At 36.8% G+C, this 576,716-nt stretch overlaps 1 protein-coding gene across 1 annotated transcript; it reads right to left on the minus strand.

Annotated features, from left to right (window-relative positions):
- Positions 1 to 26,535: 26,535 nt before the first annotated feature.
- Positions 26,536 to 455,406, minus strand: TAFA5 (TAFA chemokine like family member 5). The gene is made up of 4 exons (XM_061988959.1): positions 455,295 to 455,406; positions 219,765 to 219,914; positions 97,980 to 98,107; positions 26,536 to 26,599 (listed from the first exon to the last, which is right to left on the minus strand). Exons 1-4 carry the CDS (start codon positions 455,404 to 455,406, stop codon positions 26,591 to 26,593), a joined length of 399 nt encoding a protein of 132 aa, XP_061844943.1. The 3' UTR covers positions 26,536 to 26,590.
- Positions 455,407 to 576,716: the final 121,310 nt, after the last annotated feature.

Raw genomic sequence — 576,716 nt, forward strand, 5'->3', positions numbered from 1 at the left:
ATTTTCCATTTTAGTAAAACAAAGGAGGATGAATATCATTACAGCTCAGGTGGGAACTAATCACATCAAAATAAACTCTTTCAACCATAATCACAAGAACTCCAGTATTTATATATGCAATCAATGATGAGTTGCAAACATTGTAAGAAAGAGTTCAATTCACCTGTGGTCTGAATTGTTCTGTCTCTGATTCCTGCATAAGAATTGAGGACACATCAGTTCAGTGAAGATGATGTCCAGTTTGAGCATTTAGGCAGTTATGGGATTCTGCAGTCTGAGTTCATTCTGAACAAGTATACATGAAGGCAGGCAACACAGAAAAGGGGGGAAAAAAAAGAAAAGAAAAAAAAAAAAGGATGGTATATAACCAGCAAAAGTTAGGATGCCATTGGGCTTAGGGAGATGAATGAGGTCTGGATTCATTCCACTTAACTCAAGATAGCCTCCTAGGTTAGGAGCATCAGTCACTCTAGGTTTCCTTTACAGAAAAACAAATTAGAAATAGGAACATTCAGAGGGCAATTTATCCCTCCTAAGAACCAAGTCATCTGTGGTGGTATGTCTTACACTAACTACAGGGAAAACCAATAGCGTCCTTGCTCCTGGACAGGGTTCCTCAGTTCAACTTCCGCAGGTGTACTTCAGCTTAAATACCAGAATGGCTTAGCAGCAAGAAAGTAGTAGGACGTGGAAATTGACAGTTGGGAAATGAGCAAAAGTTAAAGAGCAGGAAAGAGGAGAGATTAAGCACAACTTAATTGCCATGGAAGATAAAAATAACTTAAAGGAAACTGAAGGATTGAAGAAAAAATTATCCACTCAAGTAGGCAAAAATTCTCTAAGAATCTTTTGTAAATTCTGAAACCCTACTAAGAATCACTGTCAAAATTCACATGAATAACCTCCATGCAATATGTATATTTGCTCACTTCAAAACAGGTAAGGGAGAAAATACGCTCAAAATGGAAAAGTATCTTAAACTAATTTTTAAGCCAACTATAGGAAATCTGGTTAGCAACATAATTCAGTGTTTATTATTTGTTGAGCAATGTACATCTTGTTAAAAGGCTAAAATCGTGCAGTTCTCCCGTGAACAGAACACTGTCTTTGACTTGAGAGTTGTGCAGCTACTAGACACAATTTACACAGGCTATTTAAGATGTTAAATGAAGCATAAAGGGCAGATGACAGAGACAAATAATCTTTTTTCCCTGAAAGTGCAAAGTTTCAGGGCCGGGGTCTCCCTTTCACACTGATGTAGTGCATGACACTGAAGACCCTGGCTACTACTTTCTATAAATGACATAACCTTCAGCTTTGTGTGATTTGTTTAGTACTACGCCCTGCCAATTAAAGAAAATCAATATCTGGCTCTTCAATGCTGAATACATACAGCCCCCTTTGGAGGTAAATAATTAGTTCAGAAATGCTTCAGGCAATAATTAACCAAGCTAGACTTATTAAGAACACTTGCCTACAGCATTTTTCCATCTTAGAGGTGTTTAATATCTATCATATAAATCCTAAATGATTTCGATTTAAGCATTTCAACTTTTAACAATATTATAATTAACATTGTTTGACTGGTTATTCTTTTACACAAGAAATTATTCTCAAATCACTACACCTTAGTGAACCTTTAAACCTTATGTTCATTTATTCCAGTCTACAAAGAGAGAAAGACATGAATTATTTGATTCAGAAGCCTCTGATTTACATTGCTATTCAATATTAATGATGAAGGGTGATTTTGTTACATATTTCTCCGTGTATCACAGATTATGGATTTGATTCTACAACACATCTGCACAGAGAACTCCCATTTAGGTCTTGAGCATGAGTGAAAGGCTTATGCTCTTGGCTGGCTGTGGGATTTTTTCCATTGCCTTTAAAAGAAATTCAAAGATGAATCCAGCACGTTTCTAGTTTACCTCATCTCGTTCAATGACAAAGTAGAAAAAGGTCATTTCCGTTGCCCATCAGTTATCTAAATTACACTTAAACAGTTGACTGGGAAGACAGAGTGAAAAGAGGGAGAGATAATTTTTATCAAGCAGTATGGTCCTATTTTCCATGATCAGTTCTGGAATTATTATCTGACTGAAATCTTAGCAGTTGCTCAATTTTAAAAGCATATTATTCCTGTTGAAGTCAGCAAGGATTCTAAAGCTCTCAAACAAATGTAAATGCTTTGCAGGATCTGTGCCTCCACCTAAGTTGCTTTTATGACACTGTAAAGTTAATGTAATGAAGGCACAAAAAAGATGCCTCTAATTTCTGGCTTTGGCGGTTCTGTGATATCCTTATACTCTGTGGACGAAACTACGGTCCTGAAACTATTCTTATGTAATTGTTCTGGTTTTAGGCCCAGTCGGACACAAGGACCATGCAGTCTCTTGCTTACTTTCCCTTCCCATTTCCTTAAGGTAGACAGGGAAGAGAAAAAAAGGTATCCCAAGGCTGCATGAAAATCCTCAAGGACAAGGAGGGCTCACTCACCATTTATGGTCCCAGATAAAATAGAAATGACTACTCAATTTGGGGAACAAAACAAAATTAATTTAATATACCACCAACTAAAAATGAAACAAACAGAAACAATGCCTAGTGGGATGATGACGAGGAGCATGACCAGTCCTTTAAAATTACTTTCCCCCCACCCTTTCCTCTTCCCAGGATCATGCACCTAATCCCAGTGTCCTTATCTCCTTCCCTCCAAAAGGCTCAAGGGACACAGAATGGGGGTTTCAGTCAGTCTTTTCTCGATGGCACCTTCTGCTTGTCTCTCCTCAGGGCAGACAGGCTCCTTGCCAGTCCTCCCTGCTCCAGTGCAGGGTCCCTCACATGCCAGGCAGCCCTGCACAGGCCGATCAGATGTGACTTCGTCCCAAGGGCTGCAAGTCCTCTCCACTTCCTGTGTGGGTCTCTGCAGCCCGCAGGCTCTCCAGCACGGCCTGTGCCATGGCGGCCTCCTCACACAGTCTCCTGCCTATCCAGGTAGGGTCAGGTCCTCTGGCGTCTTCACAATCCTTGCACATTTTGTGTAACACAATTTTTACTAGAACATTTACGCTAACAAAAGGAAAGAACAATCCTATATACCAGTTTTGTAACTAAACAAATTAGCCATCTTCAGTCCCTCTGAGATCCATGGAAGTAACTACACAAATCCATATAGCATACTATCCTTTTTTTCTCCTCTAATTGAACTGCTTGATGGATAAAATTCCTGTTGTAGGTAATCTATCTGCTCCAGTGCCTCATGAATTTCATGAGCATAGAAGTACACTTCATCTTACAAGGCTCTGGAAAAATAAAAAACCAAACCACTATAGAAATTAACAGGCCTAGATTACTTTCTGTATTTTATAGAATCTATGTCATCCATTTAACAATGTCAAGGTGGCTAGTCAAGAAAATCAAACATAAAATCATAATGATATATCCTATAAAGCAAAGAGCATACTTATGGGAATTGAGACACCCTAAGCCAAGGTAAAAAAGAATTGTTATACTTTTATTTACCTACCAATATTGAAATGCAGAAGTAGAAAAAAATGCAAGCTAGACATCTGGCTGAAGTTAAGCATTTAGCTTCCTCTATAGTATTTACAAAGAAATGCCATTTTCTAGACACTGACATATATCCTACAGTATAATCTTCAAGGGCAAATGGTAGCCTAAATTTAACAGTATAAAACATAAGCAACTACATAGCTACTTGCTTAAGATCTCATTACAGTCAACAGTGATCAAGCTAGTAATTTGTAGGCGATTCACTGAGCCAAACATTGGTATCTCCCTTAGGATAAGGCAAATTCTTCTCAGGACACTGTTTATTTAGAGAAGAACTCCACTGACTATAAGGGAAACCCTGAAAAAAGCTCTCCTGCACCTACAATCATAGAATCATAGAATGGTAGGGGTTGGAAGGGATCTATAGAGATCATCTAGTCCAACCCCATCACAGAAGCAGGGTCACTTAGATCAGGTCGCATAGGAACATGTCCAGGCGGGTCTTGAAGACTTCCAAGGAAGGAGACTCCACAACCCCTCTGGGCAGCCTGTGCCACTGCTCCATCATCGTCACAGTGAAACAGGTTTTTCTTATGTTTAAGTGGAATTTCTTGTGTTCCAGCTTCTTCCCATTACCCCTTGTCCTGTTGCTAGCTACTATAGAAAAAAAGGATGTCCCAACCTTCTAACATCCACCCTTTAGATATTTATAAATGTTAATAAGATCTCCCCTCAGTCTCCCCTTCTCCAGACTAAACAGCCCCAGTTCCCGCAGCCTTTCCTCGTATGAAAGATGTTCCATTCCCCTGATCATCTTGGTGGCCCTGCGCTGGACTCTCTCCAGAAGTTCTCTGTCCCTCTTGAGCTGAGGAGCCCAGAACTGAACACAGGACTCCAGATGACGCCTCACCAAGGCAGATTAGAGAGGGAGGAGAACCTCCCTTGAACTGCTGGCCACACTCTTGATGCATCCCAGGATGCCATTGGCCACCTTGGCCACGAGGGCACATTGCTGGCTCATGTTTAGCTTATTATCAATCAGGACTCCCAGATGTCTCTCTGCAGAGCTGCTCTTCGGCAGTTCATACTCGTGTGTGGAGTTGTTCCTTCCCAGATTCTGGACTCTGCACTTGTCCTTGTTGAACCTCATGAGGTTCCTCTCTGTCAAACTCTCAAGCCGGTCAAGATCCCGCTGAATGGCAGCACAGCCTTCTGGGGAATCAGCCAGTCCTCCCAGTTTGGTGTCACCAGCCAACTTGCTGAGGGTACACTCTGTCCCCTTGTCCAGGTCATTGATGAAGATGTTGAACAAGACTGGCTCCAGAATCTATCCCTGTGGAACTCCATTGGCTGTACTACACTGACAATAATATTCATTGATTATAATATTTCTGACAAAGTACTAAAGCATTCATTTAGGAAGTATATTCTATACCTGTTTAGGAAAAAATAGCATATGAGTATATATTTGTCTTCTCTAAGATGATGGGTTTGAGTTCAGGATAAGAGTAGAAAATATTAAAGAGAAAACAAGTAGTCACCTGAAATTATTGTAAAAACCCTTTATAGATGATAACCTAAGTTTCCAAATAAGTTGCTTTAAGATTTTTTTTTAAGTCCAAGGTTACAAGAAAATAAAGTCAAATGGTGCATTTTATTATTTCACACCCATTACAACCTCACAGGTAAATGGTACCCTTACTGTGAAAACAGATTGATTAATTTTCCATATACTCCCATATTTTTATATCCTCTCATTGATCATCACCTTATTTGTGTACTTTTGACTTTCATGGATTGTTTACCACAGAAAGTCTGAAGCGCCACAGCTAGTGCTACTCCTGTGGACTTGACTCCTTTACTGTTATGAGCATTTAACTCAGAAAGTCTAAGCAGAATAATTAAATCACAGATCTTTTGAAATCACTGAAAGAAATCTCATTTATATTTATGTCAGAACTATATCCATCTGATGTCTCAGAAGTCTTAGGTGCAGTCAGCCATCTTCTGCAATACTGAGGTTTTTTCTGGATGTTGTTTTAATTTGTTTGCAAACATGCTGCCCTTCAGGGACACGGGGATATTTTTAACTCTTAAAAAAATCTCATCCTTTAAGCACTGCTTTGTGTTCAATAAAGTGAGGAGTCAAACACTGAGGGAAAAAAATCTTTGATAGATTCTAGAGGTAGGATGCCATGTGAACTGGAAGAAAAACATGAGGAAATGCAAATGGGGAACAATAACTTCAATGTAGATAATATTTCTTATATATATATGACCATAAGTCATTCTTAATACAGTTTAGAAAGAAATACCCATACAAACCTTTACACAACCAGGGAAAGAGCTTAGTCTAACTATAGCAACCATTAGCATGAAGAAAAGGTTGATTACCACTGTCAAGACTGTCAAGTTTAAGTGTTTAGAACAATAAAGATTACATTCCTGTGTTCTCAATAAATTACCTGCTGTATTACAGGAGGATTTCCACCAGAGTTTCACCAGATTTATTGTGAAACTGCATTTATGGAAATTTATTGTAAAACTGACAGCTTTTGGATACCTACAACAGAAAAGCATCTAACAAGTATTTACCCTCCGAACTGTCAAACGTTTTTGCAGGTAATCAAGTGATGTTTCTATGCTTACAATAAAAGATAATTTTTGTTTGAATATATCCCAGAGCTACTATTTGAGATCCATTTATATTTTCTGTCACTTTCTGAATATGCTGTCTGATAACCACCTATTAATTGAGAAACTTTCAGAGAATTTAGAGCAGCCTATATCATAGCTGACCTTGTCTATAACAGTGGAAAAACAACTGAGTACATGTATGAGATCAAAGTATTGGCATTTTCTCTGACATGTTAGCAGTGATGAGGAAAGAAGATGGAAAAAACATATTAGATATTGATCCTTTTTTCATTCCTGCATACTTTTTAATTAGATTTAAATTGTAAACAATGCTGTTGCAGCTTGTAGCTGTATGCATTAAATGGTGGCCTGAACAATGTCTATGCATATTCTGAAGTATTAATCAAATGGAGTGCTTGGGATTTATATGCATTAGAAATATATGCCCATAGCCATGTTGCAAAGTTTCTTAAAAATTGTGGGTTCTTTGAAAGCATGCACTTTAAAATGCATTGTGAGGAAATATAATAACCTTTCTTTTAAGAAAGGGAAGTAAAGAAATCTATATAAGGATGAATTGTTTAAGGTTATATTACAAATTTTAGGACAATGTAAACTTACAGGGGCAGCAATAGGTCATGATTTCTGTATTTTTGTTATGCCATGGCTATCACTGATCGGCATCTGTCAACCTCAACAAATGAGCAAATATGTCTCTCTTTTATAAATTCATTGGTACTTTACAAAACTATCCTTCATGGAGCTGATGTGAATCCAGCTGAGCTTATCAGCTTAGATCCATTGTCATAGAAGGATAGCTCTCTGATTTCAAACCAGCTCCTTGCTACAGCAAAGCATATTGACATATTACTGATTCCAGGCTCATATGTTTTGCCAGAACAGCAGCCCAGAGCAGACAATAGTCTGCATAATTCCACTGCATGCTTTGAATTCTGGAGGGGCTTATTAGCAAGGGATCTGTGTTGTAAGAATGTAATTACATTGCATAGGGTGCTATGCTAATTCCTGGTACACAGGTGATTCTAGCTATCAGTTATTAAGACAGCCTGGATTCAAGAGTTTTGTGCAGAGAGACACAAGAATTCCACACAGACACAACTCATGTTTGAAAGTAGTAGTATCTACGCTTTTCCATTCTATGGATCATTGAACTTCTCCCTGTTTATGTTGCAGATTAATGTCTTTCAGGGAAGAGAAATCCCTTCACTAGAGGAGATCGTACTGTATTACCAGGTAAGTCTTTTTCCTCAAATTGGTTGTTGAAAGCATTGCAGTCAAAAACTAACATAAAATTCCATTGCACATGAGAGTGAAATACATTACTGTGAGCAGGCTCTAAAATGCTACAGAAACAAAACAGGTCTGCACTGTGAAAACCAGAAACCTAAGCTAAGTCAACCTGTTATCCTTGTCTCAACCTTTCTGTCTCACCTCCCATCACTGTATTAGCCATCCTGACATATTTTTGTTGTTAATCTTGAAAAATTACTTCAATGTTGTTTAAAACAATTACATAAAAATTCACCCCTGAAATGAAATTTAACATCACGTGTAATTGAAGTTACTGATTTGGAATTTTCCATTCTGTTAGGTAGTGATGTAGAGCAGTGATTAAGTATACTCTTCTCAGTGATATCCAGTAGGACAGGAGGAAAAATGAAATACAAGGAATTACATTTTAACACAAGAATTTTTCCTTTCTTCTTTTCCTTTTTTTTCTTTTCCTTTTTTTTTTTTTTTTTTTTTCCTGTGACAGTGATCAAATTCCAGAATAAATTGCTGACAGGGATTGTGGAGTCTGTACCTTTGGAAACACTCAAAACCTTACCAACTTAAGATCCTTACAAACCTGCTGTAGTTGACCTTGTGCTGTGCAGTGATGTTTTGATAGACTATCTCCAGAGGTCCCTGCTGATCTCAGCTATTCTGTGAGAGGACGTACATATCAGTGAATAAGTCAAGATATGATAAACATTTGCTTTCCATTTGAAGATCATTGTATGAATATGCTGCTGCCACATTTTCCAGTATTTTCTGCTGGAGTATCAGAACTAGCTGTTTCTTATTTTTAAAGGAAGATTGCACCCCACCACAATGGGATGGAGAGAAAGCCCAGTATGACACACATATGAGTTACAGCGATTCCTGCTCAAGGCCATCTAGTTAAAAAAACAAGTTTCTTGAGATTTAACAAATCCATATTTTTCCTTGTAAAATATTATTCATTGCACTCCACACGCTACACAATCCACTTCTCTGCTTCTTCTCCCAAAGCAAGATCAAGCCTAAGTAAGGGAGAAAGAGGTAAAGAAGATTGGAGGTTTATCTCCCAGTGATTTTTGTTATGGACTACCTATTGATACTGACATCACATGGAATGGGTACAGCAATGGGCAGAAATATTAAACCTTAAACTCAATGAGACGATCAGAATGGAATAGTCTAAATGAAGTGACTAGCCTTTAGAAAACATAGGCAAATTAAAAGTCATGGATTGCACCTCTGTAGCTATAAATGAGATTCATTTCTCCATTGGCTGCAATCTACAGTCAAAGAACTAAAGTCTCTGTCTCAGTTACCTGGAGCTGGCTGTACAAGGGAGTAAACACTTTTTCAAAGGCTCTTGCTTTTTCTTATTTAATCCAATGAAAATACAATTATCCCCAGAGAAAGAAGATGAAACAGGTGTGGGAAAAGAGAATTTTCTTAGTCCAAAATGAAATTGTCAGGGAAGTAGAATTGGCTTCACTACTTTACTTATGTCCTGATTAGCACCAGGCCTCAGCACCTCTGTTAAGAAAATATACCATAGTTTTTTACACCAATGTCTGCAGTTTGGAAACTATTTCTTTTTAAAAAAAGTTGTCATTGAAGTGTCATTTAGGATCAGTGGAGTTTTCTTTTGAAGATGGTTGCTATTAAAATGTACTGGATTATAGGCTAAATCCCCTGTATCGCAGTTAATGAAGAAAGCTGTGAGAGCGAGTTAAAAAAAAAAGGTAATTAAAAGGAAAAAAGAAAACGCCCAAACACACACAGCAGGTAAGAGAGCATATACTTTTGTGCAGCTTTGTGGACAAAATTTTCCAGTGGAACCACTGGAAGGAAGCATCCAGATTGCCTGGCAATCCCTGAAGAAAAATAACTTCCCAGCTGGATGCACTGCGGGACATGAAGTCTGCCGCCAGTGTCTTCAAAGCACACCAACAGGCCACCCGGCTATTCCCCTTCTGCAGTAAAGACATAATAGCCTGTCCTCACAGTTGACCTTTTGTTTCTCCAGGTGCATTCCTCTGCTTTTTCTTACTTCACATGCTCACAGTGTGTGGTGGTTTAACCCTGGCTAGGTGCCAGGTGTCCACCAAGTAGTAATATCACTCCGCCTCCTAAGCTGGACAGGGGAGAGAAATACAATGAGTGGTTTGTGTGTCAATAAGGACAGGGAGATCATAGAAACATTTCTGCTGGAAGAGAATTTTAAGATCGAGTCCAGCCTTTGTCCCAGCCCTATCAACCGCTAGACCATTTCCCTAAGTGCAACTTGTCTCTTACCTCCAGGGACAGTGACTCCACCATCTCCCTGGGCAGCCTGTTCCAATGCCTGACAACCCTTTCAGTAAAGAAATTCCTCCTAATATCCAGCCTGAACCTCCTCCACAATTTCAAGGACAACAGACTGACTCCTTACCTCTCTACAACTTCCTTTCAGGTAGTTGTAGAGAGTGATAAGGTCTCCCCTTAGCCTTCTTTTCTCCAGGCTCAGCCATCCAGCCTATCTAGATCTCTCTGCAGAGTTTCCCCTACCGTCAAGTAGATCAAAATTTCCACTCAGCTTGGTGTCATCTGCCAAAGGGTGACTCTATCCCCTCATCCAGATCATTAGTAAAGATGTTAAACAGGAGTGGCCCCAGTACTGGGAGACTGAGTGTCCGTGGATGGCACTACTCATGACCAGCCACCAACTGGATTTAAGTCCACTGACCACGACTCTTTGGACCCGACTATCTAACCATCCGTGCCCTGTTCCCCTAGCTCCATGCTCTTTCCTAGCCTGCTAAGCCTTTTTTCTTTCATCTCCTCCAGGCCATGGATTTGTTAATCCATCTCATCTTGCTTGTGCTGTTCAGCCCGCGAGCCATCAGCAGTGATCCTGAGACAAATGCAGCCATAGATGAGAAGATACTGCAGGATCGGGAGACTCTGAATCGAGAGGTGATTCAGATGAGGCAACAGTATCCAGAGGTATCATCTATGAGAGTAACAAAGATAATAAATTCAGATCAGACACAATGCCCTTCACTATGTACATATATATAATAGTTAAGATAAAATCATTCCATTAAATTAAAATATTTAAGATAAAGTTATACCTTACCCAAGCCCAGATTAGCCCACAGCTTCTCCTTATTAATTATCCGTTTTCATATCATTTAGAACCCAAGAAAGAGGTCTTAATCAGGGACTTGAAACATAAAAGAGGAATAGTCTTTCAGTTCATATCACACATATCTAACGTCTTGTCACATTTTAAAGTAGCAGAGGGGTCAAGTTATCTCATTACATAAGGGCATTTTGAAGTTCTCAATTGCTGCTCTGATGTGAGTATTTCATTACTTGCACACTTGTAACTCACATTCATTTAAGCCCTACTACTGGGATTAGAGAGTTATGATGATTCATGACAATAGGTATATTCTCCTGTAGATTTTTGCAGAACTTCTATTAGCATTATAAGGACTTACACACCTGCTGTGGTTTAACTCCAGCCAGCAATGAAGCATCACACAGCTGCTCCCTCAACCCCCATAGAACCTCAACCCCCATGGTGGGATGAGGAGGAAAAAAGATAATTTATGGACCAAGACATGGACAAGGAGGGCTCTTTCATTGATTATGGTCCTGGGAAAAAATAGACTTGACTTGGGGAAGAAAACAAGATCAATTTAATCCACCAACAACTAAAGCCAGAACAAACAGAAAGCGAAAGGCAGAGTAAGATGATGAGAAAAATACAACCAGTCCTTTAAGACTTCTTTACCCTCACTTCTCTCCTCTTCCAGGGCTCAGCTACCTGCTCCAAATTTCTCTACCTCCCCCTCCTAATAGTGCAGGGGGGCAGAGAATGGGGGTTGGGGTCAGATCATCAGAAATGGTCTCTGATGCTCCTTCTTTATCAGAGGATGACTCCTTGTATTCTTCCTCTGCTTCAAAGCAGGGTTCCTCCTAAGGGATACAGTCCTTCACAAATCTCTCTGGTACAAGTTCCTCCCCAGGGTTGCAGTTCCTCACAGACTTCTCCAGCACAGGTCTCCCTCATAGTAGCAGAACTTCAACACCACTTCCCACAGAGTCACAGCCCCTCCAGGCACAGCCATCCCCTCTGCTGTAGGGTCCTCCACAAGCTGCCAGCAGATCTCAGCTCCACCATTACCCTCCACAGGTTGCAGGGAGAACAGCTGCTGTCTCATTAAAGGATGTGAGGGAGTCTCTGCTCCAGCACACTTCTTCCTCTCATGCGTCACTGACTTTGGGGCCAGCATGCTCGTTTCTCACTTATCTCAGCTCCATCCACACCCCCTACCAGTTTCTCCTGCTTAAAAAGGGATCACAGAAGTGCCCGCTTGGTTTAACCCCAGAGGTGGGTCTGACTCAGAGCCAGGGGAATTTTCCAGCTGCCATCACTGCAGTCCCTCTCCGAGTTACAAGAAATCACTCCACACAAACCCAACACTGCACCAGAGGACCAAAGTCTATTAATACAAAGAGCATCTTCCACAAGTAGTCTTCTGAACAACAATTTGGGTGTCCTAAAGCTCCCCAGTCTTTAAAGAGAAATTACTCTGATGTCAATGCTTTAGCAATGGAAAATCATCCATTCCTCTGCAAGCACTCACAAAAGACACTCAAGCAAGGCCCTTTTTTGTTTCAGTTAGTGGAAATGTCTTCCACTCCTGAGCCTATTAACTTGTAACAATAGAAATAATAGAAGCTGAGACAGGTGTAGAAAGTTTAATTCTCTTCTTGTGAGCTTCAAATTTAAAAAGAGAGTTCAAAAAAAATCATGATAAAAAGGGATATTAAAATTCATGAATGCCAGTATAACATAATTTTGATCTGCACAGTTTTTCAGGGATTGTTGTCAGTTTCTATTCCACTGTTAGCCATCATTAACAGCAAATATGACAGATACACTAATGAAATCGATTTGGTCATGTTATCAATGTAATTCAAAAACGTAACCCCATTTTATTACCATGTAAGTTATAAAGGCTTATAGGCTAATGTCGTCTATCAATGTAAGATGTCTCTGCTGGACTTCTTAATAACTAAGTGTAGATTTAATTTTATTTTTTACATTTGGAATTAATTACATCAGTACAGTAGAAAACATGCTGTTTTAGCTCATGGCAGAACCAAAATATTGGTTACGCACTCTAGTAAGGGAAACTTTTCAGTGAAATGAATGGAGCAATACAGCATTGCCTTGGAATCTGATACCTGCCGTAACTGAGCAACAGCTTACTGTGCAGCATATACTCCCTACAGCCAACTCACTGCACTAATACTTTACTGGACTTGTGTCCAGTTCTGGACTCCTCAGCTCAAGAGGGACAGGGAAGTGCTGGAGAGAGTCCAGCACAGGGCCACCAAGATGATCAGGGAATGGAACATCTTTCATATGAGGAAAGGATGTGGGAACTGGGGCTGTTTAGTCTGGAGAAGAGGAGATTGAGGGGAGATCTTATTAACATTTATAAATATCTAAAGGGTGGGTGTCAGGAGGTTGGGACATCCCTTTTTTCTATAGTAGATAGTAACAGGACAAGGGGTAATGGGATGAAGCTGGAACACAAAAAGTTCCACTTAAACATAAGAAAAAGCTATTTCAATGTGAGGGTGCTGGAGCAGTGGCACAGGCTGCCCAGAGGGGTTGTGGAGTCTCCCTCCTTGGAGGTCTTCAAGACCTGCCTGGACATGTTCCTATGCGACCTGATCTAGGAGATCCTGCTTCTGCAGGGGGGTTGGACTAGATGATCTCTAAAGGTCCCTTCCAACCTCTACCACTCTATGATTCTATGATTCTAATGCCCTTAGAACTGGTGCACTTTGTTGTAAAGATTTTGAAGGTAAAATGAAAGCAAGGTGGTCTTCAAACATTTGTCTCTCAATATTAGAAGGCTCTGGAATATATTCCTTCATGTAGTCAGCAATGTGTTTTAGGAGCATTAATCATCTAATGAAGCTGGGATATTTTATATTGTGGTAGGAAAAAAACACAGATAAAGCTAAATATCATTATGACAGGTGTCACCAGATGACATCATTAGACATAGACTTCTGAATTATTTTACTGAGTAAGTATTTAAACTTGGGAAAGGTCTCCACTCTGAAAGTAATTTTAAGCATAATCTTTAGAAATGGCACAGAAGCATTGACTATTTTCTTTCCATTTTTACCTTCATTTCATGTTTGTTCTTGAAGAAGAACTGTTCTTAAAGAATCCAAAAATACTGCTGTATGCAAATAATCGTCTTAGAAATTGACTGCCTTGTTTCCAAACCAATGGTATCTTTACAAGTAGAAAGTCAACAAGCATTATTGTATATATATCTAGACTTCATATTCCTATTTCTTCTCCATAAGACAGGCATTGAAAGAATGGTATGAGAAAAGTGTAAGTTTATTTTTCAACCAAAAAAGAGATATTTAAGAAATCCTCTATTCCTGTTCTCCTCAGAAAGGAAGTGAAAATGCAATCACTTTAGATTGTGCAGCTTATTCCAAATCTCATCAGAGTAGCAAATGAGGGGCCTGCTAGCCATCTGGCATAGAAGTGCACAGCTAGAGCTAATACAGAAAGCTGGGCTTTTAGTTTGCACTGCACTGCCCACTGCCAAAACCACACCAGTAGCTGAAACACTCTTAAAATATTCTTTTAGTGTTGCCTGTGGTCACTGCAGTGGGTATATCTGCGCAGCACTGTAGGCTGCACACATTCCTGACCCATTGCCTGACCTGTGTCTGTGGCTCCCAAGTAGGAGAAAAAGAAGAGGAAACTTGCTGAGTGCCTCAAACTGCCTAAGGAGACTACAGTCACTATCAAAATAATACAAACTGGCCTTGCCACAGTGTCACTTGTATACATTTCTTCAAGTAAGCAAAGGAAGGTCTAGCAGGGCTTTCAGCTCTTGGTATTAGATTTTATCAACTCATGAAAAACAAGACATGTCTGAAGTAGAGGAAAGCCAACCTGATGGGTACAGTTAAAATAAGATTTCAGAACAGCTTTTCCCCTTCAACTTGCTCTTTTTGTTTAGAAAGTTTCCATATGTTCCCGGATTGGAAGAAAATCTACAGCAACCTGTGTAGGCTCCTAGTGGAGTCTCCTTTTCAACATGTACAAGGTGTGGCCATTTGCTCTTCTCAGGAACTTTCTATGTCCCTAAAGTTCCACACTCTTTTTGTTCATCTGTAGCTCTTCATTGCATATTCACGAACTTGCACATTTTCTCCCTGATACCATTTGAAAGAGAGTGAAGCAGCCAGAACAAAGGAAGCAAGCAGACTTCCTCTTTTCTTTTTGATATACAACCAGTATGTTAAATGTAACCTGAAATTACATTGCTCAGTCATTTCATAAACACTGATAAGTTCTACTCAGCAGTAAAGCGAATATTTTTGAGTACCAAGAAGTACTCAATTTGCTAGCAACCACCTTCCGAAAGAGAATACATTGGTGTTCACAATGATCTGAAAAAGACTGACTCAGATTATTGCTGGCTACTCAGATTCCAGCTCTGCTAGAATCCGTAACTAAATGTTTCTCTACTAGTGGCTTAGCTCAGTGAAAATTTTTGCTTTTCACAAAACACATGTAGCTGATTTCACTGAGAAGCAAGTAAAATAATGGATTTCTGTGTGGCTCACCACATTTCTGGGCATACATAAGAGAACTAAAACTGCATCAGGAATGACTTTCCTCTGTAAAGCAACCTGTTCCCAAGCCAGAGGTTTATGGAACAATATAACCTAAAGGAAATCTCATATTACGACAGTTGAAAGGCAACACCAGTCACACTCAAGCATCACTAGTCAGTATGTCCAAAATAAAAAATGCTGCTGGCTATTGCATTAGAAGACAAACAGGAAACAGCCATTGATCTTCTGGTTGTGTTGTGCCAGAAACTAATAAGTACAGTCACAGTTATTCATAGCTCCTATAAACACTGGAAAATCTTTACATCCTAAAGAAATCAATCAAATGTAACATTTCAGATTCCTGAAAGCCTTGGAATATGTGTTATTAACTTAACTGAGAACTAAGTTACAAGTTGTATCACTTTTGTACCAATGAGTCTGCAAAAGATCTGAATGCATTGTTAATAGATTTGCAACAGGTGTTTCCCACTTAGCTCTGGCATTTCCAGCCTACCTCAGGACAGCAGAATTGATGGGGATAGCTTGGTTCTGCTCCTGCAATCAGGGAACTGTACAGAAGCTTTTCCTGAGGAAGTTATAGAGACATATAATCATAAACAACAATCCCAGTATTACATCTGTTAAATTAATCTGAGGCAACACTGCGTGCTTGCTGCTTTTTTAATAAAAACATATTTTAAAAAATAAATATCAAGAAATCCTTCCTTTCAGAATTCCAGCAGTCCTTCATTCATGTTCCTTCTCACTTTTTCACTATCTGACAAGAAACCGGACACCGTTACATTCACCTTGGGTTACTGTTTTCTGTTTACAAATCAGCTGAATAAGAAAAAAAATTACCTCTAAAGTGAGGAGAACGCCCTTAAGTGCTCTGTCCTTTCAGGTTTTTCTTGACTGCCTGGACAGTTAGCTGATTAATCTATCTTCAAAGCCTCTGCCATTGGAGTTTTAAATAGATTATTTTTCCTAACACAATCATTCAGTTGTTCAGTTTCTATTCTTCCTATGTCTATTCTGCCATTGCCAGTCTCCATATAGTGAGAAGTGCCTGGAACACAGAAACGTTCAGTTTGTATTCCATGCATTCTTCTTTTCTAGTAGACTAAATGGACATATGTCTTCATTCTGTCAGAGGAGGGGAGCCTAACATGTCCTATCAGGTTTTAAAAATTGTTAAAATAAAAACAAGTACAGGATTGCATGGAATTCTAAGTGCTATTTAGGCTATTATGTTTCAGATTGTCCTGTGATTGTAATAGTGTGAGTAGGAATGAAATAACAAGGAATTTGAGTGTCATTACAATTTGTGATTTTTCTCATTTTTATGGATGTTTATGTCCTGTGTACAGCAAGGTCATTGTTATTTACTCTGCTAGACCTCCCGCCCTTTCAGAGCTCACCCTCATTTCATTTGCTTTGCATGGGCTGAAGGTTACATTATCACTGTCATGTTGCTCTTTCAAAATTCTAGGAAGAAATAAATTTGTCTGTGTTGAAAACCAAGTGCTACATGGCCTCATTGATGAAGAAGACTCATTGTAACTTGTGCCAAATTAAACATGATTTTCTTCAAGCCTCACTATACTTTTTTCTTGTTTCCTAATGACTTATCAGTTGGGTGAATGTGTAATAAAGATGTAGACTACATGAAATTTCTGCCTAAGTACATTTGCATCAAAGTGACTGGAGAGCATGGACAGAAGTAGCCAACATTTCTTTTTATCTGTCCATATGATGTTCTGCATATACAGCAGTATATTACCCTTGTGATTGTATTAGTCCTTGTGATGGGATGGCCCTCTTTACTGCCACTGGGGCTCTGTGAGCTCCAGTTTTGTGCAATGTTTTTGTACATTAACAACTGGCTCAGATTGCCACTGCCAACCTTCTTTTAGCACCTTCACAACTCAGTAAGTAATTTCAGGTGACAACTGGTGCCAACATTTCCCATCATTGGAGGCTCTGCCTTAGGTGCTGACATGTATTGTTATGCCTAAGAACCAATATTAAACCACTCATCTCTACCCTTGAGTTTATAGCAATATGCATAGGCTTCTTCCTATGCAGAAAAAGAACACAGGCACATATGTATGGTTATTTAATCCACTCTTTGAAGTAATGCTCAGGCTCCTTATCTGACATAAATTGCTCTCTGTACATGCTTACATTGTTGCTTTGGTTATATCAGACCCTAAACTCCTAACATAGACATCACTGAACCTTCTACTACTTAAGTTTTTCATGGTTTTGCTGAAAGTTCTTCCCTTTATAAAAAATTTTTACACTCTATTTATTTATTTATTTTTACATTAACAGCCTTTATTTTTTATTTTTTTTACTTTTGCTTGTGATTTTTTAGAAAATCTGGTTTTTTTATTACACTCTGATCACCTCTGTTCATTTGCAAAAGTCATTTTGGATCAATGAAGCACAGTAGAGCTGTTTATCATCATTTTCACTAACCTAATACTGGTAATATTAAATCTAGAAAATTGTGGTCAAGGTCTGTCCAAGCCAGCTGTGGAGGACATCAGTGCCACTAGCATCTTGTGCTTTCTGAACATAGATATGTATCCTAGGGGTCTTCCAATGGCTTGCTTGAGCTCTGAAAGGGAATAGCTAATGTACATATATCACATGAAATCAGTGACTTGACCTAGGCATTGAGCAGCTTGAAACCAACATTAATATCAGTCACAAGAGCAGAATGAACGAAATCTTTCCCTTTTGCACATATGTACAGAAGTTTTGCATAATTGAGGTCACAATTACTTGACTGGAATAAGAAATGTTAAATTAAAACTCCTGGTTTTCAGTTTTCCTTTTAAAAAATATTTTGTAGTCCCTGCAGATCTTCACATGTCTCCCTTCACTCATCTGTGTAATTTATTGATAATAAACCATGCAATTTCAATGTTCGTATTTCATTCATAGCCGAAAGCAGCACAAAGACTTGTGTCGATCCTCCCACAGAATAACTCATCATTAGTCACTGTCTGCTCTTGCATATTGTCATTTACTTCCAATTTTCTCTTATTTTTTAGTTTATTTTTAATCAGTGGCATAATTAACTTTCACATATTACCCATAGTTCTCAAATTTTAATGGGATTTATAGCTCAAAAGAAGACAACCATATTATCAGTAAAATTTTCACATCTACTGTTAAAATAGCATTCGCTTTCTTATTTCCCTGTTTCAAATTTTACCCCTTCTGGCTTCCTTAGCACTTTTTAAATACTAAAAAAGGCTTACTAAACACTAAATACATAATACCCTAAAATGAACAATCTTTTTTTCTCTCTCTCTGGTCTTATTTTATTTCCTGTTTTCCTTTATTCAAGGCCCAAGTTGAAATCTTGTGTAGAATATTGTGTTTTGTGCCACCCTTACTTGCTTAAGACCACTTAAGCAAATTCATTCAAATTCTGAGATTCATTGCTTTAATGTAACATCAATTCTGCAATGTCAGAAAAGAAAAATAGAAAAAAAAAATACTTAGTTGAAAGTTCTGTAACTAACTAAAGTTGTGAGGTGCCTGAGGACTGGAGGAAGGCCAATGTCATGCCAGTCTTCAAAAAGGGCAGGAAGGACAACCCAGGAAACTACAAACCAGTCAGTCTTACCTCCATCCCTGGGAAGGTGATGGAACAACTCATCCTGAATGTTATCACTGAACATATGAAGGAAAAGATGGTTATCAAGGGGAGTCAACATGGCTTCACCAAGGAGAAATCCTGTTTGACCAACCTAATAGCCTTTTATGAGTACATAACTGGCTGGCTAGATGAGGGGAGAGCAGCGGATGTCATCTACCTTGACTTCAGCAAGGCTTTTGACACTGTCTCCCATAACACCCTCATGAGAAAGCTCAAGCAGTGTGACTTGGATGAGTGGACAGTGAGGTGCATCGAAAGCTGGCTGAATGACAGAGCCCAGAGGGTGGTGATCAATGGCACAGAATCGAGTTGGAGGCCTGTGGCCAGTGGAGTTCCACAGGGATAGATTCTGGGGCCAGTCTTGTTCAACATCTTCATCAATGACCTGGACAAGGGGACAGAGTGTACCCTCAGCAAGTTCCCTGATGACACCAAACTGGGAGGACTGGCTGATTCCCCAGAACGCTCTGCTGCCATTCAGCGGGATCGTGACCAACTTGAGAGTTGGGCAGAGAGGAACCTCATGAGGTTCAACAAGGATAAGTGCAGAGTCCAGAATCTGGGAAGGAACAATTCAATGCACGAGTATGAACTGCCGAAGAGCAGCTCTGCAGAGACATCTGGGAGTACTGATTGATAATAAGCTAAACATGAGCCAGCAATGTGCCCTCGTGGCCAAGAAGGCCAATGGCAGTCTGGGATGCATCAAGAAGATTGTGGCCAGCAGGTCAAGGGAGGTTCTTCTCCCCCTCTACTCTGCCCTGGTGAGGCCTCATCTGGAGTCCTGTGTCCATTTCTGGGCTCCTCAGCTCAAGAGGGACAGGGAACTGCTGGAGAGAGTCCAGCACAGGGCCACCAAGATGATCAGGGGACTTGAACACCTTTCATACGAGGAAAGGCTGTGGGAACTGGGGCTGTTTAGTCTGGAGAAGAGGAGACTGAGGGGAGATCTTATTAACATTTATAAATATCTAAATGGTGGGTGTCAGGAGGTTGGGACATCCCTTCTTTCTGTAGTAGCTAGTAAAAGGACAAGGGGTAATGGGATGAAGCTGGAACACAAAAAGTTCCACTTAAATATAAGAAAAACCTATTTCGCTGTGAGGGTGGTGGAGCCCTGGCACAGGCTGTCCAGAGGGGTTGTGGAGTCTCCTTCCTTGGAAGTCTTCAAGACCCGCCTGGACATGTTCCTATGCGACCTGATCTAGGTGAACCTGCTTCTGCAGGGGGGTTCTTCAGGTCCCTTCCAATCCCTATCATTCTATGATTCTATGATCTATGATTCTTTGAAAAGTATGCATAAGTACTGCATTCTTCTAGTGTGTAAAGCATACAGCCAAGGCAAGATGAGAAGAAATATCACTTCAGGGAGGAATATGATATATTTTGCCACCTGGAGAACCCAGTTATTTTTAAAAGACTCTAGTCAAAACATGGTATCAACTGAGAGGACACACTTGTCTGAACTGGTTTGACAGTTCCCACATTCCAGTGACATAAATTCTCTTTGAAGAGAGAGATAATTTTAAAAGCTCATTTATAAAATATACCTGAAAGAAGAAAAAAAAACCCCACAGCTACTTTTTTCTTTTATATGCATCACCTTCTCCAGACCTTTATGATTTTCACGACGAAGGTAGCAAATCACTTTCATTTGCATTAATCCTCCTCAGAGAATCATTCTCTAGTTCTAGTCACAAAATTATTGCCATTATGTGGACTTCTTGGAAGGGTTTTCTGCTGGTTTGTAGCAGAAGGAATAAAAGTAACTGGAAATCACTTTTACCATTAGGCCATCTTGAAGTTGCTTGAAAAACAAGCTATTCTGCAGGCTAATATAATTTATACTGACAGAGAGTGGCTCTTATAAGCCTTAGCAATGAGAACCTGCTGCATGTAACCTCTGGGAAGCAGTATGGCAGTTAGAGGGTCTTTTACTTTCAACGGTTTCTCCCCACTAGAGGAATTCTCCTCTGACTAAGCCTGTTCTGTTAATGTTTGCATTGGGAATCAGAAACCAGGACTATTTTCCACTATTTCATGGTAGTTCTAAGCCTGTCTTTACCAGGGCTATTCCATACCTCACGGATAACGCTATTCTTCATCTGAAACAGTTTTAAAATTTGGAAGGTTATGTGCTAAAGGATTCTATTTTCCTGTCATCCCCCACTTTGTCCCTTAATGAGAGGACTGACTGATTTGTAGATGTACATAATACCCTGAGTCAATCCATTCCTGGACTTTGTTTGTTATTCATGGATTTGTTATTCTTATAAATTGCAGAAAGAGGTTTAGAAACAAATATCTTCTGTATTTTTTCTAAACTGGGAAATATATAAGTAGGTTTACATGATGAACGCTGCTTCTATATTGTTTGACAAATATTCCTTTTTTTTGCTTCTTTTGTCTACATCCACACTTTTCTACATCTATATTTTTCTCTTCCACTAGTTCAGTTGCCGGCAATCAGTGCTGTTCCTGTCAACCAAGCAGTTTACTGTCATCTTATTCAGATGTTCCTCATAGCCATACAGGCTCTTCAGACACAGTGTTGAATTCTTTCTTTTCTTCTGGAAGCTCTAATTAGTACTCTCGATTGTGATTAATAGGCTATATTAGTCAGTAACTGCTGGGTTAAAGATTTATGTAGTTTCAGTAAACAAGTGAATGACTGAGGATACCAAATGCATAAAACCTGAGCTACTGTAGAGAAGAAACAAATTGAAAAAAAAATAATCTAAAAGCATAATTATGAAATTGGAAAAGCTGTGAGATCTGGGGCTGTTTAGCCTGGAGAAGAGAAGACTGAGAATACTGATTCTTACTTACTGATACTTATTCTTACTGATTCTTATTCTTACTGATACTTAGGTATCAGTGCTTACAAATACCTAAAGGGAAGGTGTTGAGAGGATCAAGCCAGTCTTTTTTCGGTAGTCCCCAATGACAGGACAAGGGGTAATGGGAAGAAGCTGGAACACAGTAAGTTCCACTTGAACATGAGGAGACATTTCTTTGCTGTGAGGGTGACAGAGCCCTGGTACAGGCTGCCCAGGGAGGGTGTGGAGTCTCCTTCTTGGGAGGTTTTCAAAAACCTATTTGAGCACGGGGCTTAGACTAGATGATCTCTAAAGGTTCCTTCCAATCCTTACCATTCTGTGATTCTGTGAATGATGTGTCATATTGATTACTATTGTGTATTAATACTTGCTTCATTTGATAACAGAAAAGCTACTGAGATCTTTTCCGAAAAAAAAAAAAGTTTGAAAGTTAACTGTATTTCTAGAGTTGTTTTTATTAGTCTATTATGTGTTTTTCTGTATCTTCAGTTCCCTTTCAAGTGTGTTTTGAAAAAGTTACTTGTTTGCAAGCTGAGAAATGAAGGATATTTAATAGCATTCAAATAAAACATTCCCTTCTGTGTTTCAAATTTTGCTTTGGAAGAGGCACATAAAATACTTTCAGAAACAAACAATTTTTTATGTAACTTAGTTTTGTAAAATTAGAAGTTCACAATATTCTGAAAACATTGTTCCTGAGAGAGAAACATTTCACCACTGCTTTTAGACTAGTAATTCACAGTGACAAAGGCAGCCAGTATATTTTGCTTGTTTAAAACTGTACATTTTGGGGGAGTAAGGAAAAGTACAAAACACACTTTAAGTGCCTTGAGGTGTCTGTTGCACACAGGAGACTCAGAAAATAGAATTCATCTCTGATGAACAATCAGAATCTTTTGTCTTTGATATTTCTTGTCCAGAGTAGACCTTTATAAACGATGTACATCTACCTTTTTTTTAGCATTTAAAGTACTCAGAAAACAAAGACATAAGCTTGCACATTCAGAACTGATTGGAAGGTATGATTTTCAGATGTTCATCCTTTACTGGGATTTAGTTTCTGGAAAACAAATAATCTTAATTTGATCTATTACTGAGTACACCAGAATGAAGGTACCCAAGACCTGAAAAGGGAAGAGTAAAATTTCAATTTCAAAACACAACCCATGTCCTCAATTTCCCAATCCACGGGTAAGTCTTCCTCTCTGTACCCCCACCTTACTTATTATCTGGTGAAGTTCTTTGGTGACGTCATGCTTAGGGAACAAAAGTCTCACTTATAAAAGGATTTTCTTTATTTTTCATAATTTAGCTGAACCAACACAAAACTGAATACTGTAAAGCAACAAAAATGATGTAACATCTTTGATTGTTCTGGGTTTACTAAATAAGGCTACTACACTCCCTTCAAAATAAATCAAAACAGAGAGTTGGTAGAGTGAGGGATCTGGCTCTTGAGGTCTACATGTATAGTAAATGTATTTACCATCATTTATTGCATGACATTTTAAACCTGACATTGATCATTTATAGTGCAGTCAGTCCATAACACTTTTCAAGTGGCTGGGCTTTAATTGCTACTTTGACACTGGTCAAAATCCTAATATTAAATAAGAATTTTGTATATATTTATTTTACTTGAAGACAAAATGATCTATAGTTCACGTTTCCTGCAACCTCTGCATTAAATAAGCCTCAGTATTAGAGCAGGCCTTAAAAAATGTCTTTAATTTAAATTTTTGTACCTTTCATCTATGGTCACTTGAACAATCTCTATATATTTTCCTTTAGTAGAATAGAACTAGCATAACACTAAAAGTTAATTGCAGTATTAGGTAGTATACTTGAAACCAGAATACATTTTCCAGGAAGAAATTAAGCTCTTTTGTTGATTGCATCATACCAATATGTACCAAAACTTACATACTGAAAGGTACAGTAAAAGGGAACAAGGGGTTTTTTTTTGTTTCTGTTTTATTATAATTTCCCCCTTGTCTATGCTGTCTTTGCTAAATTTTCACTAACCAATAATGTCAAAAAAGTGGGCTTTCTAATAATGAGGTAAAACACTGAAAATGGGATCGAAGAACAGGCTTGAAACTGGCCCTTACATAAAAGTAGGGGGAGAGAAACAGAAACAGAGAGAGAGAAAGAATGAAAGAAAAACAAACCTTGCTATGAAGAGCAATGAGTAAAATATTTTACACTATTTTTATCAGTACATAAAGACAAAAAATAAAAATAAAATAAAAATAAAAAATGCCTTCCAACAGTGCAATGGTTGAATGCATTTATGTAATATAAACAACATTATTCTTTGCTTTTTCTACACAGTCCTCTCTGGTCATGCTTTACATCCAGAATGTCCCAATGGAAGAAAGCAAACGACACCAGTCACTTCAGAGACAACTGAAGTAATAAAACACAACTTAACTCTGAACCACTTGTCATGACTGTCAGAGTTATCACGTTAATTGTTAAATAGGATTTTCTACAAATATACAACATATAAAAACTGTTAAATATATAACTTTAGGCTTTTCAAAATACATTTAATGATCTCTTTCAAACAAGTGTTACTTTTGTTTTCTCTTTAATTTGCTTTCTGGTGCTAAATGGTGTATCAGATGAGACATAGGCCACAGATGACCAAACATGCTCTTTGCAAATACTGTATTATCCAACTTTAACTATCAAAAATGGAACTGTAGAAGAGGCATGTTTAACTGGTTAAAACTGAAAATGATTTTAGTACGAGAAAGTCAATCTAAGTACAGAGGAATAAAGGTGCCGTGTAGACAGTTTGTGTTCTTTTCGTCCAAGTTTTTCAGACATGGGTTCTTTTCTCTCAGTGCTCCATTATGTTCTCTTGAACGTGGCATTTCAAGAGCAGGTCTCTGAGTTACTTTTTACTGCAGCTTTCTGTACAGACTTCTGCTGGACAACAACATCTCAGCTTTGTGAAAGCTGGAATCATGTCTTTGTGGAGACCTCCTGCAACTTAATGATGTAACTCTGGTAACAGTAAGATTGTGTCCACTTTAAAATAGATTTTGCTCTTTGGTCTATTGTATATACTGAAAGTATAAGAAAATAAAAGCAATTCAGACAGTTTAGGGCACAAGAAGAGTTTCTCTTTTGCACCTCAGTGTCCTCCCATAGGCAAAACAGTCTTCTCTAAGGCTGATTGGGATGATACTCTTCATTGTAGCAGACTCTTCGGATTAAAACATGTAGGTAACAGCAAGTCCAGCAGTGGTGTGTAACGCAGATGAAACGTTAACCATGAACTTTTTTGTATTGCTAATGCCCAGGCATACCTCTTTTTCTATATTCCTTAGTCCAGTGATTCTTAGTATGGTAGAACAAACTTTAGCTCATAATGTAGAGGAATTATGCTGTCATTCATGAGATACAGAGAAACAGACAGTTGAGTTGATGACATATAACGGATGATGATCCACAGCAGTGAAACTTGACTAAGTTAAGTAGCTCACACAGAGCCTAAACCACTCCTACAAGGATTCTGTGTTGCTGCATTTGTCAGGAGACCTGTAAATCAATAAGAACAAATGAATCAGTGTCTAAATTTACAATCCTGGTTATCTTTACTGTCCATTATTTTAAAATATACTGTACTGAGATTTTTCAAGGAGACAGTAATGAATTTAAAGACATTTACTTTACACAGCAAACATTTTCCCTGAGAAACAAGATGTGAAAAACCCCTATATTTTTATTAGTAAAAAAAAATCACTTTAATCATTATTTGTAATAAATTCATCAATATAAATTATAATTTACAATCACTTCAATGACATAAACTTTCTACTAAGCCTCATGCACATTCTTTTTCATAACATTATTATCACAGAATTACTTTTACCTGCATTAAAGTTACATATAGTAACATGTAATATACATGGTGATTAAGATGAATATTACTTTTTAAATATGGGATAAGATGAAAAATGTACATGAAAGCCATGAGCATTTATTAAAACTGCAAGAATGTTTATACTGGAGGCTTTTCTGCCTTTAATTTTCCAGAAAGCGTTAATAGTGCACCTAATTTAATCAATACTGCCCTCTAGCGATGCTATTACAAGTGCAAATTAATGTAAATAATGTTTATTAATCGTCAATTTAATCGGAAAATTGTTTTAGTTACACAGCGGGGGGGGGGGGGGGAATAAACAAATCAAACCCAAAAGAACAAAAATGGGCAAAGGACTGCCCGAAGAACCTGTTTAAAAGAAAACTGAATGGAAGCAGTGGTTTGAAAGAGAAACAGAACCAAAACCTGAACTGTTACCGAAAACAAAAGCACTGAAAGCAGAAACACAAATGAGAAAGTGATGACTGATTTATACAACAAGGAGCCAGCTACTCAGGCTCACCCAAACTATCAGTTTAGAAATGGTTTCAAAATTATACAGATACTGTGCAAGACAAAAAATGTGTTGAGGTGTTCTAAGCAAGCATGATTGTTACAAAATGCCGTTTGAATGTTCCAACACTATCTTCTGCTTTGGCATTGTTCTATCTCCGAACAGTCAGAACTGTTATTAGTGATGGAAATGTCATGCATAACTCCAGAAAACACTGAACAGTGAATGTGAAAGAGCAAAACAAATTAAAAAAATCCATTCACTTTGTTTAAGATGTGTTTTAAATTTAGAGGTTTTCACCTAACCTTCAGAACAGTAAACAGAAGCAATATCTGCCTCCAAAACAATTTAGTGACACCTTGAAACACATGAATCTCTCTATATGTGTATGTAGAAAGATGATTGATAGATAGACAGACAGACAGTCAGACAGACAGATAGACGAATTCTTTCCTTATAAAGCATAACGTGTATGTCATAGATTTCTGCTTTTATCCTCTCACCTTTTCCAGGAAAAAACACCCCAGAAATCTTGCAAACAGCCTTTCCTTTTCGGACTAGTGATCAGATCTCCAAACCACATGGCCTCAGACAGGCTGAAGGCAAAAAACCTGGTTGATTATTGTGGTATATTCCCCTTTTTAAATATACATTCATCAAGATAAATTATTTAAAAGTTTTGTTTCTATTAATTGCTTTATTTTCCCTTTATATTCTTTCTTGGGTTTTCTGCTATGTCTTCTATTTTTCTTCTCAGTGAGAAAGAACACAGCTTTTAAGGTTAAGGTTTTAGGCAGCAAGATACAAAGCAAAAGATTTATGGCTTATTAGGTCTGAAAGTAAACTGTTATTGTGATAAGAATTAGGCTGACTTAGCTCCATCTTTCCTGAATTGTGCTGGAATGGCCCAGAGCTAAAAGCAACAGTGTAAACTGCTTCTAAGGTGGACTAGGTGTTTGGTATTTTCATAGTGTGCTTCTCTACCATAGTGGTCCCAAGACAGAGAGAGAATTCAGGTACAACCACATTCATCTACAGATACCTGCTGCTTTGTTATTTTATGCATATAAAAGCTTCCTTCTTGACTTGCTATCCCTGTCTTCACTTTGCACATCCCTGCTGTGTGCATATGGTATCAACAATTTAAAAGCAGGAGAGAAGAAGGGAGACAATTATGCATTTTTAAAATGCTGAGGCGGGGCATACAGCAGGCTTGAAACAAAGAGGCAAGAGGAAGAGGAACAGGTTAGGGAACAGGAAATTAATTTACAACTTTGGATAATGGCAGGAGTAAATGGAATGAGAGGGGGAAAAAAAAGACATAGGTTAGCCAGGGAAGTTTAAACATGATTTATTAATGAAAGCATAAAAAAGTAGCACGACAGGTAATAGGAACAACAGAAAAAAACAGGAGAGAGAGGATAGGAGAGAGCATAGAGACAGAGAAGAGGAAGAGAATGCACACCTACTCTTCCACCTCCTGAGTTTTTCCTTTCATCCTTCATTACAGGCAAATTATTCATGCCTCAGAAAACCCCAGATCAAACAAGCTTCCTTAATAGGCCAAAGTCTGCCCTCCCTAAGACTAAGGTTGCAGTTCTGCTGATCCTCCTCCTTACTTCTCTGAGAATTGAAAACTTGAACAAAAACCCATGAAAAGTACCACATCCCTGATAGGGAAAATTAAAGGAAAATAGTGCTTTGATGGCTGATTGGCAGCAATTTATAGAATATTAATTAGGTCAATAGATTGCAACAAAAACTACAACACAAAATTGCTTTAAAGCTTGGGAAAGCTGTGTCTACATTGTTTTGTTTCCTTTTCCTGTTCACTTAGGGACTTTCATGCAGCTGTGTCAAAGAGACCCTCGGTACCAATCACGTACTAAAAGATTTTCTGTCCATCCCTACACAGGACTGATGTCAGTTCTAGATACCATTGCACAAGTCTTTGTCACTGACTTCAGTGATGTTAAGATTTCTCCCCAGTGCTTCAGACAGTAGGTTCCCCTTCCCTCTGAAGAAGGCAGATGTTCTGACTGTAAGTTTGGAGAACTCTTGAGCTTGTTCAACTTTGAGATACTAAGTGGGCATCTAGTATCGGAGATTAAAATACTACTGTATGTTATCTTAGTGTTTACATGAAAGCCCATGTCCTGTATGCTCCAGAGTCCTGCTCAAGAGAAAAACCTCATTTTCCTGACTGCATATTAACATATAATCCAAAGCATAAGAAATAATACATTTCATGTGATCATATAGACCTTATTATAGTTCTTGGATGGCTTGAATATGTCCTGAGAGTGTCTGGCTTATTAGAACAATTATAACACAGTCCACTTAATTTGTCTTACACTGGAGGGAGTAGAGTAAGGAACAGAGTATCTCCAACTGTGTCCCAATGGCACATAAAATAAGATAATTCATTAGTTCATTCCCACAGTCAAAGACAAACGAAAAAAGTTATGTAAGTCACCTTGAGAAGATGGAAATACATGGTGCTTTGCTGACTTACATAGGCTTTCCACCAGAAGAAAACCACACAAAAACCTCTGCTTGTCTTTCCATGTAGTATCTAGGACTGAATTCAGTAAAAAATGTTCTCATCACAAACCAGGAAATTGAGTCAGGCTTTATATAACTGACAAATATTTTCAGAGTTAGGACTGAGTTTCTAGAATGTCTGGCCTGACCTTTTATTTTAAATGTAATCTACAGAAATACCAACAATTCCATGTCAAGCCTGGTAAAACTTTAGCAGCTTCATCTGCTTTCTACTCTGTATTTTAGAATAAAAATGAAAGTCACAGTGAAACAAAGTCATTATTTTTGCTACAGCAGCCAAGTGCTTTTACATGACTGCCTGTTGAAATTATACTGGCACTCTGTGACAACAACTCTGAACTATCTATCATGTTCCCAGAACCGATTTCTGGAAATTTTCTGGATTCCTACAAGGTAGTTGGTCATATTAAAGAGGTTTCAGTGTTGCCTAGCAGATAAACCACTTGTCTAAATTGTATAATTTACATTTTCAACTATAGTCTTAAAAATATCTGTGAGTCTTAGGATTCTGTACAGCACCCATCAGTGCAAATTGCTTTTGGTTTTGGTTTGCATTTATCTTGCACAAAGATAATTCACTGAGATGGCTCTAGGTTGGGTTATTTTCTGTCTCACAAATCTACTCTTAATGGAAACATTTCCAAAATTTTTACCAACTTGATTGCAAGTCTGATAAAAAGTATATCTTTCACCTCTACTTCTGCACCTATCTGTTCTGGGTCCCTGAATAACTTAGCATGTAAAATGCAGAAAGAAAGATGTAAAAGCATTCAAACATCCAAGGAAAACCTTACACTATCTTACAAATTACCTCGCAGTGTACGGGAATAAAGATGTAAATTGTTGGTGATGATCCAAACAGTAGCACTGTCCTGTTGCATTTATAAGAACTATCATAGTCCCCCTGAAAATTGATTCCGTTTCCTCCCTTCCTATACCTTTCTTCATGCTGTTCATGTATGCAAATTGAACTCTTTAGTCTTTAGAAAAAGACAAATTAATCTAGTCTGAAGCTATTAGGAGTCAGAAAAAGAAGCATGGAAGCTACTATACTGCTGTACTCTGTCTCACTGACCTATCCATGGGAAGGACACCTTCAAAGTTCAAACTGCAACCCCTGCAGAACTGGGAATAAAAAGACTGGTAAAATTTAGTGTCTGGGTAAATGTTCATAAAAAGCAGCTTAGGTAGTGTATACACAAGGATGCAGGTATACTTTCCTGTATTGTACTCCAAGAAGTAGCATTTATGAGTTACAGATAGCGGAATCCAATTATTAGACACTTTCTAGGAGAACACACCTTTTCTTTAATATTCTCTGGGGTTTTCTCACTTCTACTATTCAAGTCAGATAAAGAAAGAAGTACTTACTCCAACTCTAAGCCTCTTTGCAAACTAGATTTTTTTTTCCCCAATAAAAATTATTTTAATATCAATGAGCTGCTCAGAACTACAACCAAAAAGTGCCATTTCCCCTTAAATAACACTCCTGGCTCTATCTTCTCAACTTTCCCTGACCAGCTGCCAGGACTATCATCTTGACTATTAATTTCCTTCTGTTAAAATCCTGTTTGTCTCATATTACCACTTTGATGTTACAAGATCTTGGAACGTGATGGTCATACCATGCAGTCCTTCCATCTAATGAACTGCTCATAACTTCACAAGCAATACTTCTGAAGGAAGACAAACTGTTCATATAGATAATCCTTACAATGAATAAAAATTTTAGAACCAAGTGTTGTGGTCCAGATTAAATACATTTGACCCTGGGCCATGTAGGTTATCCTTGTTAAAGAGCTCGGCTTTTGGCAAGCTTGCTTTGCAGCATTTGAACATATGCACTGAAGGTGGTAGACGAGAGGGCAGTAAGAACATCTGTGCTCAGAACATTCAAAGCCCTTGATTACAAAGGTGATCATCGGGGATTTGGGGCTGGAGTAGCATATAGACCTATGGTGAGAGCCAGGCAAGTCTCATTCTGACCCCATGAAAGTCTGAAGCAAGCTCCTTGAAGCAACGTTGACAAAAAGAGGGAATGGTTAAGAAAATCGTTCATCTTGTAAGGTGTAACAATGCAAAACAGTGTGTTTTCATCTCTCATGCATTGGGTAAAAACCAAACACGCTTAAAATAACTCTAGCTAAAGACCTCGAGCATGTAACCCAATTGCAACTGATTCTTTTTTTGCTCTGTGAAAATGGTTAGAGGCATGCACATATATGAAGCTTAGTAGCAGGTAAAACTAAGACTTGTAACTGGTATGGAATTGTAAACTTGAAAAATGACTACTTTTCTGTCTCCTTTTTACTCTTCAAATAAAAGCAACTGCAATATTAGCACAACTGAAAGAATAGCCAGGGACTTTCCTCAGGGTACTGAAAAATTAACCTGGATTTAACATTCCTTAGACTTTTCTCTAAGGTAGGAGATGGATTCCAATTAAACCAATGTACTTGAGAATCTATATTTATTTAAATGCATAACAATATGTACTGCATTCTGAGTATTCATGTCTGTGTATCTATATTAAAATCATAGTCTTTCTAGTTTAACAAAACAAACACATAACCTTAATTACATAAAAGATTTTTATGGAAAAAAGTGCCTTAAATATCTCTGTGTGCTAATAAAGATCTATTAAACATACTGATCTTCCATAAAAGAGAGCTTGTATTACCACAATAGAAGAATATCACACAAAGAGAATGATGTAAGATTTAAAAAGTTTAAAAATCAGTCTTGCCTGTATTTAAAGTTTACTAGTTTACTTAGAAGAAAAAGAGGAAAAAACCATAACAATCCACATCATCTAGCACAGAAGTCCACAGACAAATCTAAGCTGTTACTTATTCTTCTCTAATTAGAGGAGAAGATTGTTCAGGGGCATCTGTGAGAGCCACCTGATTGACAGGCAGCTGGTCTGGAGCAAGATTAGTCTCATACTCACAGGAAAAATTGGAATTGTTTTCCTGGTTGTGACAATAGTTGAGCTTAAATGAAATGAAAAGGCAGCACACTTTTTAGACCGAATATTTAGGATATTTCATCCGATAAAAGAGATAATTCTGACTTACGAAGCATGAGATTTGAATAGGGAGTTCAACTGCTGAAGAAGGAACTGAAGGGTCTGTGTTCACCAGTGAGATACTATGCCTGCTTTATGTACTCCATCTGACAATTATTGCTTAAAAATCCAGTCCTGTTTTGTATCATTCTAGAAAGCAACGTAGCACAGTAGATGACTTCTAACAAGCAATCTTTATAAATATGTTGTGTATGGGAAATAAACCTCAGTATTTAAAATTATTCTGCTCAGCCTTTGTCTATGACTTGAGGAGAAAGTAGCAATTGGAAAATTGCAGGGAGTGAGAGCAGAGGAGAATATATGTATATAGGTCAGTTAAGAAAAATGCAGACTGATTTGTACTCTTTCACAACCCTGTTTGAAAACAAAAACAAGAACATACACAGCATTCTTCTGTAGAAATATCCACTGCAAACAGAAAAGCAAGTGTGATCTTCAACAAAGCTCAAATGTATGTGGACACATAAATGGAAGAAAGACCACCACCGGTCTTAGTCCTTTTGCCCATTGCAAAGAGGGGCGCATTTTCTAAAAGTGAGATTTTCTAAAACAGAATTGTTCTTAAGACAGTCCTCTAAAATGTAGACAGGAAACAACACAAGCATGTACCAGCACAAATTAGTTCAGCTTTTTAAAACCTTGATTCTACTTACTTTCAGTACAAAGTAAAAGATTACCAGTCTAACAGATTGTTACATACTTGTTAACAGGTTTATGAGATTTAGTTCTTGGCCTCAAAGACACATTAAAAAATGTGAAAAATCTCTCCCTGAAACATCTCACCACAGAAACAGTGAGGCTGTTCAGGGAAGGGAAATTTATATTGCTTAAAAAGTCAACATTCCTGACTTACATCGGATTAAAACCAAGATTTTTTTACAGATCTTTCAATCCTTCATTCAGTCATAAACAATCTGAAATTACAGTGGGAAATTTAGTGACTTGAAAAAGCATTTTCCTCAAGATTTGGCAAGGAGGAAGATATTTCTTAGCAGGGTAAGAGGAAAATTGACAGGAGTAGAGGATTTTTCAGAGCGCAATGTATGTTTCCCTCTGATTACAACATATCCATACACTTTACAGACTTTCCAGTCCTCTTGAACTCCTTCCAGGAAATACTTTATGTTTGGTTTGTGATATATTCTTATAATCCCAACTAAAATATACTTTTATACACTAGGCTTATTCTCTAGTTTTAAGTTTTGTATGACTATGGCAAAGCTGGGAAGACAGATGAGACAGGGAATTGAAATATCATTATCCCAAACTAGACAATTAACACATTTTTAATCCTTTAGTGTCAAAGCAGACACCTACATACATTATACTGTGTAGCATTCTGATTAACAGTGCAAATATATTTAAACCTAACACAAACTATGGATGCAGTAGTTCAAAAACCAATCAGAGTATCATTGTCTACTGGAGGCAGAGCACTCTGTACACTGTGCAGCATATTGGATCTAAATTCTTTGGCAAGATCACACTTACTCTCCCTACACCATTTCTGTGATATTTTGGCAAGTAGTGGTGATCACATTCCTGCAGTAGACTGAAAACAAACAACAAAAGAGGAAACACAAACTGTGGCAAATGTCAAGGAATTTTCTATAATTTACAATAGTTTCTACACAGACAAAACTATATAAAAGCAGCTCCAATATAATATTTGGAGGACAGAAAGTGAATTTGACCTTTTTTCAAAACATAAAGATAATAGTCTCAGAGAATCTGTCACCTTATCTAGTTTCATGTACCACTCATACCAATGCGGTGAATCCCTTACCTTATAGTGATTTTTCTTAGTCAGATTTTAGGAATTCCTAGCCAAGTGTCTCTTCCACGACAGCCCCTCAGCCCCCCATTATTACAATCTCCTTGTGTGAAATTCAATGTTTATGTGGGTATATATATATATACATATACATATATGTGATGATTAAGTGCAATCTCAGTCAGGGTCAATTAAATCTAGATTTCAGATCTGCCTAAATACAGATACTTAGGGCGTATGAGATGCCTTAGGCATCTTCCCCTGATCTCCAGATGCTGCTTCATACATTTACACTCCGGAACATATCTTAGCCTCTTGGAGCATCTAGGCTGCCCTGGACATGTGACTTCAGGGAATTGATTCTGCCTTTATTCTCTTTTCTCAAGCTGGAGAGTCCCAGCCAGGTCCTGCTTGTGAGTCTCATTTGCTCATCAGTGATCCACTAGATCCTAATGTAACTCCACATGTATCACTGCCCAAACCACATTCTGGGGACTGAGCATTTCGTCTGGGTTGAGACACCCAGATGACAGGGAAGAGGAATCGGATATCAGTCTTGTGATCAGGCCCTGTGCCTGTCACGGTTCAGTTATCTGAGCCTATGAGGCAGACCATGAAATATTTCTGTGTGTCCATACTTAAGACAGAAATGTCTTTGCATTGATCACAAAATCCTAGAAATTCAGGAGGATGGGATCACAAATAAGCATCTTATACTAAGTACATGTCGTAAGACCTGGCAATTTGTTCCTTAGAAACATTTCTCTGACCTTTGTTATCTTTAAAGCTTGTTTTCACATTATAAGAATGACAAATAGTAACGCCAGACCCTGAGAATACTTAAAAAAAATGACTAGGCTATTAAAGAGATGCTTCTGGGTTAAATCAGAATAAAATGCAGATTTGCATTCCTCGCTTGTTGCAATTGTAGGTGTAGAATAGATCTCATTGATTCATAAAACAGTTACTCAGATGAAATGAACCTGAGAAGCAAACAAGTTTTAGGTGAAGACAGGGAGTAAGATACAGTATTGACAATGTCATTAGTGAATTGAGTGTGGTGGACCATGCAGTACCTGTGCTATTCATCACTGTATCATTTTTGAGTTCATAATATAATGCAACAAACCAAATCCAGGTTTTACTAACACAAAACTTATTTTTAATATAATATTTTATACTTTAGGACTTTTTCTAGCAAGGTAAGATTTTTTGCTGATGAGAATTCACAGATTTCTTTTTCTCATCAAGGTTGTTCTCAGATTTGAAAAAATATTCAGGAGATTTGAAAGACTTCAGTTGCTGGCAGTATCAAGCCCTTGGTTCCTCTGATATGTCTGGGTTTGTGAGGGGGAGGTTCTGAAGACAGAAGGAAGAGATATCACCATGTTTTAGCAGTTACAAGAAAGTACATCAAAGTTAAGGGGATAGGTCCTAAAATATTAACTATAGTCCAGATGGCCTGCGTGGGTGAAACTTGAGAATGTTTTATGAGAAATCACACAAAGCTCAGATGCTATAGAAACAAGAGACAAAACAGAAAAAGAGGAAAATATATTACTGACTTTGCCAGACATGCGAGGCAACATTTCATAAATATCAGATGGAAGGAGTCATGATCAATCTTTCCTTTCAGGTCAGGAATTACATGCCATATAGATCAGGACTAACGCACAAATGACATCATATGGTTTGAGTTTCTGCTGTCAGGAGGACACTTGTACATTCTCCTCAGAACAGGTCTTGGCTTAGGCCACATGTTTCTTGGAAATGTCACTGTATCAGAGTTAATGACAAGGAATACTTTGTGGCCCTTTTTTGCTAATTAAACATAAATGGGGGGAAAAAAAGCAAAATTTCTTTTCTTTTTTTTCTTTTCTTTTTTTTTTTATAAGTAGGAGAAGAAATCTGCTCTGTGTAGGAAATGATGTGGGTGTGTTGCACAGATTCTGTAAGATTCACAGCGACCACTGTGGGAATGACAACATAGGCAGGAAAGTGCTGTTGAAAGACAAGCATAACATTTGCCCCAGCAATCACATCTGTTTATAAGGCTTAGCTGCAAATCTCCTATACATAAAATGATGAACTCCACTCTTAAAAGTGCTTTATCACTGCTAGACTCAATAAGTGTAGGAATATGTAAAAATGATTTTGAATAATTTTGCTTAAGAAAAAAAAGTATTTCAAAAAAGTTAAACTTTCATTTTGAAGTGACTCAATTACTTTTAAATTTTTCACCCCAGGAGCAGTACCATGTAATAAGATATGCTATTATGAGTATGTACTGTTAATTCTGAAATGTGTTACTTAAATAATTAGTATCACTTGTTAGTAACAACTCACTACAATGTCTCATTTTCAGCATCAGAGTGTTAAAGGATGATGTAACAAAAGTCATCTGTTTGTGCTGCAGTAAAACTATATAAAACTTCTATCTGAAAAATAAAAACCTGGGCTCTAAAGAATTATTCCATTGTCCTTTGGTCTTCTAAAAGCTTAAATTAGGATTTTACTAGTCAAAGACACTTTTTATGAAAAAAAAAAAAAGACATTGTGAGGTGACAATACAGTTTTTTCAGTGCATACTGCCACTATGTACACATATCTTGGTTATCTTATTTAGATCTCTCCAGTTAGAATAAATAAATCACATTAAATGACCCAAAAATGTAAAGTCTCATAGTCTTTGAGGTAAAACCTCAATTGCTTTTATCATATAAATGAACTGAAATCTTACATTTTTTGAAGGATCTATGTATCTCACTTGATGAGAATGTTTCTCATCATCTCTCTACTGGTTTCTGAAGTCATGTATCTGTTAAGTGCCTTATATAGAGAAATGAATGTGGATGTCACTAATTATTTTTTGATATTTTTATAAAAAAACTTCCTTGGGGTTTTTTGGGGGTTTGTTTTGTTTTTAATCATCAACTCTATGCTACGGAACTTCTAAAGATGAGATGATCTTTTCATCTTCCTAGAAAAAAATTATTTCAAGCTAAGATATTATCAGGAAAACAGATGTTTTTCTAATTAGTAAATTTGATGCTTAACTTCTTTTCATTATAGTACTGATGGGGGACACTTTGATCTAGACATTTTAATCAGTATTAAGTAGCATTAGGCTCTATAATTAAAAAATAAGACAATTGCAAAATAAAATGTATATTTAAAAATTGGTTTGATCAATACATCCTATTAAAACACATCAGTAGGAATGAAACACATTACAATTGCTATTGATATGCTATAAAATAATGTCATAAGAGCAATGAACATGAGAAGTAAGTAATACGACTATAAATTTTGTTTTGGATTCCTAAATTAAACATATGAAATTACTTCAATGACAAAAATAAATGAAAATTCCAAGTTTTAACAAATATGATTAGTTATTGCTCTAATAGTTTCTTGATTTAACATTTGAGTCAGGAGAATCCAAAATTCTTCCTCAGTCTTTCCTCTTCCTTTTTAAAAACTCCACACTGGCACACTATCTGACAAACTGGTAGAGGTGAGGATGGTTCACTTCAATATATGCACTGTCAAGTCTTTAAACTTACTCTGATAAGATATATTTAATTAACCCATGGTACTTACTCTTCAAAGACTTTAAAAATGTAGAATGGCTATATCAGTGTGTAACAGAAGATCTTTTCAACACGATTCTCCTTTTAAAATCATACGTATATTGATATTTGATTACACTAGTGTTCCTCTATAAATAGTAGAGCATTTGTATATTTCATCAATAAGCTCTGTTCCTGGGAATTCTTGTTCAAAACCTGGCACTGTGGTAAGACACAGCTCTGACATCTGGAAGACTTTGGGCTGATTCCAGGTAAGGAAAAAAAAGGAAAAAAAGAAAAAAAAAGAAAAAAAATCAATATTTGCCAGAGGTCATCTTTCACCAAGATGGACCAGGCACCCATGGCCAAGCACATATAAATTGCAATTGAGCACTTTGCCACCAAAATTAACAAACAGTGTGACCTGAAAATGCTCCTATCATTCCCAGCAATGACACTGCTCTGCTCACTTATGAGATACTCATTTGTCCAACAGGCCGAAAATACACAAACAACATTAAAATTTGGAAAAAAAAAAGATATAGGTTATACATAGACATAATTCAGAAGCTACAGATTCAGATCGGTGTTAATGTCAATAGAGATAAATGCATTTTGATTTAAAGTCTCATACATCTTTTGATGTGAAATCAGTGCCAAGATTCATCAAAAGCTGTCAATTGGCATTTGCTGTGTTAATTTGAGACATTAATGTACTTAAATATAAGTATACGTTTTTGTTTTTCTGCAATCCTGCAGATTCTCCTGAGACTATTATAACTGGCTTATTTCCCAGATATATCTGTAAAGGATATTCTGCTCACAGAAAATATAACATAGAGCAGCGCAAAACCAAAAGTGTGGGAGAACACTTCTGTCTGGCAAGTTACTGAGTTGAGGAAAGAAGTGTTTCAATTTCAAGAAAAGAAAGATAAACTGAACTATTGGATAAGTCTTTATGGCTCACAAAGTGACAAATAATTAAAATAAATGTTCCTTGGTCCTTTTCCCAAATATATGTAATTATTTACTTGATTAAATTTCTGCTGTTCAGTTTCTATAATAAAAAGCCTTTGATTTATGACTGATCAACTATATGAACAAAGACTGTAGATCACACAATTCAATTCCTGTTACAAATAAGGCATATGGTCTGTTGTAATATCTAAAACATTGGCTAACGGCTATACTTTACCTTAAACATAGTTCACAGCTATCATCTACAAACTGAAAAAATATTCACTGGAATTCTGAAGAGGGAATAAGGTGTATGCTTCTGTAAAGCTTTAAATCATAAAAAGAGATAAGAGGACTAAGGAGATATTTAGGTGCAGTATCTGGAAGCAGTATGACTGTTAGCAGAGCAGAGTTATTAAATTTTATTACATCAGAGAAGTACTTATGTGAATTGTGTGAGTCTGAAGGTTCTGGGTAGTACTTCTTTGGTGGATATCTCACAGCACAATCAATTCTATTTTTAATCAGATGATGCGCAAAGAACTACTCAAGTAGTTTCTTCTGCTTTTTTCTCCCTTTTTTATTTTAAAGATCCCTTCAAAAGAACATCCTCTGTGCGAGATTGCAGTATCACATTCTCTCTCTTCCTTGCAATGTTTCTGGTTGCACAGTAATACATCCGAAACAAGAAACATTTAGGGGTTTTACTCTCTTAACTCTAGACCAGAGACTAAGTAGATTTAAATTCCTACACTGAAAAGAGAACAGAAGAAGACTTTGTTGCCTCATTGGTAACTAATTTTAATTAGATCTAAACACTAAGTCTAAGGGTTCAGTTCATTAACCCTGTCACGCCATGTGGAAATGCTTCAGTGTAAGGGTGATGAAGGACTGGAACAGGCTGCCGAGGGAGGTTGTGCAGTCTCCTTCTCTGGAGGTTTCCAAATCTGCCTGGATGAGTTCTTGTGTGACCTCCTTGAGCAGGACAGTTGGATTAGATGATCTTCAGAGGTCCCTTCCAAGCACTATCATTCTGTGATTCTATAGTGAATGCTGGTGGACCTGAAGAGGCTCCAGTGGTCAGGGATGCCTCCCTACTTTCTTCACTAGGAATCACAGCACCTAGTAGCAAAGCAAGGTGTCAGCTGTGAGAACTACTTCATACAGAAATAAATTGCAGCAGACCAGTCACTTCCTTGAAGAGAACCAATCTTCTACAGTCTTTTACATTACATTACTGCATGACAAAAGAACAAAAAACTCAACTTTGGATAAATTGACTTGGTAGAAGTTTGGACAGTCCAAAATTCAAGAGGTTCCCAGAACTATTAGTCCTGACCCAGTTCACCTGCAAAATGACATTCAAATCCCATAAAGTCTTCTGAGTGGCTGTATTATGTCTTTGAGTCTTTTATGGCATTGTCACAAAAAGGTGACTGGTGCATTCTCCTCCTGCTCTGGTTGTTGATATGCAGAAGCCCAGAGTACTGATAGGCACTGGATCAGCCTCAGTTTAGACTTATGTGAGTGAACATACATTTAGTCAAACACACTACAACACTGACATTAAATTGCTGGTGTGCCGACGAAGCCGCACCGCTGGGTGTGTGCAGAAGTAAAATGATATGCCTGAAAGCAACCTTATTGGGAAAAAATGAGTTGTTTATAAAATGACAGCGACCAAAGGTACTAGACAAGAGATTTGTTGAACACAGTCTTGGATTTAAGCCTCATCAATAAAACAGGAACAGTATATATATTGCACTAGAGGATTCTAGTAAATCGTGGTTCCATTCAAGAAAGCTTGTTTCCCTGTGCACTGCCTACAATTATCTGTTCCCATTTACATTTATGCCTTAATCCCACATCAAACCTATTAAAAAACATTTTAAATACACATTCTTGACCTCACTATTAGAAAGTACTCACCTATGGGCTATGACCATGGGCTATGTTCCTCAGGAATTATGAAAAGAAAGTCAGAATGACAAAACCTGCAAGGGTTCTATCCCCTGTGGGCCTCAATTGCTTTTGAAAATTATCCTGAACATTTTGAATGCCATAGGAAACAGCATATTTACTCAGTAAATATCACACAGGTGCCTCCTAGTGTAAATATGACAAATACAGCATCACACAATTCAAGAGGAATATCTACCCTAGCAGCAAGGAATACTGATAGGTTTTGTACATGATGAAGAAGCAGATATCCTACTCTATATCTCTTTATCCTCACCATTCACCAGTCTCACCGTCTACATTTTCTTTGAAGGATGTCTCCATAAAAGTTGTTTCTCATCCAGAGTGAATTCAGAAGACCTAGTTTATTTTTTAATGAAGTTACCTTGATTTGAAACTGCTGAAGCACACAGACTAGAAATTAGAAAAGCCATATTGCAGATGTTTTTCATAGCAAAGCTACATGTAGGTACACAGGACTGACTGGAATGCCTAAGGTCAGACCTGTTCTCATCTTTCGAGATGCTCTCAAAAATCTCTAATAAGATATTCTAGAAACACTAAGATAGGACAAAAATGGTTTCATAAATGTATCATACTGTCCAAGGACTGCATTGGTCTACTAATTGCAGAACTAATGTATACTCTGTTTTACTGCTAGTATGATCCTGATATTAGTTAGATCTAAGAATAATCTATTTTTGTAGCATTTGTTCCATATTACCTGTAGCAATGAAAAATCAGTAATTGAAAATACAAGGGAAAGGGACTGTAAAAAAGAGATGCTGGAACCTTCTCAAGGTAATCTTATTCTTTTAAAACAATGACATTTTAAATTTCCCCTAACATTAAGTTCTTTCCCTGGATGTAGCTGCTAAAACACCTTCTTCCCTATGCAATATTTAAACTTATCAAGAGAGCACAGGATATGTGCTACTCCTGTATGACAATTGCAGGCTATCTCATGTCTCAGCTCCAAACACAAGGAGACAGAAATGGACGTTTTTAATCACATCTTACCTGTAACAAACACAAAAATGGATGGGAAGATGTTGTGGTTTAAGACAAGCTGGTAAAGAAGTACCATGCAACTGCTCACTCACTCGTCCCTGCAGTGAGATGGGTAAGAGAAAGGATAACAGATAGCTTCATGGGTTGAGATAGGTGCATGGAGGGATCACTCTCCAGTTGCAGTCATGGGGAAAACAGACTCAACTTGAGGGAAAAACAAACAAAAAAAAATCATCTGCCACCAATCAAAACCATCAGAAACAAACCAGAAGAGAATGTACCATATGAAGGTTGCTAGTGGGAGACGTCACACTAATATGAAAAACAAAGGGCAGTCCTATGAATTATATGTATAGCAAAAATCTGCCATACTGGTCTAGTTGCTTAACAGTAAAGATTGCATACTACTTTGCCAAAAATCATTCTCCTCTGTAACTTTAATTTGCAACCAATGATGATGTTTTACCACATCTTCTGAGGTCAGAATGATATCCAGTAGAAACAAGTATCTGTAAGCACATGTAGACTGCCTTTAGAACTTCCTCAAATACACTTCGGATTATCGTCTGCTAACTGCAATTCAAGCGGAATAAATGAGAGACAAAATGGGAGGTGGAATGGCAGGCTGTCATGTTTTTCATAAAAGTTTCAAAAAAGATTTTTTTGAGAGGTAAAATCTTGCTAGACACTTCAAGTTAAAGTATGAGTCCCTTAGCATATGGAATCTTTAAATATGTACTTAAAAAAAATCCTGAGAGAACTGAGGTTGTTTAGCCAGGCGAAAAGGATGCTCTCTACAACTACTTGAAAGTAAAAGGAGGTTGTAGCAAGGTGGGTGTTGGTCTCTTCTCCCAAGTAACAAGACAAGAGGAAATGACTTCTAGTTGTGCCAGGGAAGACTGGGATTAGATATTAGGAAAATAAATCTTAATGGAAAAGGTTGTCAAGCACTGGAACAGATTGTCCAGAGAAGTGTTTGAGTCACCATCCATGAAGGGATTTAAAAGATGTGAGATATGGCATTTAGGGACATGTTTTACTGGTGGGCTTGACAGTGTAAGGTTTATGGTTGTACTTGGTGATTTTAAAGGTCTTTTTCAACCTAAATGATTCTATGATTCCTGCTAATCAATGGAAGAACTGGGGCCAAACTTACTTAAATCTAATAAAAGAAATCAGCCACAACTCTACTTGCAGGTAGAAGTAAATGAGGTGTGAAGACAGTATCCAGGGAAGAGGTGGCTGTCCACTGATTGTTTTATTAGTGGGGAGTTGTATTCTGTGCTTATTATTAGTGTTTGAAACTTTGTTGATAGTGAGTTTGGCTGTAGGTGTGTGTGGGGAAAGTTATGTACAGAAGTCTTCTTACATGCTATATACTGCAAGATCCAGGTCCACAATGCTTTCTATAATAGAAGAGAATATACAATTTTGAACTTACTAAAAATCATTACACTGACTTATGGAAATGTCTATATAAAAAGATTTTTAGCAGCCAAAACCAATGACTACAATGCCTTTTATCACTGAAGTTGATTGAAAATTCAGTCTACCACAAAGATTCCTTTTTATCTTGCCCCTTTAACAGAATATATTCATTATATAACATAAACTTTCTAAATGTTCTCCTTATACAGAGCTTTTTACCTTTAACTTTTATGTTAGCTGGACTTAATTTTGGTTTCTGCCTTAGACAAGTATCATCCCCAATAATTCTTACTGTTTCTGGCAGAATACCTATTGTAAGCAATGTATCTAGAGAAAGTACATGACTCTGTCATGCCTAGTGATGATATCACCAGGAAAACATTCAGGCACTTTGTACAATACTTAGTAAGCTTACAGCATTGCTTTATGTACTTTTAACCTAAACAGAGATCTTCAGCTTCCATTCAAAAGAAGAATTTTTGAACTTTCTAAAATATTTGGACTACATGTAAATACACATGGTATTCAAGTTTGAATGCAAAACTACCTATTTTCATTAAATCGTTTCTTTGGTGTGCCGGATATGTTAAGAAAACTTTCAAAATCATTAAAAAAGTCTAATATAATTATCTTTACAAATCTAAACAGTAGCATATAATAAATTCTTTTCTGTACATCAGTTATCTCTCCTTATCCTTTATTATACTTTGTCACACAAGCAAAACAGTGAGGTAAATCAACCATTTATTTGCTTTATTGCATAAATCTCACAGCTATAAAATGGAATTGATCACATAAAAAAGTTTAAGATGGTTTTCAATGAATCCTTGAGATGCTGTAAATTAATCATGCAAGTTGATATTATATTTCCTCAAGGGAAATATATTTTAATAGATCTTTTCCAAACATTTTCATTCTTCAATATATTTACAAATGTTGCTACTATTGGTTTTTTTTCTAAGATGATTAAACCATTATTTTCCCTGAGTGTAGTGTGTTGCAAAACAAATCAAGAAAATCTCTTCATTACTTAGCAAAATATACAACAAAATTGCTGGGAAATTTAAAATAAAAGTATGACTATATCATCAGCAAATATTAATATATTTTAAACGTTCAAATCAAAATAGATGACACTGCAAGAGAACTCACAAAAAAGGAAAGTTATACCACATGTGGCATGTAATGCTACCTGAGACAAGTTTTAAAGGAATGAAAATTGACCTAGTCAACTTATCCTTTGCATCTAATTGATACTGTCCACAATATAGTATTTAAAACCATTAAAAATGCATTTCTTTAATTTCAAAGCCATTTGATTTATAATAGTATCGTCTAAATTCTCATTGGAAAAGTACACAGTAATAATTTTATGTGCATAGATGTAATTTAAAACAAGATTGTTACTAACTCATGAATTTGTACTGTATGACTCTTGTTAGTACAAGTTCCTCTTCATGATCACATCTCAGTTTTGTGGAGGGCTGAACTGTGGAAGTGCAGCTTCTGCTTGCTCTTGATGACGTCTACTAAATCTGTTCAATATCTACTGATTTGTACAAATCATGAAAATTTTATACTAAGATCTTTATCACATTCTGAGAAATTAGAAGCAGAACATGAACATTTTTGTTCTGGTCTCCACAGTGGAAATTAACATTAACCAAAGTAGAGATCTAGGTTAAAAATATGACTACAAAGATGAAAGCACCTTCCCTATTCCCTTTCTTAAACAACTTATTAAATCTGTGTAGTTTATTATGGAAACACAGGACTAAAATATCTTAAACCAGTGACAGACAAGGTAACACGCATTCAATAATCACAGAATCTTAAGGGTTGGAAGGGACCTCAAGAGATCATCTAGTCCAACCCCCAGAGCAGGACAACCTAGAGTAAGTCACACAGGAACTCGTCCAGGTGAGTTTTGAATGTCTCCAGAGAAGGAGATTCAACAACCCATCTGGGCAGCCTGTTCCAGTGCTCTGTCACTCTCACAGAAAAGAAATTCTTCCTTGTATTTCTTTGGAATCTCTTATGTTCCAGATTAAACCCATTGCCCCTTGTCCTATCATTGGACATCATTGAGAAGAGCCATAATCCATGATGGTTGTAGTGTGCCCTAAGATCATTGCTTCTAGAGTGACAATGTTCTCATCTGTGTGATTCCCAATCATCAATCCTTAAAAAAAGATCTGGCATACTGTCATTACTACTTTCCCTTCTGGTGAACAGTCAGTTGGTGAATCCAGGTCGAAACACTTTATTGTCAGATAATCAAAGTCATCATAAGGCTGATTCATCATAAAATGATTTATGTGAATGGAAATAATGCATTTTTTTAGTGTGGAACAAGACCAGCACACTTTGTATTTGATTTAGAGAACAAACTCAGGGTTGCTGTGTACAGTGATATGGATAGAGTGAAACTTAAAACATTTTTACAACAAAATCTGGTAAGAACATGGAAAATAACAATGAACTTTGTTACACAGGGTAAATGATCACAGTAGCACACAAATAGTAGGATTTGTTTGGGATCCTGTAATAAAAACATTCTGTTTCCGTAATATAATTTGGTTCGCTGTTATTTTAACAAAATCCAATCAGACTAAGGGCATGGTAAATGTTTTTGTCTGTATTTTGTCTTGTTATCATAATTTGAAGGGACAGACATTTCACCATCTTCAGACAAGAGAGACATGTAAAATAAACCAAAACAATGAAACAGGATAACTGATTTCAATAGTAAAGTCAGTGCCAATCTGCTATCTCTTTTACTTTGGTTACTAGACTTTCCAGATATAGAACTAAAGGTGTGGTTTCATTATATGGTAATCTAGCACAGCTATATAGTTAACTTTTAGTCTATTCTATTCTTCCCTTTCTTGCATCACACAGTTACGTATTCATTTGTTTCAAATCTAATTAGAGTACAATCAAAGAAAGAAGTGGAACAGCTCACTGATCTGACAGAAAATGAAGTCATTACAAAAAAGGGAAAAAAGGCTTTCTGTCAGATCAGTGAGGTCTTGTGCACAAAACTTCTAGTTGCAAGAGACAGATATGAATTTGCAGCCAGGCTTAGAAGAACTTCTCTTTCGGAGAGAATGTATAGTTGTACTGAATTAGATGCAATCTTACATTATGTCCTGAAAAACAGACATACAAAGGTAATGACTAGGAAATATAATATGCTAGAAAAATTTAGTGTTACAAAAGCAAAATAACAATTGCTTTCTACAGAGATTTTACACACAGAACTCAAAGTAGACCATTTCATCAGATCTGTAGGTTTCCCATATTGGAATTGGCCCTTCTAAACATTGTAAGCTTCAGCAGAAGGTTACTGTTTTTGAAACAATTATCACACCATTTCAAAAATGCTAATTTCATGAGGACTGGATTCCCCATCTTCACAGGAACCAGCCAGTTAGTTATAGTCTGCCATATATTGCAAAATACAATCATTTATTAACTAAAATGCACTTAACTTTACAAATGCAACATACCAGATGTTAAGTGGTCTTAACTTTTACTTATCTCCTTTCTTCATGTCTATTTGACATTTTGTTTCTCACACACTTGGAATTGAAGGTTTTTGGGACAAGTATGTGATATGTTTGTGTGAGGCTGCTCAAAACTTCCCCTGGTTTTGAGCTGGACCTACATCCAGCCCAGCCTGGCCAATCTGGTGCCTCAGTGATGACTATTTAAGAAGGGGAACTTGTAGTGTGCAGGAGGAGGTAGAAGAATAGGGCAAGATGACCACACAAACACAGTCAGAGAAGGAGGAAGGGAGGAGGAGCACTGGACTGGAGACTCCCATGTAGCCCACAGTGAGAGAGCAGCTCTCCCTCTGTGACCCACAGAGGGCAATGGTGGGACCAATAATCACCAGCAGCTCCAGGAGGATTGCAAAATACAATCATTTACATCAGGATGGGGAGGAATAAGTGAGTGGCTGCTTGTGGTTCTTTGTTCCTGGTTGGGCCTAAGCCATGATAAAGTATTATCTCAGTCATACAACAACTGGCACAATGGCTGCTGACCATTTTAGATGTTTCTATATTAGTCTGCACTGATCTTCTATATTAATAGAAAAAGTAATAGATGACATTAAGGTTCAAGAAGGCATTTTGTAGTTTTAAAGAGGATTCAAAAAAGTCATCCAGCATCCATGAAACTTGTTCCAAATAAAGTTTAATGATGAAGAGATGTATTGGCCTCCAGTCCTTTTCATTTAAAAAGCCAACAATGTTTCATTTTCTTTGCCAGCACTGAGAACTTTTTGATTTGCAGTGGATAAAACAGGATAAAATGTTTACAACTCAAGTTGAACAATCTTTCTTCAGAGACAGACTAAGCATATCTAGCTCCTGGCTAAAGAACTTTGAATTTATTGTCTTATCAGAGGTCAGGCTAGTCAGCTACTATTGCAGTGGCTCAACCTGTGCTCCACTGTCCACAGCCCCTGGGATAAAAGGATTAGAGAATCACCTTTTTCCACTATGTGGATCAATAGATAAAACACTTTTGCAGATGCCTCTGAAGTACCCTCAGATTACGATTAATGAGTTCCTGATGTTTTCCTGTTGGCTCTTCAGTTCTCTCACTATCATTTGAGCTAAGAAAAACCCATAGCTTCTTTGCTCTCAGGAAGTCTAATTTCCAAGCTGTTTGATGGTTGCTACAGTATTGTTGTTCATGAGCAGCACACTCCAGAGAAATTGTTCAATGTAAATAACCAAGATACCCAGGTAAACACACCAGACGAATACAGGCAGCAAAAAGTAAGGTAACATGGCTGATCAAATGTGAAAATTAATATTTCTGCCCTTAATTCAAAATGTCATCATATTGCCTTTCATTCCAACAGAGGCATTTCTGTTGGAAAGAATAATTAATATATTCCATAGTCTTCAATTAAGTTCATTATCACTCAAAGAATTAATACTGTTAACTAGGAAGATGTTTCTTTTGGTTTGTTTAACAAGAAGAAATTCGCAATATCAAACATAGGATACTGGAAAGGATGTCTTTAAATCCATGTAACCAGGTTAGTACTCATATGTGTTACCATTTGGGTGGTAGTGTCTGTATAGAGGAATGTACTGTCATAACACATAAAGACAATAAACTTCATCTGTTTATTAAAATATTTTACTTGCACTTTCCTCCAATAACGCAAACTGTTTTCAAAAAAAAAAAAAAACCCCTAAAACTGGAAGTTTTGCTGTAAAAGTTGACTTACTGAGTGGAATTACCATGTAGCTAGTTTTCCTGCATTCGAGATCAACTGTATTTTCCTTCTATGATGCAAAGCATTATTCTTTGACAAAGACATTGCTTTCAATTCAGCAGCTGCTTCAGGATGTGTAAATTTAAAAGCCATTCTATAGTACAAGATATGATAAACTTCTGGAATGTCACATACCTTACACTAATGGAATATATAGAGACACCAAAGAAAATACCCTGAAAAGCATCTGTGTTGACAGTGCCAGTTTAAGTAAGCAAATCCTGTTGATCCACCAAGGAATTTAGGGGTTTTTTGGTCACCGTCAAATGTCTTGTTTTTAATACTGTGACAATACTGAACTCTCCATTCTTTCGGAAGCTGGCAGTTCTGAGCACGCTACATACTACAGTATTGAAGTGACTGAAGCAAAGCCAAACATCATATTTGTCATCATATTTCTGCATTTCCATTTTCTCCCTTGGCCTATCAGGGGAACAATTTGTCCTTGTCCTTTTCAGAAAACGCTCCCTTTCCAAATCACCCCTCAAACAGAACAAGCTGCCAAGAAAATTAAAAGTCACATACCACACGGCCATAGTAGGTTGTAATGAGTGCTGTGGATGTAGGCAATTACAATGGATGCATTTGGTGTTACAAGTCAATGGTACTTTTCAAGATGATATTTGTACATATAGCCACTCTCAGTCTACGTTGTACATCATAAATAAGGATTTTCTGCATGGTATATTAGGCATACTGACTAGTATTTTTTTATTAGCAGACCTCTGGTATCAGTAATTTCTGCACCATTTCACTACTGGGTTTTTTTTCTGCATTAAATTCTGATTTTTTTTTCAGGTTGAGGCGATACACTGAATTCTATGATATACATCTATCTACCATATATAACACGCTATATCCCAATAGGTTTCTTTATGGCAATTTTAGGATGTATATAGGATTTAATGTGTATCTGTAGATTTAGCATTTTGAACATTATGAAAGTAGTGTTTTTACCCCGGTGATAAGCATTTTCAGTATCCCAGCATCCCAAAGTTTCAGAGAGACTTTTTGTTAAGCTATGTGCACACACACAGAGTGTACTATAACAATTTTAGGAATTACATAAATCCTGCCTTCCACATTTCCTCGATGTAATATAAACAGCTTTTTCACAGTTCTGATGTTATGAGAGGCTGTCACCTGTGAGCCCCCCTTCAAGCATGGTCTCTGGGAGCATCTATACTTGGTCAGATACTGAATCAGCAGCCCTTAGGGAGTATCTGAAGAACAATCTCTTACATGGGTTCATCTACCCCTCCAATTCTCCTCCAAGGACTTCCATGTTTTTTTTCTGAGGTAACTGTGGGCAACATTGACTAGCCCATAGATGCCATGGGGATTAATGATATCATAAATTGGAAGCCCCTTTCTAGCACAGGTGGAATGGTTTTCAGGATTTACCAGCTGCTAAAGACAGCTCATGAAAGAAGCAATGTAGGCCCACTGTTGAATGAGGTGGGTGCCCTGGTGACAGGATACAGAGAAGGCAGAGTTATTGAATGCCTTCTTTGCCTCTGCCTGTACTGCTGGAGACTGTCCTCAGGAGCCCCAGATTCCAGAGGAAGTCAGGTTAAAGGAGGAGTTTTGTTTGGTTGGTGAGGACTGGGTTAAGGACCAGTTGAGCAGTCTGGATGTGCATAAATCTATGGGCCCTGATGGGATGCACCTGTGGGTGCTGAGGGAGCTGGCAGAAGTCATTGCTAGACCACTCTCCATCATAATGCTATGATGCTAGATGATCTTTCGAGGTCTCTTCTAACTCTTGAGATTCTGTGATTTCTGGCATTACAGCTGCCATAATGGCACTCACTCAAAAGAGGGTTTGATTTTCATTGCTGTCTATATCATAAGAGCTTTTGAAAAAGTAAAATGAATATTATTGGAGTTTTTGTTCTAACCCTGGTCTTTTACCATAGAATCAGATGCTCTAACCTGTACCTTTTTCTGTGGGTAGCTCATCCCACTGAGAGAAATGACGCCTGAGATAATGAGCTCCTGGCAATCAGAAGTGCCTTTAAGGAGTGGCAGAATAGCTGTGAGAGGGCAGAAAATTAATATAAGTCCAACAGCTCTGATTGGAGCAAGTGGCGACGAAAGATGAAGGAAAGATGGATCAACATTTCCATATCTTTCTATCTCTCCCCACCCTGGGTCATGGATACAAAGGAGATGGAAAGACTTTTTCTTTTCATGCTCTAGTTCTTGGGTTAGAAAATGGAGGCATTGAGAAAGAAGAGTTGCCATGGAGTCTTTTACAGATTTCCTCCAGCTGTGCTTGTCCCTGGCCTGAGATCTCCTCCTTACTTTTCCAGGACAGGCTTAATTTTTGAAATTTTATTATCTCTCACCACTACTTCAGTATACACGAGGTAAGTATGAAGAAAGAGTTGTCAAAATGTCTGTTGGATAAGTGCTTGGCACTCACAATCTAATGGACAGTTTCTTTCCTCTTTGCCATGTGAGGTACCTTGTTTGAAACAGAGTTTTAAACAGTATTTCATTTGCAAAATTAACATATACCATTAACATTACTTTCAGATTATTCAGTATAAAATTTCTCATTTCTTCCAATGTTTAAAAAGATTAAGTGTTTTCCACAGCATCTTCTTTACTTTTTCTTGATCTGAAGACATAATTTAAGAGCAAAATCTTTGTGCAATACAGTTACTATCAAAGCTTCATCATTACCAATACAAATACAATTATTCTTCATGATGAGACTACAACTTCTAACTGTTTTTTTGTTTTGCTTGCACCCTTCATTCTGTGTTCCTCTTTCTGACTTTATCAGAGTATTTTTCTAATTGGAAAATGCAAGCTGTCTAGCACATACTCCACTTATTGCTAGCTTTAGTCCACAACTTGCAAAAAAGTCTTATTAAACTGTTAATACAGAAAAAGGGTAAATTGTTAAATAAATTTTCTGGTGAATTTTCCTTGGATCGATCTGAGATGTTTTGGAGCTTTTCACATTGGAATATCTATCCTTTAAGAAAACAACCATTTTGATTGGACTATAATTTCTCTGAAAAGGTCTTATACTCTCAAAGTAGCAGCAAAATCCCCACAGATGCACACAAATGATGCAAAGATACATTGTCAAAGAAATAAAATAGAAGTGAATAAGTAAAATACTACAAATTTTAATAGCCCCACCTTTCTGTACGACAAACGTTGAGGTGCTATTGGCAAAATGAGCAAAGATAAAAAGAACAGTAATCTCATAAACAGAAAAGGTAGGAGATGCTATAAAAAGAGTACTAGTAAAAGAGCATAGCTTTTTTTTTGGAAGCTTGGGTTATGGTTTGTCTAGGAATATTTGTACAGAACACTGGACAATGCTCTGGTTGTACCTAGTCATGTAGAAACTTGATTACTGCAATGACCATTTATGATTTCTGCCTTGCTAGCTTGACAGTGTCAGCTTTAAGTGGACAGGTCCCTATAGGCAGCACTGAGATTTTGACCACACAGCTCTGTTGCTGTTCTTACACAGCTCAATGGCAACCTCCTGAGCTTTTTGTAAAATGCTTTGCAGCATTTTGTACTGTAACATTTCAGGCTGACATTTCTAGTACAGCATCTGATTCACTGCTCCTGCAGACAGTACACATGAGCTTCCTCCATGGGCAGAGTCTTTCAAGGTGCTGTTTCCCTGCATCAGCCCTTGCTGTTCTTTTTAGCCATTGGTTCTCATTATGCTCTTCTGACAGCTTGTTGGATACTAGCGATAGCAGTCACTGTCAGTTGAACCACCACCAGACCTTATCCCCAACTCACAGGATATCGAGTGAAATTGGAAAAAAAGCTTTATATTTCTTTGAATGCAAGAACTGTAACTTCACTCATTCCTTAAAAGGTCTTTACATGTTTAGAAAACTCTGTAAGCTCTTAATTTCCTTTCAACTTTTATAGAAATAAATTTATTGGATATGCATAGGAAGAAAGATACTTCGCATGCATTGCCTATAGTTAATTTTTCGTATAGAGTTCTCCTGCATTCTAATGTGTAAATACATACTATTTTGCAAGTTACATGACCCTACTCGACTGAACAGAAAATATTTAATCAGTTTCAATACAGACAGAGGGTCAGAGAGCTTACTTTAAGCACCATCTGTATCTCAGCTATCCCCGGACAGAGCATAGGACATTTTTCCATCTTTCTCCAAGGGTTGAATGACCTTCTGCCTGACAGCCATTCAAGTGACTCTCTTAACATTTTAAAGCTAAATGCAAAATAGTTCTCAGAGTTATTTCCCACTTGATACTATCCACAAGGCTACATCTGTTATCCTTTCCTCATCTTGTCCCCTAGTACTTGAAGGACAGATGATAAATCTGGGCTAGACAGTGCATTGTGCTAGACAGGCTTTGCATGGGCTTGCAGTGAATCAGACACAAGGGTACAAGGAGCTCTTCCTACTTCCCTAAGCATCTAGGCAAGGGGCAGATGCAAAGGACAATCTTGGCCTTGATTTAGGAGAGCTCTGAATGTGCAGGATTGGTGTATTTAATATTTATAGATGCACTGAGTGCCAAAAAAAAGGAACTAAGGCCATGGTCTTCTGATTGGGCGAGCAATGGAGTTAGGTGACTTTTTTTTATGAAATACAATCCAGAAGAGATGAAAAAATACTAGCAAATGTGGTTTGGATCTCTTTACTAGATTTACTCCACATTTTAAAAATTGAACAAAACCAAAAACCCAAGTAAAACATTTCCTCATCTCCTCAAAAAAGAAAAGGACAGAATGACAACAACATTAACTATTGTGTTCCAGTGACTCTCTGTCTTGATTTTTTCAATTGGATCAGCAAATTAAAAAAAAATCAAAAACATGCTTTTTACACAGTATAGGCAATGAGAAAGGCCAATGCTCAAGGAACACAACTTGTAACGTTCAAGGAATACAAATTGTACCCTTTAAAAAGGGTAAAGGAATACAGCACTGTAAGGGTCCTTAAGACTGCTGAATATGTCAGTTTCATCCCTTCATACACCAATCGCACGAATCACATTGTACATTAAAACTCGTAATACTGTCTTAGCTTACTTCTATTAAGAAGCTATTCCAAAGTCTATTTCTACTGACAGTCAGAAACCTTCTAATTTTAACATCAAAATTGTCCATAGTTACTAATATAATCCAATTGCTCTTGTGCCAGAGTTGTTCTTAAAACAGTTAATTCTCTTTGATGTTTACTTTCTTGCCTATGTAATGTGCAATCATATACCCTCACAGGCTTCAGTTCTCTGGACTGAGCCAGAAGAAATTCAAAGAAGAATGAAATAAAGGGGGATAAAAGCTTATTTTATAAAAATTAGCTATTAATATGATGATGATGGTAATCCTTTCTCTTAGTTTGAAATAACCTTGAATGGTGAATACAAGTAACCAAACTAACCATAGCACTCTAGATGAAGTTTCATTTGTGTCTTGTGCAATGGCATTAGTGCTTCTTAACTGCAAGATGTGGTTCTCCTGGTGCTTCCAAGGGTAAGTAACATTTACTTTATCACAGTAACTCTTTTTTTTTTGGAAGGCCTGATGCCAAAGTGATAGATTAATAACAAAAAAAGCATATGAACACAGGAGGAGTTGGAGCAAACTGTTACAATAAGACTATTAACTTTGAGTTCTAGGAGAAAACAAATAAATAGTGTTGTTGTTCAGGCTTTGGTCAGATAAGCTAGATTAAAATAGTATTTGTTTTAGCCTTGGGAAAAGAAAAATAGGAAATTGAGAAATAAGAGTTATTATTACAGGTAGAAATAGATAAATATAAATAAGATTAGCTGAGTAGTTTAACTCAAATAACCAAAGATGGAAACAGTCCTGCACTGTGATTATAAGCTTAAGGCATGGGTTAGACATTTTTAAACTCTTGGCTTTGAGTCTGTCAATATCCTGTTGGATTCATTAGCCATCAGTATTTCTAATATGGAGGTCCACTGTCCATTTTAACTTCACTTCTCAAGTAGAACAATCTAAACACATAAAGCTTTCTGTTTGGGATACTAAAACAAATGGCCATATTATCATTACTATTCAATATTATTCACACTGAAAAGAAACCCAAATTGATTTAACTTGAGGGCAACAGCTGTAATACTTCTGAAGTCCTCAACATTTTTTTTTCCCTTTTCCTTCTTTAATTTTATATTTGTATGGTCATTGAGCACATTGTCAAGTCTAATGCCCCATAAAAGTTTCACTTTGGTTTGACTTCCGTAAATTCTCATTTTATTCTACAAGATGTAAGGCATTACATTCTTTGCACTTTCTCTTTTAAATGGTAATGTCTCATCTGTATTGGTTATTTATCCAGTTTTGAGCATTTCTGCAACATCTTCTAGATCTCTGTTTGGGTGTAGTGGGTCTGGGATGGTAGTGATTTTCCACAGCAGCTCCTGCAGTGCTGTGCTTACTGTTGATATCAATATTATGACTACCGCTTGCACAGCATCAGGGCTGTCCCTCCAGCATTCCTTCCCCCACCTCCACCAATAGCTGTGGGTGGGCATGATCTTGGGAGGGACCATGGCCAGGATAGCTGACCCAGGCTGACCAAGGAGATATTCCATACCATATGACGTCAGCTCAGTAATATAAACTGGGGGAAAGGAGCAGGAAGGAGAGGCGAGATTCATTTCTGGCCTTCCCAAAGCAACCGCTACGCGTACTGAAGCCCTGCTTCTCGGGAGGTGGCCGGACATCGCTGCTGATGGGAAGTAGAGAGTAACAGCTTTATCTGCTTTTGCTTTGCTTCCCGCCCGTGGCTTTGCTGCTTATTTATTAAACTGCTTTTATCTCAACCCACGAGACTCCCATCTTATTTTCTCCCCTTCCCTGGCTTGCTGAGGAGGTGGGGGATAGAGCGGTGTGGTGGGCACCTGGCATCCAGCCAGGCTCAAACTACCACATTGGGATACATGTTCAAGAACATTTTTGAACATGCAAGACAAAAGACTTTCACGACTCTGTCGCATTCAAGTGAAAAGTTTATGTGAACTCTGTTACTTATATGAGTACCTAATAACTTCTGTCTACCATAGCTTGCCTATTTGAAACCAATACCCTTCATTACAGGCCTCTATTTACCCTTCCACTTAATTAAAACTCAATTATCTTATGATCATACAATCCAAGTCTATTTTCTACAACTGACACTTTGTATAATGTCCTCACTACTTAAAAAAAAGCCAAATTTAAAAGCAAATATGCTTTGCTGGTCACATTCTGAGGGAACTCATTCTTTACGAGTAGCTTTTGATCAGAAGCTCTAGGCAGGAAATTAAACAACTCTGTTGTACATAATTTTCTTTGGGTACACATTGACAAAGTTTTGCACATTCAGAGTGTGGTGGCACAAAACACTTTCATAACAGGTAAGCTTCTTCACCTCACTGATTAAGAGACATGGTTCCCAAGTGCTCCAAGGCAAATTCCTGGGATGCTCAGAGTAGTATCAGTGAGGCTCTATCTACAGTATTTCCACACAACCAGGTGCAACTTCACAGCACACAGCAAGACTGTTCTCTCCATTGCTTTTCCATTTCTTTTTTTTTTCTTTTTTTTCTCTCTTCTCTCAGACTATGAAAACACATATACTAGAATAAACTATAAAATATAAGCCATGGTTTTAAATAATAGAGACTATGGACATAATCAACTAACCTATATGATTTATCAGCTTTTTACTAGCCGTGCTGTAATAAAGTAATTTCAAAACCATTTCCTATTCCCTCACATGCAAGATGAAGCACAGTACTGAACAAAAGACAGATATCTGTGAGATGCAGAAGTGGCATCAATATATTTATCTATCTTATTTTTCGTACTAGGATTACACAAAGGAGGTCCTCTAGAACTAATGTTATGCTCTTTTGCATCACTGTAATCTAAAATTAAAATATCTATGTGATGCTTTTTCTCTGAGGGCTTTGGGATTTTCAGTTACATATTTTTTCTTTTGAAATCATTACTTTATTTTACAAATGTTCAGTCAGACTGAAGGAAGATCCCATTATTATTCCATGGACTATGTGGCTTCCCATAGTGGTACTGAATGAAAGACTGTGCACTCATCAGTATGAGTGCACACCCAGTACTTTTTAGCACAACATGGGGAGGTTATACCACAACCTTTGTAGGGGTACTACGAAAACACTATTAATGTATAAAAAGTATTCAAAACCAATTAAGATCATATAGACAAAGACCACCATTTTCACAGACTGCTACCCTTTTCACTATCGCGGATGCTTCTATTTTGACTGAAAAAAAGAAAAACTGTTCAAGCACATACTTAGTTTTCTGTTACCATGCATGTGCCAGTCTGAAAGCAGGACAATGAATCACATCTCTTAAAATGAATTGGAGGTGACTGTTCTTTAGAGGCAGTATTTCCTTATTACTTCATTTCTTTTCACCCCTCATGTGGGGTCCTGATTTACACTTGTATAATTCCAGTGTAGCACTCAGACTCTGTAATGAGACTGCAGTATGAGTAAAAACACTTGCAAGCAGATTTTTATCTTCCTGTAAATTAGCAATTCTACAAGAGTGTCAAATGGTCCTGCTAAAGACATCGAGCTGACCATGTCTGAAAATTAACTTTCTAGTCATTGCTCCAGCCCACGTGGCACTTGACAAGTGCTACAACACCCAGGAAAGACCATGTTAATTATCATATGACTATTATTTATATCTCTATTTCTTGAAACACTATTGAGTCAGTAAAGATAGTGAAAAATGGCACTATACAGAATGAATATGAAATGAATATTCATAACACAGCTAATTGTCACTGACATCTCAAATTTCATTATAATTTCTGTTTTGCTTAGCACTTTCTCATACTTGCAATAAACCCATCACTATGCTACTTAATTACTGACTATAGCAGAAGTCCAGACAAAATTATCCATACACAATAGAAGTCTATATTTCATAATCAGCTATGTAGCTAGGATGTTTGAGGAGATGCTTATTATAAAGGTATAGACGTATTTATGTTGCATAACAGACCTTAACATCCTCAACAGAATTTTTCACTTATTTTTAATAATAACATTTTTTTTTTTATAATTACAGTTTCTAAACTTGTTTGTGGGACTAAAATAATTCTTTCCCTTCTACTGGGATGGTATAATAGGCTTTACTTCTTTATGCTGTGCATTTTTTACCTAGCTCAGTGCCAGGTCCTGTATTTGGGTCACAACAACCCCATGCAACTCTACAGGCCTGGGGAAGAGTGACTGGAAATGTGCCCAGAGGAAAAGGACCTGGGGATGTTGGTTGACAGCCCCCTGAAAATGAGCCTGCAGTGTGCCCAGCTGGCCAAGAGGGCCAATGGCATCCTGGCTTGTATCAGAAATAGTGTGACCAGCAGGACTAGATACGTGATTGTTCCCCTGTACTGGCCTGCACCTCAAATACTGTGTTAAGTTTTGGGCCTCTCACTACAACAAGGACATTGAGGTGCTGGAGCACGTCCAGAGATGGGCAATAAAGCTGGTGAAGGGTCTGGAGCACAAATCTAATGAGGAGCAGCAGAGGGAAAAGGGGTTGTTTAGGCTGGAGAAGAGAAGGCTAAAAGGAGACATGATCACTTTCTACAACTACCAGAAAGGAGGCTGAGCAAGGTGGAGGTTGGTCTCTTCTTCCAAATAACAAATGATAGGACAAGAGGAAATGGCCTCACTTTGCACCAGAAGAGACTGAGATTAGATATTAGGAAAAAATAATTCACCAAAAGGGTTGTTAAGCACTGGCACAGGCTTCCCAGGGAAGTGATTGAGTCACCATCGCTGGAGGGGTTTAAAAATGTGTGATGTGGTGCTGAGGGACATGGTTTAGAGGTGGACTTGGCAGTGCTGTGTTGGACCAGATGATCCTAAAGGTTTTTTCCAACCTAAACAATTCTATGATTCCTTTGAAAGTACAAGTAGGAAGACACAACTTCACAAAAAGCCCTGGAAGTGAGCCATTCTAATGTTTATTGACTATTTTTTTTTCTTGTAGACTTGTTAAGCTCCTAAATACATATTTGTATCAAGTTAATTTAAGCCCATGCTTTTTCTGTAATATTACCTACTTCACATACACACAGACAATAAGGGAGCTTAATTTAAAAATTGCTACAGTTATAATGCTGGCTATATAAAGCCAAAGGGAGATTATTTTAGCCTTAAGATTTGACTTGGGGAAAATAAACACAGTGAACAAGCATATTAAACACCAACTGCTTTAAACTATGCTGATTCTTGCTGCTGCTAAAGAAAGGGCTAGCTAATTTAAAGTACTTCTCAGACTTTAAAGACTACCTCCCTTAAAAATACATACCTTTACAAACACTACTGTTTGAAGTGCATTAAAAAAGGAGCTGTTTATTGGCAGCTGTTTAAATCCCACTGTTTGGAACAGCATACTGTGATGATGGATGCTGTCATAGACAAGGAAGTGGTAATTTTGTGAGGAAAAATTATGATGGCTTGATTGCAATGTATTTACCAGTGTTCCTGGAACTATGGGTGAACGGATGCTTCTTTCTGTAAATGGGAAAAAGTCGACCTCTAACTAGAGGGCAGTCAAGCCACGCTGAACTGAAGGCCTAGCTGCAGAATGCCCACTGATTTCTGCTTGTAATAAATGTCAGCCTCTGAAGCTGTTATTTACAAGCTCTCTCTGTGGTAGCCCTGAGATTCCCAAGGCATCATTGGTTGAAGCATTATGCACAACAAGTTCATTCAATCAGAGCAACCAAGGCGACAGAGACTGAAGCTGGCAGGTCACAACCCCATTATGCTTTATAGCCACTGACATTCTTGTTGTTTAATGGATACTTTTAAAAAATCTAAACCATTTTAATTTTCCTAAGAAAATATTTGTGTATCTATAATAAATAAATAGCATCTCTAAACTTCTCTAAGGTGTGCTATCATTCTTTCTTTTTCTTTTTTGCCACAGAAGATTCAGAAGCAGGAAGAAGAAGCAGGAATGACAAAAAAGCTGAACGTGTATGAAAGTTTTAGCCTGAATGTACTTTTTCATTCTCTAAAAAGGGTAAAGGGCAATACTTGAAAAATCTATTTGAAGGGAAAAATCAGTGCAGACAGTTTAAAATGGATGCTGTATGTATGGCTCTTAAAGAAATTATCCATGACTAATTCAACTTAGATAAATAGTGAATGAGGAAAAACTAAAAGAAACAACTACATGAGAAACACATCATACAAAGGCTTGTTAGTTGCATCTCTCCTAAGAGGGACTAACAGCTAATGACAGTCTGTCAAAGTTGTTCTGCTGGAGGTTGTATTTAATACTGGAATTTGCTGGAGGTGTTGATACTGGAAAAAGAGTGTGTAAAGTGAAAAACCATACAAATTTAATCAGAATTAATTTATTAGTCTTCATCTCTACCTAAAATCACCAGTATTTTCTTTACCCCATGAAGCAGTGACCTGGCTTGTCTCATGCATTCTTACACTGGAAGTCTGTTTAATTGTGTTAAATATATAATTTAAGTAATTTGAGGAACATATCTATAAGCATGTGTTTAAACAACTTTTTACACAGTATTTTAAATAATATTTCCTTGAATTCAGTCCTTCATTATCAGTTAATCAGCTAGGACAGAACAGCTACACTGTGGAAGTGCGGAAGTATGTGAAACAGGGCATAGGATTCAATTCGTGGCACTGGCCACGTTAATGGTCTGGATTTCCAGGTAGACCAAAGAGGAAAAAAGTAGATAAGATACCTGAAAAATCAACTGAGCCATGAAAATTTGAAAATGTTCTCAAGTGAAGTTCTGTACCACCACACATTCACTGCATGTTTTTCTAATCTTTGTGATTTGGAGATAACTTTTCAAATGTCACAACTGGTGTTGTGTTTTTTCTTCAGTTGCAGTAAGAGATGTCCAGGAGGAATGTGAAGATACATTTTAGAGCTTTTAAAAAAGACATGAATTTTAATGAGAATCCCTAAATTTCCCTTTGGTGTGGTTGATCCTACTTTTCTGATTATAGCAAATGTGGAGTGAGGCTGCTATTAAGTTCTTTAGGGCTGCAAATTGACAGTACTGAAGTCACTGTGGGAAAAAGAAATCAGTTGTCAGAAAAGAAATGGACAAAGAAATAAATATACTGGTGAAAGTCGGAGAAAATTATTTTGCAAGAGTGTTATTGGAATTGCTGTGAAAAGCATGGCTTGAATCTATTAGAGAAATCCATTAAATGTGATGGCAAGATTTTGACAAGAACAAAAGGGGGACAATTGAGAGCAATTATCTACCAGTTTATGAGAGATTATACTATTAAACTGGCACAGCTGTCATATTTGACCTCAACTGCAGAGCAGCTTTTTTACAAAACAAGGAACAAAGAGAACAAAATGTAATACCTGTAATAAACACAGTGTAGCAATAGACTATCTAATTGCAAACTGTGATTAGGGAAAAGAAAGAGAACACAAAGTAAGACAAGCGGTGAACCCTTTGCCTGTAAATGTCCCTTGTTTTACTCAATACTTATTGGGTATCTTAGATCAGATAGCAAAATATTACCTCATCTAATGATGAGATTCCTCTCATTCACCTGTAGACATTGAGGTGAATGAGATTTGACTCACACATTAAGACATGAAGTTTAGGTATCTACATGTGAATTAGATATCTAATATTCTGTGATTCTGTGACTCCAGTCTGTTCAGTAAAATAATGGAGTTTCATTCAGCTGTCTAAACACAGATGTCTATTGCCTGTTCATTTAAAACATTCCCGAGCCAGCCTAATGGGGCTGGCAGATACAAGAGAACTTCAGGGCCACTCTTCTGAAGAAGAGGCTGGAGGCTAGGTATATATAACTGAGGCATCTCTAAGCCTTAGTCCATTTGACCACTAGATCCAGAGACTTATTAAGATCTCTTCCACCCAATCCAAAGTAGTCATCTAAAGCAGATCAGCTGAACTGTTCCCTGCCTGCCCTTGCAGAGGACCAGGATGAAACCAGTATTATGAATTTAATGGTGTGCTGCTTTTCTTTTTTTCCCCTGGGTTGTATTAAAGGAAGGGTGGCCAGCAGGTTGAGGGAGCTCATTCTTCCTTTCCTCTTTTCTCTCATGAGACCCCACTACCCGGAGTACTATGTCCAACTCTGAGGCTCCTGACACATGTACATAGACATGTTGGAGTGAGTCTAGAAGAGGGCCATGAAGATGGTCGGAGACCTGGAGCCTTTCTCTTATGAAAACAGGCTGAGAGAGTTTGGGCTGTTCATCCTGGAAAAGAGAAGGCTCCAGAGAGACCTTAGAGAAGTCTTGCAGTACCTAAAGGAGCCTACAAGAGAGCTGAAGAGAAACATTTTACATGGGCATGTAGTGATAGGAAGAGGGGTAATGGCACTAAACTGAAAAAGGAAAGATTTAGACTAGATATTAAGCAGAATTTCTTCACTGTGAGGATGTGAGGCACTGGCATAGGCTGCCCAGAGAGATTGTGGATGCCACACTCCTGGGAGTGTTCAATGATGACTTTATGATTCTTTCTTCTGTGCATACATATTAAGTAGTTGGTTAAAGGTTCTTCCACAGTGCACATGTTCTACAAATGAGCCAAGCCCTGGGTTCATTGTTAACCAGGTTAACTTCCACAGTAGTAAATTTTACAGTGTAGCAGGTAAATCATTGGAGAGAAAGAGGATTATCATCTTGTCTTATTAAACCACTTTATTTGGAGTACTGTGTTCAAATAAAGTAACTGCATTCTAAGAAACAGATTGTCAAAATGTAAGAGTTCCTTAGAGAACAGAAAAGATCAGGAACAAATACTTAGAACTTTGCTTTTTAAATAACTTAAATATTCCAAAGAATTCGGTGCTCTAACTACCATGGACAAGTGATGAAAAGTAGGAATCGTATCAATTGCAGTAGCAGAGCTCCCATGAAAATAAGGGAATTATAGTATACAGTACTCTGGAATGTAATTAGAAGACAGAGTGTGTAAACAAAGACAGAAAATATAAAGAGAAACTTCCCCGTCAGTGACACTTTTTTATTTATTCAGTAACCTCTGAAATGTAGAAATCCCACTCCACGGAATACTGAAATCCAAGCTTAATTTAGTAACAGAAAATGTACTTTAGAAGCGTATCCTATAACAACAGGGGGATGGATGGGATAATCTGAAAAGCTCATCTATAAGCAGCACCTATGAATTTTTCCACACACTATTAGACGTTAGATATTTGGCAGAAACAAGATTTGTCAAGAGAACACCGAATAACTGCTACTTAAAACTCATACCTTTACACCCTTAGTAGCACTGCCTTAAAATCAATATTTATCCACCAATATTTCTGCTTAGCAGATGCTGATTGGCTAGTACTTATTTTGGACTGGCTTTAAACTAAAAGATTAAAGGCATTGAGTATTGATAACTAAATTAAAAGGGCTGGCTGCCAATAGCTGTAACAGTAAGTAATGAATAAAGAGCATTGCCTGCTCTGTGTCCTCTTGACCATGCAGAACAATCATTAAGAATTAAACGCTGTGATTCAGTCTCCCTCCTCCCTTTTCCCCAAGAGGCAATGCCTCACACACCACCAAGTATGCGGCACTCTGGGAACAAAGCCAAAAGTAGCAACTCGTTCTCTGAATGAGAACAGCTAAAAAATAGGTCTTACCCAAGAAGGAGCAGCAGAGGGACATTGTTTCCTACTATTACTTATGATGCTGCTTTTTTTTTTTGTGGAATAAAATTTGCATGAATATATCTTTTACTGTCTTTTTCAAGTGAAGTTCAGGATTTTGGCTGAGAGGTTAAAATAAAAATATGTAATAAAATGGTGGTGTTTCCTCTTAATTTATTATTTCATTTTTTATAATCATATACATAATGTAGCTAGAGTGACCTTTGTACAGCACATCAAGTAAGTTACAGCAGTTGATAATGTGTGAAGTTTTGAAAGAAATAGCTTCCTAAAAAAAACCCAACAAAACAGCTGCATGTCACACATTACACATATATCAGCTTTATACACAAAGTCTGGCTTACACATAGATTTTCTTTAACTTTTTCAGTTAACCTGAAAAGTTATGGTGATGATTTAAAGAAACTACTCTACAGAAAACTAAAATGCAACTGAAAACATACCTAAGAAGGAGAGACCCTGCTGTTTGCCTAAGCTTGCTGTCTTAGACTAGTTATACTAAAATAAGGGCACTGACTGTATTGTAACTGAAAGCAGGAACAAACTACAACAAATACTTAATACTCACATCTCTTCTTAAGTTACTTGACTTATTCTTGGTAGACTGCAACACAACTTTTGAATGACTCAGATATATCTCCCAAAGGTTCCTGTCTTTTGCTCACAATCACCTGCTGAATGCTTTAAAATACATGTTATTATCCATTTGGAAAATGTGTGCTGATTTGTTTGGATTTTTTTCTATATGCTTTCATTTCTAAGGATGCTCAACATTAATGTCACTTTACCATTTACTCTGTTTGCTTATCAACCTTGACATCAGCACAACACCGCTGCCACACGTGGTTAGCGAAAACAATTCTGCTGTGTAGCAATGGAGCATAAACTAGGGATAAAATCTGAATCCTCCAAAAAACAGTGGCCACTGTTTAATTGTTTTTAGATGTTAAGTCTCCATTGATGACTACAAGGTAGAATGGGCTAAACACAAGTGGTATTGAATTTAGTGGGATTATACTGACAATTCATTTAATCAGGTATGTTCAACATAAATAAGAAATACTCTCCATGCTGTGGCTGGCCACACATGGGTGTACAGATGACAGAAAAAGCTACTGTTGAAGGTGAGAGCCACAGGAATACTGGGGAGGGCAGCTGAGGTTAGTAGAAATAAGATGAGCAGCAATAAACAAGCTCTGAACCATTTCAAACTGTGGCTGAGCTCCTCTTCCAGCATCCCCTCTCCAGAGGTCTGGCACCCTCTGAAAAGGCCTCAGTATGTGACAGATGAATCAGAGAGCATTCCTTGAGGGAATTCCACTGTTATACAGCTTCTCTTTGTCTTTTGTTCCTTCCAGTGTAACATAGTGCATGCACTTACCACATTCATACATACATATCCCAGATTTGCACACAAATACAGATGTTTGTGTCTGCATAATGAATATACCTCCAGTTTTTAGAGTATGCTCACAATGACTCTAGCCTTTAATGTTTGATTAAATTAGGAGGATGTGCATTATTACTTTATATAAACTTCATGGAACATATCTCAGATAACAGTCTGTGCATTTTAATCATTAATATACAAATGTCTTTCAATTGTTCCCAGTTTATTGTTTGGAGATTTTTTAATATTCTACATATTGTAATAAGGCATATCTTACATATATGTCAATATAAAAAAGCATAGGTATATGATAGTTAATAAAATACAGTGAAGATCTGGATTTTTTCTTGATATCTGATTTTTAAATACCTTGGAACTGGACATAAGCTTATATTGGAGTCAAAAAAATCCTACTTCCAGAGAGTAATCTGTCTTATTTTCAGATAATTCTCTGATATGGGTCATCATATTGGCTAGCACTCATTTTTCTGTGAAAAAATATGGGTGGAGGCTAGAGTGGATATTTCAGACTTGTATATCTACATTTTTGACATCTGTAGTTAGACAAGTCAGCACAGACACCAATATTCAATGCTAGTTAAAAAATGTCCTTCTCCATTTTTACATATACTTCATCACAGAATCTTAGGATTGTAGAGTGGTTGAGATTGATGTGGACATCTGGAAATCCTTTAATCCAACACCTCTGCTCAGAACAGCAACAACTAGAGCAGGTTGTCTGGGGCTGTGTTCAGTTGGGTTGTGAATATCTCAAAGGACGGAGACTGCACAACACCACTCTGTGACCATTCTCAAAAGTAACACCAAAATTTCTTATACATAACATGAAATCTCCTGTATGTCCTTTTGTGCCTATTGTCTCTTCTTTCACTGGGCACCACTGAGGAGGGTCTGACTCCTTCTTCTTTATAATCCTCCCATCAAGTACTTACAGATATGTATTATGGCCTCTTTTCAAAAAATTGCAAAATAAACTGAAGAATAAAGATGATAGCTAAGAGAACACTTGGGTCAAATGGAAACTTACATGAAAAAAAAAAGAAAAAAGAACTATTCTTGCACCCAGTAGATCCTGTAAATACCTCTAACATGAGAAATCCTCCACTATTCACAAAAAGAAGTACTGTTTCAAGGTAGAATTTTATGATGAAATCCTATTACATTAGACTCCTTCTGGAGCTCTTGTTATCAAAAACTTTGTCATAAGAGTAATTGTTACACAAATCATTCCATTAGGACAAGTTCTAAAATTCTCATTCACTCTTTCCATCTACTCAGCCAGTGGCCTTTAATAACCCCTTCAAGAAATGACAGAGTTCCCCCTTTGGCATGCCCTCTCCAGAGCTGTGACTCCCTTTGAAAAGAGGTCAGCTTGTGCAATATACACTATATAGTGCCAAAAGCAGACTGTTAAGATAGACCAATCGTTCTAAGTCATGCATGCTTTCCTCCACCTTTTTGTCACCTTCTCTTCTTAATTTTTTGAGGCTGCTGGGAACTAATCTGGCCACTGGCATAAGCAAGGCATTCTTAGGAGCTACTTTGCTGGGCTTAATTATCACAGTGATGCAGAAGAGTTTTGCACTTGTGTTTGTATTTTTACTGTCCTTGGTAGAATACTACTGAAGGACAAAGTAGACAATGTAATACATGCCAGAGTATATTACAGAATTTGTATGAGGCCTTAAATCTTTTTTGGAAGTAACTTGAAAAAGGACTTTACACTTAAAAATTTAAATCTCTAAGGAAAAAAACCAATTCCACCAAACTCTAATTAGAAGAAAAGGACAGTGCTTAAGTATCTTTCTGGATATTGAACAATACACCTGCTAAACTATGTCCTACATTCTCATACTTAAAACAGAAACACTCTCAAACAAACAAATAAAACCCAAATCCAAAACAAAAAACAAAGACAAAAATCTCTCCTATGCATTCCTACTTCAAAAGACTTCAGTAACATAAGACATGGGTTGTACAGGTGTTTCCAAGGCCCTTCAACTTCCTCGATGTCAAGACACTGCAATTCATTTTAAAAATTACCACTAACATTTTCACTAAATGACTTTCTTGGTTCCTTCAAAGATGTGAACTGTAAACTATTTTCCTTTCAAGTCTATCATCAGGCAATCCATTTAAGCTTTTGCCTGTCATTCTTTCCACCTCAACAGCACTGATCAGTTAGGTGTATTTTTACATTGCTTATCTTCTTTGTATTTTTTAAATCATAGGAACATCATTTGGTGCCACAGAGAAAGACTGCTGACATTTAATACCACTATGCCTTCAACGAGAGAGCATAGGAAAATGAGTAAATCATTTTACTTGGACCAAAATAGATTGGTAGGACCAATCCAGAGTCAGACTAGGGTTTGCATTTTTATTGCTGCTTATTAAGCATACTGCGTCATGATGAGCAGTTGCATCCCGAGGCTGCCCAGCCAGCACCCACACCCACAGCAGTTGCAGTGCCGCAGGCAGGGATGCTGCCATTACTATGAAACAGCAACTCTTTTTATAAGTCTCCTTTCTCTTTCACTTGCATCTAGATACCTACAGCATTCTATAAGGGCTGTCTTTCTCCCCAGTTAACACAGCTGTTCTTTAGCACTCTGTCTCAGAACCATTTATGTGCTGTTAAGATTTCCTTCTCTAAACCAAAGCTGACTCTGAAAAATGTAAAGATTGTAAGAAGTTAAGCAGGAAAGTTAGGTTAACATACTCATGTATACAGCTTACCTGTATCTACCCAATTATAGTGCAGGTTTCCATCAGACTGCCTGTTAACAAGTAATCATTTAAAGGGATAACTCCAGTGTAAAATTCACACTTCAGTATGAACTGGTTTTAGCTACTTAGCTATCCTTGAAAAAAACATCTGAGAGTACAATTTCATAGACAGAAAATTTAAAAAATTGTTTTGGGTTTTCAGCCTATATTTTCTGCATCCAACAGCCTTCTTGTGAATGATTGTTCTTCAGTTTAAATCATTGGGTTTATTTAAGTCCATAATGACAATATAACAACACATAGCAAAGTCTAAGCAAATTAATAGTATTTTTCCCTCAGCACTACTAATGCTAAGACCTGACCAAATTCATCTTTGTTACCCAACCAGAAAAGCAGAACATCTGCTTTGCTATGAGCAGAGCTTATTTTTAGTGTGGACCAAAGAATCATGTCCTGTTTTAATCACAAAGTCAATAAAATTTTTCAATTTATCTGGAAATATGCCATGAGAAACCACAGGAGGTTTTTCTTTTCTTTAAAATTATTGACATTTTATCTTGGATTCTTCAAAAAGTGGGATCAGCTATTTCATCTTTATGCTCATCACCATTAGAATCATTAAAGATAGTGAAATGCAGTTAAACTTTCTAAGACCTGGATATTGATCTAATAAAAAACCCAAACCCTTTTCAGATTTATTTTTATTAGATTTCTTCATAAGAATTTTTTTTGAAAGTGCAGGGAGTACACAACAGTCATGCCATTCTTTACTAAGGCTGTCATTTCATGGGACACGTTCTTCTTTATTAAGCCACGTCATTCAAGGATGTCGTATTTATCCTGTGTGCAGTTTGCTTATGCAGACTCTCTGCATTGTAGGCTAAATATACCTATACTGTACTGCACATATACTCCTTTTTAATCTAAGATTTTTTTTAAGGAATATAGGTGCCTTCTACATGACATATTCTATTATATTTTAATTAAAAGTTAGACAATGTTAAATATCCTTTATTTCTATCCTCAGGCAGGCATATTCAGGCTCTCTTTACAGCCAAAAACGTGTAGAAAACTATTAATTTACCCAAATACACCAGATACTTCAACGATGAGAGAAATCACTCCCTACTATTGTCTGCTTCTCTCTGTAGAATCTAAAGGGAAGTCTCAACACCAACGCTTCAATGAGTCTCATTCCACGTCTGTCTTTTTCATCCACACTTGCTTAATGTGCAATTAAACCATGCCTTTATCACTCTACAGGAGTCTAGTCAACAACTGAAAACTAAAACCTCTTATCATATTTAATTAGGCAATTTAACCATGCTGATTTCAGAATTGCACTTCTTCCTGATTCACATTTGAAAACAAAGCCCAGAATGTTTAGAAAGAAACTGTCATGTTGAACGGCAGCTCACAGAGCTTTCCAAATCATAGTATCAGTATTTCCTGATATGCCAGCTCTTGAGAAGCCTTCTCCATTGTAAGTAGAGGACTAAGCTTCTGCTTCAAAAGCTTCTGATTTTGAAGTCCACGAATGTGTGAAACTGGATTTATACTATAAGCCAACAGCACAGATAATTTAAAGTATTACTGTACCTCTCTTACCTTTCCCACAATAAAGGTGTTTGGGCCTGGTTTGGGTTCAATGTAAGTAAAATTTTCAGAGAATCAATAGAGACAGAGAGAGTATTATTCCAAGAAATAAGAAACATTTTACATACGGGGTTTGTTCAGCTTGAAGTTAACAGAGTTGAATGAAGATCAAAGTCTGTATGTAGCCTTGCATTGCATACGGATAACTGCATGGGCCAGTGATCTTACCAGAAAACAAAAAGCCTTAAATTCTATGACCAAACACTCATGCAATAATGTTCTCAAAAACTATTTTCCAAATGAAAAAAAACCCCTAAAAGTGTATGGCACATTCTAACCTCTCGTACAAGCTGGAACATAAGAGGTTACAAATAAACACAAGGAACAATTTTTTCACTGTGAGTATGATGGAGCACTGGAACAGGCTGCCCAGATGGGTTGTAGAGTCTCCTTCTCTGGGGACATTCAAAACCCACCTTGATGAGTTCCTGTGTGATCTACTCTAGGTGGTCCTGCTCTGGTAAGGGGTTGGACTAGATGATCTTGTGAAGTCCCTTCCAACCCTTAAGATAATGTGCTTCTGTGAGTACTTTATTCAGGAAGAAGAACAAATGTAAAAGCAAAAATTCAGCAGAACCAGGACAGTTTTCTTGGAAACAATTTACATCAGTCTGTATCTGTGAGAAGACATTGCTGGATGAATACTGATAAAGCAAAACTAGATAAAATTCTAGGCGTTTTTAGATAAGAAATGCAACTGATTATTTAACACCAATCCTTCTCTTTCTCATGAGTCAATCTGTGGAGTTATAAAGACTTATTAATGATATGTAGTGAGATTTTAAAAAATATTATACATCACTAGGAGAAATGTAGGAAGTCCTGGTTTATTCCACCTTGCATATGAAAACCATAATTTGGACATTTGAAGATTCATCTCAGTAAATGCAGCCAGTAAATAATTTTTTGTTTAGGAGCTGTACATTTGACTGATTCTTAATAAATGCAAAAATAGCTGTAGGCAAACAACAATACTAAGCTCGCAGTACACAGAAGTGAGCTAAAAAACAGATGCCAGCCCTCAGCTCTTCCTGTATAATTTGTACATGGTAACAATAGTAAAGTGATTCCTTAAGCATATTTTCTAGCTTATTATTCACCACTATCCTATTTCATGCGTCACTTCAAAATGCTCTTTTATACCTAGGTTGCTAGAACAGGATATCAGCAGCTTTTTACTAGTGCATATAATTGAAAGGCTGCTATTTAAAGCAGGCACCATTAAAAAAACCTGAATTTTTCAACAGTTACAACCCAATTCTATGCCTAGAATAGAAAACTAATCATGGCATGCTGCTGTATTTGAAAGTGTTGGCAAATCTTGATAGTTTAATGGTGACTCCTGTTCAAATTAAGAAGCGTACACCTTGAGGCTCTTTCTGTAGTCTATGTATACACATTTTAACAGAGTGTAAGTAGGTAAAATAGAAAGAATTATATTATCAGGAATTAAACTTTAAAGAATGAAGTCCATTAAATTTCAAAGGTCCTCTCAACATTTAAAAAATTTTGTCAGGTCTGTTAATTTCAGTGGAGATGATTGAATTAATATTCTACAAATTACTAGATTCACATCTTTTGTTTCTGTTTTGTGAAAGTACTCCCAAGGTTAGACATGAGGGACTTAAAACCACTCTTCAGCTTTAAAACACCATTAATGATTCCTGACTACATATCAAGTAACTTTGCATTCTAATTTTGCCAGAATAAAATCTTGCTGCCTCAGGTGAAATCAAAATAAATTTTCAGTGCTGCAAAGAATATCTGTGTTCTACTATACAGATGTGTCCTAATGGCACTTCATACAGTGCAGCATGTTAAGTACACTTACTGTTTGACAGCTTGTGCATTTTGTTAAAACAGGAATATATCCGTCTTTTTTGAGGTAGACTTGAAAGATTAGAAAGTTAAAATATAGTGCAGTGCCTTTTGTCACTGAAAATGGTCTTTAATATGAAGGCACCAGAGAGCTGACTTGACTCCTATATCGTTGCACATAAGCTGGATTTGCACTAACAGTACAGCACAGCACTGATTATACCTTCAAGCAAGATTTACTATCCTGTAGAAGATCATCCCTCTTTATTTACTGGGCTGGGAAATTCATGTGTATTTCCTTGTCTAGCATAAAATAAAAGGGCTTCTATTTAAAAAGTCTGCTGGTGAATGAAGAATTACTTATGCCTGTTTGTTCCAATTACTTACTATTTATGCATTTAAAACATCTGCAAGAAATACTGTTTTAAGGAAATATATACTAAAGTTGTACAATTGCTGTAAATAGCCTTTGGGAATGTAGTGTCAATATTTTCTATCCCTATGCTATCCGAAATTGGAGCAATGATGAATGTCAGCTTGACCAATCTCGTTCAGGTGAGTTTTTTCATCCTAAATGTTAAAATCCCTGTGTTCTTTTAGCACTCTCAAATCTCGAAAAACTTGTATGTTTATCTATTTAGACACTTCATATAATCTTTGTTAATTCAAGGAATACAAAATATTACTTAAAAACTCACAAAACTAGGTTTGTATTTGAAATGTAGTTCATATCAGTTGAGGAGAAATAACTCAAGCTAAAGTAGGGAAATTCTGAGAATTCAGGAAAAGTGTCTCCACAGTAGCCTGAACAGAATTCATTTGTAGAAATCCAATACAGCAGTTCTATGCACATAAGTGGATAGAAATAACAGTAACAATGTTTGTGACTCTGTCCTTCATTGGCATAAATCTGAGGGTCTACACAGACAGGCAGACCTTGCAAATGTCATACTTTGATGGTAAATGCTTTTAGCAGGATGAGAGAAATATTTCCTCCTGATCATAACTCTTTGCAAAAGTGAGACTGATCCCTATGAAATGTTGAGCCCCATTTGATAAAGTCTTTCAATTTCTTCTATCTTAACTGCAAGTTGAATATTTCACAGTCTAACTTGAGATTTGGTACATTATTTAAGTCTTTTATTGCCTTCCGCATAGTCACAGGTACCTACCTAATGGAACAGACTTTCCTACAATAAAATCAGGATAGAATTTCGTAGGACTGTCAAGATTTCCTAGACAGTCTTTAAAAATTTTGCACAGGTTTTGCACATTTACTGCAATATTTTAAGTCTGTAGAAAATATCTCTCACAGACTCATGGACATTTTGTGAGTTTTTCTATTCCTTTCAACAAAAAAAGTAACGTGTTGCTTTTAGAATCTATGAGTCTATGATTCTAAGGTGTAAACTAAGGCTGAAGGCAGGAGATAACTCCAACAGCAAAACTAAACACCGACTCCTTGATTGGTTTTAATTTAAAGGTCTACAAATCTGTTCTTTGAATTAAAAACAGGAAAATCTAACCTACAATTTTAGTAAAGAATCCATGTGTAGAACTAGAATCTTCTTGTTATACAAAGCATTGCCAAGCTTTTATACAAATCAATAATATTTAAAAATCTCATGGAAAAATGACTAGCAGACAACATCCAATCATAATTATCCTCTCACATTTTTAGTTACTAAAAGTCACACTATGATTTTTTAAATTTACAAAAAGAGAAGTTCCTCCCATCAACTTCTAAAAAGAAGATATGAGACTTTTAATATAGTATAGACAGAAAGTCCCACTTCACTGTGTTTCTACCCAGCTTACTATTAAACTCAAAGATCATAAAAAAGAAAAATTAAATACAAACTTTGATTTTATAGCATTTATATTTTCTCTGTGCAGTCAAAGAAATTCTTAAATCAATCAAATTACTGATAACTTTCAGTTTGGAAATTGTGATTGCTTGAAAGACATATGGATTTCTAAAAGTAATAAAGGTTTAAAAAATATAAAAATTATTAAAACTAGCCAGCTGTATGCCTATCAAATTGGAAATAAAAATAGAGCACCTTCCATGACTATGCATCTAGAAACCTTAGCATTTTTCTATTCAAATAGTTTAGTTATTGGCCCTATGATTTTTAACCTATACTTAAGTAATTTGCCACAAAATGAATGCCCCACATCATCTCCAACAAAATATGCAGCAATAAAAATGTTAGCAGCAGGTAAAGGAGCACGCAAAGGAGCAGGTCTGATCCCTCCTAGAGAACAATTGGGATTGCTTAGCAAAGTGTGAACTGGAAGAAAAAAACAAACACCTGAATGTTAGTATGGCCAAAAATAAGATTATATCTACATGAACCCAGAATGAATGGCATTCTTAGAGCATCTTATATGAGGTTCTAGGCTAAAACAACCTTTCAACATGTGGTGGGACTATGACTGGGCTGAATATAACTTTGCTGCAAGAGTTATCTCATGTGCAAGGAAGGACTCTGACTACCCAGTAGAGTACTGCTATTTAAGATAGAACTAATTTCAGAACAGTCTGTTCAGTTCTGCTAGAATTGTCATATATGAGATATCTGATAAAATGGAGGAGTTTCACAGGACATCTGATAAAATATTTAAAGGAATGAAAATAGACCTTCTGAGCAATTAAAAGAACCCAACACATCTTATTAAAGGAAAAGATTAATGCAGAAGTGATTCAGTCATAGCCTGTCAAGACCTATACAGTTTTTAGCAAGCATTTTCCTATGTAGCAAACAAAGGGTAAAATAAGATCCTATGACTGGCAGCTGACAATAGAAAAGTTTGTCCTAGGAGTGTAATGAAATCTTCCAACTGAAGACTATAAGAAGCATTTACCTAGTATTATTTTTGTGTCTCACCATTTACTGTTTTAAAATAAGTATTTTAAGTTTTCCTAAAAAACTTAGACCCCGAAAGATCATCTAGCTCAATCCCCCTGCCACAGCAGGACTAACTAGAGTAGGAACTCATCAGGAAGTCATCCAAGTGGGTTTAGAATGTCTCCAGAGAAGGAGACCCACAATCCATTTGGGTAGCGTGTTCCAGAGCTCCATCACCTTCACAGTGAAGAAATTCTTTCATATACTCCTTTAGAAACTCTTATGTTCTAGCTTATACCCATTGTCACTTGTTCTGTCATTGGACATCACTGAGAAGACCTTGGCTCCATTCTCCTGACATCCATCCTCCTCATATTTGTAAACGTTATTAAGATCATAGAATCATAGAATGGTAGGGGTTGGAAGGGACCTTTAGAGATCATCTAGTCCAAGCCCCCTGCAGAAGCAGGGTCACCTAAATGAGGTTACATAGGAACATGTCTAGGTGGGTCTTTAAGACCTCCAAGGAAGGAGACTCCACAACACCCCTGGGCAGCCTGTGCCAGGGCTCCGTCACTCACGGTGAAATAGTTTTTTCTTATGTTTAAGTAAAACTTTTTGTGTTCCAGCTTCATCCCATTACCCCTTGTTCTGTTGCTAGCTACTGTAGAAAAACGGGATGTCCCAACCTCCTGATACCCACCTTTTAGATATTTATAAATGTTAATAAGATCTCCCCTCAATCTCCTCTTCTCCAGACTAAACAGCCCCAGTTCTCACAGTCTTTCCTGGTATGAAAGATGTTCCATTCCCCTGATCATCTTGGTGGCCCTGTGCTGGACTCTCTCCAGCACTTCCCTGTCCCTCTTGAGCTGAGGAGCCCAGAACTGGACACAGGACTCCAGATGAGGCCTCACCAGGGCAGAGTAGAGGGGGAGAAGAACTTCCTTTGACCTGCTGGCCACACTCTTCTTGATGCATCCCAGGATGTCATTGGCCTTCTTGGCCATGAGGGCACATTGCTGGCTCATGTTTAGCTTATGATCAATTAGAACTCCTAGGTCTCTCTCTGCAGAGCTGCTCATTCTTCAGTGTCCTCCAAGCTAAAGAGCCCCAGTTCCCTCAGCCCTTTCATCATAAGGGAGATGCTTCACTCTTTTCATCATCTTAGTGGCTCTGAGCTGAACTCTTTCCAGCAGCTCCCTGTCCTTCTTGAACTGAGAGGCCCAGAAATGGACAGAATAATCCAGATGTGGTCTCAAGAGGGCAGAGTAGAGATGGGGGAGAACCTCTCTCCACTTACTAACCACAGCCCTTCTAATACATCCCAGGATGCCATTGGCCTTCTTGGCCATGATGGCACATGGCTGGCTCATGGTCGTGCTGCTTTCCACCAGCATCCCCAGGTCCCTTTCCCCTACACTACTCTCTAAGAGTTCACTCCCCAACCTGTACTGGTACATGGGGTTATTCTTTCACTTAAATATAAGAAAAAACTATTTTATTGTGAGGATGATGGAGCCCTGGCACAGGCTGCCCAGAGGGGTTGTGGAGTCTCCTTCCTTGGAGGTCTTCAAGACCCACCTGGACATGTTCCTATGCAACCTGATCTAGATGAACCTGCTTCTGCAGAGGGATTGGACTAGATGATCTCTAAAGGTCCATTCCAAGCCCTACCATTCTATGATTCTGTGTAAGACTCCACACTTGCCCCATCATTGATGGTTTTAGGTATTTGTAAGTGTTGATAAAGTCCCCTCTCACTCTTCTCCAGGCTAAACAGCCCCAGGTCTCTCAGCCCTTCCTCACAAGAGAGATGTTCCAGTTCCCTGATCACCTTCATAGTCCTTCACTGGACTCTCTCCACAAGGTCCCTGTCTCTCTTGAACTGAGGAGCCCAGAACAGTACTCCAGATGTGGCATTACTAGTGCAGATTAGAGGGGGAGGATTATCTCCTTAAACATGCTGGCCACACTCTTAATGCATTTCTGCATGCCACTGGACTTTTTGGCCACGAGGGTACATTGCTGGCTCATGGTTAGTTTGCTGTCCACCAGGACTCCCAAGTCCCTCTTCACAGAGCTGCTCTTCAGCAGGTCAATCACCAGCCTGTACTGGCACATAGGGTTGTTCCTCTCCAGGTGCACTTGCCCTTGTTTAAAATCATGAACCTCATGAGGTTCTTCTCTGCCCAACTCTCATCTTGTCGAATGGCAGCACAGCCTTCTTGTACATCAGCTACTTCTCCCAGTTTTGTGTCATCAGCAAACTACCAGCTCCTTTTTTCACATTCCACAGACTTCCTTCTTCCTTTTGAGTTGTTCTAGAAACACCTAATTCATCCACGCAGGCCTCTTACCTATTTTACCTGCTTTTTCGCTTGTAGGGGTACACTGATCTTGGGCTTGGAGGAAGTGATGTTCAAGGATAAATCAGCTTTCTTGGGCACCCCTTTGAGTTCTAGCCCATGAGATTCCTTCAAACAAGTCTTTGAAGAGAACAAAGTCAGCCCTCTTGAAGTCCTGGATCACAATCTTTCTTGCTGCCCTGCTTCTTCCACACAGGATCCTGAACTCTACCATCTCATCGTACTGCAGCTAAGCCTGCTCTCAACCTTTATATTCCTGATCAGACCTCTCTTTTACTACAAGGTCCAGCAGCACACTACTCCTCACTGGCTGCTCAACCATCTGTGTTAGGAAGGTATCAGTAACACACTGCAGGAATCTCCTGGACTGTGCATGCTCAGCTGTGTTACTCCGCGTGCATATATCAGGGTGTTTGAAGTCCCCCATGAAAACCAGGGATTGTAATCACAACGTTGCTTTCAGCTCTCCGTAGAAGGCCTCATTGACTTCCTCATCCTGACCAGGTGGTTTGTAGTAAACTCTCATAGCAGCATCACCTACATTAGCCTTTCCCTTAGTTCTCACCCATAAACTTTCAATATCCTCTTCATCCTCATTTATGCAGAGCTCAATATATTCCAGTTGCTTTCTCACATAAAGAGCAACTCCACCACTTCACCTCACTGGGCTGTCTTTTATAAATAGTCCATAGCAGCCCATGACAGTACTACAGTCATGTGAGCTGTCCCACCATGTCTGTGGAATTGCAATGAGATCACAGCCCTGTGACACCACCCACATATCTAGTTCTTCCTGATTATTCCCCAGGTTGCATGTGTTGGTGTACAGGCATTGCAGAGGCGTATTACAAGGCTAATTCTCCAATACTCAAGTGAATACTTTTTTCACACAAGTGAAAAAGATCAGCATTAGAAACCCCTGTTCCAGGATCAGTTCCATGATTTAAGTATGCTTTTGCAAAACCTCCTAAATGAAGATAAATTAATTAATTCTTATCAAGAAGTGTATTTCTTTATTCGCGACTCCACATTTTTTGTAATACAGCATCCATTATAAATCCATCACTTGGGAAGGCAATTTTTTCAGTTCAAATTATGACTATTTCGAGTTTGTTTATTTTTTTTTAATGCAGTGCAATGTGGACTTCAGATAATTTGAACAACAAATCTTTTATTATTTGGCAAGCATTCACTCACTTTTAGACTCCAGGTATCTGTGATCTTGCACTAAAGCATCATAATTAAAACACAGAATGCTGGATACATTTAACAGGCTCAATTTTGTTTGCTGGTTAAAGATTGAGAGACCAAAAGATGGAACCTATTAACAATACCATATGAAGAAAGAGAAATCACCGCAGACTGAAGTAAGCCCCACTGGGGGCCTAACAAGCACCTGCCACTTCCACGCCGTGAGAGATCAATCAGTCTCTGTATGCAGCAAGTCGACTTGCCAAAAGCTGAACCACAAGGGGCAAAGAAGAAAAATGATCAATTCCTCAAATTCGGTGCTCTGCAGTAAGAAAATGCTGTGCTCTAAACACTGGCACTGACTTTACAATTGTTATATCTTAGTCAAGTTCAAAAATGTGTGAAACTCCAGTGTGATATACAGAAAGAAAAGTATCTAAAGTGTATCAGAAAATTTTCTCTATTGTTACCATATAAACTCAGTCACATAATGAGGAAAATAACTGTTGAGGTCTTCAAATTTGTATTTGTGAAATACAAACATGAAGGATGTTGTTCTCATGTAGAAGACTGCAGTTTAAACTTTGCAGGCTTCAGTTCATTGCTTCTTTGATTTCTGCTTCTGGTGGAGGACTAGATTGGCCAATAAAACAGTAAAACATACTAAATATGTACCAAAAACAATAGTGGCAACTACATATCAGAACAAAAGAATTGGAATGTGGTATTTGTCTGCTTGGTAGAGACACACACATTATTCTAGGTCCTACCAGGCTGTTACTGGCTTGGGTTAGTGTCTGGGCATTTCCACATTAAGGTAAGGAAAGGCAACCTCAATTTGCAAAGATCAGAAATGATGAAGGAACTCTCTAGACAGTATTGTTATTTCCTAGGTAATCAACTACTCAAATACATATTAAAAGCTGTCATGATCAAATGAAATTATCTGGAATTCTAGGAAGAGCACTGGGAGAAGGTGCTTCTTATGAGATTAGCCTGGATTTTTAAAATATTTTCATGTTCTCTCTCAAGTGTTCTTAAAGACACTTTCCCACAAGATGAAGTGTGATTTTTCATTTCCTGTTATACAGAAGACAGCTGTGGTGCAGTAGTACAGTAATAAATAATACAGGATGGGAATCTGTTTGGAATACATAGAAAGAAAATCCAAACAGAATCTTATTGAAGGTATTTATTTGCATTCACTTTTCACTACTGTTATGAAGAATAATGATTATAATGAAAACTCTCAATTAAAAAGTCCAAAGCTGCCTTTTGATGTAACAAAAGAAGTCCAGACTAGTAAAAACGGAAAATAAAGAGGACAGACAACTAATTAAAAATAAAATAGTATTCTACACTAGTTGATTGGAAAAATACTTCTGCTTGAAACAAAACAGCAGAAACAAACGGTCTGATCTTCAGAAAGAATTGTTTGTTTCTCACTCGAGAAATTATTGCAGAACAACTCATGCTTACACAAATATTACCTTTGAAATATTATTAAAGTCACTGTCTGCAGAGGTTATCTGATGAGCAAGTGACTGTAGTGTTAGCTCAAGAGAGATTCAAAGATAGCTGCAATGTCTCCAGCAAAGTTGCAGAAATAAAACCAGAACTTTTATCATATACAGTGAGGCTTTTAATTAGCTTGTTGAGTTCTGCCAGTTCCTGCTTCAGTCTGTTCTCTGGAATTGCATTGTCGGTTTCAGTAAACCTATCTCCCTGTTAGTTTTGCTCTTCAAATACCCTTGTTGGTATGCTTCATTTTAATGAAAAACTTTCAGTTGTCTTCCAGAGACAAATGCCACATGACTCCATGCTGCTCTTCAAACTGAGGTGAAATTCTGACTTCAATGAAGTGAACAAAAAGACTCTCCTTGATTTCAATGGGATTACGGTTTAACACATAGACTCTATGAAACAGGTCCCTTGAGTATGAACTATATATCCTATATATTATTCAAATTCAATATATTAACATCCAGAAAATTAATTCATATGTGGAGAAAATACTAAACAATGAAAGTCATGTAGACAATATAAGCAAGTAATTAAAACAAGAGTTTTACAAGAAAGAGGGGGAGGAAGGGAAGAAGGGTGGGAGGGACAGAGGGAAGGAGGAAGGGAGGGAGGGAGGGAGGGAGGGAGAAAGAGAAGAAAAGAAAGAAAGAAAGAAAAAGAAAGAAAGAAAGAAAGAAAGAAAGAAAGAAAGAAAGAAAGAAAGAAAGAAAGAAAGAAAGAAAGAAAGAAAGAATCAAACCAAAACCCCACAAAATAACCTCAAGAGAACAGTGTATGTGAGGAGGCAAACTGATAATAATTTCTTGCAAACAAAATAGAATACAGTTGAAGCTGTTCTGTAATGTGTAGCATACTTGCTTATTAATAAAATAAAAAATAGGAAGAGATCCTGTCTTTCTGGCTTTCAATTATCACCAAAAATATACCTTGTACTTCTGTGTGAGAGTTAAGTACACGGGTGCTGAACAATTTTGCAGTCTTTAGTGATTGCTTCTTTTACAAAAAAACAATTTCAGGATGACAGAAACAACTTACTAGTAAGTTCAGTATATGAATTCTGTGTCACTTGGGCTTACTGCGATACAACGCCTACAACACAGATTCAAAGGTATAGCTGTGCAATAATACTCAGAATACAGATTGAATAATTTATCTTTCTAGGAATCACTACAATCACTTTAATAGTAGGCTAAATTAAATTATGCTTAAAGTAATGTTACATCAAGACAGTACTTTTCCATCATTTAATATCCAGTTTTACCTAGTCCTGAAAGCACTTATACTCTACCTATTTCTGTTTGATCTCAACTTCCCCTGTGGTGGTGTATTAAATATCAATGTGTGTACATTGATATTGATACTGACTGGGAAGAATTCTGTCTTTCTTCTGACTAAGCTTCTCTGTGACCTTTTGTGCCTAATCTACATTCCACCTAACTCCCCAGAAAACCTGCAAAAATTTCTGTAGTTAGTTGCAACCTAGAAAGCAAAAGAAAGTGCAGTATTTAACACTTAGGTAGCAACCTAATGGCTATCACCTGTATTCCTTGCAATAAATCTATCATGTTCACAGCTTGAAAAGTATCCAAAAGCTCACCTTAGAAATATGAATAGAAAATTGGAATATGAATTCTCAGGTACTTTTAAAGCATGAAAATGCATTTTTTCTTGGATCATCAGTAAGCACATTGTCCAGTTTATGCTGAAAAGGACTTCTGTTATAATTTCAGAAGAAATACTTTAAAACACTACTTTGCTAAACAAATTATAAAGACTCTTATGAATAATCATAATACATGTATACCAACTATTTTAATTGAAACACATATCTCTGTAGTTAACTTGAAACTTATATTTTAATCTGTCTGCTTCATTATGATTTTCAAGTTTCCTGTATCACACACACATATTTTGAAAAACAAATATAAATAAAATATGACAGAATAAACACTGATTAGAACATTTGGAACATCATTAACATTCTCAGTTTACATGGTGTAAATCTGCTAACATCTGCAGTGATATATAATCCCCCAACATCTTTCATATCTTGATGATGAAAGCAGTCTTTTTTTTTTTCTCCTTCATTTGGTACAATAAGTAAAACTGTACATTTCTTCTATTTTGCATTTAATGAGAAGCCACCGAGTGTCTGTTAACATAGAACATTAAAAGAGAGATGGATATATGATGCTGAGTGGTGAAAGTAATCTGTTAGCCCAGGACCTAGAACAAGAAATTACCTCCATCAGACGGTAATTCATTGTTCTGGAAGTCTCCAAGCTAAAGAACTAGGACTACAGCATCATCTTCCTTGTCATTTTTCACATTTCTTGATTTCCATCACTGAAACTGAACAGTAGGAATTATAAACAAGGAAAAATATATTAATGCTGAACAAAAACATACACTTATGAACATTGACATGCACAAGGCTCTGAAACTTTTTCTGCTGATTATTTTTTGAACCATATTAAATCCCTGTTTACTGATATGGACATTGTTGCTTGAGAATTTTTTTAACTGGGAATATGTTGAGGTGGTTTTTTTTAATCTCAAGAATAATAAAAATCTGCCAAAAATTTACATTTATTGTGATGGTTGCCATCTGTTTGGTGTAAAATGCAATTATAGTACAATTACATTCACAGTGTGCTTGCACAAAGGTGCAATAAGTAGCATTCATTTTAGCTCATTCAGAGCCTAAAAATGAAAGCCCAGCCTAATACGCAACTGGCAGATTTTTGCTTCAGTTGAACAATTTCATGCAATATCCATTTGTAAAAATAAATCAAATACTAAAGGCTTTATTCAGTCTGAAAAAGCACCTGTAGTCTTCCTTTACTGAGAGTGCAGTATACAACTTATCTAATAGTAACACATTTCTGTTTTGAAATGATAGTATGTCCATCTTAAGTTTTTTAAAACAGACAATTCAAATCCACTTCAGGTATGTAGAGGTTCATCCAGAAAAATGTTGTCTTTAAAAACCACCCAGCTCTGCAGAGTCCTACAGACAAATAACTGTTGACAAGCTCTTTAATTTGCAGTTCTTTATTTATGTAGACCTACTGTGGCAGTAACCTATCACTCAGAAAGATTTTTGCCTCTTTGCTGTTTTCCCCTTGTCCACATCCTTTGCCCTAGGCATCACTCTGCTTCACAAAGAGGTAAGGAAATTCCTGTTTATATTTCTAAAAACCTCCATACAAAAAGATATGTGTTTCCAAGCCTCTAAAACCAACACAGCCACTATACCAAAAATGAGCACTCAGATTCCGGAATCTGCAGCTAAATCACTAATACTTTCATCTCCTAACCTTTGCAAGCTAGTTTTGAAACCAAAAAGACCAGAAACACTTTGTACCAACACACCTTCTTCTGGGCCGCTAGAGTTATAAATATTGCAGTGGCAGTCGCTGAACTGGGTGTTGAGCAGATACTGATTTGTATTTTTGTTGCTCTGTCTGTCCACCTTTTTCTTTCATTCAGCTCAAATCATCTTACATGTGCCTTCCCCTGCCATCATCATACCTGTCCCGGACATCTCTTCCCCTTTCCATATTCCACACTTTACCATGTGTGGGATTCCACATTGTATCCCACACACTTTCCAGGTGAAGAACTATTACTATACATTATGGTTACCTACAAAGTAAACATCTAATCCTCAAATCAATCTGAAAGCTAGCTCCTTACTCTCCAAAAATAAATTATTTTTGATCCCTTATCCTGTGTAATTCAAGCCTTTCTCTTCAGAGGACTAATTTTAAAGTCATGTTTCAGATATATCAGTTACTTTTCAAAAATGAAAAAATGAAATTTATGCAAAAAAACTAATTTTAATGTGAATTTATCATTCCTCACGTAAAGTGAGACCTAGTTCTAGGTTCTTCAAACTCTTGCTTATTTGCCTTTAATACAGTATATTACCAAGGACATATAAGATACCTCCTACCTTCCTATTTTAACAAGCACTTTTACTAAGATAATGGTCCTTTATCATGCTTTAATGCTTTTACAATGCTTTAAGGCAGCAGTAAGGCAGTCTAAGATTTTACAGGAAACTTGCTTAAATAATTTTCCAGAAGACTTTTAAGAGGACACTAACATGTATATAGTTGTTTTAATATTTTTTGTATTAATGCATTAATACTTTTTGGCTCCTTCTAAACCCTCAGTTCAGTTCCTAAACCTGTCACCTGCACCATGGAGTTCCTTCTAGGGGTCGAGTGCAGGAAAGTATATCACTTCATGGTGACAATCATAAGAGCTATGGGAAGATTGCTGGAGCTAATAGGCACAGTTGGACCAAAATATTCTACTGAAACTTGTACTATAAACACTAGAAACACTGAAATAAGACTTGTTTTAAGGGGTTGATAATATTTTCTGAAGTTTTCTTTTTCTTTCATCTTTTCCTCTTTATTGATTTCTAATAGAATACCATTTTTAAGGTAGATTGTTCCAGATATAAAGATAGTATCAGAGAATTAAGAAATATAGTCTATTAGTTTCATTCTGCACTGATATTAGGCCACTTAAGAATAATCTACTTGGAAATAACTTGTAAGCAGTACTAGCTCTATCTTTTTTCCAACATTTTTCAATTGAAAATGTTGAAGGTCTTCCAAAGTTTGTTCCTTAACAACAGACTTTTTTTACACATACTGTCAGAATATCCCCCAACACAATAAAAGAAAAACCTCACCTAGAAGTAACCAGAACATAAAAAATTAACAGAACATCAAAGATTACCAATTCCCTTGCTGCAATTCAGTTACTACTGATATTATATACTATACTAGCAGTGAAAAGCCTACAGTTTTCTTACATCATATAGTACAGTTAGTATAAAACAATGTATATGATTATATACAGTATTACTGCTGGTCAACAGAATATTACTGAACCAAGCTCAACAAATTCTGCTCTTCCATGTCTACTAAGACTCATGAAACACCATCAATGTCAGCAAACAGGGTGAGAAGATGAGATTTCAGTCCTGCTGTCATTGAAAGTAAGAAAAAAAGGGGGAAAAAAATCTCAGTAATTGCTACTTTATTGTCTCACTCACATATGATACACTTGGAAACTGCTCCCACACTGCTGAGAAAAAGTAATGTAAGGTCCATGATAACTTCTGCTTCACTTGCTGGCTGCCCTGGAAACATCGGCCATGCATAAAAATTAAGTTTCCTAAGGCTGGACCACAGCATAGGCAAGACCCAGCTGAGGAACAGCAGAGGCTGACTAACTCCTGAGACTCATGAACAGAAGCATAGGGATACAGATGAAGGTCTATGCTCTTTACATAATAATTATCTACTTCTGCATTTCTAAGTAGGCACAAATCTATAATTGAAAACAGAAATCTCATCTTATGAGAAGGTTTATTTGGGAACATTCTCCTTTCTGAATATATAATTAGGGGGTTATTCTTGAACTAATGTACAGAAAATTCAACGTAACTTTAATAATGCAGCATGCTGCCAACTTAGAACTTGTAGCAAGAATTCCTAGTTGATGCTGTAGTCAATATCATACAGTATGTCTTCCATCTTGCTGATGCTAGCAAAAATTTCACAATCTGTGCATGATATGTGAGTAGAACTGTGCCTGGAACAAGGTCTCATTAAACATGAAAAAAAAAAAAAAAAGAAAAAGAAGGAAAAGGAAAAAAATAGTAGTAGGATATTATTTTTAATGGTCTTAGAAACTCCATTGTGTCTTTCTAGTACACCATTTTGTCAGCAATGTTGTGACAACTTTGAACTTTAAAGACATGTGATATGTACAAAATCAATCAGTAAAAATCATTCTGAATACAGCAACAAATAACACTTTAACTTTATTACTTAATACTCCTAATCTTGTTTCTGATCATGAGGTTTAATAGCCCCTTCTTAAACTATCAGCTTTTGAGTATGCAGACCGCCTTTGACTAGATTTGATAGAGATCTCAAAAACACTAAGTCCCTGAATGTTTGAAAGATTGGCAAAAGAGTAGAATTAAAAAAAAATTACTAAGGGCAAATTAATGTTCATTAATGCTCCTAAGGTGAGAAAGGCTGCAGTTGGATGGCCAATAAGTAGAAATAGTTTGCCCTTACTGCCATCAGGGCAAAAATAATAGATAGGTTATCAGTGGGATTTTGTAGAAGGGAAGGAGGACAGAATATAGTAGAGAGGGGAGGCAGGGGACACAGAAGACAACTAGAAGCATTTGCAAGGTCTGAGAAAGGTTGTGAGTCTTTGACACCTTGGAGACATGAATGAAAACCACTCAGGATTGCAGAGAATAAAGACTACTGCATCATTAATCCTGCAGTTCATAGAACCTTACAAGTAAAACACCACACATTTGAATTTGTAATTTAACACATAATTTACATCTGGTTATTGCAAATAAATGTGGGGCTTTTTGTTTGTTTGTTGTTAAGTTTGAGGTGTTGTGTTTTTTTAAATATGATTTTGGCTACGACTTGTAACACTGTAATGCAGATTTCCTTGAAAAGTCATATGAAACCTGCTGCGTAGATATTACATTTTTTACAACCTGGATACAATACTTTTCCAAGCTATGGTGCCAAATTTTTTATACAATGTTTGGTTTTGTGGCAGAACTCATTGTACGAATGCAGACATTTATATGGCAGAATATTTGTGTGTCTATTTTTTTGTTTTCTTTCAAAAATTGTCTTATGTCTATGCAAATTCCCAGTAATTCAATATTTTTTTTAAAAGCTGACAAGTACACTCAGTACTTGTCTTCCAATCAGAATAACACTAAGATATAGACTGTCCTGTCAGCAACTTCTGCAACATTTTGGGAGATGCTCCACATTTTCTGTTTCATTTTAACATTCATTAATTTCACACACTTTAAAATATATATACATTGTAAAATACTAATTTCTAACTTTAATTAAAATGACTATATTGCAGTGAATGTGATTTTGTCAGTTCCCCTTTCCTTCAAGTTTATCATTTAAGAGATAACATATCTACTCTTTTACTAAAGTTAGTTTTATTTTATGTATTGAATCAAAACCAAATAAAAGCTTTGCACAAAACATACAATAAGAGGATGTTTTGGTCCAGTTTTCTAGTGGTTTTCCTGAATGAAAAATAAAATGTTACTTCTAGTAGATGGAATGGAGTGGATTTCTGCATTACTATCTATTGATATAATAATATTCAGATGAAACCCCACTAGAATAGTGTGACTATTTCAGTAATGCAGGTAGAGACATTTTTGCAGTTCCTTGAGTAGTACAGCTGTATAAAATACTGCCAAAGTACTCTTGGCTTGACTTACTAAACAATTTTAAACATTTGCCATTGGTCTTATATTTTCTAACCAGTTATTAAGGACAAAGAGATGACTGATGAAACACAGCCATTTGACAATGCATTCACATTGTACTTAGAAGACCTACTGTCTAGCATGATTATATAAACACATACACTTATTCTTCATGTAATATCATTGATTTTAGTTAAATAAGTTACATCAAGAATGAGAAGAAAGAGAGAATAGGGGTTCACAAAGGAAAAACAGAGATGAAAGGCATTACATTTAATGTAACACAGCCTACTCTAAACCAGGGTGACTCCCATACCTAAAAACTGGAAGTACGTACCTAATCTCCCTTCTCAAACAACAAATGAAATGGAGGTAAAAGCAAAGCTGTCCTCCTCCAGATCAAATTGTTTCCTGGAATGAGAGCACCAGGGGATGATTTCACTTAAAAAGAAAGGCATAAAATCTTACTATAAAAATAAAATGATGCATCAAATTTAAACGTTTGAAATTTGCCTCCCTCAAATGCATTTTGCATCGCTCCCCTAGTCTCCACTGAACACTCTTACTACAGTGCTTTATGGGTAAATCTGCTGCTCTGTATTTCCCGCAGTAGCTGTGTCACAGCCTGAATTCAGAGCCTCTAACGGCTCCAAGTTCTCCTTCCACAAACAGCAAATTACTATGGAAATATTCCAAAAACTCTTCAATGCTCATTTGACAAGTAACATAAAAGAATAAGGCAGACAGCCTAAAACCTTGTGTTAGGTCAGAAACATCTGAATCTGACAAATCAATCCTATTAATTTGCACTTATTTTAAACTTTAAATTTGAATTTCTATTTAGTAGATAACTCTGAAGTTAGTATGAAATTTACATTTAAATGAAATTTAAAATTTTCATTGTCAATGTAAACTTAGAAGTATTCTGAGAAGATGGACATCTGTCTTTCAAAATCAAGGCCCCTCTGCTATCCCCCACGTTTAGGAATACAAAAATACAAAGGGTGTTTAAACCAGCAGGAGGAGTCAGGAATAACATGGCTGCACCTCAATTAAGGATGATGGTCATCCATCTTTTACATATCAATCTAATAGATTATTCATCTAGGATGCAGTTAGAACTATTTGTTGCAAAGAGGAATGAATACTCTGTTCATGCATTCCAGGAAAATGTCATGATTGCCAGGTGAGTATCTCAAATCACACTTTCAATCCTCTTCAAAATCTAAACCACTGTGCAGCAAATTTTGAAGTCCCATGAAGAACAGACAACATAGCCTGTCCAAGCCCAGCAGTTGACACTCTTTAGGGAACAGAACAGATGATACATACCTCTCTCTATGAAATGTATGCATTTTTATATTGACATTGAATAAAAAACAGCCTGAGGAGATTTGTCTTCTGGGGAAAAAAAAATCAATGTCCTAATGGAGATCTAGCTAAGCACATAGTCCTCTGACAGATAAGCCTCAGGAATGTTCCTCCAACCGAGTTTTCCCAGAGCAACATGTTGCTTCCTTTCCAACCACTACAATTATTTCCTTAAGAGAATATCTTTCAGTCTTATGTGAAATCTAAATTTCTTTACTGTACCTGGAGATGACCAATGTCCATCAGTAGGAATAAACATTTCTCCTGAAATTAATCTGTCATTATATTATTCATGGAGGGACAGCATACAAGTTTAGAATTGCCATGTAAGTCCTTAAAAGTGTTTTATAGTAATTGGGGAAGTTTGTTAGAGAGTAGAGAGGCTACCTATCATATGAAGGCTACCTATCATATGAAGGATGAGATGGTTATCAGGGGGAGTCAACATGGCTTCACCAAGGGGAAATCCTATTTGATCAACCTGATAGCCTTCTATGAGTGCATAACCAGCTGGCTAGATGAGGGGAGAGCAGAGGATGTCATCTATCTTGACTTCAGCAAGGCTTTTGACACTGTCGCCCATGACATTCTCCTCAGAAAGCTCAGACACTGTGGCTTGAATGAGTGGACACTGAGGTGGATTGAGAGATAGTTGAATGACAGAGCCCAGAGGGTGGTGATCAATAGTGATCGAGTTGGAGGCCTGTGGCCAGTGGAGTTCCACAGGGATCAGTTCTGGGGCCAGTCTTGTTCAACATTTTCATCAACGACCTGGATGAGGGGACAGAGTGTACCCTCAGCAAGTTGGCTGGTGACACCAAACTGGGAGGACTGACTGATTCCCCAGAAGGCTGTGCTGCCATTCAGCAGGATCTCGACTGGCTTGAGAGTTGGGCAGAGAGAACCTCATGAGGTTCAACAAGGACAAGTGCAGAGTCCTGCATCTGGGAAGGAACAACCCCCTGCACCAGTACAGGCTGGGGGTTGAACTGCTGAAGAGCAGCTCTGCAGAGAGAAACCTGGGAGTCCTGATTGATCATAAGCTAATCATGAGCCAGCAATGTCCCCTCGTGGCCAAGAAGGCCAATGGCATCCTGGGATGCATCAAGAAGAGTGTGGCCAGCAGGTCAAGGGAGGTTCTTCTCCCCCTCTACTCTGCCCTGGTGAGGCCTTATCTGGAGTCCTGTGTCCAGTTCTGGGCTACTCAGCTCAAGAGGGACAGGGAACTGCTGGAGAGAGTCCAGTGCAGGGCCACCAAGATGATCAGGGGAATGGAACATCTTTCATATGAGGAAAGACTGTGAGAACTGGGGCTGTTTAGTCTAGAGAAGAGAAGACTGAGGGGTTATCTTATTAACATTTATAAATATCTAAAAAGTGAGTGTCAGGAGGTTGGGACATCTCTTTTTTCTATAGTAGATAGTAACAGGACAAGTGGTAATGGGATGAAGCTGGAACACAAAAAGTTTTACTTAAACATAAGAAAAAACTATTTCACTGTGAGGGTGAGGGAGCCCTGGCACAGGCTGCCCAGAGGGGTTGTGGAGTCTCCTTCCTTGGAGGTCTTGAAGACCTGCCTGGACACGTTCCTATGCAACCTGATCTAGGTGACCCTGCTTCAGCAGGGGGGTTGGACTAGATGATCTCTAAAGGTCCCTTCCAACCCCTAAAATTCTATGATTCTATGATTCATCCTTTGAAACATCCACTCCAGAAAACTACAGCATCGTCCACAGTTTAGGACATGGGCTTTCAAATATCCCTGCATGTAGGGTACACTGTTGTATTTCATATGAGAAATGTATTTTATATGTTTTATCTGCTCCTAAAAGGCAACTTTTAGAATTCTTCAGTGAGTGCAAAGGAAGAATAGCAATGTTAGCTGAAAAAACTAACAAAGTATCCATCAGCAGTTGTGGATGGCCCAATCAGTATTGGAACAATGTAATAAAGGCAGACGTACTCCATAGGTTTTGGCCTAGAATAATTTAAACTGCTCTGTATCTTCATCATTCTGGGTTAATCAGCAGTATTTTATTTAGAAGCTGATATGGTTAAAACTAGCCTGGCAAAAGTAATGCCTCTTTTCCATCCCAGATGTTTCCACAAGCACTTAGTGCCTGCTAAAACAGAAATCAGATATATAGGGCCAGAGTAGGGTGGGAGAATGGGACTGGGGCAGTCTGCCTTTAAATGGCTTTAGGCTACCATGAAGCTGCACTGTTAGTTGAAAGAAAAGGTCCCATTCTTCTGTCTTTTCTGTTTGATTTTATTGTCCCGCCCTTGACTGGTTTTATTTGGATCAAGGATCAGACAGTTTTGTTCACTTCCAACCTCCTGCCTCAGTCATGTAATGAGACTGCTAATCTCTAATGAAACACAGGAAGAGCCTAAACTTTGGGCTATAACTTTATCATGACTCTGTAAACTACATTGTCTTTCTGCATATCCTAGCACTCTCGTATGCAAGTGAACAAGACATGTAGGTGAGAACTAAGTCTCACAGGCAGGAGTTAAGTAGATTGAAAAACAGACAATCTTATCCTTTAGATCTGCCCCCAAGGTAAAGAAACTTGTGTGCAGACATAATGGTACTAAGCATCAGATCTCTATTCCAGATGCTTAATGGAAATATAGCAGGGGAATGTTGGAAAACAGAAATGTCTGTTACTTGCCTGCCTTCCACAGGTTTTCAATAACACTTAAAAGCTTAACATCCTTTATGCCTTTGAAACAATTCTTAATAAAACATTAGACCTTTCACAAACCTGTGACTTCCTAGGCCACCTTGACCTAGATCAATACACTCCTGTTAATAATTAAGTGCTGTTCACAGCTCCTCCATCAGCACCTTGTTGAAATGGCAGTTGTCAATGTGACATGTCTGTCTGAATTAATTCTGAAGTATAACTTTAAGAAATAATGTGTCAAATGTATTTTAAAAATCTCTGTACTTCAACATCTATTTAATTTTCTTTATTCAATACTTGTTTTGCTCAAGAGGTACAAGAATTTCAGCTTGCTTTGTATAATTTAACATAAATCTTTGCACGTATTCCTAGAAAAGAAATGTTCCAAAATGGATATACATGTGCAGGAACTTAATCTTCTAACATTTGTACCATAAACATTCTCACTGTGTGAAATAACTTTAGCATCATGACTTTAAACCATAGAATCATAGAATGGTAGGGCTGGAAGGGACCTTTACAGATCATCCAGTTTAACCCTTAAATCCTTGATATTGATGTGACATACCACTTTCTAGCCTTCATAGCTTTCCATTACATGTCCACAAAAAACATGATTTAAATTATGCTCAAGTTCTGCATTGTTTTTTCCAGCTTTCTTCCCTGTTTGCATTATTAAATCTATTTTTTTCTATCATATGTACCATGTATCCTGTAGTTTCTTCTAATTAAACTACATAGTATGTAGCATATACAGAATCACTTCTTACAGTGTGTTGTGCTACTTACAGCGAGTCAAGAAATTGCACAAGTAATCTTCAGGGCTGTTTCCTCACATAGTCTCTCTTTGCAACCACTTATTAAATGAAAATTGATTTTCCCATATTCATGCAAGAAATCAGAACCTTCAGACAATGTCAATCTATCATGAGGCATACACAGTGGGAGAGGGTGGCACTGTATTGACTTGTCTGATTTAGCAGATGAGGAATGAGATGTACTTTCTTAACACAGGCAGCAGTTGAACTAGTATCTCCTGCATGGCTTGTAGCTGCAACCTCACCATGGCACTGGTCTACAGGTTTAGTGTCATTTATACTCATCCTATGCAAGATGTCTTCAAAACCCTTAAGTATGTGAATGAACTAAAATGGTAAATTGAGGAGATGAAATCCCATTTAGAATATGTACCTCTTATGCTAAAAATTGTCAAAACACAAAAAGACACAATACTACCATTACTAATATGAATGTGGTTTAACTCCTCTTATTCCTTTTTTGTTAAGCTCAGTTTATTAATGTAATAATATGTTAATTTCTTAGAACTCTCCAAGTTACAGACATGGTTTTGCTTACGTTTCAGAATTCTGGTTTCAAAGTATGGGAAAAATAAAAACAGCTCATGCAGGTTTGGGTTTTTTTTTTTGTATTGAAAACAGAATTACTTCCACAAAACTATGAATCAGATGATTGAAAACTTATTGCCTGGAGTAGAATCTGCTTTTATTTACTTACTCAAAGTGACAGTTCAGACATCAAATAGATTAGAACGTAGTTCATTTTACAGTTAAGTAACTGATTTAAAATATAGATTAACCCACATCAAAGCCAAAAATCATAGTTCCTAATCATTAATCAGTAAACAAGTTTTCCCTCACTGAATCTGAATCTGTTTTGTCCTATAGTACAGTAAGATGGGACTGAATGCTAGAAGCAACATCCCAAAATAAATAAGACCTATGGAAAAGGAATCCTGAAAGAAAAGAGATCCCTAGAAATCTCATCTACCTGAAAACTGAGTTTATTTATTTGTACAGGAACTGCAATATCTCTAAAACAGCCCACACAGAAATTAGTATTCATATTTTCTGTAACTTTATAAAGCACAACAAAATGTGTGGCTATTATAATACCCCAGTAAAATCAACAAATACGTGTTCTGAAAAAGAACAAAATCTATGTTAACCTATTTTCTTCCACACAAAGGAGACATTAATAAATTGTGGTCTCAACTCAGATATTTTACTCCATTATTGTTGGAGTAAACTGTAGTCTCTTTTCAGACTGTGTGAATTAGTAGAACCAGTGTTCAGTATTCAGGTCAGAGAAGGGCATCTGATCTCTTTAAGGTGGTTCTTCAAGTTTCTGACAGTTCCTTTCAACATGAGGTCAACAAAAATCACAAAAATCTTGCTAGCATTTTGGATTTAGGACCTGAGGAACAGTTATTCACTACAAAGTGTACAAAGTGTATTTTGATAAGGATGGGTTGGTTTCAGTATACTGGTATGACAAAGAGTTCATGACTCTGAAAAGGCTGTACTAGTTGAAGCAGTACTAATATACAAGAGAACTGGCATACTACCAAGCAATAGCATGGTCCACTCTAAGGTTTTTCAGCATCACGATGATTTTATTTTTATTTAGCTTCCTCAGTGCACAAAGGATTTAAGACATGGGATCACAAAGACCATCCTACCAGTCTACTTGTAAGCCTGTCTTAAGCTACTATTCTTTTCTAACATAAAAATTAGAAACATGACTTTTAACCTTTCTGAGACTTGGGACATCCAACTCACACACTGTCTTTCTTGGAAATTAGCAGAAAGTAATCTAGTTTCAGTACTGCAAATTACTATTAAAAAAAAAATAGAATAATGAAAACTGCTCAGAGTATAAAAATCTCTTAAAAGCCAGGGAAATAACATGCTGAATCTAGGTCTTGGGGCACAAATCTATATACTGAAGCATATCACCATGGCATGTTGAGAATTGGTATTTTCTCTTGCATTACTGAGAAGAACAATTAAATTAATACAAGAATATTAGAAGTCTCAGTTACTAATCGCTGGACCATGACTAAGATTGATCCTGAAAATGTGCAGTCATGTTAGAATGAGATTTTATTACGAATAATCTAAATCTGGTAGTTTATTTGTACAGTCACACATACAGCTATCGTGACTTTATTATGTTAACAATATCTCCAGAAGATGTTCTGCAGAAGATGTTCATTTCTACCCTTTCCCATCTTGGTATAGGAATATAAAAGGAAGAATATATAAATATTTGAACACATAAAAGATATTCCAGGTTAGCTTTCAATTATATGGCAGTGGTCTTGGGAAACTATTCAAATAAAGAACTTTGTGATGTATAATGCTTGATGAAGCAATGGTCTCAGAGCTCATCAAGCTTCAATTGATTGACAGCAGGAGTTAAGAATACAGATGTTTTTTAGTGACAATACGGATAATGGTTTTCTTAAACCAGATTTCTAGAAATCCAACAAGAAACTCAGAGTGAATGTGGCTGAGGATGATTTACATGAGAATCAGAACAAGTGAAGCACAATTTTACCACAAAAGCATATTTGTGGGAGCCCTGCTGCTGCTAAGATCTCTCATAAGGCAGTGGCAAGCCTGCCATCACGAAGTAGGCCGCACAGAAAAAGAAGACAGAGAAGACATTTGGACTCACAGTTGTGCATGTATATGGACTTTGAAGCAAGGATGTACTCCTGGTCCCATAGCTGAAATATAAACAAAGACTTTGATTCCCCAACAATCTTGGCTATGGATGATGGAAAATTCAGGATCATAACTTCTTTCTTGTTTCTAAAAGCTGTTATCTGGATTGGGATGAGGGGATACACCAGCCTTCTGAAAAATATATTCCATAATCTTGGTCTGTGTGTAGCGTTCCTGTTACTAGTTAGGACAGTGGTTATTCAGTAGATGACCTGATGACAAGCAGATTTAATGTATCTTTATCATAAGTTGACTACTTCTGACAAAGAGGAAGATGGAAACTTAATATGGCATGGCATGCATGCCTGCATCATTCCCCTGCTCTACTTTGGTGCTGCCTGAAAGCTTATTTTGTTGGGTATCGTGTCCTGGAAACACTCAGAACTAGAACTATATGAAGGATGTCAAAAAACTTCCGAAAAAGGGCTTAATCAAATAAAATCAGCTGACTCGTGGAGACATGAAGAGCACATTTAGAAACACTCAGAGCTGGAATGTAGGTGATGCTAAATACAAGAATGCCAGGGTTATGTGTATTTCTAATAACAACATCAGTATCATGAATAAGGACATTTAAAAAAACAGTATTATTATTTTTAAGTTACTCTGAATTTCTAAACCTCTTAAAATATTAACTCAGGACTTCCAGATTCACTAAGGTAGGTAGCTAAGGATTCTTCGTCTTATTTTTTACTGCTGGGGAAACTGAGGCAGTGAGGTTCAGTGACTTACCCAAGGCCACAGAGGGAGTCACTGTCAGAGCCGGGATTAGAGCTCAAGAGTTTCTGGCTCCCAGTCCCAAGCTCAGAACACTAGACCGTGGCCTCAGGACATTTCCAGCTGGTCTTGAGTCTAAAAGAAAGTAAATTCTCAAGTATGTTACAAATATGTAACATATATATATATATATATTTCTTTTTACTTTGAACGTAGTGGTATGAATGAGAACACATTGCTCGTAAGTCAGTGATAAAAAGCAAACCAGTATTTTTATCTGAGTTACCTTTATCGTACATATGTGTATGATAAAGCTCTGCAGAAAAATCTTGGCTTAAATGGCAGCCAATACAAACAACTATTGTATTTTTCAGGGTAAGGAACAAATTGCCTTTCCACTCAGTCAGCATGTCATTTGTATTAATGGTGAGGAATGTTAAGTTGCTGTGTGCAAGTAAACTCTATTAAGAAAGCTACGTCCCTTGGTGAAGCTAGATCCTTAGTAAATTTTACTAGCTAAGCACTGAGCTCCATATCAGAGTAATTACACCTTTTATCCACTGTGAGCTCTCTCTTAGCTTCTTCATACCCCTTAATTTCCCACTTCAGCTAATTTAGCAGTAAAATCGCAAAGGTTTTAAAAGGCTAGCTACGGAGGAACTGGCGTACGAATATTCTGTTAAGCTCCATGCACTAAAATCACATCATGTAGAAGAAGGAATTAATTAAATAACAATTAGATAGTGATGGATCATTGACAACATATATACACTTTGGTGCTAAAATTAACCTCCCCTGTAAATCCAATACATTGTATATCTTCTCATCTATACTCTGGCAAGTTTTATACCTGAGATAGAAAATGGTTAGGCCTTTTGGCAATATATTTTTTAAAAGGGCATATCTTATGGCATTAATAAAACTAAAAGTATTTTCTAAATTGTATAGCTTCTTTTTTTTAAAAAGAGCTGAAACAGTAATAAGAATTGCAAAAGGAGAAGAAAATTTTAAGATAGGTTGTTTTAAAGTGTCTGTAAGGACATTTGTTACATGAAAGTACTTTGTATGTTGAAAGTGCTAACAACTGTGTAGTATTCTCTTGCTATCTTCTTTTACAAGTTGCCATATTGTTTCCTTGTATTGACAGTCAGCTGTTTAATACATAGACTGGCAGTTAGCCCAGTCAATCCTCAATTCCAAAAGCCTCTTAGCAGATGAAAAATCTTTGCTTCATTCACACCTTGTAGAAAGGATGACAGGGCAGAAGTGACATCCAGATCCATTTAGAGTATACTTTGAGTCTGATTTTCCTCTGCCTTGCAGCTTGTGTAGTCATTTATAGCTGTGCAAAGTGAGCACAAAATGGATATAAAACACTGCTACCCATGCAAGGAAAGAATTCTGATTCAGTTGCATTATTTCCAGAGGTGATCACATAAAGTGTCAGGCAGTGAAAAAGCTGGCTCTGCATAGAAAGTCTAAACAATTTTGACATAAAGCACAAGGTAGCACCAGTGGCTTCCAAACAATTTACAGAGATCGAATATTTGCTTTGAAGCAATGGACATTTCCATTGGCTGTTTACTCATTTTTTTCATAAAAATCCGAACCACATAAATGTTAAACTCATCTACAGAAAGCAAATCCTACTACTTTTTTTTTTTTTTTTAGTAGAAACATATGTAAGTGTCAATCCTAAAGTATATTCTCACGTAAAAAGGAACTCATGTTCCTTCACTAGTTCTACCCTTCCACAGGCTAGTTCTAAATCCAATACTTAGAAAGCTACACTTCTACACAACCTCCCAGAATCAATGCAAAAGCTGGTATTACCACAACATCTGGTCTCAGTCCATTAAAGTTCAGTACTGCTCTGGCTTTAGTATGGGTGGCAAATTATTGTCTCTGTATTTACCAAACGGTGATATCTCTGCTACATGACCTACCCCCATTATGACGATGCAAAACTTACTGCCAAGTATCTTCAAGATACAAATATTAGAAGGAAAAGTCTGAAAATATTAGATTAAAAAACGTGTGTTAACAAAATTAAGTTAAATTAAGGACCTCATCTGACTGCTCCTGGAGTTTTTAAGAGTTACTTCTAATTAATAACAGACATGTAATGTGTAATAATTAATTCAACGTGTTTGGACATTTTTTTCCCATACTACCTGGTGGCCAGTTTTCTGGCTCATCCCAAACCGAAATCCCTCTTGTTAAACTTAGATGCCAAGGCCCGTCAACTGAGGTATGTCGATTAGGAGCAGAATTAGAAATTATTTGACTGCATCAGCAGCTCTTGACCTAAGTGTACTACTATAGTAAATAGTGTCTCTTGGTGTTTCTGCTAGAACATGTCTTTTATTTTACTCATAGTCATGCACTCAATGGAGTCATCCTAAGACATAGTTACTAAAACTATTACCATTGCCTAAAGCCTACCCTTCAACCTTGTGGCTAAAGAACAAATTAATTTTTCTTTGTAATTACTATTATTAATAATAATTTAGCAATATTGTATAATAGATGAGGGTTTCTTGGGGTATTTGGCATTTTTTCTTCCCCCTTCCCTTTAAATGCTTCTTTATTCTGAATTGCTAGTATGACTTGACTGAAAAGTACTGTGTGTTTGTTGTGTTTCTGCATGTGTGATACCAACTGTTGAAGACTGCTTGATGTTAGATGAGGACTTATGCTCAGAGCTGTTCTCTGGCAGAATTTCTCCTCACCAATGACAATGATGTTTCTGTGTGGGAGAGAATCTGCTTTATAATATTATACTTGCCATGGTCTTAATTTTACTGATGGGGCGTGATTATGATTTTATTTATGTTAATCAAAATCATGAGTCATTCCATTCATGTCAATAGCATTAAAGAGCTACGGAGACAAATAAGAGTTCAGAATCAGGCTGCTGGTGTTTAATCTGAAAAGATATCTGAATCACCTCATTAAAGATAGATACCAAAAGATAGATCTTCTGCTTACTTTGCATTACTCAGTCATTCCATTAGCATAAAACATCAACTAAAGAACTATAATGACAGCTGGCAATGTGCCACAGTACATGGGTTTTCTGTTTACCTTGGATACAGAAAATACCCCTGAATTAACAGGATTTAAGATAGCATTTCAAGCATGACAAAGTTATTGTATGAAGTCTCCTTGCCCTTGAAAGTTGGCATTAATGGTTTAAAAATTTATTTCCTTTCTTTGTATTTTCAGGTTTTTTGTATGTCTCTCTTGCATTACTGGAACACAAAAAGATCTATAGGTAAACAGTATTTAAATAGGACCTCAGAGACTGAGTTAAGTTTATAGCCCTGTCCACAATGAATATTATGTTTGGTGAATTCAGGAGGATCAAAAGAGTGATCACAACTTGCAAAGTTTGTTTTGTAAGTATCACATAAAGCATTATCAAATCTTCGTTGGTTTTGTTTTTGTTTTTTTTTTTTTTTAAAGTGAAAACTTGTTAGTTTTCCAAAAGATAGGTGTTCTAAAACAGTAAAAGGTTTTGTATTGGTGTCTGTCTCTTGCTCAGAAATTGTGCAGAGGATGATGCGCCTTAATTTAGTTCTAAATGATAAGTACTTTTAATACTAAATATTCTTGAAATTGCACTTATTTAAATTACACTCAAGCTCCATGTTAATATAAAAGAAATATTATAGGGAGAAAAACTATTTCAAGATCTCTAGCAAGCTATTGAATATTGTTCTACTATATCTCTTCCATTTTTTTCCTTTTAAGTCAAAGAATTACTGACATTTGAGAACATTCTCTAGAAATCTGATATATCATAGACCTTAGAAACTAATACTGCCATATGTATACTCTCAGCTTCACTAGAAGCATATGCCTCACGACACCAAATCAGAGAGCTGATGGTTTTATCAACAAACCAGGACCAAAAGGAAGCTGAAAGAGGAGATCTTTTACTATGTTTTCTATACACGTCACTGAAAACTAAAGATCTATCTGTGCATCTTGCTTTTCCAGTGCAGTTTGAATAGCAAAAATATTTTCTCCCCAATTCCCAATGAAATCTTTCTTTCTGCCATGCTAGACTGCATATTCAGTTTTATACTGTACACTTCTTCAGTATAACAAAATTATTGTACAGTGAAGCAATAAGATGCTGCCTTCGGGCTAAACACAAATGTTAGTTAAATCACTGGTGTCTTTTAAGAAAAACCTTGATACAATTTCCACTCTTAGTATCTGTGGGAATTACACATTTTCCTTGTCTTTGTGATAACATTGCTGTGTATTTCAATAAGCACACTTGGGCACATAGCTTAATTATAAGGTAACAGACTTTACATATCTGTGCCAAAAACCAATTAGAAATCTCACACTTTGTTTTCCAAGAAACTGAAGTGAATGAGAAATATAGACAAAATATAGAATAGAGAAGTGACCTACCGTGGTTGTCTTTATCCGTCCTCCTGGTTGTGTACAGGTCCAGCCTGATTTATTGATTAGCAAATCACAGCCTTCTCCTTCTAAACATGGAAGCATTTCACACCACTGTTTTGTTTTGATAATTCGTGCTATGGAACAGAAAAGAAAAAACAAAACAAAACAAAACCAAAAACAATTGGCAGGAGAAATCACATTTAACTTATCTCTAAACACTCTCTTTTTTGAGTTGTCTATTTTCATAATCTAATAATGCAGCCATAGGTTATTATGTAGTTAGTCCAATGCAATTTAAAATATTACTAATAACACTGGCTGTTCTAACAAATTTCATAATAAAAATAGCACTTAAAAACCAACAATAAAACAAAAGACAGCTTTGTTGGAAACGACATAAAAGTTAGCTGATTTTCTAACTTCATGCCCCTTACACTCAAGGAAATATTGCTGTGAGGACTAATTTCTGAGGACTTACTATCCTATCTAATCATTATGGAAGTGATCTACAACTGGGACCGATTGTGTTACATGCCATGCAAGCCTGAGCAGACACTCCTTATTCTGAAGTACTTATAGTATGAATAAATGTGAGACATACAGATAGAAGGGTCAACATACTGACAGTAGTTGTGAAACTCTGATACTTGCAATGGTAGGGGCATAGTTAGGGCAGAAACTAGGACCATATGAAAGACAGGTGTTGAATGAAGTAAAGGTTGGGAAATCATGGGGAAGGAGACAATAAGCAAAGGGAAAAGACTGTAACAAACAACTTATCACTACAAGGGAAAGGAAATTTTGTCAGGAAGGTCCCTAATCATTTGAAAGGTGATCTGATGTGTGATTTGTGGCTCCTCTTATTACTTCCATCTCTGGTATACTGCTTCTGCAGAATTTCTTCAAGGTCACACACAGCAAGTAGTCTGGGAACAACAGAGCTCTGACTGCACTGGAGTACATGCAAAGGAGCTCTAGGGAAGAATTTTTCTTCAAGTTAGAGAGAAAAGAGGCTTTAATTCCTCTAGGCTTCTTTCTGCATTATAATATCACTTCATTTGAGTTCCTCTCTGTAGTATTTTGGTTCCCTCTCAAGAATATTAACAATATCACTAATATCTATTATTTTTTATTCCTTTACTCTCTCCCTGTAGACAAAATTGTAGAGGGGAGTATTAGTTTGGGATACTTTTTATAAAATATATATACAGAGATGCACTCACTTGCATGGTGCCATATGCTAAACACATTAAGGTCCTCTAAACAATCTATCTTTTGCTCAGATTTACGGCTCACACTCCACAGAAAATGGTCCTCAATTCCTTCAGAGATTGTCACAGCAATCCTAGGCTAGACTATAGGAAAGTTTCACCTTCTCAATTTGCACGTAAGTGTTATAGTACTCAAGGGTAGAACAAGTTCCATACACAGGGACACCGATCACATTTTCCTCTATGTTGATGTGTGACACCAATACACACAATATATCTTGAACTATCACGAGCTCAAGAAAAGAGAAAATTACAGGAGAAATATTTAGCAATATAAGTGTAGGAGAAGTTTTGGATGCTCCAAATTAATTTGGGGTCCAATGAGCTTAAAAGCAAGCAGTGGCAGTTCTTTACAGTCACCTGAATGTATGATTCAGCCTCCCTATGCCACTGACTCCCTCTATCTGGAACTACTTAAGACTACAATTCCCAATGTCATAAGGTTTGGCAAGAAATAGAACCGTAATTTAAAGTCTTTTAATAAAATCCTTTCTAATACTTTGACATAAACCAACTTGTGTACTCGGTCCCTGTAAATTTGTTGGTAAGCTCCAGCAATATAATGAACACTGATTTCTTTCAGTGAAAGCTCCATCCGAAATTCATATTAAGATTTTCATTATTAAAAAACCACTTCAACTCCCAAAAGTCTACATATGAGTTTCCACTGTTCATTAGGCAATATATATATAAATACCTCATTGGAGGAATGCTTTCCATACAATTCTCATAAATATATATATATATATTTTTTTTTAGAAAATTCACTAACTTTTTATGATATATAATATACAGAAATCGGAATTGTGCTTGGAGTCCATAAGTACTGCTCTACTGAGGACTGCACCAAAATAGTTTTTGAGGCTAACATCTCCTGTGTAACAAATAATAGCCTTAGCCTTTCTGAGTGAAGAAAAGCCTCAGTAAAATGTTAACACCAAACCTCATGCATTTGCATGCATAAATATTGCAACTCACATATCAAAATGGCTATTTCTATCAATGTTTCAACAATATGGAGGATCACTGAATGACTGAGTAGTCAGCTGAAATAAAAAAATATGACCTAGATTGCCTCTGTTATCTCAGGTATGTCTTCTTCGAAACATAATTTGAACTAATCTTTAAAAAAAAGATATTTCTTTCCTCTGTCAATTCCTCTCAGTTTTTGCTTAGTTGCTATCTCAGAATGTCACTATGGGTAACATCACAAATATATGGAGCCCTTGCTCTGAGTATTGGCTATATCCACACAAACTGAAAACGCACCGAGAGTATTTTACAGGACATAAAGTCCAAACCATTTCTGCATGAAGTGTATAGACTAGCTCATGCTTTTAGGCCTTGAGAATCGTAACAACTTCCTTGGCAGGGAAAAACTACCCAGCCTACATGGATTAAAGCAGATCGGTATCAAAACAGTTTATTAACTTATTCATGACACATAATCAGCAGCGCTGCAGGATAAATACCAGCAACAGAGAGAAGTAACTGTAGTATAAGACACACTTGTCCATAAACGCTTGGGAATTCCTATGGACCCCCTTCAGAACTATTGCCAGAGGTCTCTGTACTGCTATTGAGACCTGTGCCACCCACCAGGCCTGCAGCCGGCTGCCCCCACTGCCCGGTCTCACTGCATACCTGGGACCCCATTACAGATCACCGTGGTCAGTTTATTCACCTCTCTGGTCTTACACTCTCGTTGCTTCAAAAGCCTGCAGACACCCCAGATCTCGCTCCCCTCTGAACAAGCCTTGTGTCCTGGGCCATTTGCCAAAAGCAGGCCTGGCGGGCACCCTGGCACTCAGGGATTCTGAAGGGAATTCTACACAGACACATTGCTCTGTTACACATCAGTAGTCACAGTAACAAAAAGAGAGGCCCTATTCGTGCCTGTGGGATTACATCTATTTTCGCCTTTTCACTTTTCAGTTTGCCCATTATAGCAGAGTATCACAGTGAAGCTAAATATATAAGATAGAGAAGGAGCAAAGTATACAACGATTTTATCAGCACAATATCAAGAATTTCTATCAGTAATTGAAACTGAGTTACACTAGTTAAAGTAAAGGAATATAATGTATTTCCTGAGGCAGTACGGTTGCCTTTTTCTGTGTGTATTCACCAGGGGTGAAATTCAGCCCTCTGCAGACAAGACAGCAAAAAGCCTATCAGATTCTTCAAATCCACTCCAAGCTCCATTATAAAGAATGAAGTGGCACTTAAATGATACATAGGCTTTGTGCAGACCTTCTGTGAAGAACTGAATTTCATCTTAAGAATCTGAGCTGACACTACTTTGCATCTCCTAAGAAGGGTTGTGCCCCTTCACTTAAACTGAAGTTAATAGGAACTGACGGTGCTCAGCACATGGTAGAATTGCTTTCCTGGGTAATACCGTTTGAATTGGAGAACAAATGGAGTCTATCCAAAGGTTTTTCATACAACCAGTTCTGAAGTGTTGCAGGCAGGTAGAGGTTATATAGACATGACGCCGAGCTACCCACTAAAGTGTTCTTAGTTGTTTTGTAAGGTAAAGACATTTTTGATGGATTTCCAGTTTTTAATAAAAATGAATAAATAAAAGTCTCAATTCATGATCAGTATGATCCAATTTAAGACTGTTCAAATGAGTAGTGTTTCAGAGCACCACATATTATTTGCTGCTAAATGCTGCAACAAGATAACTTTCATGACAAAGCCCCTCACTTGGATTAATATTATATATATACTTTGTTATAGAAGAAGAGCTTTATTTTCTGTACTTTCCAAACATTTACTCTACATCAAGCAATTATCAATTGCTGCATCTCTAGTCAATCTCATAACTGAAAATCATTAATTTTTCATGATAACAAAACCCCAAATAAAACTTGTGCAGTAGCAATAATGCAAAAAATTACAGTAATACTAAATATGTTAGATTAAAACACTTGTATTGTTACAATTTGGTTTTTTTTAAAAAAAAAAGGTCAGAAAATTAAATTGGATATATAATTTAAAATCTTATTTTTTTTCCCCATTGAATAACAATATTGATTAAAATGGCATTTGTATACTGAAACTTGTGATTACAGAATACATTGTGCCCTTATGCATAAAAGGTGGTGTGGGAAATGAATATTTACACATCATAATGAAAACCATGGTACAAAAACGTAAACAAAATTTTGAAACACGGCTTAGTTGATGTTTATCAGTCACTACCAGATGCCTGAAGTAGTGAAAGGTAGATTCTTTGTAGTGCTGAGAACGGAAAATTTCTCCTAAGCCCAAGGAGAATACAGTTTTGAAACATGCTTCTTAAATGAGAGCTTAGCTCACAGTACTTCTTATGAATAGTTGGGCTTGGCAGTGTGAGGTCACTAGTTGGACTTGATGATCTTAAAGGTTTTTTCCAACCATAATGACTCTATGATTCTATGGTGTTTTTCTTCATGTTATTATTTTCAATGTTAACTTGTAAGACTTAACGAAAGATATAAAGTATGCATCGGAGAAGATTTTCATACATTACTTCACTGTTGTTTTCCTTGAACTTTGAATAAAGATGATCAGCATAATTGATTCTCTAAGTTAAAAAGGCCTCTGAATTCATTAGTTTAGATGTAGTTAGACAGACACATTTATCCTAGCATTCTTCTCTTGCCCTATTTAGTTTGAACAAGTCCCACATTGCCTATTATTAATCATCTCGAACTGATCCCAACTGGTTCCGTTACCACACTCTTCTCCCAGCCTCTCTGTTCTCTTTACCTCATATTTTTCCTTTTTCTATTTTTTTTTTCAGCTGCAGTTTTTTGCTCCAACCATTTCTCTCCTCTTCCCAATTCAGTACATACACATTATCTAGCTATTAAAGATCTCAGAACATTTTACAGAACTTATTATGTTTAGCTGGCTTTATGTATGACTGGTAAATGCTGTTCATTGCCCTCATTTTGCACAGAGGTTAATCAATCTGACCCATTTCACACGAGAAATTTGTTACAGAGCTGAAATAAAAACCTCTGAAATCTTAGTGGTTGCTAGGCTAGAAAACTTTCTCTGTTCTATTTTCCTTTGAAAGGAGGTGGTGGATTTATATGTAAATGTAAGAAATTATCTGTGTGTTTGAGTAAGCCCCTATGCTGCCTCTACACAAATGCACGCAGCTTGGGGAATAAGCAGGAGGAAATGGAGATGTGGGTGTGGATGTGGGGCTACAACCTCATTGCTGTCACTAAGACATGGTGGGACAGCTGCCATGACTGGAGCACAGCCATGGAGGGTTTGTATTGTTCAGGAAAGACAGATTGACAAGGCGTGGAGATGGAGTTGCTCTCTATGTGAGAGAGCACATAATATGTACTGAACTGTGCCTGGGTGGGGATGAGAAGCGGGTAGAGCGCTTATGGGTAAAACTTAATGGGCAGGGCAAGGCAGGTGATATTATTGTAGGAGGTTGCTACAGGCCACCTAATCAGGATGAGGATGTGGATGAAGCCTTCTAAGAACAGCTGAGAGCTGCCTCACGATCACAGTCCCTGGTCCTCACAGGGGACTTCAACCACCCTGATATTTGCTGGGATAGCCACACAGCCAAGCACATGCAGTCCAGGAGGTTCCTACAGATTGTTGACAACAACTTCCTGTCACAGATGATCAAGGAATCAACAAGGAGGGGTGTGCTGCTGGACCTGGTACTGATGAATAAGGAGGGCCTGGTTGGGGATGTGAAGGTTGGAGGCAACCTCAGCTGCAGTGACCATGAGATGGTAGAGTTCAAGATCCTGTGTGGAAGACAGAAGTGCCAATGAAAGCTGGTCAGTCTTCAAGCATCACTTCTTCCACGCCCAGGATCAGTGTGTCCCAACGAGCAAGAAAGGAGGAAAAGGAGGTAGGAGGCCTCCATGGATGAGCAAGGATCTGCTGGGACAACTCAGGCAGAAAGCAGCCATCTATGAGAGGTGGAAACAGGGGCTGGCTTCTTGGGAAGAGTATAGGAACATTGCCAGGGCATGCAGGGGTGCAACTAGGAAGGCTAGAGCCCTTCTACAATTAAATTTAGCCAGGGATGTTAAGGACAGCAATAAGACATTTTTTAAGTACATCAGCAGCAGAAGGATGGCCAGGGGGAATGTGGGCCCGCTGCTAAACACTGACAGTGCCCTGGTGTCTGAGGATGCAGAAGAGGCCGAAGTACTGAATGCCTTCTTTGCTTCAGTCTTTACAGCCAAGGCTGACCCTCGGGAAGCCCAGTCCGGCAAGGATAACATGGTGGCCAGGACAGCAGAGGACTTGCCCTGGGTGGAAGAGGAACAGGTTAAAGACTTGTTGGCCAAGCTTAAGGCTCATAAGTCAATGGGTCCTGATGGGATGCATCCTAGAGTGCTGAGAGAGCTGGCTGATGTGATTGCTAAGCCTCTCTATCATTTTTGAACAATCATGGAGAACAGCTGAAGCGCCTGAGAACTGGAGAAAGGCCAATGTCACGTCAGCCTTCAGAAAGGGCAAGAAGGATGATCCAGGAAACTACAGGCCGGTCAGCTGCACCTCCATCCCTGGAAAAGTGGTGGAACAATTCATCCTGAATGTTATCACTGAACATATGAAGGATAAGATGGTTATCAGGGGGAGTCAACATGGCTTCACCAAGGGGACATCCTGTTTGACCAACCTGATATCCTTCTATGAGTGCATAACCGGCTGGCTAGATGAGGGGAGAGCAGCGGATGTCATCTACCTTGACTTCAGCAAGGCTTTTGACACTGTCTCCCATAACATTCTCCTCAGAAAGCTCAGACACTGTGGCTTGAATGAGTGGACACTGAGGTGGATTGAGAGATAGTTGAATGACAGAGCGCAGAGGGTGGTGATCAATAGTGATCGAGTTGGAGGCCTGTGGCCAGTGGAGTTCCACAGGGATCGGTTCTGGGCCCAGTCTTGTTCAACATTTTCATCAACGACCTGGATGAGGGGACAGAGTGTACCCTCAGCAAGTTGGCTGGTGACACCAAACTGAGAGGACTGGCTGATTCCCCAGGACACTGTGCTGCCATTCAGCAGGATCTCGACCAGCTTGAGAGTTGGGTAGAGAGGAACCTCATGATGTTCAACAAGGACAAGTGCAGAGTACTGCATCTGGGAAGGAACAACCCCATGCACCAGTACAGGCTGGGGGTCGAACTGCTGAAGAGCAGCTCTGCAGAGAGAGACCTGGGAGTCCTGATTGACAATAAGCTAAATATGAGCCAGCAATGTGCCCTCGTGGCCAAGAAGGCCAATGGCATCCTGGGATGCATCAAGCAGAGTGTGGCCAGCAGGTCAAGGGAGGTTCTTCTCCCCCTCTACTCTGCCCTGGTGAGGCCTCATCTGTAGTCCTGTGTCCAGTTCTGGACTCCTCAGTTCAAGAGGGACAGGGAACTGCTGGAGAGAGTCCAGTGCAGGGCCACCAAGATGATCAGGGGAATAGAACATCTTTCATACGAGGAAAGGCTGTGGGAAGTGGGGCTGTTTAATCTGGAGAAGTGGAGATTGAAGGGAGATTTTATTAACATTTATAAATATCTAAAAAGTAGGTGTCAGGAGGTTGGGACATCTCTTTTTTCTATAGTAGCTAGCAACAGGACAAGGGGTAATGAGATGAAGCTGGAACATAAAAAGTTCCACTTAAATATAAGAAAAAACTATTTCACTGTGAGGGTGAGGGAGCAGTGGAACAGGCTGCCCAGGGGGTTGTGGGTTCTCCTTCTTTGGAGGTCTTCAAGACCCACCTGGACATGTTCCTATGCGTTCTGATCTAGGTGAACCCGCTTCTGCAGGGCAGTTGGACTAGATGATCTCTAAAGGTCCATTTGAACTCCTACCATTCTATGATTCCATGAAATTACACACTACCAACAAAAATATACAAAGTAATAGGCTTTTAAAAACATATATCAGTTAAATTGCAGTAATAGGGAAGAGGCTAGCAGAAACACAAACTGAATCACAGTAGTTTACAAAGACATTGTGATCATTAACTGTCTTTAGAGCAGCAATACAACTGTAACTGTGTATAAGGCCCAAATGTTAATTTATTTTACTATACAGCAAGGAAACATCACAAACCTTAGATAACTTTTACAGCAGTCATTCTGCTGCACTTAAAAAATTGAAGGCAATGCTAATTCACAAAGAGTTAGCTTGTTTCAATTATTTATAGGGCATCCAGACTATTTAATTCTAAGATCAGCAACATAGCAATGTCTATACATGCATTTTATCATTTAGTTCTTGCTGTCAAGATTGATAGGGATATTTGAGCTGAAGCTGAGAAATAAACGGAAATAAGTGATCTCCCGCAGGCTACAGAGAGGCTACAAATTGAGAACGGGTAACTAGATGAAGAGTAAAAGAATGTGGGACAGGGCAAAGGCTTTCCCCACAGCTCACCCCAATCAAAGTTCCAATAAGGAAGAAAAGTTAGTGAAAGCCCAGGCTTCAGGAGATACCTTCAATATTGATCTGTTCCCTGAAATAGGATGAAAATCTTGGTTTACCATAAACAGTACAGAATGCACTGTTTACAATGTGTATTTGGAAGGAGCAGAATAATACATAAGAGATGATGTCCAAATTCTCCAGCCATCTATATCATCCTAAACTAAGACTGCATAAGGGGCACTTCTGCTCACCTATATAAATCATCCTTACAAATTCAGCTGTGGTGTACGAAGGTGCAGGATTAAGCTGGGTTAATATCGGAATTTACTTTCTAAACCACAGTTGCGTAGGCTTATCTGTAATACTATTGCATTTAGCAAGGCGTCAAGGCATCTGTTTAATTTTTAGAAGGTACCTAATGTTTTGCTGAGTCTTCATAAGACTCTGTAAAATAAATATATGCCGACAGATTAGGAGGGAGAAAGTCCAAAGATATTCCACAAAGCTGAAATGATTATTAATACATAAAAAATCCTCAGAACACAAGACATAGGATAAAAAAATCTAAACAAACAAACAAATAAAAAAATGTAAGTAGAGTAAAGCTGAAGCAAAATCCAAGAGCACTCTCATAAAATTCAACAGCTCTTATCTTCTTTCCTGTTTGTGTCTCTAAATAGCAGAATTTCCTCATTACGCTGTCTCAATAAACAAACAAACAAACAAAGAAAACCTCTCTTCACTACTTTGAAAACTTTAATACTATGTGACACCGTAATCTAGTGACAGTTATCTTAGATACATCTACATACAGATCTTCAAATATCTGTATGACAGAAGCATTACACTGAAATAGACTGCATCCTGCAAATCAGCTTCACAGTCAACTTATGTCCATTTCCATTTCAATTTTTAAGGATCAGCTTTCTTCTATTTATAATTGCTCTCATTTGAGTTTTGAATATATCTCTGCATTTGTAGTGGTTCTGCCTGGGCCAGGTTTTGGTAGTGGGGGAAGCTACAGGGGTGGCTTCTTTAAACAAAGATCTGCCAGAAGCTTCCCCTGTAGCTGAAAGGGCTAATGCTAGTCAGTTCAAAGATGGACCCCACAGCTGACCCAGGCCTGGCCAATTAGTGACTCTGTGAATAACGTGTTTGAGACAGTGAAGTTGCTGTGCAGTTGCTAAACTTCAGTAGCAGGAGAAAGGAGAATGTGAGAACAATATCTCTGCAGACACCAAGGTCCAGTAGAGAAGGAGGGGGAGGAGGGTGCTTAGGCCCTGAAAGAATGACTCCCCTGTGACCTGTGGTGAGAACCATGGTGAGGCAGCTGTGCCCCTGCAGTCCATGCAGGCCACTGGGGAGCAGAGACCCACTCACAGCCCATGGAGGAGCCCACACCAGAGCGGGTGGATGCCCGAAGGAGGCTGTGACTCCGTGGGAAACCCACACTTGAGCAAGGAAGACTGTGGGAAGAGGAGCACACATTAGAGTAGGTTTGATGTCATGACTTGTGATCCTGTGAGGGACTCATGCTGAAACACTCTTCCTGAAGGACTGTTTTCCTAGTGGATGACCCACGTTGGGGCAGGGTGTGAGGAGCTGCCCCTGTGGGAGGCCCGATGCTGGAGCAGTTCAGGAGGAACTGTAGCCCATGGGAAGGACTCAGGTTGGAGAAGTTTGTGAAGGACTGTCTCCTGTGGGAGAGACCCCACACTGTAGCAATGGGAAATGTGATGAGGCCTCGCCCTGAGAACTGACCACAACCCCCATCCCCCATGCCGCTGGAGGGGAAGAAAGGTGAGTCCCGGGAGAAAGGAAGGGCTGGGGGAGATGTTTTAAGATTCTGGTTTATTTCTCCTCTCCCTGCTCTATTTTGTTTGTTCATTAGTAAATCAAACTGTTTCTCCCCAAGTTGAGTCTGTTTTGCCTGTGATAATAATTTGTGAGCAATCTCCCTGTCTTTATCTTGACTCACAAACGTCTTGTTATATTTCTCTCTCCCCTGTCCAGTTTAGGAGGGGCTGTGATAGAACAAATTGGTGGGCACCACCACAGCACTTGTTCTCAACTCCTTAGCCTTTTACTGGCAATTACTACAGTTGCTTACATGGAAAAGTAATATAGCAAATATAGCATATATTTTTTACTGCTTATAGAGTAATCTAACAGAAATAGGAAAAAATAATAATCCAGTATCATTTACCAAATCTCACAGGGTCACAAGCACCTTGGCAGTCATAATAAAGAATAAATACAGATAAAGTCTATATGCTTATTTCTATTTAGATACATGTGCTCCTAGCCTCTTCTAAGTTGGCTGATAGCTTCTAAGAATATATCAAAATAACAATGCTGTGAATAGGCAAGCTGACCCACAACTTTGCACAGGATTTCAACACTTGCTTGAGTATCTACAAATGCACATACTCACTGTTTTTTCAATCTGTGAGGGATGTAGTGCTTCATTATCTGTGGGTAGTTAGCATTTTTGGTCTAATAAGAGATGCTAATTGAACATCAAACCCTAGAGAAAGCCTTTGTCAGGACTCAATGTCTACCGTTTCTGTCCCCTGCTGTTCTGCTCTGCTGTATTCAATTAGTGCCAGTAAAGAACCCTTCAGAGATCAGGTTTTCATCACATTTCACTTTTCTGCCAGCAGACTAAGAACAGTAAATTTAACTGGAGAAGGATGGCAATTTCAGACCCAAAGAAGAGAATCTGAAGACAATAGTAAAGGACAGAGACAAGGGAGAAATATAATGGAAAGTAATAATAAAGTAGATAATAATAAAAATAATTAAAAAAAGAATAAGCAAGATAGGAAGGAAAAGAAGACAAAATCCAGTTATATGTATTAGCTACTGAAGCAGATGAGTAGGATCAAAAACTTGGGTAAGTTGTTCACTTGAGTCAGTAGGATCATGGGGGTTTTTTTCTCTAAAGAACATCAATTCCAGTCCTCCTGATACAAGCACGGTACTGCAGTGGAAAACCAGATTTATTGTGGAGAATGTGAAAGAACTGGACACGACCATCTCTATGTTATGTAGGGAAGACTAAGGAAGTGGGAGAAGGACCCCAAGAACTCCTCATTATGAAGTATGAGAACACAGAAAGGTGCACATAGAGTAGATAGCAAAGCAAAATCTTAAAGTAGGAAGTCATAGTAGGAACAAAAAATGTTCTAGGTTACATGGTACAGACTGGTTAGTGGCATGGAAAGAAGCTGAGAATAAAAGATTACAAGGCTGTTTGTAGAAAGAAAGTGAAAAAAAGGTGGCAGGAGGGTTATAAATCAACCAGACAAGACCCTCAGAGTGGACATGCCCATAGATATGGATGACTATGGAATCGGACACTTTCCCTTTTCTGTAGCTTCACATTTGACAGTACAATATCTGATTCTGTACTTACAAAACAGATGTTAAAATGATGGGCAACAATCAAGGTCATTCTTGTCACTCTAGCTATAGAACTCACTAAGTATGTTTACTGAATTCTGCACATGCTCAGTGAGGGGAAAATAAATTTAAAAAAGAACACTCTTTATTTGACAACAGCTTTTGTATGTACAAAGCAGTGAGAATCAGAATGTAAGACTGTGCACATGAGAACTGAAATCTGATAGTCTTTAACCTTTTTAAAGCTATTTCAGAGAATTTTAGTTAATGCTCTCCATGTGCATTCAAAGGACAAGTATTTAGTTCTGCTCTGGCTCTCATTGCTATTGGTACTTTCCAAGTCTGGTGTTAGCACGTACACTGCTCCTCTGACATGACAGTGACATTTTACTATACACTAAAAGAGACAGCAATTCAGCTATTCTTAAGTACAATGGGCATCCTTTGTCAACAACCACAGCAATGAGAAACTTTGCCCTCCTTTTGTCATGTGTGTAAGAACAGAACATACAAACAAACTGCACTGAAATGAACTCCACGACTAGCACAGGAGGAGAACAGCTGCCACTATGAGAACAATTAGAAATATTAGAAAAGAAAACTCAGCAATGAGACTGTACTTATCCCACACTCCCTGTGATTTCCCTCTATTTCACATGACTAGATGCTGTGTTACAGTAAACTCTATGCTCCTTGAGGAAAGCTTGTGATCTTTGTTTTGATCAAACAGTAAAAATAGGCTCTGATTAGGCCTGTACTGTAGTGTTAACTTTTAGACAGCTTGGCAACTGGCCTTTTCTCATGGCTTCTGCTTTCATTACGCAGTGTTTGACCAAGAGAGGCATGATGTGTTTAAATACAGCCAATATGTTAGTTTATATAATATGTGCTGAACTGGTATGCTATCTGTGGGAAACCCTGCTACATGTGGATGTGTTATGTCTTGACTGCACAGTCAATCATGTATCTTCTCAGTCAGTAGTTTGACAGTATGACTATGCAGAACACGATTTCTGACTGACATTTGAAGCCTTAGTTCTATAGATGTTAGTATTATTTTTATGGGACTTCTGTTTAACTCTCACAGTATACTCATATTTAGTAAACTAAACTCTGAATAACTGAATAGTCTGCTGTCAGCTACAATAAAATATTTGGATGTTCCTAAGGGTTAATAATTAAATTTTAAAATCCCTTGCTGTTGTATTTTTAATACTGAAAAGCACCTTAAACAAAATAAAACAAACTGTACATTAACCACAGACACAAATACTAATTTAAAACTCTTCAAACTGTTTGCTTCAGTATCTGTAAGCTTATCCTTTAAAGATGCTGACAGAAGAAAGTTAGAATACTCCACCTGCAGGAATTTCATTGTCTTCTTTTAACAATAACTGTCTGACAAAAAGTTTTCTCAACCCACTCTCGCTTTCTAGAAGCAATGGGGAAGCCTTATTGGAAATATTTTGTTGTGTAACAATACGAACAGTACACGTTCACAGTCCTGATTTAGGCAAAACTTGCAATAGCTTTTTTCAGGGTTCCTCTCAACAAAGTGCTGCCTGGCTGATTCTACAGTTTAGAAACAGCCTCTTGCAGATAAAAACCCACAACTGGTAGTTCTCCATGTCTCTTAAGTGTAATACTGAACTACTTAAATGTTCATTTAGTCTCAACATTTTAAACATATCAAATAAAAAATAATGTTCAAGTGTCCAAGAGGTTTTCCCAGGGAAACTTCACATATTTTTATAATTTCACATAGCAGATCCAAAAATGTTCCTTTAAATTAATCTTACATGCATAACTATATAAACATATATGCATGTATCTATGCATCTACTGTATTACAAATAGAAGTTGCTGTCACAACTTCTCTGAAATATTCTATCTCTGGTCAGCAGGATATCCTATATAACATTTTTTATTAAATTGTAGCATAATGTGCTCATTTTCTACTGTTGGACTGAAACAGATTTTTGCAATGTCATTTGTGTACAAAAGTTTACAATCTATTTTTATGGCCTAGTTGCTGGAAAGCCACTCTTCGCTAACTCTGCTTTTTACAGCTTTGGGTGCTCTTCTGTTAGCACATTTCACATCTACATACATTACTTGCTGCTTTTGCAGACAGTTTTCTATGCCTGCACAAATTTCCTAGAATCATAGAATGGTAGGAGTTGGAAGAGACCTTTAGAGATCATTATTATCAAATTTCTTTAAAGATAGATCAGATACCCCTACCTGTATAATTTGCAGTATGTAGATGAAATCCAAGGAGATGGCTACTAAGTGCACTGGGTTTCTGGTAGTAGGGAGGAGGTCACAGAGATTTGGTTTTGTTTTGGTTTTTTTTTTTGTTCAAGAGCAGAATTATTAGTAAGCAGAAGGTTACTCATATACCTTATGCCATTAGCAGCATATTCTGTATCCTAGAACTTTTGCCTGCCATGTGAAAAGGTAGCTATTTTTAACTGTATCTTACAAAGATTTCTAAATTCACCAACTGTAAAATATTCAAGATACGGGAGAATCTTTTCATACAAACAGACATAATAATCTGATAACAGTTTGTTTGCTTGGGAGGGTGTCTTGTTTTTTTTTCAGATCTGTGGTGGATGATACAGCTTCAGTATTGTGTTTATTATATATATGGTCTTGACTACTTGAATCTGTGCAACCCATTAGAAACCAGACTGCAAAATGCCACAGACTTTCTTTCACTTCCAGTCCTGCTTAAGTTTTCTTTGTGGCACTGCTCATCTGAATCATTGCCTGTTCCTTGCTTACAAAACATTCATATTCAAAGCACTGTTAGCACAATAGCAATTAACAAAGAGCCTTTTATGCCAATCTGCTACAACTTCATCTCGCACACCCTTTACAGGAAGAAGGTCTTTTCTCTTCTTTCCAGTATCTGTGAAGCACTCATGCCATGTGAAAAGAATGCTCCCTTTCAATGCAGGGGGGACATCACTGTGCCTTATGTGAATCTACCATATGTACAGCTAAGGGGAGGACTAGGCGACCTCTGTGGAAGTTCACAGTATCAGGAATCGCATATTAACAACCCAGATGCAGGATTTTGTGTGGAAATGGCAGAGTGCTTCCACAGGATGTTTGTCTTAATTTTTCCCTGCTGTAATGGATAGGAAAATCACTTTTAGGTTCATCACAAATATAATTAACAAAGCACAGAAAGGAGAGTGACTAGTCTTGGGTCATTTACAGCAGTTACTCCCAAAAATGTTGCTAACAGGGTGCAGTAAGCGAGAAGTGGGAACCTGCAGCTACATCACACTAGAAACTGATGGATTTTGTTGCCAGTACCGTATAAAATTGCCACATCGGCACTAAGATGAACACTGAGGTTCCCCATGAGGTAAGACTATTCCTTTATAGTATGCTGTAGATTCCATCATCATATTAATCAGAGAAGAACAAAAGAAAATGGAAATATTTTATACTTCCTGCTAAGAATAATTTATAGTCAATTTCACAAGGCAAAAAAAAGTGAGTAGCACAGAGTTGGTCAGTAAAACACAGAACACAAACCTGTTTGCCATAATGGCATGTAAAAAATATCAAGGCATTTTATAGTAATATAAAAATGTAGGTTATATATGAGAATCTTATTGCCCTTAAAAACACCTTTAAAATCAGATATGATATTTCCAAATACCTGAACTACATAGTCCTGTGACATGTTAATAAACTTATCCCTCGGTAAGAGCTGTAACATTATCTAGAATGTTTTACCCCAAGTTCCCTATAGCACAACACACACTGGTAAAACAAGAAACAAAAAAGAAACAACCCCTCAAAGGCTCTTGTGTGCCTTTATTTCACACTGAATAAGCAGGCACAGTACAGCCTGCTGCTAAGCTTTTCCTTACCAGTTGGTCAAAACATGGATAGACTCTTGGTTACAGCTCCTAATGTGTTGATCAACTGACCCAGAATAACAAAGGCTAAGGCTAAGCAACACAGAAATTATTATACTGGATCAGACCTGAATTAGTCTAGTCTAATCCCCAGTCTCTGTGAGTAGCCAGTGATGTACAAGAACCCCGTACCAGCCAGTTGCCTCTATTTCTGTATGTTCTAGCAAGAACTGTTCCAAGTAGAAAGAACTTAATATGCTCAGAATTATTTCTCCATATTTAATCAGTTACTGCTTTGCAAGCTGTTGATTGAGGGGCAAAGGGTGAAAACTGTACATCTCTGAGGAACAATTAACTTCTCTGTTGATCCCCTGAGGTGCACCATAAGCCATAATATCATAAATTATCCCAAGGAGAATTTGTCATAATAGATCTAAATTGATAGCATTAAAAAATATTCATGCATTTGTATTTAAAAGTGCTTCTTTTTTAAAAAGGGTTTTGCATTGTCAATTTGAAGAAAAAAAGCAGTATCCTTTTTTTTCCATGGCAGTACAGAAAGCATTGCATTTGCATCACACATTAATCACAGGAAAATTAAGGACAAATTAAAACAAATATGATGAATCACATACCCTTTTGTGTGAAATATAATTCAGCATCAGGCCTGTATACATCATTAACTACTCCGTTTGCCATTAATACTTCACAAAAATGTGTGAATGTAAGGCTACATCACAAAGTTGCTAAAAATAAAATTGACTTTAATTTTTCCGGCATCACCTTCCTCTATACAATATATGTAAATCATCCCATACTGTATACCTTTCCTTGCCTAAAATACATACAAAACATTGCTATATGAAAGAATTTGCAGGGTTTTCTACTCACAGACAATCCTGCCTGCCTGAGAAGATGTATGTCATGCCTACATCACATTAGTGTTTCCTCCTCCTTATGAAATCCTTCATGAATAAGTCTGATTTGTTAATACACTACCCTGTTCCATTGAGCTTCTTACATAGCTCTCTGATGTGCTCGACCCAAGTGCCTCTTGGTAGGGTATGAGCAACATGACTCTCATTTATCACATGCTCAGGGGTAAAAATTATATGCAGTGAATATTTTGTTCAACATTTTGTTGTTTGTTTTTTTGTTTTCTTTTTAACACACATAGATATATATAAGCTAGGGAAAGGAAGTCTGTGAAATAAATCCTGTACTTTGATTGGAAGCTGCTGAGTCTTGTCTTTAGTTCTTTGGAAAACTCATTTCAGTATGTCAACCAATTGATTGTTTTCCTTAGAACAAGTCACACGCCAAATAAGGCTGCCAAATGCACTCCATTCCTGCTCATTCCATGCTTGTTAAACAAAAATCTATTTAATGATATTAACTTCAAGATATCTCTCCAAACGTTTGTCCTCTCAAATACAGTGGTTTTCAAAAAAAAAAACTTCTCAAATTTTGAAATAAATTACATTAATCTCCTGAAATCCCTAAATGTGTAACGTTTCAAGTACCTGAAAACTTTGTCTGCACAGACTCATCTATTTGGATTCATTGTTTCAGGAAAAAAAACACCATGATTGCTCTTATCAGGCTCTCTCTCTCCCCTACCTTTAATACAGGACAATTTTAAAGACAAAATCACACGTATCCTAATAAGGAAAAGTATTAACACTGGGAACACGAAAATAAAATATAAAAAAAAGTTTGGATCTTAATATGCAGTTTTAGTACTAGGCAACTTCAGTATCTTATTCCACTTGAGGTGCTAGTGGTCTACCACATCATTTATCGAAAAGGAACTGCCTTAAAGAAAATCTCCATATCTATTTTTTTCTGATTCTGTTACCAAAAAAATCCTTTACAAAATATGGAATTACATCTCATTGGCAGACTCTCTGGGAACATACTCGTATCCTTTTTGTATGTTCTTTTACTTTTAAAGCTATAATTTCGTATATAATTTCACGCAGTTCATGTATAGATCGTGAAAAAGTATTAATGCATCCAAGTATAGTCTATTCATCCTAGAAAATGTGCAGCTCTACCTTGTATCAATACCAGGGAACATACACAGTAAACAAATTAAAATATAGCAGCATTTGGAACATCTCCTAAGCTTGCACCCCTTCATTCCTCTTTTATGAACATGTGGAGTTTATTCTTTCACAGCTGTTTGTGAAGCTGGGGCCTGGAACTGCAATCCTCCTCTAGATCCTCTGATTATACTGGCTTTAACACTCAGTTTCTTAAGATGTGGTGTAAAATGTAAATATGGAATTTTCTGGTAAGGTGATGCAGGCACTGGAAGGCAAGTCTGCCTGTATGTCTTGCAGTGAAGCGTACTGTCAAAGAAACATATCAGTGGAAGACTTTCAAGAACTTCAGGTTTCATGCTTCAGTCAAAGATAGTAGAACTAGCTATGGCCTAACTCAGTCAACTAAATTAGTATTTCCTATTTTAATTTCCTATTATAAAACTGACTCATTAAAACAGTGGGTCAGGAGCAACCTTGAAGAAAGATTTTGAAAGATGATTTTTAAGATAATATAAAGAGTAATGGAAAATCTCTTCATATTTTTACTGAGCCTGGTTTAACATCAAAGGCTTAGCAGAAATACAATTCTCAATGATTATCTCACAGTAAGAATCATTGAAATATAATTCCAAACTTTCCACAACAGTTTTTAAGAGCTCTGCTTTTATAACCCTTGTGATTTCTTTTAGCAAGCTACTAGAGTAAGATGCAACTTTAATGACTAATATTACCAATATAAAGAGTATCTATGCCTTTTTTTCCACTGGTATAAAGCAGAATAATCCCAAAGAACAGAAATAATCCATTTACATCAGTGCTAAATCCAGAACTGCTTGTGTTTATTAAGATTTTCCATTCTATATTTTTTTATTTTTATACACACACGAACATATTGTTCAATTAAAAAGATTTTAGTTATTCTCAGAAACTGGAACATCCAGAACCTGTGTTACTTGAAAGAAAATGCAAGCCTGCAGTTAATGTCTGAACCACAGCCGTTGATCCTAACACAGCGAATAAAAGTTGAAATCAATTTCATGCAAAACTGTGCAAATAATCACAATTATTACAATGTGTGCACATAACTGGGTTAATAAAAAATATGAAAAATATTATCGATATACAGAAATACAAAAGCAATACGAGTATAAAAAAAAGAAACTAGAAAATACAAGAGCTATTAATTTATTTTATAGATGACAGACTGTAAGACTAGCAAGATCCATTGTAATTCCGTACTCTGACCTTCTGACAATGTTACCTGTAGGAATTCCCTTCATTCAACAATCTACCCACCACAGCTAGCAGCAGATGTAGCAGAACTAGAGGACTGTTTTAAAAAACAAACAGAAAATTCTCAGTTTAAAATTTCAAACCACAACTTCAGTGGCTTCTCCCAAAGGATAAAGGCAATTGCTGTTAGAAAAAAAACTTGTGCTCATTCTGCACAAAGTCACAACACTAGTTGCTTTAACTCTGGGTTGCAGAGTTAGGGCTAGAAAAGGCTTCAGGAGATTTCTCATTCTCTAAAGTCCTAATTGAAATCTTGATTAGTAGAAACTGAGCTTCTGGAGTCTCATATAGCTAAGCATGTTTCTTTCATCGTCACCAAGACTGTTCTCTGAATTCTTTCCAATTTTTCAATATCTTTCATGAATTGTGAAGATCAGAACTGGGAATACAGGTCTATTAAAATCTGCCCTGTGTCCCAAATGTCTAAGAGTAGGTTTCTCAAATTCACCCAAGGCTGCATTAGCTTTTGCAAGCTGATCACTGTAAGATATTTGCGTTTATGAGCTTTGCTTGTCTTCTAGATCCTTCACTTCAGAGTATGTACTGGATGTGTCTGGGCTGGAATTCATTTTCTCCACAGCAGCTGACATGGTACTGTACTTAGGAGTTTTTACCAAAACAGTCTTGGAAATACTAATGGCTTTAGTATCATTGAGCAGTGCTTGCACATCATCAAGGCTTTCTCTGCTTTCCATTCTGCCCCCACAAGTAGGCTCAGATTGGGCAACAGGTGGGAGAGGACACAGTCAGGACTGCTGATCAAATCGGTGTTCTTGGCATATAATATCATGTTCATCAATAAAAAACAAGGAGTAGTTTTTAAAAGGTAAACATCTTGGCTAGGCACCAGTCTGCTTGTGAGAGGTGGTGAGTGTTGGCCTTTACACTCCCCCTCTCTTTTCTTTTCATCATAAATTGTCCTGATCTTGATCCACAAGTTTTTCCTCACTTTTGCTCTTCTCTTCCCTATCCTGTTGCAGGGGCTCGGGGTGGGGTTCAGTCAGTTAGGGGATGCTTAAGATACTGGACAGGGTCAACCAACCACAACATATTAAAAGATACAGTTTACATGGCTACACTCCCTGTACTGTCTGACAATGCCTCCACCGCGTTCACAAAAACATCTCCTTATCAAGCCCAGTCTTGGCCTTTGAAGCATTTTGGAGGAAATTTATCTGAGTAGTCTTCCCAGTAATCTCTGCTGCATAATTTCTGGATCACGCCATGCTCAGAAGTGATTTCCTAGAGCTGCTTGAGTTTATAGAGGCACAATCCTCCAGTGCAATGCAGCAGATCTCACACAACTATCTCCATATCATTCTTCCGTGCTTTTGTGACTTCACAGTTTATCTTTTCACTGGCAGGATGTAGTAAAAATTTTAACTTGTAAGAGCCCAACGCTGCATAGCACACCACATGAGACTGCACAGGAAAAGCACTGTATGTGCAGTCACAATTAGAGCCACAGCTATAAGAAATGCCTATAATGATCACCGAGAACAGAGTAACCACACACCTTCCAGCACTTAGCTTCTACAAATGCTTTATTTAAGCTTCTATAAATGCTAGTCTTCACTTGGGCTCTTGCCCTGACACTGTAGGTTGAGAGCTGAAATGGGGGTTTCCCAGGCAACTCAAATCTGTCTAGCAACCACCCATGTCAGCAAGCATAACAAGGTCATCACAGTATGTTTGCTGTTTCCCATGGCATCATCTTGTTCCTTGGCAGCAACAGAAAACAGATGCACATGGTGCCTGCTCGACCTTGGCTCATGGGGCCAATGACCAGAAGCCAGCTGGACCTCAATCCAACTTTTGACAGCCATCATCACTGACCAATGCTGACACAACTAACAACAGAGACAAACTAATAGAAATGGCCCTTATTTGGTCTATACATTAAATGCCATGTGAACCCACAGCCTGGTGCTGACTGGTCCTACCCACTGAGGTCTGCCAGCAGCCACTGGTAAACAACAGCACAAATCAGGTTTTCACAGAGACAGGACAGGGAGAGCTTGAAGCATGCAGAAGAGACAGTAGAAGCAACTCTGGAAAGGCTGTGTTGAAATTGAAGCAATGACATTGTGGCATATCTGTCAACTCTTGAAAGCTTCCCTTTGCAGTATGCACTGACTGAGGTCACCTTAAGGGCTTGCTCAGGAATGTAAATAGATAAATAGGTAAACAGATGCAGTGTAATCATAGGGGTCACATGAGGAAGTTATCTAGCGCAGTAGGATGGGTGAAGCCATTATAACTACTGTAACTAAAAGGAGTCTTTTTTTCCTTCCTTTTAGTTTGCAAATCATCCGCAGATACTATGAGTGACTTTACATTTTTACCAAGTGAAGAACAAAGAATATTAGAATATTAAAAGGCAGGAGGGAGAAGTATACTAACTGAAAAGCAGCAACTTAAACCAGTTCAAAAGATCTGCGGATTGAACTCATTGTCTTTATTTTTGACATGTGGATTGAAACTAATATGCCTTTTCAGAATAATTTTCACATGTTTCTTTCCAGTGCAATGATTATTGAGTGAATTCAAGAAGATGGAAGAATTTCAGCAGGACTGACTATGAGAGCCCCCTCATAATGCCTGATACAAATGGTCCATTGACATGTTAAAGATATAGGCACTGTGACACTACAAACTACCTTTTCAACTACTGGAATTACTTACCTAAATTGTGTACCAATCATTCCATTGTTTGTTCCAAATTGGCATTAGATTATCAGGCAAAAAATAACCAAACTCAACCTCTGCTCCTATGAATTCTTTCTTCCCATCCCTGCTCTTCTGTAATTCTTAGACTTGCTAAACACCATATTGATAGCCAGAGAAGAGAGTATTCCAACTGAGCATTCTAAACTTGTAAGATATAAGACATTTGCTACTACTTCTTTAAAAATAAATTACTTCAGTTCCTGTTGTAATAATGTATTTCATTGTTATCATCTTCATCTAATATGGGGTTACCTTTTCCATAATTGTATACACAAAAAAAGCAAAAGTTTTTGAAGGTAAAATTAGGTAAACTGTGAGAAAAACATTGAGTTTATTCAGTAGTTGAGATAGCATTTGTGGTGAAAGTCTATTTTCTTGAGGAAAAAAAGAGATAAAGCCAAAGTAAAGACTGCTTGATAATATTAAGTAGGCAAATACCACTGTTTACATACTCACAAAAGAAAGTATTTTATCTGTCATTCATTGCTGTGATACACACAAGCAATATAATTCAAAGCAATGAAGACAAATACAAACACATAAAAATGTCTTCCATCTCACTTAACAGGTGTCTTTAAATAGAAGATCCAATAAACAAAAATAATTTTGTTTTACATAGACTCAAACACATCAGCCTGTGAGATTTTTCTCAAGTAGCCTCTGAAAATAAACCTTGGAGAAAATCTCAGACTACCAAAAGGATTTGATTTTATTATTGTTCAATATAATTTTACTTTCAAATTAGGCAATACAGTCCTTTTTAAAACTAGTGCAGTAATAATTTCTCTCATCATCTAACATCAAAACAAAGCTCTGGGGGAGTTGTTTAAGAAGAGATACATACACTCTTTAGCATGGCCGGCTCATCCCAGTTTGGAAAACAAAACAGTAACATGAAAACAAAGGGAAAATTACAAGATTCAGGTTCATATGTAGGAAAATCTACTTTCCATTATGTGTTTTTAAAGTGATTTTATAAAAATAAAGAAGTTAAAGAATTTTAGAACAGTGCTAATAATTTAGAATTTAAAAAAAAATACCTATTGCATCGCAATGACTAGACTCAATGATCTTAAAAGTCTTTTTTAACCTAAATTCCATGATTACTAAGAGACTGCAATATAGATGAAATATTGATACCCATTTAGATAAAACAGAGAATGTGCTTCTGCATTTCAGGCAGATAAGTTATCAGGATTCTTTCCTCATTGACTGTTGGAGATTGTTTACCAAATATGAATGATACTGATAGTCCAGCAGTTTAACTCCACTCACAGCTCCTTTTAGACAGCTGAGCAGTAAAGTAATATTCTAGAATGCATTTTACCATTTTTCTTTTCTGTACGAGGGCTGCACATCCACATAGCCTCAGTTACCTCTACTCAAATCAATGATTTAACTTTTGATCAATTTAGAAAGTAAATCAGAGCAAAAAGTGCCATTTGGCTTGGGTAATAGTGTTGTGCAGCACAGCGTGGCTCCAAGATTTCATGACCTGCACAGCTTCCTCTTTGGTTTTAACTTAAAGGGAGCTTTGATCTTAAAAGGCTCAAAACTTGTTGTGTTTCACCTACTTGAAATGATACCCAGCTAGTATCAACAGAGGCTTAACCTAAATTCCCTCCAGTTTAAAGAAATCTGAGTGTCAATACATTGTGTTTTATGGAAACTTTCTGCTCTACGGGACCAAAATCAACCAGACTCTTGAAGCAGAATTGCCTCCATCTCCCTTGTCTTCTTGAAGTGAGCACATCAAGTGATACTTGGCTTTCATTCCCTTAAGGCATGTTTTACTAGAACAATGAAAACCCCAGAACAAAATAACTCTTTAAACACAGAAAAGTCTGAACCACTGGCTGAAACTTGAGATGCTTGTAAATATATCTATCTCTGCTCACTTTTTTTAAGAGTGAAATGACCTTTCTTCCAGCTCTCCGTTTTCAGTGGGATAATTTTTTACCTTGACAGGTTGGAAAACTGGCTTGAGAGGAACCTCATGAAGCTCAACAAAGGGAAGTGAAAGTCCTGAATCTGGAAAATGATGCCACCACTACATGCTAGGGCCCACCCAGATGGAGAGCAACTGTACAGAAAAGGATCTGGAGTTCCTGGTAGAGAACAATCTGACCATCAGCCAGCAATGTGCCCATGGAGCCAAAAGGGCTAATGGTATCCTGTGCTGCCTTAGCAGGAGTGTTGCCAGCAAGTTGAGGGACACAATCTTTTCCCTCAGCGCTGGTGAGACCACACCTGAAGTACTGTGTCTAATTCTGGGCTCCCCAGCACAAGACATGGACATACTGGAAAAAGCCCAGCAAAGAGAACTAACACAACTTAGGGACTGGAGCATACCTCATATGAGAAAAGCTGAAAGAGCTGGGACTGTCCAGCTTGGAGAACACCAAGTGTGATCTCATCATTGTACATGAATAGCCGAAGGAAGAATGCAAAGAGGACAGAGCAAAGCTCTTCTCAGTGGTGCCCAGTGACAGGATCAGACGCAACAGGCACATACTGAAACACAGGAGGTTCTCTCTGAACATCAGGAAACACTACTTCGTGAGGGTGGCTGAGAAATGACCCAGGGAGGTTGTGGAGATATCCTTGGAGATATTCAAAAGCTACCTGGACACAGTCCTTGGCAACTAGCTCTAGGTGACCCTGCTTGAGCCGAGCTGGATGAGATGACCTGCAGAGGTTACTTTCAACCATTTATTGATACTGTGATTCTTCGGTTTTCACAAAACCTGCCTATTGCCTCATAGCAAGGCAGAGATCAGCACTGCTCCCTTCTAACCAGCACTTCTCTTTTAAACAAAACACGATGCATGTGAACACACGTACTATAAAACAAATGTCAAACTTCTATTATTAGCCCAAACCAAGCTCCCTTGTTCCCTAGAACCTTTAGTTCATACAGTAAGATAACATTTAGTTTTGCATGCTGCGCTAGCAAACACCATTGGCTGGGAGATCTACACTGTGAAATGCGGTGCTGATGAATATTGACTTCAGCTGACTAATTGCTTAAACGACTATTTCACCTTGGTAGTTTTTCTTGCATATTGAGTTTGGAGTCTAGAACAGGTGCTTCTTTTTATTAATATTACAGATGCCAGGACACAGATTTTCTAGAGAACTTTAATAGCCTGCATACAGATTGTATATTGGCACTGATTGGTGTGGCATACGTTTCTCCTCACTTGATGGGTCACAGGACTCCTGGTCAGGCAGAGGCTGCATTTGTGTTGGGTAGTCACTTTTCTGCTTTCCATTCTCATTTAAATTACACCACAGATTCTGTGGACAGGGGATAGATAAAAACTTTTTCTTTTAACCACTCTAGAACTCGTTATGTTTTTGCATAGTTCATTACATAAAGCACGCATCTACTACCCTGTTAATTTCCAACCTCATTTGATTTCATTTTCACTTCCACAGTCCATTTCTACCTAGCTGTTTTGAAATTTATTTAATCTGCCAGCCATGCCTTAACCTAGGAGTGGAAACAGAAGATCCTTTTCTCTCCATGTTTACACATCAGTAACACAGATAAAATCATAACATAATTTCTCTAAAATTATGTTATTACATAGCAATAGTGTAATTATCATCACTTCATACCAATAGTGTAAATTACACTAGTATTACTGAAATAAACCAACAGGTACAGTATTTCAGAGCTGTATGAGCTAAAGGAAGCCTCATTTCCAGCAGTGGGAGATACAGATTTAGTATTTAGTCTTCTGCTCCCGAGGGAAATGTCAACTTTCCTGCCTTAATTCTCTTTGGCACAAAACATTCCCTGGAAATACACCTGGTTCAACAGAGAATGCTACAATTAAATACCGAATTCTGCTCTAAAATAAGCAGTTCATTTAAATGCAGAATATCTCTTTGTATTTTTTCTATCATTTTTAATTATAATAATACATGCAATTACCAGTATGTAGTACTTTTCTACTTCAGAATGCCATAGCCAAAATTAGATCATAATAAAATATTTCTTCTGAACTTTTTTTAATTTCAATAAAAGGTTCTCTTTCACTCCTTTTTAATGTGAATGTTCATTTTAAAGGATCCAATTTAAACACTATAGCAGTATGACAATGCATTACAATAAAACATAAAACTGACAGAATTAATTAATGAACAGTAATTACTGTAATTTACAGTAATTCTGTCTGACAGCATCTAATTATCAACAGAGCATCCCTATGCCTATAAAGGTAAGCATTTTATTGCTTCTCATTTTTTAATGGGGAAATCGAGGCATAAATGTTAATTAAGGCCAGAATACAGAAAAATTAGATGTCCAGAATTTAGTCTGGTATGTATCTATGCTTAGATTTCGAAGTTCTTTCTTTTTATGGGAATGGTTTATTATCCTCTAGATCCTCCCTATTGCTTCAACGTATTTTCACAGAACTAACAGTCTGAGAGGGGCAAGAATTTTGTAGATGATAAATTTTGCTTGGGTTTTAGGCTCCATAACGGACCAAATCCCAAATATAAGAGGAGCTATTAGATTTTAGATTAGCTTAGAGGGATTAATTATCAGTAATTCAAGTACAACAGCTTTCAGGTTCTTCTTTAGAGATTATGCCTCCTTCAAAAAAGAATTCATAATACACTTTCAATACCGTTTCCTGGAAAATTTATCACAGGAAACAAGCATAAGGATTTGAGGCATATTAAATCACATGTGCCATTATTAAGGGATAGCCTAACACCATGCAAATCTCCTCCCTTGTTTCCCCATGAAAAATAGAAGACATTTTACCTTCAGTAAAAACAGGTTGAGCAGACACAAAGCAAATTACCTTAGAGTAATTAATAGAGTCTTAAAATAAATCTATCTCATGCCATAAGTTGCATATGATTTCTACCTTAAGTCTCATATTTCATATTTAATTGTTTATCAACAAATGAAAATATATAATCCAGGATGCTTAACTCGTTGCAGAGAAGGGTATGCAGAAGACCCTTCCTGAACCCATCTGTGGATGGAATCTCAGTCATGGATGTTTCCATCATATTCATGAAGAAAATATGCAAGTCTATGAATGAAGGTGAAGCTAACGCCGGGTAGTTCCTGATCATGTGCCCTTCGTCTACTCATTGCATTGAAGAGGGAAAAACCACAACAGGATGACACTTTCAGGCTGATCTACCTCCTGCATAATCACCCCACTCCTATTCTGCTTCTCTCTTCTTAGTTTACTAGCTTATCAACAGCTTATCCTTTCCTGTCCCAGCTTCAACTTTCTGTCCCAGACGTGTTTCCTACTACAGCTTCCATATAATATCATGTTATACTTTTATCTGTATTATCCTTCCAAGTGTCACTAAGTCTTGTAATTATTGACCATATGAAATATATTACATTGATAGAAGGATGAATTTGCACATGTCCATAGAGTTCTGTATACGTATTTGAACAAAATATTCTTATTTTCCTTGGGCACAGACATAAACAGAGATGGAAGGAATTCTAAGGTTTATATTCCACCACCCTGCTGCTTCTGCTGTCCACAATGGTATACATTTCTGCACCACAGGCTAAGGCTGTAACTGTGTTCCTCTCCTGTTTCCTTTACGCAAGAGCTGTACCTTTCTCTGCTCCTTAAAATTACCAGAATGCAATGTAACAAGAAAATGAGCACATTAAACAAACATATTGGAAATATAGTACAGACACAAATACTCTTGAATTGGGAAATTTATGTCTTTCAAACCACCACAGTATTTCATTGTGCTAAGTAAATTGAACCTCTCTCCTTGGAATTCATTGTTTCTTGCTTTCTGTTAACACATGAATGTGCTTACTCTAACAAATGGCTGGAAAAGATGAATCATCTAGAACAAGACCTGTGAGACTACACTGAAGTTCTGCACATACCACTGCAGAGTCTTAAACTCATACATGCCTTAAATGGTAAAGCTGCCAATATTTTTATGAAAGGTATGAAAAATTTGTATTGTAAAAACATTCAAAGATACGAATATTTTCTCAAACTCTGATAAGGAACAAAGTTTATGGTATCCCTTGTGTTTTGTGGGGTTTTTTGGTTTTTTGCACCTTTTCCTCAGAAAAGGCTGGGAAGTCGATACAGAAAGCTCATGTTCCATTTGCCAGGACATGGGTAGTACATAAACATACAGCATCACCCCTGATTTCTCTCTGACAAATAAGAGAGAAAACTAAGACAGCAGAAACAAGATAGCAGTTTCAACGGCTTCTAGGTTTGGGTATAAAACACATTTGCCAGGCTTTCTCATTGGCTATGCTACACAATTCATTTACAGGTATAATCAGGGGCAATTAACAGATTTACCAGTAGTCTCTCCTCCATGCTCTTTCCCCTTTTGGTTCACTAGCAGATGTGCTACATATATATGCTGATATTCAAACACACTTGTAAACCTAGGGAATCACTGAAACTCCTAATATTCATGCTGTTTGTGCTATGATACTGTACCTGAACATGTAAATAAAATGGTGACACAAAATGGCATCAGAATTTGTTACGAATTATCCACTCGCTTGCACCTTTAGTGAAACCCCTTTCTCAGTCAAGCGCAAATTCTGCAGGATCTCCTTTGCCTTTGAAAAAACACCAAACATTCTTGTCCCGTTTTGTAGCATCAGCCACCCAAACGTGAACTGAGTGTAAATAGATATAGCTGAGACTGTAATCCCCACAACAGCCAACTCTAGTGAATCTGCCACTATTCTTAGCTTCACAAACCATAGAAGGATAAAACCTGACTTGAATTTTATCACATTTACTTGAAGATATTGTGAACATTATAGACAATACAGTCAACCTAAGAAAAGCGTGATAAAGACAACTAAGAACCATGACTGGGCTGCTTACATGCTACAGGTACAATATTTTGTGAAATAGAGACTTGGTTGTCAACAGCCTAACTACTTAACTGTGTATGCTTGATGAAGAATCCCATCAGTCCCTGCATAAATAAGATAGCAATAAAAGGAGACACCTTTGTAAAGCCTAACAGCTGCTGCAAATTGTAGTGTTTCTCTTGTATTACATGGATATTCCTCATCTTATCTGTGCAAAAGAAGGTCACTCCATGTCATGGGGGAATTTAATATTTCAAAAGCTAATTTCAATCTGATTAAAAACAACAATAACAAAATTCAAATACTGAAATGCTCAGTTAAAAGGGGCACATTTATTGGTGTTAAAACCCTGGAGCAGTTTGCGTAAAAATTCCTGGTTACAAGGTCAGCTCCTGAAAGGCTGCAGCTCAGAAAGTCCAGATTTCCTGCAGCTAAGAGGCTGTATTGGCAATTTACCAGCACAATTGGCCAAATCGGACCAGTTCTATGAAGCATTCCCATTTCACTATTCACTACATTCAGATGAAGTATACTGACTTTTTTTTTGTTTGGTTGGTTGATTTGTTTTGGTTGTTTTGGTTTTTTTTTCCACTATATTGCTGAGCTTTTGAGTTTCACCAAATTATGTTTCCACCACTCAGGAAGCACTCTAGTGCTAAGAGCAAAGCAGATAACCTGCAGTGCCATTTAAAGAGAGGGCGTCAGGAGGATGGGGCCAGGCTCTTCTCAGTGATGTCCAACAATAGGACAAGGGGTAATGGGTACAAGCTGGAACCTTTGAGGTTCCAAAGAAGCACAAAGAAAAATTTCTTCACCTGAGAGTGACAGGGCACAGGAACAGGCTGCCCAGATGAGTTGTTGAGTCTCCTCTGGAAACATTCAAAACCCACTTGGATGAGTTCCTATGTGACTTACTCTAGGTGGTCCTGCTCTGGCAGGGAGGATTGGACTAGATAACTTTTGAAGTCCCTTCACCCTTAAGACTCTTTGATTCTGTGATAACACTTTAAAAAAATAAGTTTGGGAGTGAGAAGCAGTGTATTCTATTAGCCCTACTGATATAATTTATATAGATAAGTTAGCAGACTCAAAACCTCTTATTTGGGAAAAAATGGCACCACAAAAAGTCACTGAATAAAGGTCAACTTGCATTTACAGAAGAGCTTCACTGCATCACTCTGCTAAGAGGTAGTAGTCTTGGAATGCAGTTCATGCAGTATTGCAGTAGCCTGATACTGTGGCAGCTGCAAAAGAGCTGAAGTGTAAATAAAAATCAGAATTTTCTTTTTTCTGAGCATTTTAAGGATCAATTTCAAATCAAGACTACCATGAAATCAAGACTTTGAAAACAAAGTGCTGAAGTGCACTGAATTATAAGTCCTTCTGAAGCCTTAAAAGCCTTTTCCTTTTACCTGCTTTTATAGGTATTACACAGTAACACAGCATAAAGCCTCAGAAAAATTTGAGAAAATATATTCCATAGAAATAAAAAAAGAGTTGCATAATAAAATGCAATAAACTCATTGCACTGCAGTAACAGACATTTTTTTTTCCAGTGAGGTATAACATGGGTCAGGCCATGAATTTCAGCTGGTAGCTGCCAATTTAAGAAAAACATAAAGAATAAAAGGGAAAAAAAATCTTGGCTTAGAAGCAACTTGCTAAAGCACTTCAAACCTGCATCTTAGATGTAATTTTGCTGGCTTTTTTATCCCCTGTAATCCATCAATATAATATGGCACATCAAAGCTATACTCTAATCTTTTAAATTAATATTTTAAAAAGATTGCAAATGTTTTACTTTGGCTCCTTGGAAATGCTTTTTATTTTAACAAATGGAAGGCAGACCTCAAGATGCATGTTTATAATTTTATTGGTGCACTGCTGACATTGCTTTCTTGACTTAACTAAACCAAGATGCTACAGTTGCATTTAGAAGTTTATTTCTCTTACCACTTATTGGCTATCCATAAATCTCAGATAAGGTTTCTCTGAATTAAAAACTGTCCCCAGTGAAGTCCCAATAGCAATATTGATACAAAATTATTTTACTAATTTTTATTCAGAGCGTTCCTATCAACATTCTCAACTTATGGGATAGAAATGTAACACAGAGTACAAAAGTGTTCACAAAACGACACAGAAATTTTGCCTTTTTCAGTTTGCTGACTGCTACACAAAATATTTTGAAATTAGGAGAAAACAAAAGATTTGTTAGAAAATAATGAATACGATGCATTACAGACTGATGATTTTGTGTTTGGTGTCAAGATTTGTACCTAGGGTTATTTTACCAAGATTGAACGTTCAAACTCCCCTGATAATAGAGAGAGGAATTCAATTCAATTTTGTCCTTGGGAGCACAAAAACTGTATCTATATTAAAAAGTCAGTAAGACTCAAGGGGTCAAGGTTGCAGAGTAAGACAGCTGGTGTTGAGAAACATATATGGATTTTAGCTGTTTATACCAGACTAGATCTATCCTAGAACATCCAGAACATCCACTCATAATGGGACTGCAAGAGATGTAATCGTGGAACACATCTTCCAGCTAAGGTTCATCCACAAAGAATTTAGCCTGTATGCTTTCTGACTGGGCTGCTAGGTAAAGTAAATCATGGTAAAAGGTGATGACTGGGAGATTTGTCCTGAAAATGCTTTTGTCCACTATGCATCTCACCTGAGATTCTGGATGTAAATACCTAAAGAATATCTTGATCCTATGACTCTTGCTAGTATTTAGTAACAGGAAGAATGATCTATGGGAGACGTAAGGTTTCAAGATCCACTGAAAGTCTTAAAAATATGTTTCTAGTCCAGCAGGTGAGACATACAGACCTCACCTGTCTCTGCTTCCCTTCTGGTATTAATGACAGCACAGCACTGGAGTTTCATAGGGTACAAATAGTAAATGTTTTTGCAATATCACAATGAAAATAGTGAGCAGTGATTACTGCCTTCTCTTCTGGTGTAGATTCTGAACATATTAAGCGGAAGAAGACTGACTCTGTCCCACTTCTTAGGACAGTGCTCACTGTTAAGTGAATGGTGAGTACTGCCGCTGTCTTATTTTGCTAAAGATCCAATCCTGGTATTTTGAGCCTTCATTCTGTATAGAGATGAGATTGCAAGAGGACTGAAATTTCTGGCACTGATTTTTCATAGTCTACAGTGCCCAACCTAGCTAGACAGGATCACTATCTGAAGACCTTCAAGGTTTCTCCCTCTACTGGACTTAAAGATGATATAAAACATTTATTTTACAAGAACTGAATACGGAGGTTTGGCTCACATACCGTTTCCCATATCTGAGGGTTAATAATTTAAATGTAGTGTACCTTCCTAGATTTATATTAAAAAAGAACTGCCTGGCGTTATTCTTTTCATTAAATCGATATTTTATTTCTCTTTGGCAAAAATAAGAGAGTTTTTTGGGGAAGAGTCCAATAGAAACAAGACAGGTATGTGTTTGAGAAAAGACATCATCTTACTAAGTATCGACTTAAATATCTTGTAAATTCAGTCTTCACTTAGTTCTTCTTCAGTTCTTTAGGACAGAACTTTTTACATTTTGTTTTATTAACCCAACTTTACCCTTGATTTCAATCACAATGTATATATCTATGTATATTTTGAATGTATGAGATTCTGTTCCACCAAATGCACCCTCTTTTTATTCAGAAAAAAAATCCTGAAAAAGATGGATTGAAGAAGAATCACCACCTCTTATTGTGTAGCTGGCAAATGTTATAGCTCTAAATCACCAATCATGATTTATTTCTTTTCTACTGTTAGCTCATTAGTTGCATCCATAACTTTTCCTACTAAACGTCCTCTAAAATGGTTTCTAATTTGTTGGTACAGTTTCACCACTAACTGTGAGGGAAAGAGGAAAGCTTTTCCTACCTGCAATTGAGTGCTACATCAGCTTGTCTTAGTAAATGGCCAAAAATAAATCAATTGTAGTTTGCACTACCTAAAGAGACAAATCATTCTAATCAAGGTGGTGATTTACCAGATTACAAACAAGAGAGTTGGTCTGTGTTTAGTTTGGGGTTTTTTTTCTTGTTTGTTTAGTTTGGGTTTTTTTACTTTAATTACAATCACTAAAAAAGATTCTGATTTTTTGATCTTCATTCATGACATGATAGAATCCTACGCAGAACTAGAATAAATAACAAGTTATTCCTTACATTGTTTAACAAAATTAGAGTACTGCCGATTGGTCTTATAAGCATTCTAATTAAAGGAATGTCTTAGGGTAAAAAAACACCCAAACTAGCAGGGTCTTTTCTTTTATTTTGAAATAGAAAAAGATAGAATATATGGGAGCACTTCAAAGAAGTGATGACATTTATCGATGTTCCACAGCTGACCTAAGAAATCCTCCAAACACATTATTTTTTTTTCTTATCAATACTTAAATAAAAAAATAGGAAACATTACAGTTTTGCAAAGCAATATCTTCTGAATACTTTTCATTCATCAAAGTCTCAATATTAGCATTTAAGTTAAAGCAGTGAGAATTTTTCAGTACAAATTAATGTGCCAATAAGGTCATTGTGAAGAAAATTATGGTGAGTTTCTGTATAAGCTGGCTATTGCATATGCTTATACTGTTTGTTTAGGATTTGAATATGCTTCATTACACTACTTAGAATTTCCATAGTAACAATTGCTTTTTTTTCAATCTAACAATGTCTTTATTTGCATCTTGATTCTATTTGCAACAGATTAAATAACTAAAACTATATCACATCAAAAGTAAACAGGTGATACAGCCACAATAGATAATAATATCTCAAAGATAATTTACTTGAAAGTTGTAAGAACGCTTCTGCACATAGCTAAGGTCATTGGATAATTTCTGATCTTCTGTGAAAATCAGGCACACTTCTAGTATGGATAAATACAAATCTACAAAGTCATTTATTAATCATCTTTAGTCTTTTGTGATAGTAATTTATGAAAAAAGTTTATAATCATCAAATTTTTAACTAATAGTAAAATCATAATAGGATGCCAATCTTACTATTAATTCTCTAAGGATCCATCATAAACATACTTTAATTGTTGTTTCTTAAAATTTATGAACATTTTCTAAAGCATCAAGCCAATTAATTTTTTATCTGTTTTTGACAGAGTCTAATCCCTTTGAAGACAATAACAAAGCACCTTTTTACTTACATGAGTAAAAGATTTTACTCTGGAAATAAATAACAAACAACTCCAAACTATCTAAAAATGACACATTTAAAATGAGACAAATTGCAGTCTGATCTCAATCTTCAATACGAAAGTATACTTTTATTACTGGATACGACAAACTCCAAATTCCAGCTATTGCCCATTACCATCATTTGGGCAACGTCTCTTTAAAAACAAAGGCAAAAACTGATTCAAGCCTCTGAAGTCATTAAAACATTAAAAGAAATTCAAAGAAACTATAATAATGTGAAAACTTAATGGACTGCATTTCCTCAAAACACTAGTCTATGGTAATTTCTACAGAAGTGAATTCAGCCCATTTCTTTAGAATCATAGAATGATAGGGGTTGGAAGGGACCTTTAGAAATCATCTAGTCCAACCCCCCATTACATTTCATGACTTCTACTGAAACATGATAAAGATGACAAAGAATTAAAAAAAAAATCTTTTTGTTAATATCAGGTAGACAATAATAACACAGAAACCTTAAGTAGTATTTATGTATAAGTTACAAACATTTCTGTTTGGGCTTCTATCCTACAAAAGCTTATCTTTATATACCCTGGTAGTTTCACTAATATCAATGAGATGACAAATGTTGTCAAAACCAGTCCTAAATCTTGCCTACACCAGAAGACAATTTATGTTGATACATTGATTTATTTAAATCAATCAATCTTTTAAACAGATTCTATTCTATTCATTATCTTCCAGCTTGCATTTAGCATATACATCTAGCATATCCACTGGAGGTCTGTGCAATGTAGGAGCTCCTCTGAGTAGTATAAATCATAACAGTAAACACCAGACATGTACATAAAACTTTGTCTGTCATGTCAGGTGAAAAATACAAAGTATTTTTCTTACTAACTCAATTATATTGGAAAATTACAAGTATACTTGGACTTACTTGTTAAGCATTAACACAAATATTTGCAAATGAGAATACATGTTCCTAGAGGGGAAAAATAAAAAAAAAGAAAAATCCAAATTGCACACCAGAGAATCAGCTGAATAATCCTGGCATCTCACTGTATCTAGCTATTATACTGAAGAAACTACTAATAGTTCAAGAACAGACAACTGAGGAACTAAAGAGCTAGCAGCAGGAGGTGTCTGCAGTAGAAGCAGCATTAGTTTCAGTGATAATCTAGACTTTCCATCTCCATGGTATATCCTAAGCACTTTATCTGATTAAAGAATTCAGAAATATAAGAAAAATGAGTTTTTCAAACAGCAAGGTAAAACTCCTCTGTATGCAACAGCCAATTCCACCCAGCACTGAACTGACATATATACATAGGACATATTTCAAAAATACCTCCATATCTTTACTTTAAAAAGGTAAATAAACCTCAGCCTGTGCTAATCTCCTCCTCAAGCTTTCCTCTCTCAATGTGGAATTCTGTCTGAGTTGATATCAGAGAATATCTAAGCTATCTCAGAATGAGAAATCATTCTGCCTGAACAACTAATTTCCTCTACCTTCCAAAAATCCCCATTCATGTTCTGTTGGTTGTGATGGAATTAAGTGGATAAAGTGATCCAGAAAAAAATTCCAAGTAAATTTAAATACCTCAAAATGCAGTGATCCAATGTAAGAGCTCTGGATATTTGTGGAGTGCTCCCTAATCTATTATTTTGATAAAATATTATAATATCTAAACAAAAAAATATTCAACCTGAAGATTTCATTGACGCACAATTGCCTAGGGCTGACAGGGTCTGGAAAGTTTTAAAAGATTGGTCCAAGTATATGTAAAAGTGAAATTATAAAAATAAAAAAAAAATGACATTTGAAAGAAAGAAAAGAAAGAAAGAAAAATATCCTCCATTCATTTCCTTGGGGATTTCTAATAGTTCTGTGCTCCTCATCAGGCAATTGAGGGTTTAGATGTTACAACTTTCTGAGATGTTCTGTGGGGAAAAAAACAGTCTAAAAACAACCCACTCTTGGAAAAAAAACCCCTGTTTTTATTTAGCAAAGTAAGGAGTTTGGCTGCTAAATTTCTAAAGATAAAGTCTTTGCTGAACACGTTTCCCTTCTCCTTGAATTGCCTACATACCAGTAGTCTTTGAGCAGAGCTCTTTCATGGCCCTGGGTAGCACCCCAATTCCAAAACCAGATTTTCCTCACAATTTACTCTTCTTATTACTGATATCTCAAAGAGAGAAAACTGACAGAAAGTAGTGGAAGAACTCAGCGTAGGAAGGATTCAGTTGGGCAACAAAAAACAGGTGTATCTGTAACCACAGCTAGATATTACCTTATAAAACTCAAGAATCCTTCCAGTGTCAGATAACGAGAAACACATGAAAAACATGCCATGTATTTCTTGGGGATGGTACAAATAACCTAGGAATGTCACCAGTCACTTTGTGGGAAAGCTTGATTAAATGATTTGCAATATGTAGGAACGTTGTAACACTAGCAGGAAGATCATCCAGTATCCTTTTTCACTCTCTTTGCCTTGAGGCTACTCCTTCCACCCTCACCCTCTGAAATCCCTTGCTTTTTATCAAATGTCTCCTAACAGAAAAACTGTAGCAAAGACCCTATAGGTTCTTCCATCATCTTAAACTCATGTAGAGACCATATTCTGCTTTTTATAGTGAGTGGCAAAGAGGTATCGTAAAAAAAGTAATGTGAAATGGAAGCAATCACTTAAAGGACTTACTTGCTACCTCTCCTCATATTGGAATGTTTGATTGATAATTCTGGCATTTGATTTGTTTTGAGGGTTTGCTAAATCGTTCATGAAAGCAAGTTTTGGACATTTTTAGTAGTTTACCTTGATTCAGAATGGAAGTACCTCAGTTGCCTTGTATAGTTCATTACTCCAGAAATGAACTAATATGTACAGTGGGTTTTGAATGCCTTCACATAGTTGATGATGTCAAATAGTGGTTATGTCATTTACTTCCAGAATTATTTTGGTCTCCTAAATAATCTTCATCAAGTAAACAGAATTACTAACTAGGGTTGTGTTTTGTTGTTTTTTTTTTTTTTAATCAATAGACATTTTAGTAAATGGAATAATAAATAACTTGTTGGTTTTATCTGGCTTTTGCAAGTACCCCCAAATGTTATTGTTGTCTTAATTAATTTCCTGTGGCTTAATTTCCTGTGGCTTTTACTCCAAGTAATATACAGTCATTCCTCTAAGAAGCAATATCACTCCAGTCTTTAAAAAGGGCAGGAAGGAAGACCCAGGAAACTGCAGGCTAGTCAGCCTCACCTCCATCCCTGGAAAGGTGATGGAACAACTCATCCTGAACGTTATCACTGAACATATGAAGGAAAAGATGGTTATCAGGGGGAGTCAACATGGCTTCACCAAGGGGAATTCCTGTTTGACCAACCTGATATCCTTCTATGAGTGTATAACCGGGTGGATAGATGAGGGGAGAGCAGTGGATGTCATCTACCTTGACTTCAGCAAGGCTTTTGACACTGTCTCCCATGACATTCTCCTCAGAAAGCTCAGACACTGTGGTTTGGATGAGTGAGGTGGATCGAGAGCTGAATGACAGAGCCCAGAGGGTGGTGATCAATGGCACAGAATCGAGTTGGAGGCCTGTGGCCAGTGGAGTTCCACAGAGCCAGTTCTGGGGCCCGTCTTGGATGAGGGGACAGAGTGTACCCTCAGCAAGTTGGCTGATGCCACCAAACTGAGAGGACTGACTGATTCCCCAGAAGGCTGTGCTGCCATTCAGTGGGATCTCGACCAGCTTGAGGGTTGGGCAGAGAGGAACCTCATGAGGTTCAACAAGGACAAGTGCAGAGTCCTGCATCTGGGACGGAACAACCCCATGCACCAGTACAGGCTGGGGGTCAAACTGCTGAAGAGCAGCTCTGTAGAGAGAGACCTGGGAGTCCTGGTTGATAATAAACTGAACATAAGCCAGCAATGTGCCCTTGTGGCCAAGAAGGCCAATGGCATCCTGGGATGCATTAAAAAGAGTGTGGTCAGCAGGTCAAGGGAGGTTCTTCTCCCTCTCTACTCTGCCCAGATGAGGCCTCATCTGGAGTCCTGTGTCCAGTTCTGGGCTCCTCAGCTCAAGAGGGACAGGGAACTTCTGGAGAGAGTTCAGCGCAAGTCAACCAGGATGTTGAGAAAAGACTGTGGCAACTAGGAGAGAAGACTGTGAGTGCATGTCATTAATATTTACAAATATCTAAATGGTGGAGCTCAGGAGGTTGGGGCTTTATTTTTTTCTGTTATATCTAGCAACAGGACAAGGGGTAATGGAAAGAAGCTGGAACACAAAGAGTTCCATTTAAACATAAGGAAAAAACTATTTTACTGTGAGGCTGATGGAGCAGTGGAACAGGCTACCCAGGGAGGTTTTGGAGTCTTCTGCTCTGGAGGTCTTCAAAATCCACCAGGATGCGTTCCTGTGTGACCTGATCTGGGTGAACCTGCTTCTGCAGGGGGGTTGGACTAGATGATCTCTAAAGGTCCCTTCCAGCCCTTACCAATGTATGATTCTGATCCTCCTGATCGGTTGAGTAGACTCATGACCATAGCAGGTTGTTTACAATACCTTGGGGAGATATATTAACATCATGCCTCTATTGTGAGCATCCCTTCACACTGAATTAGCAACTATAACAAGACAGCAGCTTACTGGCAGGTCCACACAAGTGGAAGGCTTCCTCCACAAATGACATCCAATACTGGCTTAGAAGTGGAATCCAGGACATCGGTCATTATTACAGAAGAACACGAGGAGAATATCAAGTTAACAATAAGCACAGTTGCTTTCCTCCAAAAGCCTTCTCTTAGACCATTACACATGCCCTTCACAAATCAGAGAAGTGAGAATTAAAAAAAGGAGCAAGCTTTGGATCAGAAGGAGAAGACATGGGGAAGGTCACTGGAAAGAAGGCAGAGAGATGCAAGAAGTGCTAAGGAAATGGCTGTTGGGGTGACCAATTGGACATCCTTAACATGGGAGGTTCATAATGGCATACAGGAAAGGGAAAAGAAGGCACCTTGTACCTTCTTTTTTTTGTATGACATAGCCATAAAAAATTTAGCATCTTAATATTACAGATGAGGAAATGTTCTGGAAACAATCAAAGAGGGAGTCAAGATCTGCCCTTTTTCAGTTCTCCACATCTGTCCCATGTGAGTTGCAGTCAAATTAAATTGCTTCTTTTGCATATAAAACTAAAGAGCAATTAAAAGATTTTATTTCTGCTAAGTAAATAATTTTAGTAACAGGACCACTACTTTTTATAATCCTACCAAATTCTCTGCAGAAAAATAAGTGTTCTCCCTTCACACATCACAAAGTGCTTGATTGCAATTACTATCGGGTAAATTGTCAACCCAGTCTCTGAACAGATTATGAACATATAAATGAACCCATTAAACATGGGTAGAAATCACACATTGTGAGGAACATCCAGTAAGACGGACTACCTACCTATCTACATGTAAATATGGAGGGATACTAACTTCTACTTTAGTTTCTGAATCTTAATATATGTGAAATTTCAACCAGAATCATTTCAATGAAAAAATATGCTTAACATTTTGTCACCTCTAATCAGGTGACTAATTCTTCGTATTTATCTGAATTGGAACGTTTTATCCATGATTTCAGGCATGCAAGGAGATTGAAATGACATGTTGTAGCTAATGCGAACTATGACTAACTGTCTTGGGTTTGGCTGGCCTAAGGTTAATTTTCATAAGAAACCTGCCTAAGGTCAAACAATAAAGAATTTGCCTAACTCAAGCACAGCTGGAAACAAAAAAACACAAGCCATGTAAAACCTTGTGGGTTGAGATAATGACAGTTTAATGGAGCAACAGCAGGACAATTTAATGGACTTGAGCATGACATCAGCATGATATGGAATAGCCTGGCCATGCCCCTTGCATCATCTGATGAAAATGAACCCTATCCTAGCCAAACCTAGGATATTATTCCTATATCATCTCAGAGAGAGTGAAAACTGGTGCATCCTAACATTGCGTCACAACATGGTGACATAGCACAGTAAGATGTGCTGTGAAAAAAAACAAGGAAGAGTGTCCTTACATTGAAGCGAGCATGGAATCTTTTTGCAAAATGCACTTTGCTTCATAAGGAACACAACACTCACTTTTCATTATATCTTGTTATTGTTTCAGGTCTTGACTAAAGTCAGACAGAAATCTGATACTTGGAATCCCTTCAGGTGTTGAAAACACATAATTGAGGAAGATATAACTGACTCCTTAGTCAAGAGAAAATAAGAAATGCCCACTCTGTCACAAGGCTGAGGAAAACCATTCCCACAAACCAAGTAGCATCTTTTATTTTGGATGACTAATTTCTCCATGCACATTCTGTAAACTCCGTCTTAGTTGATAAAGTAAATTTTGTTTTCAGACCTTGCTGCTTTTTCCGATACCTAGATTAAATGGTCATTTACAGTCAGTATCACTTTGCATGAAACTAGCTACAAAAATGGTATACTAAATCATAGAATCATAGAATGTCAGAATTGGAAGAGACCTTTAGAGATCATCTAGTCCAACCCCTCCGCAGAAGCAGGTTTACCTAGATCAGGTCACATAGGAACGTGTCCAGACAGGTCTTGAAGACCTCCAAGGAAGGAGACTCCACAACCTTCCTGGGAAGCCTGTGCCAGGGGTCCCTCACCTTCACAGTAAAATATTTTTTTCTTATATTTAAGTTTTATTTTTCTTATATTTTGTGTTCCAGCTTCATCCCATTACCCCGTGTCCTGTTACTAGCTACTATAGACATAAAGTGATGTCTCAACCTCGTGACACCCACCATGTTAACATTTGTAAATGTTAATAAGATCTCCCCTCAGTCTCCTCTTCTCCAGACTAAACAGCCCCAGTTCCCACAGCATTTTCTCATATGAAAGATGTTCCATTCCCCTGATCATCTTGGTGGCCTTGTGCTGGACTCTCTCCAGCACTTCCCTGTCCCTCTTGAGCTGAGGAGCCCAGAACTGGACACAGGACTCCAGATGAGGCCACACCAGGGCAGAGTAGAGGGGGAAAAGAACTTCCTTTGACCTGCTGGCCACACTCTGCTTGATGCATCCCAGGATGCCATTGGCCTTCTTGGCCATGAGGGCATATTGCTGGATCATGGTTAGTTTATTATCAATCAGGACTCTCAGTCTATTCTTTGTAGAGCTGCTCTTCAGCAGTTTGACCCCCAGCCTGTACTGGTGCATGGGGTTGCTCCTTCCCAGATGCAGGACTCTGCACTTGTCCTTATGCAGGACAGTCTGTGCTTTCCTGAAGGATCTTAATGAAAAAGTAGGTTAATTTAGACAGGTATAATGTTGAGTCTTTTGCAATAAAGTATTATGTGCTAGAATCATGCTGCATCGAAAACTGAAATAATAGTGTGCAGTTTTGAATAAGAATGTTTTTAAACAGTAAGGAAAAGGAAATGCATTGTTCACAGCTTTAGATGAATCCATTTAAAATTTCTTTTAATGCAAATGGAATTACTTTTATATATTGTGATATACATTTATAAATTTATTCTTTCTTTTAATAATATATTTACAAATATTGTTACTTTTCACTTTTATTGCTACTTTATAGCATACTATGGAAAAAAAAGAATCCTTTGAGAATGTTTCCATTGACAGCCTTTACAATGAGAGCTGCATATGCAAATGACTGTTTTTAAACATGAACTGGTTGACTATACAAGTGAATTCCTACTTTCCCAAGATATATGTACTAATTAGTCAGGAAAATCAGTCCAGTAAACATATCAAGCTTTCATGTGACACATTTAAAAACCAAGTCAAGTACTGAGCCAAAGCATGTTCCTGATCAGAAGGAATTAAACATTATTAATGATTTGTATTCTCTGTGAAGATGTATGAAAAGATGTGTAGATATGGCACTTAGGGACGTGGTTCAGTGGTGGACTTGTCAGTGTTTAATCAATGGTTGGACTTCATGTTCTTAAAGGTCCTTTCCAGTCTAAACTATTCCATGATTCTGTAAACTATTCGTGTGTGAATTAGATTCTTGACCCAACAAAAGAGATGAGACCACCACCAAAGTCTTTTATAACATTTACTAATATATCTGACATTAGTCTGTGTGTGGATAACTTTCTTAGAAGTTTCATTTCTAGTATAATTTTCTGTCTCTATGCCAAAATTCAATCACTAGCCTATGTGTCTTTGCTGAAACAGTCAACAGAAGTAAGGGCATCCCTTTTTTCTATTGTATCTAGCAACATGACAAGGGGTAATGAGATGAAGCTGGAACACAAAAAGTTCCACTTAAATATAAGAAAAAACTATTTCACTGTGAGGGTGAAAGAGCCCAGGCACAGGCTGCCCAGGGAGGGTGTGGAGTCTCCCTCCTTGGAGGTATTCAAGAGCTGCCTGGACACTTTCCTAGATGACCTGATCTAGTTGGACCTGCTTCTGCATGGGAGTTGGAGTAGGTGATCTCTAAAAGTCCCTTCCAACCCTACTATTCTATGGTTCAATGATTCTATGAAGTATAAATTTGCATTAACAGAAATGGCATCCTGTGTTGTCTTGCAGTGTCTACTTCTGGATTTTACATGCAAAATAGTGTTGAAGTCCCCAGTGTAATCAGTGGAAAAGTAATCAGTACAGTCAGGTAGTCCAAGGCAGTTCAACTCATAGGTTAAGTAAACTTCCCCTTATGTTCCATTGACTATAGTAGGGTTTGCTTCCATTTTCAACGTAAGACATGCTGTGCCTTCTGAAGTGGCTCAGTTCTATCTAACCTTCCTCTGAACCTCCAGAAGAGCACGTCTTGCATATTTTCTCTCATATCTGCCCAATGAACCCTATTGTTTCAAACACTTGAGTATCCTGAAAGAAACGTTCATAACAAGGCAACTAAATCAAATACTAGAGCTCCATCACTTATAATGAGTTTACACTCCTGCTAACATGTACATACTTTAATTTATATACCTTTGTACAGATGGTTTCAACTGAGAGCTGAGACCCACCCTTGTTTTCTCTTAGTCACTGAATTGTCTTCTCATTATTCCATATCAGTTCAGATAGGTGCATTTTGAGGCTTACACATGATAACTTGGATTTGAGCAGAAACTGATGACTTACAAAAAGCTCTATGAGCAGTAATAATCTTTTAAAGTCAGAGACATTAGGCATAATGGTTTTGTTTGCAAGCATCAAAGGATCCTTTCCGAGAGCAAAAAAGTTACACAGAAATATGTGGACTCTGAAATCACAGAAACACAGACCAAAATCAACTAAACAAAACACTTGGAAGAACAATATCACTTTAATTATTCTGAACTCATCAACAGAAATATAAATCAATGACATATGAACAATTCGATGCTCATATTTACTCAAAACAAATCTGCTGGTCAAATGAGATAGTGCTACTGTACTTTCTGATAAGAAAGTAAAAGCCATATTGCTGACAGGCTTTTCTAACTGAATTTTAGTACTGTAAAATAATTATGGCAAGGATATAAAAGAAATTCATGTCTTGAAATAATGCCAAAAATTTGTGGAGGAGGGGGTAGAAGGGATGTGTTTGTTACAAATATTCCTACACGGTATTTGTCAAGCTAGGAAGCACAAGCATTTTCCTACTCTTTTTTTTTTTTTTTTCTTTAAATCTGCTGCACTGCATGCTGAAAGTGACCTACATCACTCTCCATACAGTATATCAAATAACCTATTATTTAACAAATCAGCGAAGCACCTCTACTAAATGAAAGGAACCTATAGCTTTAATCTCACTTCGATTAACTTTGTTCTTTGCAGAAAGTAGACCTTAATTTATATCAATTTGCAGTAATCTTTACAAGAAAATGCTACTTCACTTACACATGCTGTTTGACAGCAAAATGAATATTGCAGGCATGTGGATACCCTATGATGGTTCCAATAAAAATTGCCCCTAGTAGCAATGAAGAAGCTGAACACTTTCTGTCTGCTTAAATTATTTCTTTGGTTAGACAGATGATGAGGTTTAATGATGTATGTTGTGAATTCTCTCCACTAACAAATACAAGCAACACTTTGATGAGTGTAAAGACCTCAAGGACATTTGGTACAGCCATTTAAAGTTTCCTGTACATCTTTGTAGATAGGCATTTTGTTACTGTTGTCAGACATACAATTATACATCTATGTAAAGGATCAGCCACGTTAAATATTTTTGCAGGTCAGCAAAATGGCATATTATTTTTTTCCAACGGGGAAAGGACAATGTTTTAGGAAGTGGGACAACATAAATTTAATCAATTAATTATACAATTAGGAACTATAATTTAGGTGGCCCAATTTTGTTGAGTAAATACACCACTTAATTGATTCTTTTTCATTGGTCTTACATTTGTATCCGATTTATGAGGTTCTACATGAAGTCTTCAATGACGGTCAAACATGTAACATTTATTTGCTTAAGTACTATGGGACTTAGAAGTTGAAGTAGACATATGAGCTTCAGTATAATTTGTCCACGTACTTACTTTTGCAGGGTTAAGCCTAAATCCATAATAAGATCTGCTCAGATGCCAATGAGATGCTCTAAAGTTCTTTTAAATTATTCCGTAATCCCATAATCTTCTCAAGTCCCGGAGAAGACGATATTTTACCAAATAACATGCAGACAATTAAGTCTTGATATGTCAAAGATGTCTAGCGACCAAACCCCAGCAGATCAGAGGGTTCATTTCTTTTGCACCTCAGATGTTATCATATTAAAGTTAAGTGTATGTAAAACATACATGCTGGAACAGGTTTGACAGCAGGAACAGACCACCTGTGGACATGTTTGTTAGCACACACACAGAGTCAATGGCTCTGACAGAGCAACAGACAAATAAAAGCAAGAATCCCCATTCTAACATGAAGAACAGCCTCGATCTGGACCGTGTTTAGCCTTCAAGTTGTAAGACACACATTTGTCTCTTCTCTCTGGCTTTCTTAATTTGGATAACTATTTAAAAAAAAAAAAATCCAGTCGAACACCTGCAGCAGGAAGGACTGGGACAGACTTACTCTAAAATAATCCCTGTCCAAAGGCTGAGGAATTCTCTTCAGCCTGAGGGATGTAGATTCCAAATGTTGCTTTACCTCAGCAGTAGTGGGGCACTGCGTTGAATGATTAAAAAAGCTACACACTGAAGGAAATCATGGCTGAAGGCCATTACAGACCAGCCTGACTCAGCTATCTCCAAGAATAACTGGGGAGATAAGAAAATTCCTGAGCTAGTGGGCTGGGAAACAGGCATTTCAGAGATAACACTGTTGCTAGAAACCAGATGTTTCTGCTAACTCTGCTGAGATGTACATTCAGCAACAGATGACTGACAGCCAATCACTTTATTCTATAAGTCCAGTCCTATTTCTTCGGGGCAGGAGATTCCTATATACTCTTCCTTGAAGTATGTCTGGAAATTCCTCCCTTGAGCAGGGCCACCCCTCAAGGTTACCCTCTGGAGCTGAGTGAAAGTGAATCACCAGCTGTCATCAATATGAGTAAATAACATCATTGTCTATGAAACAAGTAATCTCTGCAAAGTAAGTAACAATTAAGCTAGCTTTGAACTGTTAATTCAATTAATAAGTAGTAGCTACAGTACCATGTAGTAAATGTTTCTGTAATCCATTGCCAACTTAAATAGAACACCTTTATTGTTATATCCAGTCTCAATCAGGATATTTCCAATTCCAATCATATCATTATAGTGCAAAAATAAATTTTGGGTTTGCTACGCCTTCTGAGTTTGCCATCAATACCCTGCAGTATGATATGACAGTTATATCATTCAACAGGAGACTAAAGTAACCACAGAGCTTCAGTATATTACACAAGTAAGGGAACAGTTGCTTACTTTCAAATCATCAGGACTAACTACTGGATTGTCTTAAAAAACAAACATCAAGGATCCCAACAATAAGCATGAGCTTAACTACCTTACTGACATCTGTATTTAGGTAGATCTAGAGTTGAATTAAATGTCAGACCAAATTTAGATATCTGAGTCTAGATTTGTATTCAGTTGAACATACAAAGATATTTCACGCTTTCTGAAGTGCCCTTAGGTCACCAGGCCTCGAGCTGGTGATTCAAAAAGGTAGCAAGGCTGCTACCAAAACTGCCAGCCTCAGACTGACGCTTTTAATGTTAATAGAGCATCTCAGGTGTGTTAGGGGTCTATCATGAGGTAATCAAACAGAGCTCTTTGTCCAGGCATTTCAAGGAGTCTAGAGAGTTGTGCATTTAAAAGGCATTTATCTTAGGCTGAATGTCTCTTTAGACTTTCTTAATTACAGACCAGGAATTAAGATACCAAAACTTAGACAGATTTATCATGATACTTAACGTTATATGAACCTATTCAAGTTCCATGGCAGATTTATCCATGAAATTATCTGCTTCACCACAAAAAGGTTGCCAAAACATCTGATAAATGTACTTCACAAAGCTGAAAAAAAATTTCACTTCTGGTTGCAGTTCTGTGGTTGACATACTCTCTTAGAGCCAGTGGTGAAACTAATAGTAGGGGAATGTTTTCTTAATGGCATTTCTTACAGATTGTTAAGCAAAAGAGACTCTCAGAAAAGTCAGTTTAGGATTTTGGATTTCTAACTAAAGAAAAAGATGTCAGTTGTGAAATTCCTTTTTTTTTTTCCATATCATCTTTAATTATTTTGCACTGTGTTACACTGTCAGTGAATGTATAATTAATGTGGCAGCAACAAATCCAAACATATGGATTTATATGTTTTGTGTTAGTCTTTGTTAAAAGGATAACAACCTGTACAAACACAGACAAACCCTGTTGCCCTTCACTCTTCCCTCCCTCTGGGGTTAGCATTATACTAAGAGTAAAAGCAGACAGTTTAGAAAGCTTTTTCATGTTTAAATACATAGATGTCTAAGCAAATATTATAGATATCTTATTATTATTGTATTGCAGTAAAGTATTATTTATACATAATATTTTACTGATATATGGTAAATTAATTAAGAAGTGGGTGTCTGATTTAGTTTGAGTAAAATATTGCTAGAGCAAAAATTGATACTGAGGTTTGGGTTTTTAAAATCCCTATATTTCCTATATACCTCAAAAAGACTTCTAATGGAGTCTTTATCAGTTCAAGAAATAACAATTCATTGCACTTCTAGATTGTCATTTATATATTGATTAGTTCCATTTCAAGACAAATTTGTAAGAAAAAGATTTAGGGATTATAATAAAACAACAATATTTTATCAAGGCCATTAATGACAACAGTACAAACTGTGTTGGATGATACTCAGGATCCAGGTAGAAGTTGTTTTAAAAAGAAAAAAAAAATAGTAGCAAACAGATAAAAAGACAAGCAGGTAATAGTTTTTGGTAGCACAGTTTTTATGTGTGAAGCCAACTCTGGGGCTCAAGTGTGTTGGAAGTTAAAGAAGAGATGCAACCAAGCAAATTATAGCTTTCCCGAGGACAAAAGGAGAGGGTGGGGGGAGCACTATGTGTTTAAAATTAGAAACTCTTCTCAAAGCTGATGATTACAGTTAAATATAAATGAGGGAATCCAGCCCATGACTGTCAAACAGAAACAGCTCCATAGCCCCAAGGGCCTTCCTTAAAACCATCTGAGTTATATCCTACTGCAAGAAAGGTGATCAGTCACGCATCCCACAATCATGCAGGGGGAAAAAAATACTTAATAACAGTCTTAAGATATTTGACCCAAAAGATTTGATCTAATATTCTTTATATAATACAAAATTATCTTGCTTGACTTCATCAGAAGTCCCCGAGGAGCTATTGCATAGTCACTGCTGTGTTTTGTTAACTGCCCATTTTTTCCTCAAATGAACCTTGCTGGAGATGCCTACTCATTTCAGCTTTCAGAAAGGTCATTCCTGATTTTGAAAGCATGGATGAAATACAAAAAATACTGATATTCTTTGCCTGGCTTTTATGATTTACTCATTTCCCTGTCTGCTTGTTCCTTTTCTTCCCTTCACTCCCCCTCTTTTCCCTTTTGGCTCATACTCATTTTGTGCATGGATGCCTGAGGAGAAAAAAAAAGTCTCATAGATGCTTTTTCTCTTTTAACAAGCTAATGAAGAAATAATAGTCCAGGATGATGCTATATTGGAAACACAGAGTCTCTTTTTTTATCTGACATATACAAGCAGCCTGTCTCCTAATCAACAGCAAGATAACTAGCTAGAAATTCAGCCAATCATACTCCTTTTATTCAATGGAAAGTCATTCAATCAATATGAAATGCATCTTAGCCAAGAAAGGAGCTAAAATTTATCAATCTTAAGTGATCTGAAAAAACCCTAGCAAACAATAGAACAAAAGTCAGGCTTGTTTCCCTGCTTATTTGCATTTTTTTCCTCTGGTAATACATTATGCCAGTGCATGACCAATCCCTGAGATTCACATTTATTCTTCTAAAAACCTACAGGAAATTACTGAAGCTATTGCTCTTGCAACTAAAACATCTGCACCGCAATGGATTTATTTCATATTACACTCTTAATTAGCTCATACGTGCATAAAATTTGAGGATGAAAAATGTCTTTCCTAATATAAGCAGGCAGGCTTTTCAATGTCTCAAATCTCATTTATTTTTCTTTCAGATATGTTACAGCATATAAAAACCTGGAGGCTGACTAAAAGGCTACATATATTAGAACTGAGAGTTCCTACAAGTAAGATTTAATGTCATGGAGTAATAATAAAATCTCCATTGTGCAATTATTTACTTACAAGAACTTCTATCAGAAGTGAGAAACTGAACAATGGCTTAAAAATACAGTGGACACTTTCATTGCTTCTACCAACACTGCAAGCACATGATGTTGTATTTTAGATTATATTTAATTTTTATCTACTTTGTCATGGGTTTATTTTTGTAAGATTGGACCCCTAACAAAGTAGTGAAAGCACTTTATATTATATACCAAGAGGTTCTGAAGGACAAGAAACTGAAAAGTGCTTTTTTTTTTTTCCCTCTGATCTTTTGCAACTACTATAGCCTTAGGAGATCTCTAATTATTTGTTTTTCTGGCAGATGTAGAGGTTTTTTTAAGCTTCCACTGATCCTTTAAAATTACCAAAAGGTCTCCATTTGTTTCCATATTGTAATGACTTCAAAAAACACAGCTTCAGTTTAAACTGTCAAAGCTCATTGTCAGCCCAAAAGTAATTTTAAAAAAAGATCAGAAATGTCTTCCTGACACTCACTAATTTGACACAATGAGACACGGTGACTGGGAGAGGTGGAAACACATGATTAGCAGAACTTTATAGTGAAGCAACCAAGGCACATTATATGTAAATTGCTCTATGTCATATCTCCCCCAACCTCCCAGTATCAGTCTGACTGAAAGGAGAGACTGTCCTGATTTAAAAACACATACACAATTCATCTACCTTATTTTCTTTCCAGAAAAACAAAGCACAACAACAAAAAAAAACCCCAAAAACAAAAAAACCACCAAAAAAAACCTCGCAAAAATCAAGAGACTGCAACTTGATACTTTGCTTGGCTGACAGGGGAAGAACTGATTTCACCCATCAGTAGAGATGGGAGTGCAGGAAATGAAAAATACAATACAAAAATAAAACAGACAGTGACTGAAATTTTACATCTGGACATGCTTAGTGATGATCTGCAAAGATTTTGGCAGAGCATAATGAAGAACCATCTTCTTTGTGACCTGGCTTCACATTTTCTCTGCCCAGCTTGGCAGGCACATCTGCTCCTAGAACAATTTGCATGAGGCAAATTTTAATTGAGTCACTGAAACACATAGCCGTAGTCTGCAAAAACAAAATAAACGAATTCTTCTTCTGCATCACACACAGGAAAAAATGCAAGTCTGAGAAAATAATGACTGGCTTAGTAATATTAAAGTGTTCCAATCTTGGTTGATTTATAAATTTCAAAGCTTACTCACTTCCTCTTTCTTTTTCTGAATTAATCTTTTTATTTCCTTCTGCAACAATATAGTTTATTATGGCCTATATTGATATGCTTCTTACCCTATTAACCTGCTCTTCCAAAGCATATGAATCTTAGCAATCAAGTCCTCCAGCAAAGCAACAGCATTAGTAAAAAGCTGGAATTTCACCCTAACTCCAACTTCTTGTCTCAATAAAGTGATAATTTCACTCCTAATTAAGAATGGTTAAATTTTAAACCAAGCACAGATTCTCTTACTTGAAAATGCCCCAAATCCCCAATATAAAACCAACTATATTAAAAGAAATGTTTGGCTACATCAATGTGAAAGCTTTTGACTGTTAACTAAAGTTCCAGTCTCATAAGCTATTTTTTAAGAGTATAAATGTACGTTTACATGTATATACACATAGAGATCACACTGCCTGTTAAGTACACAATCACAGAGCTTTCACAGCACTATCAGTGATCAGCACTATCTCAAGATGACAAACAGGTAGCCACATCCAGGTTCAAGTGCAATTCACATCTGGTTCCCATGCTGGGGCTTCAGTATGTGGCCAGTCTGTTGACATGAAGATTTTGGGGTAACCCAAATTCTCTGTCAGAGAAAGTGAAGTAGCCAGAGTGTAAGACCTACACTTCAGTCTGCTCTGATACTGAGCTGGACACCTAGCCCAGCCCTACCCCAATGCAGAGCAAATATTAGAAGCATTTTAACAGCCCACTTAAGAGCTGCTTTCAGAATAACCCCTTGAAGCAGCCCTACTAAGCACATAGTAGAGTTTCTGGATCTTGTCCAGATTGAGATGGCAAAATGTAGCTCATGCAGCCATGAAGACTGGCCAGCCTAATCCACCCCACAGCTAAGCTAGTTGACATCAAACAGTTGTCTGAAGCCTGAGGAGCTCCCTGGCCAGCTCTGCCTACCCATGTTGACCTGTAGGGATGATGTGAGCTCAGGTGACCTACAAATGCTCTTTGGCCTAGCAGCAAAAGACATCACTACCCTTCTACAAAGGAACTTGGACAAGCTTTCTGGTCACGTACCAATAGCTCAAAAGCAAATATAATACACAAAAGTGTAGACACCAGAGATGACCTATTGGTCTCATACAAGTTTCAAGGAGAAGTATACTCAGCCTTGAGGTAGATGCAGTATAGATAAAGAAGATTGGTTTCTTCCTCACAAGCATCTGTGCACCTGACAGCATACCATGTATGTTTGCAGAACAAGGGTATGCATTTCTCCTCTGGAACCACCTGTTAGACATTCTTTCCCGAGGACAAGGAAAACCCATCATAGCCAGAACAGACTGTTACACCTTTTATAGAAAAGCAGGGAATTTAGCTTCCATAACCGAAGCTTTTAGAAAACATCAACATTCTACTAATGGTAGAATAACTTCTTTAAAAATGAAAACATCTTTCACTGGATGTACAGAGTGTTTAACAAGAAAATCTTAGCAGAAAAGCAAAACTCAGATATATATTTGAGAAAAGGGTTAGAAAAAAGCCACCAAACCCATAACTGTGAAATGTAGCTGAATTAATACTGCTATAGTTCTAACTTCTGCTGTTTCTAATTCCATTCATAGTTTTATCAGAGTCCTGAAGTGCTAAAAAATGTTTTTGTGTGTTGTGTACTATATCCTTTCCGGGCACATCTATAAATTTCTCCTTAAAATGTGGTTATATACCTAGAAAAGAAGCCTCTTTTTTTTCATTTTGCTTTATTGAAGTACTCTTGACAATTAATTGAAAATACTGCAATATAGTTCACACGCAGTACTGGCTGTAGACCCATTAAGAATAGGAAATTGAGTCAAGAAAGCATGCAGGTATACAGTGTTTTCTAACTACAGAGATCAGGCCAAAAGCCAGCACACTGTAAAATGGGAAAGCATCCAAAAGAGAGCTTTATGCTGTTCTCAGGCATAAATATTTATCAACCAGTGCAAAAGAATGTGACATTACTCCACAAGCAAAGAATTTGCTCAGAAAGCATTCCAGAACACAGAGGAGACAGAAAAGGAAGATGAAAGAAAGAAAAAAAAACCCCACCAACCTGAAACCCCAAAAGAAACCTGTTACCTTTATGATGTCAAGCTGGGTTATAGCATAGAGTCCCAACTAAGAAGCTGAACTAATCACTGTTACTTTTGTTGTCAAGCAGAATGAAGCCTCTTCCAGAACACCAGCCACCTCCACAACTTGTCAACCACTGAGTACAGCACAACCAAAATGGCAAAAGATCATTACACCACATGAAAGCTGAAGATAATTTACAAGTTGATGCATGTGCTAAATGAAAACAAGCAGGCTGTGAGCATGCACCACACTCATCTCATTAAAGCATTACACACCTTTTCTAGCTTTCATTTACTTTCCTCTCAGAGGAGCACAATCAGCTTGCTTAGTTTCCTAATGAGTATAATAGACAATCATGTAAAGTAGACTGATGCTTGGTAAAAATGCAGTGGAGAACTGCAGGCAGTCTATTAGATGTAAACTTGCTTAATTCTTTAATTATGTGCCTTTGATCAAAAGCAGCTCACTTGGAAAGACTTTTTAAAAAGCGAAGTAATGAGAACTCACCTTTCATGTACAGCATTGACTGCTAGGCCAGCCTTATATAACTGTGGTATCACTCTTTGTATGTCAAGCACACCACTAAAAATTGAGATAATAAATGTTACTTACAGCTATTAAAGCTTTTCTTTTTTGGAGACACATGCCTGTAAGAGCTGTTCTGCACTTCTAGCTTTTCTTTCCATCTCTGTCAAGAGTCTCAGGGAATTTTTAAAAGAGATAATTGAGGCCATTTATCTCTTTTTTTTTTTTTTATCTGCTTTGTCCTCAACCCCTTTCCTTTCCTCATTAACCTCAATATATCTATTGAAGATCTCTCTCCTATTACTTCCAACACCTTATACTATTACTTGTACTTCGTCTTCTGACAACCCTTAATCTCAAAACAATCTCTTCAAGCCTCCCCTACTTGGTATCTATTTATCACAAATGGCTATTTCCTTCTTATCTCCTTCCCACCTAGTCCCTCAAATAATTTTCTCTGTTCAGGCTTGGTATGATTTTGTTAAAGGTACAAAAGAGTTGCAAACAAAGTTAATGTTATATGATATTTAGTTTTTACAGTCACATTAAATTATTGGTCTGTAAGTGGTGTGATAACTGAAAAAGTTTCAGAAATCCTTGCTCCAACTTTTTGCCTACTGGGCAAGAATGAGTTTCTGTCACCCTTGGATGGCCAAGGCTCCAGCCCATGTTGTCAGGGACAACATAATTCTTGCAATTATGACATGCACTATGCGACTGTGTTCCAGTGCAAATAAAAAAAAATAATTCTATTTCTTATTACCATAAATTGATAGTATTAAAAAATTAAAAATACTTCCATTTCGTATAATTTCTAATTGCCTCTAAGTGGATCCTGATTTATCCGTTTTAGTCATAAAATTAGCACAGCTCACCTGTGCCATATCTGTACAGTCTCACATTTTGTCTTCTGACTAAGCTGAATTTCATGAGTTCTTAGCTGTTTGCAACAAAGCGAAGCAAAGTTTTCACAAAATGGACAAACACATTCCATTCCAGCTCATTCTTTACCGAAATATCTATGGTGTTTCAATCAAGGACACACATGCACATCTACTGAAAACATTATGAAGACTAAAGAGCTACCAATAGAAGTTAAAGACCTCGGCACAGGATTGAAAGGAAAGTATACTTTGTATTTTCTTAATATGATGTAAAATACAGAATTTGTGTCTTGAGAGACCAGACTAAGTTTCCAGGGATGATAGCTAACAGAAAATTATTCTAATAATGATCTAAGCAGTTCTGATTACACAACCTTCAAAGATAATATGCAATTGTAATTATAAGTTTAGAGTGAAATATTACACAGGAAAGCAGTACTTTTTTCTGTTCTAAAAAGTGACTAAAAATAGTAACGTGACATTGCATTGTTATTGCTCAGAATCAAGGTAAACAACAATGTTCCTGGATTTTCTTTGAGTTACTAATATAAACCAGAAATCTAATTTACCAATGTCTTAACAGTTTTACAGAAGCAGTGCTACCCCGTGATTTTTGTCACTTTGTGGTTTACTCATCTGTTGATTTCTGCACATCTTTCTGCTTTTCTGTAATGCTGTTTTTGCTTCATCCTATGCATCAGAGTTAAAAAAGAAAACTTAAGAGCCTGATGTAATTCAGTTAGTTATTGCCTCCCACAAAGTCAGCCTGCTCATATAGGGAAAACTTCCATCACTTTATATATGTCTTCATGATATAGAGGGGTTTAAGAGCAGGAAGGTGCTTCATACTTGAACTGGCATACTGGCAATTTCTTTCCAGTGTGGAAAGATCAGCTCAGACTTCATTACATGTACTAGAAAGTTTTGCTTGCACATTCATTCAGTTCTCCACACTAAATCCCTGATGCAGCCTCTCTGATATTACACACTTCACTGATTACACTAAATGAGGAGCATCGTCAACCAAGTTACCCTTTTTTGTGCATGCAAAAAGAGATCCTTTTCTCCGTAGAAAAAGCATAACTCATAATTTCTTTTTAGAGGTTCTTACATCCTTCCACTGATGACAAAGGGTGTTTAAAGAGACTAAGATAGTGGGGACTTTGAAAAACACCTGAAGTTAGGTGGGATCAATCTTGTCCCTGAGAACTGCTGATATACTGAAGAAGCTGCATGCAGCCATGGTATGGATGGCAGCCTCATAAAATATCCTACAGATTGTCCAGTCAATAGAAGGGAAAGAAGGAGGGAAGGAAGAAGAGAAGAAAGAAGAAAAGGAAGGAAAGCAAGGAGAGAAACACAGAACATAGATATGCATCTATTTTATGGGATTTCAGCACCAAAGATTCCCTTCACCTCCGTCTTTTTCTGCTGACCTCTTCGTTAACTAGTTGAGTAAGGACAGGAACATAGCTTACTACAGAAGGATAAACTTCCACTTAATACTGGGATTAAAAGGTATGAGAAAACATTTCTTACCTAAGCCAGAATGATTGAGAAAAGGGTTTAAGCTTCATCTCTTTGAGCAAAAGTCATAAATGAAAAACTGTAGGGTTTGTTCCTTTTCTTGCTCTAAATAAGCTGTCTAAATTTATTTCTCTTTTGTCTTCTCTATGCCACTGTTTCCATGTCTGTATAATAAAGATAATAACACTTCCTCATAAAATTACTGAAAAGTTTGATTCATTAATATGGGTAAAGTACTGAGCAATTCTTAGAATGGTACTGTAGATATGTGAACTGTTATTAAACTGTCAGTCATTTCCTATCAAATTAGAGCCTTTTGTCTAAGTAAAAATGATCGGTATGGCAAGGAGGTTGAAAACTTTTAAGTATAACATAAAAGCACACATATACTGATGAGGCTGTCAATTGACACTATGTACTGCAGAAATTGTGGTTCAAAGACAGTAGCATGACAACAAAGAATTATTTTGGCTAGATTACTTCACATTTATACGTATTTCAGTATTATCACACAGAAAATGCCAAAGTATAAGGGACAAAGAAACAAATACACCTCTGAGAAATCTTTACCAGGTTGACAGTTAAAAATATACAACTCTATTTCTAGGGTTTTTGATGGATATTACAGGAGTTAATCTTTGTAGTTCTTTAACAGATATTCAAAACTTCTAAAGCACAAGTTTCAAGGAACCAAACTCGGAGTGATGATATGTCATAGTTAGAGATGATTATTAAAGGGATGTTTGACACCTATAAAATAAGGCTAAGGTTTTATCTCACAGGAATTCTGGCAAGCAGTGTACCTGTGAATGACTATGAGAAAAGCAGCATGCTGGGAATAAGCTGAAAGTCGACAAAGATGATGAAGAACAGATTTTGACAAGGACATTTTCAGTCAGGTTGAGTTCCTTGTAACAGAAAGTGTGTTTGAAGAAGGTAGGTTATAAGCCAAAGAGTAGTAACATTAATAAATAATCCAGACAGGCAGGAAAAGTACCATGTGTTCTTTTAACTAACACACTTTACATTGGAGCCATGGCAAAAACTCCAGCTGCCTCCTATCTTTCTAATCCCTAAATGTGATCGAGAAGTTTGGCAACACAACTTCTTCCCTAGCAGGGAATCGTACCGTGTACTGAGGGACAAGCTAGTGTGTGAATGAGTAGTTAAAATTCCTCTCACCACATCTCTTACCTTCAAGGGAGCAAAGACCAGATGTTACCTTTAACATAGATATATTGCCACTAAGCCTCAGCCACTGTTTGGTTTCTGCAGCTCCCATAGCAACTGTTATTAAGTGCTAATAATATGATTAGGAGAAAAGGGAGAATTGCTTGAATGACTAAAAAGTAATGGAAATACTTTACACCAACTCTGATAAGGGTGCATATCTTTACACCTGGTGTGCTAGGAAATGCATCTGAAAACACTGATGACATGAAGGAAGAAAGAATGAAATATATCAAATAATGCATGGTGGAATGAGTACTGTTATATCATATTTGTTGTGAGGTAGCACTGTGCTAGATAGCAGAGTGAAGAGTGTGCCTTAAAAAGTATAGACCGACTGACAGATAAGAGAACTGAGTGAATTGCAAACCAACTGATACTATCTATAAGCAAAAGAAACAGAATTCTGTATAAAATGTTCAAGCTGGAATTTTATGATCTTACTTAAAAGGAAGAAACAGTGACAGCAGAAGGAAAATAATACATGGTTCCAAAACAAAATTCAACACTGTAATTCAGCTGAGGTCTGCTGATCCCACAAAGCACAAAAGCACAACTCAAACAACTCCTGAATGACAATGAATGACTGAACTCCAGCCTCAGTATTTATACTAAAATCAGAATGCAACATAAAACAGCAGAACAAGACTCTTAGATGTGTTTCTTACAGTTAGCAAGTGAAAAATGTCAAAAGCCAAAATGGCAGCAGCTACCATTTGTGAATTTTAAACAGATAATTAAAATAAAGAAAGGCTCCAGTACAGAGACAGGAGACTTAAAAGGTTAATGAAGGTATAATAAAGATGGAGATCTGACTATGAATGCAGTAGTGACTTGAAAAAACAAATGTTAATGATGGGCAGAAAAGAAAGCTGATTAAAATAATTTCTATTGAACTCTCGCCTTTGCAATTCCAATGCACTTTTCCTAGTCATTTATTATACATAAAATATATAAAATTGATGTCTAAATACAGAGTGACATATCTAAAGATGTCATCACAAAAAATCATGTAGATGAAGAGCTAGTTGGAATGTATATATATTTCAAAGAGAGAGTAATATAAGATCTCAAACTGTGACAATCTCCCATGACCCATTCTGAATCAGCAAGGCTACTAAGAGAGCATTTGCATGTTTATCAAAAAACTAACAAACAGTTTTTATTTCAGCTCTTCTATTGGACCTTGCCAATCATCCGTAACAACCTAAAGTTTATGCATCTTTCACTAAGTATTTTATCTTTTCTCAGTATTTTGAAACTACCTAAATTTATAAATGGCAGAAACAACTTCCATGTTATTATGATGTTTTACTTTTTCAGCCAGGTAACTTGGGTGGTAAGACTGCAGGTAAATACAAACTTCTTCTCACTGACTTTCAATCTGCATAAGGTAGATGGAGCAAAATTATTTGCTTCTCTAAAGTAAGGTTTACAAAATGTATGACAGAGTGTTTGGATTAACATGATAGGTATTAGGAACAGGATCTTTGTGCTAACATCATCTTAGGCAATACTTTTAATTTTTCAGAGCTCTTGAATAAATAAATGCAATATATTTTCACAGTGCCAAGTTATACCTGAGTTTCTTATTTTCCACAAAAGTATTTCTGTGATAAAGCATATCCTGTCCCATTCTTATGGAATATTTCAAAAGATCCAAAGCATCTCTAAACTTTTCTCTAAATCTCTCAAAACTTGCAGTGGATTTAATGCCTATTAAAAAAAGAGTAATATAAAATGTGGTCTAGATTAATTAAAAACATGTAAAATTAAGACAAAAATAAATATATATTTCAAGGTATAGAACTTGTTTGTGGCATTACTGCTCTCCATCAGGCCATATCTTAGAAAGTATGCTTTGAAAGAATGAGAGCTCTTCTGAATCTAAGTACCACACTGTCTTCATGTAGACCTTATATGTAACAAGTATTCATCCTGCATACTATATACAGCTGTAATACTGCTTTTAAACAATGTAAATAATAGTTGCTTAAATCTACGTTATTTCAGCAGAAAATACTCTCAAGTATATTGATGGAAAAGGAGAGAGGAGCTTTATAAATATTTTTGCTGACAATACCCAAAGCAAATGGTTTATCTGAAAGATCCCCTAATGCAAAATTCAAGTGGCACTATCGCAGAGGACCTGAAAGTCCTGAAAACGTATGTTTAATTTTATAAAGCTTCTCATCAACACAAAGAGATAAAATAATGAAAAAATCTGTCTGGAATTAAAACATTTGCTCCAGAAGCTAAAAGATCTGTGATCACAGAAAGACAAATTTAAGTATTTTTTGCATGTCTATCTCCTTTCTAAGAGTACTTGTTTACTGAGATAGGTTACAAAAGACTCAAGGTTTTAACATTTATGTCACCTTGCCAAAGCATCAGACACTAAAACCACCGCTAGCAACAGTTCCTCTTATTAAATATTCCCCTTTATCAGAGGAAAGGAAAGCAATAATATTTTCAGTGTAAGAGGAGTTGAGATGGTGGTAGGTTAGCATATATTGCAGGAAGAGCGCAGAGCACCCTCAATAAATTTCAGCTTTGGCACACATTTTCTCAGTGATTTCATAATTGCTGACAGTTGTCAGTTGGCTTGGACCAAGCTACAAGGTGATTGGAGTTGAAAGCAGGCAATCACAATGCTTAGATGTTGCACAAAATAAAAAGAGTCCCCAAGGCAGCATCCAAGTCCTGGCCTGGGATTTACCAAACTCTGTAGGTCTTGAGAAACTGGTGAACACAACTCAAGAAAGTGTTGGAGATAGTAAACAGTGTGAGAAAGTTACACCAAGTAGTGGTGGAGTCCTGTGAGAATGATCAAACTGTATAGGTATTTGAAGGAGAGAATGGGGACATTTTGTGGAGATAAGAGCCTTGCAAGACCATATCAAATAATGCTATAAAATGTCAAGATTACCTGGACAATGGTATCAGAAATACCAAGTTTAAGTATGAATGTAGGACAAGAGCATGTAGGCCATCAACTGGGGAGACAGGGACTTGGGTCTGGCCACTGGATATAGCTCATATATGGCACCAGCCCCTGATCTGTTTCCATGCATGTGTATGTGTCTGTCACTGCATGACCACCAGCAAGCTCTTACCCTCATCTGCTACACAAGAGAGTGCTGTGAGTGCTCATGGGAGTGCCACTTTTGAGCATAGCTTTTGAGCATGGCTCGTCTCTGTGGCTGTTTGTGCCTCGTAGGATGTGGCTCTGTGTGTGTACACGTGCATTTCCATGCGTGTATGTATGTACACTTCTGGAATTCATGCTGTCCTTGCCACAGGTTGGACCTGCAAATGGGAAGAGCAGGAAACAGACTGAGAGGAGAAATCACCTGGGCTGGAAAGTCCACTGGATTAAGCTCCAGAGAACTTATCTCTGGAAGTCTTCAGCTCCTGCTCAATAACTGTATGTTTTGTGTTTGGGGATGGAGAAGCTGTGTTTATATAACAAAACTGAAAATCAAAATCAAAGTCTGAGTTGCAGAAGTGAAGAATATGTGCCGTGTCTGGGTAAGAAAATAAAATCCTTTCTTCCTCTCAGCTATCCCATCTACTGTATATAAATGCTTAAGTATGCTCATGTGTGTGTGTGTGTGTGTGTAATTAATAGATGAATCAAAATACAGGCAGATAGATGTAGAAAAATCAATATACTGTTGTTCAAATATTTTTGTTCTGATTGAACTTTTTGCTTAAACTTTACAGAAGGGCAGGATATATTTGGGAGAGGGCAAAAGCTTCAGGCTACAGGTGTCACTGAATGCACCACACATGTATCAAGTTCATTTTTTTCCCGACAGAAAAAAGCTTAATTCGTACTTCTTTGAGGGTTCATTCGATAGTGATTTTGGGGGATAAGGGTGAGGAAGGTAGTAGTTGTTTGTTTGTCTGCTTTGTGAATGAAGGTTTTTTTGATGAATCACTGCTTAGTAATGTGAGCAGGAAGGACACAATCTGAATAGGTCCACAGCTACGCCTCTTCCTAATTTTTGACACTGTTGTCAAATACAACACTCAAAACAAGAGTAATTTAATGGTGATAAATGTATTTCTAATGAATCCAAAGACTTTGTGATGAACAGCAGCTTTTATCTCAAAGATGGCTTTTCAATAGTACAACCTTGTCAGGGAAATATTTGGGAAATTTACTGATATCATCATACCAAAATAATTAGGCCATTATTATTTACTTCCTGCATCTGTGCTCTTATTTCTGGTTTTGCCTATGTGACTACACAGAAATAGCACTGTAATGACCCATAATACCATTCAGTTAGGAACCATATTTGTGCAATTCATAGTAAGCAGTTTTTCATGACTGTCAAGTAAATGCCCCATGACAGACACTGAGTGCCATCCTGCCTACTATAAAATAAATCAGAGGACTCAATCCACTGAAATTACTTTTTTCAGGGTGTATGTATCGCAGCACACAGTGGCTACTCAGTGGGCAATGCTGCCACAGGTAGATGCCCAAGAGATCTCCATGGCTGGCCTCCTAAAGCTAGTTTTTAACTGTATGTCTAATGTCTGGGATGTTTGCTTTTCTTCCTTTGCTATCTATACATCACAGTCTTTTCATGGAAATTTATATTGCATAGTAAAAACAATTAAAGTACGTAAAGATAAATAAATGGCACACTTGTAGATGTATTGAACCAATGTTGTTGGTTTTTTTTCCATTTTCATAGTATTATTTTCAGACATGCCTCTTACTTAAAACAGAAGAAAAATTATAAACATTTCACCTTAAATTTAAAATCAAGATGACATTATAGCAATATTAATGGAATAACAAAAAGGCTGTGGACTCTAATATTAAATACATATACTTCAAACCCAGGTTTTCCATTTTGCAGTTACTTATACATAAAAGTCTGTCTAAGCACAGAATGACATTTGTGGTGGTAATAGTAACCTTATCTGTCAGTCATGATGCTTCTGTTGCTATGGTCAACATTAAATCCTAGTGTTGGATAATTCATGGTGCTCTAATAAAGCACAAAAGAAGTCATGAAAACAAAAAGTTTGCTTGTTATTCCTATTGGCCAAAATCACAGCTAGCATAAATCAGTACGTCTTCAACAAACCTCAGCATAGCTATGTCGAGTTATATTACCCATTTCTTTAGAGAAATCATTTACAATGTCTTTCTATTCACGAATACATGATCACGTGAATGTGTATTTTCTTAAGCTGCATGAACTATAAAAATACACATATGCACGTGTAGCAAGGTATCTTGTCTTCAGAATACAATTATTAAAGCTAAAGGAAGTGTAGAGAAAGAGAAGATGACAATATTCAGATTATATAATTTGAAACCACAACTCTGACTGTGGAATTGGTTTGATCTGTAGAAAAATGTCAGCTCTGTGCCCTATTAAATTTACAATTGTTTTAAAAGGACATATTCAGTGAGTCCTGAAATGTTGAATAAATGCTAATTAGAAGTCAAAGAAAATATCATGAGTAAAATAAAATATACAATGAAAAAGCACTTTCAATCTACAATGTCGTAACAGTTGGATCCAAGAAAGAAAATCAGTCAGGTTCTATCTTGACAGAGAAAAGACAGATACTGAAAGACAGTTTAATTTTAATGAGCATACTCCTGAGTTTTTTGAAAATATATTACTTTTCAAGATTTAACTGCATGACTACATTGATTGTTGACCTACTTATTAACTATAGTACATATGCATAGCAGCATAATAATGCATGGGATTATTGACAGGTATACCATAGTATACTCATGTTAAGCATTAAGGATTTGTATAATCTAATAAGAACGAGGAAATAAAAATTTACAATATTCTACCTTTTTTATTTGTTCAAGACTAGTATTGTGAACAATTTCTTCTAAGTACTTCAGTCATTTTTCTTTGGTGCATATGTACAGTTTGACAGCAGCAATTTAAAAAATGAAGAAAGAAGAGGGATTTGATTTTTATTTTTAATTATGGAAATGCAATTTTCTTTGTATCTACTTACAAAATAATGACTACAGGCTATTTGTTTAAGTGAACGGTGAACTATATGAACAGTGAATAATCACACTTCCTGCAGGTAATATTTAGCTTATGACATTATATTAAGAGGTTGCTAGAAAAACCATCAAAATACTGTATTGTATATCCTACTTATGAGTAAAATCAATATTTCCTTGGAATGCAGCATTCACATCGTGTTGTGAGATAGTAGTCATGAATTTGATTGGTATACTCATATTCTCATTTTCTGTGAGAAAAAAAACATTAAAAAAAGGAGTTGGTTTCATATGAGTTGAGAGAAATTTCCCATTGGCACAGGCCTGAAAACTATTTGATTTTAGGCTTTTGGGTTTTTTTGGTTAAAAAGGGTATTCACATTTCCAGTTCTGCTAATCTGACACTTTGATTGTATGTTACTGAATTTTCCCCCTCTCATAGTCCTGGAGACGAAAAGATCTGATAAACCACTTCTGAATTTGTTAACAACACCACAAAAGGCCCTCTTACTATTCATTTATCTTCAATATACAAGTGCATCTGGAGAATCATCCACAGGAAAGAATATAATATCTATTAAATTGTAATTCTTGGCTCACTACCTATACAGACCTAATTCCCATACTCTCCAGAGAAGCTTCAGTTTCAGCCTTGAAATATAATCAACCAACTACAACAGAGTCAATCAATCAATGTCATGAAGGCAGCTTCAGCAACCTTAACTAAGCACTGCATTTATTTTTCAGTGGCATAGAATAAAGAAGAAAAAAGAAAATTCTGTCTTTACACAGTCTTTCTATTCTTCTCCACTTTATTAAGCTTTACTGGAATGATGAAAAGTTCTGCTGCCCTACTGTTTTACTATAGCAAAAATTACTGTCTAGTAACAGTAAGCCTATACATATTGCATGGAGTATATGTCTAAGAAAAAAAAAAACCCACAAAACAAGGGGAACAAAAAAAGCAACTCAAAACTGCCACAAAAACCCCCACAAACAGAAAATCCCTGATAGTGACTGCCTGACCTTAAAAAGCAGAGGCTTATTACAAGTCACAAAAAAGTTTTCTTCTCTTTAGACAGTAATAATAGAATCCCTTGACATATTTTTGTACATTTCTTGAGGAATACAATTCAATAGTTCAGTAATTCTCTCTAAAAATTGGGTAACAACAGAGGAAGAAGAAAGAAAATCAGCTATAAGCTTAGGTTGTTAACTTTAGGTTCTCTTACCGGGGGGCTAACCTCCCTTCACACCCCTCTAGAGCATGAACTTGGTCTTCTGAACTAAAGTCTGAAGTAGCTTATGAGCTACACGGGAGCTTTTCACATGAACTCTGAAAAGGCTTCACACTTCTTGTAGCAGAAGATAACATCTATGTCATTGATTAGTACAAATTGTAGCTTTACATGCAAATGAAGTGTCATACTATGTCCAAAGATAACATAAAAATACAATAAAAATTGTATTTCAGTTTATATGTTGTATGTTACATACAGGACAGCACAGATAAATAAATATAAATATATAAAAATATAAATATAATCTCTGTGTGTATATGCATATACGTGTGTGTGTGTGCATTGATTACACAGATTATATATATTCAAAAGTAAATTCCAGGACAGACACTTAAAGGATAGAGTTTCAGTAGCTTTCCAGATTATTCTGTTTTCTCATTTTGACAAACTATTAAAAAGCTCTGTCGATATAGTCAGAAGAACAGTGGCTTCTAACTTATTATATAATAATAATTTCCAAAAGCTAGTGTTCTACATGATAGATTTGTTTGAGTGGGTACACAGCAGGTTTCTGTAATGAGAAGCAGGAGAAAAGTACCATCTTAAAAATGAGAGTGCAAGCTCTTCCAGAGAGTGACAAACAAGCTATGTTAGTATGTAACATGGGATTTTACGTTTTCCTTCAAGTGTTACCAGCTGTATAAATGCTGAGCTTGACACATAAAACCATCTTTTCTTAGTATAAGTTTTAATAAAACATTATAAAACTATTTCTTACTAAATATATCAATGAAATGCAAGAGCTAAGAAAAATTTAATCTATCTATATGCTTATTTTCTGCACTCTATACCACCTTCTCTTCTACCATTTCAACTTCTATCACTACTCTTAATCCATACTAATCCTTATTTGGTGGAATGATCCTACCATGTTTTAGTTTTTAGCTGTCCCATCTTGTTATGCTTTATGTTATGCTTCATGAGTACATCAGCACTTCAGATCAATCCCTAATCTACAGTCATGTATTACTCATCTCTTTCCTGTACCTTCCCTCTTGTTTGACTCATTGTCCATACTGCTGCACATTTATGGGGACAGATAAATCAGAATCTTTTGGGGTTGATGGACTATCAATGTTCAGTCACCTCTTACTATTATTTATCTCTTCTTATACATTGATATGGCAGTTATGGAACAGCACCATTTTCTTCGTTTCCCAGAAGGGCAATGCAACAAAGGGGATGGAATATATCTTGTACAACTTCAGACATTCATCTGAGCTAAAAGTGGCTGTCTAAAACGGTTCAGATGAACCAAGTCTGGTAGAGTCCATTTCTCTCCAATGAATAGAGGGAGTTTAGGATGATTAGCTGAGATGCAGTCATCTGAAGTTAACGGAGATGAATCCAAGTCCACTTGTCCAAGGTCATGCAAGAAGTCTGAAAAGACATTTCAACTCAAATATCAGGTTTATATTTTTATGCTGGAACATCTAAGAAGTAGAGAAGTACAGTGATGAAATAAATTTGTTAGACTAAGGAGAAAGGGTTAATGGTGTAGCAGAGTTCTTATGAACTGAAATAAAGCTTTCAATGTCACAATGAGGAGACAAATACACGTTGTTTTCAAGATTGCAATTTATACAAATTACTTTTGTTCTCTTCTTTTAGTTTTTCCAATCAAATACACAGATTTGAGCTCTCCCTGCATCTACGCTCATTCATTATTCTAAACATAATAAAAATGAAGAGTCAAATGATAAATATGTGAGTACTTGTATTAAGTGTCGTACCAGGAGAAGGGATCTAAATGTTATTGAAATAATTAAGCTATTGAAGGTTGACTTGTACAGCAATCAAGAATGTTCCTGTTACATTTAAAAACACATTTTGTTAGCTCAAGTAATTATATATATATATATATATATATATATATATATATATATATATATATATAGCATTAGTGGATCCATATTAAAAAAACCTGATCCTGTTTTTAGGGATATTTTTCATGTTTTGTAGCATTCCAAGATGTAGTCCAATGAAAATGAGTTGAAGAGAACACATGAAAGCACCAAACAACTGAAGAAAATATGGCTAGAAGGAAATAAAAGAAGACTGTTTCTCCACTCATTCATTTTGATGCCTTGCTCTCACTTTATTTTTTTATAGTACATACTGTTATTCTTAGTTGAAAATATGACTCCTATTAGCTTAAGGTTGAATTATTATCAACACAGAATGACTTAAAATAAAAGTTTTTATAAGTCCTTATAAGTCAATGAAAACATCAAAACCTAATTGCTTTTCAAGGAAGTTATTTTTTGCAAATTAGCCACTGTCTTAGTCCATACTGCTCATGTTCTGGCCTGACAGGATAGTGTAACAGAGTGACTGAAAATGAAAATCTCCTATGTGGTTCACATCCTCTTTTAAGGACTAAAAGTATTTATGACTATTTTTGAAGGGTGTATTCTTTGCTTTGTTTCATCTTACGGATGGTTCCAATGTCATTTTACCTGTGTTTACCTAGAAGACAAAGGGCTGAATTTTACTTATAAAGATTAGGATCATTTAGCACAAATAAATTCTAAGTACCTCTTTCCTGCACAGCTACTTTCTGTGCAGCTTTCATTGTAAGGGTGCAACTTTAACAGATATGACTGCTATGCTTTGCAAATGAGAACTACACACGTGCAGTGAAAGCCGAACATAGACAATTGTGACAAACCTAATCTTGACTTGCACAAGTCATAAATTTTCCAGGACTCCAACAAAGATCAAGTGTTTTGTGTCTGTCATTTAGTTGTTTCAAAATTATTTACCTTTGAGAATAAATAGCATGCTATGACAATGCTGATAGGGGCTGACTGATATGGAATTACACTGGTAGAGCCTTTGCAGCTGTTTTAGTATAAGATTCTCCAGAATTTCTTAATCCATTGTACAATTAACTCTTCTTTTCAACAGAACATGGTACATGCTGGGGAAGTAGAGATATGACAACATATCTTTTTCTGTCATTTCTGAAATAATTTTTATTTTAAATATTACTAAAAAGGACTAGGAAGGCTGCAAGCAGGCTCTATAATAGAGCTCAAAAGAATGAAAGCTTCTTTAAATGTTACATAGGAGCAATATGGCTCATCGAAAAGCAACTTAAAGAGGTTGCTTCTACCATCTACCTTATTTTCCTATGAACCTCTCCTGTACTATAATCTGAGAACAGATTTCTCTATCAATTAACTATGTGTCTTCTCTAAACTATGCTTATCAAAAGAATTGTTGCCTACAAAAGGTAATAAAACTAAAAGCTGTAGGTGTATCCATTCTATCCATTGGAGATTTTCGATCTCCAATTTCCTTCTTCCCTCAAAAGCATCATTTTTCCCAAAATGCATCTTTCCTAAAAAGCAGCATTTTTGTATACTAAAACATTGGAACTGCTTTGGAATGAAAAGCATTTTCAGCCCACATAATTATTTCTAGCAACACAAAACTCCATGTTCTGCCTGTATAATGAGTATTTAATTTAGACTTATATACACACTCACTTTTATACAAGCTGAACTCCATCATAAACGTCCTTTTCATTTCACTTACCTTGATTTACCCTCAGAATCACTTTAGAGACTGCAGTATCCAGAAGTAATTCAATGAGATTGAAAGTAAAAGGGGACCAGATCAAGAAATACATGTTGAAATAATAAATAGTATCAACAGGAATGTTTTTTAAAGTAAATTTTTTTGTACAATGGACATACCATATCACATGCCACATTACAACATGTGATGGATGTTCTACAATTTACTAGATGATCTATAATTTCAGGCTTCATTTTTTTTGTTGTTTTGACAAAAAGATACACCATTAACACCACTCAAAAACTTCTGAAACACTAACACTTCAAAACATTTCAAATGTTCACAAGCATCACTTTTAGTATTACAAGATAATTGGTAATAACAAGGTCCATAAATAAAATCCATTACAAAATGTCTCTTTCAGGTGACAATTCCTAAGTCTCTTTTTCCCCAAAAAGAAATAGTAAAACAAGAGACAGAAAAGACAGGGAATAAGTGTCATTCAACTCCTTAAACTCAGGTAGTATAACAAATTCTCCAGTGTTCATCACTTCCTATTGCAATTGAAATGACCCATAGAATCATAAGCATATATGCAAACAAACATAAAGATTTTTCTAAGTATGTCTTTGTACTGACTATTTTGTCTCAAATCATGTTTTTTCTCATGAATGTCATAGCAATGCAAAAATTACTGTTTGGAAATTTATCCTCAACTGGAAAACATCTGAATTTGCACTATGATGAAATACATCCTCAAATGCTAATCACATATTGGGAATTACAAATATTAATCCTTGACTTCATATAACGTTGTAGTATCAGAAGGAGCAGCTGTGATTTGAATCCAGATTTTTCAGTGCTAAAGGAAGAATGAGCAGTTTGTTATCTCTACCATTCTTCAAAGATATATTTGGAAAGACCCAAGGATGCGCTCAGTAAATATAACAAATTTTACTCTGAATTTCTGACTTCCTAATAATGAAAATTTCAAAGGCAAAGAAAAAATAGGAGGGATATTACTGAACAGAATCATAGAACAGTAGGGAATAGAAGGAACCGCTAAAGATCATCTAGTTCCACCCCCCTGATGAAGCAGGTCCACCTAGATCAGGTCACACGGTAACACGTCCAGATGGCCATTGAAAACCCAGAGAAGGAGACCGCACACTCCCTGGGCAGCCTCTTCCAGTGCTCTGTCACCCTCACAGTAAAATAGTTTTTTATTATGTTTAAATGGAACTTTTTGTGTTCCATTCTTTCCATTACCCCTTGTCCTCTCACTGGATATAACAGAAAAAAGTGATGCCCCAATCTCCTGACATCCAGCATTTAGATATTTGTAAATACTAATGAGATATCCCGCAGTCTCCTGTTAACCTAAACAGCCCCAGTTCCCGCAGCCTTTCCTCATAAGGAAGATGCTCCAGACCCCTGATCATCTTGGTGGCCCTACACTGGACTCACCTCAGAAGTTCTCTGTCCCTCTTGAGCTGGGGAGCCCAGAACTGGATACAGGACTCCAGATGAGGCCTCACCAGGCCTCTACCAGAGTGTAGGGGAGGAGAACCTCCCTCGACCTGCTGGCCATACATTTCTTGATGCTTCCCAGAATGCCATTGGCCTACATGGCCAGGAGGGCACACTGCTGGCTCATGTTTAGTTTATTATCAACCAGGGCTTCCAAGTCTCTCTCTTCAGAGCTGCTCTCCAGCAATCACACACATTCTTCCATTAACTATATATCATTGACTTCTATTTTAAACTGTTTCCCAATATAAAGTAAAATACATACTCTACAACTATGTGAATGACAGGAAGGAGAGCTTGCTTTTTGCTGGTTTTGCCAATCACTACTAATACAATGGTGAGTAGATTAAAAGATGCTGCCAATAGTCTTCAGGGACGTACAAGTACATTAAGATGACTTTGCAATGCATCACTCCTGCTTACCATGTAATTAAGTTACAGTTTTCTGTATATGATTTCATTAATATGGATTAGTGAAAATATCAATGCATAAATAAATGCAGACTTGCAAAATGTGTATGTCGATATAATAAACATAATGTTCTAGCAACAAGGTAGTAGCTTGTTCAATACTGCTACTCTATTGTCATTCACATGGGTAACTGAGGTTATCTGAACTGTGCATTTGTGGCCACCTCCATTTGACAATCCCTCACTGTTCTAATAAACTGTGAGGAATGCTTTTTTTCTGTTTTCTAAAGGTAGACTCTTCTGTTTACTTGAACCAATTCTCTGGGATAACACTACATAAGAGCAAAGGTGAAAAGGAGCTCTACGCAGCATGAATTAACTGAGGTAAGGTAACTCATAAGTGAGTCAGCAGTCCATCACAATAGACAACAGAGTTAGCAAAGTATGTGTCACATTTATAGTCAGGAAGAAAATGAGATTTGAAAAAAATATATATAAAAAAAAAACCCTGGTGAGAAATTACATGTCCAAAATTAACATGATTTTCATACAGTATTAGTATGGTTTCCATAAAGTAATTTGATTTGTACCATAGACTCATAGAATTGTTGTGGTTGGAAAAGGCCTTTAAGATCGAGTCCAACCAGTCACCTATGACTGCAAAGTCCATCACTAAACCATATCCCTCAGCACCTAATCTACGTGTCTTTTGAATTTCTCTAGGAATGGTGACTCCACCACCTCCCTGGGCAGCCTGCTCTAATGCTTAATAACCCTCTTGCTGAAAAAGTTCTTCCTATTGTCCAATATAAACCTCCCCTGGCACAACTTGAACCTTTTTCCCCATCTTATATTATTCATTACTGGAGAGAAGAGATCGACCCCCACCTCACTACAGCTCGCCTTCAGGGAGTAAAGAGTGATCTTATCTCCTCTTCTCCAGGCTAAACTTCTGTAGCTCCCTCAGTCACTCTTCATAATAAGATCTATTCTCTAGACCCTTTGCCAGCTTTGTTGCCCATCTCTGGGCACACTCCAGCACCTCCATGTCCTTCTTCCAGAGATATAAAATATTTCTGATAACAAAATATTGTGATCTTTAGAAACTTGCTGTTCGTTCTTAAATGAACATCTTACAAATGGGAACTAAATAGTAACTAAGAACCAAAGCATCTAGCCACAGTCCTTTAAAGATGACAGGAACTGCCTTATATTGAAAAATAAATGAGGGACTATTAAGTTTATTTTCTCCCTTCTTCCTTCCCTGTCATCCCCCTGCCCCCTCCTTTGTTCTTCCATCATGCTTTCTTTTCCCATTGGAAATTAATTACACTTTTCAGCATGTACATTTCTATCTGTCACTTGTCCATAGCTACTTTTATAGAACATTATGCCTGGACATGTTCCTGTGTGACCTGATGTAGTTGAACGTGCTTTAGCAGAGGAGTTATACTGGATGATCTCTAGAGATCCCTTCCAACCCCTACCATTCTGTGATTATTCAGAAGATAAAAATTGCATACAAATTGATGTTTTTATTCTCACCATCCTGTCAACCCCTTTGAGAGGGCAGGATTTTCATAAACTAATCAAGAAAAGTTAAGAGATTTTGATTAACTAAAATTTAGTTTATTATTACAACTAATGTCATGCCAGTAAGAAAGTAAAACCATAAATACTGTGTAATATGGCATCCTTATAGAGTCCTCAGAAACTTAGGGAAAAAAAAAAGTCTCCTAGTTAAGTATTTTTATCTTGAAATATTAATATCTATCTCTTTTTCAGCCCGAGTTTATAAGGTGAATGACAAAAACATCTCCTGGCTCAGTTTTGTTTGCAGATTAGTACTGTTTGAGTCAGAGAGAATGAAACTCTTTCACCTCCCACTGCAAAGGTAAAGGTGATGAGTTTCCATTAATAAAGCTAACAAAATCCTACACTGCAGTAGACTGTCAAAAAGAAATCACGCATTTCCAGCACCACGCATTAAGATGTTGTACATTCAAAATAAGATTGATGCAAGGAAAAATGACTCAAACCTAAGTACAAAGACATAGAGATTTACAGTATTGTTCTACAGAGAATAAAATAGCTTACAATCCTGTATAGCTGTTTAGGAAAAACAAATAGACAAAATGAAAGCAAGCCAACTGCTGTTTTCTGAAAAGATAGGAGAGTAACATGGTCTTCAAGCATAAAATAAATTAATAATTATGATAATTCATTCATCTCAGCTTATTTTCCAGCAAGTTCCCTGTTGGTTTCTTAATGAGGCTAATAATGTATAATCTTTACAACTGAAATTCTCAGAGGAAAGTTTACACTTCAGGGAAAAAAACAAAGAACTAGACAAAGTGCTTTAAGGCTAGATCCATACAAGTGATATGGTAAGCCTCCTGAGAAACTTCTATGGAAATTGCTCATCCCTTGATGACTACATCAACACTCTGGAGGCCTTGATGCCCAGAATCGCATCTTTTAGATACCTAAACCAGATAAGGATCAAAGATTAGGCAGAACAGTACTCTGTCTCACATGATACAACAGATATTTCCGAAGCAAATCTAAGTATGCATATACACACAAGCAAAAATCAAACACTTATGTATAATCTTACAATATCAGGTAAAATGTAATGTTGATGTCTGTCTTCCTTTAAAAGGGGAATAATGGGAGACAGCACTTTTCATGTGGCCTTGCAAGGAGCCAAGCATAGATTCAACACTTGTCTTGCCTGTGATGCTTCACACACATACCTTAATTGCTCTTCAGCAGTGACCTATAAAACAGCCTCACTATATTCTCCATTCCTGTTGTTTATCTGTCATCATGCAAAAAAAAAAAAAAGCAATCTATATCAAACATCTCAAAGGTGACCCAATATCCCAAACTTTCCAGTGCTCCTGCTGTTCCAAAATATGCTCTGTGCAAATGGAAACTAAAGCTCTATTGTGAGGCTAAACAGACAAACAAAATGTTTTTATTTAAAATATCTTGACTATTTCTGGTATAATTCTGATGTCTGTGATAATGACTATTAATGTGATTCTTACACTTGCAAGTACCTTGTATTGAGATTACAATTTGTGAAACGGAGAGAAAACAAGGAGAAGGAAAATCGTATCTATAAGTGCATAATTAATAAACATAATCATGAAAGATAGTGTCTCCTAAACATGGACATTAGTAAGTATGTACTGCTTCCACTAGTATTACTGCAATATATAGTGTATAGGCCAAACACTAGAGCTATTCTCATATACTTCTGGTGATATTACTAAGACTATGAGGGACTAAATAGTAACTCAAAATCACTTGACATTTAAATGATGTAGAAAAATTGTGGAGCTGTAAAACATAAGATTAGAAAGTTTTCTTATTGTTGCAAAAGAGCTACTACCTGGCACCTAACTCTCCTTTTTTCGTCTTTTAACCATAAAAAAGTTTTGGCTGTTCTGGAAACTTAAATGCATGATTTGATATATCTTCCATTCTTGGATTTTTCAGCTTATCTTTTAGTTCTCTCACGACTGTTAAAAACCAATAGTTTGTAGCAAAACAAAATACTTCTAACCATCAAATATTTTGTGCATTAGGACTCGGTCTTCTGACTCACAGCTGTTGAAAATGTTAAAAGCAATATAAAAAAACCCTCCCTCTTAACAGAGACAGAAAAGGCCTTAATCTGGAAAAAGCATGTAAGTTTTACATACCAACAGAGCTTTTTTCCAAGAGCACCAGTGTTGCGAGTAATTTAGTGACACTTTAATGATACACTTAGATGTCATATTTGCCTCTCTTGTTAAAATGTTTAGCTTTTAACCTTCTTATATAAAATAAATTATTATAGATATAAAAGAGTAGTACTCACAGAAAGCTATCTGTCCAGTCAATAAAAAGTATAGGATTTATAACCTATGATTCCCAAAGGAAAATTGCTAACCTAAACATGCAGCAATCACAAAGCTATTTCTGACCATATCTCATTCCAAAAGATATGAAAGAGTCACTTCTGCCAGTCCTATCCCTTGGACATTGCATATCATAAAAAGAAGTATCTTCTTAATACTGGCTGATGATCAGCTTGTGTTTGAAGAAGAGGACTGACAGGCAGTGAAAAGTAGCCATCTACCTGTAGAAGAACAAATCTGGACATTCAAAAGTAAGTGCAATCACATATAATAAAATTTTGGGTTAAAGAACAGATATATAAATAAAATAAAGACAAGAATATTGATGTTAAAGTTAAAACAAAAATATAATCTAACAAGCCTAGAGCACTTTCTCTTCTTTATGTCTGGAACTTTAGTTAACATTTTTAACAAAACTAAGCATGACATCAAAGTTGTAGCTATTACAGTAGGGCAAAGGAGAGTGATGCTTGTTTGATACGGTATTACTAAGTTAATAATGTGATAAATCTACTTATTACTTAGCATTAATCCCAGAAACTATTGAGAAGGACTTGATAAAATCTGCCCTTAGAGAAATGACTTTCTCCTTGTTGGAGGAACATGTCTAATTGGGTTTGAAAATAGCGTCTGATACACTAATCTGACAATTCAGAATGAATTGGTCTCTCGGGTTTTATATACTGATAAATCTACAACTGCTGTGCTTTTGGTAGTATTCTCATTTTTAAGTGTTTTTGAGATGAATCAATGCACGTTTGGACAGATCACTCTCTCTCTTTCATCTTGATTAATCCATTAAAGTTAATGCTTTAGACCTCATCTCCTTGAAAACCTGAGAAAGTAAGTTAATCATGGAAACAAGGTGACACCACATCACAGTCCTTAATATCCCTATTCTGATAACCTGATTGGTGATCTAAAATATTAGGAAATTATTTTTAAGATCTGAGGATCTGAGTTTCTAATTTAAACTTTGCATTACTGACTGCAAGGAGTAGATTACTTTTGCCAGCCATGTCAGAATATGAAAAGAATTTAACTATATAAGTAGCAGACTTCAAATGCAGTGTACAAGTAGGGAAGAATATTTTTATTCAAGTAATGTTTGTAATATAAAAATACATCAGTGACATATAGCAAGTATAAAGATTGAGAGTAGTATCCATGCTCTAGGCATTTACTGGTACACAACAAACATCTCAAAGTGTGAAAACACAAGTGTATCTCAGTTTTTGCCTCTGCCGTATGACATAAGAACCTAATTTTCTTTCTCCTTCTGAACACACTCAACTAAAAAGTTGTCAGTACTGCACAGAACTAGAAGTTATTAAATATATGATAAAATGATTGATAAAGAAATAATAAAAAGTGGTTAATAATTAAAATTATGTATTTATTTTATAAGACACTCTTGCAAAATATAAACCACAGATATCAAAGAATCTCAGAGCAGATGCTTTCTGCATCAAGTAGTGTTTTAAAATTTAGCACACTTCAAAGTACATTTTTAGTCTCCAAAAAATACTCTGTTGAAAAAAAGACACTATACTTTTATGAGGAGCTTTTCACGCTTTGGGGATACTCTGCCCATCTTTAGGAAAATAATGATGGGCTCAAGTGCATAGTGACTTACGTGAATTTTTTATTTCTTCAGATACTCTCTTTAGGTGAAAGCAGTGTTTTGGATAAAGCATAAGCATATACAAACACATGTAAATTGTTAACAAGTTATAATTAGAACTAGAAAGAATACAAGAAAGATATTTTAAATTCTAAATCAGGAGTTGCTTTAATAAACTTTATTTCCTACCAGTAGCTGGAACAAATGAAAGACATATCACACTCAAAGGAATTTCAGAAGTCTCAATTATAAATAGACCCCGTATTCTTATCATTGCTTCAGATATTTTGGTGGCTGAAAAAAAAGCTATATGCCCTTATAGAAGGAAAGGTGTGAGCCTGAGCCCATCATGAAACATGACTTCACTGGATACCATGCTCCACACATCCACAGCTTGTTTAGCAAGTTTTAATTTTTATTTTTTTGAAGTGGGGGGCAGGAAAGTTAACAATTCTAAAATAAATCCCATTACATGACATTGAATCAACATGAACACAGAAGAATGATAAGCAGATTTTGTACCTTTTTCATAGAGATATCTACCCTTTGAGTTAAGTACCACCACCAATAACATGTGTTATCTAAATAAACATTGAATTAAAATAGGCCCAAGGGACATTTCTTGGTCCTGAAGTCCTGCTAAGATCTTCTCTGAGCATCATATAGTAAACAGTGTTTCATTTTCTGGTTTAAGGTATCTGAAATAATGGGAGGGTAGACTGTAGCCTCTCAGAGTGGTACTATTTTAGCATGGAACTACTTGTGTGTCATGCCATGGGATAAAATATGGCAGCACATGGGAATATTTAATGGTAAAAAGTGTGCTCACAGAGAGTGACAGAAAACTGTGGAGGTAGTCAAACTTTTATCTTGTCCACATTGCTCCTTCAGGAATGGCCCCTAGCATTGACTCCCTCAATTACTGTCTCAAAGAACACTAGCTGGCTAATAGCACTGATGTGTCAGGGACCATGCTAATAAGCAGGATTGATGACTGTGGGCCAGGGCTCAAGCTGGTCCTCTGGATGTGTCCTACTTACTGTAGAGCCAGCACAACACAGAGCTGGGAGATGGACAAAGGAGTTGGATGTAGATGAGAAATTGTCCAATGGATTTCACTGATGTTGACTAACACAAAAAGTACAGAAAAGTCTGGAAATAATATTTATATGGGAATATCCTTCTACACATTTTCTCCAAATTAAGCCCATATGACTAATTCTCTTCAATTTGATATCATATCAAACTGTTTTATTAATCTCTAGCTCTTCACTATTGCCCCTATCTGCTTATTTAGTTCCCATCTTCTTTCCACTGGCTTCTCCCAGTTTCCTCCCTTTCCTACTAATTCCTAGTCTCATGCTTAACAAAGCAGAACATATTATTTCCCTAGTCTCTTTCTTGGAAACAGATGAACCACATTTAGCCTCAGGCAAGCAGCTGGAATGAAAAATTTCAGTCCAGAAGGATGAAGTTTAGCAAAGTTAAAAACAATCAAACACAAACACCTACCTTTATGTTGGACAATTTATATATTAAAATATTTACACATACTATATATAGTCTAATGTATATGCAAATAAAGAAATAAAACCAAAAATCAACTATGCCAGACATCTTTTTGGAAGTATAGACTGGATGGAAAAATTTATACTTTTGAGACAAAAACTAGCTTAGAAAAACAGCTGCAAACATAGGAATGGGGAACATGTTCTAATCACTTACCAAAAAAGAAACAAAATAAAGATAGAACAAAATAATGTAATAAAAAAAAACCCAAACAACAAAACACAACGCTAATATTTCCTGCTTCACTCTGAACCTTTGCTCTGCAATTCTTCCAATGCCAAGGGATTTTTTGACACCCAAGAATACATAGTGCTCCCTTCCTCTCCAGGATGTTGCTAGATGTACCACTAAAAAGGAGAGAGTTGTGGCAGCACTGACCTAAGAATTATAATAACTTACTTAAAAAAAAAAAAAAGAGAAAAGAAAAGAATCTTGTCAGAAGAAAAAAAAAAATCCTTTTTTTTTTCCTTTTTGACACACTCAAGTTATAAAAGCAAGGGAAAATAGAAGTATATTTTCTCTGAACATAGAAGATCACTCTAAAATCGGGTGAAATCACCTGGTAGAATCACATATATTAAATTCAGTCTCATACATCAGTAAAACAATGATCTTGGAGAAGGACTGGAAAAGCTTAGGAAAAAAAAACCCATGAGTTTTTCTGTCTATGTAGTGTAAGACAAAATTTTAAGCTCACATTAAATAATGCAACAAAGTTATTACAGAATGATTGTAATAATTACAGAATTGTAGTAATTACAGAATGTCTATAATGACCTGAATTTTAATGCACAGTTTTGGGTTTTAATCCTTTAAATTACCATCTTTGTGTCACTAGCTGCTGGTCTGATTACATATGTTAAATACTAAATTGCTATACATGAAAAAAAAAGTCAAGGAGGAAAATGTCAAAATTAAATAGTTCATATATATATATATATATTTGATAAATATATATCTCAAATTAATGGAGCTTCTGAGAGCTAAAGCCCTTCAATTAATGTAATAAATCTGTGTATGTTAGTGAGAATACTATGTTTGGTATCTAGAGATTCAACAAAAAGAACTTCACAGCTGCATCAGTGCACACAAATGTGTAACAGAAGTAAGAAGGATTAAGGAATGTGTTATTCATTGGAAGTTATGAGATAGTGATTATACTCATATTGCTAAAACAGTTCTTTAAATCTGATGTACCTTTTAAAAACTATCTTACTTTTTATAGCATCCCAATGAGATGTTGGGTGGAAATGGTCTACATGCTCCATTTTCATTATCTCATTAGCAATCTACATTTTCATGAATGTAAGACTATCTCATCAACCAGATGGCAGTACACTATGAAATTGTTTTAAGTTGACTAAAAGATAGGACAAACTATTTGTAATATTAGGGACATTCTGTAATAGTGCATGAATGGTAATAGTTGGGCAATTATAAATATTTTATCTCAAGATACTTCCAACTTTGTAATTGTGGCAGAATATGAAAGTACGTATAAGAAGCTCAAGGATGAGTAGAAATGTTTATGCAGAGAAGAAACTACTCCTCTCTCCAAGTTGTATTCTTACACTTCTGAGTATCAGAATTAAATTAAACCTAAAAGCAATACCAACAAAATCCCCTTTAAAAGCTATAATGCAACAAAAGCATTCAAAATCTAAACCAAATATGTTTCCAAAGTTTGAAAAAAAACAATTTTCATTTGTTATGAGTGGCATGAACTACCTCATTCACCCCTGCAAGGTATTATTTCCAATAAACGATTATTGTATTTTAACATCTTGATTCTGAAAAAAATTCCTGCTTGTCAAAGCATGGGAAAAAAACCAAACATACACTACAAGTATCCATTTAGTGTGAAACTGTAATGCTGTGGGAGTAATTCTTGGAAATGCACACAAACCAATAACAGACAGGTCAAGGGGGAAAAAAAAATCCCTCTGTAAAAGAGGATAAGCTGAAAAATTGTCTTTCCTCTGTACATTGCTTCAGGTGAGCATTATATATATAAAACTGTTTTAAGTGGACCTGTTACTAGGTTAATTCTTGCATATCATATACAAAATAGTTGAATGTAAACAATTCAGACAATTTATTGTTTTATACTCCTATAATGTCTTGTCCTGATCCACAGTCACTTCACAGATGCTTTTAACTACCTTATTATGTGTGTGAAGACAAATGCACACAGTAAGTTCCATTTCACAGAGTATACTGTGGTGATTCTTGCTTTAATTGTTCCTTACTATTAGTTCGCTTGTTTCTATTTATTAATTATTGCTGTAACCTGTTTTGAGTAAACTCAAGAAAAGCACTATAAAGGTCAAATAAGGAAACTGAAAAATACTGAATGGGGCTTCAGAAAAATCTCAAAAATATGCTTGAGACTTGAAAAAGAGAAATGACATCATGCCTTCCTGCTTATTGAAGGAAAATACAGAGAAAAACATCATAGAGAAAGAGGTTATTATATTAAAGAAATTAAATGTTGAGAAGAATTGTTTTGTTAAAAGATGACATGATTGTAAAATGTTCTATTTGGTCTGTTGCAGAACAGGATTTTTCAATCATAAAAATACAAATGTTCCTAAAGAGCATTTCTAAGAATCTGTGCAATTTTCCCATCATAACCTCAAAGTAATTTTAAAAAGCCAGTGCTTTATATATTGAATGATTGAAAAGAATAAATAAAACCTTCATATGCATTTGCTCAAGTGGTAGAGATGGTTAGACATGAAATAGTATTTGTGAACTCCCATCTGCCCTCTCTGTATGTAAATCACCTTTATCTTTCACACTTCCTTCCACTGTATAAATTCAAGGGGTAAGGGATTTAGTAGTTTTGAAAGACAAATTCTAAAAGAGCAGAATACTTTTAATTACTTTGAATATATTTTTTAATACAGGGAATAGTCTCGTGATAAACCCAAATCAAAATAACACCCCTCAAAAAAAAGGTTTCTTAGTAAATCTCACATAAAACACAGACGCATTTGTCACAGTCACAGTTTTTGTACCAACAGACATTTTTCCTTTGTCTATGACAGAGTTTTGATATAAAAATGAAGTAGAAATAGAGAAAACTTAATAAACTAGGCCACACTTATTACATCTTGATATCCTTTAAACAGAATTCTCACAATTAAAACAAGTTTGCTCCTTTCTCTCTGTTTTGAAAGCTTATTTGTTGCAAAGATGGAAGAAAGAAAAACAGAAAATAAATTAAACAGGAAAACTAAGTAGCAAAGACATTTTATCACTAATCATGTTTTATCGGTAAATATTTAATTTGTACCCTAGACTCTCAAACCATTTCACAAACATTTCCTGTTACAACATTTGTATCTTCTCTACAGGTTTACATGCCAACATGTATCAACATGTGGTTATTTTCAGTCAATAGTACATATTTGTTTAGTGGTTCCATCAGATGTTGTAGACCTATGTAATGACAACTGCTAACTCTCTGTTTCCCTGGCCTTTTTGGGTTATCTTTTCTTGTGGTTCACAGATCAGGACCCAGTCCTGTTAGCAGATTGATAAGTTTGATTTATTTAAAGACTTTTTGAATTAGAGAGACCACTCCCTGTTACCGGAGCTATGAAAAAGACTCTTAGCTCATGTTAAATTGTTTCATTTCTGAAAAGAAACCATGAGCATTCCTGATATATAATCTATTAAGCAAAAGTGCTATTTTTGATCCTCCTAATTAGTGAAGACTGAAAACAAAAATTAAGTGAATGAAAGCTGAGGTATGCACCAGATCTGTCAAGGACATGGCAACTGTATGTGTGAATGTCATGTTTTGACATGACAGCCTTTCCTGATAATCAGGAAAAAGGTGGCTCCTGTAAGAAGTTGCTTGAAACTCTCCCCAGCTGTCCTAGTTTGGGCTAGGATAGGGTTAACTTCTATGAGGAAGTAGGAAGGGGTACGGCATGGGCAGCTGACCCAGGCTGGCCAACAGGCATTTGATACCATCCTGACATCATGCCCAGTACATATAGGCAGGGAGCTAGTCGGGGGTGGAACCGCGAGCTCGGCTGCCGGTCGGGAGCGGTTGTGTCGGGTCCCAGGTGGTGAGCAACTGCAGCACGCACCATTCCTTTTGTATATCCCCTCATTTACTGTTAAAACTGTTTTTCCTGAATTTGTTTCTTCTTATTGTTGTTCTGTTAAACTGTTCTTATTTCAATTTACGTGGGTTTTTTCCCCTTTTTCTCTGGTTCTCCCAGCGGAGCAGGGAGGGAGAGTAAGCAAGCACCCTCATGGCTCTTTGTCCCCGGCTGGACAAAACCACAACACCAGCTCTGAGCCAGACCCATTTCTGGGGCTGAGCCAATTAGACACCTGCACAATCACACCTTAAGAAGCTAGAAGAGGAGAGTTCTTCCTGTTCCTTCCTTCTGTCCCTTCTTCTTTCTGGCTGACGGTGGTCCAAGGAGTGGGAAGAGAGAGAGAAACAATCCTGTGGACCCCAAGGTCAGTGAGGGGAGGGAAGAGGAGGTGTGCTCGAGCAGCAACTGCCCTGCATCCTGTGGAGAGGACTGGTGAAGCTAATGTGTGTTTGCGTTTCATTAAAGACCCCACATCATGGGCAGTGATTTATGGCCAGAGGAGGCCATATCCCATGGGAGAGACCCCATATTCACAGGAGCTAAAGCTGTGGGGAAGGACCTATGCCAAAAAAGCTCATTAAAATTATGCCCAGAAGAGGTCACGTCCCTTGGGAGGGACCCTGTAACTGCAGAACCTGCAACTCTGGGGAAGAACCCATGTCAGAGATATTCACTAAGGACCGTGTCCCGTGTGAGGGACCTTGTATCAGCAGAAGCTGTAGCTGCTGGGAAGAACCCACACCAGAGACGTTCGTTAAGGACTGTGTCCTAGGGGAGGGGCCCCATGTTGGAGCAGGGGAAGAATGCCAGGAGTCGTCCTCATCTGAGAAGAGAGAAGTGGCAGAGCCCATCTGTCAGAGACTGACCACATTCCCCACTCCCTGCCCCCGAGTCGTTGAGTGGAGAGGAGGTCGAGATACTGCGAGCAGTGAGCTGAGCCTGGGAAGAAAGGAGGGATGGGGGAGGGAGATTTTAAAGTGCTGGTTGTAATTCTCTCATCATCCTGCTCTCTTTTTGGTTTTATTCTGTTCTGTTTCTTGTAGGTAGTAGAATAAACTTTCCTACTTTCCTCTCTAAGTCCAGTATTAGAGTCTGTTTTGCCTGGAATCATAACTGGCAGTGAGCCCTCCCTGTCCTTGTATCAATCCTCAACATCCTTGGTTATCTTTTTTTCCTCCACTTTCCTGGGGCCTCCCACCATCCTAATGAGGGTGGGAGTGGATGGGGGCACCGAGGAAGTGACTTTTGTGATGCTTCATTGTTGGTTGGGCAAAACCACAACATTTTTTTTGCACCCAGTGTGGGCCACAGTCTGTGGGGCTTGGAGTTGGGGAGAGTTTCGAGCAACTTCTTAGAGAAGCCATCTTTACAGCCCCTTCCCCCTTACCAGAAAAGGCTGTCATGTCTAACCACGACAGTGAGACATCTAAAATAAGTATTACAAATATTGAGTATGCATGATCTCAAACTGCTTAGGAGATCACCTCCTTGTTGTATGCAGTGTTCATCTGTTTCATAGCACTTTTAGTCAAAACAGTTTTGAATAGTAAAAAGGAAAAAGCAGCAAACTTGCACAGATCAAAAACAAGTGGACTTTCCTTATTCAGGAGGACACTTCAGAATATCTGCTTAACTTAAATATGCCCTTTGCTATTACCTGTTGTGGAGCTTGGTAGGTTCTCCAGTGCACTATACAAATAGTTAACTACTAACTTGATAATTCCTTAAAAATATTAAAAGAGATTATAATGTCTTCTGAAACTAAAATACCTTAAAAGTGAAGTTCAAGGCTCCATTAAGTATGTTTTTGCTTCATATAAATCAACTTATTTGACCAGAAACATACATACTGCTATTCATCTAGGAACTTCTGCCATATCTATAACTCATCATGTAGGGGAAAAACTATTAAATGAAATAAATGCTGTAGTTCAAAACTTATGTGCTTTTAGTTAATGAATTTTTAAAGGTATATAACTCTTGTGCATTTTTCAGTGTCTGTATTAGTGTTACCAGGTTGTGCAAGGAATTGTTATCGTGTAGATACAATAACAAAATCACATTATTTCAGAATGTGAATCATTGATGTGGCTATATGGCTTCCAGCACCTGAACTCAGTGCTAACAGGTACTGTTGGTGTCTCAGAAAGAGTAAGGGTCACACAATTGGATACAGGCTGTGACTCTTTCTGGGTGAGCATCATACTTGTTGTTAAGTTATATGTGAAAGAGAGGGCACATCTACACAGACTTCTTGGTGTTGTGAGTTTAATAAAATTTGGTAAAGTTGAAGCCAGTGCCAGACTTTGTGAAGAAACGTGAAGAGTGAGAGAAAACATGAAATTCTTCTCCCACTACTCTGCACTTGATTAGATAAACAATCTGCCACATGTGCTGCTTTTGGATAATTTAAACTCTGAGTTTCTACACTGTATATATCTACAGTTGAAGTTGTTATTAATAACTATATTTCACAAAACATCCTCTCTCTGGACACATAGTATGTTGTACCTGATAGGTCTAAAGTTGGCATGCAGATGTTGCAAGTCATCCATACTATGGCCCATCTCTCTAGAGTCTGTACGTGCAACAGCCCACTATCTGTTTTCTGGACTCTCTGATCTCCCCATTATTTTAAGGCCAGCTCTATGGAGAATGGTGCCAGCAGTGGCTTATCATCCAGTGAACAAATATCACACCAGTTCCTTTACTCTTTTATACTGCCCAGAGAACATGGAATGGATTATTTTAAGTTACCTTGTTAACTGCAATCTGTTTGTTGAGTTAAATCCACTTAACCTAGAAGTTCTCTGCAGAGACCTAATAATTGTGATTATATAAGTATCAGTTTTATACTTACAGGTAACATCTGACAGGACGGACTGAGCCATTTCATTCCACACTATGATTCTGACACTTCACTGGACTGTGATTTCTGTTTCATTCCTTCCTACCTCACAGTTTGACATCCGGTCTCTATGATTCACACATTGAGAAAGCAGAAAGCAAGAAGAGCACTGCTTACATTAAACAGTTATTATTTTGTACTCAACAAGATAATTAATAAGAACCTGTAAGGAATAAAATCATTTCTTTTCTTCTTTTGAGCACCCTTTTTCAGTCCCAGGGTTATGGCTGGAATATAAATACCATGTGAAAAAAGTTTCTTCCTTTCCTAGACAAATCACTTGCCATCTTAAACTTGCATTTTTCATGACAAAAAAGGGAGAATAAAAAGTGGAAAAAACTCCAAGAAAAAAATATAAAAAAATAATTAAATGAAGCATTCATATAAACTTGAGAAATTTATTTTCATATATTTCTGTTCTCTAAAGCTGGAACTTACAGAAAAATGCAATGTCATAGGCTTGAATAGGATACCTAACTTGTTTCAGAAAGACAAAGTAAGTAGGACTTGATTCTGTGCTACACTTATTCTTCCAAATGATGGGACCAGAGCAGCACATACCATACAATATTATTCTTATTGCACTAGGTTGAGGATAAGATGACCACAATTCTACATGCAGTACTGGAATTAACTTCAAAGGAAGTATTTTTATTTTCCCCTAACAAATGGCCTCAAAATACTTCTTAATTACCTCTTCCTTTATGACAAAGAATTTATCACAAAAAAAAAAAAAGGGACTACAGTCAAACTTAGTCTTGGCTTTAACAGTCTCTCTTTTGACATTGTGTCCTAAACTAAGACCATGTAATCTGTACCTACATAGTAACTGGCTGTGTCACAGTCCGTGGTGATTCTGGGCAATCACAATCCACTTTGCATGCTAGACTAAAACACTGCACATATCCTCAACTCCTGATGTCAAGGGGAGGTACAGGACAGCTGTGCAAATGTTGCAACCAGCTGTGGAAGAGGTGTCATGCATGAACTGGACTCTGACTAGGGTACTTTTAACACAGTGTGGTTGCTCTTGCAGGGCTGTAAGGGCCTGGTATGTGGATATAGAGACTGATCTTACGGAGAGAGCTAATGGACATGCAGACAGAGGTACTGACATCAACAGCAACTACAGCTGAAAACTAGAAAAAAGCTTCTTGACAAGTTGATCAACGTTACAATATGCATGCATATCTCAGGAATTATGCTTCTAAGAGTAATGGGATGATATTGTTTCTCAACATGTACAGACTTGTCAATAATTTCTTGAACTTGATTCAGTAAATGAGTAATGAATTTCTGTGTTTAGACTGTAGCCTTAGAAAACAGCTGCAGTAAGTCAACTATATCCTCATACTAGAGGAAAATCAAGAATTACTTTCTGTCTAGATTAGACCAGTTTAAAATTAGCACAGAATGGGGCTGAGCCATTACTGCTCTCACACCACTTTTAACTGACTAGAGGAAGTGTTCTGAGTGTGGCCAAGACATGTTTTCTAAGAAAGAGCCTCTCTGAAGTCTAAGGGGGAGAAAGGGAAGGAGAAAGAGAGGAAAAAAGACAGACAGTCCTGATTATTAAACCCATATAGTTTCTGAATACAGTCTCAAGATACAAACTAGACCTTGGTAACACAAAAAGGAACACATTTAATCAACACATTTCCATACTGATATATACTTGTCAATCTCTTTTAACCTGGTTTTACATAAACATTTTGGAGCATCAAAAACCTTGCCAGGTTGTTGTAAGTGGGTTCTTGCACTTTCATTGATTCTTGTTTAAATATTAATAAATGTTACATAGGTGTTTTGTGCAGATGGCAAAGTAAGAAAGAGGAAGAAAAACAAAGGATATGTATTAATGAACAGAGAAAAAGAGAATACAGATGTTGTTCCCATTACATCATTCTCATTAGACCTTGTTTCCTGTATTAGAAACTTCAAATTGCTAATAACAGTTAGCAACAGAAAATGAGATGCTGTAATATATATGATTTTCTAGGAATTACTGCCACTCAATACAGTAAATAAACACAAAAAAAAAAAGTTTTGTGACAACAGTGTTTCTGGCCACAAAGTATTTAGAAACTACTGAGACGAACAGTGGGAATCAGACCAAAAGATCATATGGAAGCTATTGTGGAGGGAAAAAATAAAAACTAAATAAGCAAATAAATTAATATATCCCACTGAATATGGGAAAAAAAATGGGACAAATTTAATGTAGTATTATCTACATAACACAGTATTATGCACACCTACAGAGTTAAACAGAGAGTGTGCTTCTTAAAGGCAGAGAGTGCTTCTTAATCTCTGTATGGTATTCCATATTAAAAGGATTATAATTCCATTTCTTTCACTATTTAGCTAAAGGAGTTAAGAGCACAACAGCACTTCTAAGGATCACTGTGCTAGCACACAAAACCAAGGATATGAATATTCTAGGATGGATTACTGCAAAGAGAAAATGTGCTAAGCCAGTATTTGCTTTATCTGATTGAATAGTTTTCAAATGCTACACATAGACTTTTTTTTTTCTATTTTCTGATTAGAAATTTCAGTTGAAAGGGATCTCTTAAGGTCATATGGTTAAATATCCTGTTTCAAGGAGGACTACATTCAACATCAAATCAGATCAGCAGTGGCTTTATCTTAAAGTCTTGGAAATATCTAAGCATGGGCAATTTGTGCCAGCCTCAATTTACCACTGCTGAGGTAAGTTTCATTACGTCATATCTGTAACTCTCCTTCAAGTGCTCACACTCTCTGTCCCATGAGATCTATCACATCACTCTTTAGCATTCTCAAACTATATTCATAAGTCATGCTTTGTGTCTCTAATCATCTTGGTAGCAATTTTTCTCAAGTTTTCCAGAAAAATAATAATAATATATTACTAAATGCAGTAGTTAACATTAATGGTAAGAGAAATGGTTCTAGGCCAGATTGGGCAAGCTTACTTTATAGGGATAGGTCTGCCTCAGGTGAAAGCTACCTCATCAGTAAGACCTCACTTTACTTTTCATTTCTTCATCCTACGTTACTTCCAAACTAATGAATAGATTATAAAAATAGAAATATTATAAATATTTCATAAATTATAAATACTATTTTAATATTTAAATGTGACATCTTAAAATATCAGTTAGTTGGAACTTATAAAGAAACACATTTCTGTGTCCAAATGATGGCTCTAATGCTTTTATGGACTTCAGTGTTTTCATTCATCTCTTCTAAACTGTGGCACATAGAGTGGTGATTTGATCAAAACCTCTTAAAACTTAATCTCTTATAAAGACAGACGAAGGCAATGTTTTTAAGAAGACAGAGTAAAGACAAATTGAAGACAGGGAAAACAAACAAATGACAGTTAACTGCTCTACTAATAAAAACCCTCTGAATTCTCTTTTTAGGCATGCTTAAGACTTTTATGTTCTTTTAGTTGATAATCTGTAGAGTTACTTCACTACAGACAACAATTCAGAAAGGAAATCTGACACAGGCTTCAAATAAACCATGTTGCTTTATGATTTGTAAATCTGACATTGAAAATGATTCGCAACCTGCCAGGAGCTTATGAATTTACTTTTCATTATGATTAAAAAAACTATGAACATTGGAAATAGAATTTTTTATAAATTTATTTTCTGTTCTGCATATAAGAAAGGAAAAGCTTTTTCAGTACTTACTATCATAGCTCCACAGGTGTCCTGAATGCACCTTGTAAATCAGCTTGTCTGCTGGCTGGGATTTAGGCTGTCTTGCCAAAAGTCCGCCAGTTTAACTGAATAATTCATGATGTTTTCTGATGTGGACTACCGTCCACAAGACAGACAAGCAGACTCATATTTCTTATGTCCTGAAATTGGACTCAAAATGTGAGCCAAAAAAGAGAGGAAAATACGGTTGCACTCCCACATTTAAATAAACTTTTCACCTTGCAAGAAATGCTCTATACTGCTACTAGTGAGCAATTGTGTCCTGTGATAAAATTGCTCTGATGAACATAAGAGCATGAGAGAGAAGAGCTGATAAGAGTTTTCTAATTAAAAAGCCAGGAAGTAAACTGCAAAGGTAAAAGTGACAGAAAACAGATCAACTGCAGGACTGAACCAAGTGCAAAGATTGATTACAGGCCAAAAGGATGCAGTAATCATGTCTTAGGTGACAATCTGATTCTCGGTAATTATTACTTTTAAATTATATGGCAATTTTTCATATCAAGTGACTTTTTCTTTGTCAGATGTCTATATCTTTTACACATTACTCCATTAGTATGGAATTATTTTGATAAGAAAATGTTAGTATAATGTCAGCACTATCAATGTTTTCATCTCTGAAGTGCTCCCATCAAAGATGTGGGGTGATTGGTACAACCTCATTACCAGAATGATATCTGTAGCACTAATCCACTGAATTTCACTGGGCTAAACCACCAAAACCTCAGATACAGAATTACACAGAGATGAAATTTAAGTTGAGAAATAACATTTCTAAATATTTGATATTTGATATTTATTATCTATTTACCTTTTTTTTCATAACTAATTGCTACAGAAGATATAGAATTCAAGGTTTCTGACCCATAATGCTATATTGATATATGCACAAAGGATCCAAAGTTAAAATGACAAAATGTACTTTTTAATATTGACTTTAGCAAATTAAGACAGTAATTTTTTCTCACATTTGAGTAACGTTTTCCTCAGATCTACAGGCTATTTAAAAGGTAAATAAAAGTAATAATCATAAAAATTTTAAAAATAAGTTGCTGAAATGCCCTCTGAATAAAAAATATGTAAATATTTTCATTTTCTAAACTACAAAGTTCAGATGAAAAAGTAAAATATGATAGTTATGCAATAATCAAAGATTAAAAATCTATCTTCATACTTCTGCATTACAAACACTTTATGCTGTATTTATATCTAAAGCAAATAATCTTGAAATGCTCTAAATGAATTACCTCAGCCTTTTACTTTTCCTTTCCCCATAGGTTAAAATGGTATAGGGTAAGAAAATTCTTAGTCAGAATTCACATTAAAAATATTACTGTAACTTTGGATTATAGCACTGTTCAAATTTGTGTAAATAATGTGTATTTTCTACAGCCATTCTGATACAACCTTTACCATTAATAATTTACCTATGAAGTCTATGAAAAAAAAAATCACTATATTTTGGAGGAGTGCAGTCTCTTAACAAACTATATTTAAGAAGAAAGTCATAGAATCATAGAATGGTAGGGGTTGGAAGGGACCTTTAGAGCTCATCTAGTCCAATCCCCCTGCAGAAGCAGGTCCAACTAGATCAAGTCGTATAGGAACATGTCCAGGCGGGTCTTGAGGACCTCCAAGGAAGGAGACTCCACAACCCCTCTGGGCAGCCTGTGCCAGGGCTCCCTCACCCTCACAGTGAAATAGTTGTTTCTTATATTTAAGTGGAAGTTTTTGTGTTCCGGCTTCATCTCATTATCCCTTGTCCTGTTATTATCTACTATAGAAAAAAGGGTTGTCCCAACCTCCTGAAACCCACCACTTAGATATTTGTAAATGTTAAAAAGATCTCCCCTCAATCTCCACTTCTCCAGCCTAAACAGCCCCAGGTCCCGCAGCCTTTCCTCGTATGAAAGATGTTCCAGTATCCTGATCATCTTGGTGGCCCTGCACTGGACTCTCTCCATCACTTCCCTGTCCCTCTTGAGCTGAGGAGCCCAGAATTGGACACAGGACTCCAGATGAGGCCTCACCAGGGCAGAGCAGAGAGGGAGAAGAACCTCCCTTGACCTGCTGGCCACACTCTTCTTGATGCATCCCAGGATGCCATTGGTCTTCTTGACCACGAGGGCACATTGCTGGCTCATATTTAGCTAATTATCAATCAGGACTCCCAGGTCTCTCTCTGCAGAGCTGCTCTTCAGCATGGGGTTGTTCCTTCCCAGATGCAGGACTCTGCACTTGTCCTTGTTGAATCTCATGAGGTTCCTCTCTGCCCAAAGTCTATTGAGTAAGGTAGGATAGTGGGAAAAGGAAGGGCAGCTAAAGAAGAGAGTCTGGAAGAAGGACTTATCAAACTTTGAAGCTATCCAAAATTTTAGACATCTAGTTTAAAATACTTATCTCTTTTTTCTGATAAGAGGAGCTGAACTTTTCTAATATATTACATTAGCATACATTTCTAAGGTAGGTGAGACAAAAAGCCGTCTGGAGGTGCCTGATTCTGCCCAGTTAATATTAACAAAGGCTATATGATGAGCTCAGATGACATGCTAAACTTTCTAAAACTTGAAGTTCAATTAAACTAATTCCAACTTATATAACTTTATTTGCAGACCAGAGATTGTTTCCTTCAGATAATGAGAACTGGATTCATCTCATGCAATAATAAATTTATACAAGCTTACATCCTTAAATCTAAGGTTATCACTTTGGGCTTTCTTAACAATCAAAAAAAGACATACAGATAAATGAATAGGATTTCACAGGATCACAGGCTAACTCAGCCTGAAGGGACCACAGAGGATCTCTAGTCAAATCCCTTACTCAAAGCAGGGGCAGCTCAGTAGTCAGACCAGCCTGTTCAGGCTGATGTGTGCAAACACCACCAGGGCCTTTTCTTCAGATTCATCAGTCACCATCCTGAATCACTGCATGGGATTCTTCCTTCTCAGGTGCAGAACTTCAATTTCATAATGTTCCCAATGGCCCATTCCTCCAGCCTATCTAGGTCCCTCTGATGGCAGTCCTGCCTTCAGCCGATACGCATCAAGTGATGTGGAAATCAGGGGAGACCTTACTCCTCTCTACAGGAGAGGTCTAGATTGGATATTAGGAAAAAAATCTCCATGGAAAAGGTTGTCAAGCAATGAAGAAGAGTGCCCAGGGAAGTTGCTGAGTCATCATCCCTTGAGATATTGAAAAGATGTGGCATTTAAGGACATGTTTAAGTGGTGGACTTGTCAGTGCTGGGTTAATAGTCAAACTCAATGATCTTAAAGGTCTTTTCCAATCTAAATGATTCTATGATTCTCTGACTGATCCTCTCAATTTAGTGCCATCTGCAAACTTGGCTGTGTCTCATCTGCTCCTCTAAATCATTATTCAAAGGTGTTATCAAGATTATCCACAGATACCTGAATTTTTGACTACACCTGGTGCTCTGGTTCCTCCTGCTTCTTTTGGGAGTTGTATATGTTTCTGTACATACACCTGAGGCAGGTGTCCCTTTATTATTTTTTTTGTATTCCTGAAGTCACTCTTCTTCCCATAACTCAGAAACCTTTGTTTTCTACTCTCAATTACCAATTCCTCACTTGTGCTCCAAATTCCTAGTTTAAGACTCTCCTTACCAGATTGGCCAGACTATTGGAAAGGTTGTTCCTGCCCCACTTTGTCACACAGATCCTGTCTCTATCCAGGAGTCCTAAACCCTCAAAGTGGATCCCATAGTTATAGAAGCCAGATTCTCATTATTAATGCCAGCTATTGAACTAGGTGTTATCCAACAAGAACTCTTCCCTTCTACCAGCTGAATTGAAGAGATAACGTCTGGACCTCATGTTCTTCAGCCCTAGAGCCCTTTAGTCACTCCTGATATGCTGCAGCCCTTCCCTGGCAGGAAATTTTAGACAAATAAATTTAGATGTTTTCTAGACTAGCTATTTTCACCTTAGGTATTGTAGAAAGGTTTTAATGGACAGTGATGATAGAGACATTCATTACCAAGTACATTTACTATGTGGGGTTTTTTTCCTTTGTCTTCTCCATTTTCTTTCTAGCTTTACTTCTTTGAAATTACTCAAATTGTTCATGAATTATGAGGCTGTTCAGGAAATACTGCTCTCGCATACACAAAGTCATAAACCAAAAAGCTGATTAAGGTCAGTCTGGTTTGCTGAAGCTAAAATTACTTAAATGTATACTTTCAACAAGAAACTCAGTCTGAGTTCAACACCCAGTTATAAGGATATTGCAATGATTTAATTCAATAGTGAATTTCTGCTCACATCGTGGAATATGATTCCATGGAGAACATATTAACACAATTATGTTAAGAAGCTATTTCATTTCTTTCTGGAAGTATGAAATTCAAGATAAATTACTATATTAAAACCTTACTCTCTGCAACTTGTCTGTAATAATCTGATTAAGAAATCAGTGGTGTTATGCTATATGTAGTTGTTTCACTGGACAATATGTGGAAAGAACTTGAGTAATAAATGTTTCATTCTAGGTTGAAATATCAATGGTAAGGAAAAAAAAAAGCTCAACTGTTTTCCCATAAGTGTAGTGAATAAAAATTATCCTTCACTTTCAATGCATGAGGCATGGAAGGAAATATTTTTTGATTGTTATAACAGGAATTCCTGATTTAACTGGATGTGGTATCTGGCAATGACTCTGAATAGACATAGTATTACCTGTATCATATTATGTTAGACAATTGTTCAGGTATTTCAGTTTTCAATCAGAGGTTTAGATTTTAGGCATAAGCATTAAACTGTATAGACTCAATATTAAAATGAGTACTGCTTCAAGTCCAATTAAATTACTGTTTTCTCATGTAATCTATAGTAATCCTAGTTTCATTTAGAAGCATAGTAATTTTTACAATCACATCTTGTAGATAATGCCATCAGTGCTGTGTATACATAATAACATCTCTGTAGACTTCAGAAACAAATTGTTTAAATAGGATTTTTCCATTTTTCTTATTCTTTCCAATTGTCTTCTATTTATGGGGCACTTCTGGAAAAGGTTAGATGAGACATAAATTTAATTAAATGGCTCCAGCTGCCTTGCTGACATTGTATTACAGTCCACGGTGCGTAGAGTGCACTCTGTATTGCATTCAAACAGTGTAAGAGGTGAGCTGTGCATTGTTAGTCTGGACAGTGCCAGGAGGGGCAAATGCATGTTTGTACAAGGGGACTTCCTTATGATGCATTTAATGCAATGTCACTTGCCCCTTCCCTTGAACTCCTTAAACTTCAGAACTTAAGTTCTGAAAAATCAATTAAGTTCCAGAGTGACGTTTCAATCTGACAATTCAGTTGACTAAGAAAATCTCTCTATGCCACCAAAAAAAAATACACTTCTGTTGATAAATATATTAAAGCTAAGCAGACATTTTTAATCTCTCATGACTAGCTGTGACAATGAAAACGAAATTATTGCCCTTGGTGCCACTTGTTTTCAAGCATGCACTAAGTGTTGATACTCCAATTAGACATTAAAGAGATGAAACAGTCTGGCAGGACATGAAACAGACACACTACTTTTCGGGTTACAAAAATGAGTTATGCAGTCAGAGTTGCAGGCGCTAGTGTTGCATATCTTACTACTGCAGATAAGAGTGCATGTCTTTCTTCTACACTGAGATTTGCGAGACATAGTTTTTATTCTCTCACTCTCATTTGTAATAACTGTTCAGAGAAATGAAAATAGAATATATGAATCCTGCCAAGTGTTTTGAGTGGCTGTTCATTCTATCTCCTGGTCTGGAAGTGAGGTATCTAGTGTTGTCAAATATTTTGTCCCAGCATCTTAATATCAGCACTAATAACTGCAGAAGAACAATGGCTGCTCTAAGACATCCACATTCATCTCAGCAACTGTCATCTCAACTGTCTTAATCAAGTAACAGCAAAAGAAATCATGTTCTGTACTCCCATGTTCTATAAATTATGAAACTCTAAATCATTGAATTCTAAATAAAATTAAGCAGCATGAATAAAGGCTGTAAATGCTGCATATACACAGATGTCATTTGTATGAGAAGCATTTCAGAACAAAGTTGGCAAATATAACTACTATAGCCACAGAAACAAATGTTGGATGTGATAGTCCTCTGTTAGGGTGTTAAGGTTGGTTCTCTGTTACACAGCATTACGTGTTTGCTATGCACTGTGGAGAGAATCATAATGAATCTGTTAAACAAAACAGTTGCAAACATTAAGCCTCTAGAAGAAGGAGAAAGCATAAAAAACATTAAAGTGATGGTAGCTTTTAAAATAAAGCCAGTATTATCTACAAAAAGCTCTGATTCATTTTGCCTGATGAATTCTCATAACTCATTGACAGATTGTTATGAACTCCCAAACATTGAAATGTGGCAATGGGAATGCAGTAATCAATATTGATGATCTCTAAGAGGCCCCTTCCAATCCCTACTATTCTGTCATTCTGTGAATATTATCAGTAAATCACAATCTCAGATATCATTATTCTGTGGTGAGATTCAAGAGAATATGATAACAGTCCTGCAGCTGACAGCCATACAGATCTTTCAGTTTTTCAAAGGACATACCATTCATCTTTCATATAAAAACATTAGAACTGCCTCTTCAAACAGAAAAGTCCTACAAAATGAGACAACACTTTGCGAAGCCTCTAATCCTTGTGCTACATTTTTGCATTATTTAGAATTTCCAATAGCTTTTTTTAGCCTGCATTTCATAAAATGAAAAGGAGTGATCTTGTAGAATACAGTTAACAGTTACTAATCTGATACTAGAACCACAGACCAAACATTTTCAGGAATTTCCTTAAAAAGAAGAAAACAAGTCTCCATTATTCCCACACACAAATTTTAGATTCCACGGGTATAAGAAAAGACTGAGGTGTTCCACTACACAAAAAAAATAGGAATGGAACACAGAAGAGCTCTTAATTACATACATACATACATACCTATAGGAGAAGCTTTTCTGGAGCACAGGACCTGCTTTCTTTAAAATCTTCGGTGGTAAGTTACAGATCATAAGGAAAGCTTATTAACACTTAGGGAGACACCTCATAGTTCTTCCATCATTCATTATTTTCAAAGATCAAAGATTATCACCTTATAGAAATATACTAATATGTCCAAACCCGCATGATAGCTGTAAGTCTTCAAGTGACAGAACTGACAGAAGCATAACTGAAACAAAAAAATAATTTAATAAACAAATGTCATGAGTTTCCTCAGACAAAGACTCTGGCAGAACTGGTCTTCTGCTGATAAAGAGAACCAAGTTTCTGGTTCTGAAGTTACAGGATTTTTTAAGGAGATGAAACTAGATAAATCTTTTAAATCTACATAAATTTTTTAAAATAACGTGAAGAAAAGACTTTGGTTTTCATCTGTGAATTAAAAATATACTTTAAAAAAGTCTCCTTTCTGCTTCACTAGAAAATACAAAAGTAGTAATTTAGATTGCAAACATGTTCCAGGCTGTAAATCATATGAGAAATGAAGAATTAGTAAGAGACTGCCATATCACTGCCTGAAGTTGGAGGTACTGACTGTCAATCTTCAGGTGAGATTTTACGAAAAAGCAGACAGGGATATTTCATGAAAACATCACACATAACAATCCAGAAGAAACTGCAGTTTCTCAGTCAAGAATCCAGAAAACCACAAGACAGTTCTGATTGAACTTCAGTAGCACACATTCAGGACTTCAAGCTGTGGCCAACTTTATTTTCTGCACTCTCAGAGGAGAACATGGATCTCAGGTCTGGGATGCAGGATAAGAACAGAGGCCACAAAAACAAGCATGACACCAAATATTCAAGGAATAATAACTACACAGTTGACTACTATATAGCAAAGATAATATTTGGAAGATCTATGTAAAGTCTAGTTGGAAATGTAATAAGAGATATACAATGAAATGCTGAAGGAAAATATACAAATAACAGCACTACCAGTTCTTTGAGTCACATCTTCAAATCTGTATGTTTTGTAGCTCACAGCAACAGAATGCTGGTGTTCATGTTATCATGCTTTCAGCTTTTAAGACATCATCAATCCAAGTCTGTCCTGGTTTCAGCTAGGATAGAGTTAATTTTCCTCCTAGGGGCTGGTACAGGACTACGTTTTGGATTTATGCTGAAGACAATGGTGACCAACACAGGAATGTTTTAGTTCTTCCCAAGAAGTGCCTGCATAGCATCAAGGTCTTTTCTGCTCCTCACTCTGTCCTGTCAGCAGGAAGGCTGGGAGGAAGAAGCTGGGAGGGAAGCTATCACAAGAAGCTGGGAGGGAACGTGGTCAGGACAGCTGATCTAAACTAGCCAAAGGGCTATTCCATACCATAGGACATCACGCCCAGTATACAAACTGGGATGAGTTAGTGGGAAGGCATGGATCACTGCTTGGCCATTGGTTAGCAGGTGGTGAGCAAATGCATTTCATGCCTGTGAATAGTGACTCTTAAGTGTAGCCTGGACAGCACAGGAATTATGGGATTGTGCATCTCTTGGTTTGAGTTTTTTGTTTTGTTTTTTTTCCCCTTGAGTTTTATTTCTCTTTCTTTCTCTTTCTCATTATTATTATTATTGTTGTTGTTGTTATATTTAATTTCAGTTTACTTATCAAATTGTTCTTATCACAACCCACAAGTTTTAGGTTTTTTTTTCCTGATCCTCCTCCCCATCCCAATGGCATCAGAGGAGCAGAATGAGCGAGCAGCTGCGTGCTGCTTAGCTCCTGGCTGGGGTGAAACCATAACAGTGTCTCATGTGCACGTTAATGTGCATCTAAGAGCTGCTTACAGAAATACTATAAAAAGAACAGGCTCGATGTATGTATGTGACAAATTACATCTTCTTTTTTTGAACACCATCATTTATCTTTCTTGATTTACCTACATTTAAGCCAGGTGACTGTAGCTTTTTCCTGTTTTTTCTCCGTGATGCATTTCCTCTTCTTTCTGCATCTAACTTACACCCTCTAAGCATTCTTTTACCTTATGCAGCCTACCGTTTAATCTTCTAGTCTCCTTCCTTCTCTTTCCAAAACTGACTTCAAATCTCTATTCCTCCCTACTACCTTTTTGTAAAAATTACTCTTCAACCTTTATAGTTTTTCTCATTCCTCTCTCAACAGCCATTCCTCATCTATTTATAATTTTACAAAGATTTCCTAGAAACTCTAGTAGTCACCTGGAAGACAAGAGAAATATATCTGCTAACTAAAGAGCTGCTTGAAAACCAGATTAATATTCAGGCAAAAACCTAACTGTGTCCTGTCCAAATCATTTCCACTGCTGGAAAATGGGATTGTGAAGGGATTTCTACCAGAACACAATTCTTGGAAGGAAATTCAGGGGACTAATATTGCTTATCTGCTATAAAAAGTAAGCCATTTATTAATGCTATGAGACCTATATTTTCTAACATCATATGTAAAATTAGGATAAGCTTATAGGGATATATGGCTATGTTACTTTGTTAACGTGGATAGCAAATGTAAAGCTAACTGTTGAGAAATTAAATCCCTTGGAAATACTTTAGATATCCACTTCTCTAAATTTCTTTCAACAGTAGTTTAAACAGAACCAAAAGAAAGTATTTGCATGTGCTGATTGACATAGGGATGGTCCTAAAGGAGTTTGTATTTGAGCATACAAATGTGAAATAAAATCAAATTAGCATGCTAAGGAAATTAACACTAATGTAAATACATTCCTGAATAGTGCCAGATAGCTAATCCCTGGGAAGAATAACTTAAGTTCTGGTTTTATTTCTGGAAATGGATTCTATTAGAGTTTCTCTTGCTAAAAATGCTCTAAGCCTTAGGCTATGCCTAAGGCAGAGACGTTATATGTGCTGTAAATGCTAACTATTTCAAGTATTTCTTCTTAAATGTATCAAAATTATAATACCTTATAATGACTTTGACATTCAATTACATTAACAGTATACATATATATGAACTAATTTCCTGTTTGAATTATTTGACAGATCTAATTAAATTATAATTTAAAATACTCTTAATCTTTGTTAATCAGGATGAGTGAATAAAGATATCTCAAAAGTAATAGTTTTTACGTACTCTTACAAAGTTTCAACCAAAGCTGAAACAACTTGTTGGAGCACTTAATCAGTAATGAACATAAAAGCACTTCCTATCTAAAAATCTGTAAAATAAGTGTAAAAATCTATTCAGGATGAAGAGTGAGCTACTTGTAATACATCTATAAAACTTGCCTTTTTAAGTTAATAGAATTAAAATAATGATCCTCCACAATACAGATGTAAAAAAGTATATTCTAGATAAATAAATACTACAAAAATTAGGAACAATAAAATCTAAGATGTTTAGGATGTCAAGGAAGGTAGATTTTTAAGAATACAAATTCCCTAACTCAGCCTTACTTTTATCTCTAATCTCAGAATACCTTTTAATGTTTTACTAATCTGAAAATGTTATTTGTTTTCTGAACAAGTGATCTCCAGAGAGTTGTTTTAAACTGTCACACACAAATCCCAAAGTAAACAAACTGACAAAAGAACTCTTTATTCTCCTCAGCTTATTTCAAACATGACAGCATGCCACATTAGAGATATCAGGTCAGAAGTCTTTTTGGCTAGAAGCTCCATTACAGAATAAATTATTTTATGCAGACACGTAATAGATTGTGAGATCACTTATAACTGTGCTGATGGTAGAAAAAAATCTACTTTTTGGTGTATATTTATTTAGCAGAAAAGAAACAAACTTGACTTGTAACATTTTGAACTAGGACTCATGTAAGTAACAAATTGTGAAGTATTTTTGCAATATATATCTGGCAATATATATTTGCCTGAGTTTTTATTAAGGGTTAAGGATTCTTGTAAACAAGCATTGCACATTTTTTCAATGATTTTTAATTTCTCATGAACTAATATTATATGTTATAGGCAGCCTCAACTACATTTCCAGCCACTTGATAATCATAATAATCTTTCAGTGTGCAATAAATTAAAGCTTTCATTACAGAAACATGACAAAGAAAAAAGGAAAAGGAGAAAGAAGAGGAAAAGGAAAAGGAAGTAAAAGCAGAGGAAGAAGAACAGAATGAGAAAAAAAATCACAATGTGGAAAGTAGTCAGTTTAAATGCTGGTCAGTATAGTAAACTGACATTCTATAATAAATAGAAATTTTCAAGCAACAATTAACTATTTACACCAGATAGGAAAAAGACTTGATTCTGGAGCTGCAAGGCTGATATACTGACAACAATTCCAAACATATGTCAGAAATACTGCTTTTTAAACAATAGATCTTGATATTATCTCTTTATATTAAATGAGCTAACTTACCACAAGTATGTTCTTTCTGCTTTTTAGCGTCCTTGCCCCACAAAGGAACATGGTTATCAGAAAGAATAAATTAAAAAAAAGACAAGGATGACTTGAAGTCTAATAATCTTTCTTACACTGAGAAAACAGCACAATTGTAAAGCTTGTTTAGTATTAAGTTTGATAACTAACAGGACAAAATATAGATGAATAGGAGTCAAAATGTTCAATAGCCAGGAAGCTGTGATGCTGCAGCTTTTACTGAGCTGGAATGTGAGGTGCATATGCTGATGGAAATATGTTATTCTGAGTGACTGAATTAAAATTGTGAAAGCTACAAAGAGATCTCATACTGCTGTGAAACCAATGATAAAATGGCAGCTGATGTCCAGTGTCAATAAAAATATAGAAATGCACACAGGAAAAAACCCAGCTCTAACTATAGATACACAGGACTGTATTAGCTATTATCATCTCAGAGAGAGATCTGGGAATCAAACTAGGAATGTTTCAAAAGAAACATCAAGCCAGTGTTCAGTAGCTGTCAGAATTGGAAGCAGAATGATACAAGTTACTAAGAAAAGAACAGAGAACAAAACTGGAAAAGCAGCCTACCACTATAAAGCTATGTAAGCCATAAGACCTAAGTAGTTTTAAATCTGAAAACTAGGAGGTTCAAATAAAGGAATAAAGAGGGTAAAATCACTGGAATACTTGATGAGGACAAATTGAAAAAGGTAATCTACTGGAAGGCTACATCTATTTGTGCACACACACAATTGAATGCCATCAAAAAAGTGAACCATTGCTTATAACAACACATGATAAGATGACTAAGAGCATAATATAAAATCTCCTGACATAACCAACTTTGGACTAACTGGCTGAAGATATTATGAAGGCCCAACTGTACATGGTTTCAAACAGCAACTATTAGAAAAAGCTCTCAGACTAGGAAGGAAGGAAGGAAGGAATGAAGGAAGGAAGTGAGGATGGAATATGCAGTCTCTTCACCAGTGTTTGAGACTACCCTTACTAAGAGGGTACTAAGTGCTTGCTACACTCTTAGATTTCCTTTCTTCCTGCACAAGAAGATAATGGACTACACAAAGATGGCATATTTTCACTCTATCTTGTAAACTAATATAATCTAAACCTTTATGGACCCAATATCATTCACAGCTCACTGGCAAGATTCTTGTGAATTTAGTTGAAAACTCCTGACAAGATCACTCAGTAGTCAGTATTATGACAAGGGTATAAGGATGAGTAATAGTGGATTTTCACATTAGATTAACTATTCTAGAGTTATCAGCAATCAAACATTTACTCTAAAGCAGATGTGAGATGTTACTCCTCTCATTATGATGAAACTGGAAACTACTTGCTATTGAATTAATCTCTCTCTCCACACCAAAAATCTAGTATCACATCTTCTGTTTTCCCCATTCTTAAGCTGAGAATACTTCAGTTTCCTATACTCTAAACTCTCCATCTACTCTCCTTCTTTCATAAAGCTCAGGACCCATCCACATTTTTTAAAACAAAAAAACCCCATAATACATATAAATTTACATATAAATGCATATAAAATACATATAATTAAAGCATACACAGGTGACAAATCACAGAATCTTAAGGCTTGGAAGGGACCTCGAAAGATCATCTAGTCCAACACCCCTGCCAGGGCAGGATCACCTACAGTAGGTCACACAGGAACTTGTCCAGGTGGGTTTTAAATGCCCCTAGAGAAAAAGACTCAACAACCCATCTGGGCAGCCTTTTCCAGTGCTCTGTCACCTTCACAGTGAAGAAATTCTTCCTTGTATTTCTTTGGAACCTCTTGTGTTCCAGTTTATACCCATTGTCCCTTTTCCTATCATTGGATATCACTGAGAAGAGCCTGACTCCATCCTCCTGACACTCACCCTTTACATATTTCTAAACATTAATGAGGTCACCTCTCAGTTTCCTCATCTTCAAGCTGAAGAGCCCCAGCTCCCTCAGCCTTTCATCATAAAGGAGATGTTCCACTCCCTTAATTATCTTGGTGACTCTGCGCTGAACTCCTTCCAGCAGCTCCCTGTCCTTCCTAAACTGAGGGGCTCAGAACTAGACACAATATTGCAGATAAGGAGTAAGAAAATGTATGTCTATGTAAACATTAATTACAATATCCTTGCCTTACTGTCCAAACAGTGAGGAATAGATTTATTCAAATTTTAATTTAAATTATTTTTAGAAATATTATGATTAAGAACTATAAATAATCCATTAAGAACTTTGCAACAAAAGAAGTCTGAGCAGTCTACCCAAGATAAATAGGAAAAGAAGCTTCCACACAGTTACTTGCAACAGAAATGTTTTCCTCACCAAAATTGTTAAAACTTTTTGTCACTGAACACAAGGTGAAAGAAATAAAAATAGAAGTCCTGTACCAATTTGAATTTAAGTAACTCTGTGGTTAGCAGGAATATTTACCTTATGTATTAGATGACTAATTGTACTACTATTTTCTTTTCATAAGGTGATGAATAATTGATGAATATCTGTTAATGTGTGTGTGAGAAAAGTGCTTAGGGCTGAAGAAGTGACTTATACAAAAGATGGACAGAAATGAGGAAACTCTGGAGCTGCACCAACATGACTAACTTAACTAGTTCACTAATTTCTTCCTTTAGGAGATTATTTAGCCCAGCTGACTGTAGCATGCATTATGAGTAAAAAAACCCCACAATTCTTCATTATACAGAGAAATCTGAAAGCAGTTCAGTGGAAAGCAAAACCAAGGATACTTTGAGAGACATAGCAATGTTGACTTCTCCTATTTGACCTTTCTAGTTGAGATTCTCCCATCCATCACAAATATGAGAATGAAATGAATGGGCTTCTGTTTCTACCTACAGGTGAATCTCTACCTGTTCTTTTTATTTTAGCTGGATTCCAAGCTAATTGCAGCTTTTACCACTGCAATTATTTAGTTCCTCTATAATGTCTTTTGATTCACCCCATTAGCCAATCTCTAATTTTACTTAACCAGGCCACAATGTTTAGCTTCTTGTCCTTGCCTCCACTCTCTCCTTATCCTCTATGTCTCTCTATGTCTTCCTTCTTTCTTCTACACTCCTAGTTTTTTAAAAGTACCGTAGTTCAGCATCCAATAACACTACAAAAAACCCAAAAGAAATAAAAAAACCAAAAAGCAAAAAACCTCCAACCTCCCAAAAAAGTAAACACCATGAAAAAAATCCCATTCTAGGCTATTATCCTAAAACTAACCAAATTACGTATGCAAACAATAAAATAAAAGATATTAGGACACTTCAAAAGTTGTTAAAACGTTTCTGGGAATTCCTCTGCTCTGTATTGACTGGTTCCAAATTCCTTCACTCTTACTTGCCCTATAAACCTTCAGCTTTAGTTCATATTCTCATTTTTTAATGTCTTCTCTATGATTGCATCCCCTTCACATCTTTTCCTTCAGAATCTCTTTCCATCACAAATTCTTGTCATCTAGCTCTACCAGACGATAGTAATTCCTCTACAAATCTAATGAATTGAATCAAGATTATTTGGTCTTGTGATTTGTCTAGTAAGATTTGCCCTGTTTCGCACCTTGTTTCTATTAAACTCTTCAGGACAGGGATTAAACTACTATTTTGAGTTTCTACAGTGTTCAGCGTAATACAGGACAGTGATTTTTTTGTGCATGTGCACTACCAAGGCAGCCATGAGCAACAACAACAGCAGGAATCTTGACAGTCATTATATATAAATACATCCATTACTCATTTAAACTCATATAAGAAATCAAAGCCTTTGCTCTGAACCTGTTCTTATATTGCTGTACAGCATGTGACATACTTTTAGTGATGCAAGAACAAAACAATAGTAGACTAAACTGTGAACACATCAGTGTTCTTCCTAAAATGCATTTATGAAAACTAATGTAAATAGGCTACTGAACACTCTTCCAGTCCAAAAATTCTTTAGAGGAAGGGTACAGAAGGTGTAATTTTTCTGTTAGGTTGATGGAGTACTGATACAGATGTATGTAATGGCAACGCTCGATTTTCAGAAAAGATCTGTACACATGATTATATCTGCAACTGTACTATTGAATGACTACCACAAAAAATAGTAGCTATGCAGTCTACACCTGAAATGGAAATCAGTACTGCTCTACTGAAAGCAATGACAAAAGCCTTTGGTAGATAAAGAATCCTTATAAAATATATAAAACTCAAAAATATTTGGTTTCAGCAGCTACTAATATCTTACAGAAAACAGGACAGGTCTTCAAAGATAGTTATGCCTTATTTTTCTCAAAACATCTACGACTGTTCTTAATGGAACTCTTATAAGCTACTAGTTATCTCTACTTACTCAGTCACACTGCCTCTGCAGCATAATGAAATTCTGGTAGGAGGATAGTACATCCTATTAATGGAAGTATTATGGACACAGATGGTTATCAAGGCTACAGATTGCTGTACACCAGGGCCCATTTTTTAGCTGATAGCATGCAGTATTTAGACTCAACAAATCTGGGACACAAATAGCTTTGTGGAAAACATACTCCAGTATTCTGCAGAAGCCTTTACTTTTTAAACTCAAGCAGAGGAGGGACAGAGAATATAGAGTGAAAGGACTGTCAACCCCATTCATATGAATAACTGAAATACTGGGTTTTTTTTAATTAGCAAAATTTTTAAAGACAATTCAAGTGGTTTTGGCTTTACATTTTAAGGCTGCATTCCAGAAGAGAGAAAAAATAGTTTTCATTCCAATGATAAAGTGTGCTAATATCAATCCTTTGTAATTGTAATAACTTGAGTAAGCCTTGCCTGTACAACAATGCACAAAGCCTGGGGAATAAGCAGAGGAACTGGGGATGTGGGTGCAGTTGCAAGCCATGATCTCATTGCAATTACAGACACATGGTGGGACAACTCACATGACTGCAGTACTGTCATGGGAAGCTATGTACTATTTATAAAAGACAGATCAGGGAGGTGAGGTGGTGAAGTTGCTCTTTGTGTGAGAGAGCAACTGGAATGTATAGAGTGCAGCCAGTGCAGGGATGAAGAGCATGTTAAAGTTTATGGGTGAAAATTAAGGGAGAGGCTAATGTGGGTAATACTGCTATGAGAGCTTACTACAACCCACCCGATAAAGAAAAGGAAATTGATGAGGCCTTCTACAAACAGCTGAAAGCAGCTTCATGATCTTAGGCCCTGATTCTCGTGAAGGACTTCAACTCCCCTGATATTTTCTAACAAAGTCACACTGAGCAAGCACAGTCCAGGAGCTTCCTGCAGTGGGTATTTTGCTGGACGTTGTACCAACAAATAAAGAAAGTCTGGTCATGGTTGTGAAAGTTGGTGCCAGTGATCATGAGATGATGGAATTCAGGATCCTATTTGTAAGAAGCAGGGCAGCTAGCAGGATTGTGACCACGGACTTGATGTTTACCCTGGAGAAGAGAATACTGAAGAGGAGAACTTATCAATACTTACAGCTAAAGGGTGTATTTCAAGAGGATAGGATGAGTTTTATTTCTGTAGTGCCCAGTGACAGGACAAAGCGTAACAGGCACAAGCTGGAACATGGGAAGTTCCACTTAAAGATGAGGAGAAAATTCTTTGCTGTGAGAGTGACAGAGCCCTGGCACAGGCTGCCCAGGGAGATTTTGGCTTCCAAACCTGTCTGGACATGTTCCTGTGTGACCTGATCAACTACTATTTTATGATTCTGTGATTTTCCATTTTTTTTATTGAGCAAACTTAAATAAATAAATAACTAAACCCTTTATGTTAACATTATGCAGTAAAAAAAAAAAAAGAGATCCAGAGTAGAGAAAATAATCCAATCCAAAACAAAAAACCCTCTGAACTATTATTTTTCTGTTTAACCAAAGCCTAACAAGGAAATTTTAGAATATTACACAATCCTTGTCAAATCTCCGAGCAAACAAATGACAAAATGATTTTTTGTTATCTTTTTATGTTCTAAAACATGAACTACATTAGAAGAATCATTTCATGCTTTCCTTAGTATTAGAAATGGAAGAGAATATTATCAGATACAACTTCATTTAAGACGGAATAAAATGCCTTGTGTCTTGACATCCCATAGAAAGGTAAGGATATAACAGAAGCTATGCCCCAAATCTTTAATCTGACTTACAGATATGTTCTGAGAAAACTGTGCTTCCATACTTAAATATGATGACTCAGAATTACAACGTAAACAACATTTTCATACCAGAAGAACTGTAGTTTTTTTTAAGTTAAAAGTGAAGTTGGAAATGGAATTTTTTAAGGTTGTAAATAGTTTGTTTAATAAAATTTACAATAAAATTAGCTCTTTCACCTTTATATTTTGTGCATTGCAACTTTACAATAAAAAATTACCTTGGTGTGCTTATTTTGATTTATGTGCTAATTTTATTCATTTTTTCTACTTGAAGCAACAGGTAAGAAACTACCACTTGCAACACCTCCCATATTTATTCCCTTTTACCTATATGCCAAAACCTTCTCTATGTGACGGATTCCAGAGCATTACATAGCCAAAATTTATCCATAAAAGGTGTACCTGTATGAAAAGCTAGAAAAAGTGAGAACTTCATTAGTTGATTCTAGTGTTTTATCCAGAACAGACAAAAACACAAACAATGAGGGAGAAAGCAATAACTGTCTGAAATAAATATGACTTTAGAAATAAACTATTGTGAACTTGGAAGGGTAAGAAGTGAGAGTATGGATCTAGCATTACTGTTGCAGTGATACAGGTCAGATTCCTAGAGGAAACAAAGTTTCATCAGTCCCACAGTTGACAGAATCACATACATTCTTTCTGATTTTGGCTTTTCGTTTTCATCCAAAGTCATCCAGAACATTAGATTCAGAAATTTCATATGTGTGCGTACATATTAATCTTTTTATATAAAGCTCCCTATTCCAAATAAAAGCCTACAGTACGTTATTCCTTTGCAGGAAAAAGTACACTATTTAAAGTAATAACTACAAAAAGTTAATAAATGGAAAACATTAGTTCAGAATTATTTTATACATGAATCTGAACCTCTTCAAATTTCTTTCTTACGGGAAGTTTGTCAGTGCATTGATTCCATTTTTTTTTTTTTTTTTATTATATCCATCTATCCAGTAAATTCAAATTCAAAGAAACAGGTTTATTAGCTTCAATAGCGTTCTTAATTTGACTAAAAGGTTAAAGTATGTGAACCTTAAATTATAAGAATCTCAAGATAGGAATCATGTCTCTCAGTCTGAGTATGTTTTTTTTATTAATTCTATAATAGGATCTAAACTTCTGTTCATGTTCCAGAAACAGTCATCAACATCTGAGAGAGAAGCAAAAACTACTTCAAGTACAGAAACTTTTCCATAATCTTTGTTTGCACTCTGGACACAATGTCATTTTAGAATTTCCTACACAAAGAACTGGCACCACTTAATTCATAGTAAATTAGTTTAGCCATTGTAATAGATGGATGGCCTCTTACACTAGTTCAAACCTGACTGGAGTCCTCTGGCTTGTCCCGGAAACTACACTCATGGGTATAATTAACAGCTTAGGACAATTACAACTGATAGGTTACTTTATGCTGTCCGGTTTCTGTCTTAGAAACACTTTTGCTTGCAAAGTTATCCTTGAGCAGGCAAGTAATTTTGTAGCAAAAGTACAAATTGTTGGGGAAGAGTTTTGTGTTATGCCCTTTCAGCTCCTAATTTGTTCACTCTAATGACACATAATAATAGTAATGTAAAAGGATTTTATATTTACCATATATTTATACATAAAACTATTTTTACATATGTATAAAACGAATATAGAGGTGAATCTGAAAAAAGCCCTATGCAATTACCACAAAATAAAATCTCATGCTGAGTAAAGCATCTATGAAAGGCAGCAGAATGCCCAGCCTATGCATTTTGTTTCTAAATTCATAAAACAAAGGGTTCTATAATGTACAGAGATTCCAAAATGTCCAGACTCTATGTTACCTGTAAGCATAAACCAAGATGTGCTAGATCAGCACCCAATGCTGCTAACAAACATAGATAATGCAGTTTACATCAATGGTAAAGGAAGCCAGCACAAACACAGCACTTTTTTGTACGTGATGATGATGAAATTCTAAAATAATTAAATTCTGATTTGAATCAAAATGAACAAAGGTTGGGTACTTAAAATAGCCATACAGACTGAGACTTTGACCTGTGTTTGACTGGGATAAAGTCAATTTTCACAAGAAACTTCAGCCGGGTGGGGAAACAGACATGATTACTGATTCAAACTAGGCAAGGGAGTATTCCATATCATATGATGTCATGCTCAGTATATAAATGGTGACACCTGGCTGGGGAATGGGCTAGGAATCAGGTTCGAGGTGGTGAGGAATTGCATTGCACATCATTCACTTTGTATATTCTTCTACAGTACTATTGCTGTTATTATTATTTCTTCATTCCTTGTGTTGTCCTATTAAACTGTCCTTGTCTCAAACCATGAGTTTTTACCTTTTTGTTCCAATTCTTCCCCCATCCCACTGCAGGCTGGAAGGAATGAGTTGAGTAGCTGTGTACTACTTAGTTGCCAGCTGGGTGTAAACCACGACAGACATCTGCTTCAGAGGTCTGACAAATGCCAAATTGCAAAACCCAATTCTTTTGTATAGAGTGTAAAAATTGCACATCAAGAAATTTACTACTGAAAAGCCTAGTAGTATTTTCCGAACAGTGGAGACATCCCCTACTATTCTAAACCCAGATCTCCTCCTGCACCAAATCTGTGAGGCTATTATGCTTCAGCAGTTTATCTGTCTGCTGCCCACCGCTTAATTCAATAGAGAGCTGCCAACATTCAGTCTGAAATTACTAACCAAGCTGTCTCCATTTGAAGATTTGAACTTTGAATAGAGACTGTACAAAAATACAGATTAAAAGAGATAAAAAAGACACCTGTGGAAATTTTTGAGATCCTCTCAGATGAAAGGCACAGAGAAAACCTTGATATTATTAGCTAAAACACGGCAAATCCTTAATCCAGTTTCACAAAGTCATATTACATTAAAGATGGATTTCAGTTGTTTTGTGGGAAACATTATTAGTCTTACCAAGGAAGCTTAAAATCTGACCGAGCACAAATTGCTGATGCTCCTCAAGCAGGCAACGTGCCTTTCTAGAGGAGTCCCATCAGCTATCACCTCCAGATGACCATGCAGTGAAACAGAGGGAGGACATATCAGTTCATGTAAGCAGCTGACATGAGACATAGGCAGGGCCGTGCTAGGACCTACACTCAATACTCCAATCTTCTTTTCCACACCTCAAATATGGTGTTCCCCTTGTCTTTACACTTGTATATCATGAATAGGCTTCCAACACTGTCATGGTTTGACATGACAGCCTTTTCTGGTATGGGGGAAGGGGCTGCAAAGATGGCTCCTGCAAGAAGTTGCTCACAACTCTCCCCAGCTCAGAAAAGGCTCACTTCTGGGGCTGAGCCAATTAGACGCCTCCACGATCACTTTTTAAGAAGAAGCCGGAAGGGGAGGTGTTTTCCTCCATCTTCTTTCTTGCTTCTGCCCCTTCTTCTCTTCTTCTGGCTGGTGGTGGTGCAAGGAGTAGGAACAGTGAGAGAAACAATCATGCGGACTCCAAGGTCAGTGATGAAAGGGAGGAGGTGTACTGTAGCAGAGACTCCCCTGCATTCTATGGAGAGAACTGGTGAAGCTGAGATTTATTTTCATTTCTTTAAAGACCCCGCATCAGCGGTACAGACTCATTTTGATAATGAGCCCGCATCAGGGGCAGAGACTCATTTTGCTAAAGCTGACCCCGGACCAGGGGCAGCGATTCACTTCATTAAAGGCCCCGAGCCAGGGACAGTGATTTTGGCCGGAGGAGGCCTTGTCCCAAAGGAGGGGCCCTTTATCACTATGGCCGGAGCAGGCCCTGTCCCGAGGAAGGGACCCAATATCCACAGCTGCAACTGTGGGGAGGAACCCACGACAAAGCAGCTCATTAAACTTATGCCCAGAAGAGGCCTTGTCCCGAGAGAGGGACCTTGCAACTGCAGAAACTGCAACCGCGGTGAAGAATCCACATCAGAGATATTCACCAAGGACTGTGTCCCGAGGAAGGGACCTTGCAAGTGCAGAAACTGCAACCGCGGTGAAGAATCCATGTCAGAGATATTCACCAAGGACTGTGTCCCGAGGAAGGGACCTTGCAAGTGCAGAAACTGCAACCGCGGTGAAGAATCCATGTCAGAGATATTCACCAAGGACTGTGTCCCGTGTGAGGGAACCTGTATCGGCAGAAGCCGCAGCTGCTGGGAACAACCCACACCAGAGAAGTTTGTTAAGGACTGTGTTCCGGGGGAGGAACCCCGTGTTGGAGCAGGGGAAGAATGCCAGGAGTCATCCTCATCTGAGAAGACAGAAGCGGCAAAGCCCATCTGTGAGAGACTGACCACATCCCCCACTCCCTGCCCCCCTGAGCTGTTGCGGGGGGGAGGAGGTAGAGATATCGGGAGCAGTGAGCTGGGCCCGGGAAGAAAGGAGGGATGGGGGAGGGAGATCTTAAAGTGCTGGTTGTAATTTTCTCATCATCCTACTCCCTTTTTGCTTTTATTCTGTTCTATTTCTTGTAGAATAAACTTTCCTACTTTCCTCTCTAAGTCGAGTACTAGAGTCTGTTTTGCCCAGAACCATAATTGGCAGCAAGCCCTCCCTGCCCTTGTCTCAATCCATAACAATCTTGCTTATCTTTTTACTCCCATTTCGCTGGGTCCTCCGCCATCTTAACGAGGGTAGGGGTGAATGGGGGCATCGAGTGAGAAACTGTCGTGGTACTGTTGTGCTAGCTGGGCCAAACCACGACAAACACTTAGGTCAAGAATGAAACAATCTGACCTAAGGCTGTTAAGCAAGAACGCAAATACTGAGTCTAGGGCAACTACTTACATTAAGCTTTAAAAGCTGCTCAGAATTGGTCACTATTCTTAGGAAATACTCAATGTTTTATGTTCACCAAAATTTAAAAAATCAGTAATGCATGCAAAGCTGACAACTGAAGTTAAAATATGCTTGTTGCCTCTACGTAGAATACATCAATGCTACCAAAGAGAGTCTGTTCTTAAAAATCTTTTGTGTTACTTATACTCCAGATAATAAATTTTTAAACTACTTCTTAGAAAAGCTTATTAATCTCAAGGTCAGGAAGACTGAATCTTCTGATTATATAAGACAGTTAAATGATATATTTAAAATCTAAACAGTAAAACAGCAATAAATGAAAACATTAAAAACTTGATAACTGCATAGAGAACTGGTATTTTTTGTCCATTGGCTATCATAGTAATGTTAGTGCAAAAAAACATCCTATTACAACTGAAGAAAAAAAAATCATACTTTTTCTTTGTTTTGAAAATTCAAATTCCAAATGAGTTCTACACTGTAGAAATACCTTTTATTCTACTCAAATTTTTTCTGCCCGAAATAATAATTTGCAAATATTTGACTGTGATGCAAAGTCTAGACTGCTACATCTTGTCTTTGTTAAGGTGAGGAACTTCTAGCTTTCAGGCCGATTTCATTCTATACTGCCCTGGCCCACTCTAACCTCTCTGTCTTTTGCTCTTCCCTCTTCCAGCTCTTCTAATCACTGTATACCAAGTAGTACTCTGCCACTATGTGTCTGTTTTTGCTGTGCTCCATACTAGCAGTATCGTCCCTGAAACCTCATCTTTTCCTTTTAAGATTGCATCACTTGAGCAGTACTGTCTCACAGCTCTTTGACTGATTCCTTTCTGGTGGTCTTGTGGACTACATCTTCCCCTCCACAAATCAGTGAACATTAGCAGGGAGATATGTTGGAATGCTACATGTGGGTTAGAGATTTAGATCGGGTAGGGCAATGGAGAGAGTCTGGATATGGGTCTGTCCTAAGTGCCCTGGTGATATACAACAACAGCTGCTAGTGCAGTGTCAGGGAGGCAAAAGAATATCACTACTGTAGCATAAAGGTACTGAACAAAGAAAACTGATGTGCAGTAAAGGCACCATGCATAAAGGTTGAAAACTCAGTGTGTAACATAGGACACGGGGAAATACTGCATAACTTCAGAGTATAGTATGGAGCATAGGGGAGAATACTGGATGCCTTCTAATTAACTCATAGTCCATCAAAGATAGTGTCCAACTCTGTTTAACTGTCAGTGGTAGAAAAAAAATGTCTTTATTGATTGCTGTTGGGGGAAGATGTTTAGGGAAGGAAATGGGAATTAATTGTCTGGAAGGTGAGTTTGACTCAGGAAGGTTGGTAACTGCCAGCTTAATTTATTTCTTTATGTAAGATGAATCTACCATGGAAGCTCGCAGAAGGAATAATAAACAGAAGACACTTTTTGTATGCTTTAGAAAACATTGAAAAGATAAGAAAATTCTTATCAGCCTCAGGCTTACCTGACTTTCGTACTGCAACTCCTTATTTCAAATATGCTGCTCCCTTCTTGTTTTATGTCCCACTCCTCCTTCAAATGAGAGTCTGTTTCACAGGAAATCACTGTTTCACACCAAGTCAAAGTCATGTTTGCTTTCACAATAACACCTTTTTTTCTTGCTGACTACAACCTAGCTCTGATATCCTCTCTCTCCTCTCCTTTAAGGTGAGGAAATTCCTTAATCTCTTTCATTTCCCTCCTACCTAATCCTTTGGGTTCCGCCTTTACTAGTTTTATATCCTCTTCCTTCACATTCACAGGGGATTAACCACGCTGTCTCAAAAGGGATGAGGAAGGGTAGAGGTCTTCTGTGTATGCCCTCCTATGAATGATACTAGAGGAAAACTGAAAACTTCCAAGAAATAAGTGGATAGAAATTTCACTTTCACGTTTCCACCTCATCTGAGAGTACAAAGAAGTTTGGAGGGCTTTCCTCCTTATCCTGCTCCCTACAATCTGGATAATTAACAAAAGGAAACATCTACATTATTTCCTTGCATAGCTGTGCAAACAAGGACCCAGTCTGTCAGACTGCAAGTGTTTTCAGTCTAGGGCTATATGAACCTTGATTATGAAGCACCTTGCATCTTGTAAAAATAATACAACATAAACAAAACAAGCTATGTAAACAAAAGATCCAGTCATACCTAATGTTTACTCATGATATGAGAATGCCAGCTTTAACGTTACAAACTTTTTCTCCTCCTGCAGTATGACCTCAACCCTTAATATCAGGGGAAATCCAGCTCTTCACCTTAAATAAGTAGGTTTCTAAGGTTCTGTCTTCACAGAGGATATTTTCTCTGAATCAGTCCTGTGCACAGTATTCTGAAAGAGGCATACAAAGATGCCTAGCATTAACTGCTTTATTGCAGGTGCTGTATGTAATTGCTCTATTAATGTTGTCACTAATTTAGTAATCAATTTTAGCATTTTCTAGGAGCCTTCTGACACATCATCTATCATCACAGATATTAAATTAAAATTAAGTTAAAAATAAAGCTTTAAAATTCAACTTCTAACTATATCGGAGTCTTTCTTGATTAACTTCTATGAAACGTATTGTTTCTCTGTTTATTGTTCTCTGTGCTTAATGAGATTATTTGTGGGGGAGAGCAGGGGGGAGTACTCCCTGACCATGCTGCTTTCACATAGCACTATGTGTCATTTAGCTACAGATTTCTCTCACCTAATGATGGTGGAGGTATTTACAAAGGCGCATCTCTCTATATTCTCCTGCACTCACTGTAGGCAAACATGTTGCCTTGACAGAAGCCCACGTTCACACATGAATAGTTTTGAAAGTTTGTCTTTTCCTCCTCTTCTGTGGATAACTAGAGCCGAGGATGACGAGCAGAGAGGTTAATATAAACATGTTACATTTTTTTCCTTAAACTGCCTCTAATCAGTGAAGACAGTGGCTTTTTCAGATGGCAATCTGAGCAGTTGATGGCCTGAAGTTTTTACAAATATTCTATTCAAGCAGAAAACCTAGTCTGCTAGTTATCCTATGCTCTCTTTTAGTCCATAAGAGACAAAAAGAGAGACACTTTCAGAAAGTGATTCCAATATTTACACTATGTGACCTCTGACATGCACATCTCATATCACTGTCTGCAGATGGAGATTACAGTGACCAAACTCCTGAATTAGGAACATCGCATTGACCTATTGCCTGAAGTTAGGTAATGAATCAGACTGCAATTAGACTACTGTGGTTGTTAGTAGTGCTCTGCCGCAAGAAATCAAGCACAGAATACTCTATCCAATGATGCAGTGCATACTTACGCTAATGCATAGTATGTTCTCTAGTATTTTGTTCAGTTCAATTTAAAATGTCTGTAGTAATTAGGCTTCTAGCCCCTCCCTCAGAAAATTGTTCCACAATCTAAGACGACATAAGCTCCAACCATTTTTACTATGCTGAAACAGTCATCAGAGTATGTAGATGAAAGAGAATTAGACTACATGGATGACTGCTTAGGGGCATCGAGGAACTAAAGGAAACACAACTGTTAGCACTGATGTACTAATGCGTCCAGTGAAACACCAGGAGGCTGAAGGTGTTATCTTTCAGATGAAATGTGAAAGCAAGACACTAAGCATTAGAAGCAATTAAAGTTCTCTCAGCACTGTGTGCAACAACACGGGTGTTAACCCCTGGTTCTTGGCCAACTTCCAAATCACATAATTAAATTCTGCTTTCCTAAATATTTCCCTGCACTATTATTTAGAAAGACAGCCATGACTTAACCTGAAACAGTGTATTGATGACATATTTAACCTCAAAGAAGGATGCTAATGAATGAAAAGTAATTGCCGTTTGATCACTTTGTTACAGGTAGGCGGCTTAGAAAATTACATTTTGTTTACGTTTATCTCAGATCTATTTCTTTTATATCCAAAGTTTTTCCTCTCAATCTGTGGTGCATAATCCTTAAGACTCTTGTGGGAAATCATCTGCCAACTTGCTATGCAATTCTTTAAACCTGATTCTTCTACATCCCTGATTTGTTGCTCCATAAACATCCTTAGATCATGGAAGATCTATAGATCTACTTGCCATTAGGATGAAGTTGTTCTCTACCAAAAAACCCCTCAAAACTCACTCTGAGAATTCATAAACCCGTACTAGGCCTGACTTTCAAGATGTGATCAGTGCTTAACTCTGCTACCTGACCACTGAAAAATGAATTATTTTGTGAAAAATACTAGCATTATGCAAAATCTTTCAGTCATTCATAGAAGCTCAGAACAACTCAAGTTGGAAGATACCAATAAGGATCATCAAATCCAACTCCTTGCCCCTTGCAAGACTACCTAACACTAAATCATATGATTAAAAGCATCACTCAGATGCTCCTTGAAATCATGCAAACTTGGTGCCAAGACCACTTCCCTGAGGAGCCTGTTCTCTTTCAGTGGAGACTTTTCGTAGTGCAATCTGAACTTGCCCTCATGCAGCTTCATTCCTTGTGTCCTGTCACTGTTCACCAGAGAGAGGAGATGAGGACTTTACCCTTCACTGCCTTTGTTGAGGAAGCTGTAGACTGTAATGAGGTCCTCGAAAGTCTTGCTCTCAAGAACTTTCACCATCTTGGTTGCTCTACTCTGGACACATTCTAATAGTCTGAGTTCCTTCTTATAATGAGATGCTCAAAACTGCACATAGTACCTGAGGTGGGGCTGTAGTCATTTGAGTGTAGTTACCAATCACATCATAACATAGTGAAGCCCTTAATTATCGCTCTTGATGAAAACACTCCTTCCCTAGCCAGATGTGTTTTTCTCCATCAGTAGGTAATTTTTTTGACACATGGGTGTTCTTATTGATGTTGCAGCTACTGATGGGTTTATTATTCACTTTTTCCCTTGGGGTTAATGGCAGCATTTCTTCCCCAGCATATTTGAATCACTGACAACTTGACACTCATAATCAAAGACAATAAATGCATTTTATATGAGCTCATTTATAAGATTTTACCATGTTTGTGGTATTATTTGGATAAGAACTGTTACTCAACTTGATTTGGAATGTCACATGTTGCCCGTAAGAGGAAGCAAAACAAGTGGAGTGAGTCCCGGTTTTGGCTAGGATCGAGTTAATTCTCTTCCTAGATGCTGGTACAGGACTATGCTTTGGATTTACGCTGAAAACAACGGTGACAACACAGGAGTGTTTTAGTTCTTCCCAAGTAGTGCCTGCACAGTGTCAAGGCTTTTTGTGCCCCTCACCGTGTCCTGTCAGCAGGGAGGCTAGGAGGGGCACAAGAAGCTGGGAGGGAACATGGTCAGCTGACTCAAAGTAGCCAAAGGGCTATTTCACACCACAGGATGTCATACCTAGTATATAAACTGGGGTAGGAATTGGTAGGGAGGCACAGATCATTGCTCAGGCATTTGTCAGGGGTGGTGAGCAAATGTATTTCATGCCTGTGACTAGCCACTCTTAAGTGTAGCCTGAAGAGCACAGGGAGTCATGGGATTGTGCATCGCTTGGTTTGGGTTTACTTTGGTTTGTTTGTTGTCCTTGGGTTTCATTTATCTCTCTCTCTCTCATATTCCTTTATTATTAGCAGCAGTAGTGGTGGTGGTGGCTGTTGGGGTGGTGGTTGTGGTTATTGTTATGATTATTATTTTTATATTTTATTTCATTTAGTTATCTCACTCCATGAGTTTTTCAGTTTTTTTACCAAATTCTCCTCCCCATCCTATGTTAAAAGTCTTTTCCAACCTAAATGATTCTATGTTTCTATAAATACAGAAAGAAAACAACAAAATGGATGATATTGTCTTTCAGAGCCTAAGGAAGTAGCAGAACTTTATTAGGAATTTTTTTCAAAAATATTCATTACAGGTAACATATTCTCCAGTTGAAAGTAACTGTTAATCTTTCCAGTCTCTCAAGAAGAATAGCAATACAAACTAAATACATGTTTTAACCTGCTTAACTACCTAGCAGAACAGTCAATTGTTTTGCTGCCACTATAAATTAAATAGTATCATTTGCCAAGAGTCAAATAGAATCATAAAATCATAGGATGTTTTGTATTGGAAGAGATCTTTAGAAATCATCTAGTCCCCATCCTCTGAAAATGGGCAGGTACATCTTTGATTTCACCAGGTGGCTCAAAAGCCTGTCCAATCTGCCCATGATTTCCAGGGAGGGGGCATCCACAGCTTCTCCATGGTTTATGTAACAAACTGTTCCACCACACTCATCTCACCACCCTCCTTGTAAAAAATGTCTCTCTTACGTCTAATCTAAATCAATCCTCTTTTAGTTTAAATCCAGTGCCCCCTGTCCTGTCACTAGGCCTTGGTAAACTTTCTCTATCTTTCTTATAAGCTTCCTTCTTTTATTGAAAGGCCACAATAAGGTCTTCCTGTAGCCCTCTCTTCCCGAGGGTGAACAACTCTGTCATGATTTGACATGAAGTCATTTATGGTAAGAGGGAAGGGGCTGTAAAGATGGCTCCTGTAAAAAGTTGTTCAAAACTCTCCCCAGCTCTGAGCCAGATCTACTCTGGAGCTGTGCCAATTAAGCACCTCCATGATCACTTTTTAAGAAGAAGATGAAGAGGAAGGTTCTTCCCATTCCTTCTTCTTCTTCCTCTTTTTCTTTTCTGGCCGGTGGTGGTGGTGTGAAGAGTTGGAAGAGAGAGAGAAGCAACCCTGCAGATCCCGAGGTCAGTGAGGGAAGAGAGGAGGAGGTGTGCTGGAGCAGAGACTCCCCTGCATCCTGTGGAGAGGAGTGGTGAAGCTGAGATTTGTTTGCAGCTTGTTAAAGACCCTGCATCAGGGGCAGTGATTCTCTTCATTAAAGACCCCGTGCCACAGGCAGTGACTATGGCTAGAGGAGGCCATGTCCCATGGAAGGGACTCAATATTCACAGGAGCTGTAACTGTGGGAAGGAACCAACATCAAAGAAGCTCATTAAAATTATGCCCAGAAGAGGCTGTGTCCCATGGGAGGGACCTTGTATCTGTAGAAGCTGCAACTGTGGGGAAGAACCCACATCACAGGTATTCACTAAGGACTGTATCCTGTGTGAGGGACTCTGTATTGGCAGCAGCCATAGCTGCTGGGAAGAACCCACACCAGAGAAGTTTGTTAAGGACTGTGTCCCAGGGGAGAGGCCCCGTATCAGAGCAGAGGAAGAATGCCAGGAGTCGTCCTCATCTGAGAAGAAAGAAGCAGAAGAGCCCATCTGTGAGATTCCCCATTCCCTGCCCCCAAGAGCTGTTGAGGGGAGAGGAGGTTGAGATACAAGGAGCAATGAGCTGGGCCTGGGAAGAAAGGAGGGATGGGGGAGGGAGATCTTAAAGTGCTGGTTGTAATTTTCTCATCATCCTGCTCGCTTTTTGCTTTTTATTCTGTTCTGTTTCTTGTAGGTAGTTAGAATAAATTTTCCCACTTTTCTCTCTAAATTGATTACTGTAGTCCCCCAGAACCCCGAATATTCTCATGGTCAAATAGTCCCACTTTCCTCCTAGACTTAAATCTTCCACACTAAATAGTACACTGCTCCTGGTCCAGCAAAATGTCTACATAGTATTATTCAGTCTCCATTTCATATACATTCAGCTTTGACTATCCACTTTAATTATTTCAAATTTACATATTGAAACACAACAATATCAAATGTATAATATTTATAGTGTGGAAACATTTTTAAGTATCTGCAGTACAACTAGGATAAAATAATCTAAACAGCACACCCAGAAATATATTAAATATTCTACATGCAAAAGTTAAAATTCCCATTTCTGAAAATCATTATAGTCCTTTTCTGTTTTTCCTCAGTATAGATAAGATACTTTAGAATGATGAAGCTCCCCAGATAATAGGTAGTTTTGTTTCAAGTGCATGATCTAGGATTCTATTAATGATCAGTTCTGACCCCTACTCTTCCCTGTAGACTCCTACAGATAATGAGAAGAGCAAGGAATTATTGATTTAAACTAATGTGGCTTCCTTGTGGATTCTGTGTTAAACAAAATCAGTCAATGTCAATTTAAAAGCATGTTAATCATAATGTATGAACAAATTATACCAACTAATATTCTACAGAAAATAATACTTCACAATGTTTGCAAAAGAATTAAAAAAAATAAAAAAAAAAAATAAAGAGACTTTGATTCACAAAAGAAATTATTTGAATACTTTGAATTCAGGTACTTGAACTTCAGCTATTCCAAATTTAGGAATTTTGGATATCAGGATCTTGGGATTTCTTACAGGACTTTGTGGACAAAAATATAGCCAGAATTTAAACCCAGAGCATGAGAATCTTCTAATCACAGAATTCAAGTAAGCAAATTAAATAATTTTCTCAATCAGTTAAACCACTGCTCTTATACTACTTTCATCAATTGTTTCTATTTTCTGGAAGGATGGATGTTTATTTTTGAGTCTTAAATATATATTGGACAGAACATCTAAATGTTCATTCTACTCTTCTCATGTTAATATACTTGTATTTGTGAAATGTTTCAACATAACAAATCTTATTTTCAGGTAGATACTACTCTTGTGAAAGAATGTAAACCATGGATGCATGTGTACACACACTGTTATCAAAAGCCTTTTGATACTTCCTTTAAAAAGAGTTTCACTTAGCATAGACACTGGGCAAAAAGAGAGAATAATTGCTATCTTATGATCTCTCATAGGGTCTAGCTTAAAAATCTGATGAAGCTTTGACTGACACACAGGGAAATAACTGGTGATAAACCAGATGCTATGTCGAAATATCAAAGTAATGCAACTGAGGCTACTGCTATGGAATTTGGTCTCAAAAAAGGGATTATGGGATGATAGTTATAAATAATAATATAACTGGAAGCGCAGGCAAACTACTGTCATGGCACAAAACCTACATTCATGAATAAATATTACGTCACAAGCAAACATACAAAACATACAATATGACTCTTTAGGTCTAGGAATGAAGCAATTAGCACTAAATCAAGCTTGAAATCAGGATGAATATTGATGTAATTTTCCAGATCACATTAGCAATCTGCCATACTTAAAGACTGCTAGGAGAAAAAAGTAAATCATCACTCTCCATTGTAGGAAAACATTTCAAGAAAATCTCTGTTCTTCATTCTCTGCTCAGACCAAGCTCTAAATACCGCATTTTCATTTTCAAGAATTCTAGTTTTATCTATCTAATATACAATGCCTTTTATTTCTTAGAAAAAGACCTTAGCTGATGCAGCAGTGGAAATCAGAGTGGATTTTGGTAATCAACTTAGGAATTACTGTAAGAGCTACATTGACAAGTGCAGTCTCAGACAATATGTGTGAGGTTTAAGAGCCCTTAAAACTACTCACTCATTTTGCTGCAATAATTGACACTTGCGTTTCAGAGCTGCCGGAAATATACAGCATAACTGAATATCTTCTAAGGCACTTCTCTCCATTAAACAATGAACAAATTGTAGCCAGGTACAGTGTGATGCATTTTAAGTTTATAAAAATTACCAGCTTTAGTACTGAATCTTCAAAACGCTCTCTTGCTAGAAGCTGTAACACATTTGTTAGCTCATGTTTTCTTGGTAGTAGGTTAGCAGGTCACACTTACCATGCCTGCTTCCCTCACAAATGACTTGGCATTAATTATTAAAGGTCTAAGTTCTAATTCTGCTACCTTTACTTCAAAAATAACTTCATTAAAATCAAGACTATATAAATAATAAAACTAAAAGAAACAAATCCTTGGAATGCAAACTAGTATTAAAAAAACCCACTGCCCAATGACTGTTATTTTCTTTTTGATAGTAGAAATAAGATCTGAAATAGTAATTCCGTTCTTAACATCAACTATAATATAACGAAAATTTGCAAAAGTACACTCTATTTACTATTTGAGAAAGCTCAGAGAAACATCTATTTCTTTGTTTGCAAAATGGGATTTATAAGAAAAGAAGCGAATGGAATGTCTGCTAGATGGAAGAGTTCCATACATGAAAATACTGTATCGTAAACAAAACCCCCAAAAACAAAGTGAAGTTATTGCATTTCTAAACCGGCAGTATTTGAATTAATATTGGAGAGAAAACTAGCTTTTTTCAGAAAAAAATTCAGGTAGATTTCATGTTCAGACGAAAGCATTTAGTAGCTGTGTTTGGTACACTTTATTCTAGAAATGAATATAAACTGTATGGAAAGATTCAGTGTGCATTATTTATGAACCTAGTAAATTCAGATGGATACTTACTGAGTGGCAAATTTATCTGCCAGATTTATTTACAACCAGAAGATTAGAGGCAAGATAAACTGCTTATTTATTCTTTCCTACATAATTGTAATTATGGTATGAAAATAAATTCTTTTAAACTTCATTTACAAGTAAAACGTACAGATCAAAGATTTGGCTTGTGTCTTCTTTATAATTTGGCAATTTGCTATACGTTTCTAGGTGTCACTGGCCTTTTAGACCTTTGGTTACAAAACATCTGTAATACTGTTCAGGAAAGCAAAGTAGCATGTTCCACACTTCCTGCAGTTTTAATTCTTAGCAAAGGGCTCAACATTTCAGAAAATAATAAAGAATTCTGTTGTTAAATCTTACTAGAATTTTGTAGAAAAGCTTTTAAAAGTGAATGATAATGCCTGGACACATAACTCAATGAGAAGCTCTACGTTTCAACTAATGAGCTTCCCATTCACTTTTCAAATATCGAGTATTACATAAACGAACCTCTCTGTTTACAAAATATCTAACCATAGATCCTGTTATCCAGTTCACTGTTTTCATAAAATGATGATCAGACACATTGAAAGCAAAAGCAGAATTTGAAATAGGACTTCTTTGTGAGCTCTCAATTAAAATAAATAAATAAAGATAGATAAATGAATTTCTTATATTAAATGACCTAAAATCTTTCATACTTGGAAAATAAACTAATATAGCAATTGGAAGATGAGGTGTAGTCATGTCATTTTACATGTACTGACATGTACATTCTAGCTATCTAAAGTCTCATCAGCACAGGTTTCTTAGAGCAAAGCAGAGAAAGAGTGAGTACCAGAGATAGACACATCTGATTTATGTTAGACACTTAGGATGAGATAAATTACTCTGAGGAAGTGCCCTTTGTTCTCCATGGGGTATAAAGTAAAACTGGAGTTACTAGGCTGTTACACAACTCATTTTAGATACCCAAGTTACAGAATATTAATCTCAACATAGGCCATCACTGAGTGAGGAAAAATGTGATTTTTTTCATTTTATTTTCCCTTAGAACTTCACTGTTTTAAAATGGGAAACATATGTTGAATTTTTTAATTGCTAACAAGTATTTTTCCTAAAGTTACAACTGTAAATGGCAAAATGAAATAATTCCTTTCTTAAGCAATTAAATCTTATGATCTTACAATAAAACAAGAAAGAAGGGAATTACTGGATACAGTACCACATTATGAAAAAGACAACTAAGAAACTGCCTTACCAAGTACCAAAGACAGTGAAAGGAAAATGCAAAAATAGAATGTGCATGATATTCTATATTTAGTGTTGTGAGTAGGCTCTGAAATCTCCTTTGAGCTGTCTTCTTTGATAACCACTGGTTAGACTAAATTCTGAGGCAACAGTAGAATATTCTGAGCAATATTTTTATTTGAGGACTCAAAGGCAATCTGTGAACATAAGCATCTTCCTTTTACTTTTTTTAGATGAGCTGAGATCAAAACATACCATTTTGTATCAATATATTTTCCATACGTATCCAACTTCATTTTTAATATTAATGCTTGCTATTAGCCTTGCACTGGTAGACCAGTCTTAAAGATTGTCCCACTGTTAACATCTTATTTAGCTGTAACACAGAAAGTGATTTGTCTCAAAAAATTATTTCACAGTGAGATATTTTCATATCTCCCTGGATGTCAGCAGTTTTCCAGCTGCATGCTATCACTGCATCTGCAGTGAATTGTACAGAATCATCATTTTAGGAGAGAAGGAATGCTGGACATGTGAGGTACATTCAGATACTATATTCCAACTACAGTATCAGTGTTTTCTTCAATAACATTAACCGTCACACATGACTAGTCACATTAACTTCTCAAGTGGCATACAAATTTTGAGGCTGTCTTGCAGTGTTTTTATGATAAGAAATACAAAGTGGGAGTAAAAACATGTCATTTCACTCCTGATCCTAACATCACATGCAAAATATAACAGTACCATGCCTTTATCATTCAATTATATATCAAGCTAAAACAAAAGTGAAAATTCCAATTAAAAAACTGTAACTGAAATATCTATACTTTTGGTTTATAAAACTCTTTTGAGATATTTTAATAGTATTGCCATTTCTAGTTGGGACATATGAAAATGTCTTCTATAGAGTTGGTTTTTTTTTTATGAGACACTACCAGTTTACACTACTCTTGTATTGGCAGAAACTGATGGAATAGATCTTTGCATCTTACCATCAACACAGGCTGGCCTTGCTCTTGTTGTACCGGCAATCTGTCCTTTTTTACATGCACAGCGAGCTGTTTGTCGGGCTATAGTCCTTCGGGGCTGACTGCTATCTCTGTCCAAAGTTACAATCTCACATGTACCTGCCGCCAGTTGACCTGGAAAAAGAACCAGCAACAGGTACCAGAGTCACTGAATGCACTACATGCAATCTATTACAGCTGAATAGAGTCATGGCCTTATGTCACAGCAGACACTCCGCAACAAATGGGCAGCCAGCTGATGGATATAATAAAACCAAGATGACAAACAATTTTTCTTTGTGGTGGACATATGAAAATCCTGCAAACGGGTTCTGACAGAAGATTATTATTGTTCCAGATAAGTCAGAAAGCTGAGGTTACACAGGTTACTTTTACTTATGTTGGCTAAATAAAGGAACAATCAGCTTTCACAGAAATGAAATTTAAGTGGTGTGCTCTTTATGTGCTTTCAGAAAAGAAATGATAAAATATATGGAAAATTAAAAAAAAAATCTCCACATGCCCACAAATATAATGAAGTCTTAACCGATGTGTGTTGGTTTTGAAATATAGTCTTTCAACGTATGCCCATGTTTGACCACACTGTCAGTCCTTTGGATCTTGCTTTACCTAAACTAAATAAAATACATTCTCTACTTGACCCACATTTGAAGTAGCTGATCTTTTTTCTTTTGCTAAATTTACTATATAATCATTCTTGAAACGACAGTAAAATGATTCTTCCTGGTTAGCTCAGTAACATAGTTTGCTCGTTATTGACTTCTCCAATAGATGTAGCTTTTATTGAACACTAAGAAAATCCACACCACCTAATTCTGAATTTGGGTCATGCTCTGAGAAGTACAAAAAAACATTGCAAAAATTTTTTTAATCAAAAATATTAGTCTGAAGAAAATGTTATAAAATGATGCACTTCCTCTGGTACAACCAATAGTAGGCTACTAGCATCCCAAAATACTATGTTTTACAAGCAAGAAAGATTAATAACTGAATTTCAACATGTAGTAAGACAAAAAAACATCCCAGTTGTCACATTTTATTACCTACAATCTCTGGATTTTATGGTACAATACTAATATAATTTCTCTTGATTTTTGTCTTTGTAGGCAATCACTTGTAAACCTAGAAATGAGTATGTACAAAAATATCTGTCTGTAAATGGCAAGCTTAATATACACTGTTTTCCTAAAAAAAAAAAAATGATTGGAACAAATGCAAATTTGTATTTATAAAAAACAGTTATGCAGTTTAAATAATATTCACAGTAAATTATTTTTATGCTGTTGAAAAAGAACAATGAGAAAAACAGTTGAAATTTTAAAATTAGGTATGCATAATTCAAAAAACCATTAAAAACAACACAAACACAAAAAACCTTGAAACTTATGAATTACATTTAATCTAAAAGTGCAATCACATTTCTTTGTATTGTATTTTTTCCATTTGGAATACAAGTTTACCTAGTATATTCTTGCGAGAAGCAGCTTAGGATGCCTCCTATTCTGAGGATGCTGTTTTGAAACTATCAGAATAGCAAAATATTGCAAGCATTGTGACTGGTTCACTTCTAAGCCACCTAAATTTTATGTTGCTGTGACTCCTACACTGCTGTGAATTACAATATGGTAAAAGTATGGATCTCAAAAATGAATACACAACAAGGTATTCTATAAACTCATGCAAATATATTACATATATGTAAACAACATACATTAGGCATTTAGAAATACATATACAATAGTCCCTAGAGTGAACATTATCACCATAGTGTTCAATGGCAACTAGCCTCATAAGCTATGGTCAGTCCTGGGCTTTTACTCTTTTTCATCCACTCCAGTAATAAAAATATTTTAGGACTAACATATTGAAGAGAGTATTTTAACTCTATTACCTACTGTGGTTTGAGTGGTTTTTCTGTCTTCTCCAAAATCTTGGATTAGAAAGCCAGGGTTTAGCAAGAAAGACAGTGGCACATGATTTTCCAAACAAGAACAAGGGAAATCTAGCAACACTGAGGAAAAAAGCATGCTTTTTTTCCCCCCTTATTGCCAATATTTTTCATTCTGGGTTGCCGGAAAAGTACTGCTGCCAAAGGAATACAGCTGTCTTAGTAGATCATGTAAAAAAAAGACATAATCAGAGGTGTATTTAGATCTTTACCCCTTAGGCATTTGAACATCATGATTTTGGTTGTGCATTGAGTACAGAAATGAAATGGAAACCAAAGAAAAAGTAGAAGGAAAAATATATGTGTGTTCCTGAGAGTAAGGGTTGACATATTTTTTCTATGTATTTATATTGTTCCTGCTTTTATTGATAAATCATATCATCTAGGTGAATCATTCTTAAAATAAAACAAAACAAACCAGAAATAAAATTCAGAGGAAATAAACAAGTGAAGATGAATAAGGACTATGTTCAGAGAAAAGGAACGAGGAAACTTTATGTCAAAATAATTTGTGAAAGCAAAAATCTTTCCAGGGAATGCAAACAACCACTATTGATAAGAAAGCCTATAGATAATCTTTTCTGCTTTTGGACCTGTACAGTTTTAGTTCTGCATAGGATGATTTTTGAACCAGCTGGGCTATTTGGGTTTTATGACTGCTTTCACCTGTTTATTTTGTTTAGAAATGGTAATTTCTTGCAAGTACAGTAACTTCATTTTATGATGAACTGTGCAATTTGGATACCTAAATGAAACCAATTGATATACAAATGTAATGTCACACTGCCTTTCACTGAAGTTTTTGTAGCCATTAAAAATGAAGGAAAATTCAAGAGATTTTCGAAACACTTCATAGATTTTTATTTTTTAAAGATAATTTCTCCTTCCATTCTTCTCCCTGTTGAAGAAATAGCCCTACCAGTTATTGCAGAGCTTCAGCAGCTCCTCCCATATAAATACTTCCTGGTCATTTTGCCACAGGCTGCACAGATTGCAAGCATATTGAGCACTGCAACATATTATACACCCACTGTTACTGGCTTTAGATGTCTGCAAAGAATGGAAAGTATTAGTTAAGCCCATCTCCAGAAAAAAGTTATTCTGTTGTAAAGCAAGTTCTCTCTCTCTCATTAAGTACAGAAAAAGTCTAGAGGAGTACCTTGCTGGTATGACATGTATGCTACTTTAGCAGTTAAATCTGGAAATCTAGAAAATGATGTAACAAAAGGCATATGCTTCTAAATACTGAAATTCAAAAATTAGGATACCTTTCATTTGAAGTTAACATAGTGACCTTTTCCAAAGATATTAATCAAAAAAGATCACTCATCTCTGAGTCTCTAAGCACTCTCCACCCCTAAGCACACAGGGGAAATCTCAAGTCAGCAACAAATGGGAGTTTCACTGGAGGTTTTCCACCTGAGAGATTAAGAGCCAAAGTCATAAAGACTCCATGTTTTCAGTATATCGTATTTATGTGCTCACAGTACACAAAGCAATTCACCACCTTCCAATCTGGTTGGACTAGGTGATATCTCTAACTCCCTTCCAACCCTCCAGATTCTGTGATTCTGTGAAAAAAAAGGCAAGCATCATCAGAGGACTCAGATCCATTCTATCCTTGTCTAAAAGTTTTCCTTCCAAGGACAAAAAAAAAAAAAAAAATTCATTATTTTATAGAGGAAACATAAAGATTATTTCAGTTACCATCATTCAGACTTCTAAATATATGAGTGGACATTTCATTGTTGTTGTTATTTTTTACAATACTATTTGAATATATTATAATATTTTCTATTATAAAAATATTAATTTTATCAGTTCATTTTAGTAATCACGATGTTATTTGATGTTGTGTTGCCACCATTTGGCTACTACACAGACAAGTTTCGTAATGCTCTTCTATAATGTCATACTCCACTCTTAAAACAACAATTGCTAAGTCCCTTTTCTCTCCTGCCACAAAAACATGTGCTTCTGTATGAAATTCTTTCAGAAGAAAGAAAAACTAGAGTGTTCTGAATTAAAAATGTAAGTCAAACTAAACCAAAACCAAAACTCAAAAACCTCACAACCATTAACATTCCAGCTTTTGGCTTCTACCTAGCACACATGGACTTAGAATCATAGAATCATAGAATGGTAGGGGTTGGAAGGGACCTTTAGAAATCATCTAGTCCAATCCCCCTGCAGAAGCAGGGTGGCCTAGATCAGGTCGCATAGGAACATGTGCAGGTGGGTCTTGAAGACCTCCACGAAGGAGACTCCACAACCCCCCTGGGCAGCCTGTGCCAGGGCTCCATCACTCTCACAGTGAAATAGTTTTTTCTTATGTTTAAGTGGAACTTTTTGTGTTCCAGCTTCATCCCATTACCCCTTGTCCTGTTACTATCTACTATGGAAAAGATGGATGTCTCAACCTCCTGACTTGTTTATAATAATTGCTGTACTCAGCACCTATGTTACTTTTTTTTCTGAATGAAGTACCACTGTGATTGTCTCTGAAACTGCTGTGAGACTGTCATGGAAGCCTGTAGGAATCAGTGAGTTTAGGTACATGTATTTAGCAAATGGTGCAGGAAATATCTCAAGGTTAAACTACTGAATTTATTTTAGTATTTACATTCTTGAAACAAAAGATTTTGTAACAGAAAAGTTTAAAATTAAATGACATTTTTAATGTATATTACTAAGATCCCTCTACTGAAAGAACAAAGCTTCTGAAAGACCTGTATTGTTTGTCATAGGTAAAACTCTCAAAGAATAAATATTTTTCTATTACATAGAGGGTACTTGGGATAATATTTAAATTTCCTGTGAAGGAAAATATTTATTTTCTGTAATAGAAAATAAAATCTGCCTAATCCGCCTTGATTATAGCAAGCAAGACCTATACATATACATACTATGAATTGTTCATTTATGCATGTTGAGAAGGTGAAGATTATCCCTCAAATTCATTTAAGGAAATACAATCAGATGACAAACTCATGGTATCTGTGGGCACAATTAAAATAAAACTTGATCTAAACATATGGGTCTTTCCAGGGTTTTAAATTTCATGCTTATCCAGAAAATCTACTTCTGAATTGTACATGCAGGCTTTCATTATAGTTTCAGTTAACAATTTTTTCATGCATCACCAATTTGATGCCTAGCAACACAAGCTCTTTTAGTTCAAAATGCATCAAGTTAGATGTTATTAAAATTCTTGGCTAGATTCAGATACTCTTTTGTCAGTGAACACGGTGCAGAAGTTGTTTCGAAATCAGATCATAGGAATATATTCAGTAGTTTTCTATTACAATATTGAAGCCTTTTTGACAACAGAGACATACCAACTCCTGAGTAGAGCTGGATATCAACAATCTCCTACTGAAACGAGGAATTCAAGTAATATCTCACTTGTGATTTGTAGTTTGACGTTGACTAACAATTATTTAAACATTTCTCAATTAAAAGATATAAAGCATCTATATATATATCAGTGACAACTGATTTTTTAAAAGCTATACATCCTTCCTCAAGCAAACATCCTGAATGATCTCTTACACTGAACACCATCCAATTTCAGACAGTCCTACTGCCTTTTCTTTTTCAATTTCAGTTTAGAACTAGAAAGATTATGGCAAGGAATAGGTTTCCACCAAAGAACAACACTCACTTTTAAGTTTCAATAGCAAAATTTGTGGAAAACCAATTGGTACAAAATAAGAAAAAGAAATCCCCATAAAGCTTCTGAAAAAAAAAAAAAAAAAAAAGTATGTAGTCTAAAGCAAGAGACCAGAATTGTCTCACTATCTGTAACTCAGTATGGGAAAAACCTGTTCAAGTGAATCAATTCCAGAATAACTATCAAAGAAGAACACTGTTTCAATCTTAATTTAGGTGATACAATGACATTTATTCTGCTTTTAATAGAATATTTTTATAGAAATACACTATTTCCCTTTTCTGTTTATAGTCACTGACATTGAAAGCATTTGTTTCCAAGATGCTTCACATATCATTTAAGATCTTGAATCTTTCTGTCGAAAGGAACATCGTGGCTAAGTACACAAAGCAATTTGTCATGCTAGTACAGTAAGAAAAACTGTTTAAAATAGTCTTTAGCAGTTTTTCTTGAAAGTATGCTTGTGCTGACAGTAGAAGATAGGACCAATGTCACTGTCTGGAAAAAAACTAACTAATTTGGATAATTCTAATTTACTGGTGTAACCACAGGTGTAACTAAAAAGTAGCAGACTGAATTTTTCAAAACTTTCCACAGATTTAATTCATTATTCATTAATACAGGTTCAAAACTCTACTTGGACGAATCAACCGTACCATGTGACCTCTGCAGCTTCCCAATCTTAAAAGAAGTGATTCTGGATTTTAGTGGGATATGAAAAGAGAATTTGTCTAAAAATACGTGAATTTAGTGCTTATTTTAAGAAGGAAAGCTCACTGTAGAACCATGTTAAGGAAAACTTAGAAATAATGAGAGAAAAACATAATAAATGCTGCCTTCATTTAAGTTGGTTTAAGTATTCCCAGAGTTCCACTGCAATGAAACAGTATATTATGTCCCCTAAGTAATTATTAATCTTATTGCAGTTTTCAGACTACCTCTTAGCCATCTCAAACACATAAACAGCACACACATTAAGAGGATAGGAAAATAGCTTTCAGTCCTTCCATTCTGAAATAAGCAGTAAATTTTAATTAAAATGAATCCTAATCTCCAAAACAGTTGCACAGGAAAAAAGTAGAGCCTGCAGAGACTCAAGATATCTTCAGGACCCATTTTGAGATTTCTCTTTTTTCCCAGATAAGACTAATGACCTAACTTATTGCACCTGATATTGCTATTGTACATAATTGCTTGATATTTTGTATTATAATTATGAATAATTTCCCCTATATCTTACTATTAAAAACATAACTGGAAAAAGTCAAATCAATGTTCAGTAAAAACAGAGTTTGATATTTACATTTCTGATGGCAAAAAGGAATTCTAGACCAGAAAATTTATGTAACCTAATTCTAAATAAATTTTCGTATTTGGTACACTACTTGAAAGTGTAATTCATATTCATGCCATAGTTTTAGGACATGGCAATGTAATTTCCTAAATTGTTATATAGTCTTAGGTCAAAACTAACACAGAATCACAGAGTTGCAGAATCGTTTAGGTTAGAAAAGACCTTTAGGATCATTGACTCCAACCATTAACTCATCACCACCATGTCCACCACTATGGTGGACTGTTCTGTCCCTAAACAGAATCACAGAATCAATCAATTTGCTATGATGTATTAAAAAAAAATAAAAAGAAAACCATGGCTGAAGTACAGTATTGAAAGAGGAATTTATGTCAGGGCTGTGAGGCCTGCAATAGGCTACAGTGTCCTTGCCTAGCACACCCGCCAAGTAAGGCCCATCTGTGGGCTCACAGCTCGGCCCGGGCTCAGCCCAGCCTCAGGGAGGTGACTGATCCCTAGGGCTGGGGCAGCCACAGTGCTTCCCTGGCTGCCAGGCCCTAACAAGTCTCCTGTGGAGGATCTTGCTGATTCCAACAGGGAAACTTGAAAACCACCAAGTTGCCACACCAGGAGAGCCATTGAGCCTTGCTACTCTCATTTCAGTGACACAGAGATCACAGATTTCATCTTTGAAAAATGTATTTGTGTATATCCACACACAAATCAACCAAATGATTCCCATTAATGTTGATTTCATTAATACAAAAATCCCTGCAACTTTGTAATTTATGGGGCTTTGTATTGAGTTTCTAAGTCTCTTTTTGGATAGTGACCTAAAAGCAGACGTGAAAAATAAGGAAATCATATAACTGATGCTACCAAAAATAAGTAGAAATGACAAGGTGTTTGCATCCTTCAAGTTCTCTATTTGTTTAAGGCAGTGTGAACCACAAATCTCAGCTACACAGAGCTCGTCCAAGGAAGACCTGAAGCTTCAAAGACCTCTTGTTAACTCCTCTTCATGCAGGTTTAGTTAACTGCTTCTAGAGGCTTCTGTTAGTTCTGAAAATGAAATAACTGCATGAATTAAGAATTAAACAAAGTTATGCTTATTTGCATAATTTAGGAAGTAGCTGCCACTCTTTTACCTTCCTAAAAACTTTAAAACCGTTATAAAACAGAAAAAGAAAGAAGAAAAATAGCCTTTCTGCTATTATCAGCCTCCACATGTAAAATAAAACTTTTCTGTTTATAAAACAAACAGAATGGCCATAGGGGAAAAATGTTACGGCAGGAATGCTGATATTTCTCTTGAGAAAGACAGGAATAAAAAGCACAGGTTTCTCTAAAAAGCTACTGACATTTGTTAGAGCCAGAAGCTGTATGTCAGGAAGGAACAAGTCTGTTGTGTTAGCAAAATATGTCATTGCAGGAAGCATGAAACTAGTTTCAAGGAACATGCAGATAAAGTCATACATCAGAAGTAGACACAGTGTAGCAGCACAGGTAAACAGTGTTTTAAACTTCTTGGGTTTTCCTTTCTACAATCAAACTATTTGCTATACTACAATGAATTGAAAACTATTTATATATGTAACATAGACTTTAAAAAGTAATAATGCAAGTGTTCTTCCTAGTAGCATCAACATCTACACCATAAGATCCTGGGTTTAACAGCAGATTTGGGGTAAAATTTGGTCCTGTGAGGGAAACAAAAATAAAAAAGCTGACATTTTGGTTTGTTGGATCTTATCAATACATCTTAGTCCTTAATAATAATAACCCATAATTTTTAATTAACCTTCACCAGGAAGTAAGTTATATCCCATCCAGTAAGAACTGTGTCATTATGCCGTGCTGGTTGCAGGTTTGAGAACCTGGAGTCCAAATTATGAGGGTAAAAACAAGTATTACGTAACAACATCCAGCCTTGTTAACATGCCATAGGCTAACTCATACCTATAAATAAACAAAAAATGTGAAAGATGGAAATTGTCTGTCATTTTTGTAGAACAAATGTCATCACACTAAATCATCCTCTATACTCTTTACAGATCTAACTAATTTCTTCAAAATCAGTCTGTTTATTTTGACAACTGTCTGTAACACCACTCTTCCCTTTATGCAGAATCTTATGATGTGAAAATTCATTTTCTTTCCAGTGATCGTATTGTAATGCAGTTGGTCTTTGGGTACTCTAGATGGTAGATCTGAAATCACTAGATAATAAAGTGCTCTAGTAGCTACTGTAATTCTTTTCTCGTTTTGTTTTCATGGAAAGAGTCCATAAACTTTCTCCACATAAAATACAGTTTCTCAAGACTTTGCATGCTGTGGCACTGCACTTACTGAAAACACACAGGTACAATGGCTCAAATATGACCACAGGGAAATATAAACTTCTCTTAGTAACATTGAAAAAAGGAGGCACTAAAATACAGGAAGAAAAAGTAACAATTCTGAATGCCTTACTAAGTCTGAAAAGGAATAATAATTCAAAACAATATATGACAGTAATTACAAATATTGTGGACAAATACAAAACAGGGCTTGGTGGAGGGAATCCTGAGCACGAAAAATAACCTCAGGCCTAAACCTCCAACAGGTAGAATTTGCACCTTTTGAAGTGAGTCTCTCTCTACAGTGACTATAAAAGTGGTTTATGGTGCATGGGTTCAATTAGTCTGTATGCTAGCAAAAACAAGCACATTGTAAGGACCAAAACAGAATAGCATGTATCTGCTGTCCTTGTTGATTTTTCTTGTGCAGCTCTCAGAGTTTCATTAGAGATCACACAAGATGTTCCATAGCGATAACTGTTTCTCTGTTTTTAGTGCATGGAGTAAGGAAGTCCCTCATTTAAGTGCTATGCTGAACATGTGGCACACAAGCTCCATTGCAGGTATATCACCCAGGTTTTAGACAATTACAATTGCCTAAAAAAATACAGATGTAGTATGCTAAATGGATATATCCTTTCTGCTAGACTAATACCAAACTTCAACATGAACTACAGGAAGTGAACTTGACAGGCTCTTTAACTGATGGATTTGAGTGATGGCTTTCATTTTAAAGGTTTGTCTGGGAACAGTGCTTTACGCAAATGTGACAGAGAAGCAGGAGTATGCTGGCTATTATTCTACAGACTTGGAGGAGTGATTTTGTATCTGGGACAGTTTCACTGCTGTATTTTCCATTTTTATCTACTTTTCTCAAAATGACTTAGGAAACAGGTGCATGCTGAAACTAAAAGTTTTCATGGATGAAATCCATGATTTTATATCCTCATTTTTAGTTCTCCAAGAAGACACCTATTTATGGGATAAGATTTTTTTTTCCATGCAACTCAGAAGAGGGTGATAGCAAAAGAGATTTTAGGTTGCTCACATATATCCAAAGCTGCCTAAAGACTTTGCAGTGAGCAAGGACTACAGACATTCTCTTCACCTTTACAAATCAATAAGAGGCTCAAAATTAGAGACATACACAACACTCATTCCTGTGTCCCATTTATCAGGAACAATGTCTTCCATTCACACAACTAAGTGTTCAATCATTGTATACACACAACATCCATTATTTCACTTCTACATCATATCAGAGAATCACAGGATCATTATGGTTGGAAAAGATCTTTCAGATAATCGGTTCCAACCACTGACCTCACACTGCCAGGCCCATCACTAAACTAAATCATATCCCTCAGCACCTCATCTATGCATCTTTTGAATAACTCTTTGGGATGGTGACTCCACCACCTCCTTGGACAGCCTGTTCAATGCTTAATAACCCTCTTAGTAAAAAAGTGATTCCTTAATGTCTGATCTAAATATTCCCTGACACATCTTGAACCCATTTCCTCATGTTCTATCATTCACTAATGGAGATAAGAGATTGAGTCCAACCTCACTACAACTTTCCTTCAGGTACTTGTAAAGAGTGATCATGTTTCCTCTCAATCTCCTCTAAGCTAAAGAGAGGCTTATGCTTAAAGAAGACATATGTCATGTATGTTCACACCAAGTATAGAATTAATCTGAAGATACTGAAAAGCTGAAAACATTAGAAGAGTAGAAATCCATTCTGTCCTAGACTTAGCATCTGTAAAACAGACACTAACAAAACTATCAACAGAAGCAAAACTTTAATGTATGTCTTTATGCAATAGAAGGAAATGTTAAAAGGTCTTTTAAAAAAATAATTAAATGAGTTTTTATTACTATTATGTCCTACATAACAAAGTCCATCTTTTTATGTACTGCTTATCAGTTTTACTGGAAGTTGTGGTTTAAACCTGCTGGCAGCTAAGGGCTACCCAGCCACTCACTCACTCCTCCCCCTGCCCTGCAGAGAAGAACTGAAGAATACAAATTAAAACTTGTGGATTGAGATAAGAATAGTTTAACAATGGAATAATAATAATAACAACAACAATAATAGTGTGTCCAGTAGGTTGAAGGAGGTACTCCTCCCCTTTTACTTCGCCGAGCTGAAGCCTCATCCGGAGTACTGTGTCCAGTTCTGGGCTCCCCAGCTCAAGAGGGACAGGGAACTTCTAGACAGTCCAGTGGATGACCAGCAAGATGATGAAGGGACTGGAACATCTTATGAGGAAAGGTTGTAGGAACTGGATTGTTCAGCCTGGAGGAGACTGAAGGGGGATCTCATAAGTATTTAAAAGGTGTATGTCAAGAGGATGGGGTGGCACTTTTTTCTGTTGTTTCCAGTGACAGGACAAGAGATAATGGACTTAAGCTGAAACACAAAAAGTTCCACTTAAACATAAAGAAAAATTTCTCTGCTGTAAAGTTAACAGAGCCCTGGCACAGACTGTCCAGGGAGGGTGTGGAGTCTCCTTCTCTGGAGGTTTTTCTAAATCAACCTGAACATGTTCCTGTGTGACCTGACTTGCTTTAGCTAGGGGATTAGACCAGATGATCTCTAGAAGTCCCTTTCAACACATATCATTCTACAATTTCATGATTACATAGTATTATGGAAGACAATAAGAAAGAGAGATAAACTCCAAAAAAGACAAGTAATGCACAGTGCAACTGCTCACCACCCACTGACCAATATCCAGCCAGTGTCTGAACAGTGATCAGTCCCTCCGTTCCAGCTCCCTCCAATTTAAGTACTGGACATGTTGTTCTATGGTACAGAATAACCTTGTGGCTAGTTGAGATTAAACATATCATAAACTATATACTATCTTTCATCAGCTAAGTCTTTAAGAAGAAAGACTAAGAAAATGTGAGATTTGATCAGCTCCATGGGTCACACTGAAGCAGCACTGACCAGTAGTTCTCTGGCACATAGAACTTCATGAAACCTGACATGAAAGTTGACAAGTTGAAGAGTAATGAGTATAACTACGTGCTGCTCCTCATCCTGGGGAAATGCTGAAAGAGAACCGTTAACATTATAGAGAAACATTAACATTTTCTACCTTCCTTTTGGTGAATATACTTAAGTTGTTTGGGTCAGTAATATTAATATCGTGTTTCTGTGGCAATGATATCTAGGCAGGCAAAAATACAAAAATTCATGGACAGGAGAATGATCTCATAGGGATGAGTAAGAAAGCAGCAAAGAGAGATTTATTGAATGTATGTTTGCACTCACAAGACGTAATAAAGTCTGAATTATATCAAGCAATTCATGTACATATATGAGATATATATGGCCATGTTGACCACTTATGGCTGCCCTTCTTATTTTAATTTTCCCAATGGCAATATAACTGTTTGAATGAAAATTGAGGATAAGCTGATAGGAATCAGAACAGAAAAGCTGGCAATAAATATTTCATTAAAAAAGGGTTTTTGAAAGGCCGTATAACCTTTTGTCTAAATGCTTCAAATCCAAAATGTATTAGGGTCAAACAAAATAAAGTCATTTTAATTAGGTGTAGGTGATCTGAATTTATACAGCAACTGTAAAAGGTAGAGTCATTATGACACTAGTACAAATCCAATGATTCAGATCAAAGAATAGGTAAAGTATCTCTAGAGAAAATATGCCAACACAAGCATCGGTTACCTAAGGGGTAGCTAAGGATAGTGAACTGAATGGTTAACCACAGTTGTAACCACACATCACATTATTTGTGTGTATGTTGGTGCCCACATATGTATTTTGGTCTCATGCTGGGGAGGATAACAGCAGAGGGAGATAGTAATTTTGCAATAAAGAAGAGAACATCCCTTACCCTTATTGCAAAAGAAACATAAGCCTGGTTATATACAGAAAGCCATGACTGTGTTACTATCATTATGAGCAAAGAATGTATTCACAAACAACTACATAGTCTTGTTTTAAAACATGAATGGCAATCAAAAGACTAGAATTCCGCTTCTGATATTGTCATATATCTTTTGCACTGACTATTTTGCTATTGTTAACAATCTGATACAGCACTACTTGCAGTGAAACTACATCTCCATCAAACTCAAGAGTAATCCAAAGCCGAAGCCCTGAGAATTGCAGTATTAACCAAAATTCAGTTCTTCTAACATGTTGAAAGCTAATGAATTAAAGAACTATGATACTTCTCTAGTCTTAAGTGAAAACAGCTGTAAATCTTCTGTATAACATGAATCCTTCCACAATGACTACCCCTGCTCCAAATAAAATCAATGTAAGGTTTACCACTAACTTCACAGACAGCAAATTCCACAGAATAGTGAGAAAGTCTCCACACTCTCAGCATCAGCCCTTTAGCACATTTGTGTTGCATTTTACATAACTGTGACTCTGACCAAGGACATTTGTCAAATGAATTCTCATCCAAGTGAAAGCTCTGTTTTAAGAACTATTCACTTTGTATGTATCACAAGCCATGGCGGCAGCTCTGAACAAAGGTGCTCTGGGATCAGGAAGCAAATAGATGGAAAGCCAAAGGAACACTCCTTCACTGTTTTACTGTTATGCACTGTACTACAAAACCAAGGTCTCTTTCAGTCCAGGTGATCTCCAGGCACTCCTTCCAAACTAAATCATCCTATGATTAAATTATTCAAAAATGTACCACTACACACTGGTGCTCACTGTGTGTTAACATGAGTATACACTGTGTCTATGCTCTTGTATCTGTAGCTGCTTGCTTATGGCTGTTGATGTTTTTGTCTTTGAAATTTAGGATTTTGGTTTACCATTTCTATTCCAGAAATTTCAAGTAAGCAGTTTCTCTTTTCTACAGCTTCCCAATTTCATGCATTAATATCAATTTGCCGTAATAGAACTGCTCTTTTGATATAAGCTTATTCCAATACCATTGCATTTAATACCCGAATTCTGTTATCTCCAATCAAATGAAGCTGGTCACTGCTGGGAAAGCAAATTCTGTAAAAGACACAAAGACCTTAATAAGAGTAAACGGCATACATAAACTATTTCTGACTATGCAAAACTCCTTAAGAAAAGATACAACTATATGTATTATAGAAAGAGTGTGTATATATAGCAGCTGTATGTATAATGTATAGTATAAATTGTTAGGCAATATTCCATACTCAAAAACTTCAGAGTTGATGGATTATTTTTTGATGACACAACTGCAGTAGTATCCAATTAGAATACACAAGTATAATCATTGCCTAAATAGCAAATATACACACATACATGTACTTATGTGTATACATACAGGTATGCACATGTATTTATGTGTTTATATTTGTTTTATGGATGGATTATAGCTGACATCTACTAGGAAAAAAGAGTAGATTATGGATGAAATAGAAAGATTGTGAAAGGATGTTTTGATGTGCATCTGTTGCATCAAGTTGACATGTACGCATAGCTCTTATAAACCCTATGCACAAAAATGTGTATACTACTACTAATGCACATTTTCTTATTACAACTAGCAATACTATTTCCCATGCAATGTGCCCAGTGGTAAATGGCTATACAAACACAAAGCAGTGAAGAACCAGGCCTTTGAACTGCAAGGAAGGGAAAATTTGGCTCCATTCTCAACAGTGAATATTTAATGGTTTAATGTTCCATTTACATCTGACAATCCTTCCTACCAATTGTCCTTTTCGATAACTCTAGAAGTAAAGGCAAGAATAAAACATCAAGACTGGACCGGTTGCTGAACCTTTCCTATAAATCTCTGCACAGTCATGCAAATGTTATTAAGTTAGAATACTTTTTCTCCTCTTTTGTAATATGATTACATAACTGATATGTTGCATTCTCTCTTACACACTGAGAGTTTCATAGTGATTACTGAGCTTCTGTATACTATTTAAAAACACATAAATGCATATCTATATGTACAAACCCACACACATGCATATTATATTCTATCATAGCGTCGGATAAGAAATATCTTAAGTTTTCTTGACTTCCACTTATTAGAAAAATTGACAATAATTATGTGATCAGTATGTGACTGGAAACAAAAACCAAAACCAAAAACCACAGTAAAAAGGAGAAAATCCTAAGGATATCTAGGCAACCAATCCTTTCCACATGGTAACAGTTCTCTTGAGTGAAGAGACTTCCTTGGAGTTGGTAAAAAAATAGCATCTTTGCCAAAGTCCCTTGTTGACAAAGGACACAGATTTTGATATCTGAGTCCTCAACACAAAAAAGTAGAACCAGAAAAACATAGAAGAAAGTAAATCTATTTAATAATCTCATAAGTTTTTACCTTCCATTTTTCCAGTGATGGAGCTGTATCCAGTGACAGTGTAAACGTTTTACTTTGCACAATGTAAGAATCACAATAGAAGAGTGTAATTAGAGCTGGAAAGACATTCTCAAGGAAGTACTTTGATTTCAAAAGACTATTGGAGTGATTGTCACCCCTGCTGTGCTTGGATTCTCTCTTGATGTGCATAAAGTGTGAATGTAGAACGCATTATTATGAAACTCACTCACTCTTGCATTTGTGCGCTCATTGCTTTTGCCATCTTGTGGTGACCAAAAATAGAAACCTCCAGAGCAGCATATAATTCACACTAGAATAATGTTGCTGCATTTTAAAATGAATTCTTCAGTATATATGCTGAAGACCTACAACTCAAACTGTGCCCTACATTTTGTCATTTATTTAACAAATGTGCATTCATTTCCCTTTTAAGATTGAGTTCACCAAAAAGTGCAAACTATAGTCCAAACGTTTTAAATAAGCACAAATAAGAAATGATTTAATATTACATAAATGTCTTCCAAAGGTTTTTATCAAAATACACCATTAGATCTTTTTTTTTAAGAAAATAAAGTGCTTTTATTCTCTCAGCACATACAAAGGCAATAATTTTATAAAAATTGCCATGTAGCCCAACTACAGAACAGTTTAGTGTGTGATAATAGAAATTGGATTTGGACTTCATAAACCAGTCAATAATTATTTATAGAACAGAGTCATTTGCTGGCTTTAGTTTGTGGTTTCTTCTTTAAATTGTCGAGGAAAGCAAAGAATATAAAGTATCTACCCCTCCTAAATTTAACTTTTAAAAGAAGTAGCACATTTTTGAGTTAGTGGTCCCAAGGGAGACAAGATGAGGCCTTCTGTTGCTAAGAAAGTGTTTGCTAGTTATTTCAAGCGTTAGCTGAGTACAAGCAATAATCACTACTGCCTGAAATATATTGGAATGAAAGTACATGGGACCATTCATGACACTTCATCAGCATGCAGGAGGCAAACAGAGTGACTGCAGTGATTGAATACAGGCTCAGACTACTGGCTTTAATCTCCATCTCATTCATTCAGCCTTTACTTTTGGCACAGCTGTATGATAAACACTCTGACATTCTTCCTTGCCCACCCTCCTTTGGAATCCCATGACTGCTGTGTGCATGTTTGTTACGTATTTAAGGTAGCCAGCCTTTTTTGTTCATTTGTTTGGTATTTTCTAAAAATTAATAAATAGTTAATGGTAATCTAAAGGTTAACTACTAAGGAAATTAAGTCATGTTCACTTTGCCTCTGCAGATAATCTTAAGACAAAACAAGGTCAATTTAGAATTAATACTAATTATTTCTACTACCTTCCGTGCAAAATTGCAAATATACAGTGAATATATATGATTATAAAAAAGTATAACTGGCTTACAATGCTATTACACTGAATGTCAACACTACTGTGGATGTTAACAGTATTCTGATGTTGAAGAAATTACAGTTCATTGCTCAGCATTAGGGGTTTTGTTTGGTTTATTTTGCTTTTTAATTTTTTTTTGTATCTCTCTCATCTTCCTGCCAAGAACTGCTGATATGCAGTTGCATATCACCAGTTCTTTGAATTTGCCTTGGCTTTACACCCAGTAAGTACTAAGGATCCTGCATAGCTTAGAGCCTAATTGGTAGCTTAAACAACTATGGTAAAGCCAATGGAGTTACATATGTAAAGGCATTCAGCAGTAGCAACCTCTGTACCTGGGTAGTGATTGTTTTGTTGATGTGACACTTACGTAAAAAATATAAACTTCTATTTTTATTATTCTTTCCTCATATGAAAGTATCTAACAGTTTTGGGGAAATCTGCCTGCTCTCCTTCAGTAAGTTAGGCTGAATTCTTACACTAGATATGCCAGACTCTCAGAAATCACAAGCCTGATACACAAAACTATGACAGCATTTTACTTGGTTTTTGTATTTGAATTAATGCTGTTAGATCACTACAACTACTCTAATTTAATAAAAAACGTAATCTTAGGCCAAACAAAATAATCTATTTATAAATATGTTTACAAATATATTATAAATTTATTTATAAATGTAATACCTATTATTTATAAATAGGTTCTTTATTTAAAGAACCTACTTAGTACTCTCCATGCTAACTACGATGTGAAAGCATTTGACTGAAGGCATGGGGCCATCCCTTAATGTTCAGAGGTAAGAGGGACAGAGGCCTGCAGAGGACTGGTTCTAGAATGTCTTTTATTGATGTGAAAATTTCATTTCTTTTACACTAAGTTTTACCCAGTGTCAAAGAGTTACTGAGCAGCCAACACAATAAAAATAAAAGAGAAGGAAAAAGAAACCCTGTTCATGTAACATTCAGCACCATCTCTTTCAACTAAGCAAAGAGCAACTGATAGGCTGCATTGAAATCTGGAGACAGCAAACAGATCACTGAATGAAGGAGATAGAAAAGATGAACTTTGCAGGTTCCCAGGGAGACACACAAATATCCCTGGTATAGCTAAAATCAATCTTTTAAGGAAAAAAATAGTCAACTAAAATGTCACCTAAAGGAAGGGATCTAAAATCTGCCTCCAGAAAACAAAGCAAATTCTGCACTTTCTACTCTCTCTTTATATTCCAGTTGAACATGTAATAAAGTATACTGGATTTCTAAAGCATTTAAAACATTCTCTTATTCGGATATTACCAAAGACAGCAACAAAGAGGTGGAAAACTATTTAGAAAGACCTTCTTGATATTTTCTGCATTTAAGCAGCAAATAATCCAGCAACTTCCACTCCCAAGTACTCTTACAATATTATGCACTCTTAAGGATTCAGTTTCATTATATATTTACTTCAAATTGAACAAAAAAATCCCTGAATCTGGAAAAAAATCAGCCTAACCATTGTGAGGGATAAAAATCTTCTAAGCAGCAACAAAGGAAGACAAAACACACAGTAATGATCTGTATATTCTTATAGAAAAGAGAGGTAGCATCTCCGCTGTCTTACAAATTAATTGAATTGTCAGCTAACGACTGATACTACTATATTTATTCAACACTTTGCTACTGTGACAGTTTTACCTTTCCTGAAGACAATTATTCACTAGTAGCAATACTGAATGATGTGGCTATATCAGCTCACATTATCTTTTTGGCTTTATTCTTTATATGAGACCATAATGTCACCAACAAAAAAACACCACAAGTTTCAGAGCCCACTGCAAAATATTAATGCTGGCAGTTTAAGTCAAAGAATTTCTCCTTAATCAAAACCAATAGGTTTCTTTGCAAAGAAGTCAAATTTAGTTCAACAAACAAACAAAAAGAAGTGTAACTTTTGAACAGTGTATACATTTTGATTTCTTTATGACACAAATGCAAAAATGTTCTGTTCATGAGACATTTGTCTCTTAAAGTAAACATTCTAACTGTTCTTATTGTTAATGAAGAAGTTTAATTGGTGGGCTAAGAGACTGACAGACGGTAGAAAAGGAAAACTGACAAATGATTGCAGGTAACATACCAGCCTACTGGAAATAGAAAAGATGAATATCACAGAAGACATCATCAGCGCATTATGACCTGCTTAAAAAAAGAAAAAGTCTTATTTTTTGATTCCAGCAAAGTTAGATTTTCCTTTTAACACCATCAGGCAAAGCAGCTTGCTCACTTTCTTTTTTTTCCATCTTACTTCCTTTCCTTATTAAATGTAGGGCAAGTGCAACCTTGCTTCCCAATGTCAGGATTTATGAATTCCCATTCACGGTGTCCAAAGATTTGCAAGACAACCATCCTGACCTTGGTTAAAAAGAAAATCACTCTGAATGAGTTTAATGGGGATTTGAAGAAATGGCCTTGGTGGTGTAGTTTGAATGAAAATGTAATAGTGTGTACACTTTGCCTTGTACCTTATGAGGAAGCATGAAACAAATTATATTGAGCATTTTCCATTTGCTACTTTCAATCCCCAAACAAGTTGCTTACACAAAGGAGCTAATAAAAATTGCTTGAATGAGTCATTATTCCTTTCACCTCCAGTAGTTTGTTCCATTTTTTTCTGTTGACTCCAGAAATAATATATTAAGAAAACATGTGAACATGAATTCAGTATCACCATGAGTAATTTTAACTTATCAGACTTCAGAGAAAGATGATGCTTGTTGATGTCTGAAATGTTTCTTTTGCTTTTAGCTGGAAAGCTTCTTTACTGCTTTATTAATTGAATAAATTCTGTTTTTTAAAAAATAATTTAGGGAGATTGTATTTTATAACACATCACTGCTTCACTGAAATTTAGATACCCACATTGCCTTTAATATCAACTAATAAGACAAAATAGCTAGAGTACTTTAGTACTTTCTTCCCCCTTGAAATACCCTTGAGACATTTGCTCTTATTTGTCATTTTATCTTTTTGAATGTCATGGGCCGTGAATGCCACTGGTCTGAATTTCAATTGATACTGCACACACATGTCAGTAACAGTGACAGGAAAGATATTCAGGAGATATTTAGTTCCCTCAATAAACTTGCGTAGCTAACTGCTAGACATAACTAAAGTAACTAATTGTGTAAGGTGCAGCACAAAAAAAGCCACATTCTTATAAAAGGCAATCAAAGCAGATGACATATGAGATTTGGTAAGTAAGAATTCAGAGCCCAGAATGCTCTGCAATATTGCTTAGGAAGACAGTAGGATTTTTCCACTGACTTCTGTAAGAACTGTGTAAAACCCTGTATGGTACCACTTCCTGCTCATATAGCCTAGTCCAAATGCAGTGCTGATATATTCATGTCATTGACTCAAATGGTTAAACGTAATTTTTAACATGTCTATTGTCTGGACTGCTCTCAACTGCTTCAGAATCTGATCAGAAGATGTGTGAAAATAAAAGTAATATTTCCACCTCTGTAATAAAATTGGAAAACAAAAACCTGTATCAGAAAAATGGTAACCTATATTCTGCAGGTACAAGTTAAAAATCTATATGCTAGGATAAAAACTTTTAGGTGGAAGTCAGTGCCAACCTCAGTTGGAATAACCTGTGTTCTTTAGACTTCACAGCTTGTCTCTTGAAAGTTCTCTGGCAACATGTGCTTTGTCACATTTGTCAGCTAAATCAGAGATCCAAATGTAAAATATAACATTAAGGAACAGTGAGTGCATTTGTGATACTCCTTGAAGAAATCGGGTGCTTATAAGGCAATGACTATATTACACAGAAGTATAAGCACACTCTAATGTAACTTTGTTAAACTGATTTAATTAAGGAAGATCAGTATTGTCTCCTAACATTACTGCATACTACTGATACTGTGCTCTTCATAAAACTTAGCTATCCCTACGTGTCAATGAAACAAAATACATGACAACTTGGCACAGTATTTCAAATTACATGCTATTATCCTAATTATTTGCAATGCTGTACTAGTACAGATACAGAAATTTGGAAAACTGTCCACTCAAATTGTGTATTCCTGTGATTATAAAATTGAAAGCAAGCAGCCCACCTAGATCTCAACTGTGACACATCAAAACAGTTTTCTTAAAGAACTTAAACTAATAGTTTCCAGGCTGTTTGGACTAAATTGTCACTTCACTCTGCAAAATTCTCTACAAACAATCAGTACAGTTGCAGGGAAGTAAATAGTAAATTTTACTGTAGTGTGGTTGCACATATCTGCTGTAGATTGTGGACCAGTAATAGTCTGTAGATGAAATCTGGGGATCATTGGTTTATGTGGCCTGACTCAAAAAGTTTATTCAGAATATAGGTAAAGTTTGTGGCATTTGCCGAAACACAAGGAAATCTCTTTGCCAATGAAATAATAACCCAGTACATCATCATACTGCTAAGTTATTAAATCTGATGTTCTGTTTCAGAAATTAGCTGATGTTGAAAATTTCTGAGGCAATTAAATGATGATGTAGTAAAACTTAAACATGAGTTATACAGAAAAAAAAAAAGGCAAAATATATGGTACGATGCCTTAACCATTCACTTTTCCATCACAGTGAGATAGCCCATATAATGCTGATTTGTTTTGCACTTAGTTGCCATTAGTTTTGCTGCCAAGCATCACTGAATCCTAGGGAGCAAAATTAATTTTTGGGAAGAAATGTGCTGTGGAGTGATTGCCTTTATAACTGTGAATAACATCAATGAACTGTATCTTAAGCAACACAAAATGCTGTCTAGTACAAATAGTTAGGTTAGAATATAGTAAAAGTAAAATAAAGTAAAATTTTACTAAATGCTTGAAGGACATTGGAGCTGCAATTCCAGCCACATGTTTGCCATTCAAACCACAATGTACTGGTAAGGACATGACTGAGTACTTTCCAAATCTCTGCAGAAGTCACAGAGTGCAAAATTCATAAATACCTTGCTGTTTCACGAGACATAAGATATATATTTTTTTTTTTCAGTCCTTTTTGGGTTTTTTTTCTTTCCCCCAACAGCAGTTGAATAACAAATATAAATTAGCCATGCTCACATAAAGGCTTATATTTCAAACTTAGATAAAATATGTCTAATGTTATCACTATTATCCTTTAAAGCCTTTTATAGAACAAAGCTTTGAATCACAGGCTTCAGAAGGAAACTTGGATCTTAATTATGACAATGACAAAATCAATTACCATGAGAAGAAAATCACATTTTTCATGAAAACATTAACTGAATATGTAATATATGCCCTAAAGACATTCATTAAGAAGATTCTCAACAATAAGAAGGTCTTTCAGCCACAGGTACACCACTAAAACTTCTCTTCTGGGCAATACATTAGACAAGAATATTTTGAAAACTTTCTCTGTATTAGTTAAAGATTTGCAACAGATTTTGAAGATTACTACAGGAAATTCTGACATATTCCATCCGGTATAAATCAGTTTCATTCCACTAAAATAAAATAAACTACAAAACCAAAAAGCTGAACCTTTGAGAGAAAGCTTTAAATCATCTGAAAAGATATATACATTCTTTGGTATTAATCCTACCTTTGTAAAGATATGTTTTATATCTTTTTGAACTTCTTTAAATACTTGATGCATTTACATGTCAATAATTTTTAAGTAGCAAAAACAGTACTTTAAACATTATGTTGGACTAAAAAATTTTTTTTTCCTCCTTTTTATTTACTTTTCTCTGATAAACTTAGCATACAGCTTCCAAAGGCCTCTAGTGCATTTATTTTTGAGTTCCCAGTCCCTAATTTTTCTTGAATAAATCTCCTTTTCTTATTTTTCTATCACATAAATGTATTCCCTAGGATGATTATGCTCAGATGTAATTTGTTGATTTTTGACCCTCTCATTCATTCATGTTGAACATTTGCAATTGATGGAAGGATATCTTCTTAAATATATATAATTTCATTACATTTCCAATATTACTTTGGACCTTGACTATTATTATACGTAGCCTAGGCAAGAAAAAGAGTGAAAGGAAACAATGCACTAATTAATTATGCATTTGAGAAGTAACAAAATCTGCACATCCAGAGTTACAATATGGAGGATTGTACAGTGAGTAACTGACATTGTGAACAATAGCTGCTAGAACAATAAATAAATAGATAGGAATTTAAACATAAGTATCTGAAATGTAAGAGCTTTGGTTTAAGAGCTTTTTAATTTAAGGCTTTTGCTGAAAATGAGCTTATTTCAGTAGGAAACATGTCTTCAGGCCAGTAAGTGCTCCAAGGTCTCCTATTGGAATCTGTCTTTGTCTTACTCAAGCTAAAAATAAAAGTGGGAAAGAAAAAAAGAAAAACACCAAAGAAAAATCACCTTCAGTCAAAGAATGTTTTGAATCTCAAGATTCCTCTCCCAGTTGCATCAGGTAAAAGAAAGGTATTACACTTTCATAACTCAGCTAAGATTACTCTACTCAATATTTTTTTTTCAAATCCTTCTTTTTTTGTTACTTGTACAAGAGAAACCGCAGTGATGAAATCCCAACTTTTCTCCCTCAAACTGAAGATTAAATTATTATATCTACACATCATTATTTACAAAATAAACAGATAATGTTTGTAGATATTAATGTTATAGATATACCCATGAGAATATTTGAGTAAAGATTAAAATGTATTCTGTTTGCTCTTTAATACAAAATTCAATACATGCTCTATATGTTACGGAAGCAATTAAAGGGATTTACAAGAAAGAGAATAGTCTTGCCCTTGTCACTTGCTTTTAAATAGTCTATTTTGAAAGAAATAAATTATTTAGAATACAACATTAAACTGTGAAGCAAAGCATAATTAATCTGGATCCTGATTTGTTTATCTGTAGGAAGTAACAGCAATTGTTTAAACACATACTCTGAAATGTTTCAGAGCCCACACGGCCTACAGAGAAACTCAGAGGGTGTATCTTTGAGATATCAAAGTATCTTATTACAGCATTGTAAGAGCTCCGCTGACAACTGTGATTAGCTGGAGCATATGCTGACCTCTTTCAGTTAACATCACTCCATTCTGTTAGTACACATGAGATGAGACAAACTAAACAGCCCAGAGGATCTCTTCTAACATTGGAGGAATATGCATCTTCCCTTTCTTTCTCACTTACAATCTTGCAGCAAAGAAGGGTTATTAATTCTGCAACTGATGCTTCAAAATATTTTGTCTGAATGTGTATTTATAGTGCAGGGCCCATGTGCCTGTGTTCCTTCAGAAGCACACATGGCGAATGTTACGGTCCCTCATCTCTCCATAGTACCAGTAGCGAAACAGAATTTCACTCTTAGGTTTAAAATGTCCAAGGGGAAGGAGAAAAAGCTTTGAATTTACAATCAGATTAATTTGTTGAGGAAGGACTGGTGAGGCCACACTTTAAATATTGTGTTCAATTTTTGGCCACTCACTACAAGAAAGACACTGAGATGCTGGAGCATATTCAGAGATGGGCAATGAAGCTGGTGAAGGATCTAGAGAACAAGTGTAAGGTTTGGTGGATTTCAGAATGAAGCTCTAGGTGGCAGCTAGTTGTGCAGCCTCCATATGCTAGGGATGGAGGCATTCTGAAGAAAATAAGACAGCTATGTTAATCTAAGGTGGCTCCAGTTCAGCAGACAAACTGCTTCCTACGCAGTTAGCTATCCAGTAAGCCAATCTGTTGAAACAGCTGATTTCTAGCTCACTTTGTTGTCATATGGACAAACAAGAATTCTTCCTGGATGGCCTCATCCTGGCAATGTAAAAAGAGACAGCTTGTCTGGGAAAAGTGTAAGAAGAACTAGTACATACAGTGGGGCAAAGATAGGCAGCCTTGGCTTAAATAAAATCCAGTGTCTTAGTCAGAAAATAAAGGATGTTTTCTGAGGATAACATATCACAGAAAAATGTGGGGGAAGAGGGTGTAAATATGTATATACACCATGTTCATATATAAAGAATCAGCCACAAGGATCCAGATTTCTCTCCTTCTCTTGAAAGATGCTAGAGCTGTCTAAAGACTCAAAGCGCTGGCCCACCACTAATCTAACAATTAGGCTAAGGTACAGACTATGTTAACATACTGGAGGAAATACTATTAGTTTCTCTGTCTGCCAAATCATGGCTACATTTTGCAGTACCCTTGAAGTTGATCTAGCTCTTTCACTTCCGTTTGATGTTCCAGACAAAAACACTGACTTCAGGATGCACCTTCTTCTTCTTCACTTTTCATTTATGTTCCTGTTTGCAGTGGATCATACACTTTACAATTACTTAACTGTCATGAAAAGAGTAACCCCCTGATTAAGTTTTCTGGTGATGTAAATCTGCTCATTGTTTCTAGTAAGCTACACAATGAGAAATAATTTCATGTTATTTTCCTTCCTTTACTATAGGTTGCAAAATATGTATTTGGTGTACATTATTTGTAGTTGAAATCCTTTCTACACAAGGACGGGAAGCCTGACACGTCTCATTAGTGTGAGCTCCAAGACAGTGATGTATATACTGAATTCCAAGGTCAACAATAAACTCTGATCTCTGAGATTACTGAAGTGAAATACCTATACAAGGAAGGAGAAATTCATCACTATTAACTTAAAAACCAGTAAGTGAAACTGAGGACTGATTCCTATATCCACTTTGTGCTACCCCCTGGGAAATCCAGCAGACCTCTTTCCTACCCTATCAGGGAGGGATGATTGCATAAATGAACCATTCAGAGCTAAACAGACATACACTATATAAACAGTTAACAGTCCCCTGTTGTAGAACATAAGCTCTATAAAAAACCAAAACAAAAAAAAATCAAAACAAAACACTCCCCCCTCCCCCATTAAACTTGATCATAAGTTCCGTTTTTTCAGCAAACAGTATATGCAACTAACCAGAAAGGAAGCTCTGGACAAAGAAAGCCAAGGAAAGATCACGTTCATGTAAAATTTATTGTCAAAACTAAAAGGACATTCAGTATATCCACCTCGAATCCCAAGGAAATGATAAAAAGCTGAGAAAGTTTGAGTTGTTTGGCCTGGAGAAGATTCCAAGGAGTCTTTACTGCAAGCTTTCCATACTTAAAGGAGTTTTATAAGATGGGGACAGGCTTTTTTGTAGAGTCTATAGTGACAGGACAAGGGGTAATGGTTTTAAACCCAAAGAAGGTAGATTCAGAACAGATATAAGGAAGAAGTTGGTTATGATGAGGGCAGTGAAGCACTGGAACAGGTTGCCTCAAAAATGTAATGGTTGCCCAAAAAATATAGTAGATGCCTCATCCCTAGAAAAGTTCAAAGTCAGGTTAGTCAGGACTCTGAGCACCCTGATGTAGTTGAAGATGTCCCTGCTTATTGCAGGGGGGTTGGACCAGTTGATTTTTAAATGTCCCTTAACTCAAACCAATCTAAGATTCTGTGGTTCTATGATTTTATGATTCTGATTCTATTATTCTATGATTATTCTTTGCCAGAGTCCATTGTTCAGGAAAGAGTATCATTCATTTTTACTGCTGTGGAAAGACTGGAATCAGGACCTTTTCTTTTAAATTTTTTGTTAAAGACATTTGGTGCCAAAAAGACTACTGTGTTTGGATCTTGTACTCATATGGTAGAGTCTTCACAGAGGTAATCTCTGGAGAAACAACGATGCTTTCTTTCAAGAAATGTGATTGAGATTTTGAAGTAAGCATCTTTCTAGTCAAGATACACACAACCACGATCCCTTTTAATGCTGCAGATTATCAACGTCACTGTTCTGAACTTCATAGAACTATGGACATTTGAATGTCTGAGTTTCAGAATAGCTCTTCAGACTCCTCAATATCAGAATAACTCACAGTAAAAATTAAAAAAAAAAAAAAATCAAACTTAACTTAGACTAGCTCTATTATTCTTAAATTCTATAAGTATTTGTACCTTGTCAGAGCAGGCTCTCATGGACAAGGTCTCTTAAACAAGGAAAACAGTCAATTTTTCAACAGAAAAGTTGAAAAATGAGTAAAATACTCATGGGATGATAATGAATCCTGCACAACCCCAAAGTTTAAGACTCTCATGACAGATGAAGTATGAAGAGGACGGAATTAAAAAAAAAAAGAAAAAAAGAGGTTAAGCATGTCCTTTTCCCTTTTGAAATTTGCATATAGATTGGAAAGTCCAAGATTGAAGAACATCCATGACTAGGTCACTGATACATTTCTAGGATTTCTGGAATTTGAAATACTTTAAGGCACAGTATCCTTATTCTAGATATTTAGATTTAATGGCATAGAAAAAGGTACACAAAATCTGACAAAGATGGGGTAAAAAATGAAAAGTGCAGTTTACTGAATACAGGAAGACAACTCTCAGTGGAAGTGCTGAGGTGCCAACTATTTGAATGGCAGGACCCTGATAACACTCTCAAAAAACTGTATCAGGTACCTTTAGGGAGAAGGATGATCATCCATTTTACAGAGCATTTTCCCCTAATACAATATTCTTGGAGGGCTAGCCTATTTGAAGACTTCTTGTAGGATCTAGGAACCAAAGTAGAACTTCACTAATTATTGAAGTCTATCATGTGTTTACACGTTTTCTTGGTATCTGTAGCATCCAAAATTCAAATAGTGTGACTCGTTCAAATATTATTTTCTCTAAGGAAGAATAAGCAATTACTCTGAGTTCAGCACTTTGAGAAGCAGAGCAAGATGTAGTAGACAAAGTTTGTATTACTAGCACTTTACATTCTGCTCCATCTCAATAAGGTAGTTGAAAAAAACTGACAATGTTGTATGCACCATCCATTTCCACTAACAGGTACAAAACACTGGTATGTAGGACTTAAATGCAGACTCTCTCAGTATTTCCGAGGAAAACAAACTCTTGAGCTCTCTCAAGAAAAAAAATTTCAAGCTGTGTTTTCCATGATCATTATATAAACTGTTTGAAATTACTTATAGCACCTATCACCAATGACCAATTATCCAAATAAAATTATGAAGCCACTATTTATTACTATCTTGCAACATTTTTCTACTATATATCAGCCTAATAATCCCTGTTATTAAACATATAATCCAAAACACTCTCATGAATTGACTTCTGCTCAGTTCTTGTCACCACAGATTGATGTTTTCTCACCAATAATTCTAAAAATGTCACTGAAACTGGATTTTCTACAGCAATATGAAATGACATTTTTGTTTAAAATTTCCTGTCAACATAATTTATTTTTCAAGTACAATTCATTAAGTATGCAGGATATTTTCTAGCTAGGAATTAGTCACATTAAACACTGGCAAACTATTTATACTGATGTCAGCTAAGTAGCCTTTGGGCCATTTATAACACTATTTGCCATGAGGCTACAATCTATTAAAATAACATATTCATTTACTCTGTGCTCCTTTGTTTTATGACAGTACAGATATGGGCACAACAGCCATCGTAATGGGATAAACCAAGAGCATCTAAGCCAAAGGTTGAAAGTGTGAAGATCTACAATAATACAGAAAATCATTAATAATAGTATGACTTTTATAAATAGAATGATGCTATAGAAATAGTATGATGCCATAAAAACTCATTGTTAAATATCTCTAATAAAGTTTATAGTATAATTTCATTACACAAGCAATTGAGGCATCTTCCCTAGAGAGATTTAAAAGTAGAAAATATGTGGTGGGAAGTGCACTGGAAACTCTGGTATCTTTAATCTTTAATTTCTACAGGGTATGATCCACTTTCAGTTAACCTTATGTAAATGCCAGAAAAAGAAGTCATAATTGCAAATTCAGATCTTTCTTTAGTTCTTCAGTACACCTCAAACTAATAAGGGCACATCAAATGATAAAAGACTAGATACTCCTAATTTGGGCACCTCTTGCCCAGCAGAAAGAAGACCCTTTAAAGACCAGTAAATACTTTTACCACATTGTAATCAAAGCAGTAGAAAGGTGTATAATTCAAAAAGGAAGTGATTTCTAAAAAGCGAACTCAGTGATACAAAAGGTATGTTCAAATTTTATTTTCTTACATTATCTTCAATCTGAGGGGCATCATTTCCTAAAACTGACGTTGAAACACATGAAAGGGTGTTATGAAAAATAAATAGCTATTAACAAATAACTTTCAGCAGAGACTAAGAGCTTGTAAACTTCTAACTTAACTGAAAAGCCAAGAAGTAAACCATCACACACAAGGAGGTTTGGAAGAATCTGCATTTCACAACTGGGGAAGAAATCTTTTTAAAAAACCCCACCAAAACAAACAAAACACGAAAAAAATTCAAATAGACTGTGAAAACACATCTGGAATCTTTAAGTTGTATATTTGCAGTTCTATTCCATTTCCATTTCAGTACCTGCCTCTTCACTCATAAAAATATCTATCATGCACGTGCACATGATGACACTGTTGACAACATTTCATATCTTGTCCAGCGTGATGGAATCATTGGTAAGAGATGAACTGGACTGTCACTACCCTCTTTTATATGTTAAGAAAATGTGGTATTTAAAGATTTGGAAGTTGCCTGAAAATCTCTGCAGCAGAGATCTAGATGCGCTACGGACAGTAAGTCTGATTTTGTCACTGATTCTGATTCTGTCTTTAAAATGGTAGGACAGAAACTCCTTATGCTCTGAGTGGTAGTATATAATCATAGAAAATGTAGTGATTCTATCTTGCCATCGAGATGAGGAGTATGACCAATAGGCAAAGGGCAAAAAAAGTAAAACTGACAGATAGGATAACTTGTGAACATTTGCTTTAGCCCTTCATGTACTGTTAAGTACCTGCGTTTCAGCACTCCTCTCAAGAGGTTGTGTGTGTCCACGCATGTAATTATGGTATAAAACTGATAATATGAAGAACAGATAGAATTAATAACCTTTACTAATTTTACAGTCCAAATAGCAATGTAAATATCATTCAGCTTCAAAATTTATGTCCAATGGTGTCCAGTAAGCCCATCCATTAATTCAAGGAGTGAGTTTATTAATTTTTCTAATAGCTTGGAAAGCACAGGCATGTGACTGTGAAGGCTGGAGGATTAATCCAATTCACTTTGCAACACTTTCTCTTCAAGATGACACAATACTGTTACGTCTTGGAAATATATAGAATTATATTTGAAATAACACACTGAACTTAAATGGTTGAGAATTTAAGCCATATTATTAAAATCCTTGCAGTGAAAGTGAGACTCAAAATAGTTTTACAATACACACCAAAGCATTACTGAAGATTAAACTCCACAATATTCTGCTCAGGGCACTCTCATTGGACGTCCAGGGACTGCAGCATGAGGCATCTACTAAATCACATACTTACACTTAACAACAGACTAATTCAACGTGGAATTTCCAAGCGATTGCTAATACAATACCATCATCTGCCACTGAAATGTTCTCTTGCACTTAACAGTTACTCCTTCATTGACTCGCTCAAGCAGTTAAAAACTCTTAACTTACACTGCAGCATTTAGGTAGAAGAACTGGAGAAAATCCAATGACAGCCAACTGAAATACATACATAATCACAAAAAGAGAGTTGAAGAGGGATTGCAGGATTTCTGCACTAATTCTCTCAATTATTTCTGCATCACGTGCTTGCACATTGCAGTAAGATGTGTGCGTGTCACCCATAGTAACTATATCCGTTCCCTACATTAAAAGGCATGTCTCTCCTAGTACACTAGTACACACTAGTATTAAATACACATTACTATTAAATAAATTTTGCTGGTACTCAGTGATTCAGTGATAAGACAGCATTTAATAATTTTGCAGTGGAGTAGATTACTGAGTTTAGTTCTAATGACAAAGCTATTGCATCTTTACAAATAGCTGCTTACCAAAGAATTAAGTAAGTAAAAATAAAATAAAACCTGTGTCATTGCAGCCAGATGTGACCAAGTAGATAAAAAGAGACTATCTCCTGAATAAGATACAGCATGAATGACAATATGCCATGAAAAAGTACTTTATCAACTTGAAATTGTACCATGTTACAATGAAGTTTCTGATGTGATGATTCAACAAATATGAGTTAGATAAAATATTCAGTCTGATTTTACATTATAAAACTAAAGAATTACTTGATCCACCATCCCAACCACCTGCTTTAAAATTTCACCTAATTAACAATGTACTGAGACCAATAATTTGTTCTTGGCAAGAGTCAAATAATTTCCTGAGAGTTATTCAGTTCTAATTTGACAACCTCATGTGATGGAAAAATCACTTGTTTCTCTTGGCAATTTGTCCCAGCGGTTAATCACCTCCCTACTGAAAGTATTTGCCACATATTTAATTTGAATTTCTGGCTTCAGCTTCTACTAACTTGCCTTCCTAAATTAAAAAGCCTTTTATTACTAAGTGTTTTAGACACAGTTAGAAAACCACCTCTCAATCACATCTGTGATAAGCTAAATGTATTCTCATGCACAGGAAACTCTCATTTTCTCCTACCAAAAGCTGAGTTTTAGTATTCTTTTCTTCACTCCTTTTTTTTTTTCAATATTAAAAAGAACAGCAATAATTGAGTAGTAGCTCTGCCACTGCTTTATACTGAGTTGAAATAATCCTACAGTCATTACTTATTCCTTTACTGCTTCAAATAGCTCATTTAGTCTGTTTTCACTGTTGATGTTTGTGCTGAACTACTTGGAAGTGCAAACGAAGTAACATCATTTAAAGACTTACTACTGATACCATTTTGTCCTTTGTTTCAAGTTTCCCTCCCAAAAAATGTTTATTGTCTTATTCAGCACTTGATTCTGCGATTTAAAAACTTTATATGATCAGCAGCTGGGTATGGGTTGGCATGAAATGAAACATCTTACAAAGGCTAAAATATGCTATATTTGAAAACTGCCATTTGTCAACCAAACTTGTCATCTCATCAAGAAAATCAAATTCATTGCTGAAACGTTAACTCCCTAGAAAAGTCTGCTACCCTTTCTTAACTACAACCTTTTGCCTTAACTCTATTAATTGAGTCATGTATTACACATACTCTTATTTTGCCAATAACTGATACCAAATGAATCAATCATGAAGCTTCCTCTCATCTAAAATATAAAGAAAGATGTCCCCTGGCATCCTACTGGTGTTCTGAGATCTATTAAACAGGACAATGACGAGGCTACAGATACTCTTACCCAAATCATAAAAAAAATAATGGATGCAAACTATCCATTATAAATTTTAAGATGTGTATTCTTCAGATTTCCTAATCTTCAAGAAAAAATATATACTTTTAAATATAAGAGCCAAGGAATTATCTATGGCCTTAAAGTCAAAATGGAACCAATTTTCCTACCAATATTTATGGATTTGGCTACCATTTTCCAGAGCAAACTCACTGGGTCACATTACTTACTATTCAGCCCCCATATGGGAAGAGTTAGACATGGGATTATGCATATACACAGCTCTGAGATTCCTTGTACAGAGGATATACATATATCCTCCTAAACAATAAACATGTAAGCACTCACCAAGGTGATTTAAGGAAAAAGAATACTTAAGAAAACTAGTAAAATTGAGGATCTTTCTCTTCCTTTAGATAACACCAGACCAAATAATTAATAATGTATATGTAACTCCAAACACTCTAAATACTGCTCATGTATACGAAAGATGTATTTTAGACCATCTCATTTAAATGTTCAAAATAATACTTTTACAAGTCCCTATATATACATAAACATACTTGGTGCGTGTATAATATCCTATATCAAAACCTTCCTTGTACCAAAAGAAAGAGTAGTTATGCACCTTTATGCAAATAAATTCCCAACTGAATGCTTTTCCTCTAAATTAAAATTTAGTATAAGCAAACCAAGGGGTAAAAATCTCTATATATGTGATTATTTTGGTTTGTTTGGGTTTTTTTTACTTAAAATACTTTTAAAAGTATCTCTAGTGCAAGTTTAACTTATTTTTCTTCAGGTGGAGAAGAAACTGCTCAGAAAAATCTTAACTAGAACAACACTTCTGTTTATAATCTGAAGAGGGATTATAGTATTTCCTGGATGCAAAATTATATCATAAACCAACATTGCCTTCCTGTAAACTATATAATATTATGTATAGGAATCATGTAAAGAAAGAAAATAAAATGTTACTTTAATATTCATGATGATATGCCAGACAGACACCATTAATTTGGCTGCTTGACCTAGATTTGTTATACTACATACACAGCAGCTGCGTTCATCTTCATGTAAAAAATTATGGAAAAGAAACTACACAACGTGAAATCTGGGTCCAGAAATAATTGTTGACTGTTCACTGAGCTCATTCATAGGCACTTCTACCAAAAAAATCCAAAACAAAACAGTTTCCTCTTACAAATCCACCTTTGCACTAAGTAAAAAAAAAAAATCAGGCACGAATGAAATTAATTTTCCATGGTAGGAAAAAAATGCAGTTTTCATTCCTTGAACAAAAGTTTTTTTCCAGAAGAGTCAGCCGCTAAGCATTCTGTTTTATTGATTGTGGTTTGTTGATTTACTTATAATATAAATGATCGAGTAGTTGGGTATTAAGCATAGAGAAGTGATGAACAATGTGCCCATGGTAGAAGTTTTATCTGTTTAATAAACAGTCATTAGATATATTCAGTGCGTGCATGGAACCATGCAAAAATAATTGTGGTGATGGCATAAGTACTTAAAATGTACTCAGAAACACAGTCTGAGAAGAGAATTCTCTATATAATCACATAATGTCTTAAGACAAACACAATGCTTATGTGTCTCTACTGTTTATTTTGGAAAGATCTGTGCCTCGCTTTATGAGAAATTCACACCAGAAAGACTCATAGTCTGTGAACCAACTTGACAGAAAAATGCAAGAGTTTCTCAACACATTGTGCCACAATTAACAGAAAGGCACATTTTTCTCACACAAGCCTCTGTCCTGTTGCTTTAGATAAACTAGCTTTTAATACAATCTTTATCTACATTGGCTGATAAATTTAATAGTAATAAATATTAAATCCCACATTCCACTCGGAATGTAAGAATGTCATATTAAATTACCTATGAACAGAATAGGTTTTGCTGTCTAAAGCTCATTTCAAGATACTAACATAAAGTTATATAAATGTGTTGATATGAAACATGTTATAAAAACTATGTAAATGTTATGCAAATACAAAAATACTGATAGACTACTTTCACAAACTCTTTAAAAACTGGTCCACAAATGGGATAACAAAAAGAAACATTTCAATTGCACTTACTGCAATTATTGAGGAACTTACTGTAATTTCATGAGGAACCAACAAAGAGGGGTGTGTTGACAATTAAGGAGGGTCTGGTCTTGTCTGGTTGGCTGCAGTGACCATGAGATGATAGAGTTCAAGACCCTGTGTGGAAGAGGCAGGACACAAAGCAGGACAGTGACCCTGGATTTTTGGCCTCTTCAAAGACCTGCTTGAAGGGATCTCATGGGATAAAATTCTAGAAGGCAGAGAGCTGGTTGATCTTTGAGCGTCACTTACTCCAAAGCCCAGGATCAGTGTGTCCGAATACGTAGGAAAGCAGGAAAAGGAGGTAGGAGGCCTCAATGGATGGGCAAGGATCTGCTGACAAAATTCAGGCAGAAAGCAGCCAACTATGAGAGGTGGAAACAGAGGCTGATCTCTTGGGAAGAGTATAGGAACTTTGCCAGAGCATGCAGGGCTGTGATCAGGAAGACCAAAGCCCTTCTAGAGCTAAACCTAGCCAGGAAAGTTAAGGAAAATAAGAAGGGATTTTTCAGGTACATCAGCAGCAGAAGGATGGCCAGGGGGAATATGGGCCCACTGCTGAACACAGAGGGTGCCCAGGTGAACAGTGATGTAGAGAAGGCTGAAGTACTGAATGCCTTCTTTGCTTCAGTCTTTACGGCCAAGGCCTGCCCTTGGGAAGCCCAGTCCAGTAAGGACAGTAGGATGGCCAGGACAGTAGCAAACATGCCCTCGGTGGAAGAGGAAGAGGTTAAAGACTTGTTGGGCAGGCTTTACGCTCATATGTCAAGGGGTCCTGATGGGATTCACCCAAGAGGGAGCTAACTGATGTGATCGTTAAGCCTCTCCCCATCATTTTTGAACAATCATGGAGGACAGGTGAGGTGCCTGAGCACTGGACAAAGGCCAATGTCACTCCAGTCTTCAAAAAGGGCAGGAAGGACGACCCAGAAAACTGCAGGCCATTCAGCCTCACCTCCATCCCTAGAAAGGTGATGGAACAACTCATCCTCAATGCAGTCATTAAACATATAAAGGAAAAGACAGTTATCAGGGGGTTATCAGTCAACATGGCTTCACCAAGGGGAAATCCTGTTTGACCAACCTGATATCCCTCTATGAGTGCATAAGCAGCTGGCTAGATGAGGGGAGAGCAGCGAATGTCATCTACCTTGACTTCAGCAAGGCTTTTGACACTGTCTCCCACAATATCCTCATCAGAAAGCTCAGACACTGTGGCTTGGATGAGTGGACAGTGAGGTGGATCAAGAGCTGAATGACAGAGCCCAGAAGGTGGTGATCAATGGCACAGAATTGAGTTGGAGGCCTGTGGCCGGTGGAGTTCCACAGGGATCGGTTCTGGGGCCAGTCTTGTTCAACATCTTCATCAACGACCTGGATGAGGGGACAGAGTGCACCCTCAGCAAGTTCGCTGATGACTCCAAAATGGGAGGACTGGCTGATTCCCCAGAAGGCTGTGCTGCCATTCAGCGGGATCTCAACCAGCTTGAGGGTTGGGCAGAGAGGAACCTCATGAGGTTCAACAAGGACAAGTGCAGAGTCCTGCATCTGGAAAGGAGCAACCCCATGCACCAATGCAGGCTGGGGACTGACCTGCTGGAGAGAAGCTTTGGGGAGAGAAACCTGGGAGTCCTGGTCGACAATAAACTAACCATGAGCCAGCAATGTGCCGTCGTGGCCAAGAAGGCCAATGGCATTCTGGGATGCATCAAGAAGAGTGTGGCCAGCAGGTCAAGGGAGGTTCTTCTCCCCCTCTACTCTGCCCTGGTGAGGCCTCATCTGGAGTCCTGTGTCAGGTTCTGGGCTCCTCAGCTCAAGAGGGACAGGGAAGTGCTGGAGAGAGTCCACTGCAAGGCCATCAAGATGATCAAGGGTATGGGACATCTTTCATATGAGGAAAGACTGCGAGAACTGGGGCTGTTGAGTTTGGAGAAGAGGAGATTGAGGGGAGATCTTATTAACATTTATAAATATATAAAGGGTGGGTGTCAGGAGTTTGGGACATCCCATTTTTCTATAGTAGATAGTAAAAGGACAAGGGGTAATGAGATGAAGCTGGAACACAAAAAGTTCCACTTAAACATAAGAAAGAAACTATTTCACCATGAGAGTGACGGAGCCCTGGCACAGGCTGCCCAGAGAGGTTGTGGAGTCTCCTTCCTTGGAGGTCTTCAAGACCTGCCTGGACATGTTCCTATGCGACCTGATCTAGGTGACCCTGCTTCTATGATGGGGTTGGACTAGATGATCTCTAAAGGTCCCTTCCAACCCCTACCATTCTATGATTCTATGATTCTAAACATAAGAAAAAAACTATTTTACTGTGACGGAGCACTGGCACAGGCTGCTCACAGAGGGTGTGGAGTCTACTTGCTTGGAGGTCTTCAAGACCTGCCTTGGACGCGTTCCTGTATGACCTTGATCTAGGTGGATCTGCTTCTGCAGGGAGGTTGGACTAGATGATCTCTAAAGGTCTCTTCCAATCCCTACCATTCTATGATTCTGTGAGTAGTCTGGGGAGTATCAGGGAGTGCAAGAAAGAGATAGAATCACATCCTGCCCTCCCTGAGACAGGTTCAACTGGCAGACAGGATTCACGTTATGAAGATAACCTATCCTCTCTCTGTTTGGCCGAACACAGTGACAATGGCAGGGCAATGGAGACAAGGATGGGGGGCAATGGAGACAAGGATGGGGGGCAATGGTGACAAGTTCCTGCCCATTATATCAGGCATTTCTCCTCTATGACTACCCCACTTCCTAGGTGTCCTTGCATAATGGGTATGAGGCTCTTCCAGTAAAATTAAACAATCATAAGGATGATACTTAATTGGCTTAAAGGTGTTGCCAAACATCAAAACTGATTCTCTACAGAAAAAAATGGGTTATTGTTAGAGAAGACTCCCATCTGAAGGGAACGAATGGCTCAATATGCAGATCAAACCACCTCTTAGGGAAGTCTGATGCCTCTCTGGGGCACTGGTAAAAGATGTGAAGAGAAAGCTTCTTACTCTGGTACAGCCCTTAGATTACTATCCATTATTTTCATGTAGGCAGTGATGAAGTTGCAAAAAGAAGTCAAGGGCAATCAAGACAGACTTTAGAGCCTTGGGATGACTGGCTAAAAGATAAGGAGAAAAAGTAGTTTTCTCCTATATCCTTTCAGTTGCAGAGAATGATGAGGGAAGAAAAAGAAAGAAGCAGCTATTCAATACCTGGCTTTGAGCCTGCTCTCAATCAGCAGAATTTGGGGCTTTTTTCAACATGGGTCAGTTTACACAACACCAGGCCTGCTGACAATAAGTGGGGTACACCTATCTCAAAGTGGGGAAAGGATCTCTGCACAGGAGTTATCATGGCTCACTGAAAGAGTTTTAAACTAGATTTGAAGGGGGAAGAGGATAAAAAAAAGTTTTCTAGAGATAAGCCTAGAGGAAGCATGCCAATTTTCGCATGAGGGACTTAAAATTTACCAGATGTCTGCTAGAAATAAGTATAGTGGAGATGAAACAATCTAGGAGGTTCCTGGAATGTGTATAAGAAAACATCCTGACACAGCTGGTGAGAGAGCACACTAGGAAAGGCACCTCAACAGATCTGTTGTTTGTGAACAGAGAAGGATTTGTGGGTGATGTGGTTGTTGGAGGATGTCTTGTGTGTAGCAATCATGAAATTAGATAGTTTTGGATTGTCCTAGAAATAAGGACTGGGGTCAGCAAAAGTGCCATCTTGGACTTCTGGAGAGCAGACTTAGGCCTGTTGACAAAGTCCCTTGGGAGGAAGTCCTGAAGGGCAAAGCAGTTCAGGAAGGTTGGACATTCTTCAAGAAGGAAATCTTAAAGGTGAAGGAATAGGCTTTCCTCACGTGCTGCAAGACAAGCAAGTAATGATGATAGCCCTGGCTGAACAGAGAGTTTTGGCTGGAACTCAAAAAAAAGAAGAGTTTATGACCCTTGGAAGAAGAGGCACTCAATTCAGGTGGACTACAAAAAAGTGAGGTTACGCAGGGAGAGAACTAGAAGCCTAACTAGAAATTAATCTGGCTAATGCCATAAAAGACAATAACAAGTGTTTCTATACATGTATTAGCAATAAAATGATGATTAAGGAGAATCTCCATCTTATTGGATATAGGGGGAAACCCAGTAACAAAGAATGAAGAAAAACCTGAGGTACTTAATGCTATCTTTTCCTCAGTTTTTAATAGTAAGACCAGTTGTTTTCTGGGTACCCAGTCCCTTAAGCTGGAAGACAGTGTTGGGAGGAAGAATAAAGCCAGTATAATCCAAGGGGAAATAGTATGTGATCTGTTACACAACTTAAGAAACAGACACAAGTCTATGGGGCTGAATGGGATCCACCCAAGGGTTCTCAGGATGCCAACAGAAGTGCTCACCAAGACACTTTCCATTATCCACTGGAAGTCTCAGGTGACTGGAGGTTGGCAAATGTAGCAACCATCCACAAGAAAGGCCAGAAGGAGGATTTGGAACTACACGCCTGTCAGTCTGACTTTGGTGCTAAGGAAGGTTATGGAACAGACTTCCCACAGGATCTTCCTGAAGAACCTGTCTGCACATGGCTTGGATGAATGTACTCTTCATTGAGGTAGTAGTTTAATACGATTACATTGTCAATTGACAATTTGAAAAATTGTCTTTTTCCATCCACCCCTTTATTTCTTCTTATTAAAATTATGTTATTCATTCCAAAACAAAAACGTAATTACTTGATTTGTCATAGGAATAGAAGAAAACAAAATCCAAGCATATGAACTCAAAACTTCAGAGTAATCCTGAATCTCTGTAAAAACATACAAGGAAGCATTTACAAGTGAGAGATAGATATAAACACACAAACAAAAACGTCCTCACCCTACACAGTTGCAAAGCACACATTTTCTTAACCAGATTTTCTTGAGTATGAGCAACAAATGCTCATCAGTTTAAAAATTAGGTCACTCAGAATCAATTGTTTAAAGAAATTATCATAATACTGGAATAGTAGAACAGTATCAGAAAAAAAAAAAAATACTGAAGAAACCATATAAACACCAGGCAATTGACAGATGGAAGACTGCAAGAGCATTAATATCATGATGGAAACTATTTTGTGGAATTCTAGTTGTTTTCTGGGACCTTTGTTTTGTGTCCTCTGTTTTTTTCTTCCTTCACATAGAATATAAGCCTATCTAAAGAAAAGGCCAGTGCTGAATCAGGACAGCTACTCATAGGATGAGTAAGAGATGGAAGATTAAAAATCCACTTTTTTCTCCATAATACAGATAATCAGGGTCTTTTCTCTTTCCTTTTGTTATTTAAATTGAGTGAATAGAAATTAGATTGTTTCTTTAAAGCATTAAGTTTTTCTGTTCAAGACAATGACGTATTGTTTTCTGAAGGGTACCATTCTCACAGGAGATGCAAGGAAATAACAGGGAGATATGGAAAATAATAATAACATGGAAAATAAAGTGCTAGGGTAACACCTACTACATTCGTTTTTCTCAATGCTGCAACTCCATTTGATTTCCATGATTCAGCTTTCAGTAACAGTTTAGAGCAATATAACATGGCTTGAATAATCCTACCATAGAAGTTAGTGCTGTCTGTGCTTCTTTTTTTAAGAGTCCTTGTGCTGAAGGAGTGATGCAAAATGCATACCAGGCCTTCACATGGATGAAATGATGGAAAGAAGAGCTTTACAGAGGAGCTTTACATAACTTTACAAAGCTCGCTTGGATCTCAGCTCCTTTGATTTCCATGCACCTATTCAGGATCTGCACCATAACTGTCAAGAAATACAGCTTTTTTCCAGTCCTATAAAGTTCTCTTAAGCAACTGCTGACTCAGTATGATCTAATGCAAGCCAGAGAATGTTATAACAGTAATATACAGCTAGGATAAAAAGTTACTACATTAAAGAAATAGAAGTTTGTCACAAAGAGAAAATTTTCTAAGAATTCAACACTTGAATGTCAGGAAAACATATTGAATCATTGTTTCTACATTTTATACAGATATGCCCTCTGCACACCATACATTGTGACCTCTTCTTAATTCATTCCACACACATTCAGTATGCAGATAAAGACACCTATTTGAATTCTTCCAGACCTGACTATTTGTGTTGATGACATAACAGTAATAATATACAGTTACATCACAACACAGTGCTGAAAGAGAGGAGAGATGAGCATGAAGGGTCTCTCAAAATATTGCTGCATACTTGAAAATAAGAAAGTAAATTTGTATTGATTATCAGCAAAAGGATAAAACAAACAAAAACATAAACCAAGAAAACCAAGAATATTTTTGGTTCTTATGCAAATAGTTCACTATGTAAACTGAGGTAAATGATCTCTTTGGTTTTGGGTTTTTTGTATGTGTGTGAAAATAAATCAAATCAGAAAATGTAAAGGGTTAAAGGAAAATCTAACTTAAAAAAAAAAAAATACGGAAAATACCCAACAGATGGTACATCTCAGCTGAAGCTACTGAGCTGAAGGAATCACAAATGCAGGAGGAAAACCAACACCTTTTGGTTTGTTTTCTTACTATCTGTACTAAACAGAGCTATTTACATCACGCTGCATGAAATACTAAGGCAAATCTTTTCCAGGAGATTATTCTATTTATCTGTTCTCAAAAATCTAAATTAAAGGAAGCAACATGTCTTTTCTGAAGCTGTAAAACATCACTCAAAGAATAAAAAATAAATTACCGATGACAGTTGGCTGCATCAGAAGTAATAAATTTTGTCCATCAAGTTTTAAAATACAGTAAAATCCAACAAAAGCCATTCAAAATTCACAGTGCAGAATTGGATTATCTGCTCTGAAATCCCTCTGGTGAAGTTCACTTGTTCTGTAGTTAACACAGCAATATTATAGGCCTGTGTGAAGCAAAGGCCTCCATAGATGTATGCAATGAGAACCAGATGGGCAATAACACCAAATACTTCAGGTGACTATGGCCATTCCTGTGCTCTAGTATATTATGCTGAAAACACTTTATAATGAAAGTGCATAAGGGAGATTACAGTGGAAATTGGCGATAATAAACACAACACTATTACATTGTTTCTCATTTGTTGCAACAGACTTTTTATGTGCAATTATGTAATTACGATTCCTAAAGAAAATTGAGATCTTCATTCCTTTGCTATTGAGAGATTTAATTCTTACACAATCTAAAAAGTCAATTATCATAAATTTGTTGCCTCCAGTCCATTATATTCTACAGATACAATGTGATGAAAAGTTCATACAAATTCAGATCTGAAAAATACATTATTCTCAAGAGAACACTGAAGCAACTACCAGATGATGCACAATAAACTTGAGGTGTTATTTTTTATACATTTTTAAGTACCTCACTACTAAAAAGTAGAATCGTGCCTTTGGTACGAAAAATATGGAACTAGTTTGATGGCTAGACACCACCAAATCTCTGAAACATTAGTGTGAAATCATTTAACTTTGGAATACTTTATAAAAATTGTGAAAACCAAAACCATACGAAATACTTTCCCTGATTCTATAAAAAAACTGCTGAACAAAAAAAAGCTCTGTTCAGATGGATAGAAGAGATCTGCTAAAATGATACACTCGTAACAAATTGAAAATTGTTGCTGGAGTTCAACTTCTAATAAAATAAAATCACCTACACTTTTTGTTTGCTCCTAAAATGTTTATTATAAGTGAAACAGGCACAAGAGACCTCAGCTACAATGAACTCTTTGCTCTATTTCCTTCACAAATTTTCAGTCTTAGAATTAATAGCCCTAACAAACCAGAGAAGCAGAAACTGTGAAGCCCCCATGTGATCATATAATTTTGCTTGCTAATATGGCAGCATTTACTAAAGAGTATTAAAAGAAAATGTGGACACTTTTATTGTTCTCCTTGAGGCAGAAAATGCTGTAGTGAAGTTCATTACTAATGATTTTACCACTGTCCAGCTGCCTTACAGTCAATTATGTTCAGTTAATGTGCATCTTAATGAAGATCTTGACATACAGTTATAATCACAAACTGTCCAATCCAGTGCCAGTCTTCAGTTCATGATTGGTACTTTGTTGGCATAATATAATAAACACTTTCTAATTATGTTTCAGTTCATTAAAATTAAAACTGAGTTCAGTAAAAGCAACTTGCAACATGTTATTTATTTTAGCAGAGAGATAACCTTATTCCTGAGAAGAAGACTCAAGAAAAAAATAAAGAAATGAAAAACGCACAGACTACAACTATTAACATCGTGCCTGGTCAGTACTGAGGATCACTTTCAGATGGTTATTAAAGTTATTACACAAATATTTCTTGTAGCAAATCAACAACTTCCAGCAATGTTGTGTTTTGGAAGAGAAGACATAGGAAAAAAAGAATATCCACAAAACACAAAGGTACTTCTATAGCAGATTTCTCTTTGACTCTAAACCCATGGACTTTGTTATGCATGCAAAACAGATGATCACAGATCTATGAAGATTAATCTATTCAGGAAATGAGAATACTGGGAAATGACAGATGAGATATTTAGCAAACATATTCCATTGTTTCTTATGCAAATTTCCATTTCAGAATATATCCTTAAAGTTAACACTCATGAAATCATGAGCACATTTGCATTGCAGGTTGCGGGCAGAGCATTAACCAATGCACCTGTTACCATGGATGAAGGGAATGGCAGCCCAGGCAGCAGGAGGGGGAATATTTCTTAGGAAAGCATCACTGACTACTACAGCTTGAATACAGATTGTGCACTACGCAACTAGCTTGACTTCTATACCCTTTTTGAGATAACAGTCATTTTATTAGCTTCACACAAGTATAAAAGAAAATAACTTTTTCCAGGTGTTATGTATGCTTTGAGGACAGAAATGGGACAAGAGACTGGTCCTTAGCTTTACTGAGGGTACAAATGAGACTTCAGTAGATTATTACTTTACTTTATATGGAGGTACTTAATGCCGCCTTTGCCTCAGTCTTAAATGGTAAGTGCTTGTTTTCTGGGTAGTCAGCCCAGTGAGTTGGATGATAGGGACAGGGGACAGAACAAAGCCCCCTTAGACAAGTAGAAATGGTGTATGACCTGCTGTTCAACCTACTATACTGTACTTGTGATGCACACAAGTACATGGAGGTGGATGAGAGTCATTCACGAGTGCTGGTGGAAGAATATCTTGCATCATCCACCCAAAGTCCTGGCTAATGAGGGAAGTCCTGGAAGACTGAGGGCTGGCAAATGTAAGATTCATCTACAAGAAGGGCTAGAAGGCGCTCCAGAGAACTACAAGTCTGTCAGTCTGATCACAAGGAAGCGATTGTCCCTTTGTACTTGGCACTGGTGAGGCCACACCTCAAGTACTGTGTTTAGCTTTGGGTCCCTCACTACCAAAAAGACATTGAGGTGCTGGAGTGTGTCCAAAGAAGGGCAATTAGGCTGCTGAAGAGTCTGGAAAACAAGAATTATGAGGAGTGGCTGAGGGAGCTGGGGGTATTTAGTCTGAAGGAGGCTGATGGGAGACCTTATCACTCTGCAAATCCTTGAAAGGAGGTTGTAGTGAGGTGGGGGTTGGTCTCATCCTCTAAGTAAAGAGTGATAGAACAGGAGAAAATTGGCTTAAGTTGTTCCAGGGGAGATTTAGATTGGAGATTAGGATGAACTTTTTCACTGAGAGAGTTATTTGACCCCTCTCACAGGCTGCTCAGGGAAGTAGTACCATCACTATCCCTAGATATATTTAAAAGACACATAGTCCATGCTGAGGTTTAGTTTAGTGATGGGCTTTTACAGAAGTGCAAGGGATAATATCCCAAAAGAAACAGTTCAATTTTTCATAACAGCACATTGTCAAAGTGCTAGAATTAAGAGATAACCTATCTAATTTTAACTATTGAATATCCAGGAGAAAAAACAATAAAATCACACAAAAAACATAACAAAAAAGACACTTCCCCCCCAAAAAAAATCCCTATTCATTCTCTGAAAAGACAAAGTAAAGCAATTATTGAATTATTTCCATCCCATCTTCATCCAGCCCTAGGTGATGATACATAATAAGAATTTGCTTAGACTTTTAGCCTGGATTTATACACACAACAATTACATTATCGCTATAGACTTATAGTCAGTTAAGATCGATCCAAGTAGGCATAATATATAAATGCACAATTCAAGTCACTGGAGAATTTAGAAAATCTGGGTCTTGTACATTCAGCACCTTTCCTGCTTCGAAGAACAAAGTGACAGCAAGATATGGTCCTAGATCTGAAAATCCATTCTCCAATTCAGGTTGTGAAAGAGTTAAAGTTTAATAATTTCAAATACAACAGAAGTCTCACCAGGAGAAATGTAGTTTTTAAAAGTATACATAAGGTTGCAACTGTATGACTCCAGTAGCATTTTCTGATTGTACAGTGTTTTTATTGTATTCATTTAAAAAAAAGGTTGGTTTATATACATATTAAAAAAAAAAAATATATAGTCTTGCTTTGCAGGGGCCTTAAATTGACAGAAAACTGATTTTTTTTTAACCTTTGTATTACCTCTCTGTTCATTTTCTCCTTTCCTTTCCTCTATGATATGGGATAAATTCCCATCACCTAATGACATCAGCATAAAAATGAGTCTTGTCATGGTGAATGAAAATGAAAGGACCTTTCTCCCTTCTGCTGATATTTTGCTTTCTCCCTTGTGCTGATATTTTGATTTGTACTGTGTTCTCTGTCTGGCCTATCCAAGCAAGCAGAAGATGTCATTTCCCCTTATCATTGCATGGGGAATAGTTACTTTAGTTTTCTCATTACATGTTCAGAATGTAGCCAGTGCTGTAGACTGAAATAAAAGTCTCAAACACATGTTAATATTTAAACAGTCAACACTTTGTGTTTCATTCTTCTATTGTTCTGCAAGCAGTACTAGTAAAACACGTGCTAGTCCTGTCATGAAGAAACTGAAAGTGGTTCACAGAAATTTTTCCTGTTTAAACAGAAAATGAAGAAAACAGTACTGTTAGTGGTTAGGCCCTGTCTATAAATTAAAGCTGTCTTCACATTTAAATATCTCAATGTGAAGCCCTGGCAGGGACCACACCACCATCTAACACAAAAAACACCTGAGTGTTATGCAGCATGTGAATGGTTGAGTTGACCTCAACTATGAGAGGAGAAAAAAATCCCTACGCTCTGTCTCTACCACATAATTTTTCCAAGCAAGGTAGCAAATACATAAGGAAACACTGATTCTAGTGGGAAGCTACTGCCTAAGTTTTGTAAGCATTTACCAAGAATCCCCAGGAGTGACTCTTAATGGCCTGAAACATTTTTTTTAAACCCAGCAAAAGTGTCCAATTTCAGCTTGTAATAGATATCAGACATTTTTGCTCCTCATTTTAGCACATAAACTTTCAAGCATACACACACAAACACCATCTTTCATTAATAAAAAGGAAGGAAAAAGTATTTTTAAACAATTCAAGAAGCAGTTAAATGTTCACTCAGAAAATGTGTGAACAGAAGGGAAAAAAAATCAATGACTACTTTCAATAATAAAGCTAAAAAATTTTGAAGTTTACAAGCTTGTGAAAACAATAAGGACACCTGCTTTATAAGGTACTACATAAAACCAGAGAGATAACAAAAATCACCTAGTGACATAAAATCTTTTGGCCTCAGAAAGCTGCCTTCATGTATTGTACTTAGAGGATGTGTGCCTGAAGCCTGCAGCAGAACTACTGAGCCTCAGGAACCTTCTTCAGACCAAGGCTCAGCAGGGCTAAGAAATCATTCAACGGTATTACTGAATAATCAAAGTAAAGGTTACACATGTTGTTGAGTCCTGCAGTGTACAGCAGTGATGTAGCATTTTTGGTCCATAACTACCGAAAAGATGAAAACGATGAAAACTAGCATGTCAACTAACAGCTAATTAATGAAAATTTGAACCCATGCAGCGAACAAATTTTTCCCAACCATGTAGTGGTTTTGTCTGGACTAGGTTTTGGTAGCGTGTGGGGCTACAGGGGTGGCTTTTTTAAACAAAGAGCTGCCAGAAGCTTCCCCTGTAGCTGATAGGGTCATTGCCAGTCAATTCTAAGATGGACCAAGGCCAAGCCAATTACTGACTGAGGTAATGCTGCTGTGAATAACATATTTGAGAAGAGGAAGAAGTTGCTGCGCAGTTGCTAAACTGCAGCAGCAACGGGGAGTGAGAATGTCAAAACATCTCCGCAAACACCAAGATCAGTGGATAAGGAAGGGGAGGAGGTGCCTAGGCACTGGAATAAAGACTTCCCTGTGACCTGTGGTGAAGACCATAGTGAAGCAGGCTATGCCTCTGCATTCCATGGAAGGCCATGGGGGAGCAGAGATCCACTCACAGCCCATGGAGGAGCCCACGTCGGAGCAGGTGGATGTCTGAAGGAGGCTGTGACTCTGTGGGAAGCCCACACCGGAGCAAGTTCCTGGGGCAAGTTCCTGTCAGGATCTGGGAGCCCACGGGGAGAAAGGAGCCCACGCCAGAGCAGGTTTGCTGTTAGGACTTGTGATCCTGTGAGGGACTCAAGCTGGAGCACTCTGTCCCTGAAGGACTGTTCTCCCAGTGGATGGCCCACATTGGGTCAGTGTGTGAAGGGCTGTACCCCATGGATGAGACCCACACTGGAGCAGTTCATGCAGAGCTGTAGCCCATGGGAAGATGTTTGTGAGGCACCATCTCCCGTTGGAGGGACCCCACACTGCAGTGGAAAGCAGTGGGAAGTGTGAGGAGGCCTCCTCAGAGAAGAAGCAGTAGCAAAGTCCATCTGTAATGAACGGTCTGTAACCACCATTCCCCATTCTCCGCACTGCTGGAGGGAGGAAGGAGGAAGAGTCCTGGAAAGAAGGGGTTTTATTTTTCAATTCCCTGCTGTTTTGATTGTTCATTCATAAATCAAACCATTTCTCTCCAAGTTGAGTCTGTTTTGCCCATGATGGTAATTGCTGAGTGATCCCCCTGTCCTTATCTTGACTCACAAACCTCTCATTATATTTCTCTCTTCCCTGTCTAGTTTAGGAGGGGGAGTCATAGAATGACTTGGTGGGCATCTGACACCCAGCTAGGGCTAAACCACCACAGTACGCCTGAGGAGACTCTGTCTTTCTTGATGTTCTCCTGGACTTCCATATAATACCAAGTGTTGAACAATTACCTCCTTATTCCCAGATAGTTTTCCTGGCCAAATACATATGAAATTGTAGCACCGTTTCCTATTGTACAGAGGCAGACCTATGCAAAAAAGTGGGTGATCTTAGCTAACACCACACTGTAGGATGTACCAATAGAAATTGTGTGAATTAATTTTCAGTTAACACTGAAAGCTTTTTTATAGTCCTAGAAAGCATGAATTTTAAAAACACATAAACAACTTAAAAACTGAAACTTGAATCATTTAGAAATCTCGTGTGAAGGAACTTTCCTACTTAGTCGTACCTCTAGTTAACCACTTAAAGAACATTATCATGAGCAACAAAACTCCATAGCATCACTTTATCAACCAGTATTGAACAATATCTCAATTAATACATTTCCCAACAAAACCACATTATCTACCTTACTAATCCCAAGATTTTAAAATTTACCTCCTGATTTGAAAAGTTTTAATACTTTTGTGGGGGTTTTTTTCCTATTTAATGTGCACATCACAAACTGTCAAGCATCCTCTGCATTCCTACAATGTAACCAATTGTGTTACTAGCAGTGAGCACAAAAAACATAGTATGTTAAAACCTGTCTTGAATGCAATTTTAGGTTTCTGAGGTTACTTAAGAAAAGGCTTTACTCAAAATCAAATGCAAAGTAGTTTTCAATTGCTTCAGTTTACTAAGCAATAGACAAAAACAAACGTCTGTCATATAAGTCAATAAACAAACAAACTGAAATTCTTTTTGATCACAGTTGATCTAAACTGCACCCCTTCAGAAAGACTGTAGTGGAAAATGTCTATCCTCTTTGTAAGTCTAAGATAATAAAATGTCCTTTTATTTTCTTTTCTCTTCAAACAAAACAAGCAGTTAGGGAACAGGTATTTGAGGATTATCCCAATTCTGTCGACCAAATGCTTGTAAAGTTTCCAAATTATTTTGATTCCAAGTTGGGTTTTTTTTTCTGAGATCAAGAGCATTACTTTCTCTGGAAAACTACTGCCACTGAAAGCAGAAAACTATCACTGTCAACCTGCCCTCAAAATAAGACTCTGATAAGGCACTGTTAATTTGCTAACTATAGAATACTGTGAGCATCCTGCAAGCTTTAATGAGTGCAATAAACATAGAAGCACAAACAGGCAATTAACCTCATTTTCTTTGCAAACAATGTCCAGAACAGTCTTTGCACTATCATTTACCATACAAGAATCCAAGAAACTATTGCTGGGTTTTTAAACAATAGGTTTCTCTGTCAGCAACATTACTTTTAAATATCTTATGCTGCTCTACAAGCTTGAGAAGTGGGCCCATGTGAACCCCATGAGGTTCAACACAACCAAGTGCAACATCTTGTACCTGCGTCAGGGCAACTACTGGTATTAATACAGGCTGGGCGATGAAAAGATTGAGAGCAGCCCTGTGGAGAAGAACTTGAGGATACTGGCAGATGAAAAGCAAGACATTACCTGGCAATCTGCACTGGCAGCCCAGAAGGCCAACTGTATCCTGGGCTGCATCAAAAGAACAGGCCAGGAAGTTGGGGGAGGTGGTTCTGCCCCTCCAATCTGCCCTGGTGATTCCCCATTCTGGAGTACCGAATCCAGCTCTGGAGTTCTCAGCACAAGATATGAAGTTGTTGGAGCGGAGGGACACAGAAACAATCAGAGGGATGGAACATCTCTCCTATGAGGAAAGGCTAAGAGAGTTGGAGTTGTTCAGCATGGACAAGAGAAGGCTCCAAAGAGACCTTATTGCAGCCTTTCAGTAATTAAAGGAAGTCTACAAGAAAGGTGTCAAAATTAAAGTTAGTCTCCATGTAGTTTAACAAATTGGTTGCAATAAAGTCAAAAGAATAAAGCTTTTGGTATAATGATATATCATACAGAAGAAGCGAAAACTTCACACAAATCTCTCACAGTGACTCAGCAGAGACCTTAAGGAACAATAGATGGATTTGTTTTCATTTACTTACAATATCTGGCTTTTCTGATAAAAACCTAGAAGAAAGAAGAATTAGTAACAAAAGTCCAGAACCTTCTAAAGTATGGCTAAATCCAATGATCTTAAGTGATCAAGGAAAGGGTTTAGATTAATTTGACAGAACTAAGGAGTCATTAAGCAAAGTTGATATGCATATAATGTAAAAAAAACCCCAAACAAACACTAAATTAAAATTAAAAAATCCCGTTCTATACAATACATTTGAACCAGGAAGATTTTAGTCAGGAATCTGGTGCCCAAATGTACATGTCAAAAGGTTCTCCATGCCTCAGCAAGTGTTTTATTTTTCAGTGTAATGATCTCTGGGCACCTAGGGTTTTACCTCTGTCACACCTACGATTACCTCAACATTTGTGGACACCTAGTTTTCCCTCACACATTCCTACTGATATTTCTATCCTACTTCAATTCCTCCAGAAACTATACCTAAGCTGTTGCTGCTGGAAGAGGAACTGAAGCCAAATCACCCACAACCCAGGTAAAAATCTTAATCAGCAGACACTATCTCATGTTGTTTCTCACCCCTCTTTGCTCCATAAATTGGCAGTTCTTGACTGTGCAAAGGAACAACTGACTTCACATAGCTGCACAGGTGCCAGGACTTCCCACCATGTCATACATAACAGCTAGGTGCCAGTCTCTGTCTCAGAGCTGCAACTGAGCCCCCTCAAGGCAAAAAAGAAGCTGAACCCAGTAAAAGCCTACATTTCTAAGATGTAGAAAATGTAGGCATCACCCCCTTCTCACATTAACACAAACACACATCTCCGCTGCTTCCAGCAACAAGAAGAATTGATCAGGACCTCAGAAGTGCTGTGGTATGTATCAGGCTGCAGATGGCAAGTGAAGGAAGGTGCAACAATCCTGAACATCAGTGATCATCTGAATAAGACGCTGGATCTTCAAGAAGGGAGGAGTTTTAGACAAATCACCTGTAATTAATGTTTCCTACAGGCTTCTCATGGGCAATTCCAGGCAGACTAGGCAGGTGATTATCCTGTTTCCTTTAGATATTATTCCAAGGCACCTATTTTTCCTAAGGAGTGAAGAATTTGTAGGTTTCTGAATTTGGCTACTAAACCCTTTCCTGTATCTTGAAATTAGTAATCATCAATAGTCAACTATCAAATTTTACTTCACTATTTTTTTCCTTTTACTAACTTACCTGGCAACTGCCACATCCGAAATCTGTAGGAACATCTACATGCACTACCTAGAGATTTCAAAAGTATGTTTTTTCTCTTAAAATCTACATCATCTATTCAGTCCTGAACTGTCACGGAAGAGTATTGTTACTCAGCTTTCAAAATAAAATGTGCAAGTGACTTAAATTTTACACCAAATGATAATAAAGAAACTAGAAAAAATGTTCTTTGCCTGTGCCAAACAATGAAAATATGGAACATGTACTACTTGAAGCACAACATAACAGTAGGACAGTAATTTATTTTTCAGAAACTGCAACTTATTCACTCAGCAGATGTCTCAGTAGGATACTATAAAATCATAACAGATATCCCATAATAATCTTTAACATCACAGTGCAAATGTAGAAAACATCACCACGTCATTTCAGAAGAAGAGGCTTTTAGTGGAGAGAACTGGCTACACAATCAGGAGTCAGATGACCCAGATTCAACTCATCTCCTCTACTGACTCAGGGCTTACCTATCCAGGGAAAACAACCTATAATAGCTTCTCCTACAGACACTCTTATTCCATTAGTCCTAAAATTTCTTTCTGCAAGTAATTTAGTTCACTTTAGAATTTAACTGAAGACAGCATAGCATACTTACCGTGTTTAAATTTCATATGCCAACTTATTTTGCAACACATTCAGTGTGTAAACCAGATTTGATGACAAGGCTTAAAATAATCAGTACATCACTTGGTGCTTTGATTTATTCAAAGGATAAATGGGAATAATTTATGTTACATAAATCAGAATAGTATTTTGAATCTTCAAACATTCAAGAAATATGTCTAGGTCTTCAAATAATGCCATATATATCTAATACAGACATGTAATTGGATTTTTATTTTCTCAATTGTTTAATGATTTTCTGACTTTTATTCCTCAGGAACTCAAAGAAACATTAGCTAGTTCCAGATACAGAAGAATTTAAAGAGATGCTTCTTGAACAAGAAGGCAGAAAATTGGCTTCCCTTATGGGAAAATTAAAGAGGCTTCCACTATCTATGCACAAAATTATTTGTTAAATTTGCATGTTAGGGTGTAGTCAATTAATATAATGCATTTAGAAATTGTTTTAGTTCAGATTGTATTTATCTATTTTTATGAAGCAGTTTTGAACTGTAACTTACATTAAAAACAATTTCTAAATTAATATAAAAAATTTAGTATGACATCTATGTAATACAGGGAAGCAAACATAGGCAATTACATCTTATTCGTGATCAAAACACAACCTTAACTTATAAAAATTTTTAATTCCCTCTGAATTAAATACCTTAAAAGTAGAAGTAACCTTACTACTTATTTTTGTCTGTTATGGAACTGGCATGCAATAACTATATTTTCTGGCACCCCTGGCATTTCAGTAATCAAAATACATACAGAATTTTGAATCTCTAAGTATTACATATTAAATAACTACCTTTTGGTTTTGGATGGAGTAGAGTTAAATTTCTTCATAGTAACTGCTATGGGGCTATGTTTTAGGTTTGTGATGAACAGTTCTGATAACACAAGGACAATTCAGTTATTGCTGAGTAGTGCTTGCACAACATCAAAGCCTTTTTTTGAGCCTCAGATTGCCCTGACAGTAAGGAGGCCAGGAAAGGGGCACAGATGGAACAGCTGATCCCAACTGACCAAAGGGTCATGCCAGACTATATGATGGTGTGCTCAGAAACAAAAGCTGGGGGAAGAAGGAAGAAGGGGGAAACGTTCAGAGTTACGTTATTTGTCTTCTGAAGTAACCCTTATACACAATGAAGCCCTGTCACTTTATCAGATAACTCTGATAAATAAGATTTGAGAAAACATTGCAATTTTCTAGTTACAGTATTTTAAAAATTTTTCAAATAGGGTCTTACTACATAGTTTCTCATACTTCTTGCTGTTTTGAGTGCAAGTTGTTTTTTACATAAAAACAAGTCTCAGTCTGACTTACGGAATGGTCAAAGTGTATTGCATCACTTAAAGATTCAATGTGGGGTACGAAAATAAAGAGGAATCAGGATACTTTTACAAAACTAACTCTTTATCTCCTGTGAGGTCTTCAAACATTTGACAACTAATACCCGTCCAATTTTCCTTTTATCTAAAATACATTTAAAATGTGGTCCTGCAAGTGAGTGAACAATCTGCTTATATTTGTGGACTGCTTCCAGGAAGCTACCTCGTCTCTCTTCCCTTAATAGCATCCTACAGACAATTGAAAAGTTAAGTTGTCACAACAGTCTTTCCCTTTCCAACAAAATTAGACTGATTACTATTACCACTTAATGAGAAAAAAACCACACCTGATTTAGCAATGGTGATATACATGTGTTCAAGTCTTCCCTCACCGAAATAAAATTTGTGGCCATCTTCTCTTGCATTCGAAGTTTGATTTTTAAAAGTAAAAAAAAATTATATATGCAGATTCAATGTCTGTTTATTGCTAGAGTAAAGCTAATAGCATCTATATGGCTTTTCCTGACCCCAATCTTAATTCCTCTTTCAGAAGAGGAGGAGGAAGAGAATGATAAGCAGGAGGAAGACGCTGTAATTCCGTAGCAGCCTAATGCTCTTTCTTGGTTCCAACATCATTCCACTTTTTTTCATACTACTAAATCTTCATTTCATTCACTGACTATTTTACTGGCACTATTGTTAGACCAGGCTATCAAGGCTTTAGACAGTCCCTTCAAACAGTGATGAACGTTCCCGGTATTCCATATGTTTTGTGACATCTGAGACTCCCAAGTACTACTTTTAATCAGTGCAATATGCTTCAGTGGTTCTCATCGTCACACAATCTCAAAGCCAAAAAGCAATAAAACAACCTCCCCCCAAATCCTTTTAAATGTGATACTTTATCGCAGTTGCCAGCACAAATTTTTCGTTTCTGACAGCTCCGTTTTTCTTCCAAATCCCCATATGTACTACTTTAAAATATTCATTCTATTTATGGAACACATAGAATTATGCGGTGAATTATAGTATGTGAATACTCATAGCCAGATTTAAAACATGTGAATGGATTTCATTGAGATGTGTGGAGCCCTGATAAGAGATTTTTTTTTTTTAAACAAACCAAAGACAGTATCTCTTGAGTAGTTTAATAAAATTTCACTTAATTAGCTGATCAGAAGATATATTTGAGCCTTACTGACTAACTATATTTTACTATTCATGTCAAAAGACTACTTGCTTAATTCTCTCCATTAACAACTTGTACAAATTTCAGCTCCAGAGACAGAATTGTTAAGCACATTTGTTTCCAAAGCACCTATTGCTGATTATTCGCTACCTCTTTAATATTATATGTTTTCCTATCTTATTTCTATTCTTTATATATATATAGTATTAAATTATCTGAAAATAACAGTCTTTCCTGAATCACCATGTGAGATAAAAGTTAGGTGTCACTCTTCAAAAAACATTTACTTCTGAGTTTTTTTAACTTTCAAAATATCAACATTAAAGCACAAAACATTTCAGAAATTATGACAGAAAAATAATAGAAATCATAATATTTCAATGTTCCAACAGTTTTTAGTTCTTATGAAACTTGGTAACCCAAACAGATCCGAGAGCACTGTACGATGTAAAACCTGTTTCCCTACCTATAGCCACATTTGGAAGACTGAATCCATTAAATCAGGTATTTCCTGCAAGAATAAGACTGAAAAAACAGCATTCATTCCCTTTGTATTGTAATTACTGAGGTTCCTTGAACTCAGTATCCATTAAAAAAAAAAGTAAAAATAATACAATGAGGAATTTGTAGTCTATCTTATTGTATATGCATATTCACAGAGGTGCTGTACTGACTGCTAAAATGAAAATAGGTAAAATAAAGATCCTTTCATTGTTAGCATAAAAATTTATCAGGCATACAAATAGAAGCACAATAAAAAGAAAAGAATAATTCAGTGTAAATATGAAATACTTAGACATGGTTGCACAAAAAAATAAACATAAATGTCAAATCCTTATTAATTTCTTGTCCAAATGCATCATTAGAACATTGGAAGTCCTCCTCCATATTTTGAAGTGAGAAGGAAATTACTGTGATTCTTTATTCTAACTCAAAGTGACCATTAATCTTTTGTGCAAGCTTTTTTCCAGCAAAGAATGATGGTCCAATATAAACAAAATTTTCTAAACAAATCTATTTATATCTCAAAGCTCAAGGCCAATATCAAGACTATTTCCATCAGCATTGCTGGCAGCTAGTCTGTCTGTCCAGGTTTTCCTTTCTCTATACAAGGCTGCCAAGAGTAATGATGTGGAGCAGAGTTCCTAAGGTTTCTAAGGAAGAAGGGCAGCCAGACCTTTAACAAGCTTCTTTGCCTGCTCAGCAAATACATGTTGAATTAAATCTCAGATGACTCTCTCCCTGAATCACTTAGCTGCATAACTGGCCATTTCTTCATTTAGGCAACCAGCCCCTGGCCAATAATACTGACACTTTCACTACTTCTCCAAGGCACCACGACTCCTAGGCAGCCCAGGAAGCAGCTCTGGCAGCCATTCAGCTTGTCAAAAAGAGTTGTCTTTTCTATGTCTACTATAATCTGAGGTGGTAAAACACAGAAGTTAAAAACTTAACATGGATATGAAACTACACTCTATATTCCAGTAAACTCAACAGAACAATTTACTAAAAAGAGAAAGGAAACCCAAACAATAACAAAACCCCCAAACCCATAGCTAAAACAGATAATAGAAACCAGAAGTGAAGAGACAGAAAATTACATACCATTATCTAACCATATATATTTTTATGCACCTTATCCTCTTGTATCTAGATAACCCAACCTCAATCTATAACAGGTACAAACAGAATTCTACTGGTTTAAGGTAACACAGAGGAAGCCACATACCATCTCCTTCAGAACAAAATATCTCTTAAATATCCCATAAAAGCCCTCTTAAATATTACAGAATACTTACTTTAACTGTTCACATGCTATTGCGTAAACATTAGGCAGTCTCAAACTGAAGACTGAATTCTTCAATGAAAACAGAAACCATGGCTGCTTTATATGTCTTGGACAAGCCCAAAGACTGAAACATACACCTTTGTGTCTTTCACACCAAACAGCAGGAACTCTCCTACTAAAATGTTCTTATGGTCTTTAAAATGTAGGCTTAAAACTTTCTTATTACAATGCCCTGTCTTCCATTTGTTAACATAAAACTGTGCTCAACAAAAATACCTATTTGTGCTCTCAAATCACCTGACTAATTAGAGGTCTTCTGAGAAAATTATTTCAGCATATATTTAGTTTCTGATCTACAATGCATCTGAAATTGTGGGTTTTTTCACCACGTTTATGTTTCTCTAGCAAGAAATATTTTCCCTTCCTTCAACAAAGCACCTAACAAGAGTCACCAGGTTGCCAATGTGCTGTAACCACAGCATGCTGTGCAGAGCAACAATACCCTGTCTCCTTCAAATCTTGTTCTCTTCACTGTGAGCACTTTGGGGCAGGAATTTTTTCTTTTTAATGTTTTTGCTCAGCAAAAAGAGTTTTGAGTCCATGGCTGGGCACTATGGCATTACAAACAGGAATAATAGTTAATATGTGAGTTTGAGCTAAAATAAAATTTTCTAAAAACAACAATTAGTATAAATGCATTCCCTACAGTGGACTAAGAATTCTGCTAGTCATAAGAAAACATCCAGTAAAACTTGCTTTATTGTATTTCTTAGATTAGTTAGATGACCATTATGTTATCTATGCAATAAACATGTCCATGTACGTAGCAATGCAATCTATACTTGGCAGAATTGAAAATGGTAACCATTTGTCTTTAAATATAGCTTTTAAAGGATTTACTCCAGGAGAAATATGCTATCTGAATGAGTGAAAACAAAAGAATAGAAACTATAATTAATTTTTGGATGATATTGTAAAAACAATTGAAGAACGCTGTATTGAGTAGCAAACAAACCTGGGCAACCTAAGGAAATTAAAACTAGAAAAAGTAAAATTGAGTACAGCTGGAAGGCTGATTTACAAGTGATTTGGTCTTACAAAGTAACTGCAATACTGCAATAAAAAGCTAGAGGTGCTAGTAATCAGTAAGTCCAATGTAACTGCCTAACAGAATATGGCAATCAAAGACTTAATCATTCCTAAGGGTATCCCATCATGTGCCTCCAGTGTGATAGCCTTCCTGTGGTACAATAACCAGTGTAATTTAATTTGAAGTATGGCAATCAGTTCGGGTACCTGAACTCCAGGTGGAGACAAACTGGAAGCAATTCAGAGAACAGCTACTAAAATAATGAAACAGTTGAAGAGACTGAGTTTTGCATAAAAGTTGGGAGAGTTAAAAGGCAGTAGAAAGCAATGTGATATCACCGAGATAGGACTAATACAATAGCTTCACCAGTAATCCAATATGTAACCTTAAGCATATTTCCCTCCTCCTCTTTTGCCACTTCCCTTTTCTTTTACTTTTTTGGCAATTTGAATATCCACAGAAATGTGGATACTGGATTCATTCCGACTATGTCGCATATTCAGCTGAATGGGAACCATCTCCAAACAGAAACAGATATAATGTCACTGTGGTAAAACGTCCAAGCTAAAAAAGCATGCTGACATCTTCTCTCTGTATTTACAGTCTCTCTGGATCAACTAGATCATAATGTATGTTTTTATAATGTCAATAAAAGTATTTCAGACATCAGCAAAATGACAGCAAAAATAAATTCATCAAAATACCCAATATACAGTGATCTTCATGTATCTATATAGTATCTATATAGGAGTGTAGTCAAAGAACGAGTTCCTGCATGACCTACTCTAGGTGGTCCTGGTCTGGCAGGGGGGCTGGACTAGATGATCTTTCGAGGTCCTTTCCAATCCTTAAGATTCTGTGATTCTGTGACATGACAATGTTATCATGTCAATAGATATATTTGTGATAGGCCTGAAAAGCAGCCCCAATTTGCAATTTAGAAAATGACCCATCAGGGAGTATATTTTCAGATTAGTACTGTCTGTGTTTTCATTTATTTTGGACACTCCAGCATCCAGTAAAATGGCCCCTGAGACACTACAGGTCCTGTAGACAGAATCAGACAGTGATGATATTATCTAACTCAAAACCACAGTGTGACAGCTAAGTCCAGTTCAGGCTTCAGCCTTTTTGGTTCAGATAAATATTTTTGTGCATAGTGAAGGCTAAGTTCCCTGATGCTGTGGATATACTTTTAGCAACACTGGTTTAAATTAGTCTCACCATAACATTTGAGAGGTCTTAGTATCTTGTCTGTATCATGACATGGATGAGAAGATCAAGTGCATCCTCAGTAAGTTTGCAGGTGATATCAAGTTGGGCAGAAATGTTTATCTGCTTGGGGGCAGGAAGGCTCTTCAAAAGGATCTGTGTAGGCTGGAACAATGGGCTGAGATCAAGTTCAACAAGGCTCAGTGCCGGGTACAGCACTTGGGTCACAAAAACCCCAGGCAACGCTACAGGCTTGAGGAAGAGAGGCTGGAAAGCTACCTGGAAGAAAAGGACTCAAGGATGTTGGTTGACAGATAGCTGAATATAAGCTCGCAGTGTGCCCAGATGACCAAGAAAGCCAATGGTATCCTGGCTTGTATCAGAAATGGTGTGGCCAGCAGGACCAGGGACTCTGCACTGGTGAGGCTGCACTTTGAGTATTTTGTTCAGTTTTGGGTCCTTCACTACAAAAAGGACATTGAGTTGCTGGAGTGTGTCCAAAAAAGGAGCAACAAAGCTGTTGAAGGGTCTACAGAAGAACTCCTGTGAGGAGCAGCTGAGAGAAAGGGGGTTGTTTAGCCTGGAGAAGGGAAGGCTCAGGGGAGACATGATCACTCTCGACAACTACATGAGAGGTTGTAGTGAGCTGGGAGTCAGTCTCTTCTCCCAAGCAACAAGTGATAGAATGAGAAGAAATGGCCTCAAGTTGCAGCTGGGGAGGTTTAGATTACATAGCAGATAAAATTTTGTCACCAAAAGGGTTTTCAAGCATTTCAACAAGGTGCTCAGGGAAGTAGTTCAGTCATCATCCCTGGGGGTATTTAAAAGACATGAAGATGTGGTGCTTAGTGACATGGTTTAGTGTTGGACCTGGCAGTGATAGGTTAATGGTTGGACTCAATGATCTTAAAGGTCTTTTCCAACTGTAACAATTCTATTATTCTATGATTCTAAGACCATCATCTTTCCAGTTTCTTTATCTCTCAAATAAATTTATCTTCCACTAATGACTCTCTCATGTCCTCAAATTACAGAAAATTCGAGGAGTTTCTGCTTCCTTTCATGAGCTGGAGAACCTCTAGCCTTATATCTACAAATACAGGTTTTGAAATGCAGTGCTTATCTAATAAATCATGTAGAAATTGCTCCTTTGCTAATTAACACAAGTCGGATGCTAGAAAAATACTAATAGACTGCATGCAAAGCCTTTGCATTATGACAATTATGCTAATGTTCTATGATGCATTTTTCTTATTTTCTTTTCCCATTGTAGAGACACAGAGCATAATTCTGTGAACATCTGAACTTGATGGCACTTATTATCATATTGAACACTAAGCCAACTCCTTTCTGACTTCTAACATGTTATGCTGCCAGTATTTTTTGTTTTGTCTTGTTTTTTAAACAACTGTCTCTGGAGACTCACAGGCATGAGCAGCTCTAGGAACGATTCTCCCATTCAGTACTTGGCTCCGTAATTTAAAAGATGCAGCCAGCATCTTCTCCCTACAGAAATTCACTGAGGCAAAAGGGAAGACTCCTGTGAGTCATGGTACAGTGCAGGCTAAGCCAGCCAGTCTTCCTTCAACAATTTCATAAATTTTGCTATCCGAAATGTAGTTGCCATCTGCACAGCATGAGGATTACATACAGATTTACATCATGCATACCTAAGAAGAGCAGAAGCACAAACTCAACACAACTGTCTATGTATGAAATTCATAAAATTTTGTAGTGTGAGTGTGCAATGCTAAATAAAATTCATGAAAATCAGTTCTCAAAAATGGAAGCTCACAGAAGAATGATGATCACATAACTACAGAATAATCTACCACTAAAGCTGTTAATTGTTAAGTAATGCATTCCTGTTTTTGCTTTCAGTGTCAGCATTTCAAGGCTCTATTCCTCTCTCTCTCCATTTGCACTTTTTTTTCAAATCTGTAATTCTTATGATTTACTTCCATTATAGAGGTAAATCTGTCTGCTGCACAGCTGCATTGCCAGTGTCATTTGTACTCATCCAACAGTACTTGGGACTTGTTCTGGGGTATTCGCAATTTTTTCTGTGGAAGGTTGGTTAACATGTTACTCCTAATTTATTCCCTGTAATTATCTGCTCATGCGCAGGGAGGCTGCTAATTCCAACAAGATTTTAGGGGGTTACAGTTCCCAAAATGTCACAGTCTAAAGTGAATTCAGCGCTAGTGTGGACATCATACTTAAGCTTGACTTTAAAAGTGCTTAGTCTTGATATTTAAATTGCATGAAGCAGTGCTGACAGGTGATTTCCCCACTTGTCCTTAAAGCAGTTTTTACGATTTCCACATTACAGAATCACAGAATCTAAACACTTGGAAGTTTTGCTGTATTAGTACAGGACTGTATTCAGCCTGTTCTGTCAGTGGTACAGAGGGACAGAACTTGTGGAGACATGCTCACCTTTCCAGACCACAACATGCCTTAATGGAAACCAGCTTTCAGTCTGATGTGTTAAGCTAAAATGATAGGGAAATTGCTGGCACAGTTGAAGTACAACACTGGTGTTACTGGTGTATGTTCTGCGTTGCCAGTTCTCCTGCAATAAACAGTAACTTCCAAAAGAAGACTGTTAATACCTGAGAGCTGTAACATTTTACAAAGCTGCAGCCACATTAGCTTGTCTATCAAAGCATGTATAACCATGAAGGCTAAGTGCAAACCCTTCTCTCCTTCAGGCAGCCGTGACATAGACAAATAGCCTTTTTAAAATCAGTCAGCAAGTGAATCTAGAAGCCTTTGTCGACAAATGGAGAGAAGCATTATGGAAAATTAGTTCAAAATAACGAAAAGCCTGTATGCTTACCTAAGCTTATTAATCTTATACTTCAAAGCAGCCTGTTATATAGGCTTGGGTTGGAGCTATCGCAATAGAAATGATTTGGTCTGAATTTCTGCAGAAAATCTCAGTCACTGGAGATTGTTTGCTCACTGCAAGAATCAATGCCTTTTCAGAAAGACCAGGCCTACTGAGGTTAAGGCACTCACTTTTCATGTGCAGTGATGGCCACTATTACTGGGCTTAGATGTGAAGTCCTCCTTTTGTCTCACAGTGGTTTTCCAACAAGGCCAAGTGGGTCATTCACTCTGACTGACAGCTGAATCACCGTAGCACTTACAGCTTACAGTGAATAGCTCTTGTCCTTGCAGCAGAGTGTACAGCAACTACTTTTTCCCTCTCTTTCCATCTCTTGTTTCCAGACATGCTGCTGACAACACAGCTCCAAACCTACTCTCTGAACAGATAATCATTTTCAAATGTTCATACAGAAAGCTATTACAGGACCAACCATACTTGTCTACTATCTTTTTCCTCTTAACATTTAGTGACATAACATATTTTAAAAATATATTTTAAAAGCAACATCCTTCTGCCACTTAACTAGCATGTCCTTTCCATCTGCTATGACTAGAAGGGCAACTAATCTGAACTTCTGTGTTCCTCAGACTGAGGGTTCCTAATCCATGAGTAAAAGACAATCTGCAACAGATTATAGCTACATCTTAAAATCATTAGTTAGAAAGTTTTAACGTTTTATGTATCCTTAGCCTGGAATTGCTTTTATTTTTACTGTATTGAAATATATGTAAAAGCTAATATGTTCTTTCAGAAGATGAGAAGGCTTAAACCACTCCTGTTAGTAAACTCCTGGAATGATACTCACTACGTATTAGTACTTTCAACAACTAAACTTGATTCAAAGACTTCGGATCTATGGGTGTCTAATCACAAAAATTGAAAGAATGTCCTCAAAGTACAAGTCTCACTGACAACTCAAACCTTCTTACATGTCCCTAATTTTAAAATAACCATCCACTTTAGCAGACTCATCATCAAAATTGCCATCAACATAACACTACTGCAAACAAATCTTCACCAGAAGGAAAGATGTAAAATGTGCCTCTTCACAACTAGGACAAACACCTGACACAACAGAGCCATCAAACAGAAAGATCCTATGCATGCACACACACACAAGACACCAAATATTGTTATAAAAATATATAGGTCAAAGTGGACAGGACTTCCAATACCACAGTGAACTGATATATGAAAACAGTAATAGATAGGGCATGTAGTTAATGGAATAAGAGTTTCCAAAAAACATTTATTACATTTCTGATTATTTAACTTGTTTCCCAGCAGACTTAGAAAATGCATCTAAAAGATAAGCTTGGGAACTAAAATTTACAGCTTTGCCAGAATCTAAAAATCATGGACCTGAGACACATTATTATTTCTCTCACATCCTCTTCCCAGATAACTCTTTCATGTTCCACAGGTAATAATTATCTGTCTCTTTTCATCCCACAGAGCTAACAACCTGAATACCTCTAGCCTTGCTAGCAGCTTCCACTGTCCCACAGGAAAAAAAAACCCTACCATTGTTTTTCAAACTGTATATTAAATGAACATAATTAAACAGAGCAACTATTTTCAACACAGTTTCCTTTCAGTTTTGAAGAAATTGTTTTGTACCCAGGAACTGGTTTATTTTTCCAACATCACTTGCTTGTAGGACTCCTACATACAGATCTATCTCTAAGCATATAGAATGAAGACTTACAAATATATATTTGCACATTATAATGTATGTGCATATATTCATATGTATGCATTATATATATATATATATATGTAAAACGTCTTAATATATCTTCACAGAAAACTTGCCTTACAAAATAACTAAAATATTTTCAAAGTTTATATTATCATACCTCACTAAGACATACTGATTTAATTAGGCAATAAGATAAAAATCATAAAACATTAGGACTGTGAAAACTAAAGGATTCATCCATCATCCTTACTCTGGGGGAGGACATCATACCCTTAGATTATTCTTGATACAGATTTGCCTTACATATTTTAAACTTCAAACTTCTAGAGTCCTAGATGCCCTACAGCATTTCCAGTTATTTAGCTATGTCATAGAATCATAGAATGGTAGGGTTGGAAGGGACCTTTAGATATCATCTAGTCCAATCCTCCTGCAGAAGCAGGGTCACCTAGATCAGGTCGCATAGGAACATGTCCAGGCGGGTGTTGAAGACCTCCAGGAAAGGAGACTCCACAACCCTGGGCAGCCTGTGCCAGGGCTCTGTCACCTTCACAGTTAAATAGTTTTTTTCTTATGTTTAAATGGAACTTTTTGTGTTCCAGCTTTATCCCATTACCCCTTGTCCTGTTGCTAGCTATAAGAGTTTTCTTGTCCCTAATCCTCAGTATTATAAAGCTAATTATTGTTGTTCTATTTGTTATGATTTGAGAAACAAAAACATCATTACTCACAGTAATCTTCCATACATTAGAAGGCAATTTTTTTGCAATATTATTGATATATATGCCTCTCAACCTTTATAGTCAGCACTACAAGACCTTATTTTCCCCTTATGATATATGATGCTGCTTATTATTTGTCTCCTCTGGATGTCATCCATTACATCCATTTCTTTCTTTAAGCCTAACATCCCAAACCAGGAAAAACATTTCTGTGACATCCCACTTACTGAAGGAAGCTCAGTAGCAATTTCCCTGCGTCTGCATGTCGCAGGGCTATTTGACCTTTTTTATGCAAAAGAATCCCATCACTAATTAACTTTAATTTGTAGATCTTCTAACACTAAGATACATTTACACATATATTACACTACTGTTGCCTACACACTGATTTCTCATTTTGTATATAAACATTTGTTTCCTCATTTGTAAGTTGTAATAGCATTTGTCATTATTGAACTTTCTCTTACCAATTTCAAAGTATTCCTCCAATTTATCAATCTCATTTTGAATCTGACACTAAAGAAGTCCTTAGTACTCTTTCCACCTCCATGCTATCCACGAAACTATAAAAATCCTTTCTATTCCAAGGATCTTTTTAACATTCAAGAGTTGCATCTGACTATACTAGTGGATCAAATGAAATATACAGTTCTCTAATGAATTTTGTGATTATGGTCGAATTCATGGAACGTAGAGTTTTTGAATATGGTACTTACATTGCAACATACATATTCAATCTCAAAAATGCTCATATACCATCAGAAAGAGAAATGATATTAAATACTTTAAAATATGAAGATAATTTAGTACACAAAGGAAGAAAAAAGTAAATGAGAAGAAAGTAAACTGATTCAGAAAGCACAGATTATGGCAAGGAAAATAAATTACTTTCTACAACACGGAAACCCACTGCAAGACAAAAATTGAGAAATCATCCCTGATAAACACAAAATGCCACAATAATTTAAGTAAACAAATAAACAGTCAAAAATAAACCTCAAACACAAATGTTTTCTTCACTGCTTAGTTCTCTGACCATGAAGGAATAGATATTGTCTACTGGAAATTCTAAAATCTATTACCAAACCAACAATTAGATATTAAAACAACCTCTAAAGTAGATGTTTTAAAAACTTTGTATAACCTTTAGATTTTCAGATATATAATAAAAATATATATAGATGTCAACTGGTCAGGGGAAAAAAATCACCTATTGAGCTACACAAAATTTCCTGTTAAGGATTAAAAAAAAAAAGAAAAAGAAAGAAAGAAAGAAAGAAGTACATGATAATATTGCATAGCCTTGAATTTCTTTCATAACTTTACAGCTCCAGGCAGTGGAGGGATAGAAGAGGAGATAGTGACAGAAGGAGATAATTCACGAGGAACAACTCTCAACCAGATCATCACTGAGAAAGGGAATGTGGATCCGGGAAGGTCATCAAGAAAATATGAAAGTGTAACAACTGGAGAAATAAACTTAGCTGAATAAAAGCGTATGGTAAAAACTTTTGAAATGCATAGCACAAGGATGGAGAATAGATAAGTAGATCTACTAATAAAAGAAAGCATATAAACACTCCAAAAACGCTGTCTTACCCGTGAGTGCATTACACTGCAATAAATATTCCTCTACCCTAAATCTATTCAATACTTAAATGGTACTATCTTTAGTTCAAATCTCCCAAAAGAGCATTAAAATATGATTTGTTTATCTTTAGTTAATCTTGGCAATATAACTATAGATTGTACTGCTTTACAAATGGATTGACAGAGACAGTGTGACTTCTTCACAGACTCACACAATGAATGTGGCAGGACAAAACTATTTCAAATGCCAGCCCTCTTCATCATCAATAGTATCATCCTTCTCCACTTCTGCAAGTATTTTCTGAAGATTGGCACTAACAACACTACTTACAGCAGAAAATTCTTTTTTTCATTATGTGTTGTCAACTGTGCAACTAAATATGCAAGCAGAGTAATACAATCCACCTTTTCTGGCACAAAAGACCTACTGAGAAAGTTAATTTATAGGTGCATAACTGAAGCTTGGCAGTGTTGAAAACAGATGCATATACATTCTGTCAGTTTTACTATGCATAACCCAAAAGGATTCCAAACACCTCTGCTCATATTCATGGCAAAACATAAGTTAACTCAATTAACATTAGAATTAATTGCTTAAAGATAGTTCATTGACACTGATCTTTGCCAGTCACCTTCAAACCCCTCCTCCAACAGCAAATTTACTTGCTAAATTGAAGATTTTGAGAATTAGAGAATTTGAGACTTTATGGCAAGCATTTGAAAGTAACTGTAGATGATGCATTCTGGAACCACTGAATGAAATAGTTCCAGAATTAACAGTTCAAGTATTTCACACGTTAAGAAGAAAAAATTGATTCCGACTTGGGGAGTCATAAAGCAGTTAATACACAGAAATATATCAATAAAAAACCCTATCAGTACAAAGCAGTATGTAAACTAACAAACATTTTTCTGGGAAACTTAAGTCCTATATTTGATGGATCATTGATTCTTAATACTTCCCCATAAATCAGCACTTACTAATAAATGAGCAGTAGAGCCCCTCATAATGCCTTTATAACTGGAAGCTGGCGTATCAGGCTGACACATGTTTACACCTACACAATTCCATGAATTTTTTCACTGTCACCACGCACTGAGCACGGTGCAGTGATCAGCTGTTGCTCGGAAAGAAGTTGGTACTGCAGTGCTGTGCAGCAAACGAGAGCTGCCACTTTCACATCTTGAAGCTGTTGCTTCTCAGGGTAACAATGGATTGAGATATGCTGCAACTCTGTCTCAAACATAGTATGGGATTGAGGTAAATTTTCCTAACTGTCTTAACTGGAAAAAGAAAGAAAGAAAAAAATCCAACTGTGTACAGAGTCTAATTGGCAAAATATAATTTCTCTTTGTCTGCCGAGAGCACAACAGAGTAGCTCCAGAAAAATGTTTATCCATATTAATTTACCCTTGGAAAATCAGACTGAGGAAAGCACGGCCATTGCCCAGTGTAGAACTAAAGCTAACTTAGAGAGAGATTTCCCAGTTTTGAAAATTTCTGTGATTTCAATATTATTGCCATCTTGAAATAAAACTTCAGACCAAAGCTACCTCTTTACAAACAAGATGTAGAGGCTACATAAGCATTGGAAAACTGAGCAAAAGAGAATCATTCAAAGGAGATACACACTTTAACTTGAAAATCAGCTTCAAGCTATCAGTTAGTGTAGTAAGGACACAGTTTTGTATATATTTATTGCTGAATACATCAAATATTCTTTAAGACAGTATATCCTGTTCTATGTGACTATTGAGATGTAATAATAATACCAGACACAAAAGGAGTCTTAAGAGTTAATGAGAATCATTTTTCCTGAACCTGGAAAAGTATTTCAGAATTCTATAATTGAGGAAAATAATGTTGCTATTTCAAGAATCCTCTCAAAAGTTATATATTGTCACCTGCTCTCCCAAAAGACTGACCTCCAACTCAGGACACTTCCTTTACAGAGATAAAATTGTTCTATGAGAAGGGTTACTCCATCTCCTTTGCTCATCTTCTCTACCACTACATACATACAAAAACTTAAGGTTGAAAAATCCAATTTTAATGCACTCTAATATGCACAGATCTCTGGCCGCTCCACAGGAGACTCCACTGATCCACTGTTCACCCTTAAGTTCAGAGAAATGCCATTCATCTCCCATGGCTATCCTCTCTGCCATCCTGTATTAGGTTATTAAACAGAACTATCATATGATTAAGCAATAAAGAAAAATCTGAAAAAGCTGAATTGCTGTCCACCCTCAGTCTCAGTTCCTCCCTTTTGCAAATCTAAATCCACGTCTTGTCAGTCACCCAACACATCGCTGTTCTCACTTGCCATGCACCTTTCAGAAGGATTTCAGTATTCCTTGCAGCTCTCATCTCCTATTTCATATTTGCTTTGCTGCAAGTAGTGATTCTAGGCAGCCAGGTTCTGGGACAGACCATGACACAAACTGGAACAAAAAAAAATCCCAAATATCTTGGAAATATAAACCCAGCTCTCTGAATCAGTGGGGTAGGTATTTTGCTTGAAGATACATCTGATGTAGTTCAACTCATCCTTCAGTGAGATGAAGACAATATCAAGTATTAATGTATAAACTCTGTCATGGGTTTGTGTGGAGCCATTTTTTTGCTTGGTAACAAGAGGAGGGACCTTCAGTGCTGACCCCAATAAACAGTTCTTGAAAAATCCCATGGCTTTGAGGTGCACTGACCTCCAAATCAGCCATACCAATCTGATGCCTCTAGCATTGAAGAAGGGAAATCTGAGCTGTAGGAGAAGGTGGAGGAGTGGTACAAGACGGAGATGCAGACCCCACAGTTAGTGAAAGAGCAAGGAAGGAGGAGTGCCGGGCCAGAATGTGTGGCGAGAACACAGGCTGTGCCCTTGCAACCCATGGAAGGCAATGGCACGACTGAGAGCCACCAGCAGCTCTGTGTGATTGTGCTCGGAAAGGCAGGAGACTGTGTGAGGAGACAGATTATTAAAATTATGGTTAACTAAGAGTGTACCTCTGCTTCTGTATTGCCATACCACAGAGTTACATTGAAAATGAGATTTCTCCTCTACCAAATTTCAAGGAAGTAAGAAGTAATTTCACCTTCTACAGTTGAAATTATATGTCTACTTAACTTTTTTTTTCTTATTTAAAGATATGTATATATTTTTTCAATTGGAAAGCTCTGTCATCAGTGTTCATTCAGAATGCACAGAAAATTACTTATGCAGCCAGATAGGATTAAGTGTTCATTTAGATACACTTTAAAAATAAAGGGCCTTCATAAGACCATTTTATGGACATACACAAATTGTCAAAGTTCTGAGTTTTTCACACATGAGATTCTGGCTTGAACTCTTCTTTGGTATTAAAATGAATGTTAACCAACAGAAATCATTCCACATAGTGAGTGGGGCTTTCCTGGCAGGCATAGACTATTGTTGAAGGCAGCAGTTACTGCCAGGGACAGCAGCTGTACTGTGCCAGTGATGTGCTCAGTTTTATCATTTTTATTTCATTGTGTTGCTTGTTTTCACACTTTTAAAGGTGTCCTTCTATGCCAGCTACTTTCATAATAAAAGCCTGACTGTGATCAAAATGTTGAGGTAATTTCTTCATGAATTGCTCACAGTGGGCATAGCTTGACATTTGATGCATTATAGAGGTTGCACCAGAACCAAGAGAATACATTTTGGGACTTAGCTTCCTATTTCATTCCTTCCACGTGACAGGAGAAGACAAGTGAAGTAAATGGGAAAGAAAGACCTCCTTCTAAACAAACACTGAGTTTATGCAGAAAGACAAACATCTCAAAGAAAGTCACAAACTACACATTTCAAAAGTGATCAAAATCTTCTTGCCCTCATTGCTTAACATATTTGATCTTAGGTTTTTGAGACAGTAAGAATAATTTTTTAAATTGCTGCTATTAACCTCACAGAATTCAACACACTTTCTGTCATACAAGGAGGTATATCATCACAGGGATTCAACATGTGAGGAAAGGTAGCAATTTGAGGTTCACAATGAAGAGGATAAAATATTACCCAGCAGGTCATTATATGAATAACATAGTCTAGAAATACCTGGAACATATTTTTCTAAACAAGAAAATACATTTTTTCAGTCCACAATCACAAGCAATATGAAAAACAGACACTGGAATACATGCCAAATACTATGTAAAGCCTTATGAGTTCTGCAGTTTATCACATTAAAAACAACATATGCTTTATACAGTAACAAGAAACTGACTTTACCTTACATTTGTACCATTTTTATTACACTTTCGTCCAATAATCCATCTGTGATCCTCCAAATGCTCTAAGTAATAGAGTATTCTATCACATAATGCTTTAAAAATTTGCCTTTTTTAATTCATTTATAAGTCAGGAAAAGTTCTCAATCTCTCAATTAGAAAAAAAAACCATAAACTTCTGTGAAACAATGACGAGGGAGAAAATGGTATGTTTTTCTGGATAGAATTTACTAAATTAAAACTAAACAGAAAAAAAAAGCTGCATCAAAAGTAAATAAAACATTTGACTATGTTTCATATATACGTATTATATGTGTATGTATATATATATATAAAATATACCTTCACACACACAGTAAAAAGATTAGTTAAAAAACTGAGCTCAGTTACACTGTGAAAACAGAATCCACATAGAAACTTTTGGTTAAAAGACTAACTGTAAATTTGCCCTTGAACTTTCTTCCTTTATGTTACCCTGTTATGTTCCTATGATTATCCAATTTTAGAAATCACGGAGTCTTACTGGAACCTGAATAACGAACATACTTCATTATCAATACTTTTTATGCAAAGAACAACTAGGCTAGATTTCTGAGTAGTACAAAGTAATTTCCCTTTTATTTTTTAAAAATTATTACTTAAATACTACATTAGGCATACATATAAAGAAAGCAAACAAGTGGAATAAGATGTCAAAGAAATACTATACGAAAAATTGAGTTTTAACTTTAATTCTAATTCTAAATTTTAGTAATAGCTTTCTCAATTTTTTTAAATGCTTATGTATATTTTATTAAAGGTGGTTTTGTTGGTTTCTAGCACTGACATTAGAAAGGTAAAGGAGTGGGAGAGAGGTGCTTCATGTTTGATAGACGCATGGCCTTGTAGTTTACAGAAAGTAATACAAGCAACTATTCCTGACTGAAACTTCATTCTAGTGCCAAGTTATTATTTTCATTCCATTGGTAAGCAGGTCACAATAAAAATACATTTGTTCCACTTCTTAACTGAAATCTATCCGTTGTAGGAGGTGCATAGATACAAAGCTGCCTGTAAATTTTGGTTGTCATGATACAGATGTATGGAGAGAATCCTTTTTGTCTGAGCCACCATTTTCAAAGCATTACTCATTTAAAGAATTCCTTCCATTCTGAAGGGCAGCAGGGATAAATAAAGAGAGAGGGACTCCAGAATGACTGCTTTAAGTAGCTGAAAAGCACAGGTTAATTGCTTCCTCCTTTCCTTTCACAGTGGTACCACTTTTATGAGTGCATTTATTTATACATTATTTTGCAGGCACAAAAAATATCTTTTAAGTGCAGCCTTTCAATGTAAGCCATCTATATTTTCTTTTTAAAGATATAGGCTTATTTACAACTCCAGTGACTGCAATTCATGTGTTAGTCCCTCTCCACATTTACTAAAATACATAAATAAGAAGAAAATTATTGATAACAGACTAGAAAAAAATAATAATAATAAAAAATATTTTAAAATATCATGCCAGAAACCAAAATACTGGAAAAAATAGGCCTAATGGCATACCACTTTAATATAGAGTTCACTTATTCTTCTAATTTATACTACCAAAGGTACTCTTACTATACCTTTCGTATCTACCATGGCATTGTTTAAGTACTAAAAACCCATCACTTGTCAGTAGTTCAGCTATAGTTATAAAAAAAAAAAAAAGTGGTAGTTAAATCATCCAACCTTAGAATCATAGAATGGTTTAGCTTGGAAGACCTTTGAAGATCATCTAGTTCAACCCACTCCTGCCATGAGCAGGAACATCTTCCACTGCAGGCTGCACAAAGCCCTGTCCAACCTGACCTTGAACACTTCCAGGGAGGGTGCACCCACAGCTTCTCTGAGCAATCTGTTCCAGTGTCTCACCATCCTCATTATAAAGAATTTTTTCCTTACGTTCAGCCTCTTTCAGTTTAAAACTGTTGCCCCTTGCCCTGTCATTAAAGGCCCTGGTAAAAAGTCTCTCTTCACCTTTCTTACAAGCTCTTTTTAAGTACTGAAAAGCCACAATATGTTCTCCTCAGAGCCTTCTTTTCTCCAGGCTGAACAACCCAAACTGTCTCAATCTTTCTTCATAATGAAGGTGTTCCAGCCCTGTGACCATCTTCTCAGCCCTTCTTTGGGCCCACACTAATAGGTCCATGTCTTTCTTGTGCTGAGGGTCTTAGCTGCATGCAGTACTCCAGGTACAGTTTGATGAGAGCAGAGGGAGAGAATTACCTCCCTTGTCCTTTTGGCCCCACATTTCTTTTATGCAGCTCAGGATAGAGTCAGCTTTCTAGGCTGCAAGTGCTCATGGCTAGCTCATTTCCAATTCTGCATCATCAGTATTCCCAAGTCCTTCTCCTTGCAGTTGCTCTCAAACCATTCATCCCCAGTCTGTATGGGGACTGCTCCAATTGCAGGACCTGAGATGTGCCCACTCCTCAAGTCTGTCAAAGTCTCTGTAGTTGGCATCTGTTCCCTCAAGCAAATCAACTACATAACTCAGTTTGGTGTTATCTGCAAACTCGCTGCAGGTGCCCTGCACCCCACTGTCTACATAATTGATAAAGGTACTAAATAGTATTGGCACAGTATGGATTCTCAAGGGCTACCATTCATTTCCATTTTCCACTTGGACATTGAGCCACTGATTGTAACTCTTTGGATTTGGCCATTCAACCAGTTCCTTATCCATTGACAGTTCAACTGTCCACCCCAAATCCCCTCAATCTAGCAGCAAGAATGTTGTGAGGGATCTATCAAAAGCCTTACAAAAGTTCAGATAGATGACACCCACAGCTCTTCCTTTGTCCACCGATGCAGTCACCATAACGTAGACCACCAGATCAGTCAGGCATGATATCAGCCCTTGGTGAAGCCATGTGGGCTATCTCTGATTATTTCCTCCTTTTTCTTAGATTTCAACATGTTTTCCAGAAGGACTTGCTCCATGATCTTACTGGGAACAGTGAGGCTGATGAGTGAGTAGTTCCCAGGGTGTTTTTTATTCTTTTAAAAAATGGGCATGATGTTTCCCCTTTTTTCAGTTACTGGGGACTTTGCCTGATTGTTACAACTTCTGAAATGTGATTAAAAGTGGCTTGGCAACTACATCAGCCAGTTCCCTCAGAACCCTAGGATGCATCTCATTGAGTCCCACGGACTTATGTGTGTCTAGATTGGTCTCAAGCCAATCACTTGTTCAAGGTGGCCTCAAACCTGATCTTATTCTACAATGGGAAAGATTTTATCTCCTCAGTCCCTGCCCAGAGGTTCAGGGGCTTAGGAAAAGTGGAAAAAAAAAAAACAGCATTGAAAACTAATTCATTTGTTTTTAAAAAAATCAATACAAATGCTCCTCAATTCCATCTGCTCTCTCCAAAATAACAGTGCATATTACTCACTTTACTATAGAAAAATCAGAATTGGCATCTTTTCAGTTACATGAGACTTAGACATCAAATTCTGAAAAAAATAGCAGAATTTAAAAAAAAAAATCTTAGTCTCAAGCATGCCAGATAGCCCAATAAATGAAAGTCAAGTTTACTAATTCAACTCCAGACAAACTTTTATCACCTCCCAGTCACCAAATTCAATTTGGAGTTTTTACTCTCCTCCTAGCCTTCAAAACTTTTAATATATTTGCATAAAAATGTAACATACTCAGACAGACTCAAAATATCACTGAATTAAATGTGTTAGGATTTTATCAACCTGAATCTGCCTCAAGGGTCAATCTTCTGTGCTTCTATGTACGACAAAAATCAATTCTTCGAAAAAGACATAGCTGAGTGGATCAATGGACAATTGATACTTCAAGGGCTGAGGAGAGTTTTTTGGTTGGTCACTTTGAGGGTTTTTCTGGTTTTTTTACCCTTCTTCTGCCAATACTCGGAGTGCATTTAAATTAAAAGAACCTTGAAATTTTACTTCAATAGTTCTCTTCAGAGATATCAGGGCTGAAAACTGAATCAGGATGCTCAGTTTTCAGCAGAATGTTATTTCAGTGTGACAAGCAAGCAAGACTCAGCAGCTTCCAAGGCAGCACTAAAGTTAGAATGACATATCTTCAAGGTCTTTTTGCATAACTTCTTTCAGCACTACCAGCTGACAAACTGTAGCATGAAGACTCTACTGTAATCTATGTAGGTTCATATCTAGCACGAGGCTGTTATCACTGTGGTGGCTGAAGTGCCAATGCCATCTCCACTGGCACAGGAACTAACATCCATCACATGCAATGCACTGTCCCACCTCTCACTTGGGTAACTGTCTACAAACATGCACAGGGAACAAAGGAAGGTAGCAAAGGGAAGGTGACTAATCATTTAGCACAGCTACTGCACAAAATCAGTTCTAGTCCCCTGAACCCTGGTTCTGGCACTGAGGCTGCAGGGCTGTCTTGGTGAGAGGAGGCCAAGACTGCTTCAAGACAGTCACAGACAGTTGTGTCTGTCCTGCTCTGCAGACATTAAGGTCTGAGAAGTGGCAGGAAGTGCTCTAGACACCAGAGCAGATTGCCCATAGCCTCTGGAAAGGATCACAGTGAAGCAGGTTGCCCCTCCCCAGACCGTGGTGGATATCCATGCTGCAGCCTCTGGAGAACTCCCATGCGATAGCACTTTCTGAAGGAATTGTGGCTCATGGGGAGCCCATGTTGGAATAGGTTTATCCTGAAGAACTGCAGACTATGGGAAGGACTCATACTGTAGCAGAGGAAAAGTGTGAAGAAGGAACTTGAATTTTGACTTGAAGTTTGATTAAAAAACGTTCTATATATATTTTTTAAAAAAAGAAAAAAGAAATGTGTTTTATATACTTCAAAACTTTGAGGAAAAATACACTAGATAATGTAAAAACAGTACATAATACAAGAGCTCTGCATAACTGGGTGTTCTGTATTGGCTTTTTACATTAAGGGAAAGCAGTAAGGAACTAAGACACTTTTGAAGAATGACCTTGGTGGACGGAGCTCATAGCACAGGAAAGGAAGAAAATAAGAGGCATCAGCAAGTTCAGTACTGGGAACAGAAAAAGAATTTAGCTTCCACACTTATGATTGACTGGACAAGAACAAGTACATTAAAACTAGTTAATGGAAGATATAATAAGGTCAGCTGCAATTCCAACAGGGTACAAAAAGGAGTGAATGCCAAGAAACGAGTAACTTACTACACACACTTCAAGGGGTCCTTCCAGGAAAATCACATCAAGCATTTCATACCAAGAAAAAGGAAAAAAAAAAAAAAAAAAAGAGAACAGAAGAAATAATTCAGTTCTACATACTAAAGAGTCTTATGGGAAGGACAAAGCTGAACTGTAGAGAATGGGCCTCAGGATGTTTTTCAAAGTGGTCTTGATATTTTAGAAGGTCTGAGGACCAAGATGTGCTGATGATAGCTTCATTTCTCCATTAACTAATACTTTGGTTTACTTCACTTAATTTCCATTTTAAATCACTTAAAAGAAGCTAATGTCATATTCATCAGGAGGGATTTTTTGGGGGAGATATTTTTACAGCATAGTTATTGAAACATTAAGCCAGGATGGCTATTAAACCAAACAACTAAATCTATACATTAAGATGAAAAATAGTTTAGTTTCTGCACAGACTCATATTTAAATGTCAGTGACATCATTACTTTCCAGGTCTCATTATAAGTCTCTCCTTCAAAATGTTTTGCAATCATCACTCTTCTGCATCTGGGCCTCTGTTCCGTTCTTCTTCCCATATGTTTAAGATATTCTTTAGTATCAATTTGGACATTTTGCTGCTTCTGTTTTGACCAGAGAATAAGTCTACCAATGACCAACCCTCACTATAAATCAGTAAGCAAACAAAACATCCATCCTTTCAGAAAAGCAGTTTTGTTATTTTTTTAAAGAAAAATTAGAAGAAAAAAACCCAAAACAAACGTATAACAATTATATAGAAGAAGATGGGAAAAGTTCCAGAAGCATGCATTTAAAAAACCCAGTTTCAGTGTATTTCAATAATGAGCAGAAACTTAGATATGCTAAACATAAGAACACATTGGCTTTAACATTTTTGATTTTGGAAAAGTTGTATTTTAAAGTTTATTTGAGAGCAAGTATTAACACAGACGCATCTACAAGAGATAACACAGTACCTCAGCAAGGACACAATTTGGTACAATTGCAGTCCTTGGTTCTTATCCTCCTTGGTCTGTAAGTTAGCTTGAGGCTAATAGAAATAAACGATGCTTTAAAGAGAAATGGTAAATTGAAAATCACTCATTTTAAAAAGATATTTTCTCTCCGTGTTATTACTCTTCTGAATTATTGAAAAAACCATAACACTCACTTTTGTAACATTATTGATTATAAAGTTTTTTGTACTATACACTTGTCTTGAATGGTAAGGCCCATTTGGCAATTTTCTTGTTATTTTATATCAATTTTTATTTTGTCCATCAAATGCTAGCCAATTTTGGCACATGAAATGTTAAGACAAACTAAAAGATACTCCTCAATTATAAGTGACATTTTTTTATTCCTTCAGTACATACAAACTCCTCACTGATGTCTGATTCAAGGTCATGGTGTCCTTTCACAGCTTCACTAACCACTGTGATTTGAAACAGCTCTTGGTCAAGAAAACAGACCTTGATGCAACTGCAAGACTAAAAGTTTCTGTATTCTCACTGCCACTTGCTGTACTTATTAACAAGATCATAGAATGGTAGGGGTTGGAAGGGACCTTTAGAGATCATCTAGTCCAACCCCCCCGCAGAAGCAGGGTCACCTAGATCAGGTTGCACAGGAACATGTCCAGCCGGGTCTTGAAGACCTCCAAGGAAGGAGACTCCACAACCCCTCTAGGCAGCCTGTGCTGTCAAAATAAGTAAATCCTGGACAAATGGTTTCCTTCACACATGGAGTCTTTGGCTCTTAGAAGCAGATTGTGAAATCCATGAATCTCCATAGACTGCCAGAATTTCTGCAGCATTAAAATTCTGCTGATCTACATTGTAGCAAATCTACAATGGGATGAAGCCAGGAAGAGTTTCCTGTCCCAGGCTCAGGCCTACACAAGGAAATGCTTTTACTTGTCATATTCAGGAATGACATCCAGTCATAAAACAACTAGGGAGAGAGACAGAGAATGCTGTGCTCCAGCTATTTCCCTGGCATCTCCTTTCCAGAAGCAGTAGTAGTAAAGAAAGAGGATAAGCACTGACCTCTATCTCCTCATCCACTAGAGACATTAAAATAGGGGACTATCCTGTGCTTACCACTTCTGCTGTACGGGAGATGCTCAAATGGGGACTTTCAATCTCACTGCTAATCTTGAGATGAACTCACTGAAACAGCCTTCCCAAATGTCTGATATGATATGCTCCAGTTTTATTTAGCAGTGAAGATATGAGCACTTTAGAATGGAAAGTAAGAGCCATCTTATGCAGATTTGCAGTGGCGACCTCCTGAGCTAAAAAATATGAATGCCACATTGCTGGCATCAGACATACAAAGTCAGGCCAACTCTGCCAGAAAAGAAGAAAGGAAGTCAAGTAGCTAAAAAAAAATGTCCAGTTTCAAAATCATATGAGCCTGAAAACGACTTGTTTAGTTCCTGCAGTCACTGGACCATGCCCAGAAGAAAATAGATAGCTGTTTACAGTAATGCAACAACTCTTGAAATCCTTTCTAAGACTGTCTTCTTTCCTCTTGATCAAAACTCTCGTTATGCTCTGCCCCCTTCTATGAGGATACTTATTCTTTTAGTAATGCTGCCAACAGTTACAAGATGTTCCATTCTTGGCTCTACAGCAAATATATTCACTTATTAATCAAAGGGAACAGTCTCCCTTAGCAGTCTGCTTTTCAGATCTACTGATTCTTGAATCAAAAAGATAAGGAGGGGAAAAAACTTCCAAGGAAGATGTCAGAAGCCAGAAATTAAGGGGCCACAAAAAATGTTCAATAGAGTGCACTAATATTCTGAAAGTTTCCTGTTTGATGCATGTGGATATGGTTTCCTCAGACTGAATTCCCTTTGATCTCTAAAAAAAAACAAAAAAAATGAGTCAGAGAATATTACTCCTCCTGATGCAGAAATGTCAGGAGGAGTAGGAGGGGGATGAGGAGTAAAACTGACTCATCTTCAGAGTCAGATTCAACAAACTCTAGAGATATTATCCATCAAGAAGACTCTAATCAAATAGATGAACAATAGATTGTACCACATGAATGATGAACAAGGAATCTGAACTGCGCTAGATGCAAGGACACAGAAAGCACCAGCGTACTGTACTACAAGAGGTCATTTAGATGTGATTAGAGATGATACAGTTAATAAAGCTTTCCATCTCCTCCAGTTAGATGAGATGGCAGGATTACAATACACTTTCAGCAGAAGAAAAGCAAAAAGTGAAGCTATTGACAATGATGACTTATATTCCTAAAGAAACAAGAGAAAGAATTGGGGGAATTATGGTAGAAAGTTTGGCAGACATAAATAAATAAATAAATCTCCGCCTCTATTCTGCCAACCTGCTGCTGAAACTGATAAAACATCAGTCAACAGCAATCCTCAAGAAAACTTTCCTGTTGGTTGCTCATACCACACCACAACAGGTCTCTGTTTCCTGTTACAGTGCTACAGAGAGAATCAGAAGGATAACGATCACTTTTGAACTAGTTAAGAAACTCTGTAGGTCATTGAGATCTATGATAACCAAGTCTTCGCTCAAGATCAGTGCACAGTCTATTTGCAAATTATATGATGCCCAGTAGCTTTATACTTAGTCAGAGCAGACTAGTGTAACAGAAAGACAAAAGAGCTTTGAAAACCCACTGGGTCCTCTGACCAAGAAAATCTTCCAAGAATTCTTTGCTTTCTGGACCCAGGAGACATTTGCACATAAAGCAAATGCAAAAATGGATAAACCAGGAAGACATGTTATTCTCTATATATTTCTGAGTCCAAATCCTTTATAACTGTAGTCATAAAGAAATAAAGCAAAGATAGTACATGTATAAAAAGAAACAGAACAGGAAAAATAATTTCACAAATAACAAAAAGAAGCATCTAATAACAGTAGGGGAAAAAAGTTTGCCTTTGAAAAACATCTGTATTGCATTTGACAAGCAAGTTACCTTTTTATCTTCACACTAAGTTTGCATCCTAAAACTAGGTATGTTTGTCACCAAATTCCAATAAAGTAGTTTAATTACTTCTGCTGGCACTAATTTATAGCCTGTAGATTCTTGCTAATTAAGAACCCTAATCACTGTTTCAATCTTCTCCATCATACCTCTTTCACCTGGTGTGATTCGTACCTGCTGATTCCCTTCAGGTGCTAAAGCCATATATCAGAAAGACATTTCGTAGGATAAAATGAAACTTATAAACTCTGTAAGAGTTAAATGGAGGAGACTTACATACCAAAATTTTATCCTTGCAAGTTTTGAACAAAACATAATCTCTATAGAATATAGAAAGTCAATGCTCTGAAAGGTCTGCAATTCAAATTGAAAAGGTTTTCAACTTCTAAAACAAGATGACTTAAACCAATTGTTTTTCATTGATTTGCTAGTTCTTCATTGAAACCTGTCATGGTTTCACATGGAGCCATTTCTGGTGAGGAGGAAGGGGCTGTAAAGATGGCTCCTGCAAGAAGTTGCTCAAAACTCTCCTCAGCTCTGAGCCAGACTCACTTCTAGGGCTGAGACAATTGCCTCCATGATCGCTTTTTAAGAAGCAAGAAGACGAGGGTTCTCCTTGTTCCTTTTTCTTCTGCTCTCTTCTTCTTTTCTGGCTGGTGATGGTGCAAGGAGATGGAAGAGAGAGAGAGAGAAAAGCAACCATGTGGACTCTAAGGTCAGTGAGGGAAGAGAGGAGGCGGTATGCTGGAGCAGAGATTCCCCTGCATCCTGTGGAGAAGAGTGGTGAAGCTGAGATTTGTTTGCATTTCATTAAAGACCCCACATCAGGGGCAGTGATTCTTTTTATTAAAGACCTTGTGCCAGGGGCAGTGACTATGGCAGAGGAGGCCACATCTTGTGTGAGGGACCCCATATTTGCACAAGCTGCAACTGTGGGGAAGAACTTCCACCAAAGCAGATCATTAAAATTATGCCCAGAAGAGGCCGCGTCCTGTGTGAGGGACCCTGTATCTGCAGAAGCCACAGCTGCTGTGAAAAACCCACACCAGAGAAGTTCCTTAAGGACCGTGTTCTGGAGGAGAGACCCTGTATTGGAGCAGGGGAAGAACATGAGGAGTCATTGTCCTCTGAGAAGAGAGAAGCAGCAGAGACCATCTGTGAGAGACTGACCATATACCCCATTCCCTGCGCACCACCCCCAGCCCCGAAGCCACTGAAGGGGGAGGAGGTACAGATATCTAGAGCAATGAGCTGGGCCCAGGAAGAAAGGAGGAATGGCAGAGGGAGACCTTAAAGTGCTGATTGTAATTTTCTCATCATCCTGCTCTGGTTTTACTTTTTGTTCTGTTCTGTTTCTTGTAGGTAGTATAAGAAACTTTCCTACTTTTCTCTCTAAGTCGAGTACTGGAGTCTTGTTTTGCCCGGAAGCATAATTGGCAGTGAGCCCTCCCTGCGCTTGTCTTAATCCACAACATCCTTGCTTATCTTTTTTCCTCCCATTTCACTGGGGCTTGTGCCATCCCAACGAGAGTGGGGGTGGATGGGGGCACTGAGCAAGATACTGTCATGGTGCTTCATTGCTGGCTGGGCAAAACCACCACAAAACCAAGAAGTATAGTGTAATTATGAATACCAGGAACACCTACATAAAAAATTAAGAATAGCAACTCTTGCCAATGAAGCAAAGGAAAAGGTAAGCAATGAAAAACACCAAATGAATTTCAAAACTCAAGTTTTGTTTTGTTTTTCTTTGATGAAGTAATGCTTCAATTCAATATAAAATACAGTCCTTCTTATCAATAAGGAGTTTAAAACAAATGGAGAGGCAGTTTAAAACAGCTGAGATATGTTTAATACATTTAATGTGAATTTATCATTGAAAAATACAGAACCTTCACCTGAACAAAGTATGCTAGAATAGACTAAAATTCACAAAAAAATTTTTCTTCCTTTAGCTAGTCTTGATTTGATAAAATTATCAATTTTGTACAACTAGGTATTTTATAAAAGCACAGCAACTAAAATGTAAAATTAAAAGCTTAAAGTGTTAATAAAAATGGTAAATCTAATTCTGTTAAATGGAAGTAAGACTGGATTTGTTTAATTAGAAGCAAAAAGTGTTCTACTGGTAATATTCTGTATTGTTAAAATTTCTTCTAAGTAAATACAAAGATCAAGTATAAAAGCCTAGATCTTCCCAAGTGCTTCAGCAGGGCTTTCATTAACAATCATTCAAAATAAGCTAAAATAAGAGATATCAACGTTAAAACAAACATTATTACGGTTGGTAGAACTTTACTTTTCTCATTTACAAAATTTACATAATTCTACACTACTACATGTGGGAGGAGTAGGAGTTCAAAACAAATGAGTCAATATTTTTCTTCAGGAAAAATACCATTAGCAGAGCATTCATGAGCAATCATATAATCACAGGCAACTGTCCCAGTCCCATAATATATGACGACAAACATACTGTAAAGAAATAGCTCAGACAGCGAGAAAGCTCTTGGTATGGAAAAGCCAAGATGCTATTCCAAAAACAATGAATTAAAGTAAAGCTTGACAACTTTCCTGCAATCAATTATAATACAGTCCTCTCAACTGTAAAGTAAGGTTATTAACATTCCCATTTTTCCAACCTTTAAATCTCTTCTCTAGTCATACTTGAAGCGGTTTAGTGCAAGATCTTTCTCTTATCCTTGTAAATAAAATCTACCTTGGTTGGCTGTTATATTCTGCTGAAGAACAAGAAAAACACACACACTAAAAAACCAAATTTCCATTGTAATATTGTAAGAGTAAATACTTTAGAACTGAATAAGTTAAAAAAATCTATTATTTAAAAACTTCTACTATTTATTTTTTACCATGTCTTCTATGTAGGCACTGATGCATAACATCCATTAAAAAGGATAGAAAACATTAAACAGGTGATTTTATTCTGTAAGAAGTTAAAAAAAATCCACTTTGCTATACAATTTCTAGCTATTTAAAGAGCATCTGTCAAAATTATTTGTAATGCTTTGCAGTAAATCACCCCACTGTCTGACAGAAAGTATGTATAACTGCAGCCAGAACAATCACTGAACCGAGTTCAACACAGATTTGGAAGTGACTCTCTGTTTCAATGAAGATACTTCACTACCACCTTTTAAACAATAGAGTCTTCATGCCATGGTGTGGCAAACACGAACAGTCTAAAATGGTAAAAGGCCTGGATGTGAGAAGTCAAGAAACAGCCCATTCCTATAATAGAAGCAGGGGGCCCTTCTTAAGTCTTACTTCTCCTTGTCATACTTTCCTTTAAAGGTATCCCCCTCATTAGAGCTCTGTAGCCCACCAGCTCACCATATTGCTGCTGCTAACAAGACAAGCTGTTTTTGCAGCTACTTTTGGATGGCCTTGTTACTGATACCTGTCTGTCTAGCTCTGTCTGAACTTCTCTTAGTTTACCTGGAGCTTTGCTTTAACTTTTTTTGGTGGAAACACAAGTTTTGTAATACTCAGATGACTACTGCCTAATTTGTATTTGAATAATTGTGTTGTATAATCATAAGTTATCTGCTGAAGAAGGAAATACTTGTTACCCCAGCATAATGGTGTAACATAGAGAAATACAAACACAAAATGATAACAGAAACTGCAACAGTGGAAATAAAGGATGCAGTGTTATAGGGTAAAAGCATGAAATCATAAGAAAGTGGATCCTTGAAGAAGCCCATGAGTATTTAAAAGTCACCAATGCTCAGTTAAAGGAATGCGGACCTGGGAACTGGGTAAAAACAGATGCTGGTGAAACAAAGAGCATAAAGAACAGCACTTAATAGATTTGATATTAACAAGGATTTGCAGACTGAACAGTAAAAGCAAAATGTAGTGCATGATAGGGAACATGAATGCAATAGTAGACCAGAGCTGACATTAGAATGAAACCATCAATTGAACATTACCGATCTCTAGGCAGAGGACAAAGGAAGCCCCATCACAGACACTGTATGTCCACAGCAAAGCACTTGTGATGGTATTAGTTCACCACAACTGAAGACAACAGCGGTAGGATGCAGAAAAGCATGAGAATGATGAATGTAACACCGCTGAAAGGGGTAGATAGTGGGAAATGTATGTATAGTACTAACTGCATTATTTATTATCAAGATTTTTTTTCCTTTATCTCATTTTATTGTTTTCTTTTTCTGTAGTAATTAAATCTAGACTAAAAAGAACTATTTGATTAGGTAAAATTTGAAATGCACTCAATTCTTTATTTTTCACATCATCTGTGTCCTTTTGGGCAATAACAAGACTAGGAGTACAGCATCTTCCCAAACTTGGAAGTTCCTGACTTCCAAATTATTGAAAAAATAACTAACACAGATTTAGAAGCCAGTTGCCACCACTCAACTGATCAGAGTATCCAACTAGTTCAATTCAAGTCACTCTGGCTTCCTTTATTCCTGCTACAATGCAGTATTAGTCCTACTGAACTCAAAGCAAATTTCTCACCGATGCTTTCAGTGTAGCCCAAGTTCTGCCTTGTCAAATATAATGTTGATGAACATATAATTGCTGTAATTTTTTAGACAACAGATAATTTCTCTCTCTCAAAACAATCCAGCTCCTAGTTCTGTGTATCGGTCTCATCACTAATTGGGAGCCAAAAATACTGACACAGAACATGTCATTCAAACCGAGTCAAGAGTCTCCCAGGAACAGACATGTGCCATGCGACTTTGTCACCCAGTGTTGTGAATCATAACATGTCACGATTACAAAGAAGCACTGAAGACACACAGAATGCCTCTCAACAGTAGGAAAAGTAGAATATTTTCAAGAGCCTCTCTGATTACTTTCATTTAAAATTAGTTTTGAGAAATTTCAACACAAAAGGATGTCATGCCTTCCTGTAAAGTACAATTTTAAGTTGTGACACCTTTGCGTAGATTGGCTCTTGCAGCCTACTCTTCACATCACTGTCCTTTTTGCTAGACTCACATCAAAAGAGCTAACTGACCTGAGCAGACAGTATAGACTACTAAAGGGAGAAAAAAGAAGATTTGTTAAAAGATAAAAATTAAACATGATTACAAGACAAGACCATCAGGGAGACGTAACATTCATTATTATGAACCAAGTTACCTACAAACTTTAGCCTACGTTTGCATATTCCTTTAAGGAAAGATGTTGAAAGATAGCAGCTTGATTTTCAGGGATGCTCTCATAACTGGAAAAAAAAAAAAAAAACCCACACAGGTCAAAATTATGAGTCTCCACAACCTTCAAAGAGCTCACTATTGGCTTCAATGTCTCTTTCTGGATATAAGTAATCAGATACAAGTAGTTCTTTGTAGCTTTTGCCTACTGCAGCCCAGTGAATATTATTTTTGCTATTTCTCATAATGGCACAGGCTCTGTCCTGAGCTGACCATGCAGGTCTCAGGGTTGCCCTGGGCTCACCTCTGGCTCAAGTTGAGCTGGGCTGGTTTCAGTTCCTGTCTTGCAGCCAAGTGCCTGTTGCCTCCCCTGCCTAAGCCTGAGCTCTGCCAGTGCCTCTGTGAGAAGGATCTGGGAACACAGTTACTTGGTTGATGTCTAATCAATAAGAGCCCCTGGAGGGCTGAACCTGGGGAAGTTGTGAGGTCTCGCTCACAGTCAGCTGGGAGCAGCCAGAAGGTAGTAGCATGGGAAGCATGCAGAAATGATCAGGAACAAACACGACTGCTGAGGAGGCAGGAGTTCAACCAATACTAAAAACCTCCCAGCAAAGACAAGCATCCTGCAACCTCCTACCATTCCTCTGCCTGAGGAAAATTGACACCATTGATCCAGAGGGATGCTGGAAAGATGAGCACAGCACCTGAGAAAAAGGCAGACATTGGCAACTTTTCCTGCATAACAACTTCAAGAGTATTTTTATTAAAAATACATTTCTGTATTCATTTAGACTCATATTTTTGTTTCTTGTCTTTTCGTTAGATTGATATGACTTTAAATAGACTAGTAGTAAATTCTTGGGTCTATATATGTTACGTTCCCTTTTGCCTATGATAATACTGGGTGTAACATGTCGTATTTATTTTTGCTACAAGACAAAAAAATCTCAGGTGAAATAATTAACAGTTTTAATTAACACATGAAATAGATATGAAAAACCCTCTGGGCAAAACTTTATCATAGGATGTTGCCTAGGTGAAGACAAAAAAGAAATCCTAAGTTACATCACCAGTAATAACAAACTTTTACAAAACCATGCAAGCAGTACAAAATGTAACAAAAAGAATTTGGGAAAGCTTTTAATGAATATACGCTCTCAGCAAAACATTAGCTTTCCATAAGCACAGAAGAACTTTACATTCAACCTTCAGGGAGTAATATTTCATATTTGACAGTATGACAGAAGGCCAAAAATTTCTGGTGAAATTACCCAGACTTTACATAGAATCATAGAATGGTAGTGTTGGAAGGGACCTTTAGAGATCATCTAGTCCAACCACCCTGCAGAAGCAAGTCCACCTAGATCATGTTACATAGAAACATGTCCAGATGGGTTTTGAAGACCTCCAAGGAAGGAGACTCCACAACCCCTCTGGGCAGCCTGTGCCAGGGCTCCCTCACCCTCACAGTGAAATAGTTTTTTCTTATATTTAAATGGAACTTTTTGTGTTCCAACTTCATCCCATTATCCCTTGTCCTGTTGCTAGAGACCATAGCAAAGGGATGCTCTAACCTCCTGACATCCACCATTTAGATATTTGTAAGAACCCCCTCAGTCTCCTCCAGACTAAACAGCCCCAGCTCCCATAGCCTTTCCTCATAGTCACGTCCCTAACACCAGGGTCTATTGTGCAGAATTTACTGCAATGCATTGACCACATCTGAACAGAACTACTATGTGTAACTAATTTAAATTTAGAATGTATAAAGGACACGTGACAGAAAAATCTGTGTACTTTTTATTGGCCTGTGCATGCTAAAGATATGAGTACACATAAATAATGAAAATTCAGCTTTGCTCTTAGACATTTAGTCTTGAAGCATATTAAAAATTAAAGGAATACTGTGCATGGAAAAGGGAAATTACATGTTTGCTTATGAGCATTGTGTAGGAAAACAATTGAGTTGTCAATTCCAGTAGGTCATATTTAGTAAGCCAAAAGGTATTTTTGAAATTCTGTGGAGTATACTAACTTTTCCTCTGTCTTGCTTTTTAAAAACTTTAAATATTTATCTTCTGGACTAGATAATTTAACTAGTTGTCTCTCACTGAAGTAGTTATAAAAGTTTCCATCACTATAGTTTTATTTTTCTGATATCTATGACATGTACTGTATTTGTTTTAACAAAGCTATTACTATTCAATGTATATAAATTTGGAATGTATAGATTAAGATTTCTATTACCTGAAGCTATTAAATAAAAGCACTAATCAATAGGAAAATACACAATAATACATGGTCTGTATCTGTCCCATCTACCTATAGATATGAATTCTCTTTTCAGAACTAATCTCTGGACCACCTCCATATTTTATACAGCGATTGATGTGTTTTAAAAGACTACTGACCAAAACTGATTTCAGTCTCTTCAAAAGACTGCTTGAACTGCTAGGCTGAGATGTACTGACCTTTATACAGGCTTTTTCTGTTTCAAAAATACCTGAATCCCTGGTTCCACTAGGTTTTAGCCTTGACGGGTGCAAAGGATGACTTTAGGGGTTCAGTCACTCCTTCATATTGGGGATTCAAACCTTCTCAGCCTGGGAAGTGTGAATAGTAAGTTACTCTAAGCTAGCGTGCAGAGACACAAAAACCACTCCTCCAGAAGCTACCCAAAGTTCTGCCCACATACCTCAGATCAGTACTCTGGTACAGGCATTAAAAAAAAAAAAACAAACAGCCTATGCCTAGTATTCCCTTTTGGTCATGTCTACCGAGGCTTCATGAACTTAGACATCCGCTTTGTCACTTTTCCCACTAACTGTAAAGAAATCCTGGTATATCTAGCTTGCGTAAACTAGGCGACAGCTTTTCCACAGATGCTGAGGTGCCTAAAAGTGATCTTGTTCTTTCTCTTTCTGATTCACCTTCTTGCTGTTCCCAGATTTCCTTCACCTAGCCAGTACAGAAAATATATCTGATATTCAGGGTAGGATTAAATTTATGGATTAAGCTGGCCAAATTCATGTTTGTATTTTAGAACAGCTCCATAGACATACAGACAGCTACATATCAACACTTGAAATGTGTTACTCTCTGAGCAGAGTGGCAACCCTTACAGAAGAACAGTAAAAGCATAAAGCTAAGAGAAAGTTTCCATAAATTAGAACCCTAAACATTACGCCTTTAGTCCCTTTCTAGCTGTGAATGAGGAGTACCAGGAAGTCAGCTGTAGTACTTACTATTCCTGACTTGCTATCAGACTCTCCCTTATATTTACTAATGCACCTAATTCTGCAAATCTCACCTAAATCTTTTCATTTCCATGGAAGCAAGGGAACATTTAACTTCATCTACAGACATGAACTGTTGCTAGAAGAGAAGGATGAAAGAGGTCCCCAAATACTTTGTTTCAGCATTACCACTGCTTTTTTTCCCTCTGAACCTCCTTGCTTTATAAATAACTTCAGTTACTATACAGAAATGCCAGTAGCACAGGCCCAAAACTTGCAGGTTTCCATTTCAGAAGAATATTTTAAAACAGCAAAGGAAAATGAAGAACGCAAAAATTTCAATCCTGTGCACATTGGAAAAAATAGAAGGTGTAGCACCAGCATTGGATCTGCATATCTTCAAACTTGAGAATATATAACAGTAAAGGTTCACAGACATTTCCTATCTGATAAACATAACAGAAGATCTAGAGCATTTCTTTATTAAATCTAAATGTTCAAGGGCCTATAAATTGCAATCAATAAACTATAAGACCTAATACCAATCTCAAAGGAAGTCTTTATTAAAGGATTTTATCCTTTGTCCTTTGCGAAATATATTTTTCAAAGAAAAAAGAGCAAAAACAGTAGAAAAAACATCCTTAAAGACTTTTTCAGATCCTTGGCATAAACAGTAGACAAAGTTTGTTTCAATGGAAACTTTAGGAAACTTCAATGGTATTGTATTATTGTCTCCCACTGCCATATGTTTTGTTATTTGTCTATTTTTCATGAGCAAAGTGTCAAATGCAAATATTAATTTTATGTGATAAAACCTATGGCATGCAATTTTTCTTTTTATTTTCACCCAATGAAACAATGTCATCTAAAAGTGAAGAGAGAGAGAATGCTTCTTTCTAATTTAAAAAACAACAACAAAACCTTTGTTTAAAAACACCACAGATGACCTCCAAGAAGTTTTCCATTATGACCCAGTGAATTGCTCTACTTCTTACTGACCAAACTAAGAAATCAATATAACGGGTTTTCTAGTTTTCATAGCTATCTTTCCAGCTGGTCTTGTTTGTTCTACTGACTTCCATGTCTTTCAAGATTTCATGTCTCCAGTGAGAAGCAGGACCTTCTAGCTATAACAGCTTCTTCTGAAATAGAAATTGTTACATAAAAAGATAAGTGAAAATTTAAAATCAAATCTTACCTTCAGCAGGATGTTTAGAGAGAATCCTGAACTTCTTATGGAGAGCCTCCTAAAATGTTCAGAATTGTCTCTCTTTTTTATGACTTCTCATGATTTCACATCACAGTATGAACTGCCCTCACACTAGCAATATAAAAAGTAACTATTTTATGTGCATGTCATAAACTCTATGTTATCAAAGTACAGATCTAATAAATATTGACTGATCTGAAAAGTCCTCAGGAATGTATTCTGTCTTTATAAATAGATATTTTATTTTGGCAAAGTAATATCTATGCAAATAAGATTAACGAGATAATCACGTGCTTATATCACACTGAAATTTTAACTGTAGATATCACACAGACAAATAACAAGTTCTGACTCCAAATGGAATATACTAATAGATATATAAGAAGGTTCTCAAAACCTCTGCTGTAGTGCAGTCATGTGAATAGAAATATTGCGGCTTTTTATTGGTTTCATACTGTGAAAGTCACTAACTTTCAATTTTGTTATGTTATTCAACACAATTTGATCAGCTATTTTATGCCTCTGTGCATAAAAACAGCAGAAGATATATGACAAGTAATAACATAAGAATTTGTTAAAGTCAACTGCCTTGTCCCATTATGGAGATGACAGGCTGAGAAAAATCAGTGAGTTAGATTCTGAATTGTCAGCCTCTATTAAGAGAAAGTAATTTTGCTCTGATTATGCCAATGAGAGATTTAAATAAGACAGAATGTTTTTCAGCCGTTTAAAAAATATGTAGTTATATAAAAAAAAGTCAAGGAACAAATGTTTCATCTAAATGACAATCTCTACAGAAATAATATTTTTTTCTCAAGTGAAAATTAGTTTTCTTAATTCATTCACTTTTAGCTCCTTTGATGTGATTCTCAGGACATGTTCCATGATGCTGACACACATTTTGCTTCCTTTTTAGTAATACATATTGGTTTCTGGTGTCTCAGGTAGCAATTATTACAGATATATATATATATAAATAAATTAGAATAATCTCATGGTATAACCAATATGTGTTTCCCGTGTTTTTTGGTTTGTGCTATTAATGATTTTATTTGAATATTTTAAATATACCTAAAATGTTAATGAGATCACCCCCTCCAGGCTTCTTCTCCAGGCTGTTCCCGCAGCCTTTCCTCATAAGCAAGATGCTCCAGACCCCTGATCATCTTGGTGGCCCTGTGCTGGACTCTCTAGAAGTTCCCTGGCTCTCCTGAGCTCAGAAGCACAGAAGTGGACATAGTACTCCAGTACCACTCACCAGGACAGAGTAGAGGAGGGGGATAACCTCCTTCAATCTTCCTCAACCTCCAACTTGATTCCTATTGTAAGCAAATTACCCCCCAAAATTCAAAAGTAATAGAAAAAAAACCCTAAAGAATCTTATCAAACCTAAAACAGACCACAAAAATCATAGATCAGATACAAAAGCTTTATGAAAAAGCCGGTTCATTTCCCTGTCATCCTACAGTTCAAATCAAAGCAATATATCAATTTTCTCTTCAGGTTTTTAAGGAGCTTATTTAATAACAATTCAGCATCTTGCTCATTGTTTTACTAGTAGGTGAATCTTTGTAGAATTGCAAGTTCATTCAATTTGTCCAGACGCATATGATACTTCAGAAGATTATTTCAAACTTCTGTTGCAGAAGTCATACATCTCATTCAATAACATCCATTGATTGCTGTGTGTTCATAAGCCGTGCTGTATTTTTGGCTCAGCAGAATCTAACAGTTTTCAGAAATGCATTATCAGCAAACAAAAATGAGTATGTCCCCAGGTGCCTTAGAAGAAGAATTATGAAAAATGAGCCTCGAAAAAAAATTCAATATTTCTAAACCACACAGACAAACTGATAGAAGCTAAGTTTGCAAATGTTAATTTGAACTTCTGATTCCCTTAGGAGTTTATACTCCTTTCAGAGAGAAGCAAACATATGCACTTGGGCTACTCAAAAGGGTCATGTATTTATGTTATGATAGACATTGATTACACTATTTTGATAAGTCGGCTAATGAATAGCAGTAAAAACTAGATTAGAGTGGAAGCCTGCCAAGGTTCTGTTTAGAAAACCACATCCAGATATATCAAAAACTCTTTACAGATTAATGAAAAGCCAAAAAAATATATTGGCAATATATTAATTATGCTTCAAAACCAAATTTTCCAATTAAGTGGAAACAAATGCAATTTGCTTCACCACACATTCTCATTTTAGTTTTAAAAATAGCTCCCTGTTTGAAAAGGAAATGGGAGTTAGCAAAATGCCCTTAAGGAAAAAAAAGGCATTTTAAAATCTTATATTGAGAGGCTTGACTGATTATTCAAAACTCCTGTGTGCTATTACAACTGTGCAAACATATCAAGTACATGCCATCTAACAGAGAGGTGCTCCTTTGTTTATGAACCAAATTATCCCGGTGATACCATGCCATCCCAAAATAAATGGAAATAAACTGTGATAAGATAATTGCATATTAACACTAATCCAAGAAGAAATAAAGGCAGCATTCACTGGGGCTAAAGTCTGATCCTAAATTCAGTGTCAAGAAAAATTATTTCTCTGACTTGCTTCTGGAAACAAAGGTCCCAAGCATGTTCCTCCATTTCAATCTCTGGAATCTTTTATGCCTTATTCCAGCATAGACTTTACTTCCAATAGAGACCAGATACATCTCTTAAACACAAAAAACCAAAAAAGATCCCAACACCACCAGACAAACAAACAAAAAAATCCAAGCCAAAATCCTGCATGGATGCATTTTCTTGGCAGATATACTGTGCAACAAATTTTACATAATTACTCTAGACATCAAGTGTATTGGGTTTGCATGATGGGTGTTTTTTTGTAGCAGAGGAAAAGCTGCAGCAGTGGCTACTGTAAAGAGCTGCTTGAAGATTCCCCTGGTCCCAAGCTGAACCCATTCTCTGACAAAGGCCAAGCCTCGGTGATAACTATTTAAGTGAAAATCTGCAGTGGGAAGAGAAAGTGCATGAAAGTGGGATGAGAGAAAATGATGCAGACACAAGAGGTCAGTGGAGGGAAGGTGGTGCACTGGAGCAGAAATCCCCCTGCATCCCATGGTGAGACAGCAGCTATCCCTTTGGAACCCACGGAAGGTAACGGGATACGCCTGCAGCCAGTGCAGGACCACATGCCAGAGAGGGCAGGATTGCTCAAAGAAGGCTGGGATTCTGTGGGAAGTCTGCACTGGAGCAGCTTGCTTCTAAAAGACTGCAGCCCACAGAAGGGCCACTCGCTGGAGCAGTTCATGAGGAGCTGCAGCCCGTAGGAACAAGTCATGTTAGAGGGGTTCATGCGGGACCGTCTCTCATGGCAGACACCCCATGTCAGAGCAGGAGAAGAGTATGAAGAGTCCTCCTCCTGAGAAGGAAAAAGCAGCAGAGCCCATCTGTGATAAACTGACCGCAACCCCCATTTCCTGCCTTCCTGTGCTGTTGGGAGAGAGGAAGTAATCAGGAGTGGAGCTGAGCCCTGGAAGAAGGGACGGTTGGGGGGAAGGTGTTTTTAAGATGTGATCATATTTCTTCTCATCATCCTACTCTGGTTTTGATTGGTGTGGGATTGAATTGATTTTGTTTTCTTTCCCAAGTCATGTCTGTTTTGCCCACGACTATAATTGGCGAGTGATCCCTCCCTCTCCTTGTCTCAACCCACGAGGCCCATCGTTATCTTTTCTTTTCTTCATCCCACCACTGAGGGGGAGGAATGAGCGAGCAGCTGCACGATGCTTTGTTCCTGGCTGGGCTTACACCACGACACCAAGGTACTTCCTGGGACAGATTCAAAAGCATGAACATCTACAAATGTAGGCATCACGTGCATCCTAATACACATTTACTAATTTATGAAATGAAATTTAGTGATTCCTATATAATCCCATGTAATTCTACGAAAATGTAACACAGTTTGAAACCACCGGCTGCTTAAAAAAAATAAGCATTCAGCTGTAAAGCAGACTATTATACATGAATTATGGTATCCCTTAACTTTTGAGGGCCACAGAAATAAGATTGATTTGGAAGAGCTTTTATATTAATTTCAAACAAGGGCATAATCTTCCTCTTGTTCTTCTTTACCTCCATCCTTATGCATTAATATCCACTTCACTTCTTTCTTTGCTCAGCCTTCCACTTAATACATACTTAGCTCTATGGTCTGCACATACACTACTCTCTAGAAGCACCTTCAGAGACAACCACAAGAACAAATCTCCAGCTGTGCATACTGCCTAGGTGCAAAGCATCTGTAGGAAACTGCCCACCTGGAGTCCAAGATTCAGTGTTGTCTCCAACTAAGACATCTTTACAGCCCTGGACAGAACACCATCCATGCACCCAATATGCTTTCCACCACAGAACATGCAGCTAACAGTTTTTGGTACAGGTGAGCTGCATTTATCCAGCAAAAACTTCACTGTAAGCATGGCAGAATTTGCCAGGTATTCAAATCTCATAAGCAAACAGCAAGGAAAGCCAGCTCTGCACCATATTTCCTACAGGCAGACTTTTCAGCTGAAGGACCAGGACTAGCAGGGACCATATTGCCCTTGCTGCCTCTGCACAGGAATAGCACTCAGGATGTGCCATCACCAAAACATGAAGAACCTGCCTGATACAAAGAGGACTTAAAAGTATTTCCACTAGATCACAGAAAACATTACTGTAGAGAGAACACGAAGGTAGGTCACAATTAGAGAAAGAGCAGTGTCCCTCTAAAGAGCAGCGGGGAATACTCCAGCACTTGGAGTGACCCAACAGAGGCAGCTGGGCACTATAGGGAGCTTCAAAGTCCCCATGTACACATCCTGTCTAGGCCACAGTGATCTTTTTTTCTCATATTGTTGCTAACAGTACACCATCACAAGCTGTCCTACCCAGAACCTATGGGACAGGGAAAGCACCCACACAGGGAACAAAGCAGCTCCTTGTACTGGCAGTAGCTAAAATAGTCAAAAAAGCAGCAGTGAAAAACACGTGGAAGCATTTGTTTGGAAGGTCCTTGAAAAAAAAACACTTTTAATAACTGTGGTAGAAGGGTGCGTATCTTCTCAGTGCAAGATGGGCTGAACAGTTTCTTTTCCAGGCAAACCTTCAGCCATCAGAGGCTCTGTCCCTGGGCACCCAGTAAGAGATGAGAATGCAGCTCAAGGCCCTGTGAACTTCAGAAATAATCAGGTAAATAAGTAAAGAACAGTAATCAGCAATCAACATCAGCAAAGCAGACAAGCATCCTCATGCTATATATGTTTATTTCACATATGTCCCTGAAGAAAAAAAAAATACAAGAATGCTAAGACATATAAACCTCAGACAGGTAGATGACACTGTCAGTGATCAGTAAGGTCATGAAGTGGACATGAGATTGTCAAGGTTGTTTCTGCAATGCCTCCAGCAAGGCTTTCATGACTCCTGAGACACTAACCAAGGGGAAAGTATTATGTAGAAGATAAGCTGTAATGACAATGATAACCATGCAGACTCACTGCAGAACTGCTATGCTACAGACTGGCACAAGTCTGGTTATGGCTAGTTTCCAGAATACAATTCCTTTCTGCTTTTAGGCTCCAATTCAGAAACAGAAACAAATATGCAATGTCCCTCATGTCAAGGGCAATTCACCACCAAGAGCCACAAAGGTTACCTTGTAGATTTGAAAATTATCAGTCAGTGAGTAGTTATCTCATATCTGATCTCACAGGGTTAACTGGCAATATGGATAGCCCGTTATACAAAGTTTTAGAGATCTGTGCCAGCCTCTTGAGAGATCAGTATGACTCATGAAATAAATTGGGCAGATAGCAGCACAGACAGCCTCTTGCCCTTTTCTTTCATTGCTAATACCAGTTTGTTTTACACTAAGGATGTAATAGTCAAGAGGATGACGAGCTGAAGCAGTAATCAGATCTCCTGAGGCCTCATGGGTTGCACAGAGTACAGGTGGATCAAGAACAACACACCTGAGAAAGTCTTATGTGTTCTAGGTCTAGTGGCATCTCTGAAAGAATCAGTCAAACTTCAAGTAAAGACCTATCTGAACCATTCTACAGTACCTATGAATCTGAATGATGAACAGTCCCACAAGAGACACTATCACTAGCATCACAGGCTTTAAGGCTATATACTTTAAGTAAAACGGGCACAGACAGAAGTTCTAGGTGAACCTCTGTCGTGGTTTAGGCCCATCAAGGGATAAAAGACATGATTAGACTTGAGTACCACAGACTTAAAAATTCCCAAAGGGCGAGGATGGTTTAATTGCTGCTTACGGTCCAGGACAAAGCAGATCAGGCTACTTGGCTTGGAGAAGAAAACAGAAAATAACTTAATCCACCACCAACTAAAGCGTAACCATAAAACCCCAAAACATAAAAAACACAAAACAACACAGAGCAATACAAAGATGGAGAGCACAACCAGCCCTTTAAGATCATCTTCTCCTCACTCTTCCCCTCTTCCTGGGCTCAGAGCCCTGATCCCAGTGTCTTTTTCTTCTCCCTCGCTGAATGGACCGGGTGTTTCAGTGGGGGTTTCAGTCAGTCTATTCCTGATAGCTCTTGCTGTTTGTCTCTCCTCAGGGCAGGTGGGCTCCACACCAGTCCTCCCTGCACCTCCACGGGGTACCTCACACACCCAGCAGCCCTGCACAGGCTGCTCTAACGTGCATTTATCCCAAAAGCTGCAGCTCCTTTCTGCCTCTCATGTGCGTACTCTGCAGGCTCTCCAGCATGGCCTGCGCCATGGCCGCCTCTTCACACAATCTCTCGCCCGTCCAGGCGCACTCACATGGAGCTGCTGGTGGCTCTCAGTCCTGCCATTGCCCTCCATGTGTTGCAGGGGTACAGCCTGCGTTCTCACCACGGGTTGCAGAGGGATCTCTGGTCTGGTTAGTCCTCCTTTATTCCTCCTCTGTCTGTGAGGTTTACTTGGTCGTCTCCATCTTGTATCACTCTTACACCTCCTCCCAAGCACTTCAAATTCCCATCCTTAAATAGCGATCGCAGAGGCACTAGTTGGCCCAGTCAGGCTGGAGGTGGGTCTGAACCCAAGAACAGAGGGAAAGTCTGAGAACTCTTTACCAGGTTTGCACTGCAGTCCCCTTTACCAAGCAAAAGTGGCTCCTCGTAAGACCATGACAACCTCCAACTATGAATGCATTGCCAATGCTCCAGTGATCCTTACACTTTCTTTGCTGGAAGTACATCATGTGATATCATTAACTTCTCTCCTCAAAAGTCAAAGCAAGAGTAACATCTGAGAGTGAGAGTTTAAATAGGTCCGTGTTCTATTATTAGCCCTGTACGGACCGCCAATGGACAACTCACTTGCATATACTGTAGTTTAAGTTCTCAAAGTATTATAATAAAAACACCCCATACACCAACCTCAGAAGCTATTGTGAAATTCAGTTCATTCATTATCAATTATTGAGAATTCCTGAAAAGATAAATGCTACAGAAAAATATTATATTGCTATGAAACCATAACAGTCTACACTACACAGGACAAATGTTGACAAAGGACAGAGAAGATTATGGCCTTCAAGTAAATCATTTTTATTTCATATCTTGGCATTTTTACGGACCTTATCACTCTAAGGTCTGAACAACTCACAAATAGTAATTAACTCAGTTAATTATGCTCCCTGCTTACACAAGGGAAACCCTAGACCCAGTGCAATCTAAGTTTCTCCTTTAACAATAGATGAGTCAGAAGGAAGGAAGGGCAAAGCAAAGTGTGTAATGTTGATACTCACTGACCTAATACATTCTTCCAAGAAGGCTGTGTGAAACAGAGCAACCTCTAAGTTATCTGAACTCATACACAAGGTCTCATGGTGCCATATATGAAACATTTATAAGCCGCTCAGCAGTTGGTCCAAATGCCCTGTACTGTGTGCATAAGAACCGGGGCTTAAACTTGTAAAACAAGCTATGTCAATATATTTGAGACCCATTCCCTTAAAACCAAGCTGGTTTCATGAAAGATTTGTAATAAATACTCACAAATTAAAAAAAAACAAAAAACCAAAAAACCCCAACTAGATGAGTATTATAGTTCCAAGTCCATCTATCAGATAAAGTTATTTCCTGCTAATAGCAACACTGTACCAGTCTGCCTGATTCTTCCTGTACATGCTTCACTGAAACTACAAAGTAAGTGGTGTTGCAATCATTCTGTTTCATTAAGCTGCTGAAAAAGATCTGTAAGGGCATAGAATATGAAAATTATCAGGTGGACTACAACAACGCTTAAAGTCCTCAATCCTTTTCTTCTAGTCTTTGGGGAGAACAAAAAAGCAACAGAGAGATTTAGCTATCTGAAAAATGGAGATTTTTTTCTATCTATAGAGAGCTTTATATTATTTAGGAAAAAAAATATATTGTACTTAGCCTGTCAACATGATTCTTCATGAAAGAGATCAGATTATCTAAAGAATGTATCAGGTCTGCAGTTTTTTTTTTGGTTCTGGTTTGGCTTGGGTTTTCAACATTTGTAAGTCTAAGTCTCTTTTCCCCGTTAAACAGTGAGGGACTGATCCTACAAACATGTAGCTTTAGCGTCCTGACAAATTTCAGCTAACATTTCAACAAGGAGTAGGAATCAGTGATGAAAAAACAGATACCCTCCTTTCTTTTTAAAGACAATATTTGGGCTGGTCTCACCTGTCTCTTTGAACACAGAGGCTTCTCCTTCTCTGTTCTTTCTGACCTTACTCAGATATCCAAGGCAGTAATAGTGTAACTGAGCTGCCCATGCCTTGTTCTTTGTCTTACTTTTAGCTTGGCATGTCAGCCTATTTTTAGGGCAGAGCCTTTGGTGACAGTAACATTGTTCCTATCAACCCACAAGCCAAAACTAATGTAAAACATCATAATCATATGAAATAATGTCAGGGAAAGATAGCTATAACAAGGTTGGAATTCAGTACTTACTAGGCCAAGAAAAGAAATATAAGGTTACTGATTGGATTTTTCTAGACATATTCTCAGTTTTGACGCAACACAGAAGTCAAACCCAAGCAGAGTTTCTAGGTGCCAGACGGAGCTCAATTAAGCACAGAAGTTGTAACTGAGGCATTGATGCACATCCTTGCCATATAAGAAGAGGTTTTAAATCATTTTTGTACAAGATGACACAACAGTGAGAATTCAACATTACCTTTGCTAAAGCTCTGAGAAACAGAAGACCTCATCTTCCTCCTCCATCTTCCTCATAAGCCTATGTCCATACATAAGAAATACTTTGTGAAACAAAAATACCTGCATTCTGGATACTCCTATGCTGCCTTCTCACATACAAATCCCTACTATGAGCTACAAAAACTGGCACAATCTCTCAACAAAATTAAAGGCAGTACTTTTATCAAATTGCATATCCCGGCTTTGGAGTGGGACAGTCATGAAGTCATATGCTCAGAGCAGGGCTACCCTTGAGGTAATGTTACTGGAGGGTGCAAAGCAGGATATGCTGCCCAAACAAGAAGCTTCCCCATATAGACACATAAACCTAGAAAATGGCAAACTGATCATTTTGCTGCATTATTCTCTCTATTTTGAGCTGCAAGCTAGACGGGACATTGTCTCTACACCAAATTGTAGGTGACTCTTGTCCCCATATGCCCACCAGAGACTGTTTCCTGCAATGGATATCAAAGAGAAGAGAAAGATGAGCAATTACTAAGTTTTGGACAAAAGACTGTCCATATTGTCTTGATAAAGACAATACTGCAATTGTTTGTGGTAATACCCACTTTTTTTCCAGTTCAGAAAATATTCCATTTCAAATTACAAATCCCTTTTCTCCAAATGGGCCATTTATCTAAAAAAAACCTGTGTCCTAAACTTCCATTAAAATAACAGAGGTGCAAGCCAGGTTATCTGCAGGTTTAACTTGGTTCGTGAGCATTTTCATCTGGAATTTTTTAGTGGAAGTTAGTTTTTGAAACAATTTAAAGACAATAGGCCTCCCTCGGTTCTGAGATTGAATACCAGTGATACAATAAGAAGATGAAAACTTTAGCAATGCTTCATTCCAACAATTTATTTCCATCTAATGAAAACATGGAAAGAAATACTACCATTCTATGTGTACATAGTGAAGCTGTCTGTGAGGTGTAGTCTAGAAGGAGGATGACAAACTCTTGCCTCACTCCAGTTGGCTGCATTACAGGCAATCGGCATTCCAATCCAACATGAAACAATTCAATCTTGAAGGACGGTATCAGTATCTTCCATATACTTCGTAGTGTTGAATGTCCTTGTTTACAGTGTATGACAAGGCAAAGGTAACTAAAAGCAGGCTAACAGACTTGGTATTTTCACCACAGCACACAAGGATGAATCCTGTTATACTTCATGTGCATGTTCACAGCTGGCACACTGTCAAAGGGCACTGTAATATGAATTAAGGTCAGCATATGAATCACAGTGTCAATGTGTGCACAGCTGGACTCTCAAAAACTGATGCAAAGGCTCATGCCTTCCTACCACTATATTCACAGATATCTGAACCTATTACCTCATACTTTCCAAAAGTAACCATCAAAATAGCAAAAATAACAACTAAATGCCTTTCTTTGCATGACACTAGTTCCTGTGAAAACATTTTTTTAAGCAAAGAGTAAATAAGTACCATTCTCACATTATTCAATTTCAGAAAGATCCTTCTCCATGTGCATCATCTTTCCCATGCAGTATGGAAGAATCCGAGCTGCCAGCAGTTCTTTTTTATTTTCCAGGCAATTGATGGTTTCTTTACTTACACCTTAGCAGCTGCCCTGAGCCTGAGTACCTGGCAGGAGTAGCATAGAAGACATGGGAAGTGGATCTCTCTGGTCTAGAGCAGTAATCAAGGTCCTTGTCCTCTCTGTGGAAGACCCTGGATACTTGGGTTCACTGGGACTAAGCTGGCTTTTGTAGGTCAGTTAAATGAAGGAGGATAATTTCCGTTTAATACCCTGGAGTCAGTTTTTTTACCGTTTACCATCAAATAAAAGGAACCCTCCAGGAGAGATAAACCTCTAACCCAATTGATTTCATAGCAACAAAGTGGATTGACATGTTTTTTTCCCCATCTACTGATGTTTTACCACAGACTATTGGTGGTCTGCAGAGGCCCTCAGCAGCCCATCGCCCTGGCTGTCAGTTTCACTAGGAGTGGCAGCATGAGCCAAGGCACCCTGAACCCATCTGTGCTGGGGCAGGGAAGGCGCAGGGGTGGGCAGGGCAATGCCTCACCTACGCTCTTCTGTCAGGCAAAATGGAGCTGCCACACTGAAAACCATCAAACAGTTTAGATTAATTCCCATCTCTGAAGGGCAGCCTTTCTCTCTCAGTGTTAATATGCCAGCCTATATTCCAGACTTGTTCAAAGTCTAACCCTGTACAGACTAAATATACTGAACATTTGGTAATATTTCTTATTTAAAAACATGTCCTTTGTGTTAATATCACTTTCTTCTGACTGGAATTAGTTTATACTACATTGAAAACCCTAGTCCATTGACCCAGAAGCAGACTAAATTGAGAAAATTAATGACATGTCGAAATAAATACTTTTTTCCCCTCTATTAGCACATTGAATCTAGAAAAAAAAATCCAGATGCAAGCCACAAACTATGAAGCATGCTCTTAACAGTAATAGATGAATAAAACCATCCTAATTCTAAGTGAAAATGGACTTAAATGTAAATGAAAGACAGCAACACAGTACTAATTATATAGAAATATCTATTTTAATATTTTTATATTTTTGCATAATCACACCACTTAATAAAGCACCAAAAACATACTGTGTACTGCAGATCTTAATTTATGCAGTATGTAATTCAGCTGTAGTTTTAGACAGCCTTACTTCTTAGAGGATTAGAGCACAGTATTATTTTAACGTTGCTCCACCAAGACATTAATTAAACAGTATATAGATAAGTTCAAAGCTGGTTGAATTTCAGGCCAAGAAAGCTTTCTAGCTATCTTATAAAATGTCTTTTGTAGACATTTATCAAATTCTGCAGGTTTTCTTGATTAAACTGATAAATCTTATTTACATTTGAGGAACTTTAACCCAGCCTGTTCGGTGACTCAGATGAGCAGCATGTAGATCAGTTGCACAGCTCTCCAACCTGCACAGAACTTCTTCCTCTGCAAGCTCTTACTACTCCTGCCAGAATTAGTCTATGTAACCATTTTCTATGAGCCATGTTTGTGTTAGAGAAACACAAGCCAGAATCTTTGACAGCTGAACTCGCTACTTGCTGTCTAAGCATTGCTACTGCTGCAGCCACTGAGCAGAATATTTTGATTCCAAGGATAAGATTTATATCTTCTAAAGTTAGTAAATAATGAAAAAGTCATAGTATATACAAATCACACTTGCAGGGTTTAAATTCTCTCACAGGTTTTTTTTTTGGTTTTTTTTTTTTGCTTCAAAGGTTTAAACAGAAGGAAAAAAAAAAGAGCTCTATCTGAAAGGCATAAAGATATCTCTGGCTTTTGCTGCAGAATTTGAGAAACATACATTACAGTAAAAAAATCACAGCCTAAAATAGAAATCCTTAATCAGCGATTACTGTGAAGCAATGTAAATACTGACGTATTTACAGACGAAAGGAGGTCACATAACTCAGCCAAAATACTCCATTTCCAGAAAATCACAATCCCAGTTTTGTTAGTACCATTTAGAAAAAAAAAAAAAGAAAACAACAACCCTGTAAATTTACAGTCAGATTATAGGCAGCTAGGGTACATTGACTTCTCTAGTAAAATATGTACTTCTATATAAATCAAGTTTATAGTTTGCACTATGCTGTAAATGTGTTAAGTCTGTTCCTTTTAAAAGTGTATTAACAATTTTCAAAAGAAGATAGAAGGTGCCATTTATAAAGCTCACGCTTCAGAAATCCTCCTGAGGGCAAATGATACAAGGAGAGGGCCAGCAGGAGGTAACACTTTCATCACTCTCTCTGACACAGGGGACCAGGACAGAATTGTGAGATTGGTCCACAGAATAAAGGCCATACCGCAAATAGAATTAGAGATGGAAAACAGTTTACAGGAATACAATGTTTTTTCTTTACTTACTGTAGTTCATATGAATCCACAGCCCTAAATTCTGCAGTGAATTTCAGGATTACACATCTCTGGATCTCAGCCCATCCGATTTATGTTGGTGTTAAATAAATGGTAAATTAAGTCAGGAAAGTGGTTCCTATAAAAGAAACTACAGTTTCACACTACACAACTACACTAATCTTCTACTCTAAAGCCAGTAAAATATTGCTATTTGCAGCCACTTCTGCTGGTCCGAAAGACAAAATTGAGAAGTTCCATCACAAATGAAATAAGTGAGCAATGTGGAACAATCCTCCCTAAGAAATAATATGTATTTGTGGTTCACCTATTCAATGGCTGAAATTATTTTTTGGTTTGATTTTAACTCCAGATAGATATTCCATGATAAAGACCCAAGGCTTTTCTGTCTCAATTTATGTTTCATAATTTCCCGTTTATTCAGTAGGGTCTTCTGGGACTACCAAATTTAAAGGGTTCTTAATTTTTAAAAAAGAAACATGAAAAACTCTGAAGTTACTCTGCTCCTGCACCCTGATAGTCTGTTTACTAAAAAATACTAAAAAACACAAAGACAACTTGAAAAGCCAACATTCCTAATACACTGGAAAATATGCAGTCAAATTTGCAAGATACTAAGCTTCTCTTTGCAGACATAAAAGTTGTAGCAATTCTAAACTACATTTCTCAAACAGCAGGTATAAAAAAAAGAAAAAAAAATTTTGTGCAACTGTCAGAGAACAAATAACCCCATGAATTCTTCTGCTGATACTTTCCTTAAACCAACAAAGTGAAAATCATCACACGTGTTCAGTAGTTTTGTAGCTACAAACAGAAAGACAAAGTAAAGGATATAAAATTAGAGGTGATTCATTAAATATTAATTGCCATTGCTAAACCAATCACTTCAGGTCAGGTTTTTTAGGGGGTTCTTTTTTAAAAGAAAAGGAAAGGATACATTTTTCTAATTGTGAAAAGCTGTAATATTGTAAGACACAAGTCCTAAAAAAGTGAGCTAGTTATACAGCCTTACGTTAATTTTGATCAAGTGTTTAGAGATGTAGGCACCAGTTTTCGTTTGAAAATCTCTCCTCCAAATATCAGCTTAAACCTATATCCAATCTTGAATCTTGATATTTGGATGTTACTGCAAATGTGGTTACTGAATTCTTTTTATTGTACATATAAATTAGAAGCTCAAAAGAATGCCAAGAACCATTTCAGAGTCATTAATATAGAAAAGCTCAAAATACAACATAGGAAGAAACTGAACGTCTTTCTGATGATAGGTTTAACACAAGTGGGATGAGAACAATGAAGTCGAAAACCAAGTAGGCAGAAACTAAAAATAATTTATATAAAAAATTTGAGAAACTACTAGTTGAAAATGACAAAGGAGGAAAAAGGATTAAAATTATGAACATCATTATCAGATAAGTAAACTGTACACTATCATCATTATGAGCCTGTGAACGAACAAATGCTATCCCAACAAGTGAGAACAAAGAAAGTATTGCTAAAAAGACATAGAGGCAAGTATAAACATTAGTGCTCAATACCACTGCAAGACAGTTACAATTCAGATTATACCTTTTCAAGAAACTGTGGAGAAAGAAGTTATAGTAAGTGCACATTCTGAAGTAACACTGGAAAGACTTTTTTCCTTAGTGTGGCAAAATAAAGGTTAAGAAGGAATATTATTATAGTAATAATTTCAGTAGAGATAAACAGTGGAAGGAGGAAAAGAAAAATAGCAAATGAATAAATGCTACAAATAAATTAAGGCTGAAAAAAGCCCCAGACTTTCAGTATCAAAAGCAATGAAATTTTGAAAAATTCCATGGCAGGAGTAAGAGAGGGAAAAATCTCCCACGGTCTCAGTTTATAGACAGAATATAATGTAGTTGATTGTTATGATCTATGATTCAGATGCTTAACTTGAAAAAATTAATTAGATGAATAAAAGTTAAGAAAGGGAAAAAGAACACTTGAGCAACAGAACAGTTGCAGAGCTGATCAAAAGACAGATGGAACCTATATTGTTTAAGACTTTTAACTTCTCATTTATAAGGAAACATGTAATACATATAGTTAGGGCTGAAGCGGCTTTTTGACAACAAAAGCTTCAGTCTGCAAGCTCGCTGTTAATCACAGTTACTGTTACTGTTACTAACTGATAGGCAGCAATTGTCTATGACTAGCTGACAGAGGTATAATTATTCTCCATCTTCCACCTCTTGTTGCAAACCTTTGAAAAACAAAGTTCCTTAAAATTAATGACATATACTAATAAGCATGTAGTCAGAATATTCAATTATCTTGCATACATCATTTATGAGATATTCTTCACCTTCACAGGATATATACACTTAAAACCATGGAACACAAATATGCATTTTAAATATGTTTAATAAATTTTCATGATGCTGAACATTAAGGATATAGAATTAAAAATGGTTATGTCTCTACAGAATATGAGAAGTATGGGTTCCAAAATATAAGTAAACATTTTGCTACTTGTTTGAACTAGAGATTCAATAGGTATACTACTTATATGTTCATAATTTTTTTTTTCTTCATCCAAAATCCAAACTGCAGTCAGTATATACAGCTGAAAATCAAAAGTATCTTCCATATACTAGGATACAAATTAATGTCTATGCAAGCTCCCTTGTAAGTACAGCACATCCACACTGCTGCAAGCAGTCATTCTTGCAGCTAAAACAAAATTTGGTCAGACTACTATCCGCAAATGTACATTGAAGCCTGTCAAGCCTCAGAACTGTTCCTAAGCTTCGTAAGGCTTCAAGAAAACTGGGACTGTGATACAACTGAAATACAAAGTAAAGCCTTAGTAGCAGAGAGGTGAGGGAAAGACTACTAGTCTTTCACCAGCAAAGATTCATTGTAAATATCTGTACAGAGACTTTCTGAGATAATTGAAGAATTTTTAAGAAGAGTACACACTCTTCTAGTTGGATAGGTTAGAAAATAGTTATGGTTACTGATTTACCATCAGCACATCATAGCACTTTCAAACATGACTGGAGAAGACAAATCATAATCGCAAACTATGGAAATTATCCCACAGATGGACAATGTGGGTTTCACTGACATAGCGGCCTGCCTTTTGCATACTGGATACTTTGGTACTGGGTACTTTGTTTTACTGCAGTATAAATGAATCAATATGTTTACATATCACTCAAGCACAACAACATCAAATATATAAGCTACTCTATCACATTCGCAAATACAGTAAAGTATTACTTGTGGGGAAGCAAGTCATACTGTTGTAACATCGTAAGTAACATATAGAGAGGAAAAAGCAATTGCTCCCAATTCCTACAATTTGCTTTAAGATTATTGTGTATAATGATATCTTTTCACTTCTGAACATCTCCTTCTGTGTGATACTGCAACGATTCCTAAACTTTATGTCATAGCAACACAGTTCATTGCTGAAGATCAACTACGATGTCCCATACTCAATATTATCTAATGGTTGGAGCATCAGGTGGAAGAAAGGAAACTGGAGACCAAAGTACTAGTTTAAAAGTATCCTGCAGTGGTATAACATTGTTTTTTGAGAAGCATCCCAAGACATTTCACAAACTCACATCCACGGAAGATATCTTTGTGTTTTTCTAAAAGCTTTGGGTACTACTAAAATGCAACAAATTTCTTACTTTATACAGCTTAGAGAGCGAAGACCTAATTAATATGTTGATGATGCCTTAGAGAAAGTAAAATACAGTTTCATTCAATATTACCCCTCCTCTTTCACATTTCTTTTTTTTGTGTGTTGTTTTTAGAAGCAGAGATCCTACTTCTCTGAAGTACTGACAACAAACAGTGCCATATCAATCATTTTAAGTAGAGAATTCAAGTTCTCTTCAGCTGTCAGTCCAGATCAAGCTCATTCATGACCCATTGCCACATATTTACAGAAATGTGCATGGTCTTTAAAACACAAGTATTATGCCCGCCACATAATATGCAAAACAAATTAGTGTGTCAATGAATGCTAGTATGTTAGTTTTGCATTTGTAATACTTCTTATGGGATCAGCTACAAAAGCAGGTAATAGTGTCAGCACCCTGCAGGCATTAATGTCTCTGTCCAGCATGACCTGTCCACAGCCTAGGACCTCAATCCCACCCCACAGGGTGGTCAGCTCCCCATCCCAGCACATCATCACTGCAGCAGGGCTAGTCTCCAGCTCCCTGCAGCCCTGCCCAGCCACGGGTCCCAGCAAGCCAGCTCATCCATCAGTCCATGGCCCACCTGGCTTCGGCCTGTCCCTGTTGCCAGGGAGATATGACGGGCTGTGGCTGTCAGGCCCTCTCCTAATGTCCCACACACATCCTCTTAACCCCAGGGAACTGCTGGCCCTTGTGGAGCCCTGACATAAAAATGGAAGAGGAATGTTAGGTAAGAGCATGCAAGGAATATTTCCTAACTGATTTTGCACTCCAACATACAGTTTAATTACCATCTCTGTCATAAAGAAATAAGCTATGTATTTGCCAAGACATTTGAAAACAGAAACAGAAAGTTAGAACTTTGGAGAGTAGCAATTAGTGATGGATGATTTTCAAAAATACTCAAGACTGACAACAGCTGCAACTGTGTGTCTTAAATGTTTCCAAGAACCAAATGTTTACATAAAAATGGATTTTTAACCTGACTTTTTATCCTGTTTTTCCCAGTTTTCTCCCATTGGACAGAGGTCTGCCAGTTACCTACTTTAAAACTGTCAAAACGCTTTTTGTATCTCAAATGAAGAGGAACTCACATATTTTAAAAATTCAGGAAAAAAATTCAATAAAAATTCTCCTTTACACATTTACTTTTCTGTACAAAGCAAAGCAACATAAGAGAGACATTAGTCATACTATCAAATGCATTGTTATGAACTGTGTTTGCAAGACACACAGCAAGTCTTAGGCAACCCCAGTAGGTTGTCAAAGAGTTTCACGGATGAACGTGCATGGACTCTGCATTTAAACCCCATGAATTATCATGAATAACAATGCTTGGCACACTCTAAAACCATCAGTGGTCTCTCTACCTGGGATGTTTTAGAAAAGCAGAGGAAGAGCACTCAGTAGTATCAGAAGCCATTCATGCTCAGTGATGTTGAGCAGGGGCCTCCAAGGGTGTAAACACAGGATGATAGCAAAGGCAGCAGGTATAAACACAAACCACAGTCAGTTACTGGTTACTGAAGGAATGTAGCCTTGGGAGTTCAACAGAACCAGCATAACATGGAAAACAAGGACCATGAATCTCAAATACCTAAAATCTGCTTTCATGAGATACAAACACAAAAGGTGACAACAAGCTGGTATAAAGAAATGGCTGCAGCCCTCTCAAGGGTGGGAGCCAAGGAAGAATAGTGAGGGAGAATTATCCCAGCACTGTCTCCACAGTTAGGGATGCCCCACCTCACCACTGATCCTCAGTGCCCTCAGTAGGACTTCCTTCTTCTCTGCCAGAGTAAACACCGGTTTTTGATTTGCTGTTCACCACATCAGGCAACTGCAACCCAGTAATCATAAAGTACTACCTTTATGATTTAATTGGGTTAAGTATGTTAGGATTTCAAAGAGCTCTGGATATGTGTGTGTGCGCGTGTGCTTTCTGTTCCAGCCTTCCCACATGACAAAATGATTGATATCACAGCAACCACTCAGAGTAAATGCAGCATAATAGATGAGTGCAGCATGAAAATACAGGAAAGCTGTAGAATCTCCATCATCAGAGGTCTTAAAGCAGAGTAATGACTTAGGTGTACTCCATTCTCCTGTGGTCTTTCATCTTATTTTTTATGATTCTATAGAAAAGAACTTAAACGTAACTTAAAAAAAAAAGATACTAATAATTTATAAAGGAAAAGGAGACTTGGCAATAGAACTGCAGCTGAAAAATGGTGGAATACCTTAGTTCTGTCTAGTGGTAAGTAGTTTCTATTATTATATTCTACATAGTCAAAAATGAGATCTATTTTTAAATCTAATATACCAGTGTGGAATAATTATTCAAGCTATAATACTCAACTGGATCTGGCATCAGTATAAACTTAATCTTAAAAAGTTAAATAGCTCAGGCATCCCACGAGTCAAAAGTTCATTTGTGATCTTTTCGTTGGATCATCAGACCCAACACAATGATATTTAGAAAGCATTAGAGAATGGTCATGGGTAAATGTTATTATTTCTTATATAATTCTTAAATAGTATAAAATATATAAATAGAACTTAAAATGAAAACTGGCTACTTGTTGAGACTTGAGAAACAAAGTAAATTAACTAGTTAAACAACCGACCCTGCAAATTGTTCCATAAAAGTAATTTGCTCAGTTTGGCTGCACGTGGAGTTAGAAATCTAACAGAGCAGTCTATGGTATTCAGTCTACAATGTTCATAGTGCATAGTACTACAACTGGCCTTTTAAAAAGGCAAAAATGGATCTCATTGTTAACCTTATCTTTGTTCTCTTTCCCACAGCTCAGTTCCATATAGAAAACAGTATTGGTAAGTTTGTTCTAGAAAAAAAGAATTTGTGAATCAAACAGAATTTAAAAGAAATTTTTGAGAAAAAACAGACTATACCACCACAAATATTTAAAAATCATCAGTATCAAATGCACAATTGCTGTATAACAGAGCTTCAATAATTCCTATACTGAAAAACATCTACATATATAATTTTTTTTTTTTTTTTAGGAAAAACCTCAAACAATTATCTTAAAAATAACATAATTAGAAAGTTGATTGGAAAAGGCTCAGTTTTCATTTAGCCATGCCTTCATATTTTATTCTGTTTTGCACAAATGTAAACTATTTCAAACCAACCCCACCAATGCACAGAATTATGCTCTTTCTTATTCACAAAACTTGAGAAACATGCCATAGAACTTACGAGTTTCCTCGGGCCTAATATATCATATTTAGAATTTTTTTGTAATCTACATGTTACTGTGGCAACATTTGTTTTTTCAAAATGTAAATTAACAGCAAGGCTTCATTAGAAACTCTATTTCCTTTGTGTTTGTACATAATCTTTCCTCATATATGGATTCGGAATAGCTGTTTTTAGTTTAAATGGCTACAGTTTACATTAAAAGATGAGGCTATATTGAGAAGTCGGGATTAAATCATAGGAAGCACGTCTCTGCCTAACCTTGACCATTTTCAAACCATACTATAAATAAGTTAGGGAGAAAGCAATAAAATTAACTAGTAGTTCTATGGAAAAGGTTGCACCATTTGGCTTTTATAAACTATTAGAAAACTAAGATATGCTGCAAATTGCAGACCTTTTCTTGCTCTGTTTTTCTGCTAATTTCATTGAATTTTTACTGTGTTCTTTTCTCTTTTTCTTAACAATAAGAAAAAAGAAAATCTGGAGAGGAAAATAAAGACGATTGCTCTGTTTTCTTAGGAAGAAAATTGTGTTTTGACATGCCACTCCAGTACTGGACAGCTGTACTAAAAAATCTGCCTGCCTAAAGATGCACAGGTGTCTATATTTCCCATTACAGTAAGATGGAATTATAGAAGCCTAGAGAGAGATCTGAATTTGACATATTCACATGTTCCTATGTGATCTGATCTAGGTGAACCTGCTTCTGCAGTGGGGTTGGACTAGATGATCTCTGAAGGTCCCTTCCAACCCCTATCATTCTATGGTTCTATGATTCTATGATTCAACATCATGTCAGAAAGTCATGACATTAGAAGGAATCTGAGAGACAAGCTGCTTCTTTTAATTTGATTTCCATCATTTGTCTGATGAATGAAGGGAGGTTTGCAAACCTCATCTTGTGAACTGAAAATAATTTTCAAACTAGTCATTAAAATATAGAGACTTCACATTCATTTTACACCATAATACAATTTACTAAACATACATAGTTTCTGTTAGCTAGGTTTAATATTAAGAATTATAATTATTTTAGCTCTCACCACGGCAGACCTCACAAAACTGAAAAAGAAAACTTGAATGTGTAATATTACCTTAAAATGCATGTGCAAATTATGTGCTTAACTGCATATAGACTCAGTCTCTCCAGCATAGGTATCTAAGCAACCTGGTCTAGTGGAAAGTGCTTCTGCAAATGGCAGCAGGGAACTAGGTGAAATTTAAGGTCCCCTTCAACCCAAACCATTCTATGATTCTATTATTTGTATTCTATTGTTTATATTGGTTTCCAAAAGGACCAAGGTGTCTGGAAATTCACAACTAAGTCATCTAGTGAAAAATTTCCCTCTAACAGAGAGGAAGTAATCTTAAAAAGGGCACAAAGTCCATCTTAGTTCTCTTATCAGTTCTAGAAAAAGAAATTTTCAGACTGTATTCTAACAAAACTAAATCAGAACACTTGTAACACATTAGACAATACACAGTGCCCAATGAAGTAAATCATATGGCCAGCCACATTCTAACCTACAAGCGAGATTGGAAGAATTTTATAATGGATAGAGAGAAGGCCAATGCTATACATAGTTATATCAGCATAAAGGCAAAGCAAGTGGAATTTGTTTCTAAGAGAGCCTAGAAACTAGGGAATCGCAACAGATTTCTTGACCGTCTCTTTTTTTGCTCATGTTCCCACACATGCATGCAGAATGAAGCTGCATTTGCCTGGGAGAGACTGCAAAACCAAAGGCAGGAGTGTGCTGGAAGTGGACAAGGACCACTGAAGAAATTAGGCCATTCTCGTTGGAAAGAAGCATTAAACCTATGAAGACACACTGAGGAGAAATGATAGTTCATAGCTTCTGTTATTTTATCTACTTGCTCATGTATAATTTAACAATCTTTTTTGTGTACTTCTTCTGTGAACTGCAAGTATCTCTACATTTTTTAAGTGACTACAAGGGTATGGTTCTGGCTCTAGTTAAGGCCTCAGTGCATAATTAAACAGAAGCACATACTATTAACACTAAGAATTCACTGCATCGGAGTATGCAGTTGCACAACCATCATACAACAGCATTTATGGAACAGGGAAAAGAAGCTCATTTTACCAGTAACAAGACAGTGTTACCAGGAGCACTCCAGCTCTTGTCCAAGCATGAGACAAGGAACTGTAGTATGAAGCAGAACATGTCCAGAGCAGTACACGCTTTAATCAGTTGATTTAAAAAGAACTTCAGTAGGAGTTATTTTTCAAAGATATTTAGGTCATGTATCTTACAAATAGGAAAGTACGCTTTCCTAAGCCAATAAACCAAGGTGAAAGTATATCAAAGTAGAACCTCATGCTGCCAAACACAGCCAAAACCAGGGCCTCAGTGAAAACAGCAAGTTCCTCATCAACTCCAATGGACATAAGGTTTTATTCCTAGCATCATCTTCTCTAATCACGTTGCTTCCTTCTACTTTCCTATCTTACATATTACTCTCTGAAAGCTGTTACCAGAAACAGTTTAGTTAGAAGTGAAAACCCATGCATGGCTTGCAAAATACTTTTGGGCTCAGGAAAGTGCAACAGAAAGGGAAAAACTGATGATAATTTATACACCAGTCTTACAGTGCCTTTTTAATAAATAATTGATGCTATAAGTGATGTATGGATGTATCAACAATACATGGATAGTTGTCCAGTTATGAATTAACTAGCAGCAACAATAAACCCCTTGGGTCCTGGCATGAAATTAGTAAGGGGACGTGGCCAAGGAAATGCTCAGCCCATATATTTTATCAGGCAAACTAATTGCAGGCAATGGGAGTTCTCAGGTCTTCATCCCACTCAAAAATCATGTCATTTACTCCCTCAAAAACAAGTACAATACAATTTTTATGTTGTTTTAGTCTTGAGGGAAGACATAAAATGTCTTATCATACAAAAATATAAAAATTTTTACTATAATGTTCATCAAAATAATGGAAAGGTGAAAAGATTAAATAAAACAGGGCTGTTACTATATACTACCAAAAAAACCCCAAACCACACACAGTAAAGGGATTTTTTTTTTAAAAGGCTTGACTCTAAGTTTAATCAGCATCCATTATAATTCTATAAAATCAGTTAAGACAGCATCTGGTACAATCTATACAGTTTTATAGCCAAGTATACAAAAATGCTTTCAACTGTTACGAGATCTTCTCACAATAAATGAAGTTGAAGACTCTTTGCTTTGTCTACCAGCATGTAGTTAGAAAAACAAAGGCAAAAGCTAGAATAAACGAAGAACCCAGAAGTACATCCATTTTTCTTCTAAAGACTAAATAATACTTTTAAAGCATTAACAGATAGGAGGAACTGATGATACACAGGAAAAGGAAGCATCTCACAATCATTTTAGTTTAATCTCAATTAGTTCATAGCCAAAAGCAAGGTGATATTCAAGCAGTGACCGTTTCAAACAACTGTTTGATTCTCTTGAGGCTAAATCTATTCCCAGATCGACGATGCACATCTCCAAAACATGTACTACTCTGAATAATGGAGCAGTGGTTTGGGTTTTTAGTTCCTTAAAGCTATAAACTTGTACAGAAATAATCATGCAGAAAACCATGTAATTTAATAGAAGAAAAACTGTAGTAAAGTACAAAAGACATAACATCATTGTCATGATTAATTAGCAGTTACCACAAAACCACATAAGATGTGAGTACTTTTTGACAAACTAGTGTAAAGAAATTTTAACTTGTAATACAGTAACTTGTAAAAACTTTGTTTCTTGTCTTTAAAGAAATGTTATTGACACTGAAAGAAAAAATAACTAGTACCAAGCTCTTCTATACCCCTAAGTAAAACAATTTTGTAGTGCACAACTGTTCCTGAGACACGAAAAAAATCCAGACAGGATTTACACCAAGCACAGGTTGTGGAGTGTCACTGTATCTGTTTTCATAGCAAGGGTTTGATAGTAGGTGGGGAGGTTACATGGGTGGCTTCTGTAAGAAGTTGCTAGAAGCTTCCCTCATGTCTGACAGAGTCAATGCCAGCCAGCTCCAAACCACACCTGCTGCTGGCCAAGGCTGAGACAATTAGCAATTATGATTAACATATTTAAGAAGTAGGGAGAAACTGATGTAGAATAGTAGCAGGAGACGGAAGAATATGTGAAAGCAAGAAAGCCAGGCACTGGAACAGAGCTTCCCCTGCAGGCCATGGTGAAGGCTGCCCCTGCAGCCCTGGAGGCCACAAGGCAACAAAGATTCACCTGCAGTCTGGGAAGGACCTCACACTGGAGTGGGGAGCCTGTGGTCCTGTAGAAAGCAAGTGCTGGAGCAGCTCCTGGTAGGATTAGTGAATCCAGAATCAGAGAGGAGCCCACACTGTAGCAGGTTTGCTGTCTGTATTTGTCACCCTATAAGGGACCCACGTTGGAGCAGTCTGTTCCTGACAGACTACACCCCAAAGAAGGGACCCATACGCGAGCAGCTTGTGAAGAGCTGCAGCCTGTGGGAAGGACCCACACTGGAGAAGTTTGAGTAGGATTGTCTCCCATGGTAGGGACACCACAGTGGAGCAGAGTAAGAGTGTGAAGAAGAAGCATCCGAGGTTATGTGTGATGAATTCATAGTAACCTATGAGTTAACAGCCCCCTGCACCACTGATGGGGAGGAGGAGTAAAGTTAAGCCTGGGAAAATGGGAGGAGTTGGAGGAAGGTGTTTTAAAATTTACTTTTCTTTTTCATTACTCTGATTTTCATTGGTAATAAATTAAATTAATTCCCAAGTCAAGCCTGTTTTGTCCATAATGGTAGCTGGTGAGTGATCTCTCCCTGTAATCATCTTAACCTACAAGCCTCTCTGCCAGCACAATTTGCTAATTTTCCTTTTGCTACTGGACTTCAAACCATGGAGATATCATAAAAATTGCACAGTACTGCACCAAGGTACACACCATTACAGATAACAACAAACACAAAACTCTTGATTACCCATACTACCAAACAGGCACAGAACAAGAGAACTACTCTGAAGCCACCTGCAGCTCATCTTCTTGAGAAGCTGGTTCTGTGCTTCCCACGCCAGAGGTCAGAGCAGCTATAGGGTCACCTGGGGATAAGCCCTCCAGGTGCTGGGGTAACATAAACAGATTGACAGAGCTCAAATCTTTAATACAAATCCTCATCCCAAAAGAAATACCAGAAAGTGAATGACACTAATATACTAATTCCAATGTTCTTTGTATGTAAGAAGAGAGAAGAGAGAGAGGCACTGCATCAGGATGCCTTCAACTCCTAAAGAGCTTGCAGTATAAACAGCACTTCAGAGTGATATTTGATTATGTAAATCATGAGATTTTCTGTTTCTTTTAATTATTTTTTTTTTATAAATTACATCTGCAATTCAAAGAGGCATGATTTATCTAACAAAAAGCCTTAAGAAAACAACTGGTGTTTTAAGTATATTTGTCCCCTGAATACTTTCAGATCCTAGCGTGTCTTCTCATGAGTTCATCAGTCAGCAGAAAACTTCCCTGAAGTCAGATCAGATTGTGAACTATTTTTTACCTCTCTAAGTTTCAAGTAAGTACCCAACAGGTAACACTTTTACCCTGAAAGTAAAACTCTCCTATTTCACAATCTTCCAAGAAAGTATTTTCCAATACTTAACTGTTCTTGCCACTGGCAAGTCTTCCCTGATGCATTGCAGAAATCTGCCTTGCTGCAATCTTTCCTAATGTCTAATCCAAATCTCCCTCAAATCAGCTTGCACTCGTTGCTTCTTGTCATCTTCTAACTTCATGGAAAGATGTTTGTTATTCTCAAGATAGAATTTTACCCACTGAAAACGCTTAACACACTAGCAATCTCTTCTCTGAACTCAGTAACTGTAGTCTCTTCAGTACTTATTTCTAGGTCATATCTTCTAACATTGTAGTTATTCCCTTTGTTCTCCTGTGGATCCACTTAATTTAGCCTACATCTTTCCTCACTCATGACTACAACTAAACATCTAGACTTTAGAATACCATATAGCCTCATGACACCTTAGAAATAAGCTGAGATCCAGAATATACTCGTGTATTAAAAATATAATTTTTCACTTGATGAATTAACATAATCTTCTACTTTCCTCCACATGGTCAAAACCAATAAATCACTCATATGAAAACACAAATTAGTACAGCATCTGCTTCTAGAAAATATTTCAATATGTATTGATCCATTACATTATTTTTTTCCAGTTATTTATATGTTAATTTGCTGTTTGGATATATTTCAAACACGTTACTCATTGCCTTTCACAAGACTAACAACAATTAGTAGGAAGATCTATTGTTCTGACTAGCATTTACTTGTCAACTTATGTACTGCCAAAGGTAAAATATAATGAATAGGAAATTCATTATATTGTGTTGGATTTCTAGAAGAGGCATAAAAAGCACATTTAGGCAAATAATCGGATTTTGTTATTAAATGGAACCTTATATCACTATGGGTTATAAGTGGCAAGAGGATATAATTTCAGAGCAAAATAACTACTTGCTGAAATCCAGATCAAGACCTATGTGGACAAGTTCCTGTCTGACGTACTCTAGGTGGTCCTGCTCAGGTAGAAGGGGTTGGACTCGATGATCTTTTGAGGTCCTTTCCAACTCTTGAGATTCTGTAATTCTGTGAATAGATCCCTGTCTTGGATTTGTATGAACGTACACTACAGCTGGCCAGTCATACTCATCTCAGTCACCAATTCCAAATGAGATATCTAAATACTACCAGAAAATACACACTACAACTACCATTACTACAAAAACTAATCTTGGCTCTTTTTTTCATATAATTTTAAGAAGGCTTGGGTTTTCTAATATACATGAGAAAAGAACAATTTTACCTAGATTTTGACTTGTGAATTAAAGACATTTATGGCTTTTCTTGCCAATTGAACTCTTGACCTTTAAAAGCACTTTTTTTTTTAATGTTCCCTTTGAAATTGGGTGTAAAAAAACTCTCAATTTTCTGTCTTGTTTTTAATGAAGCTTTATATTTAACACAGTGTATGCTTGCTAAGAAAAAAGAAAAATAAATATTAGTTAATAGATCTAAAATGTATGCACTTTTGCATGATGTTACTCACATCAGTCTACAGGAGTACCTTTAGCAACAGGTAAAGCAAATAAATGCTGATAAAGCTCAGTAATTCCCCATTTGAACTCTTGGGCCATGAAAACAGGCAGTTGTAAAAAGGCTACTGAAAATGTGTTACTAATTCCTTTCTCCAAGTTGCTCAGTGGGGAATTTATACCATCACTTCACTGTGAAGACATATGCATCTTTCTTCTTCATCACTCAAAACCAAAGATGATTTCAAAGCTATCTTCTATGGGTAGAAAAATTATCAGACTCCCCCTCTTGGTACAACTGGGCACAGCAGATGCCAGATGGAGAAGATCTTTCTTGCCCCCCTGAAATGAAAATTACTGAGAATTCTTTGGCTGCATAGCTTCCTTTCACTGATGTATTTCTCTAACTTGATCTTTACAAAAAAACCCAAAACCAGAAACTCTGAAAATGTAAAGTTTTCAAATACAAAGATATCTTACCTCAAAGGACGACTTTAACTCATCTTTCTGTAGTCCTGATGTACTGTGCACTACCAAATAGCCACCAAACTGGGTCTTCATAATTTAATTTACTCACCATAAAACTGTTTAATAAACGCAGACAAAACCCCCAGATTGGTTACCTTTCATATTTTCTTTCCTTGTGCAGTATTTATTAAAATCTTAAATATATCAAATAATTATACCACAGTATGTTAAAAGAAACAAACTTTTAAAAGGCACGCAAATTTGGAGCTGGGACACACTGTCCTCAACTTCTACTATATATAGGTAACATATGCAGCACATCTGGTATGCAAGGTATCTTACCATTTTGAGACATGGGTTAAGCATTAAAGGGCAAACTGAAAAAAAAAAACCAAACCTCTAACATAAACCCAAACTTGTTTCCCCACATTCTTAAAAGCAAGTCTTTTTTAATGTTTAAAAGGTAAAAGAAAAGTGAATTTTAAAGGTATGACAGACTACCAGCATTATCTATTGTAATAAGTCACATTCAAATTATTCCCAGGAAAAAGTAGAGGGCCAAAGTCTAAACGTTTTAGAAGACAACAACTCCTACTTTTCTAGCAATCCCTATAAAGTTTTAGCAACTTTATAAAGCTATGTGGTTATATGAACAGAAAGCTATGAAAAACATTATCTTGGGTACACAGTCAGTAGATTTACACCACAGGATGACCTGTATTTCCACAAAGAAGACTAAGCGTGGAAAAATGGCACCCTGTATCACCTAATTCTTCACTTCTTGAAAAAAAAACATATTAATGAAAATAGACATTTAAATGTTAGTAGAGGAGAAGCAGAGCTGTTTGGGATTACATATGTTAGAAAGAATAATATTCCTTATTATTTACAGTGTCAAAATGTACACACTAAAAACACAAAAACAGGCATAAAGCTTCTTCCATACATTTAGAGTATATTTAAATATGTAAAAAGTGAGAGAACAAAGTTATTAAGTAAAAAACTTAACCAAGTTATTGTATGTGATAAAGGTATTATTTTAAAGAAAGTCCTGCAGTATTTTTTTGCTATGGTGACACAAATTCTTCTAAATGTGTTTGACAGAGAAGTGCTAACAAGACAGTAACCAACAATTGCTAAGTTTCGCCTAAGGTAGAAAAAAAGTTATAACTATGAAAAACGTGCTAAACAGATACTGAATTCTTGAGACTGAATCCATGTTTCTGTGTAGTCCCTCTCCAAATAAGGCTCACACCATCCCAATCTCATAAACCATTCAAAATATGAAATTGCCCTTGATAGATAAAACATTTCAATCTCTTAAGGAGCAAGCACAGAATAAACAAAGCTTTAAAGTATATCCAGGGCTGTAACACACATTAGCTGTGACATACACATATCCTTCTGAAGTTACTCCTTAACTGCATGACTTTCCATGGCATTCAGACACATTTAGAAATGGTATCCTTTACTTTTCCCAATCACTACTGTGTCTGAATGGTTAAAATGTTCTACTACGTGAAAAGGGTACTTGTCTAGGGACGAAGAGGTTCCCACAATTAATGTGTGTATTTTCAACTCAATGTTTTTCTGTTCTCTTTGAATAAATGTGTTAAACAATGATAGATTATAAATCGTTCAAAATCAGATCTAAGAAGACAATGTAATTCCTTACTTTTAATTCTCAATGGTGCATGCAAAAAGCTTCAGATGTATCAGTTTTTAACACTCCTTCATACAGACTGCAGCTGACTAGAGTCTGTTAAACTGCTTTGCAGGAAGATCAGACAGGCATGGGACTGCAATTATGTATCACAATACCCTTCTCTGGGTTCACAGCTCTATTCATCCTTCAGAAACACTGAAGGACAGATTGGACATAGGGGAACGGATTAGCCAAAGGACAACCTGCATTTCCACACAAAAGACTAAGTGTGGAAAAATGGCACCCTGTGTCACTCAATTCTTCACTTCCTGAAAAAAAAACCCATATTCATGAAAACAGACATTTAAACAGCTCTTTTGCACTCATATCAGAACAAGCATTCACTGCTTCTTAACACCATTTAAACAGCAATAAAGTAATGCCTCTACTAAACTGCCTCAATTAAAAAAATCTATCTAAAAATATTTAAGAATTAAGACAAGGCTACTCAGAGAAAAAAAAATCTGAGTCCTGCATAGGAACTGAAATGAAATACTAACAATGTAAAACCTCTCAGTTGACTGTTGTAACACAATTTCATATTTATGAATGCGACTGAAGGAGGATTTGGTTTTGGTGGTAAGTTCCATCTGGATGTAATGAAAGTTCAACACACTATAGCCATGCAGTACAACTGAAATTAGAGAAATACATTGTGTTAATAAGTGATAAGAGTTTAACATACCAGATAACAACTCTAATTCCAAGTGAGTACAAGGAAAAAGAATACATAAAAAGACATGTAAAAATTACATAATTTTGAGATGTTTTAAGTAGTGAAGTTTATGTCAGTTTTCTGTTAAAAATTTCAGTTTTCTCTGTGAAAATAATAAGCAGAAAATATTACAAAACATGTAAAAATTGAAAGAGTGTGCATTAATAAATTAATTCAAATCTTTAGTTCACTGTACATGCCGTTCTTCTTAAATCAATTGTCTTGCATAGAAAAGACATGCTCTGTGTAGGAGCTTGTACTGTCAAATTGTCTCAGGAGGTATGTACTATCAGGTAATCTGAGAAAGCTAGGCAAACTGGCAGCTTACTTGCTAGTTTTTTGGGACTACAGGAAATTACCCTCCTGCACAAGAAATAATCAAATGAAAATGTCCAAGCATTTAACTTAGGAATTCAACCACACAGCTAAGTTACAAGCAACAAGCCCATGTTGTTCATTAGCCTCCAATGGGAAATGAATCTTTTTGCCAGGAAATCAACAGTCTAACAATATCATGTGTAATGAGACATACCAGTCCTAACTTTTTATAAAATTTTAATTTAACAGGCTAACTCTGATATCAGAAAAGAATTTCAAATCTTCTGATGGTAAGGTAACAGCTATCTCACAGGTATTTTTCTTTATATATATTTACTTAATCAAAGTAAGTGTATAGTACAGGTATCTGGTTAAGTGATTTGTTAGTCCTTTCCTCAAACTCCTTTCTCTTTTCTTACTGAAGGTAATTTTTCAAAAGCAAGTTTTAAAATTAAAAAAGAAATGTATATCTTGCTTTTGAAAACTGTTTACAATGTATAGCTTAAGTCTTCTGTTATTTATTTCTCCTTCTCTTAGATGCTTACATTTGAATCTATTATGATGAAACCAAACATTTGTAAAGAAGTTATTTGTAAAGAAAAAAACTCAGCTATATCATGAAGACTTTCAGTCCATTCCACTAAACTATTCAGTGTCCTTGTTGAAACTACAGGAAGGAATACACACATTGCTAAAGTAAATATATGAAAGGGGTCAAAATTGTGGAGGTTAGCATCCATCAAGAAAAGCCTGACAACTAGCCCAATACTGGCAATCTGTATTTACAGTAAGTATATAGTTCTTTGTGTTAAACAAAGCAGAATTTTTTTGTTCACAAATATAAACAAACTGGTGCAATTCAGTTATCTGACAAGTCCAAGAGCTTCAGTTTTCTCTCTGCGGTATACATTAACAGTGGCTATAATTGCTGAAGGAAAAGCAATGTAAAATGTGTTCGAGTCCTTAGAGTACGTCCATGGTTTCTGTTTTCATATATTCATTTGCTAGCTTTGTACTCCTATAATATAAGAAGTATTAAGTCAAGTAAAATGCTTCTTCCTTTCTGGATAGGTTACAGTAACACAGGTCTCCAAATCAAGCAGTGGAAGAGTGAAGGGGAAAAAAATGGAAGAAAAAAAAAGAAGAAAAGAAAAGCAGCATAACGGCAAATACTGACAAAAAATAGCCTGAAATGACTAGCATTATTTCACTCTGCAAAATCTACTCAAAACGAGTCATCTCATTAGACAGAAATACATAAATACACTAGTCTGAGAATTTTAAAAGAATGTTAAATAAGTGACTATGTGGGAGGCATTGCACACAATGCAATTAAAGCATGGGTAGGTTTCTTAAAGGAGACACTTCTGGCATTGGAGATATCTGGATAACACTTCTTAATTAACCAAATCAATGTTTGTTTGCTCCAGAAAAAGTATCTGTGAAAATGTACAGTGTCGTGCCTTTTTTGGACTGACACTAAATTAAAACCAGTAGCAATACTTCGGCAATTGCAAGGTTGTCCCTCTGCCCAAACTTGAGTGAAACTTTGTCCCAGTCACATAAAAGTTTTTTCCACGCTTTGCCCAGACAACACTCCAAGCTGAGCTGAGCTCCTTCTTTCAGTTATAATCTCAACTATATTACAATGCTAAAAAAGAATAAATGGGTTCACCCTAATTCCCCTGCTGTCGTGTTTTATTTGTTAACACTGCTTAAAGTACAGCACTGGGCTTTCCTGTGCACCACTAAACACATACACATCTCTCGGGAGTCACACTAGAATCCCAGACTGCAGTTTGCTTTACAAATAAGCAATGAAATTGTTATTTTAGAAAAGGAGAAAACATAAATTTCTTGAGGGGAAAAAAAAAAAGAAGAAAAAAACCACTCCAGCTTAAAGAAAACAAACAACAGCAATACCAGGGTTACTCCTCACAAAAATTCCTCTATCCACAAACCAAACGTATTATTTCTACCCAATTCACGCAGGAAACAAAAAGAAGAAAGCCTGCCCCACAATCCAAACTATTTACTCCACTAAACTGTAATCACAATTTTCTGACCACAAGGTGGAAAAAACTGGAGGCTTGAAATCATGCAAAGGCCTCTTCCAGTTTTGGGGCAGCGAGGAGGAGAGAGAAGATGCTGAATGCCCAGGATTTGCTCTGCCCTGCCCTTTCCATAGAACTTTGGTGCCATCTATTGAAAATGTTCTGAGTAAGGAAGAGGGAAAAGATGTCTATTGATTTAGTATAAAAATAAGACGTTTACTTGTTAAGGATTTTTTGGTTTATTAATACTCCCATGATGACTACTGTACTGTGGTCATCTGATAGCAACAAATATTTTTGATGCTCGACACATGCCCCATAAAGAAAGGAGACATTGGCTAAAACATTGCATACAAACATCATACAATTATATACATAAACACACACACATTTACCAAGAATGTAAGTCTAAAGCTACCTATTATCTAAAGGAACAAAAATGAGAAGGCTTTAACAGAAAGGAAAAAGAGCGTGGAAGCACTGCTGTAAATAGAACGTACTGGAAACAGTAAAAATAATTAAGGCACCTCGTAAGGACCTTCGTATTAAAGAACAGGGTATGTAGACATGCAGATATAATTACCTTCTTTAAGAAACTGTGAGTGGATGACAAATATAAGAAAACAGCAGATCGCTGCTCCTGCTAGTGCCCATAAAGCTTTCAAGAGCTGCATCTCGGTCTGAAACTCAGTAAATACCCAGAAAGTCACACAATGAATTTCCACAGCGATGCATCAACGCTTCCCTCTGTGCGCCAGGCGCGGCGGCTCCCGGCAGGGACCACACTCCCGAGCAGGGCGGGCGAGCCCGGGGCTGCGGAGGAGGGGCCGGGGCTTCACACCCCGCGCGGGGGCAGCGGCAGTGCCGCGTTTTCCTCGCCGAGGCGGCCGGCGCGGGGCCCCATGAATCAGCGCTCAGTCTCCGCGGAGCCGCGCCGAACCGCGCCGCGCCGAGCCGGCGGCGGGGGCTGGGAGCCGGCAGCCGGCCGCGCCGGGCAGGGCTGCGCAACAGCGCCCGCTGCGCCGCGGGGCTGCCGCCGCCGCCCGCTCAGGGCGCGCCGCCGCCGGGCGGCGCGGGGCGCGCGGGGGCCGGGCCCACCCCGCCGAGGCTCCGCGGGGGCCGCTGCAGCATCGCCGGGCTGCGGGAGCCGCTCTCTCGCCCTCCCGCTCCTTCGCTCGTCGGACCGCCGCTCCGCTGCTCGCTGCCACGGCTCGGGGAGGAGAGAGCGAGCGGGGAGGGGAGGGAGCGCGGGGAGGGAGGGATCTCTCTTTACTGCAACTTCTCCCGGCTGGCGGCAATTTGTTGCACCCCCGTTCCTCCTCCCCCGGATCGGAGATCCTCTCCGGTGCGGGGGGGAAGGGAGGGGCGGTCAGATCATCCCGCCATCTCCAGCAAACCCAGGGCCGCGAGCGGGTTCTGGCAAGGATCGCTGGCTTCCCCACGGTCTCGCACCTCCACTGCCGGGGCTCCTCGTCGCTTGGCTCCGGGAGCTTCCCCCGGGAGCCGTGACCGGCCCCACTGCCTCGCCCGCCTGCCCGTGGGTTGAGCCCGTCCCGGCGCCGCTTCCCGGCGGTGGCACCGCAGAGTGCCCCCTGAGCAGCTGCGCCGGGCTACAGTGAGAGCTCGCTCAGCCTACAGGTTGATGCCTCCGTTGCAGCCATCCCCACTGAAAACAAGAACGCAAATGAAAGAATACCATACATTTTAAATTACTAAATAAATAAATAAGACCGAGGCTGTGATTTTTCTGTCGCCTCTGTCCAAGGGAAGGACAGAGCCGCGGCTGCCGAAGAGAAACCAGGCGAAGTGGTGCCGCGATGTGGAGCCGCTCCGCGAGGGCTGCGCTCTTAGCCTCGCCGTTGCGGGACGGCTGCGGCCCAGGCCGGAGGCAGACACGCTGCGGCGCTCCGCACCAGTGCGGGCCGCCCCGACGGACGGGATCTGGCCGGCAACTGCACCGAGCACCGCGCCGCACACGCGGCTGGCGGCGCCCCGATGGCGCGGCGCGGGGGCAGGGAGAACGGCAGCGCGTATTTGGGCGGCAAGACGGAATTGCCTGGGGTGGGCTCTCGCCTGGGTGCCCCTCTACCCGCGGACGCGGTACGGCTCCGCGCCCCTCGCGTTTAAACGCCGGCAGCTGCCCCGCGCGACTTCCGCCACGCGTGCGTGCCCGGCACCGCGGCCTGCGCTGGCTCTCGGGGCGAGACCCCGAGTGCTGCGGCGCCGAGCGGAGCGCGGATCGAGGCCGGCGGCGGGGACGGAGCGGGTGCCGGCAGGGTGCGAGCTACGGGCGCGTAACGCGGGGAGAACGAGGGTAACGCAGGGGCAGGGCCGAGCAGGGGCAGGACCGGGAAGCGGCGGGAAGGAGGCGGCCACAGCTCAGCTCGGCACAGCTCGCCACGACTCCGCGCTAAACTGAAAGTTGTTGTGCTCCTCAGACTGGCTGCAGATTTACTGCACTACATTACAAGTGATAGTGACGCACCGATGGCCGATGCGTAAGCCCGGCTTATCCTGGATATACATGAAAGCTCATCCATAGTTTTGAGTATGTAACCCAAGTAAGGGAATACTTGCACACTGAGAGCTATATTTTCAGAGCTCCTTCACTGCATGTTTGCATTTATGGTTTTGATGGGCTTTTTTTGTAATATTAAATATTTAAGTATTAATTAAAAAAGAACCAAAACCACAGCAGGATTTCCAGATGCTTGGAAGAACAGATTAATAAAAGAGCAGTATTTTCATTGTGCAGACATCTCCTTTGTTGATGATGATAAGTGTTAAGTTCATCCCTATACTTTTAGTTTTTTCACCAGTAGCACAGAGAAACATTAAAATTAACTGTCTTTTAAATTTAAAAATTCACACAAATCCCTATAAACCCATATATTACAACTACTGTATTTGAAGATTATAGTAATGCAATGTTAAAGCAATGTCATAGCTATACTAGGGATACTACACTGTAAGTCCTTCATTCTGAAATGAACACTTAGGTGAGAAATCGGCCATGCTTGGGCACAGTTCCACTTGGATTTCGTTTGTTTAATTGTCTTCTGGGTGAAAGAATAAAGTATCAAGTAGCTAAAGAAAATTCACACATTTTAAACTTGGGCAAACACATACACACACAAAAAGGCTAACTGTGACAAAGAAACTTTTAAGCCCACAGCTAAATGGATTTTTTAAGTGTTTCAAACTTAAAAGTTTATGCAGTCCAGGATAAGCAATATGTATCTTTCAGTTTGAACATGCTGTTTGGAGAGAAATCCTATGAATACCTTTACACATCACTTTTTGACTAAAAGCATATGAAGACCCACTCTCAGTGAGTCAGAATCCCCAAATTGCTTGCTCTTTTTTGAGGTGCAAGACGATAGTCCTTCTCCTATTTTAAACTTAGTCTCCCATCTTTGAGCTTCTGAATTAGATGAATACTCCTGGGCTGCTTTAGGCTTTGGATCAGGTCCTTTCATAAGCAAGACATCAGAATGTGACAGTGAGCTTCCTGGCTACAGAGGAGTCACTCTACATGTACACTAGTGTAAGTGAGAGCAAAATCTGGTTCAGCACTCACACTATACAGAGATATTTAGTCTCATAGCAACAAGGGATTCCAGAAGACTTCCCATTTGAGAGGACGGTGGTACCTGGCAACGACGCTTGACGTGCTAAATACTGTTCACTGTGGTTTTTGTGTTTTCTAACTAGCACTGGACCTTTCAGATAGAGTCAGTCCTATTCAAAAATAGCTCTTGTCACCTTCATAAAGATTTATAAAATATTAAAGATATCTCAACTTACCCAGGTAGACTTCTCTGGAAGACTTTTTTTAATAAATTCCACTGACAAAAATTCTTCCTCATCTTTCAGCCTATTAGTTGCACCCTCAACTAATGGAATAACACCTGTCAAACAACTTCTAAGCTGCTTAGGCCAAGAAGGATTTACAGAACTATCTCACTGAATTCCCAGGTTTCTGCCAGAGCTGACACCATAGGTCTCCAGTAATACAGAGGTAAAAGGCTGTGGTCCCAGCAGTAGCTCCTGACAGGGAACCACTCCACAGGAACTCCGTTGTGTTTTAATGTTAGAGGAAGGATGCTCAGCACTCAAAAGCCAACAAAGGATGATGATGGCATTTGAAGACATTTCCAATACAGAAGGCAGTTGCAGCTAGGAAAAGTAGTGAGGAAGTGAGGAATGAATTTTCCTGATGATCAAGGAGCAAGAGTGATTGTATATGATGCAAGTTTTTCTGAATTCTTACGGAAAGCAGCATAAAAATGAAGCACGTAATTTCCAAATGTTTGTTCTCTTTTGGAAATACAGCTCATTTGTTCTTTTTACCAAAAAATCAGTCTAGTTCTACAGAATTACTAAAACTGGAACTGTAGCTCAGTTCTAGAGATTTTAAAATATTGTCTGCATTCTGCATTTATTTCTGTGAAAAGATTATACCAAACTTTAGAAGATGTATTCTTCACTACTAAGACATTTTATAAATAAAAGTGGCGTAAGATTCATGGAAAACATTCATGTTCAGATTGTATTCCTACACCTATAACAAAGCCCCTAGTATATTCAGTGGTGTTGAACACCTTTTGCATAATTATTTCATTCCTGTTCATGCAATAAAGCCTGAAATTATACATGGGCGATGAAGATCTAGCTGTAGGAGCACAAGAGATGACGTTAGCCCATTTCCAGTAATTAATTTGGAAACTACTACTGGCTTTGAATCACAAAAAATAGAACAGACAATATCTATTATTAGCTTATCTAGACCAAACCTTTGCCAATGCCCACTGGATTTCATTTTTGTTACTTTTGAGTTACTCAGGCGATAGTCTGTCACCAGTCACTTGAGGCGATTATTCCAGCCCAGTGGTTCTCTCAGCTGGAACGTTTCTCCTGATGCTAAGGTTAACATTTTATTTTGTTGAAATTTACCTAGTTCATCCTTCACATTTGCCTGAAGTGACATTATAAATCTTTTCCCTTTCTGAATCTAACCAAAATAGATGATATATTGAATATATAGTAATGAGTACAGATGGATATATTTCCACCAATTAGTTTTTGCAGCCTTTAAGTATTTTTTTTTTTCCCCTCTGTTCTCTGCATGCGAATGACTGGGTCAGATTTCTTTGCTACTGGGTTAGTTACAGCTACAGTAGCCCTCAAAATGTTATCACTGATCTTCAGCTGGACAAGTGCCACTGGAGTAGAAATTAATCTCCGAAGAGGTTCTATTAATCTCTGGTTTATGACATGATGCAAGCACAATACAAACCACAAGTGTACATCTATTTGACCATCCCCTTCCATGAATATCTACAATTTTCACTTGTTTTTCCTTCACTTACCTAATCAGGTGATACGTTAATATGTCTTTAATAATTTTTTGAAAGACCAAACCCTGCTTTTTGTTCTTTCTCCCAGTGCCACATTCATAAAAGAGATAGTGCAACCTACAATATTTAGGATAACCACGTGCAATTTCCTTGCTACAGTGCATGTAAATTCTACCATAGAACTTTTTATGTTTTGTGTTTTTTTAAGTAATTTTGTTTCCTTTTGGTTCTCAACTGTATTATTTTGCTATTCTTGTCTTCCTCCTACCATCCTACTGATTTTCTATTCAGGTATGATTTTCTTCCTCTTTTCTATTTATAGAGAATGACTAAACCAGCAGTTTGTGTCATATGGGCAGTTGCCCATTGGGAACTAACTGCACTTTCTCCCACATAGCAGTCACCGGTTGGTAATACCTTTTGGCCACTACTGACAAAGCTTGTATGGGAGCTCCCTAAAAAGATGCAAAAGGTTCTGTAAGACCACTCTGATCCTTTGAACCACTGCTAAATTCCCCCAAATCTGAACACAAATCTGAAATTACATAATATGCCAGTCATAGGTACTATGGGTAGTACAGTCAACCTATGTTTCCGTGTTCCTCCCTCTATAGATCATCTTCCTCACATCTGCTCATCAATCAATCTCCACCTTATGTAATTCAAACCTTTAAACAGCTCATTTTTAAAATGTTGTTTTTGCCCTCTTTCGTCTTACTTAAACACTTAACCTGTTACAGGGAGCACCTAGCTTTGCAGTAGCTGCTCTGACACATTTAACAGCACAATTATAGATGACTTGGTAACCATCCATTGACTAAAAATAACCTAGCAACTGAAGACACGCTTAGGTATTTATACTTAGATATCCCAAAGGAACCCTTCACAGCTCCTGTAGCTGGGGAAAACATATGTATCTCACCAAATGCAGCAGGCTAGGAATCCTCAGAGGAGGGGGCGGGGGCACGTAGGGGAAGCGATAACATTGCACAGCTGAAAGATTTTCTAGACAACACTCTGCCAGCTAATCCAACTCTTTTCCAACTAGCTCTGCAATTAAGGTTTCCTATTGAGAACAATGACAGCCTTATGATCTGGGGAATTTTCTACATAGAAAGAAAACAACGCAACTGGGATTACAAAATTTAGAGTTTTAAAATTCCAGTTCTTACACCAATGGTACTTTCAACCAGTATAGATCCAAAGAAACTAGTGCCAGTATGCATATGAGAAAATACATGAGCTGTAATGAATGAGCTGCCAATGAGGAGGGAGCCAGGGCAGCACATCCTGTGTGAAGAACCTGCAGTACTGAAACTCATTCTTGCCTTCCAGTGTATGGATTTTTTTTTTTTTTTTTTAACATAAGATGTACCAATCTTTCACTCAGCCTATTTAGGAAGAAATATTCTGGTGTCTGAAGAAAGAGATTTTTAACTGATTAAACTGAATTTCTATGATACATGATTACATATGCTGTGGTTGCGTATGGATAGTTTTATATTTTTGAGGAGAAAAGGAAACTCAGAATTCAGTTGACAGAACTACATGTGTCTTGATGGAGAATTTTTAATACTTACAGTGTGTGTCTGCCCATCTTTTCCTACTCCTCAATTTTTCCTTTGTTTATGGTCTTCATCTATTCTTGCTTTCAAAATATGCCTTCATTCAGCTAAAAAGAACTGAGCAGGCAGCAATTTACATCCATGGGGAGAACCACTAATCTCAAAGAGAGAGTCTACAAGGTCCTTTCTACCTGCCTTCTATTCTAAGACTGAAATGATAATGAAATGTTCAAAGTCAGGTTGGATGGGGCTTTGAGCAATCTGATCCTGTGAAAGATGTCCCTGGCCATGGCAGAGGGCTTAGACTAGATGTCTTTGAAAGTCCCTTCCAGCCCAAAACATTCTCTTATTCTATGACAATTCAAGTGAGAGCATACAACTATTGATGCTCCCAGTTAAGACTGGTGGGCAAGACACAGGCTTGAATGTTCCAATGATTATAGGGCTATCCATCAAAATTAAAAAGAAATTAAGAGAGATTATACTCATATTTTTATTTTTTAAAATCATCTGGATTTTTTAACGGTTCTCAAAACACAATCCTTTTTTAGAAAAGGAATTTGTGTTAAAACTGGGATGATTAAATACATGAAATTATCAGAATTTATTTATGATTTAGTTACCGTAAAGAGAAAGCCATGCTGAATAAGCAGTCACTCTATGAATCAAGTCACAGCAAACATTTATAGAATGGCCAATAACAGTGTTGTATGGATAAATTAATAAGATCATATATTTGCAGGGTTTGTTTCTTCCTTCAGCCTTAAAGGAAGGGGGGGAAAAAAAAGAATGTAAATTCTACAAGCCTGAATTCTTCAAACTCAAACTCACTGGCAACTTAACCAATAAGCTTTTTGACCTATAGCTTGAACTTTAACCAGAGAACTACCTTTACATTCATTTAGCTGTTGACTTTCCAATTCAGAATGTGGATATCACAAAAATTGATAAAAACTAAAATTATTTTTAATTCTTTGCATTAGAAATTATTGCTTTGATAAGTAGGAAAAGGGACTGCATAAAAAATGGAGCATATGTAGAACAAACCAGGCATCTCCACAGTTAACTAGAACAGGTTCTGAACATAGGACGGCAAGATGACTGCCTCTGTAATATCTGAGGACATCCATGATATTACAGAGGGAAGAGGTAATGTTTGGTTGTTAATAAGCTTATGGAAGAGAAACAAATATTTTTCAGACAAATGTTACGTGAAGATTAAAAAATATTTAAAACCTCAAGTAAACAGTTGAAAATTGTTACATGCACAAAATGAACATTTATTACATTTTAAATATAAATTAAACTGGTTTACCACTATGACACTCTTTTCTTTTAACCTGAAAGCTCTAATATTAGTTTTCAAGAGATCTACACCTGCATCAGACTGACATTGAAAGTGGCTCACAATTTTATATCTATGAAGCTTCTTCTGCGTCTGTGTTCAAAACTTCATGCCAAAATCTTGCATAAGCAAAGGAGAAAATGAGTCTTATAATCTTAAATCTTAGAACACAAGCTTGTTTGAAATATTTTTTAATATCTATATTGAAATATAAATCAATCATATTAAAAGCCATTCATGTATAATATAGTCCCCTAGTTCTTGATGGTAAAGAAAAAAAGTATCAGCCAGTCTCTAGCCATTATTAGATATGGCCAGTTTTAAATGGTGTAAGACATGTTTTGTTCAGTACAATGAGATGGATTACTACAAGCTAATCTGAGATTTATTGCTGGACTCTGTGGAATTAACACACTGGAGGCCCATCTAAATCCCACCTAAGGGTGGGATGATGGCAGGAACTGAGATTAATATAAACTTCCCTTGTATGCATAACCTATTCATTATTTGCGTGTCTGTTTGTTTTTCTGTGAAGTTTATTTCTTCTATTTACCAGATACATGAAGCAGCCTACAATTTACTACAGTTAATGAGGTAGCCACTGTATAGCAGGTTTTCACAAAACTTTTTGTGAAAAGCCTGTTTTTAGAGGGGAAACAACCTCTTTGGTTTTGTTTTGAATTATGCTATTCTAATAGAAACAATTTTTTATGCATGCTTACATTGGTTTAAAATAGAAAGCTTTAATTACAACATGAAATGGAGCATCTAATGACATTTTGTCATTTAACAAAAAAGCCAGATATTAAAATAGTACCCTTGGCACGTGAAGTAGTGACAGTGCGCAGCCTGAACTGGGTTCTATAAAAATCCTGGGGACGTTGTAGCTGATTCAGCTGGATTTCAGCTGGATGAAACATTACAAAAAGCATTATACAAACATTTTAAGAGACAGAAGATCCTTCTCTACAGCAGGATATACACTCTCCCTGGACACTACTGAATCTTAAATAGAGGGACTGAAGTGGATCATTGATCTGTCTTTGTGCCAACTTATGGAAGGTTTTAGCATCAGACTTGTGCTGGACTGTTCCAGTCACCATACTAATCATGAGGCTTTTGAACAAGAGATAGAAAGCTTTCTCTGATTTCTTCACTTACTACAAACTCAGTGAAAATCCCACACTAACACCCTATGTCTATACTGTCCTTCACTTACAGGTTCAGGTTCATTAGCCTGTATGTTTTAGTTGCCTGTGTCCATATATGAAGAGATGTGTCATGATAATGAGTTGTTCCTGACTGACCAAGACTGTATAAGGTAATATGTAGATGGTTGAGGTGATCCAGCAATTACAGCTTGAATGCAAGTCTGACTCTTAATCTAGCATATTGGTTTAAGTCACGCCTGCAGAAACTGCTTTAACCTTAAAGTCACACAGTAAATGTCTCAGCATGGTTTACCTCACCATTATACTAATAGAATGGTACTATTATAACATTACATAAGTATAATATTATACATTGAATGGCTATCATTGTAAAAGTCACATCCAATATAAGTAATGACAAATTAAAAGATTTTATGTATGAATTGTAACATACATATTAGATATTGTACTTGTTTTCTTAAAATACTTGCTATCTTTTTAAAACAAAAAAAGTTTATTTGTTTTTGTTTAACATTTCAGGGGAGACTGGTATAGCCTGTTCTGTCAGTAATGCACAGAGTAATAGCTCAGTAACACAGTTTGTAAACTAGATGCACTAAATCCATGCCATAGTGCTTTGAGAATGTGTCAACACTCAGTGATTTCCTTACCCAGCTCAAAAGCATCTTGGAAGCACCCCGGGCAATGTCTCATATACAGCCATTGAGGGTTATCCGCTCCAAAATAGCTGTTATAATCTGAATGGAAGAACCATAAATGATTCAATTGAAATCACTTCTGAAAATGTAAAAGGAAACGAACACAGAATACAACATTTGGGGGGTCTAATAGCCTGCACATCTGAAGAATTAGAATTGAAGACTTTGGTGTTTCCTCTTATGGTCACCTTACGGTATGTAACAGCTACTTTAAGATACTGAGAATGGTATTCACAAAATTGACCTTAGAGGAGATTTTTGCATCTTTTCGGATATGAATTAACCAAACTCATCCAACTGCATCTGACACAACTGAAACTCGTTAAAAGAGTCTCTTCCTCCCCCATTCTCCTTCTGTCTTTGAAAGAGGTTAAGTATTCGTATATTCCCTATAAAAGTGATATAGTATAGTACATAGCACTTCTCTAGTTATAGCCTTCATAGTAAAATAGTGTTAAATAAAAGCTTAAAATTTAATGCCACCAAATGCTGGATACACAATCAGCTGGCTTTGTGGGGTTTTTTCGCTTTACAAGGAAACAATGCCAGAAAAAAAATATTCTTTTTTCCCCAGAAAACTAATGTAATTCTATAAAACCAGAACAAATCAAGCTCCCAAAACACTTGACAATTAAAGGACTAGCAAAAGACAGTATGCTAACTAGAATAATTGTTATGGTTAAAAAGGATATTCTAAATTTATTTTGAATGCCAACCCCATTTTGTATTGTTTTCTTCTCTTTGCCTGCACATAACAGATTTTTTTCCTTCCATTAGGAACCATTAGGTTTAAAAATATTATTTTTTCATAATGACTTCAGAACAATATAGAGGAGATATGTGAAGCAGTTGTATACTTTATGTAGTAAACTGAGATATCGAATAGCATGAGCAAGATAACATCTAATTGGATATTAAGTATTGCCTGAGGGATCAGCAAGGGAGAAGTTATTCTGTTGCTGTAAACATGTACAACTGGCATAAATGCTAGATGCTAGACATGCTATAGATATGAAGGTGTTTATCAATGTTGTTGTATCAAAGCAGATAGAATCAGGATATGACCAATGACCTCCTACTGTGAGAAACAGTTGCAATTTACTTTGCCATTAGGAAAACGCCTTACCCTTTCCAGATTATATACCCCACCACTTCTCATACAGAAAATCATTTTTAAGAAGGCAATTATTAAAATATAGTAATGCAATTATAGTAGGTTGAGTAGGTTTAACTGTTTCCCTTTTCTAGATATACTGCTGAAGATATGTACCATCTTTTAGAGAGACAAAACATAGGATGAAAAGTTTTTAACAGAAATTTGAATTTTTCATTGTTTTTGGTGCTCATCTTTTTCGCTTGGCTGACTATCGGAACTGAGTTTTGTAAACATCCATTTGAAGGTTTTTGGAACTTTCTTTTTTAAACTATATTAGACTTTATCAGCCCAATTATTTTTTGTGTGATGCATACAGTGTATCAAAGAGGATTAGTTTGACTGAAAATGTAAAATATCTCCTATTTTTTAAGAAGATGAAAGTAATCCTTTAACTTATTTTTCTTCCTGAATATTTTGTTAGAGATTTTATTGCCACTGCAGTAGCATGCTATGAAAAGATATTTGTAAAGGAAGTTTTTGGTAATGAAGGATTTTACTTGAATAATGCCCAAAAATCAGGAACTTGAATACATCAAAATTTGAAAAGACATATTATGGTATAAAACAACTGAGAGAAAACAATGTTTCATTGACAATTGATGATAGTTCCTCTCTTTGACTTTATTGATACTTTTTTATTAAATCCAACATAAAATTATGTTACACAAGCTGGAATTCCGATTAAGAATCTCCTAATATCCACCCTGCCTTTACTGACAAACTGAAAGAAAAGATACTGAGTCTTTAGCTAAACAGGATACAGAGAACAGGATACAATAGGTTGGGAGCAATCTGGTGGTTATGAATTGAGGCTCAGATTAGGAGTTGCCACTCATGGCTCCTTTTGTAGTAAGTATGCACAATGCAGCAATGCTGTTTTACTTCTTTGTTTCATTTTAATTCTTCTGTCTAAAGCACTATATGTTATTTATATGTATTAAAAAGGATATCAACTCCAATACTCAGTACTAGAGAGAGAAAAAAATAAAATCCAATGCTCTCTTCTCCTGCATTGTAAGGAAAGTCTGATCATAGCTTGAAAAAATATTCATCTTGAGAATCCATCATCTTGAGAAGTATTTCACTCATATGCGAGCTTTATTAAAAGCAATCTTATTCACAACATATTTAAACAATAATAGTGAAGGGATGGACTTCACAGCAAACTGCAAATTAATAATAAGCCCTCCTATGAACCACAGAACAATTGAGGCTTATTTTCCTGTACGTTTACATCTTGTAATTGACTGCAGGCTTTGATGTCCTACAGTTTGGTATTTTTGAAGACAAATGTTGATTCTCTACATTTAATATGGTAGGAGACGATATAGTGTCTGTTCCCACCATTGGAACATGTTATAGAGTTTCTGTCTTCTAATGATCACCTATATTCATAAACTTTTTGAACCGTATATTTGATAGTTCTGTGTCTCTGAGAAATCTGGTTGAACTCAGACACAAATGAAAGTTTTACAAGGATGAAAAACAGATATCTTGTTTCCTGAACCTCAAAAACTTCAGACACCTCTTCACTGTCCACAGGGACTGCTCATACTCTTCCAAAAGCCTTACTTCCATAATTTGTCTACTGTCACTAGTTTCTGCAAATAAAACCAAAACAACTTATAACAAAAAAAAAACCCCTTTATAAAGTCTTTGCAGCGCCTAGTACAAAATCACAGAATCTTAAGAGTTGGAAGGACCTTGAAAGATCATCTAGTCCAACCTCCCTGCTAGAGCAGGACCACCTAGACATAGTCACACAGGAACTTGTCCAGGTGCCTTTTTGAATGTCTCCAGAGAAGGAGACTCAACAACCCATCTGGGCAGCCTGTGCCAGTGCTCCATCACCTTCGCAGTGAGGAAGTTTTTCCTTAGGTTTCTTTGGAACCTCTTGTGTTCCAGCTTGTATCCCTTGCCCCTTGTCCTATTATTGGACATCGCTGAGAAGAGCCTGGCTCCATCCTCCTGATGCCTGCCCTTTACATATTTGTAAACATTAATGAGGTCACTTCTCAATTCCCTCTGCTCCAAGCTAAAGAGCCCCGGCTTCCTCAGCCTTTCATCATAAGGGAGATGCTCCACTCCTTTCACCATCTTGGTAGCCCTGCAGTAAACTCTCTCCAACAGCTCCCAGTCCTTCTTGAACTGAGGGGCCTAGAACTGGAATACTGGACACGCATTCCAGATGTAGTCTCACGAGGGCAGAGTAGAGAGGGAGGAGAACCTCTCTAGACCTGCTAACCACAGCCTTTCTAATACACCCCAGAATGCCATTGGCACATGGCTGGCTCACGGTCATGCTGCGGTCCACCAAGACCCCCAGGTCCCTTTCCCCTACACTATTCTCTAACAGTTCATTCCCCAACCTGTATTGGTACATGGGGTTATTCTTTCCCAGATGCAGGACTCTACACTTCTGGTATGTCAGCCACTCCCCCCAGTTTCATATCATCAGCAAACTTGCTGACAGTGCCCTCTGTTCCCCCAGCAAGGTAATTAATGAATATATTGAACAGTACTGGTGCCAGCAGCAGCCCCTGAGGGACTCAACTAGATACAGGCCTCCAACTAGACCCTGCCCCATAGATCACAACTCTCTGCCTTCTTCACTTCAACCAGTTAACAATCCACCTCACTACCTGATCATCCAGCCCACACTTTCTCAGTTTTGCTGCCAGGATGCTGTGGGAGATGGTGTCAAGTGCTTTACTGAAACTGAGATAAACAATATCCACTGCACTACCACCATCTACCCACCTGGTTATGTCTTCTTAAAAGGCTATCAGGTTGGTCTATTCTCACCAACAATTCCTCACAAAGGCCTTGAGAATATTGGATGTTCTTTTACCTCTCCTTGGTGGTAATGCTGTCTGCCCCACATTCAGATTTTAATACTGTACAGCACTCAGCCAGGCAAATTATGAAATCAAATTACAGTGGCTTACCAATTTACCTCCCATCAGCTCTAAAGCAATACCTTGTTAACCTGCTACAACCACGTTATATGTCTGAACTGAACACATATGAGTGAAGGTTATTTCAGAATGAAAGGACAGACCGAAAGAGCAGCTTATATCCGCAATCAAAAGGTAGAGTAGACACTTGAGCAAACTGTTTAACTTTAAAGGCAATTAGGCAATGGAATGACCTGACTGAGGAGGTAGTTTAGACAATGTAATGAGAAGTGCTTAGAATAGAATAAACTATTTGTGAGACAGGTACAGACGTAAATAACCCTCCATGTTTTGAATGAGATGAATCAGGAGAGGTACCTTTTCTATTCAAATGTTTGACTATAAAAATTCGATTCTGTTTCTTTGGGAACAGCTTTCAAACTTATGACTGTTTACACCTGTTCTGAATACTAAAGTAAAACTGCACTCCAAAAGGCAGTTTAACCTCACTATATCATTATAAAGTAGATTTATTCATAACAAGCATCTGTGAAAAACTTCCAGCAAAAAAGTCCTTAGTCAGGGAGATTCACATTGTTGCAAAAATAGATTGTTTCTCTAAGTGCTTATATGGCCCCATCGCTATAGTATCCAAGCGCCTTACAAACATTAATGAATGTATTCTCACAACACCCCTGGGAGATAGAGATAGTATTATTAGCTAATGCACAAAGAGTAGCTTGTCCAAAGTCACACAGAAAGTCTGTGACACAGCCAAGAGTCAAAACTGTGATTTCCTGCCCACTGCTGTAACCATGACTATATTCTCCTGTCCATATAACAGCATTTCAAAATATGTTACATATAACCTCAGATCTTTAAACAATAAGCCTTTCTGTTCAGCTGTAGATCCAACTGCTGACTTGATAAAAATAACTTTGTTTATCAGGAAGCTTCATTAGGGCAACAAATTTGTAGGTTACTGAAACAATGACAGTTATATGGGCCATAACTGGTTCTGATATATGAGAGCAGTGAAAGAGAAATCCCCGATCGTCATATTCAGAACAGGAGGCATCATATCCAGGACATGATTTTGACACCACAACATTTTTCTTCAGATAATGTAAAGTGTTACATTATACAGAGAAGTTTGGTTTTGAGAAAAATAAAATAAAATAAGCAGGCTGTTTTCCCTACATGTTTCCTTTTGGATAAACTATTTCTATAATAAGACATATACAGTTTTAATGAAGTCAAATCTGGAGGGACAACTGCAGGAAGTGTATTTACCACTGAATATCAGAATTTAGCTTATACATTTATTATGATAATCTTGCCAATATATGATATTTAGAAATATTTATAGTTTTTCAGTCATTTATATTCATTTTAATGAATTCAGAGATCTGATCAAATGATAGTAAGTTTCTTCTGAGTCAGGAACACAGCAACTTGTGTTTCCATTTTGGCACAGGGAAAGCATAGGCATTACCTTTTCCCTCAACTGCTAAACAAATAAAAATTTAAAAAATAGAGAAAAACTGCATAAATAACGGAAAGGTGTAGTAAATCACAAAGTGAGTTGTGATCTAAAAACTATAATGCTGTTGCAACAAAGTAAAGTATAATTTTGGAATTCACTGACAGAAAATACAAGGTAGGTCATATCTCCTCAACTTCACTCCTCAAGTTCTAACAATAGCACTTTTCTCAGTGTGTGGCTTCATTTTTTAAGAAAGATGCAGAAAAATTAGACCTGGTTTAATTAAAGCTACCAGTATAGCAAAGAGGGTTTACATTAGATGCTAATTAAAAGCAGCCAGCTATCAGGACAGTTGAATGAGCAGAATTATATTGATAGGGATGCACATCTCAACACATGTTCAAGAACACATTAAATAAATATCCATTAGAAGTGATCCAGATTCACATCAGGATATTGACTGTATTGTGTCCTCATCCATTTCAGTTTAACATATATATGTAAAAATAATACAAAAAGTACAACATCATTTAAGATCACTTATTCTTCAGGAACTCCTATTTTAGAATCCCTTACTGCCTCCATTTTCTCTCTCCCTTGCCTCTCTTTCTCTCTTACTCTGTTTTTCCCATTTTCTTTCTTCTTCCCTCTCCCCCATCAGCTATCTCTCTTCCTGTCTTTCTTCTCCAATTCTTTCATCCTTTGCTGTGTTCTTTCTCTATACTTTTAAAATGACACATCCCTAGTTGAACTGGAAATTCCTGAGGTGTCTACCTCTAGCAACCTTAGTATGTTGTGAAACATCCTATTCTGAATGGACAGATATCTCTTCCCTGTAAAACTACATAAAAATCCAAATTTAGATAAAATATTATTTAAGTTCCTATCATATCTTCACTACAGGAGCAGAGAACTGCAATAACTGGGTACCTCTGGGTAACTTTTATTATTGTTTTTATTACCATTAAGTAATAGAAAAATTATGAAGATGGACTGTACATTATCAAAATTATCAGATTAGAGAAATAGCAACTCTTGCTATTAAAGAGCTTATGTGCTCAGTTAGGTTGCAGGAATAGCTTTTCCTTTTCTCTGATTCTCCCAAGTCCCAGGCAAGGTTTTTTTTGCATTTTCCTGTTAGATACCTGCTTTCGTTTGCACATGCGAAAAAACATACTTTGATACAATATGATGAGTATAGATCATTCTGCTTCATAAAAGCAAATCAAATATCACATGAGACACAACAAACTGGTATTCTGTATCATCACAGAATCTTTGCCCTGACTTCAACTGGGACAGTTAATTTTCTGGTACAGGGCTCTGTTTTGTGTTTATGCTGAAAAGGCTGTTGCTAATCCAGGAATGCTTTGGTTATTGCCCAGTCATGCCTGCACAATGTCAAGACTTTTTCTGCTTCTCAGCATGCCCTGAGAGCAAGCAGGCCGAGGGTGCACAAGAAACTGGGAGAAGGCATGGCCAGAACAGCTGACCCAAGCTAGCCAAAGTTTATATGCCCAGCATATAAACTGGGGGAAGCTGGTGAGGACGGGAAGATTGCTGTTCAAGCATCAGTCAGCAGGTGGTGAACAACTGCATTTTGGATCACTTGAGTTTCTTGTTTTGTTTGGTTCTGTTGTTTGGTTTTCCTTTTTTTTTTTCTTCCCTATGGGTTTTGTTTCTTTCTCTCTCTCTTTCTTTTCATTACTATTATCATTATATATTATTGTTGTTGTTATTATTATATTTTATTTTTACTTTAGTTATTGAACTGTTCTTCATCCATGAGTTTTACTTTTTTTTTTCCCACTGTGGGGACTGGGGAGTGAGGGAGCAGCTACATAGTGCTTAGCTGCTAGCTGCGGTTAAACTACCACACTGTTTTAATTTCTTCTGAGACTGTTAAAACAGGGACTGGATGGAGATAACCATAACTGCACTCAAATAAAAGAATAATAGGATTAAATAGTTTTTAGTTCCAGGTGGGATGCAGAGTTTAAACAGTCAAACTTGAATGGAGGAAACATTACTTAAAGAAGGAGTAAAGTAAGACTTTAAACTTGGAGCACCCTGATGGAGATATAATTCCCTCTCGCTCTGCTTTGTAACAATGAGATCACATCATGTTATCTGGTTAGAATAGGTTACTGTACTCTTCTTCCTACTTTGTCCTCAAGAGTTATACAGCTGATTGGGAAAAACTGTTTAGTTATCTCAAAATATACAAAAGCCAGAATAACAACAACAAATGTATTTTCACTATAGGAAACAGCAGCCTACACAGCTGCCACTAAGAAAGAGTATGGCCTCTTATGCAACGAATTCATATTCACTGGAGCACAGTTTATTAGAGTTTACAGTTTATTAGTATATTTTGGTACCATTTAGAAGTTACTATATAAAGGATTCATTTAGAACTATGCACCATTTGGCAAGTCCAGAAATGCACACATGGAGCAAAGTTCTCACTCAAGAAGAAAATGAACTTTTGCCTAGAATGTGGAAGAACCTGCAGGATGCTTTTCAGAAAATCTGGAAAGAAAGGATACTGAAGCTAAAAACAGGTACCAGAGAGCCCACTTACAAGATGTTAGCAAGGGCCCTCTGCTGTGAAGTTTGTGGAGTGTCTGGCCAAACACTAATGAAAAAAGCCACAGGAATCCCATACTGGAAACTGAAAGTTAAACTGTTAAATATGAACATATGGAGCTAGGCAAGCTGTAGAAGTCCCAGCTAGTTGTGATGGTTTAGACAACAGCACTTGTCATTCTTCATAGGAAGATGATTATCAATGAATGGAGTCTTAGAATCCTATCAGTTAAAGTGGATGATTTAACTTAAAATGGATGATCAGCATCGACATAACCAGAAAAGGGAATGATGATGACTCAGTGAACAAAAAAATCATACAATTTTGCTCATCATTTGGTTGTGAGCAGCATTGTGCTAATTCTACTAGGAGCTAACCAATTTGTCAATAATATATACACATATTAGAGAACAGCACAAGCAAAGCAAATTCATTCTCTTTTGAGAAAAGTCTCACTTTCATTGCCTGCATTAATAATCTAAAATCTGGCAACTTAATTCTAAGAGACATTCAGAAATCTAGTTGTGGAGCGACTTTTTGTTCATTTTGGTTTGATTTGTTCTGTTTTTGTGCTTTAACTGTGGGAAAGCATGCAGTCTTTCTGACATTCACTCAGAAAATAAAGGCCCAAAGAATAAGAAATATCTTTGGAATTACTAGTAGCTATCATGTAGAAGATCAACATGAAAATGTGATGCTTACTCATTCCACCAAGAAATACAGAAAATTTCCTGTAATTTTATAGAATCATAGAATCACAGAGTAGTTGAGGTTAGAAAAAACCTCTGGAGATCATCTAGTCAAATCTCTCTGCTCAGAGAAGGGTCAGCAGAAGATGTAGGTCACTCAGTACTATTTCGCTGTAAGGATGTGGATTACTCCACCCGTGCTGAACAACCTCTTCTATTATTTGATCACCTTTTTAATTAAAAAAAAAAATATTATGGCATTTCTTGTATTTTAATTTACACACAGTTTCTCACCTAGTCATAATAATTTATGCAAAACTTAACCAAAATGAAAGAAATTAAAATATAACAACAAAACTTTATGCAAGCCAAATTGTTGAGTCTTTCTTGAAAGGAAATATAAAGCTATTTCATATCATAGTCAGCATTAATTTCAGTGAATTAAAAAATATTAATTGCACTGTCAGTAGCTAAAGAGACATAATTATGTTTATACTCATGTGCAGTAATATATGTAAAATGACAGAGTTCAGTCTACAGGAAGAAGCACCAGAACAAAGTAACTGGTGATAATCTCAAGAAAATAATGTCTATCCAGCTGTTTCCATGAAGATGGTGCTACTATGTCTTCTCAGATACACCCTAAGGAAATAAATCAGTAATTCAGTTACAAGATGGGAACCCAGCTGGAGCCCCACAGACATACAACTATGCATCTTGTATTTAAGTGCTAAGCATATAGACTAAACTATTACAATTTGATTTTCCATCTGCACAACAGTGGATGTGGATCAGCAAATAATTCAAATTGATGCCAAGAGTAGGAAAAAGAAATAATGCGATAACATGATGCTGGGGGTCGAACTGCTGAAGAGCAGCTCTGCAGAGACCTGGGAGTCCTGATTGATTATAAACTAAACATGAGCCAGCAATGTGCCCTCGTGGCCAAGAAGGCCAATGGCATCCTGGGATGCATCAAGAAGAGTGTGGCTAGCAGGTCAAAAGAGGTTCTTCTCCCCCTTTACTCTGCCCTGGTGAGGCCTCATCTGGAGTCCTCTGTGCAGTTCTGGGCTCCTCAGCTCAAGAGGGACAGGGAACTTCTGGAGAGAGTCCAGTGCAGGGCTACCAAGATGATCAGGGGACTAAAACATCTTTCATACAAGGAAAGGCTGCAGGAACTGGGGCTATTTAGTCTGGAGAAGAGGAGACTGAGGAGAGTTCTTATTAACATTTACAAATATCTAAAGGGTGGGTGTCAGGAGGTTGGGACATCCCTTTTTTCTTCTGTATCTAGCAACAGGACAAGTGGTAATGGGAAGTACTTGTAACACGAAAAGTTCCACTTAAATATAAGGAAAAACTATTTCACTGTGAGGGTGAGGGAGCCCTGGCACAGGCTGCCCAGAGGAGTTGTGGAGTCTCCTTCCTTGGAGGTCTTCAAGACCTGCCTGGACGTGTTCCTATACGACCTGATCTAGGTGAACCTGCTTCTGCGGAGGGAGTTGGACTAGATATCTCTAAAGGTCCCTTCCAATCCCTATCATTCTATGATTCTATGACCCTTCTTCATGTTACTCCAGTTGCAGTAAAAGCTACACCATAACATTAACTGAAATCAAAGAAATTCTATTAAACCTGCACATAGCATACATTTAGATGCAGTTCAACTGTAGTCTGATTTGAATTGTAAGCTGATAGACTTTGGTAAATTAAAACAAATATTGCAGAAATTATATTCAAAAGAAGAAATTAAACACATATTTCAATCTGAGAATCAAAAAGTTAGAAATAGCCAGGATATTGCAAAGTGATGTTATTGGGCCACCTACTTTCTCGGTTAAATTTTGTATTCCTTGTATTTGAGTGATATTTAGTGTATAGGTCTAGGTTTATCATTTTGCCTTTTATGGTTGCATGAAAAAATTTAGTATGTGGAGATAAATTTTTTCATAGAAATGCAAGTGACATGCAATGGTAGGGAACTCCTGGGAATAGCTAAACTGGAATAAAATCTTCTGAAAGATAAAGACAATTTAGCAAAATATGGTGTCTATCTGCTCCTAAACCTACTGTGAGATCACTTGGGAAATTTAGTGAAGATTGGGAGTTTTTCTGTCTTGCTTACATTAGAAAAATAAACATTTTTAAGCCTGGAATATGCAAGAGCTACATTGTTATAGAATTTAGTATATTTACTTAAGAGTCTGTACAATTACAATATTCTCTGGTATTAAAAAACAAATTGCAAGACCATCCTGGTTTACCTATTTTTGATCCTGTCAATTTTAGAGTATGATTTCTTCCCTCTTTGCCAAAATTTAATGGTTTGTGTTTAGGAATTTACTAAATGTACTGTATTCAATATAGTGAGAATGAATGTTTCAGATTAATAACATCCAAAGTCTCAAATCACATGACAGGCAACAGTACATTCCTTGAAATCAGGTAATGCAACTAAATGGAACTAAACAAAACAGGACCTTTGATCTATATTATTAAATTATCACAGTCAATGGGTCAACACTGGGTGACACTGGGTGAACATCAAACTAGAAAACAACAATAAAACACCATTCCAGTTCAGTTGTGATGGGTATCTTAGTGAAAAATGTGATGGCTATAGCTGTCTGCAAATTAGGAATGGGTTGCTTCTTTGGAATTAGTGATGCACTCTCAAATTTTAGGAGTTAGTTCAGCAAATAAACATGACTATATAATGTCAATCTTTGAATGACAGCCAGAAGTACTTGGCTCCAACAAATACTACTTTTACGTGGGGTCAACTCCACATCAGTCCTGCCAATAACTAAGTGGATAATGTGCTCTTGCTCCAAAACTTTATATAGTATTTGTTATATGCTCAGTATGAAAATAACAACTATCTGACTGTCTAAGAAACAGATTGCCAAAACACTGACAAAAGCCTGAACTAAGGCAGCTGACTCCGATTATTGCTAAACTAGATATTTAAGGCAACACTTTAAAGCCGATCAGGAATATACATATAGCATATAAGAAGTGAAAAGATGAATAGAATTTTCAAAGTTTGTGCAAAATTTCAGAGATTAAATTCCTAATGAATGAGTAAAAAGGTTAAGAAAAATTAGAGCAAAGTGTTAATTGCATCTTTAAATTTCTTCTGGATTTTATTCAATTAAAGCTTAACAGTTTGAACTTCTCATCACTACTGAGTAACATAGTAGAGTAAAATCACATTGTATGACATACCATAAGAAGGGATTTGTAGGGAAGTTGAGAGACAATAACCCATCGTACTAAAAAATAATGTAACAAAAGAGGGAAAAAAAAGAGATATAAATAAAAAACTCAATGCCCAATATCTTAGTTTGCTTCCGCTCCTAAATATTAAAGCAGAAACATTTAAAAGCAGGACTTCATCACAGTCCTCATAAAGGATAGGTTTGCATGACCTCCGTTTATTCTATAGGAAGAAGAAAACTACATTTTTTATGTATATATGTAATCAACAAGATTTAGTAGAAATGCACTTTTAAAACCTTTTGACTGATCATTCCTACGTAATGATTCCGTTCTAAGGACTTCCATGCCCGCGCACGCCCGTGACGGGCGCCGCGCTGCTTTCGCGTTGCCATGAGCTGTCCTTTCAGCACCACCACCTACCACACCCCCAGCAGTTGTTCGAACAAAATTACTCCAGTTAACTCCAACAACTAATTACCTTATGAAAATAGAAGAGTGCTGCCATAGTTTTCAGACTTTAGAGATTTTTGTTTAAAAGACAGAAGTTAAATTCTTCAAATTGAGATATGAGCTACACATATGTAAAAATAATCACTTCAAATGAACTAGAAATGATGATAATTTTATAAACCACTATTTTTATAGAAGACAAAAATTAATTTCCCTTAAAATTATGTATTTGTTGAATCTATATGTGTTTTAAAATCCTGTCAGAAATGCAAAGAAAGAAATCATTTAGCTCGAAAGCTGAGCATGCATAATAGAAATCCTTTAAACAGCCAATTAATTATACTAAATCTGAAGTTGTAAAAATTCGTTATTATATAGGTGATAAGAAGAGATGTTCCTTTCAAAAACTTTAAGTGTCTATGTGACAGAAAATTCTTTCTCTGTAAGCACTAATAAGATTATCTTTTTTTCCCCTCTTTTTTTTTTTTCCCCTCTTTGAGGAAAGCATGCACATACATGAGAAGAAGAGACTAAAAAGTCCAGGTTTAAAACGAGAACTAACTCTGTATTACGACTCTATCTTGACCGTAGTTTCAAAATTACTGCCTTCTTCTGTTAAATGTTTATATCTATAATGCTTCTGGATTTTCATATATAATTGAAGTATAATACTTAGGAAGAAATTATGTTTACTATGTGTTGACATAATGAAGAGATTGTTCATTCTGGAAAGTACAGAACTCCACCTTGTGGAGAAGAAAAGGAGCATTGAGATGCAATCAGAGAAAGGTGAAAAAATTCAGATCTGAACTATGGTGAATAAATTCTGTGAGGTTCCTTTGGAAAAGCTTTCAAATTCACAAGACACATAAGCCAAAGCAAAAACATAAAATGTTTTCTCTATTTTGGGAACAAACTTCCAGAATCATTTGATTCATAATATTCACTGTAAAGACAGATACTTCTATCACTGCTCCACTTTTAAGCCAAGTGACTGGAAGTTAACACATATCTATATGTACAGTGACCATTCTATGGGATTCTTTAGCTTTCTTCTAGCAACAAATGCCAAGCATTCTGCCGGACTTGAATTGTTTAAGGAAACCTAGACTAATTGTCTCCCACTACAGATGCAATAAATGGCAGATCATCAACAATATAAATTCCATCACTCACTGCTCCTATATGAAAAGCAAATACCCTGCTAGTAAAATATCTGTCCTCTTTTATTGCTAAAACAATATGAAGGGAACAAAGGATCTATGCCACTGGAAATTTTCTACAATTTAAAATAAAATGATCATAGAATCAGGCTGATGCACAGAAGCTGAAAAATGCATATGCATGTATAGAAAGCCCCAGGCACTGTCATTTTTTTCTCATGACTATGAAAAAAAAAAAGTAAAAATTGATGTTTTCACTTATAATGTCATGGTTTAATTTTTCATTATATATAGAATAAGAGACTTAAGGGTGATAAGTTCGGCAAGCTAGTTAATATATCAAATTCCTACATTTCTAAAAATTATGTTTTATCTGTTTGTTTCTTTTGGGGCAAACACAATGGATTTGGGGTAATCCTGTTTTCATTCACTATACTGCTGAGTTGTAATTGATCATCATTTATGTAGAAAACATAAATTAAATTAATTCAGATATGTTTTAAAAACACATTATAAATTTTTCTACTAATACTGTTTTGTTTCTACTGTTCACCTGTGTACAGCATTTAATTATTTATTTTACGTGGAAAAATCAGGATCATGCCACAGAAAGTCTTTTGCTGAAGAAAAACCATTACTTGAACCTCTTCAGTCACAGAAATACTTGAGGTAAAAAACAATTAATCTAGCCTGCCATGGATCTTCAGCTTTTCAGTGTAAGTAGCAAACCTCCATTCCTGGTCAGACACATCTTCATTACTGGATCTATCACTGTGTTAACAGAGATTTAAATAACTTTACATATCATCACATGCAAACTGAAGAAGACATTATTTACTATTCTTTTGTGTGCATGTCTAAGCCTTCATACACCACCACCAGGAGTCTCCTGCAGGAGGATACAGTCAGCAAAATAAAGACACTCTGCTAATCTTCTTACAGAAGATGTTAGAAATAGAGTCTTAAAGAAAGTCTCCCTGTATTTCATGTACATTGGTTTATTGTCCTTTAACAGCTCACACCAAAACCAATGTCTGCATGCAAATGCTGTGCATCCCTGGAGTAGCTATTATTTCAGAAGATCTATGTGTAAAGCTAAAAAAACAAGCACCGAGTCTTTTCCACAAATAAATTAGCTCAGACATGTCCCTGAAATATAGTCTCAAGGACCACCATGTGAGTAGACTCTTTAAAATTAATACATTACTATAAATGAATGTACACAAACTAAACATTCAACACACATATGTGCTAGAACATATCTATCTGGACATGACACTAGTAGCAAAAGCAATAAATAGCTTACTTGTAAAGGTTGTATATGATTATAAATAGTAAGGTCATGACAGAAATAAAAAGTTACACCCACCAAAGGAGAGTCAAATCTATAAAGCAGCTATAAAGAATAGTAAGCTTTTATTAGCTTTTAGCATGGCTGCCGCTTAATGAAATGTTGCTAACATTATTCTGTGCTGCACAAACAAAGCACCAAGAATGAAGGCCTGCCAAATGAAGGCATGCAATTGCAGCAGAACTAAGTAAAACAATAAATGATTTTGTGGAAGGAATTAAACACTTTTCTTATCTTCCTTTGGTTCTTCTAATGGTGACTGTACCCTACCTTGAAGCAGCTAATTTAAAATTGAGCTCAGTATATGAGTTATTGAAACTTAATAGACATTAGGCAAAATGGACAGGCTTGAAAGCACACCATGACAACACTTCTCCAAATCCCAAACATGTACATTTGCATTTTTATGTGTGTCAGTTACCAGGGTCATAAAAGATTTCCTAGAACCCCTTACCTTTCAGTCTCATCTTTTCCCTAGCAAGAAGCCTCCATCTCTCTGCCACCTTCAGACTCCTAGTGTGAACCTGCCCATGGAGCTCTCAGAATCAAAGAATCTTAAGAGTTGGAAGGGATCTTGAAAGATCATCTAGTCCAACCCCACTGTCAGAGCAGGTCCACCTACAGTAGGTCACACAGGAACTTGTGCAGGTAGGTTTTGAATGTCCCTAGAGAAGGAGACTCAACAACCCATCTGGGCAGCCCATTCCAGTGCTCCCTCATCCTCACAGTGAAGAAATTATTCCTTTTATTTCTTTGGAACCTCTTATGTTCCAGCTTATCCCCATTGCTTCTTGTCCTATCATTGGGCATCATTGAGAAAAGCCTGGCTCCATCCTCCTGACACCCACCCTTCACATATTTCCTCACAACAGCAAAGTAGACAGAAGTTTCTTTGGGACTTCCACATTTCTGTATCTTATTTTCTGATTTTACAAGTTCAAAATTCACCAGATACCCATGTATCTTTTGCACATTTTATGAAGCATTCTCTCTGGTGGTAGAGAATAGGAAGTAAAGCCCTATACTGGGTTATTACCTTCTTGGCCGTAACAGCTTTATATGGCTTGTAAATATATTATTTTTGTTTCAGTATTTCAAATGCCCCCTCTTAAGGATGGTTTATGTACGCACCATGTCTGTGACAGTACTTACCTTTTATTACAATTTTTATGACACAATGAGTTCTAGAGAGGGAATCCACTGCTGGTAATTTAGGGCCAATTTATAAGTGAGAAATTCTTTTCTCAACCAACTCAGTCTATATGCCTTTATCACTGCCAAATTCCTACATGATACAATAACAAGTTCATATAAGTGTTTACTTTCACTGGTGTAATAGGGTATGGACTGTCTGTAGTTATAGATTTTTTTTCAACCCATCAAGACTTTTTTTAGTGTCTCTGGGATTCCACTCATCCGATAAGGACCAAAAAGCTCATCTGAGCAGTGTCTAGGCACCTTCTCCTGTGCTAACCTCAAGTATTCCACTTGCTCTGGTACTGTCACTTGCTGACTATAGATGCTACCCTTTCTCATTCTCTTTTTTCAAAGCAAAAAGTATTTTCTGTATGCAGCACCATCAGCTAATGTTACTGACAATCCCTTGCATTAGAAAAAATATAAAACTAGTTAAAAGAAATATACTTTAGAGTAGAAATTCCACTGAAAATTGGAAACAAACACCTACAAAACTTGATAAAGTCCTGTAAGGAGAATTTTTGTTTCTTGAACAAAAGAAATCGACTAATTCTAAACCACAGATCTTTAAGGAAAGAACCTTGATAAAGCTTCTGCAATAAATTCCAAATAATTTTTCTGATGAAATACATGCTACTCTAAGTTTTATATTTTTAGAGAAACTATATGGCTTTCTCAGTGGTCTTAAGTTGCATTGCCTCCTAAAGTTTTTCCATAGTGTCCTTATTACAATCTGTACATTCTGTTGTGAACTACAGTGAACCACAAAGCAAGTCCACAACTTATGACAATTAACTATGTCAATACATATCTAATTTCTATGTGGTTATTCACCGTCCTCAGGTCACCAGGATAACTGTTCACACTGACAAGATTTTAAGTCCAACAATTTCACATTTTTAAGCATATACATACATGCAAAATTTGTTGGAACGTGTGGCACTTCATAGATAATGTTCATTTTCCAAAGACTGATTATTTCCTATTTCTCAAAAATTTCTGATACAGGTACCTTTAATTTCTGTGGGGAAAAAAAAGGCAATAAATCATAGCAAAATATTAGATTAATATTCCAAAAGTAGTTCCGTTCAAAACTTGCAAATTTAGATACTTTTCCCTTAAAAGATGAGATCTCATCAGCCCAACTTCTCACTTGTGTGTGATATCATTTCTAAGAAGCATTAAGTATTCCTGCTTGTAGATGACAATTTTAAAAGGACTGATATTGGAGAATGGCTTTCTTTAGACTTAACAGAGCAATCACAAAAATCAATACACAAATTAATATTTTTTAGATATACTATATATGAATATACAAAGAAAATTTTCTTTTCAGAAATGTCAATTATGTTTAAAATGAAGACAAATTGTCAACTCAAGCTAAATATGATAATCAGCTAATTTACTTCTTTTAGTAGTTCAATGTTGAAATAAATTAAGAAAATAATAATATGCTTTAAAGATCGTACTTTGATTGCAAAAAATATAAAAAAAATATCATTCCTTTGACCTAAAATCTGGTTTAATCTTATTATCTCTGGTTTCACATACATGTTTCAGATATATGAACTCCAATACATTTTTTAAAGAAAAGTAAGTATGTCTCAATTGAATTTACATTTCCAAGAAAAATTAAATACTCTTTTTCTTACTGCTTTGGTTAAACTAATGGAATTTATGTGAATAAAATTTGTCAGTATTAAGCATGACAGTTTTTGATAGAAAATTACTGACCATAGTACCACAAAGGCACATATAATACCCAAAAAAATTTTTATTACTTCTAGGAAAGGAGGAGGAGGTACCAGAAAGAAATTTGAAAATGTTATGGGAAAGTGTTTACTGATTACTACCTTTATAGTAATTACAAACAAAAGAAAATAAAATCAACAAATACAAACTTTCTCAAACATTTAAAATATTGAAGGCGAAAGGTTGAATCGTCTTCTGAGAAGTTATTTTCTGGATTCAGAGAAATTCCTATCATCTTCTCAATTCTTCTCATTACACGATTATCCCTAACTTCAAGTTAGCCAAGATTTGCTCACTAGATTTTCTTAAGTTCCCAGCACTGCAGTAAAAATAATTAGGCATAAAAAAACCCCATATACTCTGAAGGGTAGTTGTCATCAGTCAATTGTGCAGGCACAATATAAGCATGACAACTGTTTCCAATTTAGTGCATGGCTCAAAGCAGATGCAAACATTCCGTTTGTGGTTGTTGGCAGAGGCAGGGTAATAGACAGTATCTAACATCTATGGCTGTTAGCAATGCGCCAAAACAAAATTCTGCACAAGAAAATGTTACAATTCTCTTTGGAAATACAGAATGCAAGGGAACTCATACTAGTAGAAAACAGCACTTACTCATAATATATATGTGCTCATAAAAAATGTTCAGATTGTTGGGCTTATTTTTATAAAAGGGTTTTATTCACATTTCAATAGCTTAAAAAAAAAAAAAATCAGTTTTCCGTACTGCTTTAATAGCAGTGATACTGTGTTGATGTCCAATACCCACCATCTGAAATAGCCATTACAAAATCACAGAATTAAAGTGTAACGCAGAGGGAAATGTGGAATTTTGTACATCAGCGAACTAACGAACAACAGAAGACAACTTGGGAAATGATGAAACATAACCTTCCTGCCTTTATACGCTTCTTAAATACTCCTATTATTTAGAAGAGCACTCTAATGTAAAAATACCCCAAACTTTAAACAGTCCTAATTCATATTTTTAGCTAGGAAACTACAGGAAACCCAAATTGCTCCCAATATGGTACACAGCTCTAATAATTCAGCTGAATTAAAGGAAGGCAATTGAGGTTTCACTTCTTAATCTGGGAAACATCAGGCTAAGTGAAATAGTGCTAAAGACAGAAAGCTTACTGAGTCCTGAACTATACAGCCCAGTATATAAGGTCTTCCCAGTAAAATTGTATATATGGAGTGATGTGAGAATAGAAGTGCACCTAGGTCAGTACCAGAATACCTCTAGCATGGGATATAACACAACAAATAGAGTACTCTGATAAGTGAGAGCTTTCTAATATGCATTTCTTGCCATTAGCCATAGGTTTCTTGCCATAAGTTCAAACACTGCTGGTTTATTTGCAACGCAGAGTAGTCAGTAGTCCCTAGCAATAATGAGATACACAGTACCATTTATCACACAAACAGCAGATATCAGTAGTTTTTCAAAGCAATTACTGCTTACACCATCAATTTTCCTACCCCATCAATTTATAGAGAGCTTGTAAAGCAAGAAAAAATAAAAGAAAATATTATGACAAATTATATAGAGGATTATAAAAGAAAAGTCTACTTACTCTGTGGTTACTAGCCTGGATGACATTGCCTAATGTCTTACGGGAGATATTTTTGATAAGTATCAAAACAGGATTAATTTTTAAATCATGAAAGACAACATGTCTGAATGGTAAGGATTTTCAGCCTAGAAGGGAGAAAATTTGGGAGTATGATGGTGGTTGACAAAATCATAGTGACTTGCAGGAAGCAAATCAGGAAGAACTATTCCTTCTCTCTTCTTGTATAAGAACTTGGAAATATCAAATGAAGCTATCAGCAGTCCTGCTCTAGGGAAACAAAAGTACATGCTTCTCAACATGAGTAAACTTGTGGAATACTCTGTGATGTTGTGAACGAATTCAAGAGAAGATAGGGCCAGTATGTAGAAGAAAACTTCATTGAGAGCTCTTAATGCAACAAATCACATCAGGCTCAGGAAAACTCTTAATCTGGGAAAAGCTGGAAGAGTAGTATTGGGAAATGCTACATATCTTTGTCCTGTTTTCACTCCTCCTGAGCACTGACCTCTAAGTGTTGTTGGAGACAAGATAGGAGATGGACCATTGCACTAAATCCATACGGTCATGCTTAGGTTCATATATTCTTGCTTAAAAGCATCTATTTTTTTTGCAATAAACAAGGCAATGAAATAGAAAACACAATATTTTCCTTAACACTTTACACTTGCATTTACTCATTTCAAAGTACTCCTGCTTACCAGTATTGGTTTAGGATGGCCATGATATTTTGTGAGTGCATTTTCACTTTTATTGCAAATATTATTTCTGTTATAATGGTCTATTGCAAGTCATTGACCCACTTCCACACATTTGTTCTTACTATGCATTTTCAATAGGTCTATGATGTCTCTATAGAGAAAGCCATCAAGGTACTGCATCATGGAAGCCAATGATGCCTTCATACGGGACTACTATTCTCAAATCCTTTTGTGGACTTTTGCAATAAGCATCAAACTAAAAAGAATACTTGGCATTTGAAATCCACACCAGTTTTTTACTGTCACTTAAAGTCACCTTTGATAAATTAAAAAAAACAAGTCTTTAAAATAGTTGTAGTCTGAGATCAGATGTTTGCTTATAGTATGCACTATAAATTATGTTTAGCTGACTCTTGTCATGAATGTAATGAAAATTCCTGGTTGGTGCACAAAGTGTGTAAATCAGTTCTTCAGTATATAGAGAAATAATTTTCTGTAATTTGAGGCATGCAATTTGGTATTATTGGAGGTGACTAACATTGCTAGTATCTATCTGCTCACTGGTTTAAATCTTTGCCGCTTTTGATTTGAATACAAAAGTCTCTTCTGTGGAAGGTAGCTTTCAAAAGATGGTATTTTTGCATTTAGACTGTTAGACTATCTACTTTCCCAGAATTTAGCCATTGTTGAATTTAGGTTGCAAAATTACCCAGACAGACATTTATTTTTTCACCACTGTTTAATATGCATCTTTTATTATTACTACACTCACATCCTAGATTCCAAGAAATTTTACTCTTTAATAATCCTGAGAAATAAATAATGTGTTTATGATTAGTCAAAGCTCTGTTAAGAAGTTTTAGTTCACTCCTGTGTCCTCAAACTCAACAGATCATTTCCATGACTGAATTGTTTACAGCACTTCAGAGATGATTTTTGAAATTTATATTTCACTTTTAAACCATTAACCATACCTATAGATTGTCCTTAAAGAGAAAATGCATTTCTGATTTCCTCAAAAGTGATGCTTCAATATAACACTTCCAGCTTTTAATGTTGTGCTGTTAACATTCCATTCAGACGTAATTTAAATGCTTTAAAAATGCTGTAAAAATTATGTAAACAGCATTTATGGAAATTAGAACAAAGTTATGGTTTATTTCATAAAATTACAGTAAATATGAATTGTAACAATAAATGCATACAGAATTTTCTTTCACAAAATGTCAACTTTTCTTTCTTAAAAGGTCATTTAGTATTTAAAATGTTTCTATGCATGTATTCTGTACTTCGGATAGACTGAATAAATTCAAATAGATGCTTTCTAATAAACTGAACCATATTTTGCATTTTCCCCAGAGATACAATGCCCAGATAGTGCAGAAAGGTAGCAATCTGAAAATACATTGTTACATATGTCTAACAGTGCTAATAATGAATGTTAAGTGATTTAAAAATTGCTATGATTGAAAGTTTGTTGATGAGGTTTGGGAATACTTCTCTGGTAAAATTAATTTAATTAGGAGTATTAGACTTTCATAGTACAATAGAGGCAAATTTTATTATGAGAAAACTCTCTGCAATGAGTTTTTTTGGGAGCACCATGTGTCATACAGTACCTATTCAAATCACTGCATTCTTCAAATAGTTCATATATATCCTTCCTCTAAAGGTTGTTATGAATAAGAAATAAATCGTTTAAAATGCTCAATTTTGTGTGATTTTGATTCATTTACACAGAGTGATTCAGAAGGAGAATCCAGAAGAATTATCTCTAAAACAAGCTTTAAACATCTAAAGTTAATTCAATATTTTTTTAGTAAGATATACTGTAATCTAACTTCATTAGGATACTTCCCCATACTCACATTTCTAAGTTAATAGATTCCTTTACATTCATTGCTATCCTGGTTTAAGTCCACACTGCCTGTGTGTCTCTGAATAAGATGAACATATAAGACATAGGTAAAATTGTATTTGTTGCCATATAACCCATCTTTGTGTTTACAACATTTATACTAGAATTGTGAGATGGTTTTCCATCACTGCTCAAGTCAGAACTATGAATCCATCTCACAAGACATCCTTAGTAATCACCTTGTGAGAAATACTTCCTATTTCCTTAAAACTAGGCTACTGTGTAACCAGAAGAGCAAGTAATATTGATGCTAAAATTGTAGTAGCTAAAAGCAGAAATAGGTTTATTTATTTAATGTCTAACGTTAAACTGATACGCAATCAAGGAACTATATTTGACACCAAGTCCATACCTCATACAAACTCAATACTCATACCATTAGACTAAAATGAGATATTTTCTACGTTCTGTCCTGGAACCATGACTGTTGTATCCTCTGTTAGCATACGGGTTCAACTTCAAGAAGAATCAGTTTAAGTATTCTTATCTGTGACACCTGCAGCCTGGTTATTAGCCTACTTCTCAAAAAAATGCAGAAGAAATGTAATCTCCTTTTACTTACCAGACTATTTTAATCATTACCTATTATACGAAAGATTAGTGTTCTAAGTACTACCTTCTCAAAGAGAAAGATAGCATCTTCACTGTATGGGAAGACATTTCTGATTATTTCCCCATATCTCAATGAAAAAATAACTAAATTGCCTTTTGGATAAACAGTCAAAAGATAGCTATGTAACTGAGTAAAACACAAATTCTGCCTACAAATCTTGAAAGCAAAGTTAATGTATGTGTTTTACATTATGCCATTTTCTAGAACTATTGGTTCCAATGGATTCAAGGTCTTCAATAAGGATATTTGGAGACAGAATAATCATAGAAGTGTTTGGTTAGAAAAGACCTTTAAGATCATTAAATCCAACCACTAACTTTACACTGCCAAGCCCACCACTAAACCATATCCCTCAGCATCTCATCTACACAGCTTTTAAATATCTCCAGGGATAGTGACTCCACCACCTCCCTGGGCAGCCTGTGCCAGTGAACCCTCTCAGTGAAGAAGTTCTTCCTAATATCCAATGGAAACCTCCTCTAGCCCAACTTGAGGCCATTTCTTCTTGTCTTATCACTTGTTTCTTGAGACACCAACTCCCACCTCACTACAAACCTCCTTTCATGTAGTTGTAAAGAGTGATCATGTCTCCTTTCAGTCTCCTCTTCTCTAGTCTAAATACTCCCCATTCCTCCAGCTGCTCTTTGTAACACTTGTGCTCCAGACCCTTCACCAGCTTCATTACCTGTCTCTGGACACTCTCCAGCACTTCCATGTCTTTCTTGTAGTGAGGGGCCCAAAACTGAACAGAATATTCAGCACTGAGTACAAGGGGACAATCACTTCATTTGTAAACTTCCTGAGGGTGTATTTGATCCTCTCATCCAAATCGTTGATAAAGACATTAAACAGAACAGGCATCAACACTGAGCCCTGGGGAACACCACTGGTGACCGGCCACCAACTGGATTTAACTCTATTAACCACCACTCTCTAGGCCTGGCAATTCTGCCAGTTTTTCACTTAACAAAGAGTAGGTCCCATCAATCTATGGGCAGCCAGTTTCTCCAGGAGGATGCTGCAGTGGCAGAAACTTTTACTAAAGTCCAGATAGACAACATCCACAGCTCTTTCCTCATCCACTGAGTCACCTCATCATAGAAGAAGATCAGGTCAGTCAAGCAGGACCTGCCTTACATAATGCCATGCTGAATGGGCCTGAAGCCTTGTTTGACCTGTGTGTGCACCATGACACTCAGGATGATCTGCTCCATAACCTTCCCTAGCATGAAGGTCAGGCTGACTGTATTGTATGCAGGATCCTCCTTCTGGCCCTTGTAGATGTGTGTTATATTTGCCAACCTCCAGTAAACTGGGACCTCCCTGCTGAGCCAGGACTGATAGTAGATGATGGAAAGTGGCTTGGTGAGCACTTCTGCCATGTCTCTCAAGTAGACTTGGGTGGATAATGGAACATGGAAAATGAAAACGGATTTTTTAAGTTCAATTAATTTATTTAAAGGAAAAGAAAGAAAAAGAAAAGAAGAAATAAACCCATAGCTGATTTCAAGTATAACTTACAAGTCAAAAATTGCAAATACACTAGTGTTATGTGAGGATAATAGTTTGTCTTTCTAAGTGCTTTGTTTCAAACACTCAACAAGCTAAAAACAACACAAGAAGGAAATTAAATTGTCAAAATTAATTACTTCTTCTAGCTATCCATTAGATAAAATCAATATTTATTTTTCATATGGCCTGCTCAGAGAAGAAACATCAAAACACAACAAATCTATTTGCAATTATTTGTGAATATCTCAGAGTCCTCAGTACACTTTCTCGCCCAGGGTTCAGCCACCTGTGATGAAGTTGAGTGCTGGTATGGCACAACTACATAACCTGGGTTCAGACTGCTGTGAGAAGTGGTGGCCTCCCTGCTCCTTTGCTCAGAAGCCATGCATGAGCTCAGGCTTTGGTTGATGGCTGAGCTACTGTACTACCATGTCTGAGCCTGGTCCTATATCCTACTGATCTGGATCGTGACCCTGATCTGGAGACTTGACTTCCTGGCTTTCACTTGCAATGCTTGACTTGTATTCTTACCACAGACTTGCCAGGGGATTATTGCAGTTGGGCCAGTCCTGGTTACCATCACTGGACCTGATCCCGACTTTCTCACTTGACATCCCAGCTTGACCTGGGACACACCTTATCACTTCAGTTTTGCCTGGTGCTCAAAACTGTCCTCTGACTTGTTACATCAACTAGACCTGCTCTGCTCACCTTGTCTGGGTATTGTAGGACTGGGTCCTTGCTGGTGAGGTCACTGCTACCCACCTTGCTGTTGTGCTTGGCTCCAAACTTGCTTTTCCTCATGGAGCAATCCATTCTTGCTGCTCCACGATGTTACTGATAATCACTACTTTTTTGAAACTAAATCAGGGAATGGTTTAATTTTATTTTCCTACAAAGTCAATGTACGTTCCTATATATTAAAAGACACCACTAACAAGGCCATTATTTCCAAGTAATGCAATAACTTATTAAGATTACTAGAAATAATGAGAGGATTAATAACTAAAATAATAAGTAAATAAGCTATATTAAAGTATAATTAAATCAATTGTACAGTGAAATGATAGTTTAGAAATCATACTCAAATCAGATGTGAAATTCTAAAAGAAAATACCCAGAGTACTTCACTCATTTGAGCATTTTCAACAGGAAATGCAGCTCAATAAAAGTAGTATTAATTCAGTTACTAACAGCACCAGAGCTATATTTCTATTTAACTAGACTAATTGCTATTTCAGTAGCCACTTTTAAAACCACAAAATAAAAATTCGCTGGAAGAATGGATAGTATCCTATAATGCAATTCAATACTAAAGCTCTTCTAAAGAAAAAATGGAAATACAAACTCCTAAGACAGGTAGGATAACATAAACATTGTTACTAAGTAAGGCATAAAGCTCAGAACTTTTCTCAGCATTGTCCTAAAGGTTAAATATTTCTATTATTTCTAAAATAAACCCAGAATTTAAGAGAAGTTCATGGTAACCTAAACACTCCATCTTGAATTTAGGCATGGTCGACACACACAACCCTGATTTACGACTGTTAAAATGACAGATTGAAGGAACTAACTTTATACATATAGCATGATGGTTCTAACAACAATGTAGGTTATTTCAGATATTATTAATTTAATGTGGAGTTAGTAAGAAAGAATTAAATTGTTTAAGTAAATTATAACTCAATTACATATCATAGAATCATAGAATGGTAGGGGTTGGAAGGGACCTTTAGAGATCATCTAGTCCAACCCCCCTGCAGTAGCAGAGTCACCTAGATCAGGTCGCATAGGAACATGATGTATAATATAAAATTATAATTAAATAAATTGGAAAAAGTGATAGATAATAGACACAATCAGGGACCCTGTCATAAAATTAAATTTTGAAAGTTGTAACATTTGTATAAACAAACTTCATAAACTTTAGGAGAGCTAATTTACAAAAGAGGTAATAATGCAAAGTATAATGCTTTTACTCTTCAACTCAGATAGAAGTTAATGTGGTACGAATAAAATTAATCTCACCAAACTTTCAGCTTTGAAAAGCCTAGATGCCTAGCTGCTCATTTAAACTCCTCTGGACAACTTACCTTAGAGGGAAGGTGGGCACACTAGATGGTTTCACTCTCTGTTTGACTCCTATGGGAAGGTGCCTACCTCTCCTCTCCAAGTTTAAGTGCAGCATAGGTGTTCAGCAGTGTTGCTGTATCTACAGTGGTCTCAGAACATAGAGAAATCAGGGCTTGTACGTTAAGGTAGAATATTGTTAGAGGACTAGTATTCTAATGCATTGGTCATTGGTCTAGAATGTTATTATTACAGCTAGTATTGCAGTTGGTGTTATGCCTCTGCCATCATACATGCTTCAGATTAAGCTAGAAACAGATAAAGAGGAAGTGAGTCACACTGAGTAAGCACACAGGGATGAAACCTCAAAGCACCAATGCACATACTCACACAGGAAGACTAAGTTCTGAAGTTATATGTGTATAATACAACATTAGTTGTAAAAACAGTAACAACAACAACAACAAAAAAACAGGCCAGAGTTTAAGGCAGACACAAATAAAGATTAAAGAATCACTGACTGCAGTACTCGTCAATTAGAAACCGTAGAGCAATCCACTCTCTAGCTCATTATAAGAAATACAGGTCCATGTGGTGGTAATGTGGTGGCAAGGAGATGATAATATCCTCATCTTCCCAAGCTACCAATCCAACCTGTACTGAATACTGAAGCAAGGTTTGATTACAGTTATATGCCTGTACAACTTGAGATCACACAGATCAGATTCAAAATGCTTTCTTTCTGCCTTGCACCTTTATGGAAGCATACACATAAAACTACTTTGACACTATATAACTAGTCTGACAGATCAGGTATCCCTACTTGTCCTCTCCTACAAGCTTTTTAGAAGCTCATCTTTTCACACAATGAAGATTTGTCCTAGAGTTATTTAGTTCTTATGTAACACTGAACTAAAAAACTAATTCTATCAGTATTACTGATAGAATTAAGTTCTTAATTCAATTTTCTGGTAAAGGCCCAGAATCAAGATATTCCATATTTTATGGATTTTTCATCAATTTCACAGTTTAAAGTTTCCCTTCTGCTAAAATTTAATTTTTAGGATTATTTAACATAACTTATAAGCAGGTTTCATGCATTATGAAGTCAATATTCTAACTTCAGATTCCAGATCTTGACATGAGAAGGAAAAGGTATGGGGGGAGGAACAACTCATACAGACACACGGTACTATTAATTCGATTTCACTTATTGTCAGTTCCTAATACAGCAAGAGACACTTGACCATTATTGTCTGATATTGGAAACTTTCTCAAAAACATTTCCTTAATTTGGTTGTTTGTGCATGTTTTTGTGGGCTTGTCTAAACAGTTTTCTGTAGAAAGTAGCTCATAAGCACAGCCCACACTGAAAGCTGTCTGTGGGACATGTCTAAGATCGAGCAGCTATTAAGTCGTATTTACAGAGAACTGTGCCTGTGTTAATGAATCCCTCCTTTTACCCAAATCTCTAGATACCTAAAAGACTACGAACCATGGAAACTGTGACATGATTGGCTTATTTTAAGATCAGGAAGCTTTCCTTAAAATGGAAATGTCAGCAATAACTAGTCACATTCTTAGTGGCTACATATTTACACATTGGAGAGGATTGACCCTGGCTGGACGCCAGTGCCCACCAAAGCCACTCTCTCACTCTCCTTCCTCAGCTGAAGAGGAGTGAGAAAATATTATGAAAGGCCATGGGTCAAAATAAGGACAGGGAGATCACTCAGCACTTACCATCATGGCCAAAACAGACTCAACTTGCAGAAGTTAATTTATTTTATTAAAAATCAAATCAGAGTAATGAGAAATAAAAGCTAAATCTTAAAACACCATCCTCCCACTCCTTTATTCTCAGCCTTCACTCACAATTTCTCTACCTCTTCCCCCTCAGCAGCACAGGAAGATGAATGGGGATTGCAGTCAGTTCATCACACATTGTCTTTGCTGCTCCTTCCTCTTCACGTTCTTCCTCTGTTCCAGTGTGGAGTCCCTCCCACAGGAGATAGTCCTACATGAACTTCTTCAACATGGATCCTTCCCATGGCCTGCAGTTCTTCACAAACTGCTCCAGTGTGGGTACTTTCCATGGGACGCAGTCCCTCAGGAATAGACTGCTCCAGTGTGGGTTCCCCATGGGATCACAAATCCTGACAGTAAACCTAATCCAGTGTTGGCTCCTCTCTGTCTATGGCTTCACAGACCCTGGCAGGAGCTGCTCCGCACGGGCTTCCCATGGGGTCACAGCCTCCTTTGGGCATCTACCTGCTTTGGCATGGGGTCCTCCCGGTGGCTTTTATGGCTGCAGGGGCAAGGCCCCACCATGGGCTGCACCACAGGCTGCAGTGGAATTTATGCTCTGGCACCCACAACACCTCCTCACCCTCCTTCTTTACTGACCTCAGTGTCTACAGAGTTGTTGCTCTCATGTATTCTCACTTCTCTCTTCTGACTACTACGGGTGTTTGTAGTGGTTTTGTGTGGCCAGGTTTTGGTACTACATCATTCAGTCCATGTTTTGCCCTTTATCTCTCCCAATTACTATATTTATCTTTAACTCTTCATAATTCGAGACCCACATTGGGCACCAAATAGACTGTGATGGGTTGAACTCAGCCAGACGCCAGATGTCCACCAAGCTGCTCTATCACTCCCCACCTTAGCAAGCCAGGAAGGGAAGAAAGTAAGATGGAAGCCTTATGAGTTGAGAGAAGAGTAGTTTTATAAAGTAACAGCAAAGGTCACACGTGTGAAAGCAGAAGGAAACAAAGATATTACTCTCTGTTTCCCATCAGCAGCCATGTCTGGCCACTTCGCAGGAAACAGGGCTTTGGTACATGTAACAGTTGCTTGAGAAGATAAACGTGGCTCTCAAATGCCCCCTTTCTTCCCCTCTCCTTGAGTTTATACTGCTGAGTTGATGCTACATGGTATGGAATATCTCTATGGTTACTTTAAGTCAGCTGTCCTGGCCACGTCTCAGGATCCTGCCCACCCCTAGCCTATTGGTGAAGGTGGGGAAAGAAATGTTGGAGAATACAGCCTCGATATTGTGCGAGTAGTAGCCAAAACACTGGTGTGCTATCAAACAAGTTTCTAGCTACCAACAGAAGACACAGCACTGTGGCTGCTATGGAAAATTACCACTATCTCAGTCAGACCGAATACAATGTTGTATAGTTTTCTCCTCCCCTCCTTAAATCCATTATTCCAGAGGTGCCACTGCCATTGCTGCTGGGCTTGGCCTTGGCCACTAGTGGGTCTGTCTCGGAGCCAGCTGACATTGGCTCTGTTGGATGTGAGGAAGCTTCTAGCAGCTTCTCACAGAAGCCTTGTAGCCTTGCCGCTACCAAAACCTTGAGTGGCAAGGTTTTGGTACTTCCCACTCAGCCAAACACACATATTTATCTCTAACCGAACAGAACAAAATTAATCCTTCCCAATTATATTATCTTAAGCTTATATGTTATTTCCATCAAAGGAATACCAATAGGTGAACAGTAAACATATTCAAACTCTTAAAATAGACAATCAAAGAAAAAGAGCTACAACAAGAGTTTGCTTTTTTTCCCTTGTTCTTTTTGTATTTGAGTTCCAGTCAAGTTCCATAGTTTCCAACAGAAGAAAGGCATGTTTTTATTCTTCCTCACAGCATTACATTCTGTTCTTGAAAATTATATATTTCTAGGGATGTAAGTTACAAGATAGAAAAAGACTAAAACTGAATTTCAATCAAGTGATTTCACTTTGTAAAATTCAGGATTTTTAATCAACTTAAGGATTATCTTGTTTTAACCAAAACAGTTTACAGCTTCACGTGACAATGATTAAAATTGTTTTTTTCAGAGAAAAAACTGGTTCCTTAGGCAAAACCAAAGCATGCTTTTAGAACTACTTTGAGAAGATCATGCAAAGGCATTTCAAATGTTCATTTTACATACATACATATTTACAAAACAGTCCTTACAGAGATTATTCTCGAATCTCCAAATAAAAGAGCCAACTTAAACACATTCAGCTAAATGCATATGAGGACAGTTGGTCAAATTCTAGAGCAATCATATTTTTGTAGTTTAATCTGTTAAGACAACAGTTTTTATTAATACTCATTTGTTACTTGTGAGAAGTTGCTGACATGAATTGATGATTAAGCTGCTATGACCTTCACTGAACCTTAGTAACTCTCATCTGCATTCTCATTAAACCTGGGTTTCAGTCTCACTTTTTTCTAATCTGTAAAACCATCCTACTTGAGTCATTATTAAATATTCCTCAAGAGCAATTAACTGGTCTGATAAAAATATTTAATTTTTATATATATATAAAAATAATAATAATAAATGTTTTAATAGATACATATACTAGCTTAAAATACATACAATTATATATCCTTACACTGAAGCCTGTGGATAATTTGGTGATTTGTTTTTTTAAATCAAGATAAATTAAGAGGAAAATACTCGACTATTATTTAAAATGGCCATAGAATATTATTTGGGATAATATAATGTATTTTGATGTGCTGTAAATTCTGTACTCCTATTTTTATATATGTATTTGATATGATTTTGTGATGGACAGGGAATGGATCTCTTCTCAAAAACAGGCCAAAGAAGACTCAAGTTTAGTGATGAAGCCCTGGATCTGACAGTTCCCTGTTTCAGTAGGAATCACCAGTGGTGAGGCTGATGCAACTACTGTGCATTTCCTTCTCAAATACAAAGACTAATAAAATTATTTTAAAAGGCTCTTTGTTACCAGTGACTATGAGTTCTTTACAAAGGACATGATGTCACACATCCATCTGTATAATTTTGAAATGTAAACAGGATTAAGACTCCATATAACTGCAATGTGTTAAATTCATTCTTAGAAAAAAAACGTTTTCAAAAAAGAAACAGATAATTTTGTCTCTGGAATCAGTCTTTCTCCATGTACTATGTAGCTTTTCTAGTGGCCTCCTAATAAATGAACTATATGACAAAAGATATTCGGAGAGTCTCCGGTGTAGTAAAAAATGGCAGTATTCTTAATTTACTTTTATATTACTTTCAAAGAAAGGAAATCTGCGTAGTATTCAACTTATCTGGACAATCGGTATTTAAACAGAGGTAAGTGTAACAGTTGTTTACCAGGACTACTTTGCCATTCATCAGAATTTACTTCAAATAACTTTTAAGAATGCACAACTACTTCTAGTGTGTCTATTAGTTTGCAGGACCTAGAGAAGTCACATATAAATGCCTTAATATCCAAAAAAAGATTCTCTCTTTAAGGATCATAAAAATAGACAAGTGATTGACATTTTCTGAAGTCTTTTTCTTTTATGTCAGTTCATATAAAAAATCCGAACCTTGACAAAAAGCATAATTGAATGAAAAGCAAACAGCACAACTCCCAAATAAGTTTGTTAATACATATTAGAACATCCAGAAACTATTTTAAGTATCATGTGCTAAGCAAAATTGCTGATAGGGTATTTGGAATGATTGACTTGATTAAGCGCATGTTAAATGTACTTAACAAATTCCAATTCAATATCCATAACTTAGCAGAGAGGAAAGCTAGATGAGTAAGGAAAAAGATATGTGTACCCCAATGATGTCTAAAGTGGAATACACTGAAAAATACTATTTTCCAGCCTCAAAAACTTACAAAAATACCCAAATGACTAGGTATTATGACTTCACATTACAACTTTAATTCATACATGCTTTCAGAATTAATGAAGCAATGTTCAATATCTGTGTAAATGTAATCTAATTTACTTAATTAGGGAAAGATATCATGAAGCTGACTATGTTTCTATGCTGAGGATGTACTAATTTTTTTTTTTAATATTTTGTTTCTATTCAATACTGACAGTTTCAAGTTGATATTGATCATTGGCCTCATTTGGATAAAGCCATATGAGCTACAATACTAACATTTAGACAGCTAGCATATTGCGTATCCTGACTCTAGCAGGGAGTCTTTCCTTTCACATTTGTCTCTTCATTCCAGGCAGCAGAAAGAAGTGTTCTATGGTCACATCATCACTAGATATTGTAAAAATTTTAACTACTTTTTCCCCAGGAGACACCCAAGAGGAAGCTTTTACAGCAAACAAAGAACATATTTATATAGATCCCATTCCAAACACTTCAGAAATAATCTTTCATTCTTTGCATTACTTGCATTTTCCTTGCTGTAAGCAAATGAAGACTATCTCTGACATCATTAAAGACCTCAGAAGACATGTCAAGTTAAGCAGAGACTATTTTGAAAATCCTCATCAATTCCTCATTTTGATAGACTTTAAAAAGAGAGAACAAGCTAGTCTGAGAGAGCACTCAGAAACTGCCTTGTCTAGTTAGTTCTTCAACCCATACTTGGATGAACTTTCTTGTAAGTGTAAATACATACTGATCATCATCTAAAAGAATTTCAGAAAGGCGAGTTGGTAACATAAATTTAGACAGATTCCAAATATTACTGAATGGAACAACAAATTGACCAGTAAGGAAGTTTGGTTTAGTTCATAAATGTTCCTACAAATCTACCCTAAGTTTGGTCACCTTCATCACTACTAGATACTAATGCTTTAGCTAGTAAAACATCAAGTATTTACAGGATAACCTGTTCACAAATACTGGACAAAATATTGATAGGCCTTTCATTTAAAATAATTCACATAAGCTATCTAAAAAAAAGAAATAATAAATTTATTTCCTAAATACACTTCTGTCATCTAAAAGAAGACGGAAAAATAGTAAGCACTGTTTCATTAAATGTTGTGGCACTTCCAGGCTTCAATTTTGTCTCCGTCCAGATGATAATTATTTATATTTATAGATAAAAGAAATATTTATATATAAAGAAAATTATTTACCTCATCTCAGCAGAACTCTGATACTACTTTTCATAGAAATTTGACCTATGCTGTGCCAGACATTAGGTTTGGTGTTGCATCTTTTTGTTTATTAGTACAACTAACCAAGAAATGGCTCTTTTTCTTTAATGAGACAAAGCCATGACAAAAATATCTTCCCCTTTACTCTGTAGAAAATTAGGTCCTCCATCTGCCACAGGCCTAATAACCCAGATTATTATCAATATTACCAAAATTCAGGTTAAAGGATAGATTCACTTCCCTAATATGAAGGCCTGGATTAAAATGCACAGGAGCAGATTTCTTTCTTCTTCTTTCTTTCTTGAGAAAGCATGTAATATGTTCATATATTAATTGACTATTACATCAGGTCCTGCACTTTGTCCACAGTAACCCCATGCAATGCTACAGGCTTGGGGTAAAGTGGCTGGAAATCTGTATGGCCAAAAAGGACTGGGGGTGTTAATTGACAGCTGGCTGAATATGAGCCAGCAGTGTGCCCAGGTGGCGAAGAAGGCCCATGGCATCCTGGCTTGTATCAGAAATAGTGTGACCAACAAGGCCTGTCTCCTTGTACTTAGCACTCATGAGGCTGCATCTCAAATACTGTCTTGAGTTCTCTGCCCCTCACTACAAGAGGCAGACTGAGATGCTGGAGTGTGTCCAGAGACAGGCAACGAAGCTGGTGAAGGGTCTGGAGCACAAGTCTGATGAGGAGCAACTGAGGGAGCTGGGGATGTTTAGCCTGGAGAAGAGGAGGCTGAGAGGAGACATGATGACTCTCCACAACTACCTGAAAGGGAGTTTTAGTGAAGTGAGGGTCAATCTCTTCTCTCTAGTAATGTTGCACCAGGGGTGATTTAGATTGGACATTAGGAAGAACTATTGTACCAAGAGGGTTACTAAGAATTGGAAGGGGCTGCCGAGGGAGCTGGTGGAGTCACCATTCCTAGAGATATTCACAAGATTCATAGATGAGATGTTGAGAGACATGTGGCTTAGTTTTGTGATGAGTTTGTCAGTGTGAGGTGAGTGGTCAATGACTTTAAAGGTCTTTTCCAACCATAACGATTCTATGATTCTACGGTTTAGTGGTGAGCCTGGTTGGTTAGTGGTTATACTTGATGATATTAAGGGTCTTCTCTAACCAAAATTATTCTATTATTATATTATACTAATTGTCATATTTGTTTAAAGGTTTCTTCACTATGAGGGTAGTGAGGCACTGGAAAAAGGTTGCCCAGAGAAGTTGTGGATAGCTCATCCCTGGAAATTTTCTGCGTCAGGATGGATGGGGATCTAAACAATCTGTTCTTGTGGAAGGTGTCCCGAGCATAGCAGGGGGCTTTGAACTAGGCAATCTTTAAGGTCACTTCCAACCAAAACCATTTTATGATTCTATGACTGCATTCCTGCATTCCTGTGTTTTGTACTTAGTGTTCCTCTAACCTCGAAGAGTGAGTTTTCTGAACTTGCTGTTCTTGAATATAATCATGCTAGGTGAAATTCAATGACTTTCTTCTGTTTTGTTAAATCACTTTGTGCTTTCGTATGAGATTGACTATATGCACTTGGTGCATATATATTTCAGGTACCTTATAGCATCTGTTAAAAATGTATCTTCTGTTAAAACTTCCTAGGTTTTTTTCTTCCTTCAAAAGCTGCTAGCAACAATTTCTCATTTAGTATACTAAACAACAGTGTTTTAGATCAGGCTGTCTTCCCATCTTGCTTTTAAGTTCTTTCTTGAAAGTCTTGAGAACCAGAGTTTGGCTTGAAAGAACAGGGGAGCGCTACATGGATAATAATCTAAAAGAATACTGTATATTTTTTCTTCTTGTAGTCATTAGGATACAAGATGTTGCAAAGGATAAACCACCCTTCTGTCATTAAAGCCAAGAAGAAGAAATAAGATACATCTTTTACTCTGCAGTTATTTAGAACATAATAGTTTTCATGAAGGTTAAACAACACTTCCCCTCCCTCACCATCACGTTTTTCAGAGGTAGAAAACTGGGTCTATGTGAGCATCTACTTAGTGTTTACCTAGGTATCCCACTGAGCAGAACTTCGTTCTTATTTAGGTCATAAAGAATGTACCTTGCCTGAGGTTAATAGTACTAATTAGTATTAGTATTAACAGAAGAAAAAAATGAACACTTAAGACTCCTATTATACCACTATTCTATAACTGTTGTAAAGACGTATGAGATATGAAACCATTTAGTTTAGGCTTCACTATTCCTATACACTTTGTGTTACTTCAATTCTGAATTATTTTGCTATTATGATTAAATTTATTAGGTCAAGATATACCTAAGGGAGTTTGCACATTATAACAAATATGTAATTTCTGAATTTTGCATATCCTGATTTTTTGGTAGAAAATCTTCACTTAAAAATAAATTGATTATGTAAATTACAATATACTGATATTCAGTAGTAATACATTATCAGAACACACTGAATAGTTCAATGTAAGACCCTTCTCAGATATGAATATGATACTTTAACAGTAAAGTGTATATATACACAGAAAAGTTATGCATAACTGAGTAGCACTAGATTACTTTTTGTTTGTAACTTTGCATTCTATATTTTTTGTAAAATTTCAAAGCTGTAGATAACTAAAAGCTACTAATGGCAAAAACGTTACATGAAAGATACTTTTATGAGCAATAGAATGAGGGCTAATGCAAGAACTACTGCCTAAACACTGGCTTGGAGGCAATTATTCTTCAACAAAAGAAAAAAATAATTTCACTCAAATATTCAGATGGAATCTGGTCACATGCAGTGGCTATCTATGTACCATTAAAAAGTGAGTAGAACATTTTTAGCCTGGCAGTTAATCTTGAAGAACTAATTTGCTTTCATATTTTAAAGTTAAAAGCATAGATAGATCGTACGTTTACTGATATCTGGGTAATCTTGGTGAGTCAAATGAGTTTGAAGCCTTACATTACTAAGAGCTTTGCAGTTGAATATATTCTATAGTTCAAACATTTTAATGAGAGTTCAGTGTAGTTTGCACTCTGAAAGATCTGATCCTGCCAGATCAGTGACTGAGACAGAAATTATTTTTAAGCTGAGGCCCAATTATCTCTCTTTTATACCAAGTTTTATTTACATCAAAGCCAACATGAGTAGGAGTAGTAGTGAACTGAGGAAACTGGGCAAATTGATCTCATGTCAGCAGTTTTTTTGAGGTAAAGGTTGGTATAGAGAAGATTAATAACAATCTCTGAGTAATATATAGAGGGATAAATCCCTTTAAGTAATAAGAACTGACGATTACATTAATAAGCTAGCCTTCATATTGTGAAAAAAAACCCCAAAACCACCAAAACAGAATACATCTGTATTGCCAGTAAATAGATTTGTCCAACTGGATTTAGTGATTACCCAACACACTGCAATATTTTCTTGATTTTATGTATTTTTATGTTGGTGCCAAGTTTTTTAATGGTTTAGAAGACACTTTGGTAATCAAAGAAACAAAATACTACAGTTTTCTCTTTTTTTGCATCTAGAATCTTTGTGCACACTTCATTTATTATACAAACTTTAAAGAACAAAACACAGACTGTACAGTTTATAAATATAATTTCTGATTTATCTGTGAACCTCATATACTCCAGGCATGAATGTACTAGTTTATCATTTGGAAGACATCCTTGTTTATTTAATTGCAAACCAAGAGGCAAAATACTTAACTGAACAGGCATTAAAATAATGTCTGTACATGATATACAAACCTTATAGCATAAGATAGCAAATTGAATCTTAAAACAAATAGGGGAAAGAAGGAATAATTTAGAATGGAAACGTATCTCTTCAGTTTTGATTTTGTGCCAGTTCTGTACATGCTTATTTTCAAGCCAAGCTGATAGATTTCTCACAAAAACAATCCAGAAGATTCCAGTAGTAACTAGTGTGAAAACACATTTTGGATATGATTCAGCATTGATTTCTCATCTAATCTCAAAGTGAATATCCTAATTTCATTTTTATGCAAGACTTAATTGGACAAGAATATTATGAAAGCTCATTTTGCCTTGATAATTTAAATGAAAACTTTGTTTTAATTAGTGGCATTGTACTTATTTTTGTTATTTTTTAAATTATAAAGAATAGAATAGTTAACAAATACTAAGGTCTCCTTTAAAGGAACAAAATCCTAAACATACTTTTAAGAAACACTTTTAGAAGAAAATTCCAAAAACAGAAAGGAAAACTGTCTACAACTGTAAAAAAAGAATATTGCTGTAACCCATAGGAATAAACCTCAATATATCTTATGACATGTCCTTTTACAGAAAGATAGGAATGAATTAAAGTGGTGTTAAATACAATTAACAATGATTTTCTTTTCTTGCTTTAGTGTTCATTGTAATTAAACTGGAATCTTTCTTTGCAGCAGTTTGTGTACTGAAACCAAGTGTCCTTCTTTGTGGGATATTAATGACTGCATAATTAACTACAGTAATTTCATGTAGGCTATTAATTAGCTAGAGAATACAATATTAGTAAGTGAACCACTGCTTTCTGCAGGAAAAAATTCTGTTTAAATCTCTAATTTTTCCCTATTTTTTTTGTTTTGCAAGAACAAAATAATAGGCAGTCATCAGTTTTTTACTGACCTTGATGGATCAAGTCCTTAACATACTCACTGATCACTTCACTTTGAAATTCTTTTAAAATGCTGGTAAGTAAAAGAATTGTCTAGCTTATCACTTACTAATATATAATTTTAAAAATTTTAGTTACTTTCACTGGATTTCACTTTTACCTTTTGAATCCAAACTTCTTGCCCTTACTTACAAAACTCTCATAAAATTAATTGTATCTTCCCTATCATTTTATGTTTCTTCAAGGCCAGCCTCTTTGTTTTGACTGCTGATCACACTAAGCGGAAAAATTGTTTCAGATGTAAAGAATTCCCAGTCAGAATCATCAGTCAGCTTCATCTATGAAGCCAACATCTCTCCACTCCTATGTTTCTCCAGCTCTCATATACACTGGTAGAAAACAAGTGAAAAAAGAAAAAGTTTAACAACCAAGTATTTTAGTTTGTGCTAAAATCTCTAATTATCTCTGTTATCCACTCTTCTTTCTTTTAGCTTATTTGTTATTTGTCATCTTTCTGTCTTTTAAGTTATTAGCTGTTTGAGTTATCCATTTTAATAATGGTCTAACAAATGGAGTCAGAACTAATTGAGTTATCCATTACCAGCCATTAATGCAATAAATACTAAGTATATTATTATTACCTCCAGTGCGAAAAGTTATGTGCATTCCTTTATGGCCGTAACTCTGTTCAGAACCCTCCAGCAACAATTAGGGGATATTTGAGGTAAATGAGGCACAAAATAACTACTGTGCCTTTCTGGCCTTAGCACAGAAATGTTGCAAAGCTGCTTAAAATGAGCTCACTTGAAGAGGACAAATTCCTGACAGCAATGTAATTTTCCCATTCTGTCTTAGAAAAGTGCCCCTCTTTGACCATTGGTCCAAGCAGCAGTGACTCATCATTTCTAAAACTTGGGAAGGAAGGATGCTTTCTGGAAGCTGTGTAAGCAGAAAAGCAACCATTACCTTCCTACTTAACGCAGGATGAGAGCCCCTTAGGAAGAAGGAAGCCATTCCCCTTAAACTGCTCCCTCCTGTGTTGACTCAGTTCTAAAAAACCACAAACATGAATCGAAAGTTTAATATCTTGCTGAGAAATTAAGATAATGAAGAGGGTTGGTAAGCGATTCAGCATTACACTCAGTATTTAATAAATCTGTATTTATTACACATATTATTTTATATACTATAAATATATAAAATGTTTACGATATTATATATTATTATATATCTCATAGATATAAACATACACACAAACTTCTTGTTGCTTTCTGATCTTAATTAATATATCTCCTCTCTATTTCTTTTCCTCATTAGTTTAGAAACATCTATAAGGGGCTTCTTAACTCAACAGGTTATTATATTATTGTTGAATTTTGCTTTTTGCATTTTGGTTTTTGTGATTAATATTTTTGCTGTTTATGGACATTAATAAAGGAAATTAGCATTTGTAAGCATAATTTTTATGGATGAAATTTTTAGTCTTATAGATAAAGCAATATTGTAAAAGGAAACATCACCAGCTATTTAAGAATTGTCATCCAAAATACAGTATGACAATGGCAAATTTAACTCAAAGCTAAATGTCTATTAACTCAGGATCAGTCAAAGTTTAAGAAGATAAGTATTACGTTAACTGGAAAGAGGAAGATGTTTGATGAAGAACTTGAAACTCAAAGTGACACAGGATAAATCTCCTTTGAACTCAAACAGCCCACAAAGACATATCCTAGATAATTTCAAATATGGTACAATTAACACAGATTCAAAAACCGGACCTCAGCATAGACTACATAGAAGGTAAGTATTTATACAGCCTTTTAAACGCTGTACTCTGCTCCAAAGCACATATGGCCATAGCAAAACTAGTAAAAGCTCTTCTCTTAGCCTGGTAGACTCTAGTTTGTACCTAGACATAACCACAGCAAAATATACAGCACCTCATCTTTTAGGAGTTTCAGATAAAGTTATACATCCTACACAACACAACACTTGAAGCAAAGATGAAATCTAACTTTCACCTGCTGCTTCTCTGTCTTCTTCCCTGGAGACATTCAAAACCCACCTGGGCAAGTTTCTGTGTGACCAATTCTAGGTGGTTCTGCTCTGGCAGGGGGGTTGGACTAGATCTTTCGAGGTCCCTTCCAACCCTTAACATTCTGTGATTCTGTGAAAGGTTCGTAACTCCACTTTGCACAGACACACTGTTACCCCAGAAGAGGTGGAACAGTGTACCCTTCTTCTCTTCCATGTGGCCTACTTTACAGGGCCATTGTTTGAAGTGGGTTTAGGTGGGCTTAAAAGCTTTCTTCAAGGCAGAGCAAGACAATGAATGCAATTGAAAAGTATGTATTTCACAGGAAATATTTTAAAAATAAGGTATATATTTCAATCAAGGACAGTCATACAAGTATACAAATGCTTACATTACGTACTAAATTTACATTTAAAGGAATTATTATCATCTAGTACAAAAGAATACAAGTGTGAGCTCCACATAGCTGAAAAGAACGCAGACTCAGATGAAGGCTCAGGTAAAGGTTTAGAGTGGGGCATATGAGTGCAGCGTGTCACCACTGTGTAATGCACACCCCTTCCCCAGTGTTTTCTGTCTCTGTGCACTGCCTGATGGCTCTTAAAAGCCTCATTCTCACATGTTTAACAGGAATATTTGTGGTCCTGATACCAGTAGCTGTGTGAATACAGTTATATCACAGGACAAAAGACATTTTCTTTCACCTCTTTATGGAATAACCTGATATTCAAACTGTAGTATTTCTTACAATTAGACATGACATTTTGATGTTTAAAGATGTAACAAAGATTTTATTCCAGAACACTAGTTTTCCTTCATGACAGCTAAAATATTTTGTTTACCTGGCTAGCCTGAGTATCCTGCCCACCCAATGCAAATTGCTCCCAAGGAATCTGGCTAATTCTCTTTTAAAGAGTTGACTGACTTTTGTGCAAAAGTGTAGCAGCAGGTTAGAAAAAGCACTTGACAGAACAGAATATTTACATTTCTAGGTGAGATAGTGCTGTGTATTTCACATAAAGGAAGCACTTATGGCAATTACTGGAATAGGATAAGAAAGAAACAATTAAATTTAAAAAAATCAGTTCTTTACAATAATCAAAACAGAGAATCCTTTTCATTTTAAATGAACATATTAATCATTGGGAAGTTTTGCTGCTAGGGTAGTAAGCAGGCAGCAGTTTATGTTTTTCAGATCTGTCACTAAGTTATAACCACATACTCTTGAAAGTTATTTTGACTCAGCCTTTAAGCAAAAATCACTGTGAACAGCATTAGCACAGCTACTACTGTGAAATACACACTTAGAACTCCTCTGTTTCCAAGTGGTTGGGGTTTTTTATACACAGACCACAGTACTGAAAGAGGAAATTCCATGTAATCACAATTCAAAATATTGTAGTTCAGATATCAATGCAACATTTATTTGTCAAGTATTCCTGGATTTTCACCTAGTAACAATTTTTTAAATACATTATCAAATATTTGGAGAGGTTTAAGAAAGAAGTAAAAAACCAAGACCTGATAAATTTAAAATATAGAAAAGGATGAACAATCACATCCTGGTAAAGTGCTAATCTAATGGTATAAATTAAAAATATAATTAAAAATCCAATACTGAAAAAAAAAATTATTTTGTTGCAAAGTTCAAGCATATAAATAAAACTCAACTCAACAGATCAATACTTTTTCAAGTTGTTTTAAGCAGACACATGCATCTTTGTTGTTTACCATGCTTTTGCAATTAGAACATATGCAGCAAAAAGAATGATCAGACAGGAGATCTTGTACATGTACTTCAGATATAAGGAGAACCCTCCTAAGTCTGAGGGCTTTCAAATGGCAGGTGGTTTATACACCCTTGACTTTCAGGAGAACATGTGTCATCATTTGCAATTTTGATGCTCGTCTTAGTCCACAAGACTAAGACCATCAATTCATACCTTGTTTCTATGTTTTTATTTCATCTTTTTATATACTCTTGCTAATATAATACCCTCTGTGTTCCCCAGTGATGAAGTAAGTACAGCAAATGGGTCCATGCTGCATTCTGCTGGCTACAAGCCGTTGTCAGGCCTTCCATCCCATCCATAGCTCCAGCATGAAATAAGGAGTTATGGACACAGGATTTATTTAGAGCATTCTTAGCATTCCCGATCATTATATACAGCTGAATCACTGGTATCCTGAGGCAGTGAAAAACCTCAGCCACCAACTCTTCATACTGTTGTTGCACCATGTTCTGAAATATACAATGAACTTCTGATTCTCCTTAGCCCCAGGGTAGGCTCCTTACAAAGGTTGTTCTTTCTCTGCCCTACTTTCAGTTCACTTTGTCATGCAGAGTTTAAAGCCCTTCTTCTAATTTATTTATTGGTCTGAACACCAGAGAAGCTTTCTATTATGATCTGCAACCATAGCTGCTTCTGAAAAAGATTTTAAATTTAATATCCTAAAAAAACTAGTAGGGATAATACTTGAGAGTGTGTGAAAAATACTGACCAAGCCAAGGAATAATTTAAAAATATGTAGACTCAACAACAGAAGATAAAATTAATAGAAAAGATAGTGGCATAGTTGATTTATCTATTGAATTCAGAATTCCATTTGCTTAATAGCACAGCTAGTAAGTAAACTAATGCAGATGTTAATTATATATTTTCTCACACCACTGGCCCTGAAAGTAGCTGGAGTTGCAATTAATAGGCATGCTTCCTGTAATCCTGTTGGTCATTCCAAACAAAACTAAAAATGAAGAGAATTAGGTTGAATGCATCACTGAATTGACAGAAGAATCTGAAAATAATAATTCTCCAATAGGGTCACTGAAAAGTTTGGCAGTTTTGGAAATGTCAGTAAGTGCCTACAACCACCCAAGCATAAGAAAAGGAGCCTTCTTCACTTCTTAGGAAATAAAATTACCTATATGCAGTACTTGGTGCTGTCCAGTGAAATAGTTAAACAAAATGTGGTGGTTAGACTCACTTTTGCTTCCATCACAGTGGTCTGTGTGGATCCAATGTCCTGGCACATCAGATCCACAAGAGTACAAAGTTCTCATGGATACTGGAGTGCAATGCACTTTGATACCATCAAGTTATAAAGGACATGATCAAATTTGTATGTCTGGAGTAACAGGAGGATCTCAACAGCTCACTGTGTTGGAAACAGAATTGAGTCTAACACGAAATAAATGGCAAGGTGGTCATTGGCAGGTCCCAATGGACATCATCAACAAAATTACCACAATGTCTCCCACAACTAGTGAGAAAGAAACCCAAGCTTTCTTAGGCATTGTTGGATTTTGGAGGATGCACACTCTCAACTATAGTATGTTTGTGAATCCTCTTTATCAAGTCACCTGGACGAAAAACAATTTCAAACAGCGCCCTGAACAATAGGAAGGCTTTCAACAAATTAAACAAGAAATTGCTCAGGCAGTAGTCCTTGGGCCAGTCCAGACAGGACCAGGTGTGAAAAACGTGCTTTATGCTGCAGCAGGAGAGAATGGCACTACCTGGAGCCTCTGGCAAAAAGGACCTGGTGAGACTCGAGGCTGATCCTTCAGGTTTTGGAGTCAGGGATACAAAGAGTCCAAGGCGCAATACACTCAAATTGAGAAGGAGCTATTGGTAGCGTATGAAGGAGTTCAAGCTGTTTCAGAAGTAATTGGCATGGAAACACAGCTTCTCTTAGCACCCTGACTGCCAGTGCTGGGCTGGAAGTTCAAAGGGAAGGTTTTCTCCACACATCATGTGACTGATGCTATGTGGAGTAAGTGGGTTGCATTGATTACACAATGAACTTTTTGGTACTTAAAAAAAAAGTCTTCTAAAAACTGTGTACTGCATTTGGCTGTTTTTCCTATTTCTTAATGATAGCAAAGATACAGCAATTCTACTTTTTGAAAAGATCATCAAAGTGCATGACTTCCACATTCCTATCTCCTAGTTCTTGCTAAAAATGCATATTTGAATTTTAGTTCCAGCACACTTTTCTAAAACATTATTAAAAATAGAGGTCAAATTTGCAAAATCTACTAGTGAAAAAATTCCAACTGAAAACATTTTACAAATAAATAATTAGCAAATGTTCAGGTTTTTAGAAGCACTGCATTAGGAAAGGTATGAAAAAAAAGAGAATCAGTAGTCTGAATTAAGTCACTATTATGAATTTCATATCCTAATAAGACAACTTTTGTCCTTCCTAAGTCATCTTAGTCAAAAAACTGACCTCTTTTAAGCTTATGCTCTCTAACGTAAATTTTGACAGATAAAATGTTTTGATTGCACACCAACTGGAGAATCAGATCCCACCTTCAATTTCAATGTCACAAAAGTAGTCATAACTGTGAGTTTTTCATAGTTCTTTGTGGAATTGTGTTGATAGATACTAAGATTGTTTACAAATCACATATAAAATATATGTTTTAGCTTGTGTTCTTCACATCTTTGATTAACCAATTGAATACAGCTGCCACAAACTCGACTCTTAAAATTTTGAGGACTATAAGAGACAGGCACTAGAACAGCTGGAAATTTCTGGGTAATGATTGTAGTGTGACTGAGGAATAAAGATGAGATAGATGTAACCATATAAACAGATGACGCTGTTCTTTTTGAGAAGTAAGACCTGTGGGTAGGTGGGATGGTATAAAATTTTGCCTGGGATAATCCTAGAGATTTTTAGCAGAAGTGTAACCAAAGAGTTTGATACTAAACCAAAAGTGAGATCAACTGAGTCGATACCTGTCTGATCTTCTCATCAAGGAACAGAGGCAAAATGACCATGACCATATCTGAAGCGAGATCCCAAATGACTAAATCATTAAACCTATTTTCTATTACTTTGCAATTTTCTATGCCTGAAAAATGGTACTGTTTCAATCATCACAATTACTTAACAGTTTTTCTATTTGCATAGTACATAGAAAATAATGACCTCAAGTACAAACTAAAAGAGGATCACTGCCAAGAAAGAAATTCATTATGTGGTAAGGTAGATAGATACTTCACAGTACTGCTGGATGCTGATAAGTAAAAAGACGATTGAGTTATTCAGGCAGCAAAACAGAACAGAACCTGACCTGTATTGCTGTCCATGAAAAAAAGTGACATTTGCTTTTTCTGCATTCCAAGGTAAGTTGAACTTTAAAGAAAAGTAACTCCATCTCTTTACCTCACATTCAAACTTGAGTTCAGGTTCAAATAGGTTCTCTTTGTGAGTAATAAAACATTTCTACTCAGAGAAGCACACTTGAAAGAAATGAAGAACTGATATTGTCTAAAGGAGCATATCAGTGCAAGACTGTTAAAAAGCAGTTAAAAATAGAAACATGGCACTTCTATATACTGCTTGTCATTAAATTTAAAAAAATGGTTTAATTTAGCTCTTCGATTCGGGTAGGGTAGCCTATAAAAAAAAGACAATAGCAGTTACACAGCAGATCTGAGACAGTATTTACAACAGTATCTAATATAGGTATTAATGTTTATTCAGACATTTTGAATACATACTCAGTGATTTTGAAACCGGGGTTTCATCTCTGGTCCTTTCTTCTTTGGACTTCATATAACTTCATAACAGGTAACATGCATGTGGTTTAGCTTAATATAACGCTTCTTCTTCTAGATGCATCACAGTCTTTTCATCGTTGAGATCTCACTCCTTAAGATATCTGAACACTACAGTAAAAACTGAACTTTATCATGTTAGATTCTATGGCAGAAACAATCATTAAGAATCCTGGCATATGAAAAAAGCAATAACGATCAATATTTTGTTGTGCTTGTTTACACTGTCTACATGGTATGAACCACATGTTTCAATGTCTCTGTTACTTGCAAGGGCTGAAAATAATAATTTTTCTTGGTACGTGATGTGTCTGCAAGAAACTGCTTTCCTTTGAACCAGTAGGTGTTGATTACCATGAAAAAGAAGGTAAGGTAGGTTATGCTGTTACTCTTACAGTATCATATGCTCTGAAGTACCAGGGTTTTGTGTCATACATGTTCAGAGTTTAATCAGGTGCAGGATTCTCAATTAGGAAAAGGTTTTCCCCATGGCAGATAGGCAGAAAACATTGGCTCTTCTGTTGTCCAAGACACAGTCCACTTTGGCTTACTTTTGAAGAGTTCACCTAGTAAAATTCTGTTTTACATGCCAGGATAAACCTTACTTTTTGTGACTTGGCAGCCTTTACAGTACCTAAATTCCTGTATTCTCAATGCATATTGTTGTTGGGCTGCCTCATCATTTACCAGGTTTAAAGTTCATTACAAGGTGTTGGGAAATGTTCTGAACATTGCATGTGGCTTCATTGATGTTCCTGAGCTAAATTTTTATAGCCTTATTGGATGAAATTACAGGGGAGTGAACCTGGAAAACTGTCTTAATTTCTGTATTCTTACCACAAACCAATCTAACTTACTGCAGTAAATTCAATGTTTCATTTCATTCTTGTTTCCAAAATATGATATAACATTCCCTCAGCTCAACATCAGTTTGTACTGAAATAGATGTGAATGAACCCACATGCAATGAAGATTCAGAAGAAAAGCTGTCAAGCCTACAGAAGCTTTACAAAGAGTATCTTTAATGTTGGCCACTTGAAACAAACTGCATTGTTATTACTGATCAGGAGCAAAACTAAAAATATAAAAATTTAATAAGGAGGACCAAAAAAAAAAAAAAAAAGAAAAATGTCAAAAGCAAAGCTATGCCAAGAAAACTATTTTCCTGGAAACAATTTAAAACTAGACTAAAATGAATAAGGCATGGCCCATGACAAATGACTAAAATTAATAAGGCATGGTCCATGAGAGCATTTTATTATTTTAATAATATCCTTCTAAAATGCAGTTGCATTAAATGTTAGAGGATGTTTTAAAGATCATATAATTTATGAGCCAATGAGACAACATGATCCTAGAATGGCTCCAGATGTTTTGTTCCAGAAAAGTATGAATTGCAGATTGTCATATAATTTTCTATAGCAAAAATTGAATTGCAGAGATCTTAAAAGAAAAATATACATTAAAGAGAAAAGGAATTGTGATACGATATACAATATCTTTCTCCATGGAGAAGTTAGTAAAACTAAAATCCAAATAGTATGTTGACACCAATATTAAATTTATGTGTTATTCATGCCACAATTACATTCTCTCTTCATAGTTCTGATTCACCAGTAATGACACTGTAAAATATAAGAGGCTAGGCTCAAAAAATATTCAATATTCCATTGAATTTTTGTTGCATCTTTACAGCAAGTCCTTCAATAACTTTGAGATGATGGAATTTTACTTTTCGGGAATTTGAAAGATTATTCACATTTCCATTTGATCTATGTTCATTAAGGTATCATTGTCAGCAAGATTTCTCATACATCAGATAATTCACAATACTGTGAATTTGCAAAACTAGTGAATTATTAATAATAACAGTGACTTTATAGTCACAATTCATTTCATTTGCATTGCTTTCTCTGTTTACTGTGAATGAAAAAGTCTTGAATCAAACACTAAAATCAAAGAAGGAACAACCAAATACATCCAGCGCTATTACCTCCAGGCTATCAAGGTAATGGGGGGTTTGGTTCAGGAACAGTAACCACAAACACCAAAATCAAGACCATGTTACAAGAACTAAGGGCAAGATTTAGTGTAAACTTCATATCTTTTGATAGAATAAACACATATAATGAAATGGTGATATCACCATCTAGCCTTTACATCACTTACCTTTCTAGTATATCATCTTGTTTATAGATCAGTACTGGAATGAGTTCCCTTGGAAACCAACCACAAATCAAACGAAGCAGATGACTGGGAAAAGCCAGCATGGATTTACCAAGCAAATCATGCCAGACTAACCTGATTACCTTCTACAACAGTCACATCTTCTGTCAACACCAAGTGAAAGTTGTACCAGGATAGATTTTATCTCAATATAAGAAATATATTTTTCACAGTGAGAACAAGCATTCACTGGAACAACCTGTCCAGGGATGTGGTAGTCCTCATTGCTGGAGGTTTTCAAGGTGTGATCAGACTAAGTGCTAGATAATCTCATTCACTGATTTGCAAGACCAATGCAGAAAGCCTGAAAAATCTTCTAAATTTCCAGTTCATAGGGGAATCTGTTTATTAAATAATTTTCTCTGTAGCTGACTCAGCTAAATAAGATCTAAATTTGTCCAGAGTGAACATTTACATGAACAAGTAACAGACTTTAAAATATTTAAAATGGGATGATGAAACAATCTGATGAGTGTAGCGAGGTTTTCAAAATGACGCAAAAGAATCCAACACTCCTTGTAGTATGATGCCGTTTCAAACAGATATGGGAAAGAACTTAATAGCAAACACAATGAATGCAAGGCATAAACATGTCTGCAAGTAAAAGATAAATTCAGGAGTACCAGGGATGATTTTGTACTACATTTTAGCTCAAAAAAAATCTGAAAAATAATTTAGAGTAAAAACTTCTTGATGTTTCCCCATTTAATTAGAGATTTACTGTACAGGTGAACATCATTTATGATAAATATTTTTAACAAATTTTTCTGTATATGAAAATACATGTCCTGTTCCCAGTACAGCAAAGTCATTTAAACTCTCTGGAATCTTCAAATGGTTGATTGGAATTATAAGAATGTTTACGCAAGGCAGTGGGAACAGCCAAGTCCATGTTAGCAAAAATGCATCCCCAGTAACGATCCATAGTCATTTAAGTATTTTGAAAGAAGAACGGTAAATGAAAAGTTAATAACAAAATATTTATAATGGATCCTATAAATTCTTCAATATGAAAAATAAGGCAATATGGTCTTTTAAAATAATTGATGTGAATTGTACAATTTATGGATAGCATACTTATGGTTCCACTAAAAGCTGTTTTTATTGGAAAACTATTTATAATTTTGTTCACTTAACAAACCTTACTCACTCATCATTCAAAAATCGCAGACACTTTCCCTTATTTCCAGAAGAACTGAAAAATATTTTATTACATTATTTCAATTAGTGTTTGCCATCCATGTGTTCCATCTTAGCATCTTCCTTTTAAGGAGTAATTCCACAAATATCTACATTATTTCTTCTATTACTGCTATCATTTAAGCCAATGACATAATTATCAAGTACTAGGTCAAGTGAAAAGTGTTTGCAAAAGCAAGAATTCCCTAGCAGGAGGAATGCCAGGGATTTCCTGTCTTGGAAATATTGCAGGGTTATGAATAGTGGCAGTACATGAAATTTTTACAGAATAAATATATTGTCTCTCATATCAACTAATTGCATGAAATCATAGACTATTTAGACTTTGTAGCTACATATAGATCAGTCAACTGAAGGATGAGTTTCATATTAATTCATAAATATTTTAACATGAAATCTTTCATGTCCCTGATTTATTTTTAATTTCTGTCATTTAGAAATAATACTAAATCAGTATCATTTATAGGATGATCTATGAGACAAACACATACTTCTGTTTCATCTGCTGTTCTGAAAGAAACAGTGAGTAGATGTTATTGAAGTAGACAAAACCTAAACAAGGGAATGTCTTCCACTGGCCCAGAGCCTTGCCAGTGCCAGATGGGAGTTTTGCTACTCCCATCACTAATGATACTAAAGTTTAGAAGACTATCTTAATGTCTGCACAGCCCAGAACAGCGTATACACAGCCAAAGGCATAGCTACAATGCCTTGCCCCATGGAGGAGTCTCCAGTCTCCAGGGCTGGTGTTACCTGAATGTGGTGCTTGAACAGTGCTTAGCACAGCAACAGTACTAAAGAAGAACAATAACTATATTAACAAATATCCACAATCTTTTTTGCAATGTAAAGGTTTCAGTCACTGCAAGGATAATGGATGATAATTCAAAATCATTAGAATTTTAAACTTGTATTTAAATAGTAATTTTAATGATTAAACTATTGCACTTGTTCTTAATATCTGCCTTTTTTTTCCTTCAGAGCAGCTGAGTATCTTGCATGATTAAATAATAAACTTTGCAGAGACATCCACTGTCTCCAACCACAAATACCATTTTATAATTGTGGTTATTTTAATTTTGAGACTTCATGTAATCTGTTAAACACAAAAGTTGAATAAGGCCTTTTGACTTTCAATATGGTGTAGCAAGTGATCTGCACATAAAATTTTGTGAAAATTCTGCAAAGCCATGATAAAAAATTAAAATTGCCTTTTTAAAATCACATTTCTATGGAGATATGTTCCTCGAATTGGCTGCCAATGACAGAATGCACACCAGAGGTAAATGGAACTGAGCTGTCCATCTGCGTGCTTTAAAACACGATTGTGTGCCAACAGCTTAGAAGTATACATACAGAGATACATGTCGTATATATGCATATAACATCAAGCTTCTTCATTCTGGAAAATACAGTTTGAAGAGTAAAACCATGGTAGTAGTACATGGTACTGTCATCTAAGTTAAAAATGCATCAACTGCAGCACCATTTGCAACTTTGGGATAGACAGCATTACTATCACATTGCTTTCAAGGCTTTGCCAAGATGAACATGTGTTGTCAGGGCAGACATCAGTGGAGAACAGAGCTTGACAAGTAAGCTCTGATTCCACCCTCTTGGTGAGAATCAATTGCCAATTGTGTGTTATCCGTCAAAGGAATTTCTGAATAACATGAATTAGTTGTTAAATGCGAAAAAAAAAAATGTGGTTTTACCTTATATTTCTTCATTCTAGCCTCAAGAGGTAGCCCTTTTTCACAGATTAATATCCATGAAAGCAAGTCCCAGATTAACACAGATTTAGACTGAGTTTATATTGATAATGAAAACAGGTTCTTATTGTATTCCTCTGTAGCATTCTAATTTTATCTGTAACATGAACAGGTATGAAATATTTGCAATTAAAAAGTTGAAAATATCAAAACAAGCAACTAAAGTTTCATTTGATTATTTTTAGTACTTACTCTATACTCAATCTATTTCTTTTGCTTCCATGCCAAGTCTAGTTGGCATGTATCTATAAAAGTACATTTTCTAAACATCAATATAGTCAAGCTCTAAATGAGTTCATTATCCATCAGTCTACCTACACCAGGTTTTCATATGAGATCTTTCATTGTGCTCTGTTTAGAGCAAAGATTTTAAAGTGAAATCCATTTCCATTTTACATACCATTACCTTTACCACTACATTTAAAGTAATCTTTCATAAGACATAAAACATTTTCAGCAACTTGCACTGACTTCCTGAAGTGAACAGATCAACAATGACAAATCTCAGCACCCCAGCTAATGAGGGTCTGTCCAAACTTCCAAAGCTGTCCCTTCACAGCTTTAGATTCATCAGCTCCTTCTAAAAGCTGTTTCACTGTTTCAAGCTAATTTGATAATGTCTAAAGACATCTTAAAACTCATCAAACAAATGATTTCTCAGTAACTATAGCACTATTTATTTATTTTTGACGTAGCATCCTGTTGGTCTGTTCAGTGTCATTTTCCCCCAGATAAGCTATTTGACTGTCTTTGTAAAAGGTGGTTTGATCAGATTGATCCTTCTGTGAATTACAAAATACATTTTAAGATCAGGGTAATAGACAGAATATAGTGTAAAAGAGTATTGCTAAAAGTAGTATCTTCATCCGGTCAAACATCTACAGTGCAGCAGATAACATGCCTCAATACTGAAATACTCTTGCATGTAGGTTGTAGGGTTAATTTTTAATGTTTTGCTTTATCAATACAAAGTCAGTAGTAAACTGACCAGGTGTAAAGCCCAGAGGGGTCCAGATCTTAAATTACGTAGATAAAGGAAAGCAGAAGACAAACATTGCCAGTTAGCTGGTAATGAGGGGCAATTGCTTTCTTTTAGATAGGTCTGTTTAAAACACACTAACAACTGTAGAGTTAACAAATAAATTGATACATGCCCACAAGCAAGTAAATCAATGGAAAAGACTAGCATAGGAGCAGAATTGCTACTGAATGCACAAGGACAGAACCTGACAGAAAAGATGCATCCTTCCTGCCTACATATGACCTGCTGGCTTCACCAGTGCTACTGTGCATAAAGCCTTTGGCTTGGCTGTAAGCACATAAGGCACGTTCAGCTGCTGTTCTGCCTGTTCTGTCTTAAATCTTCACTTCTGGCTGCCTCTTAAGCTATTAGCCTGACTACCAGGCAAGTGAGGATGACCTGAAGGGTGAAATTGTGACACATTAATTAAGTTTTTCCTATCTAAATTGAGACTTTCCCAAGATAGATATTTGAGTATCTTACACATCTAGATTCAGCTGATATCCAATGGAGAGAAATGAATCCTTCCAGAAATGCCACTTAATGCTTCTCATGAAGCATGCCTGGGAAAGGCTATATGAGTTGTTCTCAGAAATGTCTGTTTCCTTTCATTAATTATAAAGGAAATCTAGAGAACTAGCGCAAATGTAAACATTGGCCCATTGAGATCTGTCCATTGAGACGACATTAAGATTCTAATTATCAGATTTAGAATTTAGATTTATATCAGTAACTCAACATACAAACCTCTGTGCCATATTGCTAACATTTAAAACACTTAATCTCTTCAGATTAAAAAAAAAAAATCTGATATTAGGACATTAACCTCCATTTACTTAAAAAAAAACTACTAGAATTATTCTTAATGCAATAACATTTTTTTACAGAACAGAAAGTCCATGTTGAAAATTATTTGTAAATAATTAAAGCAGAATAACTTATTCTGTTCTATTTCCCTTCTATAAACAAAACTCTGCTCTAATGTAATTCTACTGATTTCAGAAGGATGGTTATCAATTTTTCTCAAGTGAAAGATGAGACTCAAGATCACTGTGTTCTGATCACTTTCAAATATTACACCTACAAAATACTCTTCATTTACAAATCTTTGTTGTCTCTAGATTTAGAGGTTCCATTCATGAAACTATAATCATCTAGTAGAGGAATTTTCAAAACACTTCTGAGTCTAAAGACATGACTTTATCCCTTTATTCCCATCAGTTTTCTCCTAAATATGAAATTATCTCTGCACAGAATATATATGCACTACATTCTTCAGTGTCAATTCAGAACATAAATGTGAAAAAATAACACAAGGAATGGATAAATGTCATTTCAGAAGGATGTACACTTTTAAGGAAGCAAAAGAAACCATATTAGCTTCAAGGAGCTATTTTTTTAACATACATTAGTAGGACACAGATTGTCAATCATTGTGTGCATCCATCTTGAAGACTTCCTTGAAATGCTTGACATTACAGCTATCAGGTGCCAAAATCAGCCAGGTTACATGAAGGCTCAGAAGGTAAGGCATGTAAGAAATATGCTTCCCTCTCAGACAAGAAGATCAGCAATAGCTTAGATGTCATGGTATAAATTGTATCAAATATGAAATGCTACAATTGATGTATATGGTCTAATGTGTGTCTGTGGATATCTTTGCTCCAAAACTCCACATAATATACAGAAGGCAGCTTAAATATTTATAATTGTTATTAATCTAAAATTAAACAATGGCCAATATTTAATTTTACCCCGAAGAAAAGCAGATTTTTTTTAAAGAAAAGAAGTGGCAGTTAAAACCAGCCTACGTGCAGAGCTTTCTACCAGTTATACCATCTTTCGTCTCGCAACGACCATAGCCACATCAGAACTAATCTTAGGATATACAAACCTTTTATTTGAACTGCCTATACATACTTATTACTGTGAAATATATTGCCATTCACATGAAAATTATGAGTAAAAACCCAACATACTGTCTTTAAATTCAATGTAAAGCCAACTTAACATAGGTCAGTGCTCCCTATTGATTTCAGTTAGAGGAACTCCTGTTTATGTCAATTAAATGAGAGCAGAAACAAGCCCAATCAATAGCTACTAATCTTAAATATCTCTGGAAGAAGTACTGGTACTTCAAAACAAAACACTGCCAATATTTTGTTTGTGTATATGTGTGTGCACATTTAATTGCAAGAACCTGACTTTAGGACTTTGACCTTCGTGTGTTAAGTATGTAAAACATAATTCAGCAAGTTGCAGTCCTCAATTACATAAATTCCAGATGATGATGGAAAATACAGTACATTATAGTAATTGTTAATGCTTTAAAAATTCAGCATATTCACAAAGTGGTTAAGATCACATTACACAGACAATTCTTAACATCTAATTTCTGCATACTTGACACCGAGACATGAATAACAATGATGTAGCATATTTTTAGCTTACTTCTTACAGGAACAAAATGTGGATCATTGTTTTGAATGACTGTCTTTCCATCTGGCACTCCTCAACTTTCTAATCTTCTGGACAATTTCTGTCTATCTCAAAAACATAGTCCATTTCTTTCCTGGAAGTTTCATGATGGGTTGTTAGGCAGAGTCTTACTAAAAGTGAGACCCAGGGAGAATTGAGCTCATAACACTGTTTGACAGCAACCAGCTGGCCAGACAGATATGTGTATTGTTCAGCTGATCGATATATGAACAGTTCTAAACGAGCCACAGTATGTGCTGTCTCTTGCCTTAAGGTTTTCCCATAAGGAGATAACTATGTTTATTGCAGCAGGAAGGAAGGGAAGGTTAGGGATAAAGAATACAAATCCCCAAGAAACCAAGTGTTGTTAGTTCTGTTTCTTATGGAATGAACTGTTTCCTATGTACTTTTTCATAACTGTCATCAGAGAAACTGAATCCTAAAGCACTGGTGAACGAGTAAATAGGTATTTTCCATCTCTTATATTTACATAAGAAGTGCACACAATCCACAGAGTAAAAAATATTTCTCACTATAATACCACCAAAGTATGCATGGGAAATTGAGCTTTGTCCTCACACAGGGGTAACACAGAGCACCTGTGCATGTGTCTGAATCACCTGCTCAAGGCATTTAGAGTCAGGTGATAATCAGCTCTACAGATACATCTGATTTCTTTGTCTTGCAGAGGAGAGAGCATAATAAGCTTGGTGCAGCCCTAAGGCAACAGCAGTGACTATATAGAGAGAGAACAAATGACACTTTTCTCTCCTCATTTTCTTTTTGTTAGTTGGAAGGAGATTGATTACTTCACTGCAATTTTCTCTGATTATGATAGGAGTAAGAAGTTGGTTTATTTATTTATTAGGAAAGACAGACAGTGGGTTTTTTTTTACTTTCAAAATCCTTTAAATGAGACTTGATGCTGTTCAACACCATGAAAATTATACAGTACCTGAAACTAAACATCAAAAATCAGAGGCACTCAAGAGAATCCAACACTTTTGTTACTCATATCTGCGGAGTGAAGAACCAAAAACCAAACTCTGTGCTCCTTCTTCTCTATCATATGCTTTAACATTTTACTTATCTAATTGTTGATGTAAAGAATCATTGAATCCTGATTTAATCAGGCTGATTACATAAAAAATATGCTGACCTTAGCATTATAAGATAGTTTAAGTACTATATAATACTACATGCAGAGCAGTAATTGAAGCTGTCAATTTTCTGCAGTAAAGATGAGGCAAATAATTCTTGTAATGGTTAAACATAAAATAGTCTGCTCTGTAGTTTCATGAATGGTAAAAATAAATAATGACAACTAGAAACATGAAAAGCTGTTGGCATGGAAACATAAAGTTAAAAAATTTCATGCTCTTTCAAAACACCAAATTTTGATAACCAGGTTGGATTCCCTGTTCCTCATAGTAAACTGTTGGGTGAAACAAGTGCTGGCATCAATCTTTGACAACACATCATCTTTGGTGGTTGAACAAAGCCATATGTCTACACTGCATGGTGGTACAAGAACAGAAGTTTCTCAACCATTCTATGATTCTATGAAATTCCTTGGATGGCATAGTGGGGGAAAAACGCCACTATTATAAATATTTTGGACATCTTGTCTTTTTTTACAAAGGTATCATCTGGGTTTTACAGAAACTTATATAGACTTAGAGTGCTCAAATATAAAGTCAATCCCATGTTTGCATATGGAATAATGACCATTTCTAATATTTGTAACTTCAAAGTTCCCAGCAGTGCAAATTTCTGCTAGTCACACTTTTTCCTAAAAGGCAGTTACTGTATGAATTGTGGCCCTGACTAATTGGGAAGAAACAAGCACCTGCACACCCATATGTAACAGTACTTAGCTATCTGAACAGGAAAAAGTAATAGGAAGACACTCCAAATAGCCTGCCAGCACTGTTACAAATTGACTATTGCTTAGCTCAGCCACTTCATCTGCTGTTAGTGCTCTCTAGGGTTGGCTCAAATGAATGAAGAGTCCTCTGTGAAATCGGCCAGAGAAGCGTGCTTGCAAGAAGCACAATATTCTCCTATCAAATCTTTCATGAGTGGCTCCCATAGCAGAATGAAGTATAGTACAATACTTCAGATGAGGCCTGCTAATAAACGTGTCTGTAACATGAACATTTTCTCCAGCATAATTCTAATAATCTCCAGAATCATCTGTAGGATGAAGAAGCTTTAACTGGAGATCAGTTAACTTTAAAATAGGAGATAACTGTTTCCTTGTCTCCTCTTCCTTTTACAAGAAAACAGCAGTGGTCTAAAAGGACAAGAGAAGAGGGTTCTGCCAGTAGAGATTTGGCAGACCTACTGATTTTCACTTGTAGATAATTTCTGATGGAGTATCGCTGGGTTTGCAAAGGTAGAAGTATCTCCAGAACCTCACCATTTTATGATGTTTCACAATAAGGAAAAAACAGTCTGCTACAGTACAAATACACTAAACCCCCGTCAATTCTATTGCTTAATAGTGATTCTTAAAATTCCTTATGTGTTTTGTTTCTTTTGCAAAGCCAAATAAATGTATGCCACAAGGGAGTCTTATTTTACAACAACTGATTTGCATATGAAGAAAAGATTGAGTCTAGTCCCTGGCTCCTATATTTAAAAATCGGAGAAAGAGATTTCAAGCATACTCCAAAACCTGGGGATCCTTTTGCTGTGCAGTAGGTCTCTGTGTGAAAGACCTAAGTGTTGAGGCAAGATTTCTCATCACCATCTTTCCCCAAGGCTAGCCTCATGGACAGTACCATGATACTGTAATTGCACAGTAGAAAAAGAAATGATACTATCCAAATCCCTGAGAGACAAGTTGCAATCAATCATTGGAAGAGATGGAAAACAACTGCTGAACTTAAATGTGAATGGCACTAGAACAATACTTTTCTTTTGAATACAAGTTCTGTATATTGTCACATTTACAAGTAATGATAATAGAAATCTTTGGACAAACTGCTTAGTAATTCTTATCCCAATCTGTAATCACATCAGAAAGCTAGCTCAAAAAAATATATCTTTAGGCTTCCTTAGAATTTTATTCTCTTTTTCAAATGCACATATAACTCAATAAATAGAGGTAATATATGCATCATATTATTAAAAGAAAATAGACTCTTCAGTAGTTTCAGCAGATGTTTTACTCCAGGAAGGAAGGATCATTTTTGCTAGCTTCGTTGCTTAACATTTAAATGTAATGTTCCTGAAATGTATCTTGCTTTTATGGAGAAATAAAATACCAGTAGAGCAACATAAACTTGAACTAAACAACATAAGAATAAGATTAAAATGACTGTCAAAAAAATCTTTTTTAAAATGTTTATCCTACATAGTCATCTAGTTAACTCTTTAGAAACTGAAAAATAGGAATCTAGGATGTTGGAATTTATCACCCATATTTGGAAAGACTGATAAATTGGAGCATTTTTCTCTCAGAAAAAAAACCAAAAACAAAAAAAAAACCACCTCATTTGATTAGACGCTTAGTTGGGTGAACCATCACTTGAATTTTTGACCTGTAATATAATTAAAGAATACCGCAAAAGATGGATATTACCTAAACCTGTTCCATGAATAAAATGAAAGTTGACATACTTGCATTAGCCATGACTTTGCAGTTTTCTAGGGATAAATGGTTAAGTCATAGGGATCACTGCACTAAACATGTGCACTCCTCAGGAAAAAAAGGATAAAAATTAAGACAAATCAAATGTAACATGTCCTTTAAAATTTTGATGCCAAAAGGGATTGTCTTGGTATATAACAGAAGGTAACTCACCAAAACCTTGTTTTTTGTAAAAGTTGAGGCTTAGTATTTGAAGAATGCAGAACCTTACTGCAATATTTGGCGTTGTGTCTATCTTGCTGTACTAGTAATGAATTTGGCTCACCCAGATAGTACTGATGTTAGTTATCAGTATGAAAATTATTACGATTAAAAAAAATGTTTTGGGAAGGGAAAGCATCAAGAAGCTCAATGCATTTTACAATAGAAAATTTTGGCCAGACTGGGGCAAGTGGTATAGAACATAAAACCTTTTTGCTGAAGAGTATTCTCTATTACAAAACTTTCCAAAAAGAATGCCATTCTAACAGGGCTTTGCTGAAATCCTCACTAGTAGTATCCCTTCTTCTTACCATGATGATAACAAAATTTACTGCTTTTTTAAATTGCACTTTAATGGGATAATACATCAACAATGATAACTGTGTAGAAATTAGATTGCATGTGATTCTGAAAGCAAGACATATGACAGAAAGCTTCTGCTTCTCATATGTTTGTAAAATAAGCTTCAGTGCCATTAAGGTAGGGAGGTCTGAAAGCATGTGTTTTGGGAATGTTTAGAAAAAGGATATGCCACAACAGTGGCAAGATGGTTTACCCCAAACTCAGTTTTCACCAAAATTCTTCATTCACTTTTTGCATCAAACTAAGAGTTTCAAAAAAGCCAAAAATATAAATACATGTCTGAAACAATCATTATTCTTTTTTTCCCCCAGAAAAAAAACCTCAAACAAAACAGCAAGGGTAGGGGAGACATTCCACTACAACAAACAACAATGAACCACCAAAAGAAACAAGCAAAAAGCCTGGTTTTTTTAAATGGCATTTCAACATCTAGTCCAATCCAAGAGAGACCGCAAGCAATCTGTTTTCAGAATCTTTATTGTGTTCTGTGAAATCTTTTTGTAAATAAACCTGCCTAAATTATTTAGATTCATTTGACAGATTAAAGCTCTATTTTCACGGGATCTCATATAAAGCTTTTACCAGCAAGCGATCACTTCTGGGACATTTCAGAAAATCTCCATATAAAAAACCTTTAGTACTAAATACATAATCTTCCTGACAAAAACATCCTCTATCCGCCTTCTGCTTCCATTCTTCTTAGAGACAGAAAAAAGTTTAAGGAAGCTCTTCTCATCTGTTAAAATTATAGTTGCTATAATTAATCTTTCCTTAAAATTTTTAACAATAATTAAGTTACTCTCAAAAGATGAAACATGAAAATTTGCACATGGTCGCACAGAAATATTTAGAAGGTATAACAAAATGCATAAGAAATCTATATAAAGTACATACCTCAGAAGAAAAGGTGGCGAAGTCCTGAATTACTGACTCTACTTTTCCCCAAGTCTTTTTGACACAGAGTTCACACTGGGGTATGTCAAACTGTGCATCAGAATCAGAACAAGATGACCTAATTTTATGTTATGTTGAAAAATGTGAGATTTCAGAAAAAGTTACTTAATTTCTTACAACTTCAGTTTTCACCTTTGAATACTAGGGGGAATGCTTTTTACCATTATCAAAACATGCTTCAGAGAAGTTAAATATATATTATTTCTCTTTCAAATTTTATGCTTTATACTTCAACTACCTCCTCATGGAAGAGGAAAGCCACAATCAATTCCATCATGAAATATGTGCTGTACTTTGCTACACATTGGCAACTACATAAAACATTGCTATTGCCCTCTACTGCTTCTTCTTCTCTTCCTTCCCCTGAAGGATCAGTTGGATATCAGGGAAAATCATACTTATCTGACATCTTTGAAGTCAGAAACATGGTGAGAAAATGGGAAATACCCTATCCAAAGAGAGTGAAAAAGGCATTAGGAAATGTTTAATGGTGAAGCATGAGGACAGAGAGATACTAAAGCTACAGAGGTAGAAGCAGAAACGGAAGTATCACAAAGTAGATGAGTTAATGAATAATTTTCCTTCAATGATCCAATAAAAACAGAACTTGCTAATGGATAAAAATGCTAACTCCAAACTGTAAATACAGGTAGTCCCCATGTTATAATTTAAACTTTATCATCTTATTTTTTTCCACTCTAAAAAATAAATATCCAACAATGAGTAATAAATATCCAACAATAAATACAAAAGAATAACAAAAAAAGTTGTCCCACTGTTCCAGAGATGGGTTTATGACAACATTCAGCTTTCATGATGCAAAATTAAGTGCTGACTTAGAAACAGCTTGTATCCAGTATTCAACTCAGTCTGGCTGGTTTACATATTTGTGCTTCTTAGAATGCAGTATTTCTGAACTATCACAATGAACTCCTTTACCCCCAAATTTGCATTCATATTCTCCTGTCCTAACACTTCTGTGAGAATAGCTATATCAATCAAGATTGATCATTGTCATTACAAAATTCTTGGCTGGATTCTGCTCTGAGATCTTCTGGGGACAGTGTCCAGGATCATCAGGGGACTCCTGACCCTCTGAGAAACACAAGGGTGCCTACTGTTGACAGATAGGGACAAGGTAAAGGTAGCCACACAACTATGAGGCTGAGAAAGGTCTAGCAGTTTCTAACAAGGTGAATTAGACGCCCGTGACAGAATAATACCTACAGCCTCTGTTACAGATGCCCCCAAAATTAGGGAGGGTCAGGGACCTTTTTAGATGGTGCTAGGGAGAGGCCAGGGCTAAACCAGAGCTCCCTGAGCATTGATAACAGAAGCACAAAGAAGGTGGCTGCATCTCAGTTCAGATCAGTCTAAATGTTTTCAGGTACTGTAATGATGTGACAAACAGCACAGTCCCCAGCAGGCGCTGGAGCAGCTGCCCCTGCCAGGGCAGAGGCTTCAACCTAGACAGAGCTTCAGATGGTGTGTGCTGCTCTGCAAGTGTCAGGCTGCAGGGTGGGGCTGGGGCCTCTCCCTGAGGTCAGTGTCAGAGAAGATGAAAGAAAGATCTCTTAAGACAGGATCTTATCAGAGACCCTACAAACTTCAGAGCCCTGAACTCTAACTTTAGTGGAGGAACAGGTGGAATTTGTCTCTAGCAGAACCATCAGTAGAAACTCTGAGAAAGGCAAAAACTGGAAGCTGGTGACTTCTGGAACCAAAAAGAAGGCTCCTGCTCCACCTGAAGGTTTTCAACTACACAACTACACAATGGGTTAATTGCCCTTAAAGCTAAGGCAGAGATAAGTGTACTTTCTAGTGAAGCATCTGGGCTATCTGATACTGAGTCACACAGGAGCACCAGGAGAAAGTGCAAGTGATAGCAGTGGTAACTCCCAGCTGTAAGAGACAGAGGCCCTCAGCTGTTGACCTGACCTATCACCTAGACAAGTTTGCTGCTTGTTGGGCTCCTAGACTTGGATGTTGTGAGAAGGCTGCTAAAGATTGTTTGAGCCTCTTCTGACCATTTCCCCTTGCTGTTCTTTCATGTGGGTAGCAAGGAGAAGTGATACCAAGAGCACCCTGGAGAGTAGCAAAAGTGACTACAGAGCACTGGAGGTAACAGTCAGGGGCATGAGGGCCAGGATGGTATGCTCTTCAACCCTGTTTGCAAGAAGAGGTGTGAGGAGGATGGAACTGATATTGTATGTCAACAATTGGTTGCAAAGCTGGTGTCATTTTCATTTCTACGACCATGGGACCCTGTTTGAGGTTCTTGGCTGCTTGGGATTCACACTGTGAAGTGGGGCAAAAGTATCTTTGCCAGTGGTATGACAGGCTTCGCAATGAAAAGGAACACAAAATTAACAAAGCAAGGCTTCAGTGGGGTTATCTCATGCACTTGCATCTAAACAAGGAAGTACCTATAAGGCATCATTATGGGGAAATTTCCCAAACCCACACTGGGAAACCAGCATGCTGGGGTGTCTCCCTGAAATGCCTTTGTGCTAATGTTTGCAACATGAGGAATCAGAGGTCCATGTGCAGTTGCAGGACTGCAGTCATGTTGGGATCACTGAGATATTGTGGGATCACTGTGCAATTCTGTTGGGATCATTGAGATATAGTTGCATTCCAACTGCTGACAAAGAGCACAGAGCTGTTCCTGGGGATGGATGACGGGCCAACTGAAAGCTTATGGCTAAAGATAGAAGAGCAAAGCAATACTGATAATAGCTGCCTGCTATAGACTACCTGTTAAAAGAACAAGTGGATGAGGCCTTCTCCAGACAGCTGAAGTAGTTTTATGTTTTCAGCCCCTGGTCTTCATGGAGGACTTAAACCATCCTGACATCTTCTGGAGGGAATACACAGAAAGGCATAAGCAACCCAGGAGATTCCTGGACAGGGTTAATGAGAACTTTCTTACAGAAGTGATACAGTATCTGCCAATAAGGAAAGGCATTTGGCTAAATCTCATACTTAATAAAAGGAAGGGCTTACTGGAGGCATGAAGATCAAAGACAGCCCTGGCTTTCCTGACCATGAGATGGAGTCAATGATCGAAGATCAAAAGGCAAGATCACAGCCCTGGACTTCAGAAGAGACTTCAGCTTCTTTAAGGATCTGCCTGAAAAAGTGACAGAGAATAAGGCCCTGGTGGGGAGAGGTGGGTCCAAGGAAGATGGCTGATAGAATATTCTCCATAAGCAGTCCATTCCAACAAGCAGGGAATTAGGCAAAAATGCTAGGAGGCCTGCATGGATGAACACCACTCCTAGCAAAACCTGAACATAAACTTCATGGTAGAAGCAGGGACAACTAAGTGAGGACTGGGAAACCCAATCTAAATTAATGCAGATAAACAACTTTTATCTACACTATTTACACCTTCTATATCTCTGTATCTTCACAGTAGTTATGATGGTTTAAGGATACCTTCTTTGCCATCCTCTTCAAAGACAAGGAATGTTTCAAGTTTAAGTACTTACATTAAAAATGGAAGTAAGTAAATTAGTTTTGAGGAACCACTTAAAAAATTTTAACAGGAAATAAATTCTTTGCACTAGTTTCCATGAAACCATGAAGGGGGACCTCATTAACACTGAAAAGTACTTAAAGGGTGGATGTCAGGAACACGGGGCAACACTTTTTGTTGTAGTCTCCAGTGACTGGACTGGGAATAATGGACATCAGCTGGAACACAAAATGTTCCACTTAGAAGGAAAAACTTCTTTACTGTGAAGACTAGGGAGCCCTGGCACAGGCTGCCCAGGGAGGTTTTGGAGTCTCCTTCTCTGGGGGTTTTCAAAACTCGCCTGGATGCATTACTGAATGAACTGATCGAGGTGAATCTGCTTTAGCAGAGGATTGGACTAGATGATCTCTAGACGCCCCTTCCAACCCCTACTATTCTATCATTCTACAAAGTGAAATTGAGGAAAGCCCTACTAGATATGTAGTGCTTAACTCAGCCCTACCTAAAACAAACTACAATTTAAAAAATTTTCTTCTAAGTCTGATCTGTGTATCTGATAAGGATGGTAAAGAGTAGTCATTATGTACTGATATGGCTAGTCAGAGTGGAAAAAGTTTTGATAGACCAAAGAACCTTTCCATATGATTTACACACAGCTGTGCATCAAACATTTATCATACAAGATCCTGTTAAGGGCTCAAGAAATAGACAGATTACTGCTTTTTTGAGACTTAGAAACTGAAATATATTAAGAGGAATACATTAATAAGAAATATTAACAAAGTAATATTTTTTAAAATATATATTAATAAGAAACACTTTCCTAAATCTACGGCTTGTCCAGTGGTGCCTGATAACTGAATCTAGAGGTGCACCAGATTTGCTGTATCCCTCTGAATGGATGTAAAAACTACCCACCTTGAAGAAGATATCAAAACATAAATGAGGCATTTTGGTTTGATTGCTCTTTACTTTCAATCTCATTTCTGCTTGTGCAAGATGGCAGAAAAATTGAATTGTGGTTTTCTTATCACCGCTTTGCATGGTGCAAATGATATGCTCAACTGTGGGTATTCAAAAAGCTTTCAGTTTAAAAGGTTTTGACTGGATTGGAAAACGTTTTCATTTTTCTCTAACCTCTGTATTTAGTAGTATACCAATAGCACCTTGAAATATTGTCCAGAAAAGTGTGATTCAATGTTTTTCTTTGCTCTTCTCAGATGCCAAGGTTTCTCAAATGCAGAAGGCCACAAAATAGTTAGGAGAAACAGGCTCCATTATACTCAGAGAGAGATGCCAGGTAGTTTTTAAATGTCTCCATTACCTTATTCTCTACGCTGTTCATCTTATCAGTACTTATCTTTAGCTTTTGTACCTGAGTATGTAGTTAGCAGACCTACTGGACCTCAGCAACATCTCCTCCTACTAGTATTGTCTGTATCTAAAAGGTAATATTAGTAAGACTCCCATAAAAACCAAGGTCATCAAAAGACTAACATCATCTGCTTCTGCAGAGGGGTTGAACTAGATGATCTCTAAAGGTCCCTTCAAACCCCTACCATTCTGTGATTCTGTGATTTGCTGAAACTTTTTGGAGAAACGATATAAACCTGATTAATGAATTTATTTCATTGTATTGCAACATTAAAAGGTAGCTTTTAAAGAACTTTTTCTCTGCAGATTTCTTGCTTTCTCCCCTACCTTCTCCTCACTAATCCTTTGGTCCAGGTTTGGAGGGGTTTTTTTCTTATCATCATAGACTCTTTCCTTATCACCATGGATTCATGATACCATGACCAGAATTCAGAGAGCTTATTACAGAAAGTTTATTATATATAAAGTATTATTTTTGTTTAAGGGAAAAGATGTTTTTAAAAATTAAACTCATATTAAAATAGTTATTAAACTTCATACAAGGAAGCTTATAAAATTTGGACCATTTAGAGTACATCCCTAGGATAATATATATTATTGTAATAGTAAAAATAATTCAAATATTTTAATAAAAACAAATTAAAAATTTTGACCAAAAGGCCCTACATCCTTGGCTGCTGATGTATTTGTATTATTGACTTAAAATTGATAGAAATTAAGATAACATGTTCTAAAAAGCATCTGTTGATACACTTTTTTATCATATTTCTTTAAACAAGCAAATAAGTTAGTAGCTGTCAAGGTTAATAAAATTTCTCACACATAGATGTGCTAGACAGACTACTAATATCAAGATTTCAGCAAAATGCTTTAAGGAAATGCTGGCAGACAAACACTATGTTCAGTATAGAGACAATTTGGTGACATTCTATGGCCTATTTAAAAAGGAGAAGTGATTAGATGCAATAATCTGATCTTCCTTTCTTCTTCTCTAAAGAAGTAAAGTACAAAATTTCACACTTGAAAAATACCTCTACAGACTACATTTTGGTCAACTTTTTCCTCTGCTGCTTCTCTTTCACTTCTGCAGTCGCAGTAGTAGCAGTCTGAAATGATTAAGCCAGTCTGCTAGTCTCTGATTTACCTGTTCTGCCATTTAGTCCTAAATATTCAAGATGAGAAGCTTTGTATTAATAGTAATGCACTCCTCTCACAAAACACTAGTGGTGTATGTAGCAAGCTTGAAAAAGCCTCTGCTATCATAGACTTCCGATTATAGCTGAAAATAGCGGCCATTGAGATCTTAATAACTAGCACACAGGTTCTGATCAGCAATCAAATATGGATATGGTAGGAGAAAAGTATAACTGTCTAATGACAGATAATCCTGTGCAGTATGGAAAAATCAAGATATCAAAAAAAGTTGGTCCAAATTTTAATTCAAGAAAAATCATATTATTTAGAAAAGTGTGCCTGAGGACATCTCCCCTAGTTTTGGACATTTAATTGAAATGTAAATTAGTAGAGAGGTGCTTTTTGTTGGAATTTTGCATGATTGCACTTCTACCTCATGTAAATGAGTTAGAAGCCTATTGGATGAACCTTTACCTTCCAGATCTTTAGAGCTGATAATGAAGATTAATGGAGAGCATTATATTTTATATTTCAGTTCATAGGAAGTTTCCAATAACATAAATTTATTCTGCCCATTAACTACACTTCAAACAAACAACATCTATATGCCAATGAAGGGAGATGTGTAAAAAAAGAAATTTTAATCAGAATATTTTTGTATTATAATGAGATGAGATAAGAATAAGCTAAAATTTCTTAGGCTCACTATTGGGTTAGATTATTAAGTTTGCTTCTAATATGGATATTTTCCCTTTCAAGCTGAGCCAGCATAGAAAGGCCTGTGGAAGCTGCACAGTGCAGAGCAAAAAAACTGATATTCCTAATTGAAAAGTGCAATTTAGCAAAAAAGAATCATGAATAGTTATATGCAAATGAAATTGGGCATTCTGGGGATCATCAGAGGACTGTTCAATTTAAATTACTAAAGTGAATCCTCTGCAAACAAAAGTAAGGCAATACTAACATCAACAGTTAACATATTTTTAGTCTTTTATAAAGAATGATTCAACTATTTTGTTTAGCACAAAAATTATTTTGCCATCTCCTTGAAAGACCTATTGGTCAGATTAATATTCTTGCGCTTGAGTACTTCAGCACACTAGAAATTATTTATTTTCTATACATTTACAAAATAAATCCAATAATAGTCACAAATTCCTTGCATGTATCCTGTTCTCTACTTCCTTTTCCAAAATGTATTTCATTATTGTTTGGCATGCACATTCATGGTGAGTTTTTTCCAGCATTCAGAAAATATCCTTGAAGTGATTAGTCTTCTTCTGATGAAAGGTCATGGCTGAGAAGTTCTCATTATATAAAAGAAACTAGCAGAATGTGAAATGAACATGCAAATGACATAATCCATATCACATACTGAAATCCAATTATTCAAAAAACAAAAAAAAAAAGAGTAGGATGGTTAGGTAAACACTCAATTAAAAAATTGTTTCCCAAACTAGCAGTAAAATGGTCAAGAGTACAGACTGTCAATCGCTTCTTTGCCATAGGGTTTTTAATTTCCTTCAGCAAAACATTTAGCTGAGACTTGACGGCAGCTACTTTAGCAGTTTAAGAGACATTTAGCTGATATTAGTCTTCTTGGATCCATCAGAGGCCACCATAGAGACATCTCGAAAAAACTAATCATTCTGTCATAAGATATATGCACAAAATAGCATAATGAATCATTGCTGCTTTGTGCTGCTTCTTTTACAATAACTCTGGAGAAGGTCTAGGGAAATAGCTTAAATCAGACATTTACTGGCTACAAATTGAACAAATCAAAACAAATCAAATTAGTGATAGTTTAGTATTTTGGTTGTTTTTAGAATCAAAACCTGTGAGGCCTTCCAGAACAGAAACCAAAAGAGTAAACGGAGTAAAGCAATGTGAGGCACCTACATAAAGTTAAGCACTAGGACAACAATGAAAAAGACTAAAAAAAACCAAATGTCTCATCTACAGCTGGAATCTCCTGAGGTCCTGATCTTTCTCCAGAAGAACAAATGATAGGGTTATCTTTCAAAAAAGGACTAAGGTTATATCCACAGTGGTGATCATTGGTCATGCAATGGCTTAGTGTCTGGCAGCTGGAATCCATTTTCTCATAAGTATACACCTGAACCAGAAGGCTGCATTGGCTCGTGCTACACTCTGACGTAAGGTTGGAATTTATCTGGTAAGATTATGTTAAGACGGAAAGTGTAAATGTCTACATAAATAGATAAGTCACTTAAAAGGGAGGAACTTCTGGTTTAGTTCCTGCTTCAAAGCATAGATAGGAATTGAACGCTTGTGCCTCCAATTACCCTTAAGAAGTGGGACATCACCACAGCTTCATCCTAACAGCTTGTAGTTCTAGGTAGTGAATAATGCTATGGCTCACTGACATAAGCAAATTTTATCACCTTTTCAAAAGAGACTTAAGAGCAAACAGAACCATTGTGCTTAAAATTGTACTTAGTTTGAAATGTGCAAGTTCACCTGCTCTTGATTTAGAAGTTACCATCTTGTAACACAGAAACTGTGGGTCCTGATCCTTTGAAAATCATCACATTAATTCCAAAGTGCAGGTTTTGGTCTTCCATTTCAAAGAAATGGTAAAAAAAATGCCCAAACTGAAAGAAGACTATCAGAGATAGTTATATCTCTTGCAGACATTTATTTCCATCATTAAGAATGAACTGATGAAAATGTCAGCCTGTTATAGAAAGAAGTTAAGTAGGCATCAGAGTCTAAACCTTAGCAGAGGTTATTATGACTGAAACTGAATCTCAAACTAAGTATAAAAATAGTTTTAACTGCTTCTGCAATGTAATATTTTTTTACATTAGGATCACATCAAGTGAGCCTTCCAAAATTCCAGAACTTAAACTGTAGCTAGTGACCATAACCAGAAGACCACTGTAGACTGTTGAGTCAGTAATCCACGCAACCATTAACCTGAGCACACACTCACCTGTGCTGCGCTGTGCTACACATTTAGCTGTGCCAGCAGGCCTGTGCCGTGCTGTGCCTATCCCTTGGATGCAGGATAAGCTTAGCCCACTCACAGTTACTAAGGAGGCTGTAGTCAGCTCCCACCCAGTACCAGTCATTACACCACCTGTGTGTCCTTGCATTTATCTAAAAATGTAGCAAGAAGTTTTCATGGAAACATTCTTTGTTATTTTTGACAGGATAAATTATTAATAGAACTGTTTTTCTCTAAGAAAACCCTGTAAGAGCTCAAAACGCCTTCTTCTCCACAGTGTTAGCTCTAATAAATGGCATTTTAAGTGGTGTTTTACAGAGTGAGTGCCCTTCTTATTAGTATCATAATGAACCAGCACTTCCAGATACAACACAGTAACCAAGATACCTTATGGTCCAGTTGAAATATCAGTCTCTAGACCTTGAAATAACAACTTACAGAAGTATAAAAGAAGGCAGAAAAATTCACACAATACAAAAATTACTACAACGCCTTGAGTGCTGCCAGTCAAACCACAGTTCCAGTTAATTTTTCTAAATGATACATTCAAGAAACAAAAGCAAAGTAAAAGGAATCATCAGTTCAGCATTTAAGAAAAACAAATTTGATAGAATATTTTTAATTGAAATCTCCTCCTCCAATAAAAGTGCCATGCTGCAATCTTTTTAAGTCTATTCACAGTATACCAACTTGATAGTCTCATTCTTCTGCAAAAAACCCAGAGCGCACATAATGACAGTGCAATCAACATTTAAATGAATTCACAAGATATTGTCTAATCTTCTAAAGATCAGGAAAAATGTAACAATAACCAGCATAGAAACTCTCTTTAGTATCCCATATGGATGAGTTTCCTAAAAGTAACAATCTCAAAGTTTGAAATGAAATTTATGAATGGTGAGATAATGGAGATAAACAGCATTTACAGCCGCATCCAGATTGATGCCCAGTCTCCTTATCTTCCATATCATTCATTTCAGGGTGAAGACACTTAGCAGGATACGTATGCAAAATGATTATTCACTGTAATGTTTCATCCAAATCCTGCTGTTTATTCTGTCTATCCCATCACGTAGGAGAGCCTAGGACACACTTTTAATTTTGTATATTAACTTTTTTTTTGGAAAATGAATGTGATCAAAATAATAAAGCTACAGATTTTATAGCACTATATTTTTAATATGAAAAATGGATATATCAAAACTACTGCTATAATTCATCCATCAAGATCCATTAAGTAAACTCTCCCCTAACCACAATGAATAAAAATTCTTTAAGAAAAATATTACACTTTGCATCAAAGCCCTGAAAACCCAGAGATTATCTGGTTACACCACAGACAGGATGCTAATCTGGCATTCAGGATCTTTAGTCTTTATCATCCCTCAATGAAATATACAGAGCTACTAACTCCATTGAGAGAGCTGCTAACTGCATTGCCTTGGAGGAGAAGTTTCTAGGAAGCTAAGTTTCAAGCTTAGTAGGACTCATAAATCACTATCAACTCCTTGTATTATGCCTTGAAATAAATGGGAATAGCATGTATTACTATCGTTCCCATTCCCTACATTAAAAGCCTGTACAGAAAAAAAGTATTCCACTTTAGCAATGTGCATAGCATCCTGTAACTGTCATTCTTCATGTTAACTAACATTATTTCCCTCTGGTCCTCTCAGAATTTCTTTTCTTATCTGTAGTCTTACAGATGAATTATAAATTTTCTGAAGAAAATGTCTTAACTAACAACTTGTTCAATAACTAAAATGAATTCCTATCCCATGTCTGTTCCAAGCTCACAACTGACTTTGACAAGGCACACCTTTAAATCTTTATCTAGAAGTGACACTTTAGCAACATAAAATAGGCAAATATTATTTTTCTTTCATTATATGAAAGAAACACTACATGTTTCTCCCTCATAGTGTTCATTTTGCCTGTTGAAAACATATGATACTTAGGGATGCATGAGGGAGAGTTACCACATCATATACAAAATATGATCCAGGGTGAGGTCTTGTCCTAGGCAATAGCAATTCCTAGCTGACCTTTCGAAGTCTAACTTTTTGAGGCTCCCTCAATTTTACATAAACGTATGAAATTTAACAAGAGCAAGTGCTGTATTCTCCACCCAGGATGGGATAATCTTCATTCAACTGGAGGATGAAAGGCTGGAGACCAGCCCTGAGGAAAAAGATCTGGAAGGTTATCACAGAATCACAGAATCTCAGGGGCTGGAAGGGACCTTGAAAGACCATCTAGTCCAATCCCCCTGCCAGAGCAGGACCACCTATTGAGTAGGTCACACAGGAACTTGTCCAGGCAGGTTTTGAATGTCTCCAGAGGAGACTAAACAATCCACGTGGTCAGCCCGTTCCAGTGTCCTGTCATCTCATAGTGAAGAAATCCTTCCTTATGTTTCCTTGGAACCTCTTATGTTTCGGCTTGTACCCATTGCCCCTTGTCCTACCATTGGACATCACTGAGAAGAGCCTGGCTTCATCTTCCTGACGTTTGCCCTTTATGTATTTGTAAACATTAATGAAGTCACCCCTCAGTCTCCTCCAAGCTAAAGAGCCTCAGCTCCCTCAGCCTTTCAACATAATGTAGATGCTCCACTCCCTTCAACATCTTTGTGGCCCTGTGCTGAACTCTCCCCAGCAGCTCCCTGTTCTTCTTGAACTGAGGGGCCCAGAACTGGATACAATATTCCAGATGTGGTCTCAAGAGGGCAGGGTAGTAAGCTGAATATGAGTCAACAGTGTGCCTGGCAGCCAAAAGGGACAAACTTATCCTGGGGTGAAGCAAGCAGAGCAGAGCGAGCTGGTTCAAGGAGGTGATTGTCCCGCTCTACTCTGCACTGGTGTGACTCCACCTCAAGTACTGGGTGGAGTTTTGGGTGCTTTGATATAAGAAGGACATTACACTATTAAAGCATGTGCAGAGGAGAGTAACCAAGATGGGAGAAGGTCTTGAGAGCAAGATTTACAAGGAGCAGCTGAGGTCACTTCATTTGTGTACCTTGGAGAAGAGAGGCTGAGGGGTGACCTCAGAACAGTCTACAAATTCAACAAGTAGGACAGCGGGGGGAGGGGGTGCTGATCTCCTCTCTCTGGTGACTAGTGGTAAGACACGAAGAAATGGACTGAAGCTACAACAGGGGAAGTTCAGATTGGAGCTTGGGAAAAGAATCATAGAATCATAGAATGGTAGGGTTAGAAGGGACCTTTAGAGATCATCTAGTCCAACCCCCCTGCAGAAGCAGGTCAATCTAGATCAAGTGGCATAGAACATGTCCAGGCAGGTCTTGAAGACCTCCAAGGAAGGAGACTCCACAACCCCTCTGGGCAGTCTGTGCCAGTGCTCCGTCACTCTCAAAGTAAAATAGTTTTTCTTATATTTAAATGGAACTTTTTGTGTTCCAGCTTCATCCCATTACCCCTTGTTCTCGTGCTAGATATCATGGAAAAAAGGGATGTCCCAACCTCCTGACATCCACCATTTAGATATTTGTAAATATTAATAAGATGCCTCCTCAGTCTTCTCTTTTCTAGACTAAACAGCCCCAGTTCCTGCAGTCTTTCCTCATATGAAAGATGTTCCAGTCCCCTGATCATCTTGGTGCCCCTGCACTGGGCTTTCTCCAGAAGTTCCCTGTCCCTCTTGAGCTGAGGAGCCCAGAACTGGACACAGGACTCCAGATGAGGCCTCCCCAGGGCAGAGTAGAGGGGGAGAAGAACCTCCCTGGACCTGCTGGCCACACTCTTCTTGATGCATCCCAGGAGATGCCATTGGCCTTCTTGGCTATGAGGGCACATTGCTGGCTCATGGTTAGTTTATTACCTGTCAGGACTCCCAGATCTCTCTCTGCAGAGCTGCTCTCCAGCAGTTCAACCCCCAGCCTTTACTGACGCGTGGGTTGTTCCTTCCCAGATACAGGACTCTGCACTTGTCCTTGTTGAACCTCATGAGGTTCCTCTCTGCCCAGCTCTCAAGCCAGCTGAGATCCCGCTGAATGGCAGCACAGCCTTCTGGGGAATCAGCCAGTCCTCTCAGTTTTGTGTCATCAGGGAACTTGGTGAGGGTACACTCTGTCCCATCATCCAGGTTGTTGAAGATGTTAAACAAGACTGGCCCCAGAATCTATCCCTGTGGAACTCCACTGGCCACAGGCCTCCAACTCGATTCTGTGCCACTGTTCACCACCCTCTGGGCTCTGTCATTCAGCCAGCTCTCGATCCACGTCCCTGTCCACTCATCCAAGCCACATTACCTGAGCTTTCTGATGAGGATGTTGTGGGAGACAGTGTCAAAAGCCTTGCTGAAGTCAAGGTAGATGACATCCGCTGCTCTCCCCTCATCTAGCCAGCCGGTTATACACTCATAGAAGGATATCAGGTTGGTCAAACAGGATTTCCCCTTGGTGAAGTCATGTTGACTCTGCCTGATAACCATCTTTTCCTTCATATGTTTAGTGGTTACATTCAGGATGTGTTGTTCCATCACCTTTCCAGGGAAGGAGGTGAGGCTGACCACCCTGTAGTTTCCTGGGTTGTCCTTCCTGCTCTTTTTGAAGATTGGCATGACATTGGCCTTTCTCCAGTCCTCAGGCACATCACCTGTCCACCATGATTGTTCAAAAATGATGGAGAGAGGCTTAGCAATCACATCCGCCAGCTCCCTCAGCACTCTAGGACGTATCCTATCAGGATCCATTGACTTATGAGCCTTAAGCTTGGCCAACAAGTCTTTAACCTAAGGTTAAAAAGGTTCTTCACTAACAGCAGGGTCAGTCACTGGAACAGACTCCCAATTGGTCACTGCACCAAAAGTACAAGGAGCATCTGGATGACTCTTTTAGGTAGTCCTGCAAGGAGCAGAGAATTGGAATTTATGAACCTTATGGGTCCCTTCTGACTTGAGATATTCTATCATTCCTTGATTCATTTTCTACACCGTTTTTTTCCTTTACAATGCTACTATGAACTTCATTCTTTTTCTCCATAAAATGAAAAGCTAGTATCTGTAATTAATTATTAAACCAGGAATGCTATTTGGAGAATAAATACATGTAGTAGGTATTCTACATGTATACTGAAAACAGTTTAAATAATCTGTATATTATATTGTATAATCTACAGGTTTTCCTAAATTCTGCTTAGACATTGAGTAAGAAAAAGCTAAACTAGCCAAAGAGGATAAATGCAATAATAACGAAGAAAACGAGTTCATTTAAAAATGCTGGGAAAAGAAATTTTTTAAGAAAAGGCTATGACTCCATAGTTTGGCAAGCTGGTAGCCTGAATCATTGAAAACGGAGAAGCAACAGACTTCTTGGCTTGGAGTGCGACCTCTCTTTATTTGACAATCCTCTGTCCTTTGTCCTTGCAACAATTCTGACCACAGACTTCAACAGTTTCTAGCAGTCAGCCAAGCTTTTATGTTCCTCAGAAGATCTCAGGTAGCTTTACATGTTTTTACAGCTTATGAAAACAAAAAGTGGCAACATGTTTGGTAAAAGACAGCTCTGCACCAAATAGCAGGCACTCCTCATCAGTGAATAGACAGGCTTATGGTTAATAAGAATTCAACTGTACGTCAGTCAGTTCAGGTGGGATCAGCTTCTCCATTTCATTGCCTGATTACTATCTCCCATGAGCTGAGGTACTCCTACCTAAAATGTTCTTAGAATCACTGAACCACATAGCTTCTTCCATGAAGTCCACATACTACGTGCAGTGAGCTGATAGTTGGTGAAGTTTTAAGTATATGCTATGCAAGAGCATCAGTGCTCTCTTATAGATGCTAGATTCTTCTAACATTCAATTTAATATTCAATATTTGTGATTCTAATATAGTACAGTGATGGATGCATAAATAAATTCATATCATCAGCTAACTTGCCACTTAGTTGAGGTTGGCCTCATTAACATCTATATGACTTTCTTATCAACTTACACTGCAAGAGTAATTTATATGTAACAAGTTTATCAGGGTATTTATTTTCTCTATTTCACTGTTTGTCTCTCGATTTCTTTCTGTTAACTGGATATTATAAGTACTTAGTCTTATGCAGTGCTTTTATCATTACTCACAAAATGCTTTACAAAGAAGGTTTACTATTGTGATCTCCATTGCTATCAACAGAAGAACTTAAGCACAGAAAGGTCAAGTCCCTTCTAAGGTATACTCAGCACACAAATCTCAGACCTAAGCTACCTGGACTCTTGAGTCTCTGCCCTGTACTGTATTAACATAGCTACATTCTCTCCCCAAGACACCAAAAAAGCCAAAATCAGGCGGCTAATTACAAGTAACCACAGACAACCAATAATCCTTGAATAATCCAGTTTCAAAACCCCCAAATTATTAGATTCATAGATCCCTTGTAAACCTCTGAAGTAATTAAAGCCTGACTGAGGAGCTAAGTGATCTTTAGCTCAAATCCTATGAATAGATTAGCCTGTGAACATAAAAGTATGCTGACTATTAATGTGCTATTTTGCTGCATAAGCAGCGAGTGCAATTCAGCATACCTCTGCCCAAATTGTACATATAATAGACTCACATCATCTTGACAAAAATAAAGCTAATGTTAGGAGAAAGCATCAAGAAATGTGATTTTATCTCTTATTATATCAATGACATGAGATCCAGTAATTGACAGAACAAAGCCAGACACTTCAAGGCTCCAAGGGATGCAGATCTGTGAATCCTTCCATAAATGAAGAAATGGAGCACTGTCTGATGAGGGCATTCTAGTAACAAAAGTATAGACTCTTACTCTTCCATAATTTTTAAACAGAGACTCTCCATCATTTGGAAAGAAATATTACAAGTTAAAGTATTCTAGAATTCTTAAACTATAACTTTGTATGTTTTAATAGAAAAAAATACTGAATTCTCCTTTTAGAAATGTACTATAGTGTCTAGAATATATGTCCTTAAAGTTACCTGGAATCTCTGCAATGACCATGCAGGGAGCAGAGACCATTCATTAAATAGATTGGTATTTAAACTGCATGTATTGAGCAACAAAATGCTTGTAACGCAATCACTGAACACTATTTGAAGGGAATGTTCATTAACTTTACCCTATATCTGAGATCATTAAAATCTTCAGCACTTCATCAGAGAATAAAATATTGTTTTTCTCCAGTGAAATTGGCCTGAGCCTAAGAACTCATTTTTAACAGTCACAGATACTGTATTTCTGTCAATCACCAAGACTAGAGCCTTCCTTTGAGCTATTAAGTACAACCCATCTTTGTTGTGAATTCAATGAAACGTGAAAAGAAAAACATACACCTCTACACAAATTCTTGGTCTTTTTTCTATTTTCTACATCTATTTCCTCTAAGTTTTTAGTGCACATTTGGAAAGAAATTCAACTATCACCATGTCTATCCAGAAAAGATACCATTTTAACAAGACATTTTTAACAAGCTAGAGCAAATCTAGACAACAGCATAAACAGACCAGTGTTTGCATTTGTCACATCCCTTTCTCGTAAGGAATCCTCTTTGCTGAGGATCTGTCACAGAGCTTTCACAGTACAAAACCTGACACATCAATGAGATGCAGCACCAGCTCACATTACTACCTGCAGTATGTGCAACAAGTGCTTTACAAAAGGTAGGAATGTGTATTGCTCTCTTAATCTTATCTTCCCACCTGGCCAGATCTGCAACTTCACATTCCATGTGGTCACATCTTCCTTCTTCCTCTTTCAAGAGAATCTGATATGAAACAGGAACAAGTAGTTCTATCTGCCCAAGAAGGAAGGGAGGAAAATAAAAAAGCTAAGCATCACAAAAGTCCAGCAGAAATGCACTTTGTTTTGTGCACTTATTCCACATCTGTGTTAAGATGGCTCTTCAGTTAAACAAGTTCACTTTACATATTGGACTTGACATCTGATTCCAAATGGTATTTGCATTTCTCTATTCTAGTCACAAATGCTATATCTTCTCATGCCTTCTTGTTGCTGTTTCAAATACCTACAAACTTTTTGTTTCATCTCCATCTGGAGGGCCTAAGGGTATTTCCTAACTCTTGGTAGCATTAAGCCTAGTCAGGCTTACTTAATTGTATTAACAAAGTTTCTTTAAGCAACCTGTCTCCTTTTCTACAAAGCAAAAGGTGGAAGGGAGATCTCATTTTCATATAATGCAAATATTATGTAGATCAAATTTTAAAATTTAAAACCCTATTTCAATTATTATAATTGTTCCAAGAGTTTTTCATGCCTATGTAAGAAACTAACACTTCTGGCCTAATAGCTATGGCCCTGAAAATGTGCAGGTGATGAAATATTTCTAAATCTCTATTAGAAGCTTAGATCACAATGGCTGTTTAATGAAAGACTAGAATTAACCTCACTGAAATGAAAATTTTACCGGAAGACTCTTTATATTACACCAACAACGAGGTGAGATTATATAAACTTTTGAGACAGCATTCTACTGGGTGTAGGTTTTCAGCTGTGCCTTGCAAAGATGAGAAGAAAAACTTAACTATTTTTTCTCTGGTGCACTGCTAAGAAGCAAAGCATACGTATAGTTAAAGTGAACAAGAACAAGAAGTTATCATGAAGCAACTTGTGGGAAATAAAAAGTTAGGAAATGCAGAGGTCAACCAAACCGTTATAGATAGACAGATACATCTATAGATAGAAAGAAAATCCTTGAAATGATCTTTGGAAAAATATCTTTGGTAAAATGACAGAGAAAAACGTAACAGTGTGGTGCAGATAAAATTTGCAACTGTACTAATTTGAATCAAACCCTGGAAAGCTTTAAATGGTTCCAAGAACTAAACTTCACAGAACTTTAGTGTAGAAATTCAACAATAATTTGACATTGCTTCTTTCTTTTGACACTTATTGTTATTCTCAGATGTACATCCCATATCTACAGTTAACACCAAGAGATGAGAGAAAATTTAAGCCAACTGACCTCTATTACCACTTAAAAGTTCTCACTAAGTCATCCTATTATCTCCCAATAATCCTATAAAGCATCTCGTGAGAACTGGAAACATCACTCACTTATTTGCACTACAAGAAGCAAGTTATTACATAGGATATGGCTGGCGATTTATCCAGTGTAGCACCATTCTGCTGACAACAGTAAGGTTCACCTTACTCTAAGAGCAAATTCGGATTCTAACACACACGAAAGTCTATTTGGAAGTCTCTCCACAGCCAATCATAACCAAAGAACAGACTTATCTTGTAATTATTCTTATTTTGCCTAGAATTAACTATATTTCAATTTTCCGTTGAGGAAATAACCATACTTTCCATTTTATCCAACTTTCAACCTCCTTGATATCTTGTTGCACTAAGTTGGATGGATCTATTTTAGAAAAGGATAATTTTATACATTTTGAGTTTGGGTTTTCTTGTTGTTAAACATTTGTTAATTTTTTTAAATTCTTAATAGCAAGGAAAAACAACGCTACAATACATCTTCTATACAAAAAATGTTACCTTTATAACACTTGCTGTACTTTCCACCATCTAAGCTCTTCACAGTGTAAGTCTGTCCATCTCTGGTCAACATGCGGCCCAACTTTTCTCCCTACTTACCTGTAATACCTGATAAGCCCAGACCTACAAAAATATCGATCTAACTATTGTCTTATTAGGATGATAAATTCTCATTTAGCTAACAGAACATAAAAACCATTGTTATTCATGCCATTGAATGCAATTTGAAACAGATATCTGAGTTACAAACTGTAAATACAAAGAAATAAAAAGAAACCAACTGCTAATAACAGTGAATAGCCTGGAGCAATTAGTGATTTTATTAATGACAAATACAGGGCGTCTGTCTATAATTTTAATCCCTCTGTCATATTTTCCTTTTATATTTAATAGACTAGAACAATTTGCTGCTGTTATTTAGTTACGTCTCTAAAAATGTATTAAGATATGACAGATCCAAGCAGCCATACTTTTAAATAAAAGTTCTTCATCTTGTAAATAGTCCTTTAGAATTCGTGGCTTTAGTCATCAGTTTAATCAAGTCTAATGGATCTGTTATTATCCTTTCCCTTCAATGTGGTGATGAGCATAAAACATAATTAAGTGTGCTTGAAATAAAGGAACAAAAGCTAAAGAGAAGGAAGAAAAAGAGATAGATACAGCAATACTACATCAATGAAAGGTCAAACAAGCTGCAAATAGTTTTTCTATAGGCAGCCACTCTAAAACATATTCAGTCTACAATTCCAAAGCTTATTCATAAACTTGCAGTCTTCTAACCTGTTCCCGTAACACCTTATGACCCATTGTGTTATGAACAAAATGAAACAGGTCTGAGTGAACTTGGTGCATAAAAATTCATTTTAAAAAGAAAATCAAACCACATTTTACTGAAAGTAAGTTATGTGCATGAAGCAATAATTGTGAAGGAGATCGTATGTGCTTTTTTTTCATATTGTGATTGTGTTTTATCTAAATTAAAGTGACTCTGGAAGCAAAATAAAGTCTGATTAGTTTCCTGGAAGATAAAGAGAATACTAAAATTATGTTAAATATCCACTTTCAAGAAGCTTCTTTTCTGAATTTTGTTACTTTTAAATAGTTTTGCTATATTAAAGATGTAAAGGATAGAGGACAAAATCTTAATTTGAAGAAAAATGATGAAAAACATGAGGACACAAATGCAACACATGCTTTTTCAGCAATAAAATAAATTATTTGTAGTGTCAGTAGTTTACTTAAAAGTTACCCCAAACTCAGAAGTTTCTACATTGGACATTTATTTACATTATATCAAAATTATTTTTCTCTTATCCTAAAAAAAAAAAAGGGGGGGGGAGGAAGTATTCAGTTTTAAACTCAGTTTGGACTTTATGGCAATTGGGAAATCAAATTTCTTGGATCTATTTTTCATATTCTTGGATAAGAAAAAGTATATAAACTATTTTAAAAATAGCATTATCTTTCCCTTAGTAACACTACAAAATATGTCACATACTTTATAATTTTTATGTTACAATAAAATAAATTTTTACTATGCTTTCTTTGCTTCTTGGTTTAAATATGCTAATGAATGGGTTTATAACTTAACATCCTACAGTAGTTAGTTGGTATTCTTTCAGCACACTCAGTATGGATTTAGAAAACAGTGACAGGAAAAAAAACGGGTTTTGTATATGAAGCAACAAGGGGGACAAGATTATGTCATTTTACTTTGATAGAGTATATGAACCTGTTCAGGAGCTGCATAGGAAAGCTTATTTTATTGGTTTTCTCCCTGGACACTTTAAGCTGCACTGCTTGTTAAAAAGAAGACAATATCTGGAGGTAGATCAAGAGTTAGATTCATCTTGGCTATTGTGTTATTTTAGCTCATCGATGAGATCAATGAAATGCACAAGAGAGAGATTTATTTAGTCTTTTATACTACAAAAAAACTACAAAAGCTACCCAGCTCCCCACACTATTTCCTCCCTACACTACCCACTGAATCTCTTCCTAGATTTTTGCAATGCATGTTGCTCCTTTAGTTATTATTTGGCTTACCATTTCCACTACAGAGGATCTACAGTTTTCCTTGAACCCTAAGGGAATCTTGCCGATGGAGTACAACTTAAAAGCCTGAGCAAAAAGAGCAATGAACCTAGAGTAATCTTTGCATACAACTAAGTCACCTAATATTTTTCTAAAATGTATGAGTTTGAAAAAAATTGATGCCATTTAGATTTCTACTCCATGCTTCATAAGCAGATGAAAATAGCTTTTTTGTGTGTGTCAGAAATAGCAAATGAGTATGTACTGAATGCTATTTTTCAAGAAATCATTGCAAAAAATTTTTAACTTCTTTTTCCGTCTAATATAAAAAGAATTAACTTTCACTCATTTTTTTTTCCGTTGTCATATATACCTAAGCTCAGTGTAGTATCAAATTAATCTTTGTAAGTCTTTTATCTGTTTCTCTTTTTAATGGAATAGGGGCATAAAGAAAACCATCAAGATGGATAATTTTTAATAATTTATTCATGACTTCTTGCTTCCTGTGAGTTGAGTACATGGCATCACACCATGATGCTGGAGTTAGCGGTAATTAGACAATTTGCAAAGAATAAAAAGTTAAACAACTCCTCCTTCCCTCCCTTTGGAGGCAAACGGTTGCTCAAGCTTGTTATGCACAATCCTGTTGATATAGGGAGAACTGTTCCATAAGAAGATTAGATATCAGCTTAAGCTGCCTTGGTACAACTGAATAAGCATGAGCCTGCAGATATACAAATGCTAAATCCACTGGCATTATAATTTCTTAAGCATTGAGAAACCTCCAAGCTTTTCTAGATGCTAAAGTATCCTACTACACATAAGTCTATTTCACAGACATACTAAATCTGTTTATTTTGAACAGAAGCAGCATTGTTCAAGTTAAGTTATAGTGTAATAAACAGATTAGGGTATTAGGCAACAGAATTATTAAAACTGAAAGATCCTCAAAATGAAAGGAAAGAAATTAAGGCCAAATCCTCCATTTCAAACAAAAAAATATAATGAAATTTAAATTAAATGTAGCTCAAAATAACTTACCTTTTGGCATCATACATCAGTATTTTAAGTACCAGTTCAGAAAGTAAATACCACTCCAGGCGGAACAAAAAATTACCCTGTCTCTTTTGATTCCGTGTGAATTTTCAAATTTAAAGCAACCTGTATTCATTTATTTAAGGCATCTTGTTAAAGTATTGTTTGTTACACCAACATAGAGACAGGAACTTCCAAGATTTTAATTTCTTCCATGAAATCTGACTGCATTTAATCTTTTTTTTGTTGTTCTCAATGGCTTATGGCAATTTGATGATAATGCAAATGTGCAGGTGAAAAACCTGCAAAGGTAGAATTACAGGGAGAAGGTTTGTCCACTACTGCTCTCTATCACAGTTTGTGTAATAGAAGGATAAGTCGTATACTAGACCTTGACACATAACTCTCTTACTGTTATCACACCAATTGCTATTATAAAACAAAATCTTGTATCAAAAGTCAAAAAAAGTCAGTGGTCCTTCCAGAGTAGAAATCTTCTTTACTATAATATAAAGCTGTCTATGACTGTGTTTCTGGAGGTACTTATAAGTTTTTCCACACCAAAGTACAAAGTCTGAAGTCTAAGCACTTCTTTGAAGTGATTAAATTTCTCACAGAAACAGATTTTGCAGATACTACAAAAAATGCAAAAAATGACAGGAACAAAGTTGGGAGTGGGAATGTGGGTTGCTTTTAAAAAGTTACTAGAAACTAGTTCTTAATAGTCTATTTAAATCAAAGGTACTTTACAACTGCCCTGCTTAGCTTTAGAATATTGTGCCAAAAAAAAAAAACCCAATAATTTTTCTTACATCTAAACAACATTGTTCTAAGTTTCTATAATTTTCTAAACTTGACTAATATTACAAATTGAGCTTACAATAAAAAGACCTCAATAGAAGAAGCTCAGGAATCTTGTTTAAACTCTTTTAAGATAACAAAATCTTCTGGCAAGTACATGTCCCAAGAACACATCTATCCCCATCTCTAGTAACAAAAGAGGTAAAGGAAAGCTACCTTTCTGTAAACAGTAGAAATATTGGACCACAAGAAACTGAAAAAAACAAACTGGGGAATATTCATGGGAAACGAGAACAGGTCATCTGCTCCTGGTTGCACTATTATGAAAATGTCTGAGAGATATGTGTTGAAGCCACATTTTTACTCAAAATAAGGTCTGTGTTATATTTAGGCTGTGTGCTTGTCCTAACAGGAATGGGGGAATATCACAATGTGCTCTTCAGACAGCATGGAAGTCAGAAACCCCAAATACATTTGAAAAGTTACTGCCTTGGGTTATCTACTGTGGATATAGGTGCTCAGGATAAATATATCATGATAACAGCCTCCAGACTGCAGAAAATGGTTAGGCTTGCATGCTCTCCTGCCACTGTCAGAGACAAAATACTAGCCTAGTTAGACCCTTGGTCTCCATCAGGGGCATTTCTTACATTGTTACCACCGAGTTCAGTTTTCAAGTGTTAGACCCAAGGAGATTATCTTCTAGGTTTGACATTGTATATATAAAAATAGATATTCTTTATGACATTCTATACTACTTAAGCATTTCCAGCACCTTTGAAGGAACAGAATGAATTGAATGATGGTATTTCAGACAGATCTGGGGAACTCAGATAACTACAGGAGGATTTTTCTATTCTTTCATTTTAATATTTTTTTTATCTTTAGTGAGTTCTTTTCTGGAAGACTTCTATGCGGAGCTTTCATTGAACTTCTATGTCAGGAAGTCAGGGATCATGTCTGCCATTCCAGGATTTGCTGTTCCCAACTGTTCTAATCCAGAGCATTAACAAACACATTTAGAATTCAATTTGCCATCTCTACCTTCTCTTGGACATAAGGTAGTATATCTGGAACTGAGGAATGAAATATCTCTATAGTAAGTTGTACTAATTCCTCCTCTTCTTCTGATGCTAGTCCTGTGGTTTTACTGTAGTCTTCTCTTTATTTCACTGTTCTGAGAAGTGGGAAACTTCTGTCTACTGTTGACAGCACCAGTTGCCAGGAAACAGAGTGAAGCAAACAATTATCCACTCAATATTTCAGTTTTCAAAAATGGAGTTTGAGAAGAAAATTAGACATCCAGACTGGAAAATATTACTTTGGTCTAGATCCAAACTCCAAAGAGAAGACATATTTATACTAACAGTTGCAGTTCTCTTAAGATTTGTGTATTTCCCTTTTTGGTTTTTGTAACATCAGTTACAAAATGCAGTGTTTTACCACACTATTTAATGAAACACAACTAGCAATATAAAGACCCCTTCAGTGAGAAAACAGGCTTGGCATAGATCTAACTTCTTAATTTGTCTCTCAGTGCGCTTTGTTGATATGCTATGACATTCAGTCTGCGATTTTGCACTACTCTTTTCCCTCTTGCTTACATGTCTGTCATATCATCTTTCAAAAACAACTTTGTTTTTCATAAATCAGGCTGGGTCTACTTGAAATCAGAAATTACTTGTTTGAAAGAACTAGCTTTCACTGACTTTATTGCTCTACATTTGAACTACCTTGAGGCAGTATAAAGGGCAGAATTCCACACTGTTTAATGCTAATGTTTTGCTATATCTTTCATTTGGGTATTTTATCCCAAATAAACAGGGAAAATCAAGTAGAAAGGCTAATATAAGTAAGTAAACAAAATGGATAAAAGGTTAAGGCAAACTAGCTTTAAAAATAAAAAAAAAAAAAAAAGATATCTATTTCAGTGTGCAAGTGTGAAAAAATTTCAGAATAGACCCTGTTCCTTTCAGGCCGTTGAGTACTTTCCTTGACCATGGCAGCAACACGTCTTAGCAATAAGGTCCACTGGTTTTTGATAATAACTAAAGATACAAAGGGGCAAGATTTCTTGCTGACTAGTACAACAAGGTCAACCTTTTCTGAAGAGGTCTTGCTGAACTGAATATACAACCCTATTAAAGTAGAATACTAGGAGAGTTACATAGAAGCACGAAATAATTTGAATACTGTTTTAGTATAATTTCTGAAGGCTTTAATTAGTTTTATCTCATTTAAGATTTACAGAGCACCTCAACAAATTGTGGTGGTTAACTTCAAGCACATAGTTAGAAATGCAAACTTTGTACTTTGCTGTAATTTTATTTTCTATGAAATTGGTTTTTACTCCCTGTAGCTCTTGTACAATTTTTTGCATTTTTTTACCACGCTGTTTTGAAAGGTCACTAAAGGTGATGTGGCTAGAGAAATCTGCAGTAGAAAAATAAAGGATTTGTTCTTTAGGACACAATTTGCAAAGGAAAGCATTTGAGTAGAAGACTCCCTAAGAACTGCTTCATTTCATAGGTCTCTACAACACATCTTCAGCTTTTTCAAAGCAGTCATTGCCAAATTTAATGGGGACTTGGGCAAAGATTTTCAATACAATCCTTTTCAAGTCCTATCTCTGTGTGGGCTAAACCCATACATTTCTTTGAATTATATTAACAGAACATATATTCTTGATGTTATTTTGTAGTGATTTCTAGGCAGGCAGAATTTGGCACTGTCTCCTTTTATAGCTTACTCTGCATGCTTCTCTCATCAAGTTTCACCTCCAAGTCCTATTCAACTCTATTCTAAGATACATTAATCTGTAATTGAGGACAAAAGCAGGAGAGAAAGCTCAGGGGAATCTGATCAATTTATAAATATACTTGAAGTGCCAGGCCCTTTCAGCAGTGACCAGTGACAGAATCAGAGGCAATAGGCACAAACACAGGAGGTTCACTCTGAACATAAGGAAACACTTTTTCACTGTGAGGGTGGCTGATTACCAGCACAGATTAACTAGAGAGGTTGTGGAGTCTCCATCATTGGAAATAGTAAAAAAAGGTCTGTACATAATCATGGGCAAACAGGTCTGGGTGATCCTGCTTGAGCAGGGGTGTTGGATCAGATGAGCCCAGAGGTCCCTTCCAACACCAACCATTCTGTGATTCTATGATTCTGTAACAGAGACTGAAGTCCAGCAAAGGTACAGAACTCAAGAAGAATGTTCAAGGCAGAATAGAAAGTAAAGCAGCAGCATCCTATATAGCATCAAATTGAAATGTTAATTGCATCAGGCTTAGCTTAAGCTGATACTATTAATCCTCTACTTAAATGAACATTAAATACAATAAAGTTCTTTGCTATGTAACAACATACTTCCTTGTGTGGTAATATGTTATTTATGTGCCTTGATGTAAACACTGCCATAAATATCCTGCTTGGTGTATTCACAGGAAATTGCTAAACCTGTATATTGATAAATATGTATTGGAAGCATATAGATAAAAGACAAAGATTTTTTTTTTCTTCCACTTCAACCATTCTCTGAAGCTCTTCCAGTAAAAATTCCTAAGTAAGGCTCAACCAGTCACAACAAGAAATATTCAGTGTTAACTCTATATTCTGCTAGTTGATTGAACAGCTAGCTGTGACTAAGGTGTCATTTACACTAAAGTATATAAAATGATCAAGCTAATGATAGCTCATTATTCAGAATCTACCACAAAATCAAGATAGAGCTAGCTTCATTTTATGAATCTTTTTCAGTGCTTTTAACAGCACCTGGATAGGGAGCAGATGTAAAGATAAAACATGACTCCATAATGCTTTATGATCATAAATCTCATTTGGATATTTCCACCCTCATTTAATTTTATATCAGTTCAGGCAATGGGACTACGTATTTCCATGAGCTGCACTCCATTCACCAGTCAGTCTTCAGGAGGAAAATACCATCAATGTTTGAAAAGGGTTATTGATATGACAAGAGTAATTATAAAAGTGTTTTATGCTTTGGAAAATAATGTAACACAGGTCTGGTCCATGGGCAGCAGAGAGACTTTAGTTATAATGTATGTGGTGTAGTGTGTTATTCTGTATTATTAGCCCTGTGTGGCATAGCTAAAGAGAGATGGTGGCAAGTCAGGGCTAATATAACAGGAATTAGAGTATTTGTAATTCCCTCTTCAACATCTGCCACATAAAATGTAATTTGCTCATTTGTGCAAGCTATGCTCTTTAGAGGCAATATCCAAATCCTTTTTGGGTGTACCTGCCCCAATTTGTACAATTTGAATGTGACAAAAATACCCTGCATTTCAATTTCATGTGACTTGAGAATGCTGCAACAAGCAATCTATTTATTTAAATTACATAAAAAACAAAGAAACACACAGGTATGAGTGACCAGAGAGTCGGAAAGAGGAATTGAAAGAGGAGCGTTTTTTGTTGGTGTTGGGTTTTTAGTTTGGTTTTTTTTTTTTCAAGAGGCAGGGCTCTCAGATCACCAGGAAGAATATTAAGGAAAGTAGTTAATATGTAGTTAAAAGAACCACAATGCACATGAACATATGTTGTTTTACCTAATTCTGATCAACTTAAAAGTAAAAATGGCTTTACTCTTTCAGTTGGATTTAACATGCCATCTGGTTTAATTGTTCCTTAGGTAGCACACTATAAAGTTAATAGTAACAGTATTGTTAATGCAATCAGAAAGAATGATTCTGATGTGAATTTTCACCAAGGATGTTTCTCTTAAAACCATTGACTATGAGGTCAATGCAATAAGCTTTTGCGTGTGTTACATTACTACCAGTGCTTGACAGATGTTAGCTCAGAATTGTTACCTCTAAATTGACTCAAATCTGCTTACTCAGTTGAAGAATTCAGTTAAAATGTAAGATGCTCCTTTAATTTAGAGTTTTGGGCAAATTTTCAATTTAAAAATTATTTAAAGAGTTTTAAAACTATATGATGATGTTAAAAACATGAGATGTTACAGGATTGTCTGTTAAAAGGAAAGAAACTGCAGTTTATAAAAGTCATGTTCATTAAAGAGTCAAAATACTGAAGTCAATCTCAGTCCTCATTTCAGCAAGGAAAGATATGCCCAGTGAGACTTCTGAAATTCACAGCTTTGATCAGCTAGGCAAGTGAAACAGAGAGTGTTCATTATTCATTGAAATACCAGAGGGAAGGCAAGGATTTGGGGATTCACGTCAACAACTTTGAGTTGAACAGTGATTTCAAGCAGTTTTGCACAATTTAAATTTTAGGGAATCCTAGTGAAGTTCACCATTCCCCTCCTGCTCACTTTCAGCAGAATCTAATTACTGTTTAAAATTCTAGCTAAAATTTACTATGTGGTGTTTATCTTCAAAACTATTATAAAAAAAAAAAAAGAATGTTGGAACAAATTCTTACAGAACTGAACGTTTTCCTATGACTCAAATTCTGTTTCCCCTGAAGCTGTTTTCCTCCTCTCAGCTGGAGGTGGGGTGGTCATGGTAGGAATGGCAGAATTATAGAATGTCAGAATTTAATCTCAACAGAAACATGATAAATACTTCATCAAATACACAACATACTATTCTGAATTTCACAAAAGAAAGAGAGAAGATTTAGAGTACATCACTCTAGGGGAGTGCTTGATACTGTCATCATCATAACACACGTACTTCCATTCTCAAATGTAGTACTATGTCTTCTCATTCCCTAGTCCGGATTACGTTTCAGTTACGTATGTGACAAAGAATGTTACGTGATGATCATGAATCCAGATTTCATGACCAGCTATCAGTCATACTGTAAAAAGATAAAGAAATTAAATTACTTGAAGCAAGTGGGTGTTTTCCCAATTCTTATGTTTTGTTTCTCATTGCAGCTGGATACAATTTATGGCATAATACTGCTATTCTAAGTTATACCAGTTACATTGCATTCCACTTTTCCACTGAGTTCAACATGAGCTTGTGAATAAAGGGAATTATACACAGCTTTGCTTAGGAAGTCTCAAGAATGCTGTCTATAACAACTTTATTACTTCTCTGTTTTCTAATTCACCTTGGGGTCACATACCTTTTTCACAACGCCAGTAATGATTCATAGCTATCTTTCAACTAACCAACATGCCAAGGATCTCTCTATTCCTGGACAATGATTGATGAGCTCTCCTTTTGCTATAGAAATTCATGCTGATAATTAATAAACACACGATGTTGTACATCTAACTGTAGATCACCTCCTTTCTATACTTGTCTTCAATATCATACACTGTTGTTACACTTTTTTCTAACACTTTGACATAGCAGTAGGATTTTAAAGTGCCAGATATGTGCATCTTAAATGCATTTGTTTCTTGAAGCATTAGGTACAAGGCATTCTTTGATATCATTTAGATCCTTGACTGCAGTACAAAATATTGCAGGCTCATACTGAATCGCATGATACCATGGTCGAGTAATTTATTCTAAAACATTGAAATCAGCCAAACAGCAAATTCTACATACAGAGACTATGCAACAGCTACTTGATTTTATATGTAAAAAAAAAAAAAAAAGAAGAAAAGATTAATGCTTTCATTTAGAATGAAGCAGCTGCACTCCTAACTTTACTATCTGGAAAACAGAACGGGAAGTAGCTGTTTAAAAAATCATATCATTTCTGTTGAAAAAAAAAATAGCTTCAACTTTGGGAATAATCACTGCAGCCAGTAAGTTGTAAGAATATTACCAGTAAAGCAGTAAAATAAAATGAATTAAGATCTAGAAGATTTTAAAATAATTATCAATGTGAAATGAATTACAAATAACAACTGTTGGCCTGTTCATGTGTATCAGCAGTCAAGAATACACAATTCCAGCTTAAAATAAATACTCCAGTCACTTGCATACTACAGTTATTACCTAAATGTATCACAAAGTTATTGAAAAGGGGAACTTTGAAGTATAAATAGAAAATAACTCTTCACTTCATTTCTGTCATTCTCCCACTTTAAGTTCTAAGAGCTTAATTAATAAAACACGACATCCCAAATTATTACAGGGTGTGTCATTATTTTTCTTCTTGAAGAATTACATATTTGAGGAACAAAAGATACACTGGGACTCAAGGAATATTAAGCTTTACCCTATTCTTTCTTCTCCCATGTCAATCAAGTGCAAGAAAATATTGATAGCTTTTCTATCATTTTAGTAAGTGTAGTGTTCCTCAGAAAAGGTGTCAAACTATCGATTTTCCTGTAGAGAACCTGGTAAAGTATTTTCTGACTTGTAAAGTAGCTCTTTTTCTTTAAATGTGGTTACAAGATCTTGATCTGGAGTTTTAATGTGCCTGTACAGAATTGTACATAATTTTATTTTGCCTCAGAAAAACTGTTTGTTTGATTATGAATGCTGACCAGGTTTTAAAAGTACTAAACTATGCAACAGTCTGACACACCAGTGCTGGACATGGTCCCAGCTGCCGGCCAGAATCTCATCGTCTTTTTCTAAGCAAGGTGCTCAATAAAATAGTAAAAAAAACCCTACTGTCTAACAGCACCTGTCAGCTGGGCTTCAAATCAGGTCACTGGTCTGAGACAGCACCTGTGACTCTGCTGGATGACCTCCACATTTTAGGGAAAAAGGAAGACAGTCATATCAATTTTAAAAGACTTGGCAGCTTTGATGTAGCTGATCTCCAAATACTCCTATTTCCATCCCAAAGACAGCTGCAGAGGGCAAACTCTAATAGACTGAAACGACTTGGGTCATTTTTCTCAGACCACAGATGCAGGATAATATGGGCATTCTTTTCTCTAACATCTTCAGACTCTCAAAACAATCACACTCCCTTCTATTTACTCCTTCGCAGGATCTAGATCTAGAGTGTGAGCAGCAAAATGCACACACGGCATCCAACTCTACCCCGTGCCAAGTGTTAACATAATAAACTCTGTAAAAAGCTACTGTTTAGAGAGGAGGCGGTAAGAACTGAATCCAGAAAGGCCAAAATAATGCTGGAAGCTTGACAAAAGTACTCCAAAAGACAAACTTTCTCTCAATTTACTCCAATTTACAAATATGTTTGCCTTTGTGCCACTAAATTGGGTCACAGGTTCAAAGACATCCTTTTTTTCTCATCTTTCACTTGGACAGCCATGGCAGCAAAAATATCCCCCTGGATTTCATCTAAGACTTAATGAAATTTACCTGCTTTCCAGGCATGGGGTAGTCCTGTTGAAGTGTTCACTCATACCTCCAGATTTGCTCTGCAAATGTGCTAGGATGAGGGAGCTGTGATTTTACGTGGAAATGAAGCTCCAAATGAGTCCAAATTCGTAAGTCCATGCTTAACAACAAAAAACTTTCACTAAGCAACAAGAATGGACTTATACTGGTCAATGAAAGTAGCTTCCAGCAGCATCACCAGTCCAAGAAAACAATTATGTTTGTCATTCTTGACAGCGAAGTGTAAGAAATAAAAATTCTGTGACAGTATTAGACTCATTGTGATACTAATTCCCACAAGATTAATGGAATAATATACAAACCCAATTTATTCAGATTCATTTACTCTCATTTTCTTCTTTTACATACAAAATGGAAAGACTACTATAAATTAATTGAGCTATTTATTCTACAAAAGAGAGGGACATGCTTGTTGGCAGTGTTTTATGAACCTGAAAGGTAATGGGACCCATAAAACTCCATAACACTTGTTTTTGAGCTTCACAAAATTAGAGTCTGTACCTCACATTTGAAGTGCTAAAAGAGTCGTTTCCTTTGCCTGATTCATCTACCAGCCAAATTTTCTGCTTACAAGAATTTCTTTCATAGATTTTTACTCCTTTCTCTGAAAAAAAAAAACCTCCTTGAGGTAATAAAACTTTTATCAAATATAAAAAAAGCCTGAAAAAAGCCACAACCACTCTTTTTCAACATTATTGAAAACATACAAAGAAAATGTGTTTATGTTTAGAAACATGTTGCTAGTGTAAGATCAATATTCTTCCAAGAAAATCGAGATTCTTCTTATATAAATCTGCTTTTTCATATGTATAGATAATAGGTAAAGGAGAAAAAAATATACTATAAAATGAGTTTTATGCTGTGTATATATGTACTGTAATGAGTGCAGAACCACTCTCTGAAAAAGACATTGTAGGAACAAAATATACTAACTTCCAGTTTTTGTGTAAGTTCCACATATAGATGAAAACATTTTCAAAAGTTATAGCACACTGGACTGAAAACAAAACTGAAGCACACTTTAACTGATTCCTCAAAACCACATATAGAAATCTATCTGTCTTCAAATGAAACTGTGCACTTCAATAGAAATAAGAAATATCAAATTTGGTATATATCATTTGCATCAATTACACATGTGAAAGCTCTATTTCTTTTGCTAGCTTCACTGGCTCAGACACTCATGCAAATTTCCAATGTGTTTTGTCAACATTAGTCATCTTAAAACCAAGATTGAGAAAAAAAGAAGAAATAATATCTTCTCTTTCCACCATTAATTCTCTTTCATTATCTACAAATGATTTAAACGGAGTCTTTTCCATTGTTTACAGACAATAAATCATTCCTCATCTTGTGTGTTTAAATCTGTTAAAATTCCTTGTTCTCAGGAAATATACATTATGATCATTTTTCTGGAATAATATCAACTGTTCATACATATAGGTTTCAAATATAACAAGTAGCATTCTTTCTGCTCAGATATAGTCCAATAACTGCTACTTTCAATGTGAAATAAATTTGTATTTTTATGGTTATCACTATTGTATTTTATAGAGATAAGCATTTCAACAGTGGATTAACCTCCTGGCCAAGATCCCTGTTAATATGTTCAGCAACTGAATGAGTTATCCAAAATATATTCTATAAGATCTTGATTTTCCTGCCTTTCAGATAAAATAGTACCAATGCTGAGAGTTATACATTTTGACAGATTGTAACAACTTTCATTCCTCCACTCTCGCAGTTCAAACAGATAGAAGTGGACACTCTCACCAGGTACAGTTTCCAAGAAAAAAAAAATTTTCTTCACTGTGAGGGTGATGGAGCACTGGAAGGGGCTGCCCAGATGGGTTGTGGAGTCTCCTTCGCTGGAGACTTTCAAAACCCACTTGGATGAGTTCCTGTGCAACCTACTCTAGGTGGTCCTGCTTTGGCAGAGGGGTTGGACAGGATGATCTTTTCAGGTACCTTCAGCCCTTGAGATTCTGTGATTACTGACTAGCAGTAATTTTTCAGGCTCGGGTACCTGTAGAAAAGACAATGAGAGACAAAGCTGGACACAGAATGCACTACCTGAGACCTAGCACTCAACACAAGCCATCTTTCTCTAAATGGTTTGCAGTCACAGACATATCTCATGCACTATAAACCAATAAAGCTATTTATCTTACAGTCCTAGAAAATACTTCTGTCATCAATATTTAAGTGTTTGGAGGAAAGACCCACAGAAGGAAAAAAAATTACATTTTTTCACTAGTCAAACTACTCGTAAATAAAGAAAAATTATTCCTGTTAAAAATTCAAAACATGATATAAACTAACCAACATATTTGTTTCCCATTAAGCAAAACTAAAATGGCTGACAGAGTATCATATGGTCTCATATATGTATCCCTGTGTTTATATATAAATCAGTCCTGGGATGTAGATATGAGGAAAAGAAACTGGCAAACAATCAAGACTCTGTGTGAATTCAGAAGCTTTCATTTTTTAAGTACAGAATTTTCTCTGATAGTTCTCTGTCACAAAGTTGTAACTGATTTGATTAGCTCTCTGTCGACTTTTAAACAAATGCTGTCAAAGTATGCAAATCAAAGTTAAATTTCAACTTCCAATTCCTTTCAATATGTCAGCAAGCAAAATTCAAAGTTTTACTCTCTCTATTATTTCTTTACATATATACTTTTTCTAAAAGGTTGCTATATTACCTTTCAGTTTGAAAAACAAAACAAACAAACAAAAAAACCCAACCACACAAACTCTGCATTATCTCTCCTCTTCAACAAACAAACCAAAAAAATTAGCAAATCTAGACATGTGGAAAAAAAAATACATTCTGATCAGTTAAGTTCAGCTACAATGCTACATGCATTTATAGAAATATACACTGAGTAAACCAAAAAAAGCAAAATAAGAACATGTAAATAGTCAAAAGCATACTTTAGAAAAGCTGCACTTTGAATTTCCAGAAAAGCTCTAAAACTTTCATTGTATATGCTTTATGTGACTACCCTTTTGAAACAAAGACCAAACACAATTATCTAAGGTTAAAATTCTATCTTCCTAACACCCAGTTTTAAGGGACCTGTTCCTGTTCCCCAAGTGGAAAAACATTTATTATCCAGGCAAAACACGGGTGTTCTTGGTCACACAAAAAATACTTTACTGAAGTAATTCTAATATGCATCTGAAATTTAGACACCCTTGTCATGACAAATGATGTACAACATCATGTATGCCAGGGCTCTCCAGCATTTTTGCAATTTAAAAGTGTTTGTTGAAATAAAATGCATTGAAACTAAAAGCATATTTTTTCTTAACAGTTCAGTTCTAAGCCTCTGTGCATAGTTGTATCTGTTGTTCTAAGATACTTTTAAAATAATTTAGAACGACACAAGAAAAATTAAACTCTTGTTTTAGATGTATTATATTTTCTGTGCACCATCATTTTACTAAGTTCTAATAAGGTACATACAACCCAAGCCTACGCTATGCCATTATCACACAGTTTATAATTGGGTTCAGAGAACCTGATGCATGTGGAAGAAAAAATACTAAGACAAATTCTCAAATCTCTGCAGATCTAGCAGTTAGGAGAAAAAGTCTCCACACATATATCAAGTTAATTTGTCTGAGAAATCACAGCCAAACTGAGATTCACATAGCTGTACTTGTCAGACCTAGTAACAGAAAAGCACTTCAGAATGTGCCAAGACAAAGAGTATGGGCAATTCACCTGACCTCAGATAAGAAAAATAAGAAAGCAAAATTGAAAAATTATAGAAAAATAATAATGACTCTATGCCAACACAAAGTAATAAATTCTAATAGAAGCTCTCAGGAAGGATTTGAACATCAGTTATTACAAGCAGTGAAAAGAAAGGCAGTGAAATATACTGAGAATGTGCTCTAATAAGGTTAATATAGGAAATGTTTTCCTGAGTTCTATAAATTTGGTCTTTGATGGAGATAAAATAAAATAGAAATCTTATAGAATTGACTAAAAAAAAAAATGAGGTAAGTGCTTCATTTTGCATCTGTGCTTATGTTAAAATATGAAAAGATTATTTTCACTGTGAAATCAGGGATTCTAAAGGACATCTATTTCTTCTATACAGAGATGAATTACCTGAGAAAACATTAGGCAATGGTTCTTAGTATTACATATGCTCAACACAATGTCAGTCCTATGAAGCTGTTGTGGTTCAGGTCCAGACAGAAACAAAGCACCATCCAGCCTCTTGCTCACTCCCTCATACACCCTCACCTTCCTTAGTATGGTGGAGGCCTCAGCAAGACAGAAGGAAAAAAAGATAACCAAGGACCTCGTGGATTGAGACAAGGGCAGAGAGACCTCACTGCCAGTTACGGTTCCAGGCAAAACAGATTCAAATGCTTGACTTAGGGAAGAGAGTAAGAAAAAAAATTTATTCTACTACCTACTAGAAACAGAACAGACAGAAAGCAAAACCAGAGCAGGATTATGAGAAAAAACACAATGAGCACTTTAAGATCTCCTTCCCCCACCCCTCTGTTCTTCCTAGGTTCAAGCTCACTGCTCGCAGTATCTCTACCTCCTACCTGCCCCAATGGTGCAGGAGGGCAGGGAATGAGGGATGTGTTCAGTCCCTCACAGATGGTCTTTGCTGCTTCTTTCTTCCAGGAGAAAGACACCTCACATTCTTCCACTGCTCCAACATGGGGTCCCACAGGATACAGTCCATAACAAACCTCTCTGGTGTAAGTTCTTCCCAAAAGCTACATCTTCTCAGACATTTCCCCAGTGTTGGACTCCTCTGTGGACAGCAGCATTCTGGGCACCTTCTGCTGCAGCGCAGCCCTCCCATGAATTCACAGCCTCCTCCTGGGTACAGTCACCACCCCTGGTGTAGGATCCTCTACGAGCTGTCAACAAACCTCAGCTTCACCACTCCTCTACACAGGAGGCAGAGGAACAGCTGCCATCTTGCCACAGGATGCAGGGGAGTCTCTGATCCAGCATACCTCCTCCTCTCTTCCCTCACTTACCTCGGGTCCACATGGTTGCTTCTCTCTCCTCCAACTCCTTCCACCACCACCCAGAAAAGATGGAAGAACTCTCCTCTTCTGGCTTCTTCTTAAAAAGTGATCTGGGAGGTTCCTAATTAGCTCAGCCCTAGAAGTGAATCTGGCTCAGAGTGAGAAAGTTTCGAGCAACTTCTTACAAACGCCATCTTTACAGCCCCTTCCACGGTACCAGAAACAGCTACACACAAACCCATGACAGAAGCCAATTTTATATTTGTGCCATAGAACATACTGATTTATGTATCTTGCTGTCAAATGTCAACATGGAAAAAGATAAACATTAAGCTGCTTCATTGGAATTGGCTTTGAAATGCAACAAACTCACATAGTATCATTTTTAAATGAATTCTTTATAATTGTATCTGAAATACCTCAAATCTATTTATTGTAATTACAAGTGGCAGTTCATGAAACTTATCCTAAGACTTCATAGCAGCACTTTACAGGACTCTGCATAAGCCTGGGAAAGGAAGCCCATGTCACACCATAAACAATTTTTTTTTTTTTTTTAAGGCATTCTAAAGAAGATTATACCAGAGAATAATTACATTTATAGAGAGGATTAAGATAGAGATCTCTAGTTATATAGGCAGCACAACCGGATTTGGCCAGCTGTTAGACAAAGAGTATCCATGAAGATTCATACTGTGGCGAAAGGTGAAAAGCCGCAATGTATTTCTAGAACAAAAACATATTGATAAAAGAATGAGGTATAGAAGGCAACAAATCTATCCAGATGAAAGAGGATGTAAAAACAGCACTTACACTGAAGAACATGGAATTTGAGGAAGCTTTCAGGTAATACAGTCCAATATCCTACCAAAATTGATCACATAACAAAACTTTTTCCATACCTAGCTTTTATTTTCCAAGAGAAGTATGGGCAAGAGGAGTTGTGGGGGTGACATTTTAATGCTCAGTGCAATTCCCACCTGCTCTAATATTCAAGGCAAGCATTTCTAATCTTCTTCATCCCTGCAGCTTCTTAAGCATAGGCCCACATTGTTCACTTTTAAACTTTTTCTTACCAAATCAGTAGTAGATGAATGTGACTCTAATGGTTTAATCACACCATAAAAGGCTGTACTGAGCAAATTTTAATGCTGTTCCATACAGAAAAGGCTTAAAAAATGAGAAAAGGAATGGAAAAGCTGCTAACCTTTGGTACACTCATCTAAAATTCACCTAGTTTCCAACGTCTGGGGGGAAGACAGTATTTTGAGAGCACCCAGAGTATGAAAATATTGGCAATGAAACTGGAGAATTTACATTAAGACAAAATATATTGCAAAAAATGTTCAGGATACAAGCTGTTTGCAAAAATGTCTTCAGAATATCCCAGTAATTTATGCCAACTACATCCCTCAATTTGCACAAATCCTTTGCTGCAGCAGTTCAATACCTTGACCTATCATCTTAATGAATCTATATCACAAGCCTTTTTTTCTAAGGTTTTTCTTCCCTACAGAAACACTGAACCAGTTACTTGGCATTAAACAATTCAATATTAAACAAGAGCCTTGAAAATAAAATAAGCAACATTCTAAAGATGCTGTAACAAAGGACTGGATTGATGTGATAACATGTATGTTAAAGTCTTAGCAAGTTGTCTAATCTGCTTTATAGTCAAAGACAAGTACTACCGCAGAACAATTTACTTCTAACTACTACATCATGTAACTAAAACAGGTCACATGAACTGCACTGTAAAAATGTCTGTATTTCCATTGACTTTAAAAGGAGATTATGGTAAATATAGATTACTATACTGCAGAAATTTAAAGTAAGTAAAAAAGTAAGTAAAAAAGTAAGTAAAAAAGTAAGTAAAAAAGTAAGTAAAAAAGTAAGTTAAGGTCAGTTCTGTTCATATGGAATTGAAAGAATTTGTCACTCATTTATTTTAACCCATCAGGATCTGAGTGCCAGAACATATATGTTTGGTTTTTTGTAGAGAAGCTGATAATTTACAAGGAAAACAACTTTGAAAATTCTTTAAAACAATACCTTAAAAGAGTCATTATACCAAATATCCAGAGACATGTTAGGTCAACTGCCTTATAGTAAGTAATTTCAGGGAAATTACTATGTTTAAATAACATTCAGTGAGAACAACTGTAGAGGTTCTCGGTTATACTTGAAATATTGACATGTTTTTTACTGAGCACATGTCTATACAAACACATATATAATCTCATCATAAAATGAATATCAATAAAGCATTGCTGACAGTCTACACTTAAAAAGCTCTGGAATACCTTTCTGACAGTTTTTTTAAAAATGACCTTAAAGATTAACTGAGATTATTATATTAGTTCAATTCAGAAAGAATTTAATATTTTTATGATTTAAGCCTACATAAACATACTTTGGAATTGGTTCACTACAGAAAAAAATTATAGAAGAAGTCACATTTCTTTTAGATTGCACAGAAGAAGAGTGTCTATCCAAGATATAGCTAAATATAAAGTCCATGTTGGTTAAAAAAAGTAAGAAACTGGTAACACTAGAGAAAGCTGTCAATTACAGGTAAACTCTCACAATATGTTATACTTTTATTTTGTTTTATTTAAGGCAAGAGCACAAGTCATAGACTGGTTTGGGTTGGATCTTAAAAGATCATCTAGTCCAACCTCCCTGCCACGGTCAGGATCATCTATCAGGTTGCTGAAGGCCCCACCCAACTTAATGTTGAACAATTCCATGAAGGGGGCATCCAGAGTTTTTCTATTGACAACTTGTGCCAATTTCTCACCGCACTTCATCTTCCTTATAAGCTTCCTTGATACACTGAAAGGCTGGAACAAGGTCTTCTCCAGGCTGAACAACCCCAACCTATCTTCATAGCAAACATATTCCAGCCCTCTGATCAGTTTTGAGTGCCTCTGCTGGATCTGAATGAAGTCACTGTTCCCACAGCATTTTGACATTTCTGCTTGGAATTGAACCATTTAATGAAAAGTGCATGGGCTTAGCTTAAACGGCCTTCTCTCATCTGGCTTAGCTGTTCTGCCAAACTTTACACTGAGGTAGTTCAATGGAAAAATTAAATATTCCACTAAAAAGGATGCTGACGTTTGAAAGTACACACATTTCAGGTTAACAGGATCTCATATTGTCAGTGTATCATCTCTTAGAACACATTTCTCAAGCAAAGGTAAAAGACACCATAAATTAAACTATGATTAACAAGAACACAGTAAGAATTCCCTTTTACCTTTCAATAGACATCAGAACCCAGAATTTCTTTTTCATATGCAGTAATTGCTCATGTCTGGAAGAATTATGGACCTTTCTCTCAGATGATGCAGACTTGCCAGCTAACAGAATCACCGTGTTCTATCACTGAGTACAATCGGTCACTACAATTCTCTACAATGGATGAAAAATCAAGAATCAGGCCAAACAACCCAACTTGCCATTTAAAGTGTTACCAATCTCCTAGGCATTCTGCTCTGGGCTTTTTTTTCAGTTTTTGGTACAGAAAGCACAATCAGAGCATAATTGTTATCAATGTTCTAGAATTAACCTCCACAAAAAACAAAACCAGAGAAAGAGTCCCAGTTCTGGACCTTCAAAATACTAAAATGAACAATGGGGTCATAGGTCAAATCACTATTTTCAATCATAGGAAATGACAGAAGGAAGTTTTATTTTGCCAGGTATGTGATCCTAAAAATATCATAAAGTCCTGCCCTGTTAAAGCACTCTCTTGTTTGAAGAGCAGGAGATGTCAGTGTTGGTGGGCTCTTAAAGACGAGGGTCAGCTGCAAGCTGGTGTTAACTTTGGCTGCAAGAGTATGAGGTAAAGAATATCAGAATCTAAAATAAGTCATTCCAACATACAGCCTTGAAGGGAATTGTAACCACAGAAAAAAATAGTTGATAGAGGCCTCTCTAGATATAGTTCATGTTTTGTCCAACAGTAGCACATAATTTGACAAAATACATAATACTTTGTTCCAGAGAAGTAACTTTCTTATTGCTGTACTGGGTCACAGGCAATTAAAAGTGTCAAGAGATGCAAAATCAGGGATGATATTCTGTAATTAGCTGTTACTCAGGAATGAACCAAAAGGATTATTGCACAGAAATTCCTTTGAAAAATAGTTTTTCTATTCATCCCAGAGTTGGACATCATAATTTCCTATTATCTGAAAGCAATCAAGTGTCTGAAAGTGTCCAAAGAAACAGTCTATCCAGCGACCAAAATAAGACACAAGCCACAAAGTTTTTAGATCAACAGATCATCACACGAATGCAAAACCCTCTACCATTACACCTGTGATCTCTGTACTGTAGCCAAAGTCCATTAATTGTAGAACATTCACAAAGCCTTTGAAATAAACCTCTACAATAAAAATATTGGAAAACATAGTCTACATACGGTTCATATATTTTCAAATAGCCACCACATAACAGCGTCCTATATTCAGGGCTAACATAAAAATATATCTGTGAAGAGAAGACTTCCCAAAACATCTACAATAAGCAATTTTGCCAGCCATCTGTGCAAAAAGCAGTGTAACTTCTCTTTGAAAAAAACCTAAAGAAATCCCCAGCCCAAAAGTGGAACAATATGGTCAAATATGAGCCCAAGCATGAAAACATTCTGGTTTGAATTTAGCAACAAAGAATATACAGGACAGGAAGGCTGTGGTTAATCAGTGCTATCTAGATTTGTGAATGTATTTGACACTTCTGTATATGGTTCAGTATCCAAGCACATTTTTAAGTTACTGATAACGTCCAAGGCACACCTCTAATAGACATTACTCAATCTGTCGGATGTTGGACTATCCATGGATGTGTTTTTTTTCACATGATAGCCTCATGGTTAGAGCACTCACTAAGAAAGCACTAAATTTCACCTAAAACTTGAAAGATTTTACACATGAAGCTCCCAGCAAAGAAAGAGTTGGCTTATCTTATAAGGTTAATCTCAGTGAAGGAATTACCTTTACTGCTTCAATGGAGTCACTAAGCAAAGAGTGAAAAATTAATGGGACTTCAATAAAAGAAGACAAAAATCTAGCCCATGTTTACACAATTAGATGAGGCAATGGGGCTGTATTCTATGCTTCCAATGTTGTTTTCATAGTAAATGATGAGAACAATACAGTACTTTGCAAAAAAAACCAAACCAAAACAAAAGAAGTCAAAGAGATCTCATTCTCTCTCCTATTAACCCTAATGACAGACATGGAATATTCCTCTGTCAGATATTTAATTGAAAATATCAATTTCTTTGTAGCTCCCCCTCCCCATCTATTTCCCATTATTTCCGCCAACAACTTCTGTGTAATACCTCACCTCAACAGACTACAGCACAACTGCTGAGACAACCTCAATGTCAGTTTGGTACTCACACTGACAGGAAAGTATGTTGTAGAGGCCATTAAGTTCAAAGTACTGGTTTTAATTAAAAAAATGAGCCTTCTTAAAAAAGAGCACCTGGGATGTTCTATAAAGAAACTAAATTTTAATATCTTGCCTTTCTTATTTAATGTCATAAAAGCATTATTCTTCATTTCTATACACAAACTAGGATGAAAAGAAGTTTGAATGACAGTTGTTCTATATGTCACATTTACTCTCTGTTCAACATTTGGGAAAAATACAAACAGTAATTCTTGCAGAAAACGTAACAAAGTTACAGATCAGTTGGACAGACCTTAAAAAGAAAAAAAGTATTTTTCACTTGTAAGAAACAGAGAAAGTAATCTGAATAATACAGGGACCAGTAACAGCTGTAGGCTCCGATGCAGAGGTGACTTGTTTGTACCCAACATAAATCACCAGTGACCACTTATCATTCAACATTTATTCAGTAGCCTTTGCATGATGATATGGTAGGTGCTGTTGGAGAGGTGTCCAGGTGACTGTCACAGCTAATTGCTATCTCTGATGGTAGTCTCAAATACCATAAGAGGACGATAAGACCTGGAGACCATAGCAGTCTGTGTCTTCTAGACAACAAGCAAGTCCAGAGCATGATGATGAAAAGGCATTTATCAAATAAGCAGTGTCCACACAATGTGTAAAAACAGGGGCTCATTTTAAGGTGAGGTCAATTTATTTTTCATGGGAATTTTGCATTTTGCATGGCACCATGGAAAAATCTTTGAGACACGTTTCTATTTATGCTAAGGGCTTGATTTTTCTGCTTAACAAATTCCACAGATTTAAATAGTAGACTGCAGAATCAGTCATTTAATATAACCTACCAGTATTTCATCACTACAACATTCTTATGTTGTATTCTGCAAGCAAAAGGAGTAATGAAGTAGGAAAACATTTCCTCTTTCCATTTCTTATTACTGTGGAAGAACTTGCACTTACAATGCAGAATTGTAGAGCTACAGTAAATACTTTGCATTTTGGAGTTTTGGATTATTCTTCCTATTACTATCACCATTTAGTCAGCATAAATACTGGGCTTCATATTCCTCTCTCCATTTTAAAACAAGAAGGTGAACTTTCCAAATACCATTCCATTTTGGTGGTTTCTTTCAAAAAACCCATTTGCTTGCCCTTAGAAGTATTACTTTTACAGAACAGTAAAACCAATAACACCACAAGGGTCTAATATTTTATTCCTAATGCTTAAAAAACAGTATAAAATAAGGAAAGCAAAACCAGCCAGAACTTTGCTAAAACCGAGTCATATGTTGTTTAAAAAGTCATCATTTACACATAAAAACACCTCAGTATTTATAGCAAGGCCAATCAAATAAATGCACTACATGCACTAAACACTAATTCTAAATCAAAACCATGTTATTTAGATCTCTGACTAGCATGCAGCTCTGACAGCACAGAAAATTTCCTTAATTTGACCAAACTTTCTAACACGGAAAAATGCAAATCCCAGTTACAAAGGAGAAAAAAACCCCAACTCAATGTACCTTTACAATATAAAAACAGTAACTAAAAGAACTCATTGTAGGTACTACTCTCTGGCCTACTACTGCTTATAAAATGAGTATGCAGAATGCATGTCTGTGATCCAAAAATGCCACAACTGCTCTTAGTCTGAATTGCTATTGAAGGTGATCACTCTCTACCAGGACAGCCTTCTGAGACTGTTTTTATATTTACTGATGCTTCTGTTAAGTAAACTAACTCCTTGCTGGTTACATGAAGGACCATAAACAGCCTATTTCTACTACTTCATTTTTGCCTTCTCCTGCTGAGAACCTACCAAATCAGACTATTTTAGTTCGGTTAGAGAATATTACATTATATTCATCACTATAGCAACTAACCTAATTGATTTGATGCAGGTTTCTCTTCCACCATAGGATGGAGCCACTATCCCTAAGTATAATCTAAACATTTAAGAAAGAAAAAATGATCAGTTTATCATTTTACCATGTCAAAGAGAACATAATTTGGATTCAGAAATTAAAAGTGTAAATAAACTTTTCATATACATTCAGAACAACCTTTATAAATATGCTTATCTGTCAAGGGGAACACCGAGTTTGGTGTTTACCAATTGCTCGCAGCAATAGGGATAACTATTGAACAACAAATACATTCCTAGAAACAAAGATTCACAAAGTACTTAGGGGAAGAGGAAGCAACATTGAAACAACTGCTTTAGGAATAAGCTTTGTCAGACTAATAGATTAAAAATGAAAATAAGCAAGGTAGATCAAAAGTTTTATTTATAGTGCTAAAAAAAAAAGAAAAATAGAAAAGTTCTGGTTATTTTTTTGGAGTTGCAAGGTTTCATGTAAATTCAATAAAATGACACAGTGAGAGATAATCAAATAGAACGTCATTACTTAATAATATATTCATCTTTATTGTTCTTACAGAGATCTGCTGGATAGTCGAGATTTAAGTCAGAATACATCTGAATATAAGGTGTGTGGAAAAATACAGAACATCTTACATTGCCAAGTTCTTTTCTTTTACTTCCTAAGAAATATGGCAAGGCTGTTATTCTTAAAACATGTGTCCCATTGCCCCCAGTTATGCTCTTCTTCAAAGAACAAGACACCAGATGAAAAAAAAAGACTGAATAAATCCTAGATTATTTTAAAAGAATTCATAACATTTGCAGTACTACTTTACTCAGAAATAGCTTCACATTTCTCCCTGATTTTTAAACATCTTCACCCTTTCCACAAACCAAAACCATTTTTTGCAATTTTTCAAATACTACCGCTAGAGAAAATGTTCATGGTGCTTCATTAACATTTGGAATTGCACTTGTCAAATCAGTGAAACATTACACAAATGGTGGAGTGTTTTGACACTGCATATTTTAAGCTGCATGGTGCTTTTCTGTGCTTTATGGAATGAAGAGTGTACTACATGTTTTCGGAACACTATCTACACTGTCTGAGATTGCTAATTAGAAACTAGTCATTTAAGCACACCAGAAATTGCCTTACTATCGGCTAATATTTGCATTATTCTGCATCAGTAAACAATGCAAACAAAACAAACAATGCACAACATATAAGAATTCAAATGGCCAGTTTCATTCCTTAGAACAGAACATTGTCAAACATTTCAGTGTTGAAGAAAAGCAGTTTCTCGGGTGTCAGAGTTTACAGGTTTTTTTTACAGAGTTTACTTTCCAAGCCTATACTGACAGAAGATATCTGCACAGAAGTCATATCTTCTCATAAAAAGCCTGGGACTCTCCAGATATTTCTCTACAGATAAACTTCATTAAATATTTCTCATCACTAATAGCCATATGAATTCCCTTTACACTTGAACTATTCATCCTGTAAAATGCATTTACTGAGTCACTTATCTCCCACTATGCACAGAAATTCTTTTAAATCTCAATATGTTGTTCAGTATATCCTCTAGCATGTTTAATGTGGCATTATGTACCAAATTAAAGTATTTAAAAGTGTGGACTGTTTGATGTGATTTTTTTATGAGAAGTGTAATGTGAAATAAGCTGCATTACAAAAAAAAATAATTACAAAGTACGTTATTCTTTTTGGAGTAAGCCTCTTACACTGTGATCAGTAGAAAGAGTCCCTGTAATATGGGGGGGAGGTGGGGAAAGAATTAAAAGTCCTCTTAGCCAATGACAGTCTTGGTTCATTAAAAAAAAAAAAAAAGCAAATTAAAAAAAATAAATAAAAAAATAAAAAAACCCCACAGAAATATGCAGAATATAATGCAGTTGAAGGGAATGGAATACAGGGTTAAGAAATGCAGCAGGCAGGCTCCTGAAAACCAGCATCTATCTCCTATTCATCGTAACCTACACCTATCACAGCTCAACAAGACAAGCCTAGTTCAAAGTCTTTTATGCTACAGCTAATAAAAGGAATACACACCATAGGCAAATTACAGACCACATTCAGTTCAGGTTGGGAAAATACTGTAGATTCATTTTGGCAAAGTTGTAACAAATACTATACCCCCGACAAATTACATACTGTTTCATTATCACACAAAAACTGCTTTTTCTATTCTCTTTGAAAAATTCCTACTCTGGACTAACCTGCATTCCCCAGAAGTAGGATCATTGACTGTATTCATATTACAGAAGTGCTTCAAATCGCTCTTGCAGATGGGGAAAAAAAAAAAAACAAACAAGAAAAAATAAAGACCTTTAAAAGTATTATTAGTCCAGGCACTAGACTCTTACAGATACCTTATCTGCAAGTCAGTGTGATTAATGGACAATCTATCAGGCCTGAAAAAAGAATACACAAAACTGTACTGATAACCTGGGATGCAGCTCTAAAACTGATAGCACGGGCTTATTAAACAACTGAGGATATGCTAAGGAAGTGCCAGGTTTGTTCAGATGCAATTTCACAGTCAGAGAATCATATACGATCCCAGTGATGTTAAGACACTAAGTACATGCTTCCTAAAGGAATTACCATAAGCAAAACAGCCACTGTTCCTGGAACGTGGATGAGGATAGGAGTGTGTACATGGAGGAATAGTCTGTGAGAAAGCTAGTAATGTCTGATAAAAAACAGTGGAGAGTGGATCACACTTAATACCATTAAAAAGTTTTTCTCAAAATCCAAGACGTTTGGTTTGGACTGGAAATACCACCTAATGATATCTTATGCTCCCAAGAAGCATCATTATCTGCTTTACCATGGGAGAGTGGGGGGAGATGCATTGAGGTGGCAAGTCCAATTTCAGTGCCTGCCAGCTTCAGTGCTTGGACTTTGCCAGAAGCGTTATCTCAGACTAGAAGTGCATGGATTTATGCCCAGCAAAAACACCGGGACAAATATGTACTTACTGCAGTAAGCGATCAGGAGACTAGCCAGGATCATGATAGCCCAGAAAGTTGAGGACATGCTTGGCAACGTGTTGGCATCTTTCCTACTGCTTCTCCTGGGAGATGGAGCCATTGAAGCCACTTCCCCAGTGGGGGAGAAAGTCAGTCAGTTTCACCAGCCAGCTCTCCCCTTGACTGATGGCCTTTCTGCACATGTAATCCTCAAGGATGGCATCTTCCAAGGACCCCGTGGTTTGTCAACAGCAACATGATCCTGTTGCAGAAATCATCTTCCAGACAGAAAGCCAAGGCGACTCTAAAGCATGCAGGACTCGGGTGCAGTGGCTGCAGCCAGTTTTCCTCCCGCTACTATGGTGCGATTCACTGGAGTGGTGGGTTATACTAGTACTCGGATGCCTGGCGTGGTGCTGCTCTTCGAAGATGTCCCACGAACAATCCTCTATCTTTTTTCCTTTTTTTTTTTTTTTTTTTTCTAATTTTGCAGAAGTTGTTTCGCTTGTTGTCCTTTTCCCTACCGCCCCCCTTCCCAGGCGCAGCCCTCGGCGAGCCGGGCCCGGGCCGAGGCGGTGCTAGCGCGGGAAGGCCTCCCCCGCCCGCCCGCCTGCCCGCTCTAGGGCGACCTCCGCTCAGGCCACCGCCGCCTCCCGGCGCTGGGCAGCATGGCCGCGGGGGCAGCGGGCACGAAGGGCCGGGGGTATGCTGGCGGCCACCGCCGCCCGCCCGGCTCGGTGGGAGCGAGAGCGATCCGCGCACAGCACCCGCCGAGGAGCGGGGCGCGGCGATGCCCGGCAACGGCTGAGGGCGGCGACGCAGACGGGCAGCCCGGCCCGACCCGGCCGGCGGACAGTGGCTCCGGTCCCCAGCGGCGGGCGCAGTCTGCTCTCCCCTCGCAGCAGGTCGTGCGAGCTCGACGGGGCGGAGACGCGAAGGGCGGCGGGATCCGCGGCGGACGGGAGACTTCACGAGAAGGGGCAGCAGCGGATCTCCTCGTCTGCCAGCACTACCAGCTCCGCTGTTAGGCTCTGCCGCGACAGCGGCGCCGGCTCTTCAAGTAAAAAGGAGGAGGAGGAGGGGGACGGTGGTCACGCCCACAGGTGAAGCGCGCACGGAGCGGTCCTTCCCTCGGCGCCGCGCCACCTGCGTGTCCTCGCTGGCGGAGCGCTCCAGCCCCCAGGCTGGCATCGTCCCCGCACCTGCCCCCGCACCTGCCCCCGCGCCTGCCCCCGCCTCTGCCCCTGCCTCTACCCGCCGGCGTCTCGCCTCGTTCCTCTGCTTGCCTCCCCCGGCGCGACTCGGCGACTTGCGGGCTCAACCCTTTGCGGTGGGGAGGGAGGAGCCGCAGGGGGAACTCTCGCCGCAGCGACTGCTTCCCCAGCCTCACCAGGGGTGAGAGTCGGAGCGGCCGAGCAGCGGGCAGGGGCCGCAGGCCTCGGAATGGACGGGGGCAAGCCTCGCAACGCTACAGGGGCAGAGCCAGCTCCGGCCCCCGGCGTCTCCCCGCGGCCTTTCGGCGGAACGGCGGCGCGGAGGAGCCGGGCGGAGAAGGGAAGGGAAGGAGAGGAGAGGTGATGCCCGTCCGGAGCCCCCTCGGGGTAGCTTTGCTCTTGGACACGGAGTCTCGGCGAAAGGAGAAGGGGCCCGGGGACCGCTTCCTGTGTCCTCACCTGCACGACGCGGCTTGAGGTCTCCACGGTGTATTTTGGCAAGACACAGTCATGGGTATTGTTGGGAACGTTCCTTCTGGCTTCATCTGTGGTCCTTACAGGGAGTGTTGGCACTTCGTTTCTGTTGGTGTAGAGGCAGGGACACGTCTACATGAAACACGATTTAGAAGGCTCTAGTTCATATATATCCCAGTAGCTTTTATGATAATAATAAAAAAATCAGAAATGTTTCGAGAGGGACCAGGTAGTTGAGCTTTTCCATTCCATTTCCATAGCAATGTCCTCAAATTAATATTTTAAGTTCAGCAGACTGTAGTCACGTTCCTTGTATAGACTGGATTGGCAGACTAGAAGAGCAGCTTGGTCACAAAGTGTCCCAGGCATCTCCTCATGTGTTTTGCTTGCATAATAAAAATACCATGAAAAAGTAGATCTATATTTCTTCAGTAGCCCCACGTTTGTCTAATTGTTCACCATCTAAATGTCTGGACTTGTGAATGATGCGTTATTTACAAGACAGGCCTGCAGGGGCTTTTTTAGTACAGCTGCACTTGGCTAGGTGCTTGGAACTAAATTCAGTTTTGCACTGTGAGGACATCATCAATGTAATCTCTTTGATTCCAGATCTGATTTTCTACCAGAGCAGTTTGCATCCTGAACATCAGCAGTAGGCTGATGTGTTCAAGTACGCTTCACAGAGATTAAGCTTTAACTATCATTTGAGTACACGCATAACTTTGCCTTCCAAGATATGACTTCCCTTTCCCTTATTTTCAGTGGGAATTTCTTTTCTGTTACATTTCAAGACTAGAATAGAGCACAACTCAAGCATTAAGACAACATGCTAAGCTTGATTCTTCTCCCCTACAGAATTTATAGCAGCATTTTATTATTATTTTGCATTTAAAGACTAAATCTTTGTAACATCTTCTATCCCTGAATTAGACACTAGATTTTCTTTGTAAGTCGATGTAAGTCCCATAGTGCTCCTTTGGTATCCTGAGGTGTAAGTTCAATTTGATGTTGTAAAGTACTACTTCATAATGAGATGGGTTTTTTAAAATACGACTTTCGAATTTCCTTTTCTCAGAACAAATGTAAATAAGTATTAAGCAACAAAAATGCCTCAGCATGATGTGCTGCTGTTTGTTGCACTTCCAGGACTAACATGTAAATTAAGCAGTTTTCTGTATGTATGAAAAGAAATTTGATTGCCATTACAGCTATGCATATTGAATGCACTGTTGTATTTTAACTATTACTAAAAAGAATATCTTATAGCATGATGTATAGATGAAGAGCCTTTAAAGCCACAAGGGATAGCTGCAACAGTATATAGGCTGCTATACCTTTCAGTATAGTCCACTGCATTTTATATAGTAAATCTAAGGTTTACCCACTAAGTTGTAGTTATACAAGAGGATTTGTCTTGGAAATACATCTTTCAGTCTGAGGAGTGGGAGTCATGAATACTGTTCACCTAAATAATGCCTGAAACTTGATGGGGAAACTGAAGTATTGCATCACTTGTTCTGAAATCTGACATTGTTCATTTGACACCAGGTTATTTTTTGTGTAAGAGAACTAGTCTGTTACTCAGAAAGTAAGATATTGCTTACTGAGAACAAGGACCACCAAGCTGAAGCCTTTGTGTTTCTGTCTACATCTGCATGTAGTAGATGTGTATAAGGCATTTTATATGAAGTTACTGATCGTGATCAGTGGCATGGAATTGAGTTGGAGGCCTGTGGCCAGTGGAGTTCCACAGGGATAGATTCTGGGGCCAGTCTTGTTTAACATCTTCATCAACAACCTGGATGAGGGTACAGAGTGTAACCTCAGCAAATTCCCTGATGACACCAAACTGGGAGGACTGGCTGATTCCCCAGAAGGCTGTGCTGCCATTCAGCGGGATCTCGACCGGCTTGAGAGTTGGGCAGAGAGGAACCTCATGAGGTTCAACAAGGACAAGTGCAGAGTCCTGCATCTGGGAAGGAACAACCCCATGCACCAGTACAGGCTGGGGATTGACTTGCTGGAGAGCAGTTCTGCAGAGAGAGACCTGGGAGTCCTGGCTGACAATAAACTAGCCATGAGCCAGCAATGTGCTCTCATGGCCAAGAAGGCCAATGGCATCTCCTGGGATGCATCAGGAAGAGTGTGACCAGCAGGTCAAGGGAGGTTCTTCTCCCCCTCTACTCTGCCCTGGTGAGGCCTCATCTGGAGTCCTGTGTCCAGTTCTGGGCTTCTCAGCTCAAGAGGGACAGGGAACTTCTGGAGAGAGTCTAGCACGGGGCCACTAAGATGATCAGGGGACTGGAGCAACTTCCTTATGAGGAAAGGCTGCAGGAACTGGGGCTGTTTAGAGGAGACTGGTGGGGAATCTCAGTAATATTTATAAGTATATAAATGGTGGATGTCAGGAGGTTGGGGCCTCCCTTTTTTCGATGGTATCTAGCAAGAGGGCAAGGGGTAATGGGATGAAGCTGGAACACGAGAAGTTCCATTTAAATATAAGAAAAACTATTTTACTGTGAGGGTGATGGAGCACTGGGACAGGCTGCCCAGGAAGATTGTGGAGTCTCCTTCCTTGAAGGTCTTCAAGATCCACCTGGACGTGTTCCTATGTGATGTGATCTAGATGGACCTGTTTCTGCAGGGAGGTTGGACTAGATGATCTCTAAAGGTCCCTTCCAACCCTACCATTCTATGTGATTCTGTGTGAAGGTAGATTTTGAAAACATTACATTCTGATTTGACTGTCAAAGACAAGGCAAGATTTAAAACTGCTCCTAAAATTGTCATTTTAGGTCGCTACTGGTTTGTTCTGTAGGTGTATGTTGATCCCTAGTAATCATCTGTCTGTTCTGCTCTGTCTTGTGTTGAAGAGTAGCTCACCCTAGAGTGATGCCACTCACAGAGTAAAATCCTACTCAATGATAATACAGCAGAATGTGATCTTAAATTAATTTGCTTGCCTCTTCCTTGACATGTCCCCTTCACATTGATTTTCAAGGAAAATGTGTGAAGCCTCTGTCTTTGATACCTCCCTCCTCTTTCAAGAAATTCCCAATATCCAGAGTTTTGTATATGCAGAGATGTAGGAACAATGATTAAACTCATGGACAGATGCCTAAAAGCAGACAAAAAAAAAAAAAAACCCCAGAAATGCAAGCTAAAGGCTCTATATCAAAGTAAAATAAGCGTGTCAGAAATCAGATTTATTCCCATACAATCAGAGACACAGATCTCTTGTTCTGCTATTGCTGTTGAAAGAATTAATATCTACAAGGAAATTAAAATAATATTTAAGCTATTTATTAAGATAAGTTGTGCCATTGCTCCAGCTGAGATCACAAGCAAAATGCTTCTACTGACTAGGAACAGATATAGTTTGAATCCTGTTGTATGCTGTACCTATGTGTCTGACAGTTTGTCCATGATGTCTGTACGCACCACTGCTTTCTGCTTGGCTGTCAGACCTGTAAAGCCCGTGCAGTGATGTTGACCTCTCTTACAGGTACAGCCTACAGAGGATAAATCCTAACATTCATTTAGCATCAGACATATACACGATAGAAGGAAAGTAACATTCTTTAGATCTTTACAAAGAAACCTACTGTTCATTTTTAGTTTGTTTATTTACTTCGAAAATAAAAGGTTTGAGTAAAAAGTGTATACTTTCTATGGCAGTACACTGATGCAGTGTAATTCGTAATTACCAACCAATAAAATTCACACCAACAACTGAACTTTAGCTTTAAATAAGACAGAATTTTCCAGTTGATTGTAAAAGTTGTTTTTATGGAAAGAAAAAAAAGCATAATATCTGAATGGGCATTATTGTTTAGGTCAATTAATTTTGAGACAAATATTAATAAAATAGATGTAAAGAAGTACTATTAATAAAAACTTTTAAAAATATTTAAAAAATTTTTACAATATTAAAAACATGAATTACATGCAAGAGCTATGTAACATCAGCTTGTTTTATGTCAACAGAACTAAGCAGTAGGACCTAATAAAGTTAGCTCTTCAAAATGATTTAATCATTTACATTTTCAACAGAGTACTTCAAAGATCCAACGTCTCTTTATAACATTCCACAGCATCTCTTCAATGACCATAGCAAATATCAGAAAAAAAAAATATAAGGGAATTGCAATTTACTTTCATCTTCTTTGAACAGAAGAGGTCAGTGGATAGCAGTCAGGTGATACAGATTCACAATTAATGAAAAACAACACTTTTAGATTTTTTTATGATTTGTTATCTTTGTATTTACTAATCATGGGCCATGATTGAAGAAAGGATTTAAACTAGACACATACCTCAATGATTTTTTAATATCTTGTTTAGTGCCCATAATATTGACAATTTATTTAATAGGGAAGATTTTGCTGTTGCTTCACATTAAGCAGACATTTCTTGCATTTGTGACAAAGAAAGAGAAAGGAAGAGAGACAGAGCATGTAGAACATGCTGATGTCATTGTCAAATTATAATTTAGAGTTCAGTTCTGCAATAACAGAAATAATATTTGAGTCTAAATGGCAGAGAGCTGCATATATCTGAAACTATGGGATCAAAAACTTAGTTCTCACACAGTATTTCAGTAAAAGTATTTATTTACAGAGTACTTAAAAGACTGGTAGGTTTTGATACATGTCCATGCAACAGAGCTTCTTTCAAGGCCAGCAGCAATAAGGTCCTTAAAAATTGCCCACAGTTTTCTTAGTGCATAGTCAGAATATATTTAGAAGAAAGCTGTTGACATTCAGTAACCAAAGCTAAGGCATGTTGTTCTATTGCATTAGTTGTCCATGTGCAAGCTGCTGTCATCAATGAATGTTTTTTCTGGTTTTTACAAACGTCTGACTATGATATGTTACCTGTAGACTTTCTTTTTGCTGATCTTTCTTTAACTAATTCAAGCTGCCAGTTAGTAATGCTTGGTGGTTTTTTTTTTCATAGACATTATTACTTTAACAGGGTTTTTTCTAACTTTAATTACCTTCTAATGACATTACAGATTTATTTTAGTATAGATTTATTTTGATATAGATTTAGTTTTAAAGGTCTATATGATTTTTGTTTCACGTGAAGGCTTTCTTAAGTTAGGAGAAGTCCTCACTCCATAAAACAAAATATGTAAATTTGTTCACTGCAGCTACATTGACCTATCCAATTATTTGGGAAGCCAAATGTAAGCAGGAGAGTGACAGTGGAAATACTCTGCTAATATAAAACATTTTTATACCTGTCTGTATAACTATTGTGGTGTCACAAAATCCACATTGTCATTCTGACCAAATATTATTTGTAGACTTACAAAAAAATGCAGAAAAAGTATGAAGGAGAAACATGTAAAGATGCATTTTAATTCTACTTTGTGTCAAAGGCAAGTATGCAGTTTTTATAAAAAAATTTGAACCAATATAATGTCCTATCAAAATGTTTCTGCCATTTTTTTTCCAAGAAATCCTAGCTGTAAATGACCAAGGGATTAAATGAACTTTTGTAGAATTACTGCATTCTCTCTTAGATCTTTAAAATATTGAGGTTAAAACAACCCACTTTACTATCAATATGCAAGAAACTTAAATATCATAACTAAGATTGGGTTACAATAAACCACAGCTCTTTGTAGCATGAACTAATAAAATGGGGGTTTTTATGATGTGGATGTGTAAGATTGTTTCTTTGCACCAAAATGGCTACAAGTAATGTGATAGATAAGTATGTTTTTATTCACTTAGAAACCTTTACTGGCTCAGAAAAAAAAAGGGGTATCTGGAATGCTGTCATTCAAAGTATCTGGAGTTTAAAAAAATTACCAAATTATTCAGAAATGAGTCATTACCTGAGCTACAGTGATGCAATATCTGGATTTGACAGCAAGAACAGAAATAACTTACTTGCATATGCAGATAATTTAGGAAGGTGAGTTATTTTTAAAAATTAAAAAAGAAATCACAACATGAAATGGGAAAAAAAAGGTAAATTATTTTCATTACAGTTAATAGATAAGAATATGAGGGATATGAAATCATAACTGTGAGCAAATTTCTGTCTTGAAGATTGCATAAATTATTAATTCAATTTTTTATGCATTAGGTCTAGTGCCATTTTGTGTATTCAAGTGAAAAGGACGCTGATTTCTGTACTTGCTCCTAAGTGTCCAGAAAAAATTGCTTTTGATACATAATCAATAACATATGCAATTATTTTACAATAGATTTAAAGCAAGTAAAGAATAAATTACTTATTTGAGAATTTATTCCTTTTTCTTTTTTTTTTCCTCCGATTGCCTTTCATTAGTTTTCTTTCAATGACATACCACAATTTGATAACTTACATATCATACAGATGGTTTTTGAGTCCTGTATCAGTTAATTTCCCTGCAGTGAGTTCTCTAGGAGAGAGAAATCAAAGTATCCTATATGTGTCTGTAAATACAGTCAGCATCTACCCATTCAAGGGAAAAAGCATCATTGCAGGTTTGGCAGCTGCATAATTCTGTCTTTCAGGGAGCATGCTTTGAAGCCACTAACAGGTTTACTACATAAATCATTATTTCCTTCAACATTTAACACCCACCAGAGAGGTAAGTACATATCTGACTAACTATGTGTCTTATTGATGTTTTCTGGAAATCTGTTCACTTCTTCACAAACCTTACTGTAGAAGAAAGAAGTGATATCCTCTAGAGTACAAGCTTACGTTCTGAAAGCTGACTTCTCTTGCTAATGAGGCTGATAGATTTTCTGAGCAGCTCTTTGACAGTTGTTTCAATGGCTCATTTTCTTTGTTTCTACTGGAACCATGAATGGTTAATGGTTTTTTTTCTGTAAAGATTCAGACTTTTTTGATGAAACGTTCTGTTTGAAGGCAGGACAAGGCACAAACATTTTGGAAGTGTGTTGTTAAGCATTCATCTCAATGATGGGGTAGTGAATGCAGTTGTGCTCTGCCTAAGCTGGTACTTGAATTGTTAAATTCACCATGCAGTAACATGGTTGATCAGTGAACAGTAAGAAATTACCCCAGAAAAAGAAAAAAAGCACAAAGGAGAACACCACAACAAACCAAACTATCTTGACAAACTAAGCAAAGCTGCATATTACAAGTTTAAAAGCTGAAATTTTCATCTAGAGCTGATAAGACTCACAGACAATGTGATTTGTTTATGTTCTCCCGTGTGCCGGTTCAACTATTGTCTCTTTAGAGTAGAATGAAATTATGTTTCTGGTATCATTATACCATCTTTCAGAAAGCAGCTAACTTCGACCAGGAAATCCCTCAAACAAATCATCACCTTGTTGAGTAGAAACTAGAAACTATTCATTTACTGTAAATTGTAGTGTGCAAACTGCAGCCTTTGAACCTGATGGACTCTTTTTGAGAAGCAGACAAACTGTTGCTGAGGAGCAGATGAGGGTTGAAATTTCCATTGGCTTTTCTGGTCAACTGAAATGCGTGGTTCATCATCAAAAACATTCTATTTCTATATTCTAAAATAGGGTTTTAGATGTAGGGTGGGAGAAGAAAAGGTACTAGAATGTAAAATGGACAACAATAAATTATAAAAAGGAGCAATTACATTTTCTTTTAAAGGCTCCAAAGGTGGATGAGTGATTTACTTACTAGTTATCTTGCTCATAAAATTACTTTTACTTTAGAATCTTTGGCTTTGTAAGGGCAGGGGAGGGAGGGAAAGTGCAGTAGGAAAGAGGACAAGAGGTGGTTGCATGGCAGGAAATTATAAATTCTGGAAGAGCGATTTTTTCATAAAGCAGTGGACTTGACTCTGAAGTTGTCACCTGCATGTGCATCCTTAAAAGCTCATGAAGTTCAAAAAATGGGAAGTGCAAAGTCCTGCACCTGCAGAGGAATAACCCCATGCATCAGTATGAACTAGAGGCCAATGGTCTGCTAAGCAGCTTTGCAGAAAAGTACCTGGTTGTGCTTGTGGACATCAAGGTGACCCTGAGCCAGCAATGCGTTCTTGCAGTAAAGAAAGCCAGCAGTCTCCTCAACTGCATTGGACAGAGTGTTGTCGGCAGTTCAAGGGTCCCCTCTACTCGGTGCTGGTGAGACACATTTGAAGTGCTGTCTTCCGTGCTCAACTGCCAAAGAAGTAGTATAAGGGACTACAGGAGAGATATGACCATCTCTTCAGTACCAGAGAGAGATACATATACTGAGCACACTGGAGAAAAGGGCCAAGAGTTGAGGAATTAGAGCATCTGTTGTGCAAGGACATACTATGAGAGCTGGGATTGCTTTATCCTCAAAAAGAGAAGGTATTGTCTTATGGATCGATCATCATGAGGAGAGACAGACTCTTCTCAGTAATGTACCGTGAAAGGACAAGACCAAATAGGCACAAGCTGAAATACTGAAAAAATTATTTTACTGTGAAGGCAATCATACACTGGAACAGGTTGTGCAGTGATGCTGTACAGTCTCCATCCTTGGAGATACTCAAAGCCTGTTTTTGACAAGGCCCTGAGCAGCCTGCTGTAACTGAGCCTGCTTTGAGCAGGGAGGTCAGACTACATGGTCTCCAAAGATCCTTATCAAATCCAGTTATTCTCTAAAAAGTAATTGAATAATGGTAAACTAAAAAAAAATTAAAAAGTTATTAAAAGTTAGATGATGTCTTGCTTCTTTTTAAGGTAATTGACTAGTTTCTAAGACTTTGAGTAACAGTTGGGTTTTCAGACACCATGATGAGGGCTAAGTACCTCAGCACAGAATCTGAACATAAAGTCAGAAAATGGGTGCAGCTTCAGAAATCACTAGGAGACAGCCACTTGAAAATGCAGAGGACAAGAGTAACTCTTGTCCCCTCATTAGGACGCTGTCCACCTGGATCTTTATCCCAGACCCTATTCCTGAAGGTCATCAACTGTAATCCTTCCAGCTAGGTATTGTGTGCAGAGGAGAATGAAGTAGTTGGCGATAGGACAGATGCCACACCATGTCCTGAAGCCATCCTAGTCATTATAACATTTGCTCAGGATGTATGGGAGTTCAGTTCAGTTCTCTTCTCTGCCGTGGGCAAATCTGCATCAATCAATGGTTCTATAATGGGGCACTTACAATCCCCTTGTTGAAACAGAGTCACTGTACACATAATAAATCAAGGCTTACAGGCCAGAAGAAGAAAGTATAAAAGTGAAACTGATTCTGTAGGTAATTATTTATGTGGCTACTCACCTTGAGAGGAGACCAATCATTTCTTGCCTGATCTCAGGACAATTTCTGTAATTTTAACAATGACTGTATAATGTGCTTAATTATGAAAAAAGACAGGCCATTGAACAAGATTGATATCAAAAAAATTTGATTTACTTGGCCTTAGCTTCTGTGCTTTGTCTTTGGATTGGATAACACTTACTGCAAGTATGTAATTTTCATGGCAAATTCCATATCACGTTGCAGATAATATTATCCATGGCATTGACTTTCTGACATTGAATCAGTTTCGAACCAACACATAGCTACTTTTTCTGAATAGTTGTATCTACAACAAGTTTCATTAAATGAACAAAAAAATTAAAATTATTACATTAGTATTCAAAAGAATATTTTTGGACAAGATCAAAGAAAAGTTACAATTAATATACTGTTTTTCAACTCTTTAAACTCTCTCTTTTTTTTTTAGACTCACATTCATCTTCATCCTACCCAGATCAAATTTGTTTATCTTTTATTAATCCAGATACTTAATTAGGAAAGTGAGTTTATTAGAAATAGTAACTTTGTTACAAAAAATAATTTCCAGCTGTCCAAAACTTATTTCCCCTACACCTTCATTTTTTACCTTTCAAAATCTACAAGTTTGAAACTAAGAAGTCAGGTGCTTGATTCTGCTCTGCATTTGGGATCATCATGATCTAAATTAAGCAGTATTATGTAGTGTTTCTTCCTAGCATTTCTACGTATAAACTGTACTTGCATATAAACTACACTTGCTCTTTACACAGCCCTAGGGCTAGAGCTTCTGTGGAAGCGCGGACATAGACAGACTGTGCTCTGACACACTTGTGGCCCTGCACCACTGGTGGCAGTGATGATGAGGCAAAGGTGAGGAAGGCATCTTGGTGTTGTCCTGAGTTTTCAGAGCAGGACTTGGTGGGCATGAGGGATGGGGACCAGACATGGCAGCAGAAATGTATCTCATCCTGTGGATGTTGTGGTGGCAGCTGTCTGATTGGATGTAGGAAGCTGTGGAAGACTGTCCTTTGCAAATCTTACCCTGAGAAGTTATGGAGTTCTCCATCTTAGAGACACTCAGATCTGAGTTGGAAGTGGTCCTGGGCAACCTGCTGTAGCTTACCCTGCTTGAGCAGAGTGTTTGGACTGGATGCTCTGAAGAGGTTCCTTCCAGCCTAAAGCTATGATTTCGTGAAAAAAAAAAGGATTACCTTTCTTCATTATAGACATGTATGTTGTATCATATTGAAACCTGTTGAATATACAGCAGTGTAAGCAGGAAGGCAGAATGGTTCAGCTGTGAATGTTAACTTGTCTTAGACATGTTTGATTCACAAGGCTTTAATATGTAATAATACCCCAAGTGTTCAGCTCATTAGAACTGGTTCATCAGTACCCTGGAAGGGCCTCTATGCATCGTGCAGCTATGGTTCTGTCTCCTGTTGAGCACCCTAACAAAAGGCTCAGAATATTGATTTTGCTGGTCTCTTTGAAACATCGCTTTGTTGCTCCCCTATGGAGCGTCATTGCCTCCATCACATCAATATCCTGCAATATTATCTCCACTTGAATAGAACTGCTTTGTGTTTGGAATAGGGAGAGACATACAGTCTGTTAATCTAATTTTAGGTACTGGACTGAAAAAAAAAATTATGTGCAAAATTTTTAAAATAATTGAGCTTAAAATGAGGAAACAATGTATGACTTTACAAGACCACTAATGAATATTTTAATTCACTTTTATTCTTGTGGTGAGGTTAACAGGACAATAAAAGAGGAAACCAAACACATTTCTGTGTCATTATAAATTAAGGCCATCAGTAGAATTCCTTGATAAGTTGCCAGCCCTCATCATTAGGGGTTTCTGTGATGCGCATTCCACAATGGACTTTTAAATCTTATCAGCTATGTGAGCCATCTTTGTCAGGCAGGAAGGACCTTAACAATGTCTTTATTTATTATCTGGACGTTGCATGAAACTAATGTGGCACTTCAAGTCTGTTGTGAATGTCTGCATGTCCATACACTGTCTTTCAAACCTACCAAGTGTTGGCATCTGGTATGACACAAACTTTCAGTTGTATTACTTAAAATAGTACAGAATAGTTCCCCTGTCCCCACCAAAAACACCTACTATAACCAAAATGCCCTCTCAAACGCAAAAATCTCTGTGCTTTATGTCAGATCTACAAAATATATTAAGCAAGTCATAAAAAGCATTGACTTTGAGAACAGATTGAGTAAAAATCTAACATATTTTAAATTACTGTTCTGAGAAGTTTTGAGGTAAAATAACTGTACAGACTTTGATCTGGTTATTCTTCAAACTTCAGAAGTGATAAAAATTAGAGATAAACGAATTATTTTGGACAGAACATCTCAACAATGTCTTCATAGGTGAATTCTCCTGCCTTATGATTAACTGTGGTGCTGGATGAAGCTTTTCTGTACAATAGTCTTTCCTTTCTGTCTTGTCAGTTTTAGTTCCAATATAATTTCAAGAGATAGCTTTTGAATCATTAGACTTTCCACCTAATTGCAAAACCATTACAGGCTTAATATGGCAAGAGCTGAGCCTGTCAATGCATACATTTCTTTTAGTTTAATTGCAGTCCATCCACCTTAGCTTCTTTCTAAGCTACTTTTAAACTTAGATAACATTCTTTATGAGACTTCCCATAAACTAAAACGTCATTCTCGGAAACAGTGATACTTTCCAAACGTTACAGTATCATACACTTTTTCTAAGGCCATTCTAATGCCAAATGGGAAGAAAAAGAGGTAGGTGTCTTTTGAATAATGTCCTCATAAGGTGTCTTTTGAATAATGTCCTCATAAGTTATCATCTTGTCACTTTCAGGGAGATCTGGTGAGAATAATTTTGACAAAACTTTTTTTATCAGAAAACATTGATTTGGTGAAACCAAAGCTTTTCACAGAAATGTATATCTTTTCCATAGGAATTTCATGGAGTAGAATGGTTTTTTTCAGGTCCAGGACCAAGTTTATAAAAATCACTTACCTCTGTGGTCAGCCTAAGTTTAAATCTCTTTGAGCTGCAGCAGTTAGCTGAGTGTGTTAGGTTCTTGGGTAGATTTTAGATTCTAACATTCCATGTCATAACAATATAAAAGAATTTAGATCTATCAAGGAATTAATCAAATAGTTGAGGACTTAAAGTCCTTACGTAGGGTCTAAATCATGAAGAATGTTAACATTGCTGAGAGCTACTGTTACAACAGTGATCTAAAAACACAAGCTATGCAATATAATTTCTTGTAAACTAATCTGAGGCATTCAAATTTGTGTAAGATGACTAGAGCCATCAAGTGAGCAATTATATAAACAAAAATATCACAGAATTGCTGAATATCAGGATATATGTGACCTTAACGTATATGTGACCTTTGTAAAATACCTCAGCCGTTTGGAATGAATTACTAAAAACTAGGTGTTTAGAATGAAATTTATTTTAAGAACATACTGTATGAAAGCCAAATTATTTATATTTTTTTACAATTAAAATAAGCTAAAATAAGATGTACTATGATAATAATAGATATGGCTACTGAACACACTTCTTTTGGTTAATAGAAGTAATGGAAGTATGAGAAATAAAGGCAGTAAGCTGTCTTTTTAACTGGACTAGATATTATGTAGACCATAAGCAAAATACTCTTTCCTGTGTACCAAAACATGTAGAGCTTCTTGGCAATCAGCTTTTTTTAATGTATTATGCCTGAATGGGATTCAATTATGAGTAATTGAGGTCTGTACCTTCTGAAGTTACTGAAATAAGAAAAAATGTGGTTTAGTGTAAAACTATTAATTGCTACTTAACAGCTTTTCATCACAAGATCACTGAATTGCAGTAGGCAAATCCTTGTTCAACCTACTCCAAATTTTCATTAAGGCTTTAAACTTCTGCATGTGTACATGACCTTACTTTGGACAAGAAACTATCTTCTGCTTCTCCCTGCTGGAATCCATGATCTGACACAATCATGTCAGGGTTCAGATCTGCCAAGTACTCTCACAACGTATCACATACATATTATCAGAAGAGCCATTACAACGTGTAATCATGCCTAAGTTCTTTGGAAAGCCTGTTATGATGTACAAGGGTAAGTTGTTATTTCTCACCTTTGGGTAATGAACAAAGGATTATGACCATTCATTCATGAAACCTGAGGGAACTTATATTCTAAATCTTTCCACAGAAGAGCATCTTCAAATTCACCTTTCTCACTTCTCTGGAAAATGAATGACATTTACTGCACAGAAAACATTTTAAACCGAAGAACCACTCTGTAACCAAACAAGGTATTCTGCAACAAAGAGTAGGTTTAGGTCATTTCCCTTCACTGTCAAGGATTTTTGTTTCTTTCTTTTTTTCTCTCTTTTTTTTTTTTTTCATTAATGATATATGCAGCCCAAGATGTAAGTACTATGCCATTTAATTCCTACAGTGACTCCAGCTCTTGATTTCTCAGTTAGCAAATGACTAAAATAATTACACCTCTGTCCAAACACTTTGGTAGTTGTAGATGAAAGACACAATTAAAAAATGCATATATCAAAAGTGCAAACATCACAGTGCCTGATGGCATTTTTTTCCAAAATAAATTGATCATGATATTTTTTGTAACAGTATGGACCATATTGCCATATAGAGAATTAATTTTTTCATTTATCTCCAGTAAGCAGGCAAAAGATGACAGATGGATTGTGTGATTCTTGCTGGATGTATTTGTTTTGGCTGGGATAAAGAGAAAATTCTTCATGGTACCTTGTATGGGACTATGCTTTGGATTTGTACTGGAAATAGTGTTGATTACACACTGATGTTTTAGTTTTTGATGATAATTGTTTACACATTGTCAAGGACTTTGCTCCTCGCACCACTCCACCAGCAAGGAGGCTGGAGGTGCACAAGGAGCTGGAAGGGGGCACAGCTGGAACAGCTGACTCCAACTGACCCAAGGGATATCACACATCATAGGACATCATATTCAGCAATAAAACTGGGGGGATGGGGAGGGGGGGATGGGGAGGAGTGGAGCTAGGCAGAGGCTGCAATTTTTCTGGGACTGGTTGAACATTGATCAGTGGGTGGTGAATAATTGCTTTCTTTTGCTTTACTTGTTTTTCTTAAGTTTTATTTTCCTTGTTGTAATTTTTTTTCCTTCCTCTCCCCCCCTTAACATTATAAAACTTTTGTTATCTCAAAACATTCCTTTTTTCAATTTTACCTTTCCAGTCCTCCCCCATCCCACTGCAGAGGAGTAAGCAAGCTTAGCTGCCAGCAAGGGTTAAAGCATGACACTGGACTAGCCTGTGTACTGACTTCATTCATGACTGCATGGGAAGGAGGGAGGAAAGAGAGAAGGACAAAAAGAAGAACTAAAGAATGAACCAAGTAAAAAACATTTCCTTCTTAAACACTTACAGATTCTGTTGAAACTGTAAGTTGAATTTATATGAAGTTATTAATTCAATTTGTTTTTCTGAACACTTAATAAGAGTACAGCTTTGGCTACAGATTCCAGCATTCATATGAATATAGCAGTTTAGTGGTTCTTGATCTTGCTGGTTGCGCATGTGCTTCTATGAACACAGCACCATAGTGGCCATATGTATTTCTTTCTTGCCTTCCTGCTGCATAAATGGCAGCCAGTGAGTTTACTCTGAAGATTTACTAGTCAGTGACTGAACAACTGGCTTATTTCAGCTTGATAGTAGTTAGTTTTGGGCACATAAAAATCTGCATGTTGTAGAGAAAGTATTTATTTGCACTTGTGACAGTTAGTTTCTCAGGCAGAGTAGTTATGAGTATCCAAAGACCATCTTCGGTATCTGGCCTACCTTTAGTGTGAACTGTGAACTTAACAACAATTTTCAGTACTGAACAATATGTTTTTTAGTCATCCATTTTTTGACTTTGAATGCTTCCATATCAAAGCTATTACATCTTCTCTGTTTGTTGTAGTATGATACAAAGAATTTGGAAGGAATGTTTCCTAACGTAAAAGAGAACATTCTGTTAGAAATATGTTAGTCAAGCCAAATTCAGAGGGGTTACCTGGCTTAAAGTCTGATATCCAGCTCAAGACTCACAGGGTGAAAGCAAATTGGGATTTTTGCATTTAGAATTCCTTTGATTTATTTTGTAACTTGCTTGTAATGTGTAAATGTAAAGTGTTCATTGGTAAGAAAAAATGTTGGTAAACTTGTCCTTTTAATCAAAGAGCTAGAGCTTCCTGTAGCTCAGTGTCATATGGTGGACAGAAACTAGGAATATGTCTAAGGAAGTGAGAAGAACTGGTATAAGTGGGCAGCATATGGACTATACTGTACTCCTAGGTCAGAAACAAAGTCCACACGCCTGGGGCTGTTTAATAGGCTCAGAATTTAGAAGACTGAGAAGTTGTAATTCAGATCAGGAGGGCATTAAAACAAAAGGAAATACATGGTTGGAGGAAATACATGGTTGGCTTCAGTAAAAAAAAAAAAAAAAAAAAAAAAAGCATTTATTCAGCAAGTAGAAGACCTTCTGAAAGGAAGTGGAGTTTGGTTTTTAAAAGTTTGCTTTCATTTTCTGTGGAGTCACATAAATCAATCTCTGCAGGGATTTCACTTTTTAGTAGTTTTTGCTGTTCTAATATGATACTCACACTTTTGACTCAAATGTTAGAAAGCAAGTGTTTGACTTTGACTTTTTCTATGATACCAAGGGTGGCAGGAAATGGCCCACTGCTATTATGCAATCAATTGAATGGGTAGCTGCAGGGTGTTGGCATACCACAGCTTGTGGCAATGCTGACAAAGTAACAACACACAGTGGCTGTCTTGGAAAATCTACAAATGAGAGAGAAATAAATGACCCAGAAGGGCATATAACATTTAATTTGTAAATAGGATCTTACAGTACAGGCTGATTCTAAGACACTTGCTTTCTTGTACAACATAATCTGAAGCACTGTGGAAACCTGCCCTGATGGAAACCTGACAACAGTTTACTTGTTCTGAACTGTATGTATCCAAAAAGTATGTTCTGCGTGTTTTTCACATGTATCTACACTTGCTAATGAGCACACAGGCATAATGATTTGCTGGCTTTCTGCCAGAGCCCAAGCACATTTTGGGGGATACAAAAAATGCTGATATGCCACTGGCATCTGGCTCCTTCCTTGTCATGACAACACCTTTTACAGGTGTTCAGACTCATCCCTGCAGAAAGGCAGTCTGGATACATCGAGTGTGGCCAGAAGGTCAAGGGAGACTGCTCCCCATCTACTCTGTCCTGGTGAGGCCTCATCCAGAGTACTGTGTCCAGTTCTGGGCTCCTCAGCTCAAGAGGGACAGAGAACTGCTGGAGAGAGTCCAGCACAGGGCCACCAAGATGATCAGTGGATTGTAACATCTTTCATACGAAGAAAGGCTGCGGGAACTGGGGCTGTTTAGTCTAGAAAAGAGGAGACTGAGGGGGGATCTTGTTAATAGTTACAAATATCTAAATGATGGGTGTCAGGAGGTTGAGGCAACGCTTTTTTCAATGGTATCTAGCGAAAGGACAATGGATAAAGGAATGGAGCTGGAACACAAAAAGTTTCGGTTAAACATAAGTAAAAACTATTTTACTGTGAAGATGAGGGAGCCCTGGCACATGCTACCCAGGAAGATTGTGGAGTTTCCTTCCTTGTAGGTCTTCAAGACCCACTTGGATACATTCCTATGCGACCTGATCTAGGTGAACCTACTTCTGCAGGGCAGTTGGACTAGATGATCTCTAAAGGTCCCTTCCAACTCCTACCATGCTACGATTCTATGATTTGCTGGCACATAAGAGAATGGAGGCATGAAACAGCAAACAGATTTACATATAGCTTTTTGGATTGTATTTTGTCTGCTTAAACTCAGTAATACAGTTGCCGTAAAAAAGCTCAAGAACCTTCATCTTCTGGGTAATAGTCATATTACAAGACAAAAGGAAATAAAGAAGAAAAATAGAAAGAAAATATAATGTAATTTAATAGACTGGATTAACTGGATTAGAGTGTTGAAAAGTATTATAAAAAGTAGGAAGAAATGGAATGCAAGAGTATAGCTTTTAGGATAATTAGTATAATTTGTTTAAATTCCATTATATTTTGTTTCCCTGAAAAGGGAACTCTGATTGAAATATTGGTTCCATCACCAGCAAGAACTCTTTTAGAAAGAGTTATTCATATAACATATCTATATTATCACTTACTATAGTTGAGTATTTGTAGATTGAGAGCAAAGAAAGTAACCATGATGCATATATACTCTCAGAGCATATAGACCTAACAATTCAGGGTAAGACAGGTTATTTTCTTTGGTTTTGTTTACTGAATATTGTTTTATTTTCTTAGACATAGGTACAAGTAACTTCTTGAGAATGAAACTAACCAACTGAGAGCTGACTGAGAACATGTTCGTCTGTCTCTTTCTCCGAGACCTTCTTCATGTGAGCAAAATGCACTTTGGTGATTCTGAAGACTAGGAAAGGTAAAGTTAGTTTTGTAATAACTCCTCTAACAGAAGGCAGCTTCCTTTCTTGACACTCTGAAGTCTGCTGTTCCATTGACATTCATGCACAACAAACTATCATATGGTTATTCTTTTCTGGTCACTGTGTGGCTACTTCAGCTATTTTGGCATGAATCAGAGCAGCTACATTAGCAGAAGAAGTTTGTCATATGTCAACAGAGAGTACTAGACATTGTTCAGGGCCAGCTTAGAATGCTTAGGATTAATTAAATTGGTATTCAACCAGGTACTATAATCAATGAAGACTAAGACACAGGTTTTATCATGCCTTCTCTAACACTGGTGAGTTAACTGGGAACTAAATACTTTTTCTATTGATTGCTAAGGTAGTCCAGCTGTGACTAGATCAGCCATCTGCCCAGGGAGGTGATGGAGTCACCATTCCTGGAAGTGTTTAAGAGATGATTGGATGTTGCACTTAGGGAAATGGTGTTGTGGTTGATAGGGCTGGAACAAAGGCTGGACTTGATCTTAAATGTCTCTTCCAGCTGAAATGATTCTATGACTCTATGATTATAGGTGTTTAAACTTAGATGAGATGGACTTCTAAACCTACCTCTTTCCTCAGCTCAGACAAACCATAGTCAATACATTAGCTCCTGAATTTGCAGTCAAGGGAGCCTACGTTAATATAGTCAGGTCTGACTACATGGATCAGCGTAGGTGATAGCTTTGATCTGTCTGCAGCTGTTCCCTTGCTAAGGAGTTTTAATTTATCCTTTAGGAAAGGATTTGATTGCTATCAGGTTTCACAATACACATCCATTCTGGTAGTCATTTAGCATAGAAACATAATGAGAGTTAGAAAATCCAGGTCCAGAAAGACCAGAAATAATACTTACACTGGAGAAGTCATATTCATGGAGACATGATAACACTGTTCTGCAGATCTGTTTGAGAATTTCAATCTGTCATATCTCTAAATTCTCTTTTCCTGATGTCGTCTACAGAATTCAGGTTTGGTCTATACCAATATTTGGGCAACCACTTGGACTTTGGGCTTAATTCAAACCTTTTAATGAATTTAAATGCTTTCTTGGAAGTGAAAATTGGGGTTAATATTCATGTATCAGTAGAATTTATAAGAAACGATTGCCCTCAAAACCTTAGTTCATATAAAGTCCTCACATATAGTTCCTAGTGAAGTACCAACATTAGCTGCTGGTCATACTTGGAACTACTAACCATAGAAAAAAAAATAAAAGTCTTCTATACTGTTGTCCTGTTTTCCTGAGGCCATTTAAAAAATAGTTCCATGAACATTTTGACCACATTTTTCTTATTGGAAAACTGTTCCAGAATGTCATCTGAATTGAATTTGGGCTCTCAGTGTACTAAGTCTGGTGATACATTACACTGGTTATACCTACACAGTTTAAAAGAGATTGTTTTTCCTCCTTGTTTACCTCCATTTTACAAAGAGTAAGATTATCTCATCTCAGCTTTAAATGAGCCACGTTTATACAGAATGCCATTTTAACTGTTTTTCCAATTAGGAGGCTTTGACAGTTGAGATCACAGTGGTGTGAAATATTGTAAAAGTTTTTACTTTCATTAATGCTGATCCTATTTATAGGCCTGGGGTATGTTTAGAGTGTGATGATAAGGCACATGAATCATTTGCCAATGAAAAGCCACTGTTGACTGTAATGTACTTTAAATCCTGAACTTCATTATTAGCAGGAAGTAAAAGTGTTGGAAGTGATGTTCAGAAGAGAGATATATCAGTTTGCAATATAAGATAAATTATTTAATTGCAAAAGGCACATATGAACTAAAATAAATCTCAAAAAGGAGTAACTCTTGACTTGCTAGAAGTCCAATCGAGTTATTACATGCATCTTCCTGTTCTAGTGCGAGTTTCACAACACTATTATTCAGTTTCCCTACAAAGTCAATGTTGATTTAAGTGCCACTTAAAAGGGTTTACCTTTTTACACACACACTTATCATGCTTCTGCCTACTCTGCCAATACATACAGCAGTCTGAGTGGATGTGAGATAGAGGCCAACAAGACATGGGACTTGAGTTAAGGCCTAGGTAGCACACTCACACTCCAGTTTGTAAAAAATAGGGTGTTGGATCTGACCTGCCTTGTAAAGCACCTTGAAATATAGATGATTTTATCTCTTGTTTCTACTCAGATGCTCTAAACATCAGACAATGATATATCTTTATTGGAGTCTGTTTTGAAGTGGCAAGCCAATATAACCAGACAGGGTCTTGGGCCATAGGGTAGGCTGAGGGAAAGCCCCAAGGGAGGCTGGTTAGGGACATAGAAGGCCGTTATTGCGCTCATTTAATGCTCTGACATTTAATGACCGATATGTAAAACATAGAATGTCAGTTTGTCTTTATCAGAAAGAATGATTGCATGCTTTTTGATCTCCTAGGCTGATGACCTTTCTTTTCACAGTTTTGATAAAGATAAAGAAACTGGAAAGAAAAAATAAAGAAACATTAATCTAAGGAGCCATTTTTTAATGTTTCCTACCTATGCTAGAGAAATAAACAAAACAAAACAAAACAAAACATCCTTGTCATCAATTTTTTAAAATGAACAAGTTAATTTGAAAATAAAGCATTATTAATTCTGGTAACTTTAACAGTCAGAATATTGTAGTTCTTACTTGTCTCTAGGTGTTCATGAATCAAATAAACTCTCTTATTTAACATGGACATCCATTTTCCATTGATTGTATTGTGAATTGCTTAAAACAATATGTTACACACTGCATTATCTATTTCTTACCTTTCCTTTCACAAGTTCAATGCTATACAAAAACGTCCTTTTTTTTTATAAGCAATAGTATATAAAAGTATCAAGGGTGATCTATAAAATACTTGGCATGACTGCTATTAGAGCATATATTTAAAATCTCAGTAATAAAATCCATCTCTTCATTCATTCATGGCATTAGTTGTTCACAAATATAATAAATCAGTATTTTTTGTTTACTTATCTACAACGCTTTTTCATTTATGATTTAATTTCACAGCTGCATAAACATAACATCAAAAATCAACACATTTAAAACACAGGTAAAATAAGAGACAACTTACTACTACAAAATGGCAAAGAATATGAGAACAGATAAATTTAAATTGTGAGATGAGCAATAAAAGAATCTGTCTTAATAAGGAATTACATATCTTTGGAATTTAATTACAATAAGGCTTGTCATCATAAGATTAATGATGAGCCGTTTTTCACTTCAAACAGTTGCAATTGAATTAAGATAGATCTCTTAGAGAGATAAGGTCAAGCAAATGAGTAAAAGTAGGGAAAAAATGGAAAACTAAACTCTTCTGAAATAAGAGAACATTCTATAATAATTCAGGACCTTAAAATGCATTACAAGGTTTATAGTTGCAGATTTTATAAAATGCTGTGTAAAATATTGACATTAGCTGATAAAATACTAAGAATTTTTGTATGCTTTTTTTGTTAGCCATGTAACACTGTGGGATCTAGTATAATTTTCAGAACTGTGAATCAGAAAAAAATTGTACATTTGCATCTCTCCCTCCTGTCTGGAAATGGGAGGAAAATATAGAACACATACATTACTTCCTTAGCTAGATATCATATACCAGCACACATGTGCAGGAAGAACATTTGACTGTATAATAGGGATCAACTATCACAATTGTTGATTGTGACGTGATTTTTTAGTGCATAGGGTAATAGGGGCTGGGGAATCACTGGTTTTTCCTTATGTCTCACTATACTAGCAGTAGACCTTTCCCTTAGGGAAGAGATATTCAAGGAAGAAAAGTCTCAAGGGATTGTTGTTACTTCTCTTATCTCAGAACCTGAGAATAGGAAATAGGTCCTTTAATCTTCATTTGAAACCTCTTTTTCTGGAGTCTTTGCATTTGAGCAAGCAGATTCTTGAGATTATTGTGATCTGTATATGAATCAAGAACCAGAGTTTTCTGGTGCTGTACCATAAACTCTTGGCCATAAAAGTAAACCACCTAAGGACATATCAAGGGAATTGGAAGTGAAAAGCTGTATCTACTAACCCTGTGAGTTGAAAACTGTCTACTAGGTGTATACTGATTTAATTTAGCTTTGTTTTCAAATTCTTTATTAAGTCTTAAAATACAATTCAGCAAAGCCCTAATAAAGTCATTTAAGGGATTTTAATCTCAGTTCCTTTCAGTATAACTTATGCTTCAGTTTACTGTGTTTGATATCACCAGAGTTCAACTTCTTTTACTCTTGTCACTAATCCTAGTCCTTCCTATCTTCCTTGCCTTTTGCCTTGCCTTGTCTTACCTTGCCTTGCCTGGACTTTTTCCTTTCCCTTTTCCTTGACTTTTGCCTTGCCTTGTCTTACCATACCTTGCCTTCTTTCCCCTCATTTCTTGGTATTACAATATCTAAAAAAAAATGCACATTTCTGTTTGCTTCGTGTGGACTTTGTGTCAACTTTTAGCCATTTTTGCCCTACCTCTTCTGATACTTTTGAAGGTCTCTGTTATCTTTATTAATGGAATGATATATTCAAAACATTTTAAAATATGTGGCAAAATATGTCACAATTCTTTTAGAAATCACAGGAGAGGTTAGCTATTTTGAGAAGAAATCAGGTTCATTAGTTCATGAGGACAACTCAAGGAATAATAGTATAGTTGTGATAAATACATGGAAATGTATTTTTTGTCTTTACGCATATCTTTAAGATAAAATGTCTAGGAAAAAAGCAGATTTTGGCTCTAACTGTATCCAGAAGCAGGCATAAGTAATGTATTAGCAATTTACCTTGTTACCTCTCTTAATTCAACACATCTTCTGAAATAATTAATAAACATGATTTTTTTGTTTTAATTAAATTCATATAATTTGATGTAATCTGCAAAAGAACAATAGTGCTATTTTTTCAACCTGCTTTGTTAATAAACTAGCTTGTCTCTCGTGAATGTGAACCACTTATGTAGACATTTAGAGGAATTATCTTTCAAATTCTCATTACTTGGGAATAGCTGCTTCATATTCTTGTTGTAAACAGTGCATATGCCGTTTTACATGCAACTGCATACCAGGAAAACACAAGCAAACCCTTCTTGTTTATTAATATAGTAGCTAAGAATAAACTGTATCTCTCAACAAATATGTTTCCTTTTACATAGGAGAAAGTAAGAACACCTGAACCTTGAGTGATAATAAGCCTAACACGGAATATCATCTCTTGTGACTATAGTGGGCTGCAGCAGATTCTGAAAGGCAAATTCAAAAAAACCCACACTTGTAAGAAATATTACATAATACTATTACTAGCAAAAATATTATCAGGCATAATAATCTGGCAATGTCAAATGTAGTGTCAAATACATCAAAGAGAGCTTCTGTAGAAAGCTGGTAATGTGACAAGAACTGTAATGTTCTCAGCATGCATATGCAGTTGGTATATCATGCTATGTCATGCAAGATGTTGCAAAACCCTTTAGAGTCTTAAGAGTTTAATTTAAAACTGAGAAAATGAAATAGCTATAAAACATTTTTAAATGTAGACATAACATAAGCTTACTAAAGCGGATTTTCATTAAAATCTTTCAAAACAAATACACTGCTTCACAGCAAAATGCATAGAGGACTTTAAGAACCCTAGGAGAAATAACAGAAGGCCAAAGTTGTGGCAGCAGTTTATGTGTTCCTCATTTATAAGAACATGTATACTTTGCTACTTCTGTTTATTCATAAGTTTTCATATCAACATTGCAGGCAATTGTTTAGTGTACTTCTCAATCAATTGAGCATCTTAGAGTCTCTCTCTCTATATTTTCCCCAAATGCACATGAAAAATATTTCATTAAAGTTTACATATATTTACACTTAATTAATTTGGTGTCAAGGTTGGATTTGTTTTATGTCATATAATGTTATCTAAATTATTTTCCTGTAGAATCCTTCATATTTCTTAAATTTCTTTCATACATGCTGAATCTTCACACACAAAAGTTTTCAAACATTGTTAGAATTGTTGTATAAATATTTTCCAGGTAATAGTTAAGATTTACATTGATGATAGCAACAGATTTTACTAGCAACCTCATAATATGACATATTTATATTATGGGTAAGATAGGCCATAAATTTTTAGTTCATGAACTATGTAAGAGGATCTTCAGCAGATGAAGACAGCAATTATATCAGCATCAGATTCCCAGCATTTTATTTGCTTTGGGATTTTGGTAGCATTACAGAACCAATAACAAAGAATAGAATCAGAGGCCTCAAAAATAAAAACAAAGAGTGACCCTACTGTGGGCCTGTATGTTCTTGCAGGCCATGAGGTATACATGGGTTACTTCCATCATGCTGAGGGAGTTGAGGAGACTAGCTTCACTATGGGGCTGGCATACTGTCTCCCACACTAGTACATGCAGGGTGGATGTACAGCACTAGTAGCAAACGGAATAGTGAATCCAGCTACTTCCAGTGCATATGAGCAGCTACAGCAATGCAAAGATCCAGAAAATGCTCTTGGTACTGAGCTAGTACAAATTAAATCCCCTCAAGGAAAATGTGAACGAGTGACTGTGTTTTTCTTTCCTAGATCATAGTTTCTAGTCAAGTCGCATAGTAAACTCAATTTAGTTCAAACGTATTATTTAGTATTCTATTTAGAACTTCTTTGCTGCCTCCTGCACATTATTTTGAAACCAATTCTTTTCTATTGTAAAATGAACTGTAAATAATAAACTGAAGGCCATGAAACTAGCTTAGTCCTGATGGAGATTACTGGAAAAACATAAATCCCAAAATCCTCTGCAGGAACAGTGTTTGAAGAGGGAATTGGCCTACAAGTAAATGACCAAATTAAAATATTCTTAAATAAATGGTATACTGTATATAAATTTTCTTTTAAAAGATACAATGCAATTCTGTGGGTAACATTCAATCCAAACTGTTGTTTATAATGAAGTGACATAGTAAAGAACTCTGGGCATAAAGTAGAATAAAGAAATTTGAATTCTCAGTCCAGTATCTCAACTTTGTACCCTGCAAGACAAATAGTTGTCAGTTCAAAAGTCTAGCATAGACCCGTGGCACAACTCCAACTATTTTGGCTGATGAAGCTACATTCTCCATTTCTGTGGATGTTGTGGAGATAAGTTTTAGTGAAGAATAATGGTTCGTGAGACAGCTATCATGGGAAAGTGTATACATACCCATGCATAGTGCAGGTCCAACTGGTGTACATCAGGGAAGCCCTGAGGCCTACAGAGAGGAATCAGCTGGTCTGTGAACTCGGATGTCAAAGTCTAGACAGCAGCTAGATACTGCTACTGAGGACACCAGAGCTATAAGCTGCATGGTCATAGCACATCTGTGTAAAACAGAGGGTATTCCTATGAGGTCTGACAGCTCTGTCTTCTTCAATAAGGCTGACATATGTTTATGTTTGGATTATATTTGAATCATATTATTTTGTGTGTGTTGCTGCTTTTTTAAAAATGGCCTTACACTCTCATTTTACTTGCATTATTTTGAAAACAAAACAACCCAAGAACAAAAATTGTGGTATCCCTGTCCTTTCTATACAATTAACTAATAGTAATGCATGATAGGTAATGAGTACCTGTTATGAAGATAGCATTTTACACTGTCTTGAAAGAAGAGAGCAAAAAGGTTCAACAGCATGTTGTCTATAAATCAGAAAGCTTCATTCACTAATATATATTGAAATATTTGTACTACATACATTGCATTACTAATGCATAGAAACCATATATTTTCTTTGCCTGGGGTAGTGTAAAGCTCAGATGACAATAAATCTGGACATACAGGTTGTACTACTCCCTGTAGCCCATAAATTTAGTAAACAGGAGGGTTTCCGAAAATATATATCGCAGATATAGAACTCCCTCTAGACAGAAAAGCAATATAGTAAAAATGAAGTTCTCCTTTTGCACAGTCCTTTTATGAGAAGGTATGTAGTTCCTCTTATTCAATATATTCAAAACTGTGTCTGTCACTTTAAATCATCTGACATGGTATGACCAATATAAGTTATATTGTTTTGAGGTTATATTAAGTGAAATGCAAACCACAGGATAATCATTACTATAATATCACTTTGGTTTTGAGAGTCAAATAAAAATAACTCAGAAACTGAATCCACAGTTTGAATATCTATGTTGTGTAAACTGTAATTTGTAAGTTTATAAAAAATGAGGTAAAAAGTATGCCTTTAAACAAGATTATTTTAAAATACCCTGAAAGATGAATATACTCCATACTTAGTACATTTTCACTTTCCATTTTTTTCCACTTTACATTTTTTACTTTCCATGTGATATAACTGATTTAAGATGTCGTCTGATTTTAAGCTGCCCAGTCATGGACTATTACAATGGTTACATGGGAAAACAAATGCCATCACTGTGAATATTTGCCCCTACCTTCTTTCCTCCAGCTTTACATGTTGAGCATGATGTCCTGTGGTGTGGGATATCCCTTGTGTCAGTTGGGGTCAGCTGTCCTGACTGTGCCCCTTTCCAACTCCCAGCCTCCTCACTGGTAGGGTGGAATGGGGAGCAGAAAAGATCTTGACTCTGTGCAAGGAACGTTCAGCAAAAACAAAAACTATCACTGTATTATCATCACTGTTTTCAGCACAAATACAAAATATAGGCCTGTGAAGAAGATTTACTCTATGCCAGCCAAAACCATCCCTTCACTCCTTATTTCTTATCATTTACTTAATGTTCAGGTACCATACTATCCAACAGAACTCATTAGAATCCTTCCCATTCTTTGATATAACACAGAGATATCATTCCCCTAGGCTATGGACCACTGCTATGGTCCACTCTGGACCACTCATGTACATTGACTTAATTTATAGAATCATAACATTACAGAATCATTTTGGCTGGAAGAGACAAAATTGTAAGTCTCCATCAGTTATGGCAGTGAGTACAGGAGAGAGAGTGTGTTGCATGGAGTTACTAGGCACCAAGGCCAGCTCAGGTCAGGTCACTGCTGCACTTTCACTGCTTCTTTTAATTCTCAATTGGTTCAGGTGGTTCCTGTTGCAGTAATAACATGTGACTCAGATCATCGGTTATAACAAGTGAAAGGTATATCCTTTACAATCTCCAACCCTGGTTCCTTTGGACCAGATTATAGAGTAGTCATGGTTTAGGCTCAACTAGGAACAAAGAACTGCAAGCAGCTGCTCACTCACTCCTATCTCCTCCCAACAGGATGGGGAAGAGAAATCTAAAGATGCATTCAACACTTAGGGTCCCAGGCAAAACAGACAAGACTACTCAACATGGGGAAGAAAAAAAACTTTATTTAATCCACCACCAGCCAAAACCATAACAAATCGAAAACACCACAGACTGCTATGATGGTGAAGAGCACAATCAGTCTTTTAAGACCACCTTCTCCCCATCCCTCCCCTTTTCCTGGGCTCAGGCACATGATCCCAGTGTCTTTACCTCCTCCTACTCTAAGCAGCATAAGGGGATAGGGAATGGGGGGTGCAGGCAGTCATTTCCTGATGACTCCTCCTGCTTGTCTGGCCTCAGGGCAGGAGGACTCTTCACCGTTCCCCTGGTCCAGCGTGGAGTCCTTCACATGCCAGGAAGCCCTACACAGGCTGCTCTGACAGACCTTCATCCCAAGGTCTGCAGCTCCTCTCCGCCTCCTGTGTGTGTCTCTGTGGCCCACAGGCTTTCCAGCATGGCCTATACCATGGCCACCTCCTCACACAGTCTCCTGCCCGTCCAGGCACACTCACTCCCTCTGGCAAAGGGTTTTTCTGGAGCTGCTGGTGACTATCAGTCCCACCATTGCCCTCCATGGGTTGTAGGGGGACAGCTGCTCTCTGACTGTGTGCTTCAGGGGGTCTCCAGTCCAGTGCATCTCCTCCCTTCCTCCCTTACTGACTGTGGAGTCTGTGTGGTTGCCTCCATCTTGTGTCAACCTTCTATCTCCTCTTCCACTGCAGATTCACCTTCTTAAATAGTGATGGCAGAGGTACCAGTTTGGCCCAGCTGGGCTGGAGTTGGTTCTACCTCTGAGCCAGGGAAAGTTTTGAGAACTGCTTACAGAGGCCTCCACTGCAGCCCCCTTCCCCTGTTACCAACAAAATGTGGCTCCACATAAACCCATCACAAGGGTTTAACAATGAAATTAATTCCTCTCCTTATCCCTGCTCCATCTTGAACTTATCCACAGACTGCAGTCCCTTTGGGTCATATCTGCTCCAAGTAGAGCCTTATCTATGAACTACAGTTTCTCCAAGGGTATGCCTATTGCAGAATAGATTTATCCACAGCTACAGTCACTTTGAAGTACATCTGTTTCAGCACAGATGTATCCATAGGTCACAATACCTTCAAAAGTGTACCTGCTCCAACATGACCTTACAACCACAGTTGCTTCAGGAGTGAACATGCTCCAACATGGCCTTATTCATGACTGCAGTCCCTCCAGAAATGCATCATGGGCTTATCACTTCATCATGGCTTCATGCACAGCCACTGATTCTTCAAAGTGCATCTTCTCCAGGGTGGACTTATCCTTGGGCCACAATCCCTGCAGAGGTGTACCTCCTGAAGCACAGATATAAAGAGACACTTCAAGGTGTACCTGCTGATGTGGACTCATCCTCAGCCACAAGCACTTTGGGATGATCTACTCCTGCCTGGACTCATTCACAAGCCACTGTCCTTTCAACTCAGATTCACACCGGAGTTCCAGCCTGCCCAGCTCAGCAGCACAGAAACATCAGTGAAGCCATGGCCATCCAACTTCCCAGGCACATAGCCGTTGCTGTTACCATAATGTTCCCAGGCACTCTAGACTAAGATGATAAGCAGTACAACCAAGCGGTGAAACCAAAAAGCAGACACTAATGAGCACGGAAGTCTAAGATACAGTAAGGCAAGCAATCAGAGAATCCTACTGATTAATAGCTCAAGAGCAGTAAAAGCCATAAATTCAATCTAGTGCATTCCAATCAAACCTGTTGTAATCTCAAATCCTTTGACCATGGTGTTGGACACCGAGGACTATTGCAGTTCAATTGCAGCCAGCAACTAAGCCCCACACAGCCACTCATTCATTTGTCCTCCTGGGTTGGGGGAGAGAATTGGAAAGGTAAAAGTTGGGAAGACTCATGGATCAAGAGAAAGACAGTTTAATAGTCAGAGTAATAAGCTGTGCACACAAGCAAAGCCAAACAAGGAATTCATTCACTATTTCCTATTGTCAGGCAGGTGTTCAGACATTTTCAAGCAAGCCAGGCTCCAACATGTGTAACGGTTACTTGGGAAAACAAATGCCATCACTGTGAACATCCCCCCTACCTTCCTTCTTCCCCTGGCTTTACATCCTGAGCATGATGTCCTATGGTGCGGGATATCCCTTGGGTCAGCTGGGGTCAGCTGTGCTGGCTGTGTCCCCTCCCAACTACTTGTGCACCCCCAGTCTCTTTGCTGGTGGGATGGGGTGAGGAGCAGAAAAGTCCTTAAATCTGTGCAAGGAATGCTCAGCAATAACAAATAATACCTCTGTATTATCATCACTATTTTCAACACTAATCCAAAATATTGTTCTATACTACATACTGTGAAGAAAATTAACTCTATGCCAGACAAAACCAGCATAATGAATACCATTTTTTTTTTCTCCATAAAATAAGATCTATGCTAGATAGATTGCATCTTCAACATTTTTTTCTCCACTCAGCTCCTCCTTTTTCTTTTATGGAAATACATTGGAAAGTAGGTTAATATATCGTTCTTTCAGTTGTTTGCTTAAGTGGTTCATTACAGCTTACAATAGGAGATCAGATATGGTCTGGCCTTCACATCTTTCATGCTTCTGTAGCTCCATGCAGTGGAAAATGTTGCCCAGAAAGATTGTAGAATCACTCTCAATACTTGGAGGTTTTGAAGATCAAAGTGGATAAAGCTCTGAGCAAACTGGTCTGATCTCACAGCTAACCCTGCCTTTAAGCAGGTGGTTGAATTACAGGTCTTCTGAGTACCCTTACAGCTTGAATGAGATGGTGGAGTTCAAGATCCTACTTGGAAGAAGCAGGATAATAAGGATAATTGCAGCCTTGTACTTAGTGTATTGCAGCATTATGGAGAAGACTAGACAGCCATGTCTTTGGAACACTGCATTTTACCAAGTATGTACGCCATAATGAACCATTTTTAAGTTGCTTTCTTTTAAAGACAATAAGAGGTTACTTCATAGTTCCTGAATGGAGCCTATGACTTTAGCTGGCTTCTTCAGAGACATGGGACATTCGAAACTTTACACTGCTTATGAAAAATTGCTTTTGTTTCTCAAGTACCACAGTAATAGCAACCACTGCTATGACTGACAGAACTGTTCTAAAGTCCTGAAGTGAAACCTGGATAGTGAAATAAAATTTTGTTTAAAGATTTCACTATTTAATTTTTACTTACAGCCTATGTTTAGATTATTTTAGTATTATATTACTTAAGTTGCAATGAAAGTAATTTTGCATTTCACAGAAGTCTTCATTAAATAAATATCAATTTACTCTTGCTCCTGCTTTGACATCTATGAATCACAAGCTGTTGTTAGTTTCATTTACTCATTCCTCTGTTTTCCAACTTCTTGTCCTTCCTTTCATGTCCACTGAAGCAGGGGCCTTTGGCCACATCCCATCTCTATTTTTCATGCATAACTAATCAAGCTTTCTTTTTCTTACTACTGTATAAATAATTTCTTTTGTTCTATTGCTTTCATTTAGCCCCTGACCACATTGTTAAAAGAATTCCCCTGCTTTCAAGTTCAAAATACAATCTGTATTTATTTCCATTTATAGATGCAGTTCAACTGTGCTGAAAAGACCTTGAGTAACCTCCTTTTGTTGCAGTTATTCTGGCTGCCAAAAAATCTTCTGAACTACCAAACAGTATTTATGGAAGTTTTCAATAACCAAAGCAAGGTGAAAAATCTACTGTCATATAATAAGGATAAAGAAACATCTATTTCAAGAGTTTTGCCTCTAAATTATAAGTATTTTTTTACTGAAAGTCATGACAATCTAGAGTACAGTGATAGTGATATGATCTATCTTCATGTGCTGTTTTAGAGATTATTCATAATAAAATGAAAATCTGTTTTTTCCTAGCTTCTTTTATCTCATCTTGATCATTATTCGTGTCAGAATTTGCAGTGAAGCAGGATTAAATACAGTAGTATACATGAATATGTGAAGTAGTATACATGAAATCCGTGAAAGCCTGGGCTGCTGTACTGTATGACATTGGTATTTCCAGGAATGCCACTTGGTTTTAACTCATTCCTGAAGCAGTACAGCAATGCAGCGGTAAACTAGTTCTTGTAGTGGAACTGTTTTCTTACAGAAAAAAAGAGCACTGAGAGGTACTTAAAAAAAATAAAGCCTCTGTGAACCAAATGTTTTATCTGAAAGCAATTTTTTAAAGTTTGGTTTAAGCAATTGTGGACAATACTAAAATTTAGACTGGCAATATTTAATTTAAATATGTAAATTCAGAGTTAATTTCAGATAAATAAGCTGTATTTCAGATGTAGTATGTCAGAAAAAAACCCAATAATTTATGTAGAAACCAGACTGTGGATATAGAAAATCACCAAAACCTTCAAAAAGTTATGTATTTCTGGAGCAAGCTTCTCAAGTCAGCAGAAATAACTGCCACTGTGGAGCTCTTGTTGACTGTATTGCTTGTATGCCCCAGTAAAGAGCTGATTGCTTTAATATAATTCAAATTAGCTAGAAGCAGAGTGTAATCTACTAAAAAAACATCCTGCATTTAACCAACTGGCACTAGTCTAAATAAACACAAGCCTTAGCTTTCAATACGTGACCCTATCCATTTTATTTCTAATGTAAAAGTAGTGGCTTTCCTACCTTACTTTCCCTACAGCACTGTGATTTCTAGATGGAAACTATACACAGTACTTTAGGGTTTTTTCCCTGTATCATTTTTCATGTAAATACATGTTATGGATCTAATTTCAGATGAATATTTGATACTGCTTGCAAAAATGAGCTTACACGTAGCATTATCAACATGAGTGTCCTCCCATTGAGTTTGTAGATATAATTTTTCTTTGATATAGATTTAACTGGTCTAAATTACATTTTTAGCTCTAGATTTCAAGTCAGACACTCCCTGAAACCTGACAGAAACAGAAAGATGAGGTATTTTTTTCCATCTCGTTATTTTGTAGTGACAAGTCAATAACGATCCACTGTTCTCTTAGCAAGAATTGTCCTGTGATAATCTGTTGCTATGAACTCTGTTGTGATCATATGTAAACATTGAACTTCTTCAACAGAAGTCTACACCATAAAGATGAATATCCAGCTATTGCATCTGTCCCTATAAGCAGAGAAGTCCTTCTCTTATTGAGTATTTAACTATTAACTAAAAAGCAGAAAAAACGTGGATGCTATGGGCGGTTTAATGTCTTATCAATTGCCACATTGAAACCAGATATATCTTCTAAATGATAAACACACAGATCATAGAATATATTTCAATACTAATCCTAAAGTAATCATGAACTTAAACCATTGAGGAAATGGTCAGATGGACTGAAGACTAAATTAGGTGAAAAAACTCTTTTAATTAAATTTTCAAAACTTACTCTGGAAGAATAAATCAGAATGAAGTGAAAAGTGAGAGTATTCTTTTTCCTTACTGATGGAGAAATTAGTTAACAGAATTGCCTGTATGTTGGTCTTAAATGACTTGATAGCTTGAAAACAAAATGTAATAGCAGAATGATTGTAAAGGAAACAGATCTGTGAAATAGCCTGAAGCCCATTCTCATAGAATCTCAAGAGCTAGGGTCCACACTGTGGCCATACTACATAAAGTCCTTGGGAAGATCAGTAGAGGACATTTTGTCTCCTGGCTTCTAATCAGTCTTATGTTCAAGCTACTCTGTCAAGACATTGCCAGTTATATTTTTATTGATTTTTGAGTGACTGTTTTTTGGGTTATTTGCCTACCAAGGTCTACCACTCCCATCAATATAAATCCTTCATTTCTTCAGCCACAACCAGATATTCTGTAAGAACTGTCACTCAGGTTTCCCAACTCCAGATAGCATTGCAATTAGCAAAATGGAGTAAAATTGCATATTACCAGTCAAACTGCAGCCAAGAGCTGTAATAACTGTCCAGGCTTTAAAATCTGAATTTGACTAACTTCCTTCTTATATAATTACATTGTTACACATTGCTCAATTTGCTAATTGACTACATAATTTGTCTGACATACAGATACACATTAATTAGTCGTCTTGCTATGCCTTTGTCATGAGCATACCTGCAATACTTTAACATCCTGACTTGAAAGAATATTTTTAACTGCATTTTGTGTATGCATTTGCATGCATGCATCTGTGTGTGTGTGTATGTATGTATATATGGTTTTCATTTAATTCCTTTGAAATACAGACCTTTTGTTTTCACTAATTTGTTAGTATCAGCATGACCCAACATTATTCAACATTCCTCAACACAGGAGTCCCAGAAACTTCCTTGCTTGTTGACATATACCACTTTTATGATCAGCTAGGTCCAGGTCTACAGCACAAGAGATGTCCCAGAAAAATGGGCAAGTAAAGCAGGACAGTTCCTTTGCATTTAGCTTTCTCCAGGTTTGGACTGCAGTTTGCAGAATTTATATCAAGCACCTAAATGCCATCTAAATCCCACTTTCCATACATGCTTCCTTTACTGTATCAAGGCCATAGTAAATTTGCCTAAGATTTGGTCAACTAATTATAATACTAATAAATACTTGTTAAATGATTGTTGAGGGTAAGAAAGGTAGCAGAATAAGACAGGAGATATAGTTAAAGGCAAGGAATTTGGGGAGGCTGAGATTACATGACAAATTGTCCACAGGGAGTTGTTGAGCATGGAGACAATAGGTAAAGAGAGGCAAGACCAGAAAGTAGACACACAACAGAGGAGAGTGGCAAAAGAGAGGGGACACTGTGGCCTACACAGTCGTGCTTCATTTATTGCAAAAGCTGAAATAAATGAAGGTTGATGTTATATTCAAAGGAACTGAATGTTTGGAAACTAGATTCTATCTATGCCTCTGCCTTTGACTTTCACTGTATTTGGTAAATCACTTCAATGATACTTTCTAAAGGTGCATGTTCATAATAGTCTGAATACATTGCACCTCAGTTACAGCAGTATTGACTTCACAGTTGTAATTAAAGTTATTTTGCTGTGCTATGAATATATGAAGATCCATTAATGCTCATACTATGAAAAATGAGGTCGTAGGTATTCCAACCAGAGATTTTTTTTATCTCAGTCCCTCAATGTCTTAGTTCTCTGTTTAAAATGGTGACAGTACCTATCCGTGAAATTGAATTTATAAATGTTTACAAAGTAGTAACACATGCTAATGATAAGTACTGTAGAAATGCTTGTAAGGAAATTTATAATTCCTTCTCCAGATCAGGCATTCAATGTTACAGAGAGAGTAAGAGGGAGGGCCAGGAGGAGGATGACAGTGGACAATGGGGAGAATGTGAAATATTGAACAGATGTGTGAAATATACAGTGATCTCTTGGAGGCAAGGATCATAAGGAGAACAGAGATAATTCGATAACACATCACAAGGCATACATAATCTAGTGGGCACCTTTATTCTAGTTAAACTTTTTTCAGTTCTTGATTTTTCAATTTAGAATGGAATGTAATAGAATTGGAATAATTCCAGCTGAAGGGGACCTACAATGATCACCTAGTCCAACTGCCTCTCCACCTCTCCACCAAGAAAAAAACTGTTATTAAGGGCACTGTGCAAATGCCTCTCAAACAGACTTGGCGCATTGACCATCTCTCTAAGAAGCCTGTTCTGATGTTTAATCAACCTCTTGGTAAATAAATGTTTCTTAATGTCCAGTCTAAATCTTCCCTGATGCAGCTTTGAACCATTCCCGTGTGTCCTATCACTGAATACCATGAAGAAGAGATCAGCACCTCCCTCTCCACTTCCTATCCTCAGAAAGCTGTAGAGAGCAATGAGGTCACTCCTCAACCGTCTTTTCTTCAAACTGGACAAGCCCAGTGTCCTCAGACACTCCTCATGTGATGTGCATTCCATTGCTTTCACCAGCTTTGTTGCTGTCCTCTGGAGGCCTTCAAGGACCTTCACATCCTTCCTAAATTATGAGTCCCAGAACTACACACTGTTCCAGGTGAGGCCGCATCAGTGATGAATACAGTAGGATAATCCCCTCTCTTGATCATCTGGTTCTGCTATGTTTGATGCACTCCAAGATGTGGTTTATCCTCTTACTGCCAGGGCACTGCTGACTTATCATGAGCCTGCTGCTGACCAGCACCTCCAGATCGCTTGCAGAAGAGCTGCTCTTCAGTCACTTCTCTCCCAGTCTATACTTATGTCTGATTTTATTCGAACTTGGCAATTGGTCTTGTTAAATTTCATGCCATTGACAATTGCCTAATACTTCAATCTGTCTAAATACCTCTGCAAGGCACCTTGTCCCTCAAAGGAATCAACAGCACCTCCCACTTTGATATCCTCATCATACTTACTAATGATCCATTCAACTCCTGCATCCAGGTCATTGATAGAAGTATCAAACAGAACTGTCTCAAGAACTGAGCCTGAAGAAACACCGCTGGTGATTGGTCACTAACTAGATGTAGCTCCATTCACCAGATCCCTTTGAGCTTTCCTATTCAGCTAGTTTTTCACTCAGTGCACCGATTCATCTCACAGTTTAACAGCTTATCCAAAAGGATGCTGTGAGGAACAGTGTCAAAAGCCTTACTAAAATCCAGAAAAGCACCATCTTCCCTTCATCCACTGGACAGATGACTTACCACAGAAGAATAAACAGGACTTTCCCTTTGCAAACCCATGGTGACTGTGCCTGATGATTTCAGTGTTCTTTAAACATCTTTCATTAGCACCCAGTATCACCTTCTCTATAATTTTTCCAGATACTGAGATTAGACTAACAAGTCTGTAGTTCCCCATGTGTTCTCTTATACCTTTCTTGTAAACTGGAAGAAAGTTTGCTACTTTCTAGTCAGTAGGGACCTTCCCAATACTCCCAATAATTGGTAGTGATCCTACTGTGACATTTGCTAACTCAAGTACTCTAGGATGAATCCCCATCGGGCCCCAATGACTTATGAACTTTCAACTGATACCACTGGTCCCTAACAACTTTAGTGAGCACAATGGAAAATCACTGTTCCCACAATCATAGAATCACTGAATATCTCGACTTAGAAGGGACCCATACGGGTCATGGATCTATCTTCCAAGACTTTATCCAATATGCAGGGAGTTGTGGACACATGGACTTTTATTATGTTTACTAATATAATTGCAGTTTACTCATACAATGATAGCTGAAACCAGTGGCTACATTGATGAGCTGATTATTGGTAATGTAATGGGTTGATATTCAGTTACCAGTTCCATTAATGAGCACCTGAAGTTTAGTAGATCACTGCCGATCACTTTGTCTCAATTGTCTTGGCTGATAGTTGAATTAAAGTGATTACTTTCTTTGTAAAATCCTATGAGAAAAACAATATGAGAGTAGGCTGTTAACTAACATTATATGAAATGCATTTTGTCTCCTAAATTAATACTGAAAATAAATGTTCATTCATGTGTGTTTTAATTTATTCTAATGTAGAAAAGCACTAAGTATCTCATCTCCTAGTCTCAGATTCCCCCCTCCCTTTTTTTTTTTTTTCATAGGTTTTGCTCAGTGCTACCCACCTCTTTTGGGGAGGTGACAGGTGCAGCAGAAAGTTGAGATCAGTGTCTCTTTGCTCCTGGCTTGTTCTTCTCTGTTCCAGGATGCATTGCCCATGACTGCACAGTCCATCAGGCATGTTCTCAACCCAGTATGGGTCACCCATGGACAAAAGTCCTTCAGGATTGTCTCTACTATGGTATGAGGTACTTCCTTCCAATAGTGCGTGTCTGGGTCCTCAGTAATGTTTTCTTCTACCTGTCTCTCCTATGTCTCTTTTATGTCTCCTCTGTTCTGTTTTTCTTCCCAGAAACTGCTGCTCTTAAATATGTTTGAGCAACACCAGTAGGTTCTCCTTGGACTGGTGGCAGATTTGTCAGATGATGGGTTGTTTAAGTCTATTTCAGAGCACCTCCTGGTTCCTTTCACATGGTTCACCTTCTAGCATGCTGCTGCTAAGGCTCTGCCAGGCATGACCACAAGGAAGACACTCATGTAAATATGTATTTTGGACAATACATCTACAGAACTTGAAACTGAAGCAGACTAGGAGAACAGTTTTTCTTACTTCACTGGCCCACTTTGTGATGCTTTTTCTGAGGAATTGGGTTATTTCCATTTGACCACAGATTGACAGGTTGGACAAATTGTCCACACTTTCATAAAGTATGATTATCAAATGTCTGAATGGATTACTTCCTTCTGCCAGTTTTCATCTCATCTCTTGCTAACATTGCTGTGTTTTTCTCACTTATGTTTAGTGGAAATGAAATCGAAAATGTTAAAAAGGGAAATAGTAAATTACACATACCACAAACATCAGGGAAGAGATCAGTGGCAATAAATTAAATATAAACAGACTATACAAGTAATCTGATGGATTAATGTGAGAGATTGTGCTTTTCTAAAGATGTGGAAAATATTCTGGAGTGGAAAATCAATAATCTAGAAAAACAATACAATATACAATTTCCATAATTATGATAAGGATTCTAGACCTTTTTTACCCTGAAAATTTGTGCCAAATTAAAAGCATATACTCTGTACAAATTCCATATGAATATGTATCATCAATCAGAAAATGAAAGCCAATTTGTCAGGGAATGAGAAGGACATGGTGAGTTCAAAATCAAGAAGCAATTCGTTGGTCTCACAAATTGAACCACTTTTTTCAAGTTAGGGAAACATTTACTTTGATTGATTTCACAATAGAGAATCATGAAGCACTTAACTTAGGTGCTACAGGACTACATTGTTAAGCACTCTGTAGCAATGTTTTGGTCTTCTATTATCAAATGTGTACTCCACAGAATTTTTTTCCAAAGCTTCACCTCTAGTTAACTGGAATTTCCAGATGGCCTGGCAGTGCCCTATTAGGTTCAGGGCTCAAAACTGACTACTTGTATCATAAAGATTGGTCTCTATGCCTTACTTACCTTCACCTCAGCTGACTTTAACCCTTGTGACTGAAGCAGTTTCTGAATTTGCTGTTCAAATGCTAATAAAAAGCAATTAAGAACGTAACTTTGAGGCCCCAGTTAGGTACCTAAAACTTGCACAGAATTTACTCAGGCCTTTCCTTCCTTTGTAGTTAAGTGAAATCCTGCAGATAAGACTCATTAATGGCATATTATCATAGCAGGCAACAATCATTCTCAGAGAGTTTTTTCAAATCTATATAAATTCCTGAAGATATTTCTTAGAAAAAAATCTTCTTATTTGTGCTATAATTTTCTAATTAGTAGAATAGAATTTCAAGATGACATACACAGTCTATTGTCTGATTATATTATTATTGATTTGGCAATGTAATTGAGAACTAAATGAAGATTTTTTCATCATTTATTTTTTAAGGTTTCCATATTTTAAAGGAAAATACATAATTGTTGTAGTGCAGAACCAGCCAGCAACGAAGCACCATGTAACCTCTATCTCACTCCCCCACCACACATTCACTTTCCTCAGGATGTTGCAGGCCTCCACGAGATGGGAGTAAAAAAAGATAGCCAAGGACCTTGTGGATTAAGACAAGGACAGAGAGAGCTCACTTCCAATTATGGTTACATGCAGTGTTCACATACATTGTTTTACTATTTCTCTATTAAACCATTTTTATCTCAACCTGTGGGGCTTCCATCTTATTTTCTCCCCTCCCTGGCTTGCTGAGGTGGGAGGTAATAGAGTGACATAGTGGGCACCTGGAATCCAGCCAACATCAAACCACCACACTGGGGAAAATTTTGAGCAACTTCTTACAGCAGCCATCTTTACAGCCCCTTCCCCATCACCAGAAACAGCTCCACACAAACCCGTGACAGAAATGTAAATTACAGGGTTTTATACTTGATATATCCTTACATATGCTGTTTGCCTGTATGGCATTCTGTATTTCTTGAAATATCTGGGTTATTTGGCTGTTTTTCAGATCACAGGATCACAGAATGGCAGGAGTTGGAAGGGACTGCTAAAGCAGATCCACCTTGATCAGGTTGCACAGGAATGTGTCCAGGCGGATTTTGAAAACCTCCAGAGAAGAAGATTCCACAACCTCCCTGGGCAGGCTGCTGATAACTAAGAATTTATACATACTAAATAAAAATCTGTATATATATTTTTAAGATGACATAATTGATAAAAATGTCTAATTCTAATGTGTTTATATGCTTTAAAAGGGATTAAATCAGATATAGGTGCAAAAATGTGATGAAGAAAATATATATTAAATGGAAATTAAGAAAAAAAATGTAAATGAATATAATTAATCTTCCTGTGGAGACAACAGAGGATTGTTAGCCAGATTTTTCAGTTTCTCTTAGATAGAACATTCAAATATTATCACACTCATTTTGTACTTTCAGCGTACAAAATTAATTTTTCGGAAATCTTTCAACTGGTGATTAATCCTGATGTATTTAATAAACCTTGAATTATGCATAAATAATGAATAAATTAGATCAAGGCCTCTGTCATACAGTTACTTAATTTCCCCATTTTAGTGTCATTTCGACACCCTTACAACCAAGTGTCATGTGTAACGTCAAGTTCTGATTGCTCGTGTTTCTGCAAAGACTGTCTCAGTCACGTCTGTGTTACATGCCATGACTCTGTAAAGTGCAAATTAAACTAGGACAAAGATGACCATCTTGATTTTCAGTTTCAATGTTTTAAGTCATCAAATTGACCATCATGTTGAGAATGAGATGAAAACCAGTTTTTCTGCCAAGGCAGTTTGAATAACAGCTATGTTTAGATAAACTGATACTACATGAAAGAAAGAGAAATAACAAGAAGAAACTTACAACACATATCACAACAGTACTTAAATGTTATAAACAACATTACATAAACAACAAGCACTGGGAACAGAGATCAAAGCCCACGTCTCTTATTTCCACTGCTAGTGGGCTATAGAGTAAAGCACACTTTTTCAAGTCTAATAAATCTTAAATTGTCTGCAAAGAAACTACCTTCAGCAGACTACCTTGATAATGCCACAGTAACAGAGCAAATCAAGAAAGAAGAAAAAGACATCTTGGAATCTGTAGCACTAGAGTGATATGTTATCTGGGAATTATTCTGCTTCTCCAGTATGCATTTTCCTTTTGTTTTGCATATTTATACTGTTGTTACTGCTCCTGAAAGTCAAAGTGTCTCTTTCATGGAAAACTGATTTCCTGGAAACTTGCTCTTCTCTCTTATAGCTACAGCCATGTCAGTTCATGGATTCAGTTCAATTTCTGCAGAGCGATGTGATGCGTTAGCTGAAGTGTTTCATGCCATGGAATGTAAATCTATGGGATCCATAGATTTTATAATTCCTTGTGTGGAAGTATTTGGGTAACTTCAGGCAGAGTATAAATTAAAATGTCTTGTCTCAAATATTTACAAATCCATAAAGCATGAGGTTTTAAAAAATACTACATGTCGATATCCTGCCCTTCAAAACAGAACTCCAAGGTATTGGGTTGAACTGAGGATCTGCATTTTTCTGCTGCAATCACTAGAATGAAGATGTGAATGCAACTGGGTAAGTACTGTGTCAAGCAATTAACAAATTGACAAATCAACAAATTAAGAAACAAAGCCTGACAAATAAATGAATTGGTAAACTGGAAAACTGACAAATTGGCAAATAGCTTGGTAAGAAGTGACACATACTTGAAGTTTATTAGAAAAGGCAGCTTAGGTACTGTAGATTGGGAGAATTGATCCAAGTTCCTTTCCAGGCACTTGGACAATAGTCTTTCACTGAGATGTTACAAATAAGAAAAGGTGTAAAGTATAAGACTTGGGGCTTGGACATTCTATGACATTGTGAGAATTAAATATTAGCCAAGAACTTGTTACTCCTTGAATAAAAATATACTACTTTATCTTTACTGCATGTATCATTTTTAGATAAATAACTATCCCATATTTCAATATATGATGGCTAAAGAGTTTTTATACCCGAGACTTAGAACCCTATTTCAAATCCTACAGCAGGTATTTGGATTAATTTTATTGAAATAAATGAAAGTATTTTAGTTATTTTGTGTCTATCTGAAGGAGTAGCCTTCTTTAAAAAACAAGTCATAAATATATACGAAATCTATTATTTGAAAAAGCCCCCCTCCCAAAAAATCTAAGTTCCCTCAGGTCTTCAGTCTACAGTTGCCTTTCTATGATACTTTCTACTCTCATATAAGTGTCAAAAAAAAAAGGGTATTTTATTATTAAATACATCTAGAAAAAAAGCTTGCTGTTTTTGTGCATAAATGCTTAGCATAGCATTGTCGTAGTGTTAACTGCAGGTATGAACTTTTCCTAGCTTGAAAAGGAATAAAACAGATATTGAAAAATTAACCACCTGATTACATCTTTCTCTGAATAGAGATATCCTCCTTTCCTTTTTCACAAAAGTGTATCACTTAGTGGGGAAAAAACCCATCAAATTTAGTGAGCTAGCAGAAGTGCAAACAAGAGATGTTGACAGAGTAATAACCTGCATTTTATCTTGGTACAGTCTTCATCCTTCTCTAACACATCTTTAAGACAAATTACAGGAAAAAATATTACAGTAAAACTCTAGAATTTAACACTGTTTTCAGCTATACACTAACCATTCTGCTTTTCAGAAAGTCAGTCTTTGTTGAAATGTGACAGAGATTCAACAAAACCACTCTTCCTGCATATTTTAAGAGAAAAGTACTATTCACCTCTCTGAAACAACAGATTCCTTGCAGTTATACTGAAAAAAGTATCAGAGGGGGATAGATGCATGACTCTATAGCTTTGTAGAATAATAACCAGGCCAAGTAAGAGGATGGCACTTCAGAAACACTCTGACCATATTTCTACTAGGAAGCAGTTAACAATACACTGATATTAACTATATGAAGTGTTGATGCTCTGTGTTTCAGATCCATTACATACTGGTTCTCAAGTGTAGCACAAGGAGCACAGGTGCCTGACACAGCGTTCTGGGTTGTCTTGCAGAGTCCTGTGTCTAAAAGTTTCACCATCTAACTTTTAGATGAAAAAGTTCCTTTTTGATTCTGACCAATACAGAAATCTTTCTGCCTTTAAAACATAAAGATATGCCCTTATCATGATTTTGCCCAGTCATCAACAAAGAACCATGACAGTCTCTTGCTCGGTGTCCCCTATCTACCCTCACCCTCCTCAGGATGATGAAGACCCCAGCAAAGTGGGAGGAAAAAAGATAACCAAGGATGTTGTGGATTGAGACAAGGGCAGGGAGGGCTGGCTGCTAATTACGGTTCCAGGCAAAACAGACTCCACGGTTTGACTTAAAGAGGAAATTAGGAAAGTTTATTCTAACTACCTACAAGAAATAGAACAGAACAAAAAGCAAAACCAGAGCAGGATGATGAGAAAATTGCAACCAGCACTTTAAGATCTCCCTCCCCCATCCCTCCTTTCTTCCTGGGCCCAGCTCACTGCTCTCAATATCTCTACCTCCTCCCCCCTGAACGGCTCAGGGGAGCAGGGAATGGGGCTATGTGGTCAGTCTCTCACAGATGGTCTCTTCTGCTTCCCTCTTGAGGAGGACTACTCCTTGCATTCTTCCCCTGCACCAATATGAGGGACACAGTCCTTAGTGAACTCCTCTGGTGTGGCTTCTTCCCAGCAGCTACAGGTTCTGTGAATACAGCATTCCTCCCATGGGACACGGCCTCTTCTAGGCATGGTCACTCTCCCTGTCATGGTGTCTTTTACATATTGTGAACAAATATCAACTTCACCAGTCCTCTCCACAGGATGCAGAGGGGTCTCTGCTCCAGCATACTTCCTCATCGCTTCCCTCACTGACCTTGGAGTCTGCACGGTCACTTCTCTCTCCTCCACTCCTTGCAACACCACCAGCTGCAAAAGAAGGAAGGACAGCAAGAAGGAACAGGAAGAACTCTCCTCTTCCAGCCTCTTATTCTTAAAATGCAATTGTGGAGGTGCCTAATTGTCTCAGCCCAATAAGTGGGTCTGACTCAGAGCTGGGGAAAGTTTCGAGCAACTTCTTACAGGAGTCATCTTTACAACCCCTTCCCCATTACCAGAAAGGACTCCAGACAAAACCATGACAGCTCTATTCTTCACATTACACTCTTCGTCAACATTAGCAACACCTCTGCAACAACTGGAATGACTGGAACTTTTGTCTTTGACTTCAGTGGGAGAAGAAAGATGGTTTTGGTTGCAGCAATATCCAGAATATCGCCTTTCAGTTAAATTGTTTCTTTGGGAGATGTCCCAATTAAGCAAATACTCCAATGGTGTGTACTCCATTAAATGGAGATGATCGTGCTTCATCCCTCATAGAGGATAAGAGTAAAAAAATGCAATATAGAAATAATATCAGTGAAACTCTTTAATCTTCTAGATGAATGTAATAGTTTTATTCTCTTATTCAACTATTTTTATTAGGTTAATTGGTTCAAAACCAAATATGCATTCCTGATAAAGCGTGCATATTTTCCAATGTTTCCTTGAATGTAAGATCATGGTGTTTGCCCTCTCTGCTAACTCTTTTGTGTTAACTGCCAAGCAGTTATTGATGACTTTTTTGAAGCTGCCATTGCAAGAACTGTAATGAATTGCTCTTTTGCAAGGTCATATATCAATTCAAAGATCTCTGGTTATAAAGACTGCTTAAATCTATCATTAACATACTAGGTTGCCTAAGAATCATGCCCTCTGTGCATTCTTACCCCCTGTCCTTTAACTTAGGGGCTTTCATCATTGCCAAAAACATAGGAAAATGCATTTTGAGAAATCAGCCTTGATAACTCTTGGTGATAAAAAAAGACAAACAGGTCATGGAAGAAAAGTATGTGGAAACCTCAATTTGCATTATTGACTGCCACTATCTCAAAAGACTCACTTTAAAGTGACCGATAGCTTTTTTCCTAGTAGCTCTATGTAAATGAGGACAGGATTGAGGTTGTGCACTAGTTTACCTCACACAAAGTCACTGTACTGAATGTCAGGAAAAGCAGGCAGTTACAAGTTCTCCTTTTCACCTGTATAAAGTTCTTGAAGATTTATAATTACAGTGACTTTAGAGCTTGCCAATGGTTACTAGTGTATCTACAAGATTTTCCTTGTGATAAGCTTCATCAACAGGAAAAGTGCTAGGTTTGATCATTACTTTCTTCTAGGGATTCTCTGGTTTACTATATAACCAAAACAAAACAAAACAAAACACTTCCCAAAACCTCATCTATCAGAAAAAGCAAATGAAACCACTTTGAAAAGTTACCAGTATTCTTGCCTCAGCAGTGACTTGAGGAACAAACTATAGAATAACCAGGATAGTCTATTTCCTCACATTACTTTTGACTACTCTGGAAGAAAAAAAAAGATGTCAAGATGAAAGAGGTTGTGGTAGGGAAGCAAACTGTTTTGAACAGAGTAGTAAACAGTTTTGAAAGAGTAGTAAACTATCATCCATATTGGCAGAAGCTGGTTATAGTAATGTTGATTCCATCCCTTACATACAGTAGCCTCTCCTTTGTTACTGAAAAAGGGATTGATTGCTTGTGAAAAGTATAGGAATGCAGTCCGAGTATACAGAGAAAACAGATTAAACAATGATAAATGAAAACAGAGCTTATAGTTAGCATATTATGTTCTTCTACAGCTTTAAGACAAGTACTTGCTGGACTGGAAAATTGAACAGCTGCAGAAGTGTCTGGATCTCATCATGTAGGCCTGGAGTGAGAAGGGGTAGGATTTATCCTAGCTGAGCTACCTATACTAAAAATACTTCTTCTATTTGGGCATTTGAATCCTACTTGAACTGCTTTCCTTTCCTCCACTGGATAATGTTTATCAAGAGAGCTGTCCTTATGCTTCCTAATAATTGATACAACCAGATCCCTAATTGCAAAATTATATGGAACAAAACTGTTTCCCGAGACACCCAAACAGGTGCCTGATTACAAACATCTCAGGTTAACTTGCATCAGCATTTGATTTAAAATGACATCTTTTTTTCTGAGGAGATGCAGTGTCTTATTCTTCTCAAAGTAAGTTGTGTTATCATGCATAGCATCAGCTCATTTTACAGAAGTCTATTCCAGTACAGGATTAACTTTTTGTTGCACAATGAGAATTACTCTTACCATAAGGAACAATAAAGCCCCACAGTTCCGCTTTACTTGGTCCAGTAGCTTAACTAGCTTTTCAGGGAATTTCTTCTTTCTGTCCCAGTAAGCCTAGCTCTCCAGTGGGGGCTTGGCTTTGCAGGGACAAATCTCATCTGTGTTTAAGGTAGCTTCACAGTGTCTCTTACTTACCTGCTCTTCTTTTTAACCCAATTAAGTCAGTTAACATGTAAAATATTGAGCATGTATTTAGTTTAGTACATTCTTCAGAGCCTAAATTATTTTACCATTCACATTGTACAGAGTGCCACAGCATTCATAAATTGTGTAACATAGCAAAAGTATTTATTGTGCATACATCTGGCAAAACTGAAGTGTGAAATGTTGCTTTTTGCAGCAGGACACTCTTCATTCACTCCTTCTCTCACTAACACCCTTATCACTCATTGCTTTTTCTAGCAACCAACCCCCACCCCATACTGAACTATATCAAAGTGATTTTTTGGCTTATCTAAATTTTCTACAGACTGATTTTTTTCTGAATAATTTTAAAAAGATTTTTTGTGCATTTTTCCTCCCCTCTCCCTAAATCAAGAGAGTTTGTAGGTCTGCTGTGATTTGTGCACTAAAACTAAGCTCAGCAAAAAACATACACTATAGAATCATAGAATCGTTTCAACTGGAAGATCATCAAGTCCAGTCTTTGTCCCAGCCCTATCAACGGCTAGACTGTTTTCCTAAGTGCAACATCCACCTGTCTCTTAAACACTGTCAGGGACGGTGACTCCAGCACCTCCCTCGGCAGGACATTCCAGTGCCTGACAACCCTGTCAGTAAAGAAATTCCTCTTCATATCCAGCCTGAACCTCCCCTGGGGCAAGTTGAGGCCATTTCCTCTTGTTCTATTGCTTGTTACTAGGGAAAACAAATCGACCCCTGCCTCACTACAACTTCCTTTCAGATAGTTATAGAGAGCGATAAGGTCTCCCCTCAGCCTCTTTTCTCCAGGCTAAACAGCTCCAGATCCCTCAGCCATTCCTCATATGACATGTGCTCCAAATCCTTTACTAGCTTGGTAGCCCACCTCTGTATCCTCTCCAGCACCTCAATGTCCTTCTTGTAGCGAGGGGACCAAAACTGGACACAGTATTCAAGGTGCAGTCTCACCAAAGCCAAGTACAGGGGAATGATCACCTCCCTGCTCCTGCTGACAGCACTGTTCCTGATCCAGGCCAGGATGCCATTGGCCTTGTTAACAAAAAAAATTAAAAACATTATCAGTGTCAAGTATATTGAGTAAAAATATGATGTTTTAATTAATCAAGAAAAAAGATTAGTTATATAGAAACTGGATGTGGAAATAGGGGGGTCAAGTCCCATGTGTAGGGTCCATACAGTCTTACTAGTTTAAAAATAATATGTAAGGGGTAACTGATATATTCTATCACTTCATTGAAATCTGGTGAGGTGCTACAATGTAAATACCTTCTATACTTATGACTATATGGGTAAATACATAATTATTTTTATACTCTTTCCAAACACTCTTATTTTTAAAATCAGAGCAGAAATAACTGCTGAATGCATTAGATATGCCAAGTTCTCAAATTGCTAAACTTTTAATGAAATGAAACCATTTCTTAAGATTTCTTTTTGAGTGAGTAAAGTGCTATTAATTGCATTTGTATGCTTTAAATGAAGTACATCTGATGGGTTTTTTTTTACCAGTGATTTACCAGTCAGTTTACATCATAATGAGTAAAATCCCAAGGATCCTACATATGGTGAAGAATTAATGTGGTCAATATGCAAATATACATATGAAGTTCTTGCTTCTAAGACATTGCATAATTAAAGTTTAAAAGACACATAATGAGGAAAACTGTAAAACTTAATTAAAATTAGCATTTTATGAACCTGAATTCTAGTATATCCAATGTCAGTTAGTGTATTCCACACAACAGAAGGTTTACTTTTATTTGTCTTTATATGACCATTTAAATTGGGGGGCTACCACATGAACAAATTGAAATCCCTTTGAAAAATGGGCACACATTTTCAGACAATTGCATTTTGCCATAGCAAAATTTGTTCTTTGTTATATAATTTTGTTACATAACTTGTAACACAGGTTTTGTGATACACTTCACATCTGAGTCAAGAATTCAAATGCATACTTATTGTACCCAAAATTATGCAGCTTCAATGTTGTTACGTAAGTGCTATCACATTCAAAATGGATGGTGTTGTAAGCTGTTGGATGTCTTAGATATTTGCTATATAAAGGAAAACAATGTTTAAACACTACTTTCCTGTGAAGAACAGCAGTGCTGTGTTGCAAAATGTCTGAATACCATATTTGCTATGAACAGATGTTAACAGGAACAATCATTATATTAAGTTGCATTAATTAAATATTGACAGAACAACCTTAGTAGATGAATTTATTAAAACAGTGTGGGGTCTGATTAGGAATTAGTAGATTGATGTATTCATGATTATTTGCATGTGACAGCAAACAGGCTGTAAAGAGAATATTTCCCACATTATAATTCCTTTCCTAGCATTCAAACCAGGAAATTTCCCACTGGATCAGCAAATTGAGTTAATGACTCCCTTAAATTGTTCCAAAGTTTGTGTTAATGGTTAAGACATTCTATTACTGCTGATTCTGTTAATAACTTACCTGACAAAGAAAAATCCCCAACTTGTAACACAGTTAGAGGTAACAGCCCTAAAACGAAGTCAGGAAGAACTGAAAATATTTGGGATGGTTCTTTTCCATCTACAAAGCAGTAGAAGAGTTAGTCAAAACAATATAAGATTACTTTATTATAGGAAGATGTTGTTCTTTCAGTCTAAGAAAATTAGCACATCCATGCAGTTCTTTTTCTTTTTAATAACTTTAACCTTTCACAAGAAGGTTGAGAGGTTTCTGAATGTTGCTAGCTGTGTTTCTAATAAAAATAATTGGAAACTAGCTGTTTCATTGATTTAAAGAAAGTAGATAGTCTTAACATATTGCGTCTTTGAAATAAACTGCTTCTTTTATTTAGAATGTCTCTGGAAGGTGAAATTATCTACTGTTAGTTTAAATTAATTTTTATTATTTAATACATCTAGGTCATAGAAAACTATAGTATAGACCTATGATTACATTGTTAAGCAAAACTTTTAAATACACAGAATCATAGAATCTCAAGGATTGGAAACAAACTCAAAAGATCATCTGGTCCAACGCCCCTGCCAGAACAGGACCACCTACTGTAGATCACACAAGAACTCATCCAGGTGTGTTTTGAATGTCTCCAGAGAAGGAGACTCAACAATCCATCTGGGCAGCCTGTTCCAGTGCTCTGTCAAACCCACTTTTTTTTGTATGTTTTTTAATATAAGACCGTATTCTATGGTAATAGTTTTGTAGGACTTCGGATCCAAGAATCTAAATGGTTATAAGCTTGTTTCCAGAACACACAGGATCAGTAGTTTGAAGTAGTTGGTGCTGAGTCCCCTGCAGCTACACTGTATGAAGTTCAGGAATTTACTTCAGATCATTCTGGATTTATTTTGGTGTCCTATACTGAATGCCTCTACAACACACACTTCTCACATGTAACTAAAGGATCAATGAATGCTTGACCCCTATATTCCCTTTAGGTGCTAATGAGCATTTGATATCTATCGAGAGATAAACTTGTTTAGTTTCTACTTAGAGAAATTTGGTTAGAGTACACTAAAACTCCTACTCAACTGAAATGCAATTGCATTAGAAGGGACACCTAAGAGACTTGTGTTATAATAACTTGTGTTATTGCTCCAAACTGAATTGCTAATGTAGCTGCAGTGTTATTAGCACAAATAAGACACTCTAGAGAAGCTCCTTTCCCATACTCTATTAATCATTATTCAAAACAGCTGCTTCAGGAGGATTTATGAGAGTCAGGAATAATCAAATGTTTCCCTCGATGATATGCAGCAGTGCAGGGGGATAACAGTGGAGCTGGAAGATGATCATTCTGTGCCAAGGCCTTGCAGAGACCATTCTTGTTTCAAACAGATTTTCTGATTTTTTTTTCCTACTGCTTAATTGTGATGAGAAGAATTGCCAGTTTGCATCTTTGTTTCATTTTTCATTGAGGTCCCATTTGGAGAAAACTCTCTGAAACTTGCAAATCATTGAAAGGTTAGTCTTGAAGGGATCTTTAAACATCTTGTGTGTTTGTCTTCATCTGGAAGTGACGACTTCATGAAGGTCAATAAAGTATTTAATAGGTACATGAGATAATCCTAAGATTTAGATGATGACCACTGACTGGAACCTAAACATCTGTTTGGCATTCCAGGAGTAACAAGGACTTTGAAGTCTCTAAGATACATAAATTCTGAAGAGTCAATACCTAAAGCTGGCACATCAGATTTATCTGGAATGGAAATACTAAGGGTAAGAGCAATGTTCCCAGATGTCTACTTCAAGCTTCAGGGCATCTCCATCTACTTGAAATCTGCAACCTGGACAGCCTTTCAAAGACTGAAGAAGAATTCAAGGTTTTCTGATAAAATACAATCAAAAGTCAAAAAAGTATTTGTGGCAGAGACTCTTTCACCACAGCCAATTATTTCATTTCCATCTCTGTCTGAAATGATCATCTGAAAGTTCTTACTTGATCTGAGAGATTATATTACTACCTTAACTAGTCACAAAAGAGCTATGAAGGCCATAGGCATATTAATGTCAGAAAAATTTCAAGGGGTGGAGCTCTTGGTCTTCACAATTAAAGGCTACCATGTCTTTATTCCACTGGACTGAGTATTACATTAAAAAAAATATTTGTGCTTCATTTCAAAAACTGTGCATAGGTTGGAATTCTTTGTGTCTCTCTGTGATTGAAGCAATGAGAAAAGGTAAGGTAAGTTTGGAACTCAGACCCGGTAAATAGAGATGTGTAAGTTTGGTTGTTGTGTATAGTAGTGCAAGTGTATGTAGGGCTGCATAGGATTAATCATTATACTCTAGAGGAATATTCTCTTATAGATACATACCAAGAAAGAAGAGAAGCAGTGACATGGTTTAATTTTAAATTACAATATTTTAAAAGTGTAAAATATTTAGACTTTTTCTTAGGAAAGAATCTAGCATCAGGGACTGCTAAAATAAGTTACTAAAACCAACTAAATGGTCCAGTGAATATTGATGTAGTTCCCCCAAAACAATATACCTGGATTTGGTAAGTTCTCCCTGATGATAATTGTGGCTCTAAGTTAACTGTGATCTTAATTATATGGATTTTACTTAAGCAAACCTCTGACTCATGTAAGATTTTTACTTAAGAGCTCAGGTTTTCCCCCTAAGTCTAACAATTGATAGAAAGATGTAAGCAAGGTCTTCAATTCATTATGGGTTTGGGAGATGGTTTTTTTGTCCTTTTTTTTTTTTGTTGGTTTTTTTGTTTCATTTTTGCAACTCAGCAAGGTATCAATAGTGTGTCTTTAAGTCTGCTCTGCATCCAGAAAGTCAGTTTATCAATAATACTACAAGACTCATGTTCAGAGAATTTCTTTTGATGTTATAGCTTCTCATCTTGTGCTGACATTACATACCACTCATCACCATCAGTGTCAAAATCTGTATCTGTAGAAACCATACCATTGCCTTTTGGAAAGGATATGTCCTATTTTTAATAATATGTTAAAATGTCATTAAAATAAAATAAAAAAAATCTACAGAATTATTCTAAACACCCGTCAAAGGTTAGATTTTTTTTTTCCTATAAAACTCTTTCTTACAGCTTAACTACGGAGTTTGTTTTTCATACATATGTGTAGAAAATAATAGAAGAAAATTACTATAAACACCAATTACATTCAAGAAGTGATTTCTCTAGGGTAAAAATATTGCTAATCCCATTAAACTAGTTTTCAGAAGCATGTGTCAAAACCCAATATGAACAATTCTTTGTGAATAAGCATTGTTGGAACTGTGTAACGTACACTTGTATCAAAGTAAAGATACAATCTACCATTTTGAAACAGGAATGGAAACTATGACAATATAATAAGATCTGTGTTCTTTAAAAACTTTTTTTATGCCATTCCAGTAGAAAATTACTTTCCCACTAACTGTATCTTTAACAAAATATTACTGCAGCAGTTACATAGTTAGGTTTGAAATGCAATTGATGGGAGTATTTAGAGAAAGCATACCTAAGAAGAGAAAAAGCTTTCTGTCAAGTTAGTTTGCTAACTGTGAAAGTGTCAATACTACATACTTTTATAAACTGCTTGGGTACGCTGTATCAAATGTAGTCTGCTACGTTACAGACTCAAGTTCTTTGCATTAACAGGCACACTATGTATAATTTTCACAGAATTATAAATCTACATCTTAAATATAATCAGGGAATATTTTTCATCTCTTAGTACTCCATTTGATAAACTGTTCCAGAATTCATCTTGTGATAGAAACTTGTCTCTACTTTCTCTCTTACCATAAGTAACAGACAATATATATACTTTTTAGGTTTTTATCATCATCATCATTATTACTATTATTATCCTAGTAATGATACAATTCTTTGGTATGATCAGTTCTTCCTCTCTTTTTAACACTTATTTATAGTACGAAAATACAGATGAGGATGAGAACCTCCTCTGGCTTTTTTGTGCTGACCTCAGTAATCTGAGCTCTCAAATGTCTGTTAGTATCATTGTTCATGGTTCCAGTAATTTTCTCCTGTTGAATCTATTTGCATGGAAGAACAGTGGTCAGAATCATCCAAAGACTTTTGAGATGAGGTTCCACAAAGTCACTTGTACAATGACACACTTTCACAGTTCCACTGGACTTGGTGTGACTTAAGCTGTTGTTCAAAATAATGAACAATAGAAACAAAGAACCATAGAAAATCAACATGGTGTACTTTGGGTGGACTAAAAAATGTCCAAGTTTTCATGCAATTAAACATAGAGGTGACAAATCCTAGGACACACAATTTTTACAAACTCAAAACAGCATTGTTTTAACTGCAAAGAAAGGAACTGAAATAGTTTATTCACAACCAAGATTAAATCAATGTTAAGGTCAAACAGACTTATTTCCTAAAAAAGATCAAGTGATACTTTGCTTTTATCAGATATGCTTTCATTCATTTTATACATATTTTTTAGATGTATATACATCTTTCAGATGTTTTTTAGACCAAAAAAAATCTAACTATGAAAAGCCTGAGATAAATGTCTTCTGCAGGTACATAGGCCATCTGTGATACACTTATCTCATTCACAAATAGCTAAGTTCCGCAGCATTTGAAATGTGCAATATAAAAAAGCCACTACTGCTGCTGGGGTGGCATCAAGGAATTTAGCAATTTTTATATTAAAGCTTCTATTGGAATAAAATTCTTCAGAAAAACTGTCAAAAAATAGAAAGCCAGGTTTTAAAAAAGTAGAAAACTGAATCTGATGTAGTAGCATCAAACTAAAACGGTTTTTCAGCAGGTAAAAATAGCTACTGGTGCTTACTAGAGCTATTGCTACATTTGCACAGCTGTTCATTGCAGTCTGACATTTTATGACATCAACATTCATTATGTGAATGAAGATTTCTATTACTGTAATAATTAATTGCAGTGATACGGTAAATCCCAGCTTGAAATCATCTTGAATATAATGAATAGACAAAAGAATTTTGTGATGTTAATATTTTCACCAGTGAAATAATGCCCTTCTGAAACAAGAATAAAAATTAGCAGTAGTCCAGCTCAAATGTAAATGCTGAACATCCATTTTTCAAATTCAGTGTAGCAGAATTTTAAATATGGAGGGCAATGTGTTAAATCCTGCAAAGGTCAGATGTTGCACAATGCAAAACCAATATATTTTTAAAAATAAGTAATTTCAGTGTATGCAATCAAAAGTACATGATAAGTTACTCTCAGAGTAAATTCACCAGAAGAATATATGTAGGTCAGGAAATAATCAAACTGCCAAGAAATCTTTTCCCCCTTGAATTAAACGGAACAGGCAAATGTAGCTACTTCTATTTGAATAACATCATTATATGTACATTTATATTCTGAAGTTATTCATTGCCCATTGTTAAATTCAATTTTGAAGAGAAAGATTGCAAAGCTATTTATGCCTTTTTGCAGAAGTATTATTGGATAATATCTCTTAAAAATATAAAAGAATATCTACATTCTTGCTCATTCACCAAACAATTATTTTTGTGGAAATTGGTGTTTATAATTATCTTAGTGCTCCACCTTCAAACTATTGTTCTCAGTGTAGCAATCATGACTCGCCTAATGACTGATTTCAGGTGTACTGAATTACAAACTGGAAGATTAGAGGAAAACTCATGGAAATTATTGATTTTTTAATTATTGTTATTGAAAGCCACAGAAATGTCACTTTAGAGAGTGAAGATGAATGAGATGTGTCAAACTCAGAGTTTCTTTTGCTTATTCATGAAATCTATACAGCATTATCCCAAGATGTTTGTAATTTTGAAAATTTAGCATTAATTGTCCAGACATCAGCCAATTCTTTTAAAACTCTTACATCAAGCTTATCCATATTTGCTAGTTAAAAGATGTCCAGCTTTGATAGTTGCTGTTCAATATGTTCTTAATTACTGCCCTCTTGGAAACTATTCTCTCTAGCTCTGCTGGCTCTATATTTGCCTGTCTTACCTTATGAGCTTTCTGTAATTTTTAGCTTATAATTTATGCTAAATATTTTTTTAAAAATTTGTTATAACTGCTTTTTCTTTACATTTTAGCAAAGCTATTTTTAACAAAAATAGCTGGCTTTGGGGGAATCTAGGAAAATCTTTTTAAATGGCTCCCAAATATTGATTGTATTGTGGTGTTTATCTTCTCTCTCAGGGGAACTGGCTTATAATTGTTTTCCACTTTGTGAAATTGGCACCTCTACAGTACAAACCAGACATGGATTTTCAGTCTTTTTGCAAATGTAGACAAGGTACAATCACTTGGAACTAATAAAAAACTAACTTTCAGTTCTATGATCACCCTCCCTCTGTTTCTTGGAATGAAGTATGAGGTAAAAAATAAGACAGAGTATGTGGATTCTTGATTCGCCTTAGATGTAGCAATTGTTTGATGTAAGGTTTTACAGATTGGAAAAATTAACTTTGTACCAGTAAATCCAGCCTTTTAACACAAAGGAAAGTTCCTCATGCTTTATTTTTTCTATATATTATTTAGAGTGTTTAATGAACACACACCTTTCCTAATGAGATGCATGTACTCTTTAGCACATGCTTTCTTTATTACAGCTTGAGTTTTATCCATTAGGACATCAGTCTCTAAGTATGCAAGAATATTTGGAATAGAGTTTTAATGAGGTGGAGATGAGGACTTCCATTTCTTTTGTTTCTCATTTTGCTTATGTAAACTTTCCTAAGCAGGTAGGAAATTTGTGATTTGGACATTCTAATCATATGATTTTATCTACTAGGTTTCAGTGGTACCAACAAGACTGAATTTCTACTCATAACTGAGCACTCGATGAGCTCAAATTATTCCTGTTTAAAAGTCAATCTCTTGTCAGACATATATAGGAAATTAAATACTGTATTATTTCAATTTATAATAGTGATTTAGCATATTTTCTTTTTCACATCTTGATTTGGTGCTGAGTGATTATATTTCCTTTTGCTCCTTTTGTTGCTTGTTTAATGACATTAATCAATGAAGTGGTCAGAGTATTTTTCCTCCATTAAATACAATAATGCTTATTCAAAATTATATGCCACTCTCCTAAAATAAAACTTTCCACATTTACCAAAGCTTTCTATCTCATTCTGTTCACTGGTAAATATTTGCTATCAGAATCTTCTTTTCCATGAATGAAGCTTCCCAGGCACTGTGTTTCCAAGTGAAGAGGAAAACTCAATAGTTTGTTTCAAATAAATCTTGACTTCTTGTACTTGCATCTGTAAGGAAGAGACCATAGTGCATCCTCACATATGGTATTATAAAGAGCTAAAGACAGAATGCAGCTTTTATACAGCAAAAACAGAACATTTTGAAGGTTTCCATATTTAGCTCGAGATTTTAAATAGCTGAAATGTAAGATGAATTTATCTTCTCCTCTGTTGATCACAATTTCAGTTTAGTGCAGAGTTGCCAGCAAACTTTCTATACTGGAATTACTTTGTATTGTGAAGAAACAATCTCAGTGATATTCATTACTTGGGCTATAAGTATCATGGACTTGGTTGTTTGCATGTTCAGATTTGATGTAAATCAATATAATCACCCTAGTTATTACTGAAATCCAGGGTACATTCTTCTCAAGCAATTACTTTTTACCTTTGGATCAATATCAAGTTCTAGAGGACTAAGATGACAAAGCTGCATGAGCCCCCCATATTAATCTGTGAGACTGTGACTGTGAGTCTGACACATATATCTTTATAGACCTTTCTGTTATGCTGCTTAACTGATACTTCCACTTAAGAGGAAGAGATCAGTAGTCACTTCCTGTTATGTTTATACTGTATTTATTTCTTATATATCAAAATTGAATGAAACATAGACTTGATGTTGTAGCTGTATGGGCTTTTTCACACTTATTTTATCTTTTTTTTTTTCCCTCCATCACCTTAATCCCGTATCTCTTAAGAAGTTAGAAAGCTGTAAAATCAGTTGTAGGTAAAACTCCTTGATTAACTTTGATATCAAAGGATAAAATCTTAGGTCTAACTTGTAAATTAATTCAGTAAATTAATTTCAAATTGTTTTCTGAAAACTCCATTCCAGATTCTAAGGCTGAATATGACTAAAATTTGCTCATTTTTTGCTTTATATTTCTCTAAGCATACGAAGTCACAACTTCATCATATTCCAAACAAACTTAACTTTGAATATCCTGATGAGCCCTACACTCAATTCCTGCCTGAGAAACATATTATGTTCTCCCTCAGGACCCAAAAGGATGATTTACACATAGAATACTGCCTGTGCGAACACCTAAAACACCTGTGTAGGTTTGTAGTACACTTCAAATACAGTAGGAGATCCTGCCTCTTGAAAAGTAACTATAAAAAGCGTGACATCTGCTTTTATGGAAAGATCAATTTACAGCTGTAAGGCCCAGTCAGTTGATTATATCCCTACAAAAATAAAAACCCCTAAATCCCCTATAGGTCATTCCTGAAGAGGTGAATATTGTCCATTCTATCAAGCTAGTAACACCAAATAGAAAAAAGAAAAAAAGTATTGTCATAAAATTTGTTCAGTAAGTGTTTTAGGGTACTGTGATAGGCAAATGGTTGAAGATGTGGGCAATCAATTTTAGAGACAAAATTTAAGAATTCTCATTCCTAATTATCTCAATTTAATTACCTTTATTTAGCAGCATCTAGAGTGTGCCAATTTCAAATATATCTCAGCTTAGGCTGTTGATTCCTTGGGATATCATTATAATTTAACTTTCCATGCAAACTATGGGGAACCTAAGGAAATATCAGGTTTTGTATCTCATTAAGATGTTACTTTGCTTACATTTTCTATTACATGTGACACTTAGAAGTCAAAAATACTATTAAGTGTTTTGAAAGCATCTTGGATTGCAAAAAAGACTAAATGTATGTCAAGTTGAAAGAAAGGCTCTTGGCTTTGAAGAAAACTCAAATGAAAATCTCCAAAAGAGATAGATTTGAGTTGCATTATTTTCTCTACTTGATTTCCATTGTACCATTTAAGCTGTTTAAGTCAACACATTACTTTATTTACAAAGCATCACTACAATATTTATCATTCTAATCAAATCTGCAGCTGGTTTTCTTAACTGGAGATTCAGTACTGGCTCCCTCATAAACAGCACTGAATCTTCTTAAATTTAACTAGAGTGCTTAAGACAATATGCTCATAAAAAAACAAAACCAAAAAAAAACCAACCTATCCCATTCTGTTTCTGTTTTAAGAGATGTGTTCGATGCATGTTAATGTTGAGCTCAGTAATGTTTTCCCTTGAAATATCATATAGACTGTATTTTGCTAGGAAATATGTCATAATGTTTTCTGATATTTTTAGATGAGCTAAAGCGCATATCTGTTCTTAATCTATTCCCTCTGCTGAGGCAACGTACATCCTCAGCAGCATATTTAACCAAATGGATTTTTTTCCTTAGCAGATCAAACTGAGTTCTGCTTCAGGCACAAAACTTCCTATTTAAATGACAAATGTCTCTGCTTGCAGATTTGAAAACTCAGTTATTGACTCTTTCATCTTGTGTAAACAAATAATCAGCTCATTGCCACTATGGTGGGGGAAGTGGAAGAATAAAGGGAAAAGGGATTTTTGAGAGTCCTGCCAGATATTACATTACTTGCAATGAAAAACGACTTGTTTGCTTTTAATGTTGCCATTATACACAGATAGTAGACAGCAATGCTGAGAAAGAGCAAAGAAAAATCTACAAAGACTCTGTAATACCAAATATTTTGTCACACTTAGAAGGCAATGGGATTTTAAGACAGCAGAGAAGTCCTGATTCTAATGACATTTTTTAACTACTTTCACAATTAAAATTTGAGAGATGTTTATTTAAGAATTTCTCAATTTGATCTTCAAGTGTCTAAAGAGTATAAATATAATGTAATTTAGTTATCATAGATTCATAGAATGGTAGGGTTGGAAGGGACGTTTAGACATCATCTAGTCCAAACCCCGCGCAGAAGCAGGGTCACCTAGATCAGGTCGCATAGGAACATGTCCAGGCAGGTATTGAAGACCTCCAAGCAAGGAGACTCCACAATCCCTCTGGGCAGCCTGTGCCAGGGCACCCTCACAGTGAAATAGTTTTTTCTTAAGTTTGATTGGAATTTTTTGTGTTCCAGCTTCATTGTTCTGTTTCTAAATGATTTTGACTTTTTTTTTTTTTTGGTAAGGGATACACATATATATAAAGGTAACAGATACGAGACATCCCATATGTGTTGTTACTCCTGTTGGTTTACTTTCATAGTGAATTGTTATGAGGAAAACAAAAAATCAATTTAGCTTTTGATTAAAGCAAGGTGACTGGTGGATTTTGCCGTGACTGTTTTTGACAAGGGGCAGTGGGTACAAGCTGGAACATTAGAGGTTCCAAAGAAACACAAGGAATAATTTCTTCACTGTGAGGTTGAGGGAGCACTGGAACAGGCTGCCCAGATGGGTTTTTGAGTCTCCTTCTCTGGGGACATTCAAAACCCACCTGGATGATTTCCTGTGTGACCTACTCTAGGTGGTCTTCCTCTGGTAGGGGAGTTGGATCTTTTGAGTTCACTTCCGACCCTTAAGATTATGTGATTCTGTGAAAATTATATCTAAGTGGCCTTTTTTCATATAGTTGTGCTTTGAAATGTATTATTGCTGAACAATGTTTACAGAGTAAATAAAAGCAGTGGTATTACTCAAGGAACAAGTTTTAATCTTGGGATGGGGTAGGTCTGTAAAGAAGAAAACATATACTGAAGTTTTTAGGCCTAGTCTGCAGCTGTTACAAAAATCACCTGCCTATGTTGAAGAAAAGAATGTCTACATTAGATCTAGAGACCTGCACTGGTAAATATTAGTTTGGGATCTGGACAAGTAAGATGATCTTTCTCAAAGAAGAGTTTGTTCTCTTCTTACAAATATTTTATGAGTCCCCTAAACTGAAAAATGACATTTCATGAAAGTAGATGGAAGTCACATGTCATACCAAAGTCTCTGAGATCCAGATTCAGTTAAAATATTGTGTCCTAAATTCAACTACTTCAGCTATAATCAAAGTTGTCCAAAACAGAGATGCACAGACTTGCATTTACAGATTAGCTTTGCTCCTGTCTAAGACTAAAACCTGTTTTCTTTAGAACTAAAATTTACATTTTCAAATGCAAAGCCTTACAAATGCAAGTCTTCTTTCATATCTAGACTCTATTGTAATGGAGAGATAATATAATGGATGTTTGACATAAAAGGAATTTTAGGGAATGTAAGTCATGGCTATGAAGCAGTTTATTTGCTATGCACAGGAAAACAAACCTGAAGAAAGTAAACGATATCTTTTCTCTAAATCTTATAGTAAATAACAAGTTTGCAAGCTGGGAGGCAGCAACTTGTGAATCTTAGATACTTTTGGTTTATCTGTATCTGAGATAAATTTTTCATTTCTATGTCTGACTCAAGCTAACTCATCTGTATTTTTAAACATTACCAAAACTCTCAAACTTATACTAGAGGAAAGTAATGTCAAAAGCAATGTTAATTCACACTGCAAAAACTTCACAGCAATGTGAAAAATCAACATTTAACATTCATATAGAGAATGAAAATGTAGGTACATACAAGACCTTCAAGCATGTATCTACAGAGTGGTTAAACGAATGCAGTCAGAATACTCTGTGTTACTCTTGAATATCTTAATTTAAATTTAAATTCTGAGTTTGACATCATCACCAGATAGGTATACTAATTACTGTAAGTGTTGGAATAATCTTAAACAGATATTTATGACAGGGACGTTTTACTTCTAGTTAAAAAAAGCTTTCCCTATTCCCCTCAGTAACTTTTCTGTTCATAAAAGAAACCTCTTAAATCCTCAACATTAATTACCCTTTGCATTTTCTTTCCTAAGTCTAATGAAGTTTTTGCTGCCTGTTTGCAAATCTGTTACTATTCCTGCTACTGGAAGTTTTGGTGGTCTCATATAGGGACTAAAAAATAGTTTGCTAGTTTGTTTTCAGTCTTTTCTAGATACTTCTTCCAAGGCTAAAGAGACTAGAAAGAAAGTTATTTTGTTGTGTTCTGTAGTCTCCGGATAAAGACACACTTAAATTAACCCAAAGAATTTTATACAGAGTCATCCACAGTCATTATTACCATAGCAGGAAGACATCATCTCAGTTTAAAATTAATTCATTATTTATAAAACTGTTAGCTTGGGTTCACTTGGTGAAGCAGCTAACCAAAATCTCATAGCTTTTACTATCACTGAAAGACTCCTGGATAGAAAGTCATCTTTAGCTTGAAAGAAGCTAGAAAAAGTTATGATAGCTAGATAAATAGATAACCATAGCTAGATAAAGCTATGCTAGAAGCAAAAATTTGGACAGTTTACGTAATGATTCATGTCTCAGGGATCTTATTTCACTGAGACTGAAACCTATCTCCCTCTTCTATATCTGGATCACATGGGAGTTTATATAACATGGGACACATTACTCAGGCAACCAGCCCATTAACGAGGAAGTTCAAAAAGTAAAAACATCAGCTAACTTCAGCAAGAACTTTCTTTCAAGCGGACCTTCAACATCATGTGCTTATAATGATTGTGAGTGCATTTTAATCAGGAAAGCTCTCACAATAAATCTCAGTTAGATGACTTGTATTATTTAGGACTACTCATGAAAATATTTACAAGATTCCAAAGCATAGGGTGAAATTTCAAGTGCAAAATAAATAAATTCATTATGTTGACTAACTGTCCAGTACTAGTATTCTAACAAATTGTATCTGATTTTACTTTAAATAGATTTAAACTTGGAGGAGGAATTTTAATTTTCAACCCTGGACTAGTCAGTCATCAGTCACTAGGTACAATTTGCATGTTACATGCCTGCTTGAATAAGCTCTGTATTAGTCATGTTAATTTTTCATGAGCATTTTGATGATCAGAAAGAATTGCAAACTGCAATGAAAACAGAAAGAAAAAGATAGCTGAAAGTGAAAGGTTTTGTTTACCATTTCCTTCACTGTATAACTGAATATGTCATGTATGGCTAAAAAATACCCAGTGCATCCAGACTTTGGATATCTGAGGTGCTGTATAGTAATCCATGGAATAGAGCAAATTTTTGTGTGAGATTTTAAAACCAGTTAAAGTTTAAAAGCACTTCATAAGGATTGAAATTCATAAAGAATTATGTATCGAACTTCTCTACATTCTCTTGCAAAGAATTTACCTTAAGGTAGTTAATTAGCTTGAAATCATATTGATTTGAGTTACAGCTGCAGCAGCAATTTGCAATGAAAAAGTTAGCATGAGAGGGCTGCAAAAGATGTTATATGGATATGTTACTGATATCACTACTATATATTTTTAACAAGAATTTAGACAAATTACTTTATATCATGCTGTTAAATGCTTTTTGCCATTAGTTATTATTCCAACATCCTGGCAGTAGTGTTAAAATGAATATAATATTGGTATAACCCCTCTTAATGTATCTTTTGTCTTGATAAGATTGATATGCCTAGATATGCAATCAAACTAATGTAGAAGTTAAATAACTCATGTAGTATCTGGGGATCACTGAGTGCTGTGAAGAGTATTGTTGTAACTTGGGGGTAGAAAAGAAATTATGGAAAACCTCCTAATGGTATATCAGTAGTCATAAACTGTAATGGAATATCAAACTGAAACTCAGGCCAAAAGGGAGTGATTGCTCTATATTAATTACCCAGTCCCATAAAGACAAGAAAAGAATAACAAGTCTATATTTCTGCAAACACCACCAAGAGAAAATCTTTAAGAAAGATTTCCCTCTATAAAAGCCAAAGATCTGTAAGCAGAAGAATAGCTCTTTGGTATATACTACTGAATATTAGAAACATTGAACTGTTACTGACAGATGAGTTTATCTACAATAAATTTCTGTGAGTTTACCATACACAGTGAATTTTTTTTTTAATTTTATTTTTTTTTAAAAGCAAAAACCAAAACATGGTAAGTGGGGCACAGACACTTCTTTTGTTAGATAAGAATTTATTTTTCTATCAGGTGCATCAAAGGTCAAGTCATATTACTATGACTGGCAGCTTTACAGTTAGAGATAGTTGTCTCTTGAGTGCTAATACTGTGCTTCCTAAGTCTTATGTCTTATAGCACGGAAATGTGTTACTTGTGTTACCTGATATCTCATTTTTTCCCTTTTCTTTCTTTCCTGGCTCTTTGACTGACTATCCTTGAAGTTGTTTCTGCATGTGTCACCATGATGTCCATGACCTTTACTAATGTTTATGAATTTTTGTTTACTGCAAGACTTCTGAGCATAGTGAGTCACATAATGTCATACTGGTAGCCACAGAAGGGAGACAAGTCCTTATTTATGTCTTGAATATGGACATAAATGTCCCACTGGAGCAGGGACAGATTGAAATTTCAGTGCAATGAATGTTCAGTTTTGATATGCTTAGAGTTCATGTCTATGTGTTGAATAGTTGAGGGTTTTAAAAAAACTCGTGTTGTTGACAGGTATTGTTTTGATTTTATTTGTTTTCCAGGAGCTTATTATAGATTCCCTCTTCCTTATTTTTAACCAGAAGTATCCTAACCAATTATTTTGCAACTCAGCCAGTTTACTTTTTTGGGTGGCAGTTCCCATAGGGTTGCATAAGACTTGTGAAATTCAGAATATCCGTTTTCTTTATGTACTTTTCTTTTTATTTCTTATGTTTCTTTTCTTACAAAAATATGAATTGCTTCCAAAATAAGCCTCATATTTTATTTTTAACTGTAAAAGAAAACAAAAAACCCCAAATCCAACATTAAAGAGATACTCCAAAAACAAAGATGTAGAATTGTTTGTAATGTCAGTCTGCATATATTAGAAAATTTGGTTTGGTTTGGTTTGGTTTTCTGTTTTTAAGTCTCAGATGGGAGTAAAGTGACCTAAATCTTCTGGAGGATTGAAGACAACACATAGAAAAAAAGTACAGATTCTATTGCAGTGTTATTGTTTCCTACCCTTCTGTGATTGCCTTGAGGGAGCTGGAGGCTTGAATTTTAAAGTCTTAGGTAAATCTCATCTTACTTTCTCAACATAGTATTAGCTGTTCTGTCAGTTACTACTGTTCACCCAGAAGGTGTTAGTAGTGTGTATAGCTTGTGAGAACTGATTAGGAGTAATGAGAGTTACCAATACTTATGAGACAATGAAATGTAATGGTTCTGTAGGTATTTTGTGAATCTTTTATATGGTTTTGGGTTTTTTTTAAGATACAGTTATATTGTCCCATTTTAGGACATTACGACTTGTGGTAATAAACTTAATCAATGAAACTTTGATAACATAGAATGACATCCTTTAGGATGCCCTGACATGTTAGAATAGGTCTCCTGCTTGTAAAATAATATATTTTTATATCTGGAAACCACTAACTGTATTCAGAGTATCACATTTTACTGTATAAGCTAATTATTGTGATTTGTTTACATATTGGTGAATTATCTTTAGAGAGAAAATGGTATGTAACAAGAAATTAAAATAGACCATATCTTAAAATGCTAACATTTATTTGAATAGGGGATTGGATAATTTTGGGAAGTAATTTAAAAAACTAATCTGGGTTAGTAAATGCTGGGGTTTTATATAAATGGGAGGTACGGTTAAGCTACCAGCAGATTTCACATTATTAGGAGAGATGACCAAGTACTTCTCCAATTCCTCTTTGTGTTGGCTTTGGAAGTAAATATTCTTTTCTTGACCTGTCAGATGAAACTGGCCTTCACTTTGACTGATAACAGCCCTCTCACCTGTCTGTTTTTAATTTACATGGAAATACTGTCCAGCAATATCTATCATAAGAGCAGAAATAGAGATTGAGGATAGAAAGAAAGTGCTGTATTGTATCCTGTTTCCAGGATTCCAAATGTTCAAAATTGCAAGTATAGGTACAATCCCTGCTCATCTGAAATTGAATGGAATATTGAATTCATAGGAAATGTAGGAGGAAGATGAAAAAGAGAAACAATAAATAAAACTAACATAATCTTCACTAGGAAGTACTGCTTGGAAACATTTTTATGAACTTTCTGTGTGTTATGTTGTCCAGATAGGTGCAAAGCTGTGTCCATGAGGATCCTCCACAGGAAATTACTATTCCAAGGCTCGGAGAAAGAGACAAAAAAAAAAAAGCTACAAAGACCTTGACCAGGTAATGTCCATTTTTCTGTTTTCCAATAACTAACAAGTACATATTTCCCTACTGCTAGTGTTATTTTGATGATTAATAAATCATATTATTCTTATTTTGTATAATATTTTTCTCTTAAATATCCACAGCATTATTCTGCCCCTTCACTTCACTGTAAAAACAGGACGAAGATTTTAGTGAGATTTACAAATTTCAGGTGGGAGTGTACTCCCTATACCCTAGGGCAAGAGCCTCTCTTGAATTTGCCTTAAATACACACATCAAGATGTCTCTGTTCATTGAGGGAACAGAATGAAGAACAGTATTGCAGCTAGAAGTATTTGAACTGTACCAAAAAAGAGAAAAGCAGCAGCCAGATTAGTTCAGGTTTAGGGACTTGCTCATCTGGCAAGAATGATGCAGTGGTTTGCTTTGGCATGGGACTAAGGTCAGCAACTGCTAAAGTGGAAGAAAATGTGTAGCATCTCCAGTCAGCAAGCAAGCATTCAGAATTAATACCTCAAAGTTCAATGCATTATCAAATTACTGAGTGTGCATTCCCTTGACTTTTCTTCAGTATTCTGTTTCAATGATGGTACTTTTTTATTTTCAAAATTCATATAACAGACTTTGTTAGCTTCTAAGCTTTGAATATTCTTTCACCAGTATTGGCAAAATTATAAGAGTTCTTAAATGGATGTGACACTGTACTTATAAAATATGCAAAATCATGAGTTTAGACATGTTCAAATATACATTTGAAAGATTTTTTTCTTTCATACTACAACAACTTTGGTGCAATATTGATGTACTCTGCATTTTAAATGTTGTTATCCTACTTTTAGAGATATACTACATACTTTTTGTTTCAGAATCCACAAATTCCCGAGATGTCTGTCGGAAATAGCTTCATTAACAGAAAGGAAGGAAACTTTCCAACTGATTTCTCCAGAAATTCCATTTAGTTTTGATTGATATGATTTCTGAAGGAGTAAACGGATGAGAAATAGCAACATTAACAGTTTAGAGTTATTGTTTAAGCAGTATCGCACTCCCTATTAGAATGTGATGATATAGATAATGTCTATATCTTATTTCTGAAACTATTCTTATGGAATCAACATCAATGACTAAATTGTTATTTGGTGAAATTGAATGTTGCAGGAGTTTTGTGTGAACGAACATTGCAGATATTCTTTTTTCCAAGACATACTGAATGAATGTGAAATCCCAGAATTTCCAAGGATAATCCTTTTACCTATCCTGTAAAACCCAAAAATCTAAAAGTTTTTTGAATATACAGCATTTTAAGTAGAACAACTTATAAACCACTGAATACAAATGGCACACTACACAGAATAGTAAACTGAATAATATTTAAATATTCTGTCATGGGAAACTGTCTCACTTTTCATGTCCATAGTAAATGATCTAATGATAAGCCATGGGTTAACCTTGAGAAATCTGTTAATCATTAACAAATGCCCACTATATAAACAGATTTTTTTTCCCCTCTGAGAACTAACTTTTCATTAATGATTCAGTGATTCTATTTCATTCTTTTAGAAATAGAAACATTTTCATATTGAATACATTCTAGTAATGAATGATATGAGTATTCACAAGTCTAAATTATTTTCTATAAAATTGCTTTAAGAAAAATTTATGATAAATTATCTGATAAGTTAAAGATTTTTTAAAATTAGAAGTATCTAGTTCTTTAGAATATAAAATTGAAATATGCTATGTTAAAATAGGCCTATTTTTTTTTCCGTAGGGAATAGTATAGGCACTGATGAGAGCTATTAAGGAGACAGTTCAAAGTTTCCTGTAATGAAGACTATGGTTTAAAAGTTGTCTCTGAGACAGTCTGTCCACTTTCTTCTTTCAATCAGATACATTATAATGTTTTCTATTTCTGGATGAATAAGATAGCTATGGAACTCATTGAAAAAAAACATTTAAAGTGAAATTATTGTAATATAACTAGGAAGAAAAAGGGAATCCAACAGTCATGACAGTATATTCTCAGCAGATCATAAACCATGTTTTGACAAACAAAGATATAGAAAAGAATAAACTGTGGTTAATATCCTAGAAACTATTGTGTTAAACCTGGAATTATTTAATAGACATGCTACATCTTCCAACTATACCTTCCAACTCGAACAAAAAGTAGAACAAAACTGCCCAGTAGCGTTTAAAAATGGAAAATATGTTTTTTAATTATTATTTTGTGAGCAGACTAGCTACAGTAATTTATGAATATTATTTTAATAACTCTTTGTCTCCCTCACTCTGATATTGAAAGGTGTGAATAAAATTCTCAAAACTCTTCTGTCTTCAACTGAATCTTATCTATGTAAATGTTAATGTAAAACTTATAGCTCAAGACTGAGAAAGCTCAGAATTGATATGAGTGGATAGATGCACTGCTTATGCTCCTCTGTTAATGTATAGACTTCTCTTCCTACTTTAAAAATATATATATTTATTTATTTATTGAAAAAGCTGCCATATTATTTTGTACAGACAAAATGAGTATTTTCAGTTTAAGATGAGAGACTTGCAGAACCTGGTAGTTTATGTTTACTGGCATTTCACATGATTTTATTACTCTTACCTGCCTGGATTCCATTTGTACCTCTTTCCTCATATTTTACTTGGCGTTTAGGACATAATTAAAAAACATTTATAGTAGAATCTGTAGAATCCTCCATCCTGATGAGGTCAATTTATGCTACTGTAATTGTACAGACTTTCTTATGGCAGCACATGGAGTCAGAGTCACTGAATTCTGTTTGGTTTCCATAAGAAACCATAAATCTTTTCCCAGTGCTAGAAAATCAGCCAAGGTATCTCCACATTCAGTTCCAATTCACTATCACATTTGCAAGTCAGAAAAGCTTTCCGAAATGAATGATGAATGAATCATTTTCTGTCAATCACATGATAAGCTAGCTGTGAAAGCCTGATGTGTATGTATTTATATCTCAGACTTTCACAGCTAACTTCTATAATATGTAAGAGAAATGAAGAACTCACAGATTGTTGATAATGTACGTGACAATCAAAGGAGTGAAATCATTATAAAATGTTTTTATTTTAAAAATTAAGCTAGGTAAGAGGGTAATCATAGCTCAAGCTTCAATATTGTAGAAGCTTTTTGTGATAGAGCCACGGTGATTTCACACAACTGAGTAGGGACAGATGTGGGAACAGAGCACTTCTCCCGCATGTAACTTTCATTTCAGTTGAACTAGTGCTCCAAATCCCATTTTGTTAAAGCATGGTCATATGTCCTTGGCTCAGTTTTACTGGGAAAATTGCTTATTGAGAAAAAAAGATATAAAGGAGTACATAAGCTAAGCCATGTGATATAAGAAAAGTAAAACCACAGAAGTGCAATTACTAAGTCAGAAATTGTTAGCAGATGAAGGATTTACACAGAAAATACTGGCATGAGAAGATACAAAACCCTAAGAAGTGAATCAGAAAAGAGTAGTTCAGCAACATGAACTATCAACCCACTCCAAAGACTAATGGACCCTTACTATCCTGATGGACAACTCTCTCCAGCTCAGCTTCATCATCTATCTCATTTGGTAAGGTGAGCTTATTAACACCTCACATACTGGCATGCTTAAGTCACAGTTATCTACTGTGTTAACTAATAAACAACAGCTATGTAGTCTTGAGTGGTTTAGATCCTGCTTCCAGCCTCTATTTGCAAATGACAGAAGATCCATAGCTAAAATGACCTTTGAGGATAGGCCACAAAGGGCTAAGATTTCCCCTGAGTATGTGTTCCCTAGGGAAAGAATGAAAAAGGGAGAAGGATGTGTGCAAATTTATTACCTGCTTTGAAGCCTCGTCTGGGAGGCTGATATAAATAAACCTCTAGAAGCTGACTGTAAAATGTCCTGCTGTCACATATTTTGGGTCTTCCTGCAGCTTCCCCTTCTATACCGACTGGATGCTGGGAAAAGAATACACTGCTTTAAACGTGTCTTACTGTCTTTTGGTACGTCATCAGTTAAATTATTCATCTAAGTCTTTTTGTTGATCTTTTCTTCCAGACATTTTTCATTTTTGTGCCTTTGTTCACAAATAGCCTTTACTTTTGCTGAACATGGTAAGTATTTGATGCTTGCTAGACCCTTTACAGCTATTCAGCAATCACATGTTTCATAGCCTTACCCTGAAAGCTGGAAAAACATTATCTGCAGCTTTCCTTCTGACTCTCTTCCTTTCTGTCGTGTAATCAAACATTCTTTGTATGGCTTTGTTCAAGGCAGGGTTTCACAGAATGATTCAAAATGAATGATAAGAAAAATTTTTCTCCATTAAGAATAATGCATGATTTCTTTCTGCTTTATTTTGATCTAGGAGATTACAGTTTGCACCATCCAGATAAGTATTTATTTTCAAATTTGTTTACATTAAAAATGTAATATTAATTTCCTTTGATTCCTTGATTTACTATACAGTTCGGTAGCTGTCATGCAGTACTAATAAAGAATCAGAACAAACTGACGGAGTTTTGGGTTTTTTTCTTTCTGTAGATGTTAAAAAACTAACACAGTATTTCATATTTCTGTCAAACTGCTTTTATAATATATTCCCTCAGATTTATAACCTTATTTATCTTCTGAGTGTTTTACTCTCTATGTAAGAGAGTTAACATCTATAAACATGGATTTTATGAATTATTTTGAAATTTCAATATGAAATTCAGACTTACATTCTTCCCTTTAGCCATATTTAATTCACTTGTATCTTAAATTTTATGTAATTCAAATAGCTTAAGAAAAATTTACAGGTAATTTTACTCGTTATCCTACTGTCTATTATTTGTTAAAATTCAGACCTTGCAAAGCAGACTAAACATGTTTTAGTAACAAAAAATAAAGGCTAAGTTTTAAGTACGTGCATTTCCTTTGTACATTTTAAGAGCCTGTTCAATCCAGATAACTTGAAAGGCCTTTAGCATTTTCTGCTTAGTAGGAGGTTTTTCAATGCTTTTTTAAAAAAAGATACAAAAACAACATCTATGTCTTACCTTCATCACAAATTTCTCAGTAATTTATAATCATACCAGGTGTAGCTATTAGAAAAAAACCCAACACCTCATTTTCCATGGTATAAGAAAATATGTTTTTCAGGGACTGTTCACAGGTTATTGCATAGGTGTTTCATTTTTATAGCATGGATGTACTTGAAGAATGCAATAAGAAAGCAGCACATTGAGGACTGCTGCCCAGCTGAGGTGGAGTCTAAAATCCCCTGGAGTGGATCAGTCTTTTTTAAGGAGTTGTTTCCTCTTGGGATGTTATGCTGTAGCATTAGAGACTGGAAAAGTATTGGTATTTTTATTTTTTTAGATGTCTGCTTTAAGGACACGGTTCTCCTTCAAAGCTACGATCTGTTTTCCATTCACTCCCATAATATCATTGATAGTGTATTTGCTTCTTGAAGCAAATTTTTCCTTTCATTATATCTCTAGGTCTATTACTGGATACAAGTTTTGTTGGGCTTTTTTTTTAATTATGAAATCATTTAATAGTCCAATTTTAAAATTCCAATGAAATGCCACTGCAACACAAAATCTTTCACCTGAAATTTGGGGTTTGTGCACATGAGCATTTTAGAAAATTCAACAACTTTTTAATAGCTAATCTGCTGACAGAAGTCAAACACAAAAGGAACTCCATTATGGATGAAAGGAACTTGTTAAAAGCAAACATAATTATTACATTCATTAGGTAACTATTATAAAATTTCACAAGAACAAAAGGAACAATTTACCTAAATTGTTGTTCTTTTTGGTGAAGAGCTGTGAACACAGTAACACACAGGACTAACAGGATGAAGGAAAATATAACTTCTGAAAGTTTTTTCAGATAAGAAATTACAAAGAATATGCACAAACCTATAACTAGTTCTCCATAGCTCTCGTGAGGGATGTATGTCTACACTGGTACTCTAGTGTGGAGCAAGATCTTGCTTTTCGTACATATGTTGATAGAGTTTCCTTCGCTTTGGTTTGTAGAAAAAACTCAAAGGATTCAAACGTGGTTGAATCTGAATAGAACTAAAGTGAAAGATGTGTTCTATTAGTGCACCATAAGGGACCTGATCTGAAGAGATGAAAACACAATTATCACTAATATATATCAGATCACAGTACTAAAGCCTGTGTTTGTTTGTCTTTCATCTTTCTCTTCTTTCCATTCCCCTGATGGGAAGTACTACTAACAGGAAAAATGGAAAATGCTTTGGAACTTGTCATTATCACTCCGCCTTTTGGGTAAATTTGTTGAGTCAAGCATCTCTTAGCAGCTGGTAAAAGTGTTTGTTTTTTTTCCTGATGGCTGCCTATAAGTACATTTTGTTCTCTTGACTAAGAAACAAGTAAAACTGAACTTGATAATGGCTGATTCATTTCGTCTCTTCCCTTTTAAATTCTTTAATTATTTTTTTTCTGGTGAGAGAACATATGTTGACGAGTTTAAAAATCTTGCTTTACAACTATTTAAAAAAGTATCTGCTTTTAAAAAGTTGAAAACACAAAACAACAACAAAATCCCTAATGTTTTTATCAATTTTAACTTTCAGTGTCAACCTTTTCAAGGTTTACAGGTAATATGAAAAAATCCGCCTTTTAGATAATACTCTTTTAATGGGTTATGCACTTCAGTAAAAGTTAACATGCAAATCAATCTGAAGCCTGAAGAGTGTGCAAATGAGCAAATGATGACCTGTCAAGATGCTCTGGTGCTGTCTTTGCCCATACCATATTCCTCCAGCCAGTCTGTTTCTGCTATATCTTTGAATTGATCTTGCCTACAAACCCTTTTGCAGCCCTGTAAATATTGATTTTTTAAAAGTAGTAAGTCACAGATAAGGCTCAATAGTGACATGTCTGTTGGATGCAAATAAGAAACAAAACTGATGATTTTGTTGTTATCTAGTTCTTATCTAGGAAAACTAGTGAGTGTATTGATTACAAACAGTAAAATCTCATTGCTCAGTTTAGACAATAACCTCCTCAAAAATCCAATAAACAAACAGCAAAAGAAAATAACTGAACAAGACATAAATTAAAACAAAAAGGAGGTAGCTAATTAATGAAGTTTCTCCTTTTAGGAAATGATGTGGAAGTCATGAGTTATACACTGGAATGTAATTACTAAGTACATGTGTTTTTTTACTTATACAACCATTCTGTGACCTTCCAAAAGGCATCTTTAAATTCATCTTAGGAAGCAGATGATTGACCCTTTAATACAAAAGTGTTACTGTTTTATTAAGCAGAAGCAAAGACAGTAACAGACAAAATTTCTAAAAAGATTGGCCTTCTTTCTGATATATTGCATTGGACATAAAGCCATAATTTTGTGCTTCAAAGGAGGATGCTTCTATGTTAAAAATTCATAGATTTCAAATTCATAGATTTTGATGGTGTTTCAAGAAGTACAAATGTTACTAAACTGTAAAAAAAAGAGGCAGATCCCTTAGGTACCTGTCAGAAATTAGTACAATCCAAGTAGGGTAGGATACAGTGAATGGGCCAGCATTGTCTTATTTCATAGTGATAGCCAAGTAATTTAATGTATTTTGACTGCTAGTTATAAAACACCCACAAATTAAGTCACATGCAGTATAAGAGAAAATTATCTTCCCATCCTACGTGACTTAGAATTCAGAAGTTTTCCTATAGCACAGAGGAACAAAGCCAAAGATTCTGAAAGTTGTCTTTTTTTTTTTTTTGCAATTCAATTTTGTAAAAACAAGAAATGACAAAAAAAAGAGAGCACACATCACTTCACAAATGCTAGCTGACAGTGGACTCTCCTATTCAACTACAATATAGGAGGGTAGTAGGGAAATAACTATTTGTGTTGGTGCAAGCCTTGAATATCTGGCAAAATTGTGGGGAACAGATGGGAATACTAAAAGCCAAGTGAGATTTTTTTCATTATTTTTATATTTTCTATGGTTTCTAGGAAAAGATACAAATATGTATGGATTTTTCATGATATAAAACTATCAAAATTTGAAATGCTTATGAAGCTTATGAAGCTATGAGAAAACTCATGTGTATCATTGTATTAGAGACAGACATCATGAGAAAGAATTTTAAAAAGAAAGAAATTTTGAAGTTTCATGAGAAAGAAATTTTGAAAAATACCACAGAAGTCCGTGTCTAATTACCATAACTGAAGAAGTTCCTACAAGTTGGAGGAGATACAGCAAGAGAAGACATACTCTTCTATTTAATTTCTTTTCTATTTCATTAAGAATATCGTTCCAAATAGATGGTCTTTTGTTTTCTTTAGCTTGGCTATTTTCATGACTATAAATAAAGCAGAACTTTCTGCTAATGCAGTTGAGTTACAATGACTAATTCTTCCTCTGTTTGGAATGCAAAATCTCATATAAAATTGATCTTTATTGAAAACAACAACTAAGAAAAGAGAATAATTTTAAAATACATCATCCTTCTGCAAGGAAGTGAATATTAAAATACACCAATGTGTCATCACAGAGAAGCAAGTTCATTTTCTGAGACACTTAAAAGTCAATTTTAGCAATGGCTTTCTAAGGAGCTCATCACAAAAACGATGTTAAAGGTCCCAGGACCTGAATGATACACCAAGATAAGAATCACCTTTACAGAGATGATATTCTAACAGAATATAAATTTTAAATGATTTTCCTAATAAGATTTCTTCATTGACTTTACAAATGCTGAATGTCTCAAAGTAAACAATTAACTGAAAATTAATAACACAGAAAGATGTCAGGTATATTTCTATATACAGATATATATACAAATCTGCAAATATACACTCTTAAATCTGAAAATTCTGAAAGCAAAAATAACAATCCTATACTATATTTTAATATCTTACCTACCATGATAGTACTATATACTCTGATGCCTAGAAATACATAATTTGTATTGCATTATGACCTAAATGGGATTATTTTGATGATTCACCTTAACGTGTCCTCTATTTTAATCTTAAACAAATAGTCCATGTTCTCTTACCATAAAGGGTAATGTATATTTGTGAGATAAGATGTTATTATGCATTATCTTTCTCTCATTGGATGCAACTGTGAGTAGATCTTTGAAGTTTATGATTGAATATAGCTAATTGAAATACTTGTAAATGCAGCTTTCATGCTCTTTTTTATTGCTATCTATCTAGTTATGTAGGGAGAGGGGAGGGCCAACAATTGCCATAAAAACTGAGCAGCTGATAGAGACAAGCTCATAGCAACATTGAGACAGTAGGTAGGTGGGTGTTAACCAATGGAACACTACTCAGTGATATTTTAAATAGATTCTGTTCCAAATACTGGAAACATACATCAAAGTGCGAAAATATAGATTATATGATTCTGAAAGCACTCTTTTTTAAGAATTGGTATAATAAGATGAAATGTATTGCTGTATCTCACCTCTGTCCATTACATGGAGTAGCATTTAGGAAAGTAAAGGTCTCTGAACAAATAATTATTTTAACATTTAGTGTCAGAAGGTAGAGAAACATGAACTTTTCAGCAGGTAAAAAGTAGAGGACTATCAGCCTGCTATCAATATTTAGAAAATATTATGATGATAGTCTTATATCAGGATCAATAATATTTATGAGATAATTAGACAGAAATGGAACACATTTCTAACTCAGGCTGTTCTTTGCCAATAATCTTGGCAAAAATCTAAAAGAAATTATGAGAAAAATAGTTATTCTCAAAAAGCAAGCATATTGGGGCCCCCATTCACTCACCAATTTAAGGTGCATCTGCTTTCTTCTTTAGTAAGCTCCCTCGAGACAGGAACATTTTCTAATTTAAGTTTTTATTAGAGAAGTTAAAAAATTAGACTTTTAAGAACAGAGGTCTAATAAAATGAAACAAAAAGAACAGGGATTGTAAACACATTTTTATTTCCTTATCCTTAACCAAACTTAGCTGTAGTCAGCTCATTTCTCACAAAATTTCAGTATTTATCTATCCCATCTGTGTTTTTTTCCTGCTCTTCCCAGTAGTCCTCTGTAAATCTCCTTCCTGTATTCTCTTCTCAGCTTCACTGCCCTGACACATCATCTGTAAATCTCTTCCCACCACACATACAAGTTCAGCTGCTGTCCCGGGATTTCTGCTATTCCTCACAGGTCTATAGCTCACCGTCATGCCACTTGTAAGACAATGCAACATATAGTCTAAGGATAGATAATTCTGGCATGTAGGGACGATTTTAGGAAAAACAAGGCTTGCTTGGAAATGACACTTACTCAAGATATCATGGGCAGAAAGTGGAGCTTCTCTTGCTACACTAGTAGTAAAAGGCTGAACAAGGAAAATGTGGGCTCAGTCTTCATCAGCAGTCTCCCAGCCTTTTGTCCTTGGACAAGAGGTTAAAGGAGGATGAGAATTACTAGCAGCAAATGAGAATCAAGTATGGGATTATTTGAGTGAAGTCAACCTATATGTGTTCATGAGACCCCACAGTAAGCCTCCAAGAGTGCTGAGAGAACTGAGTGATGTCCTTGATAAAGAAGGTAGGCAAAGGTGAAAAAATATGTTAAAAGACAGCTTACTCAACACAGGTTCAAAGATTGTTCTCTTTTCTTTCCACTAAGCTTTAAACCAGAAGCATAGAGCAGATTCTATACTGTTAATAGATAGCAAAAGAAACCACACTGAGATTCAGAATGCCATTAAAGATCAAAGTGATGTCAAAATATTGGCAATTTTGAGCAATCTTCTTTGTTTCCACAAAAGAGCAAAATGAGATATTGTTTGTTGCTATTATCTTTCTGTTTACATTAGCTATGTCTACTGGTAAAGGAAATTACAAAGATAGACAAAGGTAGCAGTGATTTCAGGAGATGCAGTGTGAGGGGAGTGCAATGCACATGAAGTAGACTAATTAGGTAATGTGAGAGATCTGAGATCTCAGAGGAAGCCACATTCTGGCACAGATCCTCTTCCTGTATTCTAAGGTCTGCCACCCAGAACTAGCTCAGGTATCCCTTTGCAGAGCACACAGAGATAAATGCTACTCCTTCCTTTCACATCACTAGTCCCTCATTGCTAATTCATCTAGATAATATACATGTAAATTGCCATGCATTCACATGGTAAACATAGACATAAAATAATTTAAAAGCATTTTAGTAATATGCTGGCATTTACTTGCCTAATTTGCTATGAACACCGATTAGTAGTAACTTATGCCACTGGTTCCATCAGTATATGTTGTGGAAAAATTGGAATCTGTTATTGATCAATGTGACAGTTGTTTGAAAAATGTTAGGTCTGTTCTTCATTACAGTAGGGAAAAATTAATACCAATAGAGGTCCACAAGGGAACAGTTATACAGGAAAAAAAGTGGATAGTCTGACAAAAAAAAAAAAAAATCTTAGCATATGTTTTATATCCTGAATGGAAACCATTTACCATGTACAAAATCAGACCTCTTTTTGTAGAAATCAGGATACCATAGGAGTCTAGCAGTTTTACTGAAATAAAAGGGTCTTTAATTACTGAAATTTGATTGAATCACAGAGCAATAATGTATATTCAGTAAGCATTCCAAAATTAAACTGATAAATGTAACTTCTACTCAATCTTATATTCTCTAGATTTAATTAAAAGTTAAATGTGAACTTTAGAGTGTGAGTGAGTAAAAGAACCAGGAAAATTGACTTTGAGAATATCATAAATGTGTGCTGTACAGTTACCTGTTAGTCCTGTAAATCTAATTACAACAGAAGAAAAGATAGTCTGAACTCTTTGAGAACACATCTACACTTGATAGAGTGCCACTCTGTCTCTGCTTCCTCCATTTGCTTTCTTCTCTGTTGGATAGCAGGGAAATAATTTCAAAACTGAAAAATTTACAGCACAGAAAAATATTCATGGAACATGACGTTGCTACATGAGTGTATGGTTAAGCTTTGATATGTAGTTGCAAAACAGAAAGTTCATATCATAGGAGATTAAGTTTGCGATTGATTGAACTCAATGGTAAATATTCTATTGGTCTCAGAGAATCAGAATTTTGACTGTGCATTCTATTTGGCATTTTAAGACCAAGATACAGATTTAAAGTATCAGAAGCCTTGTCTCTGTCCTGGCATAAATCCAAAATTTTGGGCGTGCCAGGCATAAATGAGTCCATTTGCAAGTCCTTAAATATAAAACCATTTTAGATTCAAAAGGTCATCACAGCTTCAAAATGACAGGACTGAACCGTATATACTGAATGTCTCTTTTTCAGTTAAGAAATTCACTAAAGGCAAAATTACAATCCATTCTAAACATGATGTGGCATATGCCAACAAGCCAAGGCCAACTGTAAATTCTAGTTACTGAAAAGGAATGATAAGATAACATATTTCAGCAATCAGGCACCAGTGTGGCAGAAAGACTGCTTGAAGTAATATTTTGAATCTTCTTGAAGTACCAACAGACTATTTCAAAAGCTGTTGTACAATTTCATTCCAGCCAGTGCAGCCACATCTCAATGTAGGTCTTTAGTAACACTAGCACTATGTGTTAGTGGCATAGTGTTAGTGATATCTATTTGACATTTTAGTAGAGGAAGATGAAAAAGAAGGTTCTTAATGGCTAACTCATTCCTCCTTCCAATTGCAACACTTTTGGAAAGGACATAGGGGAACAACAACTTGCCTGCTCTGACTTCTGCTAACAGGGGTTGTGGAGTCTCCTTGCTTGGAGGTCTTCAATACCCGCCTGGACATGTTCCTATGAGACCTGATCTAGGTGACCCTGCTTCTGCAGCGGGGGTTGGACTAGATGAGCTCTAAAGGTCCCTTCCAACCCTACCATTCTGTGCTTCTATGATATTTTTTATTGCAAAGCTTATCTTCTCACTTTTTTATTAGTTCTTGCAAAAACTTAATGACACATTTTTAGAATGCATTTTGTAATAAGGAGTTACACTTGTCACCCAAAACTGAGAGATTGAGACCAGACATGACTGCAGACAAGAGAACTTACCCTCTATGTGGTTAACATGTCTTATTGTTGGTGGTATATGTGGTTTTAATTCTTGGACAGAGAGACCCAATGAAAGATGGCTTCCATAAAACAGCCACCAAAGAATTAGAAGCACTTAACATCTCATTGAAATAAACAGCTATTTATTGACAACTGCAGTACAGATGTTGACTTTTGGTAGAAAAAAAAAACCCCAAACATCTGTGGAAAGGAAAAGTCATGGTTTTACTAAAAAAAAAAAAAAATCAATTTGTCAAAAAAGTAGGACTTGAAGTTTTTTGTTTTGTATGGGGAAAACAGGACCAGATCTGAGAGCCTGAGAGAAGCAAGACTGCCAAAGCTCCAGGACCCCAGGTCCAACTGGTAGTGAGGCTGAGCACACGTTCCCAGTACACACGGGCAGAGGTATATGGAACAGAAGTATACATTATGTAAATACAGGTCTGACCATACAGATCAGCAGAACAAACTCACAGAACTCTCACACAAACACAGACAACATGAATTACTTCATCCTGCTTCCCTCCTGGCTGAATATGGTAGAGGTCTGCTAGTGGGAATACGTGTATATCATAGAATCATAAAATGGTAAGATTGGAAGGGAGCTTTAGAGATCATCTAGTCCAACCTCCCTTCAGAAGCAGGTAAAGCAAGTCAACCTAGATCAGGTCACATAGGAACGTATCCAGGTGGGTCTTGAAGACCTCCAAGGAAAGGAGACTCCACACCCTCTCTGGGCAGCCTGTGCCACAGTTCCCGCAGCCTTTCCTTGTATGAATGTTGTATATACATGTGTTCAATGTACATATGTACAATGTGTACAGCTGGTCTCAGTCACCCAGTCTGCCCAGTTGCTGACACCTGGACATATGAGCCTCTAGGGCCCCTGTCCTGCATCAGCTGCAGGCACAAATACCCTGACACACACATAGAGACAGCTTGCACTTCCCTGGTCCCCAGTAGTCAAGACTCACCTCCCAGCTCCCAGACCACCTCACCTGCTCACTGGCTCACCTAGCTTAATCTTCACTGGTGCTCACACACTCACTCCTTTGCACACCTACACTTGCTCCAGTGGCTTGCACCACAGGCACACAAACCCCTGAAAACCAAAGACCCACTCCAGTTGCTGGTAATCGACATCCACTCAATTAACTCTGCAGTTACTTTCACCACAGACACACAGGCCCTCTAGTCCATTTTCTGACTGCCCTCACGGGTTCATACACATATACACACAAGCTTGTCTCACTCAAGAAGAGAGGAAAAAGGAATTGAAAGAATTTTCAAACTAACACTTTTAAGTAAGCAATTGTAGTGCTTTCAAGTTTACTAATCACTATTCTCCAGTTCTCTAATGTCATTTACTGGAAAATACCAAAGTGGACTGGGCAGAACCATAACAGATCTCAGTTTAAGTGGTATTTCACGTGGAATACAAGAAATGTTTACAAAAAGTTTAAACAGAGTTTTGAAGAAAAATTTAGTTCCCAGAAGCTTTTACTCCTATCCTTCTTCTGTAGAATAAATGCCTGATATGTGCATGTTCTTGAATGGAGACTATTTGTGAGTTTCAGGACCAAGTCTGACAAAACAAATTCTCATTTGGTAAATAAGAAACACCAATTTTGTAAACATTTTTAAAAGCATAGTTAGAATTTATTACAAGACACAGAATTTCTGTGATGCACATTTCCTTATGGGCCAATGACTGGAAGCCAGGAAAGATGCTCCAGAGCATCTGCATTTAAGATAGTGAATGGACCCTTTAGTTTATCTGTGGAAATCTCATTTCAGGTGAACTAGTTTTTTCTCTACACAGATACTTTCAAAATAGCTGGAGTACTCTTGTATTCAATATTTATTCAGCCTCTCAGGTAGACTTGAATCAGTGCTGTATTACCCCAGTTGTTATGTGACTGGCACTTGGGTTATTTTGAAGCTGGGTTACATATCTAGAGTCAGGAAAAAACTGTAGTGCTGCCATACCTGAACCCAAACTCAATTGCAAATGAATATGGATATTTTGAAATTGCTAATTTGGAAACAAAAAAGGTACTGTGATTGACTATTTCCTTTGTACTGCTTAACAAATATTGTAAAACAGAAGACAGGATCTAAGGGAGAAGAAATTGAATAGAGTAAGGTCTTGTTTCAAACCCTATCTAAGCCATAAATTCACTTGTCAGTTCTATTCATTCACCCTGTGGAGGTCCAACTATTGTCTCCAAAATTAAGACTATATTTACCATCCTCATGGTTTTACTGTGAGCTTAAAATCTGTTAACATTAAAGCAGTAAAGGCAGTAGTGTTTACAAAGAGGAAAATGTCAGTTGAAAAGTACAGCCGAACAGTATGATGTGTTTATATTGATAAAATACAAATGATTTTTAAGGTTGTCCATGACTAAAGCAAAACCTATTAAAATGAGTTGATTATTTATGAAGATGTATTTAGTTCTTTTATGGTAAACTCTAGACAAAGACCTAAACTTGAAGGAAAATCCCACACTAGTTGAATAAAATCTACTTTTGGTAAATCAGGATTTCTTTTAATAGCTATAGCTAAATAGGTGATTTCCTTCATGCTTCCTTCCAAGTTCTTGCATTTTATAAAAACTAATGTTCTTATGGTTACTTTCTTACTTTTTATGCCTCTCTTAATTACTTTTCTAATATTTTACTAATTTCGCTTTTCAACAATTAAATATAAACCCTATTAATATATTTAATAAGAATCAATGTTACCGAACTCAGTTTTCATTTCCCAATTATTTGATTTCTCTGATAAAGCTTACCCAGTCTTCCTTACTCCAATATAGTCATCTCAGTTGTACTTCACCTTAGCTATTGTAATTTGCATTTCTGTATAGCCATTCCTATTAGCCATCCTGTCTTTGTCCCTGTGTTATTCATTTAATTTTTGAGCCAGACTCATATTATCTTTTAGACAATACCTAGTTTTAACATTGTAACTCCACTTTTTTTTTCCCATTTTCTAGAGAACCTTTTTCACTTGTGGCAATTTCCTTTGCAAGGTTTATCTCTACTTGACTTTCAACAATTCTGAATTTATGAATAAGAATTAAGTGAGGTCCACCCCTGCGAATAGTCCTATCCACCTACTGAGATATAGCCCTGACATTTATTTATCAACTGTATCTTTTCTGTTACAAATCTAGTTGACAATGACTCTTTTTACTTTGTAACCTTAATCTTCCATTGCCTTGTGTTTATTATCCTCTCAATGCCACATGCTCTCCATTACATCTCAAACAGCAGGAACTTACAAATCATATTTAGCAGAGGCCAACTGAGAATAGCACAGAAGTTACTTGCACCTGGCTGTTGTGAATATCTTTGGAGAATCAGCACGGTTTTCCACACAGATATATTCTGCTGCAGCCTTTCTTCACTATCTGATTTTGACTACACCTTAGATGTGCCTGTTCACTACTTATTTTTCTTTAGCAAAATAAGACTAAAAACCATAAACCGTATATAAAATAGACAACACTGTCCTTGAAGCAATTTATGAAGGATTTCTAAAATGAAATTGTCAAAGAAGGAATTGGCAAGATGTACCACTTGCTGCTGGATACCAGTGGCTGAAGAAAACAGTAGCTGCTGTAGATCTATACATATATATATATATATACATAGCACAGATTTAGAAAAATAAGGAAGACAGGACAAAACAGTCCTGATTCTCTACAGTAGCTTAGGCCTGTGAGGGACAGAGACAATCTATGGTCTACATGCTTTCATTCCACGGTTGAGTAAGATGAGAACAAGAGCAGAGCACAGTGACTGAGGTCTAAAAGGATCTCTTATGCTGCTAATTGACAGGAGTAATTTCAATATAGACAGATCAGATAGAGAAGCACAGAGATTTTTCAGTGTCTCCTCACTCACTAGGATGGAATAATGAGTGGCAGAAATGTGCTGTGGCCTCCTTGAAGGGAAGCTCTAGGCTGAAAATGGGAACAGGAGACTGGAGCTCTCTGTAGTTTACTTCTTCCCTTAGACCACTCATGTGAATATTATGAAACTCTAAGGTGTACTCCAAGACTGAGCATACTCAATACATAAAAAAATCTCTCCTAATCCTAACCAATAGCTAGAATGTGCTCTTACACAGAGACATGCTCTCAGTTTCTTTACAAAAGCATATAAATGCACATCTCAATGCTGTTAATATTCTTTTCATCTATGTAAATGGTATGTTCTTTAAAGTAAAGTTATCTTAAGTAGATTATATGAAGTCTCTATACTCATGTCCTACACAATGAAGAAAAGGTATAAAGTCTTTGATGTTTTGTTACCGAAAGGGACAAAAGTGTTTCCGTGTAACTGCCATTTCCCCAGTGGAAATGTCAGACAAATCCCCCTCCGTTTCTTTTTTTTCCTCACTTTGTGATAATACACTGAGGAACTTTTAAAAGAGCTACATATTCATCATCACAAATGAAACTTCACATTTTTCTGGCTCTGGAGACAGTAATTATAGGCTTGCACTTCTAACTGAAGCATTGATGAACATGCCCCACACGGCAGTAAATATAAAATAATTGTTAGGCAGACTATATGGTATTCTAGGGGAAAAAAACTAAAGAGAAATTGAAAGCAACAGCATGAATCCCTGTAATGACTACTCCAATGGCTTATTTCCTAGTATCATTTACTGCCAGTAGAAATTAAGCCAGTGGGGGCAGGATATTTTTGCAGAAAATGACGAGCTTCTGGTTTGTCCTTAAATAACAATACATTTGATGCCTGAAGGCCAGTTTTAACCACCCTATTCATGGGACAGTACAACCACCCCTGAAGATAAATCAAAGGGAGTAGAAACTTTTTTTTTTTTTTTTTCCCTCTCTGGTTAAAGGGTCCACAAAGAACTAACCAAAAAAAAAAAAGAAAAAAAAAAGAGAACACAACAGGAAACCCAAATAGAACAGATTAATGACTTCCTACATCTCAGAAAGACAAATCCAAGTTTGGCACTTATGTCTGGAACATCCAAGTTTGGCACTTATGTCTGGAACGGAACAAAACCTTTGGTGCATGGTTGATTGCTCCCTTTCTCCCCTCCTTGTTCACTAATATCTAGCTGTTTTGTATTTGTGTCTCACTCTGATGGATTTGTTAGCAGCACACGTGACACTGACAACAGCAGAGAGATGGCAGACGAAAGCAACTCCCCTGTGGGGAGTTCTAGATCCACAAGTCATCTTGATCAAACAACTGCTTTGCATAGTTTGGGTAAGGGCAACAGAGTCCATTAGTCTCTAAAGTTACTAATACTGAGGGTCTATCTACCTGCATAAGTTAATGAGCTCATTATAGCTGATGTAAAACTATGATAGTTTATGTAAGTGGAAATAAAAAATCTAGTCCTGGATTTTGTTCACTAGAAAGAAAAAGCTGGTATGTTAGGAAAAATATACCGCTTGCTAAACTCTTGTTTGCATTTCTTCCAAGTAGTTTTGGTTGTGGATTGCCATCTGTGTTGTCACAACATTTCAGACAGTTAAAAAATGATGTAATTCAGGACAGGAATAGGAAAATAAATGATGTCTATATTTCTAACTGTTGCTTAGTTCCACTGTTCCAATCTTTATTGAAAACAAATGCAAAACTGGAAGAGTAACAGCCAGAGGGAGTTCGGCTGTAAGCTAATAAGAGGCAGATCAGAGGCAGTTGATATTCCAGATATTCATTGCTGGTAGGAGAAAGAAAAAAAGCCCCAGAACCCAACAAAAAAAAGGGTCAAAACTAATTACAGATAAAAAAGTGCTTTGCATGGTAAGGCTAACTAAAAGTATTTTGAATTATGAGGGGAAAAGTTAAGTACTATTTTCTTAATTTCTCCTGTGTTGAAAAATAGAATTTTACTTTTTTAATACTCTCCATGCAAAATTTCATAAAAAAGAGAAAGAAACCTGGTTCTTACATGAATCTGACAACCAGTTAAATGAAATACAAAAAAACCAACCCCCAAAAATCATGCGAGAAGGCCCTCTCTTGGTAAAGAGAAGGAACTGAGAGACATATCTAACATTAAACATGTTTTAGAGGTTTCCTATGAAGGCTTCTGTCTTACTGAAGGAATAACATGATAAACCTTCAGGTAGCTCTTCAAACCGCTTAGACAGAACCTCCTGTGCTCGTTTGCTTGGCATTCCTGAACTAGCTCATTAATGCCAGTATTTAGGACAGGAACAGGTGGGAGAACTAATGACTAATTTCTTGTCTCTTCCAACACAACAACCACCACCGTCTTTTAAAAATAAGATTCTTACCACTGCTTGCTGATTCCATTTCTTGTCAGTCCCATTGCTCTGACATAGGACTGCAATAAACGAGCAGCTGGATGCAACGTCCTACTGCAAAAGGAACAGCTTCATTTCTGCAATAAACACCTTGTCTTAATGCACTCATGTTGCCTCTCTCAGATGGGTCAAAAAATGTGAACTCTTCTAACAGAGAGACCAACAACATGTGTGCTGCAAGTGGCACTAGTTCAGTTTGCTAAACTAAGTTCCGTTAGAAGATGAAGGGAAAAGGAAAGCACAAGTTTCTTGAAACTGTATTTTTTAGGCATATATGATAAAAGTGAAGGAAAACAGGACAGATTATGAAATTGAGGCTTATTATTCAGCAATTCACTAATAAGGGTCTTTATTCCAGATGTTTGTGAGCGCATACAGTTTCTTCAATCTGTCTCTGTTAAGTGTATTGGTAGTATTTAACAACAGTGTCATTTCCTTTTTCTGGTTGAATGACCTTGTCAGTGATCATAGAAGTTTTAATTAGGCAGATCTAGGCTAGTAATAGGTTCTTCATCTTTAGTTCTGACATACTCCAGGTTCATATAAACATTTTCTGAGCTAAAAGGAATGATTATCACTCTTAGAAAAAACATAGGATCCTAGACCTTTCTCCAGTGATACACATAAGAAATATTGATAGGACACTAACAATCCCTACAGATAGAAGGGGACAGTCAACTTGCTTTCACCATAGTTTAATTCATGCTAATTGTGTAGGGACATTAGGTCTTCTTTGGCCTTGGGCTTATCAAGTACTATGAACTCCTGCTGGGACTTTGCTCTTGAGAGGAAACTGTCAAGGTATTTTTGAATGGGTTTTTTGTTAGACCTAAAGGAAGCCACCTTAAAATAATTTTAAATGTTTTATTTACAGCAGAAACTGTTCAGCAAAACTTTCATTCATCTGTAAATATTTTTAGCTGCTATAAAACAGTTTGTTTGCCAGTAAAACCTTGTGCATCAAGATTTTGAACCGTATATGTGACAAAGTTTGGTAGAATATGAATGTGAATTTTAGAACCAGCTGAAACTGCAGTGATGGAAATGCTGAAATGTTGTCAAACAAAAAGAAATGCTTCATTAATAAAGGGTAAATTTGTTTCTTTCATACATGAGTTCAGCAGTGTGCTCAGTTCACACTGTTCCTTCCTTAGACCCTCTTGGAATGCTCAGCTTAAAAGGTTTATGACAACAAGCAGTGAGAGTCTGGAGGAAATGAGTAAATAATTAGAAAAAAAATTACAAGGATTTAATTTCTTCAGATGCCAAGAGTTTGTGTATATTCTCTTACCCTTGCCTTTAAACACCATTAAACCAGATCAATTTTTAAGTCCATTGTATGTTGGCTCTAAATTAAGACAGCTACGTGGGAGAAATAGAATGAAGAAATGAGTCTGCAATAAGCATTTGTTTAAAAATTTTGGCTTAATAAAAGAAGGCTCCTTAACAGTCAAAAAACCCCCAAAACTAAAAACAGGAGCTCAGATTTATGCAGAATGCATATTTAGATAGGAAAAAAAAAGGACAAAATGATGACCTTAAGTCTGCACAAGTCCATTTTAAATTAATTCTCTCTCCTAAGTGACTATAGTGTCCAAATGCGTAGATAATTTTCAGAGGTAGAATTTAGTAAGTGGTGTGTATCTGAATTGGTCAATTGTTTAACATCCACTAATGAAGCAACAGAACTCCTTGCTAAAGCCTGGAATAGTATTGGTATTCAAATATTTAATACAAAGTACCATATTGCTACTGCAGAGGGTTCTAGCTCTGAAAACTTGTCATTTATTACCACTATCTTTTATTTGTCAACCACAAGCGAAAAATGTCAGGGTTCAGTTGATTCCTCAGCTGACATTAACCAATGGAAATGAGATATCTCACAGAGCAGAAAGATGTGTTGCCTGCATACTTAAGAGAGTAAAGTTTCAGGGATTTTTTTACCCAATCATTTAAAAATAAGAAAAATTATAGGAAAAAAAACCCTTGCAGTTTTCTACGACTATATCTATTCAGGGTATAGTATATATCCATAATATGGAATAAGAATGAAAAATCTAAGCTCATTAAAAGCAAGTATGCTATAGACATTTCCACTGTCTGCTAAAGTAGTATCAGTTTTCCTCTGTCTGTGAAACTGTCTATCTAGAGGTAACTCATTACACTGTGTTATAATTTACTGTCTAGTTGTAATAATTTAGTATTAAAATCTGAACTGTGGCACTGAAAATGGATAATTAATGACAAATTTTGAGACAAGTTTATGAGTTCAATCCTACAGTGAACATTCAGTTCCACTTGAAATCTATGAACTATTTTAGTCTGGTTGGCTTTGTCCTTGAAGCAGGTTTTAAATTCCCAACACCTATTTTCCTGAACCTTGTTCATTATCTCCTATTATATAACAGGCATAACTGTATATAATTATGTACAGGCATAGTGTTATACTTCTCCAATTTTTTGGTATTGATATTAATTCTTTAGCTATTGGATTTTGGAATTGCAAGTCGTTCAAAAGCCCTTTAATTCATCTGTGCCTGTATGCAAATACTGAAAGATACTGTTATGAGATCCTTTTCAGAATTTCTGTGGTATTGTTTTTCCATAGTGTCATTTCTATTTGTTGCTCTGTTCTGCTCCACTGCCATTGTTAAAATTAAATTTAAAATGAATGGCAAGTTTTTACTGGAAAAGTTGTTGAATCTTACAAAAAGAAAAAGATTAAAAAAAAAAAAAAAAAAAAGGATAATATTAGATACTTAGATTTTGGTAGGATTTTTAAGCATGCAACCATAAACTATTGCATTCCAGAACACTAATTTTTCTCAGTTGCAGGTAGCTCAAGTTAGTCAACTAAAAACAGTCAAAGCAATTTAACAGAAACAATGTCTACCTCAGAATGTAGCAGTGGTACAAATTATGATACTTACAAAGTAATTTTAGTAACTACCCAATGAGTGGACACATAAATGTTTAGAAAGAAAGATAACAGTGTTTCCTTCTTTCTTGTTCTATCTCTACACTGGTAGTAATCCACAATGAAGAACATTTTCATCTGAAAAATGGGAAAGCTATTCATTATGAAGCTGGACACCAGCATAATTGGTATCTGTGTGACAAATACAAGCAAAGGACAGTGGTACATATAATGAGACAGAACTTCAGGTAGAATCTTTAAATTAGATTTTGTCATGTCACAAACTGAAACGCTTAACTTTGTAAAATAACATGAAATCTACCTGAGAATTAATCCTATTTATTCTTTCTCTATTTAATATTTATGTTCTTGTATACGTAAAAATACATAGTTGTCTTACTTGTATATTATATCTTATTTACCTCATTTAAGAGATTAAATTATGAGAGTAAAACCAACAGATTAAATAATACAGCTGAGTGAATTACTACTATAATACCTTTGGAATCTGATTAAACTTCCTCACATACAACTGAATACAGTTAGAAGATGTAGCATCTTCCAATGTGTCATGGTATCTTCAAGTCAACAGAATAATAAAGGATGTTGTGAAATATTAAATTAAACTCTGTTTATACTTTTATCATCATGCTTATTTGGAAAAGAGAACATTTATTTTTGTATTTATAGAATATTGTCTATAATAGGCATATGTACAATTTCATATTGTGAATATATTCTGATTTAGAAATCCTAGAAAGAATAACCCCACGTAACAGTACAGGTTGGGAATGAACTGTTAGAGAGTAGTATAGGCGAAAAGGACCTGGGGGTCATGGTGGAGAGCAGGATGACCATGAACCAACCATATGCCCTCGTGGCCAAGAAGGCCAATGGCATGCTGGTGTGGATTACAAGAGGTGTGGGCAGTAGGTTGAGAGAGGTTCTGCTCCCTCTCTACTCTGCCCTTGTGAGACCACAACTGCAATATTGTGTCTGATTCTGAGCCCTTCAGTTCAAGAAGGACAAGGAGCTGCTGGAGAGAGTCCAGTGCAGGGCCACAAAGGTTATGGAGTGGAGCCTTATGATGAAAAGCTGAAGGAGCTGGGTCTCTTTAGCTGGGAGGAGACTGAAGGGTGGCTGCATTAATGTCTCTCTCTGGAGACATTCAAAACCTACCTGGTCAAGTTCCTGTGTGACCTACTCCAGGTGGTCCTGCTCTGGCAGGAGAATTGGACTAGATGATCTTTCCAGGTCTTTTCCAGCCCTCGAGAACCTCTGATTCTGTGACTTTCCAAATGACTGGTATATAGTTAAGAGTCTAAATTTATGTGGCTTATTACTGGGAGAATCAGCTTGGAAAATCTGCATATGAAGATGGTGGTTTCATAGTAATTCTGTGATTAATGTTTGCCAAACCATCTATCCTCTGAAAATAATGTTAATGGCACATGGCAGATCAGAGCTTTATAGAAGCTGTCAGTTCTGTTTTGTAGTAATATTTGAGACTTTACCATTTGTTTAATTGCAGACTGGAATAAAAATATTTTAAAAGATTTAAAAAAATATTTAAGTGAAAAACAAATCTCAATTCGGAGATTTCACCATGAGGTTTTCCACATGGTAAGAGCATATATATATCCTTATGGTTAGAGCGTTAGTCTCAGACAGACTCAGTCATGAGATTTGATTGCTGATCCAGAGGTAGTTTTCTACATGTCAATTTATGCTGACAAGCAAGATCTCTCATGCTGCACAACATATCCTTTCTCATGAAGCTGCAGAGCACTTAAGTATCTCGTGTTGTTTTAGCAGTCAGACTTCCCAGCAAAAGGGAAAAATCGCTCAAGCTAGAACTCTAAGACACTGATATCCCTGTACATTTATATGACATCTTAACCAGAAGCATCAATCAGTTCCCTGATATCATTTCAGCTAGATAGGGATATTCTTATTATTTGCTTGAAAATTAGCCAAAATCCATCCAATTTCACTAAAACTTTATAAGTAATGTTACATTTTCTGTTCTTACTGTACAACCATTTTTATTTCCTCTAGGAACAGCAACACCACAGTCCTTCAGTTGATGACTCCTGATATCTAGACCATTTCTTCAGAGTAACAAGCATGAATTACAGGAGCATTCCAGTTGGTCCAACTTGTAGTAGAAATTTGAGACAACACAGATCAGTCCTACAATTCATGGAGCAAGACTACTGTTAATTTCTTGCAGAGTGGGAGCAGATGAATCAAAAGCATTGTGAATGCAGATGACTGCATATTGAGCTGCAAACAGAGCTTAAATTTACCTTTATCAGTCCTTTCCTCCCATTTTCCTTTATTAAAGCAGCCAAAGATCAGAGGTTATGGAATGACAATCCACATTTTCATAAAACCTTCTTTATGATATAGCTTCTTTTATATTAAAGTAGTAAGATGCTTGAATTAAGACAATCCCTAGATAGAGGAGAAAGAACTGATGGTAAGATTACAAAAGAGTTTGGCTTGTGTAGGAGTCAGTCATCAATAGAGAAGCAGGTAATCTAGTTATTTGTGACTGATCTAAGGGAAAAAAATTATGCTAAACAAATTACAATAACAAACAAAACAAAAGGAAAAGCTTTATTAACTATTAAGGAAAGATAAAACATATTTCAGCTGAGCATTCAACCACAGAATAGAGAGAAAAGCTTTGATTATGATAATAGTAGAAACAAATTAATGAGCAAGATCTATCAATGTAACCGCTAAAAGCTACTGTATACTTCGACAAATTAAAAGAAAATGTAGGACCTTTTTTTGAATATCCTTTTGCAACTAATTATTTTTAAACTCTTGATTATCTTGTCTTTAATTTTGTAAGCCATACCTGAATCATAGATTTATGAAGTTAGCAGGAAAGTTATCTTTTTATTATTTCAGAACTGAATATTGTAAGGCTCCTTGGAATTTCTTCTACCATATTTAAAACAGCCACAGACAAGAACAATAAGCTGTACAATTATAGCTCATATAACATTTACCATATTACTAGCTATTAATAGCTTTTTATTTGAAGCTGAAGAATATGAAAGAAAGTTAGAATTTGCTATGTCTGAATAAAGAGCAGAACAAATAACATGATTTAACAGGAAATTTACAAGAAAAGCCCCCTTAACCTGCACAGGCTTATGTGCTAGCATTAACGTCAGTAGGTGAAGATGTTCTGACTAATGTAATAATCAGACAGCAATTTAGAGCAGAAATGATCCTATAATTGGAAAGTCTTGCTATTGATCAAAGGGTCATCTACTCTAAAAAGTACAGGAGATAAGACCATTGTAAATATACATCAATATGAATTTTGCTTTAAGAATACTAAGTCTTCTAGATGTCTTAAGTTGATATTTTTCTAAGCATTCTTCATCATTCACAACATGCTAGTAGACTTAACACATAGTTTACAAACTCCAATTGCCTATAAAGACAAGAAAGTAATGTTTTTGAGACCACTTAAAAGTCTTGCAGTGCTGAGCCAGACTGAAATCTGCAGGTCTGTTTCTACCTACCTCCCTACTAACAGCTAAGTGTTATATAGGCTGAGTACTGTCTTAAAGCATCAGATAGAGTCAGCATGCGACGATATGGCAGTGCAAATTATAAAAAGGAAAAAAACACAAATGTTTACTTTGAATAGGAATTTTCTTCCATTGTAGAGTCCTTTTGCTATCATAGTGACAGTCTGAAACAAGTTTGAAAAATTATGAGTTCCAGAAACCTGTCAACATCTATATATTTCTAGATTTCTTAACATTTAGTCGCATAAGGCCTTCAGAGATCGCTTTTGTCTTTCAATCTCTACCTCAGTACTGCCTGGGCTGGTCATGATTTCCTCGTCTGCTACATTTTCCATGAACCAAATGTTACAATTGAAGTGATATTGCGATTACTAGCAGAAAATTGTTTTACTGATGTGCATACTCTACTACAGCCAGATGAGAATTAGAGAAAAGGGAATGTGACTAGAATATAGGCAGCAAAGGACTCAGAAAAATGCAGGTTACCACCCTGTGTACTGTAACCAAATATTGTAAAGTAACTGTTGAACTTTTACATCATGTAGTTTTCAAAAGTGTAGGAAACTCATTTTACATATTCATGACCTAGTTTTTCAGGAGGAAGTACCTTGTATCATTATACATAACCCAGCAGTTTGGAAACCAGCTGTAGAAGAAAAATCTAGAGTAATGAGGGGAGGAAAGACTACAGGGATTCAAGAGTTAGTAGGTTGGTGAAAACGCAGCTAAATACGCCTTCAGGCAGCAGCTGCCCTAATACTTTTGTAGGAGTGAATTAAAAGTCAGAGACAAAGGATATAAAGTTCTGGCAGAGGCTACTCCCAACACTATTCCCAAGTAAGATCTCCCCCTGCCTGCAGGGCATGAGGAAACAGAAAGAGGTGGCCAAAGCACCTGTTGAAAAGTAAATTTTCATCCTCTAGCTAGTTTTTCATAGCAGCAGGAAGAGAGCAAGGTAACTAAGTGGAACAGCAATGTTAAAGGACACAAAGATAAGAGCCAGGCCTCAGATTGATAAACAAGATTTCCCAAATACTTTTTGGCTTCTGAATGTTTCATCTCCCCTTCAAATCTGTGTAGTCATCTCCTTTTGAAAAAAGAAACTGTAATACCCTCACAGCTGTTTAGAAGGAAATTCTGTTTATCACTTCCTTGTAGTTAGATGATGCAAGTCCTTTCCCTGACTTACTTGGTTTCTGTTATCTCACTCTGATTCTCACATACACCTCCTAAGGCACGTGACTGAGTTATACAAAGCAGTCTTCCTTGGCACAAATTTATTTTAATTATTTTTCCAAAAAGACATGAGTGACCAAAGAAAAGACAAATGCCAAACCTAGAATGTCTTTAAACTTCAATCAAGTTAAAAACTTTGCCTTAGGCAAAGCAGAGCCTTCTGTAGTTTAGTAATGAATTATTATTTTGAATCCAAACCTGTTTTGAAAGAATCAGTTTTGTGCATTAACAGAAACGAGGGAATGGAAGTGTAGACCCATTTTAATTCCAGTGAGTGTCCCTAATGCAATCAGGAGCTGTGTTGTTTAGAAAATTATGAGTTAATGTAGTGCCCCATATCTCTTCTCCAAAAAAAATATTTTCATAGTCAATCTTGCCTTAGCTCTTGGTTCTAAAACAGACACCTCACTGAAGAATTGCAGCTGATACACTCTTCCCTATGTCTGAGCCCAAATGAACTCTAGTCTTGCCTTTTTAACTCCTCATTTTATGGCTAACACTCTTAACAGGTCAGAGAGAGAAAGACTAGAGACAGTGGTTGTAGCTCATGCCATTCTAATAGCTGCAAGGCCTGTATACTTAACCAGGAGAAAATATATATTATTTTTGTGTTAGCTGAACTCTGGGCAATTGCAATGTCAAAATTATTTAATGGCTTTGGTTTAGCCACATCCTATCCTGTGTGAGCCTTGCTCCTTATCTTTAACGTCAAGGACTGTGAACAGGAACTGTACTTGTATGAAAGGGCCAGTAGTAGGCCTCTTGTACATATAACAAATACCAGTTTTGTAGCCTTTTTGTATATTAACACTGTTTTGAATGGGGATGCTTGTGTTGGAAAGAGAACTAATCCTTGAATATTTATTAAACCTTATTCTAGTGCCTTAAATACACATTGTATAGCTTATTTAAATATCTTATATCACTGTAAGCTCACTCTACAGCCTTAGCATTTCAATTTTTCACACATTTTCTTTCTCATTTTAAGTCAATATCCAGTGAAGTCTCGCTTTCTTGTTAGATTATCACAGCTTGCCAGGTTTGTATATGATATCTTAAACAATTTCAGAGGAATAAACACAGGTGAGATTAGAGAAAGGCTTTTTCTCAAAATAAAAATACATTCTGTTGATCACATGCTGTAAGTAGGCATTTTAGGGCCCAACAATGGGTTGAGCAGAAAAACAGACAAAAAGACAAAAGATCAAGAGAAGGTCAATTAAAAATGAGTAATACCTGTTCTTCTGTTAAAATCACTGTCACTGATATGACAATTAAAAAACATCAACACATTGTCCGTCGTAGACAAGAGCTGGAAAAAACTCATACAATCTGTTATTTGTGGCACAATGTCCACTTTTCCTCCCACTTCATCTTTTCCATTAAACAAGTCACCAGCAGACCCCAACTCTAGACTTAAGACAGAGTTTTTTGAAGCTTTGAAAGTAGGAGATAGAGAATTGCCAATTTTGGGAGTTAAGGGGATTTTTTTCTTTTTAAAACCCAACATTTTAATTATCCATCAGAAAAGTGGAGTTCTTCTTCCTTTTTTGTTTGTTTATTTTTTTAATTCATTTTTCTTGTTTTCCAAGAAAGTTTTGTTACAGTGCTAAAATTCAAGACCCTCTAGAATTGATTCCAGGAGAATCTATGATTCTGGTTGTACTGTACTAAAGCTTTGATTCTTAGATGTATGAATCATGTAGCCTGATATCATGTAATCTTTTGTGACAAGCATGAGTTCTTTCAGTTAAAGATATTAGAGGAGAGTTGGTAAATGAACTTTCTAATTTAGCATAGGGGTAAGGAGGAAGGGATGGACAAATATTTAGGTCTAGAATTTGGTTTAGTTCATGTATATGTTTATAATTCTGTCTTATTCTTTCTGTTTCCTCTCTGGATATTCTGACTATCTCTAGAAATAATTTCTGAATTATTTCAGTTTAATCTTTGACATTCTTTTGCAATTTTATTTCTTATAAACTTACATTTTTGTGTTCAAGAAGAAAAAAAGAATGTTTGAAATTTTCTGTGTAGATAATATTAGTGATTTTCAGAAAATCCTTAGCTCATTGCTCCATTAATTTACAGCAGAAGTTCTTGTGATTTACAGTCAGAAAGAGCTTTACAAAATAAGATTTTACACAAATCACTTAAACAATTTCTGGCTTTGAAAACTGAGGTTTTATAAATCTTAAACCTTTTAATTGTATTTTGTGTGAAAGCAACAGAAATGTTTTTAATATTAATGCATATAAATTAGTTTTCACAAGTTATATGTTAAGAAAACACCCATACTTGAAAAGTGTAGTTAGTCATGATAGAAACAAGATTTTAAGCTCTTTCAATGCACATACTATTTTTTACTTTTATGAACTGCATATTTATTTACAGTTTTATTGAACCAGAAATAAAAATCACAAAATATTATGACTTCATTAGAGAGAAAGTCTAATTATGCTGCTTACTAAAATGTTTGACTTGGACTCTACTTCCAGCTTGCTACATATGCTAAAAAATGAAATTAGATGGGAAAGAGTAATTTTTTTTTTTTTCCTTTTCATCTCCCTCCAAGTTTACAGTATTTTAATTTAAAGCTGACTGTGAACTTACATGTATTACAGTAATATCAGTACAAAATTATCATTTTTGTAGGAATGGGAAATAATAAAATGGGAAATGCTTTATTTATCTCTGTTCAAAGTCAGACTGACAGGGATGACTCAAATCAGGTGAATGGTTTTTGGAGCCTACTAAAAAAAATGAGCCACAACCAGAGAAAAATCCCTCAGATTTTCATAGAGAAGTGATGATTTTGAAATAAAGAATCAACTGAAAATGTATTTCTTGAGCAATGGAAAGCAAAACACAAAACCAAATGAAAAAACTTCGGTCACTGTTGGAAGTGGAATGAAACAAAATTTCATAAATCTGAAGTGCTTCAGTGTCATATAATACAGCTGAGATAAGCTACTTGAAAGGGAATGAAACATTCTCTAAACAAAAAAGCAGTAGATTACATATGAAAAACTGATTTCTTATGAGTAATGTTAATACTTTGCAAATTACAGAAGGTAGTTGGCCTGACAATCTCTCAGATTCTTTTAAAAAGATGACATTTAAAAGACATATGCATCAATCCCCAGAATTCTTTTTCTTACCACAGACAAAGTTACAAGGGTACATGTATTTTTAATAGATATGTCTGGTTTGTGTGGCTAACAAAGAGATATTCTTACAGCTGTCTGTCACTAATGTGAGGTCAGAAGAGCTAAACATCTAAGATTGGCAAGGAATTCATTTTCATGGGAAGAACTCTGTCTTAATGCCAAAGATTCCATAGTCCCAAGCAAACCAGAGTGAGGTTCTGTCAAATGATGAGCTAGTAGCTATGAAGGGAAGCTCTGTAGGAGTCATGAGAAAAATCCAGGGAAAAGTCAGTAACATGCATTAAATGTGTTTATAATATATGTCTCACTCATATTTATTTACCTTGTTTTCCATTTACCGTATTTCTTGCTAGAAGGTGAAACTTTGTAAAATCCTTTCAGAAAAGTCCAGGGAAATGTTGAATACATTGAGGTCATACTACATGTCCAATTGGAAACAAAAATATTGCTTCTGTTTTGGACAAGAGATCATCAATCAGAGTTTGGAACAAAGAGCCATCTTGTGATTTAGCAGGTCTGGCACTTTTTCTTCGCATATCATAGAATCATAGAATGGTAGAAGTCCAAAACACAATACCTGATGAAATAGTTTCTAAAGGGTATTTTAATTTTGAAAGTGTCTTACTTCAGTTAATCAGAAGTCTTTCACCATTTTTCATAAAAATGAGAATTCTACTCTCCTGTAATGCAGTTGAATCCTATAAATTTCCTCATGCTTCCTATTGGATCATGTAGTATTCTTTACCTCCATGTGTCAAATGTTACTAAGCATGTGTCAGGACTTCTAAACCTTTCTCTACTTTCAAAAGGTGGCTACATTGATTTGATGAAATATTCTGTATACAGGATGCACACATGACTTAGTCATGCTCACTAAGAAAAGATGCTACATAAATGAGATAGTTAATACAATTTTAAGTAAGAGAATTAGGCTTCAGGAAAAACCAAAAAAAAAGTAACAATTTTGATAGGGATTGATAGGCACATGATGATCCAATAACTTAGTTCCTGACAGATAAAAACAAATCAACTTGTAAATACTACTCTTCAAGACTAAGAGATACTTAAGGCTTCATATTAGCTATGGAGTTCAGAAAAAATTCCTACCAAATTACCTAAATTTTCTGTTACAGGGTCATAGTACTAACCTTAACTAGAAAGTAGATATTGGAGAATGTTATATCAAAAGGAATTCCACCCCTAGTACTCAGTAATTACTTTTGGATAATTAATATACTTTCTGTAAATGACAAAAAAATATGCTTGATTGAAGGACTGCCCTGGAACTTCTGTGTCATTTAAGAAAACATTGATGCTTTCCTCATTTAGAGAATAATTAGTTACTACAAGGGCCTCATATGTCCTTGATTGAAGACAGGATAAATGTGGTTTCCTTCTTTTAACATTAACTCTTCCTACTTACGATCATCCACATTTAAATTCCTTCTCTAAAAGCTGGGAAATTGCCTCATTGCACAGACTAACCTTATCTCCTCAGTCATGTAATTAATTTGTGGGGCAAGAGACTGTGTAGTGCAATTCACTTGGGATGGGGCAGAGCAAGGCTGGAATTAGAAGTGACTCCAGAGTTATAGTTCAATGCCTCACTAAGCTCTAAAGTCTCTCAGCCTTGGCTAGGATGCCAGTCTGAAAAGGCAAATTTGTTGTCATGGTCCTCTTTTTTTGTGTGTATTATTTTTGTGGTTTTGAGTATTTTTTTAGATTACTTATAGATATATTTATTTTTGTTGTTGTTTTGTTTATGGTGATTAGGAACATGCCTCAAAGCAAACACAAACACTTGATTCCAGCCTATAAGATAATTAAACCCATTTTATTTCTCTTCCCGACTAAGTTACTAGTAAGTCATTCTTTCAGCTGAGAGAGTGGAATTTGGCTTCACTTTCCCCCAGAAGATTTGCTTTGCTGCAGAGCTGTTCGTGTCTCAGCGCTCGTAAAGTGAATTATAAAACCCGCTTCTTAATTGGCTGTGGGAAAAATCTCCAAGAGAAGTTTAGGATCTGTTACTGGAAAAATCTCTGAGCAAACAACCTGGCTTAACTAAAGCTGAAAATACAGTCTGTTGCTTAAAAACTAATACAAAATATCTGGCTGATTAACTGACAAAGCAGATGTCTCAGGTGAGTAATGGAATAAACCATCTACCAGCTGACAAACAAGATGACTGTACTTCATGGATAAACTGACACATACACAGAGCACTAATCCATGTCTGCTGGTATAATTGACTAATAATAAAACATAACTCCAAATGTAAATAGTGCACAGTTAAATCTAATCTCAGACACCAGGACTCAGGAAGCCAGTTCTTCATCTCCTCTAAAAGTTTGTGCCAGGCAGAATACAATTCCTGCAGTGAACGTGCAGATAAGGGAAGGCTTGAAAGGCAATCAGCTCACTGGTGGTAACACGTTAAAAATCATCACCCCTACTAACTTTCAGCGCAGGTTGCCATTGGCAAACAAAAGAGAGAGACGAGGCCAAGAGCGAAAGGAACAGGATCCTTAACCAGATTGCAGCAGAGTACTGTTTCCATAGCTTAATATTTACCTTAATAATAAAGTCATGCTTATTCTCTTTAAAAATAAATGTTTTACAGGTGTATGAGAGTCATTACTAGTAAAAATTGTAAATTTCATATAGAGCTTTGTGTTTCAATGACAAGTCATTCTTTTCATTCAGTTATTAATGCCTGGCTGTTTTTCATTACATAAACAGGTGGAGTTGATGAATATGCAATGGGAGAGACTGAAGCTGCCCATTTCTCCTCAATATGACTTCCTGCTGCCCTGTCCACCTGCTTTGAATTTTCTTCCAGAATGCAACATTTTTCACAATTCGCTCCATTGCTTTCTAAGGAGAGATTCCATTCTGGCCACAATTTGTTTTCTAGAGAATGCAGAATATAGATCTCCAAGCATACTATGCCATTCTGTATTATTATAATTGTTGTTAACATAAAGTGTTCCCAAAATGATCAGAGTAGCTTAAAATTGCACCACACTAATAAAAGTGTTCCCAAAATGATCAGAGTAGCATAAAATTGCACCACACTAATAAATGCCATAAGTTAAAATGTCTCAAAAAGAATGTATTGGGTTTTTTTTTTTTTTTCAATATACAAATATCTAAACTGAAACAGTTTTGTCTAACGAGTAGGGCATGTAACTCAAATTTCTTGTTAGTTGAGTTGGTCCTTTCCAATCAGGGAAGCTTCGTGGATAAGTAAAATACTTCTGAATTAATGTTGAATATATCTGAATGAAGGTTATACAATGAAGCCCAAAAATAGCATTACAGAAAAGGAGTTAAATTAGATAGAGGTATAATGCATAGCTGAAATGACCCAATTTAAATTTATATCATCAGATCAAATAGTTTTTGGATTTCTACATTTATTGGCTACTTAATTTAGAACATTTAACTTGCAATCTTGCAAATCATTATGATTTAGCATGGCAACAGAGATAAAATTACATATCTGTATGTTTCAAAGCAGGTGATCGTTACTTAACATAGAGCTGCAGTATCTGTGTGGTGGTCTAACCCTGGCTAGCTGCCAGATACCTACCAAGTTGTTCTATCACCTCCTGTCCTACATTGGACAGGAGAGAGAGGAATATAACAAAGAGCTTGTGCATCAAGATAAGGACAAGGAGATCACTCAGCAATTACTGTCATGGATAAAAACAGACAACTTGGGGAGAAATTGTTTGATTTATTAACAATAAATCAAAAGGGACCAGGGAAATGGGGAATAAAAAATGAACCTTAAAAAACTTTCCAAATTCTTTTCCCACCCTTCCATTCTTCACAATTTTCTACCTCCAGCAATGCAGAGGGATAGGAATTGGACTTGTGGTCTGTTACAGGTGCTTCCTCTCAGGGGGAAGCCTTCTCACACTTCCCACTGCTACAGTGTGGGGTTCCTCACATGGAAGACAGTGAGTCTCTCAGAAACTGCCCCAGCACCAGTCTTATCCACAGAGGAAATAGTCCTTCAGGACTGAACTGCTCCAATGTGAGTCCTCCATGGGGTCACAAGTCCTGATAGCAAACCTGGTACAGTGTGAGCTCCTCTCTCCACAGGTTCCCAGGTCCTGCCAGAAGCCTGCTCCCTCGTGGGTTTCTCACAGGGCCACAGCCTCCTTTGGACATCTATCTGCTTTGTGATGGTGTCCTCCACAGGTTGCAGGTGGATCTCTACTCCACCATAGACCTCCATGGGCTGCAGCCTGCCTTGCCATGGTCTTCACCACAGTTCACAGGGGAATCTCTCTTCCAGTGCAGGGGCACCTCCTGCCCCTCCTTCACCGACCTTGGTGTCTGTAGAGATGTTCTCTCACTCTCACTACTTTCTTCTGCTGCAGTTTTTGCATCTGCACAGTAGCTTCTGCCCCTTCTCAAATATGTTATTCACAGAGGTGTTACCTCCATCACTAATTGGCTCGGCCTTGGTCAGCAGCTGGTCCATCTTAGAGTGAACTGGTACTAACTCTATCAGATACAGGGAAGCCTCTAGCACCTCTTTATTTAAAGAAACCACCCCTGTAGCCTCAGGCTACCAAAATCTGACCATATAAACTCACTGCAACTTGTCCTACAGTTCTGTCTGACTTGAGACAGACATTGTCCAGCACTGTGGTTAAGTTGGCACATTGTTTAAATTATTGCTTGGCTGTTGGGTGTTATGTATTGTCATGGTTTAGGCCCATCAGGGAACAAAAGACCACGATTAGCCTCAAGTAGGAAAGACCTGAGGATTGCCAAAGGGCAGGGAGAGCTTAATTGCTGCTTAAGGTCTAGGGCAAAACAGACCAGGCTACTCAGCATGGGGAAGAAAACAGAAAATAATTTAGTGCAATACCAACTAAAGCATGACCATAAAACCCCAAAACATAACAAACATAAAACAACACAGAGTGGTACAATGATGAAGAGTCCAAACAGCCCTTTAAGACCACCTTTTCCCCACTCCTGCCCTCATCCCAGGCTCAGAGTCCTGATCCCGGTGTTTTTACCTCCTCCTTCCATGAACAGCTCAGGGGAGCAGGGAGTGAGGATTTCAGCCAGTCTATTCCTTATAGCAGGTGGGCTCTGCACCAGTCCTCCTTGCACATCCATGAGGTACCTCACACACAGTAGCCCTGCACCGGCTGCTCCGAAGTGCATTTATCCCAAAAGCTGCAGTTCCTCTCTACCTCTTGTGTGGGTCTGCTCTGCGACGTGCAGGCTCTCCAGCATGGCTTGAGCCATGGCCACCTCCTCACACAGTCCCTCACCTGTCTGGGCTCACTCACATGGAGCTGCTGATGGCTCTCAGTCCTGCCATGGCCCTCCATGGGTTGCAGGGGTACAGCCTGCATTCTCGCCACTGCTTGCAGAAGGGTCTCTGGTCTGGTGTTCCTCCTTCCTTCCTCTTTCTCTGACTGTGAGGTCTGCGTGGTTGCCTCCATCTTGTACCATTCTTACACCTACTGCAAGCACTTAAAATTCCCATCCTTAAATAGTGATGGCAGAGGTGCCAGATTGGTCCAGCCAGGCCAGAGGTGGGTCTGAACCCAGGAGCCAGGGGAGAGTCCAAAAACTATTTACCGCATTTTCACTGCAACCCACTCCCCCTGTTACCAAGCAAAAATAGCTCCTTGCTAAACTGTGACATCTATCTTCCCAGAATCAACTTTGACTAGACTTTGACCAGACACATCCATTATGACTGCCACTAATGATTATCACGTCAGCAGGATTATGGGAGTTATAAATCAGAGTGAGGAGAGTGTGCTGCCACACAGTCAGGCAATATGGCTTCATCAGGGGCAAATCATGCTTGACTAAGCTAGTTTAGTGAACAAGGAAAGAGCTACAGATGTCATCTACCTGGACTTCTGTAAGAAGTCTCCTGCAACATTCTTACCTCTAAATTGGTGAGATATGGCATTGATGGATGGGCTATTGGCTAAAAAATTGACTAGATGGCCATGTCCGAAGAGTTATACTCAATGGCTCAATGTCCAAGCAGAAACCAGTACTGAATGATGTCCCCCAGGAATCCATACTGGGACCAGTACTATTTAATATCTTCATTAACAACATAGACATTGGGATTGAGTGTATCTTCAGCAAGTTTGTGGGTAACACCAAACTGGATATTGCAGCTGATTCCCTTGAAGGAAAGGATGACTTCCAGAAATATCTTGCAAAGATTGAGGAGTGGGCTAATGCGAGGCCAGGTACAAGGTCCTACATGTAGATTGAAACAATACAGCAATATATACTGTAAGCAGTAAAGGTACCCTGGGCATTATCAAAAGAATTGTGACCAGCAGATTGAGGTGGACAGTTGTGCATTCTGGGACCCCTACTTGGAGTACTGTGTCCAGTTCTGGCATCCCCTGAATAAGATATGGATCTGTTGTAGTTTATCCAGAGAAGGGCCATGAAAATGAACAGGGGAGTGGAACACCTGTCCTGTGAAGAAAGGTTGAGAGAATTGGGGTTTTTCAGCCTGGCTCTGGGGAGGCTTTATTACAGCTGTACAGTACTCAAATGAGGCTTATAAGAAAGACAGAGACAGACTTTCTAATAGGGCTTGTAGTGACAGGACAAGGGGCAATAGTTTTAAATTGAAAGTAAACCGGATTAGATTAGATTAGATGTAGGAATATTTTTTTTTTATGATGAAGGAGGTGGAACTCTGTGATAAGTTACCCAAGGTCAGGTTGGAGTGTACTCTGAGCAACGTGATATAGTTGAAGATGTCTTTACTCACTGCAGGACTACAAACATGACTCTATTTTTTTTTTGTTAAGTGTTCCAAAACTGTTATCACATTGATGTGCTGCACATTTACATCATAAATTTTCCAATTTTCCTTATTTAAATGTTTGATTTTGATGCAGAATGAGATAGCTGTCCTTGCTACAGAGGAGGACAGGAAAGTCAGGACTGGCAGTGATGTATGGAAATGATAACTGGAGGGAAAGTGTGAAAATCCTGAGGGAAAGGGTCTGTGCTGAGAGGCAAAAGTCTAAGTTTATAAAATCAAACATTAAATCTGTTACAGTTGAAAGTGAAGAACTAAGGTTTGAAGGCTACAAAAGAAGTCTCTTACAGTGTGGTATCATCCTTATTGAAATAATCATGATGAACCTCATGGAAATGAGGTTTGAACCATTCTGAGAATTTTTTTAAGACACTGGAAACCTGGGAGGTTGGAACTCAATTTTAAATTAAATTTGTAACGGTACTCTGATTTCATTCCAGGTATATAAGGGAAATATTTCAAGGTATATTAATTTTCTTCAGTATTCCATTCTCTTAAAGAAATTACTAGCTTGAATATCTGTCTAAATTCAGGATGAATCATAGATTCATAGATTCATAGAATGGTAGGGGTTGGAAGGGACGTTTAGACATCATCTAGTCCAAACCCCCTGCAGAAGCAGGTTCACCTAGATCAGGTCGCATAGGAACATGTCCAGGCGGGTCTTGAAAACCTCCAAGGAAGGAGACTTCACAATCCCTCTGGACAGCCTGTTCCACTGCTCTGTTACCCTCACAGTGAAATAGTTTTTTCTTATATTTAAGTGGAACTTTTTGTGTTCCAGCTTCATCCCATTACCCCTTGTCCTGTTGCTAGCTACTATAGAAAAGAGGGATGTCCCAACCTACTGACACCCACCCTTTAGATATTTCTAAATGTTAGTAAGATCTTCCCTCAGTCTCCTCTTCTCCAGACTAAACAGCCCCAGTTCCTGCAGACTTTCCTCGTATGAAAGATGTTCCAGTCCGCTGATCATCTTGGTGGCCCTGTGCTGGACTCTCTCCGAAGTTCCCTGTCCCTCGAGCTGAGGAGCCCAGAACTGGACACAGGACTCCAGATGAATAGAGGGGAAGAAGAACCTCCCTTGACCTGCTGGCAATACTCTTCTTAATGCATCCCAGGATGCCATTGACCTTCATGGCCACGAGGATACATTGCTGGCTCATGGTTAGTTTATTATCAATCAGGACTCCCAGGTCTCTCTCTGCAGAGCTGCTCTTCAGCAGTTTGATCCCCAGCCTGTACTGGTGCATGGGATTGTTCCTTCCCAGATGCAGTACTCTGCACTTGTCCTTGTTGAACCTCATGAAGTTCCTCTCTGCCCAACTCTCAAGCTGGTCGAGATCCCGCTGAATGGCAGCACAGCCTTCTGGGGAATCAGCCAGTCCTCCCAGTTTGGTGTCATAAGTCAACTTGCTAAGAGTACTTTCTACAGGTTCTGTAACTTTAAATCCAGATTTTAAGCTACAGTCCTCATTATAGACATGGAAAGGGTAAGAAGACTGATACTGAGACAAAATTTTTAGGGGATGGATGGCTCACCTTTAGTGAACATGTGCTGGTGAAGGAAAGGTAGTAGGTTACCTTGAATTTATAAGTACTTACATGGTTTGCAACATGGAAACAAACCTTACCGTCGTAATGGAAAATGATAATGCAAGGTAGCTATTTGTAGTGGTTTTGCCAGGGCCAGGCTTTTTGATAGTAGTGGGAGCTACAGGAGTGGCTTCTTTAAACAAAGATCTGCCAGAAGCTCCCACTGTAGCTGATAGGGCTGGGTCCAGTCAATTCTAAGATGGGCCCTGCAGCTGACCCAGGCCCGACCAATTAGTGATGGAGATATTGCCTCTGTGAATAATGTATTTGAGAAGGGGAAGAAGTTGCTGGGCAGTTACTAAACTGCAGTAGCAATGGAGATTGAGAATGTGAAAACATCTCCACAGACACCGAGGTCAGTGGAGAAGGAGGAGGAGGAAGGTGCCTAGATTCTGAAAGAAAGACTTCCCTGTGACCTGTGATGAGGACAAGTTGTCCCCCTGCAGTCTATGGAGGCCACCAGGGAACAGAGATCCACTTGCAGCCCATGGAGGACCCCACGCTAGAGCAGGTGGATGCCTATAGGAGTCTGTGACTCTGTGTAAAGCTCACCCTGGAGTAAGTTCCTGGCAGGATCTGGGAGCCCATGGGGAGAGAGGAGCCCACATCAGAGCAGGTTTGCTGTCAGGACTTGTGATCCTGTGAGGAACTCAGGCTGGAGTAGTTGGTATCTGAAGGACTGTTCTCCCAGTGGATGACCCATGTTGGGGCAGGGTGTGAGAAGGTGCCCCCAAAGGAGGCCCCATACTGCAGCAGTTTGTGAGAAGCTGCAGCCCATGGGAAGAACCCATGCTGGAGAAGCTCGTGAGGGATTGTACCGCATGGGGAGGAACCCCACAGTGCAGCAGTGGGAAGTGTGATGAGGTCTCCCCCTGAGAAGAAGCAGAGGCTAAGTCCACCTGTAACGAACTGACTGCAACCCTCATGCCCTATCATGCTTCTGGTGGAGAAAGAACAGTGGTCCCAGGAAGAGGGAGGGGCGGGGAAAGGTGTTTTTAGATTCAGTTCTATTTCTCATCTCCCTGTTCTTATTGTTTCTTTAATGAATCAAACCTTTTTCTCCCCAAGTTGAGTCTGTTTTGCCTGTGACACTAATTGTGGAGCGATCTCTCCATCCTTACCTCAGCTCACAAACTGTTCATTATATTTCTCTCTCTCCTGTCCAGTTTAGGAGGGGGAGAGATATTATGACTTGGTGGACATCTGTCTAAACTACCACTGTTTTTTGGATGATTTGTGGAAACTGTGTCTAGGGATTGGATGGGGAATTTAATATCTGCCCAAGTGCTGGGAATGTTTAGATTTGTACTCAAACTCTACCATTCTGCCAGTCTCTATTTAGAGCTGTATATAGTTCTGCCACCTGCAGCTGTGACATTCCAACTTGTGTTGTAATCTTCAGAGCTAAAGCTACAGAAGAGAAAAAAAAAGTAGCAGATGGAGTCGTGTCATTTACACTGAATACTGTGGGAGAGACAGCCAGATCATGGTAGATCATGGGGAAAAATCCATTTTTGTCACTAAGCAGCAGGAGAAAAAAAAATCACAGATAGAAAAGGATTAATTTCTAAGGGACCAGTTATTAAATGTAGCCTGGAAACTGGACTCTAGCAGAAGTTTGAAGAATTTAACTTGAAAAACTATATGCAACAGTGAATTATCGCTTTAAACTCATAACTCAAGGCTGAATGCAGGGATAGAGAAGGTAGAAATTAATTAATCAACAATCTAAGCTGAGAGTAATATTCACTTTCAGATGCCTGGTGAATAGAAGTAAGGACACCAAAAGGACTTACATAAATTATAGGTCACTGGAGATAACAGCACTCAAATCTGTGAAGGTCTCAATGTTAAATGCAGAAGTGGTGTAATAAGATAAATAACAAGTGTTTAATGATAGCAGAAAAACAATAATAATCTACAATCAGATGGATAATAAATTATGGACAGATGGTAGTTGGAATCTGCAAATATTTCACTGTCCCATCTGCCTTCATCCATTGGTATAATTTTAAATTGGATTCCAGAAAAGATGCCTTTATCCCTTCCCTGTTGGTTTTTTGTTGTTTTGTTGGGTTTTTTTTCAAAATTCATTCTTAGTTTCATGTTGTGTGAACCTGCTTTGTGGTTTGTTATGGTATATCACCAACATGCTGTCATATTGTAAATTTGTGGCACTGGAAAAAAGCCAGGGGAACTTCGGTTTTATACCTTTTTGTCTTAAACATTTTTGTAAAGTTTAACTTCCTCTGTAAAGAGCATTTTTATTGCAGAAAACATATTGCAAGTTTCACCTCCATCAAGCAACAGTATGACTTTGAAAGTAAAGCAGATTTTCCTGTCCAAATAAATATATTGTACAAACATAGCAGGTACCTTGACAAACAAATAACATTCAAGGACAAAGTGTACATTCACATTCACTTAGTGATCTTGTTAAAATTACTAGTAGATATTTAGCTTCATGGGTCATGAATGGAGGATAGGAATTTTTCTGATTTGTGGTTAAAGCACAATTTCTCTCTCAAAAGACTAACATGAAACTTGAGCTTTTTTAATGTTCTCTTTGTTATGTTTTCGTATACATTATTTTTCTCAGCTTGAGGATGCTTAACCTGAATTTTATTACAAAATAAAGGGGGAAAAAAACCCACTTTGTAAGAGTTTGTACAAGGGGATAAAACAGTAGGAGAGGGCGCTTTCTTTGTCATACCACTCTCCCTAGCAGGCAAGAGGGGAAGGAAAGAAAGCGAGAACTTCAACTCATTTGAAGCAGGCTGTCCATCAAAGACACCTGCAGTTCCTCAGACACAATCATTCATCACCATCATCTTACTGGAGGAGAAAAGGGGTTTTATAAGCAACCTAATGAGCTTAATTCCCAAATCTGACAGAGCTTAGCCCTAGGTAGCTGTGCTCTGAAATAGTTTAAATTTACTAACTTTCTGAAATTCTATCTTTTTGTAAAATGTGGGTGGGGATTCAGAAAGGGTGTTGAGGGTGCATCTGTTTTGTTCCTGTAATATTTAAGGATAATAGATAAAATGGTCAGTTTTCCTTGATTTATAAACTCATGCCAAAATAATATGCTAATATCTTGTTTAAATCAAGGCATATGAATTTGCATACTGTAGTGTTCTATATCCCATTGAGATCTTCACTGCCTCAATGTTCTGTGTTCTCCTTGTGCTTCAGTTTCAAGGGCTTTTTAACCTCTGAAAGAATTTATTATGTGCCTTCCAGATGGAAAGGAAAAAAAACCCCAGCTTATTATAACACATCTAAAAGAATTATTAACCTTTCACATGTGAGAGACAAGACAAAATCTATGGTATTCATACGCTAAAGAAACTTGGGTAGACAAATTAATTTTTTGAAATGAAAGATTTAACTATATGTTAATAGATTTATAATAAATTTGCACAAAGGCACTAAACTGCATAAAATAATTAGGAAGCAGGGGACATCTGTGGGTTGGATTTTTTCTCACAGATTTGGATTTTTTTTTGAGAAAATAATGTGCTTCAGACTTGAAACAATGAACAATAGGTAGGAATGAATGGTAATAAACAATATTCACAAGCATGCTTATTTAATGAAAACAGTATTATATCTGTGTGTTAGAGCATTCAGGATGTTGACAGGTTTCACATGTCATGTCTGAGGAGCAGCCACTCCCTGGAATAAAGAAACAAGTAATTAAGAAAAATCACCGATACAGTTTAAAAAAACCTCAAATCAAACAAAATCTCAGTGTATTCAGTTAGGGGTAGTTTGAAAGAAATTCAGTTATCTTTCTCTATATTTTCATCCACAGTTTACAAGGTGTAACTCAAGAAAATCAAACCTTCAGAAAAAACAAAAGCAAAGAATGGGTTGCCATAAACATAAAGGCAATGGATCTCAGGTGAAATGACAGGGAGAATTACAAACCTTTGAAAACTCAAATGGAGAACTAAGGATGTTGAAACTGTGATAAGTTGAAAAGATTTTTGAAATCCAGTGAAGAAATGGCAAGGAGACTTGTTTTGGTGGGCTTTTAATGATCCGGATAATGAAAGAGATAATTTGGAAGGCAATGGTTGAATTCTCATGTGTTGTTCTGAATAGTGAAATAATTTAGGATTGGTCCAGAAATAGTTTGGAAGAAATCATTAAAGTGCAAGATGGCGAGTCAGTATCTTTCCTCATGACATGTATGGTCTTCTGTAGCTCCCAAGTTTCAAAATCTGTTTACCTGAATTATGTAATCTTCTTGACTATTTAGTTATTTTGTGATTGTTTTTAAAATGTAAATACAAATATGTAGAGACTAATTTTTCAGAGGTTCCAAATGTTGGTGGCTTACTCTGACAATATAATACATAGTTCTCTCTCTTCAAAATATGCATACAAGAATTTATTTTCTAAATACCTGTTAAGCTTTTTGTATTATTTATACATAACTAAATCTAACAGTTAGTAGAGGTGGCAAATGTCCACTGTAGTGTCTTCCTGTCAGTACTTTATCAAGGCTACAGTATTTTTTAAGATTCAATTTATCTTTTCTTACAGCATGTCTCATCCTCCTAGGAACAAATATGGTCATATCATGAAGCCGTAATACTGAAAGTCATCACAGAGCTCTTCCAGTTTTCATGACACACACTACAGACCATCTCCAATAAGATTGTACAGTTTGAGTTGCTTTCAAGTTTTGGATGTTTTACTTCATGTCTCTGCACTTAGTTTTGTTTATCTATCTGTTTCCTTGCCCTTAAAGACATCTGACTTGTATGCATGCTAGTTCATTATACTCCCATAATAACGCTGATTTGTATTATTTCACCATAAGCTACACTACTTTGGTACAGCGATCTCTTTCAAACCCTTCTTTGTGATATGTCTACTTTCTATCTCACCGTCTTTTGGAACATGAAAGATTAGCTAAGATTTATCAGAAGATGTCAGTCTTACTCCTTACCACCTTCTTTAATGTCCAGCTATTAAGTTCTAATAATACTGATCTTACTTACATTAATAAATTTTCCATTTTTACCATAGTTCTATTTTTTTATGATAACAAATCTCCATTCACTACTTCATTACTGACACTTCCCTTTTGTCACCAATTCTTCTGTTGTTGGAAGGCCTATGATTATTTTCAACTAAGAGAAATATTTTAAAAGATATTTTGAAATATCCTTTTCTAGTTTAAGTTGTAAGCTAAGACTCCTTCTGTGTAAGATGAGCTTCATATGAGTCTTGTTCAAAGTTTATACACAACATCAAGAGGGCAAAATTAAACTTTCTTTTACCTGAATTTCTACAAGTTTTTTTTAAAAAATTAGCTTAGTAAACAGCAGGCTTTGGGGATTTTTGGGGTCAGAATTTTTTTTTAAATTTATTTACCCTCAATGATTTAGGTGCAGTTTTATTCTTCTGATGTAAGCCTGCCAGACAATAATAATGACTGCATATCAGATAGTCTGATGTTTTTGTAGTTCTACTTTTCAGAGAAACTGGTGAACCAGTTGATTGAATTCTATGGAAATATATGTTGGAAATACAACAATTCATCTCTTCTCATTTCACCTGCTGTGACACTCTAACATTTGTTTCTTTTAGAGACTGTGCGAACAGGCAGAGACAAAGTGGCATTTTAGTAGCATTTGTACACTTTCCGCTCCCATATTCCAGAGGCTGAACATGTATGAGAAATCAATTCATTGATTAATACCAGATATTTTTATTTATAGTCTGGTTTATGTTTAAAAAAAAGAGTTTGATACTTAATACTTGTGTTGCGGTTTTAGTCTTCTGAGATTTAATTTGTATTCCAAACAGTACTCAATCCTCATTCTTCATATAAAAATAAATAAATTAATTTTCCTCTTTTAAACACATTAAATGATGCTAAATTTTTCCTACTGACATTTAAATGAGCAGTTTCCTCATTCTTTACAGACTTTGAAGGATATTAAGTCAACCAGTTTTTAGAAGCCAAATGTGAGCTTCAGTGAATTGCTCCATGTATTATTCTTCCAAACTATACTATAGCATTTCTTTCTTGGTTCTAAAACAAATCCCGAACTTTCAAATAAAATCAATATGTGAACAGATGTAAAGATGTCCACAAAATATGATTCTTATCAAGTAAAAATCAAATTTCCTTTCCAATTTACAAAAGAAGCAGCAATCAAGGTAGTTAACTTGTACAAGTCAAGATAACTTTGGTGTAATGCACAGTTAAGCTTCCAGATGCATTGTCGTAGAAGCCAATGGACAGTAAATATATAAATGGGTTTCCTAAGAGTTGAAATGCAGATATAATCTTCATGTAGGGTTATAAATGGGAGAAAGGGCCTACTGCAGGAGATAGCACTCTATCTTTACCTGTTGTTAAACTTTTTCTCTATTTGATATCAGTGGGAGACTGGGCTAAATGGATACCTGGGCAGACAAGGAAGACTTTTTCCTTTAATTTTTGCCTTAGCAATGCAGCCAAGGTAAAAGGCAAAGCAATGCATAGCTGTCGATGCTTCAAAATATGCATAGGCATCGACTCAGTGGTAGCTGGATGCTTGATTGTCTCTCAGGGTGTTCCCTGTATGATCAGGGAAATTCCTCATCTTACTCCCAACCTCATCATCTGGATAGCAGGAGCAGGTTTCACTCATGTGATATGGCTGTAAAAACAGGTCTGGTTTACCACCCTGGTCTAGTTGTGGTCATAAAGCACATGGCAGCTCCACCGGTGCCTTTGGACAGCAATAGTTGTATGGTTTCATGCCTTTCATCCTTTTTTTTAATATCTAAACCCATGCTTTTCGCTCTTGTTCTACCTATCTTTCTCTGCCCTTGCCTCCTCTCAAATCTGTCTCTAAATACCTTTGTCCAGTCTGTACTATAAGAGTACCCAAATCCAATATTTCTGGTGTTACCAAGGTTATCTCATCCTTATATGGTATTTTTGGTACAATTATCTAGCCACAGTTACTTTGTACTCTCACAAAGGTCACTAACCCTCCCCTCCAACTACTTGCACAGTTAGAGTGTCTCTCTGATATGTGGAATTCAGCCAATCCTTGTGACACTAACTAACTTGTGTCAGCATCTGTTATTTGTTACATCCAGCATTTTCAGATCCATTTCCACATACAACAGCATGCCCAAGCCAGTTAGCTCAGCCTCAGGCCACGGAAAAGTAAATGCCTGTAATCCTAACAAAGCTCACTGTCTTTATTTTTTTTTTTTTTTCTTAAATCAGTTTATCAAAATGCTGTTTAAGAGATTCAGTGGATGAAATTAGTCTATATATAATTGATAATTTGATTGATCCCACTACCTTACCAAATTAATGACTATGAAAATGATGAGAACAGTGCTTTATTCTGGGAATAGTTCCTTAGTGAAAGCCAGATTGCAAATTTCTCTTTGATCCTGGAAAGATCATGTATAAATCTGGTGAGTGAAATTATATACTCACCAATGGAAGAAGCTCAGGATTGAGTATACATACACATCTGCTTTCTGCACTAGTTTACCAAGGTTGACTTATTTGATGTCAGCAGAGAAAACGTTAACAGCAAACCAATGTGGAAAATCACAGAAATTAATATTCACATATGAATTTACTTTATATTTGCATATATGGATATTAATTCTATGACTGTTTCTCCCCTCAAAGTGAGGAAAAAGAAAATTTATAAATAAAAATAAGATAGGACATAAATTATGAAAATATTCTAAGATATACTCCATTCTAGCTCTTTGACAGATCTTCAACATAGGTTTACACAGGGAAGCAGAAAAAGAAGAAGGTTACTAATTACCCAGAAAAAACTGTTGGCTCAAGAGTAGCAAAGGGCTGAAGACTAAAAGAACAGATGAAAGAGAGTAGAAGTATCACATAGGCCTGCCCTATTCCCTTCTCTCAAGTAATAACTACCGCCCACGGTTAAGACCTGGGTATTGGCCCAGGCTGATCTTTGGTCTAAGACAATGTCATACTTGTAATATGCTTATGGTTTAGAAACAATCTTTCTCCCTGAATATAAGTTTATTTTTGCATTGTTTAAACAGTCTTTGAAATTCCCATTTGGGATGGTGTCTAGAGAATGGATGTTCAGACAAATAAACTGGCAAGTGGTTGGAGCTTTTCTCCTCTACATTAATCATTATGATCATTCAAACATGAGACAGGAAATATAGTATGCAACTTACCTGGGCAATCACCACAAACAAGAGAGCTTGATTTCTGGAAAAGTTACATTCCATGTGAAAAAAAAAAAAAATCAACTCAACTCTAAGGAGAATAAATTTGAAAAACAAACAAGCAGAGAAAATTGTGATCTGATTTCTGACAGGAACAAAAAAAAAAAAAATGATCAGATAGCTTGTTTGGAAAATACTCACTCGTCAATCAAAAATCAAAATTAAATGACAGACTGAATGAAAAATGCAACAATTTGAACTCTATTGTTGAAAGCCTTGTAAGAACTTTAAATCCTCTAAATATCTGTAAAAGTTCATATTCATCAGTGTAACTCCTCAGATTTCTATTCATTTTTATTCACATTTTTGAAACCAATAAGCAACTGTAGCTTACCTTTCTTCTGATTAAGAGTATAACTTATATCACAATTTGATTCTATCATATTACCATTTCCTTTAAAAATAGTCTTAACACTCTCAATATGCTTTTGCTCACAAGATATACTCATATTTTGAGCATCACGTCTGCCAATGCAATTCAATGGGTCAACTTCAGAAGAACATTGGCATCAGAATAAGCAAGCTGAGATCTGTCCATGTTTGTATCTATGCAGATGGTATCAGTGAGGTACAAATTTTTTTGTGAGCAAATGGATAGTTAGCCCTGTTTAAACCTTGTCCCCATGGCAATGTTTCAAGACTAGCAAATTTAGCCATGTTCCCCAGAGAACAAGCTACCAAGTGAGAGAGGAATTCCATTAAAAAAGTCTGCTAAATTGTTCTGTCATTTCTTGAAGAAACATCCAGTACTTAAAATCTCTCATCTATATGGGATGTTTTTGGGTGCTTCAGTTTAATTAAGTTGTGGGTGGAACACTGATATTATATACTATTGATCTGTCTTCTGCAGGAGTACAGATTACATTACTTTAATGCTCTCTGAATGCCTTAAAACCTAGTACAGATCTTACATCCTTGTTAACACATTCTGTTTTTACATACAGCAAACCAAGACAGAGTAATTAAGTTTTGCAGAAGCAACAATTAGCATTCCTTCTGATGGCAGCCAATACTGAAAATCCAGCAAGACATGGATCTATTGGAGTGGGTCCAGAGCAAGGTCAAAAAATTTACCAGAGGATTGGAGCATGTCTGCTATGAGTAAAGGCTGAGAGAGTTGGTGTTGTTCAGCCCAGAGAAGACGGCTCTGGGAAGGCCTTACTATGTCCTTTCAATACTTTAAGGGGATTTATAAGAAAGATGAGGACGGATATTTTTAATAGGGCCTGTCGTGATAGGACAAGGAGTAATGGTTTTAAATTAAAGAAGTATCTATTCAGGCTAGTTATTAAGAAGAAATTTTTTACAGGGCTTTGAGCAATCTCATCTAGTTGAAGATGTCCCTCCTCCTTGAAAAGTGTTTGGACTAGAGAGCTTTTAAAGATCGCTTCCAAAACAAATCATTCTATGGTTCTATGAATACAGAAAAAATGCATTTACAGATATTTTCTCAAGCTGCAACATCATGTGGTTAAAATTTACACATACTGAAGAAATTGCATCTGAGTTATATAGTCCTGAATTATCTTTCTCCTAAAAGGTTATCTAATTCCTTTCTGAAGCCATGCAATATTTCAGTAAGTAAGCATCATGTGGAAAAGAATTCCGTTAATTGTCATCAGGTGAAGAAGCATCTCCTGTTGCTTATTTTGAAACTGCAACTTGGTTTAATTTGTTAACTTTTTCAAGTAGGAACTCCATACTGTGTTCACCTATTGAGTGCTATTCCTCATTGTATATACTTCTACCACATCTGTTTTCCATGCTAAAGAGTCCTAGCCTATCTAGCTTTTCCTTCAGTGGAGGCTATCTCTGGAAGTAATCTTATCAGGTCAGTGGGATGCAAATACCCAGATGGTAGCTTCTGGAAGCATAATTTTCAGGCACTTCCAGTTCCGTGAATCATGTTCTTTCTTCCCTCTCCCTATGCAATGACATTTCCATGTTCTTGTCCTGGCCTATTGCTTTTGCCTCATATGCAGCCTTTCACACTCTAAAATTAAGGCTTGTGTAGATAATGAGTCCTATTGTCAGTCTCAGAACTAAAAAAAGTTTGATTTGTGCATCAGACAGAGATTTTAAGGATCCTTAAAGAGTTTCATCTTTTCCTTCTATTTAAAGAAAACAGTCATCGAAAGGAGCAAGCCCAAAGGAACAATGTGATGCTCAAAGTATACAATTCTGCATCCTTTCAGACTTATTTTCACTGTACAGAAATGAAATCAGTCTCTTCTCTATTTTTTTAACACATCGCTTCATAACAAATCCCATTGATTAATCTGTCATGGCTTGACTTACAAAGTTGCCTTTATACTAGCTTGCCTGGAGACCAACTCTCTGTTTCATTCTGAAAGGATACTCACCTCTCACTGTCTCAGACTTCTTTTAAAACTGTGTGGGTCTGTCAAACAGAAGAGAAAAAAGAAGACTAAATCCCTGCTGGGGTGTCCATCTGTCAGGTGGTGATGCTAAATTAACTTTCTATATAAAAGTAGGGCTTTTCTATCCCAGTAAAGAGTAGTTGCTCTGAATTTTCAGATGAAACATCAAATTTATTTTCCTGTGTATGTAATGCTGAGACTAGTAGCTTTTGATATTGTTCTATTTTGCTTTATTTTAGATTTTCTTTTTTTCTTTTTCTTTTTTCTTTTAAAGTGCTTTTGCATTTTTCAAAACCTGTGGGCAGACATATGATGCTTCAGAAGTCAGGCACCCAGTTCTGGGAGTTTAGCATACTACACTAGCCATGAATTTTCCTGATACATCATACAGAGAACAACAGAGCTCTGACATGTAGATTGTCTGAACTGGCAAAGAGTATTTGAGACACTCTTTCCAGCAGAGCTTAAGTATCTCCCTAGAACAGAGGTTACCTTCCTCTTTGACCAAGAGTCAGTCAGGCAGAGTCCTGGAATAACTTCAAGTCTTGAAGTACCCAGCACTACCCTGAAAAAAGGTTTTCTGGCAGTTCTTACTCTTCTCCCATAGTTATTTGGTCTTTGATTCAGTGATATTTCCACTTTAAAACAGATGAAAGGCACTAGGAGATGATAATGACAAGTAACTACTTCAAATACTGAGTTTTTCAAGATTTTAAGAGTGCATATTTTCTTTCCTGAACTTATATTTCTAAGTTTCACTGGTAGTACCAATGCTTGTCCAAAGGTTTTGCTGAATGCATTCCCTGTTGTTCTGAGAAATGTAGACTAATAATAGGCAATCTTTACCTATGACTTTAGGCATCCACGTAACAAAAAAATTACATTCATTGTTTCATTTGTGTATTATATGGGTATATTTCAAAGCATTTCCTCTCCCCACTTTTATGACAGTTGGTCTTTTTATTATTTGAATTGTTATGTTAGAGAGGTATTCATCTTTTTGCTACATCTGAAGAAAAGCAGAGAAATTACATCTGAGTTGTATTTATTCTCATCAACACAGCTGTTTTCTTTCTCTAGAGGGAAAAATTGAACTTCCAGAGATCTTGGTAGCCATAAAACTGCTGAAGTAAGGTCAGACATTTCAATATGGAGATAAATTGTTAATAAATGAGGGCCATTGTCCCACACTCAAAAATTTATGCACTACATCAATATGGGATCATTCTCTTCTTGGTTAAATTCACCTAGTAATTTCTGACTATATTCATTGCCTAAGGATATATTTCCTTACAGTTAAATATCTCTAGCTGTGCATTTTGATAGAAGAAATGCAAACTACAATTTATAACCTACACAATAATAAGTGAATAGAAAGTTACCCCTTGGAAGAAATGCTACAGCATATATAAAAATACAATATTGTCTTTCAACTATGTATACTGAATAGTACTGGAAGAAACCCCTACTGGAATTCTAATGCCATTTCTGAGCCTTCTCATTCTTACTGCTCTAAGAACATAAAAACAGTGATGTATTGACAGTCAAGGCAATGCCAGATAAATACAGTGCTGCAAAAACCTTGAGATGATCAAAGTAAATTTTGAGAGCACGCAGTTCCCTGTATTTTGAATAGTTGTGCATACACTGTTGTAATAAATATATTTCTTAAGGCACCAGTAATTAAAGGAACACGCAAATAGAGATGATCATTGCCCCTCAAATTTTACTATTTAAATAGAAATATCTCCAAGGATGTTGGAGATTCATAATTCCAATAACAGTCCAATAACTCTGTGTGTTAAAAAGATGAAAGACAATGAAAAAAAAAAGCTTTTCTTCTAAATGTTTGCATACAGTTTATATTTCTGGAAAATAAAGTTTCAATAAAATTAGAATTAAAGACCTTTTGCTTGGTGTTGTGATTCATACAAGAAGTAAAATGATTCTGGAATGTCTAGGAAAAAGACAAAGTCAAGAAATCAAACCGCAACAATTGATTTGGTGAGGCTGTAGTGAGCACACAATTTGACAAGACTTCCTAAAGACATGCTGGGAAAGAAATACAAATAGCAAAAAAGAACTGTAATGAACCTTGGCCATGTGTAGAGAAGGTAGCAAGTAAGAAACTGTGACCTCTTCCTATAGAAATAGAAACCTAGAGGGGAATCCTACATGAATACAAGAATACTACAACTCTAGTACCATATTTTACAATGGAAGGAAATGTTGGAAAATTGTAGAATGTTACGAATCTTCAGAGCCAAACAAATATTTATATTAACATAGCCTTGAAGAGTTCAATATATTTATCTCTACAAGAAGAGAACTGAGGGATTATTTGATCATACTTTTTAACTACCTTCACAGGGAGAGAAAGTACAGGATATTAAAGAACTGTTTAATCTAAAAATAACACTATGGGAACAAAAGATGTAAGAATTCAGTCAGACAAGATGAAATTACTTATCAGACACATTTATTTTTGGCTTGCAGGGTGAATATCCACTAAACCAAAGCATGAAGGCATGTGTAGATTCCCCATTTCTCATCTTCAAGAAAGCCAGATTGAATGCTTTGATGGAAAATTCCAGTCAATGGGTCAAAGCTGTGGACTTGAAATAAAAATTAGCCTATATGTTCCAGATTCATGGCTTGTTCTCTGTTGCCTACATAATATTTACTATTTTCTTTACTTTTCATTCTTGTCTTCTAAATACTGTTACTATTCAAGCCACTGTATGTAAAGTGATAGACGCAGAAAGATGGAGAATATATTCGTATGTATTCTCTAATTTGGATAGGTAACTATATGGACAAATACTTGAACTTAAGACCTGAGATAGTCCAAGGAGGGTTAACAAAAACATGTGAGAACATAATTGACAGTCTCTGGTAGATTACACAGAATAATAAAACACTACTAAAAAAGTATTTCTGATAATTTGATCCCGCTGTTTTCTGTAGATAATATTCAAATCTAGGGAACATCTTCTAGCTATTGCAGTTGACCTTCTACCAGGTCAATACATATTTGTGATCTCACATGTTTGCATGAAGGGATAGATATTTCATTGCCTCAGTCTCACTACACCCCAAAAATATGAGAATATAAAGTTGAATGCAAAGTCAATACAGGTTCCTCCCCAAAATATACCATCATTTATTTTTTTTTTTTTTTATTCTTGGGAAGGGATCAGAGGTTCACAGGCAAAGAGATATTTGTAGAACTTTCCAGATGATGTTCCCTGATAGCTAATGAGAAGGCTAGAAATTTGTGGTGCATTCTTTCTACCTATAGAAAAAGCCACTATCAGTCCTTTTTGCTACTATATTTAACATTATTCACTGTTGTGTTACCTCAGTCACTAATTGGCCAGGCCTTGGTCAGCTGCTGTGTCCATCTTAGAATTTACTGGCCCTAGCCCTATCAGCTACATGGGAAGCTTCCTGGTAACTTTTTGTTTAAGGAAGTCACCTCTGTAGACCCCCTGCTACCAAAACCTGGCCCAGGCAAAACCACTACAGGTTCTAATCCCACCACTGTCAGGAAAGTTTTCTAGGACTGAGTAACACTGGAAGCAAGAGTAAATTGGGAGAGGAGTGGCTGGAGAGCAGCTCTGCAAAAGGGATCTGGGAAACTGATTGGTAGCAGGCTCACAATAAGTCAGCAGCGCCCTGGTAGACAAATGCAGCTTGGGGTGCATCACAGCAGAACCAGTCAGTTAAAATAGGTGAATGTCCCAAATCTTTCGGTCTTTGCAGGAATTGCTAGAATACATCCTCTGAATGTGTAATGATACCCTCATAAAGGCCTAAATATCTGCATTTATGGGAATCTGATCTCAAAATATGGCTGACTGACATAGAACATTTAGTACTTAAAATGGCAGCAAACAATTCCTTTAATCCTTAACTATTTCCCACACCCTTCCTTGGCATATCTTTACCTAACTGCCTACACAGATGTAAAATTCAAATGATCATGACATCGGAGACACCTTAACTTTTCTGATCCCTCTACATATTTTTATTTATTGTTTGCCACAGATCCTGGAGTACTGTTACATTTCTGTCTCCCCTCCCCTCCTCTCACCACCTGGCCTTTTTTTTTTTGTTATTTTCTATCCTTTTGTATTTTCCCATCTCCAGAGAGATGTCTAAAGGCACATCCACTACTTTTGTTTGGCTGTGGAAGTTTATATTTTCAGTTGTTTAAAGTATTTGAAAATATAGTTGTGGCTTTATTAATTAAAGGCCATAAAATATCCCAAAGTATACCATAGAGAATATGTCACTAAAGAATATTTTTTAAAGTTCTGAGCTGTTTTCACCAATTGAAAGCCATCTCTTTAGCCTAAATGGAAGGGGCATAGCCCAGGTATCTGAAATCACAGTTTTATGTGTTGTCAATTAAATAGTACTACTACTATTAAATAAGCAAATAAAGTCCTTCAGGAAGGAATGAAGGAGTGGGATTTTTTTATCTACATACTTTGGTATCTTCCAACGGCAGCAGTTTCCAGACTTGCCAGTAGTTACACAGGAAATGAAAGAGATACTCTGCCTGCTTATGAATGTCATACCTTCACTGGGTGAGCAACTCATAATGACACCAAGACTATGTATGTGTAAATCAGAGCTCCCTATTAAATGGCAGGCGGTAATAATTTTCAACAGTGCTGCAGTGCAGAAGACTCAGTCAGCACCTAAATCATGTGAGACATTTCTCCCAATAGCATTCTGTTGATTAGACATAGCTATTCGTAAACAGAATGTAGGACAATGTACTGGATTTCCGTTCTACGTTCCTAAAAATCTCCCTGTTAAACAGCTTCTCAATATTTTCACCATCTAATCTTAGGCCTGAGGTGATTATTATATTAATTACAACATAATTATGATTAATAGAGCTTTCTATCAGTCAAAGGGAGATAACACAGCCAAAAAGCTACAGATGTCCAGCAACTCTTTAGATTGTACTTGAAAGCACATCTAATTCTTGATTTTTCCTCACATGCTGCTAATGTTTCATGATGCTTACCTGATCATCTCATTCCTCAGACACAAGTATTTCTGGCTGTCATGGTTTAGGCCCATTTAGGAACAAAAGACCACAATTAGATGCAAGTACCACAGACTTCAGAATTCCTGAAGGACAGAGAGGGCTTAATTGCCGCTTATGCTCCTGGACAAAACAGACAAGGCTACTTAATTTGGGGAAAAAATCAGAATTTAAGCCACCACCAGCCAAAACATAACCATAAAACCACAAAACATAGGAAATACAAAACAATACAGAATGGTACAACGATGAAGAATACAACCAGCCCTTTAAGACCACCTTCTCCCTACCTCTCCCCTCTTCCTGGACTCAGAGCTCTGATCCCGGTGTCTTTATCTCCCTTCATGAATGACTCAGAGGTGCAGGGAACAGTGGTTTCAGTCAGTCTTTTCTCATGGCTTCTGCCATTTGTCTCTCCTCAGGGCAGGAGGGCTCCTCACTGGTCCTCCCTTCTCCTCCATGGGGTACCTCACACACATGGCAGCCCTGCATAGGCTGCTCTGAAGTGCTTTCATCCCAAAAGATGCAGCTCCTCTCTGTCTCTCGCATGGGTCTGCTCTGCGGCCTGCAGGCTCTCCAGCATGGCCTGTACCATGGCTACTCCTCACACAGTCTCCTGCCCATCTGGTTGCACTCACATGGAGCTGCCAGTGGCTCTCAGTCCTGCCATTGCCCTCCATGGGTTGCAGGGGCACAGCCTGCATTCTTGCCATGGGTTACAGAGGGATCTCCAGTCTGTTGTTCCTCCTTCCTTCCTCCTTCTCTGACTGTGTGGTCCGCATGGTCGCCTCCCTCTTGTACCACTCTTATACCTCCTGCCAAGCACTTCAAATTCCCATCCTTAAATAGCGATGGCAGAGGTGTCAGATTGGCCCAGATGGGGCCTAGAGTCTTTCAGTCACTTCATTAGATTGGGAGTACCTCTGACTGTTTTTCTTGTTCTAAAATAATTCAAAGTCAAGCATTTCTCTGTTTGCAGACAGAGATCACACAATAACTATTTTGAAAGGTTATGTGTTAAAGACAGAACACTTTGTTTAGCAATGGCAGAATGGACTGATATGTCAGGGAGAGATTGAACTTTTGGAAAGTGGGAAAAAGCCCCTTTGTATGAGTGTTCATATGCAAAATAGAACCAAAACCAAACCAAACCCCTAAACAACTAGATAAAAAAAGAGAAACCTTTCATCTATTTTTTATAGTTGGACAGATAAAGACCTTGTGAAACCAAAAAGATTTCATGCAGAAATTGTTCTGCA

Source organism: Colius striatus, chromosome 1 (assembly GCF_028858725.1).
Source record: "Colius striatus isolate bColStr4 chromosome 1, bColStr4.1.hap1, whole genome shotgun sequence".
Lineage (NCBI taxonomy): Eukaryota > Metazoa > Chordata > Aves > Coliiformes > Coliidae > Colius > Colius striatus.

Excerpts from the sequence above, each read along its gene's own strand:
- TAFA5 (XM_061988959.1), bottom strand. The coding sequence starts at position 455,406 with ATGGCTCCATCTCCCAGGAGAAGCAGTAGGAAAGATGCCAACACGTTG. Across the intron at positions 219,915-455,294 it reads TCTCCTGATCGCTTACTGCA|GTCAACTGGCGGCAGGTACA; the intron begins GTAAGTACATAT and ends TTCTTTTTCCAG. Across the intron at positions 98,108-219,764 it reads AAGGCCAGCCTGTGTTGATG|CACGAATTATCAAAACAAAA; the intron begins GTAAGATGCAAA and ends TCTGTTCCATAG.